Consider the following 451,898-nt stretch of genomic DNA (forward strand, 5'->3'; position numbering starts at 1 on the left):
TATCTATTCTGTTTTGATTCTATTTGTATTGCCCCTATTCCAGAGATGCATCCGCTTTGGGTCCCAAATAGGATAGAAGTTGTTTATCCAAGATATTCTTACAGATTTACCTTTCCACAGGCTAATCATGCCAATGACAGAAAATTGGGCACTTCTGTGCATACAAACATAGAATAAAACAACAATAATGTTTTCAGGGATTTTTAATAGAAAAATAACCACAATACGAGTATTGTATTCATTTAATTTAACTAGAAGACTAATATCTATACACATACATCTGAAAATATTTCATAATACTTGTACTTAGACGTAATAAAAGACAGGTAGAAATACCTACATGATATTATTATAGGAAAGAGCTGTTACTTTATTAAATACTTAGGTATACTTCACATAAAATGTTTTCATACTACGTCCAAATAATTGTAATTCGATATTATTTCATAAAATTTAATTAAACACAATAATAAAATTAGTTTGAAATTATTATACATCATAAAACCTTTAAAAGTACGTAATAAAAACCAATATTTTAATTATCGTTACATTTTTCAACTCCCGTTGGTCTTAGCTCAGACATATACATATTATACATATACATTTTCTTTTTATAAAAGACAACTTATGCACTAGGAATAACTCCTGTGTTTCATTACATTGAAATAATATTAGCTATATAGCTCTTATGTTAAAGTAAAATACCATTACTCCTTACCAAGTAACGTCTCAGAAAGAGTTTAAAAATCAGTTTAACACTATCACCAAAATAAATTAATCTAATTATGCGTTTTGTGCAAGAAGAAATTCACGTTACACGTCACAAGTAAATCAATTAACATGCGAGTCAGTGACGTCACAATATCCATTCAGAAATACTTTTACAAACATACAAACATGGTTGCCAAATTACAACCATCGCAACTATTTAGGGATCACATAAATATTTGTTCCGTTTGGGAATCGAACCCGCGGCCCTTATACGCAGATGTTCAAATGTCTGTTGTATTTGTTTCGAATTTCCCAAATGTATAAAAGTATTTAAGACCTAACTTCCCCTTAATCCAAATCATCCAAATAAAAATGGATTAACGCCTTTACCTTAAAAAATAAATAACAAGTAATGGGGCAGTATAACTAAAGAATTATTTAGTCGATTATTATATAAGTATGAATAAAATTGTCTATTTATATTAGTTGCAGTAACTATGTATCTACGTGTGCTGTATTGTGTTTAGAACCATTAAAATATGAAATGTATATTGTAATTATTATTATTGAGATATGTATAAGTATAGAGTTATTAATGTTGGCACAAAATTTAGATGTCACTGGCTCAAATAAAAGTTGGTATAGTGATAATTCTATTCCCACAAATATCGATAAGAAAGTCTCTCTTATAAGGAGTCGTTTCGGCCCATTTCATGGCGACATTGGTCTTTAATTTTGAAACTCGTCTCGACTTTAAAGTCAGAAAGAGGGACAAAATTTTAACTATACCCAAATACATCTTATTTTTAAGTCATGTGAGGTTATTTACTACCACAATTATTGACTATCGAAAAATTTTATGAAAAGAGTAATCAGCGCCCCTAGCGTATTTCACTTCAAATATTTTTAAATGTCAAACGCTGAAATCGATGGTAAAGACTGTAGAAAATTGCACTACTGATATTGAAAATTGATTAAACATACAGATTGTCTATGATATTAAAAAGATGATTATCCCCCGGTTTCTGAGGCACATTTAGCGGTAGTTTATCTATTCAAATGCTCATGTTGTCATATAAGCTTAAACGCTATTGAATAGATAAACTACCGCTAAATGTGCCTCAAAACCGGGCATAAGAAATCCTACAGATTGTCTATTGTATTGAAACGACTATTGATATTGAGATTATATCCTTATAAACAGTTAGTTTATAACATGGGTACTTCGTCGTATATGAGCGCGATGCGGTGATCCACGTCCACGCTGTCTGAGTAGTACCCGTTAAATGCGAACGCGCTGCCCAACTGGAAACAAATAGAATATAATTTAATACATTTATTAGGTAACTATTGTACTTTAATTTTATATTTAGTGTAAGAATCAATAGCAAACTTAAACTAGAACTTAAAACTTATGTTTGAGAATAATTAAAAAAGGCAGTACCGTGGTCCGTACCTATCTATACTAATCTATACTAATATTATAAAGCTGAAGTTTGTTTGTTTGAACGCGCTAATCTCAAGAACTATTGGTCCGATTTGAAAAATTCTATCAGTGTTAGATAGCCCATTTATCGAGGAAGGCTACAGGCTATATATATCATCACGCTACGACCAAAAGGAGCAGAGTACCAGTAAAAAATGTTACAAAAGCGGGAAAAAATTTGACCCATTCTCTCTTATGTGACGCAAGCGAAGTTGCGCGGGTCAGCTAGTTCATAATAAAAGACGAAAAACCGTTCGTTAAAAAGTGCTGATTTCTAGATAGATTTGATATTCAATAGTCTACTGTGTCTGAGCCCACCAATATGTTTAGGAGTCGAAGTGGTCGCTATGGCCAAAATAGGTCGGAGAAATAATTATCACCACTAATGTCTGGAAGCGAAACAACTATATAACGCGAGTGAAACCGCGGGGCAATAGCTTTATTAAATACATGGGATCATTGTTTAAAAAAAAAAGATTTCTAGTTTTCAATGCGACGATTTAGACATTTATCTGTAAGAGTGGCAGGAAATAGCTAACGATAGAGACCGTTGGAGAAGTTTGGGGGAGACCTTTGCCCAACAATGGGACAGTAAGTATAGGTTAAAAAAAATGCGTTGCAAATTCTTACACACTTATATTATTAAGTTATCCCTCCACCTCTTATTGAAATATCAGCTAAAATCTATAAGAAAATCACAAGATTCATCTATCTATACTTCATGTGATTTTCCCATAATCTTAGCCGATATGTTTTAAGAGTAGTTCCTTACTAATGGGTGCAGAGGTTAGTTTCAGGTTTAAAACTCTAGGGCCCAGGTCACGCACGGGCCCAGGATCTCATCCTTGCACTGCACACATGCGTATGAATGGACCTTTAACACAATAAAATATGAAAAACGAACTTTTAAAATGAGGGTAGTACGAAAAATGCGATAGAAAATTCATTTGGACAAATTGAAAAGAAAAATAAAATTGACCCCTTACTATCCCACTGTTGGGCAAGGGTCTCCTCCCGAACAAGAGAGCATGTCTTGAGTCCACCACGCTTGCCAAGTGCGAGTTGTGGACTTATTTTAGTTTGATATGCAATCATTGTTGGTTAGTAATGATGAGCATCTTTAATTTTATTACCTTAGTTCCTAATTTTTAGCAGAGGAAAAAACAAATTTATTAAATTCTACCTAAGAGTTTAATCCTTGATGGCATGAAACAAAGCCTTGCTTTATTTAGGTATAAAATAAAAGTAATTTAATAAATTAAATAACATCGATTTATTTACAGTCTTCTCATTTAAACAATTAATCTACCTATACTAATATACAGAAAACATTTACATTGTCACTTAATTTAAATATCATTCCAAAAATAGTTTGTTATTCTTATAATTGAGTTAAAAAGCACCTACTTAATTTGAGCATTAATAAATTCGTCAACTATATTAATATGAGATTGTGAAAATAGTCGGATCCACACCAAAACATCTATCGCGCTTCGATCGCGTTCAGGAACGGTTGAAAGGAATTATCTACTACTGAAGATAGTTTGGTGTGGATTCGGCTAATAACAATGTCACAAGGTACACAATCATTTAAATTACTTATACAATATGAGTTACTAAACGAAAAATCAACTCACGGTGGTAGCGTAAAGCACAACCTTAATCTCATAGATACATACTTCCGAGTCATATTTCACGTCAAACTCAGTAAACATTTGAAAATACACAACAGATTAAAAAAAACCGACATCGAATTGCCTTTAATGCACCCAGTGCACTAACACACGGCAGAATGTAGAAACATGACTCAAATTAAAGTTATGCACATCTTTATCGCTATGATGCACTTAAGCGCTCCTTAAAATTGATAGATGTTTAAGTATTCTGCAGTTACTCATCTAGAATTAAAATTGTAACTAGAATTCATAAAGTATTTGATGACGTCATTAGTCAGCTGTTGATGACGTCACGGTGTAACGCTACCATCTTCTATGCCAGTGCTTCCTCTTCATACCGCTTGTCAGGGACTGAGGAAGAAACGCTACTGTTACATAAGATTTATGGTTTCTTTTAAACTTTCAGCATATTATTATTAGAGTCCCAATGAAAATATTATTAGAAAAGTCTGATTTAATTGAAGTCAATATTTCCAAATATATAAATATTCCCAAAATATCGTTTAAATTTGAATATTTTCATGCATAATATTCTGTTATCGAAGTCAAATCCCCAACACTGAGAAGCAGGTAAATGATAAATTATATTGTTTCTTTCTCAGCTTTGATTTCTCGTGGTATATTTACAGGCGCATGCAAAAACTCTTTGTGCTCTTCGCTATCATTTATATCGTAATTTTATGGAAATGGCTCCAGAATAAGTAATGGCCTCACTATTCGTTTTAAATCATGCAACTTAAGTCTTAACACCCTTGTCAATCGCATGCACAATATAATTAAAAACATACGCCTGTATTATTTACAATTCATACATACTTAGTATGCATAGATATAGAGCAGTGATAGCCGAGTGGTATAAATTGACACCTCCCACTCAAGTGGTCGCAGGTTCGAACCCGAGGCAACACACCAATGACTTTTCGAAGTTATGTGTGTATTAGAAATAATTATCACATGCTCCAACGGTGAAGGAAAAACATCGTGAGGAAACTTTGCATGCCTAAAATTTGTTTAATACATTTATTGAGGGCATGCAAAGTCCCCAACCCGCACTTGGCCAGCGTGGTGGACTCAAGGCCTAACCCCTCCCTCATTACGGTAGGGAACCCTTGCCCAGCAGTGGGAAATTAATGAGTTAAATTTATTTTATTTTTTATTTTACATACTTATATTACAATTTGTTCTCCTAAGTGTAGTGTATCAGCGCCTCTAGTGTAAGATAAAGGAACTATTCCTAATAGTGTATATAATAGTATACAAAGTTGTTTATGACGTTATTGCCTGAAGAAATTTATTAATAATGATTAATGTTAATACATACATACGTAAAATCACGCCTTCTCCCGATAGGGGTAGGCAGATACGATCCTTACAAACTGCCTTTGCTTCATTCACATCCATATATCTTGTCATGCAGGACTACCGATTTTGAGTACGCACCTAACCTTTTTGCAAGACATAAGACCGATTTAATCAACTTTAAATTCTTATATCGACAAAAAAATCAGTCTACACGTAATTATTTATAAGAATGTTTGTAATATAATAATCTTAATTGGTAATATACTTGTAGGTGTCTCATTAAGTGCAATAATAAGAGATAAAAATTACATTCATAATAACAGTAGGTGCTAATTATTATTACATTATATCATTGACTGTTCATTAAGTATATACAAAAATTGATAAATTGGTCATGTAGACGCTAATGGGCAGTTTTGCCAACTCATTTTATTCATCACATTTATTCTTACGCTTGCTGGAGTTTTATATAATAAGATAGTTTATACATCCGAGCGCTAGTTGCTTGAATAAGTGACGGACCATACATTCTATATGTATAATTATAAGAAATGTTGAGAAAATCTGTCAATTTTCCACTTGATAAACTAACCGATACTTATTCAGAAACTATGAAACTGGAACTATCCGGGACAATGTTTCAATCAACATGACACTTCTTCTTATCGTTTGGTTAGTGGCCAACCTAGTGTCAAAGTTGTTCAAGCCGCCCGAAGGCCTTTGACGTGGCTTAACAATTGTTATCTGAGAAGATAACAACCGGGACCGACTTTTAACGTGCCCTCCGAAGCACGGAGGGCAATATGACACTTAAGGATATCAGTAGTAAAAATCAAACTTAGATTTTTAGTACATGAGTACTTTAATATCTTACAAATTAATGTATTATGATAATTTATGAAGAGCCAGATTCTGTTTACGATAAGTTAATTACTTGAATTGACAAATAATAAATATATAGATTACTAGCTAACCCGGCAAACGTTGTTTTGCCATAAAAATTAAAAAAAAACATGGTCTAGCGGACAAAATTGTGAATCTAAACCATTCTCAGATCCCCTTCAACACACACAAAAAATTTCATCAAAATCGGTCCAGTCGTTTAAGAGAAGTTCAGTGACATACACACTTACAGAAGAATTATATATATAAAGATGATCTAATTTTACGATTGAAGGTTAATTCTACAACTCTATTACAATGTATTATTAATTATTCAATAAGTAACAAGTACTTATATAATTATAATTGATTGCAATAAGTGACAAGGTTACAATGTCAATCGGTTTAATGTAATTGATCTACTTTCAACTATATTATAAAATTAACACGTTTAGAATATACTAGAAATTAATATACTGATATAAATAGATAGCTTTTACTATATAATATAAATAGATATTTTTTACTAAATAATAAGTAATCAAATACATTCATTATAAATAGTTTTTACGAATATTATATTTCGACACAAATTAATGTACATATTATAGTGTTTTATACAAGAAAATAATCCTAAACATGAGTAAGTAAGTATAAATTATTTTCTCAGTCATTGAATTAATTTTATTTTGTAAATATGTTATCATTTATAACACTTAAAGGCCTACTAGCACTTATAAGGGTATATTCCCGGTGTCCACCCCCTGCTTGTCCACCCCGGGTGGACAGAGACACAAATCTTTTAAAAAGTTCTCGGTGTCCACCCCTGGGGGACAGTGAGAATTAATTTTAAATTATTTTCGCTGGCCACCCCGGGTGGACAAAGACACGAGTTTCATATTACTACTCTCGATGTTCACCGCCGGTGGACAAAGCCACTGCTTAAATAAACATTCTCAACGTCCACGCTTGCTGGAATTGGGTGTAAATAATTATAACAAAATTAATTAAGTAGGTATATAGTTTAATAATATTATCAACATCTTTTACTTTTGCAATCTACACAAATAATTCTCACAATAGGTATTAATTTACTTTTGCAATCTACACAAATAATTCTCACAATAGGTATTAATCAAAGTCACAAAAAAATCTTTACATCCTCATCCTTTCTAGAAATAAATCAATATTGAAGTCCCCATTGACAAGTCCCATTCGCATGTCGTGAATAAAATGATCACTTAAAATATATTTTTTTACGTTTATTGTTATAATAACTTATACCTTGGTTTAATAAGTGCCGCAACTTAGGGTCAATCAACATTATATGGGAAAACACACAACAGATAGTGTACCTACTTCTATTTACCCTAGAGATGTTGATAATATGATTAAACTATATACCTACTTAATTAATTTTGTTATAATTATTTACACCCAATTCCAGCAAGCGTGGACGTTGAGAATGTTTATTTAAGCAGTGGCTTTGTCCACCGGCGGTGAACATCGAGAGTAGTAATATGAAACTCGTGTCTTTGTCCACCCGGGGTGGCCAGCGGGAATAATTTAAAATTAATTCTCACTGTCCCCCAGGGGTGGACACCGAGAACTTTTTAAAAGATTTGTGTCTCTGTCCACCCAGGGTGGACACCGGGAATATACCCTTATAAGTGTATCAGACTATTTAAAATAAATCAATATTACAATGCAAGGCTTTGCTTCATAAATCCGTTCCTCCGTTGACCATTGTTAAAAGTACCACCCGTTCATGCATTTGACGAACAAAAAACAAACAACAAAACAAGTACAAACCGCAATAGTTTATAAACTTTACCTAATACTTATTTAGAAGTAGCGAAAACCGGACTTAAACATGCAATATAAAACCACACCATTCTTAAACTAGCATTTAAAGGTAATTTAGATTTTCACCAGGCATATTTTCAGCGTATATTATTCGTTAGATTGATGTGTCACATGGAAGCCGAATAGGAGTGTATACGTTAATGTGTATACGGGTGTATATGCAGTAACGTATACATTTCTCAAATAAGCATTTCATAAGCATCAGATATAAATACGTCCGTAGGTAACTAAAACGCCAAAAATACGCCTGGTGTGTAACGAATAGCGCCCCTTAAATTAATTATAACAAACACAAACTGAAATAACGATACGACCAGAATATACAGTTTTGAATATCAGACATAATTCATCGAAAACAACAAGTCAAAGTGAAATATGTTTTATTTCTAAACTTTTGACAAGTATTTGAAATCGTCATAGTATTTTAATAAATATATACAGACACGGCAGATAAATATTGAATTTCTAATACATTTTTTACAGCCGGCTGTTTGAATTCGCCTAGATATGTAACAAATACAAATCGTAATCTGTGTTCAACAAAATCATAATTTCTACAATATTTCGATATGTTTTTTATCTAAAATTCTAAATTGTATAGTCTGATCGTACTATCTAAATACAAAAGTACTCACCACATCACTAGCGTCGATTTTATCTTCTAACGTTGAGTTATCTGCCCTCGCTTCTCTTTCATCTGCATATAAAGCACATCCTGAAAATAAGACAAACAATAATTAGAAACAAATAATGTGAAGATACACTGTTACCTATTACTTAATCACTTCAGGACATAGTTATTATGATATTCAATCGCACGGAATATCACATACAACTATTTAATTTTAGCTGTAGCTCGATTCTCTACTACTATCGACTACTGACAACCGACCTGTCATCGAGAAATTATGTATGAAAATTTGACCAGCTCCTCTGACGGTCGTATAGGAACCAGTTTGGCAGTACATAATAAATGTCAAACTTTCGATACTCGACAGTAACGAACGAATGTATAGAATCGCGCTACTGATATTTGATATTTATAAAAACTTATTCGAAAAATAATTTTGAAATATTTACAAAATCAAAATCAATCTGCGGATATAAAATCAAGTCCTTATCTCAATCTTAAAAAACAAACATAAAATGTCGTAAGACTATGGTTCTCATAAAACGAAACGAAAAATATACATTTTCGAGAACATTTTTCTCAAAATTTTATTGCACAATTTGTTTACTCCTGAAACGATATCAATCGATACTCAATCTTATTTACATCCCCGTCCAAGGTGTTCTATATATAACATAGTTTTAAATATGATTATTATAATAACATTTTTATCTGTAGCCCAATTATAACCGACACACGAGGAGGCAGACTAAATAACGAGACCTTACAGATAATGATAACAGTCTCTTAGTGATAAATTGTTTGTTTTTTCCTGATTTTATTGTATATTTTGAATAAATCTTCGACATTCTATTAATTCAAGGTGCATTTTTGGACTCCATTTTGTTGTTGGTTTTTTAATTAGTAACGCCTATATTTATACTTTCTTAAACTTAATTTTTGATGACAATAATTCAAAACCTCATTCATTCAGAACTCATAATTTAACCAATTTTATGTAAATAATATAATAGCAATCATGACATCGCATTGTAAAAGTGCAAGATATCATTAAACTATAAAACACAGCCTGTTACAAACTTCAAATAAATAAACATCAGCCCTGTCAAATATTCGTTAATAATTAGGCCTTTAATTGACACCTAAATTAGACAATACTAGTATTGTTTAAATTTGGAAATTCCCCGTAAACATTTTAATCTCAGATTTTTATAAACACAGACATTGTCCTACATAATCTTATTATTTACTACACTGTCAAACTTTTCCGACATGTTAATCTTACAAACATAAACAATAATTTATTTAACATAGTATTGTGTTATCAGTGAACAAGTTTGTTGTAACGGTTCAGTTAAATTAGACTACCTACTAGTGATTGTCATGACTTATGCATCTGTCAATATCATGACTCTGAAATGTTTTTGGTAATGATTTATTTATATATGCTATCTTTTGAAAAATAATTAATATGGATTCGAAATCAGTTATTTTTTAATTAGGTCAAATATTAATTATTACTAATGTTTCAAGGAATTCTAGATTATACTTATTATAGTAGGGCCGCTGAGTTATTACCGATTTGACACATGACAAATTGACAATACTTGTAGTGAAGTGACTGAACCAGTAACCCTAATATCATTTTGAAACAGTTTGTTTTTAAATATTCTAGTATAGAGTGTAATTAAATAATAATAGTTAAAGACACAAGTTCTTCATTAGGTGGAGTATCCTTGATGAAATAAAATAAATATCCATATTCCTATATTCCATCAATATTCCTTGAAATAAAAATCATACCTATTCCAATGATTATTCGGACCGAATACTATTAAGCACATCACTATGAAAACTAGACGCACGAATCCGCACGATGTAACTTTATACAAGCGCGCCAAAAAACAAAAAATAAATGTTTTCATATTATTTACAAAATATTTTAAGTTTTGAAACAGTGTTTATTGGAACATTATTTAATTCTGATATTTTGACATAAAGTTTTATATTAAAGTGGTATTCTAAATCATTCGGCAAATGTGTCGCTCGTGCAAGGTTATATCGGTTAATTTAAAGAATAATCTGTCAAATCGGTAATTACTCAGCGGCCGTACTATAGGTGCCTTTACACACATGCTCTTTTGCGCGTGAAACAACAAAAGAAACAGCGCGCGCCGCGCTCATCTGTCAGATGGCGCGCTCTTCGCTCCCGTTTTCTTCGCACCTAATGATCTAGGTTTTCTAAAATAAAGTAAATGTATCAGACAGGCCGCCGTCAGCTGCATGGCTTGCAGTTCACTGATGCTCTAAACTCTACATTTTGTATATATCTTCGCCAACCGCGAACGTTACATACAAGGCTCTCTAATAAGTTGTCAGACTATAGTTTTAAAGCTTAGGTCCCTTGTCATCCCATCTTAAAAACATAACGAAACGAACTCTACAACTATATAACCTTCCAAAGTCTGTTGACTATGGTTCAGGCAGTATTAAATGCGACCTGAAGAAGCTGCTACGAACGAACTAACACAAGCCTTAGTACAAAAAATATATTTAAAAGCATATCTTACCTTCACCCGGCAGAGTCATCCAGAACTGCGACTTCAACTTATTCTTTAGCCCTGGAGGTAGGAACGGCTCTCCACACGTTGAAGCGCCTAGTATCTTAGCGGCATCCACGAGGAGTGAGGCTTGCCAGGAGCTGGAGTAGACCAGGCGTATGGATGACTGTGCTGCGGTGGAGCTCACCATCGGGATGAGGGTTGCTGTCGGGTGCCGCCGGAGGTTGAAGAAGGCTACTCCTGGAAGAAGATGAGGGTAGTTTAAAAATAGTGTTCGATAGAGCATATCTAGACACGGCGCGAGGACCCGAGCTGATTCCTAGTAAGGACAAAGTGCTATTGATTATATTGACTTTTTACAATTTACCTTACATTATTCACAATAGTAGTTTGAAGGTTGGTAATGTCCGGTTTATGGCTCGCCCCCACATGGGGACACCAACATTGTTGATGGTGAAACGTGGGCGTGTTTCATACACCACTACTTCGGGTATAACGGGCGTAATATGATAATATGTATGTAATTGTATGCAAGTACTTGGAAATGAACTGCTTTCTAGTTCTACCTAAAAGGAAGAACTTAAAAATTACCTGGCTCGTAAACAAACTCCGGCTTCTCTCGATAAATATTATTATAATTACACTTATAAAGGTTAGAAACTCATGGACTATTGCATAACAACACACTTACCCCTAGACTTCCTATTCAAGAAGAACTCAACAGTTCCCTGCCAGAAGTCCACTTTGACTCCTACAATGGTGCCCTTGCAGAAGCCGGGCCCGTCCCTGTAGACCTGGTCGCTGTGGCGCACGGCCCCGGTGTACGACAGCCCGTACGACTCGTCGTCCTGGCCCAGCAGCGATGTGAAACGGTAGCGGGAGCGCACTGTGTCCACCTTCCTTGTGCCTAGGCCGACCATCTGTGGGGAGAATACGCTGTAAGTAGCTGACTTGCATATGACAGTATTAATATGGTGAATCCGAAAATCAATGATGTAACTAAAAGCTATGAAAGAAGCCAAACACAAGTCCAAGGTTTGTTTTTATTGAGCCACGTTTTTAAGGTAGTTAGTACTTGTTAACTGTACCTTTTTCAAGGTAAATAGAGCATCCGGTGATATATACTTACCAATTTAAAAACATGTGTTATTTTAGTTACAGCTTGTTTATCAACATTGACATTGTGGCGGACTGCCAAATAGAAAAAGTAATGGTAACAAAATATCAAAATAATGGTACACGAGACTACATTACGCATTAGCATTGTATGCTAATACAAAGTGCTCTCTAATGGAGGACGATGCAGGGAAGGGGGGGGGAGCTCCCCCTTTACCTACCTACTGTAGTCAATGTCTAACGTCAACTGTTCGTGCATTCATTTATACTTCTAGTGGGAATAGGCAAAGACCAGAGAACGCCACTTGCTACGATCCTTAAAAACTTATTTTGCTCGGTATTTTTATCGGTGTTTTTCACAAAACACTTATAATTAACACTTAAAAATAAGAAAAAAGATTCACGTAAGAAGAAGATATGAAAGTAACTATGCTGATTGATCATACATTATTTACTAACTACGGTGCGATCATATTGCGATTGCCAGTCATCTTATATGATCACGAAGTCGTGTAAACCACGCTACCCTTGATCATACTATACACGCAAACCTACGGTTACTAGTTATTATCTTAGATAAACATTACGGGTTGGAAAAGTTATAAGAAAAGCAGGATTTCTTGACTGAAATAATTTATAGTGTAATTCGACTTTTTGTTTATTGATTTTCCAATGACAAAGATAAGCTTATAGAAATCAGAGATCTAGATTTATATCAACAAAAGAATTTTCAAAATCGATTCACTAGTTTCCGAGATTACCCCTTACAAACAAAGCAACAATGTCGTTTAGACTACTATAGTACTACAGACTTATCCTTATCGCAATTATCTATATACTTAGCTAACCTTTATCTACGGGTGAAATGATATACATATATAAGTAGTTAGATATCACTATCAATATCGTGTTATGTCAGGGGCAATAGATGGCCTCAAGGTGCCCTTCGAGTTGCATAGGAAAGTTGTATACGGAAGTTGATAAAGTGTCCCTACTTATCATTGATCGATTGTTAATCGAATCCACTTCTAATATAAAAACGAAGGTCTTTTTGTTGAGCCTTTTCGTCTAAATTACTAAACTGATTTAGATAAGGACAAAACAAAGAAAGAATAACACTATAGTTATATGGCTCAGAGAAAAACTATACTTTGTATAGGTACTTGTAAGTAACTGCACGTTTGGCGCATTGGTTTAAGCGGCCACCTCGCCGCAATAACCGCAGCGCCGCGTGTGGCGGGTTCGAATCCCACCAGGGACAAATATTTGTGTACTGAGCACGAGTACCTATTTGTTCTGAGTCTGGATGTTAATGTATCTATTTATGTATGTATTTAGAAGTATTTAAAAGTATACATATGTTTATCAGTTATTTGGTTACCATAGAACTCTGCTAAGTTTGGAATCAAATGACCGTGTGTGAGTTTTCCAAACACAATCTTTATTTTTCAACATTTTATAACAATACACACACATAGCTACAGTAATTTCAGAGAGAAATGCGTGAAAATGACTATCTTGATATCGTTAATTCCGTAGCATCTTTGGTATGCTGTTAGCGACCGGAAAAGTAGTCGCTAATTGACTTTTAATTCATAATCTTTTTTTAACAACTGTGTGTATTTACCGATAGTTGTCAATAGGTTTATTTTATAAAATTTCTACGTGTGCACATCGCAACAACTACAAATCGAAGTGTATAAAGCCGCATATGCACACTGGTATTACAGAAACGAAATTTTGAGTCTATTTTAAGCTTTCTAGGCATATTTTAGTATAAATTAACCAAGGAGATATTGTGGACTAGGGATTAAACGTAGACTACTATTTGAACAAAAATCATTATTTAGGGGCTGAAACCTTGTACGCTAGCTTAGCTGAGCGTGTTAGCTGGTGCCTAATAAGATAATAACTTGATTTATTCCTCAACCAATTTTAATCAGCATCTAAATACATAAAATAACTTAACTGTACATTCATTTTAATTTTCTGTGAAACCTGTGTCGAAATTTTAGGCATCCAAGATAAAATAAGTCGTGTTAATTCCCGTATCCTATTATATAATAATGTTTATGACAAACGCAGCAGTATAAAGATATGATTTAGGTCACTACTGCAAAGTCTAAAGCAAATTGCAAAAATAAAAACCCCCGTCATAGTTTAGTAAATATTGTAGTAAATACATGTACACAATGATTACTATGTGTTAAATACATGATAAGATAGTATAAGTGAACTGAAACAATGAGATGAAAGTTTATTGTAACGAATACATAGTAAGAGTTCTTTACTATTACTATTTACTATAGGCCTAGGGAAATAGACACATGTTTGTAGAGATTAATTTGTGTCTGACACAATTTTTATTTGAGTTTTTCCTGTTTATATCTAGTTTTTTTGTAAATATAAGATATTTTTTAGTTTATATTATTGATTACTTGTAACCGGCGGGCCTGTATGACAAGATGTATGGATGTGAATGAGGCAAAGGAAGTGTTATGGATCGTAGCAAGTAGTGTTGTTTGGTCTCTGTTTATGTCCGTGAAAATACGACGTGATTTTATGCATGTATTTAGTTTATTTTTCCACTTATTTTCTAAAGTTAGCGGTCAAGCTAATATAGTTGTGTAATGTGGCCCTAATACCTGCGTACGTCAGAACCGTTTGGTTACAATAAACGGCCACCCATCTTTCAAAAATCCGCGACAAAAGCTGCTGAACCTACCGATCATTAAAATGTTTTATCTTCCGCTTAAAAAGCTGATAAGATCCGTTTATTTGTATTTAGTTTATTATAATCTTTTTACAATTAGTAATGTTTGTTACTTTTATCATTTTCTGCAAATATTAATATAAACTTTTATTTTAATAGCATGTAGTGTTCCAACAAACAACAAGTGATTACATTTTACCACAAACCTCCCTACTTTCAGGCCTATAGTATCAGCTGATAATACTTTTGATTTATTATGATTGTTATACCATTAATTACATACTATCATGAGTATCATGTCTGTTATACCCGACGGTGTAGACAGAATGTATGGATGAAATACAAGTATTTAATACGTTAATTACATATACATTAATCCCAATGAATAGGTGAGCCTATTACTACCAAACTCCGGGCTACTATTCTAATTACTATTTTATTTGAATTACTTAATCCTTATATTATAAAGATGAAGAGTTTGTTTGTGTGTTTGTTTGAACGCGCTAATCCCAGGAACTTCTGGTCCGATTTGAAAAAATATTTCAGTGTTAGATAGCACATTTATCGAGGGAGGCAATAGGCTATATATCATCATGCTACGACCAATGGGAGCAGAGTTCCAGTAAAAAATTTTACAATAACGGAGAAAATTATGACCCATTCTCTCTTAGTTCATCATCAGCTAGTTTAATTCTAATTATTAAGAGACCCTGTCCCGGGAACTGAACACAAAACCCTAGTCCCTGCCGGCGTCTTTAGAGTTACTTACAATATCAGTTCCATATGGTTCTGTAAGCATCTTGATCTCCCAGTAGTAGTGATAATTATGTTCCAGCGCGACGTTGCCCCTCACGACGGCTGTGCCTGAGCTGTAGAACGGATGGAAGGTGACGTGGCGGGCGTTGTGCACCATCACCCAACTCGATTCCAGCGATGTTGGTGGTTCCCAGAACCATTCGTTACCTGAAACAATTTATTGAAATTAGCTTACTTGTATGATAGATGCGAAAATTTGGATGTTTAAATGTTCGGATGTTTGTCGAAATCGCGCCAAAAGTACTAGACAGATTGTAGTGAAATTGAGCTTGGGCAATCATTTCACACGGACAAAGTCGCGGGCAGAAGCTAGTATTTTCACAAGCTATGATAGCACAACTACCTAGTTATGCTATTCGTTGAGCATAGTTGTGTGTCATTAGTATGCATAACTATTTCCCGATAGACCATGTGGGAATTTTCCTGATATAGCTATCATACCGAAAATAGGGGATATTTTTTTACTGTCTAATCTTTAATTAAACATTATAATGCAGTAATTCACTTGCCTAATTGATATCAAAATTAGACTTTTTCCTAGTACCAGTATGCTCTTGAGATGACCTATGTAGGTATTTGTTTTTGAGCTAAAATTCTGTATTTGAGTCATTGATTTAGTCACAACAAAACAGTGTGGCATGTAAACAACTCTTTGCACATGGTTGTGCAATTAGCTGCATTTTTATTTATAAACAAAAAACATCCTGTTGCATATTTTAGTCAAAAAAAAAAGCTTGGCTTACAATTCCAGATTGCACAACTATTTGCAAGAGATTTTCAATTTTTTTTGTAAATAAAAAATCCATTGTGTTGTGATTGGCAGGGTCGCCATGTAGTGTGGGGTTCTGGGAGTATCAATAGAAACAACTGTCTTTGAGTTGTATACTTTTAATAATGAATGATCTTACATGCTTGCCTTACATTAATAGGGTGGAGGTGAGTAACACACACTACATTGGGAACTATTTCATGAAATCCAGATTTAGAAACTAGCTGTGCCAACTTTTCTATTAATCCTGAGTCCTGAGGAAGTCATACTTGAAATTGGAAGAATATTGTACAGTTCAACAACTTAGTAATGTTAAGAAGGTAAAAGCAACACTGCACTTTTATTCTAGATAATAATTTTTAATTTTACATATTTCCAAACTAAAGAAACTGTATCCAACAGGTCATTGTTAGTGGCATAATAATAATTATCCCTTACTAAACCCTTTAAATTCTCAATTTTGGATACTTCCACTAGCAGCAAACTTTGTATACAAGGCTCTGTACTAAATTGTTGGACTTCACATAAAACCTGGATCATTTATATAGGAAGTAATTTTACACAGATAAAGTCACAGCCGGAAGCCAGTTAAGCAACAATACATCTACATAATTTCATAAACCATACTTTTATCGCCAACAAACTGGTTGACAGTTTGGCGATTTTTGTATGTATTGTATAATGTGATGTATTATATGAATAAACGTTATAAAAAAAAAAAAAAAACAGAATTTCTCTTATTATCTTACATCAGTCTTTCCCAAAGTGGGCGATAACGCCCCCTTGTGGGCGATGGAGATCTAGAGGGGGGCGGTGAGGGGCTCAGAAAAAAATGAGGGGCGCTGAAGTGATTTACGGGGCGATATGAAACTTCAGTTACTTCTTATTTTAAAATTAATTGAAATTAAAATTCTCCTACTACACAAGTACACAATATCCATTTTTAGTTCACATTTTTATCCTATTTTGTTGTATGAATATAAACGTTCACAACGCTATTTATATCTTAATTAAGATATTTAGTTAGGTATCAAACACTGAAGAATATTCGTATCTTCAAGTGTCGCAAGTGAGATCCCCACCTCCGAAGACACAAACCGAACGCACGATTATTTATGTAGGGTACCTAATCTATCTCTCTGGTAAAAAAAAAGTCTTGTTTAGAAGATAGGTTTAATTAATCTCCAGGCGAAACTAATACATACGTTATTGAGGTTTATAAGGTGAAAAATAAATGGGGGCGCTACAAAATAACTGATTTTGAAAGTGGGCGTTAGATGAAAATAGTTTGGGAACCTCTGTCTTACATGAATAATGAACATTGTTATAATGTGTATCTTTATCTTCTGCTCAATAAGCATTTTTGTTGATTGACCACTCTTAGAATGTAACCGCTGGACCAATTAGAGTAATTAACCTACTTATACTGATTAACTGATAAACAGATTCTTTACTTTTATTATGAACACAATTTTATAGAACAAACTCTTATTAAAAGGATTATTTTAAGTACAAGCTTATGAAATGAACAAGCTTGTATTTTGAAAAAAAAAAGCTTTTTAGGGTCCCCTACATAATCTATTTCTCTAAGAGTCCAAGTTTGTTTCACCATTTTAGCATGAAATATTCAAAGACAAAGAAGGAACACACACACTCTCATTCATAATATTAAAAACAGGTTAATTTTTAAGTCAGTAATATGTTGTTACTACCCGACATTTGCATAGGTACGTACAATATGAATTTAAATTAATAATAATGGATGTTAATGCAACAATATGAATGATTGCATCATTTAAAACTGAGAGTTATATCATAATGTTCCTTTCTATATGATGACCTATGCCGACAACATCAATGATAGCATAATGAACCTCTATGGATCAAGAACTTGTTTTTATCTTATTTTTTTTATAGTTTAAAAAAAATTGTTTTGTAGGTAGTAATAGACTGTTAGCAACCTTTAGTAATGACTAGCTGACCTGAGAATCTCTGCTCACAAATATTGTTTGCATTTTTTTTTATGTTATTTTTACTCCATAAAAAAAAGTTATTGGTTGAGTCGCTTTATAGTTTTGCACTAGGTAACACATTTGGCGATTCATTTTCATAAATAAAGATTATAGTTCACATATCTACCTATGAGTTGAGAAAGCTGTTTTTCAGTTATTTTTCTTTGTTTCTAATTATATTTATTATACTTAGGTTTTAATATGACATTAAAAAAAAAACAGTATCACTATACAGATTTAAATGCGGTAATGTATTTCCTGGTTACAATACCATGAGTGGATAAGTATTTTATCAGATTGAATGATTAGAACCTTAACTTTACAAAAATATGTTCAGTATACAAGCTATGAACAGTCACCGCTTTTCCATTTTTATAGCTCGTTTTTAAGTGAATAATTAAGTTAATTAACATAAATGTAAATAAATTCAGTAGTACTTACAGTCAGGATATTCTCCGCACTCACAACCGCCAAGATTGTCCAGTGTTTTAGGTTTCCCATCATCAAAACATAAGCAATACGACTTGGCTAACTTCTGACGGTTCCTCGAATTCTTTGATTGAAATCTCGACATGATTTTATTATTTGTTGACTATTTGGAGATAATACGAAATTGTGGCAGCTGGATAATCACCCCGTAAGAAATTACGGGTGATGTTATTCTACACAATATCACTTTCAAACGTTTATAATGTATTTGTTTCTATAGTTTTAAGTTAAACTTTTCTTTCTACCACCAAAAACTTTATTCATCACAGACACAGCTGGATTTAAACACGTATTTATTATTCTCCGCAATAGACAAAAACAAACTGTTGAATTGACGTCTTGAATGCGTTTTGTACCCGTTTTCTGAATTATTTCACGATTGATTTGCTGTGGAGGGGGTATTTATACATTTAGTGTTCCGTTCAGAAATTAATGACGGCCTTCTATTTTGCGTTGAACACAAAATGAAACATAGTAATACATCCGATTTTTAGTCAATAATTCATTAACTTTATCATAAAGATTTATAATAATCGTTAAATATTTTTTTAGGGAAAGTTTTGTAATTATTAAAATAAGTTAGAAAGTGTCAATACCTGTCTATGTTTTCTTTCGTTTCCGAACGACTAAAATCGTCAAGCGCGCGCATGTCTAGAAGGTTCCGGAAATTACGGCTAATATTTTACGTGGTAATTTTAAAATTCATCACGACGAATATTATTTTTGATCATTTTATGCCAACTGTTATATTTAATTCATTTCTAGAATACCTGAAAAATTAAATTTTAACTAATTGTGTATGTAAACAAAGCAAAGTAGTGCGTCAGTTGCGGGGTACACTTAGCCAAATACATTAAAATTCTTAGATTGTTTATTGAAATTACGAAAATTGGTAGTCAGTTAGAAATAAACGAATAATTATTTGTTTCGTAATTGTTATGTAAAACTATTAATTTTAGTCTCTTATTTATAAATTAGTGTACAATTTGAGCAAAATACATATTGATTTCAGTAACATGGGATAGTTGGCAGTTCTGATTGTTTTGCTTCGCGCGCGCACCCCGCCCACAAATGGCTGTCAAGTGCAAAAGTGAATTGAAGATTTATTTTAGTGTATTTTAAAAATAATACATTTTAGTTAATTTCATGGTGTAATCGCTATGAATTTAGATAGTGTAAATATATTTTAAATAGTGAGAACGTTTTTTATAGAAGTGTTTATGTGATTATAGCTAAAATTCTTATGAATGGGTGGAATATTATTAAATATTTTTTTAATTAATTCCCAGCAAAATTTGGCTCGTTGCAACATTATTAACCGTGGAATACGTTTACAATAAGGTAAACAATTTTTCTATGATTTTCATTTTTGTTTTTTATCTTTAGTTAAATAAATATTCCAAATTAAATAATAATTCTTTTGAAAGGGCGTTAGCGAAAATATTATTTTTCGTTTCATAAATATTTACCACCTTTTCTACTTATTTTAAAAATAATTAATTTAATAGACACCAAATTTATATTTTTTTAACATGAGTATAAGTACCGACCTATGAACTAATTCGAGAATTAATTCGAATAACTACATTTTAATTTTCCATTTGCTTATTTTTATTGTTTCTTCTGCTTAACTCCTAATTGATCTATTAAAGAAAATTAAAGCATTGTTACCTTAAATGCAGCCTTTATTGACTGCATTAAAGCTTTATTTTCCAGTTTTGAAACAAAGATAGGTACACATTTTTAAAAACAGTCCAACACAAAGAGTAAAGTTTTCCAACAGCTGAATTTTAATAATTAAAAAAAAAACTTAATTATCTACTATTACTAGTAGGTCTACTCCATTAAAAATAGAATATCAAAAAAAAATACTTTCTTATGAGACATCTGTACATAACACATAAGACATACAAACAATAGATGACCAGACCAAGAGACAGCCAAAAAAAAAATTAAGACACATATTTAGTTCTTTGGGCTCTGTCTTACTATAATAAGTAAAAAGTTACAAGTCTCACAACTTTGTTATGTGAGATAATCCCTTTTGAAATTGCACATGCGATCAGTTCCATGTGGAAATTGAATGACCTATGTCTCTTACTCTACCCTACATGCATTAGCATGGCCGAAGAACAAGATTAGAAGTGGAGAATCCTAGCAAGTGTATACTAGTATTTGTTATAAATACTTATCACAAATTTTATGTTATAAATGTTACTGTAAATATTGTATGGGCATCTATAGCATAGATAAAAATATGCATTCTATACTTTATACAGTTTATGCTATAGGTACAAAAGCTATAGAGCAATGAGTGATAATTGCTTATATTAAATCAATTTATTGACTTGTTTTGATAAATACACTAAATCATGGTAATATTTCTTTCATTGCTTTAATAAATCTGCGAGCACTCAGCAGACGCCACTGTTTGGGTTTCAAATGATTAATGATGTTAAATGTTGTAATGTAAACAAAACCATGATTAGGGCTGCCAACATTACCAACCATTACCTAATGTTTTATTGCTACTTCAAAGATACTGTTTTAGTAGTTGTTTTTTTTTTTTGAATTTTGATTGTCTTGTCTGTGATTCAATTTTATTAGACAGTCTCTAGAGATTTAGGGTCATGTGTACAAATACTGTTCTGATATAAAACTGGGATCTATGAAAATCTCTTAATTATGTATTTTTCTCTATTAACCAAATTTACAACACCATGTAGGTGTGATGCCATTGCCTGGTAGGAGTACCTTAATCACTGAACTAGTATATTTTTCACACAGCACTAAAAGTAATTAAGTAACCTGAAAATTTGTTGATTGCATCTGATCTCTAGAGTCGTCATAATAATTTAATCATATTACGCGAACTTTGGCCTGACAAACGCACGACAAAGCTCGCCAAGACAAAATAACGCAACTTATTCGCAAGTACCTACACCATTACTCCCACGACTATCACTGTTCTAACAATTAATTAAAGTGAATTAATATCAGTAGCAGATATCCCGTATAATATCGAAATCCGTGTTGATTCCCGAGGTAGGGTCATGACACTCATGACCCCGTGACCTAGTTTACTATTACGTACCTTTACGACTAACTTAATCCGCACAAATTGTCCTAGTGCTAACTAGGGATATCACGGATATTGAATTGACATTACTAGTCGATATTGCATAGAAACGTTATTTTGCTTCGTCCAGGAATCGAACCTACCGCGCTCAATCGCTACCTACTTAAGGTGCGAATGATGTTTAACTGATTAAAACAGCATTATTTTTTATGCGTTAGTTAAGTGTGTTCCGTGTCGGTAATCAAGAAGTTTTAGCTTAGTCGGATCGTGGGTTTGATTCCCACCCTTCATTTTCTTTGTAGGTCCTTTGTGCCGCTATTGAAGCTACATAAACTTAAGTACGTCTAAAAATTGTTTTGCTCAAAAATAAGTTCAAAATATAGCCGAATGGAAACTATTTACTAGTACTTACGAACGAAGCATGGGAAGAAAATAAAAGGTTATAGGTTAAAACACATTTGCCAGGTGGTCCATACAATGGTGTCAGATCACGCGGTGCACTGAAGGAGTGAGAGTGAGTCTTCTCCCGCGGCGAGCAGCGACGCGTTCCGATGCATTTTTGGATAGATAAACGCAGTCAGTGCGCCTACCCCGGCCGCCATCGAGTGCCATCCTCTATCTCTGCTGGTAAGTCAACTAACTATTAATAAATGCCAAATTTTATGAAAATGTATGTATGAAAGTCTAGGCTGATGATGTATGTTTCTTTATTACTCTTTTAGAAAAAACTATTAAACGGATTTTGATGAAATATGGTAATCAGATCGTTTATAACATGTAGCCACGGTCTAAGATTATTTAGACAACTAGCTTATTAACATAACTGAGAGGTTTAGAAACTTTTCTTGTTATTGATTTGTTGGATTTAGGAAGGCTGACCCTAGCCAGGAAGAGAAAAAGAGAGAGATTGATCTTTTGGATTGCGATACTCCTAACAGATCGGGTCTGGGATCTTGGCTCTAAGCTTGGAAGAAAGTATAAAATGAAAAAAGGATTAGTGATTTCTTACAGTATTCTAATAGGTACTTCAGGAAGTCCTAAATTTAGTTACAAAAGATCGCTCATAAATTGGGAACGAAAACTTCATATTATTTAGAGTCAACCTCAAATTCTTGTTCAGTGTATTTTACTTCCATGATTAGATTTTGATAAGGGTACTTAGATATTGTTACTAAAGTACTGTCAACAACAAAGTCGTTGAACATCTTAACTTCAAAATCTAAAAAGTACTCTCGGCAGAGGGGTAGATTTTTTAGCAGAGCCCTTGATGAGATTGTGACGCCTTACTTAATTGGGACCGCAGCCCCAGGCTAATCATAATAAAATTGTCAACGCTACAATATTAATGTTGCCTTCGTCGCGTGCCGTTGGTGAATTTATTCAACACATCTCAGTATTCCCGATTCCCGCGATATCTGGCGAAGATAGCCGAAGATTGCCGACGCGTAAATTGCTCCAGAACACGCGCGTGACCTGCAAATTTAATTAACTAGTGAAGTTAGAGTTTGGGAAATAATCTAGCATCGTATCGGCATGCCATACTGCGTATTGCGGTATTTTAAAAGGTCGGTGGGCTAATAGGCAACTATATACGTACATAGCTACGTTAAAATGTGCCGTAATTAGGTGGACTTTCTCCGATATGCTTCTAGAATTAGAACGAAATCAAAATAAATATTATGAGTTAGTTGATTGCTCTGTGAGGAGTAAAACGGTGGTAATTTGTGTTTAAGGGGTGGCTTGTTTATTTCAGAACAGTTCTATGTATTAACTACTTTATTTAATTCGTGAAAACGGAAAGTTTTGCGTGTTTAAGAGTTCACAAGAAATCGTGCGTTAACCTAAGCACTTCTGTGTGTTAACTTTTGCGTCAAATGTTTGTTTGTTGAATATTTTATATCTGACACTACCGGATATAGCTAGTCTTCTCAAGTGGTTACAGGTATAATAAGGTACTGAATGAATAACTAGTTTCATTAAAAGTTTGTTTCTTCGCTGTTCTACATATCGTACATAGACAGCTTGGCGACGTATCGTGTACCTAATTGTGTTGAGTTTACGTTATTGTGTAAGTTTCAATTACGTAATGTTAATTATGGTAACTTACAAGAGTTTAGTTATTCGGCAACAGCTGTAAGGCTGTTGCTTTTAGCCATTTATGAAAAACTGTTTTCGTGTAAAATTAATATAAAACTACTTATTTTCAACCGGTAAATAGATATGCGAGAAAATGATTACTCTCTTCATCAAGTTCGCGAAGTTAATTGGCACACGAGTGAAAAGGTAACCATAAGCCAAACTTTCTCTTTTTCTTTTACTTCTCAGTACCTAATACGTACTGGGACTCGCTCCACTAAGATCCAAGAATTGGGAAAAACTTCTACAGCGATGACACGGTATATTCCCAGTTGTCACGCCTGGATGACAGAGTTAAAGGGAATATACCGATGACCCAACCAAAATAGCTTTTGTCTGGTTTGAAATGCTTGGAGCTTTACCCGGGTGTCGTATAGAAACTATTGGAAACAATGACTTTAGATCTTTTCCTCGGACCAGCTAGTGACTCTGTTTGACAATGAAACTACATACTACCACGTTCCTTCGTCCTTATTACGTCTCCGTCAGCCGCACTATCTTCTACGTCTCTTCTTTTTATATTTTGCCTGTCTCGCAGTGGCTCGCTGTTATATTCTGAATTTCTGGCACGAAGAGATATGTACATGTCGCGCGGGTCTTAGGTACATGGTGTGTTATTTGCAGGGCGCGCTCGCGGGCGGGTGTGCGCGGGCGCGGGCGGGGCGGGCGGCCGCAAGGGCATGGCGGCGCCCGTGCACCGCTTCGCCGCCGTCGACTGTCCGCCGCGCCGCCCGCACCGCACTCACAGGCATTATGGGTATGTCACATTGTGTTTCTGACAAGGAAACTACCACTTTCTAGCAGGCAGATGACATTCAGATCCTGTAACCTACTAAGTTATCATCCAATCATTCATCTTTAATTAGTAAGCGGTTGCTTTCTTTTTATAAGTCACCAAGAAGAATGTTTCTTTTAAAGGATATTATCATCATAAAGATACGCTCACACAGATAATAATTTGTATCAAACAAACCGATCATCGGCAAAATTGCTACTAGGCCACCACCAATGCCAGCGGTGCACTCCTCGCGCCGTCAGAATGACGAGCCGAGCCTGTACGTGGAGATCCCGGCGGAGCCTCCGCAGCCCACCATCGCGAGCCTGGCGGCGGCGCGCTCCGTGACGCCGGACACGCTGCTGCGCACGGCCGCGCTGGGCCTCCACCACTCGCCCATGATGGCCCCACACCTCAAGTTCGGCATGCTCGTGTCCTTCGCGCTCGCTACTGTCTTTTTGGCAGGAGCTAAGTACTATTTCGATCGACAGGTGAGGCGTGGTCAGCTATTTTCTGTAGTTGTAGTTTTGCAGTTGGTTTTAGCCACGAAATATTTGCGAGGAAGTTTTGGAACGGTGCTGATGAGATATTGTGGATGCAGTAGTTAAAAAATTGTTAGCTTGTCCTAATAATTACTAAAATCAAGTGCAAAGATCACTGCTTACTTGTCTCGTATTTGTACTCCTAGATTTACATCTCCATCATTGGTCTATGAGTCTACGTGATACCTGTATGCAACTGCAGCTCATTTTGAGGATTTATGTTGTGTTTTAAAGGGATTAGCACCGCTTTCTGCCTGCACTTAAAGTTGTATATGTGTGTAGGTGGTCCGCGAGCGCGGTGGCGGCACGGGCGGGGGGGAGGCCAGCGTGGTGTGCGCGGCGGTGGCGTGCGTGTGCGGCGTGGGCTGCGCGCTGTCGCTGTGCCGCGCCCGGCCCCCGCCCCCGCTGCCGCCCGACAGGGTCTCCTCCACTGCACAGCGCGACCGACACGTGAGTACAAGTACACACACGAACACAAACTGATTGAAACACTCTTCAAAACACTAAATAGTACATTAAATAGTGAGACTCAAGTCTAGTTCGTTGGTTACTATACATAATATTAGAATGAAACCCAAAGAATAAAATCTTTGATCTACTAATAATAGTAGGCACAGATGCAACTACAACAAGACACATCCTGCACTTAGTCTCAATACACCCAGTATTTATCCATGTTTTTCTAATGTTATGAAATATCTTAATTAAAATTTAGGGTCATGGAGGGATTATACCTAAACTATTGTAAATTTTTAAGTTTATCAATTGGCAAAATAAAATAATGTCATTTCTTTTTTCAATTTTAGTGGGTTCAATCCCCGGTTCAGGTGAGTATTTTCAAAAATATTTTATTTTATTCAATAACATAGTAACGTAGTTTCCCTTCATGACCCAAATATATACTTCTCATTTTCTTAGAATCATCTTACAATTTCAACTAAATATTACATTCAACACAATGTAAACACCATTTTTTAAAACCAAACAAATCTTCATCACTTTACTCAAAATCTATAAAAACTGAAATAATTTCCAGCCACCACCCTCCGAGCCCTCAGACGATATATCCCTGGCGACGCTACTCCAATCATCTGAACGTTCCCAACCCACGGAGTCGCCGGAAGCACCTCCTCCGTACAAGATCGCAGTGCTGATGCCAGGCCGGGACAGCCCACCCCCGCCTGCCTACTCCGAGCTCAGCTAGCTACACGCACCTGTGAGCCAGGAGTTTATCATATAGACTGCACCACACCGGGTAAGGTAATTTATTTATCTTGGCAATACTAACAAAAGATTTTTTGATATGGCAACTCTGTTCGCTTGTTATTGTGCAATATTTAGACGTGGTTTTCATAGATATCTGGTTTTTCTAATACAAATCGCTTGTTAGAAATTGAAAGTAATAATATGTACCTTATTGTTTTGAAATTAAAGTTTTTAGTAGATCTCAACCTAACCTTACCCTACCCTTGTCTATATGTGAATCAATTATATCCTGACTCACAATTGGTCCATGACCATGGTCCAATAAAATCATCTAAATTATAATCCCCACATTATTCACCCTTTTCCAATTTATCCCCACCCTTTCCAATTCCAAAGATTTTTGACTACCCTCAATATTTGAAGTTTGGCACAGTTCAATAAAAAAAAATCATCAAAAATATTTCAGTAAATGTAAGATTCAAACTCTATTTTACGGGGAATTTTTTAACGCCTGTATGTGCAAAATATAACGACTAGAAATTAATATTTGTGGGTAAATATAGCCTATATTTTTAATGATGGCAAGACCATCGATTACTTGAAAATTCCCCGTAAAATAGAACACATACTTAATGTTGAGTAAGAACGTTGATGTTAGCTGACATCGACCAGTGAGAGATAAGTGATAGAGTAAGTCAATATGGATATTACCCGGCTAAGAGTGAGAAGTACCCGGGTATTGTTAACACCCGTCGTTAAAGGAACAAAATGAAGGAACAATGTACTTAACTTTTTTCTGTCCGTAACTAGGCCGATTTCGATGTAACTGTCGTCATTGTATAGATTAGGAGTTTTACCATCGCGCAAGTCGATTTTAAAATGTAAATAACAATAATACGGTGTTCAATAATCGACAAAAAATTGAATATTTTTTAGATTAATCTCGGGAACTAGTTTTGTATGACATATAACGCATAGAGAGATAAATCTAAACCCCATTTATTATGTACATGTATAGATATAGAGCATATAGTTTAGTATGTCTGGTGTAAAATATATGTATTTATACAATTACGTGCACGCCAGTGCATAGCCAAGTGGTGTTTTGGCAAGCGGGTTGCCAGATTCGTTAGTAAAATAATTTCGAAGTCAAAAGTAGATATTTTCAAAATTACCACTAAACGCATATAAATTTCTCTTCGATTTGAACGCACAACACTCAAATATGTAGCTTTTTAACTTTTGAAAGTCTTAAAATATTAGAAAATATAAAAAGTAGATACACATGGCAACATTTTTTCTAATGTCAAACATTTATTTGTATCTGGCAACCTAAGGGAGGAGATTAACAGAGGCTTATAAGATTTATTAAATAGATCTTGCAAATGGCGAATTGATATTCAAGTGCTACTGTACTATGATAATAATATCAAAAGGAATCAAGTTTTCTACGCAGAGAAATACATACATTTCCAAAAATACCACTTACTAACCGAACCATTTAAATACCCCATTACATTCTAGAACCTGAATATAAAGAAAATAGCCTGTTTATTCTCAGGTCTCCACACAAAATTTCATCTCAATCGGTTCAGTCATTTCACTGAGAAAGAGTAACATACAAATATTCGTGTGTGGTAAAGATGAAAAGCAGTGAATGCCACATTATTATAGTACAGTACCATGTACCATAATAATAAATAATTCTAGTCATATTAGATATAATATTAATGTGATGTACTTTAGTTGAGTTACGATTGTTTGGCGTTTGCAATGTTATGTTTGTATACTACGTGTAGGCGGGACTGATCGGTTCGTCTTTATAACAGGCGCTTCTTTAATAAATATTGTATATCTGTCATATTAATGTTTTATTTCATACCTTTTATTACCTCAATTACTAATTTAAGCCACGAAAATCTAGGTCTTTAAACCTTCCAGAGCTTCAACTTTCCTAAAAATTTTTTCAGTGCATTCTCTTTGAAATTATGTGCCGTATGCGCTATAAAACTTTTCGTAAATATTTAATAATCGCTGATTTACTCATTTTGGTCAAGACAAGAAAGCTCAACTTTAATTCAAAGAATATCTCCGAAGCGGTGAATCGTAATTTAAATTTAATTGCATGGATATGTAGCCCAGATCTTTATATCGTTTGGACAACCATTTACCTAACACTTTGCAAGTTCAGTTATTGTCTTACGTTAAACCGCATTTCATTTTAATAAAAACAAATACTAAAGGTAAAACAAGAATGGATGGATAGTAAGTAATAAACAAAAGTCAAGCTCACATTATAATATATTTCTATGTTACATAACATTAAGTACAGTGATTGTGTCAAATAAATAATTACAATTACATTACACTAGCAGCGGGCTTCAGTCCACATACAAATAGCTTACAAAGCCTGTCTCACTTTTCTCCAAGTACCTACACTAAATGTCATGCATTCTTTTCATATTCCCTTAAGTAGATAAAGACAGCATTACTATTTATGAGTTAATTAGAGAGCAGTAAGACAGACTTATATATATTTTTAACTACGTCATTCAAATTCTACAGAACATTTTTTAAAATCAAACTGGGATAGAAATAACTGCATCAAAATCATAATAATCCGATTTCATTTATATTTATTTCAACACAATTCAAGGTACTTTTGTATGTTTTTTTCTATTACAATTTCTCATTTAAAGTTCAAGATGAGACTTCCTTTTTGTGTTAGTCATTCCATCATGAATATCTATTATCTATCCACCGGATAGAATATAGAGAATTACTTAACAATTTGACAGATACTAACGAAATGAAGGTAAGCGTTATACGGTATTTGAACAACATAGCAAATAGCAGGTGGTGACAACATCTAAATACAATGAGGTATCCACCGAGAATTATTATAACATTATTGTTTAAGGAAGAATCGAGTTTTAACACTATGCTGCCAACGAGATTGGTATTTTAGACTACCATAGGAGTGGGTAACTTTTACCACTTAAAAAACGTATGTATGACACAATATAATTAGAAAAGATTTTGGTAAAATCCATGCAAGTGTTATATTTTATAGTAGATATTAAAATATGTGTTGAAGTGTAAACTTTGCTTAGAATTTTGTTGGCTAAAGTTACCCACTACTACAGTAGTTTTTTGGCAATTATAGGTACTAAATATCCTGAAGCCCTTTTTTATAAATTAAACTGTGATAGTGCAATAAAAGAGATAATTACATTACATTCTAGTTAGGAAAATAGCATTATAACACATTGATCAATGTTTAAAGTCCTTATTTCACTGATTTCATAGATCATCTTGTGTGATAATATCGCAATTTTCTTAACTAATACAAGATAGAACTAATATGCATGACATAACTTTCTTTTACATGCTTAATTTGATATGACGGCCTTCGTGGCGCAGCGATTAGGTGGTCGTCATGCGTCCATACTATTGCGCCGGGAAGTCGTGGGTTCGATTCCCACACGAGACAATTATTTGTGCGATCTACAAATAGTTGTTCCGGGACTGGTCCCCGCGACGCGACGATAGACAGAATGCAATTTATTCAGCATTACCATGAAAAATATTTCATTAAATTTATTGTGTATAGGTTCACTATTTTGACCGCTCCAGAATATTGTCAGAACAAGTATGTTAAACCAGTAAATAACTTGATACTGACACTTTATTAGGTATATAAAACTTATGTCATGTATATTAGTAATAACAAATATTTGTTAATAAACTATTTTACATTATTTCAATAAAACGACATTCACGATTCGGTAAATATAAAATAAAATTCATTTGGAATGTATGTACATTTGTCATAAGCCTCGGTTACGTTATATTTTATAAAATTAAATAATAATATTTCATAATATTGAATCTTTAAAAATCATTCGAATATAATATCTCGATCACACAAGAAAAGAAAAAATAATGACAGTTTTGAGTATGTCTATGGTTACACAGATTAAAAATATGACTAGCTGTCAGTTATAAGTTAATATTGTTAAAATAATAATATAATTTATAATTTAAGTGAGACGTAAAGCGTTCATAAGACATGGTTAGTAAATGCTGAAATGTTTCAAATTGACTAAAGTAAATACGAGTTTTTTTACAATTTATTCTTATGTATGTATAACGGTAGTGATACTAAAGTTACCTATAGGACAAGATGGTATATTTTCAATATTCAAGCTTAGCTAAGGGCTATCTGGCAGTTGCCTTCTAACTCGGTAAAAGATCTGTGATGTAAGAATTCTTTGGTTCGATATAGCAGTATTACCAGCTCCCTGGTTTAGCCCTAAAGTTAGACGCTAAAATAATTGACAAAAATGTTGTGGGCTGCTTTTTCAAGAAAATATGAGAGAAACAAAAAAATTGCCTTACACATACAATTTTATTGTCTTTATAAGAAAATAAAATCGCCCACTTCATTCTGTCGTGAATCAAAAATAATCGTTTGAGGGTTAAGGGCCCTTTTAAAAACTTTAGTACCCTACTGTTAAAAACATATCAGTAACTAAAGGTTACAGCGTATATTCGACTTTAAAACAAGAGATAAAATTATAAATTTAAAAGTACTAAGCTAAATAACTAAGCTTTGCATAATTTTGTGAAATAATTATAAGCTACCTAATTTTCTCATAAAACTTACATTTGAACTAAATTACAAAATATGCCGATAATTATTTTATTTCCAATAAATACGACATAAATTAGAAAATGCTGCAGTTTCAATATAATATTAAAATGATACCGCTTGTTATTTTCTTTTAAAATTGAATGTCACACAATTAAATAAGTTTAATATTGGCATAATATTCGGATATTTAATTTTATTACATTTTAAACTTTGCTTGCATGACTATTATTTAATATTAAAGAATAACGTGATTACTGATGCCTGGTTTCTGAGGCACATTAAAATTTATCTATTCAAACTGTCATGTTTATATAATCTTAAACGATATTGAATATATAAACTACCGCTAAAATGTACCTTAGAAACCGGAGGGTGAGACCCGTTTAACCTGCGCCGAAACGTCAAGCAAACCAAGATAAAACTCATAATCATACCCATATATCATTAAACAATAATCTTGCAACGTCAAAGTTATCAAACTTATTCTCAACAAAATGAAGCTACAATGAATAAAATGTAAATAAATCTAATCCATACTAATATTATAAATGTGAAAGTAACTCTGTCTGTCTGTCTGTCTGTCTGTCTGTCTGTCTGTCTGTCTGTCTGTCTGTCTGCTACTCAATCACGCCTAAACTACTGAACCAATTTGCCTGAAATTTGGTATGAAGATACTTTGATATCCGAGAAAGGACATAGGCTACTTTTTATTCCGGCAAAATATCTTATTCCCACGGAAAACAGCGACAATCGGAAGAAACCGCTCCACCGCTTTGCGGTTACACTGGCGCTTTCACTAGATGGCGCTACTGGCAATATTAAACCTGTCATTACGTTTTATGTCTTAGCTGGGTAAGCCTACGCTTTGGAGATTTTTAACCGAAATTTGACTATTATGCTACTTACGTTATTCTAATCAGTTGAGGTTATACTCTTTCGAATTGATATTAGTTTGAAACAGTTTCCACTAAATATTTCGTGTTAGTTATAATAAATTTGTTTGTATATTCTTTTAAGTAGTTTTAATTACATTATTTTCGTATTTAATGCTAATATTATACCCATTTAGTGGTATTTGGTAGAATTTCGTGTTAGTTTAATTGTGTATTCTTTTAAGTAGTTATGAGTATTATATTATAGTATATGGTCACCCATCCACGGAACAACCTCGGCAAGCGTAGCTTAACCTTAGAGATGGCTGCACGCGTGTTACTTAGCTACGAGGTTCTCTTATCTTTACAAATATTATAAAGCTGAGTTTGTCTGAACGCGCTAATCTCAGGAACTACTGGCTCGAATTGAAAAAATATTTTTGTGTTGACCATTTACCGAGGAAGGCTAATAAGCTATATAACATCACGCTTCGGCCAATAGGGGCGGATTAGCAACGAAAATTGTTACAAAAACGGTGAAAATTATGACTCATTCTCTCTCATGTGACGCAAGCGAAGTTGCGCGGGTCAGCTAGTACATAATATATTTACGTAACTCCAGTCCATTGTGTACGATGACGTCATTGTTGTTAACTCGTGATGGTTCAGTGGCGCTCGGTGTGTTCACACTCGTTGTATCTCGAACAGTTTGACGTCCGTGTCGTACCATATCGGCGGGTCGACGTTACTGTGGAAGAAAAAAGAAAGTTTAATAATAGTGTATAGGTTTAGAAGATTAATAATAGTGTATAGATATAATTTTGTGGTCACGAATGTAACTTTTTGATTAGGCTAAGGCTAAACTAAAAAGTGACGACAACAGCGGTCTGAATAGCGGATTGCGTCAAAAAGTTATAACTAACATTTTCTTTCGCAATTAAGAGACTTCTACCGCCAATTTTAATTGAAACTAGCCTACTGAGTTTCTATTAAATGGCTCTTCTTTACTAATTCTTCTCCGTATGACGCTTCTTAATACATATAAAAATATTACAATACAAGAATAATTTTCATTGAAAGTTGTCTAGCAAGCTGAGGCGTTATCGGCAGTAAGAATATGTAGTATGTACATAATATAATAATATCAACTAAAATAAATTGCATGAAAGGACTATATATCGACAAAGTATATAGTTAACTATCATACCGTATGTATATAACACCCCAGAGATAAGTCCGGAACCATGCGGCGGTGCCGGCGTTGGCCTGGTACTTGCGGATGAGGATGGGGTGCGGCACCGGCAGCAGCCCCACCAGCGTGCCGTGCTGCAGGAAGCGCAGGATCTCCGACTCGTCCGTCAGACCCCTGCCACGGACACACAAACAAAATGTTATTATTATATATTTTATTTATAGGGATATTTATCTATAGATTTATTTATATTCATTCTAATCTAATATCTTTTTTGTAATTCTTTCAAAACCTATATATAAAATTTCCATGTCACAATGTTAGTTACCATATACCTCCGAACCGGCTTGACCGATTCTCAAAACAACGTTTGCCGGGTCAGCTAGTGTATTATATTATAATAATAAATATCATCGGACAACTCACACACGGTTATTTGATTCCAAACTAAGCTGAGCTTGTACTATAGTAACCAACTAACTGGTAACCATACTTATATACTTCTAAATACACACTTATATAGATACTACCTGACGCGGCAAACGTTGTTTTGCCATAGAAAGGATAAAAAAGTGTCACTTAGGGGTATGAAAAATAGATGTTGGCCGATTCTCAGACCTACTTTAATATGCTCAATTTCATCACCATCTTGAGCTTGAAGCCTATCTACGCTACTGTAGGAAAAAAATAACTATATAACCAAACATATATTCAGGTTTCTTTTAAAGACTACTCCCGCACTAAAGAATTGCTCTTGTGTCGCGGGAACTTTAACAAACATATAAACAACGGACACATTTTACAACCAGACCCGAAACATTTGTGGATCGCACAAATAATCGTTCTGTTTGGGAATCGAACTCACGTCCCCGAACGGTCACACGGTAGCGATGTGGCGACCTAAACCACTGCGCTACGGAGAAAGTTAAAATTAACTTTATACTGTACTTTCCGTACTCACTTGTCAATACAAATCTTCTCGACCTGTGGCACTAACACTTGCAGCAATCTCATGATGGTCTGCAGCGGCAACTTGCCGCGCCACGACGACACCCACTCGGCCGACGGCCGCCACTCCGACGAGCTCTCCAGCCGACGCGGGTTCGATGCCCCCGTCGTTAAACTGTCACGCTGCAAATAACAAAAAATGTAGAATAGTAAATTGCTATTGGTTAGGTTCTAAACTTAAAAACAGAGTAAAACGGCTATCATGTATTAACGAAGAGGTGCGCTAATCTGAACGCGCCCTTATCTTTACTATTCTGTTATACCTATGGTCAATTTTTTACAATATTTTCATTACAAACAATAACGCGGGCGAATATAAAAAACTCACGCCTTATATACATAGAAATATATACGCCTGCATTAATTATACTGTTATAAAAATAATAAAATAAAACAAAAACATTACATTAAAAATTCCTTCAGGAATACAAAAAAGTCATCTGGCAGCGGTGGGATTCGAACCCACGCCTCCGAAGAGACTGGTGCCTTAAACCAGCGCCTTAGACCGCTCGGCCACGCTACCCATATGTTCCCCAGCCAAATGTAAGCTTCAATTACTGTTAGTATATTTAAGATCATTACATTGTATTTAACAATTTATAAATACCTAACAAAAGTATTTTATTTTTAATCATTGGTTTCGGGGTTTGAGATAATTGAAATACCGTCCGTTCGTTCGTTACTTGCGTGAAAAATCTACTTATATTTATTGAGACTCTGACTAACGTGCTATTATACTGACATATGCTAAACTTAACTAAAATTATGTTTTATTCCTTGCAGAACAGACAAACAAAACCGCGGGCTAAACTAATATTTATACCAAAATCCACTTCATTGATTAACACAGTTCATAGATATATTTAAATATTTTTTTTTTAAGTACATACGAACTATAAGCAAGTCGAAAGAGATCAACAGATCATGACGTCAAATAATATAAAAACACAACTCACATGCGTAACAGTTCTTTTCTCAGCCTCCCCATCAGTATCATCATCCTTGCGGTCCTCTCCATCCGGCCCTCCTCTCTGCGGCAGAAGCCTGTCCCTAGGCTCCTTGAGCTCGCCCTCCTCCGGCACGTCGAGTTTGTCGCGCGGCTCGTCCAGCGGCGCGTCCAACTGCGTGTCCGACTGCGTGTCCGACAGGTTGGCGTCGCTCGGGTCTACCAACCGCGCGGGGGGAGGGTGCGCTGACTCGCGTTCTGTCATTGTACTGATTGCTGTAACAGAAGCATTTATTATATGATTTTTATGTTAAGTTAAAAATTTATAATGTTTACCATATTTATTTTTGTAAAAGTTGACAGTGTCTTTTATTTATACATTTATTAAAACTCCAAATTGAGTCGGTTATCACGTAATGATATACGGACGGAGTAAAATTACTAAGTGGCAGGTAAATTGAAGAAAAACTGGGATACAAATTTATTTCATATTTTTTACTGACTTCATAAAGGAGAAGGAACTTTGTTTAAATGATTGTTTACATATGTATGTTCATGATATCTAAGGAATAGTTGTTACTACACGTTACATACCGGGTGTTTCAGCTAGGGTAGGGTTAAGAGTGCCGGGCTCCGCAGGTTGTGCTGGCCGTGATCCTTCCATTGGGGTTTCTGCCACTGATTCTGCACTGCGAGATCTACGGAAGAGTACGGATATTTCTTTTTACCAAATAAGTGCCAACATGTAATTAAATAATCATTTATTTCAGGCAAATCACCCATATTTTTGTTTACATAATATAAAGATATTACATGGATATACATAACTATTAACTAACTTATTTAAGATTATATTATTATTATGGCACATATTATTAATTAATTGGTAACATTGTATCTATTAACGTTATTATTTAGTATTTGTTAAGTATAACTATTTTTTATAATTATATTTTTTTTATTTATTTTTTTTTATATTTTTTATATAGATATTTTTTTTTGTAATAATCATATATAAAATAATATTATTAAAACTCCATGCATAACTTGTTATTATTAAACTGACCCTACTCTGTCTAATGGTAAAGTATCGTCATATTGTATTCAAAAAGTGTACCATAAAACTTTAGAAAAAAAAATAGCTATGTGTGCATTGGCCAGCATGGTGGACTCAAAGCCTAACCCTTCCCTCGTTACGGGAGGAGACCTTTGCCATTTATTTATTATTATTATATATGTATACTAGCGGTCCCGACAGACGTTGTCCTGTTTAATAAATTAAAAATTAATTAAAAAACATTGTCCAGCGGACAAAATTGTGAATCTAAACCATTCTCAGATCCCCTTGAACACACTCAAAAAATTTCATCAAAATCAGTCCAGTCGTTTAAGAGAAGTTCAGTGACATACACACTTACAGAAGAATCCATATTCCATACTAATATTATAAATGCGAAAGTAACTCTGTCTGTCTGTCTGTCTGTCTGTCTGTCTGTCTGTCGGTCTGTCTGTCTGCTACTCAATCACGCCTAAACTACTGAACCAATTTACATGAAATTTGGTATGGAGATATTTTGATACCCGAGAAAGGACATAGGCTACTTTTTACCCCGGGAAAATGATGCATTTCCCGGGAAAATTCAAGTGGCGAACTAAGTCGCGAATAGTCAATATTATAATGACATTGAAATAACAAAATTCCGTTGTCATGGCAACTGTTTTAATGGCGGATATGCCTTAGCGCGATTTCGTTATATTAAGAGACATAAATAATTTTGAGAATATTTTTCGTGAAAAAAAAGCATATTTTATATCATCACGCTACGACCAATAGGAGCAGAGTAACAGTAAAAAGTGTTACAAAAACGTTTGACCCATTCTCTCTTATCTGACGCAAGCGAAGTTGCGAGGGTCAGCTAGTTATATATATAAAGATTTACCTAGGTAGCGTAGTGTTAGTGTGCACGAGCCCCTTCCCCCGGCCGGCGGCCAGGCTGCGCGCGATGGCGGCGTGCTCGTGCGGCAGGTTGGCGAGGTTGTGGAACACGCCGCGCTTGCGGATTATTGTGTACACCAGGTTCGAGTTGCCTGCAATGTTAATAAAGTTTATTAGAATACGAGAAATAGATATTCAGAATTTTTTTTATATATTGTTGGAGAAATAACTTTATATTGGTAATAAATGTAGATGGTTTGCGCCATTTATGCTAGATGAAGCCAGTTTTTGCCTTTTTCTGAAAGTTTACGGATAGATTTTCGCATTCGAAATGGAAACTTGTTTTTTTTTAAATTTTAATCGGGGTCTACAATCCAACAAACGTAGGTATATTTATAGGGTTTTATGCACACTAACAAAAGATTACTTGTGCATAAAATTAAAATTATGTAAAAATACCCACGTAAAACTTAATTTTTCAAACAATTTTTAAATCACAATGCGTTTCAATTTAGAGATTTCAGTATTGAGCGTTAGACTAAAATAAACATAGTAACTGACCATCAAACTGGTACTGTATCATGTTGTTGAACATCTCGAGCAGGAAGAACACGAGGTGGTGGTGATGGGCCTGCGAGAACAGGAACCACGGCGTACTGAACGCTTCCAGTAAGTGCAGCAACTTGGTCGATGCCACCATTGATAACGTCTTTAGGTAGGGAGATACTGTGGAAAAAGGGAATACAAATTTGTATAAAAATATTATATTCGTATAAAATTTGTATAAAAATATTATATTCGTGTAAAAGTATTTTTTCATGATCTGAAACTCATACACTTGAGTTTCAGATCATGAAAAAATACTTTGATTATAGTTTTCTTGCAACTACTAGATATATTTTTTCAACAAATACGTGTTTTTACGTGTACATGTGCGTATACTCATCACAATACAGTTTCTATGCTTGCTTCTGCAGAACCTTTCACGTGGCCGATTTACACTTGGCCGTTATTTTTAAGACCTTATTGTTTTAACGTTATTAAAAAGGGTCTTTATGGTGCTCTATGCTACTGAGAATAAAAGATAAAATACTTTTAAATTCCTGATTTTTCGGCTAACATACATTAGCCTCTCCTCACCATGACATAAACTAGCTATAATATCATTAAATCTATTTTCATCATAACATTATAAACTCTTACCATTAACCAATATAGTGAGTAAGCAATCAAACAGCGGCTGCAGCCTCTGATGTCCGGTGGTGATGATCTTGTGGAACACCACGACCAGCAGGTCGGCGTGCGAGCCCGTGAACACCGGGATGTCCATGGGCACGGTGGCCGTGTACGGCTTGTTGAGCCGCACGCCTAGGTTGCGCTCCCCGGACAGGAGTAGCAGGATGAACACGCCTATGTGCATCAGGCCTACGCGAGCTGTGGAAAACATAAAGAATATAGGTACAATTTTTATCTTAAACAGGCGAACTTACTAAAATGTATTTGAAACTGAAGGTGCCAAACTTGTCGTAGTTTCTTTTTCTACAAGATACTACCAATAATTTTGTATAAAACTAGAAACTCATGATCAGCGGTCGCGAAAAGGAGGTGTTTAGACTCGTATGGCACTTACACACAATAACTTCACATTCATAAATATTATTATGATGAAATTAATGTAAAAATAGAGTGTGTGGCACTCTATCTGTTAATAAAACTATGATCAGAAATGTGTGCAAATACAACGTCTCCAAATAAGATGGTTCATGGAATAAAAATCCTTGTTTATACTTACATTGATCAGCGCGTGAGTCGTTCAGATGGTACAGTATAGGCACCAGCACTTCTAACACATCACTGCTCTTTAACACGTAGTACATGAATTTCTGAAATTATAACAAAATCATAAACACACTTGTTTTTTCCTTTATTTTTTTTTTATATATTACGTACGTGACGCTGAAAAGTATGAATACATTCTTGCACGAACGACGCACCAAAAAAACCCCTTTAAATACTGTATCACGAATTATTCCTACAGCAACAAACTATGTTCTATCTCCATTAAACTTAGTTTTTTATTCAGTCTACTTTGTTTCTTATAGCAATTAATTAGCACAATAAGCACAACCTTTTCTCTTTCAACCTTTTACTCTCCCACTGCTAGGCAAGCTTCTTCCGTACAACGGAGGGTTGGACTTGAGTCCGCCACGCTGACTGAATGCGGGTATAGGACTTTTTGAAGCATGCCCTCAAGAAATATATCATATCCTCACCTTGTTATAATCACACATTTTCCAAAACAGCACAAGTAGTTCTTGATGGAGGTTGACTTTCTTGGCCGAGTTGGGCAGGTATGTCTGGGCGAGCGGGTTGTTGAGCAGCCGCGTCACTCCGCGCAGGATGAACTGGAAGTCCTCGTCGCGGTGGATCCGGGACAAGTAGTTGATGAACAGGTTGTCTGGGAGCGTCTGGAGAGAAAAGCAGGATTAAAATGTGCTTGAATTTGTGAGTATTTCAGTCTAAGTACTTTTATTATAATCAAATTTGCAGCTCAGGTTAATCAGAGTGCCAAAGAGGGCGATTTCGATACAAACTACTTATTTGTGCACAACAAATAAATAATTTGAGTAACTTATGTTATTGTGTTTTAAGGAATCGAATCCATGATACTAAATGTTAGTAAGCCGGTAAGGGTAAACTACTGTGACCATTGCGGGATTAATTAGTTGTCAAAATGGTATGTAAGCGACAAGGTACCTAAGAAAGTACATTTGCTTTATTGTTAAAGGGTACTTTAGTCGAGGTTTAGAACCTATTTTAAACTCAGTAATTTGGTAGTACCAGAATGTCAGAATTGATGGAAAGGCAAAGCATTGGATGATATATAACAATTGGAATTGCAAAATAAGGATAGCTGGTGTATTAAATAGACAAAGGCTGCAATTCATACTTACTTCATCGCTCTCCTCATTAACAGCATTACTAGTATCATGGTCGAGGGTGACGATGAGGACCTGCAGCGCCACCTCCACGAGCGGCTCCAGCGTGTCGGCGAACAGCAGGTGGTTGTAGGGCAGCCCCAGACCCACCGGGTCGTACGAACATACCGTGTTCAGGAGGGATGTGAACAGGGGCAGGGCGTGGCGGTTGTCCGGGCTTGTTAGGTAACTGGAAAGAAGAAATAATTATATATTCTTTTATCTAAAAATATTACAAAAACGGGGAAAATTATGACTCTCTTACGTGACGTAAGCGAAGTTGCGCGGGTCAGCTAGTAAGTAATAATGTGATTCTTGATGTTATACATAGCAATAGGATAAATATTTTCATAAACAAGCATTCTATTTCTTGCTTTGTTTTTATAGAATAGAATAGAATAGAATAGAATAGAATAATTATTTATTTGCGTAAAATGTGGTAACAAAACATGGTAGTAAATAAAAATAGGTACAAGACACATTTTGCCATTTACAATAGCATGCAAATATACAAAAAGGTTGACATAGGGATGCCATCATTAATACTAAGTTAAAATATTAAAACTTAACACTACACATAATATAATATTAACAAATAACTTGGTATCTCTTATAAAACATTACTATAGTTTATTAATAGTCTAATAAAAATAATTATAAAGAGTGTGGATCATATTTTTTCCTCTTATCGTCCCATTACTAGGCAGGGTCCTCCTTCCAGAATATGGGCGATATGGGAGATCTTGAGTTCATAATTTATCTTTATCTTTAAATGCTAAGGGCTTTTATCTGCCATACACCCAAATTGAGGGCTCTGTATCGTTTAAAGATCTCGAGCAATAACTATAAACAAGTATAGGACAATAAAACTCACGCGATCCACTTGTTGTGGTGCGTGGCGGCGTGCGAGGCGGGCTTGTACACGGTCTCGCTGAAGCACGTGAGCAGCAGGCGCAGCAGCTCGGCGCGCGCCGCCTCGTGCGGGGCCGCGCGCGGCGGGGAGCGCGCGAACCCCACGCCGCCCGCCCAGATGTACTCGCAGCTGTCTAGCGACGACAGCTCCTCGGCGCGCTCCTGCGGTGGGGGAAAATTGCTTTAAATAAAGCCCTTTACTGTCTCACTGCTGGGTACAGGTCTCTTCCCAGAATGAGGGAGAAGTTAAGCTTTGAGTACACCATGCTGACCTACACCTGAGTACTTTGTTTTTCAAAAGCTATTAGGTACATCAAATAATCTCGGACTTGTAATGTTTCATCAAGATTTCCTCCGCCATTAGAATAAGTTATAATATTTTTAATCATTTCACTTTGAGAAGACATTATGTTGCCTCGGGATCGAACCCCCGCCAATTTGAGTGGAAGGTTAAAAATTAGTTCGTTACACCAAAAGTCTCGTCAATAAATTATATTTAACATTTTAACTACAGAAATTGCTTAATACATAAATATCATATCAATTGAATCACGAATTAATCCTGGCTACGATAAATAATCTCAAGTCATCATACCTATACTTTTGTAGTAAAAATCAAATTAATATTTAAAATAATGCTATAATCTTTTTTTTATATATTTTATTTTTATTCTATATCTCGATCGAAAGGTACGTCCATGCGTAGAAACATCGTAGTAATAAACAGTTAGCACGGAACGCTTGCAAGGTCTAACGGTACCTACTTACTGCGCAAATGCTTGCCAAGGTCACATTTTAAATGGCGTTTGATATCTGATTCTTATTGTTTAGTAAAGTGGACATAAAACACTCGGGTGCTGGCACCAATTGCCTTACTTATAGGGGATAAATCGATTTAATTCCTAGGGCCTAGACCCTCCCTTCGAACTGAAAGATCCTTGAGCTCGAGCAGCCAGATTTTTATAGAGGAAAGGGGATATAAAATAAATAATATAGGCTTTACTAATGGGCTGTTCATTATATAGGCGCGCGTGACTTATTTTTTCTCGAGGGGAAAAATCCTTTCGGATACGCGAATTTGGGGGGGGGGGGTTAATCTTGGTTATGAGGTGCTGTCACTAAAAAACTATCCCGGTAACCTTCTTTGATGGATGGAGGAGCTCTAGGAACTTAAAAACACACCAATACCCCTCACATACATCTTGTCTTATTGAGGCTCAACCCAGAAAGGACTTTGCGCCTTTCTCATCTACTTATACCGTTTGATAGGTGACACCCTCGGACCAGCATACCTGCAGGCATACCTAAAGCTTACATATTTTTGCAGCATGTGTGCTTTCAACGAATTCAACAGATTTTCACTCCAAGTATTTAATACGGTTAAACAAGCTCACGACTTAAGTTTAGTTGCCAAGGAAAAAACATTAATACAAACCATGTCTTTATCAAAAACAGAAAATAACAATTAAATACAATATTTATAACACGTTAATAATTGTTGATAACAACCAATAACACATATAACCGATAATTTCATACCGTGGGAACATGGAATAAATCTTATTATCAGCTCGTGACATTATATCCTGAAATAACGCAATGAGTTTATTTTATTGTACGTATTGCAACAACCTTGTACAGATAGTACAGGCTCGTTGCACATTTATAATTAAAATTATATTTGCAAAGGCCTTGATAAGTCATTATTCATGATTACTTTCATTCATATTTTGACACTTTCTGTGCTTTTTTATTCGATTTGTAAGTGTAGTATAGACGCTAAAGTCATATTCATATAGGTACTCGCTTAGTGGACGAATATCAAACGTCGCGCGTTTAGTCGAAACGTATGCACTACTCTAACGTCTCTAACCGGATTTTTTTGAGTAACAAAAAGGTTAATTTTGCTTCGAAAAGGGAGTCCCCCTGCCTTCCCTTTAACTACAGCTTTAACATATTTCTTTTGCATTTATTTACTAATCGGGAGGTCTAACGGTCTCCTAAAGCTTATCGTAGAGAGATTTACTTACTAGTCGCGCGATCTACCTATTATATATTGGTTGCGCGCGACTTGACACGTTATCAAACGGCTCATTAGGTTCTCCTAGGGCCGGAACATTAGAACACTTTGTAAACAGTAATAATCTAGAATATTGTTTTAAGGGCTGCTTGTATTGCTGTATTAATGGAACCTGATTATAAAAACTTAAGTCAGAATTAACAGTTTTGACCCAAATTAATTTAAAGTTGCAGTAATAGTCGGAAAATGTTTAGTTCAGCTTGAAGCTTTGCAAGAAGCTTGTAAAACACCTTATTTATTTTAACGCCCTTACTTTGCTCTCGCGTGTAAGTCATTATAGCAAGTTGGTCGACTGACCTACATTTAAAAAACATGTTTAAATCTACGCGAATTTCCGCATCACCATGAACGTTTTGGTATTTATCACAAAACAAAGTGTAACTCAATTAGTTAAATGAGTAACGCTGTACAATGGATCGATGCGATAAGATAAAGTATGATATCATAAAATCAATAGCACTTACAGGTCCCGAGCGTTTCGTGCTCGCCACTGTGAAGTCTGGGCAGAATAGCAGGTCCTGGAACAAAAAATATTAAGATAAAAATGGCGCCTAAGAATTTGTTTCTGGTGTATTACCAAAATCGGAAGGACGTCGGCGACACGAGAAAAGTTTCAGGCGCGGAAAAAACCGTTTTAATCAGTTTATCCGGCGGTCTATAATCTCACAACCATACATCTTGTCATACAGGACCGCCGGTTACTCTGGAGTACTCCAGACCTTTTTCAAGACGCGATGTCTTGAAAAAAGGTCATCTATAACTTTCATGTGGTAACTGACAATTACCAAAGGGGAAACCATAGGGATAATTACTCGGCCCAAGCACAGATTCGAACCCAACAACTAGCATTTTTACCAATGCGCCACACAAGTAGGTAGAGTTAATAAGTTCTACTACAGTTTAGCTACAGTTGGCCAGACTAATCACAATGTCATATATCTATTTTAGCACAGGAAGTCACAAAAATCATTGTTAATTTATTTAGGATGCTATTTAAATAGGACATGCTAACCTTGAGAGTATTCAATGATTCTCATTTGTAGCTAATTACAGATAATTGTATTGTTTAAATACAATAAAATATTTAACTAGCTATGTTTAGAACTCATTTAAATTATGCACCAATATAATTTTGCAAACTAATTTTAAAAGATGTTATAGTAACGATTTATGAGATTTCTTTAAGAAACAAATTTACACAGAAATCAAACAGAATAATTGAGTTTGTGTGTATAATTAAATACCACTAGGGAAAGAAGTTGTCTGATACATTTATACCATTGACAAAATAAATGCTTAGAATTACATATCAGACAAGAACACAGGCATATTTTATTAAAAAATCTATAGGCAGTACACATAATCTCATAAAACAATTAAACAAGGTGTATACTCACACAAACCGCATTAATAAGACTCTGTGCTAGTGGCACTGATTCATTTTCAGCAGCAGCTGGCAGTGAGGACCAGAAGAAACTGTGCCATTCTGGCTCTTCTAGCATGTAAGGTAACACTCTTGTTAAAAGTCTGGCACAGTTTAGAGCTGAAACAAAGTTATAATGATGTATTGGAATCTGTGACGTTACTTTAAGTAATTTTACAGTTACAATTTAGATTTTACATAAATGTTTATTGGTTGAGTAACAATTAATTATACTCAAATTTAATTACAAACAAACTCCAATTTCTTTTGTGTTTCTCCTTTTTATGCTGAAGTTGGTAATTAATTAAGATGCTAGTAATCATGTTGCCCAGCAGTGAGACATAATTGGGTTAAAATTATTTATTTATAGAACTACAGACATTTCAAATCAAATCAAAGCATGTAGGTATAAAAATACCTGACAAAATTTCATCTGACAATTTGATACTTATCCAAAATGGGGCCTAAGAATTATTTTCTGTTTAGAAACTTCATAAACATATAAATAATAATATTATACAGCAGGACTAAGCACACAAGGTGAACTCAGAAGTAAAAGCATCTATAAAATTTTGTTCAATAATTTAAATGATTTAAAAATTCCTCAACAATATAACTATTACAATTAAATGTAGTTATCCAGTAAACAGAAATAAAAAAAACATTACAAGGCAAGTAAATAACAACTGAAGTAGGTAATAAAGTTGTTTTCATACAAAATTCCCAATGACAAATAAACAGAATGAATCATGAATCATTTTTCTATTACAATGCATATTGAGTAATACAATTTCCTACATATTTATATCATTGGCAGTCTACAAAAATTACATATTTGTCTTGTATGAAACATTGCTATTTCTTAACTGTAATTAAATTGTATGACTGTGTAAATGTCTAGTGAATGTGTCTCACCTGTCTGCTGTTCCCTCTGCGTCCTACAGCTGCTATCAACCATCTTCACGAGCTTTTCAACAGCTTTGTACACAAGAGTGGCAAGATTATTCGGTGATTCTTCGCGTAACGCGCGGATCTCCGCACCAGGCACCAATGCGAACACATCCTGCACGTTTGTCACACTCTCTGACCAGAACTGGTCCCAGAAACTGTCGTCCGAAGACTCAATTGGCTGCAAATAATCATTACATCAATACTTCTATACACTTCTTCTACGACATTTCGTCTAAACTTTATAACACTTACCTGAGTTTTGGAGGTGAGCTGAACTACAGCTTTCCTAAAGTTCAATTTTGTGTCAGCGTTACCCATATTTTCAAATTTCTAATTGTTTTTATACAATAAATCCATCTCAGCCTACGTTCCCATAAAAACAATGAAAAGTGACAGACTGACAGCTGACAGTAGACGACGTGTCAAAGACAACTTATTTGGTTTATGTATGGCATTGGTCTTGTGTTTATCTGCCAGCACAAAGTCTGAGAATTCAAAATAATTTAATTTTTGGCATAAGTTAAGCTTATTATCGCTGAGTTCAATCAACAACTATTGCAATAAATTTTGTAAAATTAATAACTGATTGTGTTTGTCACTTTTGACCTTTTGACATATTGTTATTGATCTACTCTGTTCTCGTCTCTTCTTTTGTCTTGTCTATGAGCGCACGTCAAATCACATTCAAGTCTGGAAAATGGCTGCCGCAAACATTGTTCGCAGTGCTCTAACTGGATTATTACGAAAATCCACAACATATAGAACACCGGTAGTATGCCGGCTTTCGACCGTTGCCTTACATCAAAAATACAACACAGTCAATGCAGCTATTAAGGCGTACAACAGCCAACATCTCCAGAATGGGGTAAGCACCTTATCAGTGATTAGAACGTGATTTTTGTTATACAAAGTGTGAAAATAAGGTCATAATGATGCTTACACAAGATGTAGTACCATCTGAATGTATAGTGTATGTTAGATCAGTCTTGAATACAATATAACCTCAAACTTATTGCATAACAAATGTGTACAATGTTACCCCAACTGTTTAGGTACTGTCACAACGAACACAACGATACTCGTCTGGGGCTCAGGCTAAGCCAGGAATGCAGGAAATTGAGGAGAGAGTCATGAAAGTTTGCAGGTGTTACGACAAGCTCAGTGCTACAAAGGTATATACACATAATTTATTTTCATACACTTTTGTTTCAGGGCCAGAATATGAGAGTCCGCAACTACAGCGGCGGGCCCCCACTCACATTAGACCTTATTAAAAGTAGGGTGCTACTTGTACTGCAGCTTTATGACAAAATTAACCCTGAGAAGGTAGCTCTTACTGAAATTATATTCAGCAAAGTAGAATCATTTGCTTGAATGTGTTGTCTATGCCTTTGATATTGTTTGCACATCTAAAACTATGACATACTCAATGCTTTTCCTTATTTTTCCAGTTGGGCGTAGAAAGCCATTTCATCACAGACCTTGGCCTGGACTCCCTCGACCATGTGGAGGTCATTATGGCTATGGAGGACGAATTTGGTTTTGAAATCCCCGATGCTGACGCAGAGAGGCTGGTTAGACCAAAAGATATTATCCAATACATAGCCGACAAAGAGGATGTATATGAATAATACCCAAAACATTAGATTTTGTCTCTGGAATTTAAGGCCAGTTGTGCATTTGCCAACTGAAACCCTATCATAGAAAATTGCTGTGAATCTAGTATACAACTGGCCTAAGATATCAAGGCATTGAATTTAGGGATTAGTTTGATTTATTTTACTTGTTATTCACATAAGAAAGAACAATGTAAACACTAATGATCATTGATACCATCTGTGGCGATGTATAAAGTGTAAATTCTGTTTTTATTGATTATATGCCTGTTAGAGTAGATCATTTGTTTTTCATTTGATCTGAATAAACCTGAATTAAATAAAATTAACTCAGTATGCATTGCTAATTTTAATTTGATGATATCCTACATTTGCATAAAGTGAGATAGGAAAGCCTTACTGGCTACAAAACTTAAATTTTGTTGTACACATCACTCTAAAAAAGCAAAATTACATTTTTGGTTGCCAAAAATGGGAACCTAAAACATTATTAGGTACAAAACTAGTTACATAGATACATCCTTGAAAAAAATAAATTACTTTCACATGAACACACCATGTCATTTGGTAACTAGGTTTTATCCCACTCTAGCAACTTCTTTATTAAAAATAATCCTTCTCTATGATAATCTGTAACCCTGCCGCATGCCGAATCAAGCGAAACTGACCATAGTTTTGCAGTAAAACTGAACACAGAACCATACATATTTTCTGGTTTATATTAGTTGAAATATTTAGAGCTCTAAGATCTGGTTGTAAGTAGTTTTCATTGGTAGGGATTCGAACTCACTTGAAGAAAGTATTTGCTATTTAGTTTCTGTCATCACGACTTGGTATCTACTTTCTTGTGATCATGTCATTTCCATTATCTTCATAAAAAGTACAAGGCCTTACATGAAGTTGGGCGATAACTTGGCCGCAATCATAGATGGTCAGATGCAACAAACAAGTGAGGAGACTATAATGCAATTATCTGCAATTCCCACACATTCCAATCTTTCACTCATATAATATTGATGCTTTGAGCAGTGGTCATGCTGGTTTAAAAAATTTTCAATATCTAGCTCTCATTCATATGGACTACTGGAATAGTTACTATTTTCGTGAAATACAAATTATTCTACCCCTTCTCGGGTCTCAAACTCTTTGGAAAATGTCTTCTGAATCTGTTCAGGGGTTTAGCAATAAATGAGGGATAGACAGACAGTTACTTTAGCATTAATAATATTAGTAAGGATTTACCTATACAACCATCCTAATTTAGAAACAATAACATACTATCCTATTGTAATGAGTCACACCAATGATTTTTGTTATGAGCATATTTAAAAACTAGGTACTTCAAGGACAAAAAATCTGTTTTTATTTTTTTCGTATCTTCAAAAATGACCGAGATACTAAACGTCAAAGTATGGCCTTCGCGCCAAACTCCGGCGAAGCGGCCGCACGGACGTGTGACGTCATCTCACGACACTGCTATTTCGTCAGTACTTGCCGATACCTACATAGGCTCGTTGCGCTCTCGCGGTTTCGCTTTAAATAATTTGATTTGCTTATACTGGACAAACAAAATGGTTAGAAAATATTGTATTGTTCCTATGTGTACTAACTCCAGTGCAAAAATGCCCCAAAAATTTTTTTTTTCTGTACCATGTAAACTGTTTTATTTTTTGCTAAAGACACCTAATCTAAAACTTAAAGCCCGGTTCAGATACTGTCAAGCGCAAATGTTAAATAGAAGTTTATTGCCTTTTGAACACTTCCTCAAGATCAAGATGCCATATCATGTTCATACCTACCTAGCAATGAACTTCTACTAAACAGTTGATACTATTTAATGAGCAGTTCAATGACCTCACAGGCGGCGGCGAGCCGAGCGCGGCGGTTGAGTTGGCGTTGGTTTTTTGTTTTGAAAAAAGAATAATATCAAAATTAAAATGTTAGTTTAATTAAAAGTTCTCATTACACGCCCAATCATATAAGACTACCTACAGAGTAGATTCATGCCTTCATATGATAGCCATCAACTTGACTAAAGTCAGAGGCAGGGGTGACAATTTTTTTTTATAATTTTATTTTAAAGCTATGTTTTCCAAATTTACACTTGGTAGGTACGTAACACTCATTATTTGTAATGCTAGTTGTAACAAACTTTCAATTTTATTGTTAAATACACACAAAAATATTATTAGTATACGAGTTCAACTTTCTTTACCTGGGTCTAGTTGATGATTATGTGCGTGGCGATCGAGATCGAGGATATCTTAGTAGAGGCTTATTTTACAAAAACACGATGATTAAATTTATAACACATACACATACACAGACTCTTTTAATATTAATTGCAAATCACTTTTCAAATCAAAACTCCGCATCACCCGCAGTCGAACAAGTGTGTCTGTCGCGTCGTGACGTCAGCGCATAGCGCGCGAAGCAACGCAAATTTAAAAAAGCAGTGTAACTTTATAACGCTGTAACTTCGGTAATTTTGACCCGATTTTGATAAAACAAAAACTATTATTATCAGCATAAGTACACAAATTAAATGCAGTATGTTTAATAGTCATATTTTGATGTGCTGGTGTGACTCATTCTAGTTATAATGATGCGCCCAATTACTGTAGATGTTTACATAGCAAATTATTATTGTTATCAGTAACCATGTACCGTCATACTGTAGGTAAATTGTTGGGATAAGCCAATATGTAGGTATAAAATACATAAATAACTCAGTGTTTCCTCGCAGTAGCTAAGCCTTTAATTGTAATTGGCTTTTAGTATATAAATAAAATAAAACCAAAGAATGAGAATCATAGTATTTATACAACTTTATTTTGACGAAGTTTCACATTAGTTATAGGAGATGGGATCAGAAATACGAAGTGTAGTGGCAGCAAAAATGCATTAACAGATTTGACTAGTCGGTAGTACAGACAACATTCAGAATTAACACACATTTACAATTTCACTATATCTTCCTATGTACGAGCAATGAATTATTTGTAACATTATTTATTTACGGTTTATTGTTTGTTTTACAATATTCCTCCATCTCCTTTAACTTTTTAAAAAAGAAAGATACTCTCTAAGCATACAATAACATTTATATACAGACTAAGCTCGCGACATCATTCTACGCACCGCACCGTAATTTACACACACACATGCATGAGTTCCACAGTTTTAAATATATTACAGCACTATGTACACTTTGTAGATCCGAAGTTCGCAGCCTCGAGATATATTATTCTCTTATGAATAAAAAAAACAATTAAATACTGATACTCCCAGTTGTTTTACCGCCCGGGGCGGAGACGATGCTGACACAGACAAACAGCATATTTACAAAATAAATAACAAAGAAATAACGAGCCGACGTCGTCGACGCGGATGAGGGCCGCGACCGTCACAACTACACTTGTTCGTCAGTACGCGTAGTGTCCGCGGCGCAGCGCCGGGTCTAGGAGAGCGCGAGCAGCCGGCACTGGCGCGGCGGGGCCACGCGCTATCTGAGCCGAGTGTTCCGCGCGCGGCCCGCCGAGCGCAGGCGCCGCGCCGCGCCCGGGTCCACCCGCGCCACGCGCACCACGGGCTGCAGCCAGTCGCCGAGCCCCGCCAGCGCTCGTTTCGTCGCTTTCTTTTTGCTATCTTCAGTCTCAGAACTACGCGATTTCCGTTCATCCTTATCGGTTTTCGCCTTCTCCTCCGTCAGTGCAGCTTTTAACTCTAGTAGCGACTTCTCCTTGCTGTCCGACACGTCCATCGGTTCGCACTTGTCTTCCGCATCCTTCGTCAGAGTCTTGTTCGGTGAGTCACATTCTGACTTGGATTTTTCTACAATAGTGATATCTTCTTTTTCAGTCTCCGATAAGTTGGTGTCCTCCTCGCTGATCGTGTCTTGGGTGGTGTCGTCGTCGGGCGGCTCCGCCGACGAACGATCTAGGCTACTCCCCGCTTTGTGATCTGACTCGAGACTATTTGTTCTAGAGCCCTTTTTGACTTGCTTCTTTTTGTTCGGCCAGCCGGTTCGATTCTTCTTTTTGAACTTGCCGCGACGGCCTCGCGGTCGGTCAGTCGCCTCTTTGATTTCATTGCGGATGAGATCGCAGTTCTCACACTCCGACACTAGACTGGACACGTCGGGCAGATTGGTCGATGTGGCCACGGCGGCTTCACCGTCCATCACCTCATCTGAAATGTCATACTCGGCCGCGTCTTCGAACACCTCCGATAGGAACTGTTGTAGTCTCTCTGACGCCTCCTGAGTTTCTGACATCACTGGTTCTATTTTAAGATTACTCTGCGTATCGCTAATGGTGTCTTCCGACGCGGTGGACTTTGTATCGTCTGCATTTTTCCGTCTATGCAAGAGGCCGGCGGAGCCGAGTATGGCTAGCGTCGAAGCGTGTTCGCGCGGTGACTTCCGCGGGTGGCCCTCGAGCGCTAAGAGCGCCGCCGTACGTTTCCGTATCTTCTGTTTCTTCATCCCCCGCGTGCCGTACGACCGCGACGGTCCCGGTTTCTCCTCTCGTTTTACTAAGTCACTAAGAGGACAGCAATTTGGCTTTAGGGGCGGTAACTGACCTATCTCGTACGGTAACTTTGGCGATTTGGAATAGAGTGCTGAAACAAACAAAAAAGCAAAAATAAATAACTAAGTAATTAATTTGATCATCTCAATATTGTATCAAATAAATAATAAGTCTTACCGAAATACTTTGGCACATTTCTTACGAGCACCTTATCTTCATCTTGCCTCTTGAAGGTCTCGAACCATGGTTCGCTGTGCGGCACACACTCGAAAGCAAACTCCAGCTGCTCCACAGCAGGAGTGTACTTTAATTTGCCATCTTCCCACTTCATACACTTCTCCGTGGGCTCTTCTCTCAGTGGACTAACTTCAGCTTCAGGTGGAGGGACTGTGATCTCAGCTGGAACCAGTTGCTCTATCACTTCAGGCGGTTCCTCGGGAGGTTCGACACTTCTCGCTTTACACGGTACTCTGCGTGTCCTGCGAACAACTGTAGGTGCTCGCTTTTTCCGTCTTCTCTTATCTTCGGGCCAACTGTCTTCCTCTGACGACTCCTCCTTGAGAGCTAACGGTCGCGCCTGCCTCCGTCTCTCGGTGGGGGGCGGCGGCGGGGTCGGCGTGGGCTTGCGCCGGGGACTGAGCTCTGCTTCGTCGTCCTCGTCCGACGACGTGGAACTGGTGGAGCTAGCACGCTTGGGGAACATGAACTGTTCAGCCTCGTCGCTCAACACTGATAACTCCGAGCGCCGAACTTTCCTAAACTTAACGACTAGAGGTTTGGTGCCGTTACAAGCGGGCGGGGAGTCTTTGCGCTTGGTCGCGAAGCCGCCGCTCGATCGCAGTTTGGTGCTGACGCCGACCACCTTGTAGTACTGTCGGTCCTCCGTCGGCGCCTCGCTCGCCCTTTTACTACTACACCTAGTGTTATGTTTCCTCTCGTCTTCGATGGCACCGTTGCGCCGCGGGCTCTGGTTGCCGTTGACTGTGGAGTCGGGCGACTGGGAACGTTTAGAGCGCTTGTTTTTGGGCGGATCGAGGTCGCCGTTGCACAGCTTGCGAAGTGAGCGGCGCTCGCCATTGATGGGCGTGGCTTTGTCGAGGAAGGCGGCCACGTCTCCCTGGGCGCCGATGAGCGAGTCCAGCGCCAGGAAGTTGGTGTGGTCTCGGACGAAGGCCAGGTGGTGCGGCGAGCGCCGGTGTAGCGCCGCGTCCGCGTACTCCGTGTTGCACATCTCGCAGTACCCACCCTTCGTCTCCTTCTCTTCTCGCTCCTTGATACGGGGACGACTTTTCCTCGTCATTCTGTAATAACGTGTTTGTATTAGAATCAAATTATCATCACTTCGAGTTCGCCCTTGTTTATATTTATTTTAAATGTTCCTCACTTCTGTATTGCTATATCTTTAATATTTTGATTGGTGTTGGTTATTTTTTCAGGAGTTTCCTTTTTCTTTTCTTTCGGAGGGTCCGGCTCTAGTGATATCTCCGGCCACTCATCGAACTCTTTGTAAATAGGTCTGCAAAGCCTGGAAAATAAAACTTAAGTTGTAGTAAAACGTCGACAGAGTGAATATAAGCCGAACATTTTCGTATAAATGTTGTATCATACTTGTCCAAAAACTCAATCTTGATAAAATGTTTAGTGAAGAGCGTGACATGCGCTTTGCGCGACGCCGTGAAGAATGTATCATACAGTTTATCCAATAGACTTATAGCCTGAAAGATTAATAAATATTTGTAAAGATATATAATAATAAAGCCCAATATCATAATAAATAAATAGTTATCAGAGAAGTGAGAAAGGTTAGTAGGAATTAGACAGAGACAGTGGCATGCAGATAGAATAGATATCGACCGCATCAAGCTTCCGGGTAATTTTGACTACGACTACGGGTCTCGTACGGAGAACGACGTTTTGTTAAAGTTAAGGTGCGGGTAGACGGGCGCGGTCCACTCGGGCGGCACGTACTCAGGTGCGGGCTGCGCCAGGTCCGCGGACGTACCTTCTGCACAGTGAGCTGCACGTAGCGCGGGTTGTGGAGCGGCGGCGGCGGGTCCGCAGCGGGCACGCGCTCCAGCATGGCATCGGCGCGCGCGCGCCACTCACGCCGCGCCGGCGCCCATCGCGGCCCGAGCGCGCCCGCGGCCCGCGACACCCCCGGCACGCCCGACACCACCACGTGCGTCACGCGCGACGTCAGGAACACCTCCTGCTGCTGCAACACACGCGACACCCATACTTTAACATTTGTGACACCTTGACGCTAATTCTATACTTTTCTTACTTTTATTATGGAATTTAATGTACTCTTAATAAAATGTAATGTAATTTTCATTGTTTAAACGCTTTAATCACATGATCTTTAGCAACAAATATCTTTGCTACTTTGTTAACTTTTCAATTCATACTATGTACATTTATTACATAAAAGTTGTCTATCCAGAGACCAATTTGGTTAAACAAACAAATTAATTTAAATTGTTTCCCAGTTTTGTTATAAAAACTAGTATTAAGTAAAATCTAAACAATTATTTGTTTGTCAAGTATGTTTCCATAGATGCAATACAGCGAGCCTATTAATTATTGCAATGTCTTTTCTCAGAATTCAAATGTTCCAGGCTTTATTAAATATAGACTTTCTATCATATTGGACTTTCGATTTAAAAAATTTCAAGTTTAATGTTAAATGGATAAGTTATTTGATAAATAAAGTAAATGTATGAAATATTCTAACAAAATTGCTCTTTATAATATGCGGAAGAATTGAAAGACTATAGTAAATATTCCAGTAACGAAATATCGTATTAATATTATAATCTTGAAATATGTAAAATAACTAAACATTTTTATTAAAAAAAATTCAAAAGTCATATTTATGAAAAGATCTTAAAAAAAACAAAGAGAATGTGCAATACAGCAAACAAAAATATTTGTTTACATAGATAAGTGTTCTCAGAAAGTTTCATTAAATGATTCTTTTATCACAAGGTAGATTAAAAAAATACTATCAGACTTTATAACAATTCATTGAAAACAATGACACATTGCTTACTTTCATATGAGTAAAGCAACAGGTAGGTGCAGAATTAACTGTCTTAAGAACAGCTTAGTCAATTTTAATTCAACTTATTATAGTTTTTAATACTTATTATAGCACCTCAGTGTTGATTTTCATCATATCTTTTGTTTTGCAAGTGATACAGTGTGGATCATATACCAACTAATGACAATAGGGTATCTCTTACTTTGCAATTATTCCAAGTACTAACAAACCTTATGTGAATTGCTTAGTTAGGGAAATATTTTATAATTTCGCAACTGCAAATACATTATAATATAACAAAGTATAAGTGATGAGCAATCAAATAAATTGTTTATACAATTAGGAAAGTTTGTATGTGCAAAACAAGTTTTGTAGTCATTCAACAAGTGACTTCACATTCTCCTACTTATATGTATTTTGTAGAACATGTTGCATTTCAGTTTGAACAGTCATGCTAACCTTGTGTTTAACATCATACTAGACAATACTTGTCAAGCATTGCATAATGAGCCCTTTTTCATAAACATTTGAGTTATAATGCTTAATATTATACAACAGACCTACTGATTATAATATTGTAAACTTTCTTATCATAGTATTTACATAACAGAGAACCAAAAATAAGTCAGTACATGCCAATATAAAACATATAAAACAATTACTGATATTGTAAATGATAGTATTGTTGAACCTCCTTGCACAACAAGTCATAATTAATTTAATGTTGCCAACTTTAAAATACAAGTAGGTAGTTGTGGTAATTTTTCTGGCAACTCTTATAGGAATTTTTGTGTCAGCAAATGTTATTGTTTAGGTAATGCAGTGTGCAGTGGAAGTTTATGTGAAAGTCAGCATTGCAGCAGACTGACCTAATACGCGTAATGTACGTGTCGCAACGGTTGCCTACTCGACAGTGCTCGATGCGAGCGCGCGACAGTTTGGTCAGAGGGCATTCTCGGAATACGTTATTGAGCGATGCATGCGACGGTACAATGTAACGGGGCGGGTATGAGCGCGAGCGGCGAGTTATCGACGCGCCGGAACACACACCGCCGAGTTTTCCTTGAAATACGGTCGGCACAGCGAGCCGACGCCGGCGGCCGCGGCATCGCGCCCTCCACGACTCGCGCCAACCGTCCCGCGCAAAAAAATAACACATCACTCTATCACATACTAAACTCACCCTTAAGATCTTACACTTAAGATTCACATCCCCTTGAGTACGTAAAAGCAATATCAACTGTCAAAAATTAAGCAGACACACGCGTAACCCGAAGGAAACTACATTTCAAACAGCTTTTAAAATGGATGTAGTGCAACGCAGCGCGAGAGAGCGCGCCGCGCGGCCTCGGGCCGTTGCATTTCGCTCTGCGGCGGTGGCTCTAACGCGACCGTACAAAAGATGACCTAAAATTGAACGCAAGCTACGCGCCTCACTAGGCACTCCAACTGTTTTTAAACAGTTTTCTAAACAATTCTGACATGATCGTTGTGTCGGTACGCACGTGTGAGTAATATACTTTGTATATACTTACATAAAAGCCGTCCGCTAGGCCCCCGCGCTCCGCTTATCACAAAAATAAGTAACTATATACTAGTCACTCAGACGACCACTATGTTCGTCACTCATAGATTTAGCTCTTTGTAGTAAATACACTCAAGTTATCTGTTCTACACATTTAGCCAAGTATTCGTCGGTTAATAATGCAACGTTTGATACACTTTTTAAAGTTATTTATACACAATTGATAAATAAAATCGAAAAAGTAACAACAAACACAAATCTGTCACACAAGATGGAGATATTTCACCGTAGTTTGTGTTTTGATCACAAGAGGCGCTGTAATCGAGTGGAAGGGGGCACACCTCTCATTGGTTGGTTAAAATTACGTTTCGTTTCGCACAGATTTCTATTCAAGTGTAATACATTTTATTGAACAAAAAAATATATAACAATGAAATAACATTATAATAATATTAACTGAATGCTTTCTTGGTTAATAAATAGTTAAACAAATCTATTACACCCCCTTACACTAACACTAACGCAAGTGGAACTCGATGCAAACATGTTAGAATTTTAGACTATAAAACAGAACGTTGATAACATGACCAAATGCAGTTTACTTGATTTATGCCATACAAATTAAAAGATACTGTTATCCCTATTTTGGTCATACTACTTTTATACATAACCAACAAATATTTGGCAACGTAGGTACATAATAAACGTAGCTATGTATGGTATTTTGAGAGGGAAAGATAATTTTGGCGGTAAAAGCCTGGAGTACTTACCAAACCCATGTCTTGAATCCTACGAGATAGGGATCTAGCGAGACCATGGTCTTGAATATCCAAATAAAAACAGAAATTCTTCCTCACTGTAACACACCAATTTTATTACTAATAATGAATATTTCTACGGTTTTGTATAAATAGGTCACATGGAAAATATGACGCACGCACCTCTATTATATTTTTCGTCTAAATTCAAAGTTGATACCATTTTTGTTATCGACAGTGCAAGATATCGAGAATCCACTTGTTTCAATGGTACATCATGAAGGCACATATATTTCTAGATGCATAACTTTGGTATTTTAATGAAATAATTATATAAGATAAAGATTAGACTACGAAAAATAGGCAAAATACATTTCGTAAAAATACGTTTCGAACGTCGAAATGTCATTGACAGCTGGGACGAATAGAGAAAAGAGTTTATGTGATCTATGGTACTAATCGATATTTCAATCGATATCATGTTTTTCTTGTTACGCGAACACCAAGCTATAAAATAAAATATTAGCTTCTGATACTTACTCAAAAAAATATAAGTTATTATGTTATCCTTATATTTTGACATAGTGAGCGTAATTTAAGACAAATGTATACAAATTAAACGTGAGTTCTGACACACTATCTAGATTGCAAAACCAACTTTAAAACTTCTATTGAAGTGTTTATTAGATAAGCAAGTTAAAAAATAATTGCACTGTAAGAACTCGCCAATCACGTTTATTAAGGAATGATATGGTTGCTATAAAATGAAGGTTAAATTCAACTCAATACCTAAAAAATCAACTCCATTCGTTTCCATAGTCCCCGCCGCTCGACCGGGCGCGTATGTAGGCATCGGCAGTACATGACCGTCTATATAGTATTTTATTGATTGCTCACGTGTTTGTATGTAGAGACGTGGACGTTACCTAGTTATCTAGGTACGCGCGCCCGGCCCGTTTATTTTGCAATGTAACAGCTATGTAGGTCGCCTGGATTTCGATCCCGGGCCAAAGCCTCAGTACCTCGAACTACATTTTCCTAGAATAAAGCTTTGTGAGCGTATACCACTGAATTTCAATATACAATATTGCGCTACCCGCGTACCCGCTATATTATTTTGTTCTGTGCAGAGTAACTGCCTACCCTATTTCTAATGTCATAATTAAATAATAGACCTTTCATAATGAGGAAATTACTAATTTGCATGGTACTTGAAGTTGTCATCGAGATAATTGATAAAGCGTCTCAGGGATGGATTTCATATTTTTATGGAACCCTAATGAAAGCACTGCGTGGTATTTACCTATAACAAAGACACCATGTAGAGTGATTCCTTTGAGTATAGACCTTAGGAGGAAATCTAAAATTCCTTATACGAGAAAAAGCCTATACAAAGTAAGTAGTAGGTACTTAAAAAATAAATAAATATTTTCGTACTATTCTGTCGAACGGAAAGTTATATTTTAATAACAAGATCTGAGACACTTCATCTTAAGGGCCATCTATGTAATAACTAGGTAAGCTTCATAATTAACTCCTACTTAGTAAGGCTGCTCTTAAATGCGCAACATTTTTCCATAATGCGAAAAATATTCCTTGCCCGTGCGAGAAAAGGACAAAACAATAATTATATCTAATGTTATCAATTAGAGGTTTGCTAAACTTCTTTTATGTACCTACGTTACTCACTAAGTCGCTAGTAGCGTAGAAATTAAAACTTTGCTAAAACAACAAACAGGATTGAAAAATCCGTTATAATTAAACTATGGTACCGTAATATTAGGAACTTTTATAGAACAAAGAGCTAATTATGAATGTTAATTTTTGTCCCACTTTCGGGCGTATATTCGTATTCATATGTTTAGTTAGATGCGCTGGAACTACGAAACCAGTTATTTTATCGTGCGAGCTGATTGCATAAAGTACTAGTAACGCCATCTACACGTGGTTTCATGTAGCCGTGCATGTTGATAGTTCTTGAATCTAGCTAACAGATGGCAGATACTCAATACTCTTGTGACGGACTCCTTGCTCAGTGGACAAAAGTACTACTGTCTAGGGTTCGATTTTGTTCGTTTTATGGCAGAGAATTATCATCGTCATTGAAACCAGCATTTCATGCATTATAGATGGTTCCAGACCTGCTCAAAATCATTGCTTACTAAATTTTACTAGAAAAGTAAATATTTATATGTTTGCCATTATTATTATCTCTTGTTTACGTCATCTCATCGTCGGGCATAGCGAATTCAGCCTAGGCGGAGAGCCCACAGCTAAATAAACTAAATTATTTGAATAATTTGTTTTTTTTAACGAAATTCAAATCGTACTTTTTAAAAGTATTGCCACTGTCAAATAATACAAATGGTGTCAATAACCGAACATAGGTGTTTTGAATTAATTTAGGGAGAAATAAAACACACAAACCCACTTATAGTATACTTATATTAAATAAAAGTTAAATTATAATTTTACAATATTACATATTTTAATATACATAGCCACTTTGTAAAAATTCTTATGTATAGTTAAATATTATTTATAAATATGATAAGGGTGATAGGAGTTTACGAGAGAACACGAGACAGCTTATAAAAATATATAAGCGCGGGGACACAGTATCGAGAATTTGCGCCTTTTAGTACGCCCATGCGTTTGACGCCAGTAAGCGTAAAAGCGCTTTTTTGGTAGCCGCTGGAAGATAGAGAGTAGAAAACAAAGCTATAAGAATAGCTGTGAAACGCTGCTGCGTTATTTTTTTGCAAGAGGTTTAAAGCAGGGATGGCGAATATAAAATCAATAAGTAGTTTTCATTCTGTTAAACAGAAAATAAAAACTCCGGACGTTGTGACCCCTCGCTATCTCTGAGTGACGATGAACGGCTATAATGTGTGATTATTTTTAGGTATTTTTGTTTCGTACAACGACAGTAACATGACTTAAAATTTAAAAATCTAAACTCACATATCAGTCTCAATTTCGTCAGCTTCACAGATTATAAACAGTCACAGAGTTGACACCACAATACTTTTTTTTTAAATCTCGTTCACACAGAAAAAAAATACCCAAATGTCATTTTAATCTAAATTTTTGAACTAGCATGGACAATGTTTTTTTTTAACTAGGGATGTTTTATACACGTTAATGCGACTGGCTTTCCTCGCTTTTGTCGCCGTTAGTTTCTCCGTTGATGACGAGCGGTGATGGCGGCTTGATAGGCGGCGCTGGTATCACCTGAACAAAAAAATATATTGTAATGGTGTTTTTACAAAACAGATCGTTCGTGCAAACAGACGTACACGGATGGTGGAAGGAAAGACGCGTTCGAAACAAGATTGACTGAAAACATCTACTATAAATAAGATCGGCAACGTTATATCGAAAACGCTGCTTATTTTGTACAAAAATCGTCAATATTATTTTTGTGATACTCCAAGGTTCAAATTTTTAAGTTTGTGTTTTCAGTATACCGTTCGAAGTGCGTCTATATACAGTATGTATGTATGTAACATAAACAGTAAACACGCCACAAGTCGTAGTCCGACGCTAAATATAGCCCACGGTAACGTTGGGGCCACAAATGGGATGTTACACAAAAACTTCCGACTTTGGGTACCGTTACGTATCGCGTATACAGCCAAATTTACCAATCAACTTGATTTTTTTTTTAAAAGTGTTATGAGTAAAAATCGAAACATATTTTTTCTAATATATTATTTTTGCCAGAAAAAAACAACACAGAGTAGTTAAATACAACAAAAATATTGTTTTCCTATTATTCCTTAACTCGACTTTCCGTAATCTATACCGATCAGGGATCACTAACTATAAAAAATACCACTGTTATTACAATTACACTTATAGTGGCAACGAAAATGACGTTTTACAACTCGCAACTTAGCACAAAGAAAGTGTTTCTTTTACAAACACGATCTTCAAATGACATTCTGTACCGTTATCTCAAGTAGCTACAACTTCGGACCACAACTTTAGGCATGGCGATATCTAATCTAACCGACACCTGATAAAAAACATCCTATACTAAATATTTGAGCAATCAGACACATAACTTCGTATTATTCTATGAAACCCGCAACCGAAATTGACTTTATAAGAATATAATAAAGAAAATATGCACCTCTAGACCAAAAGTAGATTCATTTACATTATAATAAATTATATTTTTCTTTCTTGGTGCTTTTAAAGTGTATTATGAAGAAAACCAAGCAGAAATTGGACCTTATTTAGTTAATAAAAACAATTTCTAAAAACTTGAAACCACTCTTTCAACAAACAATAATTAAATTGTTTTCGAATAAGTGACAGGCACAGGACATAATGTAAAGCCTATGTAACTATATTAGTTAGGTAACGTTTATCGCTGGCTTATACTATTATTAATTTATGTATATATTTTTAACAAACGTCATTTAAGAAAAAAAACCTTTGTATATTAATATTGTACTACGAAATAGAAGTAAGTTAGTATTTCTATAAGGTTTCCTGTGCTTTAATTTATTCATTGTGCATTTACACTAATACAAATAAATATTTGTACAGTAAGTTACTACATTGAGCCTTTAAAATCTCAATAGCAATTTGTTGTTTCTATGTTAGTCACAGTATTATACTAATAACATTCATGCTATTCTAATTTACAAATCCATTTCAAATTACAAAAATTAAAACGCATTTCAATGATCTCGACGTCGTATTTTTAAATTTATTAAAGCCTTTTGTTTTTATGGCTAAGTAAGTTGGCTTGATTTTTGTTTATAATCTACTTAGATTTTTCTGCCACTTGATAGATCAAGTTAGGCTGTGGCTGAATAGTATATCAGACACTTTATTATAAAAATAAATCAGGCTTCTTTAATGTAAGGATAGGAGTGGGTTTGCGGAAATATGACAGCGGCATGGCGAGCTACCAACATGGTATATTTCAACCACCATTACCAATAAATACATAAACGTATATAAAATAACAAATAATAAAATTACACAAAAATTTTGAACGCAACGAGAATATACGTTTAATTTAAAAATAAAGCTCTCCCACAAACACAGACATAGACTCAACCGCCACCTGTGTAACTGTCACTTTTCCCGCCAAAAATGTTACCGTAAAAATATGGAATCTGTTATATTTATTTTAATACATTTTATAAGTTTCTACTATGTGCTGCGAAAAATGCTTGGGGAAGGTTTCCATGGCTTCATAGAGCCACGTTGATTATTGGCACATTGTTTGCCAAAAAGAATTGCTAAAGCGTGATGCTTGTGTAAGGGTTGCCTTCACGTGGCAACGAATCGGCGGGAAATCTTTTACGTTATAATTATATAACTCTCCTTGATTTAACTAGAAGCTAAACATCGTTTATTATTACCTCTAAAAGGTTCTATTTACTGTAAAAAATAATAGCAAATAGTCATTTTTACCCTGGTGATGTTTTTTTTTACTGTTAATTAGCTAGTTAGAACTATAATTAAAATGTTCCTATTAATTAAAACTTACCTTCTATTGGTACCTACATCTTATCATAATAACTAATGCAATCACTGACTGCATTCATTTACTGCATGTATTTAGTAGTACTTAGTACCTATCTATTGACATTTTCAAAGACTAATAATTTAGATATATTTTTCATGATTTTTTAATGAATCTAAAATGTTACTACACTTAACTATTTTATAACGACAAAAAGTAGTCACTTTATACCACAATTTAAAATCTATTAAAGTTAATTTTTACTCAATAGTGCAAAATAATATTTAGGAAGTTCTAAAGTAGAATCACAACCATTAATCTATAATTACATACAAAACATAAAATTATGACTTTTTCCCACTAAAGTAGGTAGAAAACCAATAATTAATAACCTTTAATAATTCTTATTGATTATATTGCATTTTTTATAGATTTTTAACTGTCGATAAAGTGACTAATTGATTGTATATTTTTTATAACAGATTTCGTATTTATACGGTATCATCCACTACTCCCATGCTATCAAAGTCTAGACTAGGTCATGCTTCAAACATTTCGTACTTGTAGTTCGGCGGCCTCTTCCTCTTCCTGTCAAATAAATAGCTATTTAATTTACTACCTTCTTACATATATTATGTGAAATATTTCGTTAGTCGACTAGTCCATAGAGAATTAGTCGATGATAACATTCTTTGTTGTACATAAAAAATGAATTTTATAGCAATTTATTTTGTTTTGCCTGCATTTTATAAAAACACCACGCTTTTTGTGAATGAAACTGTAAGCAACTGTGTGATAGAAAACAATCACTGTTTGTCATATTGTTGGTTTTTTCTATTGTAAATATTTCAATACAAATTAAATTAATCCACATTTTGCTAAATCAGAATTGTATCTACCTCTGCATTTTTAGCGATCGTGTAGGATAGAATACAAAGGCAGTACTCCATAAATTGCTATAAAATCCCAAAAAAATATTTAATTATGATTATTTTATTTCAATATGAACGTCATTATCCGTGATCGTCTTAGATGATAAATGTGTTACTATATTATGAAATACCTTATCCCTATAGTAAATAATTTAATGAAATGTCCATTAATTTCGTAAACCCTTAAGGCGAAGTTAGGTGTGTAGTCGACATACCTTTTCTAACTCCTACAAGACAAACAATAAAATATCGTCGTTATTACTTAACATTGACTAATCAATGGTTACTTAAAGCATTAGACACTTATAGCAAGACATTATCTATCAGATAACTATCTAACACTTGCGCGACACAATTAAGCCTAGCTCTACTAGAACTAGTAAAATCTTAACAAATAATTTTGAAAAAATATGACCATAAATATTTAACTTTTATTATATAGCCATTATAAGGGACGAGCCTACTGCCATATACAAGGCACGTCGCCAAATTCGAGTCATTATACAGGTAAGTAAGTCTCCAACCCGCACTTGGCCAGTGTGGTGGATTCAAGATCTAAAACCCCTCCCTCATTACGGGAGGAGACCCTTGTCCAGCAGTGGGACAGGGAAAATAGAGTTTAGTCCATTTTATCTCCTCCAGGAATCGAACCAGAGACTTAATAATCAATAGTTACAAAAACTATAGCCACAAACACAGTCTATGTTCTACTAGATCTATGTATAGAAATAGTAATTCTAAGTACGCAAATAGTAATATTAATATTTGGCAATAGAATGATAGTGTGATATGAAACAATTGCCAAGCATCCATGCATTCCTTGCAGTCTATTTTTATTTGACCAATATTTCATACACTTTCACTATACACTCATGGAATATTCTAGACTACTTGTAACTACTAAATTGGTGAATAAAATACTAGCCTTCGTAATCCTGTAATAAAACTGAAATTTATGAAAATCTACGAATATATCTACGAATTGTTGTTCTATTAAGAAGTCGAGTGATATTCGGTCGATTAGTTAATGAACTAATCATCACACTCTTCCCTCCATCCAAAGATATAACACTCTTTACACATGTCTTATAATTATAAACTGGATTATTTTTTATACCTGATCCAAAATTGAGCAGATTTTAATAAAGGATTTTTCAATACGTAATTGACTCCTTGTTGTATAATACCACAATCATATCATTCCTTTAGAGAATGGGACACTAGGTTTCCCGTTTCTCTGTGAATTGCTCGTGTTATAGACCACAACTACCTTTCTTTTCACCACAGACATTACCAATATAATATTATAATGCTTCAGTGGTATCATTTAGTATACAATCAAGTCATTACCTCAATATATCGCTTTGTTGGTATGACGTTGTCATTTGTGGTAGTATGACGTCACGGTCCAATACTCACAGAAGGTTTGGGGCGGTGCGTGTCGACGGCGGGCACGGACAGCTTGATGTGCTCCTCGCGACAGCCGTACGCGACCGGCGTCAGCTTGATCACGGTGTGCAGGGGCACGTGCAGGTATGGCAGCTCTTCTGTATGGCACACAGGAATATACGTGAACATTTAGTAAAATACACCATTCAGAAACCGGCGTGGTGTTAGACCTTTAGGTGTGTGAATAATAATAGCTTAGTTTTTCTTTAAAAGGCCAAAGGTATGGATAATTATGGCTAAGGTCATATGAGAAGTTGATGTATTTTAAATTGGTTTCCTTTTTCGGGGATAAATTGTTTTTTTAAGAGTTTTCACCTTGTTGGAAAAAAATGTTACGCCACCGGATAGAGCAGCGGCTAGACTGGTTTAGAAAATTAACTAAGGTGGAATTTCCATATTCATGATTTACCTACGTAAGGAAGAAGGTCCTTAGTATGACCGAGGATGAGGAACGGTCCAACATAAAAGTATACTTTGACTAGACAGACAGACAGAAAAAAAAGTATAAATAAAAACTTACCAGCGGACTTATCAAGGAAGTAAGCGAGCAGACACCTCATGACCGCCTGGTGGGACACGACGAGCACGTTGCCCTGTCGCTCCAGCTCCATGATGACGGGCTCCAGGCGCGCCACCAGGTCCTCGTAGCTCTCCCCGCGAGGGTACCTGTACGCGAACTTGTTCGCGTCGCGGGCGTTGAAGTCCGACGGGTATTTCTGCTGGATCTCCGCGTATGTCATCTCTTCGCATATACCCTGGAAAGATGAAGTGAATTATTATTAAGATGATGGGTTTTTTGGTTATATGTATTCAGCAGTAGAAATTTTAAAGGTTTAAGTAGTGAAATGTGTAGTACAGAGTTTTTAGAATTCGTTTTGTGCTAGGAAAAGCATGTGTCGTTAAAGAACCGATGTGAGATTTCTGGAGTAACTTTTTTTGATATGATCTAATGATTTTAATTCTTCATACTTATAGCCTATTATGATCAATAGTTGGTAGGTACGGTCACTTTTCAGTGAGGAAACTGGCAAATTTTATTTTAGTATTCGTTTCCAGCCAGCCATTATTTTCTCCCCATCTATCTACATAAATCAGAATATCAAACCTTATAAACACTATAAAAAGTATGGATAACTTACCGCATCAATCTCATTAAGAGCCTTCCACCTCTCCTGTGGCGCCTTGACATCTTTGACCGTCTGTATGGCCCTCTTCATCCAGGAGGTCCACACCCTGAGGCCGGGGATCTGCTGCTGGTCGATGTAGTTGGCCAGCGCCTTGGCGTACTGCTTGCCGCGCGTAGATAGGTCACTGTCGCCGCCTATACGACCCACTATGTTGTGTGTGCTTTCACCATGCTGGGGAGAAAGGGGTTTTTGTTAGTATTTATTAGTTAGTTTTTATTTAATTAGCTGATGAATGAAATGACTAATAATTATTTTCCTAAAAGGAAGGTGGTATTCCCTCGTATTTTACGTGTATACGATCAACAAAATTCCCTGGATTGTTAAGTTTGCAAAATCATCAATCTTTATGGATGGTAATTTTACAAAAGGAGGCATGTTTTATTTATGCCTACGGCAAAAAATCGAAAATTACGATTTCGACTATTATAAAACATCTTCAACATAATATTAAATAAGTATATCAAATATAAATTGTATAAAAGGAATTAAGAACTCTCGAATAACTGACATAATTTTCTTACAACACAAGGAATCAATTTAACTGCCATATAATAGAAAAGTAACAGATGATAGGTTTTATCAAACGCTGGATACAGATTATTAACATCAGGAAATAAGCTACTCACCCGAGTCAAATAAATAGTCCTAGGTACAATATGTATATTCATCAAATAATACACGATCCTGCTCTGTATATGTCCTTCATGTTTATGTACCACCACTTTCTCGCCCGTGTCGTATATCTTCATGAAACTGTACTCGGACTCCATGTTCTCGTCCAAGGGCTCGTACTTCTCTTTATAATGCTCTATCCGCAGGAGAAAGTCGTTTAGTACGTTGTCCGTGTTCTGTATGTTCGTGTAGTCTGGGCTGCTTACTTTTACTTCCTGGAATCAAAAATGACCAAGTTATATTAACTGTTCAGAAAAAGATTTGTATTAAAAACAAAATGGTTACCAACTACACATTGCTTATGGAATGGAATGGAAAAATATTGAGAAAGATGCTGCCAAATTGCAAGTACTTATCAGATTATAATCAGATAATTTAAAAAAAAGATAAATAGTGCTCTTGTGGAGGAACGAGGTGATCATGTTCCTCCAACCAAAGGGAGGATCCTCCGACCAGGCGAGGTGATCGTGCCTGGTGGGCCTAGGCTGCCCAACTGTTGTAGTCGGGAACTTGTATATATAGTCAGTTGCCGTGCAAACTTCGATAGCGCGATCTAGGACTTGTGACGTCAGTCACACTGCGCGTGGTGGTTGGTTGCGCGCTGGTCCCAGTAGATGTCGCTGTATGTAGCGAGCCGCTACATCACTCCCCCTCAGACCGTAGGTCGATCTTCTCTTCATGTCAGTCAGTCTCTCCAGTGCCATGCATTGATGAGTTCCAGTGAGTCGGAACTCGAATTCCGCTAGTCCCAGTGAGTCGGAACTGTATGCCGCTAGTCCCAGTGCGTCGGAACTGTATGCCGCAAGTCCCAGTGAGTCGGAACTGTATGCCGCTAACTCCAGTGAGTCGGAGAGGTGCGGTGTGCGGTGTGCGGTGTGCGGTGTGCGGTGAAGTGTCCCCAGTGAGTCGGGGCGAGGTGCTTGTTGTCTGCAGTGAGTCGAGACGAAGCGTTGCGGTGCCCTGGGTGCGTCAGAGTAGCGTGACGATGATGCCCAGGTTGGATGCCGCTGAGGCCGTAGGGTATGCCAGTCATGTGCGTGAGCGACATGTTCGTGGAGTGCCCTGGTGTGGCCGAAGATGCTGGCTGGAGTTGTACGACTGCTGCTGTAGGAGTGAGGAGTGATGAGGGTGCGAAGGTTTTGCTGCTGCTGGTCTGATCTTCGTGAAGGCTGCTTTCAATCACGTCGGGGTCACCACTGTGGAGGAACGAGGTGATCATGTTCCTCCAACCAAAGGGAGGATCCTCCGACCAGGCGAGGTGATCGTGCCTGGTGGGCCTAGGCTGCCCAACTGTTGTAGTCGGGAACTTGTATATATAGTCAGTTGCCGTGCAAACTTCGATAGCGCGATCTAGGACTTGTGACGTCAGTCACACTGCGCGTGGTGGTTGGTTGCGCGCTGGTCCCAGTAGATGTCGCTGTATGTAGCGAGCCGCTACACTCTTTGCTTACGCTGCGTTAAAATATTTCTTTAATTGTGTTAATATTTCTAATTATTATTATTTTAACTGCACGTTTGGCGCAGTGGTTTAAGCGGTCACCTCGCCGCGACAACCGTAGCGCCGCGTGTGGTGGGTTCGAATCCCACCCGGGACATATCTTTGTGTGATGAGCACGAGTATATGTTCTGAGCCTGGTTGTGAATTTATCTATATAAGTATGTATTTAGAAGTATATAAGTATGTATATCAGTTATTTGGTTACCATAGTACAAGCTCTGCTTAGTTTGGAATCAAATGACCGTGTGTGAATTGTCCCACAATATTTATTATTTTATTTATTATTTTTATTTTTTATTATGGACACAAGCAATCTTCCTAGGTTATTTTATAGTTACGAAAATAACTGAATCTTATATCGGGGCTTCCTTATTAACAGCGAAATTTCAATTACTAAACCACCAATTAAATGTATTTAAATATCTTTGCAAAGTGACTAACAATCGCCCATTACTACCTCAATACTATGGTTAATGGTTATCAAAAACTAATCCATTCTGTAGCGTTGCCTACATTCTTTTTGTTATAATACTTTCATACCTAGACTAAAACGTGGTGTTATTTTAGTTCCACGTGCCTTATAACACACAAACAACTCGAGAACACCAACAGATGGTTATTGTATTAAAGCACTTTATAATATTGGCAAGCATTTCGTTAGCGCTACTATAGACACTATAGCAAAGAGAAACAGTGAGCTAATATTTGAGAAGTTACTCGATACAGCAGGCGCCAATCAATTTATTATTGTAAAGTGATTGTCTGGTATAACAGGTGTGATATTATGGATGGACGTGTGAATGTCTGTTATAGCTAAAATGCTGATATTATTTAAGAGAAATGTAGGGTTTGATAAATTTACACTTAGGTAAAGGGTTACAAGTAATAGTACTGAAAAGCTAAGGCCATTAAATATTAAGACGTGACAACAGGCTGTTACGCAGTCGATAATGATTTTGCGTCTTGTTCAATAAAGATGATGGCTGAGAATTCATCCTGATTAATATTTAGGTCATCTCCAAAAAAAAATTCCAAGCCACTAAAATTTGCTGTCTTGTTTTGCTCTCTGCTTTAAATAGTAGTGTCTTATTTTAACCCCACTTACGCAGAAGTACAGATTAGTGCGGGAAACAATATGTTTTGTATTGTTTCAAGTAACGCAGTAGTCAATTGGTAGTAATGTAGTAAGTAACTCACCATAATATTCTGTTCAATAATCCTAGGGTCATCACAGATGGACTCGACGAAGAACAGCTTGAAGCCCATCTTGTGTACTACGATGTCACGGATCATGCGCCGCCGGTCTAACGTCGAGTTTGTAGCGTCGAACACCTGTGAGCAATAATGTGATTTATTTATAAGAGCTTGTGGTACACTTTCTTTTAACATTATTTTCTTGCAGAAATGGAAGTTTTAGAAGTTGAATGTATGAAGAAGTCTTGCTTCAGAGTTCTTTTTTGCAGATCTCGAAGGTATTTGTGGTTTTTCAATCAACATTTGGCAAGAGCAGTAGAGAAAACGTATGCGCTTGCGTTTTGAAAGGGGGTCCGTTTTCAAGACTGCTAACTTGAGGGTGAAATGATGAGAAGAGTAGGAAGTCTAACCACAACGCAACATAGGATAAACTTCAAAAGGAAAGAACTTTGGGTAAGATTTGCACACGATGGTTTATCGCACACTGCCTCTTTTGTAAATTGCTTCAGGCTTGTTAGCCTTTTGCAGTACCGATCCTTACGCTACTAGTCAAAACAGGGTACGTCCTTGGGGCTGCCTGTAATCATGAATAGAAATAAGTTTTATTTAAGAAGCTATACTCACAGCAACTTCTCCCCCCTTGACGAGCCACTCGCAGACATCGTGCAGCGCGTCGAGCGCGCACTGCTGCCGTATCGCCATGGCCTCCTTGTTGTCCGCGCGGAAGAACTCGTGCGACGTGTACGCGGTCGTCGCGTGCCGTCTGTACTCGCCCAGGTTGAATACTAGACAATAAAAAGTTAGGAATAAATCTATGTGTTTTACTATAAAGATTTATTTTGTGTGTAAGAGTATTATATTTTAATCGCTGGAAACCTTTAACGGATTTTTAGGTACCTTTCACCAGGTGAAAATTAATTTATTTTTACTTGATTGCTTTAAGAGCTTTTTAGTCATCCAAGACTATGACAGATTCATCGTAATTTAAAAGTTACTAAGTTACATAAGTACTTTATTTATAACTGGAGTATAGGATGTACCTATGTGCAAATTAAGCTATCTCTAATAGGGGTGAAGCCGGGGCGGACCTCTAGTACCTATGAGATATATGTATTAGGGGACTATACTATACAAAAGCTGAGTTTTGCGCATTTGAGAGTATTATGAGTTGTGATGTTGACAATACGATCATTTTAGTGCAGAGAAGGGTGTGCCCATTCTTTTTCTACGGGAGAGACGCCTTTTTATGAACCAATATACTGATCGTCATTTAGAATAATGAAATAAGACACCTATTTCCTGATTGATAGGAGTAATAACTAGACGAAAAAAGTAATCAAGACACACCCACAAACAATTACCAGGTAGAGATATTAACAAAACTAGTTTTACGGCATATTGCGACTATAAAACAACATGACTATAGACTATAGTTTGTATAGTCGGTACAATTTCAAGGCCACTACGCGTACACTATGGTAATTTATTCTTAGACCAGATAAAAATCGCCGGAGTTCAATAATTGACCTTACTGATACATTCAATCAGAGATACGACGAGACGTGTTGTTTAAAATGCTAATGTGTGATTTTATTGATGCGGAAAAAAACGTACAAGCTGTACCATTAAACTGTTTGTCTCAGCGTGTGCGACAATCACGTAACAGAATAGATCAATCTGATATTATAAAATTCTCGCGTCACAGTTTTCGTTACCGTACTCCTCCGAAACGGCTTGACCGATTCTCATGAAAATGAAAATTTGTGAGCATATTGAGTAGGTCTGAGAATCGGCCAACATCTATTTTTCATGCCCCTAAGTGACACTTTTTTTTTTAATTTTTATGGCAAAACAACGTTTGCCGGGTCAGCTAGTTTTGTATATAATTTCTGTAACCAGTCGGTACATATTAGAAATCAATCCTCTGATAACTACGTGTGTTTGTTTTTGTTCGCAATAAACGCGAAAATTACTGTACGGTTTTTTATTTATAATATTATAATGCAACGGGTCTTATACGCGATTGAAAATTTAAAGGTTAGGATACCTTATTTGCTGCCCGACGTTTCGATCGCATTACAACGACCGTGGTCACGAGCTGACTGATGTGGCTGCTAAGCGTCGTCTTCTTGCGGCGCGAGTTTCGACGCCTACCCTCACTTGGTTTTCACTTAGTGTACATTGTTCGGAATTGTCGGTACTTCGACACACAACACTAACGCCGCAAGAAGACGACGCTTAGCAGCCACATCAGTCAGCTCGTGACCACGGTCGTTGTAATGCGATCGAAACGTCGGGCAGCAAATAAGGTATCGTAACCTTTAAATTTTCAATCGCGTATAAGACCCGTTGCATTATAATATTATGGTTTTTTATTTAGTTTTTAATAAACAATTCCCGACGGTTTTCTCGGTTTTTAATGTATCATTTGTGCAGATATTTAGTAAACTGACCGAATTATTACGATGACTGTAAAATAAATCGCGAAACGATTTCGAAGTTTCTGATTTTAGTCAGAACAGACCTGCCTAACGTTCTACCGGCTCTGCCAGTATAGGTAATTTTAGACAGTTATTTAATTTAGAATAAGTATTAATCATCGACTCGATGGCGAGCGGAATTGCCTCTCAACGCCTAAAAGTATTAAAAAAGAAAACCTGAGCAGTCTTCCTGTACAATATTCTAAAGAAATATTAGCGGTAAAGGTAAGCATTGTTTATTCACACTGTTATTGTTTTGCATACCTGTACCACGTGGTTACACAATGTGTTTAACTATGAAACTCACGCGTAGATCGGATGATCATAGGCTAAATTTGCGTCTTTTAGCGCACAGGCTATAGTCCAGACAAAAATAGTCTAAGTCTAGGTAGTCTATGCATTATCAATGTACCTATATTGGGTTAGGGAAGAAAACATTAAAGTGGTCTGGTTAGTCAGTGTACTTTTCGATAGGAAAACCCACCGCGAAAGTGGCTTTTTGAAAACCAATATTTTTATCGCAAGGAATCGTAAGTAAATTTTAAGTGTACCTAAAGGCCGTTATACTTTGAAAATGTTAACGTAAGTGTTGAAGAAAAACGACATTATTAAAGGTTAAACTTTCACTAGGAATACAGTTACCATAATTACATATAATTGCAACTGCATACGATTTTTGCATTATCAAACGTCCTTGACAGGTGTAAACGCTAACCTCGCGTGACTAACATTTTATAAAACGTTTGTACGGGAATATAAAACTATAGCGATCACTTTTATTAGATAGGTGAAAAGCAAATGGGTAAAGGGCATCATGACTTAGTGAACTAAATGCCTGTTATAAACGCTCAAGTTTTCTTGCTTATAGCCAAGTTTCCAGCGCGAGCGAGGCGCCCATAGCCAGTTGCGCTCATCGGTCAGTTAACGAACTGTAGGTTAAGCAAAGTTTGGCGCGGTCACTCCAAAGATGGGTGACCGCATAGTGGTATTTGAACTGGGCGTCTCCGTGCTTCGGAGGGCACGTAAAAAGCCGGCGCCGGCTGTTGTCAATTAACATAATTTTTGTTTGGGATGCTATTTCCACGATAAACTGAGGGCAAAGTACGAGAAGCAACTGTATTTATTTTCCTCAACAATTATCTTTGATAAAGGTATCCACTAAAGCCCACTGATATATTTTAATACATAGGCTTAACTATACGCATTATACTCGGGGGAAAAATGTACGTTGTAGCGTCGCCTAGGGACCACATTTGAAAAATACTGCGTTTAATAATTACATCCGTAATCTGCAAGTCATAGTTGAATGTATAATTTTCAATAAGGTTTATGGAAATGTTTCCAAGGACCGTTGCTTTACGAGTTATGTTTACGATGACCCGACATTTCTACTCCATAAAATGATTTTACGAAATTCTGTAAAGTCCTCGAAATAAATGTATTTTGTGGAAAATTCGCAAGAGTTGGTGCTCATTTAAGCTTGCAAGGTTTGGTTTTAAGTGCTAGGTATGTCTTCTTTGTGTCCTTACCCCGTGTGTTGATGCCAATCCAGTTGAGGTACCGTGATAGCTTCTTGGAGATGTAGGTCTTGCCGCGCGCGGGCAGACCCACCATCGCGATCACGTGTGGTATGTTCACATAGTTCGCGCGTTCACCTGCACCACAAAAAAAAAGCATATTATTTATATGGCAAAGTAATTAAATACTTAATATAAGTGACAGATCTCAAAGCATCCTTGTGAAGTTATATTTTCTTTTTCTATTTTTGACTTCCTACGCCCTAAATACCTACCTATGATAGAAAATGTGCAATTATTCTTTGCAACACATATAACGCACTGTACATTTCTTAATATTTTTCTGAAATGTGCGATCACAATTTAGTTAGGATACAGCAGTTCCTAAATGTGCTCGTCACGTTATTAGATTGGGTATCATAACTTCGCTACACACAGTGACAGGCTGATCGGGTAAAGTGCTGCACATGCTATTGATTTAGCTATCGGGGCTTGAATTTGCACTTCAGTCAAATTAATGATGCCTCGGAAAAGGATCTGGTGGTAACATTATTCGCCCTCTTAAAATAGATAGCGACTTTTTAAACTTCAGCAAATGAATACGCTCACATCAAGATAAAGTTGGGCCTTCACTGCTTTGGAATCGGAGCGTAAGAACCGTAACGACTTGTTGTTCTATATTTATTTCTATGGTACTATGTCCACTGGATCGGCATTTCGGCACCACAGAAATGAATACAAACGGACAAATCCTTAAGGTCCCTCCAGGTACACTCCATAAACTTGCTTGAGAATTTTTCTTAATGGAATATTCTAGAACCTTATGACTGCCTAACTGATAAAAACAGTAATATATTGTAGGCCTAACAACACTTGCTTCCAAGGCAAATTGCATCCAGTATAACATGTTCAATAAAGTCAGTTTCATACAAATGAGTCAGTGTTTACAAACATGCATCAGGTGACATTTCATCAGCTTGAGGTTATCATGTGAACTGTGCATGTTTAGTAGATACTGATACAGGCAGACTATCAATGTGACTAGATTATAACTGCAGTTCTAAGATGATTCTGTAAATGTTGTTAGATAAAGATGAAGGTTTTTTGTGGTCCAATAAGTAAGGTGTTTTAGTATTTTACAATAGACTATTTGTATGTATTGGGAAGGTAAATAATAATTTGTCATTGTCTTATGAGAGATCATCTATAGTTGTACTATGATTTCTGAGAGCTGAGTTACAACATTGGTATAAAAAACACCAGCTATTTACCTTCCTGTATAAAATCTAAATTATTTAAAGTATAATAAAGTAATATAATCAACCACATTACTGTTAAACGGCAACCCTCCAGTACTATGTACTAAACCATATGCATTAAAAGATATAATTTTTAAGTGGCAATACAATAACATAAAACCTTCTTATCACACACTCATCAACACCATAGAGTTATGAACATAAAATCAATAACTGCAAGGTTATAACATTATGTTTCATAACTTTTAAATTATTGTTTTTAATTTTATTGCCAATGGAAATATAATGTGTAATTAAATAAGTATTATAACTTCACACATGTAGATAAGGAATCAATATTGTAAATGATGCCCATATTCTAATATTATTAGTTTCGCGAGTAACACTTTAATCTCTTGCTACATTGGTAGTGCAATGAGTGTGATGAACCCCTAAATTGAAAATTGCATAAATGACCTACATTTGAAACAATAATTAATTATGAAAAATCTTGTTTACAGTTTTCAGAACTGACAAAGGGGAAACAAGCAGAATTGTTGGACACAGACCTAACTATCTTATGGGGTTTTTTTATTAAACCTTAGAATTAAATATATTTTGCATTGCATAATGTACATATAGTTGCTAGTAAATGTCATGTAGGTATAATATTAAATTCTAATCATACAGCCCTGGATTTCTTATACCATATTTCCGCTACAAGTTTGTACATAACACTTATTTATTTAAATATTATGAAGTAATTTGAGCATAGAGATTATATTTTGTTATATAAGTGTTATCTAATTTGTTTGTTTTTAACTTGTAGGTATGTGTTTGAACATATATCGACGGTCCCTACGTACAATAACCTAATTGCAAAACGCAAATTTTACAGGAGAGCGGTTTGAAGTTTCAATTTACATTGGAAGTGTTGTAGTTCTGGGGTTTGTCGAGTGTTGATTTAGGGTAGAATTAAAGCATTTTTACTAATTTTTTTTTAATCAATCGAAAGTATATGACAACCGGAAGGTCACGGAAACAAAAAAGACAAATCCCCTAAGTACCACTTGAGGGAATGTACGTAGGGACCGTCGATATTTATCTTGATATGAAAGTCCAGTTGAGCTATACAATGTCGTATTTAGATTTGATTTTAACAGTACAATATTATACCAGCTGCTAATTAAAATATTAACAGAACATAAACATATGTATAGTGAAATATTGACATTGATTATTATGCAATGTATATTTTTTATTATTATTTGAGTAGATTTTTTTTGTAAGAAAGTAAGAAAAATTGATAAAGATTTTTTTGATTCTTATTGTTTGTGATAATTATTTGTATTAATAAGGTAGTGATCAGTTCTTATTTTGTGAAATTGAAGAAAATATTTGTCTTACTTATATCAAAATCCCCCGAGATTATTTCACTCGTGATAAGATTTCGTACATTAGATGACAAAACATAAAATATAATATCACTCAATTTTACTTATCAATTGAACACATCACAATAATATTCTGACTGTGTACTTCTAACCCAGTTCTATGCCTATCCGATAACGAGAATCTGACGGCCTTAAAACCATAAAATAACGTAATATCTATATGATATTATCCATCACTTTAATTGATTAATTGACCTGGGCGGTCAACAATTTCAAGCCTAATTTCACAAAGATGGACCACTTAAAACAAATTGAGTGTGCGGAACTTATCGATGTATGAATTATGCTTGTCCTTGTGACGACAGCATCTAAACTAGTGCGAAATTCTCGCACAGAATTCACGAAACAGGTATTCTTACTAACCATCACCAAAATACTGCTTGTTCAAATACTTCCATCCTTCCGCACGATTATCCTCTGAATCCATTGTTGTTTTACTTATGATCTACCGTTACTGGTAGAATTGATACGTATTTTATTAATAAATTTAATTTAATTCACTCCCGATTCGGTACACTCGGCCGAAGGCAATACGTGAACTGTCAGTGTCAAGTTGAAATCGATTGACAGGACTGAGCATAGACAAGTTCCGTTTCAGGCAATTTTATAGAGTTTTATATCATGCAAATGCTCATTTATAGCAATCTGATTCGTATGCTATCTCTGTTTTGTTGCTTGTTAAATGTATCAACCATCTCTTTTTATTCAGGCAATATTGGTATTTTCCAATATAGTAGAAAAATATAAAATTTTTGTTCTTCCGAAAGAATAAATCAAGTGAATCTCATGAATTTGCTTGCAAACTTGTTCGTCGATATATCTCTATAGCAGGTGTAATTTTCCTACACCGATACGTGCATATCGCAGACTACAATTCGACATGGGTATGGACTTTAGAATTTGGTAATCTTAGCAATATGGTATGTGCCTAAGATTGTAGTAACCTCTATCATAGTTAGCGGGAGAAATGCGTCAGACATCACGCTGATCGTGAATGTAACGAGTTGACGGCATTTAAACGATAACCTTTTAAACAAATTGCATGATAACAGCACGTAACTTTTCCACGTTGATTATTAATTAATGTCCTAACATAATAAAGTGGTGTAAACAGAAACAAAACATTATTTTGAAGCTTTGAATTTGACACTAGTTTTCCGGGTCGGGTATTTTATTAAGTAAATTTTAAAAATCAAACGTAGGAATGGTAGAAGATCAAATTAAATCGATTAAAACAATAAAAAATTATCAACTTATAATAATTGGAATAAATAAAGTGAATAATAGGGCATAAATATAAAAATTATGTTTGTTGTTATGGTTTAAAGTTTACTAGGTATTTCCTACGAGGAGGGCAAATAGCAGTAAATACTAAATAATATAATAGTGTAAAGTACCTATATTAACTAGAAAGTAGGTACCTACGTTCTTATCCTTATAGTCTGATATTTATTTTCCTATTACAAAATATTTTTCTGCTTAAAACTCCATTGTTATGTCTCGTTTCGGCTCCAATAGGATTAGGAGAGATGTAGGCTAATCTCAATTTGATAGTAGCATAATCTCATAAGCGCAAATTGGTTTAGTTGTAGACTCAAATGCGAAAATGATTGAACGTTATCTTCTATAAAAAAAAAACAAGCTGTATTTTTATGTGCGACTAGCTGACCTGCGCAACTTCGCTTGCGTCACATAAGAGAGAATGGTGAAATTTTTCCCCGTTTTTGTAACATTTTTTACTCGTACTCTGCTCCTATTGGTCGTAGCGTGATGATATATAGCCTATAACCTTCCTCGATAAATGGGCTATCTAACACTGAAAGAATTTTTCAAATCGGATAAGTAGTTCCTGAGATTAGCGCGTTCAAACAAACAAACAAACAAGCAAACAAACAAACTCTTCAGCTTTATAATATTAGTATAGTATAGATTAGTATAGATAATATTAGTATAGATAGATAACAAATACGTTCTTAAAATTATTTTTATTTTCCTGTTTCAGAAGACCACAAATACCTAGGTACCCACTTCGTCGGCATGGTTTCATGAAAACTCACACTGTGATCACAACAACGACATTAAAATAACTTGCGTACTTAATTATCTCGGAATTTGCAAGCAACTTTGTAATCGTGATTCATTTCACACAATAATTAATTGTGATAGGCCTAAACATTCTGTTTTCCAACAATGAGTAACTACGTATAAATGATTAGGATACATCTTATTACAAATACCTACCTAATCTACCTATCGAATTAGTGTCTTTAGTTATGTTTAATAGCAAACTACACATCCAATGTAAAACATATAAATTTATTTCAACACATAAGTGCCTAGGTATTATTAATATTCTTTCTGCTTGAATCCGCATATTCACTGACAAACAATAACAAGGATAAAAAACAAGTTCAAATAACAAACAAACAAGCAGTTATCCTTTCAATCTATCAGTATTAATTAAAAATCAAGATAATCGTAACAAATGGCAACGGAAATTTGTTGAACTACAAGTTCCACCTGTCATTCATAGATGGCGTTAGTAGTTTTTAAATGAACGATTTGCGATTGAAAAGTTTGAAGCACAGCAATTAAAAACTTACTTTGGAAGAATGAGGATCTAGGTGCCTTTTCTGTGATAGTAAATAACGAAGTAAATAAGTTCCAGTTGTTTTGAATAATTCCACATAGAACTGGTTTTGATTGCGATGTGACGTGTTTAGTTCGCACATGTATCATAATGCGCTAAGTGCGACGATTGGAACGACAATAAATTGTTTACCGATCATGTAGTAAACAATTGCATAACGTATTGAGTGTAGTTTCAGACGGAAATAGATTGTCTCATGACTTTCCACGCCTTCGACGTACGAACAATGATTGGTATCTGTCACCAAAACAATGTGCTTGCGTGCTATGAAGAAAATTGAAATTAGTATAAGAAAATTTAGAAAAACGTTAAAAAAAACACTTGAGGTTACACTTACGATAAGTTACAGGAGTTAAGGAGTTAGAAACACAAAACCAGAGGATTTTATTCAGCACTTTTACAAAACACCGATACGAAAAGCCAGTTGTCTCTATTACAAGGATTAGTTAGCGTACAAGAGGTTGTTAGCATTAGATTTACTTACTAAAACTCTATGTATCAAAAAGTAGCAAAACTACTCATAGTAAGTTAACTTTGTTTAATCACCCAAGAACGTGTCAAAATTTTCCGAAAATCTTTAAGGAAATCTCCATCTTTCCTCTACAAGCGGAAACAAAAAGGAATGTTCATTGAGTTGGTGTTGATCTATAATTACTAGTGTACTTAGTACAACGACGTGGCAGCCACAATGTCAAGGGGAGCGTGCTAGCCAGAACGAACTAATTTAGCGCAGACGCCCACTGCGAGCCACTTTCATTCATACTCGTCTATTGGTGGTGCCTGTGGGGGATATGGGCGTGGCTGATACATCATCACTGTCGAAGATATTGGGCTGGCTGATTGAAGTATGTTTTGAAACATTTTGAATGCGTATTGGAAAAAGTTTCGCGCTAGCGGGATGTAAAGATTTGACAGGTCACGTGAAGTTTATGGTATATTTTTTTTTTAATTCAGGTAAGCCTTGACTAGTCAACGTATCAGAATTCCAGCTACATTAAAAAAAAACATATACTGAATATAAATTGAATAATTTGAAAAATAACTGTTTTAATTCTAGTTTTATTACCCTAGATAACTGTAAGTAATACCTCTTTTCAGGGAGGTACAAATGCAGAAATAAATCCAAAAGCGAATCTTTTAAAAGGCATGCCCGTAATTCAGCAACGATTAGTACCTACTGGCGAAAATTAATCCATATAAACATTAAAACATCGTCATAGCATTATTAAACAAACTTCATCTATAACACTATTAATCACCACAATAAAGTAAAGAGTGCATTTCTCCCCATGACGCTATAAAAGCCATTTCTCATGAAAGCAAACGACAAAGTGTAAACTTTTAGCACAAATAACAATTAAATTAAGTGATAACAGCATGGCGGCCGACGGTAATTGTTTGTACATAGTCATATTGCATCGCACGTGTTTGATACGTACTATCTAATAGGGAAATTGATGTATTGGCAGCGTTGCAAATTGTTCTACAATGATTTGATTGTCTACTGAATAGATAGGCTTGTATATTGCACCGTATTTATGCATTTGAAAGGTTTGGTGACTTTTGAGCAAGTTTGTTGTGAATTATTTGGGTTTAGTTAATTTCTGATAAAAAAATGACTCAAGATTTCGGCTCTACAGTATTTCAAAGACAAGGGGTCAGGTTGTATCCTTAGAAGAGCTTAACTAAACGATTACTGTACATAAAATAGATAACAAGCCTGAGTCATAGACGTGGTTAAATACATTTCACATCTTTATTTCCGCCATTTTGCTTATCAAATAGGTACCTACTACATAATAAAAAGGAAGTCAGGATCTCAGATTGCTCGTCCGCAATACTTTCACAAACGGACAATGCGACAATTCGCAATGAATTGGATCATCAAGGAAATTGCAACCTACATGATATACCCACGCCGCGCCACCGTCGCGTCGTCGCTCCGAACGAGAATGTCCGTCCTCAAACGACGACAAAGGAATGATTGAGGCGGGAAATTTACTGACAAATTGCGTTTATTATGTACAAATAAAATGTAATATAATATAACTACTTAAATATGTTTCTTGATTATTTCAGTTTATCAATATTTAATCTATACTAATATTATAAAGCTGAAGAGTTTGTTTGTTTGTTTGAACGTGCTAATCTCAGGAACTACTGATCCGATTTGAAAAATTCTTTCAGTGTTGGATAGCCCATTTATTGAGGAAGGCTATAGGCTATACATATATCATCACGTTACGACCAATAGGAGCAGAGTAGCAATAAAAAATGTTACAAAAACGGGTAAAATTTTAACCCATTCTCTCTTATGTGACGCAAGCGAAGTTGCGCGGGTCAGCTAGTTTAAGATAAACGTAACTAAAGTTAATAAGAAAATAAAATTGCTTTTCGAAAACCACATTACGCGCCCATGAAAAAAAAAATTGACTGTTTTTTAAACGTAATCAAAATAAAAAAGGACCGTTTATCAAAATTACAAACAATAAAAACACAACACAAATACATTTGTTAATTATTTATCGAATTTAAAATGTAAAGGTCTACATACACATTAACATTCAAAATAAATATTCAGCATTCGATTTACTGAGTTCCCAAACAATTTATTGGTGGAGTTCTCATTGTTGATTTTTTAATTTTCTTTTTCATTGAAATATCTTTCTTTATATTTTATTTTTCAACCTTTTAGTTTTACAAAATAAATAAATGTTAAACAAAGTGCTAAACAACAATTTATTTCGCTAATTTATACATTGTTTTTCCTTTTACTGACAAAATGTACATCTATTTTAAAAGATGGAGGTAAATAAGGAAAATAAATGATACTTGCGCTTATCTAATTTACTTTAAACAAGTATGTATGTATTTTCTTTAAGTTCATTAGGATTCTGTTCTTTTAAGCATTAAGGTATTTACACTATTTACGGTGCATAATACTTCAATGATTTTGAAATTCGTCTGTAAATTTATTTAAGATATAAAAATTAAAAAATTGCTGAAAATGAAATCATGATCAGGTTGGAAAATGTAGCTGGTTAGAAACTCTAACCCTTACCTTAATCGTTTACTATTTGTATTTAAATTTTTGAGTTAGTTTAACTATAAATTGTTGATTTAAAACTGTAAACAAAATCATACGACTGAGCAGAAATTACCAAGGCACATTTTAACTTACACGTAGAAAATCATCCTAAAGTTTAAGGAGGGGTCTTATTCCCCAATGTTGCCATATTGTCGGCATACGTTTTCCCGTACCTTCGTCCATAATAAATAGCTATGTCATATAGTAATAACCACCTGTATTGTTTACAATCCTCTCGAATTGATAAGCCGTTATTGAAAGAGCTACTGCTAATTGTTTCCAAGGGTCAATGACTGCTTCAATATGAACGAATTCGATAACGATTATTGTGTTGCTATAGTAAAATGAGTTGATAAGATGAGATTAGTTGGATGTTTACTGGCTGTACAGGTGGCAGGATGGTAACGCAGATGTAGGCAGTAAAATAAAGTGTAAATTAACATTTCTGTAACTTGATTACCACTATCGACTATCGACTACCGGTCAACCATCAAGAAATTTTGCACGAAAATCTAATCAACTACCGACAACTGGTTGGCCATCGAGATATTTGCACGAAAATCTAATCAGCGCCCCTAGCGGGCTTCATAGGCACTATTTTGGCAGCACATTCTATATGTCAAACTCTCGATGCTCGACATTACCGACTGTAGAGAAATACGCTAAAGATTCTTTGGTAAAAAAAATGAGATAAAAATTATAATAATGAAGACAGATGACCAGAGAAAACAAGTGACTGAGAAGGCTAGAAGTCTACGGGAGAGGCATTTGTTCATAGGAATTCTGACACCTGAAATAAGCTTTACCCAGCAGTACCTACGAGAATCCATTGACATGGCTAAATAAAAAAATAAAGAAGAGGAAATACATACTCATAATTATCGTGATATATTTAACTAGCTGACCCGCGCAACTTCGCTTGCGTCACATAAGAGAGAATGGGTCAAAATTTTCCCCATTTATGTAACATTTTTACTGGTACTCTGCTCCTATTGGTTGTAGCGTGATGATATATAGCCTATAACCTTCCTCGATCAATAGGCTATCTAACACTGAAAGAATTTTTCAAATCAGACCAGTAGTTTCTGAGATTAGCGCGTTCAAACAAACAAACAAACAAACAAACAAACAAACTCTTCAGCTTTATAATATTAGCATAGATCCGTGGTAGAAAGCATCGCTTCTAATTGGTTCAGGGTTAACTGTTATGTAAACAGAATACTTATCACTTGTGTTTATGTAAGATAGTGGATAAATATAGAGAAACCTATCACCTCCTTACAAAGTTGTTTGAAGATCGACGCAGAAACCTACTTATGCTAAACATTTCCTATACTTAGTACTTTCGTATAGTTGATGATGATGAAGATCTATTCGATAGATTTCGGCCATGGTGACCACTTGGACTCCTAATCTGAATGGCTTTAGATGTGTCCGGAGATGGCTTATATGCGAAAAACAAGCTATGAATTTCTTGAAAAAAATATTATATATGGTCATGCATGGGTGCTAATCAGTATTTGATATACAAAATCTACATTTCTACTTATTAGGCAATAATGGGAGGATCCTCTTAGAGCATAGAGAAACGATGGTTTCATAAAACTTGATAAATATAGCACTGTTTTTTTTTCTTAGAAATTAAAGTAAAGTCTCCAAAGCTATTAATCTTTCCAAGGTAAATTTTCATCACAAAAGTATTGTCAACTTAATGGTAACCAATTAAAAATAGTTGCCAGACACAGTTTAATTTCAGACAAACATGTGCTTAGTCATCTTTTCATAGAATCTATTAAGTTAATTACAATAGTCACTTTGGGAACTTAATTCAATTTTAATTAATTAAACGTTAAACAATTAGTAGCTTCTATCGTTTATTACTATTAACTCGTTTTAACTAGTTACCTACTTTTATTTCAAATAGTCAATATCTAAATGATTGTAGACATGTTAAGTTTGCCAAACCTGACTGTTTGACGGTCTCCGTGGCGCACTGGTTAAAGTGGACGCCAAACCGCTATCAGTGGGTCGAGGTATTGGTTTCGATTCCCAAAACGATACAATTATTTGAATAATCCACAAACAAATGTTTCGGGTTTGGTTGTACTTTGTATCCGTTGTTTGTATGTATGCTGTCCGCGACACAAGAGCAATTCTGCTTATAACAAATTGAATAGACCATTTATCGAGGAAGGCTTTAGGCTATATATATAACATCACGCTACGGCTATTAAGAGCGGAGTAGCAATGAAAAATGTTACAAAAACGGGTAAAATTGTGACCCATCCTCTCTTATGTGACGCAAGCGAAGTTGCGCGGGTCAGCTAGTTTAATATGTATTTCGAAAAGTCACCATGAAATAAGTGTATGTATGTATATTCCGCGTTAGTTGTCGTATTATTTACAAACATACAAACAAAATGTGTCGTCTAACAGCGTAATGACAAATCATTTGCACTTGTGCGAGCCGTGATTGTAAATATTTGTCATGTTAATATTGCTTACAAATACAAAGAGAATTCGTTTCAGAGTCAGTTTGTTACTCATTTAAACTAATTAAGAAAAATATTCTCTCTTTTTAAAATTTTCACGCTTCTACGAGAGCTAAACTGTTTCTATATCTATACTAATATTATAAAGCTGAAGAGTTTGTTTGAACGCGCTAATCTCGGGAACAAAAAAAATGAAAAATGTTACAATAACGGGGAAAATTATGATTCTCTTATGTGACGCAAGCGAAGTCAGCTAGTGGTTTTATGTTTGTAAGTTAGATCATAAGTTTGTAAGATCATAATATATGCATGTGCATATAAGATCTATAATCCTATGTAACAGGTTTTTAGATATGCGCAGATAAACCACCTTTATAGGGGACGTATCATAATAATGTCAGCCTTTAAGCTAGACTTAAAGTTAAGAAAGGAACTGCATGTCTAGCCTTAATATATAAATGATTCAAAACAAACACTCTAAATTATATTGTCATATTCTATAAATATATTGATCTAAAATGATGAATTACTAATTTATTTTATAAATACATCTCTTATTAAACGCGGCCATTAACAATATGTCATCGACTCATAACAGCTGTTTTGGCACAAGTGTGGCACAGACAATACGCGTTCAGCCTGTACGATTTATACTTTTGTAAATACTTTTTTGACATAATTAAACATGTCTACTTTTGCATACATACATACATAAAATTACACCTTCTTCCCATAGGTGTACGCAGAGACCAGAAACGCCACTAGATCTACTTTTAAAGCGAAAAAAACAATGGAGGATTGTTATAGTTCCTTATCTACTTAATAAATTTTTATTTACGTTTGTTATGTTTATGAAACGTATTACTTTAGACCAATAAAGTAATCTTAAAATCTGTGTTTCTGGAAAACATTTCTTAACTTTACATAACAAGACAAAACGTATGGTTTAAAAACTTATTCTATTTCGTCTTTTTATGTTTTGTTATCGTTATTTAAACTAACCAAAAAATATCCCACAATATAACAATCAGTAGATACCCACTTAATCATGGCTTTTGTGGACACGTAAAGTCCCCAGCCAGACAGGGATAATGCCTAGTGCGATAAATTGAAAGGTTTTTATAGCTCACAGAACATGATTCATGATCTTTCAACTTTACAATCGCCGTATACCAGTTTGAATGTTGAATCAAGTCATTATGCGTATTACGTATCTCAGTTGACAATTAGTGTACATCAAATTTATGGTCACTACATTGCTGCTTAGATGGACAGTGTTAATTACTATAATCTGAAAGACAAGAAAACAATGTACAGTATAGTGCCTTTCAAAAAGTTGTCAACTGAGATACATAATTAGCCTCATGAGCTCATTCAACTGCGTTTATGAATGACATAAAGTAGTTCAATCCAGTCAAAAGTTGCATTTCAGAACGTTAGGATATAACCAGTTCATTACTCATACGTCTCATTCTCGATGAAGGTCGAAATGCATAAAATATACCTATTACGAGATATTTTTTATCTGTATTTGTGTCTATGCACGTCATTTTGCATTATGGCGTCAATGGTCGCCGGATGTTGGGTGTATATCTGTTGTTAGGCTGGCTGTATTACCTATTATGTGGATAATTTAGTCATTGTAGTACCTATTGTGTGATTCTGATGATTTTGCTATTGAGGTGTCATCTAGGTTAGTCTAGCATTAGTCATCATCAGCCCAGCCTTTCTTTTAAGCTGGAGTCGGGTCCCAATCTAACGGCATGCAGCTGAATATCAGCATTTTACAAGGGGCTGCCTATCTGACCTTTACAACCCAGATACCTAGGACCTACCAGATACCTCACTCGGCGTTATCATAGTGTAAAAACTCAGAATTTTTTATACCTTGACCTAGCCCAATCTAAATAAAACAGTTATGTTGTTAACATAGACTGTAATACAATAAATATACGATATAGGTATCGATTTAAATAAAGATATTAGACGATATGGTTTTGAAGTGCATGATTATGTAGAGACTCTACAATTAAACCCCTCAATTATTTTATTATAAAAGGTTTCATACGCTTGGCTACTATATTAACATTTACTGATAGTCAATTTAAGTCTTTCAAAGAAAACTTATTTTCCGCTCTACATCAAAATTGGCAGGCACTGGCACCTGCGTAAATTGAATTCAGAATCCATTTCACGGGGAGAAATCTATACTAATATAATAAAGCTGAAGAGTTTGTTTGTTTGTTTGTTTGTTTGTTTGAACGCGCTAATCTCAGGAACTACTAGTCCGATTTGAAAAATTCTTTCAGTGTTAGATAGCCCATTTATCGAGGAAGGCTATAGGCTATATAACATCACGCTACGGTCATTAGGAGCGGAGTAGCAACGAAAAATGTTACAAAAACGGGGAAAATTTTGACCCATTCTCTTAGGTGACGCAAGCGAAGTTGCGCGGGTCAGCTAGTCTACAATAAGTACAGACCTAACATTTAAGTAAAAGGCTTTGGGAAATATTTTTACTGTCTTGAAATAAGATTAGTATACTATTAAGGATAGAATATAGACACACCCCGTAAGAAATTACATTTAGTCAAGTTCATCTTTTGGTTAAGTGTCTGATAAACTATCTACTAGGTACCTACTACTGTCAAAATTATTTATTTTTTATTTTTTTAAAGGCAACTCCCGCACTAAGAGTTGCTCTTGTGTCGCGGGGACACCTAGAAACATAGAAAAAACGAACACAAAGCGCAATCAGACCTGAAACAATTATTTGTGGATCAAATAATTGTTCCGTGTGGTAATCGAACCCACGACCTCCCGACGCAATGGTAGCGGCGTGGTGACCTTAACCACTGCTAATCTAATTAACTCATTTATCCAGACGTGTTAAAAGTAAGTTTTAGAGAATGACAAAGAACATTGGGTGACTTTATGTCTAGCAATTAATTTATTAAACAACTTCTGTTACTATGTACAAATGTAAAATAAATAATTTGACATATACTCCATAGATAACATAACTACCTACAAGACACACGATAAATATTTCTTATCACGTCTACGATGTTATCAGAGTGATTACATGTTTTTATTTGTTTATTATTGTTTTACATTATTTTGTTTTACCGACACTGATTAGGGAGGTTATGTTTGACCATTGTCTGAGTAGATACTACTGATTAATACAAGGTTGTTGATTGTCTGAGTTCTAAAAAGGACAGTTTTTTTGCTTGTGTGAATTTTGTCGTTGGAAATTGTTTCAGGAGTAATCTTTTGATTAAAAAATGACCGTAGAGTTATAAATAGTTATATTTTTTATTTCTTTCTTCTTCGATATTATAACTTATATTGGTTTAAGGTTTCGCCTTTAACTCGTGTGTATTCGTGGTTACGTTCTGAAGAACGATGGGGTTCGTATCCCACTCATTGCACTATTGATGTGAACCCAATAGCAGTAGACATTCTGGCTCGAAAGTTTCTCCAACAAATCTGAATGGACTCTATAGCTTAATAAAGTAACTGCTAACATAATTTCTAGGAGGGTCATCATCAGGTAGGCTGCTGGTTGGAAAAATATCATCAGCCAAATCCTTTGACGGTGTTTTGGAGAAAGAAAACTTCCTCTTCCGACTCCACTAAACGTGGGATAAGGATACGACAAAGAAGGTATTGCAGCCAAAACAAGTAAGCTATCCTAATAAACTGGCTATTACGCCATTATTCAGCCACTCCAAACCGCCCCTTGAGACAGTAGACGTAATGCAAAGATCCTGTTTGAATGAGTCGGTACAGTAACAACTGGTGGCCGCTAATAAAAACTGATTTGGACCGGTCATTGCCCCCTGTTACGCGTTCACAGCTGATTTCAATGATACTGATACTAACGCAGTGGGGTATAGTACAGTGTATTAGTTCGCTTTTCCATACGTGAGTAGTACGGATAGAGTCTGGGACAAAATTGTATGAGGCAACTTCGATTTTGAAGACCATGTTATTTAACGGGCTGAACTCATTTAACCAGTCATTTATGTCAAGTCAAGTTTCAGCCATGCTCGTAAATCATCATTTGACAAAACATTTTTATATTATTATAGGGACCTAGATGACTAGAAACAAATCCTCAAACCAAAGTATGTCCTAAGGGCTCTTTCAATTTAGACGTTTCGTGTCGTACGGCTGCCGCACGTTAACCGTGCCGCTGGTTATAGCCCGCTGCCGTACCGCTGCGGTACGTTAGCCGTCCGACACCAAACGCCTAAATTGAAAGCGTATCTGACTGCCGTGCGTTTGTATGTTAGTGTTGTTTTAAATTCATGTGACAGCAGTGTAGCCATGGACTCTGACGAAGAAACATTACTGTTAGTGCTCCTGTTAAAAAATATCAAACAGAAACAAAAACGCCGCGCCCGTAAAAGAACACTACCGATGTTTTCATTAACATGTAATTTTGGTGATTTCCATATTCTTTATCCTAGGTTAAAACAAGACCCAAGCAAATTTTTTAATTACTTAAGAATGTCAAGAGAATGTTTCTACGAATTACTCAATAATTCAATTTCATTTATAAATTCTTCCACGTCTATATCATCCATTTTAAGCAAATAATAAACATGAAAATTCAATGAAATTAGGTGTCACGTTTAGTCACCGCACTATTCAACAGCGAAATGAACACGTGGAGCTTGCGACGTTGCCGTCCTGTCGTCGTGCGTTCTCGGTACCGACACCGCACTGTTGCCGCACCGTGCGATTTGTATGAAAACAAATGACCGTCCGTGCACCGTACGACAAACGCACCGTTTCGGCACTGCTGCGGTCCGACACGATACGGCTAAATTGAAAGAGCCCTAAGTCTATGAAATTGACGAAAACCGACCAGTGGAAAAAATACAGTCGAATTGAGAACCTCCTTCTTTTTGAAAGTCGGTTAAAAAAAGGGAAGTAATGTCTCCCTTCTGCAATGGTAGAATTGTCAATTTAACATACTGCTAATACGCTATGGATTATGATTCGCAGAAGCATCGTCACGCAATTGTTTGCATCAGTACGCTGCATAATATACTGGTTACAAACTGCGCGCAGTTTGAGATATTCTGGATAACACCGGTAAACATTTAGTAGCACCCACTTGACTGGACTCAAAATTTAAATGATTTTCATCCTCTTTAGTGCAGAGGAACTGTTTTGATTGAAAATGGCCACTTAAACTTGTAAATGATATTGTGAGATCGTGGCTCCTTGTTTTCCTCTTAATAACATATTCTACATATCGTAAATAACCATTGGATATTAGTCTGTTTATTGTATAAAATAATCTGTTAGGAAACTAAGCAGTCCAAAAGGATACAATTTGTAAAACTTTAAATAACGTAGACCTTTTTATACCCTATCTTGCTTTGTGACGATTTGACTAATAGTATACCTCGATTACTTCTTAAACTAATACAGAAATCACTTACCCCCGGTTTATAAGTACATTTAACAGTAGTTTATCTATTCAATAGCGTTTAAACTCATATAAAAAAAAAACGATTGCTACCTCAGAAACCAGGGGTTAGTTCCTCAAAAATATTTCAGAGCGACTTCATTTATCTTTTGATAAGAAAAACGGAAGACTTCTTACATTAAAAAACTAATTAAACATAATATTCTAATCCTTGTCATATCCATGCTACGTTTTTTCCATGTTTGTAACGTTTCATATTACACAATTAGCCATGCGGTTATCTCGGTAACTCTGCCTGTTCTACACAAGTGCGCTCACGCAGCCGGCTCGTGATTTTACCTACTTTTCAACTATATTATCATTTATCAGTATGAGCTCGAATAAATTGTATGCACCGCATTATTCAAGCTTGTCTGATCATTTTGTGTTAACGAAAGTTTTTGGGTCAAGGCTACGTCGGTAGGCCGTTTCGCGCGTTTTTTTGCGACCGGTCCAATACGCAATAAATAAATAGTGTCTAGCTCTTTTTTTTAGTTTACATTATCGTTAAACCTAGCAATTTTATCTCTAAAGAAAATGAAGAAAAATAAAACTTACTTCTTGTATTGTTTTTGGTCCAGGCAGTGTTTACAAAGTCTATTATTTTTGCCTAGACGGCCAGGAACTTTTCGATATACCTACTTCATGATCACAACTAAGATGAATGCTAGGGACAAATTTATTATTTTTATGATCCGGATTACGCGAGCTCTTACCAGCCAGAGGGGCCAACTTTCTTCGGACTTGGAAATAAATAAATATTAGAATTAGTCTTAAAAAAAGAACTGTCAAATATAAAGGCATGGGTGATTCATTCAAGTCATCCATAGACAACATTTTTTTTATAAAGTTTTTAATTTTATTACTAATTATATACCTAACTTATTTGGTATTGCAGTTTTAAAAATTGCGATAAGTTACATAAAAATAGTAGAATTTTAATGCTCAAACAAAGGTTAATGCATATTTTCTACAATAAAGATTACTTTTTATTAAACTATAATTTCTTAATCCTACCAATATTATATGAAAAAGGACTACACAAACGACTCACTTGCTGCGTCACCGCTTATCTTGCAGTTTCACGCGCAGGACTCATGTCATTCACAGTTTAATTCTGTGATCGGTGACAGAACTATGAAGCTATTAATACAACGGCTATTATCGTCGTGGTCACTGCCACACACGGGTTTTACAGACAGTATAGGATTTGTCATAGATCGACAAATATACAAAAAGTAATTTGATTTCGTTTTCTTTGGTTGTTTTTTTGTTGCCTCTAGCGTTTTCTAATTATTGTAGTTTAGTTCATTTGAAATGATGAAGAGGTTTTTGGGTTAATAGAGAGATATAATAAAATATTTTCAAACAAAAAAAGACGTAATATTTTGCATGTAAAAAGATAAAGAGATTAATTTGGAGAGTTTTATCCCAAATGGAAGGCCACATGCAATCTAGTCAAGTCCGGAAAAGATGCCCTTTTCCTCTTTTGGAAACACGATAAAAAAAGAACAGGCTAAATGGCGACGTAATTAAAGGAAAAGACATGGTTTCCATGTTACCTCAGTCGAATATCAAAGTAATATTTTGTGTAGGTTTTACCCTGTTAAACAAGATTTCCTTTATTGTTCCAACTCTTGGCCGTTTGCCATCTCCAGTATATACGTAATCGTATTATCTTTGGCAAGAAACCTATGTTTTCATACACATTTACTTGATCAAAGGCTTTGTATAAGGCAAGAGTAGTTTGGTTCATTATTATTTACATACACACATAAAAAACACACATAAATGCCTTCTACCACCCAGGCAGGGACCAGAGTATTTGTTCATAATTATTTTGCGTTGTTAATTAAAGTTTAAGTTGTTAAGCTCAATAGCTTATCATGCTAATAATTCATTTTAATTGTAGATTAGTTTAAGAATCGTAGAAACGAAATTGACTGAAAAGAAAGTTATTTTTTTAACCCGTGATTGTCTCACTCCTGGGCAAGAGTCTTCTTTCTAGCGAACGATGGAAAACTTAAGTTGAGTCTACCACGCTGGCCAAGTCGGGGATGGGTGATTTATATCTTTTAAATTTCTTCTTTTAAAAATTCCTTGTAAAAATATCATCCGAAAATGTATAAGTTCCTCAGTCAACAAAACTAATAGTATTCAAACTTCTAAACCACAAGTAAATAATGAATGACTATTAGTCGTATTTGAAACAATACACTCATAGCAATGACCTCACCGTGACCCTTCACAATAATAGAGCTACTTCTTACTAAATTGTTCAAGAAACACGCTTTTGTCATCATTTTGTTTTATTTGGACATTAATCATTACATGAGTACCTATAACGTCTTTATTCTGACAATGAGAAGTAATAGAGGTGAATCTTAGAAACAAGGCTGGTAGATTCATTTGCTATGTTATTTAAGGACTAATTTCAGGTTCGAAGAATGGCCTGTTATAATTACTTTAAATTTCTATAAATAAATGTAACCTTCATGGAAAAATAAACACGGAAAAGTCGGCCAAACTGAATGTTTTCCTTACAGTGCGGTCCCGTAAAGTTCCATTGTTGGGCAAACTTCTCCCCAAAACTCCTCAACCCCTTCTTGTTAAAATATGTTGACAAGAAATTGAATGTTTTTTAATAACTCCAAAATCTTTTTCATTAATTTAATAAGTTGCTGAATGCTAAGCAGCTATGCCGTCAGAAGACCTAAAAAAAATGACAACGGGAAGGCTTAAAACTTAGCCAAATAAAAAATAGAAAGGATAAAATGCAAACAAATATTAACATATACAAGTGAGTAACTAGTATATAGGATAAAGTAGATAAATAGATTATCTGTGTAACACGAGGCAAGTTGGCAATGTTCAGCGTGCTCGCACGTCGCCCGCCATGTGCAAGTTATTTCTTATTTACATTACAATAAACCATTCATATTAGTGTTCTGCTTTCTCTTTCAAAACTAGACCCCTTTTGTAAGATAAACATAGTTTTAAATGAGATTCTTGTGACTAAGCATGCAGTATTAAAATCGAGGGAGATTTACTAATTTTTAAATTTTTTAAAGGATAATTGAAACGGAAAAGTTCTTTAGATACTCTACGTGGTTCTTTTTTACACATAACCCAGAAACGAATTGAATTGTGTAATGTAATATATTAAACCAGCCCACTGGGCAAAAATTAGAAACTCAAAACTATAGCTGTCTATGTCTATTCTTAGATAAAGTCTTTGCCTATAACAAGGAAAATTCTAATAATGAGATAGAAATTTATTTTAAAAGAAATTTATAACAAAAAGGTCGCCTGTCGACTTCACAAACAGCTATATAGCAGATTTTCTTTAAGCGAAGATAACTGAGAGCGTCCTTCAGAGGTAGAGTACCTCTGGATCGATACGCAGCCGACCTAGATGCAGCCGTGCAGATTCAATATCCTAACTGGACCAGGAAAATTCAATTTAAAATCGATTTAACATGTTTATGAATAACGATAAGGCTGTATACCTTTAACCTTTGCTTTACTTTTTTTTATAATGTCTTTGGATGTGTCAGATTCAAAATTGGAATAGTATTATTTTAAGAAGCGTTGATCAAATAAATCCAAGTTATGCTTTTTTATTGAAAATCAATGCTACATAATGAAGGAAAACAATAAATTCAAATATAAATACCTATTTGTAATAATGTTATCGTGTACTGTGGTAGTAATTAATTTATTGCTATAATTTTATTGCCTTTGATAAGATGCACAAGCTCATCACTCTTCGATCATACGAATCAATTATAATAAATGATAGACGCCATGAAAGCATAGATAATTATTTATTATAGAGCATGTTTTAATAAGGTTCAATCTATGTAGAGTCAATTTAGCCCATGACCTTCCCTTTCGCGTTAATTATCAAAAGATAGGCCTTTAGTCCGCACCGCTGGCCTAGGCTTTTTCTTTCTTCAAAAACTGCTGAAAAAATACTCAGACATGTAAGGTATCATCGAGGGGTCCCCCTTCACCGTAAGTTAAGTGACAATTTTGTTTACGATGCAACTTCGAAAAGTCATTGATGAGTTGTCTAAGGTTATGTTTAAGTTAGAACCCGTGTTTGGACCCTCGAATTGTGTAGCGAGAGAATATTTTAAGAGCTTTCAGAAGTTTACCTATGTAGACTTTACCTCCTGCCGCATTAAATAGGTAGAATGTTAAAGAAAAACATGATAAGCATTCTGTTGTCGAGATTTAATACATTATATAAAGTAAAAAGTAATAATACTGTAAACTAATCATCTTCAAGGAATTTCTCACGAGATATAGAAAAACAATACTGTAATAAACATTACGAGGTGACTGAAATTACAGACAAAAAATGCATATAAAAATATGGCAATTGGCAATAAAACTGATTAAGCAAAGATACCTAAATAAAATTTCTAAGACATTTCTTTCTTCTTTCAAGAAGAGTTTAGAATATATATGTCGATTACAATCCTCAATCAAAAATTGTCTTGTAACACATCTTATGATGTTTCCGGTAGAAAGACTCTCCGTTTTGATTTTACAACCAAACGCTTACTTTAATAGCATATAGAGTTTTAGCTTTTGGCCAGTTTACGGCTTGTGTTTAAATGACGGAATCATCCACCCATAAATAAATAAAGTGACAGTAAAAGTATGTAAACAACTGTCAAAATTCTATTTTGTAAGAAGGCTATCTGGCTGGTACCTAATCAATACAAATTCTAAAGGGGTGAAAGTGGTAAAACTGCAGCTTAATTTAAGGATTTAAACCCGTAGTTATCGAATAAATAACCATTAAACTATAGTTACTATAGTCAAGTTATATATTCTTGCAATCGAGTGTAGTCACATGACTTACATCTCCGGTGTGGGTCAACGTAACACAAGGACAATCCACGTAATATTATTATTAACTATCATAATAAAACTTGTTTATTTATTACAATGTGATAATATTTGACCGTTTGTTTTTGTTTTTGACAAAATAGCGCGATAATTTTAAGACGTTTGTGAAGTTTATTATTACCTATTTTGTTGTCGTTGAGGTTGTATTTACTTAAAATACAAAAACAGCTTACATTGTTTAGATAAAAATGTAGTTTTACAAGATTTTTAGGTTTTTATACAGACATAGATAATATATCATAAGCATAGACAAACACAACATTCTTTATGGCTAGGGGATTCCCGGTTAACCACTATGATTCAAATTCCTACTTGTACGAAATGTTTAATGAATTATTATAAGCAGTTTGTATATTAAAACAACAAATAGAAATAAAGGCGATTGTTTGTTTTTCAAAACTAAACAATCTCAAACTCATTAACATGGTAGACAAACTTTTCAATAAAAAATAGGTAGCGAAAATAAATCGTTTTGTTTTGTTCTATTTACGTTCGAAGCACGCACTAAACGTGATTTCAAAAATAAACAAACGTTTACAACACAATGGACCTAATTCCGATTTAATTAAAATTCTTAACATGAATTGATAGCGAACTTCATGAACATAAAAAATACTTATTTAAAACGTATATTAATTAACACAATAATAACAATGGAATCCTTCTACCATAATAATAAATTAATCATGATAATATTGGTTTTTCCGAAGAGGATCGCATTTGTCAAGAAACATTTTATTGCGAAGAGACAATAATACCACGATCTGAGTGAAATTAAATTCATAGAATAAATAATAACGTAACGAATGAGGAATGTTAATACTAGCGCGCGTATCTTTATCATATCTTTAATAGCACTACAATAACCGGTAATCTGTCTCACATGGAGCGAGAGGAAACAAAATAAATATAACTATCAATGTCCACTTGTGAATCGCGAATTAGCGCTACGTATTACGTCCAGCTGTCACACGCGCGCCCGCCGTATTTTTAGTACACAGAACTATTATTCTAGTGTTGCGGTTATTATAGTTACCTCGTATAGGGAACGGCTTCGTCATGATCGTCTCCGTGGTCGGCGGCAGCAGCCGCTGGGTCTCCGGAGACATGACACTTGGACACAGGTTTAACTCATGTTTTTTACTGTCACCGCTGGTGTTAACGCCGCCGCGCAAACGCAGCGACGGCGATCCGTTTTGCACATCCATCTGCGTGCGCTATCCGAGCATGACTGACGCGAGTGACGCGGGAGCGCCGCCCGTCCCGCCCTCCCCGCGCCCCCCGCGCCGCTCTATGACGACAGCTGATTGCTCTATGGCGCGGAGAGACGGCGATACTCTCACGTCTCTCGTTGCATCTGCCTCTCGCGTGCTACATTCAAGTGCAAGGGCAGTCACAAAACTTCGCATTTCGTCGTCACGCTCCACATTTTGGGCACAATGCCACTTGACTAACGTAAACACTTCCGAACAACGTGTCTAGTTATTACTCCCGATATAAAAATACGGGAATTGCTCGGATACGCTCATTGGGTCGAGAAATTTGCGATTCAGTGACGTAGCGTGAATAGGAATTCAGAATATGGAGGACACAGTGACGTAATACGATTTGATTTGATGAAAAACTACATTTTATTTTGGCAGCTGGTAACAAGATTGAACGCTATTTGAATACATTTTCTTTTATCGTAGATTGTCTCGACTCTACGCAAACGTAATTTGTCGATATAAATGTGCATTCATTAATTGGGTATTTCCAAAAGCCGAAATAAAAACAGTATGTAGAGAGTAGAGATAGTAATTAGTGGCGCCACATTGTTAGATTTGGTAAAACTAAACTCAACCTCATTAAGGACTTGATTTCTAGTAAGAAGTTTCTTCAAGGCGAGCTCTTTGTTAACTAAGTTTGAAAGACAGTTCTCAGTAGAGCATGCTTCTGGAAGATCCTTGCAAACTCTACCATCTAACTTTGCCTCGTGCACGGAAGTCAGTCATTAGCTTTCACTTTGATTCTCACTTCTCAAGTTTTACAGACTTTCCGTATAATAAAGATCCCATTTCCGTTTTAATTTGACTTGCAATATACTCTTACTTAAAACTGCATTAAAACTGAAATTGTGTGAAAAGCAATAAAAAAATGGTTTTGAAAAATTATCTTTCATACTAAGCAATAGTTTTGTAGTGCAGGAACATGAAAATCAAACCTCCGACCTCCTGAGTATTCCCGACGACGTAATAGCGATGCCGTCGTGCAACACACCTTAACCATTATCCGACTAAACGGAGAAAGACATATTTACAAACATGATAGTAAATATAGAGCATATTAACTATAGAATATATAAGTTTAGAGTTGAGGGAAGTTCCCTTATAAAGTACACAATGGTAGAGCCTACTTCAGTATCCGGCCGATACTATTGTTATTGTGGTCTAGTTTCAAGTACCTACTAAGGCTATCGATGAGTGCAGTAAGGGCTCTATGACCACAGACAACAAACAATATGTATTGAAGACATAAGAAAACTAACGAACGATGGCAACGACGAAAAACGGCACAAACTGTTTGTGTGTAAAATAAAATTTACTAATGGATATTTATTCCGTGTACAAATTATGGGTATATAGAAAGATTCTTTATACCTATTGCATATTTATAAATAAAAAGAGTCTTATATTGAATTGCACTCTGAACAATGAAAAGACATATAGAGGAAAACCTCCTATATCTAAAATAAATAATAACATTAAAGTACCTAATCAAAAATATTTACAATCATTTTTACAGATTAGCTATATACCTTAACTATAATAAATATGAAAACAAAAAGTACAGCTGTTCAGCTGTTAGCTGGTATAGAAAGATGTGTTTAAGAAATTACAATAGCACTTAGTCGTCATTTAATAAGCAAGATTCATTAAAATCTGATATACTTCACCTTACTGTACCTCAAGCGGTCCTACCGTACCCGCAGTCAGTTGTGCTCTGAAACACATTCAATGCCATCAGGCCTTCGTGCAGCAGTCTCATGACAATGAGGAAATGGAGCCAAGACACGCTCTGGTACTACCATCCTGTCATCCACTGTCAACATTCCTATCTAGTTTTATTACTGCATAGCTAAACTTTATGAAAAACGTGCCTTCACCTGCAATTTTGCCGCTTCGGAATTTCCATTTTTCTTTTCTTTAGAGCCGAATGCTCGACGAAGTATGGTAAATTTAGTAATGCCTTACTTTGTAAGGTCCTTCGTTGAGAATATGAATACTTTTTAAACCGGAAAGAATAAATTAATAATCTAGTATCTTATAGCCGTAGTACAGGCAATGCCTCGTGCCGTATTTTTTTTGATGCAGCTAAATATAGCAAAACTAGAATGATATCTTTGAAACAGAACTCTGAAAAGTCTCAAAGAGTAGTCGGTACTCTGCTAACATTATTATTATTCGAGTTTAACGATTTTCAACTACTTTCGACAACTGGACAGCTATAGAAAAGGAAATATGAAAATCTGATCAGCGCGGCAGAGCCCCTAGCGTACGTTCTTAGAACTATTTTTTTCAAATAATTAAAATGTCAAACGCACTATGCTTTACAGGATTTGATCCACACCGATAAAATAATGTAGAAATTGTGTTCCTATCTTACATTGTGTCAATATAATAAATGAATGTTAAAGTCCCCCGCAACAAAAGATAATGGTTGTCATAAGAAGACTGAATACATTTTTGTTCGACAGCTCGTGATAAGATAAACCGCATATTGTTTTATCTATGTTAGGTGTAATCCGTCGTTCATTGATCGATAACCATCGGTATTTGATAGCACAGTTGTACAAGTGTATTTATATCTATCTATGATGCATTATTTTGAACTATGTACATAAATACACAATATCACAACTTTTTCCCATGGAGGTAGGCAGAGACCAAAGTACGCCATTTGGTACGATGCTTGCAAACTTCCCTTAGCTCATTTTCAGTTTCAAGACAACTGGCTTTTGTATGCTTGATATAATCCTACTTAATATTATAAATGTGATTGTTTGAATAGATACATGTATGTAACTACACCACGCAATAATTTGTGAACGGATTTTTTTACTTGTCACCTAGATTAAAATAAATTATACGTTTTATCCCGGGAAATCTTCACGCCGACTCTAATATTCTAATATTCGGTATACTTCAGTACCGAATGTCGAAGTAAAAGTTATATTTTCTAAAACTAATTTGACGAAGGCAACAGAAGTATTACGTAAATCAGATACAATAACTTTCAGTTAACCGTTTTGCTTTGCATGTGCATATTCGACGGTATGTCATGTAATAAAATGGAAAACTTTTAACCTCATCGTACACTAACGTTGGAAAACGGCGAATCGTCCTACGCCTCAGTCTATATATAAGTATACCTATACATGTATATATCTTGTCATCAGTCAGCCCTGTCAGGTTTTAGAAATCCTATTTACCTATATTAAAAATTCGAAGGTTTGTGAGGAAAATACATATCCATTATGTATTTATTTTTGTTACACTTTCACGCAAAAACAAGTGAACAGATTTTCATGAAAGGTACACAGATACTTTACAACCAGGATTAACACATAGAATACTATTTTTCCCAGGAAAATCTCTTCACGCAGACGAAATAGCGAGCAGTGATTCGTACAATTTTTTTTTAAAGTTACGGGACATACTTATCATCATTACATTATAAGACATTGAGTCACTAAGTTCACTGTACAACTATATCTGAAAACAATGGCTGCCTTTGTGCAGCAACATTATTAACAATTTACTTCAGTGGTCCGTGAACTCGTCGATAAATTCTCGTTAAGATAGCAACATATAGATCGATAAACGTCTATCGGTGGTACTGTATAATATATCATCATATTTTATGTACCCTCTAGGAGTTCTTAGTGATTTTTTACCTATTTTGTACTGTTATAGTGCAAGTAGGAAGCCTTGTATGCAAGGTTTGCTGACGGAGGTACCTATACTAAATTCAGAATGAAACTAAATAAATCCTCCATGCCAAGGTTCTGTTAAATAGACGGATTATACCGTGATACGGGAAGAATTTAATTTCTATTATCTATAGGTACTAATATTATAAAGCTGAAGAGTTTGTTTGATTGATTGTTTGCTTGTTTGTTTGAACGCGCTAATTTCAGAAACTACTGGTCCGATTTGAAAAATTCTTTCAGTGTTGGATAGTCCCTTTATCGAGGAAGGCTTTAGGCTATATCATCACGCTACGACTAATAGAAGCAGAGTACCAGTGAAAAATGTTACAAAAACGGGGAAAATTTATGTGACGCAAGCGAAGTTGCGCGGGTCAGCTAGTAATAAATATTAGTGTTCAATGATTTTATAGCTGAAAAGTAAATATTATCAAGATGTAGAGTAAAACATAGTGTAGAGATTTAAATATTGGATGTCGTATGCTTCAAAAAGTTCAGGCACGCATAAACACTTGCGTGTATTGAAACTTTTATGGGACTAATGTACTACTTATATAGAGTTAACACGTAAACAATTTATAACAGCGGAATTTCCCTTACTCAATAACGAATCAGAACATTCTATAGTAATTTCCCTACAAACTTTGCCTCCACTGTAAAAGGACAGTTGCCCTTGATTCATAGACACCATACACTAAATGGTTTTTCATATTTTTACGATGCTTATTCGCAAGTCATACGCATATGAAATACGTGTAAGCAGGTACCTACCTAATGCTAAATCAAAACAAAAGTGCGTGTACCATATCGGTAACATTGTCTATGTTTATCATGTATATTATAACGATACATCTTTCCCTTATTCCCAAGGTCTTAGCAGTAAACAGAACGAACTTAACCTTGCCACATGACGGTGTGTAATAATAATTCAAGTTTGTCGCTTTTTGGCCATTGCACGCGAGCGCGGGTCTTCTCGCGTGCCGGCTACTGGTTGTCATGGCAACGCTCACGTATCGACCAAAGTTCCATGAAAGTGAACCTCGCGATTTGTTCGCTGCAGTCGTACGTGATCAACCACGCGTTAACTATCTCCCAAATAAACTATCTGTGTCAAGATTTGCGGTAAGGTGCGACTTATTTATTCACATTTCGCAATCAGGCTTTCAAGTAAAGTTAGTAGGTAGGTAATTAAGTTATTGAAGAATATTGTTTTGCTAAAAACTTTATGAGTTTCAAAGTCTAGTTTTAAGTTTTTCTAGGGAAAGCACAAATAGGTATGCACTACTTGAACTACATAAAGCATTCATTTATCATTGTTGTCATAATGTAATTTTCACTGCAATCTTTACTTGATTAAAAAAGTGTAGAAACAAATTATAAAGTCGATGAATAGAGTATAAAATAATATGAAATAAGTTAGTTAATTAAGTAAACAATAGCTCTACATTTTCTTTGCGTAATCAGCTGTGTAAGAACGCCAAAGTTTTGAGGCTACAGCCCTGACATTGAACATTTTCATATTCTGCACGCATATTCCTTGTTTCGCAGTCAAGTTCGAACAAATCAAGGTTGATCCTTTATTCATCAACTCATTGTATGATATTTATCATTATTTGTACACTAAATATTGTTAAAATGTCAATACACTTCACGTATTATAAATTATCTGCAATATAAGTATAGGTGTGCAAAATCTTTGTTATTTTTACAATTAAGTACTGTATGAGTAATGTGAAAATTAAAATTCATTATGAATAATTTTCTCATTTGCTGTTTTGCAAGAAATATTCGATACGCAATGACGATCGTTCTTAAAACTTTTCGAAGCAAATTAGGTCGGGAAAAAGTCTTTTCCCAAATCTCTTTGGCTTCAACAATCACAAATTAGTACACGGTGCATTAGGTTTCTTTCACTGAGCTCGTGACGTTCCTACCTACCCAAATATCTAGCTTTTTTGTGTAGAGAAAAGATTTTTTTACAAGTTCATACACACTATAGTGCGAAAAGACTTTTTCGCTGACCTAATATTTTTAATTGGACTTAAGGCGTATCCTTCCCTCAATTCAGTTGGAGACCCTTGCCCAGCTGTGGGACAGTAGTGGGTCAAATAGTATTATATGTTTGTTTAAGCAGAATTAATGTGTAAGTGACTGTACTCACGTAGACAATTTTGTACTGGGAGAAAGCCTAGAGGTTTTATTGGGTTCATGGACATCGACATATTTCGATTACTTTCGACTATTGAAACAAAGCACGCTATTCTCAAATTCTATTAGTAAGGAGCAAAGGTCTTTTTACGGCATCTATTTAAAATTATGTAATTTAAGATAAGATCGTAGAATCGCTATAGAATCTAAAGTTTTACGACGGTAACCTAGCTTATGCCGAAATGATCCCAAAGTCATAATTTTATCGAAATCACATTTACATTTCAAGCAAAAATATCATCGTTGAAAACAATATTTAGAATTGTAGTTTACAATTTTATTACCTTTAACTCATCATGAATAAACACGTTTTTATGTTTTCCATTCGTACACGGGGCAGAATGTATGCGACATTAAGTTTTAAATATGTCATTACAATTTCTTTTTTATCATTTTCTAGGGTCACCATCACCACCATCGGATGTCACTTGAAGCAATATTCGTTCACGGAACATTTTAGCTGTCATTCAAAAATGCACTCTCATTCTAACCATTTGATCGGACTCCATCGATCTCTTCGTGCATCAAAAGCAAGTCACATCCATATTTAACACAGCAGAAACATGTTTCATTATCCTGATTTCAAAATGAAATCATTCATTCATTTTAATCAAGCATCGACACAAATTGAGGAAAAGAAGAGCAAGTGAGATTTGTCAAAAATCATGAACCTTTTTCTAAAATGGTTGTGGAAACCACGAGTCTATCCTTCCACTCATGTCTTTTTAGTGTGTTTCCAAAACACTTTCTTTAAAGGCACATCATGCTTGATTATTTAATTCACAAAGAATTAACCTAATCATTCAAAATGAACATGTTCAAATCTCTCCTAAATGCGATTCCGAAGAATCGTTCGGAAATCGTGAACGAGTTTGAAATACCTGAAGTGACGCTATCTCCTTACATATGGGAAGAGCCGGAAGAGCCTCCGTCAGAGAAGAGTGAGAGTATCGTGACCGAGAGTGACGCGGTCGAGAGAGGCACCCTCAGTACCGACTCTAGTATACCGCTGTCCAGAGCTATGACTGACTCCGAAATTGATTACGGAAGGTATAAATGGGTAAGTAACTTAGGAAAAACTTTAGGACAATTTTAAAGGTTTCCAGACTTTAGTGCGATTTTCTACCCTCGCTGCTATCGACAAGTGAAAGTTTGACATTTGAATGATAAATGTACTTAATAAAATAGTTCTTGCGGAATACGCTAGAGGCAATGATTAGTTATTCATGCAAACTTGCTCGATAGCTGCTCGATCGTAGTGAATTCAAGGTCCAAGTCTTTACTCGAGTTGGAAAACCCATTCTGGAGACCATTTTTCAACAGTGGGACCGAAATAGGTATTTTTTATATTATAATTCACTATTTATTTTATAAATTACGCAGCTATCTATGTCTTACTCTACTTTTAATAGTTGATAAGTTCTCGAATGATTCAACTTATTTCAGCTGAGACACCGTCGTTACTCCGATCCATGGGATGACTTGAAGGTGGCCATGGACGCATTTCCCCGTGACTACCTCGCTTCGCTTCACAGGTTATACTTATAATTTAATTATTTTATTATATATTTTTACGGCAATACTGTGCATGTAGTAGTGACATCTAGCGGCCAATAGCAGTACTAAATATTGATAGAATAAGATTTTGTAGGACTTATTCGAATTGTTAGATTAACTTAGGTTTGTAATCGCATAGTTAAGGTTCATTTTAACTGTTTTTAGGTAGAATACCATACTATAGTATACTAATTAGTTCAAAACGCCTAAAAGTAGGTATATTCTTCATTTCGTATATTTCTTTTAGTATGAGTATTCTTTGTCGAGAACTGCGAATACAGAAGAGTTTAGTTCAATTTAGTTATATTTTCTCTATGTTTATATTATTTATGTCTAGTTGGCTCTATCTTTCAGGTCCATTTGTCGCTCTTGTAAACATACGGTATTAACCTTTGAACTACAGATAAATATTATACCTATCTACGATTTTCTACTGCTGTTTATATACCTACTTATTTTAGAATTTTATTGTTTTGCGATGTTTTAACTGAGCAATTGACATTTATAAATAACTAGCGGCCCTCCCCGGCCTTACCGGTTTCAAAAGTTCTTTTACCCAAAACCTAAACCTTACTCGGAAATAGCTCTAAATATAAGTAAAACCGCTTTTTTAAAATTTTTCGCGAATAGCCAAATATCGAGCTTTTTTTGTGTAGCGAAAAGATTTTATTACACGTTCATTTCTACATAGGTACTATAATGCGAAAAGACTTTTACCCCAAGGTTATATGTAGTGATTATAATTAATTTGGCTTACTTTTATGTGTCGGTAATTTACCTACGTACGGAATAATTTCATGGCAAATGATATTTTCCGTAGATCAGCTAAGTATAACCAACGTGTATTATATCTCTTGACCTCTACTATCTAATTAGTGGATTATACCAGCTATCGGGATTTATCAGGCTTCAACACTGGTTAGTGATCGTACGATCAGTGGAAAGCTACCTATTAATTATTTTCAACACGATTCTTATTAATAACTAGCTGACCCGCGCAACTTCGCTTGCCTCACATAAGAGAGAATGGGTCAAATTTTTTCCCGTTTTTGTAACATGTTTCACTGCTGCTCTGCTCCTGTTGGTCGTAGCGTGATGATATATAGCCTATAGCCTTCATATAAATGGGCTATGTAACACTGAAATAATTCAAATCAGACCAGTAGTTCCTGCGATTATCGCGTTCAACCAAACAATCAAACAAACAAACTCTTCAGCTTTATAATATTAGTATAGATATAATGGTAGAGCCGAAAGCATTTTCCTGATCCCAAATATTCTTAAGAACTGTCTGCCTCATTTTCATACATCTTATTATTCTCGCTAAAAAAATACTCAGTATACGAATTGGACAGAGACATTTTTATTCACTTAGTCTACATAATATTTTTTTATTATGTAACTCTATATTCGGATGTACAATTTCTCAGGCTTCTAGAATGACTTATGTAAGGTAATAGGTACGTTTAATGCCCCACGTAGACGTTCGTCGTTCTCATACGGTCACATTTCATAAGATTAGTCATCTAGGACTGTAGGTAATCAGCCGAACTTGGACTATATTTAGATACGTGACTCATGTGTTTTATGATAGTCTATGTAGAGTCACGTGCGTACTTGCATGTGAAATGCATAAATAATTATAATTACTTTTTATGATATTTGAATTTTCAAGCAGTTCTTTTAAATGCTGAAGATGCTTGCATCGCAAAGCGGTTGCCATGTTACTTGCTAGACTTTGTAGATTCGATGGGCATTAAGAAGCGATAGGAATTCTTATACGGAACTTTCTAATATTTATTTGGTTCTGAAATATCTAAAATATCCTTCAAGGCTTACGTTAGGACGTCGGAGTAAGGATGTACCAATGTAGTGTATGTTACTGCTTGTAAAATTATTGCGGAACTCGGAAAAAGTGACTTATATTTAGGGCAGCAAACTGTCCTAAAACCCAGGTTGTTTTAACTTTAATCTCTATGTACTAAGTTAATGCTTTACAGTAGCCTTTTGAAACCTTTGCCCTTCAGCTTCCAGAACCTGTACTCGGACGCGGTGGAAGAAGCAGCGGAGGAGCGTCTCGCCCGCGCGCGCGCCTACAGCGACGAGATGCGCCTGAAGATGCAGGAGCTATATGACGACGTAAGTGTGTTCACCCCCGACGACCCCGCGCTGCAGGCCCTCGAGCAAGCCGTCAAGAATGTCGACATCAAGGTGATCGTTATATATACAGATTAATTAGGTATCTGTGTGTTCGTGCATGATGGTATACTGCCGGTCAAACATCTGACTACTGACCAGAATCAAGTCGGTACGGTACGGTAGTTTCTTTTATTTAAAACTGCACATAAGTCGTTGATATGTGAATTTTGAATTATGTCATATTTATTACAATGATCTGTATTGTACAGTATTATATTGTTAATCGGTGTGTAGTGTGTAGTTTTAAATAACATAAACCATAATGCATACACTAAAATGAATTCATTCATAAAATGGCTTTTTTGGTTTGGGAATGATTTAAAGGTACTCAAGCATTTTTTAAGACCTGTGAATTCATTAGGCGTACACTTACTGCTCACTTACACGTTCGTTCATATCCATTAAAAGCTTATTAAGACAAAACTCTTAATTACCCTTATTCTGTACAACGTCCTAATATCTTTTATTTTGTTTGCAGAAAATTGACGCAGAAATAGACGCAGCGACCGCCTGACATTACAAATACCCGTACTATTCTAAATACTGGTACTATCCATACACGTCCAAATACTACTCCTCCTACTGGTACGACTCGAAACATCCTTACTGCACTAAGTACTCATACTGCTCTCGATATCCGTACTGCTTAAAGTACCCGTACTGTTCCAAATACCCGTACTGCGCAAAATACTGTACCTGCTCAAAATACTCCTATTGTTCTAAATACCCTTACTGCTCAAAATACACAGGATACTGCTCAAAGTACCCGTACTGCTCAAAGTTCTGTAACTGCTGGAAGTACGCGTACGAACCGAAGTATTGCTCAAAATATCCTTACTGCTCAAAATATTGTAATTGTTGGAAGTACCCTTACTATTCTAAATACTCGTACTGCGCTAAATATCCGTATTGTTCTAAATACTGTACCTGTTATAAATACGGGACTTCTAAGTACTGGTACGATACTAAGTACTCGTATTACCCGTACTCACGGCTGTATAAGTATTATAAGTATCCATATCTTGGACGACGAGCATCTAGCTAAATAGTAGGAAAAGATCTTTGTACACTAGGTATAGGGCATATAGAATTTCTAGAAAAAGCAAAAAAAAAAACTAGAAAAATCATCTATTTTCGAAACTATTAGCGTATTTAGGGAGCAAAGCTATAACATTGTCACTGAATAGATTGAGTGCAACATGGATTTTCGTATCCAAAGTAATTAAATATTAATCCTTCACATCTGAGCACTATAGTTGTAGCGTCTCAAGACAATAAGAATTAGGATAAGACAATAAAATATGAGCAATATTTAGTCGCAAGTTTAGATTGATATAATATTTCGGATTTTATAGGATGCGATAAGTAGGTACCTGCATTCGTTTTCCTTCTCAGACTATCTCAAAATACTTTAGCGATTGTCTTATGAAATAGTAATTCGTGTGTTCTTTATATAGGCGATATAAGTGGGAGTTTATAAAGCTGTTCCAACATCAATCTATCGATCAATCGATGGATAACCAATTGATACATTGGTAAAGTTAAAACTATCGGTCGACATTGTTCCATCTTGATAATAGGTCTGTAGTTAATTAGTTATTGGTCTGACAGCAGAAACAATGGCTAAAAAGAACGTTCAGTCTGTCAATCGTGTAGTGTAGTTAAAAAGATAATTCTTATTAATTAGGTACATATATTCCTGTAGTATGTAGAATTACGTAGTGTTCGTGAGGTGCTAGTATAGTTCGGTGTTTTCTACACCTATTTAGGTACTATTTAGTATGAAAATATTATATTAGAAAAAATATTCTTCTACACTAGAAAAAAACTTCTAAAATGTTAAAATCAGCACTGTTTGATGAAATCATTCGACGAACGTAGTCTATAGTCTATTAAAAATATGATCGAGTCGTTCGCTATACCATTAGTAGTCTAATAAATATGGAATTTAGACTAGTCTATGTTGTCATTCGACTATGATTTCTCGGCTCTCGTGGCTCTTGTTCAGGGCGGCAGGTCACTTGCAACCCCTCACTCATAGACAAATGAGTGCGCCACACACCAACAATTTAACATCAAGTACGCTAACGCCATCTAGTGAGCCTTTGAACAACTATGTTTAGGTATAGTGTAGGTTTTTCGCATCTGTTTTTCGCACTGTTGTCGTTTTTCCTCCTTGAGCAATTTAAGGCCTAAGGTGGAGTAAGCGGCCTTTTTTATATTACTTTCGTCACCTTTACTCAAAGTATCGATATTAAATTATGTAGCAGAATGGGTAAGTATTTATAATAAACTCACATTACACTATTTAGGAAAATGTCCGTTGTCAGCAATTTACTAACTGACTAATAAATGTCGCCAATTTTCTGGCATAGAACCTAGGAGTACACGAATAGCAGTCACATCCTGCGTCCACTAGATTATATTCAATGTCACTGCAAACATAGTATATTTTGAAAAATGTTAAAATAAATTATTTATTCTAAGGATCTTTCTTTTATTTCCCATCCCTTAATTTTATTTGGTCTATGGACTGATTTATCTAGTACTTTTGTTTAAGTGGATACTCGACAAACATAGGTAGAGATCAGTCTCAGATCACTAAAAACAATAAAAAATTATACTCAACCCCCTTAACCAACTATGGATCGGCTAAATTCTTGTAATAACCTATGATACTGGCGTGATAAATAACATGTTTTCTTTTGTTACTAATATAGTAGGAGGTTAAAATAAAAGTCACGTATGTGTAAAACGTAGTATTTAATGTGAATGATCGTCCAACATCGGCTACAACAATGTACTTAAGTCTATGTACTACGTCGGCATCACATTCCTATGTACTCCTTACATAGGGCTCAACAGCGCCGTTATACGATATCACAACAATTGATGACGTCATATTACCTTAGGTAAAATCTTCTATTAAAAAACTTTGTAGGTAAAACGCTCATTCTTTTAACCATTCAGAAGTCGAATCAATTTGAAAGGGACAAGTTTTATTTTATAGTTTTTAAACTTTCTTTACCATAATTTAGTTTCATAAAACCGATAGTTTTGGTAACCAATTATTGTGATACCGATAACTTAATAAAATACAATAAAAATAAAACAATATACATTTGAATACATAAAATCATATTGCACATAATTTTTGGAATTCAATTGAGATTCACAGACTTAATTAATAAAAAACATAACTGAGATTCAGATCAGTCACAGTGCAAAATATTAGCAGTGGGTCAATACAAATGTACAATTACTATCAAGAAATGGAATAAATGCGGACTATATTTTAAAGAATATTATTAAGTTTATAATCTGCTTGCTTACTGCAATTTGTTATAAGTTTGAGAGAGTTAAACAGTTATATGGTCTTATTAAAATGGAAAATACTTTATTGGTTAGATTTTTAAATACTGTACGTAATATATACGAACACATGTGGCAATTTATATTAATACTGAAATTATAAATGCTATAGTAGCAAGACGCATCAACATTATAAAAAAGGGCAGCATTAATGAAACTGCCCATTTGATTAGATTTCCTAGAGAAAAAAGCTATCGACAAATTGCAGTAAACAAACCAACTTGGATAAGTAATTAGTTGTTATAACAAAAATGTATAATTATACTGTCATGGAATATTGCAGTTTACATTATAGGGTGAACAATTAAAGTTATTATTGCTTGTGTAATTACATTCAGATAGAGTAAAATACAATAGTTTTGCGGATAAATAAGAGTAATTATATTTGGTAATACATTGCCGCAATTTATTTTAGGGACAGCAGTATAATCTGAATACAAGCATGTATACTTAGACAAGTTACGTTGAAATAATACTCTTGTTATAAAGTTAAGTTAAAATTTATAAGTGCTAAAATTGAGAATGCCAGTTTCTATTAAAAATATAATATAGCTTCAACTTCGTACCATTAACACCCGGTTTCTTAGGTACATTTAGCGGTAGTTTATCTATACAATAGCGCTTAAACTGATATAAAAAAAACACTATTCAAAAGATAAACTACCGCTAAATGTTCTCAGAAACCGGGGGTAAGAGAAACTTAGTTTAATTTTCACTGATATGTATATTATTTGAACATAAGATATGAAGTAATTTAACTGCCATACTGCTATCCCCAACACACTGTGACATATTGTGGTTAAAATACACTAAATAGCGAAGAAGTAAAAGTTTCGCTGCCCTCACCAACTGGACGTGCTTAGTTTATAAAAGGCGACCTTAACCTAAGATAATTATTACTTTAATATAAAGTAAAGTCGAGTTATAATGCCGGAGGCGACGCCGATAGCCGTGTGGGCTAAGTCAAGGATATAGAGGAAAATTCACTGGTTTACAAAAATGTATTTTGCGTCAACTTTCTGGACAAAAAAATATTTTGAAAGGGTTAATTTTCTTATGCCCCGTTTTTAATCGTTTATCAATGAAAACAACCTATTTATAACGATCAAACTGTAAAATTGATGTTTTAGTAAGCTTTTAAAAACGGTGCATCTGACATACATTAAAATTGCAGAGATACAATCACAATAATTACACCTCTTGTAATAATATTATGTAGTTTTGTAGTCACAAACATTTTCCTTGACTTATCCACACACATCATAAATAACCTTGATTCATATAACAAATACGAATCGTTGCAATTAGCACTAGACCATATATAATATATATTACGTCTTTTGTACGAGAATTATATCTACAAGTGCACAAACTAAAAACAGAGACAGAATAACACTTAATCCACAAAAATATAACTTCCGACATGTTTGCTCTACGCATGCATTACGTGTGCTGTGACCGTCGGTAGATACCGAATCAACCGAACATCGATCGATTGTTCAACCGATTATCTTTCAAGATGATTTTCTCGTTCCGATTTATCCCATATTATTTAATACTCATTTGAAAACCTCTGCGGATTTACGATATTTCAATAGGTACATCTGAATCGAAATTATTCTTATACCTTGATATTTGGGACCAAAAAAACACTGCAAATAGATAATTCATAATTATGCACTACCCATAGGTATGTCCTGGGTATATTTGTAAGAATTTGTGCGCGGTAATCGGCAAATCCACTATTTCTTTATTTATTAGAGTGATCCGCAAATATTTCCCTCAAGAATCGATCCATTCCCTTCATAAACGCAAGATGTACACAATCGTTGTAACAGCTACGGATATCACTCAAGCTTGCATGCACCAAACTATGAAAGAAAGCGGAACTAATAAGAACGTGCATTTGGCAGTGGCCCGTGGCTCTTCCTAGCCTTCAATCAACAATTGACAAAGAGTAACTAGTTACATAGAACTATATTAAGCCAATGCACACGATTTACTCACCGTTTTTTTTACTGTGCAAAACGTCAAAATATGTCAAAATCGCTTATTACTGCATAATTATAAGTCAAACATCTGTACGCAGCCCCATGTTTTCTCGATTTTTACTTGTTCATAAAGTTTTTAAACTTATAAAACTTACACAAAACCTCTACCTAAAAAAAGTCCCCTGTACTCGGGCCATTTCAAACGTGCGAATTAAGTCATGCTATTTTATCGGAGTCTTTTGCTGGCAATTACACATTGTCACATTCCTGTGATTATTTTGATTATGACGTAATTCGCACGCTTGTAACGGACTGAGTATACACAACTTTGACATCAATAGTTGCACAGTATGAGAAGTTAATTTTACTGGGTGTTGCGCCGACCTATTGTGGCTTAAAAGTACCCATATAAGTACGGTTTTTGGTCATAATACATACCTTACTTCGGCTTAATATAGTTTTACAGATACAAACAAGCCCATACACTGCATAGTTTACATACCATTCATACAAAAATGAAACATGAAAGTTAGAAGCACATTCGTCAACAAATACAAGACATTATGACAGCTGTTTTACATCAACATACACCTTTTACAAAAGCAATCCTTTTCCAATATTTCACAACCATTTGCTTTCCCAATACTACCTTCGATCGAAACCTTCAGTTTTATCCATCTTTGAAATGTTACACAATTCATGCACATGCGATTGGGTAGTTTCCGTTGATCATTACTTATTTAAAAAGTTTTTTTTATACAAGGATCAATATTACTATTTTCTTTTTAGCGAAATATAGTCACCGGAAATATAACCAAAAGAGTTATAACTCACTTATAAGGAATACTTCTAAAACTTTACGTTAATACCAATCATATTTCACCATAACTTTGACAATCATGTACTATGACGTCAGAACACACTATTCAATATTAAAACTGCCATAACTATGTCAATTTTGAACAGATTTTGATTTTATTTACACAGAAAAACTGCAAATTTAATACACTTTATACACAACAAGAAACTACCCAATAAATTTCAAAGATGGACCAAACAGAAGGTTTTTATACATTGATGTAAAACTCCGTCACATTTACCTTATTCCGTCGTAAGCCAGTCTTCTCTCCGAGCTCGCCCGCTACGCTAGCGTCAACAACTAGGCTAGTACAACACTTAGTCTAACATTTATGTCTAACTACTCAAGTTCAGTTGGTTTTTTCTTAACATTTTGATTGCGAATTGAGGCTTGATACAACTTTGAATATAATTGCAAAGTCTTTAAAGGTTAAGTAAGTGGCTTTTGGATAGAAAAACAATATAAAATGCCAGATATACAGGGTCAAAAAGTAGTTAATTTCCATTTTTTTAGACTAATTGTAATTGCCCTGATTACACTTCAGCTATTATGTATAAGTATAGGCGCAAAAAGTGGCTATTTACGACATAGCTGTTTTCTCTTTATGAACTTTTTCAAGAAGTTCTGAAGTAGCGGTAAAAATGCAAGGAGGCCATAATTCTTTTACATACAGTTTAGGGAAAGAACAAAAAAGATTCAGCAAAAGGCATTTTTAAATATAGTCATCGGTCTATTAAGCGATAAATTTGATACCTATCTAAGTTCTAAAAGGTGTATCAAGCCACCAGATCACAATCGCATTGAGAAATGTTCTATAAAATACAACGTTTCACTACAAGCCCCTACAGTATGAACTTGTCACATAACAACTTTGATACACCGAGAGTCGAGAGAGTAGAAGAGAGAAGAATAAATGTAGTACTTCACAAGTTTATTATAAAGATCACGCACATTACAGACTTAATTTTCATACAAAAATCAATCATGTTGAACATAATAATTATAATCTCTTGTTACTGATTGAAGATCTTTGGCCAGCATAGTAGGACAAAGAAATTAAATTTCGTTCCTTTCCTACTGCTGGGCGAGAGTCTTCGTTCTCGAATGAGGAAGGGGATAGACCTCGAGTTCACCACACTGACCAAGTGCAACTTTGATTCCCCTTCAAGATCTGTCGTAAAGGATTTTCGGGGATATATAACTACAAAGTTAAAGACATAAGCAATATAGTCAAAAATGCTATAAGTATTTTCTAAAGATAATAATATCTTAAGACAAATCTGTAATGTGCGTCTCCTTCTATCGCGCTTGAGGACGGGCTTAGGAAAGACAATATTTTTACAATTTCGTCACATTTTTAATATATATTTTAATAATAATATTCCGTTTTGTCTCACAACACAACACTATGTTGTAAATAAACACGGTTTCGTTACAAAAATATAACTCATTTGATATTTATAGTTAAAGGAAGAGCATGAAGACTGTAGGCGCGTGCGGACACTCGTGACAGATCCTTGTGGACACCTTACAGACGTGACGTACTTTAATCCCATAACTTTTAAATTCAAAGATATATTAAAAGGAGATTATTGATTCCTATGTGATTTATTCTTGCATTTTCCAGTATTTACAATCATTTTAAATAACAATGTCCATGCAGATAAATAGCGGCCATAGTTTTATTTGAAAGACAGAACAATTTTGAGATATCGAGAATATACTCACGTAATTTTTTTCTCATCGATAGGTTACCTAGCAGTGGGACAGTAATGCGTCTAATAACTAAATGAATAACTGATCAGTGCCCAATAGAGGGACAGTAATGAAATTCAAGTTCAAATAAATTTTTCTTCTTTGTCTCATCCTACCTCCAAAAAGGCGTGATTTTTTTTATGTATGTTAATAACAATCTTGAATAAAAACGTCTGTAACGCGTCCACAAGTAAGTACATAAAAACGCAATAAAGTGTAGTGCAAGCACGAGACAGGACACAGACAGAGACAGATACAGTACAAACAAACAAACAAACACAGATACATATAATTGACATGATAGCACGATGACATGACACGGACAGAGTCATCTGATTCAAACTTGACATGATGCGACACAGTAACATAATCATTTTTCTATAATAAAATAACTAATGGTATCTTTATTAATAGTACTTGGTTACAATTTAAAAAAATCTGGTATTTAGACTCATGGAGAAAACTAAATAATATTTTTTGCGCGTTTCTTAACGCCCGACTTTTTAATCACTGTAAAATGATGTTTATTTTTTTGCTTTAATCCGATTTAATCAGTTTTGAATCGATATTTATTTACACACTACTTATCGTTTTTAAAAGAAAATTAAATATAAATCAAAAGCAAGTGAATGGTTAAGTTATAATAAAATAGTTGTACCATGTCGCATCACACCGAGTCTACACTTAAACACTATATTGAAGCGAGCACAACGCGGTAGGAATATCCGTTAAGTTAAACCAATGAGATTTTAACTTGATCCAACAGCCTTACTACACACAAATTCGAGTCGGTTCGGTACTATTTATCAAACAACAATACCCGACTCTAAGCAATTACTGCATTTGTTCGGCTTGTGCCGATCGGATTCTTCTTACGGGCCCGATCGACACAATTCGGTTTAAATATTCAGGCGCGGCAATGTCAAGCGGCATTATTTTTAGAAATATTCGGTTTAGCCGTCCGGCTAGGCCGAATAAAGCCGAACAGAATAAGTGTGTAGCAAGCCTAACATTTTAATATCAATTACTAACAACTTTACATTTAATTGTAATTTAAACACCCATAGACGACGTTGAGCATAAAGATTTAAATTTTTATATCTACCGTTTATAGTTTATGATTATTTTTATTTTAATATTCAAGTTAAAATCTCACCGGCTGTTTATTCTTTCGATAGACACACATTTTATTAGTAAATATATTTATATATTTTTATGTGTTAGTAGTACGGAAGAAAGTGGATACACAGAAAGGCAATGAGCTTGAGAAGAATTGAAAAAGACTTGCGCGATTATAAACAACCCAAAGACTGAAAAACACTAAAACAAGATAATATTATAAAAAATTGTCTCATTTTTTTGTGAATAAAAATTTTGAGACTATACTTAAATATATAATATTTAATTAAATTAAAAAACACCATTGATTTTGGTTATACAACAGACCTAAACAACATAATATTAAATAGAATATATTGAAAAAATCTATAGGTTTTCAGATTGTTTATAATCACGCGACTGTCAGGAAGGAAGATTAAAACCGTATAATATAATATAATATGTATATATCTGTACATCCTAAGGCTCCCCTGATATGTATACAGGCTGTATACAAAAATAAACGGCTCTACACTTACGCAACACTCCATATATCAACATATATTTATATCGTTACTACTAACATCCAATCACGATATTGATTGCGATGTTATTTTCAGTTCTATAGTGCAAGTATGACAAAAAATTACTTTATATTTATTTATATACTTACTACATACATAATATAGTAATAAAATATAATTTGAAATAATCATATACTGTCATCTTATTCCAAAATAAGCAGAGCTTGTACTATGATAACCATTATATACTGTTAACTGAAATAATGTTGATAAAGTGACTGAAATTATAGATTGACCAAAATAATCTTATTCATAACTAAGTATTCTTCAAAATAATGTTGTAATTTTCAAATATAATGTACCTATAGATACTGATATAATAATATTTTATTACAGATAAAAAAAATATATAAAAGTTTTCCAGTCATACTCGCACAGATACAGAACAATCTTTCGCATCATTGCCTTCAAGTGTCGCAGGACATAACAAAGTTATATGAACAACCGCTACGATATTGTCATTTATTTTAACCGTGAACAAAGCAGTGCACTTAGCCTACTACACCGTAAGCTTACTACAATAACTATCATTTATATATTATATTATATTTACTTCAATACCATTGCACCAGTCTCCATACGATATATATCCAAATATATACACTTATATATTAAATTCTTAATTATAAAACACAATTGTAAGGAAAACATAATAATCACAGCGTTCAAAATCACAAAAAACCTTTGAAAAAATAAAAGTATTAATTTTAATATTAAAAATTCAGTGTCTTAATTACATGAGATCCACGTTATAAAAATATCATCTAAAATATAGCAAAATATATAATTAAAAATATTCTATCACTATCAGCTAGCAACATTAACAATATTGAACGTTAAGCAATATGTTTCCTAAAAATTTTATTAATCAGATATCGGGGTTGCCAGAAAGGATTTCTTATTTTTTGATACTGGTAACACGACAAAGAAAAAAGTTTATCACAACGTTTGATGTTAGAATGTAAACTACATAATTATAATTTATATAAAATTGTCTTTTTGCCCTAAACTGGTACTTATAATTTGTAGTTTACATTGATTGCAGTGTTACCAGTATCAAAAAACGTAATTATAAAATAAAGCGCCCGTGTCAGACTTACGGCGAAATACGTGTAAATGTATAAAAAGTAAATGCAAGCATCAGTTCTTAAAATGAACATGTACAGCGAACACTACGACGTTGGGACATTCATTTGTATCTTTAGTTAAAAACAACTACTTTTATCAAACTGTTAACACATACATATTAGATACACTAGATAATATTTTCAATACATAAAACAGCTACACACATTTTTTTGACTAATTAAAGGATATTTTCAACATATTGTTTAGAAAAGTTACTGAAAACCTACAGTGATGTAAAAGAATGTCTACATATTAATGATTTTAGATAATTTTTGTGCCTTAAAATGATGTATTACTTTTGATAAAAGTAGTTGTGATACAAAAAACGTCCACCTTATAATAAATGGCAACCACCACTACGATTAAACACGGAACGCTTACAAAACTAGAAATGATCTCTCTCAGTGATTAGGTAAGCTTACTATTTCGCTTCACGCCGTATCTGTTTCTCATAAGACGATATTATTAATACTATTAAAGCTACCTTCAAATATACAAGAATCATTTAAAACAAAAACAACACGCGGAATTTGACACCTGTCACTTTTGACACATGTCATTACATTTTTTTGTTTGTTAATTGACACTTACGTTTTGATAGTTTAAGAACAGCGATTATCAGTGTGCTTATAAAATCGGTATTCTACATTCTGTCGTCTTTTGAGAAACATGAGGCTATAAGCTAAAAAACCCGGCTATACTATCGCTCCGATTGGCTAACGAAACGTAATTCATGCGTTTTGATATGTCCGTCTTTACCCTAGCGTTGTGAAATAACTTTACTCCTATTATAATCACTCGGTGACATTTAATTTTAAAATATCTCTTCTCTCTTCTTATCTAAGATCTTATTTGAAATTTGCAAGTTATGGGCAACAAATATCCAAATTATAAGTTTCTGCAATATTGAAAAATGAAAGCGGTAAAGTATTTTTTTACTTATAAAGAACTTATCACCGAGCGATAAAAGAGGATAGTTACTCAACTCCATTCAAAAAAGTATATATCAGACTTTTATATGAATGACATCATCAAAGCGAGAAATTGAGCCTTTCATTTACTGAGCGCAAGCATTTCGACAGTAGGATGAACATTTTTGATACTTTAAATTTCGATTAAAAATTTTATGGACTTAACTGTCACATTAACATTTTATCAAACGTCATTGTGACAATCATATCTGTCAAATTTGAAATGTTTTTTTCGAATGACGAAAGTATTTCAATCAGCCTGTTTCCTCGGTGGTACTTTAACGAATGGCAATACTGTCCAAATCCTTTTTATCAAAACCACCGCCACAGTAGTTGGCTCACGATCATGACAATAGGCCGGAATCGGTGCGATAGAATATCCTAAGGTTGAGTATTGACGAGAATCAAACTCGTCTCGGCTTTCCAGGCCCTGGGCACTCCGTCGACCTGATGATTGACGACGCCACGGGCTCCCGCGGCCTGATGGGATCCATCTCCATGAAGCCAGGGTTCAGGATAATGTTAGGCACTAGTTCCATCACGTCTTGCTCCTCCATATAGTCTTTAGGATGAATGTCGGGCAGGGAACGTGAGGTAGGGTTAGTAATACATACCGTCACCATGTGTGTGTGTGTTTGTTTGTTAGTGTGCGGCCCCGCAGTCCAAGCGTGCGTTCCAAGCGAGTGCGATAGAGGGGAAAGAAGAAAAAAATCTCGAATGAATAAAAAATTGGCAGATACTGGCGTCTTCGTTATCAAAAGATTTATGCAAGAGACATGCGGATAGATCAGAGAGGAAATTCGCTCTTCAGTATAAACGAACAAGAGCGAGTTTCTATTGTCTACGTCGCGACAAAGTTGACGAGCTGTAGTACTCGCCAGTCTGTCATAAAGACTAATTCCATACTACAATGTAGGTAAACAAGCTTGAAACAGTACGCAGTATGAAATCGGTCGGAATAGTAAAATGCACCTGAGCACTATGCCAAGCATCTCTTTTAATAATCGACTAAAATTGTAAAAAAAACTAATTTACTATTTTTAAAAGCTTAAGAATTGAAAATGGCATAAGAGCTCTATGTCCGTACTTTGCACAAAGTTATATAGAAGGCACTTTTGTATCGATATAGTTCGAATATTTCCATTAAACAAAACAAGACATAATTCTACAAGGAAATATATGAACTAGGATCGATACAAGAGTGTCTAACAAACTCTTAAATATCTGTCGTCTGGAGCCTAAAAAGTATTAACAAATTCATCAGTTATATAAAATACAGTATAGTATATAAAAACATTTGCAAATATTATTTTGAAGCACATTTTGGCGTCAATAACAAAAGGCATTTTTGGAACACCGTCGGTAGAAATTATTATCATTTTTTTTACAAAGTTTGAAGTATATAATTTATTATATCCTTTTATATTTTTATAGAAAATGTTATTCTGTCTCAATTATTTAAAGTGCTTAGTTTAAAATTGTGCATTTAATGCGGTAGTTATTGCTTTTTAGTTTTCGAAGCCTACGCTTTCCTATATCTAAGAGATATATTTTAAAAGCCATATATATAAAATAGTGGTCCTACATTGTACAGTGGTCCTGAATAATCACAAGTGCGAGAGCATAGTTATATAGCCATGTATATAGGTATATGGCAAGAACTATAGATTATATATTATATATTTATAGTATAAGTTTGAGAAGGCATAGTTTCTTATTTAATATTTTTTGAGAATTGAATATTTTGAATATATTTTTAATTGACTTAATTATTACAGGAATGATTAAATACACTATCACAACAGTATATAATTATATATACGAATGAAATATATAGTTTTGGCAAGAATATATTGTATCTACTGAGCGAATAAAGCTTTATAATCGCTAATTCTAAATCATTTACTCTAATAATTTTCAAACTATTATAATCGTTTTAAAATGCTTTAATTCCTATATCGGGTATTCTCACCCACTTAGATCTAATTTAAATATTTAAAAGCGAAATATATTTTAAAACTAGCTGACCCGCGCAACTTCGCTTGCGTCACCTAAGAGAATGGGTCAAAATTTTCCCCGTTTTTGTAACATTTTTCGTTGCTACTCCGCTCCTAATGACCGTAGCGTGATGATATATTTAGCCTTCCTCGATAAATGGGCTATCTAACACTGAAAGAATTTTTCAAATCGGACCAGTAGTTCCTGAGATTAGCGCGTTCAAACAAACAAACAAACAAACTCTTCAGCTTTATAATATTAGTATAGATTTAACATTTTAAATGATAACAAGGCAAATCTTTATAACGAATTTTATATACGGGGTTAAATTTGAAACACCTAAAGCCTCGCAGGACCCCATAGTAAATATCATAAGCAAAAACATTCGTTCTACAAGTTTTGACATAACTTAATATATGAACAAAAACATGTTTAAAGTGGTGTGTGGTTTTTATTTATTGTATGGTACTAATATTGTTCGGTCAATGTTTCGTCCTGCCGCATCCCCAACCCCGCACGTCACAGGCGCAGGAGTTTGTTTACCTAATCTTGGCAACACACGTGGAGTTATGAACACTAAAACCAGCAGTTTTTAACTTTATTTGAAAATGAAATCATTGTAATGTTCGCTATCTAGACCTGCGAAGTTATAGATGTTTTCAAATAACCCTGTATCAATGAACTATAGTATAAGCAATCCCCGTACTAAATATCGAGTTTCTAATTTTCTAATAATTTTCATAGATTGCAATATAATATTTGAAAGGTATAGTAATTGAGATAAATAAATGCTATAACTAACGAAATAATTCAGTTCTATTGTTTATAATTGACGTACTGTAGTTATTATTGGTCCGTATACTAAATGTTGGAAGAAAGTGCCCAAGTATACGCCACATAAAAATATCTTTCTATTCAGACAATATTCCACAAATGTACTTCTTATAAGGCAAGTAGACTATAAACGTAGTTTATTTGATATTTATATTTCTCTTTCGTCGATAAACGGCAGATTTGAGGAAGATATTCGATTGTTGTGTTATAATAAAACGTTATATTTAGATCTCGTAAACTAATTCGAGGACTATTAAATATAGTATTACCGATTATTTTTATATTTAAGGTTTAAATGGTTTAAAATATATATTTTGTACTTGTTGTAGATAGTTTATTCTGAGTCTTAAGGACAGTTTATACTATATTTTATGAATATAATATATTGAATATCTCATATTATTATTGTATAGAGGCAGTATATAATGATGTATACTAATAAGCACTTCCCAACAACCTACCTAAGTTATATCTAAATTGTAATAAACTCTCAGCAAAATTACAGCAATAGGTAACTATTTAAAGCGAGATTCAATCGATTGCTTTTTGGTATTATTTATTTATCAACAATAATAATTATTTATTATATTATTATTTGCTTAGCACCAATCGCGTAGCGTAGAAACTCTATATTGCGTGAAAATATATTATTATTATTTAAATTTTTTGTACCATTCACTTTTGTCTTTTATACAAAAATCTAATACTAATTTTGAAAATTTATTTGGAAGTTCATAATAATAATTATTATAATTTTAGTAAATTGGCACTATAGTTGTCATTTTATTATTTCTCTTATAAATATAATCTTATTTGTTTATTATTATAATTCCAAGCAGTGCGTAGAGTTTTGTAAAATTGTGCTTTAAGATGTCTAATGAATTATTATTAAAATAGTGTTTTTATTATGCTATTTTTTATGTTAAGCGTTTCAATTATTGCAATCGTAGGAATTTTTATCTTATCATAATATTATAATTCAAAATTTCAATTGAACGTATTTAATATCGAAAGGACGATGTTCGATCGACTGAGCGTTCAATAGCGCAAGAGTCTTCGCACAATCACTCGTGTTTTAAAACTAGTGACCCAAAAGTTACAGTCTGTTTACAGAAATTTTGTCGACAACAGTAGCTCGTTTTTTTATAACTTGGATTAATCACTGAAAGGCTTTATATGATCAACAGCGTTTGGACCCATTTTGCATACATTTCTGTAACAATGCTGACTTTATAGCCACTTGTTAAAACTAAAGTCACTGTAGGCGAAGACTCTAAAATATCTTGAATAAATAAATTTGAATATAATCCTATTCAACTATTATTATCGAGCCAAGTACCCTACGTTGTAATCATCACCTAATATCATTTGTTCATCTAGTACTAGGTACACTGGAGATTCTTTAATACATAGTCTTTGCCTTTATCAAAGCTAGTTTAACGTTGACCTAACCGCCATTTGTGATCGGTATATTGTGCTCGCATGATCGATTATAAATAAAACTGCATAATTATTACGTAAAACTATATCTATCGATTATCGTTCAACCGATCATCTATCATTCATTTAATCGAATTCGAAATCTAACAAAGAATATTTTACGTCACTTATTTTATCATCAAACTACACATTCCAATTTCGTCTCGCTAATATATCTTTTATTTTGAAATTATAATATATTCTTCGTTACTTTCAAATTTCGAATCTAAAATTCCTTCGGCTAATCAACCGATGATCGTTGAAACGTGTCGATCATTCGAGCACTCAACCGATCACGTGTAGGCTAATACCACATGAAGTAGAGCCTAGGTAGAGGCGTGTGCTATGGCGCGGGCTCACCGTTGCGTCGCCACTCGCGGCACAGGACCGCGCACGTGCCGGCCGCGAGCACCACGAGCGTGCCCATCACGACGCAGACGGCGGCCACCCATGTACGAGTGTCGAACGATTCCGCACCCTCGAAGAAGTGCTTGTATAGCTCTGGAAATTGTTTGGAAGTTGATTATTGAACAGTTTATATAAAGTAAGTATGAGATGTTAAAGAAAGAAGATGTAAGATGTTAGAGTTTTATCAGAGGTGAATGTGGATGTCTAGACACATTACGTACCTACTAAGGTATTGATCTTACAAAATTCAGTTTTTGAAAATGTCTATACGGTTTGATCTCTCAGGAAAGCAGAGGTTATCCTAAATATAAGTTAATCGTCTACTGCATGGCCCATAATAATATATTATTGTGGTATTGCACTCATGATGACGTATTCATTCTTAACAAAGTATTGAATAAACAAATTTTCTGCAATATCAAACATGGCCCCACATGCGGTAGAGTCTTAAGACAGTTGTTTAACAGTCGGGACTTTATCAGCAGTAGTAATAAATGGTTACCCATCTACATAAGAGGCAAGACTTAAATCGCCTGGTCAAATTAATTATTTTATTCCACTATCCGCTGACCGTACATTTTCACAAACACACAACCAACGTGCCACAACTCACAATGATTCAATTACAGTTAATTAATCCGATTATTTGATAGTCAATTAAAATCTCAATCGGCGTCAAGTTTACCGAGTCGTGTAATGAAAACCGCTATAAATACAAACTTCTCTACTAACAAATAGAACCAATGGAATGACAAATTGAAAATGGACCGTTAGTAATTGAAATATACAGTTTCGGAGTAAAGAACACTGTTTCGATTTGATGTCTGAATAAATAATAAAAGATTTGTAAGGTTTGCTAGATTACAAATAATATTTTAAATTTGTAGGTGTTTTGTAGAAGAAACTTTCTTATTAGTTATACTAAAGACATGTTTAAATGCAAGGGAAACACTGCAAGGGTACGGCAAAACAGAACAAACATACAAGTAAAGCCGAACCCTAACACCAGAATGGGATCGATGCATAGTCAGAAAGATGATTGTTGTTTTTATCTAGCTTTTTTGTGTTTTTATAAGCCCTATATAAAACCATATCATTCATGAATCTAGATTAAATATTATAAGTTAAAGGTCTGTGGAAGGTATCTCTTCAAATAAGAACCTTTAAAGTTCAAGATAAATACGAAGGTTATTGAAACTCACCAGCCTCCTGATCGCTGTAGAGCGTGGTGGCGAGCACCTCGACCGGCGGGCCCGGCCCCAGCACGTTTGTCGCCCACACCCGGAACCAGTACGACGCGTTCGTGTCCAGGTGGTACACGTCTATTTGACGCTGGAAACATCATAACAAAATATTTTAGAAGATGAAAGTTATTAAAAAAACAGTAGAAGAAAAATAGTATCTCTAAAATATTCATCACACATAAGACCCGTTGTGCATCTTAGTATTAAGTATGAAGACTGAAGAGTATAGACACTAAGGAGATAAGCTGTCGATACTTGCTACTGAATCAGTAACCCCTGGTTTCTGATCGGAGGTACATTTAGCGGTAGTTTATCTATTCAATACCGCTAAATGTACTCAGAAACCGGGTATAAGTGCGTTGCTCATTTGTCTTGCAACTGTCAGGTACTTATGTAAACTACAGTATTTATAGTTTCAGTCGTAAAAGTTGTCTGGTGCAAGCACATTGTGGCTCTGTACTGGTGCTTAAGTGAAGCTAAGAGGGTCCGAGTCTTTTTCTACGTTTAATTATAATAAAATATTCCCTTACCGAATTAGGACTAATGTGGTTAGGACTGATAGGCCTCCATGGTTCCAGGCTGCCGTTGACAGGCGCAGCTGACCGGTACTGCGCGGTGAAGTCAATGATGGGGTGGCCGCCGTCTCCCGCCACGTTCCACAGGATCAGTGCGAGGATTGTGGACGCGTGCACTGTCACGTTCACCAGTGGCGGGGGTTCCGCTGTAGCAAGAGATATATATATATATATATAAGCATGTTGATAGTAAAGTTTTACCAGTAAGATACCAGTATTTTACATGGAGCGACTGCCTATCGGACTACCACAACCCAGTTACCTGGGTTATAACACGATACCCCTTGGGAAGACTGATTCTCATGAGTTTCTAACTACTGTTAACGACTGTCAAAGATCTTTGAAAATGACAGCTGAGACCCACAATTTAACGTGTCTTCCGAAACACTCCGTGTTTAACTCAATTAGTATAAGTTAGTCACCCATCTACAGAACAACCTCGGCAAGAGTAGCTTAACCTCCGAGATCGATCCGCGCGACTGTTAACTAAGCTACGAGGTCCTATCCCTACAATAGGTCCTATCTCCTATCTCTCCTTACAATATAAATACTTCTAGCTAAAACAAATAACTACTCAGCATACTTAGAACTATTAGCTTTTACTCGAAATATATTAAGCCACCTAAAATTGATAGTGGTTGTTCCGACAGCCCTATATTAGGAAGTAATGACGTTGTCGTCACTAACTTAACGACCATTAAGCAGAATAAATGTCTTGTAGCACATAAAATGTTACTTTATATCCGTCAGTTTCGTAAATAAACATAGTTGATGGTGTACTGACATAGATTGATATCATTATATAGAATTTTGTTTCATATAATTACAAAAACCAAGAATTACGGTATCAATATAATAATCATACATTAAATAGTATATTCTTTTGAAAAAGAATCCTCTTCTTAAAGTTCTTGCCACACTGATTGGTCGAACACACATTGCCACATTGATCGTGAACACACGACAATGGATTGATTTGTGAATTGACTTATCAAGGATTTCAGTATACTTTAGATTTATTTTTCGTTAGGATGAAGCGATGTTAGAAAATCATAGGAGATCTTACAAAAGAGACAGAGACTGGCACAAGCCACTTTTAACAAACTTAACACAATAAAATCAATGAAAATTTTAGACTAAGAGTAAAAACACCTTTTTCATAAAGTTATTAATGTTTGTTAGATATGCTTATTTATAAGAACGTGAGAACATAAGCAAGAGATTAATGTGATTAATTATTCTTTATTACATTTTTGATGTTACAGCGTGGATAACCATAATTAAAATTTATTACACCGTGTGTTATTTTTTATTTGCTTAGGATGAAACATGAGGAACATAAAAATATAGCTGCCAGGTTATTACGAGTTATACACTAACATGCAATATGAAACTGGATACTTTGCCGCATAACTTTTTAGGATATACAAATTAATTTTATAAAATGTTCGTAGTGATCATCAGTAGCTCAATTCTCTATTACTATCCACTACCGACAACCGACCTGTCATCGAGAAATTTTGTATGAAAATCTGATCAGCGCCTCTGACGGGCGTCATAGGAAATATGTTGGCAGTACATTCTAAATGTCAAAATTTCGATAGCTAGCCGGTTGTCGGTAGTCGATAGTGGTAGAGAATCGAGGTACAGTTACCTGTTTATAACTTTTTTCCCGACATAGTTTTTGTAACTATTATTTTATTAACATTAAAGCAAGCAAATATTAAATCGACAGCAATTTCCTTTTTTATTCCATTCACAAGGAAAAGAAGCCGTGACGTCACAGCATTGTTACTTTCACCACAATTGTTTTACTTTTCCTTTGTCATACCTCAACTGTCCTTCAAACCAGGATTACTCTCGTCATTAGCCCTATAATTACAATGCCAATCGTCATTCGATTGGTACACGATCAAGTGCCGACATTATAGGCCGGAGATCCAAATTATATTTGACATTTAGCTGGAATGCAACCGGATGTTTCGCGTAGAGAACCGGCACGAGAATTGCGTATGTACCGAATATGTACTGTGTTTTGTTTGTTTGTTTTATAAGTAGTATGCACAAAGGATTATAGTTATAATATTTTTATAAGAATTGATAAAACTAGTGACATCTTTATATATTGTCAACAGAATGTTGATTGCAATGCTAATCACTATTAGTCGAATTTATCAGTAACGAATCTTGCTTGTATAAACTTTACTGTGTATGCCATTAATGTCGTCGTCCTGGCCGATTTCGGCTACGGCAGCCAGTTTCGTTGATACCAGCAAACTGTGTTGGGCCTTGTTTATAGTGGATAAGCAAGCGTGAGCACAATACACAGGTACACTTTCTATTCCCTTACTATTCTAGGCCAGTAATCCACAAAAATCAACTTCAAGAGCTGAAATAGGTAAGGTAACTGCAGTTATAAAAATTAAGAGCATTTAACCTCTAACAAGTCCATCATCCAATCATAATTCAACACAATACACTGTGTTTAACTCTTCAACATTTACGACAGCCGACGTTTTGCGCTGTGGTGTATACCATGCTATTATCACGCTTGTTACATCTTGATGAATAAGCAGTGCAGTCCTGACAGTCACGTCGCTAAGTATCACTTGTCAAGCGACAACTGACAGGTTAAATGAGTGGATTATATAAGATTGACCTATTATGTGCGGAAGTGACTCATTTCAAGTTTGATTTAGCGTTATAACCGTTTAGCATGGCGCCTAGACTGTCCTAGACTTAGGAGACAAATTTGTAACAGTTTGGAATGAACGTGAGAATATGTAGGGAGTAGTTTAAATTAAGAAAAGCTAGCTGACTCAGACTGTTTGCCAAAGTTCCATGACTTATTTCAGCCATAAGGTTGCTTTGGAAAACAAACATGTTGCTTTTCTTTGATTCGGGGTCTTCAACTTCTACATACGAGTGAGATACAAAATTAGTTCAAGGGCTTCGCTGTGAAAGCCAATCACTCCGACACACACGTTATAATATCTGTACACAATAAGCCTAAAAAATATAATTTATTTGTTGCTCTATTGTTATAAAAAGTCACATTTTCGATTCAATCCTACTATATTCTCTATAATTAATTATGATTTCGTGTAATCCTATTAAAGCTTTAGCATTAACCGTTATCCAATAACGCTAGTACTTATAATATTAATTAATTGATAAGCGGATTGGTGGAAATAATTAAATTAAATTGTTTACCGCGTGTAAAAGCTTATTTGTTTAACTAAAGCTATTTCAATGATGAATGAGTCGACTGAATGTTAAGTTGTCAATGCTATGCCACATGACGATTAAGTACTATGGTATAGGTAAGTAGTTATATTATAGTAATTGGCGATTTGAAGAAAAATGCTATTGCACCTAAGCATTAGCTACTGGCAACAAAAAAAAAAACAAAATACAGTCGAATTGAGAACTGCCTCCTTTTTTTAAATCGGTTAAAAAGAGGGCCAGCTTCATACCCTAGCAGGGAATTCCTAGTACGATAACTAGGGCTCATCACGAAATCATTTTACCTAACTGAATACCGGGATCATAAGTTCTGGATACATTACTAGTTATCGTCGTTTGCTGGTAGAAAGGAGCTGATGAAGGCAAATATACCAAGTAATACTCAGGGCTTGGTTTATCTTTAGCACCTAAGAACCTTATAGGCGATAAAACTGAACCGTAAGTTCTCGTCGCGATCAAATACGGCTAGCAGTAACAAAAAACTGTTTACTTTTTATTACTAGAGGGGTGGAATTAAGCACTTTTATTTGTAGTCTAATAAAACAACAATAAAAACCTACACGTAAGGAATCACGTGCGAGTTTATACTTCACAATATTAGTATTTTCCTTCGAATCGCATGTTAATTATAAATTAAAGTAGCACGAAATGTAATTTAGATGTCTGCTATGTAGACTACCTACTGGTCTTTTGTGGTTTCGTAATTATTGCTAACGAGTAGTCGGTAGTATAACGAGGTTTAAAATTAGCGATAATACCTATAGTCTCTGTTTGTTTGGTTTCGGATTTGTTTTATCTCTTGCTATTGTTTTTCATTCAGATGGTAAGACGAGCTTGACCCACAATGGAGACAGACAGCCAGAGACCGTTTACAGTGCAAAGCTACGGGAGAGGCCATTGCCCAGCCGTGGGATGATATAAGCTCATAATAATAAAAATTCATTATTTTACCATCTAAAAAAGGTAAAGTTGTACGTCTCACTAGTTAAGTTCTTTTCTTATATACGAAGGGCAAATTTCCTATATAAAATATCAATAAATATCGTCGATAGTAACTCGATAACAAAGTCGTAAACGGTTTGTGATAGTCGCTTTGAAAACTGGAGCGTAAAAACAAAGAAGTTTCCAATGCTTAGTCTTTAGCTGTACCTATAATATTGAACAAAAAATATTATTGAGAAAATATACCAAGAACATCTTTAGGCCGGGACTCCACCAAAGCGGAGACGAGACAAGCGGAGAGGAGATGTTTTTTAAACAACCAATAGAATTGAGTTATTGACACGTCTCCTCTCCGCTCAGCTTCAGTGGAGATCGCTGTGCGGAGATGTGTAATATTTGTATGTCGCGATGGAAGCGGAGATGTGAGCTGTGCGCGGACGACGCGCAGTGGAGACGAGAGATGTGAGCGGCGTGCAGTGAGCGATGTCACCCTCCCCCCTCTCGCCCGCTAGCAACCCGCAGAACCCCGCGCGCGCGCCGGCCGGCCATCTTGCTAGTACCGTGCGCGCGAGCACACGCTTTTATCGCACAGCACACAGCACACCGCACACATCTCCGCTTTGGTGGAGTCCCGCGAGCTGAAAAACATCTCTTCTCGCACAGCACACAGCACACCGCACACATCTCTGCTTTGGTGGAGTCCCGGCCTTAGTCTTGGTTCAATACTAAAATATCCACTTTGATTTGAATATTGGCAGACTGATGTCTTGATGAAATGACATCGTCAGATACATCTTACTTTTTCCTATTCCCGATAAATATCCTACTTAAATACACATTACTTGCCACGGCAAGACCCTTATTTTCCTACGTTCGTGTTATTTATGATTTGTTTACATCAATGATACAAGTATAAGTACAATTTAAGTAAGCAATACGAAATCAATAAATATAAAACTCTTCCGTTAGTAACTGACTGCTAGACAACGTACAGCCGAAACTACTGAGCGTACAATAGCTAACATTTGGTATGAAGATTGTTTAGGAAGTGTAAAGGAGCACTAACCCCCGGTTTCTGAGGTACATTTAGCGGTAGTTTATATATTCAATAGTGTTAAAACTCACATAGAAAAACGCTATTGAATAGATAAATTACCGGTAAACGAGAGATAATAAGAGAGGTTTTTTTTTGTTTCACTCCGAAGAGGGCAAAGCGGGCGGAAAGCTAGATAAATCTAATTCTATACATACTGAAATAATTACATAGACATAATTATATTTGCTTTCGTTAGTATATTCATCAGACTATGTAAATACATCGTAATACTCTGATTAAATTGCTATTAGTTGTGCGTGAACGTACCCTTTGATACATAAAGCTATGTGTCCTTTACCTGATATTTACTTAACGACAGCGTTTCTCAATCTATGGGGGTCGTAGCCCATGAACCAGAGGTTAATTGGCTTACTGAAGATTGTTGAATATTGGCCTATATTTTTAATCGTTTTGTGTATAAGAGATATAGTAATAGCATTTGCCCTAAGAACTGCTGATACAATGTGTTCTATAATGTTAGATTTAAATTGCAACGGTAATATTTTCGCGAAAACTGAGCTTTGCACGTTTTATTTCTTTAATAAATTTATTTATTAAAGAAAAAATGTACCGAATACCTCGAATAGATTAAGTTACATACTTACTTTAATAAATACTTTTTATCATTGCAAACCCAGATATCTAAACTAAATAATAATCTAGGAAAAGTTCTTTGGTTTTCGCCTACCCCTATCGGAAATATATTTTATGTATGTACCCTGAAATCTAAAAAATCCTTCTTTTTTCGCGAAAATATTACCGTTGCAATACGTTTAATAACTATTTCCACTATACTCCCGGTCGTTCAAGTGTAGTTGTGATTTGCACCTTAATCATCTGCAATAGATGTATTCAGGCCAATGATGATGATAATGTTAGATTTAAATTGCACAGGCATAGCAGTTTCATATCTTTAGATATGCAAGAACTGGCTTATAGGAGTCTGGCTGTTGACTGCTATGCACAGGAACCCACCTTGGGTTAAAATTGTTCAATGAAATATGAGCTTTTTTCTTTTATAGGCCTAAATTACCTCTATGTCTTTCCTATATGGGGTCTTGTTAACCAACTTTGAGATACAAACGTTCTCTACGCAAATATTTATCCATTGAGCGGCAGTTTAATGAAATTTTATTGATCTGTGACGTTAGCTAGACGTCCCATTAACATGTGTGTTGGCGGAATAGTGCACGAATACGATATGGGGGAGTTTGGGGGTGGAATCATGTAGCACGGTTAATTGAGGCCGGCGATAAAAGATCGTTTTACGATATTTTCTTGGGGAAAAGGACGCGAACGAAGGAATTTTTAGATTTCAGGGTACATACATAAAATCTCATATTTTTCCGATAGAGGTAGGCCAAAACCAAAGTACGCTTCCTACGATTATTACTTAGTTCAGATTCCTTATTTTCCAATAATAAAAAAAGAATTTCGTTACATGCAAACTTAATCTATTCGAGGTATTCAGCACATGTTTTCTTTAATAAATAAACTTATTAAAAAAATAAAACGTGCAACGAGAAAATATTATCGTTGAAAAACGTTTAATAACCATTTCCACTATATTCCCGGTCGTTCGAGTGTAGTTGTGATTTGCATCCGTATCAATTAACTAGTTGCCCGCAACTTCGCCGGCATCGTTTATTGATATAAAGTTCTAGCATCGTTAATGCTGGAAATTGTAGAATAGAAATAAGACTATTCAATATATCAGCATTCAGTGTGACCTATGCATTCGTGGTCGGAATACAGCCATTCAACATAATATGAGTTAATATTTCGACACTTAGGTGTAGTGTAGGTAGGCAGAAGTATATGCAATACACCCACGTTTTTCCATTTGACAATGTTAGTCCCATAAAAGAAAGAAAAAATAAAGTTTATTTAGTAAATCCAGCACAGATACACACAAGAAGGATACATATTATAGTACAACACGATATGAAATGGTTGAGGATGTGTTTCACGGCTGTACTAAATAGGTACCATCATAAGTGGGCGAGCCTAATGCCGTACGTACCTACTTATGATTGTCAAAGCGACAACAACAATCTCAATTACAATTCAAACAGTTAAGAAGATATAACCAGTAACAAATACTATCAAACAGAGTTTGAATCAATCAAATTTGCCAATCTATGAAAATTAAACGCTGAAAAGTAAACAATTTCCCATAATCGGTGTAGGGTGTAACTGTCACCACCCGACACGACAATAGCAGCGTGATATTATCACTAACAACTGTCACCTATAATAGTCCAACACGTATTTATGAGAAAAATAGCGCGACACGCCGTTACATCACCAGTTGTAAACCACCAGTGTAACGTGACCTATTATACTTAAACATATCTATCTACTAGCTGACCCGGCAAACGTTGTTTTGCCATATAAATTTAAAAAAAAAGTGTCACTTAATGTATGAAAAATAGATGTTAGCCGATCTCAGACCTACTCAATATGCTCACAAAATTTCATTAGAATCGGTCAAGCCGTTTCGGAGGAGTACGGTAACTAACATTGTGACATGGAAATTTTACATAAGTATAAGATTATTAAATTGTACAGTTTGTTTTGTTGAGTGCGCCAATCTCAGGGACTGCTGGTGGGAATTGAAAAATTATTTTACTGTTGCATAGCCTATTTATTGAGAAAGGCTACAACCAATAGGAGTAGAGCACTAGTATTTTTTTTTACAAAAACAATGAAAATTATGACCCGTTCTCTCTTGTGTGACGCAAGCGAAGTTGTGCGGGTCTGCTAGTACAGTGTACATATGAGAGCTCAACGTTTTCTGGTAGTAAAGCAATAGTACTGATGAACCGCCAGTATAACTTGACCTGTTGTATCCTTCGCTGTGATGAAATATCAGAGGTCTAGGCTTATTGGTTGATGGGGTAATAGCAGTCATTACGCGGCCTTCGTGCTCGTCTTCAGGTACTATGACTACGGTGACCATGCATTGATATGTAAATGTTGGGTTTTGTTTGTCAAATTGATTGGGACGGGAGACTGATTAAATGGATTCGAACAGGGTGAAAGGGTAGAAGGGTGTAGTTTGCAATCAATAGAGTAGGGAAAACCCAACACCATGGAGCATGGGAAATTCAATAGTTGATTCATTTCGAAATATATACTAACAGAGTGACTACGAGTGGGCACAGGGGACGCCGTAGGACTTGCAAAGATAATCATTTCATCAACGGAAGACCCAAAAAAATACGATTTCAAACTAAAATATACAAATTTTTGCGAATTTTTACTTTAGGGCATTTGCACTTAAAATAGTCAAAACGTGAAGAGAGCAGTGTACTTGAACTATAACTATATCGATCCTACTTCCAAATATAAATTGCTCTTGACACTTGCTCGGGGCCAGTGCTTTACGGCTATTTATGGTCCGTATTACTCCGTATTTCCAATATAATTTATAGTTTGTTACCATAATATTTCTGATCTAACCATCTTTAAAGAGCCACTATTCATTTGTTTTCAGGAACCATGTTGTCAGTGACGATTAGTCTCTGCAGAAATAATTCCATCTGTCACGATTTGCTGTTAACGTTATTTGTCAACACCTGCACCCTGGCTTAATCAAAAGGACGTATTTCATAAACTTGGGAAATCGATTTAGGAATCAAAAGGACATTCACCAGTTGAGTATGAAATTCTACCAGATTTGGTTGCGGCTTCCTTTATCTTTGTATTCTTTGCAAATTTCAAAACTTTTGTACCGCTAAATGAAATATTTACAAAGGCCATTGCGCAATTTTATAGCATTTCTTTAACGAAGTAAATTGTCCATTTGGTGCACTCCAGAAACTCGAGGTAACGAGTTTACGAGTCTGTGACAATTTTATTATGAATTCTGTCTCAGTTTTCACGAGTACCGTAACTTTCCTTGCAATGCTATTGGAGTCAGCTTTATACGAGTTTCGTAATAATGTAGCAGCAGTTGTAAGCGTTGTTGGGAACTTCACTTTACGTACATTTTGCTCTTTTGATATTTAAGCGAGATATGTTTGCTATTTACTTGATTTCTAGATGTTTATTTTGCTGTTTATTGGTAAAGATTGCATGGGGTGACTAGTCTTTAGTTGGTTGCGATAGTTTATATGTTGCGTGTTTACAAGAAGCTTGTAAGTTCCTAGTATTCTCAAGGAGTGTTGACGACCAGGCGGTTGGTTGTTAAATCATCAGTCAAAGCGTTTGACTCTTGAGAGTATGCTTTTGGAGTATTGGAACAAATATGCTTAAATAACAAATATGCTTTAACAAATATGCTTTTGGAGTATTGGAACAAATAGGGCAGTAGAAGGAACGTTTGCAAGAACCGACTAGTTTGGAGATTAAGCCCAGGCATTACCACTTTTGAATAAATATATCAGTTAGTTTACCAAGTAAAATTTTGACTGTAGTACTGTCCACTTATCCATAAGCCTTGAAAACGTTAGCTGAAAAAGCTTGTGAAAAACTACCTGTTACCACTGACAGGTTCACGACAAATCCGTCCCTATACTCTCTCACTAAAAGAGGTTTAATCGGGGACTAAGAGTCTGTCAACTTAAAATAGAAACCTTAAGTAGCAAAGCTCTAAGCTTAGACTGTTCGATACGGAGCACTCATGTGATTTGGGTCGAACGAAAATAAATAATAGTACTTTAACCAATACATGGGGAATTTTAGGAGGATTTTGTTTTACCTCAAATATTTACGTTATTGTACATGGATCTAACCCTTTTTATGAGTAAAGAGGTTTTCAGTAATATCATAAATGAGTGGCGCTCGAATATATCAAGTAGGTTAATATCAATTGGTGAAATGCTCTTGATTGTCCATTTTTGTTATGATTCTGCAGAGGAATTACGTGATGAGGATATTTCGATGATGTCAAGGGTTTGCTTGGTTTACTCAGGATAAAGTTGACAGGTACCGAAATACTCATTTTTTCCGATTTTAATGAAGGTTTACAAAATTAGGGTATTCACTATGTACAGCATTTGTGAAAACATTTGGTCTACACGAAACTATACTTTATATGTTTTTAGAGATTAGTGCAGCATGTATGCAACATGGATGTCTAAAAATTATACGTTCGGAGCAATATTCAAAGTGTCCAGCAACAATATGTTATACCGCTATCATAGTTCTCATCATCATCATAGCGTGAATTTCCAACACAAACATCACAATAGCGACCATTATCAAGTGTACACGAGAACAGCTACTAATACAGACACTGCATTCAAACCAGTCAGCTGTTAAGACCTATAATTAGTCCACTGCACCGAACCGATAGCGATCTGCTAATCACCGCAATTATACTCATTTATAATGTTCCTAGTTCTATGTGTATTGTTCTGCAAATCTATGTGGATTATTGTAAAGACATGACAGACCTTATTGTAAAAATCTTGTTAAAAATTGGTATAAAAAGTTAATTTTGCCAACTGTGTAGAAAGATGCAAGTACAGGCTTCATACTTTTTTTATTGCGTAGGTATCACTTGCCATGTTCGGTACCTTGCATGCGTACAAATTCTTGAAGGACTGTTACAGTCTCCTACGCGCACTATTTTAGTGTTTGAGCCACGGCAGGTCCTAGGCATGTGAAAACCTTAGCCCAGGAGTAGGTCAGTAATGACGCAAAAGAAAAGTTATAAAAAAAACATTCGCTCGAGTTTCTATTTTACTCATTAGAAGCCCAGCCTTCTGATTTGGGGAACATATTCAATAGATATTATAATATGCATGATGTTATTATACAAGATCAAGGACAGCCCCTATATCCTCCATTATAAACACAAACAAAACTAAAGCGATATTCTCTTTCCCGTACATTTGTCACGTCCTTGACCGTCGGACCCTTTCGCCAAACTTCTGCAATTACCTCTAGGTTATACGTAGTTGGATAAACATGGTAAAGCTTTACCTTGGATATTTTTATCTTTGGATAGGAAGATAGTGAAGGTACCTACAGGTTCCCTGTTCCATGACTGGGATGCGATTCTTGCTTGTTTGGTTATTGTGTCTGTTCTCAGGACAGCTAGTGAATCGTGCTAATATTTAAAATGCGAAAGTTTAGATGGATGTCAATCACGGAAAACCGGAATTTAACACATGAAATGCTATTAACCCCGAGAATTTTGTTGACGTGGACGAAGTCGCGGGTAAAAGTAGGTAAATCAATAAACATAGGTCCATCCTATTGAAAGGTATTTTATTGCGATAGACAATTGAATAGCACGATATGGCAGTCTGGTCAAGCATTGAACTCGTAAAAAATCAATACATTCTTCACATAACATAATTTACTTATTTTAAAACGTATGTATTATTCTTCAATACCAACTGTTTGACCTCTACATTTAAAATTAAATGCATCAAATTAACATACAAAATGAATGTATAACATTTATTGTCCTCAATGGAATACGCAAACAAAGTTACTAACCGTGCTTGGAATAATTATAGGCAAGAAGTTTGTAAGGCTTATTATATGGATTCTAATTATAACTAGTGAACCGTGGGTACAATTATTCTTTATACCGTAATTTATAGCTACAGAGATTGCAGATGCTGTGTCTTTCAATCAGGTTTGCTTCACTCACGTGTGTAGTGGCACGTTTGGTTCGGCAATATTTACAACAAAACCGACTCGGCTCATTTGTTCGGCTTGTGCCGATCGGGTACGTCTACACATGTTTTGCCGCCCGGCTAGGGTGCTTAATACCGAACCGCATAGATGTGTAGCAAGCCTTTTTTACTACGGGTACCATAAACAAAAAATAGCGTTGCAAAATTATACATTTTTGAACGTACAAACAGTCAACAAGCCTTTTTTCACCAAACTACTACTATAAAAGAACAGACATACGTAAACAACAAAATTAATGCGTCTGGACTTTCGTAATTAAGAGTCTGTATACGCTACTACAGTCCAACAACTTAGTAGAGAGTCTTGTATGTAAAGTTCGCAGTTGTCGAGGGTATACATATAAAAAAATTTGAACATCAGCTTATGCAAGTAACGGTGGCCTGTCTGGTGCTTCAACAATATTTTGGAAATACACAGCAGTAGTTCTATGGTCTCTGTCTTCCCCTATGGGAAGAAGACGTGATTTTATGTATGGTACACAGAAGTATTGATAAAACTATCTAAACCAATCGTTCATGCCGAGGTGCTCTAAGAAGTCGGGTTATACATGTTACATGACCCTGCCTCGTCCTTTTTGGCAAAAAGCGTGATGTACACAAGGTTTCAATCACAACAGAGAGGTTTATTCGTTCTGTCTGCGAAAATCCGTCAGCATTCATACTATTATGTCTGTTTGACACGCCAACCGCGCCTACAACGAATATATTGAAATACAAACAATTTGTATTTTGTTTAGGTTACAATATACTACGATGTTGAAGCTTGTGTATGGAATGACTGATATGTTTACAAACCTGTATATCTTTCGTTCGGTTTTCCTACAAGTCATGGTTGTTGAAGCTTTCAAAGGCTTTTGACAACTTGAGCACTATTTTTTGGTCTAATATTCGATACTTAACTCGCCATTTTGTTTTGCTCATTAGATGCTACTGCTTTTACAGATCTAAATTATATAAACTCTATTGGATGGATGGCGATGCTGATAGTTAGATATTATCAAAACTTATTCGACGTACATGGCCTATGTAAATTGAGACTGACAGTAACATTCTTAAATATAAGTTAATCGGTTCTACATCGTTGCATCGGTTTTAGAATTGAAGAAGATAGTTAAAAAGGTAAAAGTACCAGTAAATGAAATAGTTGTTTCATTCAAATACCACTTTACGATCAATAGTCAATAGCTGAGAATACCTTATTCGAATTGCAACTACTACGAACACTTTTAATACTATTTTGGAGCAATGCATTGAGTTGTAGTTTGTTTGAAATTGGTTCTGTTTTCGTAGAGAAAAGTGTGAGAATTTATTGTTAAACTTTTGCGTAGAGGACCAGCTAAACTGTTGGATTAAGGTAAATCTTCAGCTTTATTCGTAATACGGTTTACGGTGACTTATTTATTACTCTGTAGAGTAAAATAAAATACATACAATTTTGTTAATCAATTCTAGAGGTGAATCTCGAAATTCAAACGTATATAAAATTATCGATTAAATAGTTACAAAAATCGAGTTGAGTTTTTAAATATGGACTCTCTTCCCTGCTCATTCAGGTAGAAGCTGAAAAATTGTGTATGGTTATTAAAAAAACTTCCGGAACAAAGAATCAAAAATTCTATGCGTCCAAAAGCCAAAATACTCAGGTAGCAAAATAACCCAAAAACCCGAATTAACGAGAACATCTAATGTAAGAAAACATCACACGATGATCAAGTGACATTTTCTACCTACAAAAATGTACTTTCCTGCTATCGATATCAAATGCGGAAACCTTACCTAATACGTTATGTGCACATGGCACGGTCTACATGAACAAATAAACCGCACAATTATTTATGTATGCCATATTTTATGTGACCGCTGTCGAATGTGGGTACATTCGTATTTTCGACAAACCAGCTGGCAAATACACTGTGACTTTGTTGGTTAAACGCTGTTTAAATTGATAATGTCATTATGTTCTCTAGACAAAAGTCGTTATTATTAGTTTTCTTCGAGCAGGTATAGAGTTGCTTGTTAAAACTATAACGACGCAATAAGATACGCCTGCAGCTAAGTTTTAAAATCTTCTATCTTAGGTTGAGATATCAGACCGGTGCGGTGTGCTGGTAAAGGTTAACGTAGAGCTTTTTTCGCAGTTGGGTGGTATTGTCGTAGTGGCCTACGTCATGTTCCAAAAGGCTTAATTTATCATCATCACTCATCCCTTAATAACAATTCTAAACCCGTAACTTGCAGTATCGCATATACCCGTAACTCGCATATTGTATCTCGTATTATCTACTTGTGATGATATTTCATCACCACAATTGGTAAAGTCATGAAACAGTAACAGACAGAGAGACTTTCAGCAAAGAACTTATCACTAGAACTTAAGATAAAGAAGGACGCTAGACACCTAAAGGCATTTCTCCAATCCAAAAGATCACTCCTACTTAATATTTATTAGTATGGAGTCCAGGAATTAACGTGAACACGTATTTTACCCAAAAATGCCTAACATTGCGGCGCAGATTACAATAGCCATGGTTGCAGTCAGTCAGTATGATCACCGCAATTTTGAAAGACAATGACTGATTTTCTATATTTAAACGAAGGTTTATTTAGTATATCGTGTCCCACAGCAGTTACGAATGCTGGTGTGCCTACTAGCCTCATTTTATCAGATTGCTATTTGTGCCGTGGATTATTGTATTGCTCTCATTGTGTGTAATTGAGTTTTCCTCTCGCATACAACGCTCTATTTTAAACGGTGCTTTGTGGCACTGGAGGTGTAACTTTATGACATACACTGCCGGTCAAAAGTTTGAGACCACTTGTAAGAATCTTCGTCACCAACAAATTATTTCAAAAGTACATATGGTAAAGACCTAATTTGAACATCTGTGTATTCTATTGTTATTAGAGAATTTCTAAGAACCTTTTCTTTATATATTTTTATCTTATCGTCCTAGAAAGGTCTATTGTTTCAAAACATCAATGAACGCCGCGCAACGACCAAATGGTAAATCATTGTAATTTTTTTATGAGCCGACCAAAACATTGAATATTTTGCTTTTGTTTCTTGTTAACTGGAATTTAGGATTATTTAAACGTTATAAAACATATTTATTACCTGAGTTTTCATGAAGTTAATCTTTTTTTATCTCGTTTAGTCTGAGCTCATCCTTGTGACAGTGAAGACATATTAAAATGGGAAAAGTGCGCGAAATTAGCAGTGAAACTCGTGCTGTCATAGTTGTTTTACACAACGAAGGCAAATCTGAACGTGAGATTGCCTCTCAACTTAAGTTGTCGAAGACTTGTGTTCATAACGCAATAACCCGATACAAGGAGACTGGCACTAATCAAGATCGTCCGCGGTCAGGAAGGCCGAGAGCTACTACTTCTAGCGAGGATAATTTTATCGTCGTTACCAGCAAGCGGAATAGACGCCTAACAGCACCAGAAATCTGCGCTGAAGTGAATAAAACCCGATCGAACCTGTGTCAGTGACTACAGTAAAAAGACGATTGAGAGATGCCAAGTTGTTTGGTCGCGTCGCTGTACGAAAACCACTACTAAGGCCACAAAACAAACGGAAACGGATGCAGTGGGCCCTTACCCATCGAGACTGGTCTGAAGAAGACTTTAAAAAAGTTCTTTGGACAGATGAATCCAAATTTGAAATATTTGGATCAAAACGACGAGTTTTTGTTCGACGTAGCGCCGAGGAAAAGATGATGCCAGACTGTGTGGTGCCAACAGTCAAGCATGGAGGTGGTTCCATTATGGTCTGGGGATGTTTCTCGAGCCACGGAACCGGAGATTTGGTACGAGTCGACGGAATTATGAAAAAGGAGCAATATAAAGAAATACTAGAGCAAAATGCCGTTCCGTCTGGTTTGCGATTAATCGGCGATGGATTTATTTTCCAGCGGGATAACGATCCAAAGCACAGTTCAAAATTATGCAGGGGCTTTTTGGAACAAAAAGAGACAGAAGGGGTGTTAAAAAACATGGTGTGGCCTCCTCAGAGCCCGGATCTCAATCCAATTGAGCTTTTATGGGAAGAGCTGGACAGAAATGTCCACAATTGCTGTCCCTCCTCCAAAGAAGACATGTGGAAGGTGTTACAGGAGAGCTGGAATAATATTTCACCAGAGACAATAAATAAATTAATTGCTCGTATGCCGAGACTAGTGAATAAAGTGATAAAGTGTAAAGGTGGATTTTTTGACGAAAAATCAGTTTAAGATATGAAGGGCATTTTTGATGTATACCATTGTAATTTCTCTACTGTTTTGTTTTATTTTAGAAGTATGTATATTAGTAAATAAGTATTTTAAATAATAATTAAATATTTTGTTTTATATTTTGAGTTTTATTCCATTTTCCTTCTTTTATGTAGGTGGTCTCAAACTTTTGACCGGCAGTGTATTCATACAGGTTCGTATTTACATTATTGTAGTTTGTTGCGTTGAACAGTTAGTAGAATACGGAAGTAAACAATCTTTAACGCGGTCGTTCCATAGATTGGTGATATTCCACTTCAGATTATAGTTATTTTCCTGAAAGATGGTTTCAGTTCTTGTTGATGGAAATAATAGTACTCAGGTCATGTTTATTCAGATACTGAGCTGAAGCGCCCATAGCCAGTTGCGCTCACCGGTCGGTAAACGATTGTGGGTTAAGCAAACCTTGACGCGATCATTCCATAGAGTAGGTCCCGGTTGTTGTCAATTAAAACAACAGTCGTTAAGCCACGACAAAGACCTTCGGGCGGCTTGAAAAGCTTTGACACTAGGTTCACCACTAACCATACGATAAGAAAAAAGAAGATTCAGATACTAGATTGACACACTAGCGAACGAAATAAAGACAAGACTTCAACAGCGGTTCTGTAGTTCCTTTCATCTCTTACTATTGACTCAAGTCTTTAAATACTCCCTCCCTTTAATCTATTGTTGACTATAAATGTCAACAAAAATAAACTGGATGAGCCTGCGTGTTCAAGCGATCGATCTAGGCAGTTGGCTTAGCTTAGCTAGCCTTGAACGAGTGACCTCCGTGCGTCGCAGATCTAATACAACCTTCTAACTCCGCGATAACATGAAATAATCTGAAAGATATCTGATCTGTATTACAGTCAAGGACAGAGAATAGTCTTGTAGACAGATATCTCATCAGTCTTGTCTATACGTAAAATGGGCTATTTAACGGACAGACTTTCAAACTGTTTCTAAGACAATATACCCTCGCCCTCAATAGTATTAATACCTGTAATATTCTGGCTATCAAGTATCTTCGCTCAAATTTATTATTGGAGCTTCTTAAAAGTCTATTTTATTTTTAGCGAAAGTCGCTATTGGGAATTTGACGAATCTTCCCTATTAGGAATGATTTTTAATCAACGCCGGTAGATGTCGTTGTTTATTTACTCTTAAAACTCATAAAACTCTCCAAAAAACAGATTGAGGGTCTAAATGTAGGACCCTAGGACCAGGGCGAATAAACTATTTCTCGCTACTTACGTTAACTATTATTATGCAATTATGCGCGTTACCCATACATTACTTCTTATAATAGAACAAATTACACAGCCATGAATATGTTTATTCTATTATAAAACCACTGTACTATAAATAACTGCTAACTTGTTACATAATAAGAGTATATATTACACACTTATATTGATTTATGAAACTATTCAACTACCACGTTATAATTTCTCTCTTTGTGTTGTTAATTGCTACATTTAGCGAAGTAATATGAGTTGTTTACGTTGAATGAAAGCTTCAGATTTGTCTTAGTTTACTTTAGTTTAGAATAAATTGGTACTAAACGTCAATGTGTTTGTTCCCTTTCAAATCTAAATAACTTTACTAATTTGGAGAATATTTCATACACTTATAGATAGACAGCTAGCGCAATAATAACCGAGTTTTCTAAGCAAGCACCTCCCACAAATTGGTCGATTTTTCAAACTCGTGGCGACACACCAACGAGTTTCGATTGTATTAGAAATAATATCACTTCTAGTAACATTGAAGGAAAACCTTGCCTACCTTGCCTGCTTGAGAGTTATTTAAGACAGTTCTTGAAGGATCGCTAAGTGAATTTTCCGTACCTGACCAGCATGATGGACTAAAGGGCTATCCTCACTCGTTAAGGAAGGAGACCCTTTCCCAGCAGTGGGACCGTGATGGGTAATTTTTTTAAAGATTGATTACATTAGAAGAAAGCCACTTTTATCGGAAAATACTAATATAACAGGCAGAGCCACGGGCTTAAGCTAGTCGTAAATGGATAGAAAACCTACTCATAATAAATTCGTGTTTGAGAATTGCTTTCGACCGACACGTTCGATTCGACGTTCTCTGTTGAATAACAATAGCAAACTTATTTTACTGTACCAACTCAACGGCCAATACACTTGAGCCAAGTCTACGATTCTCAGGCGACTTGAACTGTTGACACTAGGTTCAACACTACATGCTACACTTTGAAAAACTTAGGTCTTTGATAGAATAGAAGAAGAAGAGCAAAGCATATAACACGAGTGTCATTTAGTAAGCTTCTACAAAACACTCTAATTTGGGACTGTTTAGTTTGAAAATTTGGACCACGCCTTTAATGCCCGGTTCCTGAGGCACATTTAGCGGTAATTTGTTTATTCAATCAGTTTTTTTATATGAGTTTAAACGTTGTTGAATAGATAAACTTCCGCTAAATGTACCTCAGAAATCGGGGGTAAAACACACGTACACGGAACAACAAAAAACAAATGTACATGTAATGTTTTTAAAAGATGGTGGGTAAATGTATCATTAGGTTCGACTTAATCATTTACACCACGCTAAAGTGATAAGATAACTACACTATTTGATAAAGACGTGTGTAAAAAAAAACCATACAAGTTCGCGAAAACGACACATTTTAGAAACGAATGTTTTACTTACAACGTGTATTATAGGTAGTTCTAGTAAAACTAAGCATTCGCTGTATCAGATAGCTTGAAATTACCTGATATTAGTGTACCAGTACCTAACGAAACAAGCGGCACGTACCAAAGCAATTTAGCGGTACAAAACGTACTGGTGAAAACCATTCGCTAGATTATTTGTACATTAAATATTGAAGTTTAAACATGTAACAGGTGGCCTGGACTGTGGCTACTTAAACTTGAACGAGATTGATTCTAGCTATTACTGGTGAAGCGAGTGATGTGCGGTTCAACTGGTTAGCGCTAGTGCTTGTTTATTAAAGATCTAAGTGTTGGTTAAATGAAAATAAGGCCAATACTCCATGTATTGGACTAATAGCCAAAAGCGCGTTATTTGAGTATTATTATATTGTACGCCATATTCTTGTTAAGCTTTGTTTATAATCAATTTTTTGTAAGTAAACCTCTATTTAGCACACTTCTGCAGTGCTGTCTACAGACCAGCCCTCGTTAAATTATAAATATCAATAAAAATCAATAACCAACAGACTGTCAAATCGTAAGCGCGTCTACGTGGTTTTATAAAATACAACAGAGAACCTTTTTATTTATTTATTAACTTCATATACAAAAGTTGCATAAAGGCGGACTTAATGCCAAAGGCATTCTCTACCAGTCAATCTACGGGTGATGCAGATATAAGAAGCAGGTGTATAATAGAAGTTGTTTGTTTGTCGTATGGTTAGTGGTCAACCTAGTGTCAAAGTTGTTCAAGCCTCGAAAGGCCTTTGACATAATAGAAGAAAAAGAGAGAGTTGAACAAGATAAACAAATAGCTAAGAAAGAAGATGCTCACATATTGACTAAGAATTATTGATTTAGGAGCTTGGCTATACATAAAGCAACGTTTCATAGTGAAACCAATTTATTCATATCTTCACAAACACTACTTTAAAATGTGGTTAATACGAATATCCACTTAGTCTCTCACATTTAACATAAATAATAACACATTCACATATCAGCAGTCAACAGTAGCAGTGCGAGCTCCACAATAAAACCGCAGAACTGATACCCGCTCCTCTCAGCCAGTTGAGAAAACTTTATTATGAACTATCATTTAAATGGTCACAACATTCTGGAATATAATGTTAGTTTGTTACTTACTCTTTGTGGTTTAAAATGACATTGTTAAGGTCTATTTTTTGTAATTTTCGTAATATGGTGGTTGAAAACTGCAGTGTAGTAACTTAAGTTTCTATCGTGAGTTTGTTTACCATTTCTTCTTGTAAATATTCAGATCAACTATTTTTTTTTTAGATTTTATGACGACTTTAAATATACATTACGTTACATTTTGCATTTAAGTTATGTCAATGTGAAACGTAAGTTTAAGATAGATCAAAGATGATAAAGCGGCATGGATAAAATATGTATAATTTGATCCTTTTACGAGATTAGTGTTTATAAATGTCAACTCTACAAGAGTGAAAGAATGAAAACATAAAATTACATAGCCATTAGTAGTTTTAGGTTAAAATCCGCAAATTACGCCAAAAACAAATGGTGAATAACTCGTTTCCGAAATTAATTTCAAATGTGGCAAAGCGGTTGCCTTCATTAATCTACATAAGTGTTTAAGAGTACGAATGTTGCTTGCGGTCTGCAGTTAGTGGCGTCGCTCATTTACAACCTGCTAGCTTACTTACTTACAACACTCGAATTCGATTCCAATCGTGACGGGTTCGAGTTTATGTCAAAATCGAATGTTAAAATTACAAAATACCGCATGATTGAACGCGTTTTTTCAGATGCTACGAACTAGATGGATTCATTTGGATTATTTTAATTGAAATGAGCGTTTTAATACCGTGGCGCAGTGGTTAAGGTGGTCGCCACACCACTATCACTGCAACGGAGACTTCTTGGATTCGCAAACAGTTGTTTCGGGTCTGGTTATATTTTGTGCCCATTGTTTGTGCGTTTGTCAACGTCTCCGCGACACAAGAAATTCTTAGTACGAGAGTTGTCTTTAAAAAAAAAATAACAACAATATTTTGGAACTTCTATGTGACATAAACTTGAATCGGTCACGATTGTTATCGAATTCGAGTGCCGGGAGTAAGTCAACTTTACCTCCTCACGTAATCTTGTTAGCGACGAAATACGAGTATATTTTAGGAAACAATAATGTATTCGATCGACCAAAAGTCATTAGGCGCCGCCGTCGCTGGATCAATGAGATTACCAAGGATTAAGAAGCTTAGTATGAGGATTTGTTTAAGACTGGAACGTGGATGAAAAATGAGAGGTTTTACTAGAGATAAATGTAGAATAGGTAAACTTGTAATTGTTGTTGAAAAACTGTTCACAAGTCTTTTACGCTAAGGTTTTAGATTCTATCTCAAACGGTCTGTATTTCAATCTCTTTTTTCCATAAAGAATTTCTCCATGCTAGTGTCATTACTAAGCACTTTAAGTAGATGTGTAAATATAACTACTTGTGTTCTCTAATTTAAGAGCCTTTTATGAGTAAAATACACACGTTCAGCCGATATAACGACACATTTCTAACCCGATTTAGTATTAAAACCTCAATAAAACCTCAAATAAAACATTTTAAATGGATATATGATTGGTACTCACTCCTGACTGTGAGATTCACTCTGTCGATATACGCTGTCTCGTTTTCTTTTGAGCACTCGTATAGCCCTGCGTCGTCCACGCTAATGTTTGTTAACAGTAAACTGCCATCAATCTGTAACAAACAAAAAACACCATAAATCAAACAATATAAGGATTTTTATATTAGCACATAGTATAGGTTATTGAGTATCTTATTTTACACTAGGTAAGGTCTTCTCGTGTGTAACTGTCCAATGATGATATGATAATGATGATGATTTTCTTCTCAGTGTGTAGATATGTAGTTGGCTTTCCAGTATGTAGATAGAAAAGACGGACAGACCTCAGTTTGTAATGAAACCAGAATCTTATGATTTAGCTTATAAATTTGATGTGTTACATATTTTACACGTGAAGGCAGAAAATCAGAGAAGAGTAAAAAAAAAGCAGCAGCAAAGATTGATCTTCGAAAGGTTTCAGAGTTAGGTTTCTTTGGAAGTAAGTATGCAGAAGCCGAGTGGTATAAGTTGATACCTCCTACGCAAGTGGTCGCAGGTTCGAACCCAAGGCAACACACCAATGACTTTTCGAAGTTATGTGTGTATTAGAAATAATTATCACATGCTCCAACGGTGAAGGAAAACATCGTGAGGAAACCTTGCATGCCTAAATAATAAATAAATAAATATAAATAAATATTATTGGACAACTCACACACGGTTATTAGATTCCAAACTAAGCAGAGCTTGTACTATGGTAACCAAATAACTGATAAACATACTTATATACTTCTAAATACATACTTATATATACATTAACATCCAGGCTCAGAACAAATACGCGTGCTCATCACACAAACATTTGTCCCGGGTGGGATTCGAACCCACCACACGCGGCGCTACGGTTGTTGCGGCGAGGTGACCGCTTAAACCACTGCGCCAAACGTGCAGTTAATGTTTCATACATTTATTGGGGCATGCAAAGTCCCCAACCCGCACTTGGCCAGCGTGGTGGACTTAAGGCCTAACCCCTCCCTCATTACGGGAGGAGACCCTTGCCCAGCAGTGGGACATTAATGGGTTAAATTATTTATTTTTTATTTTAAGTATGCAGAACAAGCAGAACCAGAATCACTTGAATAACCAAGATGAATTTAGGGCTTAAAAACCTCACACAAATTCATTATTCATCTTTTGAAAAGTACGACATGTCAACAAAAATAACATTTCATTACAAGTTCATACAAGTCAAATAGTCTGGCAGGCTGGCTCGCCTCAATCAGTCATTCATATTCATTTCATAAACAGCCAGTGATGAATACGTGGAACCTTTTTAACTTTTACATGAGAGCGTACTAAATGGAAAACGTATGTAACTCTGAATAAAAGCAAGTATAATTTATTTTTTATACTGGCTGGATAAGGCCCGTCCTTCGTGAGTGACGGGTGTGACGAAAGATGAGAACATTCAAAGAAGTCACCTCTTGCTGCAGATTGATACATAGGATGAGGGTAAGTCAGTGCATTGGTTTTATTGTCATCATTAGGTTTGTAACGTGGAGTTGTCCAGCAAGAGAATGCGTGAGTTAAGATGCCGTGTTTAAAGTAATTGAAATTTCACGTTTTCTTCTGGACGTGCATCTTACACAATTGGAATACTCGATATTATTCCCACGTATTAGGAGGTTACACTATTATTACCGGTTAGCTAGCCGCAAATTCCGGGTCGCAGTTAAGATAAGAAGAACGACTAGCACTAGCCCGTCCCGGAAATTAAACTAACCTACCCTTTGGACTACCGACACGGTAGTAACGAGGCAGGTATTTGGCGAACTTGCTCACAAACTACTGACCCATCAGTAGTTTAAATGAATATAATATTATTATATACGAGTACTACGCAGTTTTAGGAAAACCACTACTCAAAATTATGATTTTCTGAGTGTACTTTTACTATATCTAAAAGCTCCTCGCCATAATAATATGAGTACGAATTACTTTAAACAACTATACAAATCAATCGAAAACTTACATAACGGCCGATTATTCGAACGACAGCCATTTTAAACAGCGTGTTGATAAGTACATTCATCTCTCCAGTAAATAAAAGAAACGTAAGATTTTAACATCTCGACAATGCCACTGGCATTTCAGTATTCGCTTCTCAAGACCCAATTTCCAATTTCACCAATACCTTCCCAAGTCGATTTTCGAAGGCCAAACAGTGGTTTCATGTAAATAGCCTACTCAAATGCAACTAAACCTTGACACACTTAGAAAAGGACAAAATTTATACTATCTTTTCGTAATTACGTTCACGGAGCATCCATCTTGAAATATTAGGTCGGGGAAAAAGTCTTTTCGCATTATAGTATGTATGAACTTGTAGTAAAATCTTTTCTCTACACAAAAAAGCTCGATATTTGGATACCTCACTAGCTCACTAAAAGAAACCTAATGATCCGTGTACTCATTTGTGATTCTTGAAGCCAAAGAGATTTTATTACAAGTTCATACATACTATAATGCGAAAAGACTTTTTCCCCGATCTAATATATTCCATGAATAATAATAGCTTGTGGAATATGATTTTGAATAATAGCTATTATTTATCTTAGAGCACGTTGACCACGGAATAGTAATGGATTAAATTATTTGCTTTAATAGCCTGAACTAAAAGGCAATGTAAACAAAGTTAGTTGCGTCGCAGTCACGGACACGTTTCGCGGTTACAAGCTAATATTTACCGTACTTACCAGTTTACTGCCTAATCTCGTTTGATTTATAATTATAGTTTAGCCCCGGCTTCGAGTACATTTTAAATGCAATGTCAAAAACCTAAGATCATACCAAAATTTCAGTTTTGAGTTAAAACCATTCACACTAAACGCCTTATTTAAAAATATGATTACTGCGAATACTTCAACGAAACTACAATTCTTGAAACCAATTTTTATATTGCCTGCTGCTCAATTTTCAATTTTATAGCTGCCCAAATTTAAATGGTCCATACCATAAAGACACGTGCGTTATTCTATATAAATATAATATATTGGAAACCTACGCGCGATAAAGTGCATATCGTAAAATATTGGGCGCTGTGACATTCAAACGATTCAATTCCCTCTCAAAGGTATCGCTCCAAAAATATTTAACCTTTAACCTTTGCAGCGAACTTTATATTATTTGTTAAAGGGTTTTATTGAGTCAAATACAAAGACGACATAAAATAAAACAGAATCAATCACCATTGTTCACCATCGATCTCGTTTGAAGCGCTAAGCACCTTAGCGGTAAGTGAAAAATTTACGACAGAGCCCCGAGACCTAACTCAATTTGTACAACTAGACATCGCTCGCGGCTTCACTTAGGTGAAATAGAACAAATTGTTTCAGCCGTTCAGTATCAAAATAGAAAAGCGTCTATTTGGAAATTCTTTTAAGCAAGTCAAGTTTAGCGTGTATTCTATCGTTTCAGAAAACTCATCAATTCTATTTTAAAACATCTTGATACAATTAAACCGACTTTTTTATATTTCAAGTATTTTCAAACACTAGCTGACCCGCGCAACTTCGCTTGCGTCACGTAGGAGAGAATGGGTCATAATTTTCCCCGTTTTTATAACATTTTTTACTGGTACTCTGCTCCTATTGGTCGTAGCGTGATGATATATAACCTGTAGCCTTCATCGATAAATGGGCTATCTAACACTGACAGAATTTTGCAAATCGGACCTGTAGTTCCTGAGATTAGCGCCCCCGCCGCCGCGGCCGGCCCGTACCGTGCCGCAATACTAATATCGTGATATCTCCTAAACTATATGTCTAAATAACACACTGTAAACTGCAAAAATAATCTAAATTAAATGCTCGTGATGATGAACTTACTTATTTTGATAAGGATATATGTATTATTGGTTATATCACCAGTTAAACATCACCCAACGAATTAAATGTTTTTTTAATACAGAAAAGTAGTTTTTGTGACTTAAATAAAAAAGCTGGATATATGTCATCGCGGACTTTTTTGTAGAACTAATAAAGACCAATGTTTCAATGTGCATCAAAATCCGTTGCGTAGTTTTAAAGTTTTATGCATACGAAGGGACTACAGACAAAATGGGCGACTTTGTTTTATACTATGTAGTGATGACATTAATAGTTTTAGGTAATAAACAGGGAAAGGCCGCAGCTTTGCATTTCCCCAAAACAGTTTTCATGTCATGCAACCACCCCGTTTCCATTTACCGGAAACATCTACCTTTACCTTTACTAAAAAGTATCTAATAAAAAATTACCTACGCAAAAGAACTTGGATAACCAGAGTTTTCTTTAAAGCATACACACATTTACTTTATAGTTTTATAGTACGCAAATGCAAATAAAAAGACCCGTATTTAGTACAGCACCGTTTAGGCCGAGTATCGAATGTAGGCATCGCTGGCCTTGTGCAGGCCTTGAACCGCGATCGATATGGCCACGGGCCACCGTCTGGGGTATGCCATAGCCTTTATAAGTGTTACAGGAAATTACTACCTTATGTAATACAGGTAATTGGAGGCTGGTGTTGTGTTTTGATGTGGTATACGTATGAATATAAGCAAGCGTAGTGTAGTTAGCTGAAAAACGTGCCTTCGGTCTTTAGGATGTTTATTATTTGCTTTATTTGTCAGTGATGCTGTTTAATATACAGTGTATATTCGATATGCCTTTTTAAGTCACGAACGAAGATGTTCCCTCATTACAAATATTCCTCTATCTGACGCCATCTGAATCATCTGCAATAGATGGACACAGGCCAATGGAATATGCGATGTCTGTATGTGATACTGTTTAGTATAGTTACTTAGTCCAGTTCTAAAAAAGGTTTCTCTTAAAATACCGGTGAATTTCATTATGGTAGTTTTTACTTATACAGCAAACTTCGTCTAATCATACTTGTATTAAACCAATTCTTTTGCTCAATACGAATGTATGTAAAACATGGTACGAGCGGGAAAAAGGATGATACAATTTAATTAATATACTGCTTCTGCGTAAATTTCGCTGTCTCTAATTTGTAGCACTAATTCCACAGCCAAATGAATTATTCTCTAATCTAATCCTTTGATTAAAGTTTTACAGCTATAAAGAGTAACTTTATTCATGCTCCAGTGTAAAAAGGGTAGTTACGTAAAAGGTTCTTTATGCAAACCAATGTATTAGATATTTTGTTGAGGGTTTCAATAAAGATGATTTTTAGTTTAAGGCCTACACAGTTATGTATAATGTGCCTTTCATGTATAACCTTTGCAGTCAATTAGGGACCTGTAACACATATTAAACTCAAAGTAATAGTATCTTAAATTACGTTTAACATGAATTATCTCCCCAAAATCGTCATGACCAACCTCTCTCAAAGGTTATTCCACATATTTGGATATAACAGAGTCAAAAACCACAATTCATCAAGTAAAGCACTATTCATACATCCCCGTCAGTGATAAGCATCACGACTGACTATCCAGTTTGATGTCATATACGATTGTTAGTGGGTCTGTCATTCATCACTTTGATACGTCAAATAAAATGACAATTGTCTGGAAAGCCTGTTGCCTGGTCGAAGGTAGTTTTTGATTAGTATCGCTATTAACGATTTGTCTTTAGGGGAGGGTAAAAAGTTAAATAAATACACTACAATTTTTTTGTTAAAATAACTACTTTATTATATGGCCGAAAAGTAAAAAAATAACTCGACTCCCATTTTGAGAGAGAGTCGAGTTATTTTGTTTATATGTATTACTTATTTTTTTTACTCATAGGTAACATATGAAATTCTTTAGAGCTTTGAGCCACAATTAAACTTAATTTTAGTATAAGCGCTGCCAAAAGTGTTCGGTAGACTCGTAATAACACCTCTGTATAATAATATGTTCTATCAATGACACTACTAAAATAATACTTTTCTCTAATAAAAATATCTTTAAGAACACTTAACCCATGTGTAATCGGCTTTACAGGTACTGCGCATCAGTCTATAAGGACATCAGCGATTAGACTAATGTAGTCCGCCTCTGTATACTATACTTAGAACACATTATAACAAGTGCTAGATCAGACAGATTACTATTATGCAAGAGAACCCATATTCTGACAAACCAAGGCGATTTAATATCTACAGTGATAAAGGGATAGCTTGGCTCTATTCCTCTCTAATGGCAAAACTTTGATCGTTTAAATGTGTCAAAATACGAGATTATTCCAAACGCCTACATTTCATCGTGATATAACAGCGGTCGGGGTCAACGACCTTCAAGGTTACCGACGACCGTCCTTGAAGGGACAGAAAGTTTTGGCTAATTATATCTTTTTCATACTTACTTCAAAACAAATGGGATTCTTACTTTAAGATGGCGATAAGAAGCTGTTTAAGAGGCATTATAAACGTTTACAACAATCTGATGCGGTAAGCAGCCTACACCACGGTCAAAATAGAGATGGGAAACCGTTTAACATTTCAAGCCACATGAAAATATTAAAAATAGCGATAAAGGTGCCTGCTAAGCCGAATCAAAATACATATTTAGACTCAATCACGCTAAAGATTCTAGACTAGACAATTCGATTTGAAGACATCGATATGATCGAAAATAGCAAAGCCATTGTCTATTTGAGTAATCCTTGAGACGGGGTTATTATTAGAAACCCTACGGACAACTTATTTGTCCTATGACGTAATAGAGGTAGACACTCAGTCTAGCTATCGAGATGGTTACATAAGGTATTACATCAGACTCGTACGCAAGTTTTGTTGTTCCTGCTATGAACCTGATGCTGGGGCAAGGCTTTACGATTTCCTGGGCCTTTTAATTTACCGATATATTTTTTTCATTTCATTTTAAAAATGACAACTCCCACATAGAATTGCTCTTGCGTCGCGAGGACTTTTACAAACATACAAACAACGGACACAAAGTACAACCAGACCCGCAACAATTATTTGTGAATCGCACGTTATGCAAAATTTACAAAATAAGTTTATTTAAAGAAAAAAAAAAGGTTTCCTGGGCCTATTTTTGCGGCTGTTTTCATTGGTTTTAATCAGGCATCCGGAAAAAATGTGACAGATCAGTGCCAGGTTTCATTAACTTGACCATGTTGAATAGTTTTTAATTGCATTACGGGAATGCATATTATTTTATTAGTTAAGTCTCGTTTCTTATATTTTGGACTCTTATATTTTTAAAAGACAAATAGTCGTATGAAATCATATCTATAATATTCGGAACTCTGCAAGAATTAAAGGTATTTTTTCCCAATAGCAATACAAAAGCTAGGAAAATATAGTCTACATGTTCTAGTTATCGTAGTTCCGGCAACCGCAGGTTTTCGCGGTCTTTTTCACTGCCCGACGGTTTCAACGCTCGCGGCTTCGTAAATATTTATTTCGCTATGCCAGTGTTTATAAGCTAATATTAGAACTACCAGCTTTGCGCGTTAGGGGTGAACGCGAGGAAGTAAATGCTAAGGGTAAGAAGGTTGTTTTACAAGTATAAATAGGTTTTTATTACGGTGACACTATAACAAGTTTTACACGGCTTATACAGATTTAAAACATTCAGGGACGACACAGTGAAATAATCCCAACTTGTTTTTTTTATAAGTAAACAGAAGTAGTTTACTCATAAAACCATGCGAATTCTAAAAGTTATAATAGGTGCTTTAAAAAAATATTTAAGCACTACGCTCTAGACTTTATTCAAATCAAATATCTAGTTCAGTTAGGCCAGTTAGGTTATACTTATGATTTTAGTTACTGAATTTACTCCTAGTTCAAAAGGTAGAACCGGCAAGGAAAGCTGGTTAAAAGCTCTCTATAATATCTTAAACCTAGTCATCTATTTCCGTAACAATTTCTACCACAGTCTAGATGCTAAAATCAGAACATAAACCTTGATTACCGGCGTAGATAGGTAGCGGCATTATCAGATAGTGTCAAATTGAGCGTAACGTTTGTAAAGCCGACGTCGACTATCTGATGAATAAACACGGCTTGCGGATGTTATTGTCAGGGAGGCTTTTACAAGATTGCAGTATAGCTTATTTTCATAAGGAAACAGGCGGAAGATATAGGTGCAAAATGCTTTTGAAGATAAAAAAAATACTATTTTACCCTAAACTTAATCAAAATTAAATAATCAGTTCAGTTAGGCCAAATACTGACGCTCATGATTTCATTTACTATATTTACTTCGACATCAAAAGGTAGAATCAGCCAGAAAAGCTGGTTAGAAATATCACGAGCTGGTTAGAAGCTCTCTATATCACCTTAAACCTAGTCATCTATTTCCGTGACAATTCCTAGCACAGTCTAGATGCTAAAATCAGAACATAAACCGTGATTACCGGCGTAGATAGGTAGCGGCATTATCAGATAGTGTCAAATTGAGCGTAACGTTTGTAAAGCCGACGTTGACTATCTGATAAATAAACACGGCTTGCGGATGTTATTGGCAGGGAGGCTTTTAGAAGATTGGAAGTTGTGATGATATTAAAATGGATAGTTGATGACATTTGAATAGTATTGCAAGTTACATAACGTATTTTCAATTTGTTTGCGTTATTTTAAGATATGTTTGAATAGATATGCTTTTCAAGCTTTATTTAACTAATATTGTGAGTGAAAGTTTGTGTGTTAGAATTATTGTAAAAATAACGGATACATTTTTTTTAGTGATACTTTTACCGTGTAATTTTTTTTACTCAAGACAAGTCCAATTCAAAACCGAAGAATAATATTATTTAATTTTGGCTCCTCTTATTTATGCGTCGCCTCTATTGACTGAAGTAAAGCCGCATCAAATTTTAATCCGTACACAACAGGATACTCGTACATGACAATACACGTATACTATGTTTTCAAAGTGATTACAGTTTATTTCCCACGGCTCGACGTCCAATTTTCCTACAAAGCCATTATAACACCATTATCACAATATATCGGTAACTACTAGTAGTAACAACAGTGCAGTGTGTTACTACGGGAGTAGAATACAAAGGTATACTCAATTTTTACAATTTTATAGACATTTCAGGAATTTTGTGAGGTTATTTTGATGCAGTAAACGATTAATAAGTTACGAAACCCTCCTACATATTCGAAAAAAATATTACGCTTTTTGAAATGTTTATTATTGTTCAGCCATAAATTAAGAAACTAATAAGTACGCGCAAACTAGTTACAACCGGAAAAAGCGATGGAGGGCTCGTACTTTTCATTGAAATGAAATTATATTGTTACACACATAGCTGAGTCAGCAACTAAGTGTATATTAGGTCGGGGAAAAAGTCTTTTCGCATTATAGTATGTATGCACTTGCAATAAAATCTTTTCTCTACACAAAAAAGCTCGATATTTGGGTACCTCAGGAGCTCACTGAAAGAAACCTATTGAACCGTGTTCTTATTTGTGATTCTTGAAGCCTTAGAGATTTTATTACAAGTTCATACATACTATAATGCGAAAAGACTATTTCCGCGACCTAATATAATACGCATGCATACATACCATCAACCTGAAATTGTAGATTGAAGAGTATGGAATACATTTCACGCCTGGACAGTCAGTCTCCTGTAATAGGGGGCAAGCCTATATAGCAAACTACGTGTACAGTACAGTTAATCAAGGCAATCAGTTACGTTGAACGTTTGACACTTAATTGATGCAGTTTAACATCATGTCCGTTTGTTAATGATATCGCTAGTAATTGCGACAGACGATTAGGCGGATGATTTAATTCATTATTGTTGTGCAAATTACATATTGATATTTAATATGGACAATATATAATATGATACGGTTGGTATGGTTTATTAGTACTGGATGTGAAGGCTAATTAGCTGGGATACGATATAAGTCTTAATTCTATGCTGAATTTATATTAGGTTAGGGGTAAGATATTCAGAAATGACAAAGTGACTCATATAACAAACACAAATGTTGAACGCAGATGTCTACTATTTTTTTGTGGTATCATCATTATTTCCGTATATGCCGTTCACTGGTTGGACGCAGCCGGATTGCATACAAGTCTAAGCCTAAGCCAGGTCTTAATTTCTTAATAGGTAAAAGGTTTTTTATAATAAAGTGACCTCAAACAAACCAAGGCTAATAATAATACTTGAAATAATGAAAATGAAATTCACTAGTAAAATAAAAACCATTTCCTACAGAACACACGAGGGTCTGGCATTCACCGTGACTAATACTTATATAAGCACCTACTTGCTTTAAATAAACCAGCCCAGAAATATGTGAAGCCATTCATTTTATGGTGCTCGCTTTTTGCAAGATATCTTGCACGCCCGAACGGAAGGATTTTCAGGTTTAGGAGTTCGTATAAATTGTGTGGATAACGCCCTGTACAGGAACTAATCAGAAAATGTTGGTGGATTATACAGCTTTAAAAAACATTTTCCTAGAAGTTTAGTGTAGTCTGTACACTGCACTTAAAGTTACTTAGTTTTGAACGCCGCGAATGTAAAGAAAGGCGTTGTAACTGCAGTTAACAGTGGCTGATTTGTAAGAATATTTAGTTTGCTGCTTTATTTATTTGCTTTAACTGACTTTATGTATGTATTATTTGTTGCTTTCCGGAATTTATGGTATTACTGACTAGCAATAATAATTAGTTAAAAGGAATTATATTTTTTCAAAATACTTACGCGACTGCGTTAATGAGAAGACGTTAACTTTCATGTTGCACTTCATAAGCTTCACATATCTGAACCTGTGCTTTCGTAAGTACTTTTCAAGGGAATTAAGTTTCTAATAGGCAAATATTCGAGCAACTCATATAGCACAGGTATACAGTTACCTTTTATATTATATAAATTCATAACAATAGCCCCAATCTGAGAATCTAAATCACAATCAAATTATAAGACAACTACTTCAGCTTTGAAATAATAGCTTAAAATAAGCTGTAACAAGTCCAAGAAACAAACATTATAAATAATAAATGCGGTACATTATTTCCTGTATTATATTACCATATCCCATGACAGTCTACCATTAAGGCTTTCGTCCGAGTCCTTATGCATTTTGCATGTGTTCGTTACAACTTTTTTATTCGATGCGACTGCTGATCAAAAATTCTGGATAATTCCCTGGAGCCAGGAGTATGTTTCGATTTTTCATGTAAAAATGATAGCTTCAAAGCACGAAAATGTGCTCGAAAAATTGCAACTAGATAGTGGCATCGACGTCAGAATAAATCTATACTTTTTTACTAATATTATGAATGCAAAAGTTTTGTATGTTTTGATGTATGTTTGGAAATCAATTACACCAAAATTATTGAAGTTTTAGGTTAGTGTTTGTGGATACTCATGCTAAAGTTATTCAAGGGATTTTAATATTTGGTACACAGATATTTTGTAATCTTGATTAAACCCATAGGATACTTTTTACCAGTAAATCTTTTCATGTGGACAAGCTCGTAAACAGAAGCTAGAAGACAACTAAATCTCACAATATCCTGAGTTTACTTCAAAGAAGAACATACGTCGCATTCCTACAATATTGAATTAGCTGTTACCAACTAACCAACTTCAAAGAAGACCCATCTGAAAGTATATAGCCACAGCAATAACACAAACAGACAAATTCATTAACTAAAAGTTTCTTTTGTGAAAATTCTATTGTAACAAAAGGTCATTTCAAGTGCGGTAAATTGATATCGTTTAGTCTTTGTAAGATAGAGATAAAAACTGTCCCAACTGTCATCTTCATTCTTCCTACACTGGATCACACAAATCCTCATTGTGAGTCTAGACGGACGTTTATTAAATTTACCCAGTTATGAGTTCTGCTACCAAAATAGAACGACAGAGACAAACAATGGTTTTAAGTGAAATATTTCAAGAAACTTTTAATTTATATATCTAAGACTAGCTTCTGTCCGGAACTTTGTTCATTTGATAGGATTTTCCGACATTTCAGTATTAAATAAGAGAAATGTAATATTTTGCTGGCCAAATTATTTTAAAAACCGGTTTAGTGTTTTCTGAGATTGCATAACTCAGACAAACAAAATCCCAAATCACTTGCATAATAAAATATCGATTACATCTTTAAGTATAGCAACATAGTAAATGAGGCATTTTTATAACGATAAGATATTAATTAACACTGATTGTTTCACCACTAATTAACCCCTCTAGCTAAAACCAGTGCTAATTAATAGATGCTTCTAGTAAACCTTAACGTAAATAGTCTCATTTTCGTCTTGTTCGCGTTTGATACTCTATCTATTGGGAAATGAGAGGTCCGGTAATTAATAGGCATCTGAATACAAGGCGCTAATTACCTTTTTATCACAAATTATTTTAAAACCTTTAATGAATATCTCTTTAAAATCTATTAAGCCAATACAACAAATATATATTTATAGTTTGGTTCATATTTACCTTCAATGCGAAAATAATCGGAACACAGCATGAAATTATAATGAAATAAATAAACGATAAAATAAAAATTGATTTCACGTTTGCGTAGGTACGCTTATACTGTTTTCTTAAAATTCTAAGTTCAGGTAGACTAAACAAAGAGCAAGTAAAAAGCACTAGTTTAAGAAACCTACGCTCCGATGATAGTATTATCTTGTCTAAAAGCCTGATTATTCCCACATGTGTTTACGTGACAAACAACGGCCCTTTTAGTAGTTTCTAACTGTTCATTAGTTTATTTCGCACTCCCATCCTTAATATAAAATAATGGAGAGTTAACTTTGGCGATCCTGAAATACGCCGCAGTGCTAAAGCTCGCTTTGGCGTGTGTCCTTTACATAGGCTCTTTGACGCACGTTGAAATTGCATCGAATTCGTTATTATTTCTCCAGTGTATGTTTATGTAGTAAATGTTCATGTAAAACATTTAAAAGTGGACATCTGTGCCCATGATAGTAAATTGTCAATAAAACTGCATGATTAATATTAGAAGTAACAGAATCGTGCCTTTGGTAAGCTTATATCATAGTTTTTGCTTACTAATTTGGCTTGTAGGTACCTATGTTCCTTTTAGGTTGAGCCAATAAACAATACACTACTTATTACTACTTATATAGAGCCAGCCAGTCAAATTGAACAATGCGCGGTCAGGCGGCCGTGGAACATCATGCGAGAAGGGCCACTTCAACCTTGGGATGGACGATACATTATGTCACACGTACAAAACATTACATAAGTGACATAATTTTAGGAAAGTGTTTGAGGCGCCCATAGACCGTTGCGCTCACCGGTCGGTAAACGATCTGTAGGTTAGGCAAACCGTGGCGCGGTTATTCCATAGATGGGTGACATAGTGGGCGACTCTGTGTTCCAAGATAACAATCGTTAAGCCACGCTAAAAGCCTTCGGGCGGCTTGAGCAACTTTGGCGCTAGGTTAACCACTAACCATACGATAAGAAGTAAGAAGCGATATAATTTTAGGGAAGTATACTTTGGAATAAAGAATGCAATAAGAATGAAAAAAAGGCAAGTTTTCAAACCAAATCGAGGTTAAAATAAGGATTTTTTTGTAGGAAGAAAAAAAAGGTTGTAAGAAGTTTCCTGTTATAATCAAATTGCGGCTTTTTGGTTTAATATAACTCACCACATACCTAAACTATTTTAACATAAATTATACTATCGCGGTCAAGTCAACGACCCTTATGACTTGTAAATACATTCCTTGCAATTTTAACTTTTGTTTAAAGAACTTAAATAGGCTTTGCTCTACTTAGTTTTTAATTCAATTGAGATTCCATTTGCGATAAACCTTTTTAAGTCTTTACTTAGCTGTAGTGGCTTTTAAAATGGAAAATGTACTTACTACCGATCGATACTTGACTCGAGCTGTAAAGTCATTGAAAATTGAAGCTATTTCAATGGAAACTGTAGGGAAATTAATAGGTGCCATATATTACTGTCCGAGTTAATGTACATGCGCTCGAAAATCCCGGCAACACATTGGCTAGTATACGAGTATTGTTGCATTCTTATTTACATACATACACTACTGTAACAAACGCTTTAGTATATTCAAAAACAGTAAAATTCTGCATGTTTGTGTCTTACTACAATTTTTTTAGTTATGCATGCGTACATAACCTAACACGTATTAAAAACTTCTCTTAGGAGAGATTGATTGCTGGGCAAGGGTCTTCTCCCGGAATGAGGCTTTGGTGCACCAAGTGTAGGTTGGTGCATATCTAAAAATAACATTTAAATTTCCTAATTTCTTAAACTCCTTCCAGCCGGTATTCGGCTACAGCGACCAATTTTATTGAAACTTTTATTAAATCTATAGTTACTATTGCTAACAGTGCGTTTAAGCTGCCAGTATGAAAACACCCTGTTTTATCGATTAAACTACGCTAAACATACACAACTACAGTTCACTATAAATATCTGTGATAGGTTACTGTGCCATTAAACTAACCCTCCTTTCTTACATAATTAGCGAGGGTAGATCATTATCTGAAACGTTTTACTTTTACGTATAAACACTTTTTATAATAATATGTTTGGAGACAAGTAAAGCATTTTTGTGATTTTTTCAGATTGTTCCGATATAATGTTATTCATGAATAGAAAGTGTGTAATTGCAACAAAGGGGGGACCTTATGTCTTTATTTTTGATACCATGACGAGGATGTATGCGTATATCAGAATATCACAGTGGGATAATGAAAGCGAAATAGCGTACAAAATATACAAGAATAAGAGACTTTATGTTTTTTAAATAATGCAACATTTCTTAAAGATGAAAATGAACATGTCTTGAAAACTTTCATTATAAGATCCGTAGACGACACAGCATTCATATAACCGGTAGAGACGTAGCAGTCTGATATTATTCCTCGTTATTAACAACTTTGTCAACGTCTAGGCCACTGCATAATCAGAAAAGGTTGCAACTTGCAACTATCATAAACTATACTTAAACAAACATTAAACGTGGATATTCTAGTAAATATTGTATTCTATCTAATCGAAATGCAAATTCCCGTAGACAAGGTCTAAGCCGACAGCAATACAAATGTTATTGCTTCATCAGAGCCTTGTGTTGAGACTTTATTAAGCAATATTGGATACTTTATAGGCCGGGATTACTTAGTAAACTTAACCAAGGACTTGCTAGCAAGCTGTATCGGTAATCAAGCAAACAGTATCTTCATATATTCTTATGGAAGAATGTATCTTTTAATTTTTGTATCGGAGTGCGGACAGCAAACGTTAACTTGGATATTTTTCAGATTCGTGAATCTAGTAAAAGTAAAGACATTGTTTGGGGACTATGTGTCTTTACCAGAAATGTACGTGACAACTAGGAGGTGTGCGAGGAAGAATGCTATTAATAGAATTGCTTTGAGACATACAGGTGCTTAGTACCAACGGCTAATCCTATTGGAGTTTTCCCTGCTCATCGCTTAGTCATCTCGCATTTTTCTGGAGAAAACGCAGCCTTAGATAGATATAATTTGTTAGCGTACAATTTCAAATGTAAACTAAAAGCTATAATTACCATTTCGTTGGACTGGCCAAATTGTTAATTTCATAATTGACTTAAGAGACAGTTGGTAGATAATTTAATATCGTTCAACAAATTGATACTCCCTTCCATCGAGTCCTCGCCTCACCGTCGGAAAAGGTCTTTCAGGCTTTTAACATTCCATTATTTAAGAGTGATATTTCTTAAATACTCTCTTGGGAAGTGTTACGCTCTACTTAAACTAAGATTTTCAAGAGTTTCAGACTCGTATAATGTAATGGACCATTTCTTAACTAAGTAGAATTAATTCCTCTACTGTTTTCAAGCACTTAAACTTGCCCTTTACTAAAACAAGATTATTAGCCGTTGTCATCCCTTATGGAACATTTGAGGCTAAGGGAAGGAACTTCTATGACATTATTAGCTTACTTTCAACCCTAATGCAGTACTTATTTTGTAAGGAGCGTGGGTGTTTGTTTTCTTAGTAAAGGCCTAGCTTTAAAGATTGAAATTAAGACACGCATATTTTATGAAAGTTTGTTTTGGTTTCTACTTATAAATTGAGTTCTATAGGAGCGGAGTAATCACCATATAGGTGGGTGAAACGGGGGTACAGTTAGCAAAGGATTTGTGTAGGTAGAGGAGAATAAATAGAATACAATTACGCAAATGGCCGTTGGGCTAATTTCCGGACCTTTTCTGGAAATTTTCTAGCAGTAACTTCCGAATAATGGTATGGGAGTTGAAAATCGAGACCGTTGACATGCATTGGATAAATGCACTCCTAAAGAACTTCAAAGGTATAGAATTTGTAAATCCAGTTACGTTAAAATTTACTTTCTTATTAAATTAAAAACGAACACCCAGTGTCAAAGTTATTTAGAAGGGCTTTAACGAGGCTTAAAAGTTGTTGTCCTAATTCTTCACAACCGAGACCAATTTTTTACGTGCCCTTCAAAGCACGGAGAGACTTCGCACGAACACGACTAAGCGGCAACCCATCAAGAAAATGTCCGGGCTAAGTTGCTTAACCCGCTGATCGTTTACCGACCAGTGAGCGCAACTAGCTATAAGCACCTCCCACTCACGTTCAAATACATATAAAATGAGCGTAGATAAAGTTGCAAGCTAATAAAATTTAATTTTACATGCAGTCGACCACCGGACGGACGACGGCTAACTTGTTTGTCTAACTGCAGGAAATATACGAGAGGAAGCCTTTTGTTCTAATATGAATATGTGAGATGATTATTATCACGTGTAGGGCTGTTGAAAACTTGTTTACTGCGAATTGTTTCTATTAGATTCAGTTATACATAGTAAGATTTAAAGAACTTCGCAATTGTTACTTGTTTTCGGCGAGAGTGTGCTTTAGATTTTGTTTCAAACTAAGCTTTTATGAACAACTTTTATCAAACAAGTGATATAATTAAATACTTAGAAGCCTTGACAGATTTATAATCATTAAACAAAATTGAAATGGTTAAGGTCCGCCCTAATTTAATAGAGCAACTTGAATATTTGTATCACTCTAGGTAGGTTTACCAAAAGAGAAAATCTCCCAAAAAAAAATCAACTGCATATTTTACAAAAAAGTTCCTAAATCGATACAAACACCTCACAATCGTAAAACACAAACATAGCAGCAAACAGCTGCGTTGTTCTATCTATATCTATACACACATAAGTTTGAAGGCAGCTTATAACTCTGTTAAGCAAGGCGAGCCGTGTTTTATCCTTAGCGGTAACTAAACTTTTACTAACTTAAACAGATGCAGTGTTGAACTAGCGTCTTGTACGGTTTTACTACTAAAACAAGAAACTGCTAGTGCTGTAATAAAAAGAGAAATACTGGTGCCGCTAATATGTTTTTCTTTTAAATGTATTAGAATACCGTCTTCTTGTGCAATGTTTTAGTTAAAAGAGATGCTCATAGCACGGAAAATGCTAAGGGGATCACGAGGGCTAATTAAGCGTTTTGTATAGATTTTTCTACAATGTAGTAGCAACATTGAGGCAGTTCAGACAAGAGTTTGATGATGTTCTTTGTTAATACCAGAAAATGTGCATCTTTGTGCACTAAAAGCACAAGAAGAAACATTTTGCGAGTAGACATGAAATTTTTCGTGGAAAACAGCTGAATGTAACTTAAAATAATCATATTATTTTGGCATTCAATTTATCATTTAACATGACATATTTGAAAGAACACGAGGCGACACTAAAAATGCAACATCATTTTATTCTATCCTTTAAACATGTTAGTTGCAATAACCGCGTCTAGCCGCTTTACATAAAGTCTCGCAGCCGTCTGAAAAGAGTTATAGTGCATGTGAACATTCTAATACCTGGGGGAATATGCTTCTGGTGAAATTTCTTTTAAGAGTTTACTACGTTATACGTATGTTCGTGTTCTTTCTTCGTAAAAGTGTATCGTGAGATGTGAATAGGTTTGTAAAGACTGTTGTGTAGTTTCTTAATGCCTTACCTTGTTAGTCTGTTTTATAAAAGAAAATACCTTGTTAAAAGTTACTATAGAAATGCTTACGCTTTTGAGTGACAGATCTACAATTTTGATTGACTTTGTTGCCGTTTACTTTATATCTAAGAATGATTCATTAGCGATTACGCTATTGAGGGTTAATATGTATTTTTCTTAGCATAAAAATTGGAAATATATTACAGAAAATGCTCAGCTTTCAAAAGAATTTATTGTTATAATCAGAGACATGGAAAGCTGCGATATTGACATATTTACGGTTTTCCTTCATTTTGCACTATACAGGACGATGTCAGCGATAAAGGAAATATAGCAAAAATTACCCCGTTGCGAGGAAGGTAAACGTTAGAAAGACAAAAAGAAGAACTATAGTACTAATCTATGTTCAAACTACACTAATTATCACAAAAACTTTTCATATTACACGCCAGTGTACAACAATAGCCTACACCGGTAGTAAGTAATGTAGCAGCATATTCAGAGGCGGGACAGTCGGCGGCGACGTCGTAAACACTTTATTACCTGCAGTGCACTATTAACTAAACTAAGCCTGGCCCCGGCCGCAGCGGAACTTAGCCACGTGAAATTTGAATAAGTAGACTGAGTTATGGGTATGAGACTGTTTGTAGTGTAAGTAGTGGAGTAGAAACGTGTTCTTTAGTAAAAAAGAAAGGAAAACAAGAAAATTAACTACAGAGAACAAGTTCGTAGTGCTTAAAAGCAAATTAGTATTCTAGGAACAGAAAGGGAAGGCTTGAATACGCTTGAATCCCTGATTTGGAGAATCTGTAAAATTCTACTAATGTTGTATGTGACTATGTATTGATGTTTGTTAATTCGGCGTTTAGTGTGCCATAGGTGCATGAGAATTGTTTTTCTATAGTAAAAGCACCTACATGCAGTCTTTGTACAGCGAAATAGCGCAGTTTAAAGGTAGCTGTTTCAGAGAACAGATTCATTGAATTTCCATTACCATACGGAAAATACTATAAAGTATCATCAATTCGTATAAGCATCAATGAGACGATGATTCACGAATCTAGAGAGAGAATACTTCGCTTAGGAAACTAAACAAAAACCGTGCCAAAAGCAGCCACTCAAAAAAATCCAATATAACTTTGAAATGTCGTCTAAATCGCTTCCCTCTCATAAACTGAGGCAATCTATTACCACCCGTATATGAGTCAGTGCTAGGGCGTCGCACCCTTAATGCCATGCACCCTCGAGGATCGGGTGAATCATGCCCGCAGACTGCAAGACGTATGGAACTGTCTAACTTTGCGGCTCGCCTCTTGTCTGATTCAAGGTTTAATTGAAAAGTCGCTTATAGTTTTGTGAGCGATGAGCTTTTTCCGACTTAAAGTAGTTTTTGGTCTTTGTTTCTGTTGTGAGACTGACAGGATAATTTAAAATAAGTAAAAAAAGAGTATTTTACTTGATGTTTTAGATTAACGATGCGAACAATATAAAAATATTTTTGTGTACCAAATTGTCTGTTCTTAGATTCAGCACAATATCAGAAACAGAACGAATAAGTAGCTTGCACATGAAACGTAAATATTTACGAATTAATGAATTCAGCTTATCATAAAATACATGCAAAAGTTCTATGCGTTTTAATAAGCGTGTTTTCCAAAACCATAACTTGCAATTTGCAACAAACAAACAAGCACACACACACACACAGGAGCATCCTTGTGAAAGAACAAAGCCACACACAGTACATCGCCGTTTAATCATAGACAATGAGCTAAAAGCGAGAGCACGTAATGCCGCCATTGTCCGCGCAACACGCTGTTTGTACAACATTATTGTCATGGTAATGTTTCTTGTGACAGAACAGACAATAAAAAGCCTTTTTGTGTTTCACTGTTGAAAAATTATTTTAATATTTGTAACTTAATGAGTCAAGTCCCCATGATGCAAAGTCCCCAACCCGCACTAGGCCAGCGTGGTGGACTCAAGGCCTAACCCCTCCCTCATTACGGGAGGAGACCCTTGCCCAGCAGTGGGACATTAATGGGTTAAATTTATTTATTTATTTATTAACTTAATGAGTGCAGAAATGTATAATGCTACTTTTACTGCGCTAACATTAATATTCTCCCGTTTTTTGTAGCTATAAGAGTTGACAGATGATCGACATTGACTTTTGGCCACCTGTGTCAATTAACTCATCGCTATCTTTGGTAGACAATTTTGTCCTAACTATGGAGTTGTTAGTCATTTCGCAATATTACAAACACGTTTTTCAAAAACAATGTATAAGCACAAAACAAATTACGCTTCGATACAATCGCATAAATAAAGTCACGCACACACAGAAGATCACGAAGTAAGTACGAATTGGAATCTAAGAAGGGTTCTAGCGATTTACTGAATGCGTGACTAAATGTAAGAACTGCACAACAAAGCAGGAATGATTGACTTTCGTGAACTCCTGTTAACGGGAGAAGACTTTTGTACTGCTGTTAGCTAGAGAAAAGAGGCGTATTAGGGTATACCTACAAGTTGCCTATAACCATTTTTCAACTATTTTCCATATCTATCTTCGATACTTTAATGTATAATAACATTTTTTAAAGTCTAGTATGGCCTTACCCTAAATTAAACTCGATTTCCCTATCGTAATGCTCGTTTTGTCACGACGAACCCCCGGAAACTGCAAATCATCCTTGGATGAAAAATTGTCTTTGTTATTCCCTCCCCTAATAGGTTTACCTGCTCGGATATTTACCTTAATTTAATACGTTCAGTAATTTCAGCGGGTAAAGGGAAGCAAACGAACAGAAATATCAGTTCCTAAAAAAGTCACATGTGTAAAAGCTGTAATTTTTTGTGTTTAAGATTTAGTTTGATGTGAACCCGAAGCAAACCTATAATTTTATTCGGACTTCATTAATAAAAAAGCTTCAAGTTGATAAATAGACTTAAATACCTATCCAAACGCAAAATGCAATGGTTTCAAGCGCATTGCTGCATTCTGCACGTTACGCTGCACTTAATGGATAAAAATCCTTACCAAAAACGGAGGTTTTTAATAAAAAATGAGTAAATCTCAAAGGATCATACATCCAAGAGGCTGTCAGCTCTCATACATTATATCCAAGTAAAACGTTTAGCCGGCTATATCTGGACACAAAAGAGGGATGCGGAGGGGAGAAACCAGATGGGCATTGATAAAGACACGTCCGGTTCGTCTGCCGCCGTCTTATATCGGGGGAGGATATCAGGGTGGAGACAGAGGATTAAGTACAGTGTAAAAGTTTAAAACAACAAACTTGGTAGACTAGACAGCTGATTTTTTTGGCAGCTGCAGAATCAGATATGTAAAGAAAAGCTACCTACTATTGTTCTTATAGTGTTTCATTTATTGGGGATTTTACAGATTCTTCAAATCAGGAATGCAAAGTATATCCAGACAAATACTTTTACCGGAAACTGGAAATATGACCTTCAGGTTATGGTTGCCAATGATGTAACGAACACCACCCACCCTTAAATCATGGATGGAAAGGTTTACCATACGTCTGTTTATTAATTACATAATTATTGCCATGTCTAAATATTAAGTAATGGTAAGGACAAAGCGACTACATCGACCAATCTTGAAGTGAAAGCTAAAGTCGAATGTAACAATAATCTACCATCAGTAATTAAAACTAACCGAACTCCAATAAACCTATCTCTTACTAGCGATAAGCCGCAGTAGTGATTCACTCGCGTCGTCAACCATCCCTGTGATAAAATTACTACATGTGTGCGTGAGCTTCAGAACTTGGCTACTATACATTACTAGGTATACTGTGGTGTCTTTCTGTATGGTGGATATAATACCGAGCCTTTACGTTGAGTCATGATCCACTGATGTTTGAAAAGGCTTGCGATCAGTCTTTTATAAGCTTTTTTGTATGAAAGAGGTTTCCTATTGAGTTTCTCTGATATTGATAAATCCGTTTAGCGCTGTGAAAATAAATCGAAAATACTGCTACACTTATTTTTGCCGTACTTAAGTTTGATTTAGTATCTTAGCATTTATTTGTACTTTTGATCTTATAGAGTTGAGTGGAAGAATAGAGCATGTTGTACCGATTGTACTTGACGGTAGGTTAAGATAATGATGACTATTGATCGAAAATACTGTTGTTGATACCAACTGGAAATTACAACGGTAAGCATCAATACCGAATAGACAAGTACAAACTAACCAACCTGAATACTAACTATGCCTTTAGTTTAAACAAAACATTAAGTTTGGCTTGAAATTGGCTACATTTACCTGCTACCTTTCCTTAATTTGGAGGCATTCTAAATAAATCATTTAAAACCTGAAACGTTTTCCTCCAGATAGCCTAAATTCTCTTCTGTAGTGTTTTCTTTGCAAGCACAAAAAGCAATAAGCACTTCAAGCTGTACCGTTCACGTGTCGCCAAAGCTCAAAGTCACGTAATAGGTAAAGCGGCGGTTTCAAATAACCGTCTCTGAAACTAGCTGAGTCAACGTCTACGAGGGTAATTGTGGAGAAATGTAAAATATGCTTATTGTTTTGTTTTTACGACTTTTACTGGAAAATGTTTAAGGGTGTGTTTACAGGGAGACATTTTCTACCCGCGTTTAGTCAGCGTTGTGGGCTCATAGCCTCTCCCTCATTCCAGGAAGAGACTCATGCCCGACAGTGAGACAGCAATACGTTAAATTTATTTCTCTGCCCGTATTACTTACTGATTTCTCGTATGATTATAAGTTACTATTAATATTGTATGGTGTCATGAAGGGAGATTATTGAAATAGTTTTTGAGGTCCCACAGAAATAGTGATATACAAACTGCGATTTTATAACAGCACATACCTGAAACAATAAAAAAATCATCATGTTAATGTGTCTACAAGAAGAGTAAAAGTAATTGGTAAATATACTTATATATAGAGTTCTAACACAAAATATGGTTTTTAACGAAATCTCAGCTCCTAATCTCGGGTTAGAGCGCGGTGAATTCGCGGGTAACCTAGTTTAGCAGTACTTAACCGGTGACCCGCCAAGTTTTAGTGAATGGCCCTATAGGTTAACGCAGCTTAAAAGTTACGAGAGCCTCGGAACTTTATAATTTTCTGAGAGATTTCTCCCATTACGTAAAAAGACGTAATATTTTTGAAGTTTGTTGTCGAAAACAGTTTTTGTCGGAACGAAAAATATTGCTTGTTTGGAGATTATATACATGAAGTCCTTATTCTTAGTACTGAACACGAAACTGAGATTAATTCTTTGAAATCTAACATAAGAAATACAGATTCACATAAAACAGTTATTAGTACTTCAGCGTACCAGAGCGTACGTAAAACCAATAAAATCGCCTTCAAATTACAGGCAAAGGTGTTAATAACACCTATTTTAAACCTGACACGTCTTTCCCGGACGACAATGGTCACGTAAAGTGACTACGTCTAACACGGATGTGCCCGAGCAAGAGATTTATTTGACAGCACAATAGTTGGAAGTGATGCCACACGACGTACGGGGGAAGTCAGGGGGATTTATACTTATCCGCTCTATTATACAGTTCAATGCACGGAAATTGTGTCTAGTGGATGAATGAAAGAACATAAATTGCAAATGTTGTTTTTTTTTTATAGAATTGAACTTTTGGCACCAGTGAAGCGAGTCTTTTTCTAGAATTTTGATCAAAGACAACAACAAAATTATTAAAAGAGAAAATAGAAACCCTTGCTGCTGTTTTTTTACCTCTGAAAGTTAAATGTATCGGACCAAATTTTGTCTAATATTCACGGGAAAAGCTTTGGAAATTATGCTTAGTTAACGAGAATATGGTTCTCTGGTCTCTGCTTACAACTATGGGAAGAAGGCGTGATTTTATATATGTCTGTATGTATTGCAGAAGTTGTGTAAAAGTAAGAACCACAAATTACATTCGTTGCGACTATTGCATACGAGCTCTTAATACATTGTTATTAGGCAGGTCGTCGCTATAGTCAGGGCAAAATATTCAGACCATCTATTGTCGATTTAGGAAACTGGTAAAAAAAATAACAATTTCAGTTTTGACCAACAAAAACCCTTGACCGTTATCAAAGAGCAACTCGTGTGGCTGACGTTGATAAACTTTTTGCTTCCATCAACTCTCGTTTTGAATGGAAATTCAACCGGCCAGGGAAATGGGAGGACAACACTTTCTTTGTGACTGAGTGGGGCAGTTCGTTAATTAGTTTTTTTGGGAGTATTATTCATTGGTGTCCATTATGTTTTTGGCTAATTAGAATTTAAGAACTGTTGAATGAATATTAACTTTTCTGATTACCCCCAGTTTTAACCCCAGATTTTTTTATGTAACGAATTACCGAAACGCGGTTCGTTCTCGTAGCAAAGATTTCATTCGGAATATAATGCAAACTGTTGTTTTAGTCTATAATTTAAAAGTGAATTTAAAGTTAAGTTTAAGTCAAAGGCTTTATTCAATACTACACGAGAGCTCTATTCTGAATAATTCAAAATCTGTACAGATTTATTTTTTTCAAGCTCCATTCTGAATAATTCAAAATCTGTACAGATTTTTTCTTTTCAATCTATATACACCTCTAATACACAAAATTAATACTTATTCAAGTGCTTACAAACCTATCTTCCACCACACAAAATACGTAAAAACCACCTCTAATAAACTCTCATTTTTATTTACATAACCAGCAATCAGCATACTATCACAAACCTTGGCACTGGAGCATAAGCACAAATCAATGAATGATCAAACTCATCGCTTCATCAATACTAACCATTGTTGCCGAACCGGTAAATAGTTTTTATACCCATTGTGAGTGCTTGAAAGTGCAGCCGGCCTTGATCACGGTACTCTTATTTCCTTGATTGTAATCAGTATTATGTTAGTTTATTACGGGCTATTAATGTAAAACTTTTTGTATTGGGAGTATTGATATACGCTTTTAATTCAATAAAGGCCAACCTAGATCGGGACCATAAAGTCTATTGGATGTGTTTGGGTATTGTACTAATGAACATACCCAGATTATTTTTAAGGTCTATGTAGCAACTATTTTTGGAATATGCATTACATGATCTATCTATCTATTTCTTCAATGCAATGCTCACATTTGTTTTTAAGATGAATATCCAAAGGTAAATGCCACAATGTGTATAAAATAAGCTTAATAGTTATCAATTAGGGTTTAAAATTTATTTGTCATGAAGAGCCAGATTTATGGGATTATGTGAAAACAAAGTTTTAGTGTAAATGGCAAATAAATGTGTAATTAAAGGTACCAGATTCAACAGCTTGTTTAAAGGACCTGCTTCTCATATGATATTACGTTGGCATTTAGAACGGGCTGTCAGGAATTTAAGCCTCTAAAATGTATGGTAATATATCGCCTACCGCTTTCGACAAAGGTATTTGCATTATTATACAAGGTCGTTTATAGAGAAAGGTAAAACAATAATACATTGTTATTAATAGCATAGGCCCCAATCATTGTTTTTTGGTGACGGGTTTTTTTTAAAAACAAGTCCCGCATTAATAATTGCTCTTGTGTCGCGGGGACTTATACAAACATACAAACAACGGACACAAAGTACAACCACACCCGAAACAATTATTAGGGGATCGTATAAATAATTGTTTCGAGTGGGAATCAAACCCACGACCTAAAACACTGCGCCACAGAGGCAGTCAAATCAGAGGCTAATAGATCCTGAATATCAAAAGTTGTTGTCAAGAAAGTTATGAAGTGTCAGATGTACAAGGGCGGTTACGTATTTTATTCTTGGTAACCTGTGCTGCCTTCAGCTATGGATAAGTATAATAATAAGTTACAAGATACAATAACTTACTGTATAAAGTACCGAATTTCATGAATAAGTAAAAGACCTGGTCAAACATAGTCTACATACATATTCTTTCAAAAATCGACCCCTAAGCAATAATACGTGGGAGTGTAGCTGGTATAGTAATGCAATAAAATGTATAGCACATACAATTTGAATAACTGAATCGGAGGCCAGAACTTTTGTAAAACTAATTGTCAATTCAATATAGCTGGTATATCAAACAGATTTATTTCCCGTCACGGTCCGCCGACTGTTCACAAATTGGAGTTTGTTGCATATTTTGTTGTTAACAGATGTTTGTAGCAAACAAATATAACCAATGTTACCCACTCCTGAGCAGTAGTGGGTTAAATTGTCACAGATAGGCACGGATTTCTTACCGAAATTAGAGAGGAGTGAGGCTTTTGGTTCAAAACTCTGGCAAAGCGCGAATTTATGACGTTTTCTACCCAATTTATTCATTTTCAATCAGTACTCTTCATGGCAAGGGCATTTTTTCTCTCCTTCTATCTATTTTTATCTAAAGTTGATTGTAGCCAAATAAATGTAATTATACTAAAGTACGGTAATGCGACAAATTTTATCTTTCAGATCCCAAACGATTCGAATAGTAAATTGCTATCATTATTGTTAATCATAGCAATTAAATTGAAATATGAACGTGGTTTTGCGTAATTAATGAAACTGGCATGATTTAAATCCGCGAGCTCCTCATCGCTTGCCGATGAAATATTTTAAAATGACAATTATTTTAATCAAAATTTCATAACTATTTTAAATATGACATCATATAAAGTGATAAAGTTATGTCCCAATGGAGGCAACGTCTGATCCAAACGTCATAATTAGATAGAAATTCGCATTATACTGACAAAGGTTATTCTATTTTAATAACTTCTTCAACCCCTAAAAGCTCTATTGATCAGAACACGAAGTTATTAAATAAAGTACAAATCCCTGTCTCCAATATTTCGTCTAAAAAGCTATTATAAATATTACTTTCCATTCCCGCATAGCATTTAATATCGGTAAGTATGAATTATGTTTGTTTATCCTATAATATAAAAGTAGAGCCGCTATACCCGCGAGACGTTGATTAAAATTATTACGAGGGTTGAAATCAGGGCGAATGTTGACATACATAATAAAGTATATGGACGGGACGTTAAATTGTATTAAATAATGTAATATTACACGAACGTATTAATCAATTAGTCGTATACGTACTCATGGGACCCTATATATGAATAAGCAAAGGTTTGAAAAGATACCCGGGTCATAATGAAGATATCAATCACCATAAATATTGGGCAGAAGAGAAAATATCTATGCATTGTCCGGCTATTAACAAATTTCTATTGGTGTTTATACAATAATTTCAGATAAAGATTAAATAAGTACGTATTACTACGGTAGCTCTTACTATATTCTCTATATTTCTATTAAGAAATTCCTCTGGGAAAATCATAACACAGTTTGACCTCAGACATAATAATTTTGTCGGCAAACCGCCAAAGAACTGTTATGTCACTGAAGATAAAAGCGTGAGAAGACTTTATTTATATGTAAATACTCGTATCCATGAAAAAACTACAAAAATAAACGTAGTTTTTCCTTTGAAGGAGAACGAGTAAATAAACATTGTTTGTGTGTTCGCGCTTAATCGTTTGTCTATGGTGAGACTGAAACAATATACCGGCTGAAAACTCTCGTTTGTGTTTGTGATAGAATTCGATTAACTTTTGGAGAGTTGCGCCATCCAAATTGTCCACAAGACAGATCGTTTCACTATATAGTCCAGTTTCAACCCTTGTGTAATTTCATTTTGTAGGTCAAGTATGATTCAGAAAATCTTTGCTGAAATGACAAAGGTATGATTTTGACAGGCGCGTAATTTGCTTTCTTATGAAATGAGAATGATTGATGACGTGTACAGGAACTGCCCGGGCGATTTGATGAGATTCATTTACTTATAACATAACGCCTGCTTTACCCGAAGATGTAGGCATATGTGTATTAAATACACGTTTCGATTTTATTAGTTAGCCGATTCATTGAGTGAGGTTGTGAGCCTATGTACCGAGAAGTTACGTTAGACTTTATCTGAAACAAAGTTCAAATAAATAAAAGTACACTACCGACCCATTGGGCTCGTTATCTATGATCTCAAGTTCCCCTTGAAATGTACTATGTGAACAGCCGCAAAAGAGCTATTAGCCATTTCCCTCTCAATACGGCTCCAGCGCAATTCAATACAAGACCGAGATTATTTTCCTCTCAGTCATCCCTCACATAATTGTCCGTAAGTATTAATTAACTAGATATCCCCTCGGTGTAATTGGAAGAAGTGGGAGACTTGAGGTTTGTGCACAGTTAAGCAAGCAAAGCAAAAGCACTTGACCAAGCGCTTCAAATGTTTTGAAAAATCTCTAATACTGATTTCGTGGAATACTCAAAGGCTAAGGTGAGTATACAAACATGCAAGGAGTCAAAAGCATGTACAAATTTGACATAATTAAAACAACAAGTCAGTAAATATTTGTTCAGAATCAAAATGCAAGACAATGAAAGCATTAGTGAGTAACTAATGTGAAACGTTTAAGTGTAAAAGTAACCCTGCAGATTTTGAGCGAACTATTTCAACCCATAACTCAATAACTACTGGCCTGTATGTAATACAAAAGAAAATGCATTTATTATGTATACCCCACGGGTCAGGTGCAGATTGGTAGATAGTTTTCCTATAAATTGTACGTAAGCGTAAGTGCTAAAGAAACATTTCTAGCAAAAAATACGTTGCGTTATTCAGTTTGCATTATGCTCGAGTCTTTACTATTCGGTTCAATACCCTCGCGGCTTCAGTGGCTTAGAGTTAATGCTCTTATTGCTTTATGAGTAAGAGCGGAATTGAAATGAGTCCCAGTTTTGTTGTGCTTTAGACATTTCATTAATTAATTGGGCATGTTTAAAGAGATTATTTGAAGAAGAAAAATAGGGTTGGACAAAAATGGAGGACGTTTTTAAATTTTTTTGGTGTCCTTTTTTTTGAAGAAGTTCCTTTTTGGTTGAGTACCCATCTAATTGAGCTGTTTTCCTTAAACGAATTGCTTTTTCTTGTAGATGTCCATCGAAAAACAAGGTATCAATAAATTAACATCATAATAACAGTGATCAAATCGTTCCTTAACATTTTCTTATTACTGCTTCTCCACTGGATAAAATCCAATCTAATTGCTATGAAACAAATTTTCCGAAACCCAAAATGTTTTATTCATCCTACCTTCTAAATAACAACACTATTATTCATCTCAATCTACGTAAAAACAACAGTACCTTACGAACAGACACAAAAGAATGAACACCAGTGGTCCTCTAAGCAATAAAAAGACATTATTCATCAGCTGCCGGCAGCTCGCCGTCTGTTCCCCAGATATAAATAGACAAACCGAATTGAGACATTGGACAATTTACTTTATAGCAACCATCTTGGACTGATCTCGGAGACAATTAATTCCGTATACATTTCATTGGTTTCGAAATTGTTATTCCTTTAGACTATATTGATGCTGCTTCATTTGAGCTTTGGTTGGTATTGTACGACTGTTTTGTGAGTTTGATTTTCGGTATTAAAACAACAAAAGACTCATTTTTGCTATTTCCTTAATAATAAAACTCAATTATTGTAAGTTACTTGGCAAAAAGCAAACTTTACTTTGCTTAGATCCGATAGTAGAATTGTTAGTTTTGAAAACCTATAAGTATCTTTGGTGAGCTTAGTTCGAGACTCAGAGCAATCAAGTGGGTACAGAAAACTCTTATCTATAAATGCTTATATCGCTAAGATCTTCAATCACTACCGATGTTATCAGTAGTTCGACTAGAACTTTCAGGCAGAAATTCTTTAGGATACGACGATGAAGCTAAGAAAATAATATGAGAACTATTTTCGATATTAATTAATCTGAAAGCGTGTAAGAATAGACTTGTCAGGCTTCTAAAAAGTACGTATATTCTGCTGTTTATCTCACTTTAAAAACACTTTTTTAGGAACAGAAAGGTACGTATAAAAATAGAACCTAAATCTATCTATTTTTATACTATGTTTGTATACTAGTAAACGGAAATTATAACCTTTTGCCCTTATTCATATAAATTCTAGTGAGAAAACAATCTATAGACTGTATTCTAATCAATAAGTTACGATTCGAATACCTATAATTACTCGAGTACATAGACACAGTCCAAACTTGCCAATTTGTAAACAAAATTTGCATACGAATCCGGAGATTTCTTCACATCAAATGGCACCTTTTTGGCAATGTATAAGAACATAATCTAATCGTTTTATTTTATCAATACTTTTTTCGTTAGACCTTACGTAACCACACACTTTCCTCCCCGCGAGATAAGGGGTGTTACTGCTTTTTATGAAACCCGCTTCATATTGGAGTTTTAATATACGGCCTACAAAGCGTCGTGGTTATTAAAACTGAAACCAGTTCAGGCCTGAAATTATAAAACCAAATTACGACCTCCAAATGTAGGTAATATACTTTTGACTTAATTTAACTCTTTTAGAGTATTCTCCAGTGCCAATTATATTTGCAGATTTTTTGGGAAATTGTCTGAAGTGTTTAAGTTTACGACATTGTCCGGTAGATGGCAATAGGCTCGCCACTTTTTATGTGATCTTACATAAGCTGTATAGATGAAATCAGACTTTGCGTAACCCGGAGTAACAACGACATAATTTACAATGATAAACAGACCTAGTTTTTAGGAACAGTGAATAGTACGATTGAAGATTAATCGCTCCCCATCAAAGATTATTTGAACTTTGATCTAAACAACGTGAAACTAAGCCACATATAATTTGACAACACTGTTCTAAGTACTCCCCAAAGTGTAGGTAACCGCAAATCCTTCGGGAATCGATAATAGGCACAAACTCACGAAGTCTTGGAGCGACTTGGCGATACTTTTTGTCCTTGTCTGTTGGCACACAACAAACAGAGAGAGGTGGAGCACGTTGATTATCTCCAAATGAATACCAGTTATATCCAGATTTCGCGAGGACGGTATGAGACAACGAAGACTGTAACATTTGAGATATATTATTTGGAGAACGACATAGATTTATTAGTGTTTTTAAAACTTACATAAGAAGAAAATAAACCACTGAAATGTATGTGCGCGCATAACTTTCGAACAACTAAACTAAATTGTATAATTTCGGGGCAAGGCTTGCATGGGATCTACGGGAATGGAATCAACGTGATAAAACTGTACTATACCCGGACGAAGTTGGGACAGAACAGTACTTTATATATTTTTTATAAGCCTATTTCTGTGTCCCACTGCTGAACAAAGGCCTCTCCCTTGGATTTCTATTCCCTTAATAGTTTGTTGCGTCAGACCATCAATCCATTTTTACATTGATACAATAAAATTAAGCCTGTTTACAAATTGTTTTAATAGTGGTGTTAATATGTTAAGTAATTAACGATACACGTGTGAAACTGGTTTATATATAACGTCATATAATGGATGACAGTTTGACATTTAGCTACAAATATAACTAGAAAATTGAACAATAGGAAGCTTACGATCGAAAGGTCATAGATTCAAATCCCACCCATTGTACTACCAACGTACTAGGCGTAACATAAGCTATTGAGCTTGTGAAGAGCAGAGTATTGTGTAAGCTGCAACACTTACACTATCACATAGTTTGAAATGTTCTTAGTAGTACACCAAGTCTTATGCCCGTTTTCAGAGTACATTAGCGGTAGTTTATCGTAGGTAAAAGGTAGTTTATTTATTCAGATAAACTACTTTTTTTATATGAGTTAAAACGCTATTGTATAAATTAACTACCGCTAAATGTACCTCAGAAGCAGCTTGAACCAATATCAAACAAAACAGTTGTACGTTTAAAAAGGAAGACTTTTCTCAGACTAGGTCAGATGCGTAGTACTTGTAACCGGCGGTTTCGTATGACGAGATGTATGGATGTGAATGAAACAAAAGAAGTTTGTAGGGATTGTAGCAAGTGGCGTTCTTTAGAGTCTTTGCGTACGGTTCTTAGAATAAGATGCGATTTCACGTATGTGGGTTTTATGTGAGTGAGCAAAGGAAGTTTGTAAGGATTGTACCAAGTGGCGTTAATTGGTCTCTGTCTACACCTATTGGAAAAAGGCTGGATATAATGCATGTATGTCTTACATATTTACTTCCAAAAACAACCAGGGAAGTTCCCAAAATCATTAATCAAAATCACAACAGCTGTTGTACGTATATGTATGTTTATAATTGATCCACATATTTATATTTTTTATTTGATAGCCAAATCTTTAACCATGACCCCTAACAGACCCTATCATATTTACTCACTTAAGTTTTAAATCAGCTGCGATAATTACTGTGTTAAATTATACTGTATTTATATCCAAACACGAATAATTAATCATTGGCGAAAGTTATTGTTCAACACTTAGTACATGATAAGGGTCCGAGAGAAACCCAAGTGTAATATTATGACACCTTCTTGATAACACAAATTAACTGTCTTAACATTTACCGTCAAAGTTCGCTCAACTATAGTCTATAATATAATGTTTGAAATTCATTTTAAAACGGACAAGCTATTTGTATTGTAAATAAGTTTTGTCTTACCGCAATACGTAAAAGAAGGTAAGCTTTGTTCATTCGTAGAACATTTAGAAAGTAACAATAACAAACCGACTCTGAAAAGCTTATTAATGCCAGATTAACATATAAATAAGAAAATATATTATTCATAGAAAGTAGTTTTCACGAGAGAAATCAAACAAAATACGTAATAGTTAACACTATTTACACATTCATAACTAACTAGCTGACCCGCGCAACTTCGCTTGCGTCACGTAAGAGGGTCATAATTTTCCACGTTTTTGTAACATTTTTCATTACTACTCCGCTCCTAATGGTCGTAGCGTGATGATATATAGCCTATAGCCTTCCTCGATAAATGGACTATCTAACAGTGAAAGAATTTTTCAAATCGGACCAGTAGTTCCTGAAATTAGCGCGTTCAAACAAACAAACAAACAATCAAACAAACAAACTCATCAGCTTTATAATATTAGTATAGATTAGTATAGATAATAGCTAATGTCATAAAAGATACAATGCTAAAAGCCAGTTGGAAAATACAATCCTAAGAGCCCGGTTCCATGGCTTTTATGGACAAGTGTCAGGTAATCAATCTGATAGACAGAGTGACAATAAATACATGAAAACTATACTCAAATCTTTGAAAATTATATCACCCGATATCTTGATATTTTAATGATTGTTTAATACATTTCTTGAAAGCATGCAAAATCCCCAACCAGCACTTGACCAGCGTGATGGACACAGGGCCTCACCATTCCCCTATTCTGGAGGAGAGCCTTGCTCAGCAGTGGGACAATTATGGGTTCAAATAAATACCTCATAATTTAACAGGAGTGGCGAAACCGGGGCTTGTAAATAAATTCTCCCATTTCTTAAACAAATGGCAATGCAATCGTAATCGTGATTAAGTGCGATGAAGGATAGAATTACGCATCCCTAACAGAAGGGAAGCGGCCATTAAAACACGCACTCGTAAAATTGCAATAAGCGTTTTCAATTTGTATTCAAATGATGCCGGTGTAAATGGTTTTTGTTGGGATCGATGTGAAAACTGTTATTGTTATTGTAACTGTTATTTGAATGATGATAACCATCTTTTAGTCAGTTTGTATGAAATTGCTGAACAAGAATATTATAATTGTTTATTATCAAATAAATTAAATTTTGCCCATCAATGTCCCACTGCTGGGCAAGGGTCTTCTTGCGGAATGAGGAAGGGCTTAGGCCATACTAATCAATGTCAATACATTTAGACAATAAAATCCATAAGCTCAATGTAAATGACCCAATCAAAAAAGTAGACCGGTACCGTAGAAAAAAGGGATAACAGAATCGAACTCTCGTTAATCAAGCGCAGATTACGTACAGATGCATGCCACTAAACGTTAACAGTAAACCATTTATTAAAACTAACAATTATTTTTCATCACATAATATAAGAACAGACACACAGACCACTGACTACTGACTGAAGACCCGGTCAAACTTCTCTTCTTTCAGGGTCTCAAATAATATCAGAGATAACCCGTCAGAATTTTTCTGGGGCTCAAACAAGATCAGAGGTAACCCGACAGAAAAACGTCGCAATGAGAAAAAATACAAACACTAGACATAAATTAATAGGAACTTTAATTCACCTCTAAAATTTTACTTCCAAAATAGTTATGAAAATAATAACGCTAAAAGTCCTAGGCAATTAATAGAGCTTTATTAAAAGCCTTCTCAGAACCTCCAGCGGGGCAACACAACTTATTCAGGTACTTAATAAGAAACTAGGCCAACCTAGATTTCCGTGAATTCCTAGGCAATGTATGTCAATGGTGGAAAAGCAATGGTACAAGGTAAATTATGTCTTTGTTTTTATTTACTCGTGAAACTTGTATGCAGTCGTCAAATTGTTTGCCAAAAGTTTCCCGACGTCGTCTTTCGAAGGCTATTGGAGATACCGTAAACAACTTATGTAATACGGTATTATAGCTACCGAACAGTTTAATTGAACATCATATTTATGATCAAATCCCCACCCCTGAACTTAAGTTATCTGTTCATTATGTACAGACAATTTTCTTACATCACGAAAGTCAAACTCAAAGATATTAAACGAACTGACGAAGGTAACAAATATTTTATATAATCATAGTTCAATTATTGACTGCTACTTTCAATACCGCTTTATCATTAAGAATCATTCAAGAAAGTATCTAAATTATTTTCTTACTGAACACTTACGTAGTAGTACTGATCCTTTCTAAATATGCGATGGAAAACAGCTGAAAGTAATCAAAGATATTTAATAAAATCTACCCTTTCCCGCTGCAGTCTGTGTTAAACTAGTCTCCTTCTGTCTGCAAAGGTTCGATTAAGATCCTAAGTACTTAAAGCATTAAACTAGGTCGGATTGAAACGTCCCTATTGATCCTAGATAGGAATCCAATTTAAATTTCATTCTTGCGTCCTATTGTTAAGCTGCAGGCTCCCGATAACGCTCCTCTTTTCTTTGTTACCACTCATTTCCAACTGTAGATCTGATTGGATCTACAATTGAATTAAATCTAGAACCATTCTTCCTTGGAATACGTTTTTTAATTTGTATATTTTCATAATATGTTTTGAGACGCAAACAGGTTATATTTTAGATAGTTGGATTTTAACTACACCAAATGGCTACGAAAACGTAAATCCACTAAGAAAAAAGAGTGGCCGTAAGTTTCTTGCTGGCTCTTCTCATAAGGCCCGAGCCCCTTTCCGAGCTAGTGGTAGATTCAGTAATTGTAACGATTATCATAAGTGTAAATTTTAATCTAATCGAATAAATGATTTGATTTAGGAAGTAAGTGTCGCAGGTTACACAAAGGGGGCACAATTAACCTAAATTCGGACCATTCCCTAAGCTAATTATTCCTATAACCAAAACAAGTCTAATTATAACCGAAATACCTCTATCACGGACACAAAACGACCTTCCTACAACATAAATAATAAATGCTCCAAATAGTCGAATCGTCCAAAACAGTGAATTCAAGTCCAAGGTGAAACTCCCTAATTGTCGACACGGTTCATATAAATATTTGATGTCCAAAATAGTTCCCAAATTAAGTCAAAGAGTTTTAAATATTAATAGATGTGTTAAATACTGCGCTTGGTTAAAATAGTGATGTTAAGTTAAGGGTAAGGGTAAGCCCTAATAGATGATATGACTATCATAATTTTAGAAAAGCCAACTTTTCTATCTAAGTATACGACATAATTGGAATGACATCGTCATAAACAATCGTCGTACAAACAATCGTTTATATTATGAAGAAGTAAATCTTGTCAATTTGTCAACAACTATTCTGACAATTATTTCAGTAATAGTGAGCTGCATTGTCAGTTGTGTAATTTATAAATACTTTTCTACACAGGGTTTTTTTTGGATAATCACAGGAAAACTTCGCGGCTGGTACGAGAAACGCTAAATCACTGAGAGAAAACGAGCTGATTATTTATTACACAAAAAGCAAAATGATTGCTTTCAAATATCATCAAAACCGGCAATTTCACATCCAAGGTCAAATCTCATCACAATTTATACAAAATAAATAAAACATCACGAACAGTTGTCCAAATCAGAGGCATCAATAGCAAGGTTATGTCAGTATAGATCGCTACGGTCATTCCGCCGTCTATAATTGACTGTACGATTATGAGAATAGGCTATTTCAGCTTTATGACCTATTGGACGAAAGCGGAACTAGTAATCGTGTGGTTTTTGATGGATTCTCCATTACTGCTATGGGAAATAGCAACCGGTTTCGTTTGAACTTGTTTTTTATGAGGTTACATAGATTTTTGCAACACACATTTTAGGGCTCGATTGTATATAAAATGAAGGTAAAAGGTAAACAACGAAGAGAAACAGAAAAAATAAGGTATGCTATTGACGACATCTTAAGGAGAGCTCGTAGCGTAAATTAAACTTCAGTTCCGTAAAATGTTCAGGTGAAGAAATCACTATCCCCAAAACATTAATATGACAGTGGATTAAAGTTTATAACTAATCGTATCGTAACCAAACAAATTTTTAAAACATAACTAGGTATAGCAAAACTAACACAACTCAGTTTAACCATACAGTTGACTGTAATGACGTGAATGCAATTTGCCCCAAATATTTGTCCAGTTCAAATCAGTCGCGTCAAGTGCAAGGTCGGTATACACCGGTGTGGTCGCCGGTCAGCCACCGGTATCGAGGAACACGACCCAATTACCTTTCCATTGCACTTTTAGACATATAGTTTATAATATGTTTAGGTTAGAAAAACTACTGAAAAGTAAAGTGTATAAGTCTCTCGCTTTTTGAGAATTTGACTTAGTACTGTACACTTTTACAAACCACGATACGTAAGTAAGAAGTATATGATTGAAGAGTCAATAAAAAAGGTTTAAAATTAAAATGTTTCTAAGAAAACGACACCCTATAAGTGATAGCTACAAGAACAAATAATTGCCGGTACAATTTCAGTGTCTAACAAAACAAACAAAGAAAATAAATTCTTAGCCTCCTTTAGAACAAAGCCAAGACATTTCACTCGGAAACTGGTTGCCAAAGAAATATAAAAATAAAAGAAATTAACTTTGTAATCCATCCAAAGGACAATAACAAATCGGTTTTTGTTTCATTGAGTTTCTGTAGGATTATACAAAAATAATGTCATTCACAAAATCTTGTTTGGCCGATTGGTAATTTTCTTTATCGTATAATTTAAACACGGCCGGTGAATGGATGAGGGATGGAGAGGCCGACAAGGACATCCTTGGCCTTTTGCAAAACGGGAGGCTCATTAAATTGGGGAGAAGCTATTTGCATTAATTTCAATTACAAACTGAAGGAAAATTGACAATGAATATTTTTTCTCGGAAGTTTATCTTCCGGGTTTTTATTACGAGCAATATCAATATTAAGGTATCACATAAAACGAATAATTAAGATTTACATTCCAGGAAAGATGAATAAAAGCGTTTATAAAGAATTCCTATCGTTGCTCGAATTCCAGTTACTGTTGAATAAGAATTAAAATATTTGTTATTAAATACTTAAGTAATCTGTAGCGGATAGCTTTTTCCTTCCTCCCACACGAGGGTTTTTCTGCACGTATCTTTTGTATCTGCTATCCTCTATGGGAAAAAAGGCGTGATTTTATGTTTGTATGTATGCAACTCACGCAACAAAAACACTACTACTGCAGTGAGTAGTTTAATTTGAATACACACATCAACAAAGGCAAGCTTTTATTCGCATACATTTTTGAGTTTGTTCTACAAAACTGCAAGAATAAAGTCCTTTGATGTCAGTAGCGACAAACGAGGTGCAAGCTAAACGGATTTTGACGTTTGTTGAAAATATAAAAGAGGATTTTAACAGAAACAACAAGGCAACATAACATTATAATATTGTTCACAAGTTTTATACAACACAAGCTCGTAATAACCCAGGTAATAAAAATAAAATGCTCGAATAAAATTGCAAGTGCACTATCGGTTACCATTAAAAATTGTAAATGGTGAAATGCGGTTGAACATCGCTCAGGCCATGCGGGTGGTGACCCAAATAGACTCATGCACTTCTGTGAGATGGAAACCACTATTTAATCTGGAGACCAAGAGCCGAATGGAAACGTTTTATGGAACAACGATCGTTGATTGCCACCCGAAACGTAGCCTTTTGTAAGCAACCAGGTAGAAAACTATCAGTTAGAAAAGTTGGCAATTTCATAGCGGCTATTTCTGTTTTATCGTACGTGTAATGTCGTCCTGGCCGATTTCGGCTGCGGTGGCCAGTATCATTGAAACCACCTGTGCAGGACTTTGTTTTTAGTGGTCAAGTCTGTGCACAATACACAGGTACAGTATCTATTCCTTAACTCTCATAGTCCGGTGGGAGAGGTTAGTAGTACTAAGGTATCCAGAGTCAATATCTACTAACTAATAGTAAAAGCTAACAACTAGTGAAAGTCCAAAGCGCAGTCATGTGCAGTATTAGGTACTTCAAGAAACCTGCAAACAACTTTTGCTGGTTTCAAATTCATAGGAAAGTCTGGAGCAAGTCTTTGATACAAGTTTTTCAAACAGAAACAAACATTTAATTTACGTAGGTGTACTTTAAAAGTAATATTACTTTGCCATATTTTCAAACAGTTTCCAAACTTTGATAGAAACGTCAACGTTTGATGTTCAATATCAAAGGTAAACTCGCTTTCAAATTACACTAAATTGATTGGCCGGTTTTATTTATATTAGTGTATACAATATTAATTTATAAAGTCATTAAAACTTCACAATTGGTTGATAAAAAGGGTATATTAATTTTAGAAATATGGATAACAATTAGTTGAAGGCAGTTTTAACGTGGTAGAATCAAATTAGTGGTTGAGACGTATTTAAGAGAAAATCTCAAAGGTATAATTACCTGGTATATTTATACCTTTGAGATTTTTACTTGGTAAATAAAAGAAAACTTTAAGAGTTCATTTATTTCTTGGGTTTGTCGATCAAATGATCACATCTGAGGCTTGTAGACTTCTGACCAGCTGCAGGAGTGCACTCAAGGCAGCTGTTCTAGTAGAATTTCGACACACCCACATAAAAACGTTAAAGTTTTAATGGTATATCTTTGACAAATAGTTAGGTTTGTGTTATATGACCCACCGCATTTTGTACAGAAGATCTGTACACAACAAACCTACGGTAGAGAATTCAATACCCGCACTTGAATATGAATCCGCCGTCAGTTGATTGAAATATAGCTACAGATGAAATGGATCGAGAAGCGATTGGCAGTAACAATAACTTTCAATTTACGTGGTCAGTTCCCTGCGGTAGCAGCCAGTATCGCGGTCCCAGGCGGCCCCGGCTCGAGGCGGTATCAGGCCGGACATCTGACCCAAATAACACCTTCTGACATCCGATACTTGGATATAGTTTGTATCTCTTATTGTGGTTATGTAAGTGGCCAATTTGAAGGCAATTTGTATTTCAATATAATATACATTTTTGATATGTCACTTTTGTTGGCATATGCTTCGCTTACTCCTTCATTATTTTACAACGAACCTTAATTATTCTATCACGATAATTCATTCAAGAGTAAATGCAGAAATAAACATCGGACATTTAATAATTTACCTTTTCTTTAATAACTTCCCATCGCTTTGTTAATTTCCCTAGCGGAAAATTAGATTTTCATTCAGAATACACTTCAAGAGTCAAGAAATTCGAAGTTACCTTTACTTATTTTCTCAGTTTCCAAGTGAACAGGTAATCGTGAAGCACTCAAGCTAACGAAAACAACGCCCACATGGACCTTCTTTAACAATATATCGCCAGAAGCGTACAATTTGTTATTCTTTTCAAAATCTTGTCTGTCTTCTGCGAACAATAGGTCTCTAAGGAACCTGCCTCACTTCAGCTTACAATCCGTGTGTACACTACATGTACTGTTTTTAAGGCCTAGATTACACACTGCGACTTCGACAAAAGGACTATTACATTCTAAACAAAACGTCGACAAAGTTAGTAAGTAGAAAAATTGTATGAAAAATCAGCCTGTGAAGACGGCTAGGCGTTTATTATATTTTTTAGTTGGTTGCGTCATAGCGTCAAGAAATCGAAGATAAAATTCATTTTCCTGTATAGTATTAGATAATTGTTGAACAAGTAACGAGACATAAAGTTAAAGGGAAAAACGCCTGCAGGAACCACCTCTCAACAGCTCTCTCTAGCAACTCGATTAAACATTGAGATGCAGCAGGTAAGACATCAATCTTCATCAAATCTTAGAAGCCGGAGTTTCCCGAAACATAAATATCAATTATTTCTGTAATCTTTTCCTGGACCGTTAAATGGAATCAATCACTAGACGCATATCATATATTTGAATCAGTGTTAGTTCATTTGAATCATCACTGACACGATAACTCCCAATAAACTTTAGTTAAGCTACATGAAAATCTGAGCATCTCTATTTCAAAGAGGATTTCTGGAATGCCCCTTATTCTATGGTAAACAACAAGACTGTATCGCATGTATTTAGGCTGTTTGCCTTATCCTACCTTCCATATAGTAAGCAACGCAACAGTTGTACTTTACGACTCAGCAGCCAAATAATCGTACGACAAAAAATCGTTTGTTTGCAAGTAGCCTAAGAGAACAGACGACACATGTTCCACGATACATATTTAATGCTTTCATCGAGACAATGTTCATGAAATATTGCGACGAAAACAAAATATTTGTATACATATCGGTTTGTTTGTTAATATGAGCGTATTTCCTGAGGGACAATGCGGTAATGGAAAGGTCACACAGGTTGCGGACGACATGGGTTTTTTTCATTATGTACGGATGTAAACTCTAACCGTTTACTCAGCCAATGATCATAAAATAAATACAATGCTAAAGTAACTTGTGGTCAGTTATTTGACCTTAAAAAGATGTCGTCAAATTACTACCTTGCACATGTATAGCTATTAGTGGCAAAATCGTACTAAGTTGCGTTTTCTGGTCTCTGCCTACACCTAGGGGAAGAAGGCGAAGGTAATTTTATGTATTTATGCTGATGAGTTTCAAGATTAATATTAAGATTAAAAGAAAATACTATCTTATTCTAAATAACATTTTCGACTATGCCGTAAAGCAAACATAAGTTGTGTAATAACATATTATACTCCTTTGCAATAAATAACTTCCCCCATACTAATTCCAGTGTTTTATCCCCGCCGTCTGCAAATATAATAATACTAGTATCTTAAAGCAACTTAGATAAATCGATCCCCGTCTCGCTGGACTCCGTGCCGAGACTAAAAATATAATCAGACTTGTTTAGACACAGACATGATATTTTTTAATAGTTCATGGTGCCGCATTGCTGAAACAAAGTGCATACAATATTTACCTTAGTCCCCAGGTTAATAAAAATACCCCAACTTATGCCCATTCCTATTTACGCGTCTTAAAACTTGTATAGGACTACCTAAAAATAAAATAAAATATATTATTTATTTGGGTATGGACTCGTGTGATTGACATTATTTAGCTCTAATGCATAAATGATCAAAATACGTTTGGAAGAACTGCTAAGTAACTGAAGTTACCTTTTCAATACATACATATTTCAACAAGGAAGTACGCTGTTCTTATGGGCAAAATTACTGCTGCAAGAAAAAGATAAATAAGACTCAAAAATCTATAACATTGTCTTGAGCTTACCTAAGAAAATAAGATTAAAATATAAGACTATAAGATATCATAACTATTACAAAATGTGCCGAAACTTCAGCGTAAAAATGCACGATCACGTTAATACCACTGCACAGTCGTTATAGTTAAAAACTAAAGCACAAAAGCGCGATTTGACAAACGATGTCCAGAATAATTTGGTATCATTTTCAGCGTTCATTTGACACAAAATGGCTGCGACAATTGCCTCCAGGACAATAGCGTCCGTCGTGAATAGGGTGAGCAATCAAGCTTCAAGCCTCAAACCTCGAGCCTCGAGCCTCAAGCTAGGGATGTGACATCCACGTATCGATGACCCTCAACTACTTCTGTTGTCTCACAAGGTCGATGAGTCTCAAGCATACTTGGCATTCTCGAAGAAGAGCACTCTTAACTTGTGAGATAATCGATCGAGTGTAACGTTGTGTGATATTTGAAGGAATTGAACGTTTTACACGCTTCTATAAATAAACTTTTCAATATTAAAATGCTTTTTACATAATTTATTCTGATGGTAACGAAATATCATATTTTAATGCCTTTAAATTAAAGAAACAGCTTGGAAATAAATTTGAAATAATACAAGTGTAACACTCAGGGCTGAATGCAGAAACGATCATTAACTTTAAGCAACTCTAAGTATCATACTGTCTTTGTCAATTTTACGTGAGTCGTAGTGACAGAAAAGCTTTCAGCACAACATACGATTTAAATTGCATTCGATAAAATAACATTTACTTAACAGAAAAGAACTTAATAAATTATCTCGAAATTGTAAATTTCAAAGTTATGATGATATAAAAACTTGTTACCATAAAACGCAGACGCAGTTTTAGATTAACAAATTATTATTGTCATTGTCATTCCTAGAGTCGAGCAATCCTACTGGCAGATTTATATTAGTCATATTCTATGTTAATTGTTGATTCTAGGAATCTACAAGTACTAAACTTATGATCGCAAAGGCCCAAGCATGAGTTTTTCTCTATAACGGAAAATATGGGGCAATGTAATAGTTCATCTATGTAATTTGCCATATATCGGAATAACAAAAAACAATTAATAGTGTATGGTATAGAACAAGTTATTTCAAGTCTGGATACGTTTTAGTTGTGGTTGCGGTTTGCGATTGGATTAGTAAAAAATACCTTTTTTGTTTGTTTTGACTGGGTGACAAAGCCGCATGTAAATTATTTACGGTCGCAGAAAATAACCGAATCACTACGGTTTATACAAAAATAACTCTGTTGATTCATTGTGACAACCAAACAATGACACTTTAAACTGTGCGAAAAACATTTGCGCAAAATAAACCCTACTTAAATGCTAAATATGACATAATTATACCTAAACACTGTTAAATAATATAACAATATTTGAATGTGATTCACTAAAATATGTTATGTAATTTATTTCCACTTCTAGAAAATACGATCAATTTAGATTAAGTATACCAGTGAAGTGTAATTCCGCAACAAAACTGCAATGACAGCAATATATTTTTTTACGCTTCCTTCTTATGCACATCAGAAAACCATTTCACATACCTATCAATATTTCAAAAACTCTCCTATTCTAACAAATAAGTAATCATCCAACAACAATTAATTACCAGAAACATATTCCTACATGAATACTACATTCGTAATTATCGATAACAGTCTCGTTACCTTCACCCCACTAATTCCCAAATGGTAGGCTCATGAAGGATTACGACACATCAGGTGCGAAAGGGGACAATAGAGGTCGCGGGGGACGGGCTATCGGGCTATCGGGTCGACGCATTTGTCGTATTTACGTTTGTAAGACAACAAGCTAAATGGTGGTGAGTTCTGAAAGGGTGGTATTTACATTATTTACTGCTGATTTAAAGCTAAGAGCTGTTGATATTTTGAGCCTGTCTTTGCTTGACTAGTGAATTATGTCTTTGAGCTAGTGTTAATGATGATGATTGGTTTTGCAGGTTTACAGGCTTTTAGTTAACAATTGGAACCAGCCAAAGCTTTGTTTTGTCAGAGATGTGCACGAGAGCGAGGAGTATTTTTTTTAAAAAGACAACTCCCGCACTAAGGTTTGCTCTTGTGCCGCGGGGACTTTTATAAACATACAAACAACGGTTAAAAAATAGAAGAAATACACAATCTATAATATGTATTGATTGTTTTCGGAAAAAAGCGGTGTTTTAAGTAGCTGCAGCCACGCAGGCTATATACAGACACATACATATGTTAGTTTATGGTATACTCGTATAATATGGTGCCAAAATCATAACCAACTGATTTAGTAAATACAGAAAATAAGAAGGTGTAGGACCAGATCCAAGATGTAATTAATTAAATAGCCTTTTTAAGAGGTTACAAGACAAAGTATTGTTCACGTAGCGAATGCCATCAAGCATACGCAATCCACAACAAGAAACTGAATCATCTGCTTACATTGTTGTTTTATATTCTGTTTAATTTATACCATAAAATATAATTGCTTATTAAAATATACTACCTATGACACGGCTTTTATTAACACTACATAGTATAAAGTAAATTCGCTTAGATCTTAAAAACTAGTCAATGGATTTTGATGCAGTTTTTTTTAAAAGATAGGGTGATCCAAAAGCAACGTTTATACATATGTTAAAGTTGTTAAGGTTTTTTTTGTAAAGTAACTGTTTAAACCTGGCGAAGCCGGAGCGGACCACTAGTTTTCTCTAATATAAGCACATCTAGAATTTTCTTGTTATGATATTGATGAAATTACGATCTTCACACGCTTATCCAATTTCCATCCACTCACACGACTTGTCAGCAGCATGCCGATCCTTGAGGATTTTGCAGATAGCACCTTCATATTTTCCTTTTACGATTTCACGAGTGTTTACCCTAAGTAGTATGCAGAAGTATTTCTACCAGGTAAATTTTGGCTGAAATACCGGGACATTATAAGATTTTATAGGAATTAGCTTTTATTTTATTCATATCTTTATTGTATAAGAAAAGTAGCTAAGAACAAAAACAAAACATCAGTAGTAATTTCTTTCCTTTTATGTCTCACTGCAGGGCAAAGGTCTCCTCCCAAACGAGGGAGGGGTTTGGCTTTTAGTCCACCACGCTGGCCTAGTGCGAATTGGGAAAGAAAGAAAGCAAATATTATACTTTTTGGAAAAGAAGTTAAGCCCTGAATCTCATGGTCTCACCCCCTTCGGCATCCATAACTATAAAACATTTGCTAACCATAGCACGGTACATTAATCAACAACACGGTTTGTTTTCTTTGTTCAACAAAAATCTAAATCTCAATCTGACGTGAATGATATCAACAAACACAAACTGACAAGAACAAGTGGAACTAGTCAAACCGCTTCTGAGTTATGCACTACAAAAAAATACGCATACATTAATACAACACTGCGGAACAAAGAATCGACATTTTCGTTGAAATATTGCAAACGTTATTAATATTCCAATTCAGTATGATATCAAGAATCAGAATATTTATAAGAACTTTTGTATTTTTTGATTCTGTTGAGTTTTGGGGAAATTATTCACTTTTGTTTTAATTTCCATTGCGCGATGAATTTCTAAAGAAAGTCATCGAAACAGCTATTGAGAAGTTTATTATTACGGTACGGTTACGATACGGTAGAATTTAGAAAGAAATCATGAATACTTTGTAATATCTTGTAATATACACGAAGTAGATTTTCTTTTCTTTATATTATTTGTCTTTGGTTTCTACCTACCCCTTTGGAAAGAAGGCGTGATATTATGTATGTACTTATCTCAACAATCTACTTTCCCGTTTTCTGAGATTTCGCAGATAATATGCACACTGCATTTGTTCTGAACAAATTAACCAGTCCTTATGACACTACAGTTCAAGGTTACGAAACATTTGTAAACAAAACAACTAGTCAGACTACCTCATTTCTTACTTAACCACAAAAACTCAAGACGCATCATATTTTTTACCAGACATCTTACTTCCAAAGTTGTTGAGACGTTGATTACACATAAATATTGTTATTTTACTCTGCAGCTGACACATGGTAGTCGTTAAACAATTCAGTCAACAAGTGTATTATAATTATAGTTTGTGAACGACACGCGATATTCTGTTTAGGTGTATTGACAAGTTGAGAACATAATGTACTGCTATACCAGTACCTATAGATTGAATGATAGGCAGATATTTGTGGTTCTTTAAGAAATTTAACCATTTCAACTGCAGTGGTTAACGTGGTCACCTCGCCGCAATAACCGCAGCGCTGCGTGGGTTCGAATCCTGGCAAATATTTGTATGGTGAGCACTAGTATCTGTTTTTAGTCTGGTTGTTAATGTATTTATTTGATTACCATAATTCAAGCTCTAATGCTCAAAAATGGGAGTGCTTAGGTTAGACAACAAAATAAGTATCAATGGGATCAAAATGACACACAATATAATCCAGAAATAATTGTCTTGAATCATGGAAATTACATGATTCAAGACTGATGTGATTAAAAATTGTGTATGTACGAAAGTATATACGACAAAAGTTGCATGTCACAATGGTTTTGGGACAAAAGAATGTTACATAATCCAGCTTTTATCAAACGTTTCTACGGACGTACTTAATATTACTTGCACATCACTTTGGTAACTTATAATCTGATTCGGAAAGCAACCCTTTTCTTTAGAAACTGTTATTCAGTCTAATCAAGTCGTGGGTAGATTCTTTAATAGTTTTTCAGTGAGATTTACCTCAATGTATATCTGTCTGCATCGCTTTCAGGAATACACTAGTATCGGATCTATATTAATTATATTTTTTTCGCCATCGGCTCTAAACGTATACTCTACAAAATGTTCCTCATTCTAAGAAAATAATGTAAGTCTGATCTGTAATTTCAAGGACCATTTTCAGATAAAGTGCAGCAAATATATATAGAATAATATAAAGAATAATATAATAGAAAGAAGCTTTCAATATTTTCAAAAGCAAAGCCAGTTATATAAATATTCCAACCAAGGCGATTCATGCCTCTATCATCAAAGTTAAATAAATGCGTATGTAGTAGGTACTAGGTAGTCTGAATATCAGACTGGAATTTCCAAATAACAAAACAATGGTTCTCTGAATATACCGATTGCAGACTATAGGCTACAATTTAAAGGAGATTTCCTGTAAAAGGTATTTGTGACGGACAAAAAGACAGACATCTTTACAAAACTACCAGACCTAGAATTATCTATAGATCGTATTAATTATTTTTCTGCGACCACCTCAAACTGACTACCACAATAGTTATTGAGAAGAAAACATGATCGTAACGTCGTCGTTCGTCGTTGTAACGTTACCTTAATTCATAGAACTTTATGACACAGAATAAAATGTTTTTATTTAATAGAATAGTTTGCATTCGTAATAAACTGTAACGGGTGTGATTCGCAGATGACATCAGGGACCGTACTTCTGAATCACGCTGAAGCGATTCAACTTTTACTGCGAAAAAGGGACAGCGCAGTTTTTATAGTGCTATCTCTTTCTAAACGGTAGTAATTGGATCGCTTTAGTCAGAGTATTGTCCTTTGCAAGATGTCGTGCAGACTTTGATTGTGCGATTTACGACTGACGTTGTGCCTACGTGCAACTCGTATGCGGTGACGCACGTTGCATGCTATGTAAGTGTCTGCTAATTGACCGCCAATCAGTCTGCTGGATGAACATGCTACACGTAACGAGAGGAGAGATGGGAAACCAGATTCACGAGTTCACAATATTAGTTACTTATATGGTACAGTTAAAATGGTTCAATATTAGGTACCACTTCTACAAAGGTGGCGGTAAACAAAAATCAAGTCCATGTAAACATAGTATCACATTTGTAAATCAGTAAGAAGATTACAAGTCTGGTCTAGTCAAAAAATATATGACTAGACTGTAGTTTACTATATCAAAAGGTATTTTCAATTTAAATGGGTATCTGGGTATAATAGAGCAACATCTGATTATCTGTAAGCTGCTTCTGTATATGGGGAGATAAAGGGTGCGTAAATCTGCTACGCAATTTAATTCTACGGCAATATTAACTCAACGTGACTGCCACTGTTACGTGTAGGAATTTCATGGTGAAAGATGTTCAAGCTTGGGTCTGGTGTCGTACTTATTGATACCCTTTTTTGTACGGAAATTAGTTTAAAATTTCTAACAAAACTCTTATAGATCGAATCAAAACACCAGCAACATGTTAGTCCGATTTGTCTCACAAAAGCGAGTGCACCTAGCAGCTGTTTTCACTCATTTGTTCGTTGTTACCAAATTACCCAAGTCCTAAATCACAAAGACCCTTAATTACCAGCTTCTAATTAGAGCTCAAACATTAAATTTGCCTTTAGCCTGCAAGTTCTGACAAAGTTGCAGCAAACCTAAGTTGCACCCTCTTGAAAACTAATATGTTAGCGTCCCAGCGGCTGCAAGTCATAAATAGAGGCAATGTGTTGGTTTTTTAATCTCACTAAGTAGCCAAGTTGGCAAGCACACAATAATCCACTACAGAAACTCAGTTTGAGGCGTGTGAGGATGAAATGTAACAACGTCTTTTGTATGGGTTTCTTTTATACGAGATGTTTTGACGATGAAATATGACAGAACATGAGTGAGGTTAACCCGTGATTTTTTCCCTGTCCTTTTTATTGTGTATTTTATTATTTTTCTGCTAGTAAGTGGGGAGGGACAATCAAAGTATGAATAATAATGAGAATACTAATAAATATAACAAAGAATTAGCAAAAATAGTCAGGTAAAACTGTTTAATTAGGCAAAGAGCATTTAAAACCGTATTTTACAAAAAAAGCCGTACATTTTTTTACTATTACACACACTATGTACATAAAAGGTTACATAGAAATCACGAAAAGGGGATTTATAGTAGAACGCGTTTGGAAAACGGGACAAAATCAATGATTCGATACGGGACGCACTGGCAAAGGGATGCTGTACATTATGTAGCGGAAAGATCGCTCTGATAGCTATCGACGTGGCTGTTTGTGGCACGAGGGAAATGACACACCAAATATTCGATTAGGTGGAAGTAAACGTGACACAGATCTTATTGAAGACAAGTATTATACCGGAACAATAATTTGATGATGATTTGAATTTGAGGTAGGTAATGGCAAATAAGATACACAATAATGAAATAAGGATTAATTTTTCTCTCGCCTGTGTGACCCTCAAATGAGCTAAGGCCTCCCCTTTTCTTTCAAATCGTCCTATCGGCGATAATGTATAATAAGGCAATCACTATGCACATATTAATTAAAAAACAATCTCAAAAGTAAGTATAGGGTGCCCTATTTCATTGAAGTAGAAATTGTATCTGCTTTCATTCTTAATTTAGGTACCTCTGCTTTCTTTTGTCAAATATTTCGTGTCTATAATTCTATTTACAGCCCGTTTCATGTTTAATGAGTGATGTGCACAGCAGTTGAACAAACACCTCACCTCAAAAGGTAGCGACAATGTGCTTGTTTTTCTCAACTCTAGACAATTTTCTGAATCAACAGAGTCAACAGTTATTCGCCGAGACGAAAAAACAAGCGAACAGAAAGAGCAATTACTTTTATCTTAATTTAATTAATTCTTCAAAAAGGTGTACTCAAAGTAAAATTTTCGTACCTGCCCTACATTTTTCTTAAACGAAGAAGTAGAGTAAGTAATAACCAAGGCTATAAAGTTAAATATTATCTTCCCTTCCAGGCCACTACAGCACAATAGACTCAATACAAAACCAACCTGAAATACTAGAGTACTACCTCGTTAGGTATTTGCTGACACTCCAGACATTTCAGTAGAAATGTAATTTCCTAGTCGGTGGTTTTATTTTCTGAAAATTTCGCTTGCAGATAAAAATCTTATCAAGGTGTAGGTCAAAGCGCTAAATTATGATGAATATTGCTCGTGTTATGCAAGCAAGTAGACATTTTTGGCATTATTTCTGTAAGTTTGGCATATTAGACGCCGTAACTTTATTAGTGCGATTTCATGAGTTGAAATACTACCCCAAGATAACCTTATCTATGGTGGACACGAGTAGCATTTTTTTATATGGACGGAGAAAATAGGTGTACAAATATGGAAACAGTATGTCGATCAGGTCTCAAATGCATCTGCAGTTCTGAAATCGAAATATGCTGAATGCATACAAAATGTTTTCTAAATCGATGACAGGAATAAAATCCGCTATTCCCGTCTTCATTGCGTTCCCTCACCCCTCCTGCGAATCGAAAAGTGCTGATTTTTTTTATCCTTTTGTTTTGTCTGAAGCATAGGCAGAGAGAGAAGAGATTAGTAACTCCCTAAATAGGCATGCCAGAAAAACTAAACATAGATCGTTTTAGCAGAACTCCTAGTACTTTTAGCGGAACATTTGAAAAAATCCAATTCGTGGTGATCGATGTTTACTTTTAAACGAATATTTGATATTTAGTGTCATGTCTATAATAGTTCCATGACAATCACACTTTTCTATATTCGTTTTTTTTTCCTGTATTGTAGCCATAAAGCCTGCAGTAATTTATCCGTATCGGCCATCAGTATTGTATAGAGCAAGACCATTATCCGGGAGCTTGTTAACGAAGTAGCGGCAAAACCGAGAGTCTTGCAAAAAAACGTGTGTGGGCAACATAAGGCGAAAATGTACGTGAGAATCACTAACTTGCTACACTTAATGACTGGGTAAAAACACGTGATACATTAAGCCCTTGATATACCTCGTCTATACGACTAATTGATTTAAAATTTTCTTTTTGTGATTTCCAATTAACTGTTTACCTACATTTGAAAAAAAAAAGTTAATTGCAATAACATATTACTTCATATTGAAATGATACCCAGGCAAAAACCATTTTTATAAAAAGCGCGTATGTCAGTATGTTTAGACTTTTACTGGAAGACAGACTAGTCAGTAAATAGGCAAGCAACTGTTTAACTTAGACACATTTTAGGATCTAGCGCAAAACCAAAGAAAAACATGAAATATACACACACCAGAAGTGTATTAAATTCACTGTACAGTTGGTTTGACAACAGTAAAAAGCTGTAGAAGTTCTTATAAATAGCATCAACTCTACTTTCGAGTACAATAGTTATTTTCCTTATAAAATTCGTAAAACCAAGTGTTTTGTGAACCGGTTCGTCAGTACCTACACATGTGTCATGAGACAACTGTGCATATAAATGAATGTATGTTTAAGTACCAACTTGACACTGAGCAAGATCGTACTCTTGTGCTTTTTTGTGAATGTACTTATATTTGTTTAATCAACTTTGAGTGGGGTATGTCATTGGAGGTGTGTTTTTATTAATGAATCTGATTTATTTGGCGTTTACGATTGATTTTAAATTTTAAACTTCATTAGAAGCGTGTTAAGTATTGGAAAAGTGATCTTCTTTTTAAAGTAGTGGAACGAAGAATATTTCCGTTTCTTGCTCAGCCACAGTGTGATTCACACTTTTGTTACGATTTGTAAATAAGACCCTTTGTTCTTGTAACCGAGTACCAATCCTGTTGTTTTCACTGTACTCGACCATCACTACATTAAACGTAACATCGAAACACCAGAGGCCTTAACGGAATACCTACCAACCGATTTCCAAAAGAAAATTAAGAGTTTTTGAAGTAAATAAACAGTGAACCTATGGAACCAGATTTTACAAATACAAAGCTTCATTACCCATGGACACATTTATTCTCATTTTCCTCAATAAACACTTAAAAGAGCGGAATACAGATTAACCACAAAGTCAGGCAACGCATCCAAAACACTTCATTACATTTGACACTTTCGTAAATTTGTTTAACACGTTTTTTTCAATCACATTGCGTGCCTAATTGACGTTAGGCCGAGCCCACTGGTACGAAAGGGTTAGTTAGACCGTGCGGGGTTGCAACCCCGTCTGGACTGTGTCCGGTCGAACGACTGTGGAAACGTGATGTAATGAGTTTTATAAACATTTTTTTAAGCAAGGTTAGTCAAATTGTGAATTTGAATTAGGCTAAGAATGGCAAAATAGTAAATGCTAATTTTAAAATAGTTAAATTGTTTGAAAGGGTAACTGCGAAATATATTGACAAGATATTTATCGGTGTAAACACTTTACGGCATTTTCCGGCTTTCCCATCTTCAGTAAAACATAGACACACTGTACTTCACTGTAGATTACAAATTAGAGCAGTAGAAAAATGAGATTACAAATTAGAGCAAAGTAACAAATATGTTGCAAGACTCAATTCTTGCTACAGAAGCTAATAAGAAGACCCTTAAAATTACTACGTATCAACAAAAAAAAACGATTTGTTTATCGGGCTATGCTCGCACTTGATATGATTGGTGTAATATTTAGTCAAATGCGACTTAACAATTGGATAAACTAAACATAGTAGATAAATACAAATCCCTTTTGGTATAAAAATAATAATAAATCTTTTACGTGGTTAACAACCTTCAGGTGCTATTTGTTTATTTAATGAGGTGTGTTGTAAATACGTCATTAATATGAAGACCTTTTCACTGATTTCTACGTCCGAGTTATTTTTTTCTTGTCTATACCCTACATAGGTACTTCAGATTGTGATAAGTATAAAAGTTTGCCAATACTTTTTCAAAGATTTTTCAGGTTCGAGATTTTTTTTCATAAAATCCCTACTGAGGTATAATTATTATTCTATTAAAATTTAACCGTCTTGTAAACTGTAAACTCGCATATAAACAAACTGTAATCAATTATAAAGAATGCCACCAAAAACATTCTGTAAAAACCTCAAGTCTCGCAGCTCAGTCTTTCTGGCGTAAAAAGTGGTGAGATCTATATAATACCAAGTCGATTAATCTATTTCGTCTTTACTTAAAGGACCTTCTGTCTTAAGTTATTACATAAGTTATTATCATGCCAATATTAAAAATATTTTACGTTTAAAACAAATAGACCGCCCTGGCCATCGCATGATTTGTATGTATTACACTACACAGCACGACGAGAAGTTAATGCTCCTGAAATTTTTATGGCGAATTTGTGTTTTCATGCGATGACCAAGTCGATCTATTTGTTTTAAACGTAAAATATTTTTAATATTGACATGATAATAACTTATGTAATAACTTAAGACAGAAGGTCCTTTAAGTAAAGACGAAATAGATTAATCGACTTGGTATTATATAGATCTCACCACTTTTTACGCCAGAAAGACTGAGCTGCGAGACTTGAGGTTTTTACAGAATGTTTTTGGTGGCATCTCACTTCTTTTTGTAGAACGAACATAAGTCCGATTTGTATGGAAAGACGTTTTTTCTTATAATTCAACATATTTTCCTATGGGAATGTTTTTCATTTTCATGGGCTAAACACCCTTACCCACCCTTTATCCCCTCCCGTTATGCCTCGTATAGTATGTACCTATCTACACCTATTATTTATTATTTTCTACAGAAGTAATTATTCTTAACTGCAAATGTAATCTTGTAATCTTATACATTTATATGGGATTACAAAGTTAATGTTGCAGTTAATGTATTTAGAAAACTGGACTGAAATTAGAAAATATTGAATTTTTCCCATGATTAAGACACTAAACCCTATTTGTATTCTAAATTTGAAGCTTCTAAGTCTGCTAGAAGTACCTTAGACTTTTGATGATCGGTGAGTCAGTGAGTCAGTGAATCAGTGAGTGACAAAATTCAAAATTTTAACAAGTTGTCATTCTTAAACTACTGGTTCAAATTGACTGAAATTTTAAATATACCGTGTTTATACAATGAATAATTAGTTGCTGAAAATTCAGGCTTCTTGTTTTATCCACAACGACATTATAGGGGGGTCGAAAATAGCCCGAATTGCTTCGAGAAAAGGATGGTACGGCCGTGCCGCTTTTTTTTGCTCGACTTGCGGGGGCACTTCCGTGCCCCCAGATTTAACAAGAATGTTTCGGTGATTGATGATCTGTCATCGACAACAACGCTATGGGGTATGAGATGCGTATTCATGTCTGAATAAGAATAAGTATCTGTAGATTATGGTTACGAATGTCACGATACTTAGGGAGGTTGATTGCCGATTTTGGATAAAGATTAAAGATGAAGACGTTGCAACAAATCGTCTTCATCATTCAATGTGACCGTCGCGGGCTTGTCCTGCTTTGAACCTTCAGAACTGCCTTAAAAGTGTGCTAGTCTCTAGTAAAAGAAAAAATTACTTGCTTTTGGCAAATAGGTACGCATGTATCATAAGGCACCGTTGCACTTTCTTAGGGAATAACGAGTGTTTTTACCAGTTAGAAATAGTAACCAAACTGAAGTCTACGTGACCTGGGTCAGGAAGTCACGGTAAACTAACCCTCGCTTTGTCGCAAAGGGTCACTAAACTCGCGAATACAAGGCACAGGAACATTGGTAATGAGCCAAAAGTCACCAACTGGATAGAAACTAGGGTAATATTTGCACTATTTTATGGCAACACACAATATATTTCATAGATTGTGGACATACATTGAGCAATTGTTTTTTATATCTTCACTGTTTAGTAAGAAATATTCGAATAGTAAAAATATCCACGGTTTCTAATAAGAATCGTATAAGAACATGTTTCCTCCCACATATTTACTAGGTATTAAACAATGTAGGTATATTTTTACAGCAACTGTAATGTATCTAAATTGGTCAGTTATAAGTTATTACGGCCTGTTAAACGACATCATTATTTTTGCATGAATATGCAAAACACGCCCGGCACTGTTGTAAACAACCTGTTTAAGTTATAATGATTATAATGGTGTTTTACGAGTAATTAATTAAAAACACTATGTGAATTATTCATAGAAATGAGACATTAGGCCATTAAATGATAAAAATTAACTCTTACGGCGATAAGTTTAATAAAATTCCTAAACTTCAGTGAAGCGTTGTTTTGTTTACGAACTCAAAAAGTTTATGAAATGCATAGATAATGCGGTATGTTTTTTAAGAACTAGACTTACCAGAACTTCGTGGTGAGTCTTATTGCCCCTGTGCACCCACTGCACATTGGGTGAAGGTAGCGGAGGCAAGTCGCCACAGGGTATCGTCACGTTAGTACCCTTATCAGCACCCACATCACGAATTTCTACCTCCTCGGCTAGAGCCCATGGGAAAGCTATAAAAAAAATAGAAAAAAATATTTTTTTCCAAACTAATTTTTTTTTCGAGAAAGGGTTCAAAAGCATGTTTATTTAAAATGATTTGCAGTATTAATTCAAATTTATTTACCTTCTATTCCAAGGCAGAACACAGACAACAATATACGTTCGAAAAACATTCTACTATTTCTACATCTAAACACTTAGAAAAAAATCTCGAACTATACTTTTTGTAAAGTAAAAAAGATTTATTTCCTATCTATTTATTTTACATTACACAGAATTAATTAAACGACGGAAGGCGAAATAATAGGAAACAAATCTCACAACAAACGTCTTCACTCCATTGATAAAAGGCATAGACTAATTTTGTTTTGTCATAAAATAAGTTGCTATACGTGCAATATCTAATTTGCAACAATATTGCTATTAGAAAAATAAATTGTCCCCAGTTTCTACACGGTACACACTAGCGGTGTCATCGTAACTTGTCATTTCCAAATCGTCTAAAAACCAACCAATATTCACAGATATCTAATCATTAATACATTCTTATTTCATTAACCAATAAAACGAGTAAAAATATGAATTATTATGACATTTTCAAAATGTTTTTCTTATTAAACTTCGCATGTCAAACTATTGAGCTGTGCAGAATATTCTTTAGGACCATAAACAAGATACGAAATATCATGAACATCGATCATTAAATTATTAAATTTACTCGTGATACTTGTTAAAAAAACTTATCATATTATGCGGATAATTAATTTTAAATAAGATATAGCTATTTTATTAATTAATCAATCCAACATTTAAAAATCGTTCATCCTTGGGTTTAGCCAAAGTGACATTTCACTTTTGTGACAAATGTCAGATATGCATTGTCTATGATTTTTGTCCATGAACATAGACAAAAATATAGATTTTCTTCGGATATGGCCGCTGTATCGGCAATACAACATCTGCAATGTTTTGTAAATTCATTTTTATAAAATGAATAAAGTGTTTTTTACTTATGTATAGTAATTAGCGGACCGTGTACAGTGCTGTGATATTTGTAATGGATGCAGAGAACGAGTACGAAAGAAAGAAAGTTCGTGATGCAATTCAAACGATAGAGACTATTCAGTCCATGATCGACGTTTCAGCTGATAGACTCGAGGGTTTGAGGACACAATGCTCGACAAGCGCCGAGCTGACGCAGCAGGAGATCCGGACCCTGGAGGTAGGAGAGTTAACCTTCACGAATCGTTATATATGTAAGGGAAATAGGCAATGCCCTTGAAAGTATTATTCGGTGAGGCCGGGATTCAAGGATTTTGCTGCACTCAAGGACTGGGGTGAATAGTTCAATGCCGTAGTAGAAATCGTTGGCGTACGCGCGCGCCGCTCCCTCTCACCTTGAGTGTTTACTTTTTTAATTTCACGCAATGAAAACACGACAGATATTTCGTTTAGATTTTTGAATTTGCTGCCACTTTTTGGTTGGAAATGGGATTGTAACTTCGATTTTAGCACGTAAATGTTTGAGAAAATGTAGGTTTATGTGTTAGTAATTAATTTTATGCGAAATGGTATGTTATATACATTTTAATGAGAAAAATAGTGCATTCCTGAGGAGAGAGTGGAGTGTGTTTGATCAATAGCAAGGAATTTACTGTTCTACTCTTATACTGTTACAGATAACATAAATACTGGTTAGATTTCACAATTCAATTACATTTCACTACATACATACTGGCATTCTATTATTAATTGTGAGTTTTCCTCCTTAGTGATTACTACCTTATTATGTTGGTAATACATTCTACCTTTTCAGGCAATAATTATTATGATTTAAACAATATTTAAGAATATTGATCATGCTATTTATGAATTAAGCTGAACTACATTTTATGTAATATTCTTTTGCTATAGTTAACTTATTATAACAGTATATTAAGTACATAAAAATGAGAACCTAATTTTTTAAACCAACTGTAGCATAGCCTACTTATCTTTTTATTTCACAGTTGACTTGATCACTCTTTGACAGAAGATAATAATCATACATCAATCTTATTACCTATTAAAGTTGCACTGAAAATGATTCTATGTTAGCATCTTATAGTAACAGTACTACCTACTTACCAACACACCATAACAAATAAACTTTCTCATGTATATTTTATTCATAAATTCATAAACTAGTGGCTGAATCAACCTCACTCAGGTTTGCCATATGTAATAAAGTATAGCACCTATATTCACCTGGAAACTACAATACTTGTGAAGTTTTTCTTTACTGAATCTAGGGTCAGGAAGAACTTTTTAAAAATTTTCATTCAAATTCTCACCTTTTCGATTAGGTATTGTTAGTATTGCAATCAAAATACTATAGAATAATAATTTTGTACTTTTTCTAGATATTGTAATCAGTGATGTCATTCAATAGACATTTGCAATAATATTTGGGCCAGATTACAGATAATAGTAACCTATTTAAAACTTTTACATCAGTAACATGTATTTTTGAAAAAAAAATTTTTATCTTCTAGGTGCTAAATTGAAAATTGTTTGTTTTTAGATCTTACTATGATACCGTATATCTAGTTCTATTCTCATTTACTGCATTTTGTCTGAAACCATAATTTTTCGAGTTGGAGACATTATTTTCAGTATTTATTTAAAATCCAACTTCATAATTTGTTAACGAAATTAGGTATCCATAAAGCATATTTCTCTACCATTGCTAAATAATATACTGTCTGCAAAAAATATGTTTTATCAACATAGAATCAGTTTCAACCAATATTTTCCTGTTTCATAAAATTCATTGTCATCTGTAATCTAATACCATGAAGAGCACTTGAACTTCAATAGGCATACTATACAACATACCATTTACAAAGTATTATAAAAAGTGATTATCTTCCACATTCCAAGAGGAATCATATAACACTATCAATTCTTATAAAAAAGGTGTGATAGCTTCCTTTTGTACCTTTAAATTTAATGAGATTCATTCATAGTATGGCAGTTATATTTAAAAAACTGGTTTAATCACTCACCTAGTTATAGTGTGAGTCACAGGTCCCCAATGTGAGGTAGAAAAACAATTCATGGCTCATTATACCATTATCAAGTTTGGCAAGCCTTAATATTATCATATAATAGAGCACTGTTCAAGGCAGTCACTTTACTACTAGTCAGTAAGTAGGTACTATTAGTATTTGAATCTTGCAAACCAAAATAAAATACATCTATAGATGAAGACTGATTTGGTAGATGGTCCAGTTAAGACGTGGCCATAACATGACTTATTAATGAGTGCTACATACCTTAGGAATAGTAGCAAATAAATATTATTTATTATATCAGTACAAACATGTTTAAATCACTTTATTGACAATCAAGCCTTTCCTTAAATACCACATTGTTTTTTCTCGTAGTATAATGTTCAAATTATATCTTCTAGTCATTAAGGAGAGAATATTGTCAGAACTCGATACATGGGTAGCCCTCTCAATGGAAATTGGGTGGTAATAGGTTAAATTTATCCATTAAGATTATATCACCCCTGGCTAGGGTTTGTAACAACTGTCCATCAGTTTCAAACTCAATATTACAATTACACCGGTATAATCAAAAACAAAATCATTTATCACATCTTAAGCAGTCACTCAGTGTAAGCTCAACAAACATTTGTCATAAGATTGCCTGCAATGTGTCATTGTAGTTATAATACTGTCAACAATGGATCGGCTGCTACAGCAATGTGATTCAATGCTAATGCAGATATGTCTCGACAAATTATTGAGGCTTAGTTAATAAGTTTGATGTGCAATTTGTTTAAATTAATGTTATGATTGATCGGAATGCCGTTGGAAATAAATGACTTTTAAAGACTTCTCTTGGGCATGTTGTATTAAATCTTGTAAAACAACACAGTACAGTAACAAGTACAGTTTCATTACCAAATACCTATTATAATGAATATCAAAACGTAAATTTCTGTACATATCATTTAACAGTGGATGGGTTCCTACAGCAATGTGATTCAATGCTAATGCAGATATGTCTCGGCAAATGATTGAGGCTTAGTTAATGAGTTTGATGTGCAATTTGTCTGGATTGATGATTGTAAGCAATGTTATGATTGATTGGACTGCTGTTGGAAATATATCATTTTTAAAGAGCTCTTTTGGGTCCTTAAGGTTGTAGAAAATCCTGTGAAACGATGCTCAGTACAGTTTGATGGGTTGAATTCCCAAATATTTAGAAGTTTATTTTACTGTCAACAGTAGATGGTTTCCTATAGCAATGTGATTCAATGCTAATGCTGATATGTCTCGACAAATTATTGAGGCTTAGTTAATGAGTTTGATGTGCAATTTATCTGGATTGATGGTTACTGATGATGATTTGAAGAATGCTGATTACTAATTTATGATTTTTTAAAGACCTATTGTGTAAAAGGATTACAATTTTAATATTCATATCTATATGTTGTGGATTTGATTTACATTTTTCAGATAAATCAAAAACCTATCAATTAGTGTGTAACTGTATTAAGTTTTTCGGACCTAACTGTATTAAATACCCATGATTGAAATGCTGAAAAGATTATGCAAAAGAAATAATCGAATAATGTATAAAAAATCCGCAAAATCCGTCCTTTTAAACTGTATACGAAAGTTTGAGTAGTTACATTAACCAAAGAAAAATAAGTGTGCTTTTATTTTAGAAGCTCCCTTTCTCCCTTTTAAACTGTAGTACCTACAAATATAGTACTTATATGGTTTAAAACCGCAAGTCCAAGTTCCAACAAAGTAATTAGCACCATCTCATTACTGTTTACCACTAGATAAATGTTTATTTATTGCACATATTTGTTAGATAAACAAGTTTACAAACAAACCGTTTGTATGTAAATAGTGTTCTTATACAATTAGTACACATGTCATAACAGTCACATGCTTATTTTATTGTGTTGGACGCTATTATTACTGTATATAGCGTAAATCGGAAGACTGACGCGGTTAAGTGCCGCTTGCAAGGTTAAGTTATAGATAGGGCTACTTGTGGTACTACTTATTCTTATACGTTTTTGTAGTCATCAACTTTTGATAGCCGATAAGCGAACCTGTAGCGTGATTTCTTTGACTCGGCATAGCCTTGTACCAAGCGTATGACATTAAAAACAACTTGAATAGTAGTTCTCGAAGTATAATGAGCGAAATAGGCGGGCGCTGAACAGATTTTCATACAAAATTTCTCGAAAATACTACACCCTGCTTACCTACTATTGGCATAGTCAGCAGCAGCACTTCGGGTTGCTTTGTTCGAATGCCATTTGCTCCATTTACAAAATATAATCAAAATATTTATTTGGTCTGAGAATGGAAACCGCAAGAATTGAAGTCATTGCGGTCATCAAATAAACATAAACAACATGACACACGTGGCGTTAGTTAGCCACAATAACAAACTTTTAGTTCCCACTCACCAACACTATCTGTAAAAGACACTTTTAAAAGCTTTCATGGACGGCCAACAGTATTCTGATTCCATCTATTTACTGATTTACGAACAGCCTGACTGCACTACTGAAGCTTGCTACACACATATTCGGCATTAATCGGGCCAGCCGGTTAACCGAAGAATGCCCGGTTTTTTTTATGAGTTTAAACGCTTTTCAATAGATAAACTACCGCTAAATGTATCTCAGAAACCGGGGCGGGGGTAAGCGGAGTTGAATCGGCACAAGCCGAACAAGTGCGTCAAGTCAGTTTTGTTGTTCGATAAATAATGCCAAACCAAATATATGCGTAGCAAGGCCTATTCAAAACTCTTCCATTCGCTATTTCTAAGTTAATGTATAATGTTTGTGTGTTCCAGGGTAAACTAGTGAAGCACTTCTCGCGCCAGCTGGTGATCAAGGCCAGCTTCCGCGAGGAGTTGCGCCGGGAGCTAGTCGACGTGCCCTGCCTCGCGCAGTGGCTGCGTGTGGTCGGCCTCTCACCGGATTCCATCGAGGTAACCTTTTTAAACCAAGAACTCTTAAGTTGAGTTGTATTGTAGCTGTAGATACCTTAAGGGTGGATATCACATTTCTAAGACAAGTAGTTACCATCCATTTTGAAAGAAATTATATTGTTCCCTTAGTCACCTTTTAGTTGTGATTGATCTTTGCAGTTATCCAAAAGCCATTTTATCTGTTATTTGTGGTAACGACATCAATAAGAGGAAAACACTGAGCGCCATGTTACCGCGGCCGCAGCTAGTAGACGCACAGACTTACATCGTAAACGTGGTCACACGGCCTGGCCTGCATATAAGCTCCAAAGACTTAATTACTGGATAAAAGTGGCAGCAGCAGCGCGGGAAATACATAGATTTGCTGGTGATCAGAATGACGGCCTGAGAGAAATACTAAATGCATCCCGCGCTGCTGCGTTAGACTAGGTTCTGTCTAGAACCTAACACTTTCGTGCTTTATTTAACAGGCCCTCAAGCCCAAACAGCGCAGGAAATAAAAGTTAATATCCTTTGGTTAGACTTCGTTTATACATGATAGTTGTATACCTGTGCTGTATGTTACGTGTACAATAACTACATATTTAGGTACAAAAACAAACACGCTCAACGGAAATAAAGGCATCACTGATTGACGCATACAAACAGTAAACTTAACTTTTCCGCCTCATAGAGTTATGTACCGAAATATAAAGCGTGCGTAACAGATACGACGGACGAAATCGAAAAAGATAACACGCGATTATGTGCTATGACGTCACGATATTTACGTCATAACTTTACACATATATTATTGAATTAGGTCTCATGTTATAGGGGGCGGGCCATGTGCTTGATACTGAATCAATTTAAGAGATTAGTTAGAATTTGTATGATAGGAAATCCCGATGCGTCGATAGTAATAACCCCACAGTAAATATTTAAACAATGAGTAAGCTTTGTTTTATTGTAGTTTTCTTCACAGGTCGTATTGCAGAAACTTTCGTAACTCGCGGAAAGTAAATTAACAAATTTGAATTATCTGTGCTACAACCACACCACGATGCCGACAAAATGTTGTTGCGATGCGGTCTCGATTTGGTAGTATGAAACACGTGGTCCGTATGCGTGTAAATTGTATCTAATTTCAACAACAACACGTTTCAAAATACGATCTTAGGCCATCTAGGCGCGATGGTAATTCGTTTTCCGAAAAAATTAAGCTATTCAGTAAAAAAAAATTGGGTTAGTTGTACTTCTAACTTCACCATCCTGTGATTTTTTGACGACAATGTTGATATCAAACTCTTAATGGGTTTGTTCAAGTTGTGAGTTTTGCCAAGTTTAACTCTTACTTGATTTTAATAATAGCGACGAGTGGTAATAAATCCTTTTTACATAAACGCATTTGTTCTCTGCAGCATGACTACGCACCAAGTAACACGGCCTAAGAAACAACAACTACAACCAAAAAACAGTAAAAAAAGATAATTATTTACAACGGCGTTACTTGTATTTATCGTGTAAATATAACACTAAAAATATTGACATTATCTACTAGATACAATAAAAGTAGTGAGTAATTTTGACGCAGGATGCACACCTATTTATGTAGCATTAAACGTGTGATAACACATGAAGAGATTAAGAGGTAATTAACCTTAAAGATCGTATCTTAGATCCGTTGTTTTCATGTTTTTGTTCAATCATGATAAGCTAAACACCTGTTTCGACGTGAACAGTTATGAATAAGTACGGGATATTGTCCATTAATAGCGTTAAAGATGTTTCAATTGAACAAGCTAATTCGGCGGTGGCGAGTCAGGCCAAACAGCTGCAATTACTGCAAATCTATACTGATATTATAAAGTAGATAATAATATTACAATTATCACGTCAAAAGATATGATTCAAAAAGTCTCTAAATCTCGACTTCAGTTTGTAGCTATTGGGTTGAGAATTTAGGCGACTTAGCCGACTCCTACTTAGTTTGAAGAAGGAGATTTTCCTAAGACGCTACTGTTCCAACGTCCCTTTACGAAGATTAAAATATGACACTGACAAACTAAAATGCCTCCATGTTTCGCCAAATAAACCTATTCAATTATCCCTCAATTTTGGTGCAAAACCATACTTCAAATGATGACTGTCCTATAAAAAGGTCCTTAGCAACTCCTATGAAAACCAAATAGAAACTTAATACGTACATTTCATGAGGTGATGGTAAATTCCACCAGCGGTGAAACATGGTGAGAGCCCGCGCTCCTCCCAATTACACAGATCGATGCATTCGAATTTGCATCACTCATGGCCAGTTGCACTCACTGATTGGTTAACTATCTTGTTAAGTAATACGGTCTACTTGCAGTACACGTTTTAAACCACTATGAAAGGTATTTCAGAGACCTGATATAAGTAGAATCTTATTAGACATAGGTGTCTTGTGTCACTTTTCGATTTAGAGCTCTATAATGTTATCACCATTAAGTTGGAGGTTCGTTTCTATCTACCAAGTTTTTAGTAATTTTTACTTGGAGAAAGCTGACAAGTCTTTAAGACAGAAACGATCAGAGATCTAAGTATTCACCTCACACGAAATCGAGGGTTCGAACCGAAGGCAATACACCAATAACTTTTCGAAGCCACGTGTGTAGTGTTAGAAATAGTTATCATTTGTTCTAACGGTGAAGGAATACATCGTGATAAAACCTCGCATACCTAAGTGTTCTCTAAAACAGTTCTCAAGGAATGCAGTCTTTCCCTGGCGTCCATTTGGGCAGCGTGGTGGAATCAAGGCTCAACTCCTCCCTCATCCCGGGAGGAGACCGTTGCCCAACAGTGGGATAGGAGGATAGGAATAGTTTTATTAATGTACTGTGTTGTATGCAGGCGGTCCGCAGCCGCGTGTCGTCGCTGGAGTGCCTGCGGGAGCGCTCGGACCACGAGATGCGCGCGCTGCTGGCCGGCGCCCGCGACGAGGAGGTGCTGCGGCTGTGCCGCGCCATGCACCGCTTACGAACTTATATCGGTATGTTTTAATACACTTCTGAAATGAATTACATGTGACATTGCCTCCGAGTCGCATTGGTTAAGATCGCCATGCTACTGCATAGGGAGGTCGTGGGTTCCATTCCCACAGGGAACATTTATTTGTGCGATCCACAAATAGCTGTTTAGGGTCTGGTTGTACTTCATACAATCATCGTAACCTAATGTCAAACATGGGTGCAAAAATGGTGTGGTTTTGCTAACTTATCCTGCTAGTTTTATATTGTGGCTCGAAAATATTACGATCCACGCCACTTACTAAAACCTATTTTTATAAGGAAAATACCTCAATAAGTATAATATTTTGGTACCTAATTACAATTGGTAACGGATTTGAAAGCAACTAACTAGATTCATCGACTATGTCCTCATCCTGTTTATTGCTTGTTATTTAAAATATATAAACAGATGGTGTTGACAATTAATAATGAGAATTATTCACTCATTACTGATTAAATAAAAATACAATTTGTTCTCGTCGTTCTTGTGGTGGTAGGTTTAGAATATACAATTCTCTGATCTTCTACTGCATTTTTTTCTTTTAATTAACTTATTATAATGAAATATTCCACTAGAAATAACCCGGAAACAAACATAACTTCATGTAGTATTTATGTTTTTTTATTCTGGCACTAAAATTAAAATCTACCCGTATCAGTCAGTGTTTTCACCAAAATTTCTTCCTTTTGGAACTTATAACTTTCTGACTCAAGATCTGGTAATTTTTAAATTTCACTATGCTATGGTTTCCATTGATCAAGTATATTATCCATACTAATATTATAAATGCGAAAGTAACTCTGTCTGTCTGTCTGTCTGTCTGTCTGTCTGTCTGTCTGTCTGTCTGCTACTCAATCACGCCTAAACTACTGAACCAATTTGCATGAAATTTGGTATGGAGATATTTTGATACCCGAGAAAGGACATAGGCAACTTTTTACCCCGGGAAAATGACGCATTTCCCGGGAAAATTCAGGTGGCGAACTAAATCGCGAATAATCAATATTATAATGACATTAGATTAACAAAATTCCGTTGTCATGGCAACTGTTTTAATGGCGGATATGCCTTAGGGCGACTTCGTTATAATAATATTAGAGATATAAATAATTTTAAGAATATTTTTCGTGAAAAAGAAGCATATTTTATATCATCACGCTGCGACCAATAGAAGCAGAGTAACAGTAAAAAAGTGTTACAAAACCGTGGAAAATTCTGACCCATTCTCTTTTATGTGACGCAAGCGAAGTTGCGCGGGTCAGCTAGTATTTAATAATAAGATAATTCACCACTCTTTTCGTTTTTGCAGAGGCGCTAGGTCGCGGCGAAGGTAACGCAGAACTACAACTGTTCTGGGACTCGTGGGAGCGCCATGCCAGGGCTTCGCCCCGCGCTCCTAGAGCGAGGCATGCGAACGAACAGCATAACTCCAACTCTAAGAAAGGTACGTCAGAGGACTTGCCTAATGAGGCTTCATAAATATTCAGTTGGGAGCTCTATTTCGCAATATGTGACAATCTTATATTCACTCAAGCGAAAAATTGATGAATATCTTAAATTGTATTAGACCCTAAAATGATTTCAAGTATAGTGTTTGAAGTACTAGTACATTGATTACGCGATTCAGGATTATCGCCGTCATTTACTAATACTTATGTTAGCAGTTAGATGGTGTTGTTCTCTGTTTTAAGTAGTTAAGTGTACTACACATTTTTATCATATTGTATATGAGTATATATTAATTAATATGTAATGTGTGTTGTCTTAGTGGCGGGCGGCAAGTCCCCTCCCACGCCGGCGAGCAAGCGCAAGCAGAACTCGTCGCTCCCGCCGCCCGCTGCGCTCACCAAGTCACGCTCACACGAGTCACAGCTCTCCGTCAGACCTGACGCTTCCGACCTCAGGTAACATACCATTTAATATTTATATTTCATTTTTAAGTACAAGTAATATTTCGAATATTTGCTCGACATCATACATCATTATTGGATAACTCACGAGCAGTAATTTGATTCTAAATTAAGCAAAACTTGAACTATGATAACTAAATGAACCGAAAGTATTTTCATATGATTATTCCCCTTATCATAAGATTTTATTTGTATCCTGTATAAATCTTAATAATCACATTTCGATAAGTTTTATTTCCCTCAATGTAAACTGAGGATTATTTTAAACAATGCTTCAGATCTTGAAGGATTCTCATAGTAGTCAATATTCAGTCTTTCAACACTGAACGAAACGATCTAAATCATAATAAGTATAACTAAAGTTCATGTTTGTTATTTCAGTGATAACAGCCAGTCATCAGCTGTAGGCACGGCGGAGGGCTCGCCGCCCGCGTCTCCGCACGACACCGAGTCCGAACACACGCCGTTACATCGACCACTCGCCTATTACAATAATAATGTGAGTTTATTATCTAAATAACAGATTTTAAAGCAGAATAATGTACTTTCTAGATATTCGTTGTTCGGTATCTGCATACCCACTTGTCAAGGTATCTTTTACGCATAAACTTTAGCATAATAATATTGCCTGCAGAAAGTCTAACCAACAAAAAAATAATGCAGAGGTGACATGGTTTGTTGTCTGTCACTTACGTGCGTGCGTTTAACGTATACGTGCACGTAAATACATTTTTCTATTTTCCCAAATTTGAAAGGTAAATAAAATGTACTTGCAAGTATAGATACTTGCAAGTACACATTTTATTTACAACTGTTCATGTAAGCAAAAAAAAGATCAAATATTACATGACCTGCACCCGCAGGCGGTGTCGGCCATGGCCCCGGCGGCGCCGCGCTCGCCGCGCACGCCCACGGTGTCGCGCTGCATGGCGCACGACATCGCGCACCGCTTCACCAAGAAGTTCAACATGATCGCCACCTGCGACTTCTGCGACAAGCAGATGCTGTTCGGCGCCGGCCTCAAGTGCAAGGAGTGCAAGTTTAAGTGCCACAGGTACGCTAACTGTTATTAGAAAATACACTTTTTACTAGTACTCAGCTTTATGTTACTGATTAAGCATTCTTTGGTCTATTAACACTGGTAGGGAGTGTGTAAAAAGTTTTTTTACTCTAACAGCGTTAAGCTTTTATGAGCCTTAATACCAACGTAAAATCACTTTAAAATGCCGATAGCAACTCTAACGAGATAATTATTCAAGTTATAATTAAAAACTATTATAATAATATAAAAAATGTGCTTATTCTAAATCATTTAAATTTTATTAAATTAAAACCATGTCTATTTTTGTTATAGAGATTGTGAAAGCAAAGTACCTCCGTCGTGCGGGCTACCTCCTGAATTTGTGGATGCTTTCAAAGAAAAAATCCACAAAGACGGTAAGCCAACATCACTATCACAGTTGCCATGCGCAATTTTTCGATGACCCATGCTTAGAAGCTCTATAAATTTTACTATTGATGTGTAGTCCTTAATGTAATGTTATGTTTGTTAAATTGTACAGGTTACTACGGGTATGTGTCTCCTGTGCCGGGTCGAGGCGCAGGCTTCCTCTCATCCATCACCCGGCGGCGACACCACGCACCACCTCCTCCTCATCATACGGTAACTATTTATTATTTTTTAACCTAAAAATAAAAATTTCAACTTACGGTCGATTACGAATTGTTCGACCAGTTTTATAAAGGAATGTAAATCTGATAATGTGTGAAGAATCTGTTAAAACGACTCTCCGTTACTCGTCGAATAAAATTAGATGATGCGAGGAAAGAATATTTTTTTTTTATACGGACTATAATGCACGTAAATGTTATTTTTCTCTTAAACTATTTACAGCACTAAGAAAAAATAAACGCACGATCGTTGCGTTGTGACGACCACCTAAAAATCTTCGCTATGTTTGCCTTGATACTGGCAAGTAAAATCTGTCTCCCTTTCTTACCTAGTTCCATGAGAGTACTAACGCAACACTTTCCCCTCTGCAGCAGGGTCCGGACTCGTCATCGAACACGTCGTCGTGCAACAGTTCGACCCCCTCCTCCCCGGCGCTGGCGCCGCCCATCACCCCCCACCACCAGCACCACGTGCACCACCCCCCTACCACCAAGCAGCAGTTCCACTTCCCTGGTAAGTGCACATATATTAGAAAATTACCAATAGCTGATACTAAGCCGCTTCATTGAAGGTGATAGATAAACACAAGGCACATAATAATATGCTAGGCAGGAAGTGCGTTGGTTACATTTGCTACGTGATTCTGTTCTTTGACTTTTTGCTATATTCAGCCATATCGAGCTAAATGGCGCTCTCCACAACCTGTTAGCTCTTTGGACGTATTTATGAATCACTTACTTGCCTAAATAAATAATCATAGTGAATACAAGAACACATTTCCACTTAAACAAATTCATTTTATAGAAGAGGTAATCATTCGTACGAATACACAAACTCGCAAGTGTGATATTTGCGAAGTGGCGTATTTTCATACAGCTATTTAATACGAAACATTTTTTTAATACTATTGTTTTTTTCCAGAACTAAAGCCAGTGGTATCTAGTCCGAACCACAGCATAGGTACGCACATAAGTGTACAATCACCTGCGAGACAACAAGACCATAAAGAAGAATTCAATGCCAGTGTACGAAGCGGTAAGTAACATAAACAAAAGTTTACTATAAATACATTTACTAGATACCTCCTTTTTCATGTAACAAAAGGCGTACAAATTTGCCTGCTCGAAAGTGTTAAAAAATTTTATCGTTGTAGTAGAGTTAAATTATTTAATCTAGTCCTGTTTAAATAAAAAGTAGCTTTCACATATTATATGAATCAGGTGCATGATTATGATGACTTGACCCCAAACTCAAATGGCCCTTCACATGAATGATATTACTATGTAATGTTAATATAATGTGTTGTGTTCCGCAGGCGAGTCGTTGTCGGGCTCGGGCTCGACGGACAGCGGCGGGTGTCCGCGCGGCGACTCGCTGGACCTGTCCAACCAGCACGACTCGCGGTGGCCCCGACAGAATAGCGTGAGTATGCCATCCGTACATCACGCGTCGCAAAAATAAAGTTTCCATTGAGCTACGTGGTCTTTACTTACCTCAAATTATAGTTTATTTATTAGGGTTATTTTTTTACATTTACGATCGTTATAACTACAGTAAGATAATTTAACGATGTTTCGGGAGGTAGAGAAAGAAAAGAACTTGCCAAAAAAAAACGCAATATATTAGTTTATACATTGGTGTATATATTGATTACATTACACTATTTTTTTTTTAAATTGTTACGTCTTGGGAACATTTATATGCGTTTGAAAAAGTTTTGATTTTTTTTGTTGCAATAAGTGGCATTTTGACAAGGTGTCACCGGCTATAGCTTTATACAAGTTGTAAAACTAGAAAATCAATCGTTGTAAATTTTGTGTATTGCATAAATTTATATACTGAGATAAATTAAAAAAGTTAATGATCACTGAGAAAAAGTTAAACTATTCCTTTACATTTGTGACCCCAGTAACCTATATATAATACTAACCAATAAGCTATATGCTTACGACAGGAAATATCCTACAACAAAACGGACAAATTCGTAGGAAGAATCTTAGCTGGCCATAATCCAGTAATGTTACTATTGTTCACTATAGTTATAGTCGGTAGTCGGTAGGTATGCGTGCGGCGCGGTCGTCAACTGCTGATAACGCGAACATTGTTCCTGACGCTTCCTTTTGATAACTCACTGTCATTACTACATTATTGTTTACACAGTGGAAGTTTGTACAGAAAACTAGTTTAAAACTAAACTGTCCTAGTACTGGGCACGGGTCTACTTCTATAATTGAAGAATGGTTGACTCTTAAGTACTGTATAGACCTAGTAAATACAAAAAAAATGATAGCAACTCAGAGTGGGGAAATGTTTTAGACTAAAACATTTTCTATGTATGCATGTACTAAAACTTTTAGTACATGCATACATAGAAAATAATTAATTTAGTTTTCTGTCTTATATTAACGTTTACGTTTTAGATTAAAAAAATTAAAATACTATTTGAATATCTTTTATCATGCATTTGGTCTATTTCTATGACGGTAGCTTATTATACTGTACTAAATAATAAAAGAAAACGTTTCAATGTTATTTGAGATTCCACCTAAACTGCACGCAATCAAAATATGCGTAATTCAAAGTGTTAAACATATTAGTTCGTTAAACATCGATGGAAATTAGCACCAAATTACTTTGACTTCACTCAGTACACTGTGATACTAGTGCCTCATATCAGAGCTTTTGTTTGTACTATACTGTCCACCGTCAAACAATACAGTTTTATTTAACTATAAATAAACAAGTGAACAAAATATTTAAGTTACTTTACAAATATTAAGAACGTAAAATAGTGATTGAAAAAGAACAAGTTGTAATTTATTTGTGTTAAACTAGTGTAAATTGGTGTATGTTTTAAAAATGTCGGTATTCATTCGTAGACGTCAGCTGTTTGAAGAAGTGAGTGTGACTAATGTTTTAAATTAATCAACGATTTTGATACTTGGGTTTCATAAAAAAATATCTTAGCCTTAAATTTTTGTATGTCTTACGGCAATGTTGTATACAAGCTCCAGCTTACACCAGGTTAAGTTTTACAAATTATTCACTAAAATTTCCCTCGAGAATCACTTTATTTATTAGTAAAAACCGCATAAATATCTGTTGAGAACCTTTTGAGTTTATCGCGAACAGACAAAAACAAATTCGGAGAGGAGTCTTTATTTTTATAAAATTAAGTGATATTGGAGCCAAGAAGATAGATTAGAATTATTATATTAAGTAACATATGGTGTTAGATAAAGTTGCAATAGATAGCAACGTTCTGCTAAAAATCACAATTCATACTTGTTTTTCAATACTGGCTATATTACTAAGTGTCTGCAAGTCAGTTTTCCTAGATTAAAAAACTTGCCTTCTGTTCGTCAGCTGTCGATGAAAGAGTGGGACATCCCGTACGACGAGCTGCGGCTGTTCGAGGTGATCGGCACGGGGCGCTTCGGCACCGTGTACCGCGGCAGCTGGCACGGCGCCGTGGCCGTCAAGGTGCTGCACGTGCACTCGCTCTCCGACGACTGCGTGCCGCTCGATACGTTCAAACATGAGGTAATGTTATAACAAATTTAACTACAATTGTAACTAACCTTCAAAATAAACTTTTCGTCGGAAAAATCAAGGGTACTTAGTACTTAGATGGGTGCATAGATTAATTATTATTTATACAGTTCATCATGCGAATTCGGACCATATTTTAATAGCCGAATGCAACCACACACCGTTCTCGGTATCTTTTTTAAACGGAACTTTAAAACATATGTTTATTTATTGCTATGGTAGCGTCCTAGTTTAAAGCTATACAAGTCCTATAAGGTAGCTGTCTCCCGCAGTACACCTTGTTTCACCTGCTCTGAGATCATTGACTTCAGTAAGAGTGTCTTCTGCCTTTCGACCCACACCATTGTCCAAGCTATCTTAATGACAATGCAGGAAAAAGTATAAACATTGGTGGTGTCCCCAGGTGGCGACGTTCCGCAAGACCCGCCACGAGAACCTGGTGCTGTTCATGGGCGCCTGCATGAAGCCGCCGCGCCTCGCCATCGTCACCTCGCTGTGCAAGGGCATGACGCTGTACACGCACATCCACCTGCGCAAGGACAAGTTCACCGCCAACAAGAGTGTCATCGTCGCGCAGCAGATCTCACAGGTACACACTAATATACTCACCTCGCTGTGCAAGGGCATGACGCTGTACACGCACATCCACCTGCGCAAGGACAAGTTCACCGCCAACAAGAGTGTCATCGTCGCGCAGCAGATCTCACAGGTACACACTAATATACTCACCTCGCTGTGCAAGGGCATGACGCTGTACACGCACATCCACCTGCGCAAGGACAAGTTCACCGCCAACAAGAGTGTCATCGTCGCGCAGCAGATCTCACAGGTACACACTAATATACTCACCTCGCTGTGCAAGGGCATGACGCTGTACACGCACATCCACCTGCGCAAGGACAAGTTCACCGCCAACAAGAGTGTCATCGTCGCGCAGCAGATCTCACAGGTACACACTAATATACTCACCTCGCTGTGCAAGGGCATGACGCTGTACACGCACATCCACCTGCGCAAGGACAAGTTCACCGCCAACAAGAGTGTCATCGTCGCGCAGCAGATCTCACAGGTACACACTAATATACTCACCTCGCTGTGCAAGGGCATGACGCTGTACACGCACATCCACCTGCGCAAGGACAAGTTCACCGCCAACAAGAGTGTCATCGTCGCGCAGCAGATCTCACAGGTACACACTAATATACTCACCTCGCTGTGCAAGGGCATGACGCTGTACACGCACATCCACCTGCGCAAGGACAAGTTCACCGCCAACAAGAGTGTCATCGTCGCGCAGCAGATCTCACAGGTACACACTAATATACTCACCTCGCTGTGCAAGGGCATGACGCTGTACACGCACATCCACCTGCGCAAGGACAAGTTCACCGCCAACAAGAGTGTCATCGTCGCGCAGCAGATCTCACAGGTACACACTAATATACTCACCTCGCTGTGCAAGGGCATGACGCTGTACACGCACATCCACCTGCGCAAGGACAAGTTCACCGCCAACAAGAGTGTCATCGTCGCGCAGCAGATCTCACAGGTACACACTAATATACTCACCTCGCTGTGCAAGGGCATGACGCTGTACACGCACATCCACCTGCGCAAGGACAAGTTCACCGCCAACAAGAGTGTCATCGTCGCGCAGCAGATCTCACAGGTACACACTAATATACTCACCTCGCTGTGCAAGGGCATGACGCTGTACACGCACATCCACCTGCGCAAGGACAAGTTCACCGCCAACAAGAGTGTCATCGTCGCGCAGCAGATCTCACAGGTACACACTAATATACTCACCTCGCTGTGCAAGGGCATGACGCTGTACACGCACATCCACCTGCGCAAGGACAAGTTCACCGCCAACAAGAGTGTCATCGTCGCGCAGCAGATCTCACAGGTACACACTAATATACTCACCTCGCTGTGCAAGGGCATGACGCTGTACACGCACATCCACCTGCGCAAGGACAAGTTCACCGCCAACAAGAGTGTCATCGTCGCGCAGCAGATCTCACAGGTACACACTAATATACTCACCTCGCTGTGCAAGGGCATGACGCTGTACACGCACATCCACCTGCGCAAGGACAAGTTCACCGCCAACAAGAGTGTCATCGTCGCGCAGCAGATCTCACAGGTACACACTAATATACTCACCTCGCTGTGCAAGGGCATGACGCTGTACACGCACATCCACCTGCGCAAGGACAAGTTCACCGCCAACAAGAGTGTCATCGTCGCGCAGCAGATCTCACAGGTACACACTAATATACTCACCTCGCTGTGCAAGGGCATGACGCTGTACACGCACATCCACCTGCGCAAGGACAAGTTCACCGCCAACAAGAGTGTCATCGTCGCGCAGCAGATCTCACAGGTACACACTAATATACTCACCTCGCTGTGCAAGGGCATGACGCTGTACACGCACATCCACCTGCGCAAGGACAAGTTCACCGCCAACAAGAGTGTCATCGTCGCGCAGCAGATCTCACAGGTACACACTAATATACTCACCTCGCTGTGCAAGGGCATGACGCTGTACACGCACATCCACCTGCGCAAGGACAAGTTCACCGCCAACAAGAGTGTCATCGTCGCGCAGCAGATCTCACAGGTACACACTAATATACTCACCTCGCTGTGCAAGGGCATGACGCTGTACACGCACATCCACCTGCGCAAGGACAAGTTCACCGCCAACAAGAGTGTCATCGTCGCGCAGCAGATCTCACAGGTACGTGCGAAAACATTATGTATCTAAGTTATTTAGTTATCACTAGTTATTCGGACATAATATATAGCAGAGCACTAATAGATGTTATCGGTCTTCGCAGTTAAAGAAAAAATAACATTTGTATTAAATAAACTGCTTCAGAGACAAAAAATCAGTCACCCGATATAGTATTAGTAAAATAATTCGACTAGTTTTACTAAAATTATATCGGATGACCGATTTTTTTAAATGATTAATTAGGTACTTATCAGATCCCGATCGTCGCAAATCTCACTATATTTTTATTACAGATTTTTATAAATATTCTGTCTAGTAAAGCGTTATTTAGCAAGAGTATGTGTTAAATTATAACATTTAATTTTGTTCTCAGGGTATGGGCTACCTGCACGCGCGCGGCATCATCCACAAAGACCTGAAGACGAAGAACATATTCCTGGAGAACGGGAAGGTGGTCATCACTGACTTCGGACTCTTCAGCGTCACCAAACTGTGCTTCGGAAACAAGTCAGTATTCGTTTGTACACATATCATCTAATATTATAATAATACTTTTATGATATGAGCGGTTAAAATGTCTAAATTTAATCAAAAAGTGTTCAATGCTTTCCTGATTTCTGATAACATATCGTTACTAGCTTACCTTCTACTATAATAAAAATAGATTTAACTATTTAATGTCCAACTGTTGGACAAGGGTCTCCTCCCGTTATAAGGGAGGGGGCCTTGGGTCCATCACGCTGGCCATCTGCGGGTCGCAGACTTTGCATACCTTCAAGAACTGTCAGGCATACAAGGATTTATCACTATTTTTTAATACACACATAACTTCGAAAAGTCGTTGGTGTTTACTTTAGTTTACTTTACGCTTCTGGAATATTGAGTAATAAATGCACGTTGGTTTGTTGCGCAGTCTCCGCGGCGACAGCCTGGGCATCCCGCCGGGCTGGCTGTGCTACCTGGCGCCCGAGCTGTGCCGCGCGCTCACGCCGCACGCCAGCCTCATCCTGCCCTTCTCCAAGGCCACCGACGTCTATGCCTTCGGGTATGTACACTCTATATACTAGATACACAACGCTATTTTAACACCCCAATAAACCTAATAATAAAAAACATTCTTAACAGCAATTTTCGAAACATTTGCTTACGCATAGGTCTAAGTTTGGCTAAACATTTCATTTCTATCTTCACTTTTTGCATAATTATCTTTTACTAGTAGTAAGATCTTTCTTTCATACTTAATTTCGATTTTTTTCTTTCACTTTCACTTTCATTAAATATCCCAAATAATCTTGTATTTCAGTACGGTATGGTACGAGCTTCTGTGCGGCGAGTACCCGTTCAAGAGTCAGCCGCCCGAGGCAGTGATCTGGCAGGTGGGCAAGGGCGTCAAGCAGTCACTTGCCAACATGCAGGCCTCTAGAGATATCAAGGTATGCAATACTATGATGCAAACAATAAAAAAAAATATACTGATTCTTTACTTTAACATATGAAAATAGAAGCTCAATTATGTGATATTTTTTGCTTTGGCATAATGTTTTTAGTTAATATTTCGGACAAAGAAACAATTTTTTATTGGGACGTTGATAATAGTCATCTCTGAAAATTACTTTTTCCATTGCGTCTCGTGAAAATTGTACGTATCAACACTTAAGAATGACTTAACAGCCGTATTTAAAATGCACTACAACATCCTGCTTAACAAATAATATGTTTATGTTCAGGACATCCTAATGCTGTGCTGGTCGTACCGCGCGGGCGAGCGGCCGGAGTTCCCGCTGCTGCTGAGCACGCTGCAGAAGTTGCCGCGCAAGCGCCTGGCGCGCTCGCCCTCGCACCCCGTGCACCTGTCGCGCTCCGCCGACTCCGTGTTCTGAGACCTGCTGCCCGCCGCCTGCGCCTACTACCTCGCCACCATCCGCGAGTGACCGGACGATGAGACACGGGCGGGGCGGGAGCGGGACGGTTGCGGGGACGCTACGTGGCGAGTGCGATGTGGGCGGTGTGACTACTTAGCGTGTGCGAAGTTGCTACGAGTAGTGTGCGGTGATGCTACGTGTAGTTTGCGGCTGCGTGGCGAGTGCAGTACGGTTTCGTGGCGTGTGTAGTACTGTTACGTGTAGTGTGCGGCTACGTGGCGTGTGCGCTACGGTTACGTGTAGTGTGCGACTACGTAGCGTGTGCGGTACGGTTGTGTGGCGTCGGCGTGTATGGGTAGCGTGTAATAATTTACGTTTCAAAATTTGTCGACATCTATGAGTATAACTTGTTTGTATACTTAAAAGTTGTATTATATTCTATGAAGGCAAGGTATTTGGTCTGGTTCACTACCGTATAGTAAGGTTGTTTATTACGTCATCACTCTTTTGAAAGAGATAATGGCACAAAAAAATAAGAGATCACAACTAATTTTCACACATAAGACATTTTCTTTAGTTAAGTGGTTATTTCATAGCTATTATAATAATTTGCTTTTGCTTATGTCCATCTATAAGTTCTTTTTTAGTGCAAGGAAGGGAATATCCACACTGTGTGTGGTTCTGGAACTACTGGTCCGTGTTTTTGCTTTAAATTAAATTGGTATTTAAAAATCTTGACAAAAAATTGCGTAATTCTTATAATTTTGTATAAAATTGATGAGTGATGACGTAATAAACGATTAGAATTGTATTATTCAAAGAAATGGCGCAAGTATATCGGACATGTAAAAATAATAATTTTATTTATTTATATTTTTTATTGTAAAGTCTTTGCAACGAATTGGGAGTGCAGTAACGATTATTTAAATTATTATTTTTTAAGTTATTTATTTAATTTAAAAAACAAGACTTCAATACCGAATTTTCATGTTAATTTATTTGAAATAAATGTAACAATGACATAGATTCTAAACGAACACAATTATGGAATACAATAAAGACTAAATAAACATTAAAATATAAGAATATAGTAAAGAAACTATGAAAAGACAACCAAGTTATGAATTGTTACTCCCAGATTGTAATAACGAGTTATATAACAGTATAACATAACAAACGGGTTATCGCTACTTAGTATAATGTTTATAAATAAAGTGTAAAATATGTTAATATGTACGTCTCTTGTAAGTAAATCTTGATCTCTGATTAACCGATAGAAATAAATTATATTTTCGTAATTAAAAGTAATTAATTAATTAAATGAAAAAAAAGAGAAAAAAACGGAAAAATGACTGCTTTGTTGATAGATTGTAAATACATGTACAGTGTTACGATTTTGCTGTGATTGTGTATTAGTGCACTGATCTTTTTATAGAGAACATATTATATTTTGTCATTTTAATATCGTAAACAGAATACATACATGTAAGCTAGATTTAAATAGGCATAAAGTAGTTTTCATTGTTACATAGAATAAAGAAAACAGTCTGAAAGCAATACATACCCGTATAAATCATAAAAGTAAAGATACGAGACGTAAGGGAGGAACGCAATAAAATAAACATAAAATTCTGTGTAATTACTAAGATAACTAATAATTGTCTTCAAGTAGATCTTTTTAATGTAAAATAAACAGTGACTATGTGTTACAAAGATCAGTGCATTAAATAAATGAAGTATTCAGTCTTAAATATTAGCATAAGAGTTGACATCTTTCATACCTACTGCATTGTTTTTACAGGATTTTTCATAAAATGTTCTATATTAGTCCCCTCTGTGGTACGAAATACGAATTTATTTGATATTTCATAGTATAAACAATAGTTTATTTAAATGTATAGAGTCAAAATTTTAGTAATGGTTTATGTGAAATTGGAGTTTAGAAACGCCTTGTATAAAACGTAAATGACTATTCAATTAGTTCAGTAGTTGAGGTATCGGTAATAACACTGAACAGTAGAGTCCTACTTATGGGCTTACTCTTGACAGAATCGAATTCGATTCGAACCAGATTCGACCTTATGTCAAATCGTACTTTAATATTCCAAACTAGCACATGATCAAACACTGGTTTAACCTTTCGTATGCCAGAACGCAGGTGTGCGCGCCAATTTTTGAAGCTTCGTATGCATTCGCATGTATGACCGTAGATCTGCGCGATATAGACGCAACGCGCGTTTAAAATGACGCGGCAGATGAACATTTTTGATGCGGCGGGGGTCCGGCATACAAAAGATTAAAATACAAATTATGAAAATCAAACAATTCTATTAGATTCATTATAAATCAGTATTCAACCACATGCTAGTTTTACCTCGAATCTTTTTCAACAGAATTCGAGTTCGATTCTGTTTAGAGTAAGTCAACTGACATACTGTTGAACAATAGTCAGTCAAAATATATCATAAAAGTTTGCCTTATTCATTTATAAGTACTCCTCAAACTGGTTGTATAAAATATACCTCCATGAACTCCAATTTTCTCATGACCATTAAAAAGAGATGTTTTGTAAATAAAAGAATTATAAACATTCCTTTTAGTAGGTTGTTGAGGTTTAAAACTTGATAGTTACTATTCAAATTAAGTGCATCTGTTTGTATCTTTTTAAAAGTTACCACTTTCTTATAACATTGCTAAGAGGCTTATTATTAGACTAGGCTGATTTAATACTGATCATGTTCCAGCTTTGTAGCGGGTTTATAAATTATTTTATTTTTTAAAGTGACCATAGTGTTCTTAGAGTAGTGCTGTAATTCTTTTGAATATCATGAAATTTAAGATTTTTCCTAAAATTTCTTGATGGACGGCTCATGACTTCTAGAAATCAATGGAAAAATCTGTCTGAAGAATTAAAATAATTAGAATCTTAATAAAAAATATTGAACCTTGGCGCCATTTATAGACCCGCTACACAAGTTATCATGAAAATCATCAATTAGCTGAAAATTATCATTTAAAATGAAAAAAAAATAACAGCTCATTATTTTATTGTTTACTAAATTATTGTTATAATGGAAATTGTTCTGGTCACTCGACTCCTATTATGATAGTTGTAAATACGGTGCAGTGGCGTGACGTCACTGCACATAGGATAGACCGCGGCGCTGCCTCGGCTTGTAATATATATTTATTAGACAGAACAATGGTTGGTTGCAGACGGATGTAGTTTTACATTATGTATTGAGATTCAAACGATTAGGTTAGTTGCATTTGCCAAAATAAATTTCCCATCACTGTTAGTGGTTGTTTTATTTCTTGTAGACATTGTTAGCTATAATTCAGGTTAAACTATACTTCAACAACTTTGGTATGCATGATGTTTTTACAATAAAGTAGCAGCATCAAACAGGTCACTGTCAGCTGCATACACATGCGGGTCATTGATGTTCTGAATTCTTAATTTTGCTTTACCTCTGTGTCCTTGCATTTAAGGCTCTATACTAATTTGTTGGGCTATAGAAGAAAAGACAAAATTAATTATAAATATATATTTATTAAAATAAAATACAATTTTCTTATACATTATGATACATGTCCAGCCAGTGTACTTGCAATATTAGTACACATACTCTTTATTTCATCACTAGCGAGGTACTCACATGCTAATATAGCATTTCCTAAAGCAATTGTTTCTCTTGTAGTTTTAGCTTTTATCCAGATCCTGCCGTTCATGCCAGCGGCTAACTCAAATGGCCATTCATTTTTCAATGAGTTCAGTAATGGACATTCTGGGTTTAATATCTTTCTTATTAAGTTTAGGGAACATTTGAATACAAAGCCATCTTCCAACACACCGAGACGACCCTGCTTCCCATGTGAATCTACGCAAACTATCTCCGGCTCCATATCCTTACTGGCTACAAGCATTTTAGCATATACCACATCTCCTATATTTACTTTTGGCTTGTTCTTCTTCGTCGCACCTTCAAACGACAGGTAACACAAAGACGCAGAGCAATGGCTGCCGACATCAACACGAAACACGTCTCCCGCTTTTTGAATCACTGTCCCTATAACATTCTCTCCTCGAGCTGGTATGTACCGTTTCTGATAGTTGTCCACCCAATACGTGTTGGGCGCTCGCTTTTTCAATCTCCCTGCTTTTGTAACAAAAATGCCATCGACTTCTTTCCGTAATCCCGGACCTAGTAAAACTTTGCTCTTCTCTCCGGCTATGGCAATTTCTTCACACTGGTCTCCCGGTAAAACAACGTCCCCGACTGCGACTTTCATTTTATATCAGGAATATCGATTCTCATTCGTTACAAAGCACTTACTTTATTATAAAATCTCCTGTGTTGTAGTATAACCTAACCACGTTTGTTTTGACAGTTCATGGCAGTAACACCACTTTGTGTATGACTGACTTGTTGATAAAAACTATAAAAAGCTACGTTTCAGTTATACAATTTATTGTTATCGAAGATAGAAATAAAGAGCATGACAATTACGATGATAATGTTAAGTTATTGTTTGTTAAGTTAAAATACTCTATGTTTAAAATAGATTAGTGCCAAATCATCAACTCGTCTTTACTCACAAAGGTGCTAGTGATAAGGGCAACTAAACGTTCATTTTGACAGACGACATTTTTGACAGTTGTCAAACATCAGAAATCTGTCTCACGCACGTGTTTATACTTGGGCCTATGTTTACGTTTTTATTTCTTCCAAAATTAATGAAAAATGCCAGCTACAGTGCAAAGTGATGTTCTTAAATACAAGGGCAGTAACTTCTTTCGCCAACGGCTGCTGTTATCTACGTTGAGTGGTCGTGCTATTAAGATAGAAGACATTCGGAGTACGCATGATGACCCAGGTCTTAGGGAGTACGAAGTGAGTCTGATACGTCTGCTGGACAAAGTGACGAACGGCACGAGGGTGGAGCTCAGCCAGACAGGCACGTCAGTGTATTATCAGCCGGGAATATTGGTTGGAGGACAAGTTACACATAGTTGTAGCACTCAAAGAGGTATAGGTTAGTATCAACACAGAGCTGTCAGTATAACAGTTTGCTGTGTACCCTCATAATTTTTTTATTAACTTATAACTAGCTGACCCGCTCACGAATCTTCTTTGCATCTCCTTTGATTTATTTCTCCATATATTATCGTCGCTTAGGTAACAATACCGCGCAAGTTAAATTTGACATGTTTCCAGGAGAGATAAAAAACTGATTATTATCTTTGAAATACTTCTGACATGTGTACTGAATACATAAATAGGTAGATATTAAGCTGTTCAAGATTGGACAATTTAAAAAAAAATCTAACATCATTCGATGCGCGCTGACAAAATCTATCAAATGAAGTATAAAACGTCATATGACCAATTTTCGACTTACGCGGTATTGTTACCTAAGCGACGATATTGCCTTTCCGGTGTCTTAAATCTTTATTTTACAGAAACAATTAGTTGAATTAGTTGAGCCGTTTTTGAGTTTTACGCTTAGCAACACAATTCATTTTACATATAAGAAGTTAAACATTGAATTTGCAGGTTACTACTTAGAGATCTTACTAGCTCTGGGTCCGTTCTGCAAGGAGCCCATGAATGCAGTGTTACAAGGAGTGACTCACAGTGACCTGGATGTATCAGTGGACAAGATCAAAGCAGCTGCCCTGCCGGTGCTGCTCAAATTTATATTAGTTGATGATGGGCTAGAACTCAAAGTTGTGAGGAGAGGTAAGGTTCTTTCTTGTCTAGTCAAATTTAATGTTAGAAAGATCATTTTAGGATAATGATTAATGATTAAAATGTAATGATTGAAAGGGAAAATGTATAAAATGTTACTTTCAACAATAATGTAACACATTTGAAAAAGCTAAGAGTATTTTGGAGTATGCTTATCAAGAACCAGAACCAAGAATCAGAGCCTATGCACACTATGCACAGGTTAATAGACATAATTATATGCAAAAACTAAAGTCATTTTTCTGCTAGAGAAAGGAAGTAGTATTTTCTTATGAGCACAGATAAATGATAATTAAACACAACAGGAGTTCTGATTACTATCTAACTCAAATTTTTACTGTCTCATTTCAGGTGCTCCACCCCTAGGAGGTGGTGAAGTAGTATTCAAATGTCCAGTGAGAAGACACTTGCGACCACTGCAGTGGACTAAATGGGGCCTGGTGAAGAGGATACGAGGAGTTGTGTACGCTTTACGAGTTTCACCTACCATGGCTAACAGAGTTGTTGATGCTGCTAAAGGGGTGAGTGGGATTATATAGTTGCTTTTCTTAGTGTGATAATGTGGTCATGTTTAAGTTATTTTATTTTATATTTTAATTACTGTGGCAAATTAGGCTTAGCTAACATTTTCTATCATAGGAATTATCCTGGAATGATAATAATTAATTCATCATAAATCCTGGAAAACTACTCAGGGTATCACTCTACAGAAAACAACAGATTGACATTGATGCATAATTTCCACCAAAAATGGCAGGATTTTTAGAAATGTTTCAAACCGACCATTGACCAATGTTGCATAGTGAGACTAAAATCATAGTAGTGATTATATTTGTTGTTTTCCATAACATAATAAAGTATAGTAAATTGTCCAAATTTACCAATGTATGTTTTAAACTATTAAACAGTGTTACTAGAAGCAAGAAAAGTTTCGTAAATTTTATAACGAAATCTAGTTTTTTAATAACAATTTGTTTGTTATTTACAGGTAATGTTAAAATTCCTGCCAGATGTGTACATAAACACGGATCAGTGTCGAGGCTCCAACGCAGGCAAGAGTCCCGGGTTTGGCATCAGTCTTGTTGCCGAGACTAACGAGAAGACATTCTACTGTGCTGAAGCTGTAAGTATTACATCATGAATAAAATTGAAACTTCAGGAAAATCGATTTATTTTTCTTAAATTTTCACGGGGGTTCAATTGCTGATAGGAAAAAATCGGATGAGTACATTAGTAGAGAAAAGAAGTTAAATACACTTGATCTAAATAACGTTTTATTGTACCTACTTAGTATTTGTACCGCGTCAGCTTTGCGTCACTGTTTTTTATATATATCCATAAATTTGAAAGTTTGACTGACTCTTTGCCTTAGTCGAAACTCGAAAGTGTATGCGACGACTGCTGCGATGAAGCCTGGGTCGGGTCAAATTTGAAAGTTGATGTCGTAGACCTCGGGTAGCAGATCATTGGTCCTGCGTCTGATTTCTCACTGGTTACGACGGGTACCCGTCCCACCGGACTATAAATGATCGAATGGAGGATACATTTGGACACAATGAACAAAGTCCAACATTGCTGGCCACGTATGTAATAGAATAAACTATGTTTTCATCTTCCAGAAATCTGCAGAGCCCGGGTCAGGCGAGATCAGTTTACCAGAAGACATAGGCAAGGAATGTGCACAGCGACTTTTAGACGAGATATACAGGGGTGGCGCGCTGGACTCCTCATTCCAATGGCTATTAGCGTTATGGATGGCGTTAGGACAGAAGGATGTCAGCGAATGTTTAGTGAGTATTGCAATTTTTTCTCCGAAACAGGTCGAATTTTAATCACTGAGCTTATCTAATTCTGCATTTTAATTAGGTTTGCTTAAAGTTATGAAGCAGGTTACTCTAGCTATGGTGGTAGTTGATGAGGGACTCTTAGAAACTGCTTAAAATTAGTTCTTATGACGTATGTAACTGCAGTATACTAGATATTGTAGTGTCTGCTCAGTAAGCTACAATATCATGTAATGATTTCCGTCATTATTTTTAATCTACTGGCAGTTTTCTGGTATTAATGTCCTTACACCTGCAAACTAAACAAAATACAATTTTCTAATTTAATCTCCAGTATACCCCGCAACACAAGAGCAATTCTTAGTGCGGAAACTGTCTTGAAAAAAAATATTGACGTTCAATATTTTGTTCCCAGGTCGGCCCCCTTTCAGACTACACAATAACCTTCCTGCAGCACCTCAAAGAGTTCTTCGGCGTGATGTTCAAGCTTGAGGTGATGAGAAACGATGATGATGAAGACTCCGACGACGAGGGAGTCTCTCCTGCTAGCAAGATCAAAATGACTTGCGTCGGTATAGGTTATGTTAATATTAGCAAACGAACCATGTAATATAGAGTATTATAGTATTATTCATTGTTTTAATCGTTGAGTTGAATATTGGTGGTGGTGGACTTAAGGGTAAAGTAAGTTGGGAATGTAGGGATGGTGTTAATTTGGATGATTTGGTGATCTTGTTTCTTTAGTCCCTTAAGTGTAAATTAGTAGTATCTGTTTGGTTCACTTAGTAACTATTACAAAGCCAAAATAAAACTCGTATATTTAGTCCTACTTTCATGCTCCCAAAAGATATGGTAAGAATATGGTATTAAAAAAAATAGGTTTATTTGTTACCTTATACTTTGTATAGAATTAATACGACATCAAAATTGCAATATCGTATGTGGGCCCATGTAGTAGAGGGTTAAATAGTAGATTTATCACAATGTTGCCAGCTTTTTACAAAAACTTATTTGCATATTGCCATATTCAATAAATCATGACGTCAAAAGATTGGGTATCGTGTCAGTAAAAACGAAAACATTCTAATAATAATTTCTTTATTGTCACAATAAACTTAAAACTAATTGTAAAATAATTAAGGCACATTCTGAAATGTGTGTTCCACATTGTTACATTTCTGATTTCACTTCGCCTTCGCTAATACGAGCTACACTATGAGTAGAAATTGGCAGTGTTCGTATAGACACAACGGTATCATGTTTTGACTTAGAATTATTAAGAATAGATAAAATAAAAAGATCTTAAAATTAATTTTGTCAAAAACTGACTGTATTTTGTTGCCAGTTAAAGACAAAATTTGTGATAACTTTGACAAAGTGTTGCCATTAACAGCCTTTTGTCAAAGTGTTGCTATATAATTGCAAATTTTTCTAAATATTTTTTAATTTAAATAAATTTCGTTCAGTCGTAAAGGACATAATATCACATAATAATATAAATTTCGATACATATGTTATATACATAATAATAAAAATTAAAAAAGTGAAATGAATGTGAAATGATAATGAAATAATATTTACATGCGTAATGAACGCGGGTTAGTAATTCAAGTAACTAATAGTACTTTACATGTTTTTTACAATAGTAATTGTAATCACTTGAAATAAATACTTGTTTGGATCTGACTCGAGAATAATTTTAAATCAATGTTTAAATTTTTGAAGCGGATTTTTCACAATATACTCAGTCACTAGTTCTGTTCATAAAAGGTGTTTTTAAGTATTCTAACCAAAGCAAATATAACATAACAGTTAATATAAAGAACTAAAGATTAAATGTACTGTGTATTTTACAACGTGACTGAGTTTCAAAAATTGACTAATTTCGACATTTTCAAAATATTTTGATCCTTTTTACGCGTCTTTTTCATTACAACCTAACCCCGCGGACCAGTTACAAATGCCTCCAACGGGATCGAAGCTGAGACCTTTCGGACAGATGTACTCCCAGCCGAGCAGCGAGCCGTTCTCGATGCGCGCACATGATATGAACTTCTTGCAAGACGTGGGGTGGGGGAAGTTGCCGATGTCCAGGCATTCTATGTTACCTGTTGGAAGAAAAAGTTTATGATTCAAATATTATTCGGTTTTCAGTCTCTTTGTAAATATTGAGAATTTATATGAAAAGAAGAAGAAAAAACAAAACGATCTAACGATTTTTTGTCCACCGACTAGGAAATCGAATCTTAGAACGAAGCGCCGGAGTGACTGCTGCTGCACAACAATGTGCGAAGACTTTAAGCTACATAACACAATATTGGTTTTAACATAACAAGTGTATATTTATTTTGCCCTCAAGCACTAAAACATAGGTTAAAAGAAAAGTTAAACAGACTAAACTAGACAGTGAAACATTTAAGTACCTTCATTAACTACATACAGATAATTAGCTCAACATTAAAAACAATACTTTAATACTCAGTTTTCAAGAAAACCAGTACTAATAAAACTCACCATTCTCATGCATCACAACTTTAGTCCCTTCCACGTACTTCACAGCGACCTTTTCCTCGCTATCATCATAGTAATCATAGCTGGCTATCGGCCGGTACACCTTCTTGGGTTCCTTGGCGACTTTCTCGAACGGTTTCACGGGAACCCGGCGAGATTTGACCGTGGTAGTGGTAGTGGGAGCCGCGGTCGTCGGCCGGAGGGTCGTGGAGATCTTACGATGGATCTTCTTTCTTATCACTTTTCTGGGAGCCGATGTGGGCGTGACCGGAGAGGTTACCGGTGATAGGTATTGGTATTCTTCTGTGAAAGGAGAATTGGCTGTTAGAAAATGTAAAACGGTGTAAAGTTATGATGGTATTCTGTTAGATTACTTTTTACTAGATTAATAACATAGACCTTTATTATACCAATTTGGTAAGTATTATTATTTTAATACTCTGGTGACCTTTGGTCGGAGTTAGTTTGGTGATCTCACTACTTAATGATTTCGGTCACCTTTAGTAAAATTTTTGTCCCAACTTTGAAATAAAATATAATTTTTCATGGTTCCAGCCAAAAATTTTCACGGAGGAAGCGAGAGCAATTCTCGCTGATAATTAAAAAAAATTCAATATACAATTTATCACAGGCAAGTTTAATGTTACTACATTCACATTCGCATACCGTATAAGCAAACCGTTCGCACTTACCATCATAAGTCTTAGTTACGGGCGACTCCAGTAAATACTCCCTCGTGAAGTACGAGGGCTCTTGACTCGAACTCGAGTACCCCACAGTGGAATAGCCACCATCTTCCACAGGCACAGGGATCAGTTTCTCATTCCTATACCTACTGGCACCTCTCTGGATGCCCGAATACCCTGCAGTTACGACATTCGCGGTCAAATCTGATCTAAAACCTTTCAATTTCGACGTTTCCGTAGACCGAGGAGTGAAAGTAGCTATTCTAGGAGAATTTTCTTCTATAGCAGCTGTAGTTCTTTCAAAACTGCGAAGTGGGGGAGATAAGGTAGTAGAAATCGCGGGTAAATTCCTATTTGTGAGTGTAGCGTCGAAAGAATCGGTAGCTGTTCTGAAATCTTGGTTCAATGTATTTTGATAGCTAGATGTGAATTTAGGAAGATAGGAGTCTGATACTTTCGATACATATTCTGTTGAAGTCTCAGGGTATGTGTTACGGTATTCTTGAGTTATCGTATTCGTTGGGTAGTTCGTTGCTGACGATTTTGGAAGATAAGCTGCGAGTTTCCCATCAAAAGTCGATGATTTAGGATCGTAATCATCTCGGTTGAACCCTTCTATTGTTGTTCTGATGTATTCTTGAGTGGCTGTATTGGGATCAGTGGTTTTTGAGTCGAAAGACGTTGGAGTGATCTTAGGGGAGTCATATTCTGAAACGCTATAATCATTGCTAGTAGTTCTAATGAAATCTTGACTGGCTGTATTAGCCGTGTTAGGGAAGTTGGTAGCTTTCGGTACATCATACGTGGAAATCTTAGGAGTTTCGAAATCCGTGTACGAATCCCCTGCCGTAGTTTGAACGTAATCTATAGTTTTATACTCCTGGGTAGTTGGATCTTTATTTAAAGTAGTTTTACTATCGAAGTCGGAAACCTTCGTCGAATCGAATTCGGAAATTTTCGTAGAATCAAAGTCGGTTTGAGTTTTAAAGGCGGTGGTTTCATCGCTACCTAAAGTGCTAATTTTATAGTTAGGTGTGCTCTGATAGTCATCGTAAGTGGGTGTGCGACTGTCGGTATAGCCGGTGTATTCCCGACTCGTGTATTTGTATTCTACAGTGGTTTGTGTTTTTCGAGTCGGTTTAACGTCGTCGAAGTCGGTGACGGTGTCAGAAAGAGGTATGGGTGCAGTAATGAGTTGGTGAGCAGCAATCGCTACGGCAGTCTCAGGGCTAAAATCTGAAAGAAAATTAGTAGTTTTAGGAAAGATGTTAGTCATAAACATTCTTTCATGCGTTGCTGTACATGCAACGTAAGTAAGTAGTATACATTTCGTTAATTTAATGTATGGAACTCTTAAAGAGTTTTCCGCTGTCAACATGCGGGTTTAAGACTTTTGTTCTTTATAGAATACATATTATAAAGTGCATTCCAATTTTTTCAAATGGATTTGATTAGTGCATTGATGATCTAAAAACGATTGATATCTCGAAATTAGATACGAGTACATGCTACAAGATGCAAGTGTTATTGAAACTTAAATTAAACGTAGTGCGTCATTCAATATAAAAAGATAATTTGTTCATAATTTCTTCATCATGCGAGCATGCAAAGGTACCTACTGTAATCACAGCATCTGTATGGGAATATGAAATTCCCCATGAATAAACGTAAAAAGTTACTTATCGATCCCGACTGACCACTTCGTCTCTTAAGTAGTCTATAGTGGGCGATAGTTTTATGGATGGCTCCACAACTTTAGCTTGCATCTGCTCATGTCTTTTTTACAAACGTAGCTAACCCAGAATTTTGATTGGCCCTAAGAATTTTGAACGGAGCTTTCCGTTTTACCCAACCTTTTGCTTTGCATCTGAGAGCCACAAGTTCGCAAGTCTATCGCCCACTTACACGTTAAACGACTAATTAATTAGTACATAGACACCGCAAAACAATTTCAATCCAATCACTTCAAAACCTCACCTTCTACAGTAGTCTTCTTCTCCGTGCTGCTTTCTTCTATGCTCTTCTTAACAAGATTATCCAGCTGGTTCTGATTGATGCTGGCGCTGAACTTCTTGCTTTGTCTCTTGTTCTCATCTTCGTTGGTGGCTGATGGGTTCTGGTCGCTAGCGTCCTTCAGGATGAGGGGGCGACGCTGGATCTTAGATGAGGTTTTAGGAGCTCTCGCTTCTAGAGTTGGGTCTTCGATTGCGTCTGTTTGAGTAGGAAGATTATTTTAGTTACTTACAAAAAAAAAATCCTAAAGTCATCGGACTTTATGGAATTAATTCAACGAAATAACATAGTTAATACAATTATAGAGCATATTTCAGGGCCTTTGAAGGGTCCCCTAAACGTCTCATCCCGAAATCGAATCCTGGCTATGGCCCTTCTTCAGACGTGAATTGTTTATTTGCCGTTAAAATCTTTATGGTAAACCCTATAAGTACATTTTACAAACATGCAATTTATGCTTTAAACTTAAAGTAAGCCAGAGATACTTCGGCAGTCTCGTAACAAGTAATTAATTGAAAATAGACATGCAGTAGCACTGACCAGTGTCTCCAATATCCTGTAAAGACTCTTCATCTTCAAAAGCGGTAGTTGTAGCTTGTGTGGTGGTGGTGGTCGTCGTAGCAGCAGTCGTGCTGGAGCTGCCTGGGCGACGGCGGGCGGCGATGCGGAACGCGCGGCGAGGAGTCGACGATACTGGCGTGGCTGTCGACGATGGAACTGCTACGGTTGATGTTGCTGAGGAAATAAATGATGCGTTAAATGAGTCACACCAATGATTTTTGTTATGAGCATATTTAAAAACTAGGTACTTCAAGGATAAAAAATCTGTTTTTATTTTTTTCGTATCTTCAAAAATTACCGAGATATTAAACGTCAAAGTAGGCCTTCGCGCCAAACTCCGGCGAAGCGGCCGCACGGACGTGTGACGTCATCTCGTGACATTGCTATTTCGTCAGTACTTGCCGATACCTACATAGGCTCGAAGCGCTCTCGCGGTTGCGCTTTAAATAATTTGTTTTGCTTATAGTGGACAAACAAAATGGTTAGAAAATATTGTATTGTTCCTATGTGTACTAACTCCAGTGAAAAAACACCCCAAAAATTGTTTTTTTCTGTACCATGTAAACTGTTTTATATTTTTACAAAAGACACCTAATCTAAAACTTAAAGCCCGGTTCAGATACTGTCAAGAGCAAATGTTAAATAGAAGTTTATTTGCCTTTTGAACACTTCCTCAAGATCAAGATGCCATATCATGTTCATACCTACTTAGCAATGAACTTCTACTAAACAGTTGATACTATTTAATGAGCAGTTCAGTGATCTCACAGGCGGCGGCGAACCGAACGCGGCGGTTGAGTTGGCGTTGGTTTTTTGTTTTGAAAAAAGAACCCATGTTTATTAAATCTAATAAATATCAAAATTAAAATGTTAGTTTAATTAAAAGTTCTCATTACACACCCAATCATATAAGACTACAGAGTAGATTCATGCGTTCATATGATAGCCATCAACCTGACTAAAGTCAGAGGCAGGGGTGACAATTTTTTTTTATTGGTAATATTATTTTAAAACTATGTTTTCCAAATTTACACTTGGTAGGTACGTAACACTCATTATTTGTAATGCCAGTTGTAACAAACTTTCAATTTTATTGTTAACTACACACAAAAATATTATTAGTAGTACCTATACGAGTTCAACTTTCTTTACCTGGGTCTAGTTGATGATTGCGTGCGTGGCGATCGAGATCGAGGATATCTTAGTGGAGGCTTATTTTACAAAAAACACGATGATTAAATTTATAACACATACACATACTCTTTAAATATTAAATGCAAATCACTTTTCAAATCAAAACTCCGCATCACCCGCAGTCGAACAAGCGTGTCTGTCACGACGTGACGTCAGCGCATAGCGCGCGAAGCAACGCAAATTTAAAAAAGCAGTGAAACTTTATAACGCTGTAACTTCGGTAATTTTGACCCGATTTTGATAAAACAAAAACTATTATTATCAGCATAAGTACACAAATTAAATGCAGTATGTTTAATAGTCATATTTTGATGTGCTGGTGTGACTCATTGTGTACGAGTTTGAGGGTAGGAAAAAAATTTGTGAGTGAAGTGCCACAGATATAGTTACATTTCGAGTTGACGTTTTTCATTGGGACTCATTGTTGCCACATTGCAGGAAGATTCTTCATAGATATTTCAGGTTTAATCAGTGTACAATGAGTTAAGAAATGCAATGATTACATTGCAATACTGCTAAATTACCGGATACTGCAATTTAAACTTGCATTGAGGACAATATGTTCTGTTTACTAGTACTACCTATATATTAAAATTCTCAACTGACATAAACTGTAACATATCAAAAATTTGCAACATCGAGGGCATAAATATCTCTTATTCTTTATCGTACCATACATTTTCACATGCCCCCAAAACGACACATTTCTCAACATATCAAGAGAAACCGTCACACATCAAAAATTTCGCAAAACCAACAGTTCATCTCCCATCATTAGCATCCGACCTCGTTGATACAAAGTATAGCACAAATATTAGCACAGCACAAGGTCTTGATGTGATCAGATCGCCATTGTTCCGAGGCTGGACCGTGAAATGACTGGACATTGTAACGTGCAACAATGTTCATTTGTTTAGCAATGTTTTGGTTAAGGTTTTAGATCTGTACCTCGATTCTCTACCACTATCGACTACCGACAACCGGCTAGCTATCGAAATTTTGACATGTAGAATGTACTGCCAAAATGTTTCCTACGACACCCGTCAGAGGCGCTGATCAGATTTTCATACAAAATTTCTCGATGACAGGTCGGTTGTCGGTAGTCGATAGTAGTAGAGAATCGAGCTACGGATGTGATAGTTGTGTTTCATAGATCTTTAGATAAGTATATCGAATATAGTTTTTTTAGAAGACAACATTTTAAGCTATGGACAATACTTTATATTAACTGCATGTATTAATACGACAAGCGAGATGTCGGGACTGACAGATTAACAAGTTTTCTGAGGACCGCAACTTACAAAGGCGGCTTATTTTCGGTAAAACTCAGGATAAATTGTTTTGTCAATTTAGTCATAACCAAGACAACTGCGAAACAGTTACACTCTTTGCTACTACACCACAGTGAATAAGTATTCCTTTATTAAGATGAATAACCTATACTTACATAAACCAAAGACAAATATTTTACTCTTTGTCGCATCCAGGAACCAAACTGCTTATGTACAACTTGGCTTATTTCTCGTGGGAAAATAAAGTTGCTCCGTATCAGTAAAGAAAGTGGATCAAATAAATCAATGTCTTACGCGTGAACGTCTTTTCTACGAGCGGCGCCTGTTCATTGCGTCATTAAGTAATCTTATTAGTTTAATAATGATTGCGATCATTCATGAAAGTCATCCGTTTTGTATCGTGACATGATTGGGACGCAATAGATAGCTTAGAAACTAATGAGTTGAGATATAACAAGTCTTACTTTAGTTAATTATATTGCTTTACTTTACTAAACTTGTAAAGGATTAATGTTTGGATTCAAGGCTTTCGTTAGGAATTCATATTTTGGTCAGAAAACTTTTTGCAAAAGCCAGGCTAAGCCAGCTTTAACTAAGTAGGTCGAAGAGGATAACTAATAATTTTCGCGGAAGGGGGTACAATCCTTTACAATGCTAACTTCCTGTGTTAAACTATCGAGTTTTATGAAATTAGGTTATTCATAATGTACTTAAAGTTAATATTCCTGATTAAATATCTTTTGTTAATAAAAAAAATACCGATAAATCTTAGAAAATAAATCTAGCAGTATGAAACAACGTAATAGTTGCTACACATCAAAACATAGAACATGATAATTGAACATAAAATATTGACCCTATAACCTCTAATAAAGCAATTAACTCGTAAAACCTTTAACAAAGAATCAATTAAGAGATCTTTATCTTAACGAATGGTTTCATAAGAGCAGCCATTACGATGTAGTGTACGCAATTATTTTACTTATATCGTATGACAGTTTCTGTCACGATACACGCTACTGGAATACTGGTTAGTTGGGTAAAGTCAATGTGTCATTCTGTTACGTTAATAGGTTTAAAATAACTATTATCACTAATAATATTAACCGGTTAACTATTATTATAACAGGTTTACCGAAAATAAACATATTTAAAGTTTAAACTAATTGTTCATGCTTAGGTGTCTTTAGCAGCCTTAGGTGTTAAGCGGGCAAAGTTGTCAGCCGGTTTAGGTTTTACATAGGCAAAGTTGCAAGTGGGCTCTATTGTATGCTGGCTGTTTGTAACCTGCGCCGAAACGTCAAACAAGTAAATAAGCTTGAACTTGATTACAAATGAAGCCCGCAGACAAAATGAAATTTTTATTTTTGTGGTACAGGAACATTTTCAAACATACGAAAAATTACATCTTTCGGTCAAGCAATTTCCGAGATTTTCCGAGACAAACGCATGACAATTGTTAATTAATTTTACGGTTACTGTGCTACTGGCATATTAGTTAATTGGGTATAGAGTCACTGTGTCAATTTGTAATCATGTTTATGGCCCTTCGCAGTAAAAATACCTTAAAATGTGGCGAAAATGGATTATTTTTTACTTTTCTACCTTTTTAGTTTTGGATAGTATTATAGTCTCTGGCTATATCAATTGTGAACTTTTATTATCATAAAACAAGCTAACTTTGTTTTCAATTAGTAAAATGCGTGATTATATGATCCGTATTAGTTTTCAGTTCATGGTGAATACTTCAATGTGTTTTTGGAAAAAGTACAATTTACATTTTTTTTTTCTTTTTTTCAATCAATTGATTAGTCATGACTAATTTAGTCATGAATTATTTAGTCATGATTGAATTAATCATGAGTAAAAATAATAATCATAATCATGATTAAATAAATTAGTCATCAATCATTTAATGATTAAATGACTGATGACTAATTTATTGTATTTTTGTATGATGATTAAACTAAAAAAATGAATTCAGGTGACATAATTTTAGTTTAATTGAACACCTCTATAAATCTATAACTGATCACCACCTTAAGTTGACTGAAAGAAGATAATTCCATTATTTATAAAATTTGATTTTCAAAACGTGTAGTTTTAAAAAGCAACTTAAATTATTTTAAACTAAATTAGCCCTAACTTATTTTTGCAAATGTGTACCTGTGTAAATTAAAAAAAAAATAACTGATTCTGTTGTAAAACTAGCTTTAATTAAAAACCTGTGATTAACAAATCAACAGTCATGGAACGTAGACTTGAAAAGCTTTGTTTTATTTAACTATTATTTTTAGTCATTAAAATTTTAGTCATGATTGAATAACTAACACTAACACTAATTAATCATCAATCACGACTCATGATTTAATTTTTTTAGTCATCATTCATTAGTCATGAATAAATAATTTAATCTTAATCATCAATCATCAATCAAACTAAATTTTGCCCAACACTGAGCACAAGTTACAGTCACCGTTATGCAATCACGCTACAGCACTAGTTTCCTACTAAAATATTTTATAATAAACCAAACACTTTTTGTCCGGCCTGGGAAATGAACCCGGTAACTATATAATCAGAGTAACGAGGCCGATAATTAATTAATGTTAATCAAAATCACAAAAACTGACATAGCTAGATAACATTATTAGCATAATGAGAGACGCACTAAAATGACGCTTTTGTAATAAACTATATTATGAACGTGGCTCTCCTTCCATGTATTTCGATTAGTAAATAGTTTCTATATAGGTTTGTTCGTGAACCTTTCCCGGACTATAAGTCTATGTCGATTTTGTTTTGATCTTTTTATTTTGATGCAAGTGAAAAGACAAGTAAGAGATACGTTTACATAAATTTTGTGCATACTAGCGTATAACTTGCAACTTTCTCCGAAATATGATCTAGAAATTACTTAATTTCATCGATGTAGTTGGAGTCCGTAATGGTAAGCCTAACAGACGAACAGAGTAACTTTTGCACTTATTATATTATACGCTATAAAATAAAAAATCTTGATAAAGCCTAACTACCTCATATTTACCAATATTTAACGCAAGCATTCAAATTGAACTTGAAATATCTAAATGTCGAGGTTCAAATAATATGTGGATCGATTTGATAAGTTTAGATAAGTATTAGGCAATATTAATAGTTGCATTACTTGTGTGGGCGGTGAAGACACACCTAATAAATACCGATTAGTATGATAGATGATGTTTTTTAATATTGAAATCTAAGTAAGAAGATAGGCAATCAAAATAGTTTAATCCAATACGTGTTATAAAATATTAATTTAAATATAACAGTCTGTCTGTCTGTATATACGCATTTATGGCTAAACCACTAAGCCCATTTCTATGAAATTAGCTTGGAGATGGATGTAGACACAGAGTCAAGCGTAGGTCAATTTCTCTAAGGGGCGGAATATTGAAAGCTTGCAGAGTAGCGAACTTCAGCAAGTTGCATTATATTTCACAGTTTTAACAAGAAAATTCTGTGTAAATATCATATTTTGACTCGAAATTTATACAAGACTCGATCGATATAACAAACAGATCGATAGACTTTATTTAGCATTCAAAACATAACGAGTAATTATTAATCTCAGTTGATTACGAATAAGCAAGCATCGCGGCATCGTACAACATCAAACCAAACGAATTTCATCACCCATCTCATCTAAATACACATCATATTAACTATAGTTAATCGTATTAGTTAGTAGTAACATTTTATCGCTTATTGCGCGAGCGAGTCAACCGGAGCGTGGGAATAAGGGCTCGTTCACAGTGAACGTGTGCACTTGCTAATAGTTTCTTGTTACTATGTGATTGTAGATCTAATGCAAGCAAGTTCTTTTGAAAGGTATTAGTGTAGGCTTGTATGTTTTTTCTGAGCTGTATGAAAGTTAGTCGATGTAAGGTGAGTGGGTGTATGAGAAAATAATTTGTAGCTTTAAACCATTTAAACCATTTATTTTTGTTACACATAAAGAAACATCACAAATACGTAACTTAATAACTAGTCAGTACATTTATGTGCAACAAAGGGCTACAGCTCAGTATACGCTGTGCTAGGGCACAGCACTGATAAGCTTTGTCGTTAAGTGATAGCAGTTTACTTAAGAAATTGTAGTACCTATTTAAAATAACTATTTTAATAAGCACTTAATACAAACATGATAATTACTACTGTTTTCTTTTAGACAAGACGAATCTGTTAATATTGTAAGAGAGCGTCATGACTGTACTATTAAGGCACTGAATATCACAAGCTACCCGAAGGCATCAACAGTTTTCTAGCCAGTTTCAAATCTTTTACCCTAATACCGTTAAGCTAGAAATCAAATACAAATTATACCACATTCAACTCATTCTTTGTCAAATAACAGTATTTTTGTTGTTTTTTTTTTTATTAAAGATTGCCTGGTGTTCAAATGCCTGTGATTAAGTATGTTAATTCTGAAGTTGCAGATAGATATCATAGTCGTTGCTGGCGGACATCAACCCCTACTTTCCTACAGCCGGCTTTCCATCAGTAATCTCTAACCATTTGCATGTTGACGATCTGTGCGATAAATAGTACTGTATAACGTCTATACCGGAAAGATAGCGACAGATATAAGCTATTAATGATCGAATATAAATATTTATAGAAGGAATTATTGACATATTATAAAATACAGTCCACTCGCCGCGTCTATTCGCGGGAAACTTAAAATCTACTGAAGGGATTGTCTCGCGGTTTTCATCAATAGATATTCTTGAACGTTTTGGTATATAATTTGAGGTCTAACCTAGTGTTTATCCGGGTACAGCCGGGACGGGTACTAATACAGAGAAATGTATATCAAAAATATTAATCAAGATGGTATGGTTATTTCTTTTTATTTGACAAATCTATCTATAAAGATATGATGAGCATGTGCACGACTTGTTTGTGTTTTGCAAACGCTGAAACATTTCTAAATCGTGCTGTAGCATTCAGTTCAAAAGATCATGACCTAGTCTAGTAAAAGTTGTTTAGTTGTTAATCGAGTTCCATCTTTTTTATAAATTATTAGTTTATTTAGAAAAAATACTGAAGGATATATTAATAATAATTGGCGCACGCACGAATGTAAATGTGAAATTTGGTCCATTTTTTCAGTATAGTTTATAAAAAATAACATAGACAGAGAAATCGATATAATAAAATACCAATTTCTAAATAAAATAAAAGAAAGGAAATGAGTCTTTAAAAATGATCGTAGTACTACCTATTTAAGTACAAATGTCACAATTTAACGAACAGAGCGACACATTATGATCACAAGATTATAAGAATTATTAGGGTTGAACATGGACTGGTTTCTCACGCCTATTCGTTGTCTATGGGACGATTGCGACTCAAGCATTTGTGTGTAAGCAGGCCTTGACGTTTCGAAACATTACTACATCTCACGGATTTTTATGATGGATTACGTTTTATTTGTTTTTTGACTGGTTTGTTGCTAAATATTCTACATTCATGTATATATTATAATGATTGTAGGTACCTTGTTCCCATGAGGGCAGGGACCAGAGAACGCTACGATCCCAGCAAATGGCTTTTGCTTCATTCAGACATTTTGTCATTTATTGTCGATTACTTGCTATGCATACGAACCTATTAGCTAACTTCCGACAAATTTAAGTGTTAATTCAATCGCTTTGATACTTTATGTCGAATTCGTAACTTGGAATTGTTAATTAGTATAAGACCGGATGCAAGCTCAAGTTAGAACTAACCTGGATTATAAAGAGATTCCTATTTACCGATTTCTTACAAGTCTAGGACATCTAGTTGTTCTGACCGCGACTGTTACCTATTTGACAATCTGAACAAAAACAGAACTAAAAGGTCGTAACTTAAATAAAATCTTTTTGAATCGTTCTCCTTTGTGAATGAAGCTTTATAATCCGAATGTGTCATCTAAATGTAAAGTCTATTGTTTGTTTCTCCGCCAATTTATTAAGATTATCTAATGTTTGTTAATTAAAAGGAATCCAGCTCACTTTTGTGACCTGAAATACCTAAGACATTGTGCCGAATATTGAAGTCTGTTTCACATAAATGTATGTCAACTTGCTAGTTAAATAATACTTCATAATATATAATATACTATTGTCAACTTTAATTACAACATTTACAAACGTAGTTTCTCTTCAAGCTATTGTCTACAGTAAATGGTCAGATTTGAAACCCTTATTATGAAAACTGCTTCGGCAGCGTGGTTTGTAGTGTTACCGGCTGTTAAACACGAGGTTCCGAGTTGGGCAAAATATTTTTGGTCTTTTCTAATTTAATTTAGAATAGACCAAAAGGGCCCGAAGGTTGATAACGTGCCCGGTTTTTGGCAGACTCACATTCTATTAGATGAGAATAAAATTGTTAATGGCGAAACGTGGTTGTACTTCATACACCACTGCTTACACTATCGGATAATAAAAGACTTGATATTATGAATGATGTTATTTTGTAAAAATCCTTACGACACAAGATTAAGTTTTAGTACAAGAATTAATCTATTCAATAGCGAAACCTCTCGAACAAGCTGTGTAGTGGACTGTCACTGGTTCCAGCGCCAATTTATTTCTAATCTTCACTTAATTTCAAATCTAATACTCAATTCACATTCCATAAATGCCGTACCTATCTTAGATATCGAATGATAACTGTGGTTAATGTGGTCGGTTTAACGACGGTAATTAAACTTTAACGCTCGGTAGCCTCGATCGTGATAAGATTATATCTGCTATCCACGAGCCAAATCGTGTAATTGTAAATTATATAATACGTGAAGATGTGAATGTAAATAATGCCTTGATTTTTGATAATGAAAAATAATTTGTTTATGAAAACAAACGGATGAAATCCTGTAGCAAGATGGATCTATGTAGTCCAAGTGGCACACAATAGGGAAGATTGGGGAAACGGGAGGAGACATAATGTAATATAAAAAATAATAGTATTTTTACAGGACACAATTAATACGTACATCATAGGCCATTGTAACATCATGTAAAGTAAATCTAGAATACAAACTCACTGTTTTAAATTACATAAATCAAGTTTTGTTTTAATTGAAATAAGAGATTTGCATTGTTATAAGACGTGGTGAAAACTTCACGTATGGTGTGGAAATTTAGTTCAAATTGCCTTTTAGTTATTATCTTTATACAAAATATGCTGTGATCATAGTTAGTATATCATTATCAGTTGTCATTATTAGTGTATGAACAAAAGATCGCATTTCTTTATTCCATGTCAACAACCTGCCTTCAAAGGTAACCGCTAACACGAAAATACACTAATTAATCGCTCATAGTAGTATCAAACGGTTACTTTCTTCCATCTGTCATACGAGCTGATGACGTAATCAGTATTACGCGTATTGAAAGCGAGTGGACCGGCGAGGACGTCTCACTTGACCGAGCGCTTTCTCTCATCTCACACTGTCATGGAAATCACTATTGTTTGCTATCCGCTAGCAAGAATATGAATAGATGGAATTATCACTTGAATACGGAAACAGGTGGTCGATAAACTGACGATCAGTTTCAATGATCTGTCTACGATTACAGATAGATTGCTATTTAAGATTATTACGTCCAAATGATCTATCTTTAACTGAATTATTTCGATTTGTTTGCTATCTTTGCGTTATATAAATAATTTTGGGATACGTTTGAGTGGTATTCGGTCGCAGTAGAAATTGACTGCGATAACTTATACCAGTGGTATTAGTTTTTTGGTATTAAATAGGAATAGGTCTATAGAAAGAGAAGTAGGGATTAAACGGTAGAATGGTTTTCTTTAGTAAGGTAAGAAGTGGATAGGTCTCATTCATCAATCACGTCGATTTCGTAAGTCGGGTGATTAATTTCTTTTGCTTGCAAACGTAACCAAATCCACGTAATGTTATGCGTAATAATAATATCAATATACATATTTTTACTAAGAAATTGTTTTTATTAACAAATTGTTTGTAGCTTCCTTAAAACTATTCCTAAATACCTACAAACAATTTTTAAGGCGCTACAAACTATAGCGGAAATTCGGACCATCTTAGTAACAGTAGTATACATTGATGAAAGAATGAATAAGGAAGTAATTTCATACAAGCATCTCAAACTGCATTCACTTTGAACAAATGGATCGTTTTGCTTCGCTAACATTTTACTACTTTTTGAAATGTTTTTACAAGCGTAACTAATGGGTATTGATTGTGGAGTTAGTTTATTTTGTAGATGTAACCTTTCTAAATTGAAGCACCGACTATTTGCAAAAAACGGAATATACCTAAATGAAAGAGCTCGCTCTTTCATTTATATTCCGTTTTTCTACTTTCCGAGAGGTGTTGGTAAAAATAAAAAACTATGTAAGACCGCAATATGTATTTAGTTGGCAGTTGTTGCCAATTTCAAAGCATTTTGAATATCAATTTTCTACCATACAAGTAAATACATATTTCTATGGAAGTCCAGTGGAAGTGCAATACAACACTTTGATAGATTGTAAACAGAAACTTAATCCGAAAAGAGATGGATTTAATTATAGTGCTTAAATTGGTATAGAAACTACTGAATTCTTTCAAAAACGCGACAAGACAATTCCTATACCTAAATCTAGATAAGCAATAAAAATAATTACACTAAAACAAATGGATACGCAAACATGGAAGCGAGTGCTATAAATATAGGTATGTAAGTCAAAACGCAATTAATCTCACTTATGCAACATTAAATATCCGTGAACAAGAGATAGGAAATGGTCAGATGAAATTATAATTATGTCGATTATATACACGCAAACGTCGAGATTATGATGAGTTTTGCAACTTTTTATCACATTGCAACACGAGATACAGGAAACGAGATCTTAAGTGAGGCTATTTGGCAAAAATGCGAGGTATTTTTTACGACAGATTACATACGGGGAATACTGAAAGTCAAATTGATGATCGAGTATTTGAGTAACATTTCACGCATCATCCAGACTGCTTTCTGAAGTCTGTCGATAATAAATTGGACTTTAATATTATAATGATCATATAACGAAGTAGAGTAGTGTTACAAACAATTAAGCTCAACTTGTAATAAAATTGGTGTACAAGTTGTAATGGTATATCTATCAAAGTTTACACGTAGAAATATGATCGTCCTATGAGTATGATCAATAAAAAAAGGTGATTTGATAGTATTGGGTCTTTTAATCACAGATTGCTAGCTGGTTTTCGGTACTCGATACTAGTAGAGAATCGGGCCATTGTTTATTTTTTAAAAATAAAATTAAAGTTATATGAAAATAAGAGATGCTTTTGAATAAATTTACCATCATTTTATTCCAACCACAAACTATTTAGTGAGTTACTAAACGTCTATTTGCTCCGTTACTGTCATGTAATATCTAAATAATTGCCATAAGTACCCAGTGGTCAAGGTTGTTGACACCATGCCACGATTCTGTCAACACGCTGTCACAATGTCAGGCATGCAATGATTTGTTTACCAGTACGTTAAGGTTGAAAATAACCATGACATGTTAGGGTTTCTATTACGAATTGATTATAGAGTACCTGTGGTAGTTTGTCTAACGTTTGTTGGTAGGTAAAGGTGGCATAGATTGGTAGTTTTCAATATGTTGTGTAGACGATAGTGTTTTGTTTTATATGATGTAGTATATAAGGTAACTTCGTATAAAGTTTGTAGCTTGTGTAATAAAATAGTATTTTGTTTTAACATCCTTAGCTAATTGAGCTTTGGGGTAGTTAGGATTGCTGATGATAGTGGTGTTAGATCTGAAATCATTCATGGCTATGGAAGGCAACGATAAGATAAGGAAACTAGTCATTGGAATGTTAAAATACAAATTATGATCTTGTTTTCCTTTGATACCTTTTCGCCCACACGATCCGTATCGTAAGAACTGATATTAATTTTCAAGAATGGAACAGTGTCTTTGAATAAAAAAAACACTATAACTTGTAGTCTCTTATCGGCAAATTAGGCATTATTTTTGTATAATACAGCAGAGTAGTTTATGAAACCGCAGAAGAATTCGTTAGAAATCATTACAATCTCGATCAAAGTACATTTTAGTTAAGCAATCATCAGACTCTTAACTATAAATTGCCATATACTCTCACCATTTGATTGAAAGCAAACAAAACTTATTACAAATCGCTAAGCGAGGTATAATGTGTAACGAAACAGTGGGGTCAAATTAGCGGGTCCATGATAAAACGGTCACGGTCATGACTTCACTAAGAACACGCAACATGTTCAGTAGCACATCTTTGTATGCAACTCACTGATTTTGAAACTTTTTATCTCAATAGATTCAGCCCATAACTTCGTCTGTGTAAAGAAATTTCCCGGAGTAAAAAGTATCCTGTGTTAATCCAGATTATAAGCTGTCAGTGAATCAAACTTCACTAAAATACATCCAGCAGCTTTTTCGTGAAAGAGTAACAATCATAACACACATCTATCTATACTTACAAACTTTCGCATTCAATAATTAGTAGGATGGACTGAATTTGCAGATATAGAAAACCAAGGTAAATAATGCAAGTTTCTGTAAATTAAATTCTTATGTAGATGGTTATGTTTGTTTTGCACTTTTGCTCTTGTGTTTGAAGGTTGGAATTATATCAATGGAGATGATTCCATATTAAAAGCCAGCTGTTATTCTTTGTACTATTACTTGCATACCTTTTCAAAAGTGGTTTCTTATTTTCTGATATTTAAATTTAATCAATATTTAATTGACACTTGTGTGAAAGGCCAAATGTTTATATTACATTTGCGAATTGCTTTAATTTTACAAATTAAGAGTTAAATTATAATTAACTTTCAAATGTAATGAATTCTCGGAGAAAGCATTTTGTTTTGTATTGCGTCACGTTTCGTCTACTCGTAAACATAATTGTATTTTCTCTAATTAACAAACAATCATATAACATACCATCACGCTTGTTATTCCATATAGAGTACACTGAATGTTTTGATAATAAATATTTTTTGAACGATTGCTGCGGTAATGTGTGCAATTGTGGAAAACTGCGCAATTAATGAATTTCCAGGGTACAATACAAAGTATCAGGAGCCAATAGGAAGCAAATGAGTTATTCTTAATAGCAGCTAGGATTTCAGGTGGTCGCAATAAAAGTCTCTGCATGTAACGGGATTGGGTTGTTGGATTTCAAATTGCAAGATAAATAATAGGGGTATAATACTAGTCTGGTCCGCAGGTCAAGATAACATCAAACAACACTATAAAATCTTTTTTTTTTAACCCCAACTCCCGCACTTAGAATTGTTTTTTTGTCACGGGGAATTTCACAAACAAACAAACAACGGATACAAAGTCTAACCAGACCCGAAATAACTATTTGTGGATCGCACAAATAATTGTTCCGTGTAAGAATCTAACCCACGACCGCCCGACGCAATGGTAGCGGCGTAGCGACCTAAACTGCTGCGCGGAGGTAGTCAAAAACATAGAAACTACAGATCATAAACTAACTGACAAATCCATCAATATAATCTAATATTCTCGCGAAATTTCGCATAGCAATCAGCAATTTGTTCGGAGAAAGTTCTGGGTCAACGCGCAGTGGCATCGTAGGCGCGGGTGACGCAACGTGGGAGCTATTGTCTACAGCTAACTGGAAAGCACGGTGGGAACCGCCATGTTATGTTATTGGACTGTATTAGCTAATAATAGTGACAAAAACTGGCATTTTTCGTGTTTTTGTTTGGAATAATGACTGTACGATTGAAAGGTAAGTATCAATGTTGATAAAAACGAGTGTTTGCAGTATCTTTACAAGAAGTTATTTTGTGTTTTAATGATGTAATTCGAGGTTAGTTTAAAAATAAAAGGTTTATTAAGTGACAATTTATCTATTCAATAGCGTTAAACTCGTCTAAAAAAAAACGCTATTGAATAGATAAACTACCGCTAAATGTACGTCAGAAACCGGGGGTAATGTTCTCGACAAAGTATTGTCACTAAATAAACCTTTTATTTTTAAACTTACCTTGAATTACATTACTTAAACACAAAATAACTTCTTGGAAAGTGACTAACTACTACTGGTACTACTACTACTAACTACTAACTGGGAGTTAGGAGTCACCGGGGGAAGGGAGTCCCAGTACTCCCAGTTTTTTTATTTAGATTCTTGGGGTAGAAACTATCTCATCGACTTACGTTCTTGTCTAAGTATTTATAATAACGCTATCACATCTTTTTCTATTTAGTTTTGAATGATGATATTAATATTTTTAAAGATATTATGTAAACCACTTTCATTGAATGTGTTATACATAATAATATAATACATTATCATTATAAACACCTATCTCTGACTTTCAAGAATAACATTCTGCATTTCTTTTATTACTCTACTATAATAATTTTTGCATCATATTTACATTCATGCATATTTATGAAGTATATTTATGATTTAATATGAGTTCTGTAGCTATTTTACAAACTGGTTAATTATTATATACGGAAAGAGGAAATTGCTCAAGGCAGGGTTAAAATGAATAATGATGATGATCTTTTAAATGTCGACGAAAGTTGATACTTATTAATTACTAGCTGACCCGCGCAACTTCGCTTGCGTCACATAAGAGAGAATGGGCCAAAATTTTCCCCGTTTTTGTAACATTTTTTATTGCTACTCTGCTCCTATTGGTCTTAGCGTGATGATATATAGCCTATAGCCTTCCTCGATAAATGGACTATCTAACATTGAAAGAATTTTTTAAATCGGACCAGTAGTTTCTGAGATAAGCTCGTTCAAACAAACAAACTCTTCAGCTTTATAATATTAGTATAGATAAGCAAGTTTATAGGAAGCTTGGGGCATTTTTTTTATACATACTTAGCATCACCCCTACTATACCCGAAAGTATAGACAGTGTATGAAAATACACCCAGTTTAGGTGCCGTGCATGATTAATTTTTTCAATGGCTAAACTTGGATGTATTTCTAACACCTTTGCCTATACTCGGCTAAACGTGAATATATTTCGTACATCCAGGTATAATTTCATGCTATTGTACCAGAAAGTTTAAGCAGATGTGTATAAAAAATACACACACGGGCTTAGTACAGTGTGTGACAAATTTGTAAATGGTGAAAATGTGGATGTATTCCGTATACTTATGTCTACACCCTTTTAGTATCATAAACATACTATGTATGTATATGTGTGTTTAATAACGTGAAATTATAGAAAATATACTATTTCTGCACATCGCGTGCGCGTGACCTAGAAAATATAACCTACCGTTTCAGATATAATAACAGCATTTCCATCGACCCAGTCAAGTGAAAATACTACACTATATTTACGATAACACATAATAATCGTCAGTTTTCCCGGCACAGGCTAGTTGCGTGATCTTGCACTTGTACTAACTACCGTTTGACACAGATCATTTATTAATACTGGCACACTAAACTGTTATATTTTATTATAGTTGGAACTACTTATTTGAATATTTATAAGTGCATTTTATTGATTTGCTCTTAATCAATTTGACAAACAAGGACTTATTGATTATGACCCTTGCCAACTTTACAAATTTGCATAGTTGTTATAATGAATTTGCTATAATTTGTCATTTGTTTTGCACCCTGTAGTTGTGCATTAAGTATAGCAAGAATACACAAAGAATAATTTAACAATCTCCTAGAGTTTAATTGTTACAGATATTGAAAAACTCAATTAAAACTTTTCATGAGAATTTAGGGTCAGGAACAGCTACGCAAACGCTTTTTTCATTAGGCATTTAAGTGTCCTACTACCGAGTGATAACCTCATCTCTTTATTCTTTTTTCCTCAGCGTACGTTTTTGTCTTAACCTTCCTATCCTCTGTTAGAGACTAGTTTGAGTCTAGGAAGTAGACAAGAATCGATTAGTTTATAAGGTGGATGTTTTGCAGTAGTTTTCATAAATATATAAACTTTATCTATTACATAGGATATCTAACACCTACTAATAGTCCGAAAACCTGACCCTTCTTCTATTTTACGAGTTATTACTATTTTATTACGCAACTCCATAAATATTGAACAAAAAATCATACTACACAAAACTCCCTACAAATTCTTACTCCAATCCATAAAGTTATAAAGTAATTCCCGTGGCACCGGCCACTCGTCCATACAGCCTAGGTGTGCGACCTAGACATACCGGGGACGTTGTCCTCTCAGCAAACTTCCGCGGAGGTCGGCCGACCACTTTTATACAACATGCAAATACTCTGCTCAGAACTGGATCTTTGAACATTCTTGTTTACATTATTATTTCGGATTTATGAGAGATATTAATAATATTATAGTGTAATTTCAATTTTGTCTGAATAGTATGTCGTTCTGAATCTAGTTATATTCGATAAGATAATATTGATGATATTAGAGATTATAGTTCAGATACTTTGGAAAAAGTAGAGGTCTAACAAAAGAGACGATCTGATAAAATAAAAAGTCTTAAGACCATCTCTCTCTATCTATTACGCTTTATAATGTTGGGGTCAGCTGCCTTATACACTCTCTCAAAAAACCTTACTGCCATTGCACCATCAATTTAATGGTCAAAAACTAGAACATCCCTCAACTAAAAATACAATATTTATTTTTCTTTTATTTTATAGCAATAATAAAACTGCAGTAATTTATTTAGGAAATGATGTCATCATGATATTGAAACTAATTTAATTTATCGCATAAACAAAGGAATTCGTTCGTGTTGGGTGGTGAACTCGCGACACTGGCGATTATTGTCAAGGCCGATTATTTAAAACTGTCATGCCGTTTCCTTATGCATTTTCATTGATTCTACTGCGCTGTTAGATATAGAAATTATTTACATGAATGAATATGAATCGTGAAGTTATGTGAATGTTTCGTGTGATTCAAGAATCGATTACAAATGTGTTTTTGTTTTAATTTTCCAAGGCAAATTTACAGTAATTTTAAGAATTTTGTAGTCTAGTAAATGCCTCAAGAGGAAAGCTGTATCCTTACTGCTAGTTACTGAAATAAACCTGATGATGTCCATGCTACGTAAATATACTTATATTAATTGGATTATATCTCTGAGTAGGCCGGGGAACCAAAAAAATCCCGAGGAATTAAGAACCTCCTATTCTTGAAGTCAGATAAAGTTATGAAAAGGAGACTCTATGTAAAATTAATAAATACATTATAACGTAAAGTTTTTAAAGAAAATATGTATTTTCTTTACCATTCCATGTATGTCTTGTATGATGACAATTTACACACGATCATCTGATTCCAAACTGATCGGAGCTTGAATGTACTATGGTCACCATATTATAAAAAAGTAAAGTTTAGAGTCTGCTAAAGCTCTGCTAACTCCATAAAGTTTACAACCGTGAAGTTGAGATAACTTTCTTTTAGCGAGAGTGATTGATTTCACTTGTTTAATGTCAGCCGTCATGGTAGGTAAGTGATGGTGGGCAAAGGTTACAGTGAGAGGTACGCTAGTTTATATTATAACTAGCCCAGCAGTTCATATTAGTGTTATAAACTTTTGTTTGTAGTTACAAACAGAATGTTTTTTTAATTGTCCTTATTTTCAGATTCATGAAATGCTTAATAATTTATGTTATCCTATCTCAATCTCAGTGTATTGAAGCTCACACTAAAAACAAGATAGAATCAAAGAGATCAAGATGCTTTATAATGCTATTTATCCAAAGTAGCATGTTTAAAAGATGTGCTGTTCAAGTATCATTTTTAGCTGCTACAAATTTTTAAGACCATTAAAAAAGCAAAGATAATCAATATATACCTGTAAATACAACAAAACTAACACAATATACAATAGCAAAATCACCAATGAAAAAGCACAGATACTTCGCAAATTATTTCTCACACTTGAATGTGCCTCGAGCGACAATCGATCAGCAATCTCTTCGAACAATCACTAGTATTGACTAGAACTACGCACAGTGCGCGGTACCTTCTAAACACATAGCTTGATTACACCATCAAATCGTGATAGTTCGACCTTGGATAGTTCTCAAGCCTTAAGGGCTAGTACGCAGAAAAATACTAGTCAAACTGTTAACAGGTTTTGTCGAATTTTTTGCTTCTTATGAAATAAAGTTTGGAAGCCAAATAATTAAAATCAGATCATTTGGCACCTGTTTTAAAAATGTATATTTTATCACGTAGAGTCAGTAAAACCAATAGACAAAAAATCCGTCGTCAATACTTTTAATCACTTAAAAGTAATCTATTACTGAAAGTAATCTATTAGTCTTTCAGAGATATAGCGACCGAAATATTTTACTAAATAGTAATGGGCTTCAGTCCATCATTATAATAATATACGGAAACTGTATATTCCACTGGTAGAAAGCTATGCGAGGTATATTTTGACCGACAATGCATAGAGAATCTGTCAAAAACATTAACATTATATCTCGAGGTTTTCTGTCAATACAAATCAATTTTGAACTAGTCAATAGTTATCTGGAGGCAGTGAAACTAGCCTCTTAACTTTATATAACATGTAGCTCGTGTTTTTTTGCGTGAAATGCGAACTTTCTTGTTTGGTGCTATCGTTGTTATGTAACAGATCCGGAATACCTGCTCAAGCCTAAGGTTGGATTAGACATTTATGTACTATGGCATCTGTGAGGTAACAGTAAACAAGGAGGTTTTATTTTATAAAGAGGAAACGTAGAAAGGTAAGGAAATGTGTAGGCAGAATAAATAGGTCTAAGAACAATGTTAAGCTGTAAATATGTGAGGACTCCTTCTGGATTAAAATACCTTCAAGTAATACCTTCAAGTTATATATTTATTGGATAGGATGAATGCTCAAAAACGTGCTTGTTTAAGAATTCTTTGGATTGTTTTAGTAAATCTCATAGCGTGGGCGAATGAATACGACCACGCGACGAAAAGTAGTCAGCTTACAATCCAAAACAAAGAGTAAAATGAAATTACAAGCGACTCTTACGACAGTCCAATGTTTTTCTCACCGCGATAGTGTCAAACACACCGAGAATGATCTCGTGCACGATTACAATCATTACGTTTTCAATTTACACGTGATTACTACGAAATTACTCGCAATCGCAAGCTTCAACTATTAGAAAGTACACCACCAATACCAATGTCATATTTAATAGGTGAACCACCGCAAATTTCCCTTCAGCTTTCCATGGAAACTGTTATAGAGTTAAAACGTAAATAGCTTAGAGCAAAACCGGACTTACCATTAGCCCCTCCAATACGACGACGAGAAACAAACTTGCGACTCGGCGGCACCCGCTCATTGCGTCGCGCGCCGCCATTCAGTGCCGGACGTCGCGAGCTGTTCTCTATTTCATTTTTCTCAACAGTTTTCTCGAGATCTTTTCGCGATTTGAATTTTGAGTTCCCGCGTCTAGTGAACCTGTTTGTGGTGGTTTCTATGTTATCTGTGGTGACTGTTTCTGTTGTCTCTGGAGGAGCTGTCGCCTTTGTACGGCGAAGGAAATTACGCTTTACAGCCTGTGGACAAAAATAAACGGTTAGTAAATCTTTATTTTATTACTGAAGATTATTATGTTATGACTTAACCTGTAAGGAATGCTGTTTGTTTGCCAATATAAATGTATACCTATCGTAAGTCGTCACAATATCTCTATCAAAGTCTCGCTTTTATGCAAAATATTCGACTTGAACTTTGTGTTGCGCAATATTTGAACAGGTGAATGCACTTTTCAAAATACATCAACTTTATTAGAAACTTGCGATACAGTAAATAAGGTAGAAAGTTTCTTCATAGATCAAATAAATATTCGATGCTAAAAATGCATTTTCTGGAGTTAAATTGATTAGTCACAGCCAAAATCAATTGCAAAAGAATAATAATAAACAAGTAAATAAGTTTGTTTTTTCTAGAACTAATTGATAGTTTCATTGTCTGTTTTTTGCTATTTTTCGTGTCAAATCAGTCACGGTTTCGGTTTCACTGTAAATAACGTTATTTTATATTTAACTCGAAGGTAAAGTTTGTGGTTTTAGGATAATTCTAAACGTGGAAACGTAATATGACGATTTGCGGTTGCCTCTGCGGTTACAATAACTGAAGTGGAAAATATACGACCTGAATGATACACCTACGAGTGTGGGAATGAATTAATATTATATAATTTTATGTGCTAAGAAGAAACGAAGATAAATTGTTTTCGTTGCGTTATAGCAGGTTATTAAATTACTTGATAATCCTGCTATAATAGTCTGTTATAAGTATTTTAGGTCATATTCGTTAAATATTTTATTGACTATTGCCTATAAACCTACTACAGTAATACCTGTATGATAATCTTTTTAATAGAGCATTATAAACCTATTACAAAAAACATACCTGTTTGATTTTTGTAATAAAATAACATATTTTTTCATATGTATCTTATCGTGCCTTTATCAATAAGCCAAAGCCGGTAATCTAACGATTTATATTTTTAAACTGTTTAATAAATAATTCTAATGAACCACTATAATTAGTTGTCAAGCCAGAAAAAACTTAAAGTTATTTAACATACCTAAATTAATGGTATTTCTGGTTTACTATAAAAATATAATCAGTAAAAAAACCCTGCTAAAAACTTGTTTTAAACGAAATTAATTCCAATCACGTGTCGAGAATTCGTCAAAATATTTTAAATAGTGATTTAACCATAATTTATATTCAAATTACTTATGTAAGAACATAACGTAGGACCATAGTAAAGCGACCATAAATTATTTATTCAAATTAGTTTTTTTACATAGAGCATTCGAAACTTGAATATATTTTTTAAGTTTTATGGCTTCGCGATTAGTGGGTTATTTCTGGCCTATTCGATACCATAGACAAAACTACTTTAGGGCTCTTTAAATGTTTAATTTTTCTAAATTAATAAATACTTCTTCAAAATATATTTTCTTAGCATATAAACAGTATTTTCTCGGTTTCGAATATCAAGTGTCGTGTAGTAGTCGCACAAGTTCCGCGTTTGATATTGCATTGTGTTAGTCAATGGCTAATTAGCGGCTAATTAATTACATAAATGGACCGGCACGGTTCCCTCTGTACGATAGATAAATACATATGTGTAGCTCAATTAAGCATATAAACTAGGACTGGAAAGTCAATGCCCGATGTAATATCATGATGTTGAAAAAATATTATTTCTTCAGTATTGTTTAATTTATAACATCACTAAGCAATAGTACATCACTATCAATTATTGCGATTATTGGTTAACAATACAATGATTTAGGTATTTTTTAAATACTTATTTTACAATCGTATCAACTTTTTAAAAACCGGTAAATAACTTGTTTGCTTTAATTAAAAATGTTAGACTTGCTTTCGTCCATCTTGTTACGCAAAACATTTCTAATATTTAAAATTTAAATTCAAATCTTTCTACTTTAATATTTCACGGTGTTCATTTTTTATGTTAATTTTAGTCATTAACTTTTTTTTAGTTTCAAATCTCTTCGAAAACATATCTCTGGTATCTCGAGATGGGTTTTTAATTTACACAAAATAATGCTCGAAAATCTGGTTTGAACCCAATAATAATATTCATGGAAATAAGATACCTAAAGATTTATTTGTTATTCGCTTGGACAATATTAATTTGTGCTGATAAATACGCAATTTAAACCTGTTTTGAAATATTGTTTCGAATAATTAAATAAGTGTTTTAGTTTCCTTGTTAGTTACGTTTATTTTTTAAGAATGTAGTAGAATATAATTGGTAATAATTCAAGGCGAATTAGCTGTTTTTTGACATTCAGGGTAATCTAAAGATCTCCTAATCTTATTTCGCTATTCTTTATATAAAAAATACATAACTTGCATTAGTTTAGTTTATAACAATAGAAAAACAAACTTTTTGACATACATGTCGTATCTACACGAACCTGAATACACAATACACCTTTTTTGCGCCATTGCGTAAAAAAAAACATTTCATAATCTTTTTGCGTAACTACATAAATACTTAATTAATTTTTCTTTTTTTTTTCTCGCAGAATGAAACCGCAGTCCCATTCATACATTCGTTCATTCATGATTAAACATAAAGTGAAATCAAAATATTACGTTTGTTGAGATAATTAGTAGACGTTTTGTCTATGATTTAAATGACAGATCTCATGGTCGGTTGGCGCGTAAACTGCGCGTGACGCGGGAATTACTTTTGTGATGAACGGAGCGATATAGCGTTTTCAATATTCACGCTAGTGTTTCTATTTCACAAATAAAGTAATCTATGAAATTTAGTGTAAATTTTGTACGATACTTTTTATAATAGTTTCTTCGTTTAATATAATTTAAAGAAAGAGATTTTTGATAATAAAATGCCAAATATAATTAATTTTATTTCACACTTGAAAACAAGAGCATAAACCTAAGCATTTCTTTTCCTTTTAGAGATACAGACAGGAATTAACATATAATAGGACATTAGATTAGTAAAGTTAATATGCAAGATAAAGTTCTTAATAAAGTAAAGAAATATGCTAGAACATTCTCGAAACCGCTCAGATGTAGACATCACATTTTGATAGACATTGAGTAACCTGTACAAAAGCATGTCCTGTCACACGAAAGGATACCGTCGTTTAACTTAATGATTTCCTCTACCATTTGCACTAAAAACACATTGATGTTTGACGTCTTATTTGAGTTCAGATTACACATGAGATATTCTCAAATTGAGCAAGAATTTCGTGGGAGTTTTTCCGATGTCATCATAATTTTATCGACCTTAATACGATTTTTATGACACAGCGTTGTAAAAAGTATTATTTAAATACCTACAGCATATAGTCACGATATTCACACATATTTAATAGTTTAGTTATTTAAGTGGGTAAAAGAAAACTTGATTTTTTTACATGAAGCGTAAAAATTAGCCTTTAAAGCCTTTTATAAGTCTATTATTTAAAAAATATGTTTTGTCGTTTCTGAAATAAACGTAAATGTTACCCCTAAATAAACTAATTACAGTTCTTCGGATTCACATTATTTTATCTTATAATCTCAGATTCTCAAAATAAATATAACTATACTGAAATATGCGGAATATAATGTGACAACATAGGTCTCAACACAAAGATTTAAAGCTTAAAATCATAACCTAGATTCCAAAACGTGCAGTTTCATAGTGTACAGGAAAATACAGACATAATTAACATGCACCTTACAACCTTTATGACGTCACAATATTTTATAATACTCGCTATAACGCCATTTAAAACGTAAGGCCTCGGCACACCTCGTTTCGTTAACATAATTTATGTTTAATGAGTCATTTTATCAATGCAACGTAGTAGATGCATCGAATATAAATAACTTGGGAAACCTTGAAGATTGGACGTTGGAATTTGATACGTTTTACGATTTATCTCGTAAAATTGATACGATGTTATATTGCAATCATTTTTATTGTAATGGTCGGAAGGATACAATTATGATTCACGTTTCTGCCAGTTTTATAACTTAACAAGCTTTCCGCCCAGAGCTTTGCCCACGTCGAACTTTGCTACCTTGCGGGCAGAATTTGCTAAAATCTTCTCTTAGTGCTCCTCTTCATTCTCCATGGAACCTACGTGCCTAGTTTTAGCTTCTTGCGTTAGTCAGTCACTCACTCAGTAATGGAAGAGTTTGATATGTAAGGATATACTCATGAAGGTATATAAATTAACCTCAAGTTTGTCACTTTCTTGTTCTAAAATAGGGTACAATTACTTTGAAGCTGTTTCTTTTATAAATATGCTTAGTTCCGTAAGATCGCTCGTCCTATGTAACGTAACATAAGCCTTGCTTCGTGACAAACACATTATGATATGAATCTCTCAATCAAATTAATAAAACGTAGAAGAACTTTATAGTAGGCATTTATTTAAACTTAATTTTAATAAACGATGTCGTAAAAATCAAGTTATTAAAGTTAGTTTTGTTTTTGTTATGCCTAAGTGCAAAAAGAAGACCTTTTTTTTAAATACAAGCAGGCCATAAGGAGAGTTCTTGTTTCTAATCTTACAAACAAAACAATGACGAAAGTGTATTATTTTAATTCTCTTTTAGCCTTATTTTGACAAGACTAAAGGCATACTTACGTTATAGTAACATATTATGTGCCATATTTGTACATAAGTATGTCTTTGTGCGCATAAATGTGAGACGTTAAATACGCTATACTATGTCAAGCATAAACGACAACATTATTATTGTCAAAGGATTACAAGAATATTTAAACGTTTCAAAATGTTTAAGATTTATGTGATGTGATGACAGTTTAGTTTATTTTATTCAACGCAAATGCAAGGTTAAAGTAATCTACACCTAGTCGTAATCTCTTTAAAATTGCGCGCCAAACCTTCATTCATTCAGCCTAAGGCGTAGAATACTAAACGTCTGATGATAAATAAAATATTCCAATGGCAAACTACTGTTCGCAATTACAAAACTATTTTATAATCTTGTAGTACGATGATCATTTGTTGATCACCTTGAGCGTGTAGGCGATTATTACGGACACTTTACAAGAACATCCCACTGGTTACACCTACGTACTTAGAGCAAGGCTTTGTTTCTCGCTTAAAATACAACCTTCGTCGTAGATTAAATTGGCATGTGACAACATAACATCACACTTTGCTATTAGTCTGACAAAGTTTAAATAAAAGAACATGATTTAATTGGCTGAATAAGAAGTTATCTTTGCTTAACTATGGTAGATTTAAAAAAACTTTAAATGTCAGATTTTCCCGCGAAAATCGTTTTAACTTTAGTAGTTGTTTGTGCCGAAAGCTAAAGTTTATTGTTGAATTATAAGTTAAGCTTATCATTATATAAATTCTTAACGTGCCAACCCAGATCAGGTTATGTTAAGTACATTTTCAATGGGCAAAATGGCCACCCAGTTACCTACTTCTTAAAGCAGTTGTAGAATATTCTACACCTTAAGGACATCTACATAACAGATTATTTTAAGCCTCTTGAGCGATAAATAAAACATTGACAAGAATAATAATTGGTACCGGTCTTAAAATAAGATAAAATATTCTTAGTACAGTGTATCATTAATCTTTGTTTTTGTCAACCCATCAAAACAGTTTTGTCGACCATATTGTTTTTTTATTTCTGCTATACTTAAGAGAATATTAAACAGCAGATTGACGATATTTTAAAATGAGTTGATGACGATTAATATGCCATTTGAGGGTCATAAGGAAAACATGAAAAAAGCTATAATAACGACGTATTAAAGACAAAATTAACCACTGCAAATTACAGCATCAAGTTCACAAGAAACAAACAAAAACGCGGAAACCATTTTGTTTTTCTTGATCGTCCTGACCTGATATTGCGATGTTTGTAATTATGTTGGTAGCATTGGTCGCCCTTGTGTTGCCATAATAGGTATGAAGATTGTTCGGATCACGGCGAACTGGGTGTATGTGTATTAAAAGAGTGCGTCTTATGAAATACTTGTACTTGTTTGTATATGGCATTGTCAAGAATGCTGTTCTGTTTCCTTATGGCGTTCAAGGCTTTTGAAATACGTAGATTGATCCCTATGTAGACCACAAATTGATATAAAATAAGGTTTAAAAAAAAACAGTATTGAATCAGAAGCAGTTATTTTTTATCCGGAAAATAGAAAAAAAATCTCTTATTATATTATCGTTGCTTTTACTTATACGAGCAATATGAGCATGCACGATCAGAGTTCTTGAATCAAAATATTGTTGATGTATGTACCCCATATTATCATCCCTATTATACCCGAAGGTGAAGGCAGAGGTATAAGAAAAGCACTTATGGCATTAACAATGTTAGTCCCATGTAAATAATCCTATTAACGAAATTCGTAAAAAATCGCGGTTAAATTGTGAAGTTACTTAGCACATTTATTTCAACAAAGTAACCAAGGCTAATTTTAACCTATTGCGAATTGGCAATGTCCCAAGTCGTATGTAATATGTTGAACACATGTAAACACCATTACGAATGCGTAAAAACTCCGTGATCGGAATTAAAAAACAACATATCGAGTTAAAGGTCATATCAAGTTCTGAATACACAATTTTATTGCTTTGAAAGACGTACAAAGAATCCTTAATGGGCACCTTTTGTTTTTCCTGGTAGTGGAAATAACTTGTATGAATTGCTAGCAAGCTTTGTAAAACTATTAAGAATAAATATATAGAAAAATAAACCTTAATGTCCGTATAAATATTAGTTAACATATTTAGAATTCTATGTGATATGCTTTAACTTCGAAAACATTTAACTTGTAACAAGTTATTTCAGCTAAGTCTTTATTTACCTAAGTACTTAAAATATGAACAGAATATAAACTATTCGATTTATTCATTAAATGGTCCACTCTGTATATGATATCTTAATAAGTTATTGGATATACAAAAAGTAGATAATTTTTTTGAATACTTAAAGTCCTGAAATTTAGAACTTTTGACTACGCATTCGTATTATAAATAAATAAATAAATAAATATTATTGGACAACTCACACACGGTCATTTGATTCCAAACTAAGCAGAGCTTGTACTATGGTAACCAAATAACTGATAAACATACTTATATACTTCTAAATACATACTTATATAGATAAATTGACAACCAGGCTCAGAACAAATACTCGTGCTCATCACACAAATATTTGTCCCGGGTAGGATTCGAACCCACCACACGCGGCGCTACGGTTGTTGCGGCGAGGTGACCGCTTAAACCACTGCGCCAAACGTGCAGTTATATTATATTTCTGTTTTTTTTATTAGTTTATGGTTTTTCCCTCAATAATAAAGTTTCCTAGACTATGTTGTTCCAAGAAATGTTGTAACGAAACCACGCATATTTTCCTCAAGACATCTCAGTTCAAATAGGCATGAACTTCACAAATATGGAGAGACTCGAGTGAGGTTATGTTCCGCGACTAGATCTCCTAACTTGGTTGTATCAAAGTGCATCTTGTACGAGGATGTTAAACCTCTTTAGTATAAAGATGTAGAGTGTATTTAGATGATAGATACATTAAGTTTTATGTTGAGTGCATGGTGTACTTATATGTGTGTTATAATCTATTTAAGAGCTATTTTAACTGTAAATCATTATTATGTCTTAATACTATAAATGGGGGGCCATTAACTATCAGCTTGTGTACTTATTTAAATTTCTTTATATATTAAATATATTTTGTACCTACTGTACTTAAGCTACAAAAATAATATTATATCGGCAGTAACATGAAAACTAACTACTAACAAACTAGAACTAAGATTTTACGATACACACACTATGTTAAAGTAAAATAAACAAATAAATTAATAATAATATATTGACCAATGATTTATTATCAAAGATTGACTGAGCACCTAAGTGTGAATCCTTAATAATGTACATGAGTGATATTTTTCTTGAAGGATATATCAAATAGCGTTTATCTTCAAACAACAATACGTGATTGAACGGATGACCTTGAAACAATAATACTGTATTTACTAAGTAACATCGTCCTTGTGTTGTAACTTGGGTCAGCAGAAGTGTCAGTTTTGTGAAATATCTAACAAACTGTTGATAATTGGTGATTGAAGTTCATGCTGATAAATGTGTTTGTAATCATTGCTACATTGGCTAGTTATCTGTGAATTTAGCTAGAGAGAAAATTGCGCATTTTGTTCCATCACGTGATTCAAAAATAATGTATTGAAATTGTTGTTCTTGAGTGTGGGTGACTGTTGGAAAATGTAGAGTATATAAGCCTAAACAAATTAAAATTATACATAGATGGCAGCAGTGACAGAAATTAAACGAGAAAAGCCTCTTTTTCTTTATTTGGCGAAATCCCAATCTTATATTGAACTCCTTTAAATAATGCTCTAGGTTATTAACGCCTAGATTTTAGCAAATGAGGACAATAGCATAACATAACCATAAATATGAAATTCCATAAAGTAATACATGAGTGACTAAACGCGGTAATATCTAAATCGAATACTTTGTGCATGACATGGAACGTTTCATATTCATTTACCTATGACTAACACATAGCATGAACTCTACGCTCATAAGAATAAGGTTGATTTTAGCAAAGCAGAATAGTTTCAAATCGGCAAATCAATTTGAAACATGTGTTACTCCGTATAGAAATATAAGTTCTATAAATCGTTTAGTAGGTTATGGTTATAAACACGTAACGATAAAGTGGAACGTTTTGATCATAGTTTCGATTGACCATAACAAAAAATGGCATGACCATAATAATGTTAATAAAAAACTTGTCAAACCATGCGATATGGTGATTGGGACCGAAACGAATCGGTAAAAAATGTTGCGTGATTTATTATGTTGGTATTTCCTTGAGGGCAGGAGAACTACCTAGTGTTACTGCGAAATTATTCTCATTCAGAATGGCGAGACAACACATTAGTTTTCAATTTTATTAAAATTTGAGCTCTGTTGCTTTATAAAAAATACTAGGTACTTTTCTTATTTTATCAACTATTTTTTGGCAATTTATCGAGAACATCTCTACCTATAACAAAGATGTACAGATTGGATGATAATATCTTGAATTCCTTTTAATATTCGTTTTAAGTCATTTAAGGTTCATTAATACCAGCCAGCTGGCCCTGAAAAAGTAGAGTATGAGTCTATTCCTTACACACTCTTACTTCAATCGAATTTTCGGTATGTTCCCAGTGGTCACCTCTACGCTGTCACCCCGGGGTGACAACTGGGAATTTTCTTCCTACTTTTATTCTCAGTTGTCTCCCCGGGGGACAGTGTTAGAGAGGACAACTGGTAATATACCTAATTTTCTTACAGTAAAGACCTCAGCAGACATTATTTACCAAACAAATTGCTAATTAAGTTTCACGTAATACACAGAAAACTTCTTACTATAATTACAGCTTAAAATGAATTTTGTTACATATTCATCGTAACGTCTCCATATATGTTTATTGAACTCATTTTAATACCGTGTTGCATAATATTGGCATGAACAAGACGTAAAAGGATCGATCCGTTTCACGCAAATTGCAAATATGGTAGACTAATTTCTACAAAATGTTATATAAATTATTCAGTGACTTTTACTTTAAAATGATACATATCTTGTGTGAAGAAATTATAATGAAATTATATAATTTTACATTTCTAGATCATTAAAATTTTAGGTCTTACTAGCTGTTTTGACAATTCGCAAATAATAATGTAGAGATTATTTGATTATTGTTATCTTTGAAATGATTAAAGTAGGTGTACACAAAACTACGAAAAAAATCTGAACGAAAAAAGGCTACGGAATTTAGTTTACAGTAAAAAAATATATAATTTCTACGGTAATAAAGGACATGTCGTTTTCCGTTGGACCCAAAATAAAAAAAGTAAAAATAAACAAAATAAACTTTTATCTTGTGTAATTTTTATACAGCTGAGAATCACAATCGTTCATTTCCAAGTAGCTTAGTTAAATAAATCTAAATGTAAACACAACTAGTTTCTGTCACGGCATAGTTGGGATACCAGTGTCGGTGTGACACCACACGTGGGCCTTGGCTTGCTTTGTTATGTATGTAGTATATTAACATATTGTATGCATTATGTTGGTACTACATGCCTGATAGGTTAGCCTATTTGATTTCTAGTTAAGACAAGACGTATCGTGTATGGGTTTATGGGTTCTAAGGTTCAAACTTTAGTCTTTTATGGTTTGTTAGTGCTACGGAATTTATACGACATTGAATATACATATTTAATATTACGCGTTTTTACCACAGGCATAAGTAGAGACCAAAGAACGCTACTTGGTAATATCTTTACAAACTTCCATTGCTTCATTCACATTCATGTATTTTGTCATGCTGCTTTTGTGTCAAAGCCTAAAAGTCAGCCCGGGAATACGGACAGAGTAACCTGCACTCAGACGTCAGGCATTCGAAGGTAAAATGCGTGTTCGCGTTATTTCCAGTATTCTAATATATGTATATTGTACATCCAACCCGAAAGTGTATGAGTTATAAAAGCGTATCAGATGAAGGACTTTTGAATTTATCAGATTATTAGGTATTATAGATACTGATTAATGAATCATAAACGAATGATTTAGTTCATATGAAAAAGGTACAAAATTACACATATAAAGTTTTCGCGGAATAAACGTCTTTAAATTTCCAAGTAGTATGCATGTCTATATTAGTTGTATTGCCGTATTGCACATCTTCGGTACATGATGGGTGTACGACTATTGAGCAATATAATACATGTAAGTGGACCCTCAGTTCCGCTCAACTGTTACTGCCGGTGACTCACGGAGTTACGGCGCGTTGACTAATGTTCCTGCTATCAGATTTGTATGTATGCTAATTGGTTAAATTTTAATATGGTATTATGTACCTTTACTATAAATACTTAGAATATTTTCTGCGTAGGACGTTTTGTTCTTTAGGTACATGATTGTGATTTTGATAGTAAAGTTGTTTCGATAAACTCTGCTTAACGCATGCAATTAAATAAAAAATTGCCGATTAAAAAAATATTTTTTTAGCCCTTTCCTTTATACCACTTTTTTTCATTTCTTCTTTTTTCAATTTTCATTTATTCATTAGTATAGCAACATTATTTTATAAAAGAAATTCATGTTTAAAACATAAGTAAAATGCTTCTAAAAATAAATAGTTATTATTATGTAGATTACTAATTTAAAAGTCTAATTAAATAAACAACGTGAAATTGCAATTATCTTGAAGATAAAAATAAAATGCGGATGTTTGCATAAAAATGTTAATAAAATAACAGCATTGGAAAGTGCTGTAAAATTCAATTTAACGGTTTACAACTAACAATGTACACAAGGTACTTTCATTTTTACAGTGAGTTGAAAGAAGCAATGATTTCTGAACGAAAATTTGCATTAGGTAAGGTTGGTAACAAGTTTGACATGTTAATTTTGGCGCCAAAACAACACGAATATATTTTTTCTTTTTTTTAATGTCCTTTTGACTTAATGTTATGTTTCTTTTTTATTTTAGGTTGTGTATCCGACTGCTAAAAACGAGATCCCGGGTTCTATTCCCGGGTTGGACAGAGTACTATTCACTCATTTAAGATTAATTTATTACACAATAGTAGCTCGGAGTTTGGTAACGACAACGGTATAAGACCAAACTCCCCCTATTACATGGGACTAATATTGTTAATGGCACCTGTGCCTACTCCTTCGCGTAAAACAGGCGTTAAGTTTGTAATTCTCGTATTTAAACTAAAATAAAGGCGTGTCTGTGTAGGGATTACAAAGAAAAACGAGTTTTCAGTATTCACGTAATAAAGCTGGCTATTCACACAGGGCGTGTCGACACGTCTCCTATTTGCGTAATAAGTTGCGACAACGACAAAAAGTCGCAGTGTTTGTGATGAGCTTTCTATTTAATTGGTTGTTAGGTCATTTTAACATTAGTATGTAGTATACCAATATTTAGTATGGAGTATTGATTTTTGAGGTTAATTTGTTCAGTAACTAAAGTGTGGTTTTGTTAGTTGACAGATTCAATTATTGAGATAGAGAAAATGTTGAATGGTTTAAAATAAATACTGGCACTTATTATATGATTGATTGTATCATAAGTATTGGTATGTGTATTTAAAAGAGTCGTGACTCATTTGATACGATTATTATGTTTCATTTTTTGTTCTTATAGCTACTGGCAAAAAACGTATTTTATCAGATGACATTCTGAAACACCTTTAAGATCTCATTACCGAAAATTAAATCAAGTATTCACATTATTTTGTCTTAATTTCGTCTAGCGAAATCTAATGAATACCATCATAGTACCCCAACTCAACTTCTGAATAAAAAATTGATCAAATTTGAACGTTACGGTTTTTGGGAAATTTTGGGAAAAAGTACTTTACTACCAGAGATAGGCACCATGCAAAAGTAAAAAGCCTGATCATAGATTAAAAACGTAGGTCTCATAATAAAATGCATAAATAATACTATGTTACTCCGATAAAGCGCTTGATGCAGGTGTAATAGCCATTGGTAGGTAATAAATTAACAGTCGTGGCCGTTGAAAGGTCGTGGGTTCAAAGCCCAGCTGTGGAACTATTGTTAGCACATGTCCGTTTAGAACTTTGTTTGGTATGTGAAGTGATTTGCGTTTTGAATGATTACATTCAAGTCATAAATCTAAAAATTACGCTTACTTAGAAAATAAAATAATAAAATATTGTCGGATTATTAAAGTTATTGGCATTCTTATTTTTAAATTTCAATTATAAGTTGTTTTATACTAAAAAGAACGGCTAATTTGACAGTTCGAAATTAACTTTGACGTTTAGTTTTCAATACTAGTAATAGTAGTTTTGACTGCCTTCGTGGCGCAGTGGTTTAGGTCGCCACGCCGACACCACTGCAACGGGAGGTCGTGGGTTCGATTCCCACACGGAGCAATTATTTGTGCGATCCACAAATAATTGTTTCGGGTCTGGTTGTGCTTTGTGTCCGTTGTTTGTATGTTTGTAATAGTCCCCGCGACACAAGAGCAATTCTTAGTGCGGGAGTTGTCTTTTAAAAAAAAAAAAAATAAAAATAGAGAAACAAAGTTGCAAATTTTTTGCTTAGTCGACTATGAAATAACTTTCTCTAGATAAAAAGTCTTCAGTTACGTTACAAGTCATTTTATAAGTAAAGTTAACTCAGTATATTTACATAGTCAACATTCTTTGAGCAATACACACCACTTAAAGATATGTGGTAAGCAGACTACATATCTCAGAGAGCGCATATTTCCCAAGCCATTACGCAATTATATTTAACCCAATTCATCTAGATTTACTCAACAAATAACTTTAAAAGTGCAGGAAACATGTTATATTCAAACTATTTGCATCCAACCATAGATAAGTATACAACCTATTTAAGGAAGACCATAGACAAAGCGCGCGAAAATTAATATTTATCATGAGGTATGACAACAAAGTCCTTTTAGTCTTATTTAGGTCGAACTGCAAATATTGCATAAGTCATTACCTCACCGGTAAATGTAACAAGAATGTGAACCAGTTAATACACGATTATGACCGGTTATTCCGCGAAATTGCCGGGTCTGCAGAACGGAAGCGGAAACACGTTGTGGCAATGTTCTCATGAGTTTTTTGCACGGGTAATTGCGAATTATCATATAAACCCGTTTTGTTTTGGTTATTTTGAAATAAAGTGAAAGAGAGTTTTGGTAATCATAATTTGATGGTATGATTATGCATTTTGCACAGTTTGGAACAAGTTTTGGCGTAAAATTAACTTTGGAACCGTAGAGCAAGATAGATAGATAGAAGCAGAAAATCTATTAAGCCTTTTTTAAATATCAATAATTTCTCTTTCATTAAACTACATCTAGCCTACAGTAAATTAAAGTTATCAATGAGTATGCAAAATAGAAAATCCGCCTAGAAAAGTGACGTAATACAACCACACTTTTCTTAAATCGTCAACAACAATTTTCGTAATAGCTCTAACTTGTCGTGTTGAGTTCAAATATTTGAATATATTAAAGATCTTGGTCAATATTGATTCTTTAAACAATGGTAGTGGAATGATCTCCCGCCCACATCGTTACGTAACGAATATTTGTACTTGGTTTACTACTGGATTATTTCAGATTAGAATATTGTTCGTAGTAGGGTTTTAATAAAGATTATTTTTCAGTAGATTTGATATATGTAACTTTTAGCTGTGAATATTTGTGAAATTTCGAGTACATTCTCTGGGTAAGATACCTAATTAGATTTCCAAAAATAGTTGTAGTTTTAATGTCACTATATTCACTCTCTATGCTATTACACAAAATAATTCTTTACGAAAAGTTGATGTATTTCTTACATCTGTTATTGACTTCATGAGGAAAAATACTTATTATACATAAAAATATTATTAATGAAGATATTATGATAGTTCTGGTTTTAACCATTACTACAGTAACACTTCAGTAGGTATAAAAAGTGGTCTACTTCAAATTAATTAGGTATTCTAGTAAAAAATGCGTGACTTATTTAGGCTTTGCGTTGATTGACTGTTTGACACTTATTGACACTTCGATTTAACAGTTGAAGGCAATTAAACCACTAATTAAGTTGATAATTACGTTTTTTACTCATACTGTCGTATCGTACATTAAGTTTTTTCGGCAAACAAATGTTCTAGAAAAAATAGAATATAAATAAGTTTCTTTAAATCTTTTTTTGTGTTATTTATTTTTATTTGTTATGTCTGTTGTGTTATTATTATTTTTGTAATAAATTTTATCGACTAGCCACGCGAGCGTTATAGTCTTTTTTCTAAATACTATAATAACACGAACAAATATTTATTTTCATATGTTTGGAAAACCTGATCAGCGCATTTGAAATCAGATCTACTTTTTTTTTAAATTTCCATAGCTACGTAAATAAGCAACATATATATCGTTGGTTTATCAGACTTTAAATGTATTTCCTATTAATTTCTTTGATAAGTTTTACAACTAACTTAATCTTAACTTGTTAGAACTTTTTGCAACTATATTTATTTCTTTTGATGTGACTAACAGCCTATTCGTTTAACTGTAACTCAAAAAACATCAGATCAAATTTTCATTTAACGTACACAGTTTTAAACCTAAAACAATTTTGTAAATTCCACACACATTACCGTAATGTATATAAACATTATAGACCTAATAAAACCCACCGGGCGTAACATGTTAATAAGTAAAATCTAAACCCATCATATTACTAATTACGGTTCAAATCAGTAGATGACATAATGATTGCATAACAGCTGTTAAACATGTAATTTATAACGACATCGGTGGAGAAAGCCGTTTTCTCTCGGATGCTGTGCGCACCTAGCCTCGCTGCCATCTTGCCTGCGTTGTGCGCAAATTAGACAGATTCGTTTTATTGAGAGAGTTATTGATCGATTTAGTGAGAGGCTGATGTTTGTACATTTGATACTGTGAGAGAAATTCGATACGCGATTAGAAATGTTTTGTGAATTGAAATTGATTTTTCCTTTTTTTAAGCTGTTAAAGAATTCTTTGGTTACTTTAAAACATATTTGGATAAAAAAATAAGAATAGAGTTAAGTTAAACTATCATGGCAAAAGCTTAGATTTAAAATGTTCTAGATAATATGACTTTAAACACAGGTCAATTGATAAAATCACCGTTTTTGAGAATATGAAACTACGTATAACTGTAGAAGTGTCAAAGATCCCTGCCCCTTGACCCTTAGATTAATTGATTAATAATCTCAAGCACAATTTCAATCATATTTGTTTTACCTAAGATTTGACCCGAACAACACCTACACATGGACCAAAGGCCTCGGTTCAAGTACTGAATAAGTAACTTAAATTTTCACAATATTTAAATGAATATTTTCTCTCGTTACAGATATCAAGATGGAAGCTGGATGAGCCAACCAAGAGACCAGGTCTTCGAACCTGGTGATGATGAACTAATCAAGAGAAGAAGCACAAAATAAAGAAGACTGATGGACTACCCAGGAGCTGCAGAAGTAGAAGAAGAAGATAGTGTTCTCCGTTTGTTGAGAAGAATGACATTGTAAAATAAACTGAGTCAATTTGCGCGTTTCCTTGATTCACCCCAAACCTTACTACCTTACTTTATGACTATTGAAACAAACTCTCTTCTATAGATAGACAAGTACGCCATAGACTTAGATTTTACAAACCACTTTTCTTTAGAAATAGGAAGAAACTATAAAAAGCAAAAGCTGAATAAGAAGCTTTGCTAAGAAGCCTTCATTGATTAAAAGTAATGTAGAGTGTTAAACTTTACACGTATGAATCTAAAATAAGCCCATTAAATGCCGACATACAAGAAAAAGATTTTCCTGATTAACAGTTTACCATGACATAGGGTTAAACCCTATTTACTTAAGTATATAAATAATATACTCCTTTGCTATTCAGAGAACAATCCAGCTAAGGGATCACCTAGTTATGTAACTACTGCTTATTGAAATCAAGTACTTCATAATCACACAAATATTTGTATAGTTTCGGAATCAAACTCACTACATTCGACCACACCGGACAAGGCACTCTACCATATCAATTGCAACAGCCAATTATAATTCCAAAACCATACACCACGATACATAATTTATAAAGATTTTCTAACCAGTCATAAACACATCTATTTATCACTAAAGAGAAATCGTCTCATAATAGCTACAGCTATTTTGTATGCATCGTTAAACCGGCCCAGCAAGTAGGGCAAGATGATACAACTAGTATGCTGTGATTTAATTTACGTAAAGCTTTAGAATCATTTGCATATAACCTTGGGATGTGAGATTAGTATTCATAATGGAGTAGGCGTTGTAGTTAATAGTTTTATGATTTTATCGCGATAGAATCTAAAATTGTTTGGTTTCCAAATGTGGAGGTACGTTAGAAACTAGTCACTAGTAAAGTTAATTACTGATAAAAGTTTATAGTAGTTCTATTGTTTTAAATAATAATATATTACTGCTATCACCACATATTTATTCAAAATATTCTCAATAACATTTTTTAGGCGAACAGCACTCGAACTACGTAGTGTAGTTTAATTCTAGAAACACATAATCAGGATAAAAATATTGGTAGTTAACCTATTAGAAAGAAACTTTACATCATGAATTTCTCAGTAAGAGATTCTAAATGGTTAAAATTGCTGAAGCTTCTCTGAGGTAGGTTACTGATAGACATATGTGCCTGTAAAGCTATTTATGTCTTCTAGGATAAGACTACCAAAGTATTGCTTTCATTATAATTCTAAAATTTGAAATAATATCTACAGAATAGCTTACGTAGCCTTAATTATAAAGGTCTTACCGTCGGTTTCTGAGGTACATTTAGCGATAGTTTATCTATTCAATAGCGTTTAAACGCATATAAAATAAAAACGCTGTTGAATAAATAAACTACCGCTAAATGTACTCAGAAACCGGGCAATAATAAACCCGAGAAATGAATAGGTACATAGAAATTTGCATAGCCCTTCAAAGTAAAACAAACGTGAAGTTACATGACTTATATACTTCCTTATTCATTACTCATGGTGTTTGTAAACGCTAACAATAGATTATGAGAGGCCTCGCGATTGACGCATTGATAACAATTATGTTGATAGTTCCGTGCAGATTGATTGAATGATAACTTTGATTGACATTGATGTTTGGGCAGTCTGTCAATCAATGAAGCAGAAGGTTTTTTGTTTTGTTTGTAAATAAAGCCTTAATACAGTGATTAAGTATTATGTAGGCTCTTGTAATCGAGTCACTATCTAGAGTTATTTTAACCAATTAATAAAAATGAACACACGGAAATCTGTGTTAAATGCATAAAAACCACTCATTACGAGTCATCTTTAAAGAATTAAATGTATTACAGAAATGCTTGTTAAAGGCTCTTTAGACAAGACTACAAAAAACAAAGATTCGTGTTCGATTCCCAAGTGTCTCTTTAGGAGAACAATCTGACCGTAAGCCAATATTTATGATAACTGGAAAACCCTCAAATCTTATTAATATACAGTTGAATGTTATAATACTTATATGTAGATGATTTGTTCACAAGAGAATTCATGCTCAGATATTCAAAGCTATCCTTTACGACTAAAACTAGACAATTCTATTACAAAACTCGTCCTTGTGCCAGCGTCCTACACCGTACTACAAGTACTATGAATGAATAGACACAGTCTGAGCTGTATCAAACAAGTATACCTACATACTTGAACAGTTTAGACTGGATTTAAACTAAGAATAGTGTAGATCGACTGTATTACTCAATGATTTTAACTTTATGAGTGTCAAATGTCAAAATTTCCATTCGTAAGCTGTCAATTACGATTTGACAGGTAGTAAAATAATGTTATTTAATGAGCAGTTTTAAAATGATTGATATGCATATAACTTTTGTATTGGTAACGCTTTTAAAATTTGCCCTCTAGTCGAATCGTGGGTTTGACTCCCAAGCCAAAAATGTATTAAACGTAGTAACGCAATTAAACCAATAAAAGTTCCGATGAGATATACCTTAATATTTTCATTTGTACGCTTGAAAGGGTACCTCAATACAAGACGAGAGAGAACGAAGAGAAATAAAAAATGACGAGAGGCACTTTGAAAAAAATAATTTAAATTATTGTCATATTCGGAGGCTGTAGTCTGTATGCCCTCTTACAAAGGACCTTTACAGCTTCTACAGTTGGTAGGTAGATCTAGGTACTAGGTAGTAATACTAGCATCACGAGTGCATCCAGTGTCTACGATGTGCGGGAGTCACGACTTTTATTTATTGGCATGTAATACGCCTGAGGATATAACATGTGCAATGAGTATATGAAAGAAGTTTGCAGAGATGTCAAGTGGAATCTAGACTAATATTATAATCTAGACTAATATTATAAAGCTGAAGAGTTTGATTGTTTGTTTGTTTGAACGCGCTAATCTCAGGAACTACGAGTCCGATTTGAAAAATTCTTTCAGTGTTAGATAGTCCATTTATTTATTTATATATATCATCACGCTATGACCAATAGAAGCAGAGTAGCATTAAAAAATGTTACAAAAACGGGGAAAATTATAACCCATTCTCTCTTATGTGACGCAAGCGAAGTTGCGCGGGTCAGCTATTCTATATAAAACTGCTTACTCCGATTGAAATGAGGCGGTTATTTATGTAATGTATGTGTAAGTATATTTATTTTCATAATAAAGAGAGTAATTGTCAAGTAATTTGTTTAAAGTTGTAAGATTTTGCTCATAATGATTGCGATTCTCATGTTGCGATACCAATTGTCATGCAGTTTGATTTGTTGCCTATAGCTCAAACAGCTTTATAAGTTTAAATTGCTTTTAATTATAAAATAATAAAGGATTCTATTTTACAATGTCCTACCGACTTAAAACAAAGATTTTTGTAATGCACCTGCAAAAATCTAAATATTACATGCATAAAATATTATGTCAAATACCTGCTTTCAAGTTGTGAGTGCACCGCAGTTATTAACGTTATCTTTAAAGCCTAATTTTCTCTATAATATATGGTTGTAAGTATATAAAGCGTAGATTCTGATATAGTTTATAACACGGTGTAAAGTGAAGGGCACAAGCTCAGTCTCATGTGTTTAAATTCTAATGCAATGCGGGTCATTGCTTAAACTGTAACTTTTAACGAGGTTTGCAACTTAATTGATAGAATAAATTACTGAAAAAGTGCCACGAGTTTGTTTTAAAGGCCAAAATTGTATAGACAAAAAACCCAGAGTCGATTGAAATGATTTATATCGAACATTACATTCTATGTATGAAACATATAAAAGTATTTTTGAGGAAAAAATTGCTTGTTCATCACTTTTTCCGTTATGAGAGGGTTAACAATGACTGCAAATAGCTCTTGTAAATACAGACACTATGGTGCCAGCCAGTTCTCTTTGTGAACTTTGGCTCGATGTGATTAGACACGACTTGTGACGTACGGATTTGAGAGAGATATGCAGATTCTACTTTAACTGAAACCAGAAGGCAGGAGTTTGGATGAAACCAGGTAGAATCTGGTCACTTATTATATGGCTTGTTATCCGCAAACTTATAAGCGTGACGTGAAACCTGACGAGTATTATCAGAAAACTAACGACGATTTTTATGATAAAAACCTATATTATTTACTAGCTGACCCGCGCAACTTCGCTTGCGTTACATAAGTTTTTTACTGGTACTCTGCTCCTATTGGTCGTAGCGTGATGATATATAGCCTATAGCCTTCCTCGATAAATGGGCTATCTAACACTGAAATAATTTTTCAAATCGGACCAGTAGTTCCTGAGATTAGCGCGTTCAAACAAACAAACAAACAAACTCTTCAGCTTTATAATATTAGTATAGATTAGTATAGATTATAGCCATAAAATGGTCAAAAATATTTAACATTCAAGTTCGATGTACATATTTCTAATGTCGCAACTCAAGTAATTCGGACAGGCGTTTGCTTCTGAGAAAACTTGTAAATCCAGTCGATTGTGTTTCAATAATATAATCGTCAGCCATTGTTCTAATAGCCGTAAGAAATAGGACAATAAACCTGACTGTTGGATAAAAACATGGATGCCATTGAAGGGAATATGTGGGGAGCTTTGTGTGAAAACTTTTTTTATTGATTGTTATTTAAGTAAACGAGTATAATAATATATTGTGTAGTCGTTTTTATCAGCATAATTACGTATCGATATTTTGTTTTAATAAATTAATTAGTAGAAATGTTTTTGATTCCGAAACTAAGTTGTTTAAAATCAGAGAGAGACTTTTTTATATTGCTATTGACTCTCAAGAACCAATTAGTTGTAGAAGAAAATTGTACAACAACCAGCGCCTCTAACCGGTGTCGTAGGAAGTAATTCTTAAGTACATTTTAAATGTCAAACTCTTGATATTCGATACTACCGACTGTAGAAAATCGCACTACAGAAACTGATGTCTACGATGTTTATTAAATTAAAGTTATTGTCTATGTCATTTATATAGAATTTAAAGAAGTTTTTTGTAACTATAACGTTTGTACCTATCGTATATATTATCACTGTATCTGTAAGTTTTAATAAAGTTCTTAAAATAAAGTGCTGTTTTTAATTATAAATTCCCAGTCGAAATAGCGCATAAAAGAAAATGCACTTACCTTTTTATCCAGTCTTGATGTCGTTTTTTGAAGCATTTTGATAACATAGATATTGTGACGACTTAAAAACGAAAAAGGGTCCGAAAAACATTCAAAAATTGCATATACCGAGCATAAATCAAACGCAAAGCATGTTACACAAAAGAAGCCGTATTAAATCTATAAAAAATAACATAAAAATATATTCTAATACTTTATTACAATCGTTTTTCTTTGAATGTTACAATATTTCATTCACATTAATACAAAATTCCCAATCCTTATCATTCATATGTACATTAAATGGTAACGAATAATAATTATTAATAAACCTTTAAATAAATGTGTAAGCTAAAACATAACCTATGACATTTTGTAAACTGAAAGTCTTTTTTACCAAAACGAACTAAATAAATACAATTATTTGGTACAATAGAACTTTCATGTAAAACCTACCATATTATTAAAGCTATAAAAAATCTCTAAAAAATATGACTATAAAGATGTACCTATATATACAAGTTTAATGAAAAAGAGTATTTTATTTTTAAATCATCAAAACACAATTGACAACGACTTTTATTTGCATTCTTCAGACCGTGTTTTAATATTTTCGGATTCAGACGTGATTTGAAACCAATTATAAAAATTAAATCAGTCGTTCATGTAACTATGGCCAGAGAAACCGGGTCCAACGAGTTAGGACCGCTTATATCTAGTTTAAACTAGTTTTTACTGGCTTTTAAGTGTCAGTGGTGGTTGCTGGGGTTGTTTTTCGGATGAAACCCGGTCTGTAGTTAGGTCTGATTGGTTTGAAGTATATTTTTCTTTCCGTTGTAGTCTTTGGACTTTCTGTCGTGTACGATCTTGTTGTGGTGAAAATTTTAGGTGTTACTTTACCGTTATTCTTCTTTTTCACGTCCACAGGGACGTTCTGTACTCTATTGGCTGAGAAACGCGATTTTGATGGACTGAACGATGTCTTATTGAATTTCTGATTTGAGTTTGATACTACTGTAGCGTTTATTTTCTTAACCGTTCTCGGAGCAACACTCGGTCTTGTAAAGTTAGATGACTTTAATATCTGTCTCCTTGGAAACGCGAATTTGGCACGTTTGGCATCTAAAGGCGATGCTTTGACAGTTGTTGGCTCTTCTGGTGTTGTTTCAGTTGTTGCAGCTTCTGTTGTTGCTGTTGATGATGTTTCGTGTGTTGATTGAGTTGTTGATAGAAGGTCTATTATAGGACTGGATGGATTGTCAGCTGTTGTCGTACTAAATGTAGTAGAAACAGGAGCGGCCGTAGTTGAAATTATTGATACTGTAGAACTGATTTCTGATTGTGGTTGTACCGATACGTTGATCGGATATTTGTTTATAACTTCGTCTAATGGAGAAGCTCCTTGAAATTCTTGGCCTTTAGCAAAAGTGATAATACTACGGGCTGTCTCAGGTTTTGCAACGGAAAGCCTTGCTACATTACCTTCTTCTTGCTTTGGCACTGATGCTGAATAAACGACAAACGGTTGGGTCTTCTCATCACTTACTTTACGAGCCATTAAAGGATTTTCAGTTTTGAATAAACCTTCTAAAGGTAGAGTAGATGGGTTAGTTAGCATCGAGCGTGGCGTTACAATCTCAAAACTTTTAGCTGCTCTGACTTTTTCGTTCTCATACGCGGCGGGAACGAATTGCCATTGAGCGTACAAAGGACCATCGTCTTTATCATTTTTTTTGTCATCATTTATGTAAGTCAAGAACTCATCGTTGGGTAAATGTTCAATATGGCCTTTAGTCTCATGGTCTTTAGAATCAGGTGATTGTTTAACATGTCTATATGCTTCATTCACACTCTCCGAAGCTACAAGGTTCTCTCTAGGCACGTCGGGAGCATTTTCATTCAAAGCTCTAGCATTCCTCGCCTCATCTATACGAATGATATTTTCTGGAGGATGTTCAACTGGATATACATGGCCGAGTTTAGTCAAATAAATAGGAATTTCATCTTCAACGATTTTAATAAGACTGAATCTACTCACTTCACCAATTTTATCAACAACCGGTTTCTTTTCAACTACGAGTTTTCCTTCTTCAATATGTGTTGTTTCATTGTTTTTGTTTACACGGTGTTTGTCTAATTTCGAGTTGACTTCAACTACTCTACTGATAGAGAATAGTTTATTGAATTGTGTCTTTATTATAGGTGCTGGAGGCGCAACTGTAGTTGTTGTAGTCGTTGTTAACTCTTCCGTAGTTGTATCAGTGTTAAACGCAGTGTTATAAACAATACCTGGAACGAAAGTTGTTTTATATTCCGGCTCGGGTCCATTGGTGTAAATAACGTCTTGTGTAGTTGGATAGTTAGTAGTACCTTCAGTGTATTCCAAATAATCATCAGTGCTATTATCAATTTCCATTTCAACTGTCGCTGTTTCAGTTTCAATAGTATTTGTTGTAGATCCATCATCAGTCGTAGTGGTTTCCTTTCCATCAATAAGAGGAGTAGTCTCCGTCAAATAATCATCGTCAATGGTTGTACCATCATTTTCAGTGACTGACGCAGTTGTGGTAGTTTCTGATTGTTTAGTACTAAGTCCGCCTTTAGGTTTAGGGGCATTGACAGGAGAATTATAACCAGGTGGTACATTCACTACACGTTTCTTGTTATCAACAATCGGTCTGTTTGATCCAAACCTAGTTATTATTCCGGTTCTGTTTTGTGAGCCTCCAAATCGTTTAGGTAACTCAGTGGTAGTTGTAGATGTTCTGAATGTATTGGAGTTAACTACACGTGGTTTGAAACCGGGTCTCTTCGTTGTAAGTGCGAATTTAGAAGGTTCTTCATCGCCTTCTTCATCATTTTCTTCTCCTTCTCCTTCTTCTAATAATTCCTCAGAATTGGCAGCGTCTTCGTCTTCTTCCGAATCAGGTTTCCTTGTAAACAGCTGTCCAGCTGGTACAAATACGAATGGGTTATCTTGTTCCGGCTCTTCTCCTTCTTCCAAGACTTCTTCATCATTGTATTCCTCATCATCTTCTACTCTTTGTGTAGTTCTAGGAGTGAAAGGTTTCCTGGTAAAGATCTTTGAAGAGAACGGTCTCCTGGTTACCGCACCGCTTGGGCGGAATGAAGGTCTGTCGGCAGAAGCGGGGCTAGTGTAAGCTCCAGGATTGAATTTTCTGCTGAAAGTTTTGCTACTGGATGGTACTGAGGGTTCGGTAGATGGAGTAAATAGCTTCTTACGAGGTCTGTAAGGCAACCTAGTTCTAGATGACGGTGAAGTCTGTATTGTAGTACTTACAGTGGTCGTTTCAGTCGGTGGTTCTTCAGTTTCAGTAACAGGTGATTCTGATTCAGATGTCTCTTTATTCTCGGAAATATCTACAGCCTTTTCTTCAGTAGTTATTGCTACTTCTACTTTAGATTCAGTTTGGGCGTTAGAATCACTTTCACTCTTAGCTTCGCCTTCAGAAACTACAGTACTCTGTTTGCTTTCTTCTGTAGGTTTAGGTTCACTTTCTTCGTTGTTAGTTGTTGTTTCTGAAATTGTTTCAGCCTTAGCTTCCGTTACAGTTTCAGATTTGCTTTCAGTATTTTCAGTTTGAGTGTTAGAATCGGTTTCAATAATAGCAGGTGCAGTGGTAGTTTCAACAGACAGTTGTTCCACTTGTTTGACTTCTACAGGTTCAATTATTTTCTCAGTTATAACTTCTTCAGTCACTTCAACTTTAGGTTGTTCAACTTCTTGTGCTTTTACTTTCTTCTCTTCTTTGTAGAACTCTGTTACTTCTTCAATTATCGGTTCGGTTTCAGCTTCAGTAGTCGTTGTGGGAGGAGGCCTTGTTTTTTCTCCATAGTTGAAAACTTCAACTGTAGTACCCTTATTATTTAGAGATCCTATCGACTTCGCTGTAATTTCTGGCTCATCTTCCACAGGTTTTATTTTCTTGCGAATGATTTTACGTATGCGTTGAGGACCAGGCGCGGTGGGAGCTTCAGTAGAGACAACTGGTTCTAGAGTAGTGGTCGAAGACGGTCTACGCCTGATCACTCTGAATCTCTTTTTACCAGAATCGTCAATGGGAACTGTTTCAGTGGATATAACATCTCCGTCTGTATTGCTAGGAGCTCGCAATTTCTTGATGACTATTCTGCGTTTCGGTGCTGCTTCTTCTTCTGGTTCTACTTGGTCATGTTCTTGTTCTTCCCTCGCACTTTCAGAAAGAAGAATATCATCAGCCCTGACTTCTGGTTCATCATCATCTTCATCATCATTGTTGTCATCTTCACTGGTCAAAGTTTGTTGCGTAGTTGATTGACGGGATGGGAAGGGTAGTTTTCTAGCTACTGGAGGTCTGGTTCTACCGAAGGGTAGACGTGGTTGGATTCTTTGGGTTACAGGCGCTTCTGTGATTTCTTCATCGTCGTCGTTTGCGGCAGGTGAAGGTGATGGGCGTGTGAATGGTCTAGGAGAGAATCTACCGAATGTTGGCCGTCTTTGAGCAGCCGGGCTAGTAGTAGCCGACGGAACTGTAGCTTCGGTTGTAGAACTAATAGTAAAACGATTACGTCCTCGTGGGAGGAGGTTCGGACGTCTGGTTTCAAGAGTAGCAGCAGACACATCACTGTCAGGGACTGAGTCAGACGGAGCTGAGGCAGCTGCGGCAGAAGTTGTCGGTCTACGGAATCGTCTCTCAGTCCTCGAAGCAAAGGATTGCCTCGGCACAAATTGCGGTTCAACATCAATAGGAGTCAACGAAATCACTTCATCTACAACAGGTGACGCCGCAGCAGGAAGAGAGTCATCACTCCTAGCTTGCGAAGTTTGGAACCTGCTCCTAAACCTCCTCGGCCCGGTTTCTGTCACACCATCTACTTCACGACTATCAGGGGTCGTTGACCTAATCTTACGAGACACATCAGCGCTGTCATCTGAATCCGAAGATATTTCATTCGGTCTACGCAAAGGTCGTCGACGGTTCACGAAAGTATAATTCCTTGGACTCACCTGGGAGACGGTGGAAGACGGTACTGTTGGTGCGGCAGTTGTGGTGGAGCCTCTTCGTCTGATGATGTTCGTACGTCTGGGGGGTAGCGCCGGGCGTAACGTGGTCGTCGTCGTTGTGGTGGTAGGTTCTGGTTCAGTGGTAGGCGCTGGTGCTTCCGTCTCAGGGCTTTCGATCTCAGAGGAGCTAGCGGAGTTTAGTAATGAGGATATTTGGACAGCCAAGACAGTCGTTGGGTCAGGACTGCTAGGTGTTTCGGTAGGGAGGGTGGTGGAACGCACTCTGATAATAGGAGCTTCGGTACTGGGCTCTTCGGGAGGGAGAGTGGAGCGAGATCTGACTATTGTGTTGTATTGAGGCTGCGTTGAGATTTCTCTTTCGAGTGCTGTTTCTTGTAGTTCCACTTCCTCTTGTACGCCTTCGTATCTGAAAAGAAAAATAGTACCTATGTTAGTTTTGCTACATCTTCCCAAGGCTTATTCTTCAAAGTTTATTTTGTGTTTGAATCAAGAGGTGCTTATATTGACGATATCTATAATATATTTTTTTATATTTCAGAAGATTAGATAGAAGTCCTACCCTATAAAAAAAAATCTGATAGAAAAATCACTCTCACAGTCATGCCTGTGATTTCTTTACTAATCCAAATATGAGTTTCTAATCTTAAATGTGTGTAACTTACTGCACAGTAGTGGTCTCCTCAGTGGTGGGTCGTTGTCTCCTGATAGTGACGTATTCTGGCACGTTCTCGCGCCTCAAGCTCTGCACGTCCAGGGAGTTAGGAGTGTCGGACACGGACACTGGCTCTGTGCGTTCAAATAGTGCGTTCCTGTAAGGAAAATATATTATTTAGTATTATTTACTTTTACCCTTATGACTTTTTTCAGAGTTTCATCACGCCTTAAGTTACTTCTATAATTGACATTTTCTTTGTAAAAAAGCAATACAAACTTTTTTTTATACAAAAGTCAGATTTAATGCAGTAGCCAAAAATATTAAAAAAAAAAAACTGACAAGATGAGCCTTTTTTGTTTTGCTATGCTAGTTATTTAACAAACAGCTCATGTTAGCTTTAATACTTGATTATTATTTCATCTCAGAAAATGAATTTCAGACTTAACGAACATACAATGAGTGACAAATCTCGTCCTTATAAACATTTTTTGTCTTCTAATCGAAGCTGAACCAAACCTCAACTTTGGTAATCGCATTTGCGCATAATATTGTTATAATAAATAAACAAGTGCTTACCTAGAGGCTGTATCATCAGCAGTATCAGAAGTGCCCGAGGTACTAGGTCTTCCTCGCCTAATGTTGACGTATTGTAGTGGTTTAGCAGTGGTGGCTACACTAGGCCTAGTCTCCACGGACTTGGCTTTAGCGACCACCGGCTCTTCTTCTTCCTCCCCCTCGTACTCCTCGCTCTCGAGAGCTGCTTCCGTGGTCGAGGACGAGCGTTGACGGTTGATAGTTGTGTACCTGGATTTATTAGAAGTGAGTATTGAGATTTTATGAAAAGATCCCATCTAAGGTCGCGATTGGTATTTTAAAGTTGGTCATAGTTTGACAATGAATGAAAATAATTAGAAATGGTACGTTTGATGTATTGTTTAAAAAGAAAATGCAAGAAAAGTAATGAGATTGCAGAACTAACGTGTCCGCCACTAAGACATGCAATCTCTTAAAAATTATTAACTTAAACAGATAATTTTACATCATACATTTAGTTGTTAGGTTTTCAAGAAGAAAACAGCCAGAAAAACAACATTTTACACAGTTTTCTAATCGTTATAAAGGAAAATAATTAATACAAAAGTAATAGTTTTCTAAACTTACTGTGGCCTGTCTCTTCTGAGCAGCTTGTCTCTGTCATTAGTAGGTTCTATTCCTTCGTTCTGAGGTCCACGACCTCTGTTCAGGGCCGCACTTGAAAATATACTGTTACCGGTGTACCTGAAAATAGTGCGAATTGATTACGTTGTCTTTCAAAAACTTATCAAAAGCAGTTACGGTTAATGTATTTGCATGAATTCAATAACAAATTTTTAAGAATCCTTAAATAGCAAACCATGACTAGTGTATAGCTATACCCAATAATAGGACAGTGTAGGTTAATAAAGCGTCAAGGTACTTCGGCAAATATAGAGACTTCTCTATGATAATAAGAAGGGAGTATTTAGAGGCTAGCCTTGCTAAAGTCTTTATTCAGGAATAATTGTATTGGCTATAACTGCCCGGTTTCAGCTCAAGGGCCGATCCTATACCTCCGAGATCCTATATAAATCCTTACTTTTGTCATATATATGTTACTGTAAAAGCCCGAACTGTGGTAAATCCTAAGATTTTCTGGTAAAACCTAAGATTTACAGTAACATGTACACTGTACTCGTATAGTCTTTTAATTGTGTAGTACTTACTTGTTCTTTCCTCGAGTCCTCTCCAGTACTTTCTGGTACAACTTCTTGCTGATGGGTGACGCTGTAGTGGTGATGGCACCGTCAGTGCTGGCTGAAGTGTCGCCGAACAGTTGCTTCTCTAGTTGCTCGATACCACCTGTGAAAGTATATCAAATTAAAATAATGTTCCCTGAGAATTTTGGAGCATAAGTCCGTTTTCCCACGTGTTTAAAAGATTACGTTCCGAAAACTTTAGCGACTATTATTAGACTTTTCGTCGATTTTAGTATCGTATTATATTGTTCTGCCCCTTATGTTGTTATTGTAGTAACAGCTTTCACAGAGTACAAAATCTGTGATCAACCTTTTTATACTATCTCAATACAATCTGAAGTACGTAGTTGTGGAAATTAAGTCTTGTACTTACCGACTTTCTTGATGAGGTCAATAAGTTCCTTGATGACTCTTGGATCCTCAGCTTCGTCTTCGTCTCCTGAGACTTCAGCTGTCTCGTCCTCGTACTCTTCTTCAGTCTGTAAAAAAGCATATTATATTACTATTTATGTTATGCCCTACGCATATGAATTAAGTACCATTTAATCAAACTTGTAATTCGTTCATTATTATTAATTCTAGTTGTCGGCCTGTCGGCAGTGGGACGGGAACTATGAGACATTTAGACATTATAGTCAATTTTTGTCACTCTTTCATGGGATTGGTGTAGCTGGCAAAAATGTATATGAGGCAATTTTCATGTAGAAATTCGATGCGCTATGCTGATTATAGTAGGGCTAATCAAGACCTAGGCCTTACCTCAGGTTCAGGAGTAGTGGTGGTGGTACTGGTGGTCCTGAACAGCGAGGAGCTCTTAGTGCTCAGTCTGATGGGTCGCCGAGTGGTGGTAGTCGTGGTCGTGGTCGTGGTCGACGTGGTCTTGGTGGTGGGGGCCTTGGTGGTGGGCGCCTTCGTGGTCGGAGTGGACTTCTTGCAGAGAACGTTGCGGGCGAAGTCGCAGGAGTCGGCTGCTTTGTTGAAGTAGAGGCCTGTGAAAAGAATAAAAATGTATAAAAAAACGGTGTAAAATAAGGTTTTGTTAGAAGCAATTTTAGAAGGAAAACCTTCCTTCGGTGTAATACTTTGACAAACACGCATGTGAAAAAAAACGGACTTAATGAAACAAGAAAAAGTAAACGCTTATTCGATCAATCTTGTTAAATTCTAAATCTTCACGTCATAATCTCGACCTTATATTTACAAAATATAGGTATTTGTATGTAATTACAAACGTTTTTAATTTTTACGTGTCATATTTCGAGTGTACTGAATTCCATGATTCTTACCTGAAGGACAAGTGAACTGATGCGCCACGATGCCGAGGTTGGAAGGTCCGGAGTCCAAACACCAGAAGTACTTCTTACAATCACGTGGGTGAGGGTAGAAACCTTCGTCTACGCACTTGAAGTCTGCAAATAACAATTATATTTTGTGTTCCTTTATTAGAGTATTCATTTAGGCGTACAAATAAAAAATACGATTCTGAAACCAGGCTAAGATCATTTATGGGATTGTGATCCATTTGAATACAATCGGAACGCTTTCCTAGATTGCCATACTAATTTAGTACCTTAAAATAGCATAAAGGGGCTGAATGATGCTTCGTACAGTAATTGTCAACTTCTTCTACATTATAATCTTGTCTACACAATGCTTGTCTTTTCGTATTATTAAATAATGTAGTGTTTACCTGATCCGGGATCGGGAGTGGTGGGTGGTTCTGGAGTGATGTTCCAAGATGGAGTCGTACTTGTTGTGCGCTTGTTCGCTCTGTCAAACAAAAATACCGTCATCAGTAAACAAATCCCACACAAAAATCTAATTTACTACAATAATTAATATCTTGACAGTGAATATAAATGTTCTTGTGTGGTCGATACGTACTTGGTGGTAGGTTTAGGTGTGGTGGTGGTCGTTGTGGTGGTAGACCTGGGCTTGCTCTTCCTCCTGCCGGGAGCGCGGGTCACGGCTGTCGGTTTTTTCACGGCTACAGCATTGTCAGTCGTACTAGACAAGAAAATAACAAGATTAGAAAATATACCATGATAATAACTTTTAGTGGTACCTGCAAAGGCCACCTAGAGGACATTTGGTTTGGCATATTTCTGTAACTTACCCAAGACGCTGGAAGTAAGCCTCCTTGGCGGCTTCGATGAGAGGGTAGGGCTTGCCGTGGCATGAGCCGCGGAAATCATCGTTGTCAATAGACCAGAACATAATACCTGTGGAAGACCATGCATTTAATTAGAAGGATCTACTTAGCTGTAGTTTAAAGGGCTGGAGGTATTGAAAATTCCTATTCTTTTTTGCAAGTACAGGGATGTGGATTAAGTTGATAGGTCACCAGAAAGGCTTAGTTTCACTTTTGAGTTTCTCATTTTAGAGAAACTGTTATAAAAGGTATGGTACGGTAGCACAACAAAGCAGAACAAAACAATAGATAATTGGGATTTTTATAGGCAATAAATCTGAATATCTATAATATTTTTGGCCTACCTCCGAGTCCATTTTCAGCGACATATTCAGCCTTCTTCTTGACAATGTCCATGTCATCGTACCCGACCCACTGGTTGCCCTTGTAAGCCACGGGGCCCATGGCGTCAGGGTTGGGGTGCATCACCGACCATGGCTCCTCCTCCTCTTCCTCGTACTCATCACTGTCCTCGTCTGACGTCTGACGGCGCTTCTTCTCTTTCGGTTTTAGAGCTTCACAGATCTGGAAATGAAGAGTTGTTAAGTACTTGTCATCTTGTGAAAACATATAGCTGGTCAAAGATAGCTTACGTTCATCTTTTAAAGCACAAAGACCAACACGAACACAATTTATGGTGAGATAAAGATTCGGTCGTTTTAATTTGATAAGTTAATGCTATTTTGTATGATAAGTCGCAGCCTGGATTGAAAATAATGCTGAATTTTAATTATGGTGAGACAGACATTATCCCAATACCTAAGTGTCAAATTTATGTTTAACTCCAGCATAATGTTGTTTTTGCAATATTCCAGTATATTTATTGTTGATTTCGTGAAATCAATTTGTGTTGAACATTTAATTCTTATGATAATATACAATTAATCATCTCCAAAAGTTGATATAAAAGTATAGTTCAGCAGGTTCCTATCCTCACCTCATAATAAGCCAGGTATCCCTTCTCCCTAGTAGCATCACCCTGGTCTCCAGGACCGTCAGCCGGGGAGCCGATCTCCACAGCATCAGCATTGAACAGAGTGTAAGAACGGCCATACGTCGGTATACCAAGCACCAGCTTGTTGGCGTCTGCACCGTTTTCCAGGTAGAACTTGATTGTGTAGTCCTGGGGAAAATAACAGCATGAAATAATTGCTTTTTGAAAATGAGGAGCTCGTGCCTTAGTTAATAACAGCCGGGCGGATCGATCTCTGAGGTTAAGTTACGTTTGCCGAGGTGGATGGGTGACCATTTATACAGATCGAGTTCTTCCGTGTTTCGGAAGGCGCTTTGAATCGTGGGTCTCGATGATTGTTAAGTTTTTTGGTAAAGTCTTTCTTTGTAAAATTGCACAGTATTTCTGTCAACAATCATTTTTTTGTATGACCTAAACATGAATCATTATAATCTCACAGATGTATCGTAGAACACAAAGACCAAAACTAAGAGAAGATTTAAATCATAAATCTCAATTACTTTGGAGCGCGTGACAAAAGGATTTTGGTATTTTCTTCTTAACTAAAGACAGTCTTGTTCTCATTTAAAAAGGTGAACAATACAGATCGTAATGTTCTAGGAACGTTGTCATAAAAATTAATTAGTAACGTGATTTAGACGGCCTCTGCCTATAAATCTTATAGTTTATTTTGACTGACAAAAATTTTATTATATTAAATTTATTTAGGCAAAAGTATACAATCTACTTATTCTACTATCTACTTAATATTTATATATATTTAATTACAAACATAATTAGCCCTATATTCTCAAATTACATTCGTGTCAACTACTCCAAGTTTTTAAATCAATACAGTTGACAGTTTGAGAACTACTCATTATCATAAAGTTACGCAATATTAAGTTTTTATGTCACTCATAGGCTTATAACATGTTGTACTTAGCAGGTGGTATTAATTAAACCTGTTTGTTAATTAATATAGCTTATAAAATAGAAGTTATTGCTGGCAGCATTCCGCAATTGAAATATGTTATGATTATATCTTTAATAACTAACTATAATAGTGTCACTACAATACAATAGGGCACTTTTGCATTTAAATCTTATTTTATATAGTTTTCTAACTGTACTATAGCAATATTTGGCTTTGGATCTTTACACTCCATTAAATTTAATTTAGCTCGAATACCCTATCTTAATAAATCACAAGGAAAACTTTGAATTGCTGGGCAGATCAATACAAAACATTTTTTTTTAAACTAAGCTTTTGCTACATACTTTTGTTAAAAGAAAACTGAATGGATACGTATTTTTTTACTAATTTTCCGACGGCATCCGAAGCCGTAGTTATCCCAAATTATGTTGCATTTTAATTGACTATCAACACTAAGATATTCATATTCCAAGGTTTATAATCCATTTTCTCCATTATCCTTTATTATGATAGTATAATTAAGAAGTGCTTAAAGTAATACTTACAATATTAAGTTCGTTATCCACACTGTATTCGTTAGGTTCTTCAAGGGGGTAGAGTGGCGCGTGGTGGTTGACCGCCGGCTCGAACGCGCTGTGGTAGTCGTACGTCAGCAGATTCAACCAGTCCAGGTATCTGCAAGTAAACAATAAATATTTATTAATTAAAGACGCATTAGAACATAATCTTACAGTTAACAAAGTCTGAATTTGACTGCCTCCGTGGCGCAGTGGTTTAGGTAGCCACGCCGATACCATTGCGTCGGGAGGTCGTGGGTTCGATTCCCACACGGAAAAATGATTTGTGTGATCCACAAATAATTGTTTCGGGTCTGGTTGTGCTTTGTGTCCGTTGTTTGTATGTTTGTAGAAGTCCCCGCGACACAAGAGCAATTCTTAGTGCGGGAGTTGTCTTAAAAAAAAAAGAACATATACGATGCTCCGTAGTTGCAGTAGCAAGCTATCTAATGTATAATTGAGTTGAAAAAAAAAGTTATGCAACCTTACACGCATGAGAGTTCTTTAGAACAGTTCTTGAAGGTATGCAAAGTCCCTAACCCGCAATTAGCCAGGGTGGTGGGCTCATCCTAACACCTCCGTCATCACGGGAGGCGACTCATGTTCAGCAGTGGGACATTAGTGGGATAAATTTATTTTAGCTCATTCATCAATTTCTAATGGAAGTCCAGCCTCATGTTTTGGGGTCGATTACGCTTTACTGCCTATGACATCATTGTCTGTCCGTCCTGCTTGTGCAATCACATTGAAATATTTCTTTATAAGTATTTTTTTTCTAAGTCTCTAACCCGCACTAAGTCCCTAACACGCACTTGGCCAGCGTGGCGGACTCAAGGCCTAACCTCTCCCTCGTTTGGGAGGAGACTCTTACCCAGCAGTGGTACAGTAATAGAGTGATAGAGTGGTAGAGTTAAAAAGCGGACATTAATAGAGTGGTAGAGTTAAAAAGCGGTACCAACTAGAGAGGATAATGACGAAAGACTATTATTGTATTCTTAAAGAAAATCACGTGCATAAGAGAGACCTCTAAAAACCTCCACGCATTCAAATCATGCTTAATTTTTATAGGTCTTTGCCAAATGAAATCAAACCAGTCTTTAATTGTCACCTTGAACTTTGTATCGAAACTGCAAGTCTCATCAGGTATTCTAGCTAGATATACTATGAACCAGTCTGCCTACTCAAATATACTTAACTAGCTGACCCGCGCAACTTCGCTTGCGTCACTTAAGATAATCATAATTTTCCCCGTTTTTGTAACATTTTTCACTGTTACTCTGCTCCTATTGGTCGTAGCGTGATGATATACAGCCTATAGCCTTCCTCCATAAATGGGCTGACACTGAAAGATTTTTTCAAATCGGACCTGTAGTTCCCGAGATTAGCGCGTTCAAACAAACAAACAAACTCTTCAGCTTTATAATATTAGTATAGATATATAATATATATATATAATACAACATCTATACTATATAGTATAGATGTTAAAGTTATGCAAGCTAGGCTTATATGTTTATAACTGGTTTAAAAATGGCGCGTGCGATTTGATTTTGAAAAACGTGAGGTGATTTTGATATGTTGGGTTTTTTGCGTTATCGAGTTTTGTGACAATTTGAATAAAACGTGACTAGCAGAATATATAATGAATTAATGTAACATTAGGTAATAATATAGTGTATATTTCTGTGTGATCAACTTGTATGTTGTTCTAAATAAAATCCCTGAGATAATCAAGGAAAATTTCTAATAGTTAAAGCACTAAATATTATATGTTTTAATTTCTCTTTATATTTTTCCTCAATAAATCCAATAAAAATTTCGGCCAGTACGAGCGTAAATCGCTTTCTTAAAAAACACACAAAAGGGCCGAAATTTCAAAAACTATGATACTTATGCCAGAGAAAAATTTTAAGTTTTAGAACAGTCGGGTGGTCGCCCATCCGCTGGTAAAGGATTATCCATTATTTACGCCACACCCTGTATAATAGTCAAATCTCGTCTTCTAAACCAAACTATAGGTACTATCGTAATCGTTATCATGAATTAAATCCTGTCGAAACACACCAGTTAAGCTACTTATTTGCACTCAACGGGCCGTCACGATTTATTTCGTTTCTCTACTTCACACTTGTAGTTAACTAAACTATCTCAGTAATCTAATCTAACTACCAGTAGTGTGTAATCTGCATAGAAGAACTTATTGTTTAAGGTAACGTATTGTATTCACAAGAGCTTTGGCAATATGGCTAAAGATAGGTCTACACTGGGCCAGCCGAACACGAACAAACGCGAGCTTTAAACTTATGCGTCTCGAAAGATGACCAAATGACTTGTTTGTTGACTAAACTCAGCGATTAAATGATTATGTTTATCAACAAGGCAGTAACGTATGGTATAATTTTCATTAATAGATCGTTAAAATTCAGCGCGATGAGAAAACCATCCTCTTCTGACATAAAGAGACACGTGCTTAGAAGTGTAGCAGTAATCTTTTTATTTATTTCTATTAATTAAAATGATTAAAATCAAGTTTTACAATAAATTAAAGTACGTTAGAATAGATTTAGTAAGATTAAAAGCGTCGAAATGTGGCCTCGTCACTTCACAGATTTTACTCTTGAAACTTAACTTATAAAATATATCTATTTTTATGTGTAAAACATCGTTTATGCTTAAAAGTTCACACTAATGAGAGCAGTACTGCGCGCGTTAAGCCGTTTGGTTACGTTCGTCTAGCTTATTGTAGCCACACCTTAACAGTGATCTGCAGTAGCAGAGCGGCGAAGGACAGTGTAACACATCACATTGTTATAATCTCGTAGGGCGGCCATATTGTTGCGCTGTGAGGATATTAAAAATACATTACACTGTTTTTACTCAAGTAGGTTGCAATAATATAGTATTGCAGTGCTATAATAATACTTTTGTTTAAGAATACGAGCTTAGAGTGAGCTTACAAAATTTATAAAATAGACTTAATAAATAAATATTACCCATTACTGTCCCACTGCTGGGCAAGGTTCTCGTCCCCCCCCCCCCCCCCGTAATTTGGTATTGGGCTTCGAGTCCACCACGTGGTCAAGTGTGGGTTGCACTTATTAGATTTTAATGTTGTGACTTTACGAGCACTGCAAAGTTCTAAATAAATTACGTAAACATTATTTAAAATTCGTAATCAATAATAACTTCTAATGTTTACGCAAATACTAGTTATTCGAAATCAAATAGTTTTCGGTATCGCGTTTTATTTTAAGCAAATAAAAAGCAAAAATCATGTAAGTGCAATTTTTTTAATTAAAAATTACACGATAAATTGCAATATATTCAATTATAGCGAACAAGTAAAGCAATTATATGTAACTATCGTAACGTCAATAATTGCTGTTATATAATTAGACAATTGCCACATGGCCTAGTGCTTACGCATGAACGCCTAGAGCCACGACCACCGCCCAACTTAAAAACTTAGAACATAAGTTCTTTCTGAAATTATTCTTTACTAGCTGACTCGCGCAACTTTGCTTGCATTACATAAGAGAGAATGGGTCAAAATTTTCTCCGTTTTTGTGACAATTATTATTAGTATTCTGTACTCTACTTCTATTGGTCGTAGCGTGACGATATATTATAGCCTTCCTCGATAAATGGACTATCTAACACTGAAACAATTTTTCAAATCGGACCAGTAGTGAGATTAGCGCGTTCAAACAAACAAACTCTTCAGCTCTACTTATATAAACCCAATTTTGTGCCTATAGTTATCAAACTGATAAGTCAGACTCATTCCCTCCTCCCGATTTAAATTGATGTGTTTTGTAACTCCTTGACTAACTTATTTCAGACCGCGACTTCGTCCACGGTGAATAGATTTCTCGAGAGAAAAAGTATCCTACGTGTTATGAAAGGTTGTAAAGTTTCAATCTACCAAATGTCATAAAAATCGGTTTTGTAGTTTAGACGTGATTGAGTAACAAACTTATGCACAAATTTTTCCTCTTTATAATATTAGTATGATAATTGAAATATATGTATTGCTAAAGATACAAGAAATCAATTTGTACCATACCTATTTTAGTCATAAAATTAACCGTATAATTACTAAATAAACTCTATATAATTTGATTATTAACGCAATGCACACAAACTCAGTGAAAATACCGATATCAAAATGAAGACTTGTATTTCAATTTTATTAATTTTGGCAACTATTATTGTTTACACTGAAGGTACGTGTTTCTATTTCTATTTTTTGCTATCTGACTTTTATAATTGATAGCTGACCCGCGCAACTTCGCTTGCGTCACATAAGAGAGAATGGGTCAAAGGTTTCCCCGTTTTTGTAACATTTTATATTGCTATACTGCTTCTATTGGTTGTAGCGTGATGATATATAACCTATAGCCTTCCTCGATTAATGGGCTATCTAACACTTAAAGAATTTTTCAAATCGGACCAGCAGTTCCTGAGATTAGCGCGTTCAAACAAACAAACAAACAAACAAACAAACTCTTCAGCTTTATAATATTATAGTATATAGTATATAGTATAGAAGTATAGATTTGCAAACTCGCTCATTTTGAAACAATTTGGGCCAAAACTACGTATGATAGGATAAATGTTTTGCATAAATATTGTATGTACTATGTATGTTATGACCTAATACGGGGCCTAACCTCCCTTATCACGGGACGAGACCCTTGTCTAGCAGTGGGACATTAATGGGTTAAATTTATTATATACTAACACTTTTGGCGATTCATTTTTATATATTAGGACAATGAAAAAGTCTTTTCGCATTATAGTATATATGAACTTGTAATAAAATCTCTTTGGCTTCAAGAATCACAAATGAGTACACGGTTCATTAGGTTTCTTTTAGGGAGCTCGTGAGGTACCCAAATATCGAGCTTTTTTGTGTAGAGAAAAGATCTTATTACAAGTTCATACATACTATAATGCGAAAAGACTTTATTCCCGACCTAATATATAAGAACATTATGATAATAATGTATTATCAAAGCATTAAACTTTTTATTACTTTATAGCTATACCTAACAGGATACCGTGGCGATGCAGAGCCTCAAAAATTGTAGGAGCTTGTATGCCTGCGGGAGAGGGGTAAGTGTTCATGATTACTATGAAACCTAGTCGCACCTTCCAAAAGCCTTTTTTACTACATCGTTAAATAGGTGTTTTTCAGCTGAATAGGTCAAAAAAACCTCGAAAACCGACCTCGTGGTCAGCTGCAGTCGTATGCTACCGTCACGGTGACATGAGGAGTCTACCAAAATAATAGTTTTCCTAAAAATGGGTTAAAGAAGTTGTGGGAAGCTGGAGTTGTAGAAAACTTATCCTACTAATATTAAAAATACGAGAACTTGTAAAGATGGATATATATTAATTATGTTTGTAACTCTTTCACAAAACTGAGCAGATTTTCATGAAATTTAACACATAGATCGTTCATAACCTAGATTAACACATAAGATATTTTTCCTCGCGGACAAAATCGCGGCTGGAAGTTAATAATCTGTTGTTTGGCAGTGATAGCCGAGTGGTATTAGTTCCTCCCTCGCAAGTGGTTGCAGGTTCGAACCCGAGGCAACACACCAATGACTTTTCCAAGTTATATGTTAGAAATAATTATTACCTGTTCCAACGGTGAAGGAAAACATTGTGTTGCTACTTGCATGCCTGAGAGTTCTTTAGAATAGTTCTTGAAATGCAAAGTCCCCAACCCGCGTGGACTCAAGGCCTAACCTCTTCCTCATTACGGGAAGAGACCCTGGCCCAGCAGTGGGACAGTGAAGCGTTAAATTTATTTATTTATTTGTATTATTTCGATTAGAAATTCTACGACGCGTGACGCACTCCTTTTGTATCCATATTTTTTTTATTGTAAATATATTGTATAATTGTAAATATTTTGTTTTTTGTTAATTATTTCTAGTTTAGTTTAGTTTAATGCTAAAAGTTATTTATAGTTAGGTTTTATTTTAAAAGTAATTTTGTAAAATAATGTATATATTAACTAAATAAATGTATTTATTTATTTGTTGACAGCTTTAAGTACGACCTCCTGACCAGTCAGTGTATCGTCCACAACTTCCAGGAATGTGAGAACACCTCCAACAGGTTCAACACCATAGAGATGTGTCAACTTATCTGTATTTACAACAGATCTAATACTTATGGGAAATAAAGTGCATTTGAAGTGTTTATTTCTTTAATCTATACTAATATTATTAAGCTGAAGAGTTTGTTTGTTTGAACGCGCTAATCTCAGGAACTACTGATCCGATTTGAAATTCTTTCAGTGTTAGATAGCCTATTTATTGAGGAAGGCTATAGGCTATATATCATCACGCTGCGACCAATAGGAGTGGAGTAGCAACGAGAAATGTTACAAAAACGGGGAAAATTATGACGCATTCTCTTATGTGACGCATGCGAAGTTGCGCGAGTCAGCTAGTTACTAAAAATAACGGAAGGAATATGAAGTTTGGAGATCTTTAGACATATCCTAACTCTTTTAATATATGAACTTATCATATGCCCCGAAATTAAACAGGATTTTTTTCCAAGATTTCCGAGCAGCGCACGCCACTATACTAAACTCTATTGTAGGGTAATTATACAAAAAAAAAGCAAAGTATTAATGATTTAAATGAAAAACGAAATAAATAAATCCAACAAATAATTATAAATGGTAGTTTCAAATAAAATAACCTCAAAAGCAGCGCTCTTTGGAATATGCGCGATGCGAACAAAATACTACAATAGTTGGTAACTTCTTGATATAGTTAATATGTTTTTCTGATTGTAAGCATAATAACCATGTTAAAATGTATATAATACTATTTCGAAATAAATAAAGGATGCTCAAATGTCCTAAATTCCTTCCCAAGGTCGGTTGCTACTTGGCCACCATACACGCGCTCTCCATTGTGTATAGAACAGAATTAACTAGATGCATTGTGTTACATTCAAATCAGCTGTTTACGAAACAACTAACATTGGACCGAGTGAATCACACAGCGGTGGGATCTTAACAAGGGATTCAGATTTAATTGTTTTTACATACATAATTATCACGCCTGTTTTAGCTGAAGGTGTAGCCAGAGGAGTATGAAATAGATCTATGTTTCGCTATTAAAAATCTTAGTCTCATGTAATAGGGGCCAGCCTATAGCCATATACCGGGACCGCTACCAATCTACGGGCTACTTTTAATAAACATTCCAATATAAATTCGAAAAGACCAATAGCACTTTGTCAAATCTGGGAATCGAACCCGGGGCCTTATGATCTCCAGTAGGATAGTATAATACAAATCCATACTAATATTATAAATGTGAAAGTAACTCTGACTGTCTGTCTGTCTGCTACTCAATCACGCCTAAACTACTGAATCAATTTGCATGAAACTTGGTATGGAGATATTTTGATACCCGAGAAAGGACAAAGGCTACTTTTTACCCCGGGAAAATGACGCATTCTCATGAGAAAATTCAGGTGGCGGACGAAGTCGCGGGTAAAAGCTAGTTTCTAATAAAATACTGTACTTTAATGAGTGCAAACATTTCAGCAGAGATGATTCGAACCGCTCGATCGACAAAGATTAGCAGTCGTAAATATTGAGAATTTCCTTAAACCCTATAACCCGAGGTAAACCCAAGAACCTCGAGACCCGCGATTTACATCACGTATTACTTAATATATTTAATTAATTCCATATAAAATATGTAATAATTGTATAATTTGTAAAGAATGTGAGCGGCAGCGAGTGATCTTGATTACGTCACGTCGCTTTAGGTTTTACCACTCGTGTCTTTTGCATTCCGATTGCAATGTTGTGTGACATTCTGATACGTGTAGCAAGTAAGCTTTAGGTGTGTGACTTGTGTTAAAATAGTATAGCAATATCAGCGACCAGCCCTGGCCGCTCGAGTTTACCTAAACATATTATACACTGATACCTTCCTCGAGAATCACTATATATATTTTATTTATATATATTGGACAACTCCCGCGCTAAGAATTGCTCTTGTGTCGCGGGGACTTTTACAAACATACAAACAACGGACACAAAGTACAACCAGACCCGAGACAACTATTTGTTGATCGCACAAATAATTGTTCCGTGTGGGAATCGAGCCCACGACCTCCCGATGCACTGGTAGTGCCATGGCGACCTTCTTAACCATTGTGCCGTCGAATATTTATTGGTGACTAAATCATCAAAGCTTGTTTTTCAGTTATTACATCCTTTCGTATTGTGGTTAAGGAATTGATCAAAAATAATAGGTGCGATTGATGAATTCGATTTCAAACATGGCAAAAATATAAAATAGCTTCGTTTCACCAAATCTTTCGTTTATATACTTTTAAAATTAAATATATTATCAGCGTTCTGATCGGTACCTATGTTATAAAGCTTTTTCCCAACACGTGTCACCTACACAGTACATGAAGCAATGTGACATTGAGCTAATATCGGAGCGTGTACAAGCGCTAGTTGTCGACAGTATTGCGGCCATATTGTCACCGTTGCCGCAACATTTGCATGTGACAATTAAGTATTTGCACTGAGTACTCTTTGGCAATTCACAATGTCAAGTTTTATGTTTATTTTGTTATGTGTTTAGTAATCTATACTAATATTATAAAGCTGAAGAGTTTGTTTGTTTGTTTGTTTGAACGCGCTCATCTCGAGAACTACTGGTCCGATTTCAAAAAATCTTTCAGTGTTACATAGCCCATTTATCGAGGAAGGCTATAGGCTATATATCATCACGCTACGACCAATAGAAGCAGAGTACCAGTGAAAAATGTTACAAAAACGGGGAAAATTATGATTCTCTTATGTGACGCAAGCGAAGTTGCGCGGGTCAGCTAGTAAATATATGTAAACGTGTTTAATGTCATGCAGTGATAGTACACTGATGTAATGATGTTTGGTTTTAAATTCAAGGAAAGTGAATTTGAAACCTTAGACTTCTTCGAAGATATTCACGCTTAGAGTATGTACTGTCTAATTGTTTTAACAACCTATTCGTTTTAATTAAGTTATAGAAAATTACTCTTATCGTATTTGACAGGGACGATGGTGGATTTTCCATTTGAAGTTGCGGATAAAAACTACCAGCTTAGTAAAAAAAATAGAGATATGTATGTTTTTCAATGCAAATGTTAATGGAAATTGATGTTATTTTTTTATATCCATTATAAGAGCTTTAAAATAAAGTCTTAATCTACACTTAATACACTTTAACGAAACAAAGTGTAACAAATTATTAGTTTAATTTTATGATGATACATACATATATTTAGTCGCAATATATTATAAAAAGATTGATATAAGTATGTCAAACATTCTTATACAAATTAGATCACTGTCAATTGATTGACATAAAATTCCTCAAACCAGTTGTAAGATAATCTGCGAGTATGATTGTCCGTATGTCCGTGAAGACCCGCTGTTATGATAACCTTGGCCCATAGATTACGTTCTCTGTACGGAGGAGGCCCCGTCCACAGATATACATACGAACAGTAGCATAAGTCATCAAGAATATAAGTTTAAGTAGATTAGTATGATGTACTTGCAAGGTATATCCTGGATCGAAAGTTAGTTTGCATTGAAATTGTACATGTACTTGTGTTTACTTTATAAATAACATCTATGTTAGAAATGTTCATCGCTATTGTAACTTTTCTAGGCGCAAGTCGTGTTTTGTTGCTGTAGATTGTACTTAAAAGCAACTGTATAGATTCTTTCACTATCATATTTTAAATTTGTTACAAACCCCGCATTTTGTAAAACAGACTCCGCCAGTGTACTATGTTCCGTAGGATCTATTCCTGGATGACGTAAGTCAATAAGACCTACATAATAATATACATATAAAGCAATTTGAATAGACACCCAGTTTAAAGTACTGCTATGTATCCATAAATTGGTCATCTATGAGCTGGTATAATTACACAATAGAAAAATTTCAAGGAATACTTACTGGTTCAAGGTCTTGACATCAAATCCCTTCTGTATATACTCGATACCAGCAGGAACAGCCATGGTGAGCAGCAGCCTTGGCTTCCCGGTCTTCTCGGACTCCCTGTCGAACTCCTCACGCAGTTCCCTCACCAGCTTGGCGTAGTTCTCTCTGTCTTTAGGCTTCCCTCCGTCACGGAACGCGGGGTACTCCCAATCCAGGTCCAGACCATCGAAGCGGTTCTGTCTGAGGAACTGGAGAAGAAGAAACATATTGAAGTGTGGGTAACTGAAGATAAAATAGGTGTGAAGTAATTTGCCAGATGTCAGTAGCTCCGAAAGTCTCAAATGTTAATATGTTTTGATGTTTTTGACGATAGTAACTATGGATTTAGAAACGAAGCCGGTTACTCAATTTGTTTTTTATGTATCATAATGTTTTACCTGTCTATAGATAATTGAATTTACAAACTTAACTATATAGGCTTATAAATATACCTAATGCAATTTAAAATGATTATCCTATAAGTATTATAATCTGCTAAAAGACGCCAGTATTTTAAAAGAAAATCAATAAATAAATTAAAGTAATATCAAAGACTACCGTAATTCAAGGATAATTAAAAACTGCAACACGGTTAAGAAACCAGTCATCTATCATTGCAATAGAAAGCATTATAAACCTAATCTAAAAACAGTTAATAATAGACTATAAGTTTTCCCACCTCTATCTTACGACAGCCGTTACAAAATGCCTGAACACATTGTAACAAGGCTTTAAGAAAACGCAATCACTAACAGAGAAAGTAATAATATCTAGAAAATGTTATTTATACAAACGTTACTTTAAATGGACATCCTGACAGCTGAATGATTTTATTGACAAGTTGATTTGTTGATTTAGAAATTGTTGTTATTGTGTGAATAGTTTTACTATATTATAATGGAGCTAGATTTTAATGGGGTTTTTTATAAAAGAAATGAATTCCGAATGAAAGTAGTAAAACCATTACGTACTTTTATTAGGTTATGGAGTGACCTTTGTAATATTTTTCCAAAGAATATACTTCATCAAACCTTATATTAGGTAATGGATGCATAGACAACATCGAAAATACGAAATCCTGGTGAAGATAAATAGTCATAAAATTTGTATTAAATTATCCTTTACCTACGCCTATTGATCCTTTACCTACGCTTTTTTTAAATCACATGTTACGATTTGTATAAATTTTTAAAAGGCTTGAAATTAGTGGTTACCTTGATGGCATTCCTGACGAACTCCTTCCTCCTCTCTCTGGAGGCGACCATGGGCGAGAACCTGGTTGAGCCCTCATTCCATCCTCCGATGGCCAGCAGTGTCTTCAAGTTCTTGTTGTAAGTCTTCAGACCCGTGAACTTCGCGTAACCACCTAGTTATAAGAAAAAAAAATATATATTCGGATCATGTTTCTGCATAGATGTTTGAACAATAATTGAGGGTATATTGCAATTGTTGCATAATATTTTGCGTTACGTTTAGTTATTCGTGAGAATAACTTTAACTACTAGATAATATAAACTGAATAATTGAAAACACACTGATGATTACAGGTTTACTTCGGAATTAGAAAAGGTTATTCTTTGATAAAATTGTAACCCATAATTTTTTGGTATTTGGCGCCCAACATGAGACCAATATTACTAAGAAATTGTAAAACTGAACGTCTTTCCGACACAGACTACCAAAGATTGTACCGTAAAACGGGGTGAATAGAAACGATTTTCAACTTTGTCCTAAAAATTTGTTGCGAATAACTTGTTATTTTTATTGTCGGGTTCTTTTATATCATGTCCGGCGCCATGAAGAAAGAGCTAAAACCATATTTGTCCAAAAATATGCATAATTTTACGATATTTCCCTAAAAAATGGTCATTTTCTATTCACCCAGCGATAGGGGTAAATCGAAACGACCAAAGGGGTGAATGGAAAAACTGTTAGGGCTGCCAAAGACGACTTATCCAACATACTGAAAAGGGAGGTTGTGTGTTTAAAAATTTAAAAAACCGTTGATAATTACTTTAACTCAAAAAATAAAGCAAGATAACCTAACTAACTTTCATACTATATGCAGTAGTATGCCGTTACAACTTTGATACAATGATAATTGTGAAGTTCAGAAGATTAATGACTATTAATTTTTCATTGTTTATGTTAATTTTGTTTACAGTTTTTGACAACCCTATTTATTAATCTCTATTGACCCCTCACTTGTTTCTATTCACCCCTTACGCGTTTCTATTGAACCCTGCTATGTTTCCATTCACCCCATACTGTAGTTCTATTCACCCTTTAAACGATTCTATTCACCCCGTTTATACAAAAAAATTACTATTTCCATGATTTAAACATATTTTTTAGATTTAAAAACGTTTTTTCAATTAACAATATTGTATCTTTATAAATTAATATACACCTAAAGAGATAAACACTTCAAACAACTCATTAGAAAAGAAATCCCTCTTTAAATCCAAAGTTTTGAGGGTCGATATTAAGGCATTCAAGGACGGTAGACTTTGAAGCAATTTTTTGGGTATAAATATCAATTTAAACATTTAAACAATTATAACACCGCAGAGAAGTAATATCGACGTGTAATCATTTAAAATTTGAACAAAATTCTTCAACGAGAAGTACTCAAATATTAGCCTTGAAAACTTTCCTGATTTTTTTTCTATTCACCCCGCCAATTCTATTCACCCCGTTTTACGGTACATATCGTCAATAATGTATTAGCTTTAGATATAGAAATAATATAATGTGTCTATTTTAGAAACTTATATATTTGTCTATTGCTGCAATAAAATTATTTTCTTACCATTTTCAATTGATATCATAAAAAATATTACCTTTCTCAATATCCTGATATTTGTCGAAAGGCTTGAGCGTGTTGTCTTTGGTGAAGCCTCCGAAGGCATAGATGAGATGCGTGCATAGATATGGGTTGATGTTCTGAGGGTTGAAGCGCGCCGTGCCGGGCCGGTACACCGACCAGTTCGTGTAGTAACACACCACGCGGGGCTCGCTCGATGATGCTGGAACAACAGAATGTGACATTAGTATATTTTAGTTAATGAATGGCGAAATTGATCTTGTCTTGAACGGGTCCAAATAAACTACTGGAGAAAACATTTTAGGGTTCAAAAAGTTGGTTAATTCCGAACAAGGTGGTTACAATATATATTATTATAGGTAATGTAAATCTTATCTATCTGTCAGTCTCTCTATAAGAAATACATAGGTCTGAAGTTATGTTAACTTCTTTGAAAAAATACATGTAGATTTTCTTCCTCTATAATATTACATAACCTTTTACTGTGTTTAATTTAATTAAATAAAAATTACGTTTTTTATGAGGTCGGAAGCTATAAAACGATTCTTCTTTAATCGGGGTTTACAATACAAATAGCCTGTCAATAATCGATTTTACAAACACAGCAATTGACCAAATTATAACATCAACCTACAAATTTAACAATAACTTTAACACGCATCTTTATTTCAACACGTTAACCCGAAAACACTTCAATAAACACATCAATATTACGAATTCTCACATGTTTCGTAAACCAGAAATCATAAGATTGTGTGTGTCCAAACAGATGTTTGTTGTGTAATAAAGATATGTGTGTTTGTATACGCATTTGTATTGTGATATAATGTTATTGTGATTGATCGTATTCAGGTCGTAGGCTTGTGTTACGGGTCAGCAGATTCTAAACGGTACACTTGTACCTAAAAGTAATAAATTAAATTGCAAATGTACTAAGTTTTAATCGTGACTATACTAGCATTGATTTGTTGCTTAGTTTTACGTAGCTTAAGTTTGTTCTTTCTACCTAGTCAAATTAATGGACAGCACTTTATTTAAAAAAATATATTTATTAATTAAAATAAAGGTGTGCTCGCAGAGCATCAAGCCGAGACAATTACAGGAACAGAACTGGATTATGGTACAAATGACAAAGCTTTTATACATGTGGTTTTAGTCACGTGGTATCCGCTATGGCGTGATACATACAATCATGGTATTCATAAATGGTCTTAACAGTGAACAAGTAATCGTTAATCAAATGGTTATAGTTTTGGCGCTCATTAAAGTTACAGTAATTGACCAACTAGCATTTGACACCGTAACTCTAACCCATTGATTATTGTTCTCTAACCTATTGCTATTGTTTGTAGAGGCCTAGCAGGATGCATAACTCTTCCCTCCTTAAGTTCAAAATCGTCATTTAAATTTTTGTTAAATTTAGGATGATGATTTTGATTACACATAATTTTGCCTCTGTAACGGTATACAAGAACAAGAAATATTATAACTAGGATTACATAGATTAATATAGTTCCTAGACTAACACTGTGTATATTCACTATGTCTATTGGCTTTTCACTTGTTATCACTTCACTTTTTAATGCGTGGGAAAGAAACTGCAAGTTTTCCATATTTACTTGATCCAAGTTAATCGCCTTGCGCTGCATTGTTTCCTTTGGAGGAACTATGTTGGGCAGGTGGATGCTCGGCATACTGCGGAACGTTACTGATGCTACCTGAAGACGTGTTTGTTTCTTCAGCGTTATCTTCCCAACTTCGATTCTACAATCGTTGTCCAATGTTATGATATATGTGCCGATAATGTTATGTTGGCTTATATCGTTTTCACAATATTCTGTTAGCAGTGTATGAACTCCGGTGTAGATTATCCAGGAGTCTGGTTGTAAAGCTTTGATCTTTACGTCGGAAGATTCGACTGGTATTGGTGCACACGACGTTATTTGTGTAGAGAATTTCATCAAATCTTCGATGCATTTATCTTCATTTTGTACAGACATATAATCTTCATGACATAAGAATTTTCCTTGGTCTATCTCCTTACAAGGTTGAGATAATGGTACGGTTTTCAATCCCTTCGCAAGGATGTAGGAATGTTTAGGAGTTATAAGGAAAGTTAAATTTAGCTTTGGGTTATACATAGGAAAAGGGTGTAGGGAAAAATAGTTATAGGTGTCCGACTGAACCATTGGTACTGACATGATAAAAGTTAATCGTTTGCCCTTTACATATGCTTTAATGTCTATACTATTTTCTATCTTAATTAAATTATCTATAGTTACAGGGAATATAACTTTATCTGTTTTCTCTATTTTCTTTAGTAAATTATACAGTTCATTGGTAGTCAATAAAGATTGATGTAAAATATTTATTTTACTAAAAGCGACTGCTGTCTCGACTTCGTCTAATCTAATTAATAAAATTTGAAAATTATGTATAAGTAAATTAAAAGTATTTATAATAAGTTCCTTGCTCCTTTGATATTGTGTTCTGTTAAGAATTTCCTGAATTTCTTCAATTGTTTTTTCTAATATAATGAAATTATTTCTGGTGGAATTTGTTGTATTGACAAAGGTGTCAATCATCTTAGATATTAAAGTCACCTTATTTATGATCGTATTTTGTTTGTTTTGGATGTTATTTATTAATTGATCATATCTAATGGCATCCTGATTATCTAAGTTACCAGTGATTGCTTTAATTATAGAACCAATCGGGTTAATTAAACCTCTTTTCATTCTAATATTTGGAATAAGTTGGTTATACTTTTCTAGCGTAAGATTCATAATGTATTGAACTTGGAGCTCGGCGTCGATAATACTACCATCTAAATTATATATATTATTTAACTTATCTATCATATATGATTTTATTTCATCATATTTATTAATATTATAGTCTAAATTAGTGCAAATCAATTCTAAGTCTAATATTTTAATTATATCCCAATTATAAAAGCTTACTGATGCTTGGCCTTCTTTCACAGGGAGTATACCTGGGTTGTCTTCAATCGGTTGAAGTTGAAGGGCCCGGCCTTGGATTATTAGTGTCATCATTGACAGGATGTACCTGTGAAGGACGTTTTATGTCTTTAATAGCGACCTTAGTGTCTCTGTTTTTAGTCTTTACTGGGACAGTGTTGCGATTTATTTCGCCCGTAATTGTTGCTTTCTGGTATCGAGGTTTATCTTTACTGCGCCTAATATTAACGCCTTTTACATAAACTTTATCTCCTTTCTTGATGTTGAATTTTGTCTCACCACCACGTTTTTCCTTTATTTTAGTTTTAGAGTCGATCATTTTGTCAGTTAGGTATTTATATAAATATTTTGTACGTTTCGCGTGTTCTTGGACTAATTGTTGGATATATTGTTTATTAAAGTCTATGTTAAATGCGTCCGATGATTCGGTATGTCCGAAGACTATTTCGAAAGGTGTAAGACCTGTTGAAGAGTGTATAGATTGGTTGTATGAGATAATAGCGTAAGTCATGACGGATGCTGCGTCTGTTATCTTCCGTTCGTACTTAGCTAGTCTGTATATTTCCGTAATTGTTGAATGGAATCTTTCAACTAAACCCATGGAATTTGGATTATGGGGTGTTCCTATGTGTAAGTCTATTTTGTAGAATGATAACATTTCCTTCAATAGGTTATTATTAAATTCAGTTCCGGGATCTGAGCTAATGCGTTGTGGTATTCCGTAAAACGAGAAGTATTTAATTAGCGCTCTAATTATTTCCGGTGTATTTCTGCTTGAGATTTCGAAGGCTTGTCCTAATTTACTGAATGCATCGATAATTGTTAAAAAGTAAGAGTTTTCGATTGAAAATATATCTATAAATATCTCTTCGAAAGGTTTTGATTGCGTTTGAGTTAATTGAAGTTCGGGTTTAATGGGTTTTCTGTCGTATTTCATGAGTTTACACGGTTCGCATGAATTTATGATGCTCGCGACTGTTTCGTGCAGGTTATTCCAGTAGTAAGTTCTCTTGAGATGCGCTATTGTCTCTTTAATGCCTCTGTGACATGTTTTACCTTTATGGTATTTCAATACAATCTGACGTTGTTCATTCTCGTCTTCGACGTAAACTACACGCTTAGTGCATTCGAATATTTTAATTGAGTCCTTTTTAAACAATTGTGTTATAATATTTGTAAACGACTCGCGATGTCTATGGTCTTCAAAGTAAATAAAATGTTTGATTTTAGGCCTAATGTATTCTTTAAGAAATTGTTTGATTATCTCTAAATTATCTATTGGCATATGGACTTCTAATACTTTCTGTTTGTCGCGCGATAGATCTTTAACAGTTAGTTCATTTCTATTCCATGTATATATAAGTATTTGGTTTGGTTTTGTATCGATTGCTTCATCTAATATCGGTAAGTCGGAAGAGTCGGTATTCTCTTCAGAATGTACTGTAGCAAGTGTTGAGTTGTCCTTTTCGGATGCTGTGACAGTTTGGCTGTCAACAGATGGTATAGAATATGTCGATTTTCTTGATCTTATTTCCTCATCGTCCGAAATAACTATTGTATCGGGGGAATTTACTTGGGTTGACATATTATCTTTATCAATCGCGTTTAATTTAATACGTGAAAGTGCGTCAGCGTTTCCGTTTTGTTTACCTGGTTTGTATTTAATATCATAATCATACTCATCTAGTCTTAATCTCCATCGAGTTAAACGACTGCCTGGTTCTTTAAACGTGTGTAACCAAACTAAAGGTCTATGATCACTAAGTATAATGAATTTTTTACCATATAAATAAGGTCTGAAATGTTTGCATGCCCAAACTATTGCAAGTAGTTCCTTTTCAATAGTACTATAGCGCGTTTCGGCGTCATTTAATGTTCGACTTGCGTATGCTATTGGTTTATCGCTACCAATTGGGCCTTGTGACAATACTGCTCCTACTGCGTAATTTGATGCGTCAGTTGTCAATAAAAATGGTTTACTAAAATCTGGGAATTGTAGAAGTGGGGCATTTGTTAATATTTCTTTACATTTTTCGAATGCGTTTACGAATTCCTGAGTATGTACGATTTTTCTACCTTTCTTTAAACAATTTGTGAGAGGTTGTGTGATCTTAGAGAAATCTTTGATGAATTTACGGTAATAGCCTATTAAACCTAAAAAGCTTTTTATCTCCGTGGGAGTTTTAGGAATAGGGAAAGTTAAAACTGCTTTAATTTTATCTTGGTTCGGTTTGAGTCCATCTTTAGAAAGAGTGTGTCCTAAGTAAAGTACTTCTTTTCTTAAGAACTCGCACTTATCTAATGTAACTTTTAAGTTTGTCTGTCTAAGTCTGTCGAATATTTTTCTGAGCTTTTCTATGTGATTTTGTAAGCTATTAGAAAAGACTAGGATGTCATCTAAATAGACTAGACAATGCATTCCTTGTAGTCCTTTAAGAACATTGTCCATAGCTCGTTGAAATGTAGCTGGAGCTGTCTTTAAACCAAAGGGCATTCTCTTAAATTCATAGTGACCAGATTGGGTTGTAAAGGCTGTTTTCTGTCTATCAGAAGGCTCTACTTCTATTTGATGATAGCCACTAGCAAGATCTAGCGTAGTAAAATACGTAGCTTTACCTAATTTGTCAAAAAGATCTGTAATATTTGGGAGAGGATACTTATCATCGACCGTAATTTCGTTTAAACGTCGGTAATCTATTACCATTCGGTATTTTTGTTCACCTGAAGCGTCTAATTTTTTAGGGACAAGATGTACAGGGGCACTCCAAGGGGAATGAGATTCAGTTATTACATTATTATCTAATAATTTCTGTACTTGTTTCCTAATTTCTTCGTTTTCTGTTGGAGGTTGTCTATAAGGTCTTATGTATATAGGGTCCTCGTTGCTTGTGCGTATTTTATGTTTTACTTGGTTGGTAAAAGACAAGGGGATTTCTTCGCAATAAAATATGTCTTTATATTCTAGACATAGGTTTTGAATACAGGTTCTCTCTTCGTTATTTAAATGTTCTAAACGTAACTTGTTTAAATTAGCTTCTAATATTGAATTTGTTTGACTATAATTCAAGTTATGATTTGTCGTAGTTACTTTAAGTGATTCTGTTAATGGGTGGACTAACAATGGTTTTTCTAGTGTTATTAGAACGTCTTTATTATTGAGGTTTTGTATGATTGTTTCTGCATAAAAATCTTTACATGTTATCATTGCGTCTGGTGTTCGAACGCCTGAACAGAATTCCGTAAATGGGATAATAGCTTCGCCATTCTCTACTGTTGTAGGTAATTTTACTTTGACTTCAGAACGCCTGGGAATATTTATTTTAAAGTGTTCATAATAAAGAATTGGTATTTCGGTGGTATTTGTTCGTAATATTTGGTTTTTCATGTCAATGTTAGCATCTAATTGTTTTAGCAAATCTATACCTATTAGGCCGTCATAGTCTTTGTCAACTTTATAAACGAAAAACTTATGAGTAAGATCTGTTTGAAAGGTTTCCGTAAGCGGTATGTTTGCTACTTCCGTGTGTCGGCTACAACCATGTGTGCTAACTACCTGAAAAGGCTCTTCATACGTATTATAAGGAAAATATTCATTTATTTTTTCCGGATTTATGAAAGAACGCGTACTGCCAGTATCGATCATGAAAATAGCGTCTAGTTCTGGTATTTCGATATGAGGTAGTCTATGAGCTTGCGAATAGTTTAAATTGATTATTTCCGGTGATCGTCCGGTGAGGCTTCTATGGTAAAATTTTCCTCATTTTCCTCAGGCTCTACGTAATTTTCGTACATTTCCTGATCGTCCATATCTATACATTCGTTATATGTTTCATAATCCTCATATTCGTCTATGTTATTTTGTTTTACTGCCGTTCGCATGGAGACGTCCGTGTTAGGCTTAGGTGTTGTATTTTGCGGGAAACGATTCTGATTTAATTGATTTGGTATCCCGAATTTAAATTGCTGATTGGGATTTTGTTTGAAAAATCCGCTTTGTTTATAATTATTAACTGCTCTAGGCAATTGTTGTTGCGGGTGACGGAATTGATTAGGTTGTCCTAACTTGTTAGGCTGAGGGAATCTCATTTGGTTATTAACGGGATTATTTCTATTAAATAGATTAGGGAATGTCTTATGCTGAGAGTTTTGTGGAATATTATTATTTATGCCGAATTTAAATTGACTTTGTGGCGTTGGTATGATAGGTTTAGATTGCAATGGTTTATGGTTCGATTTATTTTTAGATTGATATTGTGTTTGGAAATTGACCTCCTCTGTTACGACACTTAGTGCACTTTCCAGCGAGGTGCATTTGTTCAATCTTACGAATCGAAGCATTTCCTCGGGTAAGTTATATAAAAATACGTTTAACGCGGTATTGTTGTATATAATATACTTAGCTGCTTTGATGCCTTCGTCAGTTAAAAGGTTGACTTTAGATATTAAGGATGATCTTATATTCTGGATTCTATGGCAGAACTCAATATACGTTTCTCCTTGTTTTATCTTAAGATTCTCTAGTTCTATGGCAATACAGGCTTCAGTGCGTGGATCGCCAAAATGCTGTACAAATAATCTTTTTAACTCCTCCCATGAGAACACATTTTCTCTTTCACTAATTAATATGGCCGCTTTGCCTATTAATCTGCTGGTAATGCAGTGATATAAATAGATATCTTGAGCGGGATTGTTTTCCCCTCTAAATGACTTAATTACATATTCACATTTAGTTATAAATAAGTTTAACAATTTCCCGTCGCCATCAAAGCGTGGGATAATCGCTTGAATTTCCTTAGGAATAAGTTGAATTGTATTTGTTGGCTCATTTGTTGCCATTTTTACAAATATATATTATTTTTAGGGCAAAAGATTAATAAAGTATATTCGGCGATTTTTGTCCGATATATACGCTTAAACTAAGTGTAGATTCGGCTATGTTTGTCCGAAAAGACACGTTCCTATACTAATTGTAGATTTCGCGATTTTTGTCGAAAAATACAAGTAAATACTATAATTAATTGTAGATTTCGCGATTTTTGTCGAAAAATACAAGTGAAAACTATAACTAATCGTAGATTCCGCGATTTTGACCGAAAATACGAGTGGATATATCAACTTAGCGATGTTTGGTCCAGTTAGATATATAAGGATAGACACGGGGTTATGGAAACAGTGCGAATAAGGATTTACTCACAGTAAACTGCTGCTGCCCATGCCGAGTTGCTGTCTTGAACGATGTTAGCGAGATGCTGCTGCTGCCCGATGCGGTATTTGACGAAATTTGTAAGTTCTTCGAATCTTAGTCAGGCTGTTAGTTGCCGCGAAGTACCGATTTTTGTGTACGGAACGACGAACTTTACGCGAACTTAAGATCCGACCCGACTGCGCCAGTCAAATTAATGGACAGCACTTTATTTAAAAAAATATATTTATTAATTAAAATAAAGGTGTGCTCGCAGAGCATCAAGCCGAGACAATTACAGGAACAGAACTGGATTATGGTACAAATGACAAAGCTTTTATACATGTGGTTTTAGTCACGTGGTATCCGCTATGGCGTGATACATACAATCATGGTATTCATAAATGGTCTTAACAGTGAACAAGTAATCGTTAATCAAATGGTTATAGTTTTGGCGCTCATTAAAGTTACAGTAATTGACCAACTAGCATTTGACACCGTAACTCTAACCCATTGATTATTGTTCTCTAACCTATTGCTATTGTTTGTAGAGGCCTAGCAGGATGCATAACTACCTAGATTCCTTCCCAATTTTATTTAAATATTAATCTGCTTTTGTTGACAGCGTATAATGCATTTTACCTTTGTAACTGTTACTTCTTCTTCTTCTACTACTTATACTTTTACTTGATGGTCGTGTGTATTACTCTATAAATAAATCAAAAAATTTCTAAGTATAAATCTAAAAACAATACCATGTAAGTATAAGATTACTTTCGTTTTAAACTTGTTTAAAAAAAATATTTAACAACAAAGATTTTTCTGAGAAATTAACGAGACATTACAAAACAAATTATCAATATTGTTCTTCAACTTCGCTCTTATTTATAAATGTCATCTGCAATAATAATTGATCTCAGTGCACTTGTAACACGATCTGATTCACTCTACTTACTGCCAGTGTTTCATTACCAGAGGTTACGAATAATATGCAATTAGAAGTAAACGAGATGCAATTGAACTGTTAGAAGTGTAAGTAGAATCGATTTGTTTTTGTGGAAATTCATTGTTTATTTTAAACAGAACTAGCTTTTGCCTACAACCTCGTCCGCGTGGTTTGTGCCTTAGGACAGAATTTTCATACAAACTTTCATCCCCTGTTTTATCCCCTTGAGGGTAGAATCAAAATCCTTCCTTCGCGATTCTCTTTGTTCTGTTACAAAAACGTGACTAGATAGTTTAATGCCACTCTTTATAGGAATAATTGACCTCTCAAAAGAAAAATCGTAATATTAAATTATGATATTTAATAACGAAAAAGAAAAACCTATAGCAAGTAACGCACGGCTGCGTTTCTAGTCTTATTGAATAACAGAAAGTGCAACTCTTAATCAAATCGTCCACGGCATAGTCGCGCCGCCCGGCGACTCTCGTATAATCAGTGTGACCAACACACCGGAAAATTATTGAGAAAATATTACTGATTTATAGCGTAGCGTGTTAAACTTTGTGTATGGAAGAATACTCTATAATCATACTCATTGGTTGCTTATTTCCTATACAAAAATAAATAGATTAATTTAGAAAACTATAAATACTAATTATTTCGAGTATGTGAGAGAAGTTCTTTGCAATTCCGTAGTTTCAACCACATGAATGCGATAAGTATTTTATAATATTACTAGCGGACCCGACAAACGTTGTTGTACCATATAATAAAAAAAAAATGTCATTTATAAATAAATAAAAATATAATAAAAACCCATTAATGTCCCACTGCTGAGCAAGGGTCTCCTCCCGTAATGAGGGAGGAGCTAGGCCTTGAGTCCACCACGCTGGCCAAGTGCGGGTTGGGGACTTTGCATGCCTTCAAATAATGTATTAAACAAATTTTAGGCATGCAAGGTTTCCTCACGATGTTTTCCTTCACCGTTGGAGCATGTGATAATTATTTTTAATACACACATAACTTCGAAAAGTCATTGGTGTGTTGCCTCGGGTTCGAACCTGCGACCACTTGTGTGGGAGGTGTCAATTTATACCACTCGGCTATCACTGCCATTTAGGTATGAAAAATAGATGTTGGCCGATTCTCATAGATACCGGATAAGCACAATTTTTTTTATCAAAATCGGTCAAGCCGTTACGGAGGAGTATGGCAACGAAAACTGTGACGCGAGAATTTTATATATTAGATAGATTAAAAAAAATATACCTAGTCATAGAATGCTACAAAATAATAAAAATCATCTTTGGTGATTTTCATTTCGTCATTCTTAGTTGAGTATCATAAATATCATAGGAAGTGATAAACTGGAATTCGGATCAGGTACACTTATTATTATTGTGGTCACATAGTAATTATTTCTCAATACACTAAATACTGTATCAATTTCAATGAACACTTAACCTCAATTTCTATTAATATTATATCTTGTTTACGAAATATATGGAATCTATGATACTCTTTGTCAATCAGCAATACAATAATATTAAAACATTATTATTCGGCAACACCTTAATATAATATTTAATGGTGCTTGCAACACTAACGCATCAGTGTTGCCAGTTGATATAAGATGTCGACACGATTGTCTGATGTGATGTAATTAATTTGAAAATGTGAGATTTGGTTTTTATTGTTTCCAATATCGATTGTATTCAATGCTTATATTATGTTATTAAACCATGTTTCTTGTTACTGTTTAATGAACTTCTTAAACAAACGAATTGTATAAGAAATCTTACTCTTATTTTTGTTCATACAATCGAAGCGTGTAGTATCGGATAAGCATAACATAATGATAATGTCAATGTCGAAAAGATAAAGTAAAGTAAGCAATGAAAATTGCCCTTCTGTAACATAATTTCGACCACTTACGGCACCCTAACTATAGAAAAAACATTGTACTTATAAATAATAAATCAGAGCTCCTAGCGGATGCCATTGGAACTAACTTTTAAGAACATTTTAAATCTCAAACTCTTGATATACGACAGTGCCGACTTTAAAAAATTGCGCTTCTGTCGTTTTTGACTCCTGACGAATCAATCGTACCGATAATCCATGCTATGAAATCATACATAGATCTGTAAGTACAGAAACGGTAACACAATCTCTAAATCGTGTAATATATACAAACAAACAAAAAGCACAACTATTTCCTACATTGCATTGTAAATGTCGTCATAAAACGTCCGAGACTAACGACCGCCTCACGGCTTCGTCTCGGCACATTACGGACATTACCGACAATGCCCAACATAACCCGACTGTGTAAAGTATTGCGTGTTTGGACACACTGACAGGTGTCTGACAGTTGCACTTTGACAGTTGACAGATAGTGTTGTCACGCTTAATTTAAATTGGTAAACCGTTACTTTTTGTATTAGACAAAGGTTGTTGACCGTAAAAATTCGTTTTAATACAGATTAACCCAATTAAATATCAAGTGATCTTTTTTGTTGTTGGCTGTACTGAATCTTAAAAACATTCATTTCAGGCATTTGATTAATAGATATATACTTCCTTTAATTATCTCTATTAAACTGAAATATGTTGAAAATCAACAGAATTTTTTGTTCAACAGTTTCAACATTATATTTATGAAAATGATCAGGTTGCAGAACTTGTATTTGAGCTATACTGGATAATAAAATACGTACGCAAAATATGGAATCAACAAAATACTTTTTTTTATCCCATTTCTGTCCCACTGCAGAGCAAGGGTCTCTTCCCAAACGAGGAAAGGGATAAGGCCCTGAGTCCAGTACTTATTCTTGCAAAAAAACTGTTTTTGTGTTATTAGCCTGAAATCATTATCATCCCATATTTTTCAGTCAAAATACTAATCGAGTCAGGATTAGCAGACGCATTGTGACCTCCAAGGCAGCGAGACAACACGTTATAATGTAGTATCATTAATAAGAGAATGTATTTAGCATGTATAATCTGTAGGTCGCATGTAAGCTTGCAGGCATAAGGCTTTATTATGCATGAACACACGCGTGTACAGTCGGGAACAAAAATCGCTGCATAAACCTATATTTTCATATAATTTGTTGTTTATTCACTTCACTAGTTATTTAGTTTTAAAGATAAATTAATAAAAATTGTAACTAGAGGTATCTTATTAACATCACAGAAGGACCAATTTTCTTTTATCTGTTTTGGAGATCATAATGAATTACAAAACGTCATTTAGTACAAGATTTATTGACTTTTGGTGATATCTAAAAGCCACGTTTAGAAAAATACTAATCAAGTTCTTATATGATTCCTCTGTCTGTGTTTATGTAGGAGATAATGCCCAGCAGAGGAACAGTAACGGGTTAAAAAAAGTTTTGATGACTGTATTTTCGGTCATTGAAAAACTTCATCATTGGATTGACAGATTGTATTCATAGGGCGCACTTTTTGTCATGTAAAATACTGCATTGCCAAAATAGGCTTTCAGGAATTTTCACATATTCAATGTTCAGCAAATGTTTTCACTGACTGTACCTCCCAAAGGTCGTAGCACCACACAGCTCGGTTCCCCTGCTCAGCGTGTGGTAGGTGTGTGGGACTAATGACCCATTGTTCAAGATGCACCTCCATCCATTCACGACTGTCATTGTATACGCGGCTCTTTGAACTAACTACTTCACGCAAAAGTCAACTGTATGATAAAGATCATAGAGATGATATTTGAATAAAAAGTTTTAGGAAGAAGACTTAACTGTGTCAATTGATTTGAAATCTTAAAGCTACACAATAGGACTGATTTTCGAGTGAAATATTTTCGAATTACTGCGAATATGTGTTAAATAATTTTGAACCTTAGTTGATGGCTATAAGGTCGTTTTTAAGTATATGTAGGAGTCTGTAAAGTGAGTCTAGATTTATTTGGTTATATTCTCTTGAATGTCTAAGGCTTGATTTAAAGATGTACCTGGTTTGAGATGATCTGGGATTATGAATCACCTTCGTACAATGTGCATAAGTAAATGGTCTAGAATGTTGGCAGACTCATAGAATAAACTACAAGTATGTAAACTATAAAACATGACATATAAATGCGACAGTCTGTCCGTTATGTTTTCATGGCTAAGTCACTAAACTTATTTTTTACTAGCTGACCCGCGCAACTTCGCTTGCGTCACCTAAGAGAATGAATCAAAATTTTCCCCGTTTTTGTAACGTTTTTCGTTGCTGCTCCGCTCCTAATGACCGTAGCGTGATGTTATATAGCCTATAGCCTTCCTCGATAAATGAGCTATCTAACACTGAAAGAATTTTTCAAATCGGGCCCGTAGTTCCTGAGATTAGCGCGTTCAAACAAACAAACAAACAAACAAACAAACTCTTCAGCTTTATAATATTAGTATAGATACAAAAATAGCCAGAATATCGAAAAATTAAAATCAGTGCAGTAAAAAGATATGGTCATACATTAAAGATATTTACAAAAGAATTATTAAGGTGTGTTAAGAAACATTAATCCAGTAAATTAGTAAAAAAACCTGGCTGTTTGTCTTTTTGTACCCGCCAATCTTCGAAAATACGAAATATTTAATCATTGTTTTTTTGGAATATCCCTAAATTCCTACTTCCTTAATACACTCGAAACTGTTTTTACAATTTCCTATTCTAATGAAAATCTTTAATATTTATTACCAATTGAAGGATGTATTAAAAACTGACATTACGCAACACCTTTAAGTTTCTTAGAAATACGTATATAATTAAGATTTCTACATACAGAGATTAGTGGGAGTATCAAACGTATATGAAAACAGATGTTGTTCATTAACAACCAGTGTTTGTTTTATTTATGAATCCTTGATCCGTATTGTCTACGTAATCTTTGTTTCAAGCTCAATTTTTAGTGCAATAGCTTTAATATGGGGTGCAAAAATACAACGTGTATACTTGTAAATACATCATTTCTTTATAATTCGTTCTGAATCAGAATAATTGTAAAAACACCCCCTGTTTAGGGGTAACATTAATTCTATCTTATCAAGGAAATTATTCTAACTTTTCTGGCGAGACAAGTAATTTCCTTTTTTTTAACCTAAATACAATAATATATTTTTATTCAAGTTGTTGTACATTGAGTTTTAAAATAAATAAATAAATTAGTGATGGTCATTATGTTAATATTTACCTGGTGTTCCTAATGTGATGACTGCTAACAGTACTGACAACCATATTGTCACGTCCTGAAACAAAATAAAAACATACCATTAGAAAAAATACATAAAAGTATAAATATTAGCTTTTTGTAAATATATATATGTCTTTCAAATAATTGGTTTCAATTTACAATAGATACACGGCGATTGTCAAATATTTTGTCAAAAAATGCGTTGATGTCTTTTGCATGGCGGTTTTAATTTTTGAAATAATACATTTTGAAGTCTCCAACTCTCACTTGTCCACCACGGTGGAGTCTAAGCCCCCTTTCTCGTTTACCAAGAGACCCTTGCCCAGTAGTGGCGACAGTAATGGGTTAAAAAAAGAAAGAAAAAAAAATAAAATTTGGCAATGTATACTACAAGTACTATATTTGTAGGTACTTACAAAGTTAAAAGAAATATTTCATTTGTAAATCAATTGCTTGCTGTAATGACTATATTCAACTGCATTACATACTAATAATAACAAAATCATTCCGTCTGTCGGTCGTGATGTTCTAAACTCATTACTGCGGGAAAGCTAATCGTATTAGTGGAACTTTCCAATAAGTACCGGAACTATTACACTGAACACGGTACAAGTTAACTAAGATAATTCTACTAATATACAAATATGTATGGATTTGTAGGAAAGGTATGTTTCAAACGTATCTTGTAGTTGGAAGCTTCATTAAAATATTAACCAGAAAAAGTGTTATTCGTCGTGCAATTAATAGACAATTGGAGTTGGGATAATATTCCGTTGTTGTAAATTTTGTATACGTTTGTCACTGTACTTTGACTACAACATAGTATTAAATACTTATTTAAACACCTTTTACAAAAGTATAAACACAAACTCCATACTTTTCGTCTACAATATAGCCAATTTACAGAGCATGCAAACGCGTAGTCTTGTACCACCCACATTGACATGTCTATATTTAAGAGAATATACATATTTTTTGCACAAAACTGTTGTATTACAAATCGAAGAACTAATACTAGCAGTTCTCGGCCACACAATACCCATACTTCCTTCACAATCAGACAAGAAACACTCTATTGTGCATTGTTCGAGTCGGACTAAAAAGATGCGCCCGCGCAGGGAGCGCGTTGATGTCTTTTGCATGGCGGTTCATTAGCACATGTAAAAGTGAAGGTTATTGCAGGTTAGTAAGGGTTTTTGCGCGTTTTGTAAGTTACAGCAGATTATATTGTATTGTCAGATGAAGAAAACGGATGATTTATTTGTGTAAATCTGTTAGATAAATGACAAAACTGACTGATTATTCTTCCGATTACTGAATTATTGAATTGTTGCGTTCTGAAGAGTTTCAATAAGCAAAATGTACTTTATTTACTTTACGGATTTTTGAATACTTTTGTGATGTCAACAACAATTGCAGATGGGATTAAATTCATCTCACGAGACTTCATGTAAGATACGGACCTACTGCTGACGTTATGATACATAATTTGTATAATAATAATAGCTTGTATTATACCAGACACTATATTATACAACAATCTTTAGTCTCTACCTAGCCCTATGGGACAAGGCGTGAATTTATGCATGTATGTAACATTTTATAGCGCAATTTTACCAATTGGCAGATACCCATCTATACTAATATTATAAAGCTGAAGAGTTTGTTTGTTTGTTTGTTTGAACGCGCTAATCTCAGGAACTACGGGTCCAATTTGAAAAATTCTTTCAATGTTAGATAGTCCATTTATCGAGGAAAGCTATAGGCTATATATATCATTACGCTACGACCAATGGGAGCAGAGTAGCAATAAAAAATGTTACAAAAACCGGGGAAAATTTTGACCCATTCTCTCTTATGTAACGCAAGCGAAGTTGCGCGGGTCAGCTAGTAATAAATAAGTAACTATGTGCTCAATAATCCTATTTTATATCAACTATCAGTCCATATAGAACCTAAGGTCAATGAATCAGTTCAACAAAGCCTTTACCACGCCACACACGTAACATCACCATAACACAAAGTAGGTTGCTGGCACCGTTACAGCAACCATGGTTACAGCAACCGTTATCAGCACAATGGTTGATATGCTATGAATATTTATATTGTTTAATTGATACCGGTCTTCCTGCCGGAAGTGGTTATTGGAATAACATAGACAGGTTGTTACGGTACATGATTCTGTCTGTGACGCATTGGTAGTGTATTTGACTGGGTCCCACGTTCAGTGCCTCGATTCTCTACTACTATCGACTACCGACAACCGGCTAGCTATCGACATTTGACATTTAGAATGTACTGCCAAAATGTTTCCTACGACACCCGTCAGAGGCGCTGATCAGATTTTCATACAAAATATCTCGATGACAGTTCGGTTGTCGGTAGTCGATAGTAGTAGAGAATTGAGCTACTGTTCCCGTATCGGACAAAAGGGTAAATCTTGCTACTCGAAGCAAATCATAGAAACTGGTTGGAGAGTGTTATTATTGTATTCAAATAGGTTTATTTATTTTATTTTAAGTAACAAATACAAATTTTCTGAATCATCTTTTCTTTATGATTAGAGTATGCACAGTTATTGTAATCAATACCAATATTTAATGTAAGATTCGGTATAAAAACCTACAATATCTTCAGATTTAAGTAATACGTTGGCAACTAATAAGAATAAAATATTCATTTTTTAGAAAGAATGCGTCGTTTTTAAATTCCCAAAAAGCTAACTTGACATCATATATTTCTTCCACGTAACCCCTTTCGTCATCCTGCGACGACCACCATAGACAATCGATTATCCACACGTGTTACGAGCTAACGGTTGTCGTTGGGTAACCCGAGGTAACCGTGAGTAACCGATAGCAACCGTAGGTAACCACTAACAACCGTGCCGTAACGATGAGCATCGGTGCCTATGAAGTAATGTTTACATGTACTGATAAGGTTTATCAGATAATTGATACAATTAGATTATGTGGAAGATGTTTTTCGATAATTTATGTAAGGCACTACCGGATTTTCTTAAGTTAATTATTTAAAAATCTGTTAGGTTAGGTGAGATCAGATTATTATAGATTTTAATTTAAAGTATCATTTTTAAAGCTGGCTTTTCTTGATGATTTCCACAATTAATTGGTTGGTAATTTAATGATTATTTACTGATATTTACAAAACCTTCTTGGTTTACAGAAGAATTTAAACTCAGGACTTCGTCGAATCGTAGTAGGGACATAATGGCCAATTCGCACAAACAATTTATTGTTCCGTATGGAAATCGAACCCATGGCCTCCCAGCGTAATGGTAGAAGCGTGGCGATAAGCTTAACCACTGCGCCACGGAGGCTACATAGTTGTACGATGATATATATAATCGTCTCCCATTTTGTAAAACACAGGTGCTGCCATGTTTGTGTCAGTTACATAACGCTGCAGTTTGTATTGTTATTGTTATATTGCATAAGTTTGGTGAATGAGTGTTCACGGAGGCGCGTTTAAAAACCGTTTTGCATACATCTTGTGTTTCTTAGCGAATGAGGAAGTGTTTTACGAGGAGTGGATTGTTTGAGAAATGTTTTATTGCGACTGATTATATGTCTAAATAACTGGATAGAACTTGCAAAGGATTTGAAAGAACTACTTTTACTAAGACTTTTTCGACGGAGTGACTACTATTAAGCCTTCACGTCCCAAATCTACATTTGATATTTGATTGGTCAATATTCTATACTATCGTGACCGATGTATGTGTTGTGTTTTTATTTTAAACTGACCAGCCATCTAGTGCGAAACCTTATCCAAAGTTTAAACGCTTAAAGTCACTTCAAGAATTTATAATCATGCCTCTTCAATTAAGCTAAATCAAAATCAACAAAAATATGAATTATCTTTGATGCTCATATGATAGTAGAATAATTTCTTCAAATGTTTGCAACCCAATTTTCTTTTTTCACACTTTTCAAGCCACTGACGTCGACATATACATTCACTAAATAACATCCATAAAATAGAGATGTTATCTACTGACTTTATCTATGTGCACTGCGCAGTGAGCACATTTAGATTATTATCTCAGTTTTATAATCGCCGGAAAACATGTTATGTCAGAGTATTCAATTTAGTTGTGCAGTTTGAATCGACAGTTAAAGTTTAAAGATTTTCTGTGTGTAAGTATAATTTTGTGAACGAACATTTAGTGTTGAACAGTACACCACCAAATTTAGCATTCACTACGAAAGTTCATTAAAAAAACGAATATCTGATATATTCGTTTTTTACAAACTTCTTACCATTGGGCAAATACCGTACTACAGCAGTTTTACTGCAAAATTTACTAATTGAGGAACTGACCGGAGAACTAAAGCCGAAACTTCTAAACACCTCTACCTCATCGTCATATATAATTAAGAACAAAGCCACAAAACCTAGCACTTCTCTCTCTAATTACTAGAATTTAAATAATTGCACACAATTACATATTACCTCAGTGTAATAAGAGCGTAAAGGCACATTTATTTACATACAAGTATTGAGATAATGTGTTGTGATTTACGTCGTTTTGCTGCTGCGCGCGTGCAGTGAACGTGTTGCGTAAAAGGAAGTTGCGACTTTATTCCTAGAGATTATTGTGCTTCCTTTAGTTTATAGTTATTAGTGACCGTTGGTTAATAGTATGGTATTAGTTTCATCACTATTTTATGTTGATTTTATTCTACTAGTATACCGCTTCTACAATTATAGTTCATGCTCATGGTTTGCAAAAAGATTTTTAGAAGTGCGTCCCAAATTCCTCAAAGAATCATTATAATGCTTATTCCATGTTTACTTTATATAATAAGCAATATTATTCAATCGTCCCGACACATTTTCTTGCTGTATACTACGTAGTTAATAATTCTTCTAATGGTTACTGGAAAACCTGAGGCAAAATGAACGTTGTATACATAATTTTTGTAACTATAAAAGTCGATACTGTTGCTATTAATATGCTCAATATTGTAGTAAGTACCTTGGAATATAAGTAATCAAAGAAAGAAGTTACAATTTCATTTGTAGTATTATGATGTGTAATTTAAAATATAACATTATTAACCTTTGTATTTATTGTATTCACATAAACACAAAATACATTCCCACAAAACATTCTCAAGGCTGTTCTTTAATATAACAATCACTTTCATTACAAACTTTTTACAACTGACAACATTTCACAAAGAATTCGAAAAGGCCAATAAAATTATATATTTAAGTATACATTATTTTACGTGAGAAAATAAAGCATTTTTCCCATAAATTGCGTATTTTTTTCACTGGACAATGAACGCTATGAATGTCTATGGAATTTGAAACTGACAGTTCAATAATAAGAAATTGTGTTTTTGAGTGTGGTAACATTTTTTGTATAGAAGTAATTACAAGTAAAATTTTGTTGTGTGGTAACATTGTGTGATAGTAATTACTGGTAAAATTGTTATTGTGGTTATCTTGCGTATTGTTACAATATATTGTATTATTGCTTTTGTATGAGATATTGTGAGAGATTTTCTCCTAGATTCTATGAAACGTAACAGTTTGTAACACATAACCACGAGAGTAACGCCATGGCTATTACATAGCAGAAACTATATTTAATCTTGTAGCTTTTCAATTCCAAACTGAATCTTTGCAGACTTTTCTATCTTTCTTTAACATTAACAATAAATGAACTATCTAATATATAAAATTCTCGCGTCACAGTTTTCGTTGCCATACTCCTCCGAAACGGCTCGACCGATTTTCATGATATTTTGTGAGCATATCTGAGAATCGGCCAACATCTATTTTTTATACCCCTAAGTTACACTATTTTTTTTAAATTATATAGCAAAACAACGTTTGCCGGGTTAGTTAGTCTTTCTATATAAAGTAGGCAGTAATAGTAAGATCTCAATACAAAAAAGTGATATTTCAGAACATTACAGTTTCATAAAATTAGGACTGAAGATATTTTAAGACGTATTGAATCTACCAAACTATTGACACCATCTAGAATTCAAACCCGAGACTTCACGCAAGCCTTATACACTTGACCATCGAAGCATTAATTCTTAATCACTATAATGTAATATTAGCTGTATTATACTCGTAACGTAAAACATAATGTTCGCAAAGTGATGTTATATTACATCACAGTGTAACGTAATGGATTACGTCGTAAGTAAACGAGTTATAACTTAAAAGGCGTTCAGCGTCTAGTAGGAGACGGTTTGGTTAAATTTTTATGTAACTTTATTAGGAAATGTGTTAGGAATGGGAGAAAAAAGTTTAGAATGTTTAATTAAATTAGTATGTGTTTTGGGTTCAGTAACTTCGTAAATAAGATTAATACAAGCATATTTGTTTTTCATTTATATAAGTGGTTAATCTTTAAAGATGAAGGAGTATTTTGTAATTCTTATCTGTTTTAAGAAAACTCGTTTTTTCTTAATTGTAATGTCTATGACATTTTTCTGTGTAAGTATAATTTACATTTTAAATATTTTCTTTTTTCTGCATTAAAGTTTGCGTTACAAATACTACATAATTTGGAAAATTGCATATTACTTATTTTGAAATCGCTTCTTCATAGTCTGTCGCCTTATTTCTTTAGGAAAAGCCAAAAGTTTGTAACTCGTTACTAAACGTACATCTTATTCGTCCACTGAACCCAAACAGTTGTAAACTAACATATTACGCAACCAGACGCAGCGGGATCGATTCCTGTGCGAGGCAACATTCTTGGAATGAAAGCAGCATTTCACTTTCCGTACGCACGAGCGGTTACTTGCGTCTTTTTGTTTCAAACGCTGTGATAAACAACTGTATATGGATAACTTTGAAAGTGTGAAATATTGATGTATTGCAATATTATCACGGTGTTTTTAACTTGGTGGAAATAGGCAGGGGCGTAAAGTAGCTCTTTCTCTCCATAAAATACTATTTTTGTGACCGGAATCGACTGTTTTACACAATATTAGATCTGTTTTCTTAAGCAGTACGATTTGCGAAAGATCCTTTACCGGTAATTAAATTTTAAAACTGTTGGGTTAATGAAGACGTCTTAATATAAAGCATTACTTAGCCGGTAAATCAAATTCACGTGGATGATCAAATTATTGTCACTTGAAACACTTTCGCAGAATAAAGCCTAGAACGACTTGATTTTTGTCCAATTTAATATCATTCTTACTCCAGGAGGTACCAATATTAATAGTCTTAAGGCATAAAGTATCAAGTCAAATATACACAAGCCCAAAGAACAAGGGAAGAAATTATTACTCAACCAAAGAAACACAAATCCTCACTTTCCTCGACAAACGTAATAACTCATAATACAGAACAATAGCGAGTCATCGATCTTTATTCATATTCATAGCAATTCTATTTACTTGTTCATAGTTCCCACGCACTCCAAGTGTATTATCTTTAGCAATTAATCTGTGGTTGTGTCATCACTGCTGTTGGAGGCTTTTTCTATCATATGTTGTTATGGTGTAATAGAAAGATTATGAGGTCAAAGACCAGATTATAAGGATTAAAACTGCAATGTTTATATGTTCTTCCAAAGACCAGATTATAAGGATTAAAAGATGTCTATGTTGTTTCAAGGGTTTTTCGTCATGTACGATTAATGATTTGAGAAACTTTTGTTAATGAAGGACTTATTTGCTGCCAAAAAGATTAGAAGAAAGAAAAGTACATATTTTTTTATAACTTTGGGAAAGGTGTCATAAGGTAGTGCATTCTTAAAGAAACCTTTAAATACTCGGACATAAGTTTTACTAAATAGATAACTTTTTGGGGATCATAATTTTTTACAAAAAAATCACAATATTTTCTTTCAAATGAGTTCACGCTGCGACATTTTAACAACATTTTAATAAGTAGTTTAAGAGATAAAGAACTACCCAAATTATTCAGTCAATGTTTGTAGTGTAATCTTTGAAATACTCGGCGAGACACTCGTTTTAAGTACTATAGTAACCTGTGCAATCTTTTTTTGTAATAAAAAACGAAAACGGACACTTTTATATCATTTAAATGGATCTAGGAAATATGTAGCATGGTGAAATGTACACGGAAACCCGCTGCGCTAACGTGCACCGGTACACTACACTCTGCAGTTAAACACACGCCGGACGTCACAGTACTGTCATTATTACCTTGCGATACCACACGTTTAATTATAGCTGTCGATTTAGAAACTAATGTTATTTTAAGATTGAAGTTTTGTTCTTTTGTTAGTGAATAGGAGGAAGAAGAGAGGAAAAGATATGTTATTGAATTTTTAAAAGTGTGTATTGTTGCATTTATTTCGAAATGATATTGAACTTCTAAAATTGTTTATTGCATTCATTTCATTGGATTTGTGCGTCTTAAATTATGCAAAATGATACAAAAAATGGGGTTTTCAGATGTTTTCACAAAGCTTTTTCGGTTAGTTTCTGCAAGAACTTACTGATCTAATAATACACTCGTATGGGTTTACCTACCATAGCAACCTTTGCGAAACGTCAAGCAGTTCCGTGAATTGTTTGTTCGCGTTAATTTCTGTACAACTAACAAAAAATAAAGTTAACTTAAACAAGTAGTAGTAGAGGTACATATAGTAGTACTAGCATTTTTCTTCGCAATTCTACCAAAGATTTTTTTTTTTTTTTAAGAAAATTGTGTGTTCTCTCTTCCCATTTTATTACATACTTCCAAGTTAACGATTATAAAGTTAATGGCAGTGAAGTACAGGACACACGAACTGGGCCCGTTTCACCAGTAACGGCCAGTTTCACACACTTCCTAGTTCCGAAGCGGTAGAAAGTTGACAGATCATACTCACTACAGTTACTAGTCACTACTCAACTAGTTGAGTGCTCACTTGATACTTGGATAAACATTACACTAGTTAACTATATGGTATTATGCAGATTTTTGCTTTAATCGCTCTGACTAGGCATTTTTTCGAAATAAATGTTAATCTTAGCTCCGTTTGTGTAAGTATCCTATGTTCGCTTTCAATGCCTAGATTTTGATAAACTGAGCTAAAAGAGTTCTTTAACACTGTTATTGAAGGAATGCAAAATCCCCTACCCACTGACAAGTTTAACATACATAATAGGATACGGGAAATTAACGCCAGCACCTGCCTCGATATGCCTCAAACAGGGCATTTTCAAAGTAAAATGTGTGTTCGCATTTTGTATGTTACATATTAATCATGCATCGCGAAAGTTTAAAAGTTATGCAATTAACATAAAGACATTGTCTCTTCCATTGACTATTGACACTTTTTCGGAATATTTTAATGTTTGAAATGTCAATTGTCGATATGATATAAAGACAAAAAATATTTATCTATCTATCTATCTCTCTATTTGCGAAACGAGCGGAATAATATATGAAGTAAAAGGAAAGGAAAGTTAAGGCTACATTCCTCGTAATGCCATAGGTTAAGTTAAACCTACCGCATTATGTGGAATGTAGCCTAGCCTAAGTTTACTTAAACGAAGTATAAGATAAACGTGTATATAAGACTAAAGTTATATTAGGTAATGTTTGAAATGTACTGCACCTAGTTGGAGTGTCCATACTTATAATATTATAATTGCGAGAGTAAATCTGTCTATTTGTTATTTACGCTTTCACCGCCAAACCGCTGAGTCCATTTTGACGAAATTTGGCACAAAATAATTGAGAAGTAGGAATCGATTATAAGCTGCTTTATATATTAAAAAAAACTCCCATTTAACATTTAACTAGATAAAGCTAGGTTTAAAATTGACGTCAACTAGTTATAGTGCTTGATTTCTTTTTGTGTTTTTTTTTTGTATCGCGGGGACTTTTCAAAACACACAAACAACCGACCCGAAACAATTATTTGTAAATCGCACAAATAATCGTTCCGTGTAGGAATCGAACCCACGACCTCCCGACGCAATGGTATCGGCGAGACGTGGCGTGGTAGTCATACTGTGGAGTGTTCAAATAGTTTCGTGGTTCATTGTACAGTACTAGGTGAGAAAGTTGTGAATAATTACACTTTTACTCACGTTCTGAATAGCTAATTGAGTTAAGTCATTAAGGGTTGAGCTCTATTTGTGTAGCACTTTCACGAGTGATATAGTTATTTATTTAAAAAATACTTAACAATACTGTTTAGTCTTTCGTGCAAACATGTTATACCATACTGCCAACTAATAACCCAAGGTTATTAATTAGCTTTGTACCAAATTGCAATAATTCAATAGATTTTGTATAAAAGATACGAAAATACATATAAAGTGAAAATTATTCACCCAAACCGTTCTTTAGCACGATTTCCTGCAAACAGAAATATCAAGAAGCGAGCGTTTGATACTTAACATTACTTGGGAAGATAGGTTTTGAAGAATACGTTCGGATGCTGATCGGTTCAAAATTTCTCAATAGCGTCTGCCATGGTCGATAATAGTAGAAAATTGTCTCTTTAAGCTTAATACGGTTACTAAACTTCACATTCAAAAGGCCTAAATAATAATCAATTTGGTGATTCAAGTGAACTATATCTACTGCGATGACCATGACATATGAAAGATATTTGTGCAGACCGCTCTCCGTGAGCCCATAGCTACCTAGTACGGAGTACCGTGGTCGACTCCAATGAGGAATTCGAACGGTAAGGAGTTGCTATTTCGACATCTTAGTTTGTATCGTAATAGTGCCCTAAATTCAGTAGGTTCTTTAGATTATTATGAGAGTGAAGCGAAATTAAAGGGTGCTTAGTTCTATAAAATTGTTGGTAGGTTTTCCGAGAGGTTTGAGACTCATATTAATAAAAGCCTTAGCATTAAAAAATGAAAAATAATTTAAATTGATTATAGCTTCAACTTACTTACTAATTACTACTGATAAAAACCTAGAATATTATTATTTTCTTTAATCCTATCCAACAAGCAAATCAAGAATTATATGAATTAGAAAATTAAGGTTCTAAATACTAAAAAAACAAAAAAAAAATTCTACATGTGGATTTTCATCTCTGAAATTCATATTTCATTCGTTTAGATATTCCTTAGACCTTTTGAAAAGCACTGTTACACCATATTTAATCATGATGTAATTCAATATTTTAAAGTTTAACAAGTATGACACATTGATGTTTTAAATTGAGGATGTTTTTATCATCTATGACATAATATTTAAAAGCATAACAGAACTATTAAGATTTTTTATGAAAACAAAAACAAACAAATTATCTAAACCAATTAACTCTAGCTAGAATCATTAAAATAATACTAAGGACATAAATTTAGTTCTAATTAAAAACAGGATGTTTTGTCGTGGACTTTCAAATCATTATATTTTATTGACGGAAATTGAGGACCTCTATTATGGAATCCCGGAATTAAGGACAGTACAATAATATTTCTTGACCTATACTGTCCCACTGCTGGGCAAAGGCCTTCGCCATTTTCTTCCAACTGGCCCAACAAACCGTATAGACATATTAAACTCATTTCTGTCCCACTGCTGGGAAAGGATTTATTCCACGCACAAGGGAGGGGTTAGGCTTTGAGTCCCCAACCCTAGCTATGTACGGGGTTTTGTTTCAAATAATTCTAAGAGCGGTAAGGCCACTAACATTTAGGAGTAAGAGACATTGCATCGCTTCAGAAGTTGTTTTAAATAAGTAATTCAAATATGTAAAGTTTAATCACGATGTTTTCCTTCACCGTTAGAACAAGTAATAATAATTATTTGACATTACAGGCTGTATCGTTGTTTCCTTTGCCCGATGATTCATTCTTTAGCAATGTGTATTAGTCATATGAAACTGGGGCATATTATTAGTATCGTCGATTTTGTAATAAATAGTTTCCTAATGGCGAGCTTCGTGATTTGGACTTGATTACACCTGTATAATATTATATTTATTTAAGCTTTTGATACATGATTAAGAACTTAAGGTAGTGTACACGATTGGAGATCACAAAGTCCAGGGTCGGGCATATTATTTAGAATTTTTTCTTTGAAATACATTTCAGTAGTAGTACTGAAATTGTTAAGCCACGTCAAAGGCCTTCGGATGGGTTGAACAACTTTGACACTTGGTTGACAGCTAACCATACGATAAGAAGAAGACTGAAATTTTTATGTAGTATATTATTTTTCAGCTATAATACTCTAATCACAAATTAAATCCTCTTTTTAAAAATCAGGCTGAAGCCGGGTGTCTAAAATCTATTCAAAACTTAACATTGAACACGGATACATTGAATTCATCTTTTGTTATAAGAGCGATAAATTAGAATCGACCCAGAAACCTCTGCATTAAACAAAACAAAACTAGTGTATTAAAAGTATCTATCTATTATTATTACTATTATTATTACTAATATAAAGCTGAAGAGTTTGTTTGTTTGTTTGTTTGAACGCGCTAATCTCAGGATCTACTGGTCCGATTTGAAAAATTCTTTCAGTGTTAGATAGCCCATTTATCGAGGAAGGTTATAGGCTATATAACATCACGCTACGGCCATTAGGAGCGGAGTAGCAACGAAAAATGTTACAAAAGCGGGGAAAATTATGTGACGCAAGCGAAGTTGCGCGAGTCAGCTAGTATTATATAAAGATCAGCGTATCTTACATATAAAACCTCCATATTATCCCTTTTACAATCTTAACAAAGTTTTAAAATGACTCAAGTATTAAAATATGCGAATTATTTAATATTATATTGGCCATAGTAAGAATATTTGTGTAGAAATAAGTAATTGAATTGGACGTGATTTGTAAAAGGCGATAGTGTAGATGCCTTTAGAATTACACATCCATTGCGGTGTAGTGGCTTGCAGTTTTGACTTAAATGCACATTTTGTTTAGATCCGAGGCAGTAAATAACTCGTAGGGCAGGAATTGTATTACTATTTAAAGATTAGAGCTATTAAGGAAACTTTTGATTTAAAATATTTTTTTTATTATTAAATACTAAGCGACCGATAGGTACCTATATTATTTATATGCAATAATATGATCAATCATATTATACTCATTCATAGATCGGTCTTTTAAAATAATTCTCAAGGGCAGACCGTAGTTTGATAACATGCCTGGTAAATGGACTAGATAGACTTGCCCCCTATGAGACTAAAATTGATGTGCAAAATGTGAACGGATTTCATACACATCTGCCTACGCCTTAGGATGAAGCAGGCGTGATATCACGTATGTGTATATGTATGTATGTAATTTTTTTCTAGCAATTTCCCTTACGTACTAATTCAACTATGAGTAACCAGTTGACAAAGGTTTAAAATTTTACTTTTTCTGTGAAAAGTAGTTTAACAGCCCTTTGTTATTAGTTGATATATTGTTGGTAAATAAACAAACTAATATTGTTTCTTCTTAATGTTCTGTGAAGTAAGTTAATGGAGCAAAATGACAAGTAAAGAAAACGAAAAGCCCTTTTTATTAAGAGTTCTTTAAAACACAGAATGTTTTCACTTGCTCTCAATTTTATACATAACTAAAAACCTAATTAAGAAGACTTCATGTTAACACTTTCTAATGTGGCTATTAATTTAAATTCATATATTTTAAAATGTTATGCTAAATGACGGCCTAGCTGATGGTTATATAGATGACTGTGCTGCGCAAAATTTGATTACCTCCTCCAACTGCTTAAATGTCTATTCTTTGCTTTTGTTAAAATAGGAGTCTATCCCCTAGGTCAATTCTTAAGTTTTCTTATTAGTACCTGTACTTTATAAGTTAGTAGCTAACTGTGTGTAATCTTTTTGTAGTTCAACCAAAAAAAGTGTTTCTGAAAATTTTTGTCATTTTATTATGCCCTAATTGTTCTGTTCTTACAATATAATCATTGTACATCGATTTAAAGTACTTAATAGTTGTAACGCCAGATAAAGTATTTAATAACAATGAAATCAAGACTGTAACTTTGTATTATTAATAACTTAACATACTTATTTAAGTATTAATTACTTATATTTTCAGAACGGCCTAGTAAAAACTACGCATATATTTGTGAACCAGTTGAGTAAGACAAGATAGTTGCTCCAAAACATTTTACCAGTTGAAATATTTAGATCTTAGGTTTCGTAACCATCGGCCGTATATATACCGAGAATTTGTATTCATTCACTTTTGCAATAATGTTATTAAGTATTGAAGTAACATTTAGTGACTGATTTTGTTTGACAATATGATAAGAGAGAAAAGTTTATTAGCAATTATCGACATCTTAAAGACAACACGTCGAAGTTTTCCTACAAATTTTAATAACGTGAACAAATTTATAGCGGAATAGGGCTGTCACATAAATAAAATAAACATAATACGCATCAAATAATAGCAAGCCGTTTCGAGTAAAGCTAAAAATAGAAAAAAGAGCCTTTATAAAAAAAGTACTGGTAATGAGACGAAAGAATGTTTTTAAACAAATTATTATGTCCATTGTCCATACATGTTGACAAAATTTTACGATGTCTTTTGCCATGACCTAAACCTAACTGAAACACAAAACGGTTTAACTTAATGTTTAATTCTTAAACGGAGATTGATCGATGGATTCAAACATTAAATCGGGAATAAGATTCGAAACAGTTAAAAAAAGTTTTGTACAAAACTTTTTGAATTATATTAATTACTTCTGCATTTTTCTTGAAAATAAACCTAAGGAAGAGATATTCCACCAACAGTATGACCAATTATCGTATTACCACTCTCATCAGCCCCCCAACTTCTTTACAATCAAATGACACATTGTTGCATCCCTGCCGATCTCGGTGGTACAGTGGCACGCTAGCGGCTCGCCGCGCAGCTCTGCTCTAGTTACGACAGTTAGTGCCGTGGTCACGCGACACGGTGGATTCCGAACTATCTGTACCGCACTACGTGTGTACGCTTCAATACACATGATATTGACGATCTTGACGAGTTTGTACTATAATAATAACCGCGATAGTTCAAATTTGTATGTCAATCCTAGTAAATTCAAAAGGGATGAGAATTGTTGAAGCGTTCTCGCGCCCCTTCCAGTTGTAGGGCTGAAACTAACCAAAACTTTAGGTCTTCTTACTGTCTGTTGGTCTAGTTTCCATTCCATCTTGCTAGTTTTAACATTTGACTGATATGAGTGGCAACCAGCATCCATAAAGCAGTAATTTTAAAAACATTATTTTTTTTAGATAGTCATTAGCAGTTTTAAAACTAACTATATGGTGAATCTTATATGCTAAGCTATGCCTAATCCCAACTTAATCTTAATAATGTCGAATGTAAGGAACAAATACAGTACATCCTAAAATAAAGCCCTTGTCATACATTTTATTTCAAGAAACACACTCAAAGGTACCCAATTGAATTTACAAATCACATCACGTTACATGCAAATTTCCCATCAAAGAAGCACCTCACAGAGAATTGCGTAAAAAACCCCCATTACACCATGGGACAATTAAAATTCACACATTTAGTACATTGACACACACTCTGGCTGTATGCCTTGATACCTTTGCAACTTAAAACATTTGCGAAATGTCTATGACCTTTTTAAGAAGCTCTCGTGCATTTCTTTATGGTTGGCCTTTTGTTTTTGAGGTTATGTTGTTGGGTGTTCCTCTTTTTAGTGTTGTAATGCAGGATTGTACAATAAAAAGCCTTCTGATTTGAGTTTTTTACTAAAGATCCACTAGTATTGTATTTGTAGTACATAAAATTGCGCCTTTTTTCCGTATAGCTCAGAGCGCTCTACTTGATACGATCCTCACAAACTTCCCTTGCTACATTCACATCCATACATCCTGCCATCCATTCAAGACTGCCGGTTATTGGTATATTATTAGTCTAGAGAAACAATAGTTAACATGTTATAACTTTATTTAAATCGATTCATCAAACCGTGAAAGAATACAAGGCATATCTTCTTATCTTTAAGTCCCATACCATTGCCAAGTTACTAATCTACAATTTTTTTCATCTCATTGAACCCAGAAGTTAGTCAGAAGTTATTGGTTTATTAAAGTAGATCCCACTTAATTAACTCAATATTTTATAACATTACGCAACTCGCTCAATAAATCAAAACTAGAAACTCCTACTAACCTTTAAAACAAAACTAACATCGACTAATTAATGAATAATATTTCAACCTCATAGTTCGTACGTGTTATATTACTTTAGCTATATATCAAATAATATATAGTTATATGTGTAGTGGACCGTGACTGAAGACCTTGTCCTAAGGCTCTTGTACCAGTTTTATATCGTTATGTCATTTTACTATGTATGCTTCTGAAGAATGAGAGATTAGAACGAATGATGACATATTTTGAAATAAAAACTTTTGAGTGATCTACAGTGGTAGCAGTTGCGCAGTGGTTAAGGTGCTCACCACGCCACTACCATTCGCACACACGTCGGAAAGTCGTGGGTTCTATTCCCACACGAAACAAATATTTGTGCGATCCACAAATTGTTGTTTCGGGTCTAGTTGTAATTTTTCTGCATTCTTTGTATGTTTTTAAAAGTCCCGCGACACAGGAGCAATTAGTAAATTAAATTATTTAGGAGCAAAAGCTAAACCAACAATAAAATAAATTTTAACAATTTTGCTTAACGAAATGCTATGGTTAACGTTCTGAGATTCGGTTTGTTCGATCCGGTCGAGTGCGATCGGATCTGTCTGTCAGCAGTTTTTAGTAATCAACTGGAAAAAGATAAGTGTTAGACTGATATTTCCTGAGGAATTAATTCTAGCCAACGAAAAAAGACATAGTTTCACTAATCAGTAACCAATAAATCCACTTTTTGTTTATTATACTTTTTACCAGAAATTGATACCGGTAAATACCGAAAGTCTGTTTCAAGGTTCTTTTTTAATATAAAGTGCGGGCGTCTTCCGGGATTTTGATACCATACATACTTTGTCTCAACAAACGTATCAAATATCAACTGGAACTGAAATACTCCATTATTTCAGAGCCTTTCACTCTGTTTAACAAATTAAAACGCAAATCACTCCATTATGTAGAAGATCTTCTAACTATGTCATCGTTTTTTATTTATTTACCTAATAAGACTATTTAGGTGTTAATTTATCATTAAATTTATTAGAGCATTACTTGGGTACTCGGAACCAAGTCCGGTAGCTATCAATAAGCGGCTATAGTAAGTTTATGATGCATGTTAATTATATAGAAATGATAGGCTAAATTGCTAACAGCGCTAACGGGACGCTGAAAGGATCAAAGGCTACTAATTGTTAGAAACTTATAACATGTGCGATATGCCAAAGGCAACATAATTAAACTAAGCTCAACTAAGCTGTACTGCTGTATGTGTTATTTCACAATTTCATGGACGAGTTTTGGGAAGAAAAAATTATAGAAGTCAGTCAACTTGAATGCTGAACGAGCATAGTGACGTCACGTGCTCGCAGCTCGCAGGTGGACCAGTCTCGTTCCGTACACTCTCACTTTCATTGCACATAACTTTATATGTCCAAACAGGTTCGTAAATTATATGTTTAATGTAGTATCGCACGCTAGCATTGTTCTAAGATGGCCGGATGTGTATTGTTGATATACATGTTATAATGGCGGTTAGTGGCTGGTTATATCCGTAGAAAAATGAGTGTAACTATTGTAATAGTTTGAAATTAAGTTTAGACCAAAGAGAGGGGATTAAAAATATAATAAGCAATAAAAGATTAAACAATATCATATTAAAGTATATGTTAGCGTAATAGGTATCGCAAATATAAATGGGGTGATATTATTTAAAAATCCCAGTGAATTAACTGAAACAAAACTATTTACGGGTTTCGATTCAGATTATTATTAAGTTAATAGATTTTAAATTCCATCGATTTGCCGATCTTTTGCTAGTCTCCCAGGACATAATTTTGTGAAAAAAAAATATTTTGCGATAGAAGTTTATTTAAACTACAAATATTTTAAGCCTAATTTCACCACATTTCCATTTGTGCAATGTATATTTCAATATAAGTAGTGAAATTACTTTCAAAAAGTCAAAATAATCAATTTATTTGATTACAACAACTATGCAAGCGAAAACCAGAAACAATTGCAGGTCACAATTTGACATTAAACAATTGGCAACGCATATTTCTTTTTAAAAATGGCTGTCAAGGCCGTTTCTCATGCAACCAGTATTATGAACCAAGTAACAAGTCTTACGTGAATACTAGTGCATAGAGTAATTGCTGGCAGCCTTCCTTGTTTGCGAAACTTTTTAATTATTTAATTTAAGTATCGTTGCTTCATTGGAATAGTGTCAAATACCGATTTTAACGACGAGAAAAGTATTAGCGGAGGTTAATTGATTTTCCGGACATTTTTCGGGACTTCCAACGCAATGGTAGCAACCATTGCGTTGGAAGGTCGTAGGTTCGATCCCCACACGGCACAATTATTTTTGCCATCCACGAATACTTGTTTCGGGTCTGGTTGTACTTTGTATTCGTTGCTTTTATGTTTGTAAAAGTCCCCGCGACGTATGTGCAATTTTTAGTGCGGGAGTGGTCTTTAAAAAGAAGAAGAATAAAAGGAATCGATGATATATTATTTTGTAGATTTCTATTGGTAAAAATGGTTTAAATATACTAAGGATTAAGTAGCGTTTCATCGTCGAGGGAACCGACTTTATAGTTTTTAAAATTTCTACTTCTACTAACATAGGTACTATAGCTATATTTTTTAGTCTGAAGCAAGAAAATTACCACGTCATTTAAAAAATATGTCTCTGTTCGCTTAGCACGTCGTAAATCGATCATCGTTCAACAATTTGAATTGTTCCTAGTAAGGCGTTTCCCATATTGGTAATGAAATAAGTAGGAATATCGAAATGTCACATGTACGTTTTTCAGTGTTAATTTATGCTCAATAGTTTCGATTATAGCGATAAAGCGAATGTTTCAGTGAATTACTCATAATCTGAATGGCACATGTCATTGATTTTTCCTTGGAAAATATTTAAAGAAAAAATAGATCTAGCATTTACACGTTAATTACTTCCTAACAGGAGCACTCTACAACGTTGTTATTCATGGTTTCATGCTATGCTTTACTGGCTTACAGCAAACCAAATAAGTATTTACTAAGTAGATTAACCGCACTTGGCCAGCGTGGTGGACTCAAGGCCTAACCCCTCCCTCATTACGGGAGGAGACCCTTGCCCAGCAGTGGGACATTAATAGGTTAAATTTATAAGTAGATTAACTAAACGTATATCTACGTAATTCGATTTTTTAACCGTACATTGTACAAGTATGTTTGTCAAGTTAGACATGCAACACATTTGCGGTTAAATTTAAAAAACGATTCATCGAAATCATGGTAACTCATGAGCATTCATTTATTGTATCAACCACATTGTATTTATATCTTTTGCAGTGAAAATAGTGAAAAAGAGTGTTTCTTGCTAGCTCTTTTTTGAGCTCAGTAATTATAAAGACCAACATAAATGTCCATATTTGACTAAAATTAATAAATGATTTGATTTTGATCTTGATCACTTATGTTTTACACGATGTACCTACCATGTTCAAATACAAATTAACCAACAAACAACCTACATACCTTGATTTTATTTTAATTCGACAGTAAGTCCGTGTACTTACTTAATGATTCTACAAATAAAACGCGCCTTATTTGTCAATGGTCTATTGAACTAAAACTCAAGGTCAATTACATAGTTACATCACTAAGTCTTACATTCGGCCACGGTCACGATGCCCCATCTAAATGCCAAATTAAACTATTTAACGATTACGAACATGTACTTAGTCGATTATTCGATTTTATGCACAATCGTTTCCGAATTATAGGCTGAATAATGATCGTGTCCTTGCCTCAAAAAAGCTTGTAATGGTGCATTGTGCTTATTCTGCTAACGGGTTTTTTATAGTCTGTGGACGTAATTGAAATAAATTATTTTAGTTATTTTTAGGTTTGTTTATACTGATTTAGGTGACATAAAACTTAGTTTATTTGGCTTATTTACTTGATGAATTAATGTTACTAGTTTTTTAGAATTATGTACATATTTCTACAGCTATAATATAGAACTTCATGGTCTAATTTGTATCACATTAGACAATCAGGCTCTATATTCTGTCTTTCACTTGGAAATAGAGCCTTAGACATCGTGACTATGTTTGTATAAATGAAATACGCTGCTACATTTAAACAAAACACAAACAATTCTGTAAAGATCAATATTATAAAGCTGAATGCTTGTCAAGTGAATACAACTAAAGAAACGCCATAAATAAACATTATAACACAATCTACGATCATATCAGAACAGTCTTAAGAGAAACCTCACTACAGGCTGATAAATAGTCGTAGACTTTCTAACGAACAAGCAAATAAACTAGACTCAACATATAGATATTATATTTAAGATGGCGTTATAGACAGCTGATAGATTTGCTAACACGCAACGGTTAATTGAAAATTGTTTTTCATGGCAACGGATATATTATTTTATCTATGTTTTAATAACACCACACACATTTTAAAACGATATTTAATTTTGTATGTCTGCACATAACTGTACATACATTTGTATGTCTGTACTGTGGCATAAGAATATTTCTAAGGTAACCGTCACATGCTAAAAATTTTATTATTTTTTATATCTTAATTTGTTTTTCAGAACAGTCTAAAAATGTAGGCTAATTTGAGTTTTGTAGCAATCTACAATGTATATTATGTTTTGATTTTTCATAAATTAAGTTAAAAATACGAACCTATTACGTCTAGGCTTACTAATTCTTGAAATAACACTTCTAAGTAGACTAAAAGCATAATATTACGCAAGTTATATTTTTTATATTATATGATTACTGACATTAATTTAAAACATAATAAAAAATATCATAATTCGAACAATTATTATCATTTCAAAATTAGAACAGCGTCTACACGCCACAGACAATACAAACAGCCAGTTACAACATGGCGTTGCCCAATGGATTTTTCGCACGCAGACAATCCGTTTATAAATGACAATTGATAACAGGCTTTAGGCTCAGCAAAATAAAGAATTTACAAAGAAATATATAAAGTACTCGCTTTTGTATTCAAATATTCGTGATTACGAACAATGACAGAGAATCGACTAAGATTTGTAATTAGAATCGATAGTCGATTACAATGTAATCGATTTGCAATAGCAGTCGACGCGTAATTGTTTTATAATCTGTACTTTAATGCGTTTTGTTCGTGACGTAATGAATGCAGGCAGACTTTACGCTTTTACTTACTCTCATTGATGTAACAGTTGGAAGCCTAATTTGTAGTTAATGAAGTAACGCGACCACTAATTTAGATTAAAACAGTTTAGAGATGGTTACCGGAAATATTTTAAGAACTTCATCATCTTCATTTATGAACATAATTTCGTAAATAAGTAGTTTAACTACAGTTATTTTTAAGCAATAGTATAGAAAGTAAAAAAACAATTATAATATTTATCGATTCTTTGCCTTTCAGCACTATTAAGTAATTTCAATCAGTCAAGGAGAAACGCAAATTGTTATTTTGGCATTGATCAGTAACGCATTCCTTGTCTATTAGGTCATGCGAGATAATAATTTAAATACTAAATAACTATTAGGCTAGTCAATTAACATTTTTAATATTGTAGGCCGTTGATAATTAGGAACTTACAAAGTCCAATCGCAAGTATAACAATTTGTCAAATAAATTTAAATACCTACTTGTTCCTTGTTTGCGAAATCCAACCAATAATTGAATAATTGAAAACACTTCGGAAAATCAACAGAGAGCCGGAAAATCGTTCGTTCCACACGAAGCTCCCGCCTGAGTTATATAAAATATTTTTTTAATAAGTTCTTGGACATTATGAAATAGTTTCTTTCTAGTTTAAATATGGTGTATTCATACAAAACTTGTTATAACTGTGTCACTATGTTAAGGCAAGTTACCCTTTAACAAATATTGTGCCACAAAAACAAACTAAACCTTGATTTTCCAAAAAGGAATTTTATCTATACCTGTTTTCTTGTTATTAAAACGAATTTCTGTTTATTAAATAAAAAACACTCTTATCTAATATGCTTGTACTGAAGAAAAAGTTATTAAAAACTGAAATCCGTCAAGTGCAGAACAATCCGCTTATGTGATGATCCGAAACATACCTGAAACAAATTAAATTAAATATTAATATAGAGTTTCGACTATTTTCTTGTCAAACTATGATATAATTTAACTAAAAAGTCTTAAAAGCCTATAAGTATCCAACACCCCCATAGAAACTAAAAGCTTATTTCATTTACAGTACTGACGAACAAATGAGTTAAACAGTAATTTTTGTGCTACATTGGTCACATTCTACGAGAGCAAGAACTACTTTTCAAGTACCGGACTATCTAAACACGCGTAACAGGCCGTATAAGTTACAAACTAATTATAAAGCTAATTACGTACAATCTGTCTATGTAATTTAATATATCGAGATACAACAGTAGTTCCTTAAAAGTCAACCAGGCTTCCACCAACCGTCATGAAAATCGGTAAATGCGTTTCTAGGCGACATTATAATTTTTTTAGTTTTTAAGGATCGTACTATAAGGCGTTCTTTGGTCTCTGCCTACCCTTATGACCCTAAAGGCGACCATAATATTATGTATGTATTATTATCTAATGATGACAAATAAGGACATTTAAATCTTATGGTATCTTAAATATATGCGAACAATCCTACTCCGAAAATTCTTTACGCATTTTACACATTATTACACAATCTATTAACACACATAAAATTATAATGTTCAAACAATGTCATACAAACAATACCGTCAAACACAAATGACATACCGAAACCACCAATCAGATCCTTCGATTTTGAAAATGGAAAGCTTGTTCGGGCGCAGTCGGCTCATCTCGGCCGCGCCCTATTACATCACTCGTAATTTCGCTTTCTATAATACGTAATTTTAAACATGCGGTCCAAAACAGGTGTTTGGACACACAAAAACCTGATTTTTGTCATGATTTAATATTTAAAAGAAAAATATACGCGTACAATTATGCAATAAGTACGTTAATGAACGAAAAAATATGTGTCAGTTAGGCGATTTTTTATTTCCAGTCGACTAAATTAATCGATTAATTTGTTAAGTGCTAAGTAGGTCACATCTCTCCGCGCCTAAGTGAGTCGTAAATCAAAAGGTAAAACTGTCATAATTGTAATTTATGATAGTAATCACTCTTTATTTATAGTTATTAAAATATCAGTTCTTATATGATGCTATATAGAAGAATATACACCTATCATCGAATAACTAAATAAACTTAATAATTACTCGTTTTTATTGCACACTGACTAAATAAAATTACAATAAATGCAGACAATTGCCGCTACACGCTTCGATTAAACCCATTTATCATACAAAAACTACACGAATATCCTGTTTTCCTAAAAGTTACATATAACTATGCCATTAACCACTGAGATATGTATCTATTCTAGGATCCCTAAGTAGTAGGAGTACTCCTATATCTAAATATGGCAACATCGTACACACAGATTGCAAATAAACACATCTGCATTTAAAAAAAAAAATATTCACTCATAGACAAGGAACTCCTAACGCGCGCCATTTTTTACCGTTCTACATTCAAAAGCAAAGAAATTAGTTTACCTTTTAAAGCTTTGAGCCTCTTTGCAACAGACAAGTCATTCATTTAAGGACTTAGTAGCATTACATTGCAACAGCATTTCTTTGGAATAATAGCCCTTATTGCGTATAAAATAAGTGTGAGCGTAGTGTTGTGGCGCTTACAGCATAGATAATAAGGTCTATTGGTGTAATGTGGTCTTCGGATATAGGGACATCACTATGCAGGTCGGATTGCTAAACATTTGTGGTGCAAGTGAAGTGAAATTAGCGTTTTTTCTATGACATGCTGAGTGTAGCTTTTATGTCTTTGTAAGGAGAGGTTAGCTGTGTTAAAATGTTGAGCAAAAAATAGGAATTCAAGACTACTGTTTGTGTACACACTATTCTTTGAAAACTTACACCACGTATAGTTTAATTAACTGTACTAGAATTAAACAAGATGTCGAGGTATTGCAACTTGTAGTTACATGCGAATTTATGGTTTAAATCAAAGAGTTTTTCCTATACAAATCTATTTCTGCGTGCATAAAATTTTACGTGGACATATTTTGTGTTGTTCGTTGTAAAAAATACGTGTAACAAATTTTATTGAACCCCGTTTAGTAGTATTTGCATGAAAGAGTAACAAACATAAATTCCTCAACTGTCGCATTCTCAATATAAAGAGGACCTGTTTCATATCTAGCAAATTTAGAGTTAAATATTAAGTTGTTCCAAAGAAATACTAAAAAAATCTTATTTCTTATGACTTGTCCCACATAAAGCTAAGTACAGAGTTGAAGAAATGCTTCATTAGTATTCTTAACGCTGTTTAGAGTAGGGCTGCGTCGAGTGTCAGTTATCTAATTAATATTACCACTTAGTCTAGGTTTCCTAATTAATATAACTACCTACAACATTATATGAGTTTCTGTAGAAAGTTCTAAAGCATACATACTAACATTATATAATAAACTATTTTAAAATTAATGGAAATTGCTAAATGATAGTGCTGTCATATTTTAAAGATTTTCGGCCATTAGAGAACAATAAATGTTATGTTTCTCATAATTATATTTTATTCTCTTTAATTAATAAAGGAGGTAAAAATCTAGGGTTACTCATAGTTTTATTGCAGAAGCAAATTATCTGTGAAAAATTTTGACAGAAAGACGTATAGATGGACGGACTAAAAACTAAGGAAGTAGGTAAACAAAATATGGTAGTCATTCTATGATTTTACTATTAGGGCAATAGTACTACTAGTTCCTAGTTTACATTAGTTGTTGAACAACAAAAAAAGGGCCAACCAGTGCATGTTTTAAAAGAACATGAAAATCCTAAAAATGATAACACAATATAACAAATGTGATACAATACACTAATTAAATACTAGTTTCGCGCAAATATGACATCTATTTACAAAGTAATAAGGTTGATAATCTCTTATAAAGTGTAATGATATAATATCGGTCATAATACGCATAACTACGACCTCAATTAATGATTGACTGATCGCTTTTATAACTTGAAACGGCTTTTAAAATGGACTTAATTTTAAAACGCAGCAATTTTCGCTGCTGATTTAAAACTGGTTTAAAATAATAGCCCTGATTTAACAGATAGAGTTAATTATAAGAACCTTTTGGTACTAACATTATCTAATAATCTGCAGAGAACTACTGCTTGTTTTTCTTGAGACAAAACCTCATTTGAGCTAGCCAATAGATTCCTGATACTTTTTGATCAGTAATTGCAACTGCAACTTTATCTGGTTATATATTATGGCCACTGAGATCTATTCAGGCTAGGAGCATACAATAAGTGTCCCGTTTGTAATCAATAGTATCCATCGTTAAATCATGTGAAAAGAATCAGACGACTAGCCCTCACAAGTTGGCTACTCAATAGCGTTTAAACTCATATAAAAAAACGCTATTAAATAAATAAACTATCCTTAAATGTACCTCAGAAACCGGGGGTTAACCAACTTGTACCCCCGATAGCTTATTAATAATGAAAAAAAAATATATTCCATCGTTTATTTTATCAATTTTTTGACCACAATTTCAAACTATTAAGAATACAGTCCAATAACCTATGTCCCAACTTAACCTGTTAATGTCTCTAAGAATTCCTCAGCATGAACGAGCGATACTAACCAATTCACCATGCGTTGCTTGCGCACTGCGCGCTTGTGCGTAACGTCGGTTCAGACCGGCGCGCGCTTGTGTCAATCAGGCTAACGGATTTCACTCACTTTAACACCGCCACGGTAATTTGTTGCTGTAATGCAGTGAGATGAGAAGCCCTTGTGTTCAGTTGCTACATGTAATGTGTATTGGGTCATTCGTGAAATTCTTCTTAACTTTTCGTAATTTAAGGGATTATTCCACTTGACCCTTGTGATAAAGTTTTGTAAATAGGATTAAAGGAACTTTAGTACTCCCTTATCCCGGGATCTCCTAAAGACTATAAAACCCTAGCTTTTGTTTATTACTTTTGTAAACACCTCCACAAATAACAAAACAGTATTTTATTTCGTTTCGTTAGGAAATACAATTCGCTATTATAAAGACAGTAACAAAAGCAGGAGACCACCCCAACCACAGCGCTGTACGTGCTATCATCAACTGAAGCTTGCAAATATTCAGGTCATCTAAAAAAAGCATTATCAATCGCTATTACAAAACCTAAATCTGCTTCTGATTCTTCAAACATAATCAATGGTTATCAATAGAATAATAATATTATATCACTCTGACATAACTATCAATAGCGCGAATTACTTCAGAATGACACAAAAAGGACTGCAATGCCATAGTGTAAGAACCGTTGTTTACTAAAATAATGAGGTTCTTTCTTTATTTTCACAATCGGTCACAGATCATTGGCTGTCATCATCAATGAGTACTATTGAAACGTTTGATGAAACTCATCTGCGGAACAAAACATTTTTTTGTGAAGAATATTGTGTAAAACATTTAAGTTATGTGAAACTCTTGTATTGGATACTAATAAATTATGTTATGGATATTATAGTCGTCAGATTACAAGTAAGGTTCGCAAACTTGAAAACAAATTGCCATTTTTGAGACTCGTTTTTCATGCCTGTATTATATTTTTCACAAAAGCTAAAATAACGTTCAAGTGTATAAACGAAAAACATCTTTTAAACAACTGTCAGGTTTGGAAACTAACTATGTTGGAATAAGAAACAAACGAAAATTCAACGAATATTTCCTAGTTTATAGCCTTTATAGTAAGGCCTCTGGACTGATATTAAGATAAGGTATTTATGGAAAATTATAACATCCACGATCATAACCAATTAGATATTGAAATATCCTCCAAATACCAACATTGCTCAGCTTAGCTGAGTACCCATTAGGTCCTAATTGAACTTCCGTGAGAAAATCAATGTATCTACTAAGTTTAATTAGCAATACGGATCGGATTCGTTTCACAAGTGCGGTCGTCGGCTGCGAGGGCGCAGGCATGTCGCAACGCCGGCTGCTGTGGCGGCTTTCTCGCGTCAAGTGTTTGAACACATTGTTACAAGCGTTTGTGTGGTTAATAAGGTGGTTATGAGATGTTGAGTGAAAGCAGAAGATTTTGGTAGGTGTATTTTACTGCTTACTATCATGAAAAAATCTTACAAACGTAGTTACATACCTAAGAATGTCATTACAATTCCGGGAGGAATTCAAAGCACCTTAGTCACTCTTGGCTTCTGGGATTCAAGGTACTTTTTTTTTTTTTTTTTTTTTTTTTTTTTCGTCAGGAAAATGCATTACTGCATGTCCCGCCCCAGGGAGGAAAGCGGGGGTCTGTCGGGCTCTCCCGCCGGCAAGGCGTTCCGGCTGACTTGGGCATACCGACTAAAAACCTGACGGTGTTCCTTCTGCGGTCACCATAACATGGCCAGGACGCGGTACCTCCGATCGGATACTCCGCGTCCCAGCCGGTGACGGCCCGCTTTGTATGCGGGCCCTACTTCGAGCGGGGGCAGGCACGAGGATTGCCCCTCCCCCTAGCTCTCCACTTCAAGGGGGTGTGCCAGGAACACACAGCGCACTCCCCACCTCTCGGACCTGTTCCCTGTCCAGGCGACGGAGCGTTCCGCCTCCGCCGCCCACAGGTCCGCGTCACGGGGGCCGGAGATCATCCCGGCGCCTACGACGCCCAGTGCGTCTTGCGCGGGAAGGGAGGGGAGCGTTAATTTCCCGCTCCCGTTCCGCCGCCTCTTTTGCGGATATAACTTCCTCGCAGAACGAGGCGACGGCCGACCACGCTGCCTCGCTCCCGACCATGGACAGAACCACGGCCGAGAGCGAGAGGTCGCTCCCGACTACCCCGGTCAATTGACGGCGCTGCGACGACCACGCCTGGCAGTGTGCCAACGTATGCAGCGCCGTATCGGGGCAGTCACCACAATGGTGGCACCTGGGCGTGGGATTCAAGGTATAAGGTAAGTAGTGGTAACCATGGAAAAGGAGACTTCTTATCCGCACTTATCTAGTCTGGCGGACTCAAGATCTAATGCTTATTTGCTTTATCTCATATTATTATGAAAATATTTCCGTTATTTTATAGTTATTTAACGTCAATTTATAAAGATTTACTTAAGTATTTTTTCTCTACCTATTGATGTAAAAATAACTGTGTTTTCAGGATATGCTTAACAGCTGTACCGATTTGAAATGTTCAGCAATGAAGTAGCTGATATCATGAAGAAGAAAATAGTCTACATTGTTCTTCAAAAAATATAAACCAAGCCTAAAAAACTTGGTACAAGGAAAACTAAAAAAAGTGTAGACTTCGTAATGTGACAACGTAAGATTATAGACATTAATTCATAAATTAATATAGAACTAAAATTACAAGAAGCGACTGAACTATATCTCTAAGATAAATCTAAAGCAAACATTGTGAAACTGTCGTCACTATCCACTTAATTACGCAGTCATTGGAGCGCGCTCGACCGTAATGACTGCCGACAATTTACTTCCACTAATCTAATAAACTATACAAAAAAACTAAAAACAAAGAAAGTATTATAATACGCAGCTTTACGCAAAGAGAATGGATAGTCTTTTTTATTTTGCACTGATGTAATAGAATGATTATAGTGTTTCCTTTTTTAAAAGTCTTATTATGAGATAGAGGTTATTTAAGTGTTCATAAAAGTGCGCTTTTAACTTATTTTTAGATACTTTTTAAGTTGTTACCTTCTTTCATTTGTGTTAATAGTAAATTTTTGGGACAATTTCAAAGTAGTTTAAGGCATAAAAAGGAGTTTTATGAGCTAATGACTGCCATCTTGATGAACACTAACAGGGACTTTTAACGTCTCCTCCGTACCCTACAGATAATAGACGCTTATCTGAATTAATCCAAAAAAATACTCCCGTGTGGTGATACAAAGGATCTATAGTGGTCGAAGTGTGAGCAGGCTATAAAACAGCATCCCACCCCTAAGATAAGATAACAAACGCATCCCCACCACATCATCTTCAGAAACATACGGAAGGAATCCTATTAGGTTTTCTCCTGACGTCGTTAAAAAATCAAATATAGTTATAAGTAGTTTACGTAACGTAATATATTACTAGTTCTCACTTTCATTTAAATAACTCAAACATACGTGAGAATATATTATTAAGAATATACATAACTACAGTTACATATGAACATCTACATACAATATATGTACGCCTATTACTCTTACCATATTAGGCGTAAACAAATTTGAAGCTTTCTTCTTTCAATTGTATTTGCTTTCGTCATAATAAATACCAAAGAATATCATCAGCTAGCTGTCACCCCGGGCTTTGCCTGCAAGCGAAGGAACTAATTTCTAGCAGTAAAAAGAAGCCCATCCAATTTCTCATGAAAAATCACACCAATTAATCTCGGCCGTTTGGTTTGCCGTGAAAGGAGGGCAAACATACATATCTAAATGGATATATAAAATCACCAATTTTTTCGTGGAGTAGGCAGTGATCAAAAAACTTATTACAATCCTTACAAAATTTCTAATGCTTCCTTCACATCCTTACAAACTAAAATTAACATTTCGTTTCTCACAAGTTATTATTTTCACAAAATGGACAATAAATCAATGTTATTTCTCAATATTTTTACGTCACTTGTTTATTAGAAATTCCTCTTTTTATGTCTCAAAACAAAGTCAATGTTGATTCAACCTAGTCTTTTTGCATAATACTCCGATACTGGTCGTTGAAGGAGAATGGACTAAATTGAAAAATGATTTTTGCGTCTCTACTAAATCTATGATAAATAAAATAGTTTAAAATCTTTTGTGTATTTCAAAGATAGTAGTATTTTTCCTTAACTTATTCTCACTATATTTAAGAAAGTAAATCACATCATCTGAATAAATCATTCGTTAAGTTTCTATATAATGTTATTTGTTTGCATCTTTAACGTCACTTGGTAGAGTGTATCAAACGAGGACAATTATTTCATTATTTCATAAAACAATTAGTCCTTTAATTAAGAGTATTGTACGATCAATGGATCATTGTGATAGAGGACCTTTGTCGAAAATACAAATATGAAAAGAAAATCACAATTAAACATTGTAATTTTACATAATCTAACCAAGAATAAAATACTGGTCAAGTGTGATTTGGACTCGCGCAGCGAAGGGTTTAATATTTATTTATTTCATTCCGTTTTTAGTAGTGTTGTAGCAGCAACTGTCTTGCTAATAAGGTTCGTGAAATACAGCCTGGCAGCCTGACAGACAGACAGCGGTGTCTCAGTGATAAGAACCCGTTCTCATCGATTAGGCAGGGACACAAAAATAAAAGAATTTTCTAATAGTATCAATCTTTTAAAAACTAATTTCATAGCAGAATAGATACATAAAATTTACATATAAATAATCCTTTTTAACACTTACGTAAAGCTATTAAGATGTCCGTTTTAAAGCTTTTAACAAATACCCCAAGGCCGTATCAGACATTTCATTGTTCAGAAGAAAGTTGAATGCTAACGAATATAGGTGTTATATAAGGAGTGGCCAAATTTAGTAAGTATTCGTTTTAAAATATGGAAGATTTGATCCGCGATGTTTGAAAAGTGTTTCCGGAATCTAAAACGGATTTTAGGATTATGTATATTAGTGGTTAGCGTCTTATAATCCGATCGAATTTTGATGATATATGTTATAGTATCGCTTTCATATTGTAAATTGACATTTGTAATTTCCTCGAAGGAATTAAATATTTCGGATAACGCCTGGGGCGCCGATCCGTTTACCATTTAAAATATCTTGAATACTGCTTGATCCTTAATAGTCGATTGTGATAGGAAATCGCTCGTCTGCTGAAGACATGGATCTTCAATGGTGACTTATGGTTATAGATGGTGATCCATGGGCTGTCTCTATTTCAATAGCTAATTTTTTAAAAGGCTTTTTCTTGTCAAAAAATACACTTAGTATTAAAATTGCTGCACTAGTGTTAACATGCTTTAATAGAAAACTTAGTCGAAGCCACAGTCTGGTCGGCTAATTTTAGCAGAGACCGTCGCCACTCTAGAGCCTTTCCTTCCGCAATACATAATCAATCTCAGTGCCCTACTACCATTGAATTTAATGTAATTGAATAAAATTTCACTTAATTTCACCAAGTAAGTGTAACCGAACGATTTAGATTCAATACGTTTTCACACATAAGAATCGATTCAATTTCTTTGCGTAAGTTATTCGATACTAAACTCGACTTTCTCCCAATCGACTAATGTTTGCATAACAACTAATGCACTTGCTGACTTATGATGTCATGGCATTACCATATAAAATATGTCTTCCGGGTTCGAATAATATTATTATTAATGATCTGTAGGTTATAAAATGAAGTGCTGTAGGTACCAAACGATCAGGATTTATAACTAATTTATGAACTGTAATAGTTTTCGATTAATAATTGAAAAAACTAAAATTATGATCCCAAAATTAATATTCTATTACTACAATAAAAAAGATTATTAGCGTTATTTTTTGCTGGATCACGTTTGCAAAATTATTGAGAATATGGTCAGTATTTTTTACCTGTGGTTTCTTAAGTGGACTCTTGTCAGGGCACTTTAAGCTCATCTTTTGCAACAACTAGTTTTCATAATGTCAAAGTTGACATATTCTCGTTCGACCTTGCAAAAGGCCACCTCCCTATTAACATACCAACTTGACATTTAATTTTATGTTTTATGCCACTAATAGTAAGGTCTCTTTTCTTTTAAATGATAAATTTTTATTTTATATCCGTCAGTTTCTGCCACTTAATTTTTTTATGATCTTAAAAATGTCATATCTCCAAATTTAGTCGAGTTATTTGTTGTAGTCAATTATAGTCATCGTTTTCCTTCATTTAAAGTTATGATGTGCTTATTAAGACTTTAAACCAATTTACGTGTTAATTATCTTTCATTTTATACTGCTATAACATAAATCATACAAAATATGAAAAACTGCAAAACGTAAACCAATATTTCATTTGTAACTGAAACATAAACGTAAACGTTAACAGCGTAGAATCTGCAAATCATCGCCATACCAACAAACGATGTTCAATAATATTACTTTGTCTTAAATAACATTTAACCACACTTCATATCAGCAAGGACCTTTTAAGGTACACCTTCAACAATAAAATTCTCCACCCAAAACTATCTTTCGCAATCCTACACATCTACAAAGTGCTAACTCATGACACATTTCTACCATCTTCAATCACAACACACTACAATACTACATTGCCAAACCAAAGCCTACAAGAGCTAAAGCTTAGATATTAGACCAGCAAAATGTCAGAGGTGAGGTAACCGCACGACTTTGACTTTTACAGAGATATTTTTAATACCTAGATGTTTTGAATATGTAATAGTTCAGACGAGAGGTCAAAAGGTCATTATGATAATTATTTAAACGTTAATGAAGGATGCTATCACAAAAAATTTGACCAGGATATGAAATTTGGTCGTAGTAAAGTGTTCAGTTTGTTTTCAGATATATTTTTCTCCGTTCATTACTGTCCTACTGGTTGGCAGGGGCCATTGAGGGAAGAATTGGGAGATTTTAGCAGGTCAGTATACGAAATTCTCGGAAACTGATTTATCTATTTTAAAAAACGTTTGTAAAAGACTAATTATTCCATTGTCAATAAACATAGAGTAGTTTTCTCCAAAGATTTATTAGAAACTTTTAGTATTTTGTCCTTATAGATTTATAACATAATATATCTTACTAGACTTAACGCAAGGCATGAGACAATGACCTTACATTCGTGTAGGAGGAAAAAGCATTTAATAACTTGTCACCAAAAATGGTAACTTGAGTCTATTAATTTAAAAGAGAACTTGTTTTTCTTTTATCAACGAATCCAAAATAATGATCATAAGCTTCTTTAAATAGTATTATTTAGGGGGCCTTTTATACAATACGCAACTAACAGAACGAGCTTGACACTAAACAAGAATTCAGTGTTTTTATCTTAACAATATAATATCCCCAATACAACACACAAACGGATTTTAATATCAATTAATACACGAACAGCCAATGATACCTAACCAAAATCACACCTATTCGCTTAAATATCATGATTGAAACCGCGATATCTTAAGTAATGACACGGTTGCAAAGAGAGTGGTCACAATTAACTTGCTTGCTCAATAACCGTGCGGTTAACTGTGTAATATAGGCACACTAGTACACTATCGTGGTCTGAGAACAGATTATCTAGAGAATTATAGGGGAATTTTGAGGGACAAATTTTTATAGTGCTGTTATTATGTGGGGAATAGGTCAGCAATGGCATAATTTAAACTATTGAGTATTGTGTAATGTAGAATAATTAAAAAACGGTTTCAGCTTGTTTAGATGGCTCTAAAATGTATAGATTCTGAAAAACCTATTTAATTATGACAGTTAATTCTGGTGTTTTAGCGTCTCAGAAATACTTCTTGGACCACCACTGGGTATATTTCTATTAATTTCTTCTATTGGTACAGATCAATATGTGATGTAATTTATCCACTCTTTGATTTGGGATTAATTTTGTCTAGTATTTTTCCTACCAATATTACAAGGTCATCTCACACAGAATCTTTGTAAAACGTGTCATCTAAGAACCTGTTCATCACTACTACTAATGAATGTTAATCAGTACAAATAAAACTTCTTAATATATCACTATAACCTGAACATTCCTAAATAACCTTCCAACATAGACCGGTAAAATCTGATAACACTTTGTCCGACTCTTGATTTTAACACGTGAGCAGCAGCTGATACGCCTTCTACTGTTTTAAACAATTTTAGGTAATATACTTAAAGATCATATAAAAGTACTACAGTTATATCTATACTAATCTATACTAATATTATAAAGCTGGAGAGTTTGTTTGTTTGATTGTTTGTTTGTTTGTTTGAACGCGCTAATCTCAGGAACTACTAGTCCGATTTGATAAATTCTTTCAGTTCAGTTTCATAGCCCATTTATCGAGGAAGGCTATAGGCTATATATCATTACGCTACAGCCGATAGGAGCAGAGTACCAGTAAAAAATGTTACGAAATCGGGGAAAATTTTGACCCGTTCTCTCTTAGGTGACACAAGCGAATATGCGCGGGTCAGCTAGTTAGATCATATAACTGCACTACTTTAGTGCAACGTAATGCGTAGTACGAGAGATATCGCAATAATTTAAAATAATAAACTCAACCATCTATCACCACTATCATTATAATGATCTACTGCGACGCAGAGAAAGTTCACACTCATACGCAATTATTGAACGAAAATGAAAGAATAAGAAGGGAACATTTCCTTCCTTTGTAACACTGGCTAAATATAGACAAACTCATATGTTTACCATCCCTGGCAATTCAACAAACTAATGCTTGTGAAGCCAAATTCCCTTTACATCCTATCTTTACTAATATACTGCCACAGAAAAGTAATGAAAGGTGATTCCAACCTTAATATATTACTCATTTCACACATTGACCTGCACTAAAAGAATAAAATTCTCAAACAAAGACCTCGTTGTCATATCTTTCCAAATATTGTATCAAAAACAATTCAATCCATTATTGTATTGTTTTTATTTATAAACATATATGTATGTTTACACGTCCCTCTGTTTGTACGCGACGCAGATTGTAACCATTGTTACTCATTTGAGGTGAATAATGAAGACACTAGCGCCGCGGTGAGTGAAAGTGGAACTATAGGTCAGGTACAATGATAGTATGATGCCATAAGCATTTTTTTACCTTTAAATTTCTTAACTGCTAAAGTAGTAAAGGTGAGTTCAAAGCACCAACTACTAGGTGCCAAAGAAAGGGTAATGCAGCCCATGAATAGAAAACCGACGAAAGCCTTCAGGCATTTCAGAATGATTGGCCGATATGATGATTTGGAAAGCAAGGTCTTTGCCAGTAACATGCTCACACGGGTGGGGACAATGTGAAGACCAATTATTTCACACTATCCTTATTTTATTTTCTGCGAATTGAAGTGCAAATGATAGCATTAAACTACAAACATTACATACATCATTTCACCCTGTTATACCCGAAGGTGCAGGCAGAAATATGTGAAACAACCCACGTTTCTTCACGTTCTTTCGAAATATTGGGAAAAGTCAAAAAAACACTATTTCAAAAATATTACCGTTTATTTATCCAACCTCACACAAAATCTAGACCCAATTAGTATCAGTAAAAGCATTATCAAACACTCCACTGAACCGTGAAAGTTACATGATTATTTGCATTACAGGCACTTACAGATTATTTACAAATATTTTAATTGACCGCTCGGCCTAGAACGCCTTGTTAAAGTATTGTACATTTTGTAAGTGTAACGTAACCTTTTATTGTAATCGATTTTTCGATTGCATCTGAAATTGAGAAAAGTGTTTTAAAATTTTGTTATTTAGAACAATTTCTTAATGTCATTTCAGAGTTTCAGACCGTAATGTTTCGTTCTAGTATTAACAATTAAGAACTACAAAACAAACGGTATGTCTTTTCTGTTAAATATCGTATTATTTTTAAAGATTCAGTATACCGCCGAGTGGCTTACAAATATAATATGAAATGTAGTTTTATTTATAATATATCCAAAATATGATTTGCAATTGATGTGTTCCACTGCTAGGAAAAGGCCTCCCCTATTTCCTTCCAAACCTGTAACTCTGTACCATACTCCGCAACCTATGGTTAGATGCTGTAATATTTCTGATTTCTAGCCTAAATTCCGTTAATATTTTGTCTAATTCATAAATGACATTAACCAACCTTTTATAGTTAATTTAATCCAACCACTACCAACCAACCTAGCCACTAGCAAAAGACCTATAATTATTTCTAACCTAAGTACCAAGCCGTGCAACGGACATGCTTACCGGAAATCAGGTTTAAAACCAACTACGTAGACTATTTACAAGTAGTCGCCCTCACATAGCCGTGTCGATGGACTGGTCTCCAATAGTCTCCATACAAAGTAATTAGCGAGTGAGTCAAGTCGTGGCTCACTGACGGATGTATACCTCCATCCTGAGCTGCGCTTGCGCCACCGTCCGGTTGCACTTTCTGTGATTGAGGTCTTCAGGTCGTTGCTCTGTTTATTTGACGTTTGAAAGATAGGAGAATATTCTTTTAGAGTGGACTGGTTGGTTTGTACATTTGTCTGTGTAGATGACATTGCTATGTTACGGAAGAGCTTGCAGGAGAATTATTCTAAACTCCATGGCTATTTTTCTACAGATCAATTTTCTGTTTTAGCATATAAAATACATTTTGTTTACTTTTTTGACTTCTTCTCGAATTGCTTATAGAGTGCTATTAAGAAAATCAATTTGTAACGCACTGTACCATCGATATTTGGCAAATTTTCTTTCCCAACCAAGTCAATAACAAGTGCAATGAGAAATCAAATCCGATACTTTTATAAATAATTTCACACATTACATTTAGCTTTAGGCATGGAATGCAATCGAGATATCGTAGGTTCGAAACACATCCGTAGCGCGATTTTCTGCAGCCGGTACTATCAAGTATCGTAAATTTTGCATTTAAAACGTACTGCAAAAATAGTTCCAACGACGCCCGCTAGAGGCGCTGATCAAATTTTCATACAAACGTTTGCGATAACTAGCCGGTTGTCATCGCAGCAGGATTATCGGCGTAAACCTGCTGATAATACAAACCTTCAAAATAGAGGTAATTTAATATAATTTCGGCATTGTATCACCGACAATAAAGCACAATACGATATTAAAACAGTGAAAATGCTATGAGATTAAAGCGAGCCGACCTCTACAATACAGTACGTCACACAGTCAATGACTTGTGACAATGATGAGCAGAAACAGCTGTGAGCGAGACTGACTGGCTCAAACGTTATGAAACAACTTTCTTGTGTCATTAGTACGATGTGCGAATGTTTGTTTCGACTACACGGCTACTGTGTAGGGAAAGTATATTGTATACTTAGTACGTTTTAGTGTTCTTCCGTTAAACCTAAATGTGTAATATTTTGCAACTCATAAAGACTGATTTTTTTGTGTTTTGTCCCGAATTATGATTCTTTTATGTCTTTCGTATAATCTCATAGACCCGAAGGTGAGGGTGGGTTTTGAGTACTGAATTATTATTTTTTATTTATTTAGTATAATCTGTTAAACCTGAAGGTAGAGGCAGAAAGATATGAAGTACAACGACATTTCGCTATTGACAAATATAGTTCCATGCAATAGAGGGCGATCCCATTGCCATATACCGGGCACGTCACCAAACTTAGTAGCTCGGAATTTGGTAACGCGTCCTAGCGAGTATTATAATATGAATTAGAAAATACTGATAGCCCTTTGTCCGACCTGATAGTCGAACCTCGTGATTACCAGTTGTATGTAGTACAAGCCATACCACAAAAACAATTTGCATTTGTCAGTAATATTTCATGTTTTCTTATTCAAACATCAAGTGTTACGCACTCCATTAACACGATCTTAGCTATTTCCAATTGTCACACATTTTTAACCCAAAAAATATCTAGGACAGTTTGTACATAGTGATTTGAAAGTAGTCTTTATGTAATGTGAAAATAAAGCGCAGAATGGTGTGCGTGTGTGAGATGAACAAATATTACGAGAGTTCAAGAGTCACGCAATGTTTGAGTTGGTTGAGGCCGCTAATGAATTTTGTAACCGATGTTAGTACTATTGTAGTAAGACTGTTGTATATAGAGAAATAGGAAATTGTTATTAAGAACGATATTTTAGTTTCCTTCTTTAGTAAGTTTCCATTATATTTTATTCTTTTAGAGGTAAGAAGCTCATGTTGTTTGTTAAACAATGAGTGGGACAGTATAAATATGTGTATTAAGTCAAAATCGTGGTTTCTAACTACTAAGTTTATATTATAGATTAACTACAATCTACAATTCATTAGGAAAATAATATCTGACTCTTAAAATGTGTTAAAACATTCGAAAAAAATACCTATATAATCAAGCCTGTAAGCCTGCCAGTCGCAAATAAAAGATAAACAATAAGGTTTAAAACAATTTCAAAGATGATACGCGCGATACGGTCCATAAACGCAATTCAGTTTCAAAATTCAATGCGAAGCATTCAAACGAAATAGATCTACTTTTAGATCCGCGAAAACAATACCTTTTTTCAAAAACACCTGATACATCTTCCCACTCACTCGCACCTTCACAAAAACGTATCTTTTCTCTCACCTTAAAACAAACACCTAAAGTTCATATTTATTCTGATCTCGCAACAACTTTCATTTTCGATAGATAAGGCACTATTCTAGAAATCACCGACATTAGGTTGTCGCAAAAATGCGAATGAAAAGTGAAAGAAATGAGTTTATCGATCGGTATACAACACACGTTGGACTTTCTCGCGAAGTTTAGAGCGTTATGAGAATAAACCCTGAGGTGATACAGTTTCTAATTGATGTGTGCATGAGGAGCATTGGAAGCTATTTCTGTTGTTGCTATGGTCCGCGATTTGTACAGACTTATAGCATTGTAAAGAATCCAAAAAATCTTGTTCTCTTCTGGAAAGGCTAATCTTAGTTTTTACGTAGCGTTGAATGCAACGGCTCCCATGTCTTTTAATCAGTTGAACAAATGATTTATAGTATCCAACAGCCAGGAGTATATCGAATTGCTCAGGAAGTAAGTACCTCATTGGATACTAAAAACCTTGCCTTGCTAAAAAGTATAGGCCTTTCTCAATCTATTTTATGCTGGCTAGTTCCATAATGGTTTCATATTCATCTATTATTTACTTCAGACTATGTAAAATCTGTTAGTAACCTTCCAACATTATACAATAGAAATCCCTTCAACAATAAGTTTCCAACCTATTTCAAGATAAAACTCAAGAACACTCCATAAAACCTTTTTATCTGCACTCGAACTGCAAAGGTCATCACCAAAACTAACATAATTAGACGGAATTTAGAAGTTGCCATTGTTTCCCCGATAACATCGACATTGTACCTTATCTCATGCGAAGTTTTATTGTATAATGTACAAGAACCTTGTGGTGAACCAGCAATGGATGTTAAAAGTAGTTGTTAAAATAAATATGCGTGTTTTGTATCGTTTGTTTTTCGTGGGAGTAGCCTTTCCGTGGTTTTCGAAGGCGGTGACCCGTGAATTAATTTTACTATTAAAGTTGTGGTATTCATTCATTGTTTTTATAATTGTATACAATTTGTAGACAATGTTTTGATTGAAATATACGAGATTCTTCATAAGTCACCAGGGTTTCTAGCTTTTATCTATTTTTTTTTGTTTCTTATTCAAGCAGTAAGTCGAAGTGCAAAAAAGAGGTTTCAAGAGGGCTTAATGACAAAGGGAGACACCAATTTATTTCAACTAGAATTAAATTGTAATTATTTAAGTTTACAATTTTATCAAAATACATATGTACATGCATACCTAAAATTACGCCTTTTTGCCATAGTATGGTAAACAGTGACTAAAGATAAAAATATCAAGAAAAGACTTTGTAAGTACATATTATAAAAATCTAAAACATTAACAAAATCTCCTTAACAATAACGCCATTCTTAAAATATGAAGCGTGACAATCGCCACAGCATTAGATTAGTGAAAATATCTATCTATTCGTCACCCGTATCAGTGAGTTCAGTGATGTCAATAACATGCCTCTTGAGCAGATGAATAGTTCACGCTCCAATAACTATCGTAAAAGGTGACTCTACACTACATCACACTTTCTTTCATCACTCGTGTAACTGATTGTTAAATTGGTTAAACAATTAATTGTCATGTTCAGTGTTTAACTCTGTATAACTTTGGTATATGTATAAACAAAACAACGAATTTTCAAATAATAATTTAGTGTTCTTTAGTTTCTACCGACCCCAGCGGTGAATAGGGCTCAAATATTATCTATGTATGTAATATGGCCTAGGATTAATGTTAAAGATTTCATAGTCATTGTAGTCACGATTTAATATTATTAACTAGCTTAAGACCGCGGCTCATCCCAGTTGGATTTTCAATTTTTTTAGTACAAGCTCTGCTTAGCTTGGAATCAAATTACTGTGTGTGAGTTGTCGAACGATATTTAATTTTTTTTTTATTTTCACCTAAGATAATAGCTTATGTTGACCACAGATATTCAAACTGTCACCTTATCAAACTTCATCAAAACTCCTTGGAACCAAAAATGAAAAGCAGACACAATTTCATAAATTAAACTTAATAATGCTAGCTTACATTTGCTATCGTGTCAGCGTGTCATTACACAGAAGCAATAGCGCCGTGCCGACCACGTCTCGCATGAGTTCACATCATAAGAGCTCCCAACTAAGATATATTGTGAGCATCCATGCAGCTTGACAACAATTACTGTAATGGAGACTGCACAAATATACGTATACGTATCACGGACTAACTAAACGAACTGTAAATTACTGCCTTCGTAATAATAGAAGTAGTGTTAAAGACTACTGATCATACAGTCCCGGGGTCGAATCCCAGATTGATCAACCGCATTTTTCAATTACCGTTGGAAAATTCTTCATAACTAATCGTATTTTGGTAGCGTCAACAGTCTTAGGCTAAGATAAAAGAGTATGACTAAGAGTAACAGTCTAAAGACTTGCTTTGATCAATGCTATAATCAGAAAAACATCGGTATATATCGTGTGTAACTTTGCATACATCTTTTGGTATTACATTCATGAAGTATTATTAAAAAAAAACAATTCCTAAAGAATTACATAATAATACTGAAACCGGATATCAAACTTATTATTAGCGGACTAACAAGACCGTAAGCATTTATGATAAACATCTAACAACCAAAATTACAACCAGTGACCTAATTCCAGTCTCAAATACTGTACTGAACGGAAACAGACACAATCGACAAACGGTCGGAAGTGAAAAAATACACGTTTCCTCGTTTTTACGTGTTCGTAATAGTTTCATAATCGATTTAGGGGTCGAATGCATGATTGAGTTTCAGTCGAGGAATATTTTTTAACTGTACAGTTGGCCACATGAATTGCTGAATAGACTCGCCGATTAATACGCAGTGGTATGTATGGTTGCATTGATTCAACAATTGTTTCGTTCTATGGGTCATTTCTTTATTCTTTACATAATAAGAAAAGATAGAAAATTGATTAGACCAAATGTAATTGAGTTTAAGAAAGAATAAATATTTTGCCAAAATAATGTAATGTACTTATTAAGATATACAGAACTTTGAAAATTACTCTAAGTGCAGCAAAATTCTGGTGCTGACTGTACAGTTGTACACTACATATTTCAATATTAATCAAGTAATTACGATAAGATTCGTTTCGCACAAGCATTATTAAATGTAATCGACACTGAAATTAAATTCAATCATCATGCGTTAGACGACGATTATCGCTGTTTGCTCGATTCTATTATTGCGACGGGATAAATAATAATTTGTGATAATGACAGGACGGTTTCCTCTCGAAATTAGTAGCATATACTTAACACGCCTGCCTGCTAGTTAATTCTGACGGCACCTGAGCATAATTAATATAAACATTGAACAAGTTTTACTAAAAAAGCATAAGATTTCACAATCCACTGTCACATACATATTTTGCAACCACTTCTTACATACGCAGTTAACACGTTACCTTCGACTGCGTGGGAAGATTTTGAGGCGTAAAAAGTATTCTATATATATAAGTATACATAATATTACGCCTTTTATTATACATAATAATATCACGCCTTTTATATACTAAAACATAGAGAGTGTTGAATAAAATACACGTTTCGCGATTAACAACATGAATCCCATGTAATAGAGAGCGAGCCTGATGAAATTATAAGCTATATAGTACAGTTAAATACACAAGTAGTTTTCGCGTAAAACAGTAAGAAACAAACGTTAGGCAAATTTTATTAAGATCTATTCAACAGTTTTGTCTGGAAGAGTAACAAACATCCATAGGTATTTACAAACTTCCGCATGTATACAGTAGCACCTGCACAGAAGCGAACAAACTTTCTTCAAACAATTAAACAAAGTCGGACTTTTGCATTTCCTTTTCAAGCTGTCAAAGTGTCAACGACTTTTCTAAATAATGATCTTGTGTCAAAGTTATGTACAGAAGCTCTATTCGCTACTACTATCAACTACCGAGAACCGGCTAGCTATCGAGAAACTTTACATGAAAATCTGTTTAGCGTCTCTACCCGGCTCCGTGAAAACTATTTTGGGAGTACAAAATTTCCCGATTAGTCGGTTGTCGGTAGTTGATAGTAGTAGAGAATCGAGCAAAACATGTTTGTAAAGGTGCTTGCGAGTTCGATCGATTTTGTTGTAGAAATGTGTGTCGATCGCCTTTGGCATTGATGTTTTAATAGTATTTCTGATTGATCGTAATTGGTGCATACATAATTATAATCGCTCACGATAGATGTAATCTAGTTGGCAACTGGTAGCTGTTGTTTATCTCCTACTGACTGTTATTTGCAATTGATTTTAAAACGAGTAAAATTTGCAGTATCTATTTCGATTTTCTTATAAAAAGTAACCTTTTTCAATAAGGATTCCTTGGCTTTACGATTCGGCAAAAGGAATTTTCTTCTCCGCATTTATGTCGAGGCTAAAAAAGGAACCATTCTTTATGATAATTATAATGCTTAGACTTAATGTCCATATTTATCAAATTAGATAAATAAATAATTTAGATAAAATTACGATTTCAATCCTAACATTCGATCTTACATTTTTGCCAATAATGATTTAGTTTTTAATCGATTCTCATTTAGATATTTATTTACGGGTCCTACCGACTAAATAGTCAAGCTAAGCACAGATAGTGAACGTAAACCACACTGGAGGCAAACCTGTAGCTACAATATTAGCACGCCTCGTCCGAGGTCGGAGGTTGCAGCGAAAGTCCAATGTCTTGCGTGATCGTAGCGATCGTGCCAATAGAAAATATGCACTATTACAATATTTACATATTATCCACGCTGAGAACTGTGAACGAAGGTTTAGATGATGATAATTACTTTTGATTTGCGAACTGGTACTTGATTTCGCTTTTGGTCTTTTCACTTTGTATTCCCAGGTAACTTAGTTCACAACAGCCGTGCGGATCGACCTCTGAGGTTAAGCTACGCATGCTGAGATTGTTCTTTGGATGGGTGATCATATTATACAAATTGAAGTTGTATGTTTCTCTATGTTTCGGAAGGCATGTTAAATTATGAGTACCGACTGTTATTTTCACAAATATTTTACAGTGACAGGCATACGCTTCATGTAAAACAGATAGATTGGAAGCCAACTCCAACATAGTTGGAAGAAAGGCTGATCCCGAAGCCCTATTTTGTTGTTAATGTCTCTACTACGCTAGGTTATTCTCTTGTATACCAGAAAATGGTATGTATATAAAACTAAACAGGTTAATACAAAGCTATAAGCTGTATTCCCCTATGTGTTATGGTGTAAACGTGTAGACCGTTTTAATAGCAGAGTAAATTTTATTGCAAATAAGTTTAAATAATGATCATGCCTATGAAATTATAGTGTAGATCAAAATCAAGTTCTTAATTATCCCGGAAATATTTAGTGATGATAATAACCCTACTATTATCTAGCCCAAAACAGGGTCAATCAAGGAAATCAAATGACCAATTCATAAAAAAGACTCTGCGCAAATTATCACGAATATGTTTTTTACTATGTCATTCTTCATCACGTTAAAATTTGCACAAACTAAAGTTTTTATTCTTATATTATTCTGTATACAAATCTTCATTAAATAATATAAAATGTACATTTATAATCTATAATATATCTCTAAAATTAGCTCATCAAAAACACTAGCAATCAAGGAAACCAATTTTATCTATACCTTCGTAAAAATCATCTACACCAATTAGACAAAATTTCGCAATTTAACGAATGCCTAACCCATATATCTCGTGCAAAACCACCGGACAAACCCTGTCTTATTTCAAACAAACACATTAACGAATGGACTGAAACGCCACTGCGATCCGCCCGCGCCGGTATGATTGCGATATTCCTCACGGAAACGTCCTTAGAAAGAGGGATATTAGAGCTATTAGCTCATATACATTAATATTGTAAACTGGTTGCTTCATTGTCGGAAACTGAATTGTGTGAAGGCTGTACGGAATAGTGGTATTTGGTCTAGTTATTAGTTATAGTATTTTATGGAATTCAACTTCAATATTTTAAATCTCTGCTTATACCTATTAATATTGGAAATAAACAAATAGCTGTGTCAGTCTGTTCTAAATGCCTAAACCATAAAACTGATTTGGAATAAATTCTGAACGAAGATAGTTTCAGACCTGAGGAACTACACAGGATAGGTTTTATTCCGGAAATCTCACGGTAACGCGAACTATTTGGGTATTAAGCCAGGGCATGAGATACTCGCAGATCAACAAAATCTGTGGTTGCTTACTGCTGAGTGCTGGGCAAAGGGTTGGATCTGAATAGTAGTTCTGAAGGATTAGGCTTTCAGTCTATCGTCATTAAATACAAACTAGGCACCACACCATAAAGTATTGTAAGATTTTCGTTTAAGCGTTTATACGTCAGAAAGGCTTTACTGGAGCCTATACCGACATGTTCATTAAAAAGATAAATTCTTAGATCAGTACTAGGTTTACTTCACATAGTTATATGTAACAGGCCATTTCCTTCCCTCATTAAAATTCTGTTAGTTCTCACAGTCTACGGTTGCTCACGGTTGCTGTTAACCAACCACTGGTTGTTGGTTGCGCAACTACTCCTTAGCTTAATTAGACAGATTTCTGATCAATTTTAGTTTAAGCGTAAACAACTAAGTGATCTTTACCATAAGATATTTTGCGACTTCATATTACTGCCCAGACAGGGAATGACTGTCGATAGGCTGGGAAAGGAATAAGATTATTTTATAATAATAAGGAGGTTTACTTTCTGTTCAGCCTTTTAACCTGTAATGATGAGTCTACGGCCTTATATGTAAAATACTCGCAATAAAAACACGACCGCCATTTATACATATAAAGACAAAGGAAAGAGGCAATGTCCATTCCTTTAATTAAAGCTTCACAAATAAAAATAAATAAACGGAATGTACATGCATTTAAAAGGTCCATCATCTCTCCGGAACAGAAAACCCTCGATAAATTAACAGCCATCATTAAAACCAGTATTAACTAGTACTTAAAGACAGTACAAACCGACACTTAACCAGTACTTTATTTATACCTTCAACTACTTGACAAGGAAGAACAACGATCCTTAATGACTTAAAGTTCCTTAAGAACATGTTTTAAAGAGGTTTTTTATTTATAAATATTTACGTCGATATCTCGAAGGCTTGCCTTTTGTTTATTTTTTGGATATATTGTGTTTGTATGTTCTCTGCGACATTTTCTAGAATTCTTCCGATGAATAATTATGAAATGTTTTTATTATATCAAGAGCAATTATGTACTGAATCCTTTTCAAAGTAATTTGAACTCGATAAGTTCATTTTATAGTAAAGTGTAGTTCATCTTATATTGTTTTTGCTAAAAAATAATAATAATTTTATGGACATTAGAATAATATTTCTTAAATTTATTCATCAAATTACCTTCATCGACTAGTCAATCTATTTAGAAAGTAGATTTTGAGTTTAACGCAAAGAGACAGACACACACAGACAAGCGAGGGGGATTTTATTTAATAAAATACAGTAGTTATCTTTCTTTTATCGAAAAGAAGATATCAGTATCTGGGAAGTAATTTCAAAGGAATGCAGACTACCTATAAAGCTTTAACTTTTTGTCTGACAAAGGAATGCACTATAAAGCACCTTTTGTGTACAAACTGGCATTTTCTCGGCATCAAGAATGTATATTGGCATTCAACATGGCGCTACTGCCAGCGAGCCAACCTTTTTGGCACGTGAACAGACGACTATGGAATTTTACACAAACAACTCGTTTTGTTTTTAAGGTTAGGTACTTTTACATTTTATTTGGTAAACAACTATCTGTAACTGCCTCTGTCGTCCGAGTTGTGGTACATACGACTTCGGACTTGGATTCGATTTACTCGTCGGGCAAAGTAGGTATTATTGGTATTTTCTAATCGCCTAATCGTAGCCTTACATTGCCAACATTCTCGCTCCCTATTCAGTAGACAACAAAGATTGGACATTGTAAATGAAACATGGATGTATTTTATACAGCTCTGCCTTGATCTTCGCGTATACCAAGCATGTTACGTATGTAAGTAAAATTATTTCTTTTAGTGAATCATTTTTTTTAACTAGATATCGTTGTTAAATCGTTTTTACCTCCAAATCTGACTATCAATATTTGGGCAACTAATATAATTGTACAGTGTACCATTACGTAAATACAATTGCATAATAATAGTATTTAACACAATAACCGCAACTACAGTGTAATTATGGGAACTCACGCGATTGAAGTCTCGATTATAATTCAAAGAGACTTTGGGATTTGAACAAAAGGCTTCTAAAAGTTTTCATTTATTTTATATTAGTTGACCCTCACTTGTTCGGGGTTTCAGCCTATGGTAGCCGCGCGTATGTTACTTATCTTTTGTATGAATCTGAGAGGTCAACTATCTTTGTGCAGAGTTTCATCAAAATTTGTTCATAAACAGATTTGCTTTGACTTAAACAGTGAAAGCGTAACACATGATGGACGTTAGCATTTATAATATTAGTAACGATTTTCATCAATATTTATATTACAGTGTGTCGAAGGTAAATAATATTTTTGTTATAAATGACGTCTTAAACCGTCTCACAATATAGAGGCATGTTTTGAAAAACACTAAGTCCGACGTTATGAAATTCGAAATATCATAAAACTAACTTTTGTTCGCGAGTTTGTCCGAGTGAAAAGCGTTTCTGGGATAACAATATCGTTTATGCTAATCTAAGCTATGAACAATCTGTATACAGTGTATGTGTATATTGGCTTAGCCTTTGTTCCAAACTATGTTGGAGTCGGCTTCCAGTCTCACCGGATGCAGCTGAATACCAGCGTTTTACATGTAGTGACTGCCTATCTGACCACCACAACCCAATACCTGGGTTATAACACGATACCCTTCGGTAAGACTGGTTGTCAGACTTTCAAGCTTCTGACTACTGTTAACGACTGTCAAAGATCTTCGAAAATGACAGCCAGGACCTACAATTTAACGTGCCTTCCGCAACACGGAGAGACTCGATATGTAAGGGATGGTCACCCATCCACAGAACAACCTCGGCAAGCATAGCTTAACCTCAGAGATCGTTTCGCGCGGCTGTTATTAACAGCCACGAGCTCCTCGTACCGTGTGTTCCCATCAAAATTCATTCATTCAAACATCCAGACATTTGCATGTACAATATTAGTAAGACTACTAACACAAACGGTTATTCGGTTACTGTGCAAATGCGTCACATGCAATACCTAGAACCTTTAGCCAAGGATGTTATTATGACACTAAACAACACTCAAGTGGCACACGGACTTAAAGTTCAGCGATCTTGCGTCACTGACGGATGTTCAGCAAACGCCTCTGATGTGAATCACAAAGTTTTTGTTCACAGATTGTAATATTATTTGATGTGAACTTTTGAAGAAATGCAATCTGTCATTGTGTTTGACATGTTGCTAACTTTCGAAGATTTGCTAAGTCATTTTTAAGTTAATGATTATAAAACATGCATATACTTTTGAGACATAAGGTATATTATTATATTGGAAATCACATATACATTATTTCGTAAATCACATTACTCTCGATTAGTAGGTAGAGGATAATATCCTACATCAATATTTTCATTAGGCATATAATACTATATTAGAGATTATTATTTATTATTCGACGCTAAATTAGAGTCTTACAAGCACTTGGTCCGTTTTATAAGATAACCAGCCTAACCACTCTATCATTCATAAAAGAGTTCTTGTCCAGCAGACGTTCAATAGGGATATTTTTATGATTAATTAATTAAATAAAGGACAATAATTTGCAACAAAGAATTAAACCTACCGCTATACTTAGGGAGATTGTAACGCATTATCTTAATTTGCGAATAATTCATCCGTAAAAATTACAATTTTGTTTTCTTGTGATTTCAACAGCCTTAATTTCAGATAAATATATATATAAATAATTAAAATTATGTATATAAAATACCAAATTGGCCGTTCCAACCCCACTCCACTGATTAAGGTGGGGTGCACATGATCGCAACAAACAGGTTTAAAGTAAAGGGTTATTGAGCGGACGGCCTCTACATACAGCCTGCGAGCGACAATGTCAACTGGCGAAGTGATTGTGATAACGTATCAAATTGTAACGATATCAGAGAAGCTTCCCTTCTGTGTATCTCCTGTATTTTAATTGTAAACTATCTTTCTAGTAGGCTGACTTCTAACTGAGGGAGACGACTTTGAAAATTAGTACATTGACGTAATGATTTGATTCCATAGTTATTTAAAAATAATAACATACTATGCATAGGCAGAATTCATGTCACACTTAATTTTGTCAAAATAAACACCACATCTAGAATCAAAGTATAAAACCAGCTACAATTATTTACAAATCACAAAAACATTCTATAAATCTAAAAAGCTGTGCCATCACCATAACCATTTTCAAACAATATGCTTTATTAATTAAAACAAAAACTAAACATATTGGCTTATTTAATCCCATATGGTCTAATGCATTAAACTCAATTTAACTAACGATCAACCACAAAACACATCTAGAGAGAAAAAACACGGACATCATAACACATAAATATAACACAATAATAAATACTTGTCAATTATTTAACAACAAGATAATATGCGTATAAAACATCAAAGTGTTCCGGTTATAAATCTGGTTCAAATTATAACAACGATTCATCAATAACAAGTAACTCGTTATAAAACGTTTCGTAACGCGTCAATGGTTCTTGTGGTCATTTTTTGTATTATTGATATCTAATTATAAGTTAGATTGAGGCCATAGCCAATACTAGCGTAGAAACGTCAAGTAAAATGCATGTTTGTGTGATGTGATTACAAAAAATATGTTGAATTTTCGTCCCCTTTATTATAGAGGATATTTTTTTCCACGAGCTAAGTCAAACTTACTCCCCCTCCCCCTCGTTTGGGACCTTTGGCCCAGGACCCTTGCCCTGCAGTGGGACAGTATTGGGTAAAAAAGAGAAGTCAAACTCCGCACGTTTCAGTACTTAAGTGGTAAAATAATTTTACTTTAGTAATAGAAGATACAAATTCTGCTACTGAATTTCTATGCTAATAAAATCGAGCTATTCTATGGAGAGAATTATTTGAAAAATAGCAAATTTAAACGAGTTTATAAAACATTGATACAGTAATTATAAATACCACAATTGATACAATATAAACTATAAAACCACAAAAACTAGAAATAATAACATACTTAGAACCAAGGTTGGTTAGGTCAGCTAATTTGACCAACACTAATATAACGTAATATACTTGTTTAAACAAAAACTCGAATTACAAGGAAGACATATTAACACTTATACAAAATACCTTTTGTTTCCTTGACTGACCAGTTGTATTAGGCCCTCGAGGCTTCGAGGCTTCAATATAATGAACAAAATAAAAAATAAAATTGAGTTCCGTGACCTGACTGTTTGATCAGTAATCGTCCTAATCTTGGGGCTCGTCTCCTCTCGTAATGAAAGAGTGGCTAGGCTAGCTTTCCTAGTCCTCTAAACAAAATTATAACTTGAAAGATGTTAAGAATATTTTTCTGGTTGACAAATTGGTTCCGAGAATATTTAAATAACAAAGAAATTCGACTGCTAACTGTTGCGACTGTTATTTGCAACAAAGGCAAGTCAAAGATCTAGTGTATGTACAACTACTAAGAATTTCTAAGTAGAAAATACCAATTATACCACACCCAGGAAGTGTCTTTGTATGAATCAAATTGATTGAAAGTGACAAAACAATTTATTTTCAAAATGACAGAGAGATATTCGAACACACTTATTACAGTCAGTTGTAGCTCTCGCATACCAAAATGACGTTTCATTTATTCACCGCCCATACAATTTCTACGCATACTACTGAGTCATACACATAGAAAAAGCTATAAATAGCAATATTTACTCTATTCCTATTATATAAACAATTTCTATACATAACACAAGTAATAAAAAGCAGCAAATAAAAATGTACGGAAAAAAACCCGTTGGATGTAGCGCGTTGATGTCTTTTGTATGAACGAGTTCGGAATGGTAATATTCTGTAATACTCTCACTGGTAGAGTATGGAAAGCGAAAGTTTTGAGCTCTGTATGGTATTTTATGTTATGGCTTAATCGATTATGTTTATGATTATTCAATAGAAGTAATGCTATGAATATTGATTGGGTACTTTTTAGACAAGTCTATTTAATTTTTTGATCTAAGTAATGGAGTGTACTCAATATTGGAATAGGTAAACCTAGATTTTATACTAAAATTCATCCTAGATTCTAAAAAACATCTCTACAAGCTCAAAGAACAATAATACAATTTACAAAAGGCACCATAAATCTCAATCAGCTCTATATTTAGACTACACAACAACGTTGAACTAAAAAATATCCATCGATAGTATATACAGACTCTAGGTAGAGTCAGAAGAGGCGGAATTGTCGACGCGAGGGAATGTGCGCGCCAAGGACGTGTCGGCAGAGACGTAGAGTCGAGCTTCATGTCGTGTTTTATACGAGTAGCGACTTGGATTTATATATTTGTAATGTAGAGTCGTATAAATATTTGAAAGGTGTACGTCATTTGTTGCTTTGTTGTTTAGGGGAATTATTGAATGTAATTTATGTTTATCCATACTAATATAATAATTATGTGAAAGTCTGTCTGTATGTTTATTATGACTACTATACTGCTGATCCGATTTTCCTGAATTTTAATACGGAGACAGCTGATTTTAGAAACCGTTACAAACATTGGCATGCTTTTTAGTAATTAATACTAATTAACCCCCAAGTTTCTTCAAGGGATGAAACTTTCCACGCTAGCTTATCTGTGTTATTAACGAAGAAGGAAATTAACCCCCGGTTTCTAAGGTACATTTAGCAGTAGTTTATCTATTCAATAGCGTTAAAGCTCATACAAAAATAACAGTTTGAATAAATAAGTTATCACTAAATGAACCTTAGAAACCAGGCATCAGTCAGGTAGATAAACCAGCTTTTTCAAGTCAGACCCAAAACCAGATAATTAAAGAATCCTTTGTCTAAATCTTAGGCTAAAATTCTATGACTCATTTAAAGAATTTGATGATCACGTCTATTTTAGCACACATCACCTCCTACATAATAATAGTGTTGCCAACTTGCATTTAAATTATATTATTATTTAATAAAGCTTTACTTCAAGGATGGTATTATTAAACGTCTGAACATGTACATCTATACTAATATTATAAAGCTGAAGAGTTTGTTTGATTGTTTGTTTGTTTGACCGAATCTCGGGAACTACTGGTCCGATTTGAAAAAAAATTCATAGATAGCCCATTTAGCGAGGAAGTCTATAGGCTATATATCATCACGCTACGACCAATAGGAGCAGAGTACCAGTGAAAAATGATACAAATACGGGGAAAATTATGATTCTCTTATGTGACGCAAGCGAAGTTGCGCGGGTCAGCTAGTTATTTAATAAAGCTGTTTCAAGGATGGTATTATTAAACGTCCGAACAAGTACATAAAATATATTATTCTAAATAATTAGTATTCAGAATATGTCGCGATTTTATTTGTCTGAAACACGAAATCAAAGTTTAAGGTTATTTTATGTCTAGAATATTTCAGATTTAAAGGTTATATATTCAGAATACATACGCTAAATGTCTTGGGACTGGGATTGATTTTATATATAAAGTTCAATATATTTTTATTATCAGATGAAATACTTGCATTACAATGTTAAGGGATTATAATATTTTATTTAATAATTGTCTCGATACCGTATGTAACTTGATTATAAAGCTGATATAGAATTTTCACACAAACGTGAAACGTAAAGGTTATAAAGAATTACCTAATTATTGTTACAACCATGTTAATTGAAATAAAAGTAATCTATATGGTCCCGAATCTACTATCGTCATAAACAAGGAAAAGGATTCGTCGGCATCTCTAAATGCAAATTCATACCGTTGGAAATTATGTTGCCTTATAAATCTTAAAGAGTCCTTGCATCGATGCAAAACTATAGTCTTATAAATACAATTTCAAATAGTCTCAAATCTCATATAAAAATGGACAATTGAAATAGATTTCAATACGAAGTTAAATTGATATTAAAAGTAAGATATCGTGTATCATAAAGTTTTATTACTTGATTGATGAGTCTAACGAAGACACTTAATTGTTTATTGCGTATAACGACACAGAATACAGTAGCAAGAATCTTTACAATTCTATTGAGTAACGTGATATTCGTTTTTATGAAGAGTTTAATAGCAGTTTATTAACATGTCACGATTTTATAATCTAAAAACAGTAAGTGTTCCTAAATTATTATTTTTTTAAATTAGCAACAGGGCTGGGTCCAGAGCCAAGTTGTGTTTAAAAAATATACAATTAGAGGTTTTCAGTTCTTAATTAATTAAAAGTGAAGTAGATGTTTCGATGACACATTTATAAGCCTTTTATATGTCGAACTGCTGGCCAAAGATCTCCCCTCTTTTTTTCCAAATTTATAAATCTTAAACCATAATCATATATTGACACGATGAACCTGTAGATGATAATTGCAGATTTGATAAAATAGACCTTTTAGTGTGGTAATGATTTTCGTATAACATTTAAAGCCCTTCATGAGTCTAGTTTAAGGTCTTATACCTTAAACTAGACTCATGAAGGGCTTACTACATTTATTACATTTACACATATAGCAACTCAATTAAACTATGTATAAATCTCAAGGCATTTCCCATTATTATTCAAATAAATAAACCAGCTATGTAGGTTACGATTAATAAACACCAACTATGTTAGAAATCTGTAACATTCTTGTCGCATTGAGCGCCGCCATTGCGCACATTATTTGACGTTATTATGTTGTTATTATTAGTTAATAATTGACAATGTACCGTGAGATCTGGGCTAACTACTGCTTATTTATTTTATTAAGAAATTTTAGTAATTGTTAAGTCATACATGTGTGTATTTTTGTAAAATACTGAGTACTTGCGTAGTTATTTCGTCGAGTAGTTTCAAAGAATTAAGTAAATAAGTAGGTTTACAATACAATTCTAGTATTTAAACGCATTTTTAGGTAGGTTATTCACATTTTAGTCATAAGAGTAGATAACCAACTAATAAGTAACGAATTTAAGGTAACGTTTGAATAAAAGTAAGGCAACGTTGTAGTAAACATAGCATAGATGACTGATTAGGATATGCATTTTGTGTTAGGGCAGTGCATTTTGAGTAAACTCGATTAAAAAATTTGGTAAGCAACTGTTAAAATATGTGTTATTTGGAAAAAGTAATCATTTAATTAAAAATAGTAACAAACTTAGCAGAATATTAAACTGTAATAAATTTAAAGTTCTTTAACGCATGCAAGTCGTCAACCCGCACTTGATCGTGCTGGACTAAAGCCTTCATTTCCTCGTTCGGGTTCCTTTGCCTATCAAAGAGACAATCATGAATAAAAAAATGCTAATGGATTGGTACCTCAGACTGACTGGAGTGAAAACACACTGACATAATTTTTACATGCTTACATACATTTTTATTAGCGGAAGACATTAGAATGAGAGATTAACGTAAAGCAATGGAATCTTGCTTTAAAACGACTTATTACATAAACTGAGTTTAAACCAGTTACTCATTGCAAGTAGTTAACGCATAAATTAAAACCGCGTTAACGGTTAATCGTTAGTTAAACTAAAGTTACGCAATAATCTGTCTAATAGTAAGTAACTGCTATTTAATTGTAGAAATTATTAATGATATCTAATTGTTTTGAAAGCCTAATCGAGCTGTTGTAATTGATTACGTAAAACAATGGTTAAGGAGATTTTAGTAGCATGTAATGCGAATTTCTATGCACTACGAAGTCATGTTTCTTTTTTCTCAAAAATACAATTATTCGTGTATTAACACATACGCTTTGAGTCTGAAATTGAATCTAGTACCGTCGATCAAGCCCTTGGCCAGATCAGATGTTATTCTGACCAATAGTAATTAGTATGCTGTCAAGCTTGTGTGCTCATATGTAAGTACCAACTACTTACATAATTATGAGCACGCAAGCTTGGCAGCTGAAATAAATATATTGAAAAAAACCTTCTGAAGTCATTTCCTATCTAAGGACTTTAGGTAGGAGCTACCTATAGTCTAATAAACGAAACTGACATATTCCTTGGGGTAAACCAATAAAATACAGAATTAATAATCTCTCAGTAAGTCGCAAAATCCGTTAGCGATCCTTTTCGAAATATTCTTGGAAGGACATTTTTAAATAAGACTTTATTTGAAGGTATAGCCTTCATACCTTTTTCCAGTGACAAATATTTAGCTTTACCCAAAAGGTTTGAACATTATTTGTTCATTGAAATGTGCTTTGTCGTCGGGTTGAGGAAAATGAAGCCTTTCCTTGTAGAAATTCTTGAAGAAAACAAGTTCTTGCATCATATAGAGAAGAATATGTAAGCATAAATATACTGTAGCATTATAAAAAATTTCGATACAAAAATAGTTTTTTTTTCATTATAAATTTAGTGGTCAAACAAAAACAATAATTTATTTAACATCACCGCATAACCAAACAGAGAAATCGCGAAACAAATCTAGTGAAATTCCTCAATACTACTATTATACCGATTATATTATTAACCAGTTTGTTACCCAACTGATCCGGACGCCAAGATGTTCCTCGCCTTTCGTAAAAGTGACCAATTTCAAACGATTACGTATGACTTATGGAAATAAAAGTAATAATAAGACGTTACGAAACACGAATAACGCACATTAATTAGGCTGTATCGCATTAATGACGCTTTCTTGCATTAAATTAAAAAAAGAAAAGTTTTACATTAAAACTTTATTAGCCAAGATTTTCACCTTGTTATATTTTTAAACTAGACTTACCATTTTGAAAATTGTGTAAATTCGACTCCTGTCAAAGTTCCCCATCCTTTATATTATAACACAAAGAATCTATAGATTGTACTGTTTTTGTAACACAATGTTATTCACATTATTTACACCATCACATGCGAAGATCCAATGCACATTTAGAAAAAAAACTATATTGACACTGGCCGTGAACACGCGAATAAAAAGTAAATGAAAAGTCGCGTTCGAATTTCAAGTTTCGGCGGGAAGCGTCAACTCGCGCGGACTGCGCGCCACAGACTGCCAACATGGCGGACGTTTTTTTGACGGTTCACACGAGTCGATTCACTTTCTACGACCTTACGGCGTATGCGACTCGTAATTAAGCATAAAGATTTACGTAACCCGCCGATGTAACCCATGTCAAATTTGATTTCCGCGAATTTCTTGCAATTTTAGGACACCTGTAGGTAATACAGCAAAAAATTGAAAATTTTGGACGCCTGTTTCCTCCATTTGTGAGGGTAGTTAAACAATAAGAACGGTATATTTCGTTCAAATACTGATATTTAAAATTACGGCAATAAATTGCTAACTAAATATTTGTAAACATTTCTTAATGAAAATATTGAATAGCGCAAACATTAATTAAACACAGACTAGGTCGTGTTTCTGAATATTTCTTCATAGACATTCTTATGAACTACCTCTGGTGTTCAATAAACTTAGAAATCAATTTTTATTCGTGTACATAAAATAATAGAAAAAAATATTAAAAGAACTATTTAGATAGTTATAATTCTACCAACCCTTTTCATAAAACATGGATACTAACAAACCTTTGAATATAAATTGTGAAATTCTGTGAGCTTCGATTTATACAGCTCAACTAAAAAAAAAATGTTTAAACATTTTACTCCTATATGTACAAGTAATAACAGATCTACGTGTTACAATTTCTGTACCACAAAAGAAGCTATTCAGCATTCAACAAAACGCCACATCACTTGGGCATTTTGTTTGTCTAACGAAATATTATTTCACATATCACCCAAAAGAGGTCGCTCTTTATAATAGCCATCTGACTAATAAGAAATAAATTACACATAGAGCGATCTATTTATTTTCTTTAAATAGTAATAAGTGATCAAGTATCTATTGTTAGAAGCTCTTGACCTTACAGAATGTATCCGGCTGAATGACCTTTATGCCGGATGAAATAGTGAGCGGCAAACTGTAGCAAATACGTGACAAACTTCACGATAATATGACATGTTTAGTATTATTTACCTCTAGTGTTATAGCACTTACATTCCAAAGTGTTTTAGGCAATGGGAATTATTTTATATACGTACATAGTATATTACGTACGTACGTACATACGTACGTACATATCACGTCTGTTATACCCGAAAGCGTAGGGAGAGGTGTAGCTCACCCGCGTTTCGCTGTTAACAATATTGGTCCTATACTCCTATGTAATAAAGGACGAACCTATTGCCACTGTTAAAGGTTTTAATATAAAAAACATATATAGATAAATTAGAAAAACCAATAGAACTACGCCCGGCGAAAAAAAATAGTAGACATTAACAATGATTTGAGGGAGTACTTTTGCGAATAAACTTTTCTTTATTAATAGCCAATATAAATTAGTAGTAAGTTAAACAAGTCTAAGAAACACATTTTCAGTAACATAAGAGGACAAAGTACTAATCTTTTCGATCAAAATGTATTTTACCACATTGAATTTCACATAAATCATTGATGCTTTTTTTTCAAACTGGTTTGTCACTTGCCAGTTTGTATTTCACGCGATAAATTACTAAAAAGTCATGACAAGCCAACGGCAATGCGAATTCTCAGCACGATAACCCGACGATAAATAAAATCACAAGTACTTTTATCCATGTATCTTTTTTATTGAAATACCTTTAAAACTCTGGTGTAGATAATCTTGTCCATACGTGCCTTTTATGGCGAAGATTACACATTTAACACGGGATTGCCCAGTGTTGCGGAACTGCGGGATATTTACGATTAATACAAGTAATAAAAATATAAGTAAAAGACTGGTTATTTTTAGCTCAAGGGCACATGCAGGTATATTGGTTTTTTGGACATCATTTTGAGCAATGTGATTGCAGGATCAAGCTTTGAACAGTGTGTTTGTGATGGTCCAAAGCTTATCAATTAATAGCCTTGGTTTGACTATATCCAAGCTCGTATGATCGTGATTTTAAGTAAAAGATATACCTACCTGTGAAAAGCAATAATATAGAAACAAAAGTGTCCCTTATATTTTTACATCAAAACCATCGTAATGTAAGTACGTAGGTAGAATTCCTCCAAGCAGTGTCTTATTTAAAAAGTGTACGAATCCTATTATATACTATTTACATTAGCTCAACGTGGCATAGCTCTATATATATAAGATTTGAAAATCAAATTGGAGACACCAATTTAATTTTTTAAACTTGTATAACTACTATCCAAATCTCTACAAACCACACCAAAAATCATTCATCTTAAAAAAACTAATTTGAATTTTAAAATTTGTGGTCATTATTTCTATAAAAAGGTATATTAAATTATGCCCATATAACACGTTGTGACGTCATAATTATATTGGATATAGTGACAATGTTTTCGGCAAGGCGCGGCCGTCTAGTCCGGCGGCATTCCTGAAGCATTTTTGTAACCGGTCACGCGTGATCTAGGACATTACGAAGGCTCATGTGGAGAAGGGCGTCAACTAACGACTTATTTTTAAGTGGTAGGTCTTGTATGTATGTATGAGTGGCAGAACACGTATTGCCTAAAGCACTAATACCTAATTAATTGGGTGTTAGAAAAATATGTGCCAAAAGTTATAGGCTTTAACGATAGTACTTATTGAAGTGGTTTGATTGCGTTAAATCTTTTTATCAGATCAACCCATTTAGTTATGCTTGATGGCTTATGTAACAGGTGAGTTCACGTCTGTAAGATCCAGAATCTATGATCTAACTATTGCAAGTTCGCTGTTCGCTATTGAACTACTGCCGCTTTAGCGATCCTATGGTACATAATGTAGACGACACCTAACAAGGAGGTCTAGTTAGATTACATACATTTTTGGTTTAAAATATTTCCGAGATGAATTTTGTGCTGCTAATAGTTTAATTACTGCTGGTATTACCATTTTTTTTTTGCCCAAATCTTTAGAGAAAACTGAAAGCAACGACATCTTAATACAAAATATCATTATATGATATAAAAACTACCTTGATATTTCATATTTAACTAGCAACAATATCGCACGATCAACAAAGGATATAAGGTCTATTCTAGGAACCAACAAACAACATCACGACATTCCCTTGATTTGTGAGACTCACTCCGTCCGGGGCTTGAATACACAAATACACGCCGTTCTATGAAACCATAGACTTATTATAACTTAAATATTAAGTAAATATTCAACGTACTATTTGATTAATGGGATGTAGCTACTGGTTGTTAAAATCCGTGAGAATTAAATTTTCAAGGTGGACTCACAATGCCTGGTGCGTTGTTATGAAGTGTGGTTAGTTCTATAGTGGTCACAGCACCTCGCTTATGTTTGGGATATGAAAGATTTCATTTCCAGATGAAACAATATATTTGTAAATACTATTTTACGGCTGAAGTTGTTCGTAAAATGTAAAATAAAGTATACCTTTTATAAATTCAGTTAAAAATGTAAACATTGAACAAAAATTTTAACTTCTAACGAAATGAAGGAATGACATGATAGTAGTTTCTCACACAGACCACCCAAACATACATTTTCTTTGACTCATCAATATTCTAAGATAGCAGCTCCGTTAAATACAATCACACATGTAAATAGCCCTAAACACGTAAACTTATCCAAGTTAACTTAATTACCTCCCACAGACATTTCTTGTTAACATTCAAAGTAACAAAACTATGTTATACAAATCACATACTTAGAGTTCTGATAGCTAACTATACACAAGAAAGTAAGTCTGTCTATTTATCCGTCTTGTTTTCAAACGTCTGTATTTTACTCTAACAACTCAAGCGATGAAAATTTGTATGGAGGCTGTTAGGGACTAGGAATCATATGGGTGCCTCTTTAATAGAGGATGAAAGGACGTGACACATCCTTTCATCTCCTATTTAAAACGCAACGCTAGTCAACTAATATGACAGCACATAATATGTTATTTATTACAGTGTTCTTACAGATGCACCAACTACTTGTTTTGCTCCTAAAAATTGTGTTATATTACGCGCAGTTTGTACTAACATTCCAACAGCATTCTAAGTAAAGTGGCTATCCATTATTGGTAATAATTACATGAAACTGGAAGCCAGCCGAATTGGAGACGGGCCTAACTGGACGCCAGCCCAACATGTGCTTGGCGAGGCTCAGAATGTAATTATTTGCAGTGCTTGTTACCTCAAATTACTTACGTAATTAATTTTGACGTAGAATGTGTTAGACAATGAGTTTGCAAAAAAATATGAAATAATTTTTGCTTGTTTCAGAATGGGCTTTGTAACACAAATGCGATCTTTCGATACGATAATGTCGAGCTCGGGTACTTTCTTAATCTGAATAGAGTTTTACGTGTAGAAGTTGATTTTTCAACCCAAGCACTGGTAGGTACTAGTAAGTCCGACTACAATCGTGAACAATTCGATTTATGTTTGTGTGAAAGAAATTATTACCTTTTCTTTACTCTTTGCCGGCAAAGTATAGTCATTAACGGCTACATGAAGCTCGAAAAAAAACAAAGCTTAGGTGCTTATTACTCGATGTTTTTCCTTATTCATATCGCGTTTATATGCATTACTTTGTAAAGTGCTTACAAAGTCTGAAATGATACAGGAATTAAATGAAACGCGGAACACGTATTCAATTTAAAACATAACGTCCGGCCATCAGAAAATCAGATTCCGCATTCGAGAACAATTCAACAATGTATTGTAAACATACATTTCACCTCGATGCCGCCATGTCGCGACGAAATTACAAGCTACGATTCTTTCTTTCACTTAACAAAACAATTACAACACCAGTAGCACAGTAGCAGATAGGCAATTTCTCCGGACACAGTATTTTTTTGTGAATTCATTGACAAATAAACTTTCATTGGTAGTCGTATTCCGCGCACGGCGCATGCGCAGAACAAAGACCGCCATCTTGACTCATGCGCCCGTGACGCGGGTACCGATCATATGAAATTCTGAGGGAGTCAGCGAACTCTTACAAATTACGAAATTGTAAGATTTCTTGTAGAAATCAATCATGATGATTGTGCGACATTTTTGATGTAGTGGGAGGAGCCATGGTGAAGTGGCGGCTACGCAGCATAGCTTGTTAGCTTGTCGTAACAGTTATGGATGGTAGCAAATTACTTTATGTTACATACCTAACAATAAACATTTAAGATTATGAAATTTGTGCATTGTAATGTGCTTCCTAAGGCACGTAAAAATAATCTTGACTGTTACGAATTAAGACAACAGCGACTTCAAATACCAAAATTTTTTACTGCCTCCGTGGCGCAGTGGTTTAGGTCACCACGCCACTACCATCAGGAGGTCGTGGGTTCTTTTCCCACACGGGACAATTATTTGTGCGATCCACAAATAATTGTTTCGGGTCTGGTTGTACTTTGTGTCCGTGGTTGTATGTTTGTTAAAGTTCCCGCGAGACAAGAGCGATTCTTAGTGCGGGAGTTGTCTTTCATAAGAAAAAAATAATAATACTGTACCTGCCAACTTAAATAGGTACCAAGCTAACCACTAGCCTCTGCGAAAAGAAAGCAGTACCTACTTAGTTTATAATTATGCGATTTTAGTTAACTATCTAATTAAAATTCTGTAATGTGTTTACTTCGGCCTAATGTCTCCTCGACGCGACCGGACGTACAGCGTAACATCAAACAAAGCCTCCGCCGGAACCGGATATTAAAATTGACTTTTCACGAACAGGTATTGCAAAAGTGCAAATAAATTATTTGAATATATTAACAGTTTCCGTCCTCAGGTACACCGTCCAAATTAAATAATAATGTTTTATTTTTTTATCTAATTTACATATAATTTCGAATGCATTATTAGGCACGCATATAAAATATTGAAAATGTCCCGTAACTATGGGTTTCATTCCCGTAATAACTCATACAAAAGAGCAGCATGCCGTGAAAATATTTTTATATATAACGTCCCTTTAAAGAATTGGTTTGGTTTAGACATTTTGTTGCTCGCGAAAATCAACGTGATGTCCATAAATCCGTCCTGTTGTCCCAATGCAGTCACGAAGCAATAACTTATTAACAATTTACTACTGTTATCAATCTTTAGCGCGGCTTTCAGAATAGTAATGTTTTAAACAGGACGTTAATACTACAAAGCGTTGGTGAAAAGTAGAATTTAATTAATGATAGATCTATATTTAATTTTACATTTTTACTCGGACAGATGAATCGTACCTATTCTGTGATGAAGACGAAACCCTATGTAAAGTCACAGTACAGATTGAAGACTAGTTAAAACGAAACATAACAACAACGAACAAAATAAAACTAGTTTTTAACGTTATTCTATTTCGCATAAAGAGATTAGACTTCAAAATAATGGATCATTCGTGCAAATTTACCGCTAACGCCATCTTTTGCAGACTATTAAAACTATCTTAGCTAGGTGTTACTAGATAAAGAAATCTATTATATCATAGATTCTTTTGTAATAAACATCATTCATGAAAATATCGTTTAGTTGAATTGAGAAATATTACATTTTTATTTTTACTTAACCCAGCAGCATTTTCTAACTTTTTACATCTCTATGATAGTCTATTATAGATCGTACGACTAAACTAGCAACACCAAATAAATCAAGTGTCAAAAAGATATCATTGAGCACGGACGGCTGCTCATTAATTTTCAATAAAAATATGAAAATAAACGAAACGTATTAATCAATAACATTTTTATAATAACAGTACAATTGCTTGCGTATGCAATGGTGTGAATAACATTGTTTTATTTGTGAAGTGGGACGAGAACACCGAGCAAAATGGCAAAGTGAGTGAAAATTAAATTGTTTAGATTTTAAGTGGATTATTGGATTGTAATTCGATACAAACGTGTCGCCTACACAACTTTGCGGTTGATTTAACATACCTAATCGAATATCTAGTTACTAGCGCTTATAGCCTTTGAGAAATCAAACAATGTACGAATAGGATATGTTTTTTGTGATGTCCAGCTCTCGGTGTTGTGAAACCTTAGTTACCTTTCAAAATGAGTTAACTATAGACGCATTAATCATATGGTAATATAAAACGTAAAGATCTCAACAGATATTAAGACACAAAATGTTTCCAAACATGGTGTCAATCCTATTAGAATTAATTAGTTATATTTGTATCTTAAACGTAATGTAGACACATTAATTGTTTAATTAATGTTCAGTTATTGATAAAAACAGCTGATAGGAAACATAAATAAATATGACACAGTTTTTTTATTTATAGTACTGTAATCAGTTGATATCTATTTTTATTTGTACCTAGTCAATAGACAATGGCTTTTTTCATAGCACTTGACAATTATATTTTAAACAATTAATACAGTACACTGTTATAATCACACTGCTATAAAATAACTCACTTATTTTTTACTTCTACAAAACTACCTATATGGAATAGATCTCCATAAGAAATTGTCATAGACTACCAAGATACAAATATAATGTAAAATTAAGATTACATTTAGGTATATATCAACAACACAAAAATACCTATTATCTTGAAAACATATTAGAAAGAAATTCTCTACTCATTAAACCTTACTTGATAGCTTTTCCCTTAAAAAACAGTGCCAGATTAAACTTACATTACTATATAACATTAAAAAAAATCCTCTCCCAGCTGCAAGAAAGATATTTTATTATTTTATGGCTTTATAAATAAAACCTTATTGTTATTATTAAACAACTAGTCTAACAATATTGTTTTTGGTACAGGGAAATGATGATAGTGTTTGTCTATGACACCATGTGCTGTACAGCGGAGGAAGATGATCCGGTTGATGCAGTGCTCTACTTCCATCCTGGCTGGGTGTCTGACACACAGAGACATGCGCTGGCCGGACAGGTGAGTCTTACTGAATGCATTGTGATTACTTTCATCCATACTTATCTGTACTAATATTATAAAGCTGAAGAGTTTGTTTGTCTGTTTGAACGCGCTAATCTCAGGAACTACTGGTTCGATTTGGAAAAATCTTTCACTGTTAGATAGCCCATTTATTGCGGAAGGCTATTAGCTTTATATCATCAAGCTATGACCAATAGGAGCAGAGTACCAGTAAAAAATGTTACAAAAATGGGGAAAATTATGACCCATTCTCTCTTATGCGACGCAAGCGAAGTTGCGCGGCTCAGCTATAGTAGTATATCATAATTAGATAACATTAAATGTGTGAGTACTTTCTGCCTTTTGTACATTTACTTACCTCATTGATTGTTATTTTTGTATCTAGAAGTTGTATTTTCAAAAAATCATTTGTTATTTCATGGCGAATTGATAGTTCATCAAATAGCATGTCATTCAAACTTTACACATCTAAACATATAGTTCCAATAAGATTCTTACAGTAAATAATCTCATGCTATAAAAATCTATTCCCCATAACAACAGAATTATAAACATCATCTAACACCTACATACTGCAGACTCACCTATGTATAATCACCTACAGCTTGCATATCTTTAAACTGAATATGAGAATCTATAATCCAAAAATAATTCAACACATGGAAAGTCTATATTGAGTTTGTAACAGCAATAAAAACCTTCATTGTGTTACCTTTCCTTCCTTCAATTCATATCTTTATCATATTCACAATCTAATTTGTCCCACCGCAATGCCAATTTATATTGCCAGTCTTATGTATCATGCCAACTTGGTAGATACGTTTTTTACACTCACAAAACAAGTTATGGAAGTATGTAAATTAGAAGCTTGATGTCTATCAATTAGTTGTGTAACATAATGCATATTTAATGTTATTTCTATTGCCTTGGAAACTGGTCGACGTAAACGTAAATACGATGTCATGGAATATTTTGGTCTGTCGTATATTTTCGGGAGTTTAGTCTTATTACGGGTAGGCTATTGACTAGAAAACGTCTAGGCTTGACGGTCGTAATTGTTACAATGGTTACAATTTTGTTAAAATATTATGTGCTCGTAGTATTTCAGACTGCCTCAGTGGCGCAGTAGTTAAGGTCACCACGCCGCTACCATTACGTCGGGAGGTCGTGGGTTCGATTCCCACACGAAAAATTATTTGTGCGGTTCACAAATAATTATTTCGGGTCTAGTTGTGCCTTGCCTCGTGTCCCTTGTTTGTATGTTTGTACACAAGAGCAATTCTTAGTGCGGTAGTTGTCAAAAAAAAAAAGAATGAAAGAAAGAAAGAATGGTTACCAAATAGAAAGTACAAAACAGCAGAATATTGTAGCGTCTCTTAAAAAGACTTTCATATAAAACGTAAGAAAGGCTCGTGAATCGCGATGATACATGATGCAAACAGGAAGGGACGCGGAAAGGAAGTCTATAAAAGACACCACTTTTTTTGCATTATTTTCGTCCTAAGTAGAGCTTTTAGCTTGCATTATTTCACACTGATGATCCAGTTATATCTTCAACGTAACTAAAAGCTCAAAGGTTTTGTTTAAGTATTATAGTAGGACAGCAAAGCGATACATGGAATTTCGTTGAAATTCCACCTGTCAATCGTGAGTCCGATTTCATAATCATTGGATTGAACTATCATCACTTAAGTTATTAGAGTTTTCAACTCGATCCTTCCTCTATCACGGATATGGTTTATGTGTAGGTATTAATGCAAATTAAGTTAATTTCAGTCCATGTCGAATTGTCAAATAAGCGCTGCGTGTGGCTAATGGGAAATTGGAAAATAACAGCAATGTATCGTGACGCAATTGCTTAATTTCCCAGAAGTTTAAATACGCCCACATTTTGCTTATTAGGTATAATTTATATTACACTTAATTATATTAAAGATAATCCAATTAGTCTTTAGTAGTCGTAATAAATATTAATTATCAATAACCAGATACTGGCAATATTACGAACACTAGAACGAAACAGTTCCCTTTTCAGAAATGAACACCTGAATTTGCGCAGTCGTTCTTGAAATTTTTCTTAGAAATACATTTTACTTACAACAGGGGCCGAAACAAGTTCCATGGTCGAAAATACTGATTTTACTGACCAAAAATTAAAAAGTACTGACCAAATACTGACCATTTTCAAATCGTTTTTTGGGTGAATGGTGTGAAATATAAAGCTTATTTTCAGTTATTGGCCTCCACCATCCCCATAGCCAACCAGCACCGCCTTTTTTATTGTGTAAATGACTCCAATAACTCTAAGGGTCCGCGCAAACGGGCCACCGACCACAGCCACTGGTGGCCAGCGACACCCACTTAACACGTTTTTCCATATATTTTGTATAGACACACCGCACACGTGTAGCCGGTGGCGGCCACTCGCTATCCATGTGATGCTTCAATACAAACGTAGAGCATCCACATATACACAGTATCTACAGCAGCCCTGAGATATCATCACTGGGCAAATCGAAAGTGTAAGATTGGCCAACAGCAGGGGAAAACCAAAAAAATAATTGAGTTTGGAAAAATACTGACAATACTGACCGATTTTCAAAAGTACTGACTTTTACTGACCAGGTCCAAAAATACTGACTTTTACTGACTTTACTGACCTGTTTCGGCCCCTGTTACAATTATGAGAGTCTAATATTGAATAATACACTCGGATATTGTGAACAATATCGATAACAAAGCAATAAAACTCCGTCAACTTCCAAACGTACGAAGTAGATGCATAATAAGTAGGTACCTTTAGTACCTTTTTATAGTGTTACATCTATATCTAGCTTACTACAATCGGCCCGATTCTGTTGCGTTTCTATTGTTTAACCGGTGAACTGATGAATGGGTATAATATAATATAGGTACCTCTAGATTTGGTAGATACTTGGGTAATATAATTCAAGGTCAATACATTTACTTGTCTGAGTTTTTTACAACCTATGCCTAGTTTGTAAAAAACACATACATTTAACACGGCCAGTTCTGTGCTTAGTTTATTTAGAATATCCTTTTCAAATAATAAGTTATTCCCATTATTGGACCGCTACTAGGCAAGGGTGTCCTCGCGGAATGAGGAAGAGGTTAGGCATTGTGTCCGCCACGGTGGCGAAGTGCAGATTTGGTTCTTCGTAAAATAAAACTACATTTACTTAACGAAATTCCTATTTTATCGACTTTAACGTTACATTAGCAAAAGGAAAGATCAAAACTGACTGTTCCATTCACAAAGTTCGTTTCCTAACAAACTAATTGGATCACGATACCAGTGTCGTATTAATAATTCATAACGAGGCGCTCTCAGACCCAAATACCGCGGCAGTAATTACAAGTCAGGTTGAGTGGAAAACGGCTATAATCTGCACACTTTACAGACATCTGTTATGCTGATTATTAACTAAGCAGACAACCTTTGCATTTATCAATGCAGTAGCAATGTAATTTGGTTTGTTTGTTGTATATTTTAGAGCAAATGTACAGTTAAAATAAAGTTATAGTCTCATGACAGTTACGTTTTATTATATTACTAGCTTTTTAGAGATCTATTAAGTGATCAGCAGGTATGTCATAAATGCAAACATACAGTCATCAACGGCTAATTACATGAAGGCTCGGAAAAAAATATCAACGAAACTAACAACCAAGAACGAATCGCCGAATGCCAATCAACAGTGGAGCTTAGTTATTTAGTAAATAGCAGCGAATATAAAATGATAACTTTATGAAATCAGCTAGTGTAGATATAGAATACTCCACCTTAGCGTTCGTGTCGGAATGAATATCGCGCCACCGTTCGCAAATGGACGATGGTTGTCCAATTGTAATTATATTAGTGTTAATATACCTCTGTGCCCTGGAAACCGCGATAACGTAGGTTTATAGGACTGTCACATTCAATTAGTTTTGTCTACATTATTGTAAAACGTGAAGGTATAATCCATAGAATCAATACAAATATTCCAGGTCGATTCTTTCATTACTAAAAAACAAAACCGTTTTCTATAACAAATTGATTCTTTTTTAGCAAATATCTCAATAAATATTCTTAAACTGCGGAGTGCGGAGTCTCTAAGTGAAACCCACTTAAGTCTGTAACTAGACTATACACGGATTATCCAGATAATCTATTTACCGGCTTCAAGTGAAACGAAATTGCTAATTGAATCACCAAAGAGCTTTTTGTTTGAACACACTAATCTCTGAAACTGCCGGCGTGATTCGGAAAACCTTTTTGAATATGTAAGCAGCATTACCAGCCGTTCCGATTATTCAGCCTCATTTCTCTCGCGGGATTTCTTCTGTTCTGCTTTACGACGATTAGGTGCCTTTTCGTATCTTTTAGGATATGGCCAGTGGGGTGTGGTGCACATACACACGCGACGAGAATTTTGTAAAAAAAGATCAAAGATCTCGTCTTTGGGCTTCACTTTTTAAGTAGGTACATTAATATATTTTTATCTTGCTTTCAAAGTAAGAATCCCACTGTTGTTACGTAAAAAATCTGGCAAATATTAACGACAGCCATATCGGCTTTAGGATGGGAAAATGAGTACGGGAGCGGCATGAAATAAAAGTTAAAACTCACGTGTTCCATTTAAAAATGAGATAAGATGTGATCTTACCGGTTTTTGTCATTATATCATTAAATAGTACCTAACTTTATTAGGTGTTTATCCTTGACATTTAAATTATATTTACGGATAGATACATTAAACTCTTGGTTATTTTTTTCTAGCATTGTTATCAAGATGTTTTATTTTTATAAGTTACGATGTTCTAAATAGATGATTTGTTTCAGGTTGTTGGTGTTGCACACTGCATCAAGACCCTTTTGTCTCAACCGGTAGCCATCACACTACAGAGTGGCAAGTTCATTCTTCGGGAGTACGGAAGATATGTTCTGGTAAGTGACAAGTGTCCCATTGACCCACATTTCGTATTTTTAAAATATATTTAGACATCCTAGTCGTTTTTCCAATCCAGAATTCCCATCTCGGAATTTTGTTTGACCTAAAAAAGTCGAAATCTTAAAACGGATCTTTATGGCACTTTATGTATACAGGCATATTAAAAAAAGACCTCTATAATGATAATGTAGATGAGTCAATGTTTTGCAACATACAACAAAACTCCAACTATCCAAACGACAAAACGACCGAAATACACATACCGTTTCTTTCTACCAGGCCATAGGCAGCGATAGAAACATTCCGGACTGGGTGCTGAAGAACCGAGCGAACTTGCTGACGTCCATGATCAAGGTGTACCACGGCGACCTGCAGGTCCTCGCGGGACAGATGGATGACCAGCGACGCTTGTCCGAGAAGCTGTACCAGGTGTTTGAAACCTACCTGCCAGTGCTGCAGTATGGCTGCCATATCTTTCAGAGGGTGCCAATGTTGAGCTTGCCTAAGGTAAGAACGATTTATAGACATCTGGAACTGTTATTTCCGTGATAAAAATCGAAGGAGACGAATGAAACTATTGTTGAAAATTCCAAGTTCTTGGATCTTTCATACAACTTCATTAAGAGTTTCCATATATACCTAAATATTTTATGAATTCATAAAAACTATGGTAGAAAGACATTAAAGAGACGATATACAAAAATAGTGAAAAAACAGGGGACATGTCTACGAAAATATTAAAACACTGATAAAAATAGTAAGTAATTATTATGGTGTAAGTTCTATCAAATTTTTGCGAACAACTTATCAAAAACATATCCGATGGATGATAATTGTAGTAAATCATAATCTTGTACCACACTATGAGGTCATTGGAACTCCTACTCCGGTGATAAGCGCGATATCCTCGAGTGTTTACGGTCCGTTATCGCAGGTACGAGGCGTCCTTAAGTAAAACTTGTAGACTACCTACTGTGTCAATATAGCAATCTAGTTCTTATCGGTTGACACAACAATAGTCGTATGAGTCATTACGAGGCACATACGCTATTTTAAAGTACACACATTTCATAGTATAAAGCCATTTTCGATTTTTTTATAGTAATGGATATTTTTTTTTTGTTTTTTTAAACTATCTAAGTAAATATTAAATATGTCGAAACTATCTAAGTAACTAGGTATTTTTGTGTCGAAGCAATAATTTCTGTACAAAAATACCTAGTTGCAGAGATGGTTTGTTATGTACGTATGAATTGACAACGTATACGTGCGTGCACTTGCCCGTTCATATCACTTGACATAAACCCTAGTTTGAATAAGACCTAATAATGCAAGACGAGAGTTTGTAAGGCGCTATCACGATTGTTTAACCACCAAATTCCAGCTTTTAATACGCATTAGTACACAATAAGAGCAATATTTTGATTTTATTTTCATTCCCTTTAACACCAATTCAGTCCTTTTTTGTCAAATAGACTTACACCGTCCATAATCGTTACAAAAATACCCTAAAAATAACCTAGCGTATAGTTTCAGTCGTTACCCCAAGCTACTGATACTCAGTATAAAGTATAATGTCACAATATTCGTTGCACTTTGCAGTGTATTGTGTATTCATGAGATTGCCGTTGTTTCAGAGTGCCACGTCCATTTATATGGAGTCTATGCAGATATTGGAGCACTGCAGGAAAAGTAAAGGAGTTTTGGGTGGAGTGGTGCTTTATAATAACAAGTATGTTTATTGTACCTACGTTGTAAACTAGGTTATGCAGAATGATTGCTGCTACAGACATTTGTGCTTTATTTTAATTTTGAATCGTAACTGTATTAGAACTGTTCTGAGACCACCGCTTTTATAGGTTAAGGCATTTAAAAAGTCATTTGGCAATCTCCTCCTCGAATAGGTTAATTTATTTCCTTTTATTTAAGTTCCAGACATGAACTTGCCTTTAACTGCTTTTCACGCTACAAAAGACACATTTATCCTTGTAAAATATACAAAAGTAAAAACTGTGGATTTTAAACTCTCGCGACTTGTACACATAATATTATAATGTAACGGGTCTTAAACGCGATTCTAACCTTTAATTTTTTTTTATCGTGTTGTAAAACAACATTGTTTCTTATTTTTCAGAATTATCTCCACGCAGCTCCCACCAGGGTTAACGTCCTACCTTACAGTTGTGGACCCTTATCGGATAAAATCCCCAGCGGAGACCTTGGAAACGGAAACTCCACTACCACTGGGCGCTCAGCTCCTGGTGGTGTACGTGGGCAGGAAGGTATACCACAACCTTAAGAAACAAGTGGAAAAGCTGCAGGAGTTCCATCAGAATGGAGATGATATGATCGCTAAGTTTAAAAAGGTAAGGGAATTTTTAGTCATTTTGTTGAAAAATTGTTATTCTGAGTAAGGGACTACTCACATTATTTCAGTTCCATTCGTCCGCGTTTCACTGAACGATTGCTTAAATTTATTCAGCTGAAGAGGAGAGTAGTCCCTAAGAGTTTCAAAATTTTGCTGTTCATGAACGAAACTATGCCTAAGCTCGATTTGTACTTGGTCTACATCTGCTCCGGTTTTGCAAGATTTTTCATGTAGTCTTTTAGCAAAGATTAAATGATGCTATTTATTTTTGGAAACACTTATATTTTTATAATCCACCGTATAATCTTAAAAGATACTGATTCCTAAACATTAAGAGGCCGTATTATAAACAACGTTCTCTCTTTTCCCAGAACCAAGAAGTGGAACGCGAGAAACTGCGTGAGTTCCCTCAAACTGGCATGAAGAGGGACAAATCACTTTTATTCACCGCTGTCCCAGAGGAAGACCACACCATGATATCTCCTCCTAGCAGAGAAGAACGACCTGCTGACTCAGAACGAAAGCCTCCTTCAATGCCTGACGTCGTTCCCTTCACCAACAAGCCAAGACAACGACCTACTAAACTGTCTTTAAGCTTCAAAAACCAAAAATCATTAGACGAAGAAGCTTTACAAGAGAATGAAAAAGTCTTTACAGGTCAAACAAGTGTTTGTTCCACACCTATGGTTGAATTTAAACGTTTACACGGCAATATGTTGTCGATTTGCCAAATACCCGAAACCCAGCAAGACAAAATAGAACCAGATGTATTAAAGAACATTGAAGAATGTTCTAAGGTTAATTTAGACAGTGAAAAACGGGACAACAAGAATGTTTTAGATGTAAACTGTATCGCAGACCATTATATCAATAAGCCAGAACCTATAAGAAAGTTAGCAAGTGTCACCGACCTACAAGATACTGTGAAAAAGCTATCAAATCGTTCTACATCTAAATTCAAGCTTAAAAGATCTAAAGGCTCGTTAAACGATGACTCCCCATCACCTGAACATTTGTCTAAGAATCCTAGTACAATGACAATCAATGACCCGTTATTCCCCGTATTCAGAAACGACGGTGTTGCCATATCCGAGTCATTATTCAACCAGTATTTAGAACAACACTATTCCGAAATGAAGAAAGACCCGAAGGACAATATGTTTAATTTTAACATGAAATTGTGCGAGCAAGAGAAGTTTGAAGATTTTGATTCGGAGTTGAATAGATCGCCTCAAAGGACGCCGAAGAAGATAGCAAAAGATTCTACGAAAACATTACCAACAGATCAGTCCAGGAGAAAATCTTTATCTTTACCTCTGAAGTCTTTGAATGAAAGTACGGATTCTCAGATAGGGTCTGATTCTGAGGCGACAAGTTTCAAGAAGAAGTTGACTGGGGTACAATTGACCCCTTTGATGGAGAAGCTCAGTCATTTGGCGTTTTCTGACAAGTCAAGTGGATATAGTAGTAGGGTGATGACTCCGTTGGAACTCAGGGAGTTTATGACTCCTGCTGCTGAGAAACAAATCACGTTCTCTGACAGGTACGATACATTTTTATAAAATTTACTTTGATCACAACATGGATTTGTCTTAAAGTTGTGCGCTCCGTAAAGGTTGTTAGTCTGATTTTAAAGCCTTAAACTTTCTTGTTTCCAGGCCAAAAACCCAGCGCCAAGAGTCTGAAAGCGACGAGGAATCGGACAATGATCTTGAACTGTTGCCAGAGTACAGCAAACACGCGGTGAAGTGTGCGTTGTTCGTGAGTGGACTGCACAATATGGCGCTATTGGCGCTGCTGGACACTGAAGCAGCTAATGATGTTGATACTATCAATTCTTTGGTAAGTTTCTAATAAGCTGGCAAAAGTGGGTACAATTTAGTAAGACATAACATAGATTAAATTCATTGTTTGGATGATTTCTGCTTAAAAAGGGCCTATTGCTGTATTTGGAAAAGATTACGTACCATCGTCATGCAAGATCTTTTTGCGTCTTTGAAATATCATAGTGCACTAAATAAAACATTAAGGTGAAAACAGCAGAGGTTAACACGACCCATGATTTGATCAACAACAAATTAGAGTATGATTTTATTTTACCAAAACATTAGAGCAGATTGAAGACCGTGACGAATGTAATTAAAACTTGTTTTAATTTTTTTTCCTTTTCTTTCTAGTGGGAGACCTCCCTAAACGCGCTCGGTCCGATAGAACAGAAATGCATGGAGCCGCTAGCAGCGGACGCAGACTCGACGGACTACAGCTACCTCACGCTGGACCCCGACTGGGGCACGGTGCGCAAGGGCGGGCCCTGGGCCGCGCTCGATATAGCCACCATGGGCCTCATACATAACGAGTTCAGTGAGGATACGGAGCTTTCGGAGTTTATATTGAGGTAACATTACTAATATCAAATATTTAATTTGTCACAATAATGATAAGAAATCGTGGCGAAAGCGTTCATGTGTTTGTTTACAACCGCTGGTTGACCTGGTTGACCGTCTGGATGCACAGCCTCAATGCCCCAATTAGTCCTCTGGATGAACAGACTAATGACATAGGAACTAAAATGCCTATTGAAAGCATAATTAAAAAATGTTTTCACTATTGCAGGAGTGACGAGAGCGTAGTAGTGGGTGCTCAGTGCGGCGGAGCCCAAATCTACTATCAGGAGAAAGGCACACGTGTAGCGGGGCCGCCACCCCCCTCCGACGCGCTGGCCCTGGCCCCGCTCCGCGCCCGGCGCCGCCTGCACCGCGACCACTCCACGCTGCTACTCTAACTTGTATTACAACAGACCAACTAGGTACGGTTATCTACCTCCTATCATAGAGGCGAGTGAACGATGTACGAATGTTTCGCGGCGACGCCGTGTCTATGGATGTGCAGGGAATTTTTATGCGATGGTTTAGATCTAGACGGACGTTTTCCAAAGAAATACTTCATTTATGCTGTAACTGTAATCGGTAAACTTGAGATTTTAGATGTATCGTAAACAGTGTTTGTAACAGAAGTAACGGAAGTTCGAAAGTTCCCATAAAAATGCTGATAGCAATTAGTTGTCCTAACAAACAATCACATATCTACTAGTTCCAATAGTGTTCTGCAAATACTTGCTATATTATCAATGCCAAATATAATCTACTAAGTAGTCACCACATAGCCCACATTCCTATTATTTTACAAACAGACTTGTGATATTTTGTTGCTTGCCATAAATACCTAGTATTTTTTGTTGTTGTGTAGTTCCCTATCGTAATTTATAGAACCAGGATTGGATTGCAATCGATATTAGTAAACAAAGTAAAACCTTAGGTCTCATTATAACAAACGAAAGTAATAAAAAACAACATTTTAGAAAATGTAATTAAATAAAATATTCTTCATTTTCATAAACATGTTACTATTGAGTGACTGTTGTTGTTGTTGGTGTAAACTTTGTAAATGTGATGGATGTAAAAAATGTTTATGAAAATGTATTCAGCCCTATACTAGTGCACTATATTAATAGAGGAATGTAATTAGTTCATTACTCACATTATGGCTACTTCATACATTGTCATGCCCTGCCGCCGGCACTGCGTGTAGGAGCCCTTAGACTATTCGTGAAGTATGTAATTTCGTGACAATCGCGATAAAAATTCTGTTGTAACTTTATCACGCAATTTATTCTTTGAAATGTGTCAATACAATAATATCAAAAAGCCTTTACGTCCGAATTCAAAACGTTTCCGTTTTTTTTCAAATTATTGAAAAAGTTATATGTGCACTGTACCTAAGTACTATATAGTATAGGGCTATAGTTGTAATCAGTAACTACGTTACCCATTTGTAAACAACCGCTTGTAAATATTGCCAAATTGTTTTACAGTACTGTCCTAATGAGCATAATCTGAAGTGTAATACTAAAAAGAAACTACAAACTGGTAGCCTTTGAGAAATAAGAGTTATACCTTATGCTATGTGGAATATGTAATAAGGGTTTACTCATAATTCGGCGCATTATAACTCGACGATTTAAAGCGCACGTATTCGATTTACGATCGTAATATTTAATTAAAACTAATGTATGTATGGAACCAACTCTCCGTAATAAAATATCAATGAAGTCAGCATCAGAATCCCTTATAGGGGCAGTACTGTTAATTTTTAGTCCTAAGTATCGAAAGTCGAGTGTCGAAGGTGTCTGTATTACAAAGTATTTATTATTATTTTATACGAGGCAAGCTAACTCCCGGCGCGGCTTGTAGTTGCACGATATGCACTTTATCTACTAGCCAAGTATTTCATGACTTTGGTAACCTTTAGAACCAAATAATAGTCTTGTATCATTTATCCTGGCAATACTGAAATAGATAGATTATTTCCTAGTTCAGATTATTATCAAATCAAAGTTTTAGAGACAACCACTACATTTATAATTATTTCTGAAAGTCATAATAGAACGAGACAGCCCTAAAATGATTGAGGCCAAATATTGATAGTGTGATGATATTTATCCAAACTATGTTATTAGATATTAGACCCCTTTTGATTAAAAATCATGTAGAAACATTCATTTAATATATTATCTACTATGATATGATTAAAGTTGGGTACTCATAACAAAAGTACAACTCTACTCTACTGTAGACGAGAACATCGACTTGAACACTGCGGTGTGCTGCAGTAGACAATGTCATGATGGTTTGAAAGGATGGTTCAAGACAACCTTCTAGAAGATTTCTAAGCTTGTCCTATGCTGCAGTTTGTGCTATAATCAAAAGAGGCCCAAAGATTCCATGAGTTCCCAAAGCTCTGTATTTCTCATCTACAAGAGTATCCAACTTACAACTTACCTGTATTTATTGCAGTAGTGTAGAAGCTGCAGTAGTCATCATGCTCATACTATCTTGCCACTAGTTGATAAGTTTGTCGGCCAACCTAGTTTAGTATTGCTATATTGTCGGTGTTGCCAATTTTATACAATTTATTTTTACACAAGAATTTCTTGCCATAGAAATGTGATTGTAAAAGCAGCTGTAGTCTTTCTAAATTATATTTATGTACTTTTGCGTTCTATACACATTTAACGGAGAACCTATCATATTTAGCCATTACTTATTTTCATTAGTTTGTAATAGCTAAATATGCCGTAGGAACTGGTATAGAGCCCTATCTTTTATAGTATTTTCAGCTTAGCTCTAAGTATAACTATTGTTCGCGAGTACCTAAAGAGTACGATTATTTAGCAGTATTATATGTATGCATTCCAGATAATTAGCGATTGTTCAATTTGAGGATAGACGGCAGAACTATATTTTGCTGTTCAGAATGCATTGAGTTCTGTCTAAAATATGAGTAATGTGAATTATCTCAAAATGATAAAGAAGATTCGTGTTGAATTTTCCTCTTAACTATCAATTACTATTTTCTAAAATAAAGAAGTTTCAATAAATATAAGTTAGTCGCCCTCAAATCGAACGTTCGCAGTACTATATCACATTCCACGTCCCGTAGCTTTAAGAGACACAAATCCGCCATAAATGAAATCGCGTCCAATGCAAATCTAATGCTAATCTTAACGTTCATATGTTGGCATGTATTGTTTTTAATGTTATTTGTATATTTTACGAGTATTTTATTTTATTAGCGGTTAGTGTAGACGCCATATTAGGAGTGCCAATACGACACAATCATGTGGTATATTTATAATAATTATACATAAATAATTGTTAAGAATTTTAATAAAAATCTGATAGTGAGAGATTTGTTGTTATTACTTACTATTTACTAATGACAGTACCCACAACTATTATCTACTTAAGCATAAAAACTGTATAATGTGCCAAACAATTTTGTTTTAGTAGAATATGATCAGAATTTTAGTTATTTTACAATTTCTATGCAGACTTATACAACACTAGTGTTATTCTAAATCCACCTAAAAGTAATTATATCAATACTCAAGATATAATAATATAATACAAAAATAAAATAAGCAGGCATACAAGTATATCAATACTAACGCTCACGGAAGATAAAGGAATTTGTCTTGATGCCCAATAAAATCAACTAGATCATTTCGAAGAATCATCTCGAATCGTTCACCCATTCGACTGACTGACTGGCGTTTGTTAAGAGCTTAATTCCGTTCCGTGATCTTACGCAGCGTCTTCAGAAGATAAGATAGGATACGATGGATAGAGAAAGGTGGGACGAACCAAAGTGAATGAAGAAAGAGCCATAATGACGTTACAAAACTATTGTTTATTAACAAGTCTGTCACAACACAACGCTACGCTAATCGTGAGAATACCAGACTCAGATACATCCGAATACATAATAATACATAGTGTAATCTAGCAACACGAGAAATGCAATCGATCACGTCGCACAACGCTCAAAATGTACGTTCAAATAGTCGGAAGATAAAGAATATGATCAGTGCGCGCGACTTCTCTCTTGGCGTGTCTTCGACTTGTTTGTCTTCCTACAGAGCGGCTAGCTCGATCATATTCTTTGCGCTTCGACATGCCAGTGCCGTTGGCTCGATACGGTCGCCGGCCGCGGCCGCCGGTCCCGGGTCCGGCGAGCACCATTTCGGAAAGGACTTTTCAATCAAACATTTTCAAAACTTCAACACAGTTAGTTTCAAGGAACTTCATCCTTTACTTCTTGTTTCAATACCTTTTCAAACAAACAAAATCAATATTAGACTTATGTGTTAAATCTTTATTAGATCTAATTTTACATCCTAGAGGCAACTATGGCCGCATGGGCGGTTACAGCTAACTTATATCTAAGACCCTTCGTCGCAATACAATTAACATAAAGAACTTCTCGCGGAGAGCGCGCGCAGTAGCGCGGCGCCGTCAGAACATCTATACACAGTCAACAACTCGTCGTACGACTAAACCGGCCGTTACAGGTACAGATATAAATGCATAGGAGACCGGTCGACAATGTTTGGGGGAGTGGTGTTGTATCAAAATGTTATGCTATGTCTGAAGTTGGACTCAGCTTCGCGAACTTACTAATAACGACCTGCAAAGTCAAAGAGGGGAGTAACTATATGTTAAACGGACACACATGATGCTATATGCTAATGAGGTGACAACACACAGCAGTAACAACTTAATCACGACAAACGTTCGAGATTCCTAACTGTTACAGAATAGCTCACAATAGGATCTGGAAATAGTTCTGTTGTGAATAAGCTGATACAGAGAGGAATGGTGACAACATTTAAGAACTTAACAACTAATTACACTATAAACACAATTTTTCCTACCCTGGTGTAGACACAAATATTTACAGGTTAGCATTTTAGGGATTAGCAAACTAATCCTGGTCTCTTTGGTATATGAAAAGGCATCTTCAATAATGTAATCATACAATATTTTTCACACATTGCCATTTTATTTTCATACACTAGTGTGAGGTTTTTAGAATATTATATAAACCTATGACCTGTAACTCTAGGCTTAGGCTTCATGTTAGCAAGAGAGGAAAGGTTAAGGCCGTATTTATCACGAACTTTTCCAACTTTCTACTCCATTTCGAAAAATGTTAGCCCAGTAAATAGTGAATATAAAATATTGTCATAAAAATATTGTAGATTTGTCACAAATAGAAAATAGAATTATTGTACATATTTTGAGCTTCTATCGTCACTTATTTATACAAAAAAAATGTCATTTGCAAGACGTACAGAGGAACAATAATCGCTAGATGAGCTTTACTCACGACTTTATACCTAGCTTTGCTGATGAGTATCTGCCTCAAGTTTATAGCAGATATGAAAGGGTGCTAGCTATACTTTGACATGAAAATGAGTCTTCAGAACACAATCAATTCTTGGGTAAAACAAACCAATTATCAATATGTGAGTCTATAAATAAGAATATAAAATTCTCAACTGCAGTAATATTTCTAACTTCGTAATCATGTCAAAGATTATCTTTGTTTACAATTGACTCATCAGTTATCTATCAGACAAAATACTTATTTCTTTTAAATTCTGCAGTCAAACATGACATTAACTCAAATAAAACTCAAGTCAACTTTATAATCAGTGTTAGAAGAACAGAGCAAAATGTAAACAATCATTAGTAAATGAACATTAAATTTGTGGTAAGTTAAGGTCAGATTTCAATATTCGTCTGCTACAATTATTATAAAATTGTTAAAACATCAGATTGGATGAAATAACACATTGTTTGTGTGTATTAGTGCTTCATGTCCAATTAAAATGCCTTATTAGTAAATACCATCAATTGTTAAATTTGCTTGAAGAAACTGTTGGTCTAAACATATTTTTTTTCGAGATATCTGATTTATAGGAAGTTTTGAAATGATTTGTTTACATTTCGCTTTCTCTTCTAAAACCGATTGTCTAGTGGATAACGCACTACTGTTACTGTTTGTTGAGAAAATTTATAGTGGTGATAATTCTGTCATTATACATGTTAATCTCATTACAACGACACAACATAGGATAGTAGAATGACCCAATCTGTATATTAAATTGACATAAGACTGTGTAAATGTAATGAAATAAGGTTATACCAACAGAACTATCATCAGTTAGTTCATTGCTATTTGGTCATTTTATGTGGATTGTACAATGAACTGAAAAGTAGGGGAATATAGAGGTAGATTACAAAACTAACAGTGAACATTTATAGAAGTAACGTTATACTGGCATAAATACAACAAGACTCAGTTGCTTCTTATTCAGTCTTTGAGAGATGCACTAAATATGAAATAATCTGGGATGTATTTGTGATTACCCTACATTTATTTACTGTAACGCTGACTTCGTCGGTTCTAAGAAATTCATATTATCATGAATGTCGATTACTAATAAATTTATACTACGCTTGATTTCTTAGAATCGACTTAAATTATGAGATACAGTAAGTAAATGCTAGAATTGACTCAACTGCCAGATAACGTGATATTTACAGGATCGCTGGTAAATGAATCTCAACAAATCGTAACAGCAGTGCTTGGTGTAGGACGGGGTGAGGGGCGGAGGGGCGCGGTGTCGCTCACCGCTCGTGGTGTGTGTAGGCGTGAGACTTACGCGGCGAGTAGGAGCGCTCGCGCTCGTAGCGCCGGCGCCGGTAGTGCGGCGAGGGCGAGCGGTGCCGGTAGCCGCGGTGGTAGTAGTCGCGCTCGCGGTACCCGCCGCCGCCGCCGCGGTAGTAGTAGTCGCTGCACAGACAAGTTTATTAGCACACGTATGTTACATAGTACAGTCAGGTCAGGTTAATTACTCTTAGCTGTATCTTTACAACGTTTGAGGCAAAACACTGTTAGACATTAGTCAACAACTAAAATTTTAAAAATAAATAATGATTTAGAAAACGTATATCCTTAACTTCGTTCCAATCTTAACAGTTAAGTTCTGAGTTAAATCGATATTTTGCAATCACAGCAATTAATCAGATCTAAAACAAATAAAGATCAACTTACTCTCTATCTCGTCCACGCCTGTCGTAGCCGTTGTCACCTCTGCTCACGCTTCTGTAAATGTTAAAAACAAAGTCAGTCATCAGTTTCCATTCAACTACATATCTAATAACTTCAAACATTATAATATGTTTGTAAAAACAGGCCTTTAGTAATCCAACTTAACCTTATAGCTGGTTTACTCTAAATCTGTTCCGTTTGCTCTACCAACACCTAGGGTCATACACACAGGGGTGTGCATGAATTTCTAATGTTGGATACACATTGACATTACCCGTTTTGTACAAATAATATAGATAATGCTTACAGTCCTTGAAGTTGTATTACCGATCTGTCATGGCCGAAGAAAAGACTTTAGTGTAACTTGTATTAGCTAGTACGTTATTATAAACGTATCCGTCAACGTACGGAGATACATACGAATACGGAGATGCCCAGCCCAGTTTCTGAGGTACATTTAGCGGTAATTTATCTATTTAAACTGACATTTTTATATGAGTTTAAACGCTATTGAATAGATAAACTATCGCTTAATGTACCTCAGAAACCGGGGGTTAGAGGTATGGTCTATTGAATGCGCCACATATGTCCATTTGAGTAACATAATAATATTTAAAATTTGTAAGTGTAATTAGTTTCCTTACGTAGGTTTGCCCATATAAATGCCAGGTGTGGGTGTGTGCGCGCGCTGTGTGATGGAATAGTCCACGCGGATGCGACGTCCGTCGATCTCCATGCCGGTGCATTCGTTCTTTGCGACCTTTGCGTCCTCCTGGTTCTCGAAGTATACGAAGCAGAAGCCTCGGGAACGACCAGTCTGAGGAAAAAGAATAAGGCGTTAGACTAATCACAAAACTCTTGAATGAAATACCCATTGTAGAGTCTAGCACTTTATTTTCATACCTTTTAGAATAAAACCCTACGGGATACCCTAATAGACCCACGGGATAACCAAATCTATAGGTGAAACAGAGTTTTAAAAAGTCAAGTCGGTATGACAGCTTCTAAACTCGCTAGTTAGTAATTGAAGACAATGAAGGAAATGCTTTAAATTCTCCAAACAAACATTCGATTTATTGATTCGTCAACAATCAGGTTATGATTTGCTTTTATGGAGCGTAAGAAGTAGATAGGAAATGTTAACTAAAAATTTAAGTTATGCTATAAAATTGGATCAAAATTTAACGAGTCGCGATAAAGCGTTTTATTACAGTGTCCACTTTGAACCGGTATATTTGGAACTTATCTTAATTAATGACTTCAGGGTTCAAAGATCGTCTATATTTTGACGGAATTCCCATTCAATGTTAACATTTTAGTCTTTATTTTTACTCATATCTGCCCATATATTCCCGGTTCCAACACTTGTAAATATAGTGTCTTCATACATTTTCTGTCACTTTGTCTATTAGATATCTTTCTTTTCTTTCTATCTTTTATAAAGGACAATTTTCGCTCTAATCAGACCCGAAAGAACTATTTGTGGATGACACAAATAATTGTTCCGAGTGGGAATCGAACCCATGACCCCCCGACGCAATGGCCTTAACCACAGAGTCACGGAACTGTATTTTCTTATTATTAAAAAAAATGTGAAACTGAGCCTTAATATTAATTTATTGTTCATTTAAAAAATACATTAGTAAGTTTAGAAACCGTATATTACGTGTAACTAAAGCTAATATTGGCATCATTATGTGCTCGGCAGGAAATCCGGTAATGCAATCACTCGTTCATATAAAAACGGCAAATATTACTACATAGTTTTAAATGACCGATATCCTACATTTAGCAATATAAATAGCCTATGGATAATAGTAATGTAAAAACACGCGACATTTTCCTGTCTAACTATAATGGTTAGTTTATATGAAATTATTGCGTTATCAGTGTATAGGCATGTGTATTTCAACAATAATATTCCGATTATTGCTGACATAAAATAACCCAACGTATTGGAAAATACTAGAGACTACAGTATATTTTTATGTTTCACAATATACCTACATCAGAAATTATCCTTTAGTTATTCTGAATAAAATAATATCTTTAGTAAAATGGGACAAGAAATTCGCTATCAAGATATTTTTGATTGATATAAATTTTAACTATGCCATTTTTTAAATCTCTCTCTGCTGCAATCACTACCTCATTGAAGATAGGATAATGAAACAAGTTATAATCACATCCATTCCTGAAAGCAGGCTATCTAACCAGAAGTATTTCAATAGTAAAACCCTTAGTAAATCTTACCTTAGCATCAATAACAACTTGTACTTTATCAACGGGTCCATATTTAGAGAAGATGTGGTTGATTTGCTGTTCAGTAGTGTATAGACTGAGGCCAAACACGCCGAGGCACCTCGACGGCGTGGGGTTCTCCTGTCGACAACAGTGAAACACATTCTATTCATTGTCCAGCTGTCTAGCTAACTGGACAACATGCAACACTAGGTTATTAATATTGTTTATACTTGAATTCATATTGCAATTATATACAGTGATTTGAAATTGTATTAGGTGGTTATTTTTGTACAAAGATTTTTCTGTCATTGTTTTAGTAACAAATAAGTTGACGTAACAGTAATAGCCAAGTGGTAAAGTCTTTCGCTTCCCACGCAATTTGGTTAAGGATTCGAACCTCAGGCATAAACCAATATCTTTTCGAAGCTACGAGTTCATCAATTGTGCTATGGTCTAGGATTTGAACCTAAAACAACACACCGATGACTTTTTGAATTTACGAGTTTGTCACTTGTGCTATGGTCAAGGATTCGAACCCAAGACAACACACGAATGACCTTTCGAAGTTACGAATTCATCACTTGTGCTATCGGTGAAGGAAAACATTATGATGAAACCTCGCATGCCAAAGGGTATTTTACAACAGTTCCTTGAGGTCTTAGTAAAGACCTCAACTTGTCTTTGGCCAACATGGTAGACTAAAGGCCACAATCTTCTCTCATTGCGGGAGAAGACCCTTGTCCAGCAGTGGGACAGTAGTTTGTTGAAATAGTAGTAACCACCTTTCTAAATGTTGAATAATTATATCTGTTATCAGAGCTGTTTTAGCCTATAATACAGTTTCCGATACAAACAGTTTTTTAAGGAATTCTCAGTATTACTGACTTATTTCACACATTCAATGTGTAAAAATTTTCCATTTAGGAAATTTCTCAGTAACAAACAAAATAAAACAAAATAATCAGGGACAATTTAGATCAAAATTCGCATGCATTACTGGCCATTCACCCGGCCCCCAGTTAATATATTAGTTGGGCTTTAGATTTAAATTTATAACCAGCAAATTGGCATACGATTTGAAACAGTTCAGTAGCATTTAAGATATAAACAAATTTCTATAAATAGTGTCAACTATGGTAGCCAAATTGCTGTTTATAAACATGTCTCAGTTGACTTTTACAACTGAAACAGTTGGTAATTAGTAAATTTAGTATTCCAGAAAGGTACCTTTTGAACGCCAGTGTCTTGTGTAACAATATAGTCTTGTATAAATTACATTCATTTCTTTGAAACATTATAACAAATAATAATTTTGCAGTTGTTAGACAAAAAGTGTCCAGTAAATACAATGAAGTACTGTTTTCGTATCTACATTCTGCTACTTAGAGATCTTGGGTCAATGTTTGCATTGTCAGTACAAATATAGGTATATCAAACACTGATAGCAATGACTTGTCATTCTTGGCTTTTGGACAAAACCACTTTATTTTATTTTATCATCATCACAATTCCATTTTTGTAGGAGACGGTTGATTCTTTTCTTTATTCCATTCTAATTTTCTTAATTCATCCGTGGTATCTTGGATATAATATGTTGGATACCATTGATACCAACAGGTATGTAAAACATGGGCGTCCAATAGTATAAAGGACGGGAAAGGTGAGGAACTTATCCTAAAAACACGTAATAATAAATGGTATTCACATAAACATCGCTCCTCACCCTGTCACCAAGATGGCGGCGGCGCGAGGACATAGGGCTGTGGGAGTGAGAGCGGCGGTAAGAACCGCGGGGGGAATACGAGCGGCTACGGCTGCGGGAGTACCGCGAGCGGTAGCCGCGTCGTGGGGAGCCCGACCGAGAGCGAGTCCTGTACAACAAAAAAATAATACATTAGAAATATATTTCATATAAGTCAAATAAATCTTAGTTTTACATAGTCTACTAGGTAGTCTACCATATATATTTTTGGCGTATATTTAAAATGTTAGCCGTTAGCATCGGAAAGTTTCTATTCCCCTGCCTAAATAAAGCCTGTATTGTGCCCTTTTCTACGTAAACAGTTGCGCGTGGTTCAAAACTATACTATAATCGTGAATATGTAACTGCTATGCTATTGTCAATAGGCTGCCGAATAAGCATAAACTGTAAATGCTTATCAGCAATTTTTTTAGCAGTAGACAATTTTAAATAAATAATAACTGCACGTTGATTACTAAGCATGACATACAAAATAGATTTTCGAGGTCAATATCAAGGCAAATCACATCTAAAATAAACATCACAAGTGATGATCAAACAAGTTTTTAACTTAGTTATAAATTCAATAAAACTATCGTAGGAAATCTACTAAAAATAAAAATAAATGAGGAAATATTAAAGTACCTATCATTCGGTTATAATATAAATATTTTACTACTTTGGTTCTACTTATTCTATAGGACCTATCACAAGGAACTTATAAGAGGCGTGATACATGTTTATTACATGTATTTATGATTGGTTATCCCTATTTTGCTTTCTCAGTATTTTTGTAAAAGGGTAATTTACCGAGGTCAATGACTCCAGAACGGTAAGAAATACAACAAAATATATTGATTTTTATATTTAAAGTATAATGTTTATTGTGTGACATCGAGTGTAATCAATAGTATTCATCGCTATATATCATAAATGTAAAGTCACCCTGCCGCGTCTGTTAATCTGTCTGTTCGCGATAAACTCAACATCTACTTGACAGATTATCATGCGATCAACAGAGTGGAATTGTTTTAACTTTTGTGTAAAATTACTTTTTTAAGGCCGGGGCGAGGCGGGGCGCTAGTGCAATAATATTTAATTTTGTTATTCCTACAATGTAGATACGCAACATAAACGTAAACTAGTTCATACATAATGCACGTATCATTTATTGTATTATTGAGAATGTGGCCGTGTGCCAACCTTTAGTGGCTGGAGAGGCATACAAGTGGAATGTTGTAGGAAGTAATGCAACAATTAACACATTTACGCCTTGTATAACTGAATTCAGATAAGGGTCGTATGACGAGTGGTGTTAGGGCAGATATAAATTGCTATTAATGACTGTTGTTAATGCTACTAATTTAACTGTTACATTGTTTCATTACTCAGACTTTTATACACATAATTATAACAATATCAGCCTTTACAACGCGGTACGATCCTTACAAATTTTGCTTTATACACATCCATGCATCTTGTCATAAGACGATACGCGTGAAAAAAATGGTTTTGCGTATTCTCTTTTGGTACTTATAAAGCTCATATAAATAGATATTGCTCGTAGATTAGTTTTCGTATTGAATCGTCACATCGAACTTATAGAACGCATACTTAGTAATGGTTGCTTTGCTTTAGTTACTAACTTATTACAACATAGACATATAGGAGTTATAATGGCTTCAGAAAAGTGTATGATAATCTATCCAGTACAGGTGAATAAAGTGATGGCAAATGTATAAACACAACAGTCGAAATTCCACCTGATTAGTAACCACTAACTACTAGTAACACAAATATCGTGAAACTGGGGTCTAATTCTGCAAAAACTACTAACATAATTACACTACTCAGCAAGCCATTATCCAAGCGAAAAAAATAGGTCAAAGGTTGCAATTTTTCGTTATTCACTACACGCGAATGAGGTCACGAATGGGAACAAACGAGCGTATGAAAAGGCAATATTAGTGTAAAAACGAATCATCGTGTTTTTATACAAACAATCCTTTTTTTTATTGCAATAAGCATTTTATTTACTGCCAGTTATTTTCATATCATGTTATTAACACTATAAAGTGAATCGTATCTCTATAACGTGAACTGTATCTAGTTAAAAAATCCAGTGTGCAATATAAATGTGAAAGTTTAGAATCATTGGTCAATTGATCTAATCTGGATATAATAAGTAACATCCTCATGTTAACACGCGAGAATAAAGTAGGTACATACATAATATGACAAGCGTTATGGAGAAAATATACCTGAAGGTGTAGGAAATACACTAACGATTCGCCATTAACATTGTTAGTCCCATGTAATAGCGGGTGACATTATTCCTATTTAACAGACACGGTACCAAACTCTTATTGAGATATAATCTTTAGAAATTCTAATTTGAGAAAACGACCGATATTACTTTGTCCAACTTGGGAATTGAACACGGGAACTCATGGTCAACAGTTGGATACACAACCTACTAAGCTACAGAGGCAGTCAATGCGAAAAATTTAATTTAAAAAAGAGAATCGTTATCTAGTAGTCTCCGATGTAGTACCACAGAATAAGTAATATGGTAGTACTATGCCAACATAAATGCATTTAACGTCACTGTTTTCTACCTCATAGTACTATAATGCAACGAGTTTTAAACGCGTAAAAAAGTTACGATATTGTTACTCATCTCGAATACTGTTAGGTTTCTTTTTAAACAGTAACATAACATAAAGATTTAAGACTGGGCATTCAGTTAAATAATAAGTAGCTTGGCAAGGTCACCAGTGGGAGTTTATTATAAGTAATTTTGTTTTTTTGTTTAAATACATAACTGCTTAGAATTAATTAGTTTTTATAGTTAGTATTCAAATTATGTAATTAAGTTACACATTATATTAAATAACTTCCTAATGCAGAGGGCTTGAAAAGATTGTAGCTTTTTCAAGCTTTGTTAGTGGCAAGACACATCTTATAAAGCTGTTTATTGTAAGGTGCCTAATATTCTAAACAAATCAATAAACAATGTACTCAAAATGCATCAATTACTACATATCTACTTTGAATTAATTGCAAGGTCGTTTGTTTTAATTTATTTACTAGCTGACCCGCGCAACTTCGCTTGCGTCACATAAGAGAGAATGGGTCAAAATTTCCCCCCGTTTTTGTAACATTTTTTACTGGTACTCTGCTCCTATTGGTCGTAGCGTGATGATATATAGCCTATAACCTTCCTCGATAAATGGGCTATCTAACACTGAAAGAATTTTTCAAATCGGACCCGTAGTTTCAGAGATCAGCGCATTCAAACAAACAAACAAACAAACTCTTCAACTTTATAATATTAGTATAAATGTTAATGTTGATTCTGATCAACATTGTTAAACAATCCACTTGATAATATATTAAGACCTGCTCAAGTACCCTCTTAAGTAACCAAGTTCAACACAAAATTCAGATAAAAGGATTTCAATTCTTAAAGACACCCATCAAACATGCCATTTTGTAAGTTATTAAATTGTTTAAAGTAGAATTATTGTAATATAGCTATAAGGGGAACTCCCTGATAATAAAATATGATACAAAAATGATTATCATAACAATATGAACTGTTATCATAGCTGTACAATTTCCAAGTATGTGCTATAGGTGGTATAGGTGACTAGGCTGAATAAGTATGCCTATTTACGTGTGATAAGATTTTCGCAAACCATTAAATTGTTTTACTTTGCATACAGAAATTATGTTATCGCTTTTTAATTAAAGGTGTACTGCATACTTAATTATAAATTATGATAACAATTTGTAAATAAAACTGTGTAGCTGCAAGTTAATTAAGTTGATAATAAATAAATGTAGGTATGTTGGACTTTAGGCCTTCATCTTATTAAGTAATTCTGGGAGAAGACTGATGCCTAACAATAGAGCATTAATGGATTATAATTATTTACATCAAATTAAATAAGTAAATAATGTGGTAATTGGTCGAATACTTTTAGAATTGTGTGGATATATTTTAATTGTACATCCCTGGTACCATATCATTTTTCCAGGCAGATATTGGCAACAACATAAAAAAATGTACTTGTCAATTTCAAAAAAAGAATGCAGCCAAATCATGTCATAGAAAATGCAAAAACAAACAAGCCTCAACAATAATTAATAAAAAGAGCCATACATCATAGCTACTTTCATAAATCTGTCCTATGCCAGGCATAATAAGTGATAAATGCAGTCCATTGTATAGCAAGTACCAAATGCACCTAAGTAAATAACACTTCAACTCATGTTACTATTTCTTATCGCTCTTCTACGCGCCGGTACCATCGTAAACTCAAACGTAATGATAAAACTGTTGCTATGATATTTCAACATGTTTCGAACAAACAAGGAAATCATAATGACCAAACGTATTTTATGCGTACTTGACGACCGTAACGCCAATAAGGTCGAACGATTTTTGCATAAATGACCACGAACCATACGATTCGCGTGTATGTAATATGTTTGGGTTTGACGATACAAACCATTGCGCAATACGCATTCGTTACCTTGAAATCGAGGTTATAAAATGTACACAATATAATAATTTACGATACCGACACACACTCTCGATGCTTACAAACAAAAAAACATCTACAAACAACATTCTAGAAGGAAGACTTACGGGCTCCTGTATTTCCTGCTAGACGCTTTTGGCGGGGGCGGCGTCCGAGACCGGCTTCGGCTATGACCCCGCGACATAGCTGCAGGTTTTGGTGCCGGCTCTCGTGACCCGTTGCGAGTCCTCGAGCGACTCCTCTGAAATCACCCAAGCAAACAGACGACCATTAAATATAGAACCAACGGTTGGCAAAATAAAACACACGCGGCGGGAATGCAACACGGAGGTGATCAACTACGTTTAAATATAGTACCTCTCGATCAGACATGATGTCACTCTGGATAAAACGGGTCAATAAAATGAAAATAAAACGTATTCAATCTATTATTGCACACTTGCGGTTCAAATGAAATTTCACGAGCACACCTCAATAGCGCTCAGCAAGAAACGAAAAACAAAATGGCGATGATAATGGCTAGTGTTGCCATTAAGTACGCTTGTGTGTGAACGCTGCTGATGCAAGTCACATTAGTTTATTACTACAGCACATCACTAGTTAGGAGTTACTGAACGTCATATTTCTTTTAAAATTTTGTTTTAAGTTTCTGAACGTATATAAAATTGTCAGTTACATTTTCCACATCACATTTTGGCAAATGTGGTTTCGGTCGCTCAATATTTAGTTTCGTTTATTATTTGTGAAAATATGACTGATAACGAAGTACAAAACGGTCCCTCAGAAGAGGGGGACCAGCCTCAAGAAAAGACTGCCAAGCAACTAGAAAAGGAAGCGAAAAAAGCTGCAAAATTGGAAAAACTTAAGGCAAAGTTGGATAAGAAGAGCGCTGCACCAGCTGTGCAGAAAGATAAACCGGAGGTAGGTTTCTGAGCTTCACAAGAACAACGTAATATAGTTCTCTATCTTCGGAAGACGTATATTCGTAACAAAATCAATGATAAGAGCAGTATTTATGATGTACAATAACAGTATTATTCTAAGGTTATTATGTACCTGGTATGCACAGGTGAAAGTATTACCGCAATTGTTAGTCACGTTGCATCATTATGTACATATTCTACACATAATGACATGTTCTGTGAAATTAGATCATGGAAATTTAACTTGTCAGTTTTAATTAAAAATATTCTGAGAGTTTAACAATCATTAGAATAAAAATTCCAGGAACTTAAAACATTTACATGTGGCAAGAAAAGATTAATTTATTGATCATTATTCAAAGGAATTTGGCTGACAGTTACATGTGGCTGAAAGATTAAGACATAGTAAAATAATTATAATCTGTGCTATCTTAGCAATAAACTAAAATATTGTTTATAAGCCTTACTATTATGACAAGATAAGATAAATAATTTAAAAACATATTTACATGTACCAAAAGCTTTATGTATTTTCAGCAGAATTACTTACTTTTCCTTTATTAAAATATAGAAAAAAAAACTCCACCTTAAAAGAAATTAAACCTGAAAACAAAATATATACCATAGTGAAGGACAATTTTTTTTTTCACAGAAAAAAGCAAAAGAAACAAAAGAGAGTGCAGTGTACACAGCAAACACAGCGCCGGGTGACAAGAAGGACATTGCGGGGGCTATGCCTGATGCTTACAGCCCCAAGTTTGTGGAGGCTGCCTGGTACGCCTGGTGGGAGAAACAAGGATTCTTCAAACCTGAATATGGAGTGAGTTATTTTAAGTCAAGTAATTTATAATAATTATGTCGTGTCTACCACCTTTGGTCCTTAATATTTCAGCTCTTTCATAATAACTGTTAAAAATTATTAAGTATAGCTAGGAAGCTGGCCAAATATCTTTAAGTTTTTTCTAAATAAAATAAAAAATATATAATGACCATAGTACATTTAAAGTTGTTGTTGTTTGAATCTACTTTTTTTTCAAAGTTAATATTTTTTTCTGCTTCAACTTTTTCTAATGCTTGCATTTTATTTCAGAGGAAATCCATACTGGAAGAGAACCCAAAAGGCAAGTTTGTGATGGTGATTCCTCCTCCCAATGTGACAGGGTCTCTTCACCTTGGACATGCACTCACTAATGCTGTGGAAGATGCCATCACTAGGTGGCACAGGTAATTCACATTGTTATTTAATTGTTTTTTTACTGGTATATGAATAATCCATAAGCATCAGAATGAATTGCAAACAACCAAACCAATTTTTTTATGAACAACCACAATATTAAGGCAATATAAGGATTGATATAAAACAGATTAAATAAAAATAAACACAACAATGGCAAAATTTTTTGCTGTCTATAGTTGCCAGAAATATTTAGTTCAACTAAATTCAATCAATGACGAAATATAGTTTTTTTATTTATCATCAAATATATAATAGATCAAACAAAATTTATATAATTATCATTTTTTCCTTCCAGAATGAATGGTCGCACAACACTATGGAACCCTGGGTGCGATCACGCGGGTATCGCGACACAGGTCGTAGTAGAGAAGAAGTTATGGAGAGAAGAGAAGAAGACGCGCCACGAACTAGGCAGAGAGGAGTTTATTAAACGAGTGTGGGAGTGGAAGGAACAGTAAGTAGCTCATAAAAAATGCTCGATTTTCTTATTTGATTTTTCTGAAATTGTTCAGTTCGGATGTTTGTTAGTACTTGCGGCAAACAAAAACTGCTGTCGTATTTTTTTTTTTGTAAAATTTAGATAATATTTAATTGTAAATATCCTTTAAAAAATCTATACATATAATATCAATAATAATTTTCTTCAATTAAATCAGCTACATTACTGGAAAGTCATTTTAGGTGGCCGATTCGTATTCTACAATCCTAACAGTTATAAGGTTCTACTTTTTTTGCAATTGCATAATAAAATAAAAATTTACCATTGACTAAATTCTGGTAAAATATAGACATTTTTTTTTGTTTCACCAAATATTGTTCATAATACATTGCATTTACACCTGTCATATCTTTAAACTACAATCTTCCACAGAAAAGGCGTCCGCATCTACGAACAGCTCCGTTCACTAGGTTCATCGTACGATTGGTCTCGGGTCCGCTTCACGATGGACGCGTCCATGTGCCGCGCGGTCACGGAAGCCTTCGTCCGGCTGCACGACGCGGGGGACGTGTACCGCGCCAACAGGCTTGTTAACTGGTCCTGCACGCTCAAGAGCGCGATATCTGATATTGAAGTAGATAAGGTCGAGCTGACTGGGAGAACGATGATGAGTATACCTGGGTATGAACAGAAGGTGGGTTTGTTTGAATAAATTTTGCGTTTAGTTTAGTGTTGTAATCTTGTATTTAATATTGAATCATACTAGTCATGCTACTAAAAGGTTTCTGATATATTATTCACAATCCAGCGTTGATCAAAGACAATAGGTAGAGATATTGTCGTTAACATAGTTCACTTTTCAATTGTAGTATTTGAGAGCTGAAAAGATAAAAAGTATAATTTTATTTTTAATTCGTTATTTAGAAGATTCACTAAAATTATACGTACACGTATAATTTTGGTGCACGTAGTAATTAACGTATACCTGCACATGGAACAAATATTTGTGCGATCTACTATGAGTTGTTTCGGGACCGGTTTTCTTTGTGTCCGTCGTATGTAAAAGTACAACACAAGAGCAATTCTTAGTGCAAGAGTTGTCTTCATAAAAGAGGAGAATTATTAGAATATTATAAGTCAAATGTTATTACACACAGGTTGAATTCGGCGTGTTAGTGCACTTCGCGTACACTGTGGAGGACTCGAGTGAACAGATAGTGGTAGCGACCACGCGTGTTGAGACCATGCTTGGAGACGTCGCCGTGGCCGTACATCCTAATGACGAAAGGTAATATTATATTTTAATACTGACCTTATTTGAAAGTCTCGAGATTTCTCTTAATCTAACCTTTTTGGTCCGATGGGTTAGATTTTCATTAAAGCGAATTCTCCTAATTTAAACAGGCCTTCAAGTTAACTTTGAAGGTAGGCAGTAGACATATTACAAAGATACCTTGAGTACCTTAAAGTTATTTTAACTGTTCTTAAAAGAAAGAAATAAGTAACTCAGGCCAGTATGAAATGCAGTGGAACAGACTTATTTTTTATATAACTGAAATGATATATTCTTAATACAGTTTTAATAGTGTAAACTTTGATTATATTGTTGACTTAATTCCATTGTTTTACAGGTACAAACACCTTATCGGCAAACACTTGGTACATCCCATTGTAAAGAGAAAGCTGCCAATCATTGCTGATGATTACGTGGACATGACTTTCGGAACTGGTCAGTACATTTCATACATTTAAGGGTATTTAGCAATTATACGTTTTCAGTGGAATAATTCAGTTAAAAAATTAACTGTGTATTTATAGGTGCTGTGAAAATAACTCCGGCGCACGACCCGAACGACTACGAGATCGGCAAACGACACAATCTGCCGTTTATCAACATTTTGGACGATGAGGGCAAAATGTTGGACAACTGTGGACAGTTTGCGGTAAATATTTATTGCTCTAGTAAATTATTATTTGTCTTATTTAAAATATGTACATACTTGACAAAATCTTCCTTTTGCAGTTGTAGTATAAGTACAATTTAACAACAAGTTCTATTATATGTATTTCTAGATGAGCTAAGGCTAGTTTGGATACCATGCAACATCTGTCATTTCTTCCTTATTACGTCTATCTAGAACCAAAGAAAATACTTTGATCATTTACAATGCTTTTTATGGTTTGATTTAGTTATAGTGCAATAGTGATTAATTGTATACTATTTGGTTCTGTCTCTGAATTCCCTAGTTATTTTGTAGCACATGAAAAGATACTTTACTCCTATAATAATAAGGTTTATTTTCAAATGTCACGTCTCCCGCAGGGTATGAAACGCTTCGACGTGCGTCGCGAGATCATTAAGACGTTGGAACAGTTGAAGTTGTACAAGGAGACGAAGGAGAACGCCATGGTAGTGCCGCTCTGCAGTCGCTCTAAAGACGTTGTAGAACCTCTGCTCAAACCACAGTGGTGAGTTAGAATATACTACTGTTTTTTATAGAGTAGGTGTATTGTAATTATATTTTCTTTTTTAACCCGTTACTGTCCCAGTGCTGGGTAAGGGTCTCCTCACAAATGGGGGAGGAACAAAAGGAAACCCACTGGGGTAAAAAAAAACTACGACTACTGGTCTTATTATACTTCATTAAAAATAACCTACTAAACAATATTTTGGAAGTAATGAAGTGATTGTTAATCGACAAGTTTATGATTAATGAATTTTGGAATATAAATGCATTTCAGCGACAGTAATGGCGATGACAGTAAGATTAAAAACAAAATGGAAGGCCTTTTTCCGCTGAGCATATACAGGGCTGACGAAAAAAAAAACATTTACCTTCACTTTCTGAAAACTGATAACTTAGAAATATCAGGTACTCTCATAATAATTGGATCTCAACCATAATTTAAATTTAAAGGTACATAAAATGCGACAAAATGGCGGCGGACGCCATCAAAGCGGTAAAGATAGGTGAACTGAAGATCATCCCGGACGTGCACGAGAAGACCTGGTACCACTGGATGGAGAACATCCGCGACTGGTGCATCTCCCGGCAGCTGTGGTGGGGACACAGGATACCCGCCTACAGGGTCACGCTGCCCGACCAAGAGGTGAATATCTATATATATCTTGTTTTGTTGTGGTAGAGTCTAATTTGTAATGGCATTTATTTTCAGGATGTGTTAATTTTAGAAGAAGGGGTTTTTGAATATGTGCTTTATTTTATGTTGACAGAGTCTAGTTTCTAATAGCATTTTCGTTTAATATGTATCGTGCTAATTTTGAACTTTATTGGGTGGTGTACCTTTTTATAATGACTATACTGATTCGCATTCGTCAAAATAAAAATGTGAAAACAAGAACCGTGATTTAATAAGGTGGGTTATTGAACGGCAAGGTGTGTTGCTCGGCGGAGGGCGGCAGTAAGACGGCCCCGCGGCGCCGCCACACGCGCTCGGGCCGCGCCAAGAGTCGCCGCATCCGAGCCCGCGGCCCGCGCCAGAGCGCAACGCCCGCCGCGCCCGCCGCGCCCGGCACGCGCGTATGTCTCGCGATTATTTGCATGCTCGTGTTTGATTGCAATCATTGTGTTACGTTTCGATTTTAGGCTTTTTAGAAAACGAGTGTTCGTGTTTTTGAAAGATTATGCAAAAATTTCGTTAAGCGTTTTTGGTGTGTGCGCATTTTTAAAGATTTTGAAAATATTTTGTTTGGCTTTGTTTGGTTCATTGTATAAGAACCTCCAGCTTTGAAGACTTTGCTTTGAAAGCCAAGGTTCTCAACCGGCGAAGCCAAGGAGTGTCGAGTTATATTGATATTAATTGAGGACCATAATCCTTATCAGTAACCAATTTGCGACTGCTGTGGTTAATATTATTACAATTACTAAGTATACTAATTTCATTTTATTGTGATTAATTTATATCAATCCATTAATTAACAAATAATATTGGCTAAATAATAATAAATTTTAGGGTCTATTTAAGTTATGGCTTTTACACCCATTTGTGATGATTGCACTTTATTCAATATTTTGTGAGCATGAACTCCAGATATGTTTGTAGTTGTTTTCTGTGTTAGAGTAAATTTTTCATTTTTTGTTGTTCGTTGCTATAGAGGTGTTTCTGATTACTTTTTGAGCTAAGTGGTAGACAGCTATCCGTTTTCAATACAGCCTATGTTAATGTAGAAAATCATATGGTACCCTCGCCTAAGCCTAACTAGGCTTCTAGCACAATTTTTTTTTAGCTGGCAATTTGTTGATATGTAAATATTTTCTATTAAAACTAATCGTAATCAAGTCACCTAACTCGCCATATTATTCTAGACGAAAGAGCAAGAGCTATGGGTATCGGCTCACTCTGAAGAGGAGGCGCTGGCTAAAGCTGTCGCCAAGTACAAGGTGCCGGCGGAAGACATCAAACTGAAGCAGGACGACGACGTGCTGGACACGTGGTTCAGCTCCGGACTCTTCACCTTCTCTATCTTCGGCTGGCCCGATCAAACTGATGATTTGAAGGTAAATTTATCACTCGTATTAAAATTTACTACTACCCACAAAAGTTTTGAGTTTTAGTTACATATGAGCTGATTGCTTGTCACCAAAGCTAGTTTAACTTGGGCCGAAACATCAAGAAATTTTAAACGCATATTCGTTCATTTCGCGTAATACTAAGTCACGGTGACCATTTGATACTCAACTGCGCAGAAGCTGTGTTTTGTGCATCACTAATTCATTTATTAATACTAGTGAGATACCTACGTTTCCTTAGCCGTTACCTAGCCAGCGTGTTGGACTCAGACATGTTTTAACTCAGGTAGTAGAACACAGTATTAGGTGAAGTTATCTTTACACTCTTCTCTTCCAGGCGTTCTATCCGGGGACATTGTTGGAGACGGGTCACGATATCTTGTTCTTCTGGGTAGCGAGGATGGTGTTCTTTGGACAACGACTCATGGGAAAACTACCGTTCAAGTAAGTTTTAAAACTAGTCTATTTTTCTCAGTTAAAAACGGATACAACAAGTTTAAGTTATTTATTTGTAGAGTTAGGCTACAAAAGTCGAACTATAAATGATGTTATTATGTTCTTGACTTTGTCCATGAGGAACGATGTAAAACAACCTACTAGTATATTTGATACTTTTAACTGAATATAAAATTGATCTAGTACAAATACCATTTATATCCAAGGAATGACATAGCGATATTAATATTGATATTATAAAATATTATTATTAAACGTATTTGTTGCATTTAAAGATAACCCGCTTTGAAAGTCATATTAGAATTCATAGGGATATAAGTCCCTAAAATTATGTCAATTTTCTTTTCCATAGAGAGATCTACCTACACCCGATGGTCCGGGACGCTCACGGGCGCAAGATGTCCAAGTCCCTAGGCAACGTGATCGACCCCGTAGATGTCGTGACCGGAGTGACCTTGGAACAGCTCCACGCGCAGCTGGCCGACTCCAACCTGGACCCTAAGGAGATAGAGAAGGCTAAGCAAGGACAGAAACAGGACTATCCTAATGGAATACCTGAATGTGGTACTGATGCGCTAAGGTAAGATTCAAAAAGTTCTGGTATTTTGAGACAGATTTCGTACTGTTTTAGTTATGTTTAGACCTGCTGGAAAACAACTCTATTTCTCAGTTGCTGAACTCAGTGTTTGCAAGGGCGTCCATTTGAGCGATTTACTATCGATTTGTGTGAGGTACATGACATTATGTGTACAAGCAACCCTTCCACTCAAATTGATATGAATTATTCAGATAATTTTGTCTTCTATGTCAGAAATTACTGAAAAACTTTGAGACACAATTCCACCAATTACTAATTAAACAACATACATCGTTTTCATTCTAGCCATTTACACTCGTATTAAGGTATGTTTGTTCTACAGGTTTGCCCTATGCGCAATGACGCAAGGCCGGGACCTCAACCTGGACATCTTACGTGTGCAAGGCTACAGGTTCTTCTGCAACAAGTTGTGGAATGCTACCAAGTTCGCGCTCATGTACTTCCCTAAGGACACCACTTATGAGGTTAGACCCTAACATAGTAACAAAGTCTGTTAATTTTTTTCAATTTTTTTTACATAGCCATTTTCCACATACCGTTGCTGGCGAACTGCGAAATATTTAATTCCCACACAAATTATACATTAGTCGGATTTACCATTTTGGATCGGGAAATTGAAAATGTTGGGGTTGTAAATTTAGCAAATTAATTCTTTTTCCATAATATCTCTTACAAAAAAAATGTTCATTCTTATCTATATTAATCTATACTATAATATTATAAAGCTGAAGAGTTTGTTTGTTTGTTTGTTTGAACGCGCTAATCTCAGAAACTACTGATCCGATTTGAAAAATTATTTCAGTGTTAGATAGTCCATTTATCGAGGAAGGTTATAGGCTATATATCATCACGCTACTACCAATAGGAGCAGAGTACCAGTGGAAAATGTTACAAAAACGGGGAAAATTTTTAACGCTTATGTAACGCAAGCGAAGTTGCGCGGGTCAGCTAGTTTAGTTATATGTATTAAATCGAGGATGTAAAGCGAAACTTATACAAAATAATGTGCATTGTAGGTACTGGTTGCTAATAGTAACCATTTAATATAATATTAAAGTTTAACAAGTCAATATTTGTGTCCCTACAGGTGCATTCTCCATCATTATCATCAGACCTATCACCGATGGATCGCTGGATGTTGTCCCGCGTGGCGCTCGCCGTCAACAGGGTGAACGCGGGCTTCGCGTCCTACGACTTCCCTTCAGCCACCACGCACTGCTACAATCTGTGGTTGTACGACCTTTGTGATGTTTATTTGGTAAGTAATATAGTGTTTTATTTATTATAATTATCATTCTAAAGTCTTGGCACATGAAAAGCTAAAAATATTAATTACCCAATTAAAGTATTAATACCAAACTATTAATCAAAGTTTTTTTTTATAAGGTCCATTTAAATTGTATATTAGTTACATTTAGATTTTTTACCCCTAAATGTGTATAAACTTGTTATTTGCACTTGGAGCGTACACAGTCATGCACGCAATTCCAGCGTATATGCACGTGCACGCAGTGAAAAACTTCATAGAAAAAAATATTTTATTTTATACCTTACTTAACTACTCCAAGCGCTCCTAATATATTCAGAAAGTATTAAGGTGCTCTTAGATACGAATATTATTGTAAAACAACAAAAAGTACAAAAAATAAACTTAAATTTATTCACAGGAATGTCTCAAGCCCGTGTTCGCGGCTGGCACTGAAGAAGAGAAGTTCGCGGCTCGTCGCACGCTCTACACAACGTTGGAGTACGGACTCAAGTTGCTGAGTCCCTTCATGCCGTTCGTCACGGAGGAGCTGTACCAGCGACTACCGAGGAAAGATGCTAGCTGTCCTTCTATATGCGTAGCCAGTTATCCCACAGTGAGTTTCAAACTGCTGATTGTATAGTCAAGAGGTTGAAATGGTTTTTCGTTAGGAACTAACTTTCGCTTCCTAAACTTTTTTATATCATAGTAAGCCGCGAAACCGAACTATGCTTTCAGATTGAAATGTCTTGCTTTCAAGAAGTTCTTCGAAATTTTTGATGCCTCTATCAAATATTTCGAAGAACTTCTTGAAGGCTGATTGAAAACACATTCATGTCAGATTCTCTCCCTGAAAGTACCGTTTTATAAAAAAAATTACATATTTGACACAATAATGCTATTTTAATTTATACACAAGAAATTTTGTAGCTCTAAAGAATATTCGACTCTTTATAACGATATTACAAATAGTATAACCTTCGATATTTTCCTCTATCAGGACGAAGACACACCCTGGCGCTCAGAAGACCTAGAATCAGACGTGGACACGGTCCTCAAAATGGTGCACCTTATCCGGTCCACTCGCTCCGAGTACAACTTAACCAACAAGCAGAAGACCACGGTCCACCTCATCATAGCCGAGGAGCTGAAGGTGGCGGAACTGAAGGCGCTGTTCAAGAGTGTGCAGACGCTGGCCAACAGTGAACTGTCTGAAGAGGAAGCGCCCAGTGGGTGCTCGATACTCACCGTGTCCGATAAGATTGAAGTGCGATTGGTGTTGAAGGTAAGTTAATAAGCAGTGATATTTGTCGTGATCAATTTTGTGCACGATTTTGTACCTCGTCGTATATTTTTACCCGACTGCGCAACGCAAATGAGGGTATTGTGTTTTTAGTTTATCTCTCAATCTATAAAATTTGGTTGTTTAATGCTAAACAATAAGTCGTAATGCTGTGTTGCATACCATGGTTGTTTTCAAGTGATTCCTCACACCTATAGTTCTTTATATAGATTCTAGAATACCGTTTTTTGCAATCCAAGTTAAAGGCAAAGAATAATACTAAGCCTACTAGATTATTTATTAAATTCATGATAAAATATTTGTAGAACAGCTGAACAATTCACTACGCAATGTCTAATTCAGCTATCTTATTTCACAGGGCCTCATCGACCCACAAAAAGAGATCACAAAACTAGAAAAGAAGAAAGAAACATTGTCACAAACAATATCTAAACTGCAACAAGCGATGGCGGCCGACGACTACACGACCAAAGTACCGGCGGAAGTACAGAAGGCAAACTCGGAGAAACTCACGCAATCACAGGGCGAGATCGACAGACTACAGGCTGCGATGGAAACACTCAAACTTATGTAGAACTGGACTTCTGATCTTTCTTCTTAATGAATCTTTAGTGCCTCTCTCAAGATTTTTGTTTGATGTCCAATTTTACCAACATTCGACTATGTGAATGAAAGGTTAATTCTCCAAACACTAGCTTGGAATATGGTGATAATGATTTTAATAAACTTTTATCATCAAAACAAAAGTTAAAATCTTCTGAATTGGATATGTAGGTCAAATTGGGCATCAATAATATATTTTACCCTAGTATTGCCATTATTCGTCAGTATGAAACTTCCGAGTGCTTTCTGTATTCTGTAGTTTTTGTCTAGAAAAACCTTTCACTTCCATAGATACTTTTATTCTACACAAAAGTACCAGATATTAACATTTATGCCGGTCGGGTATTTTGTTTCATTGTAATACCGCTAGTGATTTATTTTTCAGTCTGAATTATATTCTAGTGAGTGTTCGATTTAGAACAAGATTAAATGTGTTGTATATGTATTGTTCTAAAGTAAGTAAATTAATATTTATTGTTTTTTATTGCAATAAATTATGCTTGAAATATATTTTAATTCGTTTAATATACCTTAAACCTTTGGAAGATTCAGCATATGTCAGAACCTTAAGAACAAGGTAGAGACGATACAATTTTAACTACTTCTTGGTATCGAAACATACCTGCTGAACAAGTACCTATATGTAGGTAACTAATTAAAAATTCACAAATTCCCTTGCCTATTTCAGAACGAAAAGAAGACTGTCTAAATACCTAAATTGACATTATCGTCTGCCGTCACGTTCCATAACATTATTTTTGTCATATTATCATCACTGTTGTCACTTATCTTTTTCTAACAACAGACGTAGTCTATATCACTATCCTGCTCGAGCTGTCACAATGACAGTAAGTTTAATCGGTGTCTGGAACTCGCCTGAGGTTAGTTTATCTGTCAAAGAATGTGATGATTAGTGTTTTGTGAGAATCTTGTGAAAAATTACTTTTTATGAAAGTTTCGGCTTCCTAACGTTAAAGCGATTGATAATTTAAAGTATTTTACTTTAACATTACATCGATTCACTGATACTTACTTAAAAAACCATGGAGTTTCCAACACTTGGTGAACACTGCCAGTTTCAAGACTGTAATCAAACGGACTTTTTACCACTTCAATGCAAATGCGCAAAGGTATTCTGCCGGGAGCATTTCAACGAGCATTGTCTCTCCGGTGATTGCGAGTTGGCGCCAAAACCTAAAGAAGTTAACCTCAAAAATGATGACCAAATATTTAGATGCTCAGACAAAGGATGCAAAAAGGGAAATTTACATGAAATGCTTTGTGCTAAGTGTAATAAACACTATTGTATCGAGCACAGGTTTCACCCGTAAGTATCTTTTTAGTTTTTCTATGTGGATTCTTATTTGTTCTATTGTCTTGTCAACTTCACCTTTTATGGAGGTAAAGTGTTATATTTTCGGAATTCATGCTGCTCAGTTCCTCTTATAACGAATGACTTTCCATTATAGAGCTGATTCAGCAAATTAAATATACTTTTTCTCACATATACTTATTACGCAGGTCATGTCCAGAGATAGATGATGAAACAATGGCAGCCAAGATAGAACAGTTTGAAGCTCCTTGGAGACAGTTTAGAGAAGCCAACAAACACTTGCAGGAAAAGGTGAGAGAAAATAACATATTAACCTTAATGTAAACCTCCTTGCATACATTGATATTTTTATAATTTCTATGTGAAAAGTGTTAAAACCAAATCTAACTGTTTGTTGTATGTAAACTGTTGATAATAAGTTCCTACAAATAAACTAATCACAGCTGAATTTTTCTTACACTTTTCCAGATAACAGAGAACATCCGAAAAGCACTACAATCATCAGCAAAAGTGAAAACAGCATCAAAAATACATCTAATGAGAATTAAACAAAAGGCCAAAGGACCTAAAACTATACTAGCCTCAGACAGAATATACTTTGCTATTAAAAAACCTGAAAACATGGACCCAAAACCCACAAAAATTATTCAGGAAGAAGAAAAAATACTGAAATTTGAGAATCTAACTTTAGATCCTGACTTAAAAGACACAGTGCCAGCTTTTATAAGCTCAAAATGGAGCTTAGGTCGAGCCATAGACAGCATTTGTGACACTTGCAATATAAAAAATGATAATAACAAAATAAGTGCTGTGAAACTAAGGCTTTTTAGACAGTTGGATAATTACTGCATAAGTCCTTTGAAAATGGATGTAGAGATTTGTGAGCTGGTTAAAAATGAGGTTTTGCTTGAAGGTGATAAGTTAGTTGTGGAATATATTGATAGTGGAGTTTTGAATGAATTAGATGAACATGCACAGTTGTTCCTCAGTTGATATAATCTCATGTGTATTTGTTAATAAAGTTATCATTTTATGAATAACATTGTTGTTTATATGTGTTTACTAAGAGTGCTCCACCACTTGCAACCATTTTTTTATTTATATGAAACCATGGAATGTGCCTTCTATCAATACAGAGTAGAAAACAAAGACACTTTACGAATGAATGATTTAGAGTAAGTAAATGTGTAAAAAATGTAAACGTTTTTTACACATTCACTAGTAGGTAATAAAAACAACAAATAAATAAATAATTGTATAATAATGTCAATATAGCCTAAGTCTTATAAACTAAACAATTAAAGCGTCACTTCACTATCTTTGCCCTGCGACTGGCTCCTTTGGTAATCGACTAACGGCATCAGCTGCGCCGGCGCGGACTGGTTAGTATGCGCAGTCGGAGGGGGGGTAGCCGCCAACTTGTACTTCTCTACCAGCCAGTTACACTGCCCAGTTCTAGCTACTAACGTTATAAAATCTCTTCGGTACTGCTTCGTTAAGATCGCGTAAAGGAATGGATTTGCGCAAGCATTTAGAGGGTAAAAGAATACTAGTAAAACTTTTCCATGGCTCACGTCTACTAGAGGCACACCAGCTAATGCCGTCACTCCGAAGAACGCTACGGGCGCCCAACAAAGTAAATCTGTTCCGATGAGTAAAGCCATTTTGTTTGCAATACGACGTTCAGCTGCTGCGGCCGCTCCTCTTCCGCCATAACTTTCCCCTCCTCCCAAAGACCTGTATATCTGCACATAGCAGATCACAATCGTCACCCAGGCTAGCGCATTAGTCATGAAGATTGATCCTTGATATACAACATCACCCACGTCTTTACTCTCCACGGGCAAACATATCGAAGTGGAGGAGTAATCGGACACACCGACCAGCGGCAGTCCAGCCATCAAACCGGAAAATAACCACCCACAAATCATGATCTTCGCTGCAGCTGACAGCGAGATCCTCCTTTCTAAGTAAATAGCGTACGTTATGGCGAACCAGCGCTCTAACGTGACTATAGTCAAAGTAATTACTGATAGTTGTCCAGAGAACACGGATAAGAAACCAGCTATCTTGCAGCCGACTCCATACTGCCAGTCGTAGGCATAGTTGAAGAATTCTCCGTAAGACCTTAAGTCAACCACAGCTAGCATGAAGAGGTAAAGTCCGGTACAAAGATCGGAGAACGCTAAATGACACATGAGGAACCTCGGGACGGTCATTTCTGTGTGGTTGGTGAGTAAAACTAGGAGTACGGCAACGTTGCCGACTACTACAGCTGCTATGACGAACCACACGCTCACTCGTAGCCACGACCAGCCCATGACATCTTCGCAAGGGTTCAGAGCATCTGCTTGAGGTGTACATTCTACTTTGCGCCGCCTGGAAAGAGATATAGTTTAAGTTTAAGAAATAGTTTAAGCAAACGGAATCAACACCACTTTGGAGCATACGTCAAATTAGTAGTTAGCATATTGCGAGGCAATGTTTTGGAAATGTTTATTAACCAAATATTTCATGTTACCTCACCTTGCGCTAAAATTCCCGCACTGTGCAGAGACCCCAAACCCATTCCCTGGTACATTGTCGACAGCTTCATCCTCCCAACTGCCAGAGTCACCAAAATATTCCTCTTCAATGTTTTCGTTTTCTTCTGCTGTTGTAGCCGTCGACAAGTCTTCTTCAAATGAGTCGCTGAAGAAAAAACAAGAAAGTGTCAAAAATGTTCTCCATGTTAGTTAGGATGACAAAAAAGCTTATTCTTATCCCAACACATTCTTAAATAGGCATAAGTAGACATAACATGGAATACTTACGTTGTAAAGTTTTCTGTTTCAGCTCTGCTATAGAACTCGTCCGGTATGGCTCTAATTGGCTCCAATGATCTTCGCTTGCGAGTCGCTGGAGTCTTTAATTGAGCGCATTTCTGTTGAAAGAAAAAAATAGATATACACCCAAGTTTTACCAATTTTCATTTATTTGGTTTAGTATCAGATTGTCCACAGAGCTCGTCTCAACAAATGAGGCTGTGTAACATAGTTACATTTCGTGCAAATATCTAATTATAGAAATTTGTTACCGCTTTCATTAGTGCGATCTGCGTCTCGAACAGTTTGTGTCGCGTAGGGTTGTGTCGCTCCGGGAACTCGAAGGCACAGCAGTGGAAGTGGTGGGTCAGGTACGCTTTCTGAAGATTCTGGACATAAAACAAATAATACTAGCTCATTCATATAACGAAATATATTCGAAAAGATTCGTGGTACAGTAGTTAAAGTTTTCAAAGTGCTTATAGTTATAATGTGTTTGCAAAAATATATTGCTTACCTGAAATTCATAGATCGATGGGATGTATTTAAGTGACGGAGTCTTCTCTATCCTAAGTATTTCTAATTTCTGCAGACCAGCCGTCGGCAGAGAGGTAATTGCGGTACTACTTAAATCTCTGGAACAAACAAAAAATGTGTGAAAAGACTAGCACTCTAATGCTTTAGAGACTGGCGTTGAATAAAATCAGGACTAACCGCTTAGTAATTTTACCTACTACTGAATTCCAGATGGGCGTATATTAGAGGTAGAATAGTTTCTTTATTCAATAACAAGAGGATCTAATCTTTTATTGTGGAATTTACTTACAATTGTCGAATTAGCAGATTCGCGGCGAAAGCATTCGCGTCAATATGCCTCAGCTTTGAGTTGCCCCTGAAGCTTCTGAAATATGAAATTAACCAACGTGTAGTAGAGTAAATCATGAAATACATAATTTATTTGTGTGATAGAATGTTGTACACTTACAATTTCGATATAACTGCATTTTTGAACGCATGTGCTGGTACTTCTTCTAACAAATTGTAATTTAACGACCTGCAAACAAGAAAAAACGCAAATTATTGATTGCCCAGAATTAAAAGAATATTGAAAATATTATTTGCTATTTATCTTCTATAATCAGACAGAGATCGGGAAACACACAATACAAACAGCTAACACTATAACATCTTATTAAGATTAAAGGACAACATTAGATATCTAAGTCAAACAGGTAAGTGTTTCTATGAGACTTTAGATAATGCAATAAAGATTGTTATCACATATGGTTGCAATAGCTTAAGACTAAGTAGATAGGTACCTTAGGATTATTAAGAACCGAGTGAGCTTGAACGTCGTTGTTTAGATTATCGGGTAGGCAAAAATGCTATTGATCTTTTCCAATTTAACGGTCTGATAATCAGCCTCTATTAGATACATAAAACTATCATTTTAAATGTACATTTTATGTGTATGTTGAGAGGTTTTCTAACACTCGTTACACAATTAAGATGCTCGTTACGACAACCCCGCTTACTCCAGCGCATCCACTCAAATAGAAATTGAAAGGTATTACAGAAGTTTCGCGGAGTCACCACAAAAGCCGGATGACACAAACAGTATCCTTCTGTACAGGTATCGAACCCTTGACTACCTAATGTATATCTGTTGAAATCTCTAGTGTACCTACTCAGTAACACATATTCTTTTAATTACATGGATTTGTTGCGGAGTTTTCAAAAGAAAATAAGCACGCATTAGCCCAAGCCTACTTACTTATATAATTTTATGAATACCACACTCGGGTGGTACGTTTAATAATCGCTGTAAAAGATTACCTAAAACACTGTTTATTAAGATTTAAACTGGTGAGCAAATTATAATAAAGTGATAAAGATATGTTAACTGTGTGCAAAAAAATATTTGACATTGACGCTCATCTTTTTATGAAGGTTAAATTAGGATTAATTAATTAAAGAAAGTAAGTGCGTAGGGAGTTTGTTTGTGGTTATCTGACGTCTTTTGTCGTCAAGTGGTGCGAGGACTTAGTATTGAAAGATTAATTAAAAGATTAAAATTTATGGAGATATAGGTTTTCAAATAAAACTTTTGCAACTAGAGGAACCTCGTGGCACATGAAAATTAACGCTATTATTATATTGTGTGGTACCTTTACTTTGATTACAGGGTTGTTCGTTCCGATTGGAATCAGTAAGCGGAACTCTACGTATTGGGCACGAATGGACACTTAAATGTTATTCGTCTACGACTAGTGATTGATTCGGGTATACAAAAATAAAATAGTGAGAAAAGTTAGTTCTGAAATCAGTTTTAAACAAAACCTTTATCCATTGAGGGTGATATGAAGGTAAGGAGTTAAGGACCATGGTCATTTAAATTCGTGATTGTTGGTGTGAGATAATGAATGTATGTAAAAATAAATAAAATAGCACATGTGTGTATGTACCTAGTGACTTACACTTGATCAGCGCGCACGCGCAGCGCATGTGATGATAGACGCTTTATGTAGTTGCCTTCCAGATCACTGTGAACAAAAATACATATACAATCTTTAAACACTCCTGGCTCGTAAATACCAACCAGTAGAGTCAAGAGGGGAAATTTATTTTAAAGGAACGCAAAGAAGGTAATTTTAAAATAATCATCTTTTATGTGTAAGTATATCGTTACGCGCATTTTTAATCGCAAAATAGTCAAAACAGCAATATGAATATGTATGTGTTGTACATTTTCCATCCTCCCAAAGAATAACCTTCAAATACCCTAAAAGTTCCCTTTTTACAATTAAGTCTTTACTTGAAGGGTCTTATACTTACATAGCCTGCAGGTACGTAGTGCTTCTACTATCATGCACATGACTCAAGTTCGGCACCTCCAGGAGGCCCGATGTAGTGACTATACTGTAACAAAAATAAATTTAGCTAACAGTTCATAAGAAATAGCATCTTGTTAAGAAAACCAAAAACAAAAAGAACCAAAAAAATAAAATACATACGTACAATGTGCGCAGCTCAGGCAGCGGCGGCAGGGCGGCGATGTGGTGTAACTTCGGTGCCTGTGTTATGAATCTGCAAGAAGAATACTACACATACATATAAACACTTTACTAACGCATTCAGAAAAGCTGCTTATTGGATTTTTTATTTTAATTTTATTATTTAAAGGAAAACTTACAGCTAAACACTATGAATACACAAACTTAAAACATAAAATAGGCTATTTACAAGTTTTCACTAATTGCATGCATATTGGACAATTATCTGACTTTTGATTTGAGCGAAGCGAGGAGGTCACAGGGTAGGCAGTGTCTATTCAAATAAATACTTTGGTCCATTCCAGAAAAAACACCCAGGAAAATTATTAAGCCGGTTGAATGGAAACGCACCCCTCCAAAAACCTCCTGTTAACTAACTATTTTTAACAATAATGTGGGTAACCATTTTGTTTTTGGTCATATGTTACCATTGGTTAGATCATCTTATTCAGAGAAAAAATAACGATCATTCGAACGAGAATAAACGAAATATTTTACAAGTAATGCAACAGTATTTTAGAAATAAATGTACCTATAATCTAGTTTAAGACTACAACCTGAAATACTCACAAGGACTGTAGCCTAGGCATCTTGGTCAGATCTTCAACAACTACATGTTCTAATTTGGGAGCATCAATGATGGATCTGAAACAGAAATAACTCTTATATCCACGGTATTTCCAGCTCACAGATCTTTGAATCAAAGGAAAACTTGTGAAGCATTTTTGCTGCATCTAATTTGATATCCGTTTGTTGTCCGTTTAAACGCTTTTAGCCTTCAAATTCCTGTATTGTTGTTAAAGATAAAAATAATGGTCCTTGACGTAGTGCTTTTTGATTAGTTGCGAACCATAGTGCAGCCAAAAGGTATCACCGACATCTCATCTATTTTCATAAAACTTTATTTACATTGTAAATACACAAGTAACTCTGTCTATTACCTGGGTACGTTTTCACTGATAAATTACAGCACTGCACTGAAAGAATAGACAAAGCATACCTAGGTAGGTTCTTATAAAAGGTAGATAGTAGGAAGTAGGTTAGTTTTGATCAGTCAATAATGATAGTATATGTATAAAGTAAAGTAAATACATACAGATGCTCAACCAGGTGCAGATGGTAGCCGGCGAGGTGTATGGCGCGTGCCGTGAGCTTCGTGATATTGGTGTGATGCAGCACCACCGACACGCATGATGCTTGCCGAGCTGCAAAATAATTACAATATTAGGTACTAAAACTTATTCCAATTAAGCAATTCTATCTGACAACCAGCCTTTGCTTGGAGTTAGGCTGGCTACAAAACCGATTATGATGGTACAATAACCCCTAGCCTGAGGAAGGACGAAGTTTGTAACGGTAAATCAAGCTCATTACTGTAACAATGCTGAGCATATTTCTCCGCTTGGATTGAGAGAGGCTTTGATGGCTTTGCATTTGTTTAGGAAGTGTAACGACACACGTAACTTCTTTTTGTTCCAAAGAGCAGGCCTGCAAGGGCAGGTTATTTTAATTGCCTCAGGGACTCAATTGGGGTGATGATGTTTAGTTTCATTTGATGGCGAACCATTGCAGACTTTTCGGTGTTTTAATGGCCTAGCCAGAGTATTTCATCAATATTAGAGACAGTTAAACTGGCGTATATAAATAAATAATATCTGCTTCTCGTATCCTGGCAGTCATTATGTTTATGCAACGTCGTTTGAAGTTCTCAAGTTGGCTGCAGCCCAACTGCTCCTTGAACTCCGAAGGAAGCACTGTCATAATTTAAGTGTTTTAAAAAGTTTTACTGATACATAAAACTGCTTTTAAAAGATTAATTTCGTGATTACTTGCTCCTGAGCGAGCTTCTGCTTTCTAATTATAATGAGCATCTCATGTTCGATATTTTATGCATTCCTTTTCCTGTGAAGACAAATCTTTAACAACTTTTTATAGAGAAAGACCCATAAAAGACTTACAGCACCCGTGAGCAATGAAACGCCTACTCAATTACGTCAAAAATGACCAAAGCGACTGAAATATTAAGCAGTCGTTTACAAGCCCTTTATAATTTTTATTACCAAGTATATTACAAAAGTTTACTGCATATTTATCTGCAAACATTTAGTTCTTTCTAGCGTGATTTGTGATCCAACACAGTTTTATACATAGCGTGAGAGATGCCAGACGGCAGGCCGCCTGTGAGGTGCTTCTAGTAAAATGTGTAAACACCATACACCATGGGCATTGGACTTTACGATCCGTTTTATTTTCTGATTTAAGTTGTCGTAAAATTAACTGTATTTAATCTTTTATTTACTATTGATTGGACGTGAATGGCTGCTTGTATGTTGCTTCTGGAATACGGTGCTGTGTTCAAGACGAGTTCGTAAAAAGGGGATACGCGGGCTATTTTCTAATCACTTTTTTTGTGATTGTGAAAATTCTTTCATAACTTTCCATATACTAAATAGAGATGTAATATGTAACATGAATCTGCGTGGGATGATTTAATATAATCAAATAAGTAAATAAGTCCAAAGGCGACAGCGGCATCAACTAAAGCGTATTTTAATAAAGCGCTACTCAGATAGAGCGAATTTACGCAGATTAGCGCGTGGAACACTTAATAAGTATTTGCGATGAGTCACGATGTGTTGCTAAACCCTAGATTAGGAACCTTGAAAATGATAATATTAATGAAAAAAGCAATTAAATTTGTTTTCTTTGAAAATATTAGTACGCTAATTAAGTGTAGACATATCAATCCATATCTGGGCGCACGAAAGAGTCCTTTATAAAAATAACTTTAAAAAAATCTTGTAGATAAGCCCAAAGATCCAAGTGTAAAAATATAACTGTAGGTTCTTACTTAATATTCTTTTGAAAAACTACCAAAAATAGCGATTGTTTTCCCTACCGCATAGTGTTTGTTCGTTAAACATAGACATTGTCAATTAAAAACAGTGTTATCAGCCGAATCACGAGATAACACGTCCTCGCCTTTGATAGATCTCGCCGATTAACAACTTCTCTGACTAATTTCCTGAATCTAATCAAGCCAGATGGTGACTCTAGTAGGTACCGAGATTCTGTATCATTATCGACTACCGACATCCGGCTGAAAAAACTTGTATGACAATAATTGGTTCAGCGCTTCTAGCGGCATCGTAGATAACTATTTCGGCAGTAGATTTTAAATGTCAAACTCTTGTGATACTCAAAGATTCTAGTTGTAGAGAATCGTGCTATCGTTGGTAGTCTTCGATGTAGTACTATGCCAACATAAATGCATTTAACGTCACGGTTTCGTCTCGTGTTCGTTTATATGTTGTGTAAAATTTTTGACAGTGTCGAAACGCTCAATTTTTATTATGCAATAAAATTGTGCAAACGTATTGCGCAATATTATTTCAGATATAGGCGGCTTCACACCCTTATTTGTTGACAATGGCATACATTGGCATAAAGAGATTGGGCCGACAAATAGTGTTTTTACATGAGGTTTATGTTAATTTCATCAGTTTTCAGGAGGTAACTGGAATTTTCAAAGGCCAACTGATCCTACTAAATCCGTTTATCAGACTCACACAACTCTCACAAGCTTACACCTTTTTACGAGAACATCACATCTTTCATCTTCCTATGATTAGCTGTAGGTACTCGTGATGCTACTAAATCATTTTATCTTTATTTAAATTATAATCTGTTATGTAAAGTATGTCTAGACAAAATAAGATGCAACGTTGTTTACCTGTGATTTAAGCACATGCATTAATATCAGTCAGTCTGGTGTGTTTTATAGTTTGTTTCTATACAATCCATTACATAGTTCATTAGTTACTTTAACTGCATGGAAGTTAGATTTTTTCAGTCATATTTCATTTAGTAAATATATTATGCAAGTTGAGTGGGAATTATTGCTCAATCAAAGAAAGGCTTGGATAAATTTTCTATTACTTTCCGGGTCAGTAGGATATACCTAACAGAAGGTCCTATATCAGAAAATTTTAAGTAGATGTCTGGCCTTCGGCATTTAGTTATTGAAGGCTCGCACACTTTTGTATGAGATCGGAAAAACTAATTAGATGAAAATTGAGAATTTTCGCTGTTGATAAGTTTTGCCTACCGTCCATTAAAAAGAGATGTTGTAAAGGTATATCTGACTTTCAACGTAAACGCAACGTAAATATTATGTTTGAATGTCAAGTTTGACGCATATGAGTGCAGTAAACGCACTGCCAGAGCGTTGCAAATGGGTCAGGCTTAAAATAATGTGTCCAAAATCAACAAGACACCATTACACAGTTGCGCTGTCTTTAGCATTGAGCAGACGAATGCATTAACATGTCAGAAACTGGACGTTACGATATGATTTCACTGTTCTGAGTGACCTAACTAGTTTAGGACTTCAAGATCATTGTTCAAATTGCTCCTAAGAAATGTCTGGTTAGTGGTTAGCATAACGCGGTTGTAAAACAGTTGTCTTATAACAAAAAACCGTGTTATTCGTGTTTTAGAGGTATATATTTCAGTTTAAACAAGAGTAAAGAGTGTTAAAGATCAAGTTTCATCTTTAAATCGTCGTCCAAATTATGTTGCAGTCATACCTAACTTTACAATGGTTATCCGCTATATTTATCTCAGTAAGAAGGTATGTAGAACGAACGATTACCTGCTTTATAAGTTTATTTTTCTTCTTTAAAACTTGGAATTTAAATAGGGTTTGTTCATCGTTACCTAATATTAGGTATACAGTAGGTAATTAACACTATCATGCCTATTACCACGGCATGCTTAATGTTCCAGCGCAGGTTAAACTAACTGTGGTCGCAAGATACAGTTTAATCGTCAAAGTTAAAAAATATTTACTTTTAGACGTCATAAATTCTATTTTTAATCAATCACGTGATTGTCAAAATAATTTAAGACTATAGTCTATGATAACAGTTTACAATGGCAACACAGACCACACAAAGCGTGCTTGCACAGAGATCAGTGCGTGATAAGATACGAACGAGAATGATAACAATAATCTGTTTGACTCTATGAATGACTGAGAGAGTAAAAGTGCCTTTTTTATTGTCTTTTGTGAACATCCTTATCAACAACGAAAGAAATTACCTGAATTACCTCTAATTTACCACCAGAGGGCAGAGTAGAGTCCTATGTTCGCTAATAAATAATAACTTTGAATTCTTACGATGCTTCACTATTAATTCTTTTTTCTGGTATTTTTGGCCAGTCTAATGGTGTATGAATAGTTTCTACATTACAATATGTGAGAACAATTAGCAATCATCTAGTGCCTGTAATATCTGAAGAAGCATCTGATTAATCAATAATTTCAACTATCTTAACATCAGATACTACTTCGGGATACTTAAAACAACTACATACACGACTGTAAGACTTAGTAAGTAAAACGGACATTAATGATTTATCTTCGCAAACAGGAAACATACATGCAAACAAACAAACGATATTTACATAGTTTCGTATAAAAAAGATTGACACTTTAAATAGATCGTAATAACTTGCAGTGGTACCACATGGCCCGCACTGGTAAATATTAACACGAAACATTGAACATTTGCACTACAGTCGGTTGATACACATTACTGAAAATCTGAAGTCTTTAGCGCAGAGGAAGGCATGTACTAGGAAAACAGAGTCCATGACTGCCTCCGTAGCGCAGTAGTTAAGGTTCCCACGCCATTACCATTCAGTCGGAAGGTCGTGGGTTCGATCCACTATTAGTTGTTTCGAGTCTGGTACTTTGTGTCCGTTGTTTATGTTGCTTGTAAAAGTCCCCGCGACACAAGAGCCATTGTTAGTGCGAGAGTTGGTCTTTCAAAGCGGACTAATAGAGGTAAGTGGAAGAAGAAAACATGCAGCGGCGACCGCAATGAGCGTGGGATAAAGTAAAGAGAGTAATGATCTTAGTTTCCCATTAAAAGTAAGAATCTTTTAATGTACTAAATCATCAGTTCATAAACTTGACATTATTTCGTCGCAGTTGTGTATTTCTGTACATTGCCGTTCTAGTGTAAGCTTTAATACACTCGTCACGGCTCACTAAGTGTCTCTGTCAACATCTGCTCACGAATTATACAGATATAGTATACTTGTAAACGTTATATTACGCGACATTTACAAGAAAATCTGAAGGCATCTTCGTAGGCATGATTGTGGAAAACTGGTTCTATTAAACAGATCTCGAATTAATGAATGACTGAAATGATAACCGAAATACGCTTCCATCTATTGCAATTAGGCACACAAAATAATCATAACAGAACAATGAAACAAATCTTTTCCATTATTCCGCTATTATAATTGTGGTAAGGTATAATTGGCTTAACCTTATTGTGATTTTAGTTGAAAGAAAGATAAATTATGATTAAATTCAGCTCTGTACATAATTCATTAGAATTGTATGAATAGTAGAAGTTACGCAACAATAACACAATAGCGCTATATGTAACTCTAAATACAGTTTCTTTCAGAATTGACTAGTATCTCGTTTATTACTTCCTATTATTATGGGGCACAAAAAAAATGTTCTTTGTGTTTTAAAAATGAAATAGAAGATAATATCTATACTAATATTATAAAGCTGAAGAGTTTGTTTGTTTGATTGTTTGTTTGAACGCGGTAATCTCAGGAACTGCTGGTCCGATTTGAAAAATTCTTTCAGTGTTAGATAGCCCATTTATCGAGGAAGGCTTTAGGCTATATATCATCACGCTACGGCCAATAGGAGCAGAGTACTTAACAGTAAAAAGTGTTACAAAAACGGGGAAAATTCTGACCCATTCTCTCTTATGTGACGTAAGCGAAGTTGCGCGGGTCAGCTAGTCTTTTATAAAAATAAAATATAAGAATAATATTATGTACTATTTTGTTACTAAAATAAATAAAAAAATACCATATGATCATAGGATTAAGTCTAGTTGTAGTTGTGTCGATATATTTAGAGTTTCTACACTATCTATACTAATATTATAAAGCTGAAGAGTTTGTTTGTTTGAACGCGCTAATCTCAGGAAATACTGGTCCGATTTGAAAAATTATTTCAGTGTTAGATAGCCCATTTATCGATGAAGGTTATAGGCTATATATATCATCACGCTACGACCAATAGAAGCAGAGTACCAGTAAAAAAATGTTACAAAAACGGGGAAAATTTTGATCCATTCTCTCTTATGTGACGCAAGCAAAGTTGCGCGGGTCAGCTAGTAATAAATAAAAGAAAATGCGGTATAGTTATAGTGTTAAGTCTAGTTGTAGTCGTGTCGATGTATTTTAATTCCTACACTATTGTATTATTAGTGCGAACAGATTTGTATCCGTCTAGCCACTAGGCTATTAAAACATCATTACAAGTCACTCCTCAAAGCTTCTAAGGTCACGAAAAATAATTTGCAAGCGAAAAACATTTCCAGAAAGCACGTAATTACTTAAGAACTTACTTAATTAGTTGTAAGGCAACACGCCGTAGTACTCAGTTGAAGATTGCGTCAACAGTACATCGCGGCATCGGCACAAAATCAATATTTATAACAAACGTGCAACCAGTGAGTAAACAAACAATTAATAGAATTAAAACACGTGGACAGCTTATGATTTTAATTGGATTGAGTAATATAACATACCTGGTGATATGATCGCTTGCAACTATACGTCAGATGCTTATAACAGATACTTACTCTATTCTTCTTTTGTACTGAATTTTGACAATGCATCATAATCAGTTCTATTAACCCCTGGTTTATAAGGTACCTACATTTAAACCACTAACCAGGCATTAGAAGAGCATACCGTAAGTTTCTTGCCATTTCTTCCCACCAGCAATCAGCTTTCCCGAAACTATTGACTAGTAATTTCAAATACTTTGTAAGAAGTTTACGTAAAAAGGATATGTTGAATTTGAATTTGTCTACCATTTGTTAAATGTGACAAAAGCCAGGAAAAGTTCAATGCCGCAAAACATCCGATTTCCAACTTCAAAATTCTATAAAATGCGAAAAAATGTAACTATAAATCATGAGCTCTCAACGATTTATTTCAACTAAGAGTAAAATGAAGATGAAAGTGAAACAAAGTGGTTTATTGTTCATCAATCAATACAATCATTCTCAGGAGTTGGCATTGAACGTAAATTATTTGACGCAATACAATTCTTTGCGTTGTTTGTCTTTCCATTAGAATCCGATTGAAATAGACTAGACATTTATTAGACAGAAAACATTGTTGTTCCTATGTATCATGATTCTTTTCATACGATCACTTTCTAGAATTTGTCCTCTAGTTTTGGCAGTTATGGATTGTGCAATATTTTGTACATTTTGCTTCAAAGTGACGTTTAGAGTTTTTTTGAGCGATAAAATTGTGTTAACTTATTGCATCGTAATTTACTACCTAGAGGCAGCCTTTTATGCACTAGGTGCGTAATTGTGTAGATCGATATTTTTATGTTCACCACAACCGGTCGTCCAGTTCTGAAGAGGTAGGTACTGCTTTTCAGGAGGTCCGTTTCTTACATGTAAATTGAGAGACTTCAGAAATGTAATAGAGGGAGCTTTCTGCAATGCTCTTTACATACCCCTAAAACTGTTAATGTAATGGGTTTCACGTTTGGTTAAACGTTTAAAGTATCCCTTGAAAAGGCGACATTATTCAATTAAAAAAATAACTCTTTTCGTTTATTTACATTCCATAGCTTAGTAATGGGTAACAGCAAATAAAACATTATCAACAAACACTATTTCTGTGGTTAGAAACAGTGTATTGAACTGAGAGCACGCGGGTCAATACGAGTGTGTGTAAATAAACAGAGAACTCATTTGTACGATGCATTAACCTAATTCTTGCAGTTTGCAGTAAATGACTGATATCTCTTTGTTTTATCTGCAGTGTGGAAAGTTTCATTAAAATTGATATTCTTTTTAAGCGTTTTTGTTATTACTATTGCACTGTAAGGGATAAGACAAGTTTAGTAGCTGAACTTTTGTAGGAAGAAGAGGTAAGAAGTTTTGTAGTTTCTAATTGTTATGAAATTACAACAGGCTGTATCGTTAAAAAATCTACTACTATCAGGCATTGGAAAAACTTAAACCCACTAAAAGCCCTTATTAGAAACTTTACTTTACTTACTTTTTTGTTACTGCTTTTGAAAACTTCTCTTTACCTGAAGACTTAAAACCCTTGATACTGTTCCAATTATTTGGAAAGTCTCATAGTATAACGTGCAGTAAGTATATATATATTAATATATTTTATACTATAGAGTGAATCATACGTTTCCATGCTCCTAGATTATCTAATTCAAACAGTATTGTGGTGTTTGTATTAGATAACAGGTTTATTTAATTTTATGCAGCAATTTTATCTCAAGTACGTACTTACTTAGCATCGGTCAAACGACTGCATTACCTTAATAAGTATAATAATAATTTATAAAAATAGGTTCTTCGGTATTTCCAGTTGCAATTGTTTTACTATTAACTAGCTTTCCGCCCGCGGCTTTGCCTGCGTGGAATTTGAAAAAAGCCTTCTCTTAGTGCTCCTAAACGCGTCCTAAAGTATTTTCATACTTACCTCAAGTTTCTACGCTCAGTAGTTTCGGCTGTGCGGTGTCCATAAGTTATTCAGAAAGAGAAGAGTTTTATATCTATTGATTTCAGCTGCGTCAGCTTACGAGTATAGTGGTTCTTTGAAGTAATTAGTAATCCCTTTTGAGGGAATTCCCCGTAGAGAGAGAGGTATTTCGATTTATGGCAATCATTCTTAGACCACTGGGCTATCACTGCTAGATGCCTAAAGGATATTTTAACAATCACACACTAATTTGTGTAATAATCTGTGTTTATTGTAGAAGCTCAGTTTAGGTTAAGTTTAATTTGTTGTTAACTAACGATTAAGTATAATCAGCGGTATTAACATAGTAATGTTAAGATTAACACCATTAGCTGATATTATCATTACGCATTCAGCTTACAAACAACTATAGACAACTACGTATCAATTTAAAACCTTTAAGTTTAAGATCATACATACTCATAACAATTTCTGGTCGAATATATAGATAATTGCATAAATAAATAAGTATCGTTGGACAAGACACACGTCAGTCACGGGTCCTAAGATTGGACACTTAGCAGTCTTTTTAAGAAGGTCTTAGTATTCATAATAAAATACACACTTTTTAATAATTGTTTATGTATAGTTTTAATTATTATGGCATGTCATTACAGACTTCTTTTTAAAATTCCATTGTGATAAAATAATTAAAATTCCAAGCTTATCGTGGCAAAAATGTAATTTAAATATAGAACTTATCAAAGACAAAAGATAATAAATTAAAAATAAAATCCTGTTATAAAAAGCGGCAGGTCGGATTAACGCGATGTTATTGACATTCTAGAAAGACAATCGATTTGAATCGATAAACACATGTCAAGCACCGACCACTTATGCTTGATATTAATTTATTGCAAATCATTTGATGCAATGGAAAGTTTTACGATATTTATTATTTTGTTTGTTTATTTCGACCTCAAAATTAAAATTGTCTTTGTTCACTGATTGCTAAACAAAAAGGCTTAACGTACCGATTACGATCTAAGTAAGTCCGACCGATATAAACTTGACAAAAAAATATTTCTGCTTTTTCTAAAATTTCTAGCTACTGTTAAAAACTAATTTTCCTCTTCAACTGTTATCCCAGACCCAACAGCGCCTGCTACAGGCCGAATATACCTACCGAAAAGTTTAGCTTGGTAAAATTATGGATGAAGATCGAAGTAATATAATCAAATTAATAATGTCCATTGAAAGAAAGTGCTGCGTTGACACTTATCTGTATTGTAACCTTACATACATAAGTACTTAGATTACATCGTTAGAAGTAGAGTGAATCATGACGAACTCGTATATTTTTGCGCACGTCATTTGTGAAAAGCCAAATGACTGAAATAACCGTCTTGAATTGAGTCGACAGAAAAGTTGGCATTTGCCAAATGAAATCAGTTCGATATTCTTTTGTGTTTGGTTGATATATTTATTATTTACTTAGACAATATTGTAGATTTTTGACGGCCTTCGTAGTGCAGTAGTTCAAGTGGTCGCCACACGTTCGATTTCCACACGGAACAAATATTTGTGCGATCCACAAATAGTTGTTTCGTGTCTTATTTATTTATTTATTTATTTAAACTTCTTATACAATTTGTATAAAGGCGGACTTAATGCCTAAGGCATTTTCTGCCAGTCTACCTTGGGGTGATGCAGAGATTAAATGAAATAGGTGTTTAAATTATAAAGGAGGAAAATTTAGTTGAGAAAAAGGTTTACAAATAAATAACAATGTGGTCATGTGACTATACATAAATATAGATGAGTATATACATACATAATTATTTACATTTATAAAAATATTAAATACGAGTAATTCAATATATTATATAAATAGATGATATTAAAGACATACAATAAACTAAATATAATACTTATAATATATACATATATACAATACCTCATAAATACAAACTAAGATAAGTGTGACGATTCTGCAACTTGTTTTAGCAAGAGATCCCGAACTTTGCTCTTAAACGTAAGACGGTTAGTGGACATCGTGTCTTGTCTTCTCTCTGTAAAAGTCTCCGCGACACTGAACATTTCTTCGTGTGGGAGTTGTCTTTTTTTTAAGACATAAGAGATGTTTAATGAACTGATTAGTTACTAAGACATGATTTAACACCAAATGATTTTCCAGGCATTTTCCAGTAATCTGTCTGACTTTCTTTAAAACCATGTTTCGATAATCTATCTGACTTTCGTAGCGTTACTTAGAAGGTAACCACTTTTCTAGTGAGTGTACTGGTGAATCAACCTCTTCAGTTGGTCAATTTTGCCTTCGTGTTATGAAAGAAATACTTAGACGATAACTAGAAAAACAGAGATTATTATTGTGAAATTATTAAAAACATTCTTATCAATTTATGTCTCAGGGATAAATCTGTACATACCTGTTTAGTTTGTTGCGATAAGAGGCATTTTAGGTATAATGTAAACTACAGTTTATACCTTTTATGTAGATAAAGCAAGTTGTGCTCAGTCATGTGCCCTATTTATTTTTTGCAAAATATTTGGAAATATTAGTCAGTCATTTACCTAATTAAAATTCAAATAAGGAAAACACATGCGAGCATAAGCTCGTGAAAACATCTTCTTTAAATATAAAAGAACTGATAATAAATTGTAAGGCTTTTCTAACTAATTATTAAGTCAACATTGCTAAATCTTTCAAGATCGTCAATTGTGGAACAAATAATGCCCATAAATATGTTCTAAGAATATCCGTGAATACGATGCAGACAAAAATAAAAAAATATCTTCGAAGAATTGGCGCGAACTATGGAAATTAACCACAGACTATACCATAAACAGTAAACACTCATCACCGCGCTAAAAAGAGGCGATTAGTTTACAAACAAACCTACTTATTCAAGAAGACCGACGTCTATACTTTTGGACACTTATTTGATCGAATGATTATCGCTGTGTTAACAGCATAACTTACCCGGGTTTAGGTAAAAATGAAAAGATTATACAGATAACCACTCACCACACAAACTAAATACTTTATGGAGTCTCAGTAAAAGATTAATTTTATATTCACCTAGTTATAAAAATTACACTTTATATTGAGACATACTTTATGAACACTTATTATCTTGGCGATTATTTATACTTGTATCTATGCCTGTAAGGTTTCCGGAAATTAAAAGGCGATTACTTATAAAACATCTGTGAAGATAATATTTTATTATCTGTATATCTTATCCCTAGTAATTCTGTTCAGCGATTGTCCAATTTTCTGGCATCAAAGTTTTTCTTGAATCGAATCGACTTTAATCTGTAATACCAAGAGACTTCTAATCCTAATTGAGTGTTTACTTATCATAGAATTTAAGACCTTATCTAGATTATTAAGAGAAAAAAAAGTAGATTAGTAGATTTTTCCTTAATTGCGGCTTAACTTCTCTTAATTAAGGTACCCGCGGGTATTAAGGCCTAGCTAAGGGAGATTTGTAATAAAATGAAGAATATCCAATATAATCAACCAGTTTTTATAATAATCAGTCATGTACTTATATTACTACCGAGTTTAAACAAAAAATAGCTTCTAAAGCTTAAAACTAAAACATTATATCACTTTTAAAAAAACGCTGTCTTTAGGCCTTATTATAATAGGGTAGGGTAAAAAGGCCTATACTATAAACTATTCAAAAATCAACTTAAACTAAGTAAATTAGTATTCTTGACATCAATAATCATTAACATAAGGCAATAGAAAGCATAGTAGTCTTAATAAATTAAAAAAATGTCCTTATTCGCATCCATCAGGACATTGAAAATCATCAGTATATTCTGCAGTCAAACCGACACATTCTTCGTGGTACCACTTAGAGCATCGCGAACATTGCCTCATAGCATCATCCATTCTATCTTATTTGCAAGCATGATAGTACCGATCATTTTTTTTTTGTGATTTATTTTTGTCGGATCGCCTTCTGACCACAATGCTCGTTTGGGAGGCATCGTGACTGTAAGCACTGAAAACAATAATATATAAATTGAAAATATAAACTACGTATATACTACCACTAAAAAACATTTTAAAAACACGCTCCTACTTATATAGCAGTTAAAAAAATAGGAGTATAATAAGGCCTATTGTAAAATTTTATAGGCCTTAATATCCGCCAACCACCTATTTACAGAAAAGAATAATAATATAATTTTTATAACTACAAGTCTCTTAAAACGGTAATTTACGGACAAGCATACATTAATTAATAAGCGGACAGTCAATACAGGTTTGTAAATATGATATTTTCTAAACAACTTACGTTTTACTAGAGTCAATTTTTATAATTCGTGCTGCTGAACCGCACTTCTGAATGATTTCGACGATATTTGCGGGAGGAGAAGTGCTAGAGTGCGTCCGCCACTTTGCAGCGACTTGTATACGCTCTGAGCTTGTGTGACTGTAATCTTGATCGTCAACTACTGTATTTCGTACGTTTTTTGTGATTTAGGCCTTATTACCCGACAGGCCTTAATACCCGCAGGTACCTTACTCTTGTTTCCACGGCGCGCGTTAGATGCGCTGATCAAATTTTGTCGATAGCTATACGATTGTCGATAGTAGAAGTATTAGAGAATAGCGCTACAGGTAATATTTCTTAATTATGGTATTTTATACTTTTTTTATGAATATGTGTGACTGTGAATATCGCAATCAACAGGATACCTAATAAATAAATAAATTTAACCCATTACTGTCCCACTGCTGGGCAAGGGTCTCCTCCCGTAATGAGAGACGAGTTAGGTCTGGAGTCCACCACGCTGGCCAAGTGCGGGTTGGAGACTTTGCATGCCCTCAATAAATGGATTAAACAAATTTTAGGCATAAAGGTTTCCTCACGATGTTTTCCTTCACCGTTGGAGCATGTGATAATTATTTCTAATACACACATAACTTCGAAAAGCATTGGAGTGTTCATCACTTGCGTGGGAGGTATCAACTTATACCCCTCGGCTATCATACAGGATACCTACGTCGATTCAATTCAAACCAGAGTTATTATCATCGTTTCCCTAAACAGACACTCTCTTTATGCCTTATTTTTTAAACAAGGCTCTAAATGCCCAGCCAAATGATAAAGTCAAGCTATTAAAACTGTTTGAAATGACTTCTGTAACTGTAATAAAAGGTTTATGAGATGTAAACAAGGTTTTTAATTTACATTAACTAGATAGATATGATATAATATTTTTAACCGACTAAAAAAGGCGGAAATTAATTTCTTTTTTATTTCAAATTACATTTAGGTTTAATGGAGACTTTGAATAGTCATCAACTCATCATGACATTTTATATTTACTGTTATCGAGTAAATGCGATAATAACTGATGACTGATATTGAAAATTGACTGATGAAATCGTAATCCCACCAGACACAATGACAATATGTCTGCTATTGCCGCCCAAATGGCGGAAATGAAAAAATAATAAAGTAATAAATATGTACAGATTATCGATTTGTTAAAATTATGTGCGTTTAAAAGACGTGTTTAATTATTCACGATGCCTTTTTATTTTTACAGAACACTTTTTTACGTGGCAACAAAGTATTGTTTTCCTAGAAGTGACTTTTCAGTATGTCCCTATTTCTATTTTACTTAACGCTTTTTATTTCTTACTAGCTGACCCGCGCAACTTCGCTTGCGTCACTGAAGAGAATGGGTCAAAATTTTCCCCGTTTTCGTAACATTTTTCGCTGCTACTCCGCTCCTAATGACCGTAGCGTGATGTTATGTAGCCTTCCTCGATAAATAGGCTATCTAACACTGAAAGAATTTTTCAAATCGGACCAGTAGTCCCTGAGATTAGCGCGTTCAAACAAACAAACTCTTCAGCTTTATAATATTAGTATAGATATACATTTTCTCTCAGAGCTGACTTGTTAAGAATTCTTCTAATTTGAATTAAATTATGATGTATTAATAACTTAGGAAGAACTTTGAATACAACTTCATTAGGCACTGACATCATGCACGATATCCACTTGCCAAAGACTCGTTAATCATAACAACATTGTTGATGCAATCATAATATTGTGCATGATTTGTGTAGGAGTACAATACGAATACGCAATATAATTCTTCTTTATTTCTTCATATCCATTCTTCTTCTTATCGTATCTATAGTTAGTAGTCAACCTAGTGTCCAAGTTGTTCAAGCTATTATCTTAATTGACAACAACCGGGACCGACTTTTTACGTGCCCTCCGAAGCAAGGAAACGTCCAGCTCAAATACCACTATGCGGCCACCCATCTACGGAGTGACCACACCAAGGTTTGCTTAACTCAAAGATTGTTTACCGATCGGTGAGCGCAATTGGCTATGGACGGGCGCTTCATATCCATTGAACTATATTATAAAGGCAAGTTTATTAACACTGGGCACGCGACAGTCTGGATGTATTCTCTTACAACAAAACTAAAAGTGCACCCCCATGATTAAGCCTTTGAAAACCTTTCTTTATCCAAACATTTACATGTTAAATAATAAACCTAAGTATATTGAGTTGCCTAGTATAAAATACAGTACAGTAGCAACCTCACTGCTCTATAAATACAATATTATTATTTAGTCTGTTTGTAGCATCTCAAAAAGTGCGTCCGATAGTTAAATTCGGTTTATGTGTTATCATAAAAGCAGTACACAGGCTTGTAAATATAAGTAGACATGTAGATGTGTTCATCTAGTTTTATTATCATATCTAGCTTTTGCCTGCGAAATCGTGAAAACTTTCATCCCCTATTTTATCCCCTGGGGGGTAGCATGAATCTAAATCCTTTCTTAGTGGATGGTTACGTCATAACATCTACCTGCATATTAAATTTCTGTCCAGTGATTTGGGCTGTGTGTTGATAGATCACTACGAGTATGACAATCAGTCAGTCTTCCACCTTTGAGTTACATAATTATATGTTGAGTTACATAGTTATAGATGTTACTTATTCTTCTGTGGGCGAGCATAAAGTAGTGTGACGTAAATACTCATTTGTATGAAAGATTTATTCATGTTCTCTTAAAGATATTGTTCAAGGCTTGTCAGATGAAGACAATTGAATTAGGTAAGCCGTTATTGGAAATATATTCAGAATGGATCTCCTGAAAGCCTGAAAATATGAACGTGTTATGTCGCTAGGCAGTGTTCAATACAACTATCTCGTCGACAAATAACAAAAGGCTCTAAGTGCAGTTACCATAGAATAATTTAGTAGTTTACACCTACATACGGTGGCCCGGTTTCTGAGGTACATTTAGAGGCAGTTTATTTATTCAATGGCGTTTAGACTCATATAAAAAAAAAATCAGAAACCGGGGGTCAGACATTTTTAGGGTAGAATGGTAGAAAAATATATTTTTTAGAAATTCACATGCCCACATTTTCAGTGAAAATTGGCTAAACTTATAAACCATTTCCAGGAGCACCAACAGTCGAAGTGGTCGCTATGGCCACCGCCCACCATAAAAAAAGCACTAAACAACTACTTTATAAAAATATAATTTATTCTACATGTGTATTACTTCCAGAACATCCCTAGATTGAACGTCGTAAAATCCTCTATGTTTACATTGTTTACCCAACGTCACCCTGGGCCGTGGTCAAATTTGTTCAGCTCCTCATTAGTGACAATCTGTCAGCGCGTAATGACCACAGACATCCATTTTCATAATTATTTTCATCGTCATTTTCACGTTAGCTGTTTATTTTGTTCATTAGTAGTTTATATGGAGAGAACTTTGTTATAATTTTGAAATTGTTATAACAATGTTTTTTTCTTCCGGTAATAAAATCTGAACTTTTAATACATATGCTAAGAACCTTACCACCAGGGTACATACTCCTTGGGTAATCATTGTATTGTTTTTTGGGCTGTTTTTGTCACGAATACAATAGATTCTCTAAAACCAGTTCTTTAAAAAATAAAAGATTAAGTCGAAATCAATTATGATTCTCAAAGCCCAATTCCTGGATGCTATGTACTAGATTGCTGCCTTTGACAAAGTTTTTAGCCAGTCATTTTCAACTAAGTATTTCATAAAAACGAGCAGAATCATAATCCTCTTTCATATGTAGTTACTACACAGTTGCAACAAGTTCTACCTAGTTGTATCAAGATGTTAACAAATATTATTCTATTAACGCGATATCTCGGTGTAGCCGCGATATCTGATAAAGGAATTTAATAGCTTCCAACTATCTAAGCCGCTGACGTTGTTGCCGAAAACATCTCCATACGATTTATTTATAGTATTTCATAATATCTTACACGTGTCATTTTCTATGAAAATATGGTCATTTTCTGATGGTAGCTGTGGTATAAAGGTCTGGTAGGAGGTAAATCGTGTCATTTTGTAAAAGAATACATTCATTTGCTGACAGTAGTCGATGGATCTTTAAAGGTTTGGTAGAAGAAAATTGTAATTAAGATTCATTATTGTGCTGACGACAGGACAGATGAACGACCATTATAGAAGTAGCAAAATAATTGTATTAATGCCGACCCGGCTAAAGGCGTTCCATTATTCGAAAGTCGGTGGGATGTACAATTGTGGGGAATGTTTCGTGTTGTTTTTTTTATCAATATACGGAACGGTTTTGACTTCTAAATTATGGCTTCTCGGATAATACTCGTTTTATTTTGTTAACCAGCCAATCAGTATAAGAAGGTGTTAGTTACCTCTTTATCAAACTGGTAAAAAATGTTCTATTGAATTCAGATAGTAAAATATATTGTATGTATCACACACGACATTTTTTCATTAACGCAGCGTGCAAATTCTTTACTGATTCCGATTGCGTGAATCGTTTTGTTTCTTCTTTGTCTTCAACAGCACTAAAGTATGCCCACCAGGGCCTCTTAGTATATGCTATAAATCATGGGGTAACCTGGTTATGGTTACAATTGTTATAATAACCTCGATGTTTCAGCTGCCACTTATATTCCACCGCACGAAGAATCGACGAGATTTAGCGTAGATAGATATTGAAAGATAAAACTTGTCGTTAAATTTATTAAGGTAGATAAAAATACATAAGTTCTATTTGTTTCAGTACTATAGCAGATACTAGTAGTACCTAAGTATAAGTTAGTGCTATTGATTTAGGAGTTCAAGGGTTTAATAACCTGGTATTCAAGTAATGAAAAAGAATAAGGGAATTATCGCGAACACGGATTGTACCTTGGTATGCCCGACGTTTCGGCACAGGTTAAACTGGCTGTGGTCAGCCCGCGACCGTCAGGCATTCTAAGGTAAAATTCGTGTTCGCGATAATTCCCATATTCCTTCCATTACTTAAATACTAAACTATCGTAAATTGCTCATACTATACAACTCTACCTAATGTTTGAGAAAACATCATGAAAAAAGAAAATTAAAAAAAAAACATCTAGATAGCTTCTTAAATGTGACAGTTTAATAATTACAATATCAGGCACAGATAATCGTGTATTCAGCCAGCCGTACACATTGCATTCCGTTCTCTTTTATCTATTCTTATCGAACACTTTATCGACATTGATTACCCAATCTTAGCTGTTAACACATTTTATTTCTGCTATTACCACTTATTTTTACTTCATGCATCATTGTTTCAGTATTCTAAAGGAATTTTGTAAGCCAAGAATGTACTATATCAACAGATTTCTATCTATAATGCATTGTTGTGTTTTTTTTCACGAAGTAACGAATCTATTTATTAATAAGGTTGTATCTTTAAAAGTCAGTCACGTATTTTGTGTGAACGATTATAAGGGCGCATGAAAGACGGGCTTGCGCAAATTGGTTGATAAGATGTCACAATTTTTGTACACCTTTCTTTCTTTAGGTACGCTTCGTTTTTTTGCGATAAATCACATATTTATCCTTGAATCTAAACATAGATAGATTTCGGTAATTTTATAAAGTAATTATTATTGGATATTGAATGAAGAACTCGATAGTTGTGCTTTTTAACCAATTACTACTTCCGTATCTGTGTGACTGACTGAACAATGCAGTGTACTATTGCGTTGTATTATTAATTTTAATTAAGTAACAAAAAAATTGAAATATAATGCGGAAATTATACAATAACATGATCATGTTAATAAATTGTTATTGTTTATTTATCGCACCGGTAGAAAATGTCAAGCATCGATGATGAGGGAACAATGATATCTGATAAATATGTCCAGATAGCCACTCTACATGTAAATATTATGCATATTACAATATTGTTTTACAATGCTTACTAAATAAACTTCGTCATTACTATACTATCAAACCATATAAACTTATCCGTGATAAATAAGAACGTCCTATTTGCAACAATAACCCCCGGTTTCTGAGGAAATTTAGCGGTAGTTTATCTATTCAATAATGTTTTTTTACATGAGTTTAATCGCTATTAAATAGATAAATATAATAGGTACGGTAGTACTATTACTTATTCTGTAGCTGTAGCTTACCGCTAGTGTGTAAGGGGGCTCTATATGTTAAAAAGCTATGATTTTCTCCTAATATGAATTTCTTTACATATTGCTAGAGCAATATAAAGTTGTTAAGTTATAAAATTGTTATTTTCACCGCTAGTATGTCCATCGTCCATAACCATAAAAACAAACAATATTGTTTATGGTCAACACGTGGACTGGACAGTGTGTTTACCATAAACAACACAAATAATATGATGAACGATGACACGCCGCGGGGGGTAAATTGTATAAGGCTGCACTACTTTGTTACCTTCGCCCAATAGATTGTAGATAACTAAGAAAAACAAGAATTTGAGGTTATCCGCCATATTTCCTTCGATTCTGAAATATATACCTACTTATCTACGTTGATCAAAATTTTATGAATTTCTTCAACTAATGTTATAAAATACCTATATAAAAAGTCGGCCAAGTGCGAGTTAGAATCGCGCACGTGAGTTACCATTGTTTGTAAAAAATCACGTTTGTTATATAGGAGCCCTCTGAAATAATTATTTGATTTTGTTATAATTATCATCTATGAAAATTTCAACTGCCTAACCATCACGGGTCATGGCATATATCCTGGTGACAGACAGAAGACAACAACCCAAGAAGTAAGCAAAATAATAATGAAACAATTTAAAAAATATATGAATTTAGTAGTTACCAAGATCTCATTAAAAATAAATTAGCACTACTCACTTATCTATTGTTTTGTGCAAGTTTCTAATGGTAATTTATTCTTTTCCTAGTTTTCGACCGATAATTGTGAATTTAAACTAGGTAATTGAATAGGTTAATAACCTCTTTTTTGTAGCGTCACCATGCGGGAGTTATCGACTGTTTTGAAGCAAATAGGTTTTATATAAATCCTTAGCATCAAAATACTGGCACTTGTCAGAATAATGCGTATGTCACGATTTATCTACAGAACGGCTTGTTTGATTTCCACGGTCGTATGGATTGCCACGTGGTTCAAGAGATTGTGAATACGTAAAATGTAATTTATTGTTATGTAGTGTTAAGATTTTGCCAAAAATCGTCACCATTTTTGTGTCGAATTGTGATATTTGAATTCAAATCATTTAGTTCAGGCTATAAGGGCTTTACTTGTGTACTTATTTAAAATGTGGGGTTTTAAAAAAGGGTCAGTAAAAGTCAGAATTGAACAGAGGGGCATGAAAAATTAATTTTAAGTAATTTTATGCAATAGACTAGAAGAAAATCATACCAGAATGAACTAAATAATAAAAGTTCACTGAGCTTAACAGTTACAGGCACCTATTTTAAAGGCATTTTCTGAAAAAAACACCGTTACTTTTTAAGTATTCACTCCTGAACCTTTAATAAAAAAATGGCTGAAGATTATTCAATACAGTCAAATAAGCATGAAAAAAGAACAAATAGCCGGGGGGTCATCGTTCTAACATGAAAGGAAAATTACAATGCTGCCAATCACACTAATTCAGAGGCTTACAAGAGTTTTGCGGCTTACGTACTTGCGATATGTCCAACGATATCAGTTATCTTTATAGTACAGGAATATCTACGAAGATTGACCTTTATCGCTGTTTACCGATCCTATGAAGTACTGTAAAGGTTTCTACAGACTGTAGTAGCGATTTGACTGCGGCTTGGTATTTTTGCATCACTCTTTAGATTGATACAAAAATGTGGTCGGCCTGTATCATTTTGTGCTACACTTTTCATATTAGGTATAAAATATGTGTGTGAAGAGCAGTAAGTAGTTAGTTATTTTATTGGTAAATCGTGCATCGGTATATCTTCGTGAAGTTATTTTGTTAACTTTGGTACTTATAAGATAAAACTTGTGTACATTGCAAAGATCTGTTTATTATGTAACTTCATACACAATAATGTTTATAAAGGTAAGTTTAAACAAAATACTCAGCATTAGATTGTAACTGCAGCCACTACAGGATGCTACAGGCTTTCCGCGCTCTAGCAAATTGCGTGCGCCACATTTTCACCTCAAAAAAAGTCGCCGAAGTATCGCCCAACCGTCTGATAAGATGTTAAGATAAGCAGGCAGGCATTATAAACGATAACTAACAAGTTAATCAAATAGCGGCAACTGTCAGATCACGACTGAAAGCCGTGAGACCACAATTAAACTGTAATTTACACCAACATGGACGCTACGACGCTAAAATTTTATCCTGTTTGTTTAAATTATGAAAATATTGTGCAATGTTGGCTGAAACTTTGAGATAAGTTTTAGCTTTGTCTAAATCCTTTGGTTGAGTAAACGTAGGTAGAACGAATAGGAAAAGGACAGCAATCGTCACTAACTTGATGACTTCGAGCTATTTTTGTACCTTCACTATTATTGTCTTATTCTACATATTTACTGCTAAAGATGAGACTGATGATGATTACGACTAATTAAGAGTATAAGTCACTAAATACAATAAGTAATTAGGTAAGTCTTCTACCACAATGAGATTTAAGTAAACGATACACTCGCCAAATTTTTGATGCGGAATTCTTTGTCTGAAAATCCTAAACGTGGAAAATTCTTTTCGGAAGTTCCTACAAGAAATAGTCGGAAAAAACAAAGAATCTAGTAATCATACTAAAACCACATGAAGTCATGATTAAAAATACTGCTTTGTTAATTAATATCTTTGGATCCTTTTAATTAAGACAGTCGAATCTTCGAATTGAATTTCCTTTGATCTTAATCCACCACAAAGTTGTCTCTATGGTTTTATTAGTTCTAATTTCTTCATTTAAAATGTTGGATTAATTATTTTTTTAGGTTTTTTTGACACATCTGCGCCGTGCGGTTTTAGGGCTGCCTCCGTGGCGCAGTGGTTTAGGTCACCACGCCGATACCACTGCGTCGGGAGGTCGTGGGTTCGATTCCCACACGGAGCAATTATTTGTGCGATCCACAAATAATTGTTTCGGGTCTGGTTGTGCTTTGTGTCCGTTGTTTGTATGTTTGTAAAAGTCCCCGCGACACAAGAGCAATTCTTAGTGCGGGAGTTGTCTTTTTAAAACTAAAAAGAAAAAAAAAAGGGCTTACGATAGAATTAGCATATCATATTTTGTCAAACACGTCTTCATTATTTGCCAAATAAGTTAAAAGTATCTCATGACAGAATAATTGACCGTAGGTACTATATCGTTGCCAATTTTACTAAAACGCATATTATAAGATAATGATAAAAATTATAATGCACATTTACTTATTATCTAATATCTATTGTTAGACTCTTTACTTCGTTAAACTAAGTAAATGACCTTAAAATATGGTCGTTAAATATAAAACAGATGCGGGCATAAATAGGTAACTATAATGTTTATTTACATCCTTCTCAATATCTATAAATAATTCATACATTTTCGCATAAAACACAAATAGACAGTAAACATAATTTATTCTAATAAGTATCTGCTCTGTATTATAGAAAACACAAAGGTTTTTATGTTCCTATGAGTCGTAAAAGTTATCTTTTACACACCTGTGTTACAAATAAAGTAGATTAACTAGTTTTAAAGGAAACTAGATGTGACATGACATGACATGACTTGTGAAAAATATTTGGCAATTAAAAAGAGTGGTCAGGAGTTTCTTGCCAGCTCTCACCTTCCGAAGTGGCGGTAATTTCACCAACTGTATTTTTGACAATTATAAATGTCTGTATTTTACTTAAATTAATAAATGATAAGATTTGGAACTTACCAAAGTATAGTAGGAAAACAGGCCATATAAGCAATCTCCAGTACATTTTTTTAAAGTCTTCAAATCACTTTATTCACGAACCATCCTTCGTCCTTTCGTTACAGAAGAATAAATCCTCTGTGGTAATGTTCTAATTTAAAATTAAAGCAACTAAACCACTACATTTTGTTTTGATACACTACGTAAATTGTCTATAAAACCATAATTATTTTAAAATATTCTAAACACTGTAAATATTTTTATACACCACATAAACTTCTAATTTATTAGGAATTTAGTTTATCGTATTATTTATCTGTGGAACGCACGGACGCGAGCATCCTCAATGGCTTGCGAAAATGTACTGAGGTAGGAAAATTCGCGCGAACAATATTTTTCATTTGGTCGACGACCGATTTTTCCTTTAGCGTGAGGAAGCATTTAGCGGGACAGAAAAATAAATAAAAGTGTTGGTTTGTATCACTAAAAACCTGTAGTATATCACGTAATTCATAAAACTTATATTTTAAGTAATGATTATCATTATTTTGTAGATATAAAATGAATATTTTGAAAAATATGCAATAACGACTTCTATATTTTAAGTGGTTCTGAATAGCAACAACTAACACACTTGTAGAATAGTAATCATTTTCGCCTGAAGCAAACCTTACAAAAAGTAATTTAGTGGGTAAAGTACGGTTTCCCTACTTAGTATCAACGATTGACAATGATTTTGGTAATTAAATAGCGTGCGTCACGATGAAATTCTTATTTGAGCTTGACGTCTGAGCGCCATTAATCTACGAAGTGGAGTGCTGAAGTAATATTTTAGGCATTGTCCTTTTAGAAAAACCATCGTGAAAATTGAGATTATTAATGGAAATAACTGTCTCTTGGAAAATAAGTAGGAAATTGCGGTGTAGGCAATGGCTTACCAAAATAATTAACAAAAGTTGTACCTACTTATTTTGAAGTTGAATCTATAACTGAAAGATCCATTGAAACAAAATTCCATCAATTATGAAGAGAAGCTGCTACATCGATCAAACTAAAGAACTTTTCTTACATCAGCGGTAGTTGGGAAGTAAGTAGTAGTCAACAATGTAATTCTTGTGTTTTTTATGCCTTTGCTTGGAAGTTTCCGTGGTCATGGTGACTTTTATAGTGGTTTGAAATATTAGTTTACCATTGAGCCATGTTTAATCTGATTAACCCCCGTTTTCTGAGGCACATTTAGCGGTAGTTTATCTATTCAATAGTGTCAAAACTCATATAAAAAAAACGCTATTAAATAGTTAAACTACCGCTAAATGTAGAAACCGGGGGTAAATGAAGTATACCAAAATGGAGCAAAGTATACCTTTGTATAGTTATAGTATATAATATCTGCAACAACAAATAAACTGTTTCTGGATCACATGAACTGTTTTCTCACCGGAAGTTTAGTCGCAACAGAATATAAAGCATTATAAACTTCAACAGTCCAACAAAAACACAAAACCGTACCAGAAACATCAACTTCAAATAACTTCGCGAACTGTGAAATGTAAAAAATCTTTAGCACATGGTATCTCGTCAAAATACAAGCTTATATAAATCATAATTGAATGGCGAACAAACACAGAATGTTGGCGTTCTTCCAAACTTACTTTATGGTGTATTTTTATAGTTTTTATGTGAACAATCTCTATGGAGATCAACTAAAGGCTCTCTAGTATCTTATCTCGGAAATAGACTAAGACGAAAGGAATGTTTTTGATGATTGCCCTTTTAGCGGCTGTTTGTAGAGAAAAACAAATTATCATTTGCAAATGAATTACTTAAAGAATGTACAAAAAGTTTGTCTAAAAAATATCATTGTTTTTGTAAGGATATTTCACTTTTAATATTCTTTTATTGTCAAATTCAACAACAAGTTTCAAAACCTTATGTCTGAACAATAGTTATTATGAAAATGAGCCAAAACGTTGTATAATATTTGCATCAAAATTTTAAGTTTTTTAGAAAAATTAACCTGAATGGTCAATAATTTGTAACGGATAGTCCTGTGTAATGATTTTTTGAAAACATTTTGCACAATGTGTATTGAGACTAAAGAAGTAAAGACATAATGCGTAACGTGTGCTCTTGTATTTGCACAAATACTGACATGACAGTAAAATCAAAGTGAGTTGAATAAACAAAGGTAAAACGGCTACCGACCATGTAAGGAATTTGCATCCAATCATGCGGTGAATTGTGCAAATAATAAGTCTTTGAAATGTGAGTTCCGGGTTTTCCAATGTTTTTAAAGGCACAATGTTTGTAATTTTTAAATAAATAAAATGTGGGTTTTTTATGGAAAATATAAAAAAATACTTACTTTATCAATCAGCGACAATCAATCAAAACAAAGCTCTGTAAGGCAACGTCTCCGCACTTCGTATAGGTGTAATTCAGTAATTAAGTACTTATAATCCTTTATCATTTAGTATTTAAAACAAATCTTTGGTAGTTCTAATAACTGTCATACACTCATACCAGATTGTCCGTCAATTCAGACTCCACAAATCACGCGAAAGAAGAAAACTTATTTTCAAATTCAACGTCGTAAGGAATGTTAAGACACATAAAATCAGTTGTCTCCCTGTTTAGTTAAGTAGCAAAAATATAAAGTAAAGTAAGTAGCATAAATATCAACCTGCACTCATTGAGCAATACATACCTAATAAAAACCTTTAAAATATGCATATATAAGTATACTTAATACAAAAATATTTTTATTTCAATATTTTATGAGAACACTGACACATTTACAGTCCATGAACTAAATACTTAACATGATTTTAACATTATTATATTTAGGTTTTATGACTATACTTCCTCAGTCATAAATAAATGGATAATACTAAATTCCTCGTTTTTATGAGTGTAAAATTTTAGTACTTTTAAATATCTAGCTCTTGGGAAAAAAGTTTATTTACATATTTTTTAAAAACAAACGCTCTAAAGACCGACACACACCGAGAGACGTGTCTAATAGTATATGGAAGTTATGTAGTATCTCATTCTGTGAACACATAGACAGGCATCGCCCACCCCATAAACTTCTACATATTTTATAATAAAATAGTTAAGTAAGGGCCTTTTATCTCTAGTATACTTATAGTTCAGAGTAGATCTTTTTACTTGCATCATTTACATCATGTTTGTTTAAATAAAAGCTTTTTATAAAAAGAAAAAGGTACACATTACGTATACGTTTACGCCTAACTGTCTACTATAGGAAAAGTTGGCACAGACTGGCACTGACATACGGGACAGATTTGGCACAGAATTTAATGGTGAACATTAATCTTGGAAGAAAAAATCAATATCCTTAAAACTACTTAACATACGTAGATGTCCTGATAACTATTAATTTAGTAATTGATTGTCTGTCAGACAATGCACAGCTGAAACTACTGAAGCATGAGGTTGTCATGTCATGTACATATATTCCTTAGAGAATGTAGAGGAGCGTTAAAAAAAGATTAATCGAAATTCCACCTCTATTAATAATAAAAATAAATTTAAGCCATTACTATCCCACTGTTGGGCAAGGGTCTTCTCCCGTAATGACGGAGAGGTTAGGCCTTGAGTCCACCACGCTGGTTAATTGCGAGTTGGGGACTTTGCATTCCCGCAAGAAATGTTTTAAAGAATTCTCAGGCATGCAAGTTTGCATCATTACGTTTTACTTCTCCTCGAACGGAGTGAAATTCGGGCAAAGCCGAGGGTGGAAAACTGCTTGTATAAAAAATATCACGTGCTCTTATAGATTTCTATTCATGGTTTCTTATCGTGGTACGATAAGTAGGGGCCAAAGTCTTAACTCTTCAGTATCCTGGCGCACTGCCCATCCCATTCAGTCAGAAGAGGGCGCTAGCATCGTAAAATAGCTTTTATTTATAGACTACCACTTGAATGGACTATATTTGCAACCCTTTAAACGTCAGAACCAGTTCGCAAATGAAGGACTTTAGTTGCGTGCAGATTTTGCTCCAGATATTATACTGTTTGGCTTTATATAATACTATTTTATATTTGCACATTTGTTAAGAAAGACAAGGTTAACTTACGGGGACGTGTTAATTATCCAACTTGAAATAAAATACAAAATAATACCTCAAAACGTACAGATTAAATAGGAAATCGAAAACTACTAGAATATGTATTTTTTTTTTATGAGTGATACTCCCATTACCAATATTGATTATTATCTAGTCCTGTATGTAGGCCTATAGGGCGTGTCAAGTCTACTGTATTAACGAAAAAGGTTTTTCATGTGATAAATAAGTATGTAGAAGAAAAGTAGACAAATAAGCTTTAAACATGTTTACTTACCAAAGTGACAATAAGTGATTTAGCTCAAATGTTTTGTCGCCAAATAGACTACGACCTTATTCATGTATTGCGTTAAATATTCACGAATCCTAAATGTGTGAATGTAAAAGTTTTTTAGGACTACGATGCGTGAATGTCCAGAGGGAGCGAATTCGCTGCGAATCGATTCGCGCGAGTTCGTTCGCGCGTTACCGAGATACTAGGCGCCCATTCACTCATCTGGACAAGGTCTAAAATATAAGCTTTTATGTCCATTCAACAACGCTATTCAATCATACACTAGGGGTTACTAACAAAAGGTTATTAACCTTGAATACGTACTCGAAATCTTGAATTAATCCAACCCTTTCAGATCTCAATACCCTTGTCCGTTGCCTTGCCCGTTGAGCTACTTTATAAAGAACACCTGTTTAATTCAAGGGGTATTTTTACCAGTAAAGTGCGACGACAAATAAATACAAGTAGGTCTTTTGAAAGGTGTATAGAACTCGTTTTTGGGGATTGAACCCTAAGTAGAGTATTATTAATGTTTGGTATTGGAATGGGAAGGTCAAAGTCGTAGGTATCTCGGATTCTGGGAGCGAAAGTCTTTACGAATTACAAGATTTCAAAAAAAATATTAACGGATAACAGACAAATCATTTTTCTACACGAACATGAATACTGGTTAGGCTTGCTACACTCATTTTCGGATAGGCATGGTAGGTTCGGCAGTACTTATCGAAGAACTAAATCAACTCTACCGCCCGGCTGGGCCGATTATTGCCGATTCGAATATGTGTGTAACACGGTTTACTATCCCTCATTTACAAAAGGAGTCATAAGAAATAACTAACACAGGTATTGTCTTCTCTTGCGACAATAGTGTTGAGAACAAATTTTGTCACGATCGACAAGATCCTCGTAGGCCAGTAAATTATCTAATTAGCCGTGCGTGCTACGCAAGTGCTACGCGAGAGTTTCATTAGCCATTATAGACTAGGTAACTCACAATGAGCACTTAATTTTATTAGCAAACTAGCTGACCCGCGCAACTTCGCTTGCGTCACATAAGAGAGAATGGGTCAAAAATTTCCCCGTTTTTGTAACATTTTTCACTG

At 34.9% G+C, this 451,898-nt stretch overlaps 18 protein-coding genes, 1 long non-coding RNA gene and 1 other non-coding gene across 36 annotated transcripts; 10 read left to right on the top strand and 10 right to left on the bottom strand.

Annotated features, from left to right (window-relative positions):
* Nucleotides 1-439: 439 nt before the first annotated feature.
* LOC142977673 (SPRY domain-containing SOCS box protein 3-like) lies at nt 440-19,413 on the bottom strand. 3 transcript variants are annotated; one of them, XM_076121746.1, is made up of 7 exons: nt 18,983-19,413; nt 15,714-15,907; nt 11,807-12,035; nt 11,125-11,355; nt 8,559-8,638; nt 2,970-3,071; nt 440-2,016 (listed from the first exon to the last, which is right to left on the bottom strand). In XM_076121746.1, exons 1-6 carry the CDS (start codon nt 19,113-19,115, stop codon nt 2,997-2,999), a joined length of 942 nt encoding a protein of 313 aa, XP_075977861.1. In that variant the 5' UTR covers nt 19,116-19,413; the 3' UTR covers nt 440-2,016; nt 2,970-2,996. The 3 variants fall into 3 exon arrangements, with proteins under 3 accessions (XP_075977861.1, XP_075977860.1, XP_075977862.1); XM_076121745.1 differs by lacking the exon at nt 2,970-3,071 and having other exon boundaries at nt 18,983-19,412; XM_076121747.1 differs by lacking the exons at nt 440-2,016; nt 2,970-3,071 and adding an exon at nt 3,439-4,224 and having other exon boundaries at nt 18,983-19,411.
* A 317-nt stretch (nt 19,414-19,730) lies between these two features.
* LOC142978048 (uncharacterized) lies at nt 19,731-28,764 on the top strand. 2 transcript variants are annotated; one of them, XM_076122283.1, is made up of 8 exons: nt 19,731-19,864; nt 20,043-20,371; nt 22,575-22,736; nt 24,870-25,002; nt 25,244-25,511; nt 25,845-26,012; nt 26,369-26,389; nt 26,599-28,764. In XM_076122283.1, exons 3-8 carry the CDS (start codon nt 22,661-22,663, stop codon nt 26,764-26,766), a joined length of 834 nt encoding a protein of 277 aa, XP_075978398.1. In that variant the 5' UTR covers nt 19,731-19,864; nt 20,043-20,371; nt 22,575-22,660; the 3' UTR covers nt 26,767-28,764. The 2 variants fall into 2 exon arrangements, with proteins under 2 accessions (XP_075978398.1, XP_075978399.1); XM_076122284.1 differs by lacking the exons at nt 19,731-19,864; nt 26,369-26,389 and having other exon boundaries at nt 20,056-20,371; nt 26,599-28,753.
* Nucleotides 28,765-29,051: 287 nt separating this feature from the next.
* Nucleotides 29,052-46,131, bottom strand: LOC142978047 (protein HID1). Its single transcript, XM_076122282.1, has 16 exons — nt 45,976-46,131; nt 45,688-45,901; nt 44,747-44,892; nt 43,814-43,867; nt 41,232-41,431; nt 40,334-40,547; nt 39,653-39,847; nt 39,172-39,262; nt 38,583-38,813; nt 37,941-38,105; nt 37,384-37,531; nt 36,038-36,141; nt 35,454-35,719; nt 34,451-34,620; nt 33,505-33,663; nt 29,052-33,045 (listed from the first exon to the last, which is right to left on the bottom strand). Exons 1-16 carry the CDS (start codon nt 46,039-46,041, stop codon nt 32,982-32,984), a joined length of 2,487 nt encoding a protein of 828 aa, XP_075978397.1. The 5' UTR covers nt 46,042-46,131; the 3' UTR covers nt 29,052-32,981.
* On the bottom strand, nt 34,939-35,020 carry TRNAL-AAG (transfer RNA leucine (anticodon AAG)). Its single transcript has one exon. It is a non-coding gene; the product is annotated as a tRNA-Leu (tRNA).
* A 250-nt stretch (nt 46,132-46,381) lies between the features above and the next one.
* ND-ACP (NADH dehydrogenase (ubiquinone) acyl carrier protein) lies at nt 46,382-47,619 on the top strand. 2 transcript variants are annotated; one of them, XM_076122286.1, is made up of 3 exons: nt 46,382-46,588; nt 46,776-46,895; nt 47,175-47,619. In XM_076122286.1, the coding sequence occupies exons 1-3, from the start codon at nt 46,421-46,423 to the stop codon at nt 47,352-47,354; spliced, it is 468 nt and encodes a 155-aa protein (XP_075978401.1). In that variant the 5' UTR covers nt 46,382-46,420; the 3' UTR covers nt 47,355-47,619. The 2 variants fall into 2 exon arrangements, with proteins under 2 accessions (XP_075978401.1, XP_075978402.1); XM_076122287.1 differs by lacking the exon at nt 46,776-46,895 and adding an exon at nt 46,936-47,049.
* Nucleotides 47,620-50,143: 2,524 nt separating this feature from the next.
* On the bottom strand, nt 50,144-57,606 carry LOC142977529 (uncharacterized). Of its 3 annotated transcripts, XM_076121457.1 has the most exons (7): nt 57,381-57,606; nt 57,210-57,295; nt 53,874-54,086; nt 53,480-53,586; nt 53,256-53,396; nt 52,049-53,172; nt 50,144-51,962 (listed from the first exon to the last, which is right to left on the bottom strand). In XM_076121457.1, the coding sequence occupies exons 1-7, from the start codon at nt 57,484-57,486 to the stop codon at nt 50,845-50,847; spliced, it is 2,895 nt and encodes a 964-aa protein (XP_075977572.1). In that variant the 5' UTR covers nt 57,487-57,606; the 3' UTR covers nt 50,144-50,844. The 3 variants fall into 3 exon arrangements, with proteins under 3 accessions (XP_075977572.1, XP_075977573.1, XP_075977574.1); XM_076121458.1 differs by lacking the exons at nt 57,210-57,295; nt 57,381-57,606 and adding an exon at nt 56,450-56,774; XM_076121459.1 differs by lacking the exons at nt 53,480-53,586; nt 57,210-57,295; nt 57,381-57,606 and adding an exon at nt 56,450-56,772.
* A 2,017-nt stretch (nt 57,607-59,623) lies between these two features.
* Pfrx (6-phosphofructo-2-kinase/fructose-2,6-biphosphatase) lies at nt 59,624-96,196 on the bottom strand. 3 transcript variants are annotated; one of them, XM_076122330.1, is made up of 10 exons: nt 95,987-96,196; nt 73,630-73,755; nt 70,245-70,405; nt 69,624-69,758; nt 66,883-67,143; nt 66,209-66,427; nt 65,590-65,824; nt 65,040-65,167; nt 63,250-63,276; nt 59,624-60,431 (listed from the first exon to the last, which is right to left on the bottom strand). In XM_076122330.1, the coding sequence occupies exons 1-10, from the start codon at nt 96,156-96,158 to the stop codon at nt 60,339-60,341; spliced, it is 1,557 nt and encodes a 518-aa protein (XP_075978445.1). In that variant the 5' UTR covers nt 96,159-96,196; the 3' UTR covers nt 59,624-60,338. The 3 variants fall into 3 exon arrangements, with proteins under 3 accessions (XP_075978445.1, XP_075978447.1, XP_075978446.1); XM_076122332.1 differs by lacking the exon at nt 95,987-96,196 and adding an exon at nt 76,673-76,854; XM_076122331.1 differs by lacking the exon at nt 63,250-63,276 and having other exon boundaries at nt 95,987-96,195.
* Nucleotides 96,197-102,531: 6,335 nt separating this feature from the next.
* Nucleotides 102,532-108,315, top strand: LOC142977824 (uncharacterized). 2 transcript variants are annotated; one of them, XM_076121917.1, is made up of 4 exons: nt 102,532-103,187; nt 103,574-103,662; nt 105,712-105,895; nt 106,362-108,315. In XM_076121917.1, exons 1-4 carry the CDS (start codon nt 102,936-102,938, stop codon nt 106,395-106,397), a joined length of 561 nt encoding a protein of 186 aa, XP_075978032.1. In that variant the 5' UTR covers nt 102,532-102,935; the 3' UTR covers nt 106,398-108,315. The 2 variants fall into 2 exon arrangements, with proteins under 2 accessions (XP_075978032.1, XP_075978033.1); XM_076121918.1 differs by having other exon boundaries at nt 105,712-105,823.
* A 314-nt stretch (nt 108,316-108,629) lies between these two features.
* Nucleotides 108,630-200,936, bottom strand: LOC142977516 (cell adhesion molecule DSCAM). The gene is made up of 7 exons (XM_076121432.1): nt 200,728-200,936; nt 200,460-200,614; nt 145,694-145,805; nt 124,135-124,325; nt 123,563-123,692; nt 122,313-122,453; nt 108,630-118,203 (listed from the first exon to the last, which is right to left on the bottom strand). Exons 1-7 carry the CDS (start codon nt 200,774-200,776, stop codon nt 118,046-118,048), a joined length of 936 nt encoding a protein of 311 aa, XP_075977547.1. The 5' UTR covers nt 200,777-200,936; the 3' UTR covers nt 108,630-118,045.
* Nucleotides 200,937-201,511: 575 nt separating this feature from the next.
* On the top strand, nt 201,512-224,686 carry ksr (kinase suppressor of ras). The gene is made up of 18 exons (XM_076121556.1): nt 201,512-201,825; nt 206,481-206,618; nt 209,487-209,625; nt 210,955-211,089; nt 211,414-211,549; nt 211,937-212,054; nt 212,419-212,609; nt 212,910-212,992; nt 213,118-213,218; nt 213,599-213,740; nt 214,149-214,262; nt 214,543-214,649; nt 216,594-216,770; nt 217,183-219,528; nt 219,899-220,032; nt 220,439-220,570; nt 220,829-220,958; nt 221,253-224,686. Exons 1-18 carry the CDS (start codon nt 201,661-201,663, stop codon nt 221,403-221,405), a joined length of 4,641 nt encoding a protein of 1,546 aa, XP_075977671.1. The 5' UTR covers nt 201,512-201,660; the 3' UTR covers nt 221,406-224,686.
* Nucleotides 224,687-224,920: 234 nt separating this feature from the next.
* Nucleotides 224,921-225,809, bottom strand: Rrp40 (exosome complex component Rrp40). The gene has a single exon (XM_076121355.1). The coding sequence runs from the start codon at nt 225,678-225,680 to the stop codon at nt 224,970-224,972; it is 711 nt and encodes a 236-aa protein (XP_075977470.1). The 5' UTR covers nt 225,681-225,809; the 3' UTR covers nt 224,921-224,969.
* Nucleotides 225,810-226,040: 231 nt separating this feature from the next.
* Rtc1 (RNA terminal phosphate cyclase 1) lies at nt 226,041-229,554 on the top strand. Its single transcript, XM_076121354.1, has 6 exons — nt 226,041-226,424; nt 226,946-227,131; nt 227,492-227,661; nt 228,129-228,263; nt 228,760-228,930; nt 229,340-229,554. Exons 1-6 carry the CDS (start codon nt 226,133-226,135, stop codon nt 229,532-229,534), a joined length of 1,149 nt encoding a protein of 382 aa, XP_075977469.1. The 5' UTR covers nt 226,041-226,132; the 3' UTR covers nt 229,535-229,554.
* Nucleotides 229,555-230,005: 451 nt separating this feature from the next.
* On the bottom strand, nt 230,006-370,967 carry Cht6 (Chitinase 6). 4 transcript variants are annotated; one of them, XM_076121352.1, is made up of 25 exons: nt 370,679-370,966; nt 315,272-315,326; nt 300,973-301,158; nt 299,344-299,495; nt 298,106-298,338; nt 288,078-288,207; nt 286,581-286,766; nt 285,949-286,168; nt 285,569-285,674; nt 285,337-285,459; nt 285,143-285,222; nt 284,739-284,861; nt 284,212-284,441; nt 283,826-283,931; nt 283,420-283,555; nt 282,839-282,955; nt 282,254-282,481; nt 281,685-281,831; nt 281,005-281,428; nt 254,490-254,766; nt 234,675-234,869; nt 234,099-234,332; nt 232,128-232,298; nt 231,439-231,738; nt 230,006-231,032 (listed from the first exon to the last, which is right to left on the bottom strand). In XM_076121352.1, the coding sequence occupies exons 1-25, from the start codon at nt 370,721-370,723 to the stop codon at nt 230,839-230,841; spliced, it is 4,398 nt and encodes a 1,465-aa protein (XP_075977467.1). In that variant the 5' UTR covers nt 370,724-370,966; the 3' UTR covers nt 230,006-230,838. The 4 variants fall into 4 exon arrangements, with proteins under 4 accessions (XP_075977467.1, XP_075977466.1, XP_075977468.1 ...); XM_076121351.1 differs by having other exon boundaries at nt 232,128-233,357; XM_076121353.1 differs by lacking the exon at nt 232,128-232,298.
* LOC142977465 (uncharacterized) lies at nt 254,645-270,917 on the top strand. Its single transcript, XR_012959702.1, has 2 exons — nt 254,645-254,785; nt 270,724-270,917. It is a non-coding gene; the product is annotated as an uncharacterized LOC142977465 (long non-coding RNA).
* On the top strand, nt 292,182-294,307 carry LOC142977464 (kunitz-type serine protease inhibitor homolog calcicludine-like). The gene is made up of 3 exons (XM_076121356.1): nt 292,182-292,315; nt 293,135-293,207; nt 294,153-294,307. The coding sequence occupies exons 1-3, from the start codon at nt 292,258-292,260 to the stop codon at nt 294,289-294,291; spliced, it is 270 nt and encodes an 89-aa protein (XP_075977471.1). The 5' UTR covers nt 292,182-292,257; the 3' UTR covers nt 294,292-294,307.
* Nucleotides 370,968-377,554: 6,587 nt separating the features above from the next.
* Nucleotides 377,555-391,877, top strand: HPS4 (Hermansky-Pudlak syndrome 4 protein). The gene is made up of 10 exons (XM_076121478.1): nt 377,555-377,730; nt 378,674-378,803; nt 383,653-383,757; nt 384,041-384,268; nt 385,399-385,493; nt 385,896-386,127; nt 386,501-387,672; nt 387,788-387,971; nt 388,307-388,524; nt 388,743-391,877. The coding sequence occupies exons 1-10, from the start codon at nt 377,723-377,725 to the stop codon at nt 388,909-388,911; spliced, it is 2,541 nt and encodes an 846-aa protein (XP_075977593.1). The 5' UTR covers nt 377,555-377,722; the 3' UTR covers nt 388,912-391,877.
* A 481-nt stretch (nt 391,878-392,358) lies between these two features.
* On the bottom strand, nt 392,359-404,639 carry tra2 (transformer 2). Of its 4 annotated transcripts, none has more exons than XM_076121480.1 (8): nt 404,481-404,639; nt 404,231-404,364; nt 399,538-399,703; nt 397,842-397,970; nt 396,233-396,405; nt 395,592-395,642; nt 395,200-395,330; nt 392,359-392,798 (listed from the first exon to the last, which is right to left on the bottom strand). In XM_076121480.1, the coding sequence occupies exons 1-8, from the start codon at nt 404,493-404,495 to the stop codon at nt 392,773-392,775; spliced, it is 825 nt and encodes a 274-aa protein (XP_075977595.1). In that variant the 5' UTR covers nt 404,496-404,639; the 3' UTR covers nt 392,359-392,772. The 4 variants fall into 4 exon arrangements, with proteins under 4 accessions (XP_075977595.1, XP_075977598.1, XP_075977597.1 ...); XM_076121483.1 differs by having other exon boundaries at nt 392,359-393,155; XM_076121482.1 differs by having other exon boundaries at nt 392,359-395,330; nt 399,556-399,703.
* A 145-nt stretch (nt 404,640-404,784) lies between these two features.
* ValRS (Valyl-tRNA synthetase) lies at nt 404,785-415,970 on the top strand. 2 transcript variants are annotated; one of them, XM_076121477.1, is made up of 19 exons: nt 404,785-405,044; nt 405,699-405,866; nt 406,137-406,270; nt 406,579-406,737; nt 407,155-407,416; nt 407,880-408,010; nt 408,354-408,451; nt 408,541-408,665; nt 409,046-409,191; nt 409,641-409,833; nt 410,121-410,246; nt 411,051-411,242; nt 411,592-411,698; nt 412,063-412,290; nt 412,631-412,772; nt 413,396-413,566; nt 413,976-414,170; nt 414,555-414,839; nt 415,216-415,970. In XM_076121477.1, exons 1-19 carry the CDS (start codon nt 404,874-404,876, stop codon nt 415,429-415,431), a joined length of 3,249 nt encoding a protein of 1,082 aa, XP_075977592.1. In that variant the 5' UTR covers nt 404,785-404,873; the 3' UTR covers nt 415,432-415,970. The 2 variants fall into 2 exon arrangements, with proteins under 2 accessions (XP_075977592.1, XP_075977591.1); XM_076121476.1 differs by lacking the exon at nt 410,121-410,246 and having other exon boundaries at nt 404,786-405,044.
* Nucleotides 415,971-416,331: 361 nt separating this feature from the next.
* LOC142977812 (AN1-type zinc finger protein 1-like) lies at nt 416,332-417,833 on the top strand. Its single transcript, XM_076121905.1, has 3 exons — nt 416,332-416,787; nt 416,982-417,084; nt 417,262-417,833. Exons 1-3 carry the CDS (start codon nt 416,504-416,506, stop codon nt 417,784-417,786), a joined length of 912 nt encoding a protein of 303 aa, XP_075978020.1. The 5' UTR covers nt 416,332-416,503; the 3' UTR covers nt 417,787-417,833.
* Nucleotides 417,834-418,035: 202 nt separating this feature from the next.
* Nucleotides 418,036-446,783, bottom strand: LOC142977811 (lutropin-choriogonadotropic hormone receptor-like). Its single transcript, XM_076121904.1, has 13 exons — nt 446,452-446,783; nt 423,747-423,855; nt 423,221-423,295; nt 422,616-422,684; nt 422,433-422,516; nt 422,075-422,140; nt 420,583-420,651; nt 420,424-420,498; nt 420,115-420,232; nt 419,870-419,986; nt 419,607-419,716; nt 419,320-419,484; nt 418,036-419,172 (listed from the first exon to the last, which is right to left on the bottom strand). The coding sequence occupies exons 1-13, from the start codon at nt 446,495-446,497 to the stop codon at nt 418,092-418,094; spliced, it is 2,184 nt and encodes a 727-aa protein (XP_075978019.1). The 5' UTR covers nt 446,498-446,783; the 3' UTR covers nt 418,036-418,091.
* Between the last annotated feature and the right edge of the window lie 5,115 nt (nt 446,784-451,898).

Source organism: Anticarsia gemmatalis, chromosome 13 (assembly GCF_050436995.1).
Source record: "Anticarsia gemmatalis isolate Benzon Research Colony breed Stoneville strain chromosome 13, ilAntGemm2 primary, whole genome shotgun sequence".
Lineage (NCBI taxonomy): Eukaryota > Metazoa > Arthropoda > Insecta > Lepidoptera > Erebidae > Anticarsia > Anticarsia gemmatalis.

Bases quoted from the DNA above. Each gene is read 5' to 3' on its own strand.
- LOC142977516 (XM_076121432.1), bottom strand. From the start codon at position 200,776: ATGTTTTTCGAACGTATATTGTTGTCTGTGTTCTGCCTTGGAATAGAA. The intron at 122,454-123,562 runs GTGAGTTTCAAT...AACAATTTCCAG, and splicing joins CTACAGCGATCAGGAGGCTG to AGCTATACAAGCACTTCTTC. The intron at 118,204-122,312 runs GTGAGCCCGCGC...TTCATCCTAAAG, and splicing joins CCGCGAGTGGCGACGCAACG to ACTATATGGAGGAGCAAGAC.
- LOC142977529 (XM_076121457.1), bottom strand. From the start codon at position 57,486: ATGTGCCTTCATGATGTACCATTGAAACAAGTGGATTCTCGATATCTT. The intron at 53,587-53,873 runs GTACGTCCGCGG...TTAATCTTTCAG, and splicing joins TGCAGCTCACTGTGCAGAAG to GCTATAAGTCTATTGGATAA. The intron at 53,397-53,479 runs GTATGATACAAC...TTTATTTTCCAG, and splicing joins AAGATTGAGTTTTTGGACAA to GCTTTGCAGACCTATTTACA.
- Pfrx (XM_076122330.1), bottom strand. From the start codon at position 96,158: ATGGATGTGCAAAACGGATCGCCGTCGCTGCGTTTGCGCGGCGGCGTT. The intron at 65,825-66,208 runs GTAAGTTATCCA...TCATCTTTCCAG, and splicing joins CTCTTAATGAGATTGATGCG to GGTATATGCGAAGAGATGAC. The intron at 60,432-63,249 runs GTACGAAATGTT...TTTTTTGTTCAG, and splicing joins AAGAGGCCGCCGAACTACAA to GTGATACCAGCGCCGCCTAT.
- ND-ACP (XM_076122286.1), top strand. From the start codon at position 46,421: ATGGCTGCCGCAAACATTGTTCGCAGTGCTCTAACTGGATTATTACGA. The intron at 46,589-46,775 runs GTAAGCACCTTA...CCAACTGTTTAG, and splicing joins GCCAACATCTCCAGAATGGG to GTACTGTCACAACGAACACA. The intron at 46,896-47,174 runs GTATATACACAT...TTATTTTTCCAG, and splicing joins ACAAGCTCAGTGCTACAAAG to TTGGGCGTAGAAAGCCATTT.
- LOC142977824 (XM_076121917.1), top strand. From the start codon at position 102,936: ATGAACATGTTCAAATCTCTCCTAAATGCGATTCCGAAGAATCGTTCG. The intron at 103,663-105,711 runs GTTATACTTATA...TTTGCCCTTCAG, and splicing joins TACCTCGCTTCGCTTCACAG to CTTCCAGAACCTGTACTCGG. The intron at 105,896-106,361 runs GTGATCGTTATA...TTTTGTTTGCAG, and splicing joins TCAAGAATGTCGACATCAAG to AAAATTGACGCAGAAATAGA.
- ksr (XM_076121556.1), top strand. From the start codon at position 201,661: ATGGATGCAGAGAACGAGTACGAAAGAAAGAAAGTTCGTGATGCAATT. The intron at 212,055-212,418 runs GTGAGTTTATTA...CTGCACCCGCAG, and splicing joins TCGCCTATTACAATAATAAT to GCGGTGTCGGCCATGGCCCC. The intron at 219,529-219,898 runs GTACGTGCGAAA...TTTTGTTCTCAG, and splicing joins TCGCGCAGCAGATCTCACAG to GGTATGGGCTACCTGCACGC.
- HPS4 (XM_076121478.1), top strand. The intron at 383,758-384,040 runs GTAAGTGACAAG...TCTTTCTACCAG, and splicing joins AGTACGGAAGATATGTTCTG to GCCATAGGCAGCGATAGAAA. The intron at 384,269-385,398 runs GTAAGAACGATT...CCGTTGTTTCAG, and splicing joins CAATGTTGAGCTTGCCTAAG to AGTGCCACGTCCATTTATAT.
- LOC142978048 (XM_076122283.1), top strand. From the start codon at position 22,661: ATGCATTTTTGGATAGATAAACGCAGTCAGTGCGCCTACCCCGGCCGC. The intron at 22,737-24,869 runs GTAAGTCAACTA...TGTTATTTGCAG, and splicing joins GCCATCCTCTATCTCTGCTG to GGCGCGCTCGCGGGCGGGTG. The intron at 25,003-25,243 runs GTATGTCACATT...AATTGCTACTAG, and splicing joins CGCACTCACAGGCATTATGG to GCCACCACCAATGCCAGCGG.
- LOC142977673 (XM_076121745.1), bottom strand. From the start codon at position 19,115: ATGTCGAGATTTCAATCAAAGAATTCGAGGAACCGTCAGAAGTTAGCC. The intron at 15,908-18,982 runs GTAAGTACTACT...AAATTGTTTCAG, and splicing joins GTGCGGAGAATATCCTGACT to GTAACGAATGGTTCTGGGAA. The intron at 8,639-11,124 runs GTAAGATATGCT...TCTTATTTTCAG, and splicing joins GATGACTCTGCCGGGTGAAG to GATGTGCTTTATATGCAGAT.
- Rtc1 (XM_076121354.1), top strand. From the start codon at position 226,133: ATGCCAGCTACAGTGCAAAGTGATGTTCTTAAATACAAGGGCAGTAAC. The intron at 227,132-227,491 runs GTAAGGTTCTTT...GTCTCATTTCAG, and splicing joins ACTCAAAGTTGTGAGGAGAG to GTGCTCCACCCCTAGGAGGT. The intron at 228,931-229,339 runs GTGAGTATTGCA...TTTTGTTCCCAG, and splicing joins AGGATGTCAGCGAATGTTTA to GTCGGCCCCCTTTCAGACTA.
- Cht6 (XM_076121350.1), bottom strand. From the start codon at position 370,723: ATGGGGAACTTTGACAGGAGTCGAATTTACACAATTTTCAAAATG. The intron at 301,159-315,271 runs GTAAATATTAAC...CTGTTGTTCCAG, and splicing joins CATCACATTAGGAACACCAG to CATCATCGAGCGAGCCCCGC. The intron at 281,429-281,684 runs GTAAGTTACACA...TTTTCTTTTCAG, and splicing joins GAGGAGACCACTACTGTGCA to ATACGAAGGCGTACAAGAGG.
- LOC142977464 (XM_076121356.1), top strand. From the start codon at position 292,258: ATGAAGACTTGTATTTCAATTTTATTAATTTTGGCAACTATTATTGTT. The intron at 292,316-293,134 runs GTACGTGTTTCT...ATTACTTTATAG, and splicing joins TATTATTGTTTACACTGAAG to CTATACCTAACAGGATACCG. The intron at 293,208-294,152 runs GTAAGTGTTCAT...ATTTGTTGACAG, and splicing joins TGTATGCCTGCGGGAGAGGG to CTTTAAGTACGACCTCCTGA.
- tra2 (XM_076121479.1), bottom strand. The intron at 399,704-404,230 runs GTAAGTCTTCCT...TTTGTTGTACAG, and splicing joins AGCAGGAAATACAGGAGCCC to GACTCGCTCTCGGTCGGGCT. The intron at 395,643-396,232 runs GTAAGGAAACTA...TAACATTTACAG, and splicing joins ATTTATATGGGCAAACCTAC to AAGCGTGAGCAGAGGTGACA.
- Rrp40 (XM_076121355.1), bottom strand. From the start codon at position 225,680: ATGAAAGTCGCAGTCGGGGACGTTGTTTTACCGGGAGACCAGTGTGAA.
- LOC142977811 (XM_076121904.1), bottom strand. From the start codon at position 446,497: ATGTACTGGAGATTGCTTATATGGCCTGTTTTCCTACTATACTTTG. The intron at 422,685-423,220 runs GTGAGTATTTCA...TTCTTCTTGCAG, and splicing joins ATGCCTAGGCTACAGTCCTT to ATTCATAACACAGGCACCGA. The intron at 422,517-422,615 runs GTACGTATGTAT...TTTTTGTTACAG, and splicing joins CTGCCTGAGCTGCGCACATT to TATAGTCACTACATCGGGCC.
- ValRS (XM_076121477.1), top strand. From the start codon at position 404,874: ATGACTGATAACGAAGTACAAAACGGTCCCTCAGAAGAGGGGGACCAG. The intron at 409,192-409,640 runs GTGAGTTAGAAT...TTAAATTTAAAG, and splicing joins CCTCTGCTCAAACCACAGTG to GTACATAAAATGCGACAAAA. The intron at 411,699-412,062 runs GTAAGTTTTAAA...TCTTTTCCATAG, and splicing joins ATGGGAAAACTACCGTTCAA to AGAGATCTACCTACACCCGA.
- LOC142977812 (XM_076121905.1), top strand. From the start codon at position 416,504: ATGGAGTTTCCAACACTTGGTGAACACTGCCAGTTTCAAGACTGTAAT. The intron at 416,788-416,981 runs GTAAGTATCTTT...CTTATTACGCAG, and splicing joins ATCGAGCACAGGTTTCACCC to GTCATGTCCAGAGATAGATG. The intron at 417,085-417,261 runs GTGAGAGAAAAT...ACACTTTTCCAG, and splicing joins ACAAACACTTGCAGGAAAAG to ATAACAGAGAACATCCGAAA.
- LOC142978047 (XM_076122282.1), bottom strand. From the start codon at position 46,041: ATGGGTAACGCTGACACAAAATTGAACTTTAGGAAAGCTGTAGTTCAG. The intron at 45,902-45,975 runs GTAAGTGTTATA...GATTATTTGCAG, and splicing joins AGCTCACCTCCAAAACTCAG to CCAATTGAGTCTTCGGACGA. The intron at 37,532-37,940 runs GTCAGTTACTAT...TTAACATTGCAG, and splicing joins GATACAGTACCAGTTTGATG to GCAACTCGAACCTGGTGTAC.